General features: G+C 38.6%; 8 protein-coding genes and 2 long non-coding RNA genes across 43 annotated transcripts; 5 read left to right on the top strand and 5 right to left on the bottom strand.

Annotated features, from left to right (window-relative positions):
• Positions 1 to 503: 503 nt before the first annotated feature.
• On the bottom strand, positions 504 to 83,484 carry PID1 (phosphotyrosine interaction domain containing 1). The gene is made up of 3 exons (XM_084529627.1): positions 83,370 to 83,484; positions 51,657 to 51,803; positions 504 to 2,134 (listed from the first exon to the last, which is right to left on the bottom strand). The coding sequence occupies exons 1-3, from the start codon at positions 83,397 to 83,399 to the stop codon at positions 1,658 to 1,660; spliced, it is 654 nt and encodes a 217-aa protein (XP_084385753.1). The 5' UTR covers positions 83,400 to 83,484; the 3' UTR covers positions 504 to 1,657.
• A 15,478-nt stretch (positions 83,485 to 98,962) lies between these two features.
• Positions 98,963 to 219,249, bottom strand: DNER (delta/notch like EGF repeat containing). Its single transcript, XM_084529620.1, has 13 exons — positions 218,881 to 219,249; positions 173,648 to 173,944; positions 162,176 to 162,270; positions 159,776 to 159,942; positions 146,700 to 146,845; positions 138,767 to 138,920; positions 135,162 to 135,275; positions 125,780 to 126,004; positions 115,948 to 116,070; positions 113,807 to 113,920; positions 112,505 to 112,636; positions 107,142 to 107,388; positions 98,963 to 100,095 (listed from the first exon to the last, which is right to left on the bottom strand). Exons 1-13 carry the CDS (start codon positions 219,121 to 219,123, stop codon positions 99,984 to 99,986), a joined length of 2,169 nt encoding a protein of 722 aa, XP_084385746.1. The 5' UTR covers positions 219,124 to 219,249; the 3' UTR covers positions 98,963 to 99,983.
• Positions 219,250 to 219,425: 176 nt separating this feature from the next.
• LOC311441461 lies at positions 219,426 to 234,799 on the top strand. Of its 2 annotated transcripts, none has more exons than XR_014695984.1 (4): positions 219,426 to 220,141; positions 224,534 to 224,802; positions 228,316 to 228,447; positions 228,560 to 234,799. It is a non-coding gene; the product is annotated as an uncharacterized lncRNA (long non-coding RNA). The 2 variants fall into 2 exon arrangements; XR_014695985.1 differs by having other exon boundaries at positions 229,565 to 229,599.
• TRIP12 (thyroid hormone receptor interactor 12) lies at positions 234,506 to 309,682 on the bottom strand. Of its 14 annotated transcripts, XM_084529614.1 has the most exons (44): positions 301,021 to 301,090; positions 300,109 to 300,246; positions 295,092 to 295,222; positions 283,296 to 283,442; positions 276,253 to 276,378; positions 274,506 to 275,305; positions 267,267 to 267,372; positions 266,376 to 266,512; positions 264,978 to 265,061; positions 263,505 to 263,600; positions 262,386 to 262,534; positions 260,716 to 260,751; positions 260,540 to 260,635; positions 260,048 to 260,140; positions 259,739 to 259,900; positions 258,896 to 258,964; positions 258,603 to 258,768; positions 257,763 to 257,880; positions 257,468 to 257,624; positions 256,993 to 257,146; positions 256,203 to 256,431; positions 255,419 to 255,537; positions 254,638 to 254,845; positions 253,684 to 253,784; positions 253,385 to 253,559; positions 252,692 to 252,833; positions 251,598 to 251,789; positions 251,001 to 251,152; positions 249,023 to 249,195; positions 248,515 to 248,588; positions 248,207 to 248,406; positions 247,878 to 248,005; positions 247,449 to 247,600; positions 246,840 to 246,982; positions 245,476 to 245,632; positions 244,294 to 244,392; positions 243,650 to 243,764; positions 243,302 to 243,456; positions 242,592 to 242,756; positions 241,214 to 241,378; positions 238,165 to 238,278; positions 236,241 to 236,335; positions 235,945 to 236,048; positions 234,506 to 235,044 (listed from the first exon to the last, which is right to left on the bottom strand). In XM_084529614.1, the coding sequence occupies exons 4-44, from the start codon at positions 283,391 to 283,393 to the stop codon at positions 234,848 to 234,850; spliced, it is 6,201 nt and encodes a 2,066-aa protein (XP_084385740.1). In that variant the 5' UTR covers positions 283,394 to 283,442; positions 295,092 to 295,222; positions 300,109 to 300,246; positions 301,021 to 301,090; the 3' UTR covers positions 234,506 to 234,847. The 14 variants fall into 14 exon arrangements, with proteins under 14 accessions (XP_084385740.1, XP_084385738.1, XP_084385743.1 ...); XM_084529612.1 differs by lacking the exons at positions 295,092 to 295,222; positions 300,109 to 300,246; positions 301,021 to 301,090 and adding exons at positions 307,885 to 308,114; positions 309,541 to 309,682; XM_084529617.1 differs by lacking the exons at positions 295,092 to 295,222; positions 300,109 to 300,246; positions 301,021 to 301,090 and adding an exon at positions 309,541 to 309,680 and having other exon boundaries at positions 274,506 to 274,565; positions 274,644 to 275,305.
• Positions 309,683 to 309,831: 149 nt separating this feature from the next.
• LOC311441462 lies at positions 309,832 to 312,200 on the top strand. 2 transcript variants are annotated; one of them, XR_014695986.1, is made up of 2 exons: positions 309,832 to 309,947; positions 310,843 to 312,200. It is a non-coding gene; the product is annotated as an uncharacterized lncRNA (long non-coding RNA). The 2 variants fall into 2 exon arrangements; XR_014695987.1 differs by lacking the exon at positions 309,832 to 309,947 and adding an exon at positions 310,290 to 310,635.
• Positions 312,201 to 322,327: 10,127 nt separating this feature from the next.
• FBXO36 (F-box protein 36) lies at positions 322,328 to 338,487 on the top strand (the record flags this gene model as incomplete). The annotated part of the gene is given in 6 exon segments (XM_084529258.1): positions 322,328 to 322,355; positions 323,613 to 323,695; positions 327,977 to 327,996; positions 327,998 to 328,083; positions 330,341 to 330,513; positions 334,008 to 338,487. Coding segments are annotated over 6 exon segments (600 nt in total). The 3' UTR covers positions 334,218 to 338,487.
• On the bottom strand, positions 338,293 to 350,832 carry SLC16A14 (solute carrier family 16 member 14). 10 transcript variants are annotated; one of them, XM_084529300.1, is made up of 7 exons: positions 350,537 to 350,832; positions 349,516 to 349,619; positions 346,948 to 347,076; positions 346,617 to 346,689; positions 345,494 to 345,637; positions 340,328 to 341,320; positions 338,293 to 338,593 (listed from the first exon to the last, which is right to left on the bottom strand). In XM_084529300.1, the coding sequence occupies exons 3-7, from the start codon at positions 346,951 to 346,953 to the stop codon at positions 338,445 to 338,447; spliced, it is 1,365 nt and encodes a 454-aa protein (XP_084385426.1). In that variant the 5' UTR covers positions 346,954 to 347,076; positions 349,516 to 349,619; positions 350,537 to 350,832; the 3' UTR covers positions 338,293 to 338,444. The 10 variants fall into 10 exon arrangements, with proteins under 10 accessions (XP_084385426.1, XP_084385427.1, XP_084385428.1 ...); XM_084529301.1 differs by having other exon boundaries at positions 346,413 to 346,689; positions 346,948 to 347,179; positions 350,537 to 350,830; XM_084529302.1 differs by having other exon boundaries at positions 346,413 to 346,689; positions 346,948 to 347,089; positions 350,537 to 350,830.
• Positions 350,833 to 361,000: 10,168 nt separating this feature from the next.
• LOC311441698 (uncharacterized protein) lies at positions 361,001 to 387,310 on the bottom strand. 3 transcript variants are annotated; one of them, XM_084530129.1, is made up of 4 exons: positions 387,174 to 387,310; positions 386,070 to 386,205; positions 363,000 to 363,049; positions 361,001 to 362,031 (listed from the first exon to the last, which is right to left on the bottom strand). In XM_084530129.1, exons 2-4 carry the CDS (start codon positions 386,148 to 386,150, stop codon positions 361,620 to 361,622), a joined length of 543 nt encoding a protein of 180 aa, XP_084386255.1. In that variant the 5' UTR covers positions 386,151 to 386,205; positions 387,174 to 387,310; the 3' UTR covers positions 361,001 to 361,619. The 3 variants fall into 3 exon arrangements, with proteins under 3 accessions (XP_084386255.1, XP_084386256.1, XP_084386257.1); XM_084530130.1 differs by lacking the exon at positions 387,174 to 387,310 and adding an exon at positions 386,411 to 386,687; XM_084530131.1 differs by lacking the exons at positions 386,070 to 386,205; positions 387,174 to 387,310 and adding an exon at positions 364,287 to 364,417.
• On the top strand, positions 385,858 to 409,429 carry ZBTB38 (zinc finger and BTB domain containing 38). Of its 7 annotated transcripts, none has more exons than XM_084530125.1 (3): positions 385,858 to 385,872; positions 386,624 to 386,689; positions 403,532 to 409,429. In XM_084530125.1, exon 3 carries the CDS (start codon positions 403,532 to 403,534, stop codon positions 407,102 to 407,104), a length of 3,573 nt encoding a protein of 1,190 aa, XP_084386251.1. In that variant the 5' UTR covers positions 385,858 to 385,872; positions 386,624 to 386,689; the 3' UTR covers positions 407,105 to 409,429. The 7 variants fall into 7 exon arrangements, with proteins under 7 accessions (XP_084386251.1, XP_084386250.1, XP_084386249.1 ...); XM_084530124.1 differs by lacking the exon at positions 385,858 to 385,872 and adding an exon at positions 385,900 to 385,917; XM_084530123.1 differs by lacking the exon at positions 385,858 to 385,872 and adding an exon at positions 386,417 to 386,434.
• A 1,249-nt stretch (positions 409,430 to 410,678) lies between these two features.
• Positions 410,679 to 462,095, top strand: RASA2 (RAS p21 protein activator 2). 2 transcript variants are annotated; one of them, XM_084530126.1, is made up of 24 exons: positions 410,679 to 410,700; positions 417,021 to 417,126; positions 422,442 to 422,545; positions 423,514 to 423,608; positions 429,023 to 429,099; positions 437,111 to 437,194; positions 439,013 to 439,085; positions 440,320 to 440,396; positions 441,785 to 441,883; positions 444,059 to 444,215; positions 445,375 to 445,523; positions 446,871 to 446,985; positions 447,413 to 447,487; positions 448,196 to 448,319; positions 449,729 to 449,835; positions 451,116 to 451,202; positions 451,284 to 451,361; positions 451,780 to 451,853; positions 452,986 to 453,092; positions 454,926 to 455,008; positions 455,913 to 456,121; positions 457,776 to 457,879; positions 458,466 to 458,655; positions 459,711 to 462,095. In XM_084530126.1, the coding sequence occupies exons 1-24, from the start codon at positions 410,694 to 410,696 to the stop codon at positions 459,739 to 459,741; spliced, it is 2,412 nt and encodes an 803-aa protein (XP_084386252.1). In that variant the 5' UTR covers positions 410,679 to 410,693; the 3' UTR covers positions 459,742 to 462,095. The 2 variants fall into 2 exon arrangements, with proteins under 2 accessions (XP_084386252.1, XP_084386253.1); XM_084530127.1 differs by lacking the exon at positions 410,679 to 410,700 and adding an exon at positions 411,284 to 411,605.
• The last annotated feature ends 6,005 nt before the right edge of the window (positions 462,096 to 468,100 follow it).

Here is a 468,100-nt window from a genome sequence, read left to right as displayed (position 1 = left end):
AGACTGATGTAATGCTAAATGGAATTAAATGAACATTTTCATTCCAATAAAGCAACTGAACACAGAACCCACACACATGAAACAAAACCACAGAGTTTGCATTGGAAAGACAGCTTAAAACTCCCAAGCTTTAACTCAAACTTTTTTTTTTTCTTTTTTTTTTTTATTAAAGTATGAATGCATTTACGCTGGAGAATAGTTTACATACATTGTAAAGCAACAAGAGTATTTCCAAGAGGTGTGGGCCCTCCTCAATATGTCTCCATGCTCAATCTACATGCTTTAACACTGAACTTGCACATACACGCTGACATACAAACATATATACCCACAAAACACAGACACAGAGCTAGCTGCTTCAATCAGCTTTCTTTTAAGGCTTCTGTAAGGTGCCCTAGTGCCCCTAACATTACCATAATTACAAACAAAATTGTATAAAGGAGCAGCATTACTAGCAAACTATTGATCTGCTCTTGGCCTTAAAAAATATCAAGTGAAACAAGTTTTTCCTTTTATTTGAGTTTTATTAAACATTTGCATTTAAGAAAGGCATGACTCTTTATATCTCTGCACAAGGAAAGGTATGAGAATCTTAACATGGGCTTCTCAACCAGAACAAACGTTCAGACCTGACTCCTACGGGGCCGTTTCCTTTGATCTTTACAGTAATGCAGCCCTGGCTTCCCGGCCAGGCAGAGCCAGCTCCATCAAACCAAGCCCAACAGCCTGGTGGCACGGAGACTGGTGACACGGAGTCGAGGTTACCGTATTCATACCGCTTCAGACCTGAGGTTGGTGAGGAGTCACAGTTCAAACACTGACAGACCCAAGTGTCCCTCAACTCTTACCAGTGGGCCGCCCTCCGACAGAGCAAACAAGAGCTTGAACGTGAGCAGAAAGAGGTGCTGGTTCACTGCACTCCTAGCCACCATGGGGGTTCGACCCACCCGTTTTTGGTATCCTGCAGTCTGTAGTCTGAAACTGCACCTACTGGTGCCAGGTAAAAGATGTGACAGCAGGTATATTAAGAAAATAGGTACAATGAATAAAATAAAGGATAGCATATGATATAATGTGTACATACAAGGATTGTTTTTCATTTTTTAATCTGTGAAATGTGAATTAACAGTAGAATGCCAGGCCATTAGTCTAAAAGGCTATGTACGGCTTTCTCAGCCTACGTATGGTCAAAGGATTTTTGTGATGCATCTTGGAGAAAGATTCTTCAGGAACCATTAGGGCTCTGTAGGTCTACTTGCTCTTGTGCATCAGCATCAGCCCCCCAGCAAGGAATGCCAGAGGAGCAACTAATAAAATTCCCTGACCAGTCTCGTAAGACAAACAGGAATGAATCTACTTTGCAGTATGCACCTGAACTACAGAGACAAGAAAGGGACAGCGATGGGTGGGTGAGAGATTTGGCGGGAAAGAGAGGGAAGCTTTTTTCTCATGTTTACAACAGCAGCAGATTTCAATGTAACATAATTACTTTAATGATGCATATCTTTAGATACCAAATTGCTCTTTTGATTTAAAAAGCTGGTCAGCCAAGTGTTTGGCAGTCTTTTCATTCCCCAATTTCAATTGTTGCTTATTTATCTATCAGCTCGCATTCCCTAGGCCATTTCTGCCTTTGCTGAACCATGAATGAGTTCAGTCAGCCATCGTCAGATTCAAATTCATGAGACACTTCCTCTGATGAGCTATTCCTGTGGATCCGGCCATCACTTTTCATGCTGTGAAAAGTCTTCTTAAAGGCCTCCATCATAGCATGAGCCAGCTTCTTGGCCTCCAGCTTGCTCTCACACTCTACAGCATGGCAGTCCATCTGGTAGGACAAGTCATCATTGATCTCCCTATAGACCCAAGCAAAGATATTTGGGCTGATGTTGTGGTCAGCAGTGCAGTAGGCTATACGTGCTACCTGAAAGGTATCCATATGGACTGTTGCCTCGCCTTTGAGGTCCAGATGATGCAGCCAGACTTGGAAAGGGCGAATTTCCAGAAGGGCATTAGCTGGGTAAATATCCTCCCTGGCGAGCGTGTGCTTCTTCCATAATTCAATGACTGGTTTCTCTGTGCAGCCTGACAAAAATTGCATCCCTGTTGTGGAAACCTTACCCAAATACGTAACCTGCAAAATAGAGGAAAGATACGTGAAACACAGACACTAGACTCCAGTGTTGCTTTCTGCCATGCCAGGAAATTTTCCTATATCTGGAAAATACAAGCCATCAAGCAATCCCCTCACCCAAACTTCCCTATTTCCCCACCACTACTACAGGGGGAAAAAAAAAAAAAAAAAAAAAGAGAGAGAGAGAGAGAGAGAGAGAGAGAGACTGGTTTCCAGGTATTTCTTTCTTCAAACATTGTTTTCACCACTCAAACCCAAATGAATGTAAAAAATGTTCCGTCTCCAAATTTCAAGGGATTGCACTCTTTTCAGCTCACCTGGAAAAGTCAGGTTGAAAACCCATGCCTGTATCTCTAAGCTCATGATAGCAAGTCTAAGTGCCAGTGAAGCATGTCCCAGGTAGCTGGGATGCCACCCTGCCACCATCTTTATTTATTTATTTAACTATATTTAGATTATTATTAACAGTTGAGATATGATACAAATACTAAGGAAACAGATATTCTTAGTTTGATAACACAAGGCCGCAGAGGGGTCAGAAGACCATGATTACAGCAGAGGATTTTCAACTGTTTAAAAGTTTTGGGTTTTGTTTTCTAAAACAGTCCTGTCTTTCCAGCACTTCTGCTGTTCCTACTTCGGTATTAAGCCAGGAATAGCTCAAAACTATTCAATACTGCCTTCAGAAAGTGCTGAGCTACAGGGCTGAGACATTTCTTACATTGATTTAAGAAAATAAGCTGTTAAACAAAATCTAGTAATAAATCTAGCTTAGTTTAATCAAATCATCTCTTTTCCTTTCTGTCTTGCTATTTTGAGCGTATATCCTGTTATCGAATCTGCACAGGAAAGCAATAAGTCTTTTGTGCTCTTACCGTATTTTGTTCACTAAAAATCAAATTCACTGAGTAGTCCCTATCAAAATTCCATATTAAGTGCGTGCAGAAACATTCCCTTAAATCTGTACAGCTGCTAAAGAGGCATTCTTCCATTTACAGCTGAATGGAAAACTATTTAATCTGGGAAAAGAGATTTTCTCTAGAAAAGATAGAGTAACACTACATAAATACAATTATGCAGATAATTCTATTTATTGCTGTTGTCAGAATGCTGCATTTAAAAACAAGTATATGAAAGCAAAATGACTTCTAATTTGTCTCTTGCAGCAGTTACTGTTTGAGACAGAATCTGGTGCCTCCCACTTCATGTTTTATAACCTCATGTGTATTTTACTCAAGGCATTTGGAGAAAAAGTAATTACATGCACTTTCCAAACTAATTTCTTCAAAATGCTGTATTAAATACACAGTATCAGCTATTTTTATTTTTGATACGCTTTAAAAAATGCAAAGAAAAAATACAGGATCACCATGTTTAAAAACATCAAAAATCCACAAGGAATACAGATTTTGTATTCCGTGCAAACAAAATTTTCCACAAGGAAAATATTTTGCTGCTAGTTTCATAGGTTTTCTTAAGCTCAGAGACTTAAATTAAGCCATAATTAAGGAATAAGCTTACAAAACATTATTGGAAGTCTATGTGGCTTAATCATGCTTGCCAAAAAAGCAATTTCATAGCACTGAAATTTCAAAATAAGAAGTCTTATTCTTTGTCTATAAATATTCATGCTTTGCACTGGGAATATTTTAAATCTTATAAGGCTTTATAATTTTTGGAACAGTGGGAACCACACCAGCTAGAACAGTTAACAAGGCAAGACCTACCAGAGCTTTGTTTTGTTTTATTTTATTAGCGATGAGAGATGAGTTCCCTAAAGTACTGTAGAACAGCATAAAAGAAAACCTCAGAGCTTATAATGCCAACTGAACACATATAAAAAGCACATAAAAGACCAAAGAGGAATGTGGCTGCAACATACTGTGGGGTAGTTCAACACACATTTGCAGTCACACTACTTTGAAAAGATCAAGATCAGTGAGCAACTTTGCATGTTCACAACTATTCAGTGTACCCTGCGAAGGTTCGCTCAGTACCGCTTCATATTTACAAGCCAGCTAGCAAAAGACGAACGCAGACTGTAAATTAATTGTGCATATGGGGTCAGATTCAAAGCCCACTGCAGTCGGAGAAGTCTTTCACTGACTTCAAGGAGATTTGCACAAAGCCCCTAAACCCTGAGGAAAAGAGAATTAGCATCTTGCTCATGCACTCCGTCACTGCCCAAACACTGCGTTTGATCCCCAGCCACCAGAGAGATCATGCCACAGCTGCAACATTTGTGCCCCAGCCGCTGCTCAGAGAAGACCAGTATCACATGGAGCAAGCAGAGAAGAGTGCCCAGCCCAAGTCCACAGTGCCTGCAGGGCATGGCTGCACTGCGGGCTCCCCTGCGGGACGGCTCCCAGGTGATGCGCAGGGCACCTCAGCAGCTGAGGCTGTCCCAGGGGAGCACACGCTGAGTTCACTTTCTCTCTGTTCCTTTCATGGGCTGCCTAGGTCTTGGATTAAAAAATAATAAATCCCGTAATAATGTTACTAGATGAAGAAAATAGGTGAATTGCTCTGAAAGTGGCCAAGGCAAAGTAGCTAGTAAGAAGGATGGGATGGGATGATGGCTTGTTTACCAAAATGGGACTTAATGGTCTGATTTACTGTCCCAGTTGTGTCACACTATAACAGCATAGCAACCTTTGGAAAGTTGCTTCCTTAAACACTACTTTGGATCATCATTATATACATTCGTTTTCATTTGAGGATGCATTCATAAATATTTATAAGATGCTTAGACAATACAACAAGGAGTCCACAGAAGAGAGAAAAAAATAAAACCTTTGAGTCTCTTCTGTACTGTGACTTGCACAGAAACCTCAACGACTAGTAATGTTTTAGGTTTTGTTTAAAAAATAAATAAATAAATCATTTTTTCCCAGTCGAGATGCAAGCATTGCACAAGAACAGCATTACCAAAGCTCTTAGTTAAGATCAATATTCAACATTTCATCACTTAATTCCTGTTCTGTATCTAGCAGGGGACAACGCAGAGGGACTGGCGAGACACGCTGAGTATTTGGCAAAAAGAAATTAAAAAAACAAAACAAAACAAAAACAAACGCACAAAAAAAAACAAAGAGGAACTCTCTTTTCAGAACAACGATTTCTTCATGATTAAATATCATTCAAATATTATGTGTTACACACTAATCTACTTGGAGCTGGCCAATTTAGTAACTCAGATATTAACATCTGCATAATTGCAGGGATGGTACCAATATGAATTAAAACCGACAAGTGATGGATTTACGGGGCAGCTCTCCCTGACTCTCAGTTACAAGGTTATTCCACAAGCAATGCTCCCAGCACTTTGGCTCCAAGCACATTGTGTCTCCCAGCACACAAACACCTTTTAAAGGAAACATCTTATTTAAACACCCAGAAATCGCTGACCACAAACATTATTGGAGGAAAGCTATCACAGCATAACCGTTTTCCTTTCCAATTTCTACATTCGCCAACTGAAGATCAAAGAACAGATTATTCCGTCCATTATCAGATGGAGAATAAAATTATTTTGAGGCACAAATTCCCACTGGTTGTCTCTTCCATTAAAATCAATGGTGTCTCATCATTATAAAGGCAACAGGGAGTACAAAAAAAGAGAAAAGAATTTCATCTTTAATAATTGTAAGAGCCAGAAGTGAGGGCACAGAAAGACAAATTATTATTACTTGTGCATATGTAAAACACACTGAAGAAGTATCTGAAAAGCAGCATCAACTGTATAGCTTTATTAACTTGGGGACAAGGACTGGCCATAGTCACACTTCAGGCTTAAAGCAGCACCTGTGATTATACAGCACTGAACACCAGCAATTGTTCACTAAATAATGCTTTTTCTTTCTCAGAAACACTGGACGGAAGTCAATGGAAGATGCCCAGGAAGACAATCGATTTGTGACAGCACAACACATCCTTATGGAAGTATCATCCTACATGCGCTGAGGTCAACAGCCACATTCCCCCTCTCCAGCCTCAGTGCAACATGGAATAGCCTCAGGTTGTTTGGCATGTGTAAATTATGATCAAGCTGTTGCAGCACTTATTTGATTTGGACACTGTATATTAAGTTTAAAAAAAAAAAAAAAAAAAAAAAAAAGGAATGGAAAAGCCAGTTCATTGCCACTGCGTTAACCTTAAGGAGCACAGGCATCTCCTATTGCATCTTCTTCCAAGACAGGAATGTATTTCTTTATGGTTTTTGAAGCACTTTGGTTTGTACGTTCCATTTTTCCAATGAATTCCCAAAAGATCCAACTCACAACAATGTCCTGTGTATGGCTAAAGTTATCTGTATTCTTTCCATCCTCTCTGTGGCAAACTGGCATTTTCCATCTGATTCTTTTCTCACTGGCAAGCTGCTGCCACCCAAAATGACACCAAATACTTGTGGTTTCAGCACTTCTGAGCTTGCAAACATTCAAACTTTTCGCAAAAGCCAAGATGCTCTGAAGAGCTCCTTATTTTGCTCTAGAGACTTGCCAACACCAATGTCAGTATCCAACAAAACTGTCCTCAACGGAAAAACACTGTACCTTGGCCTTGCATGACATACCTACAGCTATCTGACACTTAGGTGCTTCATGTCAACACACACAAGATTAATCAATGTCATTTTCATGCACTCTGCCAGACATACAAAACCACCTGAGTATTTTGACACTTGTTTTAAATCCCTTCAGTCCAGTAAGGTATAGTGAAAATATGTTTTAATTACTAGGCTCAAAAGCTTACAAACTCTTAAAAGACCGATACAAGAGCTGACAGAAACCTTCCCTCTAGCACAGCCCAGTTTGTCAGATGTAATATGGGGGTTTCACTTTCCATACATAACTCCTTTCTTTATAGTTGAGCACATATCATTGACCTTTAGCTCATCTGAGCAAAGAACAGCTCAGCTCCTGCATGTGCCAAGCACAGCCTCATGACCCAGCCCTGCAGTGTCCTTTGCTGCTGACCACTCACTGGGCACAAAGGCTCCATCATTACTGGTATGGACTACAAGTCCATACTGCCCCTAAATCATGAGCCTCAACTGGGTTCCTGAAGTCAGGATATCCAATTTATTTTTCTCTTTCTGTTCCCCATTCCCAGTCTGTCAAATAATACTGCTCCAGGAAAGCAGATCCAAGCTGTAAAGAGGTGTAATTATCGCATTATGCGGGGCAGATGCTCTCTTGGCACAGGAACCTGGCACAGGAACACGTACGCACACAGGACTCCTGCCTCCCTTGCTATTCAAGGATATGAACAAAGGGCCATATGGAAAATGAACTACTCAGTTATTTCTTTAATATATTTATTTCTTCCATGCAAGACAATGAGGGTCTTTGTCAACAAAATTAACTAATAAAAAAGGTTAACAAAGAAAATTAAAAAAAAAAAAAAAAAAAAAAAAGAAACAAAGCACTATACTTGAGCCAGTGGCTCTGCATATTTGCAGTCACCGAAGTCCAGGCCCTGATATAAAATATGGTATTTGTCACCCAAACAGCACCACCACAAAGTGTAAGAACAGCAGAACAGAAGAAGGTCAAAGCTCCTGCATGGCTGGTCCCAAAGAGGCAATTCAGGGCAGTAGCTGGCCATGGGAGAGGAAGGGGAAAGCCAGCAGGATGCCAGAACTACTCTGTAGGAATTGGAGTCTTATGTACATCTTAGCACTGGTGAGTGTCTTCCCTCTGCTGTATGGCTCTCTTCAGCTTTCTTAATATCATCACTGGATGCTTGGATATCTCTGGATTCTCTGTATTCCTCCCTAGTTATCTGTCCTTGCTTCCACTCCCTGAATTAGATATGGTGCTGTTGGATCCCAAGCATCACCTCTTTTTGCTTCAGAGACAAATAACTACATAAATAAAAAGGGCTCGTATCACCACAGCCACTGCCACCTGCACACCTCCCTGTCATGCAGCATGCCACCCTGCCATCCCTGAGCACACAACAGCCTGGCAGGACCATCTGGGAAACCTGCCAGCACCGCAGGGCATGGGGGCACAGTGCAGCAGTCAGAAAGGCAGCCAGGACACAGGTATTGCTGCAATGGGAACTCACACAACTTCCCTGGCTCCCCAGCCAGGAAGTCCCAGGGTTCACTCACTAGGGTTTGCATGGCTCTGAGCCCTGAAGTGGGATTTTTCATCCCCGGCAGAGCTGGGATGCAAGCAGGCCTGCAGCAGGCTTCCTGGTACGTTTATTTCACTAAAAGCAGGTCCAGCTGCAGTGCCACATACAGCACTCCTTGCTCACAGCCAGCCCCACGCAGGCCCCCCTGCCAGCCGGCTGCCCGCGGCCCAGCCCGGCCCTCCTCGCCTGCAGGCCAGCGGCGCTGGGAGGCAGAGCCAAGGAGCACTTCTGGCGCTGGAGGAAAAACAAAAATATCCCAGACATTCCACTGGGTCACTAAGCAAATATTGTGAATTGCGTTCAAGCAACGCTTGCTCAAGACCCAACAAACTAACTCGGTCAAGAAGAGAGAAAAAAGGCCACACAGTTTCCCTCCGCTCGTCAGGGCTGCTTTGCCCACACTGAGGCCATCCAGCCAAAGCCTTTGCAGCACAAACACGGGGGCTTTGTGGGAACTGCTGGGCTCCTCTGCACACAGAAATACTCAGTGAGGGCAGTAATGCGGCTTGCAGAAGTATGTAAAGAAGTGTTTTATTTTGGAGAAGCAATTCAGAGGGAGAACACTCTGAGCCGGGCAACTGTCTAATGGAAAATAACCGTCGAGTCTGAAGGCTGCCCTCCAGTTTAGGAGGGAGGGGAAAAAACACCCCTCGTTAACATCTGATTCATGCCGAGGAACCGACGCACAGCTGCAGAAAAAGCAGGGAGCATCAGCAGGCATGGGGCTGGTGGCCAGGCCTCCCGCTGATGGCACTTTGGGAGGGCAGCAGGGGACACTGAGCTCCGCCGGGGCTGAGCACAGCCCTCCCTCCTGCCTAGCCAGCTGCCACGGCATGGGGCGAGGGGGAAACGCTGATGTTTGGCAAGTTTAATATTTGGTAAATAAATGTGCTGGAAAAGAAAAGATTTACTCTTTACAGCTTAATTGGTAGACACTGAGAGGAATAAAAGCAAGCAAGAAAAAGCCCACTGGTTCCACAAGCCAAACAGCCGGTACAGGATAAATAAGGCAGCAAGCGGAGCTCTCGTTTGGAAACACAACCCTGAGAAATGCAGCGGTCTGAGCTTTTCACCTTGTATTACATCAGGCTGCTGCTCAACAAGCTTCTTTATAAACCACCCAGGGTATTAAACTACTGTCCTCAGTTAGACCTAAGAGCAACTTGCATCCAGCAACCAGGAGGCTCCGTCTTACTAGCAAAGCCCAGTTAACCAAGCCCAAAGTCAACCTCAGGCAGCGCCAGCTTTTCATCCCTCACAGCACCGCTCCGCACAGCCTCCCATTAACAACAAAGGGATATTCTTTTGCATTTAATTTTTCACTGGACAAGAAACTCTTTCTGTGGTTTGGCTTGCGGGGATGAGTCTGAAAAGAAATCAAGTGGAACTGGCAAACTGAAATTAGCTTGTACTCAGAGACACTTGGGTCCTGATGTGAGTGAAGATTTACGCTGCGCTATTTAAAACCCAGGGAATCACATTAGTTCTAACAGCGATTAAAAAAGGTTGCAGAGCAAGACATAACTGAATGAACAAAGATCATACGCAACCTCAGCAGGGCTGCTGGACACCCTACTGTACAAGCTGATGATTACTTATATTCCTAAATATTTTCTTTATCTTGCTATTTAGAGCATTTTCGTCTTCTGTCTCATTTCCTTGCCTCAAATAATTTCCTTTCTCTATGCCCAGTAACCATTGGGTTGAAATGCTTTCCTGGATACCCCTAAGTCATTTCTTGCTGTCTTTCAGGAGGCTTCCCAAGGTGAGAAGAGGAGATGGGGAGGCAGCCAGGGAAGTTAGAAGAAAACCAGCTCATACTCCAGTTACTACTTGTAATTATTTAAGACTTCCCTTCAGACAAAATCCCTTCAAAACTTCTCCTCTACCATCTCAAAACCTTCACTTTGAGAAGATCCTTCTGCCAGGAGAAAGTGGCGTAAGTGTGTATGAGCATGATCTCCCCCCAAACAGACATCTATCTTTACCTTCATGCTCAAATTACATTATTTTTTTCCTACACATTCTTTATGACATTTACATCAGGTTGAAACTGAGCATGGAAATCTGATTAAGTAACTCATCATGCTCAAGAAAGCTTTTCGGCCCCAGGTTCCTCACAGCTGCTGTCTCGTAACAGACGGAGGAAAGGAGCACATGGGTGGAGGGGGGGAATGGGCTGGTTGCGTTTATTTTGTTCCCCTTCCTTTCCAACCCACAGAAAGCTCATTTTGGCACCAGTCCTACAAAAACTTCTCCAATTGTACTTAATGGAGCATGCAAAGGGCGAGTGCAGGCGGCTGTATAACATGGGCCACTGTTTCCACCGAGACGTGTACTTTATATACTCTCCAGCACTTTGGACACTGACGTACTCCCAGAAAGCCATGCAGAGTGCATGTTTTTCAGGATCTTTTATGGTTAAGAGATTTGTCCCAAGGGTTCCTCTCTTTGAGCATTCCCCATGAGATCCTTGTATTTCCCTTTAGTTCTTCCTTTCAAAAGAAGATGCCAAGTAATAAAAATGAACAAAGCCTGTGTTACTAAGATATTGAGTTCTGGAGACCAAATATCTCAACTCCACTTGCTTCCTGGCACAGCTTGACAACACCTGAAATTAAGAGCCAAAGGCAAAGAATCCAACATCAGTGATGGTTGAAGATGACTATAAATTATTTTTGTATTTCAAGAAACAAGAAACATTAGGCCTACATTACATGAGGAACAGGGATAAAAACTTAAAAAGCAGTAAACTAAACCATTACAGCTCTTCCCCCCACTGAGTGCTGCAAGAGCAGTAAAATTAAAAAAAAAAAACAAAAAAAAACAGTAATTACGAAACAAACCACAAAGACACGAGAGAGTCCCAGAAATGGCAGCACTTATTCCTTCCGCTATCCTCCACATACTGCAAATGAAATGCATTCCCTGAAGAGAAAGGCAGACCACAGAAATATCACCCCCCATATAAATGTAACTATACCCGCATCTGCAAAGTCTCCTATTAAGGTACTCAATCATTAGTTTTACATCTCCTTCATGCATCACTATGTGAAATGAGTTGCATGACTTAGCAAAACCCTTAGAGATTTTTTTCCAGCTCTCACAATTTATAGCATATCCATGAAAAGTCTTATTCCAAGGCTGCAGAAGAAGATATACTCTGCCTACAACTGGGCTGCAACTCCTACACTGTAGCAAAGAGAAACAGACCTTGCATATTTCATCACAGTAAAAGGCACTAAATACATTATTAAAAAGAAAACATAATTGAACTCTTTTTATTGCTAAATAAGTCCTTAGATAAAAATATGAATGATCAATCAGATATAGGTTTGTTTAATCAAATTGTAGATTGGGGGCATAGCAAACCAGGCTCTGTACAGGCAGCAAGAATTCATCGCTGCCTCTAAGGTTCATGACACCATTTTACCATTCAACCAGAAGTTTCCCACTCAACCACACAACAGTATGTTAGCAGACTAAACAAAAGATTTTTAAAAAACAAGCACATCCCATAGAGTATCTATAAGGCTAGAACATGATAATGCCATACAGATACCAACTCATTGCAAAAGCCATGGTTTACAGTGCCTCCAAAGTCCTGTTTTCACAATGGATTTAGTGTTGGCCTGTGCCTTCAACACAGTCAGTTTTCATTTGGCTAGGATGGGTAATCTTATTCCAGCCAGCAGAGAAATAGCCAAAAGTGATTCTCAGCCCCACATGAGCACCCAGAGAACTGGGCACTGATGCAGGGTACCTGGGCGCTGAAGAGGTTCATCTCCTCCAGGCAACATGACATCTTTTACAGCCACTTGAAACAGGAGCCTCCCTTCCATCTGGCTAATTTAATCCCAACATCACCTGTATGCTTCCCCCAGAAAAGCTGTGTTACCCCCAGCCCACTCTCTTGGCATATATTTCAGCTCTAAGGCCATGTAAACCTACACAGCAGCCAGAAAGCACTGCCCAGACCTGCCTGGAGCAAAAACCAAGAAGTGGAGACTTCTCTGGTACCCATTTCAGCCAAGATGAAAGGAAGATGAAGCCATGGTTTGGAGAGGCTAGAAGGCAGCACTCCAAAGTGGAAGACTCTCTGAAGGAGAGAAGGGGAGCAGGGCAAAGGTCCTTTTCTCTGGGGGCAGCTTTAGTTATCACTGCTGCAATTTAGATATCCGTTATAGCAGCTTTCCCACAGAGTAATTCGGAAGGCTGCAGGTCAGACCAATCACTATTCACACCAGTTGTACAGCAAAGTCCTAAGAGCTCCCTTCATTCCCACAGTTCATCTCTCTGGTATTACAGAGGTCACTGCTTTTACAAAGGGCAGAAAACTCATTTTCATGGTTTCCACTGGCCCTGAAGTTGACTTTGCAAAGATTTAGTGACAAAATCTGTAGTAAATAACTTTGCTGCTGCTCATTTTGACAGAATACAACCTGGTGCAAATTTTAGGGATCTAAAGAAAAAAAGAACTACTTCTGATGAAAATGAATAAGACATTCACTGTTTTTCTTGACACTTACTGTCCTCACACAACAACAAATACCTGGCGTTAAAAATACAATAATCAATATCATTATATAGGGGTCCATCTTCCAGTTCTTAGCCAAACAAAACTGCTATCTTGATTTTAAAAAAGAAGAATGCTCTAATTTGTATTTGCAGAGGATCTCTGTATTTGTATGAAGAGTAAAAAAGAAGGGATATAAAGATACAGTGCCAAAACACAATGGTTAGGATCAATACTGATTCAGAACGAACACTGAGCATCACACTCATCTGTTCTCTATAGCCCACATTGCTTTAGGAGAAGTTAAGGTAAAAGAAATACAGCAGCAGCTCCACTCATTCCCATTTTTAATCTTCCTCTTGGCAGCCTGGCAGTCGCTGGGACTACGCACCAAAGCTGTGGGCAAGCAGGGAGCCCAGCGGGTGCTCTGCCACTGAAGCTCAGGCACCTTCACTCCAGTTGCTGCTTGGCCTAAGCAAGGATGAGAGGATGAGCACTGGATAAAGCAACACTACTCTCTGAAATCACTCTTGAGCATGACAACAAAAGACAAATTCCTAAAGCAACGAGTGTTACAGGCTGTCTGTGGTGCTGTCTCTAAGCAAAATGCATCCCTCCTGTGAAGCACAGGCAATTCTGCAGCATGGTATTCTGTAATGGTAATTCTGCAATGATGTCTCACCACCCAAAAGTGAATTAACATTGCTAGCTATGACCGCAATATTTATCCTGTAAAAATCTCTGAAGTCTGATGATTGTTTTCCAGATAAACAATTAATTCAATGCTTTCCATCAACAAGGTGTTTTACAGCTCCCTAATAAATGCTTAATGTCAGCAGTTTATCTTCAACATACACTGACAATTTTCCATATATTTTTTGAAAATATTTAATAGAATAGACATATCTTTTTAAGAGCTTAATTGTTCTTCACCATATCGAACTAAGAGTCCAACCAGTACATAATGCATAATGCTTTCCGTGGTATCAGACAGATGGGGAAGAACAAAGCAGCAGGGCCTGAACTGACAAAGCAATGGCCAAGATTGGAATAAACAGCCCACAGGGGAAGGTTTTTCTTCCCCACACAGCAGGAACCAAATTTTTCAAGGCACTTCAATAAAGCCCATGGGGTTTGAGTGCTCTCTGCTTGTTTTGAGATACTGACAGAGAGATTTTCAACAAAGCAGACAGCAACATGTGTCAAATGCGCTAAGAGAAACTGACCCCTCTTTCAGTATCCAGAAATACAGATAGAAATTTGGCAAGAGAGATGGGAGTTTGAATTAGAAATATGAGGATTACTCATCTTCTAAAATTTTGTAGCTTTCCCCACCTAAGCTTAAGTGAGCAAAGTCAAAGCATCCCAGCTCTCAAGGAGCCTGATGCAATTCTGTTACGATACACAAGTGTACTTCCAGCCACAGGCTTGTAGCCGTCAATACATCTCTCCTAACAGTCTGTTTTCCTACCAAAGCTGTTATTACTTTGGTTAAATTATTTTAAATAGAAAAAAACATATATTTTAGTTTTAATTATGCACAAACTTATGAGAGACAGCATGATAGACAGAAAAGAGCATTTTGGGTAACACTGAATTTACTGTATGCTGAACATCTAGATATTTACAGTAAAAGCACACACTATACTACTTGTCCCCTATCATCTGTCTCTATCTTTCTACTCCTCTCCTCTGCTGCCTCTTCAAAACAAGCCAACATCTCTTGGGCTGAAATCAGGTAGAAGATTCTTTAATGACAGAGCAAAGCCAAGAACAGCATTAAAGTTCAAACCACGTATGCAAAAATCAGATCTGAACAGGCCAACCTGGCTGTTCTTGTGGGGGGATATTATTTTAAAGAAAATTCGTGCTTCTACAAGAAACTCACACACACACAAAAATACAAATAATTTTAAAGAAAAGAGAGAGAAGAAAAAGTGTTTATCACTGCAGGCAAGGGCAGCCAGCACATGATGCTTCTTTGGAGGATCTTGTTTACCTTTCTTTCCCAAGGAGAAAAAGCTGAGATACAAGTTAGTCCCTACCTGAAAAACCAAGACACACAGCAGACAGTATAGATTCTAATTTGTCTTCTTGTTTTGTCATTAGTGAGATAAGATTTTAATTAAAGAACATGGACACAAAACAACTGCATTTCCCTTCTCACAAAAGTACTAAAGAGAGATTATAAAAATCTCTGTGTTTAAAACGTGTCCACGGCAAGAACAACACAGTCCTGCCATGGCAGTGTACAGGCAGCAAGCAGTGTGCACCACTGAACTGGGACGTGGCCCTTTGGTGGATGAACTCATTAACAGCAAGAAGTGGCATTAATGCACCATATTGTAATGCCTGTCACAGCCTTAGGTATCTCAAACCCAAGAAATTGCTTAGCTTAGCAGAGCAACAACTTCCTATGTGCATACACAAAGTGACACTACACTATTCTAACAGGATATGATAAACATGCACATACTACAAAGTAATTCCATTGAATTATTTATAACACCTTTATCTCAAAAAAGCATTTAGCAAGCTATATCATCTAAATATAAAGAGCAGCTGCTTAATGTCCCAGAATACACCAGCTCCAGAGTTTAGAAGAGGAGATGATGAATAGTGTTACCAAGAGAAACTGCAAGGGCAGTTTATGAGGGAGCAGTGTAATTAACCAAATGGAAATTTGGCTCTAGCAGCCACGCTCAGAGTACTACTCTTGCAAAAAAAAAAAAAAAAAAGAGACACAAAGGTTTCAAGTGATTGCCGTGCTCAGGATACTGTGTCTCTCATTCCCAGTACAGCATCATTAGGAGTAGTGCCTGCTAACAACATATGGCAGTGCTGCCTTGACACCAGTACGTCTGCGGCTCTCCCACTCACTTTGCAGAGCAGGTCTTGGCTGTTATAATCACCCAGGAGTTAGCAAATGCAAAGGAGAGGTAGCCATGAAGCAAGGTAACTTCACTGCTTTCTTGCATCTGACTTCTTTCCTCCTTTCCACTCGCTCTACTTCCTTCCTGTCCAGGAAAGCAGGGCTGGCAGTGGGCAAGTGCCACAACAGCACTGCTGCACAGGCTGCCTGAGGGAAATGGGTGTGAGCTGCATTTGCTCAGGACAGAGTCAAGACACAGAGTGGGGAAGCCATGAAAACCACAGCAAGTGAGATTAGTGGAGATGTGGAACAGGGTAAGAGGCATGACAGGACCCCGAAAAAGCTCTTGCTGAAGATGCTGCTGTTCCCAAGATGGACAGCAAACCTGAGGACACATGATAGTGTGTGGAAGTCCCTGAATGATCCATAAGAATACCTCTAGGCTTCTTATAGCACCTCAAACGGAGATAATCTGATCATAAATCGATGATTAGAATGAACGTTGAATGGTTTACCCAGACATTTTTAATTTAAGATATTGGGAAGAAATTCTAGAAGGTGAACAGAAGAAATTCCATGAAGTGGTCCAAAGGAAGTACATCTCACGGGTGGGTCATTGCTGTGGAGGATACCAGCCAGAAAAGGCTAATAAAAACAGAGAAGCTGTGAGATCCCAGCAGAACTGCCACCTGTGCTCTCCTGGAGGTGGTCCAAGAGGATGACGGCACAGTACCACACGCCAAAGTGAAATCTACTCTCTATTATATAAGGCTGCTGTACTTGGGAAAAAATACATAACTAGCATGATTAGGTTTAGCAAGCGAGAACTTAGGGCAAAAATCATTTTGGCTACTACTTACAGATTGGGTTTGGACTTGTGTTACAAACCACCTGGAAAAAATCAGGAAACCAAACATTTCTCTTTGGTGTGCAGCAAACTGTTCTAGAAAGCTTCTTTTTAAAAGGCAAATGGCCTTTTCATTTTGCACTTTAGGCAAAGGAGACAATGTCCTTCACACTTTCCAGCTAACAATCAGACTTACACAATGCAAAATCAGGTATAAACAAAATCTTGTATTGAAACTAATTAAATTGAAGATGCAATGGCAAAAGACAAATTTCATCTTGCTTGTATTCTTCCCCAATCCCAGCAACCACGCTTCTACATGTAGACATTTATTTTTGAGATGGAAAAAAAGTAAACACACACAATGCAGATCGCACACAAAACAACAGAACAGAAAGTTGTATCCAAGAGTTTCCTACACGTGTGGAAAAGGACATAAAGCTCAGGACTTGTCAGCTGGCATAATCATTATCTTAGGCCTTGAAGAATTTGCTAAGATTCAACAGCAGAGGAACACAAATCCTTCCACACAGATGGATAAAGCCATACACAGCATGTATGGCTGTATAACGCTCAGGGAAGACTGAGTTAGGCTAAGTGTACAGTCACTCTCCTTGATCACTCTATAACCTGCTACTGAGCACACACTCTTCTAATCCAAGTTTCTTCTGCTTCTTATAAAGCCCTCAGCAGATGATGCTCACATGAAGAAAATCCTAACTACACCTGAAGGACATCATCACATACACAGCACTGCTGGAAAAAACAAAGAAGAGCTATTGCTGATCTTTTTTCCAACAGATATCAGCTTGAAGTTGCTAAGAAATTATTGTGTGTGTGTTTATATGTGTGTGTGTGTGTGTGTGTGTGTGTCACGGAATGGGTTGTATTGGAAGGGAACTTAAAGACCACCTAGCTCCAACACCCCTGCCATGGCAGCGATACCTTCCATTAGAACGAGTTGCCCAAAGCCCCATTCAACTTGGGCTCTTTTTTTCTTATTATTAGTAAAAAGATACACTGGTGTCCAACTCTTTGATAGCAAAGCAACAGACATCAGGAACTCACCAAGGTCATGGCGCAAAAATTACCTAAAATTAATTAAATTACCTAAAAAATTTATTTCCAGTCCTCAGTATCAGCCCACGTAGATTTATTTTACGTTTTGGCAGCACAGAGCACAGCAGTGCTCTTCAGAGTTCCCACTCTCCTCACAGCAACTTCATGAAGAAGAGCAACAGCAGAAATAAAATGTGATTTTGACATTCCTGAACAAGAAAATGCAAAAGAGCTGGTTGGGATACCTGGACAGGGAGAAAACTGAGGGCAGAACTGGGGCCCTAGTAACAGTCACAGTCAATCCTGCAACCTAACACCACCGAGGAAAAACAAATGCTCCTCTCCTTGGCAACAGCATTATTCATACTTTTCCCAAAACTTTATGAGTCCTATGATATGGCCTTGTTTGATCTGTCATAACCAAGATAAACTGGCCACTAAAACAGTGTGAAGCAACTGCAAAGTCCTGGCTCTGGTTCATAGCACGAATACCACGTTGTCAGACAGATGACTGTCTACAGTATTTCTGCTGCCCTTGAGTTAGTCCAAGCCATTGCCTAAGAGGAAGGTTGCCTGGGCTTTGACCTGCTCTTCACAGGGTCACCAGCATTTGTGAAGTGAAAGAAACAAATACAACCTTAACTTCCAGCAGAGAAAGCAGAAACATGGTGGCCAGCCCAGCCTCTTGTGCCATGACATCTGTCATTTGGCGCAATCCCCTTGTTTTTAATGTCTTTTGGTGTCTGTTCCTGCACCTCTTCTTCAGTTGCACATTCCATGGCTACTTGCATTAAAGGGTTTGAACTGATACACAGATCCAGAAACCTCACAGAGATCTGACAAGAAAATACAGAAGATTTCCTATACTGTTTTTTGGTGTGGAAATCTGTACATACAACTAGCTGCCTGATACATCAGGTTTAGGGAGCTGGGGTTGTTCAACCTGGAGAAGAGGAGGCTCAGGAGCGGCCTTATCGCTCTCTGTAAGTACCGTAAAGGAGGCTGTAGTGAGGTGGGGTTGGTCTGTTCTCCCACGTGCCTGGCGACAGGAGAAGGGGGAACGGGCTAAAGTTGTGCCAGGGGAGGTTTAGGTTGGATATTAGGAAGAACTTCTTTACTGAGAGGGTTGTTAGACATTGGAATGGGCTGCCCAGGGAAGTGGTGGAGTCACCATCCCTGGAGGTCTTTAAAAGATGTTTAGATGTTGAACTTAGTGATATGGTTTAGTGGAGGACTGGTTAGCGTTAGAGGTTGGACTCGGTGATCTTGGAGGTCTCTTCCAACCTAGACAATTCTGTGATTCTGTGGTTCAGTAGTACATCAGTGTCACGTAGGTAATGTGGGACTACTGAAGCTTCTCATAACAGATGAGAGTGAAGCCGTGGTGCCATATGGTGAATTAGAACCAGGAGCCAAGATAAATAACTCTGCTTGTCCCTAACATAGCCAAGGCACCATTGTAACAGCTGTGTTGCCCCAAAACTAAAACAGAAAAGGATCAAAAGCCCATTCTGCTGGCTTACAACGTCTTCTGGCATGATCAAAGCTATCAGGAAGGAAATCGTGTGGTCATACATAGATGACACATTTGCTTGGATGAGTCAGATTAGCAAGTAAAGTGCAGAAAAGATATTGTGCAAGGTATGCGTGATCTCTTTAGGCTGACAGAGGAGGAGAAGAATCCCAAAAGGACATAGTATACTAAAATGGAGCCACTGACAAAGCCTGGAAATCCCAGAAGATCAGATAAAGAGCTTCTCATCACCATAGCATCAGCACAGCTGTAGCACGAGCATAACCTCCTTCTCTGTTTCTAAACATACCCTGCAAAGCATTCCTACCAAAATGGGCTGTCTGCTGGGGACGATGGCACAGGTGGGGAGTGCTGCCCTGGGCAAAGGTAGTGGGAATCCAGCCCGATCACCCACACCCTCTCTAGCACCCTGTGCTGCGGCATCTTCACCCAAAGCACATTGGAATAAGAGTGGCCCTGCACCCAACTGGTCTCCCCGGCAGTGAGCACGGTGATCGGGGTGCTCACCTTGAGAGCAAGAGACAGGGTTCATACGTTGGTGCCCCACCTCTCAGCTCCAGCCGGCAGAGCTCCGCTCCAGCTGGCCACACCAGAGCAGCACCCACTCTTTCAGTGGTGCTGCGGGGCTCTGAGCACCGCCAGCAGGTCAGGGCTGAGCAGTCAGACCTTCTTACTTTTTCATTTTTTCCGTTTTTAAACAAATTCTAAGTGAGTGGTCAAGGTATGTACATCCTCAGCATTTTATGGCCATCATATGCTAAATGCTAAAACTTTAGTATATGCTAAAACGTAGATGTTTACTTCTGTTGTGTAACTATCCAACATTACCAATGGAAACCTGTATGATAAAGAATAGTAGTACACCGGGTTATATGAATGCAGTACGAAATGTTTGGATTAACTTCCTAAACACCTCTTCAAGGTTCAAGAACGGAAAGTCATGAGACAAACATTTGCCTAAGGCAGGTCACTGCTACTTGGGAGGAAAATAGAAAAAGTGTTCTACTTACTTGTTAAGATAAAAATGAAGAATAACTTCCCATTTTAGGCCTTTAAAGGATAAACTATTTCTGTTACACTGCTATTAAACCTGTTTATAGTTCTACGACCATGAAAAAGGAACATCACACTTCCATAATGATTGCAATTATCAGTCATTAAGGATGCCACTCATAATGCAGTACAAATGCTGTACAAAAATATTATAACTTTGGCCAATAATGTTTAATTTTATCTCAATTAAGCAAAAGCCTAGAAAGTAGCCTTCTTTGGAAGTTGAATACAAACCAGAAAACATACAAAGATTTTGTCCTTGATGCATCTGCATACTGATCTCTAGAGCACTTAATGTCACAAAAAGACATCCCACATCGGTACCCATATTCAATGCACAGGCATTTGTGAGATTAAGTTATATAATTTGAAAAAAAAGATTTCTGAAAATATCATGTTTGATTGGCATTTGCAGTTAAAAGCTAAAAGGCAGCATTTTAAAATTCTGAAATTTCAATCCTGGTCTGATATGACCTCCCACCACAGGATGCTAACATTTAAAGGGCTGTTTGGAGAATGCTGGATATCATCTGTGCCCAGTGTAAATCAGAAAGACACACAGATGTCAGTGAAGCTACAATCATTCACCCCAGCCAGGGCTATGTGATTACCACCAGGTACAATCTGAAGCAAGGAACCAACCTGCAGTGGATAGGACCAACTTTTCCCTCTTTTGTGAAAACAGTCATTAAACTTAACAGTGCTGTGTGACAGATTGACTCGAGGGAGAATGACAATTATTTCTTATCTGATGAGATATCCTATCTTCATTAGGAACTAGAGCTCTACCAGGTGCATTTATTCTGAAATACTGCTGAAGTTCTCTTTCGACAGCTGCCTTCACAGTTACACATGTACACCAGTAGACTGGAGTTACCCATTAATCTCACAAAAGAGAATTAGATTGATGTCACACAGTCTGAATAGTAATTATACTATAAGCTAGAAACTGCTCACTGTAATAAAAGCAGTTATAAACAATTCTAGATCCACAAAGTATGACGGATGACTTGTTATGGCACTGAATAATGTTTTAAATATTGCATTGCCTTAATTCCAGCACACCCTAAATTGGAATATGGTCATGTAACTCAAATTCAATTCACACCAGAGCTTTGCTTGACCTATAGTATCTTAATTTAAAGCTATGGATTATAGCTAGTTGCTCACAATTAACTTTGCCAAGGAGGTCAATTAAATGTGATGCTTCGTCTGATTTTTTTTCTTGATAAAAAAAAAAAAATAAATGGGCAAGCTACAGGAAGGTTTGGTTCTGTAAGCACAACGCAACCTCAAAGTGTCAAAACAAAACTTGGAAGCAACACTAAGGCTGGATGAAAAAACAAGCACTGCCCAAAGAGCAACAGGTTGTATCTAGCAACAGATGCAGCAGCTTGAACATCTGCCTCCAACATCAACACCATGGCACCTTCCAGGAAACAAACGTTCTAGCAAACCAAACAAAGACCATTTTCAATGGGTATTTTGAAACTTTGATCCACCTTCAGCAAGCAAGTTTTTGTTTTCTTTTTCCCCCCTCATAATTACTCCTACTATATTTCTGGAGGGCAATGTTTGGAAAGATGATGGCTCATTTTTGTTGCTGCCTGACAGCTAATCAAGTTTGATGTTTATATTGTACTGGGATAAAGAAATGTCAAACCGGATACTTTAGTATATTTCTGAAGGCAGTAATTTAACCTTCAGCATTTCCATTTGATTCAATGCTGTCTACAGACTTGTGACTAGTTGTATTTTAGATCCTTGCAACCTGGTTACAGATATATGCCCTTCCCCTGTTAGATTGCTGGGTCTGGAGTGCCACTCGGTGGCCGAATACAGCACTCCTGTGGTAGCAGACATCTATCTAAAGCCAGCTGAGTGGATATGCAACCCACCAAAGTAGTCTTGTTGAATCTACGGTTTGGGACACTCTGGATTTGGAAATAATCATTCTGCAGTTGCTTATATGACAGCCTAACGCAACATAAAAACATTCCTCTTCCTCATACGAACTCCGTCCATGGGATATTGGTGACGGCCAACACTTCCTTGGTGAACCAACTCTAGAAGCTGAATTTCTCATCTCAGGTTAAAAAGGAGCTCCATAGCTGTAATAAACTGTAACAAGCACATCCTCTTGTGCACCAAGCACAGAGATTGACCTGTAATACACCTTCACCAGGGGCTAACTTGGGACCTGGTAGCTCTGAGGGGCTTGTATTTATTTCTTTATCTCAACCTAAACAACCAGTTCATTCACAGAAGCTGACGCAGCTATTGCAAACAGGGAAGGAATCAGAAGCTAAGATGGAACATGCCACCAGCAGCTTGAAAAGCTGGGAACATCTCCTTATGGCACCACTTGTGCACTGCCATCATGGAAGAAAAAGTTAGCATTTATTTGCTTGCAGTACCTCATAAGTGCAAACCAGAGCTGACCTTGCATCACTCTGATGCAGCCAGTCTCAAGGGCAAAGCACTCCCTGTACCATCAGAAAACCTCAACTTCCTCTTACTCAGCTGTCTCTGAGAAACTGAGATGCAACAGGGATTTCTGTATTCCTACTCGCTTCTTCACAGAACAGCAGCCACCAGCAGCCCATGAATGTTCAGCACAGGTACCATGGGGCAGGCAGATGGTAAAGAAAAATATGGAGAAAATTAGTTTACACATGACCTACATCTTTGAGAGACCTTAAGAGAATAGAAAAACCTCAAGTAATACTAAAAAAATTGAGAACTTCCTTCCTAACAACCATGTGAGTTAGCTGCACTGTTCCTTTTTCCCCTCAGGTAGTACGATATATGTGAATGAGAGCAGACATGAGTATCCTGGATGAAAAACCTTAACTACAGAAATTAGATTATATCAAACAATGTCAAACATCCATTATTAATCATATTTTTATTATGAACTTTCCAAATTGCTGGCCAGCCTCCCAGAACATTTTTACCTCTTGTTTTCTCTCCAGGGTAAATGGCTCACAGTAACATTTAATAAATCTAATCAGAGTGCACTTTTACGATAAATATTATCTGAATAAATCCTAATCAGATCAAATTAGCTGAATATTCGGCCTTCTTCAATAACTCACCCGCATCAGTTTGAAGAGATGAAACAATACTACCTTATAATAACTTGGTATCAGATCATGAACAACTGTCAAATACAACGCAAGGCAGGGAACAATTCATTCTTAATTCAACAAGACATTAACTCATCCTACATCACTCCACACTAGGAAACAAGACTCCTGCCCTGACATGATTAATCCAGGGGCATCAGTCTAAAGGAACAAGAAACTGCCTGCAAAGCCAGAAGATGCTGCATGGGAGACCTGGACCCATGCAGAAAAACCTCAGAGGCTCAGGACACTCTCAAGGTCATGTTTATCCTGCTCACCTCAGCTGCAGCCTGGGATGCTGGAAGCATTTATGGTGATACAAGGTAAAGTCACTATAGCTGTGGCAGCACAAATTTATCTCTGGAACAACAACAACAAAAAGATAGAAGAAAGAGAAAAAGGAACAAGATAACACATTTTTATCCCTAACAAATCTGGGAGCTCACTGTTCCCTACAAGTTCAGCACATGAGGAACCACAAAATGCTGCTCTGGAGTGCAGGAGGCTCTTGGTAGCACCACTTTCATAAAGCAGAAGTTAGAAATAAATGGTGACAGTGTACTGAAACCACATCTTTCCCCCAGAGAGGAGGTGCCAGCAGAGTCCTGAAAGATGTCAGCATTTGCAGCAAGTCAGCTACAAAGCCATCAACTGTTTGGTCCTCAAAGATATCAAAAGAAGTATATTCCAAATACCTTTATACCTTCCAAAATACCAAATACCTTCCAAATACCTGTGTCCTCATAAAAAAAAAAAAAAAAAAAAAAAAAAAAAAAAGGGTCTGATCAGTGAATTTCTGCAGGGAGCTGCATTCTATGTTATTCTGTGCTTGGGGAAATAAAAGAGCCCAACATGCTGAGAGCAGGCGAGCCGTACGCCTAAGAGGTGACATGCCATTGTTGCATCTCAGGGTGGCTGAATTCTGCCTGGTTTTGTGCTGGATGAAGGCAGCGTTGGGCAGTGACCAGTGGCACCAGCACCATGTGCCACATGGAGCCCATCGCTGTGGGGCAGAAAGCTGTGCCCAGCCAGTGGAGTGTGCACAAAGCGGCAGCAAGCCCAACTCGCCAGCTCCGTGTGCTCCTCGTCCTACCTTAGCCAAGTGCTTAAGCACAGGAACCTACCACATGCTCTTTGTATAATAGGAAACAGTTACTTTTGTGAGTGATTATAAACAGAAGGCTCTTGAAAGAGCTTACCCTCCAACAGGACCCCTTAAATATTTACATTTTGTGGGCTGATGTGTAGGAAGGGGTGTTTATTGCTGAGGCTGCTCTGACCACACTCGACAGGGAGCCTGCACGCAGCACGTGGCTGTGCGGCACCTCTCGCTGCAGGGCCTGAGCTCTGGATAACAGATTGCATGTTAGTTAGAGTCCAGCCTCTGCCTGCACTGTTCCTCAAGGTCACTTGCAAATAAGCCACCTGCATTTCTTCTTCTCAGGACGTGGCTCCAGCCACCACCTCAAATGCCCCTGAGTACCCCAAACAGGGGCTGGGGGCCGGATACAACCCTGCTCTCATGTGGCCTTCTCAACTCCACAGAAATTCTTTGCTGCAACAGATAGCTCTTACTTTTTTTCACTTTGGGTCATTATGTTTTTCTTGGTTTTGGTGTTTTCTGTTCTCTCTTTTTTTTATTTTTCTCTGTTTTGTTGGCTGGTTTTGGATTTTCCCTCTTGGAACTGAAGCTGGCTGTCAAGAAAAGCTGCTATTACAGCCCAATCTCATCTCAAAAACGTGATTAATACGTTGGTAAGTGAGAAACCAAAGATGAGTGAAAAATGGGGAAGGAATGAAATAGGGACTTTTGACTCACTTCTGTGACATGACTGAAGCTTCTACTAATTGTGAAACTGGAAAAAGCACATTCACCAGTTCATCTTTCAGCTTGCAATTTAGAGAGAAGCAGGCATTTACCAAAAGCAAACAAAACTCCTGAAAATTCACAATAGGTGGTTCCTGTTCTGAGACAGCTCCAGTTTATAATCTGCTTTCTTTATTGCTATTTAATGACTCATATCATGCTACTCTTTCCCCATTCCTAATGTCTGCTGCTGAAATCTCCTCTAGAGAGATAGTACTTGGATGCCTCAGCCTCAGGGAAAGTCAGAAAGAAAGATATCTTGAAAAATAAAAATAAAATAAAAAGGCACAGGAGTCATCATTTTCTTAGGCTGCATGGAAAAAGATAAAACTTCCATTGCCAAGATTAGCTCACTCGGTACAATATATGAGGAGATGGACAGATCTCTTTACATGGGATGATAGGCTGAATCTTTCCATCAGATATATATGCAGACATATATGAAATAGCTTCTTTGAAATTGGCTGAATTACTTTGGATTCACAGCCAGAAATCCAAGGTCTGAAATAAGCTTACTCTGTGACTTGGCAGCTGGAAAATCCAGCCGCCTGTCAAAGAGAAGGTGCATCTTCCCGTGGGATAAAGCCAAGAGCTGGAGCTAGAAAAAACAAAACCAGATGCTATCACAGCATTAAGCCCTATTGCTTATTAACTGATTTCACGTGTGATAAGCTGTTAAACTACATCTGTAACTGTCACGAGTTAGTCCTATCCCTACTTAATCATTGCAGGTTAGTTGATTCACGATGGCTTAATACAAGCCAAACTAATTATTGCACAAAGTTGCTATGAAGTGCAGCTCTTTACTTCCATACATTCTCTAAGGAACACGCAGCAGTCCTAAGAAAGTTTGGTATGGACTGGTTTATATCGTAGCAATTAGTACACTTGTCTCCTACTCTCCAACTCGAAGCAATAAATCTGTTTCCACAAATGTATTATCTCACTGCTGGCCAGCATCCCTGACAGCACAGGTAAGTGAAGATGTTTTATACAGTACATAAAATGGGAGATCAGAGATCTATCCTGCGGAAATCAATAAAACCCACATAATTTCACAGCTAGGCTTGCAGAGACTCCTCAGGGATTTTCCTGGAAAGTTATGGCTGAGAATTTAAAAACCAAAGATAATTGTAAAACCAACACTAGGGCATTTTCCAAGTGGGCAGATGACTGAATTTAGATCGTAACTTTGCTATGTCTCAATAAAACATACGTTACAGCCAAGTAACAGTAGAAACTCTTCTTGAAATAAGCCTGACTCACCCTCTTTGACCAGCTCTGCTCAGCTTTTGACACCCAGCCAAGAAAGCTGCCACAAGCACGTCGCATCCTCCTGTCCTGTGCTGGGTGCCCTGCACTGCATGCCTTGCAGCACGGCATTCCTGCACTGCCTGGGTGTCCACAAAACCCCCAGCAAGGTACGGACTGGGGACCCGCAAAGGATCACATCCCCGTGCTGCCCCTGCTATGTGCAGTGGGGCATGGGGGAATTTCCCAGGAGGCAAACAGCAGTAAAACTGGAAGGAGAGCTGCACGCCAGCATTTGCATGTCTAAAGAATTCTGCAGAAAGTGCTGGAAAATATTCCTCCTTGTGAGAGGGCAGAGGTGGCACCAAAATCCTTTGGTTCCCAGTGACAGCAACTATCTGCGGCCCGTAGATAGTTGCCTGGCACAGGCATGGAAATCTGCACTGCCATGGGCTCTGGCTTAACCAGTGGGCTGCCAGCCTGTCCATTTGTAGGCCTGATGAGCTGCTGGAGAAAACGTAGCACAGGACAAAGCCCCAGGCTCCCCCACCTCCTCCGGGGCAGGGAAGAGCTGGCAATGAGTGGGCAGCCACGGACCATGGGCGCTGCAATCCTGATGGTCCCTTCACATCCACTCCCTATGCACTGCTGGAGGCAGGTTTGACACAGAAATGTTTTGAGATTAAGATTTTTCCTTTACTACCCACCACTTTGAAGTCTGGCCTGGTTGGACAGCAGTGACCTGCTTCCCACCACCGGTGTGACTCCCAGCCTGGGGCACGGAGGCAGACAGGGACAGAGAAGGCACAGCGCTGCCTCCTCCCATGCTGCCCAGCCCAAGCAGCCAGACAAAGCTCTGCCCACACGAAGCCTCCAAGATCATAAAAGGACTCTCCAGCTAAGCAAGAAAATAATTCATCCTTGCAGTTACCAGAAGGCCTCACAAATCTTCCAAACGCCCTTCAAATGGCACCGGATTTGCACTGATGGAAAGAGTAATTGATTTCACTCCAGCAAACGCAGAAAATCCAGGGATGTGTTAGACTGCAGTTAACACGGCAGAGGTGGGGTGCCCTCAGGAGCAACCCCTGTCCTCTCTGGCCCCAGGGGCAAAACCATCAATGCTTCGCTGCTAAGCTGCTGGGGAAGAGCTCCTCCAAGCACAGGTCTTTCATCACAGATGCCCACTTGATAACCATCAGTCCCTAATGTAAATAGCAGATTTCCATTTCAATTGATAAACATCACTTAGTGTGCATCAAAAGGACCTCTACTGGTAGAAGGGATTAGAAAACGGAGGGTTTACTCAAGAATGCTTTGAAACATTTCCCTGATAAATTTCACATCCCAAATCTCCATCATTCACTTACTTCCATCTCCATAAACAACACTGTTTCATCCACCAGCTTTGGCAAACTCAGGTAACGTAAGCAGTAACTCTCCTTAGGTGGAGAACCCAGGCCCAGCATTAAACAGTGTTTTGCCAGTTTTGTAATATAATTAAAAACAAGCAAAACATTTGTTTTTGCCATGACTTTGATGTAAAACGCATTTAAATGAAGAAGTTCAGGCTGAGTTTGGTCTAAAATTAAAAACCCCACTTGGGATACAACCGCATAGCAAAGCAAATTCAATGAGCTTTGCAGAAATCGTTACAGCAATCCAAGGGGGAATAAATAAATAAATAAATAAATTGTTAACTTGCTGTAAGAATGGCTAAATTACAAAGACAACAACGAAACATTACAGTCAAAACACATAATGATGAGAGAATTTAGGATTTTTCCTTGAGGCTGCCGCAGTGCAGGCCCCCAGTGGGTTTATGCACAGAATTTCTGTTGTCTTCAGCAGGAGCCCTTTGCATGGCAGAGTCCCTAACTAAAGTATTACCCTGTCAAGGGCAGCCCTTTAATCAAAAATAATAAATCATTTTATGTACTAATCCTAAAGTGCAAGGACATTTTCTTAACAGATTTGACACTATGTTAATTTGGAGGGGAAAAGGTGGAGGGAGACGAAACAAACCCAGAATAGACTTTGTGATGGAAAACAGAAAGGGCTCCATAAAACGGTTATTTCACCATTGAAACAGGTTTAAAATGTTTATATACAAGTTCACGTATGCAAATATTCCTTTGGATAGCCCAGTAACATCATTCCAGTGCCTTGGGATGAAGCAAGACTACCATTTCATCCACAGCCATACTTAAGCCACATCTTTAAAAAATAAAAAGAAAGGGGGAAAAAAATAAAGGCTTCTCAATGTGGTTGCAGTCAGGTAGCTACCATGACCCAAACTTCATGTTACAGAACACAGAGAACTTACGGCTCCTGTTTGCAACTTGCACTGCCCAGCAGCCAGAACATGGCAGGGGAAATAGAAAAATCCAGCAAATACAATACCCTAAAAGAAGATATTCTGCAGGTTTGTAGCACTGTACGTTCATGCAGCTCACAAATACAACTCCTTCTTGGTATCTGATGGCCATTTATCCTGTGAAGCAAAAATCCTCAGCAAGCAAAGCTGGCAGACAAGCACAAGGATGGGCATGGATGTACTGTCACAAAGGACAGCCACTTCTGCCACCAGCCCTCCCCATGCCCACAGCACTGTGGACATGCGCCTGGCCTTGGACATACAGGGGAATAGCATGGAAAGAGCGAGCACACATGCAACACAGAGCCAGATGTAAAAATAGTTAGCTATATTTTTTCTAAAAACAGACTCACTGTAACAACAATCTGTTCTATTTTTAGCACTGTTAAAAACAATAGAAAACAAGATAAAGCAAGTTAGAAAGAAATCATGGAAAGTTTAGTATCTAGAAATAGCAGTGCAATTCTCTGCCAGAGTTTGATTCAGTTACTGCCCTGGAATGACTCCAGGTTTACACCAGCCTGTCAGACTAGAATTTGCCACCTTATATGTGAAATCCTTCTCTGAGTCAGTGCAAAGGAACCCCACAAAAAGCCTGAAGAACTCAGAGAATCTCTGTACAACAACAGCATCACGAAGGGGAGTCCAAGAATCCCAAGCAAAAATATTTTGCTTTGTCCAAGTATTCACATGTGGAAAAAAAAAGTGCCTCTGAAGTAACTGCAGCTCGCACAACATCAGCCTCCAGAAGTGCTGAAATTATCTCTCCACCTGAAACAGAAGTCTTTGCAGCTGCTGCCATACCCTGCTCTGGTCAGCTGGAAATCTGTGTGCTGTGCTCCCTCCTGCTGCCCCCAAACCTGGAGAGAAGGAAGCTGACAGAGACATGCTCTGATGGCCACGACCTTTCTATTTGCTTTTGGCTTTTACAAGGCCAGTATACCAAACCATAGACTTTCTGAAAAACAAAACTGCATGTCAGGAACAAAAAACTCCTATTCCTGCAAACGATTGCTTCCAGTCTGTGGCATGGAGACTGCCTCCTACTTAGTGAGCAGCTCCATGAAGCTAGCTATATCTTGATCAGCGTTTGCTGCCCAGACGATACTTTTCACTGACGATACTTTTCACTCCCCACCACGTGCTGGGAAGGAACGTGTCAGTGCACTGCTTGTGCTCCCATCTCAGCAAAGCCCAAGCAGCAGCAGGCCTGGGCCATGGCCTCACCTCTTTAAGCTGCGCCACAGCAGGATGCTCTCAGCCCTGGTATCGCAGGGCTGCATTTCTACAGCTCATGGGTGCTCTCTCCTACAAATGTGGAAGGCCATGGTGTTTCCCTCACTTCCCTCACACCCAGTGATGTCTCAACCTGAAAGCAGCACAATGCAGAGGAGACAAGCCCCAAGGGAGAGGGCCAAGCAACATCTTTGGTGGACTAGCAGTTGCTTTAATCCCCTATGCAGTGTGTAAGAGTATGGCGAGCAACCCAAACCCAGCAGGCATCTCAGGTACAAAGGGCACACTCTGCTCTTGTTCAGCTCAGCCCAGCCCTTCCTGCCTCATCCCAGCCCATTCCCACAAAAACCGACTCAGAAAAATTGAAGCCGCGTGACAGCACGGGTGACCTTGCTGACCACCTCTTGTTACGCTGATGGTGGAAGGTGTCACAATTCAGCACACCCAGATGACAGCAAATCAAGAAACACTGCACAAAAGAAAAGCAAAGGACATTTTCTCCAACAAGACAGATGTGTGTAATAACAGCAATAACAAGAGCAGCCTGTGTACAAGCACTCCAGGTTAACAGTTATCTGTGAACTCCTTCCTGTTGCTATTCATATTTCTGTAAAATGGGAACACAAAATTATCCTGGAGGAACAAAATTATCCCCAAATGATGACATCCTGTCGGTCGTCACGTAGCTGCACAGCCCCTCCCCTCCGTGTGAGCATTCAAGAACTTCTCTCATCCTATTTTGCACCATGTCTAATGCACACGCACGATGGGCTCATAGTTATGTGGAAAGAATTGTTTTTTTTTGGCACAGTCTCCTGACTTGCTCCTATGACATCCTACATGTTCTAGAGTTTCCCTTGTTCTTTCCCCCTTCGGATCACCATCACCACCCTGCTCTCTGCTGCACTGCATTCAGCTAAGGGAAGGGAAGAGGGTAGAGGAGGAGGAGGAGGAAAAGGGCCTAGTTTTGGCTCCAGTGCCCCCTTCCCAGAGCAAAGAGTCCAAAGACTGTGTGCTGTCTTCCTGCTGCAACATGTGCTGTGTAGTTGATGCTGCAGAAGTCCCAGGGAAACAGGAAAAACAGCAGTAACACGCATCATTAAAATCCCCGCATCTTTCCACATCAGATATCCCCACCTGTACAAACAGCATCTGGGGTCTCATGTTAGGAAGTTTCAGTTCAGATTATTATCTGAATGGTTAGGAGCAGAAAAGGTGTTTTCAGCTGGATGACTCACTTTAAACTCCCGTAACTGTTCCTGATGCAACATACTCAAATGAACAAACACACCGACATCCTTGGCTCACAAGCCTTGCAGAGAAAGCAGTTGCTGAAGTCTGTGGCCCACACTCCTGAAGGACCTCCTTCCCTTGCCTACCTCCCACTGACCTCCTGAAGCTGTGCTACCAAACCTGTGCCCGCACACATGAAGCCAACCTTTGCTAGGCCCTCAGTCACACACAGCCTTAGGACAGGGCAGAGCAGCGTAACTAAGGTGCTTGTAGCTGATTCGTAACTGGATGCTGATGTGAGCCAAAGATGTTATGCTTCGGGTCAATCCCGGACAGATGCTTTCTCCCAGGCACAATAAAGGGGCAACTGCAGTGCTGAGCACGGCCCCACAGCGTCCTGCTCGACGTGCAGAGCCAGTCCCCTCCTGCCCCTGCTCAGCTGGCTTTGGTGACAGGGGCTGGGGACAAAACCACGAGGACCATTTGTAAATGTACTTGTTCATTCGTGGTCAGCCTATCTTTATGTCTGTCATCTGCACAGAATTATTGCTGCTTTCAAATTTGAAACTTGGTACATTTTTATTTCAAGATGACTTTACAAGTCTTTATATGTGATATTCGTTTCAACAGCACTCTGATATTGCACAACAGTCATATGATCCAGCGTGTGTGTTTTATGAGACAGACATGACACATGAAAATTAAAAACAGGTTCTTTGTCTGGAATACAGAGAGGAACCGCAGGGGGAAAAAAAAAACAAAAAAAACAATGAGAGCACACGTCCAAAGATCAGGGTGGAGGAAAAAAGGGGAGGAAAAAACAGGATGAGACAGCAGAGTCATTTCATCCTGCCCAGAGTGAAAACAGCTCCCATCAGTAGGGAAGACAATTCATTTGCATAAATTTACTGCAGAATGCAATTGAGCTATGCTGCTGCATTTCAGGACTGGCACTGGCAATGAGGATAGCTGTGCCCATGGTCCACTCATTTATTAATAATTTGCAATATTCCCTTCTATGAGAACAATTTTTTTAATTACCCTTGCACTTCAAAATTATTTCCAGTAGTTATTACATACAATGAAAAATACAGACAATTGGGTTTTACACACACAGGATTATTTTTTAACCTGTGATTTAAACACTGGGCAGGAATACTAGGGTCAGCATTAACCTGTCAGCTGTCCTGCTTAACCAGGAGAATTCACAGGTATTTCAGATATCTCAGCCTGATCTGCACAGACCTCTCAGACTCATCCCCAGCCTGCAAGACTGAACCATTTGCAAGACCAGCAGCAGGTGCAGTCATTTTGGTGTGCTTCACTCAGAGTATACCTGTATCGCCATGCCTGGATGAAGCATTACACAGGGCACAGCGTGGGCAGAGCAGGACACCTCCACCTGAGAAACGGATTGCTGCAGCTGTAAGCTACGAGCTTTTGCAGAGGTGACAGGTGGAAAATCACTTTTACATTGTTTGGCGTTATGCTACTGGCTGAGACAAAGAGGGTCTCTTTTAGCCAAGTGTACTTCCCTAGTTAAAGGGTTATAAAATTAGTTAATTTTACAGAGTTAGGTAACTTAGCAGGTGTTGTATTCACAGCTACGTGAGCATGAACAAAAAGACCCAAGGTAATCAAATCTCATGCTTGAAGGGTAAGAGGATCCATATGATGATCACCAGCTGAGATCAGGCACAAACTACTACATCCCACACCCTTTTAAACACTGAGCAATTGGCCAGGTGCAAGCAATGTTTGTTTGTTTACTTTTCAGTTTCTATTTCTTCAAGGCATCCACTGCTGGAGGGCAAATACAGAACAAGATGATGACGCATTTGTTTCACCCCACACAGACAGAGTCAGGAAAACACACAGCTACCTCAGCACATACAGACAGAGGGGAGGCAAGCCTGGACTAGCCAAAATACTTGTACTTCTGCATGGGACTCAAACACATGCCGTAGGATTACCGCAAAGTAAAAACATTCCTCTAGCCATGTGAATGATCCTTCGCTTTCGTTGCTTCTCTCATTGGTAATATCCCAGGGGGTGACAGCAACATTCTTTAGGTAAACATGTGATGTATGGAGATAGACTGTTTCTCAAATGAGTTCACCTCTGTGGGGTTTTGGAGCAGACAATTTTAAATGAATACCATCACATCCATATGCATGTTATGACAGCCTGCCTTTAAAAAAAAAAATATGTGTTTTTAAACATAGATGTTGATTTTACAGGGAACTCAATGCCAAGAAGCAAATGAGTATAAAAATACATAACAAAAGAACAACATTTCCCTATAATGGAAAAAACAATACATTGGAAACAAAATCCTAAGTCATTTTTATAACTTCTGTTCCGTAGACTACTCAGGAGACACAATATGCAGGATAGACAGCAAAGGGCCTTGCACGCATACACAGCTACGCCAACTGCAGTAGCAAATGAGCATTTCTACCAGTAAATGACTTCTACTGTGCCTGCTGGGCTTCTTTGCATATGCAAAAATCAGAAAATAAGGAGGCACCAAGAGAATTATATGACCACTGTGAATTTTCAAATTGTCTTTCACTACTTCTCTTCTTAATTTTAATAAGAACATATTTCTTGAAGTATCTGCATATCTACCGAGTACCAACTTCAGTGCATGCTTAGCAAGGGTATGCTATTTAATGGATAGAAAAAGCAAGAAAACAGTAGACATAAAATGCAACAGTACCCTTCAGACAAATCTATCTACTAGCAGTATCAAAGGAAGATTCATCATGAACTTCAAAACAGGAATAAGAATTGTATCTAAAACTATGATGAAAAAACAGCTTCCAGACAGTGAGAGAGCAGGAGAGCTGCCTGTACGAACAGGATCTACTATATCAGTAAATTGACTTAATCGAACCTACATTCATTGACACTCGAGATCAACATTAAACTGCTTGCTTCATGCTCTCCACTGATGCTAGCACAGAATATCACAGAATATCACAGAAAGACACAGCCTGTTTTTTTTTTTCATCCCAGAAGAGCAATCAATCTCTATTCAATCTACAGAAAATGACAGAGAAAAAAAGGCAATAACCAATTTTCTTCATGGCTCTCTGCAAAGAGGAACAAAAGGGCCCCAAGATACTATTATTTCTGTGGGCTTCAAAAGAGAAAAGGAAGATGATCTTTATAATGTTCATAATTTATTTTCTTTGTTTTTGAAAAACAAAATAAATTGGAAAATCGTTTGCTTAAACTAATCTTTTGGAGATTTTTTTAAAGGACTTTCACAGTCATAAATGTGAAACTACCATCTCCAGCCAATGCTACTTATCTGAGACAAAACCATATTGTATCTGCTTCTGTCATTCCACCCCCACCCCCCATGTTGAAGTAAATCAGGTAAATCAATTTTGATTTATAGAAACCATGAGGATTTAGTCATGATAGCAAAGCCAGAGTGCATTGCTATATACCCAGCATAACCACAGTCCTAGTTTTTCTGTATGATCTCCATAAAATAATTCAGAGATGTACAGCATTTTAAGGCCAACGTCTGTATCCTCAGTGCAAAATCTGAAATCTAAATTGAAGGTGACTCTGACTCTCAGACCCATTGCCTGCCTGAATCTTTTCATTAGGTGTGCAAGGCAGCTGGGCCCAGGAACAAGCCAGGGAACAGGGTATTATTCACACCTTGTAAGGGAACCAGGACAAAAGGAGTCAATACTATCTTATCCTTCTGTTATGTTTAGAAGAGGGAGAGAATGAAACTGTGGATTAAGTTAATAGCAACATATATACTATTTGTGAGGAATGCATGGTGTTTCTTTGGTTCATTTTCTACTAAAGAGCCCCAAATTTTACACTTGGGAACAGCAGCCTGAGCCATGGCTTTTTGAGACACTGAATACGCACCTTAAATACCTGAGACGTGTGTTGATTATGTCAAGCTGTTCCAGATATGAAAAGCTTGTGGCTTGCTTCGTGCTATACAGAGATGGCCATAATCATTTATATCATCTGGGCACTCAGAAGAAGAAATACAAAACAGATTTCACTTCATTGAATATGAATAGTATATCTCCTATGTAACAAAATATTTAGGGTTATTTTGTGTGTGTGTGTGTTTTGTTGTTTTGTTTTTTTGTTTGTTTGTTTTGTTTTTTAAACACTCCTCTCACCTTGGAGAAACTTAAAAGAGTGCTTTATGTTACAGTGCTGGAATATCAGTTAATTTCACAAGTTTAGTGTAGTTGATGTGGAATTATACTGTTATAAAATTAATGAAATATACTTCCAAATATACAACATTATTAAAAATATCTTCGTAACTGTATAATCAGGCAGCACTTGCCCTCTTTCACCATCACCTGACACCTTAACGTGTTTCATGTTATTCTGCCATCAGCTTTGGGAGAATTAATTGGAAAGATAGCCCTGAGAGCTGAACTAACACACCAGCTTAACCAAACCCCAGTGTAAAATCACAAGGCTTTTCTAGCTCATTTACAGTGATGAACCTCATTTTACCATCAGTCATACCACCTGTCAGCTATAAATAAAGAAATGCCATTCATATCTTGAGGCAACAGTCAAGCACAACTGCAGGATGATCTGTATATATACTGTCTGATTTCAATGGGAGCACTAGGCAATAGGGAACTAGGTAGCTTTTTCTGTGAATGCCCTTCGCCCTTATGACAACCCTCAAAAAAAAAAAAAAAAAAAAAGGTAGAACTTATTTCTCATGCTAGAATCCTTGTAAGAATAGACCCTGTACTTAAGGGTGACATTTCAGACACCTCCCTCACAACTAAAGCCTGCAGTCTCTCCCACTTCCTCCCCCTTGCAAGTGTGACAGGGACAGAAAACACAAAGACCATAAAGTCACAAAGCAAGGTACTGAGCTTTCATCCAAGGATTACGTCATGCCACTCAGTAACTACCAAGTTTGCCACATATTTGGGTGTTTTGACTGCACTTTCTTGGCCCAAAAAGACAACATGGAAATTAGACTGCAGACCTTTTTAAGTGGGTGCAAACTTCAGAGAAAGCAATGTAGGACATTTGCTCATTTCACACACAGGAACGAATTTGGCATGCCTGCATTTTTGCATTGTCATGCACTCAGAAGACAAAAGCATTTATTAAAAAAAAAAAAAAAAAAAAAGCAGTTTGTTTGTTTTTTTTTCCTTGAGAAGAGGGCAAGGCTTTCTTTCATGTACTGGGAAATGTCACTCTGCATATGAAATTATCCAAATACATCAAGAATGCACTTGAAGTTGAAAAGTCAATTAATGTACATATTACTTACTTTTTTATAGCTGTCCTTCATGTAACAAAACTTATTTCTATCCCATACACTCTTTAAAGGCATTGCTTCATGAAAGATGTTCTAAAACATACCACATAATTGCTGCTCTAATTTCTATGTTGAATTTATGCTGTATTTTATTTTCTGAGTGAAAGCAGTGCTGCCTTGCAAAGACAAATAGGACAGGATGGAACTGAACTACCTTTGGTTCTCTGTGCAGGTACAGATTAGCCACTTGACCTCCCTGATCTCTACTCTGCCTGTGTGTATAATGGTGCAACTCTGCACAGCATTGTTATGAGAAGTAATTAACTGACACTAAAAGGCTTTGAGACATGCTCAGTAAAAATTATTTCTATAAAAGTGCATATGCATAAAGTGCTAATTGATGCCAGCTGGCCTTTCATCCTGGACAGTAAAAACAGCTTTTTACCACACACATTTTGTTTTGTGGGCACCAGCAGCATGCTTTTCATTTTTAGTGCCTGGGTTTTGCCTTAAAATACACCAACCATTTGATTTTCAGGAATACTGCTATTTGGAGAATAATGCAGCAATGTATTTCAAAGATTACCTTTAATTCTGCACAGGCAAGAAGTAACACCCTTCAAACCACGAAATGAATCCTATTTGCAATGTACAGTCTTAGATTTGGGACTTTGCATCTTGAAGGGTCTGGAGTATCCTCTTAATTTCCTGTATGAACCAGACAACCAAGTTACAATAGCCCTTGAAACAAAGCTGCTGTTCCTGGACTGGCCTTACATGACATGGCATATCTTACTTTGATAAGTAATTATTTTTCTTTTGATTTTCCCTCTATGCTGTAAAAAACACTGTTTTCTGGAGCCCCTCCCCTGCTGCAAAAGCTTGGATGTGCTCCACCTGCTTATGTTTGCTGATAGAAGCCAGAGGAATTTTTTACTTCATCTGTTTCACAGATGCTCAGACTCTTTTCTCAAGACATGTCACACAAAAATGTCTCCAAAATAATTAGCAGGATTTCAGTCGGCTTGATTGTGATGGCTGCACGTAAGGTAAAGCTCAGACAGCTCTTAAGAAATGGCAACTCTGAAATGAGCGTCTGGGACCTTAGCAGCATTCATTTAAATCTTCCCGTGCGACACATTTATAGTTTTCCATGTAGTCAAAAGGGCAAAAGGGTTGGTATGCAGAAAGCTGCTACAATGTGAGAAACATCGTGCACTTCTGTAACCTCTTGCACTCATGCTGACATAAAAGTAATTGATAACGGAAAGCAATGATGGAATCTAAGTCACAGAGGGGAGAAAATTACAGATGTCTGCAATCAAAATCTCTATGTCTCACTCCAAAGTAAAATTCACCATTTATTGAGGAGCATACTGGAATAAAAACAATCTTATGAAATGTATTGCAAAGTAACATTTTAATTTTTAATTGGAAGATGCGCTTCCCTTGGCCGTTTGCCTCGTAGTACAACTGTCAAGTGGGGCTCTTGACCATCCGTCATGAGCCTGCCCCTGCCTTGCTGCTCTTCACCCAGCCCCAGTGTGCCACCAGCCTTGCCATGGCCCATCAAATAATGACTCCATTGCAAAATGAGGGCGCACTGACAAATGTAAAGAGACAGCAAGAGTGCCTCACAATTGTTCACAAGGCTCCTGCTACAAAGTCTAGAGGCTAAATTACTTCTCTCCTCTGGTTTCACAATAGACTTTCACAATATGAGTCCTCAGGTTTCACAATGTAGGACTCATAAGCTGAAAGTCTTTTGCCTGAAATGATAGGAATTTAATTCCCATTGCATAATCTCTGGATAAGAGTACTTCAGATGGCTACGAATCACTGACAGCCAATTTCGCCTTACAGTGATATGCAAGCCCCCTCCAAAAAGGTCAGCAAGATGGCCCTACGGGAAGGGTGGGCTACTGCGGACTACCCGCCACACCAGGACACCTTGAGCACTCTCCTTTGGTACTTTCTTGGGGGGACAGCAAGGCTTTTTTTACTGTTGACTTATTTAACTTCTCATGAACACAAAAACTACTGGAAAGATGAGAAAAACATCTGAATTAAGTTTCAGAACTTAACTGGGAGGCAAGAAACATCAAGACAGGCTCCAAGGAGCTTTCTCTTGTTAGCTCGGGCATTGCTATTTTTCAGCCACTGCACAGAGACAGTCATTCTGTGGCAAGGCCTGGGTGCTGCAGGCCCACACAGCTCCTTCCCCTGCAGCACCATGGCCTTTATATCTGAGAGGCTGCAACACAGCCCCACCATAGCCATGAAGCAGGCTGAGGCCATCTCTGATCTGCAGGCCTGATGGGCTCAGGCAGGCCCACAGCTGCCAGATGGCCTGGAGCAGCTCCATCCAGGCCAGGCAGCCTAGGGAGGCATGCAGGACTACCAAATCTGGGTCCCTTTGCTCACCTCCTACTTCATTTATTTATTTAAAGCCAAGCTCAGTCACCAGTAATGCCTACCACACTCACAACCTGGAAAGCTGACATAACTTCAGCTGCTGGGCAAGACAAGGCCACAGAAATGCCAACACATTTCCTTTGTGAGCTTTTATTTAGTGTGTGTATATGTAAAGATATATATTTATCTTTGAAGACCACATTGGCTACTTATGTAAATGTGCACAAGCGCATTCAGTTGTGCAACACATCAGGTGTCAGATATTTATTAGATAGATAACAGATATTCCAACTTGGGAATGCAGAGTCACAATCTGTTTGGCCTTGTATAAAGACTTTCAAACATAACTCCGGGCAAAGCCGTGGGGTAAAAACACACCTCCCTTTTAATCACTACAAGATGCTTCATGTGATAAAAAGCATTTCAAGACTCATTTAATCATTTAATATTTTTAATACCTAAGCCTAATAACAAATGACAAACAGCACTGGTTCACATATCCTGTACTCAATTACTCTGATTTCATTAACAGACTACTTTCAATCATCAGGAATCCCAAGCCACATGTCAAACCAGAAGCACAAGTTTTCAGATTACATAATTTAGCATAGCAGCCAAGTCAAAGGAAGTACACCAATTAATACCATGGCAAAAACAACCCCAAAACTGCATCTTGTGGCAATTCCCACAGTGATTCTGGGCAGTGTGATTACAAATAGCTGAGAAAGGTAAATTATGTTACTGTGCTATATTGAAAGCATGTGTCAGATGAATCAGTGCACAGGAATTACTCCCAGCCTATAGATAATTCAGTCAATGAAGCAGCTTCCATAAAGAGCTAGAGCCAGCTTTTCTGTCCATCCTGTCCCAGAGAATACCCAGAGTCACCTTCAGGATCATTCTCAAAATAATAACGAGACAGATATTATCTTACCTTATTTCATTTTTTTTTTTCCTTATCTCCTCTCCCAGTTTCATACTCAACTCCACCAGTCTTTACGTTGATCATTCTCTCACCTTAGATTAATTTAAATCTTTGTTTGACTTGAAGCTTGCTTTTTTCCCTCCTGTTTTCTCTCTCCTACCAAAAAAATAAATTGTCGGCGGGGAGGGGGAGCACCAGAAAAAAACACACACACACAAGTAGAAGACCCTGAGGATGAAAAAAATCCAACCAAATAACTATTCATTGACAAACAGTTCAATTAATTTTATAAAGTAGCAAACATTTTCACAGAAGCACAGAATGTTAGGGATTGGAAGGGACCTTGAAAGATCAGCTAGTCCAGTCTCCCAATTTTTCAACTTATTCTCCTTCCAAAATTTGCTCACTTTAATAAAAGTAGTTTCCTTCTATTTGAAATGTTTGCATATGGGCCCTTATTAAATAAGAAGTCATCCACATCCCAAGTTTGTTATTAATTATCAAGTGCAGGTCACTGCCATGCCATTTAAATCTTGAGAGCGTTTAAATCAGAAGACTATATCGTCATCATGGCTTTACAGATGAAAAAAAGAGCGTACTGAATTAAGACCATCTTCCAGCTGATTAACTCATTAATTTCCTCCCAGCATGCTATGCTCTGGCAACCAGGAAACAATCCTGATATCTAACAGGCATGTGAACATGAGCTCCTGAAAAGGAGTAGATTGCACTCTCACCGGCTATAAGACAGTATTCAGTTCTATCAAGGTTCTACCAATTCAACCTTGTAATTTTTTTGCTGACTTCCACAGATAAAACTTGATAAACTTAATTCTAAATTGACATTGTCATGAAATTCAGCATCTTATTTCAATGACAGTATGTATCATTCAACACGATCGTGCTGTGATTAAAGGCAAATACCAGAGATTCTTGGATTGGTAGTACAAGGGAAGTTCATACCAACAAGTACTTACAGATTTTTCCAAACCAGGATGTCTAATGAAGAAAGGAGACAGATCGATTTTAAAGGAAAAAAAAAAAAATCATAACTCTGTTGCACTTGTTATTCCTATACAAGCGAGAATTTTATAGAAGAAATCTTACTGAATTACCACAAGCCTGAAGTCTAATATTCACAGCAGACTGCAATAAAGGTAGGTCAGCAATAGAGCAAAAGTCTTAAAATTGCCCAGAAGTACGCTGTAAAAATGGTTACTGTTATAAACATTTAATTAAATATGCAAATCTTTCATGAAACAAACAAACAAACAGAACTACTCATACATTGTCATACATCCCCCAAGAATGGAAAAATTTCCTTCCTCTTTCAAGCTAATATATTTATACTCTGTTCTGCATTGCAAGCTATATTGCAATAGTACAAGCAATTACTATTGGGACCAACAAAAAAACAGAGGTGGCACACGTAGGATGTTCTCTTCTCCAATTATATATATTTTTGATTGCAACATTAATCTACAGTCCCACAGTCTGTGCATCATAAACAAGGCCAGTGGAGGAATGGATCTGTAATTCAATCCAATTTCAGCCTCTTTTTTTCTTTATTTGGCAATGTCATTTGCTTCAGTGGGAAGCTTTGGGCACCCAGGATCAGCCCTGAAATAAGAACTGATGGCTTTGGGCATAGTACAGCTGTAAACAGAGATTACATATTCCTTAGAAGGGTCATGTTGGCTCAAACCAGTGTGAACATGAGTGCTCAGTGCCAAATGCAAATTCTGCAGTATTCTAATGGAAATCAAAGAAACAATATCCATGGCTGCAGGGGAAGAGCTACACAGAATACCTCCACAGAATAAGCACTAAGCACACATGTCTTTGTTGCAAAAAAAGCACTGCCTAAAAAGATCTGCCAACAGCACTCCCAGCCCGTTCCCTGTTCCCTCCCGCTGCAACGATACAAGGGAGCAACAGCCACTGAACCAGAAGTTCTTGGGTTTTGTAAGAGCACAGCATCACATGCTATGAGGAAGGGTGCCTTCTCCCAGACGCCAGCTCACAGCAGGGCCCTGTAGGCTCTGAGCACCGCTGAGAAGCAGCAGCCACCGCAGCGGTGCCGCTCAAGTCACAGCTCCACATCCCACTGAAACTGCCGAACCACCACAGAAACATTGCTCAAGGACACCCTGGAACAAAACAATCGTCAGTGACTGCAGCATCTGTTCGGCATAACCACTATAATAAATTTCAATCTCATTTTAATTTTTAGATGTCAAAAGCTATTACGTCTTAGAGATTTGAACCTTAATTATTATGGAAGCAATTAGCTCCTATGACCAGAAGGCCTTGCCTGAGCAATTGTGATGAGCACAGTGTTTCCTACAGCACAAGAAATAAACATACTAACAAAACTACAGCTATCTAGGACCTTTCCATTGCCCCACGCTTCGCATGGGTGTCTTGGCTTTGTGCCAGGCTGCACAAGGCAGAATTTTCTCCTTTAAGGGCACACACCGTATGATATTATACAGGCAGGTAATTGAAGATTACATCCTAACATAGGAAATTTCGAATGTATTAAGTTTAAATACTTCCATCAGCAGATAGATTAAATTGTTTTAAGATATCTAAATAATCTTTGAGAGAACACTCCTCTGGTATGCTACCTCCTATGATGACAGCCATGGTTACACAACAGCTCTAAGTACCTTGAAGACTGGGATTTCTAGAACTGACAAAACACACATTTGGGTTCCAGGATAGAGAAGTATTCACTGGAGTATTGTGCACTGAAGAAATTGCATTAATACAAATTACTTTTTATTACCTTGTTTCAATCCATTACTACTTAACAGAATTATGCATTTTAATTTTCACCATCTTTTGTAGTGTTCCTGTGACACATTTTATCTGCAGTACTGTGTCCCCATCAAGCCTTCCCCTAGCACCAGTGAGCTGATCTGACCTCTGCAAACAGAGCTGCTGGCTGGGAACGGCAGCCGAACATCATGGGACAACAGAGCTATTTTAGAAAGTGTTTTAGGATCTTTCTGGGTGATAAATCCTACAGAAATACAAGTTACACACTGCAAAGCTGCTGCTGAGCATTCACCAGCACACAGTTCCTGGTCTCCTTGCTACCACACAGGTTTTCCATCTGCGTTTACAAGCAAGGGTGAAATTCAGGAATGGCTGGTGCTCATTCTCAGCCAAGTCACAGGAAGTACTATCAATTTCTATATATCTGTATTTTATACAGTGTTCTCTCCCTCCACACCTAATTGAAACATAAACTGTTTAGTGCCTTGTTTTGCATTAAGGGGTTGAATTTAGACTACTTCTGCTGATAAATATCATTTGCTAACAAAATTAAGGGCTAATGACTTCCAATTCAAGCTTTTGTTAAATCAAACTCAACATCAAAGCACTCAAGGCATAGGACATACTCGATTCCAGCCAAAGGGACTTTTGTTTATGTTACCAATACTTTCCCCAGGCTGCATATCATGCATTATTTCCATTTTCCATTTGCTGCACCTGCCTCCAGGAGAGAACTAGGGGTGTGAAATGAAATATGATGTACAAGGTGGTTGTGCAAGCCATATACTACATGTACCAATGGGAGGAGTAAAGCATAATGTACTAATGGATGCTGTGACTTCATTTCCCTGTGTTTTTCAAGTTTTTTTTTTTATTGTTTAGAGGACATTTTCTGCAGCCTGCTGCCCGTGAAAGTGGACTTGGACACACATATCCGAGCAAAGTCTGGCTTACCGGAATGAGAGTGCTGTCACTGTGGTGTGACATTTCTGCTCCTATTTCTTCAGAGCAGTGCTGTCTGGAGGCTGCTCCTCACGCAAAGCCAGGGAACCTGGGCTTTGCTCCCAGGAGGGGCTGAGGAGACCCCCAGCATCCTAACTGTCAGGATTGCTGGGTAACCCAGACCTGAGCATCATCTGCATGGTCCATAGCAATTGGAAGCCTTTCTACCCAGCCCAAGGTGTTGGGGACAACAAAATCCTCTCATCTTCCCCAGAGTGCGCATGACCACGTTCATTAAACTCTCTCCGAAACCCAGTTCACTTCCTAACTTCACTCACAATATGCCGAACAAAAGCCCTGAGTTCCCTTCTTCTTGAAGGAAATCACAAGGGAACCAGAGGGAGCAAGACCTGCATCCAGGGCACCTCAAGTCCTGCACTGATGTAGGGCAGGTCCCAGAAATCCTCCTGTTCTCTCGAGGTCAATTTCTTACTCATTTTGTGGAACTCCCTGAAATGGTTTTAACAGGCACATTCAACAGCAAAATCCAAAAATAAACAGAAATAGGGAACATTGTTTTCTTTTAATTAACCTGCACACATTCAGAGCAAAGTTACTCCACCATACGTAGAAAACAGCCATATACTTTTTCCTCTAAAGGTGATTAAATCAGAAACACAGAGCTGACTGTGAAATACAAGACCATTTTCAGATGGGATATAAGAAGTTCCCGAATAACAAGATGCCCTTTACTTGAACCATGACTGGAAAAATGTCAGTGGTGCAAATGATATGGAAAAAAAAAAATACCACCAGCATATCTGACAGGACATAACTTATACTGCTCTCAGAATACAGAATATGTTAGTCTTACAATGCCACTTTGCCAGTAAGCAAATAAAATTACACCAAAATACACCCAACACAGCAAAACTGAACATTGCAGAAGGTCCTATTGAAAGCAGGCTCAATTTAAGATTTAATAAATATTTTGGCCAATTTATATTCTCCGCCTAGGACTCCTGTACTTCAGGAAATGAAGCATTATGACATTTTAACAACATTCTCCACTTCCATCTACCCTTCATATTTCTATTAGCTCTTCTGCACTCATTTAAAGCATCAATCCTCACTGACGTAAATGGGCTTTCCGTGCATGAAATAAATAAAATATGCAAGAGTGTTGAGCTTCAGGGAGGATCTGAGAGCAGCCAGTGCCAGCCATCACGGAGCATGTGCTGTGTGAAGATTGCTGCCATCCTGCAGGGCACCCCATCATGCTCCCAATGGAGCAAAAGCCCCTGTTAACTTCGTAGGTGCAGGAGAGGACCCAGCCATTTGGTCATGCATTGATAAAGAAAGGACCACATTCAACTTTGTTTTTAATATTAGAGCAGGACTTGGCCAAATTGTTGTGAAGCACTCTAGGATGCAGCCATGTGAAAGGCTTCTGCAAGTACTTTACTCTTCCCTAACTTCAGTATTGATTTTTTTGCTTTTTTTTTTTTGTTTGTTTGTTTTTTCCATTTCTGCAACACTGCATTAAGAAAAGTAAATAAAATACTTCACCTTCATAGAAAACTTACTTGTTGGGGCATTAATGTATTTGATGAACTCCACTTTTGCAAAACGCATCATTAAAGACTCTTTATCTCTCATCAACGAGTACTGTATCTAAAGATACTGAACCTATTAACGTCTGCCCCATGCAAGAGTTCACATGCATCCTGTTACCTCATTTGATGAGGGGCAGAAGTGCAAAAACATGATAGACTAATAGAAAAATGCTCTCTTCATAGTACAAAATATGCAGTGCTTAAGGATAATAACAGAAGGCCTCTAATGAACCAAGGCAAAATAAGCTATGTGCTTCATGTTCACATTAAATATGGTAGAAAAGAGTACACTCGGGAGTGATGGTATGGTTTAGCTTGTTTCACTTGTTTAATCTGTATCTTTATTAAGGTTAATGGCCATCTTAATGTTACAGGCTTACAAAATGGTAACGAAGACCAGCCAGCTAGCTGGACTTATATTTACAGCTGGGTAAAGCTGCACTCAAGGCAATAATTCCTGACCATGCGATAGCTGCAAATAGAACCATTTTTATTAATCTTTATTAGGATAAACTTAGGTGGTTTTAAGAGTATGTGCAGCTTCCAGCCAGCTATGATTTGACTAGTCAAAACAGCAATAAATGTTTAAGAGGAGTAAGGTATTTAAATCCTCAATGGAAATTTAAATAAAACACTAGATCATTAGCCATCTATTTGTAACTTCTGGATTTCCCCATCTCAGGAAGTCTTCAGGCACATTTTCAACCTTTTTGAGCCAATATGTTGGTATGAACAATAAGGAACACCTTGGTTTATGTGTATGGAAATGAGACACAATGTTTGTGTTAATTTTGACTGATTCATTATCAAGGTACAAACCACAACCTACACTCACTAACAGCACAGCAGAGGGGAGCCATCCACCTACTCTTTGACTGGTCAGAGCAAAAATTTGGGGTTTGGAAAGCAATGAAGAGGAAAAGGCACAAGGCTGGGGTTGCCACCTGGGAGGATGCTTCAACAATTGGGGGTGTTTTCCAAATGCTGAGGAGGCACCAGGCCCAGGAGATGGGGAGCACACTGGGATGCACCAGCTGGCTCCTGAAATTGAGAGCAGTGATGCATGGCTGTGCTGATTAGGACAGGACACAGGACAGAAATGCTGGACAAAATGGCTTAAGAAATTGATCTAAAGGAAAAAAAAAAAAAGTATTTAAGTTTTAAAACCGCACGACTAATAAAAGCAGCAACAGCATTAATAAATTTGCTCTAGAGGCATTTAGGGTAGAGTAGAACTGGGTTATTTTACAAGTATATGGTAAGAGACAGCCCTGCTGCAAGGCCTTTGCAATCAAAATTAACAAGGCAGAAAATCAAAAATAAGCAACAATATCTGAGCAGACATTGTTCCTAAATGACTCTCTCACACAAAGAATCGGAGTCAGGCCTAGCAGAGCAATTTTAAGACAATGTTTTATTTATTTAAATAAGTATTCCAATGAAAAACATCCTATTTCTATGGAACATAGTCCGATCACTATCAGTATCACTTTCTATTCATCCCACAAACTCATTATGAGCTTTCACCTCACAGACTACACGCCACTCTCTGCTACTCCGGTGTAAATGCCATTGCTCATACCATTTGGGGGCAGTTTCACATGCAGAGATTTATTAGTAGTGTCCATATTGTCTGTAAAGGTGGCAGTTACTTCTGGGACAAGAACAGAAATGGGCAGAGAGACAAAAGGGAGCAAAATGGGCTGGAGTACAGCAGCCGGAACACAGAGATGCTGCGTGGTGCTAGCTGCTGGCCCCACAGCTGCACCAGGGCCACAGTCCCTCCCTCCTGCACACACATGGGATAAAACCCACTGCAGTCATGAGCAAGCTTAGCAGCAAGCTTAGCATGGGAACGTTTTCCTTTCCTTTTTTTTTTTCCCCTTGTAAGCAAAATGATTAAGCTATACAAAAAGACCGAATTCCAGTTATTGGTATTAATCCTTAGCTTGATTTTTTTTTTTTAACTCTCTATCAATATGTACAAGATTTGATTTTAAAACACCAGTATTGCTGTAATGCAATGTATGCAAATTGACTAAATCTTGTTTAGCAATCTTAAACTAAGATATACCACCACAGAAATTTCAACATCATACCTTCCACAAAGCCTGAATAAATAACCTTAACAACTGTATGCAATAAGACAAGCAAGCAATGTGTATTGTGCCTGTAAACACCACATCCTGAATATATGTTTTGCCATTTAATAAAAGCATTCTCTTAAGAATGTAATTATTTGCACTGTTTATGTTTCTCTCATCACAGCCTCCCATGCTGCTGAGAAAAGCTTATCCACTGGTGGGAACTGAAGGAGTAAGATCACATTATCCAGGTGGATTACAGTTAGCTACTGATTATTCAGCACTGACTTCACTTTGAAGAGCCTTCCAATATATATAAAAAAAAAAAAAAAAAAAAAAGCTAAACCTATGACACCACTTGAAAAATCGGAGTCACCATTTTTAACCTCTGTCCTTTTGCATTAATACAGCGGTGCCTGGAAAAGCTATAGCAATAGAGAGGGAGTCATTCAGGCAGTTCCCTTCACACCAGCACCATAGCTGAAAGGGACAGAAATCATGAAGCATTAGGATCAGCATAAGCCAATGAGGACATTAAGGAAGAATAAAACACACAGAACTTAAACGAAATCTGTTAAGTCACAGAGAAAGCACACATTTCTGAGCAGACAGAGACTTGTTTTCTGGAGGTGTTCCAGATTTTCAGTTTCCATCTGGCAGTAGTTAGTGCTGTGATAAGGCAAGAAGAAGTTTCCAGCTACAACACAAGAGCGCATTTGACATGTAAGACCTACAAGTCACACAAACACAGTTAAATCAAAAGCCTTAGGATCTGAACAAGGACAGACACATTTTTGAATGCATCTAAATGGCACTCATGCCTGTATACACAAACATGCTCAATTTAAGTAACAGCAAATTAGGAGCCCATGATTGGAAAATGTGGTCCAGCTGGGCAGAACAGAAGATTTGTTCTTACTATTTTGTGTCCTTCTGAAGCACAAGGTGGTCTAGCTTAAGCTGAGACTTGCTATTTACAGGTTTACAGTAAGCCAGTTGGGATTTTTCATTCTTCAGGCCAGCTACCACCAACGATGCTTGGTGCTCCAGCACTCAAACCCCGCATCCATTGTAGGGAAGAAGCAGGCAGCACATGGGGACTCAGCCATGGCTGGGATTCCTCCAGAGCCCAAGACCTGCCTCCCACCTAACATACACCGTGACTCAAACAAAAGCAAAGGACCTCCTTCACAAGGGTCTGAATGCTTTATTGAGCCCAGAAACCCTGCTGAGTGGGACTGTGACAGTGCAACCCCAGGGTGTGGGTCTGTCACTCCCCATTTGGGAACATGGCTGGTGTGGAATGGAGGTGAAGGAGGGCAAGAAGATGCCCCCTGGGAACTGCAGCCTTCGAGTCAACTGCTGCCTTAGTGAGCAACCAGCATCACAAGCCCTGAAACATGTGAACATACAGCCCTGTGCTGCAAATCAGTGCAAACAGTATCTGCTCTCTCCTGTTTGGTGAAATCATGCCAAGGCTGGCAGGGTGGGAATGGCAACAGTGCAGCCAGCCCAGGCAGGCAGGTGTGGATGTGCAGTGATTGGAGGAATGAGTCTGAAGCCTTCTGCTGTGAGTAAAAAATATATTTCAGGAAACACAATGGCAGTGAAGTTGCATCAGATCTGGAACTGTGGAGAAATGGGAAGTATTTTTTTTAATTTATTTAATTTTCTAGGTTTTGTGGGGGTTCTGCCTGAATTAGTTAAAGCAAGACATTTCTCTGCTGTTCTTAAAGCCATCACATTCAATTACAGAATGAGATTGGATCTCAGCAGAGAAGTTTTGTTTCTTTGGGATTCAGCAGCTAATGCTGAAAGAAAGAAAAAGAGAAGCTTGTCTTGTGATGAAAGGACAAGAAAAAGAGCAATCACATAAGAAAACCAATGCCCAGACCTCTGAACAGCAAAGCAATTGCATGTGTCAAGTTCCCATAACGTGATGGTGCCAGCTGAGGCTTATGTTAAAACAGTGCAATAAAATGAGATGTCTGAAGCCTCTGTCAGAAGAATGATGCTATCTCATTAATGGGATTACAGAGAAAAATTGGAGGAATTTCAGTCAAGAGGAGTAAAACAATTAAGGATCAAAAGGGTATGACTCATGCAAGAAAGTAAAAACTGGGTACTTCGCTCTAGCCTGAAAAGCTTATGTCTCCAAACCGCAGAGCCTCAGTGGTACCAGCAACACTGCAGCATCTCCCCCACTTATGCCTGGAGTAACAGTGATGCATCAGACCCCATAGAGCGAAAACTCATGTTATAAAATATTGGCTTTGTTATGGCAACACTATTATCGCTTCACTCAGCAAGAAACTAATAATCAGAGGGGAAAGAGGAGAGAAAGGCTAATTACCTAGAAATAGCTGGAGGATGTAAGCTCCCTTAGAGAAGAATATATTTAGTCAGGGGGAAAAAAATTTAAAAGATTGTGACTAGAGAGAGTGGGTAAAATTGGAGCACTTTAGTTAACAGCTACAGAGGATTTCTTAGCCATAGGAACAACACAGATGTAGAATCATCTTCCCGGTCGAAGTACTGGAACTCACAATTGTTGAATTGATAAACGGAGGTTGGCATGTCCCCAAAACCATCCCCGTAATGCTCTGGCATTGACAGGAGGTCAGTGGCTACTGACTGGCTACTGGGGGAAGGGGAGAAAGCAAAACTGGTACAGGGAGGAAAAGGGGAACATTGTGGCAGCAGATGTTCCCTAGTCACCACTACTATGATATATTGCATGAAAAATAAAAGAATAAATAAAAAAGACCTCTAAATATAGAATGAGATTTTCCTCACTGAGTGGTTCAACATCTCTCTGCAATCTCTGCAATCCGTCTTTTCAGTTCAAGGACTATAGGTTAAATAAAAAGGCTCATTTAAATTCTGCACACATTCACAGAGGTAAACTGATTTCAGAAAGCGTTATTATGTTTGAACTCTCTCTCACTAGGGGTGAAAACCAGATACTTTGTGAAACGTTTTTATGATAGCTAATATTCTCTAAAAATTCATTAGATGTCAACATAAAGGACAAAAGACATCAGCACGGAAGAGCAGATGCTACGTGCTACCATACAAAGCATATTAGGGTTACTTGCTCTGTGTTCCACCACATCAGCATAGGGCAGCGCTGCTTCAATACCCGGCAGTGGTCTTGTTTCTCAGCTATCGTGGCAGGCAGAAAGTCAAACAAAAATAACACTTCCCCACAAGGAACTTTGCTGAGGAAGTGCCAGACCTGGAGGTGTCAGAGCACAGCCCTTTATGACACACTCACAGCCCACGCCATGTGCATAGTATGCTACAAAAAGCAGGGGATTTCACCAGGAAGCAATTTATTTCAACCCCATTGCAGTCCCATCAGATCCTCCAACAAGACAACTGCTCAGGAGGAGTGTCTGTGTATGTGTGCACACATACACACAGAACAGAGCGTTATGACAGTTACTTGCACTTTGGACTTTACCTGGCACTTGCAGCATCAGAGAATTGCTCTTCTACATCTGATGCTTTACAGAGGCTCAAACCCAGTTCTCTCTGTTTTTGGAGACCCTTAAGGCTATGTGGGTTCTCCACATGACCACCACCTGAGGCAGGCAAAGTGGACTTGGCTGCTGAGCCCCGCAAAGGGCAGTACAGGCCAAACTTTGACCTGGCTCAGGCTGCCTGTGTGTGAGGTGAGGCGAGCTCTGCCATGACACTAGACAGCTCCAACACAAGGTACACACAGAGTAGATTTGTTTGCTTTATTATATGGTTTCTTTCCACAGAAGAATGCACTTGGAGTTCTTAAGCCATTAAACTTTAAAGCAGCAGAGCTTTTTCCGAAGCTGCTTTGATGTAAGTAGGCAAATTCATGTTCTTTCTTAACCAAATGATGATCTAACTGCTCCCCAACTTTTTTTTTTTTTTTTTTTTTTTTTTTTTTTTTTTTTTTTTATAACCAACCTTGAGTTTTAACCTGCAACCCTATTTCAGTAGTTTTATACCTCTGATAGTACAGCTTGCTAAACACAAATACGCAGCACTTGGCTCTTTATCTCCCATCTCAGCACTAGCACTTACAGAAAGCAACTGCTGTGTTTACAGCAAGAAATGTTTCTGGGAGGCTGTCAAGAATTTTCTATTTGTGTTGAGCCACACACCTCAACCACATTTATCACTGAAGCCCAGATTTTTTTCAGAAACCCCCTAATGACATTTTTGATTTAGAAACCTTATGGTAATAGTAGTAGTTAATGGGGTTTCCAGAATTACCACGTTGGTTACTTTGGGCTCTTTAGATTCCTCTTACGTATATGGGACAATTCCACAGTGGTCTCATTCCTTAAGTTTTTGCTTGCAAGTACCTTGCATCCAGTGTGAGTCCGGGTCTTCATGAGGGGTGTTGTGGTACACAGCTCAATGGCTTCTGGTTCATGGAAGATCACTGTCGGGAGAGGCTCCTTCCGAAGAGTTAGGACATTCAGCTTGGTCTTTAACATGGTCTGAAAGTGCTGAACAGAGAAACAAAAGCAATTACATTGCATTCTGGTGCAGAAAAATGAGAGATAATAGTTGGACCTGTCTGCATGTTGTGCTTGCTATTCAATGCCTTGGAAGTTTCCATGGGGAGAGTGAATCACAGAATCACAGAATTTCTAGGTTGGAAGAGACCTCGAAGAAGCTTTATAACTTAATAAAGTGAATGTCTCTTACTATAATTAGCAGTTTGGAGACTGTTTTTAATTCAAAGGATATACACACACAAAATGAGATGATTTAGCCATTTTGAGCAAAGAAAACATTTCCAAATTTGCCAAATTAATATGAAAATCTACATATGTCCCAAAAAGGGTCTATATTCAACCTCTAATCACTCCCAGGCACATTACAAAAACTGCTCTTAGACCCAGTTCCACTACTAATGACAATATGGAGGAAAGAACAGGTGATCAAAGACCATTCAAAAAACTACTGTTTCAACCTTTCTTGTTTTCTATCATCTGTACTTAAATGTCATCCCATTGAGGCTAGAAGAAGTTACCATTCCTGCCAAGCTGAATGCCTCATCAGTTTGCCTTTAGCCTATGAATTTTAAATCATCCTGCTTTGTAAGCAGTTGTCTCCAATGTCTCCCGTAGTCTCCAACGTAAATACCACTACAAGTACATAACAAATGGATGTCATTAAAAACTTGCCACTTGCTACAACAAACAATAAAATTTCCCAGACTTGGAAGAGGAACTAGCCAAGTGAACATTAACACTGTTGAATTAAAAATTTCTCAGTAATTGCTTAAGTGAAGAAAGTCAATCCATGAAAAGTTTCTAAATCAATTTTGGAGAATCAGAAGAGTTAAAGATATTTTTCAATGTTTAGATATTTCTTTGAACTGACCTTGATTTGAGAAACTAAATATTTTTGCTTGCTAAAATGTATTTAAAGGGTAAACTATACAGATACAAAACAAATTAATGTCATATTCCAACTAGAAATATACTACAGTTCTGTCTGAAGAAATACGCATTTGTTAAAGCTTCATAACTTGACTCTTATAAATCAGCAGCTATTACACGTATGTGCAATATCTCCTTTTTTATTTTTTAGTCTTTAGGTTTTTGTTTTGTTTTGTTTTTGTTTTTTTTTTTATCAAAACCAAACAGTATGCTCTGACTTTTGATGGGAGATTCTTAATTTGTTTTGCAACCACTCGTTTCCTCTGCCTCCCCTTAACCTCTGTAAGGCAGAGGAACAGTACGGGGTCTGGTCTGCAGAAAAAGAGTCGCTAAGTGATTTCCCAGAACCATACATGAAGGCTCTATCAGAGCTAGAAATTTAAATTGGGTCCTTGCTTTTCAGTTCTGTGCTTTAGGTGAGGAGAGTGCTTATTAAATATTTTATTTATACACAAGGGATGAATCCAACCATTTGGATTTTACAATGTTTTCATACAGATTTTTGTGGATTCAAGTTTTCCATTGAAAATTCACGAGAGTTTCTTGGAAATTAACCTCCTATGTAATTCATAAATACTTTATCATTAGCTAACTGAAAGCCTGTTAAAACAATATACCTCTGAAACAATTTAATCCTTACCTCATCAGTGTCTGTATCGAATAATTGTTACGATCCTAGATCTACAGCTTTTTCAACACTCTTGTAAGCATATTCGGGGCACAAACACTAACAGCCTGTGACAATAATACTTGCTTTCCTACCTCATGCATGAAGTTACAGCCTGTTACAATAATACTTCAGAGCCTCTGTGCAGTTTATGCAAGCGTTCAAGTTTCCATTCCAGTGAAAAAATGTACTCATACTATTTTTCATCTGGCTCATATTACGTGTTATCCCATTCACTCTCCCAAACACTTCTCCAGAAAAAAAAAAAAAAAAAAAAAAAAAAAAAGAGAAAGAGAACTCTGTTTAAGATGATTATACATTGAAGAATTAAAGAATATTCTTTGCTTTGACACATGTTTCTGAAGATAACAGTGCTCTTTGCCAGCCAGAATTACTGAACTCATGGAGAGAACCTATTCCATTTCACCTTTCAGTTCCGATTAGCAGCCTTTTGTTTGGAGTTTCCTAGGCTTCTCTGGCAAAGCTGTTAGCAGAGGCCAGACAATAGCTTGCCAGCCCCGAGGAGCATAAAGCCAGCTCAGTCTGAGATCCTGGGTTTGATGGAGCACTGCTGATTACCAACCACAGCACTGGGCCTACTGGGCCCGCTGGGCCCATCAAGTAACTGCTATCTCCTACAACTGCCATAGCTTGTACTGCTCTTATATACAGGCTCTAGATTGGCTAACTTGCTGCAAAAATTGTATTTCTGGAGGAAATATGTAGAAAGGAGACCATGCTGGAGGCTGGTTGTGAGGGCTGGGATGACCCCAGCCTGGTACCGACCCTCAGGAGCACCACAGCACTTCTCCCTCCCAGCACGCTGGAAGAGCTGCATTTGCATTGATGAGCTGTTTACAGAGGTTCTTAAATAAAGAACACTGCTTCCATTAGATATTCAACAGATGAAAAACCTCCGTTTGGCTCCAGAGCATTGAGCTGGTTCTTTGGTATTGTGCCTCTCCTCTGCTAGCATCTCTATCAACTTCAGTGGGACTACCAACAACATTGTAGAGGGCAAAATTTGACCAAAATGAGGAAAGATATGACAATAAACTACTTTTTTTTTTTTTTTTTTTTTTTTTCATGTTTTAACAGCCACATATACAGTCTTAAACAAGGAAAAGCCTACTCTCCGCCTTACAAAGAGAATTCAATACTTGCATGAGCAGCAAGTTGGAGTGGTTGAATGCCAAAAACACTAGAGCACAATTGGCAGCAGATAGATAACTGGTTGCCAGAGAAATGCAGGACCGACTAGGGGTGGACACAGAAATATCCTTTTGCTTTGGACTCTGTGGCTGGTGCAGACAATGCTGTACTCCCTGTGTACAGGTCATACTTTGGTTGCCATAAGAAAATCAAGACTCTGCCAGCAAGACATCACGCAGTGAGACCCCAAATAAGCAAGTTATTTAAACACGTGCCTAACTTTCACTATGTGAGCAGTCCCAGTAAAGCACACGTGGGTAGTCAATGGTTTTATTCATGTGCTTTAAGCCAAGAACAGGATAAAGTGCTTCGCTGAATCCATTTCTTAGTTTCCACTCCAAACTGGCATCTCCTCCGGAAACTGTTGGCAAATGCTGACATATAACAGTAGCCAATGTATTTTTTGAGTAAAAAGCGTTAGCTCTCCACTGCTGTGAACCCAAAATATTTCTTTAAAGTGCTTTAAGTTCACAACGTTCTTGAAAAGCATGACTTTGGCAATTCAGTAAATAAAGGTTCAGAGAACATTATAGCATTCACATTTTATGTGCCAGAACCGCTAGCTTCACTTGGTAGCTCTTAAACTGAACATCAAAAGAAGAGATTCTTAACTGGCACGAATATAGCAGCTCGCAACTGCACATCATTCATCCTTTATCCATTTAGATGGTGCTACTGATACAGACTTTATGTTCGAAAGAAATGTGAGGAGCAACGCAGCAATAAGAAATTGGCAGCAAGTTTTGAAATTCTTTGAGCAAACAAAATAGCTGAATTGCCAAAGAAATGATCAGAGCTGTAATTAGCATTGTATTTTTCCTACTTGCTGAACATAAAACCATTCAGTGTGAAATTTAAGCAAAGACCCTACTAATATTGAAAATTTATCTTAATATAAAACCATGGTTTTGCTTATTCAGCTATTCAAGTTCCATCATTTTGTTTTGCTTAGTTACCAATACCAATGGCATTGTCTCCCCCTATAGAAGAAAATGGGACAGTGTACAACTGGTAGCCCAAACTCTTAGCAGGCCATGATTGTCACTACAAAGGTACAAAAGATTCTTTCCTCCTTGGTAAGTGCTCTGTATTGCAGTGAAAATTTCATTATCAATAACTCACCTAGCTACATGTTAATTCAACATAAGAATCAAGTACTTCTGAATAGTTTCAATATATTTTATCAACTCAACATTCATGTTTTAGCTCTAGAATAACTATTTTACAACATTCAATTTGCAAATTTTAGGTTACTATGCATTTAGTCCAAGTTTAATTTCTGTTGCTGTTAAAAAAATTAGCAGCGTTTTGGTTTAATTTGTCAGCAAAAATATGGCCTTTTCCACAACCCAGGCCAAATGGCTTGGAGAAAACTCTGATACTATACAATTAAATGTGTCTTTGAGGAAAAAAGTAGGCACTGACAGTCTGTAATAATAATGCTTAACGCCTCTGCACAGCTCTTCATTTTTAGGTCATAACTAAACAGATGCTGTTGTTTACAATATTGAGTACTCACTAGCCAAGACTGGGCTAGGAGATCCTTTTATTTTCTATCAGGCGACGGAAATAAACTCAAATTCAATAAATACAAGTAAGAAAGTATTATATGTTGCATGTGCATATATATATATATTTTGTGACTCATATATATGTATATATGAGTCACAAAAAATGGGACCATAACTCATTGTAATCTGTAATGCAGCAAAAATGGACTCAGTTTACAGGCTATATGGGTTGTGACGCTGTGAGTGTAACAAAGTTTTCAGGCCCATAGCCCTCAGCCCCCATTATCTCCTAACATCAGTGTTATAACCAACATTCAGCTGCATCAGCTCATCTGGAAATGTGATACTTCATATCTTCTGCCAAATTTTGCCAAAGACACACGTTGAATGAACAGTATTGCAAACCCCAAACTGGTAGGGTGTTAACGTGTTAAAAGCCTCTGAAATAGGGATATGCCAAAATGAGAAGCAAAACTCAACCTTCTACAGCACCTATAAGAAAACTGCCAGATGAAATCCACATTAGAGCAATAGCAAAAGATCAGTCACTGGGAAGAGTCAAAAATAACCTCAATGATGTACTACCGTGTGCAAGCACTTCCTCTATCATTGAAATTAATTTAGTTCTGGCTTGAAACCCAAACTGTTCAACAGCATCTCACAGCAACAGCAGCCTATGAGAACAAGGGCAAAACCAAATGCAATGAACTGCAAAAGAATTTTGGTAAGTCCAAATGTTCTTTTTCCTTTCCCTCAGCGGAATTTGGCTACTGAAGTCCACATCCAGTCCATATGTACAACAGACTCCACTATCTTACTCATAGATAAAGGAGATGAAAACACAATCGTCCTTCAGCAGTACGCTTATCCCATCACTGATGCAAGCAGAGCTGTGACCCAAGGAACGCCCCACCTGAAGTTCTATATTTTCGGCAAGAAAAGAAGAATTCAGATACAGTTCATTTGAAAACTTACCCTTTTTAAGTCTTTGTTTTATTTAAAGCAAATGCAATCCAGTACAGATAAATGTCAAATCTGATCCATCTCTTGTTAAACAAATACTGGTAATACACTTTAAATACATCTTTCCTCTTCCCCATGTTAAACTTCACTGTGCAGTATTTATTTATCCTGTACTAGCAGTTCATATAAACATTGTACTGAACACTACAATAAAACCCTCCACAAAGGGGATGGAAGCGCTTATCAAAGTCAGAAATCATCCCATCAGCAGCCTGCTCTATAGCACAGCACTGATCGGCATGCACAAATCCAAGATCCTGTCACAGGTCTTTATACTCAGACAGATATGGCCTGAATAATCTGCTTGAAACTGATCTAAATCCAGAAATTTGGTTATTTCCAGTGTATCCCCTCTAGCATCTTAAGAGAGCTGGATTTTGCCAGCCTATCAAACCAAATCCATCCAATGCCTTTCAGATAACAAACGCTATTTAGGTTAAAGAGCAGATAATTATGTCTGAATTCACATCTCAATGGCAGAGGAGCAGCAGTGGGCACGAGGATATGATGGATTCACCTTCAGGGACCCTGGGACTCAGTTTGGAAGCTCAGGAGCTCAGGCAGCCCATGGTGTGACTCTGCATGCCCACACCAAGGGATGGCATCTCCCAGGGGTCCAGGGGCAAAGCACCTGGCAAACATCATGTCACAAAGAGACCTTCACACCCCGTGTGGTCACACAACAGAAACTGAAAGACTACAAGCCACCACGTCCCTGCTTGTGTCCCTTGGTCCTATCACCCCCCACCAAGCAGTCTGGAGGAGAGACGGGGCAGCAGGGAGTACTTTGGCACAGAAAAGAGTAATCTGCAGCTGCTGGGTGTGCCCCAACCTGTGTGACAGGACACCAAGCAGAAGACAGCATCAAAGCAAGCAAGGCATGAGACTGGAGAGAGGGAAGTGGCAGGAGAGCAGGAGCCAGCATCATGCAGACGCTGCTGCCTGCTGCCGGGCACAAAGACTTCTCCAGGGCCTCTCCCGTATTCAGTGAACACAACAAGGAGGGCAAGGTTAAAGGTCAGATGGAGGAACCCGTAATATACAGGAAAAATGGGTAGGTGGAGTGAAGAGGGACATAGGTCTGTAGAGAGAAAAGCAGGATGGGGATACAAGCCCAGGTGCAGGGCATGGTACAGAAGAAGCCAAATTCAGCTAAGTGTTAAAAATCCTTTCAGCAAAGATGCTGCTGCATGCAAGTGCTGAGAGTTATTCCACCCCACTGCAATACCAGCTTCTTGGGAAATATTCTGCTTCCTGCTTTGATAAAACAAAGCCCTTAAAAATCCACAACTATGAAGATTCCATTAAAAATAAAAAAAAAAATTGCACTGCCTATCTATACCCCCTGATCACCCAGCTGCATGTGTGACGATGCTCACATTGCCTTGTTTTCTTACAAGTTTAAAGAACTTCTGTTTCCTCACAATTTAATTCATGTGAAACGTTTTGTTCTCAGACCCTGTGTACTTTGAGTTTGCTCTGGCTGGGTTCCTCCATCCTGTTGCCAAGCTTATGCGATTCCAATCAGCAGGATTGCTGCCCAAACAAAACACAGTCCCAGATACAAACACCCTCCGAACTGCAGGGAACTTCAGAGCCAGATGAGAATTTCATGACTGATCCTCTAACATCTCTCTACACTCAGCCAAACTAAACCCCCCGACCTCAGCAAATCTGAATACCTAGGATATTCAGCGACCATGCTCCCCGTTTAGCTGTAAACGCTAAAAACCTTAAGTCCCAGTATAGAGATCCACACCGGAGTAATAGAGTCAGTATCTCAGAACACCAGTAAGCAGGAAAATAAAATTAGAAATCCTTAAAGTGTCAGTGAAGGAAGTAAAATAAACCATAGTACTACAATAGCTTTTTTGATATTTATTTATTTATTTATTTATTAACATTACAGTAACATTAACATTCCCAGTCCATTATTTCAGTGGAAATTAGGCATGTGGACTGAAGGTGTACAACTAACTACATCTAGTTGGATTTGGGCTCTGACAGTTTATTGTTTTACTGATAAGTGTAAAATAGGTTTTGCAATGTGTTGCTATGCTCAGAAGTCAAAGAAAACCAGCCTGGGAAACATGGCCCCCATGCACAGAACTAAAGGAAATTAAAGTCATCCTCTTTATCTGCTGTTCATCTTCTCATCACCAGAGCAGCAGTACCTCTCCAAGAGCACTGTGACCACATGCAAGCCTTGATTTTTAACTAGATTACATTTCCAAAAGTACCAGTATGCCAGAATTTCTCCATGCAAACCCAAGTATTTATCAGCCCCTGTACTTTTCAGCCCAAATGGGAACCAGAGCACAGGCCCAGGAGAAGACTAAAGGTGTTTTTTGTTGGTTTGTTGTTTTTTTTTTTTTTTTTTTTTTTTTTAAGGTAAAAAAGGGAAACGAAAGAGTGGATAGAATTAAATAGGAACTGATAAGAAAGGAAAGAACAAAATAGGACATGCAGCGGCATAGATATGTCAAGTTCATTCACTTTGATTTTGAGCTTGACCCCTTAGCTGCTTTCCAACATACTTTTCCCCTAACATGTGTTTCCAGGAGAGGTATTATTTGGTATAGCTGGCCCAATATTAAAACAATGGAAACCTGCAGCACGAAGGTGGTTGTTGCTTTTTCAATTTGCTCTTGGAGGCTTTCCAATAATTTCTGTGTCAGAGGATGCTTTAAAACATTCTTTCTCCTCACTCTGAGCCTGGCAGAGCGAGATCATCTTGTACAATACTTGCCAGACAGCCACTGCGTTCCCCAATACAGGTCTTTCAAAAACAACAACAACAACAAAAAAGCATTTCAGTCACTTTCACTCATCTCCTTCGCTTTTTGCAATAAATCGATGACTTGTTAGGCAGTTCTGTACTTCACTCATCTCCCTCTTGCCTTTCTGGGACTTGCTTCCTGAGACAGGGCTAAGGACCGGATGACAGAGGTGTCTGCTCCAAACAGGGAATTTGCTCTGATTTATTTGTTAGGTACATGCATGTTTGCTAACACTGTGCAGAAAAAAAGTGTCCAAATTCTTGCCAAAATTATTGGATAAATATGAACCAAATTAACTTTTGTAACAGGTCTATTAATTCTTGTATTTACGGCTATGAGATAGTGATACAATCCTAATGACATAATACAATGGTAATCCACTCCTTTCTCTAAAGCTGTCCATTTTATCACTGACTCCTGGTTACTCTTTGATTCTGTTTTAGAGAAATGACTTTTGTGGGTCTGACACAGTCCCCAGACTAAAGCCTGGCATTCCCAAAGGTCTCAGAATAGGGGTCCTCCTGCTTCCCAGGGATGTAAGCGATCTCCAGGTGAACAGACCTGCTCCTTCAGCAAGTCACCCTCCTTTTTGGAAAGCCTCTATCATGTGCATCCCCCCAGCCTTGCAGAAGACAAAGGAAGAAGCTTGAAGGCTTTAGCCTCCCCTCTCTCCACACATCCCCATGAGTGCCATCAGGACATGCTCCAGGGCATACCCAGAGGAACCACGTCTGGCCAGCACTGCTGTCCCATCACACACATACACGTCCTCTCTGGCCAGCCCTACACTCACAGGCCTTTCATCTCCTCTGCACTATTAATCCTTCTCACTACCATCAGCAAATTATTCATCAGGGAGGCCCTCTAGAAGGATTCATGGCGATACAAACCTTTGGGGCTGAAGATCCAGAATACAGATAAAACTCGGGTCCCACTGCAGTGCAAATGCATAACCCCTGTCCCCAGGAGATTTCACACAGGAGGTCTTCTCACTTCTTAAAGCCATGAATAAGAGCACACCAGAGAGCCTATGTCAGGAGTAAGGGAGTCTACAGAAAATGATCAAAAATACCCTTCCACAAAGTGTCTCATTAATTCAGCAAAGCTTTAGAGTTGGATAATTGACAGCATTTGCACCAAGAAACCTTTACAAAAGGAAATCAAACCAACTCATTTACATTCCTGTTTCTCCTGCAGCTACCTTACTGGTTGAGTTAAGCCAAAACAGACAGATGCAACATTACTCTGCTTTTTGCAGCACAAAATCATTCAAGTGAAGTGGCTGAGAGCGGCACTCCCCCTGCCTGGTGCTGACCCATGGCAGCCACAGGCAGGACAGCCCTCTCACAGCCACGGGCTCCAGATGGAAAGGCTGGATCTGCATGGTGTTTTCAAGGTTTTCCAGAAGTAATTAATGTTTGCTGATGTTTCCACTTTTCTGATTTTCAAAGGCCAAGTCCTTAGTGCTTGATGAGAAGGGAGATTAAGTTCCCGAGTCTCCCAATTTAAGCACCCAAATCCAGAGATACTCAGAAACTCCAGCTTCCCTGTAAAACCTCAGTTTCTTCTTTAATTGCCAAAGTTCAGGTATTTTTGCAGAAGCCTAACTAAACCCTCTGCTTAGTATTAAGTTTCAAAATGCTAGTGATTATACTTATATACATGTCTACAGTTCTTAGAACAACAACAAAAAAACATAAAAATAAAACTACAGAAAAGAAATAAAATATGCACCAAGAGATTCAACCAAAAGCCCTTATCCCCCCAAGGCATGGTTAATATACTATCTGCAAATACATATGGGACCAATTAAACAGAGCTAACTCCTCACAAAGGCACTGCAGCGTCACTCTGGAGGAATCCACAATTGATTAAACAAACTCCAGTAATTCCATTCTGGAAACACGTACTCATTCACAGCTAAATCCCAGACTTTAGGAATCCCCTATGCCATGCAAAAACTATCCCTGCTTCCACAGAAATACAGGGCAAAACAGATACAAAGTGCAACAGGACCTGCACCAGACCCCTTTTTGCTTCTGCTTTACATGTGCTACTATGTTTACCTACACCTAGCGTTACTCCTGCTTTGTACAGCAGTAGCTAGATGTTGCTATTTCAGACCTGTAATTCAGCATCACCAATGCAATGAAGCACATTGACTGATGGAAATATTTAATTGTTTAATATTTAATATTTAGCTGCATTAAATGTAAGAGTGCAAAACTATCCCAAGTGTTCCCTTCCAGCAAGACTGGCATAATTTAAGACCTCAGGCCTGCATAAGGGCCGTCGTTCAACCTCTTACATTGGGAAGACAGATTCCTCTTTTTCTGGGAAGTATACTCTCACTTTTGCCCAGTCTGCTCCAAGTTTTGACTGACACAGCAATGACTGGCAAGTTTTCCATGCAGAAAACATCTGCAAAATAAACAACCCTGCACATCAGCAGACAAGCAGAATAGGAAAATCATTCTTCTCAGCACATCCCCGTCTTTTCTCACCCCACCCCTACAACTGATGGTTACCTTAAACACGATCCTTTCTCAGCTACCTTACAACTAGAATTTTATTTTGTATCCAAAAAAAAGCCAGTGAACTTTGAGAGTGTGGGTTCACCTTCAAGCAGTGAAGTTGCAGGAGACACGGGAACGTAATTGGGCAAGGTTCATTTTCCTTTTTAAATGTTTCCTGGTGCAAACCCTGCCAATTATCACAAACAAAACTTTAACGCAATTCAGGCTTGTGGGAAATGAAATAATACAGAACATCAACAACCAAGGAAAACGGCCTGGGCTTTTAAACCTCTGAGCTTGCCTAGATGCAGATTTAACATACGTTCCTGTAATGTAAGGCGATGGAAGTATTCCGAATGCCCAAGACACTTCCAGTCTCCAATGTACATGTGTTGGGCAGCTAGTTAAACAGATGTGAAAGAACCAAGAAAATTAAAATAAATGAACTGCCTGCCCAGCATTTCCCTACTGCCTTCTTCCTTTGCCCCATTCAATTTAACTTACAGGCATTACTGATGCAGTTATTCCAGCATCCCTCAAAATGCACAGCACTGTAATTCTACGGGAGATGTTAACAAGGTGGCTTTTATCAAACACAGTGCATCTGAAATCTAAATTATTTACCCTGAAAGAGAAGGGAGGGAAAGAATTTAGGTGCCTCTGATAAAATATTGAAGTTTTGAATCTTGTGAGTACCAATTAGTCATTCCTCTGGGAAAAAAAAAAAAAAAAAAGACATTTATTTTAATCAAAAAAAACATGTATTTGGCTGAAAAAAGCAAACTCTGATGTAAAATGTTTGAGCAGCTTTACATACTCAGTCCTCTATAATTATAACAAGGTTGCTAAAAATTCCATTTTCACAAACACCACTGCCACAAATAAATAATTGCCAAAATAAATCCAGTAGATTGCCACGCAGAAATGTGTCTTCTACAGCTTAACTTGTGATAATGTTTTTTATAGCATGTCTCTCTGCTCAGATTTGCAGCTTTTATTTGCATTCTGACCACAAAGCCCAAGGGTTATCAATCACAGAATCCACTTTTTCTTGTATTTGCAATTCTTCATGCTGCAGCCCTACTTTTGAACTGTGCTTATCTAAGCTATTTCCATGTATAATGGACATACAGCTCCTTCAAAAAAAATCTCTGGGCCAAACTGATAAGCGATGTCAATGACGGCAATCTGGAGAAAAGAAAAATATATATAAAGCTGATTCTGGCCATTTACTGATACGACAGTAATCAGGTAGGCAGCAGATACGATGCAGATGGATGCACGCATACGGGGATTCAATGTGAACCTTCACATTGCTTCTGTGTGAGTCAGCCCCAGTTCTGCCATGGGAGAAGAATCCACATGGGGCTTTTGAAGGGACTCCAGAAAGTCTCCCGTCCTCTGCCACAAACATTTCTAGGAAGAGTAACTGCCTAGCTCATAGCATCTGCTACAGCTGCCTACTGTTGGAAAGGGAAGATCATTTGTGCAGCACTTGAAGCAAACACCAGCTAGTATCATGAGGTCCAACTCCTCTGACCGAGTGCCATCAGCAGAAGAGAACCTCAACGCAGAGCTTGTCAGATAAGCTGTACGGCACACAGAGAATAACGCAACAGCTATGCAGGACCTCACCACCATGCACTGCCAGCTGATTTTTCATTGCAACTGCCGGGATCCCCAAGACTGTCCACTACAAAGCTTTCTCTGCCTACATGCTGTTCAAGAACATGCAGCACTCAGTGCCCCAGACAGGCACAGAATAAGGTTTTGCCTTCAGTCTGCACTTGGGAAAGTCAGCAGAAGGTCAGAGCCCAGTGCTTGAGATGGATATTTCTCTTCCTGAGGGCTGATCCCAAGCTAGATGTCTGAGGATTGTCTTCGTGCATTCCGAGTTTTACCTTTATTTAAAAGAAAGTCTGTGAGAGTGTTGGTGCTGTTGGAAAGTTACTTGGGAGACCACCACAACTAAAGCATTGTCATTCCAAATAAATAAATAAACAAATACATCTGTGTCAATTCAGTCCAGAAGCAAATCTTGAAACAGAAAAACCCAGAAGTGGAAAGTCTGGGTGAGCTGTTAGTCACAGTCACGGACTTTGAGGGGGCACTTGAACTCCACATCACTCAATCACCACCAGTTCCCCTCCAATATACTGACCTTTAACCCAACTACTTTATCTTGAGGCTTAGGAGAATTCCAGAGTGGAAGGTATCCTTGTTTGATTTTTATTTTGTTTCAGAACCCAGGTTCTCTGTCTAGAACAGATTTTCAGATGACATTAGAAAAGCCTCAGAAATAACATCAGTAAAGATTTGCATGCACAGCTATTTGCACAAGGCAAATCTACAGTTTTACAAGACAATCAGATAGATAAACATCTGTCTGCTCCATTCTGAGCAGCTGATGAGTGCAGGGGACCTTTGATCATTCGACAAAGCCTGTTCCCTCCTGGGTGCAATCCAGCAACCACCATAACAGAAATGTTTCAAGTTTTGTTTTTCAACATCTTTAAGTGCTGGTTGGGTATCATAAGCATCTCAGTGTCATCCACGCTACAAAGGGCACAACAGGGAAAATCAGAGGTTGAAGAGCTACATCATCTCCCCACAGAAACACGAACACAAACTAAAAGTTTTCTGTTCAAGGCAGGCGAGCATATGCAGTGCTTATCCATAAGGAATGGCAACAGCTTTCAACTGTTTCATGATGAAAAAACTAAACAACAAGTACATCTGCTGAAACGCTGATTTTTAAAAATAATTATTTGTAGAAATAAAGATTAGGTACCATCTGATGACCATGGTATTCCATGCAGTGCTCCATCCCTTGTATAAATAGGGAACCAGCTTCAACCCGCACATGAAACCAGGCTGTGGCTGTAATCTATTTTCCCTGTAGCATCTGTGGAAAAGTGATTAGTTCCAACTCCTGCCCTATGACATGAGCATTTCCACTTTCATGTTTTATCACCACTGCAGTTAGAAATTAACTGGCTCTGGTGACTACCACTGATATTCCCAAGCCAACAGAACAAAGATGTTCCTGAAGCAGATTTGGGATTGCCTTTTCCGCTTACACAGTAGACAAATCACAAATGCAGTTTACTGTTATGCTGCCAGTATTTAATAGTGTTTAATGGTGTGGTATGGGTCTGAGCGAGGGCAGGGCACAAGCATCCCTATGGAGAACAATTAGTGCATCGGCTCCACCACAGCCTCTCTCCGTGCCCTCCTCCCTTCCTGTGCACTGCTGTACTGGAGAACGGGAGCAAAATGAAGCTTGCAGGCTGAATATTTGCTGAATTACCAGTTCAGACCAGACAATTCCATCAGCAGCTCCGGCCGCCTGCCCCAGGCCCTGTAAAGCGCTCCTGGGTGTCACTGCCTGTACTGGGTTAGGCTGCAGCCAGCCTGGCTGCCCACCACGGCTGCTTCATCATCCTCAGCTGTCACGGAGGAGGGTATCTCCCATTTATTCGGATGTGTGTACGCACACACAGCAGAAGGAGCAAGCAATGCTCAGCTCATTTCCCCCCAGCCCATTCGGTTTGGAAGAGATCCTTCTCCATTTCAGTGCCTGATGTGTTCTGGCCTCAGCCGCTTTTCCATTTGGCACGCAATCAAACCTTATTTAGAGGAAACCCAATTCTTCTATAAAAGTTGCATCTCAATAAATTGTGTCTTACCTCTCTTCCCTACCCATGTTCTAAGGGGGAGAGGACTGCAGTTCTCCCAAAGCCGTTCCCATTTGAACATTGCTTTCCATGTCCACCTTTCAACTCTCAAAACTGCAGTCAGTATGAAAAAAGGCACAGCAAAGAAGTGAAGCTGTCTTCCCGTATTATAGTCACGTAATAATCATAAGCAATTTCTCAGAGAAGTCCTCCAGGCACAGTTTTAATGTTAAAGCAATTCTTGCTCCATTTTAACCATCCAGTGATACAGAGCTGATAGCCCAGCTCATTAAAAAGTACAAGACGCTGTTTCAAGAAATGCCATAATTTCTTGGGCAGAGTTTAGACACGCTCCACAGAGCAGCCCGGCTGTTCAACCCCAGCACTCAAGCCCCTAGGCTTTGGGCTCAGGTGCCCATAATTTCACTGGGAAATTCAGGTGGTTCTTCTGCTAAACCAGGTGCTACACGCAAGTGAGACACTGCAAACCCACTGTACATTACCCATCTCCAGCAACTCTGCAAACATCACACTGCTCTGCTTAAGGCCTTTTTTTTTTTTTTTTTGAGGAAGAAGGAAAAAAAAACAGCTATTTTTAAAATAAAGCCTACTAGAAGGAGATTAACTATCCTTAAAAAATACTTGACAGCCTCTTTGCATGTTATTGAGTGGCCCATACATATGGCAGATGAGTGCAGTAGAAGATGATAATGCATAATGATAAATAAACACTTCTGTTTAAAATCCATAAGCCTACTTATGACTAGCTTGAGACATACAAGTATCTACAGCTTACTCAGTTCAAGAATCCTCTGCTTTCAAAATGTCCATTCAGCAGCCCTGCCAGATATTGTTTCACAATACTACAGGCTCACTTATTCATAAACAAATCATTAACATTCTTGACATAAATCCATAGTGTACAACAAATCCCAGCTATGATAATGTTTTACTACATTTGCTGTGCCCATCATGAATGGGAGTTCTGTGTTCACCAAAAAAAAAAAAAAAAAAAGAAAAAAAAAAGCCTCAACAAATAAAAGGCAAATTATTCGCTGCGAGAAAACTGCCAGGGTGAAATGCCTATGCACAAATTACAAACTAATTATCAAGTCCATATAGTAAGAAACCTTGTGTTCAGTTAGTGAACCTGGATGTCACAATTTACGCAAGAAATCTTCCTGCTAGGACTCTAATAACTAAAACCCTGATAGTTAAATATGGAATGGCAGACTTTTAGAGTTTTCTCAGCTGCAAGGAAAACCTTTTACACGTTCCCATTCCTCCAAACACAGGCACAAAAACCATCTGAAAAGATCCATCAGAATCCCTCCAGCATTCACACATTGCTATGGGTTTATTTACAGCTCTGTACCAGAGGTTTTCAGCCAAGCCCTGAAATGATCATGGGCCATTTTTATATGCATACATCAAAGCTTAAATTAGACTAATTAAAATGAATGGAATAGCTTAGGGAACTCGTCAGGATTAGGCTGCTTCTTCTCGCGGAACAGCCTCTGCATAGATGGCAGCACAGAGCAATGCTTTCAGTCGGGGCTTCCCCAGCAAGAGCCTACACATGGTCCAAAACCACAGCCACCACAGCAGCATCCCCATGGGGCGAGAGGGGCAGGGGTCCGAGGGATGGGATTTCCCGAGCAAGGCCGGTCTGCAGCACCTCCAGGGACCAGCCAAGTGGTCTGTCACCAGCAAAACCTCAGCGAGCATGGAGTTAAATCCTCCACCATGTCCCCCAATTCGCTAACGCCTTCCGCACCTTATTTAAAGAATTAAACGTCTTCCTTAATGGCCATGTTTAAATAATTAGGAAAGATACTGGGAGATGGTTAAACTTTCCATTGATGCTCTTGGCAGATGAAAAGTACACTCTGAAGAACTGGATTTCTCTGTGGATTGATAAACAAAACGCAGACTGCTTTCTGTGTCGGCTGCCAGCTCAGCCCAATAAATAAAAGATGTTTTCAATTCCGGAAGAGATACATGTGCACCGAATGATTTAATATTTAGCAAATGCTATCCCGCAGGAAGTTAGACTTCACTTAGTGCTCAGAGCACAGCCCTTTCGGCACAGGCGGCTGCTTACTCGCAGTAAGTAAAAATATGCGCATGGCTGAAATGAGAGCTTTGTTATTTCTATAAAAGCATGCAAGTATTTACTGTTACACTGCAGCACTTACTAGGAGCATGGCCCCTCTTGTTATTATTTTGATTGACATGGTTTTTCCATTTCCAGCTCGGTTTAGCTCCAGTTTTGTGATAAGGTAACGGCAGGGCACTCACGTGTTGATACCCAGGGCACGGCTAGCTCGCAGTCTTCAGGCCTGAGCTGCTGGGAGACAGTCTGCAGCTCAGGAGAGCAAATTTACAGGATATATTTACGGGTTTCGCTCTGTCTGTACCCAGCCTTCAAAGCCATTTCAAACCTACTTTTGCCAAAAACCGACCAAGGTTATCTAGCCTAGCTTTTGGTACCACAGAGGTGACTAACCTTAATGGCTCTTCAACCCCACATCTCTTGAAGTTGTAACACATCTGTTAGTACAGAAACAGTCAGGAATGAAAGAGTGCAAGCAATGAATAAAATTTAGAAACTCGTTTGCCTCCAGGTTTCTGAGCATCCCAGAATCACCAGTTTAGACTTTGCTTGCAACACTAACAGACACACACACAAAAAAAAAAAAAAAAAAAAAAAAAAAAAAAAAAAAAAAAAAAAAACACATAATTTAAGGAATTTAAGGCGGAAAATTACACACAATCACATCCACGGAAATGAGGCTCCAGAGAAGTCCCCAGCTACGAGGGTCAGGTTGAAGCAATACACGACTTGAAAGAAGGCAAGCAGCTCCGCCAGGGACCAGCAGGGAAGGTGGACAAGGACTGAGGCATTTGCAGCATGACAGCACTGCAGAGTGGCAGCAGAACAGACAGGCTGCGTGAAGCAAAGCCCAGCCCCTCTGTTCAAAACCTGAGTGCACCTGAGGACATGTGTGTTTGCTGCCTTCCATTTCCTATTTTCTGGAAAAAGCGATATTGCAAATCCCAACTTTCCTCTGCTGACTGGAGACAGCACAAAAAACCTGCACTGTGCAAACCCACAGCCACACATCTCCTAGCACTCCTGCCAGCTGTTCACTAACCCAGCTCAGAAACTAAAAGAAACAACACTTTAGCTTCACAAAGCAAAAGGCAAAAGCAATACCTGTCTGCTCTGGCTGGGCTCACCTCACCCATTTATCTCCTTCAGTACACCAGTGTTAAATCTTGCACTGATCTAGTTCTCAAAGAAAAAACAAACAAAAACACGAACTACCAAAAGCCAGCCAGCCAAGCCACAAGCCTCAGGCCCCTGCTCCAGCAGCAAGGCTGTCTGCATTTTACCAGCAATCTCAGCCAGGAGCAGAGCCAAGCCTGAATCTTCAGATTACCCTTTGCAAAATCTCAGGACTGGTGCTACCAAAAGAAAAGAAAAGATCAAGCAGGTTGACTCCGATTGTTATTTCTGTACCTATGTTTATTAACTCTGGATACATAAAAGAGAGGAAAGCTTAAGCAGTGCTAGAAAAACACACATTGATGTTAACCACAATGGCAAACTAAAAGTATGCACCGAACCTTTCCTTCAGCCAGGAAATACTTTCAAGCTGTTTCTTTTACAGCTAGTCACTGGGTAGGAAATGCTTTTTAGACAGAAAAATATTTTCTTTTCCAGAAGACTCCATAAAATCCCTGTGCAGAGTGCATTCGGATGAGAATTAGTTACTTGTTTACTGCAGTAGTTCAATACACAGCTAGACCCAAACCGACTAAACAACTTATTTCCTCTGGTAAGTTAAGAGTGGCCTCACTTAATGGTCAACACAAACAAAACAGTTTGATTTTAAGGAAAAGAAGAGGCCAAGCACTGGCAACACATCTGCTGACTGTAAAAAGCTGAATGGCAACATCAGAGTGCAAAGGAGGATCTCCTTCATGTACCTTTCCTTTTTTTCTACATGAAGATATTCCAGAATAAAATGTTACCAAATGCAATGAAATTGAGATGTTCTAATATATGAAAATAATGTCCTAAGCCCTGAGCTATTAATTCTGAAGTGCTGTGGGCTGTAGCTTATCATTATCATCTAGAAGCGAGGAATGGTTGTAACAGCCAATTTCATTTCTCCCCAGTGACTGAATCATGTGCTAGCTAAATCATTTATTAATGTCAAAGGCTGACATTTTTCAATTAAGATAATGAGATTCTGGAGGCTCTGGCCATCTGAACCCTGTTTGTGCACACTCGTTTGGCAATTAAAAAGAAAAAAAGGAAGCAGTCTGATAAACTGATTTTACTTAAAGTGAGTACTAAATACTAACAATTTAGCATTAATCCTAACACATATCTACAGCTACGTTCTGGGAATAAATATTTATACTTGTAACCACATAGTGTTAAGGGTTAACATGAGGTTAACGAGATATTAATCAAAACATAGACATTAGAAATTGGAACTGCCTGAAATCATCTTGCCCCCCATTGCAGCTCTAGTGAGGACCAAGCCTTTGTCCATCCAGCACCTCAGCAGACAGACAAACAGCATTTCAACATTGCATGAAAGTTAAATCAAATCAGGTCATAGAAATAACATGGTACCAGACAAGCTGGTCCAGATGTTACCAAGATCTGCCCAGACTCCACGTGCTCAGTTTATTTTATTTTGTTTCCAATCAGTTTCCAAGATATGATGATGAACTAATAAAAAAATAAAATAAATAAATAAATAAAAGTGTTCTCTTTTGAATTCCAGGTGTACAAAGCAGAACAGCATTAACCATTCGCTAGAGCAAGCCCTGGGTCTGCACATGGGATCAGGTAACACACCCAGGACCAGCCAGCATATCACAGCACGGCATTCGCAGTACACACTTCGTGCCACAACACTGTCAGCTCCCACACACATCCATCAGGGTGGGCAAGAACTGGTGGCACACAGTGACACAGAGCTCACAGCTTCTCCTTTCAGACACGAGTCCATCCCCAAATTCTCCTCTGAAGCCCACAGGAGTTTTTCCAAGCCCAATTCCCCACGTGCCATGCACTGTCCGGCCAGCCCCTGCTCAGCTGGAGGCCCACTGGACTTCAGCATCCCCATACACCACTGACAGGAGGGATGAGGTGGGCCAAAGGCTGTGATACCAACAGCCAAGCATCGCCAATCACCCAGGCAAAGCGAGCTGCCTCAAAGAGTCGCCAGAGCTGCTCCACACCAGGGCACCACCACTGCGCAGCGTAAAGGCTCCAGCGCGCAGCTGCCCCTTGGCGCTGCCAGCACTGGCACCGCAATGACCTTTCAGCAGGAAAAACTGATTATGCTGAGGAGGTGATGACATGCTTAAAAGCCATTCCTCCATCCCCAGGGAAGGATAACAGACGGCCAAGCTGTGCGGTGTCACTGCTCCCATTGTAGTCCCCAGCGAGGTGCCTGCAGCCCCGTTCCCTCCCCAGTGTGCCAATCCCATGGGTAAGATTCAAGCTGGCACTTAAAGGAAGCCCTCACCTGCTCCGCTAGCTGGATAGCACTGACAAAAGAATTCATATCTATAACACAGCTATACTGCTGCCTGCTGACGCCTGCTAACTGGGGTGCTACAAAGATGCCAAGCTATTTTTCTGGAAACTATTATGCAGCCATAACCACTCCGCTGCCTATAGCTCTGGAGCACACTTGCAGTGATTAACAATGATCAGCTTCGTTATCTGGCTCTTCAAACTCCCAGCTCCCCTTCACTATCTGTATGGGAAGTCACGTATAACGCTGTAAGGCCTTGGACATTTTTGAAAGCAGATGTTTCAGTCTGATTTTGTTCAGGTATATGTTGAGTTATAAAACTCAGGAGGCCAGATCTAAAAACTTCCCAGAAAGCATTTTAAAATAAAAAATAAATTAATTAATTAAATTTTAAAAGCACTAGATAGCTTTTGGAATAATAAAGAAGAATATGACATCACTTTCCTATTGTGCTACATATGGATTTGAGAATAAGAAAATGTTGGAAATTATGTTTTTCCCAGGATAAGACAGACTGCTCTCTAATTTCAACTCTGTAAGGACAGCTGCTGGGTAAGAAACATTTTTTGTTGCTCCTGATAAATGCTGGGGAAAAAAAAATGGAGTAGGCATTTTAAACCCTTTGAAGAAACAAACATTAATTTTTTTTGCGAAAACATGAAAATAAGAAAAGGAATCAGAGAGACTGTATTCACAAACAAGAAATACGCTTTTCAACCAAAATCTTGAAAACATCTGTTGAAGCCAGGCCACAGCCCACGGACAGCTGGAGGCTGCAGCAGGGGGTGGCCGTGGGCACTGCAGGGGCACAGGTCGGTGGCCAAGAGCCTGGGATGCTCCCAACCTATGCCTGGGGACCCAGCATGGCACCCATGGGCCCCCTTCACACATTCTTTACCCTCACAAAGGGAAGGAGCCGTGTGACCACCAGGTTTATTAATGCTTCCCTAAATATTTTGCAAAGTGCTTTTCTCCTCCACCCCAAAGCAAGCGGGCTCCCAGCTCGCAGCGTGACACAGCCATTCCGGTTGGATACGTAACAGCCCCTTGTCCAAACAGCGAGGGCTCAGTCAAGAATGACCTCAGTAACAACACGTTCCAAACAGAGTAACACAGAAACGTTCAGTCTGGCTCGCTTAGACATTAAAGCTTTTCACAGTCACATATATCTGCTTAAAAATAAAGGAAAAAAAAAATCAGGTAAAATTCGGACACTCCCAAATACACATGAGGTTTCTTCAGAGCAAAAGAAACCCTGAGCAGCTCCACTGACATTAGCAATAGCACTTAGATTAATACCAACTTACCAAGATCAGAATTTGGACCAAAAGAGATCTGCATATAGATAGATGGGACCAAAGTTTATCCCCACGTGAACAAAGTGACATCTATTTAGACATTAATGGTGTCTGAAATGTCTGAAATTCTCTAGCTTGATATAACATCAGTGATTTAAATGCCAAACCACATTCACTTCATTTATCTTGGAAAGCTTCACATACATGTAAGAAAACCCTCAAAGCATAACACAGAAACTGAAGGTCAGCCTGTTGCTTTCAGAGAAGGCATAGCAAACTGCAGAACAAACCAGTTACGGACATTTCCACAGTTAATGCTGCTCACCGCACATGGATATTTTTCTAATGTCATGTAAGCAGCCACAAATAACTCCTGCTGTTGAGAAACAAAAATCCTAAATTGAAAAGACAACATAACAGCCCTCTGAAAATCATTTAACAATATTTGTGTTTCTCGTAGCCAGTCAGAACCAAGTCATGCCAGTGCAAGGTTTTGGCAGACAGGGCTCTGGGCTGTGACAGCCACAGCCCCCTCCGTTCCCCAGCTGCTGACAGCTCCCCACCAAGGGGACATCCTGCTGCCCCCACATCCAACAGCTCCACATCTCTATAGGGCACTTCACATTAGTCCAAAGCCTCTCTTGTTGATGTTTTGCTGACAAACATCCCTAGATACGTTCACCTACCCACACCCCACTGCCCCACTCCAACCTGCTGCAGCCCTGTCCTGGGCTCACAAAACCAGAGGAAGCCTGTCCGGCCATGGGGTGAAATCCCTCAGCTGCAGCAGTGGGATGGCTCTTTCCAGGAGAAGAGCTCTCTAACTCATTTCAGCTGTTGCTTGCAACTCACGACCTCTTCAGATATGACTCTCCTTAGTCAGATGAGCTCCACTGCTTGTGCCCAAAACTTGTCAGCATCTCAGTCATAAGAAGGATGTGGGAGAGTGACTTCAGGGAAGAAACAATTAAACAGTGACTAATTAAAACTTTAGTGAATACTGTCCTGAAGTGCCAGGGCTTCTCCTTGCCCTTGATTATGAAAGTAAGTTGTCTCAGTCCAAGGCTTGCTCTGTCCCCCAGGAAGGCTGACCTTCACCTCTCCAGACCCTGCAGTGAGCCCAGTATTTCTGATGGGGTTGTCTCCTGCACCAGGCTGCCCAGTCACCACTGGACAGATACCAGGAAATGGCTCAAACTCTGTCCTTGGCAGTAGATGAGGAAAATAAAAACCCCACGCCTCTGTCCTGGGGTTACTCCTTGGAAGTGTGCATCCCATGACCAAGCCAGAAGCTGTAGGACTCCGTAAGTGAGGCACAGGGAGCCATGTGTGACCTCAGAGCTACCAGAAAGAACAAACTGAAGACTGCCATGATGATCTGCAGTAAAAGGCAACAGCTGGACCACCTTGACCCCTGCAACCTTTAGAGATGTGCAAATCCTCCTTCTGCATGAACTCTTGATTTCAAAGGTACAAGATTAAAACGTGTAACATTTTTGAAAGGCAACATCCCAGCACCAAGCTTCTGGGCTCTTTAGTGACTCTAAACACAAAATCAAGCAAAACGCCCACTTTCTAGCTGGTCTGCTCCTGTGATTTTTCCAGTGAGTTTTACAGGGATTAAATTCTCTCCTTCCTAGGTTCACACTTACCTTCTTCCTCCACCCTGCCCAGTCTACATCAGCCAAACAGCAGAGAGACACATATTTTGGTGACTGCAGACACGGTCCTCTGTCAGCCATGGAATAAACACGTTTCTCCTTACAAAGTGATGGTGCTGCAAGGAAACAGTTGGATGCTGACATCCAGAAGAAACTCAAGGTACCAGCCAGAAGAAGCAGTGGCAGTGAGAGTGCAGGCTGAACACAAGACATGGCTGCACTTCAGGGAACACTGTTGGTGGGTTTGGTGCTCGCTTTGCAGCTCCTTTTTGCAGGAAACACCAAAGCTGTGTTCACTGTCAAGGTTTGCTCAAACACACAGTTTTTCAACAAAGGCTCAATGGCCCCTTTCAGCCAAACTGTTGAGAAGACCACTGTGAAATTTTCAGAATATCCTTCCTTCTGATTCTAACCCAAACAACAAAGCCCAGCTGTGAAAACTGAAGCCTGCACAGATCCACACTGCACAGCCTCCTCCTGGAAAGCACTGGGACAAGATTCAAGCCTCTACAATTTTTGTTGATTCAATGTTATAGTCAGGCACGGAATATTCCTGCGGACTATAAAAAACAAAAAACAAAACACTGAGGAAAAATAAAACACCTCACGTTAAAATTGATTTACTGTCATTCAACAGTGCTGGAACTGGCAACACGGAAAGCAACATGGACACTGTAGAGTATGCAAGCCTGGAAAGCATCACAGAAACAGCTCACTTTACACTCCACATGTACATCCAAGTGCTTCCGTGTTGGGGCTCACCTCTACCTTAAAATATCTACATATGAGAAATGTGCCAAATTGCCTGGTACCCCACAGTAATACTGCCTGTGTCCCCTCACACACAACCCCATGAAAACTTCACTCAGCCCACCATACATTTTGAAAGCCCTAATTGCCAAGCACCACACCACCAAAATCTGTTCTCCAGGCCTTGCTTTGACTCCTCCCTGACAGCCTTCTGAAGGATGAAAGAAATTCTCTGCCGCCTTCTGCCGACATGCTGAGTGGGGATGCAGGGAGGAGGTTTGTGCAGGCCTCAACCCCCAGGCAGCTCAGGGAGCTATGGGCAGGGCTTCCAAAAAGAACTTTCCTGGTCAAAAACTGGGAAAAAAAAAAAATCCAGATGGAAAAGCTAAAAATTGGAAAAAGATTCTATTTTTAAAAGTCTCAAATCGGGGAAAAAAAAAAAAAAAAAAAAAAAAAAAAAGAGAGAGAGAGATTAAAACCCTGTTTTTGAAGCCTTATGTTTTTGCTGTTTGTCTTGGTGTGCTCCAGCTCCGCACCAGAGTTGCAAGAACCAGCACACCCAGACACAACCCTCCTGGTGGCAGTCTTGTTTCCAGCAGAAGGCAACACTGGAAATTTGAGAAAAATGTCTCTTAACATAACACTAGAAACCAAATTCAGCATATTAATTTGGACTGGTCAGGTTTGATAAATAACAGTAGAATTTTTGTTTTTCTGTTTTTATCAGAGAGACTAGAGGGAGTGATTTTCCCCCCAAGGAAAACCCCTGTTTTCAGGTCAGTATCATCATCAGCTCAGAAAGCGAGCATTAAACCTGACAGCAGGAAAGCTCATCTCCAGCTACAGGAAAGCCACCAATAGAGTAAGATATGCTATGCAGAGCCTCGACCTGCAGCCACACAGAGAGGAAAGGTTGCATCTGCCCACACCTTTTGTCTCTCAGCACCACAGCCCACTCTCAGGAAGGAGTTCCACAGTGTGGAGAAATGTTTGTTTTAAATGAGGCCATACAAGCTTTCTGGATCCATGTAACAGCACGGTAGGTGGGATTGCTGCCCTGCCCTGAAGCCCAGACAGAAGGTCAGTACAGACCCCAGTGGAGCTTGGACTAGCTCCCATTGCAAGATCTTTAGGGCAGCTACTCCCCCGGTAGGACCAGACTTCTGAACACCACTTCTCTACAGGCGCTGAATGAGTGGTCATGTTTTCAGAAGAGCTCAGTCCACCAGGTAAAAAGGTCTCTGGAAAAGCCTGGCCCCAAATGGAGGCTCTGAATATTTGGAAACTTACTCCAGGGTCATTCTGAACGCTTGACACGAAACGTATGGAATATCCATCTCTGAAACCCAGAGGGAGCCTGGAGCGGGAAGAAAGAAGCGGCCACAAATCTGAGCTCCAGGACATTTAATTAACTTTCTATCTGTTCACAGTGTTCCTGGCAATTCCCATCAAATATATCTGGAGAAAATATTTTCACATGAGCAGACGTTTGAAAACCATCTGGAATGGCACAGATCCAGTGCCATGAAGGGGCACAGCACAAGATTGCCAGTGACTTTGGTGCCACGGCTCTGAGATACCTGCGCTCACAGCTCAGGTCAGTCCTCAGGAAGCCCATCAGGGATCCGGGTCACACACAGGGCTGTTAAGGCTGCCTGGAAGCAGGGTCAGCCATTAACCAGCAAGAGCGGAGTGGGACAGCCAAAGAAGGCCTGGGGCCTATCCCAGACCTCGCTTGAGGCCCTTGGCATGGGGGTGAAGGAGGCCTGTGAGGGAACAAAGGCAGCAAACAGTGGGAATGGCAAAATTTTTAAGCTTCTGAATTTGCACTGGGACTGTTGTCAACAATAATTGGTTCATCAGGAAAGGAGCTACCATTTAAACACAGCCAGTGAAAACAGGCATGGAGATTCTTCAAAACAACCAACACTTAGAAGCCGATGCTGAACTGCTAAAATAGGGGTCACTGTAACAAAATCAACTTAATCCCTCTGAGACTGTACAATTTTGTTGGAGTGCTATCATTAAAATAGATATCAAGTATCAGAATAACACAACTTTAAAAAAAAAAAAAAAAAAAAAAAAGATTCCCCCAAAGACTTTATGCATCAAGATTTGTATTTGCTACTCCGCATTTTCATGAAAGGTCACATTAGGTCTTTTCACAGACACTTTACCCACACAATCACCCACATTTAAAATCTTTGCTCAAAAATTTTTATGCACTTAATCAAGAAGAGCCCGGCAGACTAATGCTGCTGTCATCTGCAACTTTCCAGCTATTATTTGAAGTGCAAGTAAGTTCAATTATTATACATGAAAGCATTGCAGAAAAGAAAGCAAGTATCAAACATCGCTTGAAGGGACTTTTCAGTTCCACATCCACAAGCACCCAGGCCAGGCTCTCATCCTGCTTGTGCAGCACGCCGGATGGCAAGCAGAACCACAACCCAGGCACAAAGCCCCTGCAGCCAGAGGCTCTGCTGCCCAGCTGAAGGCCTGCCCGCTGCACACACGACCACCCATAGAAGGTGATGGCAATGCTGCTATGGACTGTACTACTGGCTGCCATCAGGGAACAAAAAAAAACAAAACAAAACAAAACAAAACAAAAAAAAAAGCAGGCAGGTAAAATCCTGAACTATTTAAACTGAATGCTTTGGGCTTTGACCGACTTTCCTCAAGGAAATCATTGCTTATTTTTTTTAATTATTTATTTTTATTTTTCTTGGTCATCAAACAGGCTGTCAGCTTCATAAACTGAAACTGGTAGTACACTATAAACGAACCCCTAAGATCACTTCCCAGAGGGCTTTCCACAAAACAAGTCACTGATTTTGATTTTCTTTCAGTCATAGAATGCTTCCCAAAATTAGCATTTTTCCAGAGCCATTCATTTTCTACAAAGAATAAATAACGTAAAAAAAGGCTCTGCCTAGGCTAAGTGGTGCCAGATGAGCTTGGTGCAATTCACTGAGTTTTGTTTGAAAGATCTCTGACTGCTGCAAAGTCGTAGTAGCAAACTGGCATAAAAACTTTGATGCCTTGAAAAATATCCTGTAGCTATATAATGCCAAAACACTGTGCTGTGAGACGTCCCGGACGTTTGCATCCACGTGACTTCAGCTTAAATTTCAAATACTTTTCACTTTTTCCTTCTGACATAATATTTAATAAAACCAGAGTTCAGTAGTAGTATCACTCCCGCTATACATGTCTTGCAGCAGTTTCTGTCTAGACAGCTGTTTGTATGCTTTACACTTGCAATCTGTTTGTGTTGGTTTTAAGGAGGAGTTATTCCATATGCTGTTAAAAATTTGAAGAACACTGCTTCAACTGACTGCACAGCGCATTTTCAGTAGACGTGCATCGGAACACCACAAATATAATATCAAGATGAGAAGCTGATTTGAAAGCACCGGCAGCACCACATTACATCTCACAGATACAAACGTTGCCATAAAACCAGTGGCAGAGACACACACATCATGACCCAATTACCTTGAAGCCATCACATGTGCCACTTTGCTCAAAGCTGGTTTTTCTTCAGGGAACAGTTTCCATATTGCTTACACAGGAAAGGTGTTTGATGTTTACCCTAGGTGGTAGGGGATATTTTCTGAATACTGGAAAGCCCTGTGCAGCGTACTGCACGGGTGTGGGGACTCTGCCTGCTTTCCAGTAGCGTGGGGCAGAAATCAAGGGACTGATTAGCCAGAGGCGACCACTTGCCCAAGAAATAACATCCAAAAGGCAGAGATGCAACATGGAATGACGGCAGCAGGCACCACCACTTCTCAAAGGCCACCAGTGGTACCACGCACAGGACAAAAGCAAGAGCTATTTCCACAATGAGAGCTCGGCACAGCTCTGCACAGGGACGCTCGAGGTTACAGCACCGCCGCATCCCCTACTCCTGAAGGAAATGTATTTGGACACAGCGATCCTCTGCCCACACGTGCTAGGAGAAGCAGGAAGACTTATAAACAGGGCTTACGGACAGCCTGAACTCGGAAACTATGCACCCTCAGGGATTTATTATCTAGAAACAATGTCTGGCATCAAGCTTCCAGGAAAATTTAGGTTTCAAAGCAAATACCAGTCATCTCACAGAGAGGCAAATGGAACTGCATTAAGACCTTGGTTGTTTTCAAAAACCACTTCAGAGCCCTCACGGGAGCAACACTGTGGCCAGCAGCTCTGAAATCCCAGCTGCGACCCTCACGTCCCAAACCAGACGCAGAGGGTACATTTGGAATTAATTTTAAATATGGATTTCAGAAGAGTTTTGGCTTTATTTCAACCAGTGCCATCACAGCAAACATCAAGCCAAAAATCAGGCAGCACTGCCTGTGACTACCAACAAACTCTGCCACAAATGGCGTGATCAGACCCATGCACAGAGGGCACAGGGCGCCCACAACTGGAGCCCAGTGATCACAACCAGCGGACCAGTGCTTATATATGTGCTGCACCTCCCAGCGAGGACTCCAACAGAGGCAGGGCACGCAGAAGTCCTCTGCTTTCACCAGCATTTAGTTGAACACAAACGAGAAGTGCTGCCACAAAAATTAGAACAGAAAAAGTTTTCAAAAGAGACACAAAGATCATCCCTTTTACACTGAGCATGAAAAATGCTAATGCCTGTATTACCTGTAAAATCACAGCCTTCTTACATACCACACCAGAGTGGCTGGTCCCTATGGTATACTCAAGCAGTGTCCTAGCCCTGCAGTGTCCCAGCCCTGCAGTGTCCCACATAAGTAACAGTCCCACTGACTTTAGGGAAAATGCACGCGGCCGAGATATTGCTATAGGTAAAAGAATGGCGGAAGGGGAAGAAACAAAGAAGAAAAAGTGGTATTGCATTTTCAATGAAATTCCAGAAACCTAGATATTTACGTTTCTCTTGCTTATTCTTCTACTCCATTTAATTCCATTGGGAACTACACTGGGAGTCTGCTGGGATTTTTGTACATGCACAGCCAAGGCCAAAAACTTCAGCACAAACTGTGAAACTTGACAGGACTGAGCACATTTGGAACAACAGCAGCTTTTACGTGAACAGCCAAAGAGCAGGAACATGCAGCCCTGTTGCACACCAGGTGCGACTAAGGAAAGGAGACCCACAAGCAATAGACAACCACTGCACCCTTCCCAGAAGGAGGCAGGTGTCTGCACGCTGCCACGAGTGTGCCCTTCTCAGCTAACCACACACCGCTGTCCTCAGCAAGGAGGGCAGGGCTGACCCAGGACAGCAGGCAGCCACTTCCAAAGTCGGCTCACAGTCTCTTACTAAACCAGGCCAAAAGAAATATGCAGAAAGATGAAAATATTTTCACTGCCGTTTTACTTAGCACAGAGCTACAGCACGGACTAATAACAGACCTGCACTTTGGCACAGCTGGAAACTGACGCAAGATGCATCTGAGTCACAATGACACCACATACAACTCACGAAAGCCCAGCTCCATGCTCTCTGCACCCATACATCAGCTTGAAGGAGAGCCTACAAAAGACAGAGCTGGAACCTGCCATATACATCCCCCAAACACTGCTGCATCTTGGCATGACTGGCACATAACTGCAGAACATGTCAACAGAGACCACAGGACATCATCGACTCTACCCAGTGCCCCAGTAGCCAAAGCCTCCCCTGCTGCAGCCCAAACCCCATGCCCAGCACCCTCCCACCCACGCCACGGGGAAACACCAGGGACGAGGTGGGGCCCCCCTCGCGGTACCCTGGTGGCACCGAGATTTGTTTCACAGCAGCTGGGTGGCAGGAGACAGGGAGCCTGGGGACAAGGAGAAGGACACAGGACACCTGAAACTGGATTAAGATGTTGACATGGAAAGAAGGGGAAAAAGACACGTATTTATTGCTTTGCACAGGCTCCCTGTGGGAGGGCCAGGCAGCGCTGCCAGCAGCTCTGGCCAGGCTGGTGATGCACAACGTGTGGTGGTTCTTGGAGACAAACACAGAGATCAGGCTACTTAGAAATGACCATGTCTCAATTTTATTTTTATTTTTTAATAAAGTTGGGAATATTAGATAATCTATTGCCAACGCAACTCTGGCTTGTGTGTGTACACCTTAGAATCCAACTTTTAATTAGGTGATTGCATCCCAGTGACTCAGAGCAGCCTTCCTCCTTGGTGGTGCTCACTGCACTCATTTTGCCTGTTGTTCACTATGTTTTTATTTAACCTCATGTGAACACAGAACTATTAATGGCTTCTTGAGTTTTTTTCAAAGCTCTCCTCTTCTCATTCCAGTAACTAGCACAAGTCAAAATGTCATTTAATTTGGGAGGTTTGGATCCCTCTGGCTTGTTTTTGACAGCACCTACAGCTCTTAATACGCTTCCCCAGCAATTCCCAGTAGCAAGAACCACAGTTACAGACTCAGCATCTTGGGAGACTCAGGATGCCCGGAGTCTCCAGCTAGAGGCAACCAACATTACATTGCACAAGATCAGTGACCACTGCTGAGTGGTTCGGGGCTCCTGGCTGCCTCCCACAAGCACAGCCTCCCCTACACCTCAATCCCACTGCAACAGGTAAGTGAGGTGCGCGTCCCCCCCTCAGGCAGCCCAGGTTCCCGGCAGCATGTGGTCTTCCCCATGCGCTCCAAGGGAGAGATGCCTGCATGGGCATGGGATGCGATAACTTCATCCCTGCGGGCTGTCGCAGACTGCAGCGGGACGCACGCGCCCGAGGAAGCTGAGTAAGGTTACACTCACAACTTTCCTCTGCACAGCATAAGCACTTGATTCTAATTAGCCTTTCACGTGCTCCTAGGCAGCATCACCCACTTGTTACATTAGTATCTTAGCTTTAAACCGAAATCCAAGAACGGGACACATCCATACCACCCAGACCTGCACTCCACTGCTAAGCTCAGCCTTCCCCTTCTCCTCCCCTCCCTCCGCTGCTCTTTGTGCCAAGTGCTGGGTGCAGCCTCAGGTCCTTCCCCCACAGCATCCCGGGGGCACATGCCCTGCCAGGGGCACGGTCCCACTGGAGTGCAGGTGGAAGAGGTGCCCCAGCCTCGGCACCGGGCCCAGGATCACCATAACACAGGTGGTCTCGCTGCTTGCCTTCGGTACCCACAGGTTTCTGGCTCATGCAGAGGAAACAAACAAATAATAATGCGTTTACATAATAATATTACATAAGGTTCATAATATTTACACCGTAAGAATTTACACAATAATATTTGTCCTGGAACCCACAAACTATTGTTCCAACCAACTACAAACCAAGCTCCTGGTCCTAGAGCAAGGCATGCCTATTGGAGAAAAATAACTGTTCCTGTTCCTGGCTGGGGGGATTCACGCTCAAAGATCTGCTCTGCGTGGCTTTAGTATCAACTCAACCCAAACCTCTGAATTTTCTGCTTGATGGTATCAAAGCAAACTCTCAATTTCAATTGCAAAAGCCACAAAAACCTTTAATTGGCAGCCAGCTAAGCCAGACCGCCGGTTCTTGCTTAAAATGCCCGCTCCTCTCTCAGCAGACACTTGCTCTGGAAACTAACGAAGTCGACACAGCGGAGCTACAAAGTGAGTTGGATTTCTTCTCGCCGCCTGCCTGTCTCAGATTTCACCCTGATTTTATTTACATGCAAATCTGCATAAAAGCATACATTAAAGAAAAAAAAAAAAAAACGCAGAGAAGCGGGGCCAGCACCCTGCCGAGCGGGGCCGGAGCTCCCCGACCCTTCGGGACCCGCACCCTCGGCGGTGCCACCCGGCCCCGGGGCACCCCGCTCCCCCGGGACCCCGCTGCAGCCCCGGGGCCGCGCTCCCCGCGCCCCAGCCCCTCGGACCCGCAGCGGGCACCGGGCGCGGGGCAGCCCCGCCGCACCCCCCTGCCCCGTTCCCAGCCTCTCCGGGCCGGGGGCGAAGTTGCAGCCGAGAGTCCCGGGGATGCTCCGCCGGCCCCGCCGCCTACCTGCAGGCGCTCCGTGGCCGGCTGCCACATGGTGCCGCGGCGGCGGGAGGCGCTGCCGAGCGCGCTGGGTCCGGGCGGGCGCGCACAGCTCCGCTCGGCTCCGCTCCGCTCCCCGCTCCCCGCTCCCCTCCGCTCCGCTCCGCGCCCCGCTCCGCCCCGCTCCGCCCACGGCCCGCCCCCGGGCGGAGCGGCACCGGCAGCAGGAGCAGCAGCGGCGGCGGCGGCAGGGGCACGGTGCAAGGGGTGGCCCCCGGTGGGTGCCCCCGGAGCGCGTCGCAGGGTCGCGGCCAGGCTGTGAGCGAGGCTTCCGTCAACGCGGACCTCGAAATTGCTTCTGGAAACGCGCCGCCGGCATGGCCCTTACCGGGGACGGGCTAGTGAAGGACATTCGAGGCTTGTGGCTTGGCTAACTGATGAAGCAGAGGGGCTGGGCCCATGCCCTCCCCCGGAGGGGAGCGACTCACCCCACGGGGTGCTGCCCTGCTCACCCACAAGCTGACAGGGTGGCCCCGTGTGTCCCCGTCACCCTCTCATTTCTTCCAGCTGATGCCAAGGAGGCATTTCCTAAAAGCCCCACCCTTTTCCAAGCAAACTTTGATGCTGCCCCTCTCCTAACAGTGTATCTACCTGCCACCACTGCCTGTAGCAGCTGGGAGCACGTACAAACCCTAACCCTAACCCTAACCCTAACCCTAACCCTAACCCTAACCCTAACCCTAACCCTAACCCTAACCCTTCTGTCAGCAGCACCTCACAAAGCAGGTTTGGGATCCACAGCTAGCAGGAAGGGGCCAGCTGTATGGCAGGAGGTTCCTTCGTTCTTCGTTGACATGACTTTTGTACAAACCAAAACCACCGAGGGAAACCTCCGCACGTTCTGTGAAATGGGTGGCATGCTATTGCAACAGAAAAGCACAAACACTCACTTCATTCCCAAAAGTACGGGAAAGTGGAGAAAATGCCCACTGTACGCTTCAGCCTGTGTGTTACACAAGAGGAAGGCAGGAATATGCTTTTAGGTAGGGTGGGGCAGCTTGGCTGCAGGTTCCTGAAATCAGGCTGGCTGCTTTCTGACATCAAAGCACCGTGCGAGCTCCCGGAGCCTCCCCAGGCACTGTCCCTCACAGCAGCAGCGAGGCAGCCGCAGAGCTGCTCTGTGATGGGGCCTGCAGCTTCCAGCAGCACTCGGCTGCCCTACAGGTTCCTGTTGTCCCAGGAGATTCAGCCCCTTGAGACATGCTCCTCCTGTCCCCAGCACGAGCGCAGCGTCCCCTCCTGTCCTGAGGCTCCCCACCACACCTCTGCAGGAAACTCATTTTTCGGCTAGACTGGTAAGGGACCAGAGAGGGCCGAGTTCAGGAAATGATCAATTAAGCTCGGGTGATTTCATGTCACAGTCTCACCAAGATGAAGTCATTTTTACCTAGACTTTCTAATATTTTAATCCGAGCACCGTTTTTTATTGGGTATCTGAGCTGTTCTGCATTAGGGAAGTTCCGTCCCCAGCCAGTCAGAAATCTTTTGCTTTTGCTTAAATAAATAGTGTGAATTAATATTTCCAGGATGTGCCATGTTCCAGAATGTGCTCGTAAGAAGATACAGATATTTTTTCTATTAATTTTCCTTCCCCTGTGCCAAATTCTGGGATTTCTCTTCTTGTAATGAGTTAATATGAAGATAATTCTTTCCAAAGACTGCAAAGCATTGCCCAGGTTAGGCCCACGTCACTAGGGTCATGAGGCAGAACTACTGAAGCCAGGGGTGCTCTCCCATTTCAAAAGGGAGTATTTGATGGAATAAGCCAATTTCAGTTTTATTCACAAAGCAAATTTGAAGCTTCTCCAGTGACTCCAGGTATTTTCTCTCTCAATGGCTCTGTCTTCCCTTTGGGGCCATCTCATACACTAACTAATATAAGGTGTGTATAGCAACGTGGCTCCTCTGCTTTCAAAAACAAAACCAATCTTTTTTTTTTTTCCTTTTTTTTTTTTTTTCTGTAGACATTGCCTTTTTAATTACCTAAAATTGTCTGATTGCCAACCCCAATGTATAATTGGACTTAACAAGCTCCATTAGCATTAGGGGCACTACAGTTTCACACTGAAACATCTCACTAGAAAAGTCATCCTGTTACTTAAATGCTGCTTCCCCAAATATTGTGCAGACTTTGCAACTCCAGTTTTCAAGATCCTCATTTTGATTGTGCAAGTTTATCAAGTGTACACATGAGTCATTAAATGCATCTTTTTTTTCTTTTCAGAATTCAGTTTACCTTGTTTTTGCTGTTGCAGAGTAAGAGTTTGCCTAATTGATGACTTTAATGTCCTGTAAAGAGCTGTAATTAACAATGTCCTTCCAAAATCTAAATTCACTCTTAAACATGTTGTCAACTCACTGCAAGCCAACATAGCATCCTTGCATAGATGAAGTACATTGAGTACATTGTATGAGTGATATCTTTCTGAAAAAACGTTTTGTGCCTAAGCAACCCAAAATACAGTATCCAAGTAATGGAGACTTTAGTGTTTTGTGTTTGTTTGTTTTGTTTTGTTTTGTTTTTGACAGCTTTATCATACTTCAACATACAAATTAACAATAAATGTATTTTTAAGTAGAACTTCATCGTTCACAGAAGGCAAAGCTAGATCGTATGGAATTAACTCTGCTTTCTGTCTAACTGATACAAAGAGGACAGAGTGAAGAACCAAGTCAGAGATTTCCAGTTCCATTGGTGCCACGTGTACTTGGAGGCTCAGCATGGCAGAGCGGTGGTGCCGGTGCTGCTCAGGGAAGATGCAGCCAGGCTGGGCCTCCAGCGCTGCGTCTGGCCGTGCGACGCAGGCAAGCTGCCAACATCAGCAGCCTGGGTTCTGAGGGGACTCATTCACCTGCTGGCTTCAGTAGCTCCTGAGAGGCAACTTAAATTACAGCAACTTCTAAATGGCAGATACCCGTCCTTTAATAGGTACAGCCACATCTATAGATCTGGCTCTGTATTCCCTACCCAGGAGATATAGGATGGCTGCTGTTAAAGTCACAGCAATTGAACAGCAAGATTATTTCTTTCAAATACTGACAAAATGCAGAGCACATATCTCCATTGCCTTTCAGCATTGTGCTTTGGTAAATTGAAAGAAAAAATTATTGACATACTTGCTTACTGTATAATCCCACCCGTGCAGCACCATCTATTTAGGTAGTCGTCTTTATTCTGATTACTTAGGTGCTTTGGGATGACTGCAGATGCGGCAGTGCAGCTCCACCAGTAGTGGTTCAGCTGAGGCCGCTTCTGCTCGTGGTGCATCTGGCTGATTATCCTCTTCACAAATATTTTTAAATGGCACTGGGAGATCCTCTAAACCTGAAGCAACAGGGTGTTAATGATTTGTGAAATTGAGGCAGTGATAAGTATCCCAGAGAAGGGAGATAATTCAGTTTTGGAGATGGCATATTCTGCAGCCCCTCTGTGCCAGGCTTGCCGGGTGCAATGAAGTCCTGATTTCCAACGTGCCTGAGAAGCACTTGCTGGGGTTACCGTGGTAACCACGTACTTTTTGTCAGCCATGCTGGTGCCAAAAATGTTCATGTCCCCAGTGGCATCTTCAGCTGGAACTGTCCCACTGCCTTCCTGGAGCACCAAACAGCTTCTCCTCCTCTGCCCACAACAAAAAGATGAGGTGTCACCAGCGCCACAAACAAGGCACCAAAACCAAGGCAGGCCAACAACTGCAGACAGCAGTTCACCACAAATGGCTTGCATGGCTTTACAAGACCAAATCCATAGATCTGGGCAGTGGTGGAGCAGCCAGGGAAGGGCAAGAGCCTGCCAGGAGCTTAGCCAGCTCCTCCTGGCTCCACACGCTGCGGCCTAGCACCGTCCGTCAGGAAGCACCAGGGAGCCCAAGCCTCCCAAATCTGGGCTATTCAGAAAAGGAGGTAAGACCACAGCAGAGAGTGATTTTGGCAGGCTCTGGTCTACAGCAGTGGTGACAGGAAAGGCTGAGCCACAGGACATGGGGTCATGGGCAGGAGCCCAGCGGGACCCGCACGGAGGAGAGGGGACAGTGAGGATGGGAAACGGGAAAAGCAGAGGCCCAGAGCCTGAGGGAGCCAGAACACAGAGCATTTCAGGGATGGTGACCACATGTGGGGTGACACAGGAAGGACGAGGCAGAAGGGACAGAAGTCCTCATCTCCAGGGAACACTCCCACCACAGCACCAGTGACACAGCTGTTCGCCAGACACTGCCATGCGGGGACAAAGACGTTCCCAGAGTGCCTCTAGCAGCCAATTTTGCCTTAACAAACACAAAGAATATCAAGTTCAGTTTGTAATGTAATCTTGTAAGCAGCAGAAAATAACACACAATTTGGGGTTTGACACATGCCAGACATTTCTGTCTTCATTCTCTTCTAGGACCAGAAGAATTTGAAACAAAACCTTTAAAGACCCCCATCAGCTCCATGCACCCTAGATTTTACTGGTTTTATTTGTGAATTACTTCTGATGATTATTAAATACTTATTTGTCTATGTTATATTCCCTCCAGAAACACATTCAGAGATCACAATCACCCCACATCACTTTTACACCAGGCTAAGTCCATGACTTGCTTACAGCTCCTGTTCATGACTCTTCTGTGAGTTGCACAGGTGAGACACCATGAACTTAATGTGAAATACTTCTGATTTATAGCAACATAAACAAGGGAAGAATCATGTGTATATAGAGAAGCTGTTTTTAGGGAAAGTACTAGAGACAGTGAAATTACAAAATGAATGAATGAAGAGTCATAGGTGATAAATAATGAGACAATTTTATAGGTACTGGATATCCCCTCAGAATAAGAAAATTTACTAAGGAAAGAGACTTTTGACCATCTATGGTTAAAATTGTTTGCAGTACAACACTGCAGCAAGAAAACGGTTTGCAATGTCATTTAGATTTCGCAATTGCCAACCACTTCCTTCTCAGTCCATGGGCACTGCACAGATTATTGGGAAGATTTCAGACACATGCTGCTGGGCTGATGTGAATTGATTCACTGACAAATACCTATGGAGGTAGTAAATATAGATTTGCAAAGCATTCAGAGAAGCCCAAGAACCAACTCTTGTGGATGGTAATTTAATGGGGCTTAAGTCCCTTCTAAGTTTTTGGGAACCAGAGTGAATGAGTCAATGCTGAAGGTACAAGGCTGATGCCATCAACATTTCACACATGATTTTACCAAGTTTTGCAACTCATAAATGCACTCTACAAATATGTATACCTTTTCAGCCCTAGAAGAGGCAAAAATACGTAACAGAAAATTGACAAATCTCAAAAGTCCTTCACTTAGCTCCTGCTTAAATTTCAACGTGAGCAGTCCCTAGCACAGCAGTGCAGCTGGGCTCATGTTTTGCCTCAGCACCATCTGGGAACTTGGTCCAAGCTAAAAGCAAGAGATCAGTTAAGCAGACCGGTGTGGGGCTGGGTGGCTCCATCCCACAAACTGCCATCGGCATGCAGGCAGGGCAGTTATTGCACAGGTAACATATCTACTTGTAACATAATTTGTTTATCCATTATGAGATGGGATTTGTATTTTCCTTTCAAAAATGTATTAAACATTGTCTTTTTAAAGAGATTTAGGAGTTGTGTGCCTCTTTGGTGTGTAACAAATACATCCCCATGCTGAGGGAAGGGATTTGCCAACTATTGCTGCAGAATGTTACACAGAAAATTGCACTCATAAATCACCCCTGACACTGAGGTTTGAAGAACAGGGATGTAAATCAGAGGCAATATACAAATGAAAAAGAGAGATACAATGAATTCTCAGAAATCTCAGTTGCTTCTGAATGAAGAGTGCATTTAACTGTTAATTTGAAGTCAGATATTTCTCTGTCTGCAATTTCTGCCCTTCTTAAGAGGTACTGCCAGATGGAAAAAGAGAAATAATAATAATAATAAAAAAAACCTGTTTATACAAAATCAGGGCTTCTTGAAAAACAATTGAAAAAACATGGGTAGTGCCAGCCCTGCTGCCAGGGTATGGTAGTTGTTTTGTTGGGAGATGTTTTTTTTCTGCAGACAGGAGTCCCCTAAAGTGGAGCAAAATTAGAAAATATTAACCAGTTTGTACAGATGTTTTGTAGTGCGTTGCATGAAACTTTAAAATGTCATTAAAGCCTCACCATATTTACCATTCAATAGCCTATTCCAAGTGAACTCTTTCAAAATTCAGCAGTGTGTATCACCAAGTAAATCACAACTGTGAGACATTTTGATTTAAACCTAGCATGTCTGTCATTACTGCTAACTTACTACCCTATTTTAAATATCACGTGTATTAAAACAGAGTAAACTCTTCAAAGTTTATGAGGAATTAAGGGACCTCCCTGGAATTGTAAGATGATCTGTCTGTGGAAATGAAGTGGGTGAAAGACAGAGGAAAACTGATAAACTCCACACCTAATTCAATGCTCTAAAAGTCTTCTCCAGGCTTTGTCATTACCACACATGGAATAACACAGGGTAAGGGGAAAGGAAGAAGCAGCTTTTTGGGTACTGGGGATTTTAAAAAGCTGGTCATCAGCTGCGATATGTAGAACAATAACAATTTCAAATTCATGGCAGGATGACATAATAGGCACGTGTGAAAGCAGATCCTTTCTTAAATACATGAGGTTTTTGCCAGTTTTGTTTTGACAGACCTGTTCTATCAACAGGTCTGTCAAAACAAAAAAACAAAAGGAAAACAACCAAAATACATGTTCAAATTAAAATAACAGGAGGAATTGGCATTACATACAGATCATAAATAAGGCATTATGGATAGCACATCTTCGGTACAAAATCCTTGAAAGAAATTATTCTGCATCGTGACAGTTATTGCCTGGTTGCCTTCTTCACATGACAGATGCAACATAGTGAGTCAAACAATTACAGGCTGCTCTGTAGAATATCAATGCCATATAGCAGGATCTACAAACACCATGTTTTCAGCAAGTTAACACTGATCTGAGATCCCTGAGATCCCAAGTGTTGCACTGTCCTCATGTGCCCCCAATTTCCATTCCGTGCAGCCATCCAAGAGCACCAAGGCTCTGTCCTCCCCTGGGCCACACAGGAAAGTTCCCTCACCAAGTGAAAGACCCCACACACCTCCATAGCAGAAAGTTGCATTTCCCAGTGTACGTGTCTTCTGAATGACTTCTGGAAGCGACCTGCTACTCTTCCTACTGCCTGGTGACAGGCTTGCAAAGCACAGGCATAGTGATAAAACCACGGAGAAGTTTCTAGACCCATTGGAAAGATCTCCTCTAGGAGCAAGAGGAGCAGCCCAAAATTGCACCTTCAAACTAAATATACAGAGTGGACTGAGACTCAAGTCAAAACCAGTCCTTTCATGTGTCACAGGAAGCAGTCAGGCCTATGACAGGCAGGAAAAATCAGCATTTGCAGACAATAAGCTGTACATGCCTGTCAACACTATGCTGAAGCATGGGCGGGCAGCCAGCAGGCAGCCAGAGCAGCCAGCTCGAGCAATGAGCAGAATCGCTCCGGCTTCTCTCTGCTGGCCCACCTGCCTCACTCCTCCTTGGACAGGGACGGGAAGGCCAAGCCAGTGCCACCCACCACATCCCCCAGAACTCCTGTGGCAGGGAGTCAGTCTAGGCTGAGCAGCTCAGGAAGGAAACCCTCACACAAAACCCAGGGGGACAGAGCAGCTGCCAAGCGCCTGCCAGCCCCCTGCCTCCACAGCCACCCAGCGCCTCCTCCCACCTGGTTAGCCACGTCACCACAGTTTCGTGGGTTGACTTTAAAGGTCTATTTTGACAGTGGGTACATGGCCAAATTACCCAAGGGAAGAAAAAAAAGAATCCCTCCATGCTGGTTAGAAAATAATTTCCAAAGTAGCAGCTGCGTGGCCCTAAGCAGGATGCCCTTGTGGTGCCTCACAGCCCTGTAGTGCAGAGGCAGCAGAGGCTGTGGAAATTGCCTGTCACTCCCGTGCAGGGATGCAATTAAAAGGTCTGTCAGCAACCCTACATTCTGGTTTTGATTTAGCTACATTAGTCTTATCCCTCAAAAGAATATCACTGGCTCGCTAGAATAGGGCTATCAGTGGATAAAACTGAGGGCCACCTTCCCACCCCTGCTCCTTAGGGACTGCGAGGGATAAAGCTTACCCCTCTGTAAGCCTAGACACGAGCAGCAAGGTCACTGCTCTCTTCTGACCTGCAAGCAGCTTTGCTGCAATGTACCAGAGGGGAGATTTGGTACGGGCTCTCCTCCTTTTACAGCCCCTGCAGCGGTGCCAGGGTATTCTGATCAAATGCAGACACAGCTTTATGCTTTCCTACAGCCGTTCTTACACCAAGGAAGAAAGCAGGTATAGGTGGATATTTAGATTTGTGTCTAGTTTGAGTTGTGATTTATATTAAAAAATGGAAAGTGATTCTGAACTGGAACATATCATATGTGCTCTTTACCCCAACACAGTGTAAGAAATAAGCTAACTTTAGGACATTGAATGGTCTGTATCCATGAGCCATTGTTTTTTCCAAAGAAAAGCCAAAGCCAAACTTCTGGAAAGTGGCTGGGGTAAATGAAGCTTTATTGTGTAGGAAATTGGCCTCATGGTCCTGATATTCATTACCTAAGTATTTTCTTGAAGCTAGTAGTGGTCACATTTTCAGATGCAAGATGTATGAGCTGAGATTCTACATCTTGGTTTCATAGGCTTGAGGGCATAAGATATAATTTCCAGAAAGATATTGCAAGTGAGTATACTATTATATTTCAATTCTTTTAATACAAGAATGGACGCTAAGCCATCATATGGGACAACTATTTTTAAATAGCCTTCCTGATGGTATTTTAACAAATTGTGGATTGCCCAAAGGCAGATACACTAAGCAAAGACCATAAAAGAGTTGGCAGTAAAGGTTTGTCATAAATATTGCTTCCACATTCAACAGGGCATTGATCATATTTTTTTCAACCTGACTGAGATATTTTTTGTTAGATTTTACACAGATTCATAAATTTTACAGGTACTAAACCACAATGTAAGTGGTTAGATAAAGGGGAAGTTTGGTGAAACTTTATTTTAGAATCATGGACACACAAATTGACTTTCATGAAAAGATCTCAGAACATTTGAGACATGCATAGAAGGCAAATTTAATTACATGCAGTTTGAATTTATAAAAAATTACTAACCTGTGAATTTAAGGGCTGTGCTAATAGTTGTAGATCCATGGTAAGAACCCAGGAATCTCCTGTGGTTTCCACCCACTCCAGAACAATGCTCACAAGGCCACTTCTGCATCTGCAAGAGCTTTCGCTCAATCCATGGAAGTGTTCCAAGCCACCAGCCTGAGGAGCAAAGCTGTGCTGCTTCTTTTCCTGTGGACACATTTACAAGTCAAAGCCATAAGGTCTGTCCGTTAACAGAACCATCTTGTGCTGATATTTTGGCATAAATGTATTCTACCTCTGTTGTAGACACTTATCTTTCCAAGCAATCTTGACTTCATGATTTTAAGTCAAACACTGCAAAGGGGCAGAAATGCAACTATGCCAAAACACTGAGTGTTTGAAACAAGGAACAACAGAAAGCCATGGCTTGAGAACAAAATGGGGCATTCACAAAGGCTACAGACCACTAAATCTATTCATGTTTCATTTAGGTGTTAAATTGTATAGCCCTGGTCAAGCAGTGTCACTCTGAGATACTAACTGCCTGATGCAACGCTCAAGAATGGCACGCTAGAAGATACAGCACAAGCAAAGGGAAAAAGCACAGGATGATGAGGCAATGATCATCCCTCAAGCCACTAGGGGGAGAGGAGGTAAGAACTAAATCTTCTGCTGACAAACTAAGTGTGATTGCAGTTACTATGTGCCAAAGTCATCTAAGTTGCATTCGGTGATTTTCTGGTTCCACAACAGCTATGCACATTTTTGGTGATATGTGCAACTTGTTTCTGGCTCTTCGGCTCAGGTTCCAACCAGATTTACTTCAGATTAGCTCAAATCCATCTAAGTCAATAAAAAGCTGAGGTAAAGATCAGAACAGTCACACTCTAATTTCTTTGGGCATTGATGGGCTGACATCCATGTATCATCCCATGCACAAGGACATTACCTTGCTCATCTGGAAACAAGAATGGACTCCAAAGCTTCAGACACTACAAATTCAGATTACTGTTCATGTATGTACTGTTCCCAGGAGGTGGAAGAGAAGTCACAGCTGGCTTCTTAACAGATTTCTGTTCTGCTGCAGGGAGCTAACCCTAAAGTGAAGAAGACCAGTCTACAGGAAAAGAAGCTAAACAAAAATCTAAACCAAAGAGCATCTCCTTGAGAAGACACCATTGTCTCCAGACTGACAAACAGGATCACTTTGGGTCTGTGGGACTCTAGCAAAAAGTCTGGGGTCAGTGAGCTAGAGCAGATTGTTTCCCTTAGACTCTTCCTGGCCTGTTATTGAAGCAAGCACAGCAGACCAGCTTATTTTCCTAAATGATTAACTTTGTGCCTTTTCTGCTCAGCACATCAGATAAAGAAGTTTATTCAGTTAGCTTATTTATTTACATTCCTTTGCCAAAGATCTCACCAAACAAAGCCTATCTGATGATTTATTCTTTGCTAAAGGGGAAGCTTATTTACAATAATCATCTTATCATAAACTTCTTAAAAAGAGGATTCAGAAATGGAATTCATAATAACTGAGAAAGCTGACTTTTCCAGAGAGGTCATTTTTGTTATCCATTTTGCACTGCAGAAGGAATGAAGCCAACTGAGCCCAGATGGGGTTTGATGTGGCATAACCACTTTGAAGTTTTGTTTGTTTTCACTGGTTGACCCACTCCCCATCAGAAAGAATCACCTTCACCTAATTGGAGTGCTTCCAAATTATGAGGGGCTAGGAAATGATATAACAGATTCAGAAGCTGGATCCCACAGAAGCTGCTCTGCAGCACAGAAATTGCACTAGTGGGATCACCTCCAGTGCAAGCAGAAAGCGGAGAGCCAGGAAGTACAAAGACAGCTTATGCGTGAGCCCTCACCAGTGACCGCCACATTACTGTGGGAGCTGAGAGCACAGCGCTCAGCCCATCTTCATGACAATCTCCAGCTATTTGAGGCAGCACCAGAATTCAGATTGCTCTGACTCTGGCCTTAGGCCAGTCCCATTTCCCTGATAAGATGCTTAAAATGGCCATAAAGGTGACTCAGACTCAAATTTACTTCATGCCATCCCTTCTGACCCTGCATGGCCCCATAGTGTTGGCAGATATGCAGCCAAGGTTTCCAGGAACAGAAGACAAACTTGTGAAGAGGAGAAAAAGGCAGGTCAAAGCCCAGTTCTGCTCCGTATCTCTCATCTGGCACCTACTAAGTGCTTTGCCCTTCTCTCACTGCTCACCAGCTTGTACAGAGCGTTTCACAGGAGTATTAGGCTCCAAGAGATAAAGCACATTTTAAACAAACAAACAATTCCCCCCACACTTTTTGTTGCAAAATAGAAGGTGACTGAAAGCCATAACCCAGCACATCGCTTTCACAGTAGCCCACAGGTCTGACGAGTCTTTAGGTGCATACTGGACTGCCCTGAGGCTCCCATTTCTTATGTTAGGAATGTGTATGAACTCATTAGCTCTTCTTAATAACACACTCTTTTATTTTAATTATACATAACAAGGAATAGCCTGAGAGACCAACCCCTTCCCTGAGTCAAATTGTGTTGTTTTTTTTTGGCTTCCCCTGTCCAAGCAGGAAGAAAAGGCCAATGGGAGGCTGATGGGAGGCTTCTGCTCCCCCACCAAGGCCAGGACCATGAGAGCAGAGCACCTACAAATGGCAGGCGTCAGCCCAGCCAGCACCACATAGCATGTGGAGCTTGGAAACATGGTGGCAGTGAAGGCAGAAGAGGCTCCCACAGCCAGCGGTGCTCACACAGAAATGGGACTGGAGGCACCCGGCGGGAGGCTGGGCTGGATTTGCTCTGCTGGAGGGAAGGGGCACAGCGCTACCTACTGCATGCAGCACACGGAGCTGCTCTACCGGAGCTCAGAGGCTGAGGGCAAAATGGGAATGGAACCAGGGAAATTTGGGGTACAGAAGGATTTAGCCATGTGAAGGGGCAAAGTAGTTCCCTGTAGTAGTAACTCCAGCCAGACAAGTGAGGAGGCGCTGCTTTATTCCTCTCAGCCATCCACACACATAATTACATTCAGAGGTGTTGAATTTATTCCCCATCAAGTGTCTGTTGCTATAAAGGAGAAACTACACATCCTGAGGAACGTCGTATCTGCTCAGGTGCTTCTCAGCAAAGGCCCGCTGGAGGAACGCCGTTTCCAGAAACGAAGCCAAGATGGGATGAAAACATCAGTGCCGCGACTGAAGTTTCACCTCGTGAGGCTTCACCCTTCCCAGCCCTCCTGCAGGGCCAGGCCGGCCGGCTGGCTTTGGCTGGAGGCCTTCCCCAGCCCGGGCTGGCACAGCCTCCTCCCCTCGCCCGCTTCCCCAGCACGGCAGGAGCCCGGAGCCGGCCGGGCCCCCTCCCGAGCTTCCCGCGGAGCTCACAGCAGCGCCTCTGCTGCCGCCTGCCCGGCCCGCACTGACACTGCACGCCCGGACCGGCCCTTCGGGCGGCGGGGCGAGGGGAGGCGAGGCGAGGCGAGGCGGGCGCCCCCGGGGTGCTGCCACCCCGCGGTGCCGCCATCCCGGGGGTGTCGCTCCCGGCCGCCCGACGGGCCGCAGCCCGCCCCGCCGGGCAGCCCTGGCTCCCTCCCAGATGCGCGCTGCCCTCTGTGTCAGCTCTCGCTCTGGCTTGGAAGATGAAGTTTGTTAGAGCCCGTGGAAGATGGAGGTCCGGCCTCTTCCGAGCAACTGAAAACCAGTCCCCGAGGGGCCAAGGGTTCTCCTCTAGCCACGGTCACCCAAGGGGCTGGCTGCACATCACCTTTGGAGACCACACAGGAGGAAAATTTGTGTGTTTTTAGTCAATGTGTTTTCTAGCTCTTGTGCTCAGTTGTTCTCTTTGGGCCTTGAAGTTAGCCCAACCACAAGAACAGGGACGCTGTCTTCAACATTTTGGGTTGACTCCATCCAGAGTCTACGTAAATCACGACATTTTCCTGTTAGCACACGTGTCACAACTCTGAGCCCTAGCTGCAAGTTTCACAGGAGATATCACAGAATCACAGGATTGTAGGGGTTGGAAGTGACCTCCAGAGGCCATCGGGTCCAACCCCCCTGCCAAAGCAGGTTCCCTAGAGCAGGCTGCCCAGGTAGGCATCCAGGTGAGCCTTGAACATCTCCAGAGAAGGAGACCCCACAATGTCCCTGGGCAGTCTGTCCCAGTGCCCCATCCCCCTCACCGTGAAGAAGTTCTTTCACATGTTGGTGCGGAGCTTCCTGTGATCCATTTTTTGGCCATTGCCCCTTGTCCTGTCCCCACAAATCACTGAAAAGAGGTTGGCTAAATCCCTCTGTCTCCCACACTTAAGATATTTGTAAATATTGATAAGATCCCCTCTCGGTCTTCTTTTCTCAAGGCTGAACAGACCCAGGTCACTCAGCCTTTCAGGTCCTCATAGGGAAGCTGCTCCAGGCCCCGTATCATCTTTGTGGCCCTCCACTGGAGTCTTTCCAGGAGATCCCTGTCTTTTTTGTGCCAGGGAGACCAGAACTGGACACAGTTTTCCAGATGCACAATGAGTTGTCCGCACTGCTGGGGAGGAACAGTTAGGGATGTTCTCCTATTCCCAGAGGGAGAAGGAAGAAAAAGGGGGCAAACTCAGGGAGCACACAAGTGCTGAAGGTCAATGACAAGCCCTGAGACTTGTCCCCAACTACAGGAGATCTGTAGGCCATTAGCCCATTGCCAGGGGAAAGAGCACATAAAACCAGCCCTTTTCTGCATCTGGATGATTTGCGGAGGAGGAGGGAGTGTGGTATATTAATAGCAGGTGGTATTTGCTGTACAGGTATATTTGTTCTCTGTAGTTTAGAAATAGGGTGTGGAATAGCCAATGTCCTTTGTCACATTCACGTCTATCCCCAGAAAGACATGGTGTAGCTTACAGGCTATAACCAACTTGTTCTAGCAGCTTCAGAGCTGGGATGAAGTACCTCAGGACAGCTTTGTGTCCCTCAGGTCTAAGGTCTAAGCTCCATCTGGCAGGTAGTGCATTGCCTCACAAATGTCTGAGAAGTGCACTGATACATGCACATAACATGCCATCAGAGTTCAATAAAATAAATTGGAAGGAGGAAAAGTAACTTTCAAAGGACAATTCACAGGAACCACAGGATGATTTACAGAAGCCAGAGGCTCCAAGCTGACAGGAAAATAGCTCCTCACAAATTACTTATCTTTCAGGTCAGTCACTTGAGAGAAATACAGAATGGTCAAGAATCCCTACCAAGACATGATTTATATGCAGAAGGGCTACTGCTCATTGCAACATCTCTCTTGTAAAATATGGACCATGAATATGTATGTTCCTTAGAACAACCAAGTTCCTTGTTTACATACTTTGCATAGATTTGTAGTTCTTCTTCAAAGATAAATCATTTATTCTGCCACTAAAAGGACCAAAAACTCTGAAGAATGAGTATTTCTTTTCTACCAGATTAGCAAATAAATTATAACTCAAATGTATTTGCCTGTTCCACAAGAGATATGAAAAATGGCATAGGGTATAGCTTCTGACAGTGTTATTCTGGCAGGAGTTCTTAAAGCATTTCTGGAAGTCACTTGGAAGTCACCATAATAAAAAAGTTTTCATACCTGGAATAAAAAAGAATTTTTAAAAAATAGTATGACAGCCATCAGATGCAAATACGCCACCTTTGTTCAAACTGTGCCTGAAAAATGAAAGGGAGGCTTAAGTCTAGTTTCTTTATGTCTCTTAGTATCAATTACTGTCTTATGCCAACATCACTGAAAACCCATGGTAGCAGATACAGGATGTGAGGGAAGGTGTTCTGTATTTCAGAGATGCATTTGGCATTTACATAATTCAGACAGTGTGCTGTTACTAACCTACATATTCAGCCATCCAGCCATTCATAACAGTAAGAGACTATCTTGAGCAGTGCTTCTCTATAACAGGGAGCAGTTTTACTAAGTCATTTACTACAGACTTTACTCCCAGGTTTACTACCATCTCCACACCAAAATGAGCATTAGAGTTTTAGAGCTAACCAGAGTAGAACTTTTCATTGCAGGTCATCCTAAACTAATCAGGGATTTGAACCTGAGCTTTCTCCTCCTTGACCCAATTCCTTAAACCTAAAGACAGAGAAACCTCATCACTCACCTGTCTTTATCTTGTACTGAAAGCTTAAACAGATACTTCAACAGAAATATCACATAGTTCTCAATTTCCGCCATTCTCCAAGCTAACTTTTGCTAAAATAACTTACCTTGTAAACAAAGTACTTTTTTTTTGTTTTATTTTTCAGGTTAACATCTGGAATATCTTCTTAGGCATTACTTATAGCACATACATGAATGTCTTTTCAAATTTATAGACAACATTGCATTTTCAAATTAAGAAAAACAAAAGAAACAGCTCCAGTCTTCACTTGATAACATTTATTTGATATTTTCTGAAATAAGCAAGAATTTTAAGAAGCCCATAAGCAATCAAATACAGCCACAAAAAAAAAAAAAAGGAAAAAAAAAAAAAAACAAACAACAACCAAACAAAAAAATATACTGATCCTAAATTAGAAGCACTGTGAGAAATACACAATATTTCATGAAACGATACTGTACATCAACAACCTTAGGAAACGAACAACTCAAACCATATGCTTAGTTTACTCACAATATAAAAAACTTTAACTTTTAAAGAAAAATATAGATTCAGTCCAATTGTAGGATCTAATCCCATGCCCACTGAATTCAATGGAAATGTTCTCATTGATTTCAATGCTTAAAGGATCATGCCCTTACTTTGCCTCAGGAGGCACTTTAATTATTTTACAAGGCCTAGCCTGAATACTATTACAAAAATGTCAAACATCAACTCAAGAATATGTTCCAGCAACTTTCAGGAAATAATGGAGAAATAGGTTGTCTATCCATGCATGGAATAAGGCAAAAGCTAATTCATTCAGATTAGGAATAATAATTTTTACTAGTTTCTTTTTCACAACACAAACATTTTAGACTTTTTTAATTAATGGATATATTATATATCATATTATGCTTCACATTTTTCCTACCTCTACTGAGAAAGCTGGCACTGACATGTCATAAAGAATTCCTCATTAATTATTGTTTTCTGTTCTGTAACAACCACAAGAAACTCATCTGGGTTTAGTAATAGTGTCTACCAAGAAAAAAAGCACACACTATCGTAAGCTTATAGTTTATAGAGCTCAAGGTACATTAAAATGTAATTCATGAAGTTCACAAATTCTGTTTTAAAATATTTTTCCAAACTAAAAGCTGCAGAAAATTGGTTCTTAAATATTCTACAGAAAATTCTGAAGCATCTAATGTTTTTAAATTACTTATGCTTTCTTCTTAAAAATATTTAAATTAGGTTAGTAGCCCATCCTTTTGAAAAATAATGCAAAAAAGATACACTAGGTTACAAATCTTTTGTCTTAATCAGTGTAACCAAAGGTTTGTCATCTGGGCTGTAATCTTCATAGGCAATGGGGGTTGCATCATACATTGCAGGTCGGGATTTCTTGCCAAACCTGGAAACAAAAGAAAACTTGTGGTGACAAACAGAAGTATGAACAAGTTAATGGCAACAGCCCACTGAGTGATGGTATGTTGTGAGAAACAAACCCAGAGAGCCTAGATAAATTCTAAATTGCATTGCAACATTCTGGAAGTACAAATATTTAAATATCTGAACTGTAATTTTGAAAATAAATGCATCAGATTAATAATAACAACAGCACAATAAACAGGTTGCGTATCAAAGGAATTCTGCAGGAATTTAGCTCCTGAAATTCAGCAGTACCAGAATCTGGGAAGACGGTGGAAGGCAAGAGTGAAACTGATACAATTTCAACAAGGCCAGAATTTTATTTTAGAGCCCATGCTAACAACCAACATCGAGGTCAGGTCATATATATTAAAAAAAAAAAAAAAAAAAAAAAAAAGCAACAGCTGTGCAGTGAATTGAGTTGCAAACTGTAGATAAAGGATTAAAAAAATTTTTTTGAAGACTTTGCTCACCTGACATCCACTTGAGAAGCAAGTTGAAATTATCAACATTCAGCACGCTATTTGCAACACCGACCAAAATTAATGTCAGTTAGATTATTGCAATGCTACATAAACCTACCAGTCTTGCAAAGGCATCATAAGCAACAGAGTACAGAGATTTCCTGTGGCTGTATCATTGTGGTCCCAGTAGTGCCGGCACGTCCAAAACTCATCTAGGTGCCTTTGCACTGCATAGACAATCTGTCACGCTGTCCTGGTTTCAGTTAGAACAGAGTTAATTTTCCTCCTAGTAGCTGGTAGAATGCTATGTTTTGGCTTAGGATGAGAAGAGTGCTGATAACACCCTGATGTTTTAATTGTTGCAGAGCAGTGCTTAAACCAAGCCAAGGACGTCTCAGCTTCTCACTCTGTCCTGCCAGTGGGCAGACTGGGGGTGCAGCAAGAGCTGGGAGGGGACAGACCCAGGACAGGTGACCCAAACTAGCCAAAGGGGTATTCCATACCATCTGGGGTCATGCTAAACAATATATAGGGGTGGCTAGCCAGGGGAGGGGGCCGGACTGCTCGGGGTTAGGCTGGGCATCAGTCAGCACTTGTTTGTGCATATTATTAGTAGTAGTACTATTATCATCATTGTTATTATTATTATTATTGTTATTATTACTTTTGTTATTATTATTTTCCTGTCTTATTAAACTGTCTTTATCTCAACTCATGGGCTTCACTTTCCGTTTCTCTCCCCCATCCCAGAGAGGGAGGGGGGAGGGTGAGCGAACGGCTGCGTGGTGTTTAGCTGCCAGCCGGGTTAAACCACAACACACGCATCTTATCATTTATTAAGATACAGTGCTAAAATGCAACTTGAATGCAGAAACATGACTTATGTGTTAAAAATGAATACAATTACAGGAATTATAAATAATGAAAAGGATTATATAAAAATGAGGCAAAAGAGTGCCAAAAACTGCCTTCCCTGTAGACCTGATGCAGAGAAAAAAATATTAACACAGAAACAGAAAGACTTATTTGTATAGTGATCCAAACAAAGGATTCTTTTTATTCCCTTCCTATGTACCATGTTAACTCCATGTTAATTTAATTTGTGCACATTTGAAGGTGAGGTTCAGAAAATTCAGATTTTGAGGATAATATTTTTATGAAAACAAATTTAACTTGATTTTCTTCCAAGATTTTAATTCAACTTCCTGACCACTCCAATTTAATTCTGGGCTATTTTAAATGATCTAGAATTGTTGATAAAATTAAAATTGCTGGAAGTATTATGATCTATCTGTTGGTAATCTCATTCTTCTAAGTATTTCAGCTGTCAATAAGGCCACACTAGATAACATTTCCATGCAGGAATGTCTGCTTTCTTCTATAGTTTACTTTAATATAGACAGGTCATGTTCCCTCATCAGCTTCATAACTGATAAATCTGCTTTTCTATATATAGGATGAAATTCCAAGAATCAAATCAAGGAATCAAGTTATGGCATCTTACCAATCAAAGGCAGCAGTGAATTCTGAATTTCTGCATCATTCTCAAGGGTTTAAAGGAAACAGAGCTTTTTTCACAGACACAAATGATGATGAAAATTCTCCATGGATTTAAGTAAAATTTTGCCCTTTTGACAGGTACAGAGAACACATGGCTTGTTGCATATGGTGAAACAGTACAAAATCTGTTCTCTTGTGCAGGTCAGAGTTGACATGTGCCCCTAATTAGAAAATGCTGAGGAAAGACCACAACATATGCTAGTTGTTTGTGGCCTGGCTGAGCCATCTAACTGGTAGACCACATTGCTTTGATCAGGCTGTTCAGAAGCCAGTCCCAGCTTGTAACATTAAACATAGTTAACACAAAACTTGGAGGTCTCAAAGCAGAATTGCTAAATGGGATATCCTACTTCAATAGGTGCGTATCTAGTAGTGTCGCACACAGATCTGATGCTGTTGCACAGTTTAATTGATGACAAAAACATAAAACAATTGCCAATACAATCTGTAAAAACAATGATTAAAGGGGTAATAAATAGTGAAAAGATGCAGTTTCCTGCTACAAACTGCACCAGATCAATTAATAGACTGCTTACAAAAAAAAAAAAAAAAAAAATGAAATAGACAACTATGACCAAATACAAGATTATTCATCTATGAGCAAAGATTGTACACCAGATGGCTAAACCTCAGTCCTGAGATGCACACATACTGGAAAAAGACAGAAGGGATGTGAAAGATAATCATTTTAACATTAGCTTTACCATGACAGTGCATCTGAAGAACAATTTTTAGTTTGGATCTATAAACAGAGCATATCAGGAGGACTGGGAAAGTTCTATGACCTCTACATTTAGCATTGACATGACTATTCATGAGCAATGATACTGAGCCAATGTATGTATCAGAGATATTTCCTAGTGGCATAGAGAGCATGAAATTTGGAAAATACACTTCATAATGAAACACTGAGTATAATCAACCTGCGTAACTTGCCTAAGAGACTGGGGGCTCCATGACAACTTTGGGGACATCCTATTCAATGCAGGAATTCTTCCTGGCACAGGCTGCTCCCTGTTTGTCTGTCTGCAAATTCTACTTCAAGCATGGCACAGGGCTGCCTATCCACTTCTTAAAGGGCATTTCAAAAGATGGCTAACCATAGAGAGTCGTTAACCTCTCCAATTCCATTCAAGTAGAACTTTGAGAAAATTTATGGCCAAGCCTTAAGGAAATGATAACCTCCAACTGCTGTGAGATAGGCTGGAGTTTGGAGTGGTCCCAAAAGCAGAAGTAAGAAACCACACATTGTGACTCTGCTCAAAAACAGCAATTCATATAAGGAGTCCACAAATAAGTTTAAACAGGAGAAGAAAAAGAGAGAGATCAGAAAAAGAAAATCCATACCCACAGGAGGAAGAGATTATTCTTCTCTCCACAGGAGGAGAATAATGAGAAAATAATTTCCTCTGCATTATTCACTGAAAAAAAAATAGTTAACAAGTGATATTGTGCATTCCTTAATATAACTGAACTGTAATCCTAGAGTTTCCACAAAGCTGAGATGCTGGGAGAGGATAAAAAAAGAGAATATACTGAAACTCATCAGATTGAGGAAGCCTCAGATGTTGCAGTCTGACACAGCAGACTCAAACACAGGAGCATGTTCACTGCACGGAACATGCATAGGACATGTGGTGGGGGGAAGCTTACCCTGATGTGACAAGATGACTTAATCAGAGGCTGATGAACCACACTCTCCAGCCCACACATAGACAGAACAAGAGTCAGCATGTGGAAGTTAGAATTAAGCAAGCTACACTGGAAGAAGTGCTTGGAATCTAATGCTAATGATATCAAAACACAAGAAAAATTTACAGCAGTTCCATCTTTGAGACTGGATATCTTATGAAGTCAATACAGATGCTTTTCTGAAGTGAATGATCCAGTTTCAGCAGCAGTTTCTGGTTCCTATTTAGTGAAGTCTTAAATCTGCATTAGCAAGTGGTCAATTATTTCATAACAACATTCTCTTTGGCCTTAAAATTTATAAGATTTAGAGATAAAATGAATATAACTGGAGTATTTATTTACTCTGCATAATTAATAGTAAAGACAGTTGTGCTTCAGTTTGTTAGAATACTGTCTAGTTCTATCTGCTAATCCTAAGAACATTCACTAAAAGTAGACACTTATTAATGATCATGTTCATTTTTGCTTACAGCAAGCACCTTGATTAGCAGAGATCAAATTGTAAAAAGCGATCTGGTTAAAGATCTTCTGAAAAAACTGAACAAGTGATCTTAAAATAATTTACTGAATATGCAACAGGCATCCACACTCCCTGGATGCCTACTGACTTCAACAGAAATCTTACATTTAAAGGAAATAATCTACCCACTTTTCTCAAGACCTACATTTTCCAAAATTACTAATAACTTCTGGTATCTAACTGAGAAAGGGGGATGATTTTCAGAAAATGCTGAGAACCTATTATTTGAAAGTCAAGTCTCTTAAATATGATAACTGAAAATTCAGAGTTGGGTATTCTTAGTATGCAGATTTGTAGTTTTATGCAAAAATAACTATAAAAGTTGTGCATCTTTTCCTGGATTGAAATGACCAAAACAGAATTTAATATGTTCCTGAAGCCAAAACGAACACAATAATCTTCACGCTAAATCTCTTTGAATTACCTGACTTGGCAGCTCTATCTTGGCTTTTTATACTGCATCCATTTTCTGAGAGTCAAAGAATTATTATTTGGAATGAAAACATTTATTTTCATTTGCATTACATAGAAACACCTTTCCCAAGATATGGAAGGCCAATGGAAAGGTTCCAATAACATGATATTTAACAGCATAATATAGATCTGAAAAATCATCATGAATGCATCCCACTTTAAAGACTTCTTTGGAAGTTATTTAACCCTTATGCAAACTTATTTATTTTTTTATAAACTTCTGCCCTTTGTTATAAGTGGCAATTTATTCAGAGTAATCCAGAGAGTAGTGAAAAGACCTGACCTTGCCCAATTTCTTTTTGAAAGGTTTCATACAGGAAAATGTTTTACCATTTCCATTACCTGCAAGCAAATCTCTAAAAAGCAGGGAGAATTCAGATCCTAAAGATCCTGTCTTGTTGGTATTCCTTCCCTTGGTGCCCTTGGATAGAGAGCTGCCAAATTTGCTTTGAGAAGTAATTAAGAAAACTCAGGTGTCTCCTGCTGTTCCTCAGGAGACCATTCCCAGCCTTTGGGAAGCACAAAGTACCACCTCAGTGAGTAGAAACTGAACAGGAATGACACATTCGTCACTGCTGCTGTAGTAAGAGAGGTGTCTGATTTGAAAGATTAACAGTATCATTTTGCACCTTGCTCTCCACCCTTGGAGATGAGCAGTACATAACAGTAGACGTGCACAAGGCCAAATAATAAAAAGCTATAAAGCTTTTTTATGGGCCATAAAGCAACTTCCTCCTCTTCCAATACACCACTGAAAGAAAAACCACTTCTCAGGATGTGTATGGTGTGGAGATGCTGAGTAGAAGAGGTGTAAGGTTTAGTGGCAAAGGAGATGTCAAGGGAAGAGTTGAAAGAACACTCATATTATTTAGATTGTTATGTTAAATAAACTATACAGAACTGTCCTTTTAAAACATTTACTGGCTGACGTGTTGACAATGAACAAATGTTTTAGTGTAAACCTAGTTGGACCAGTTTAAAGAGCTACTGCCCAAAGGTGCGATGTGATTAATTGAACCTGTGGGAATTCCTCATCTACATGTATTTCAGATAACTTAGAAAACTTCAGTGCTGGTACAAATTAACCTTCTTAATTTGCACTGAAACAGAAATAGAGCATTCAGAAAATGAATTACCAGCAATCACCAACCAATGTGCACACATTTCTCCATGTCACTGCACAGGAGCATGTCTCCCTCCATTCTTTTAAAAGCATTTGAATGGTAACACATATGAATGCTTTTGTTGGAATTCAAAGTGATCTTGACAAATTGAAGAAATGGGAAAAAGAAAAAAGAAATTTGAAAGCTATTAAGAGAGATGTCAAATACTGAAAAAATAGCACTGGTTAGGAAGCAACAAGGCAGAAAGGATCTTGCAGGTGAGGAAGGGGTCTAACAGGTCACAAAATTAAAACATCCCTAGTGTAATACTAATTTAAAAAAAAAAAAAAGTTTAATTTTCAAATGTATGAACAGTAATGACATAAGATACAGGAGGTGATTGCTTAGTTTGTTTGGCACAGGTAAAGCTTCAGCTGGAGAACTATTTCCAGTTTTGGGGACCATATTTCAGAAAAGAAAAGACAATCCAGAACATGTGACAGAACCAGTAAAGAAGCTGACACGATCCAGGAGAAGATACTGAAAGAATGGGTTAGCTTAGTCTGTGAGTTAAAAAAGTAGTTCTGCTTTGTTTAGAGGGAAAGGGAGGAATGGAGCTAGATATAATTCATGTTACATCAGTACAATAGCTTGCACTGCAGTTGTTGAATCCATTCCAGCCCTACTTTTGTATTATTCTGACACCCAATGCCCTGGCTTGCCAGTGCTCTATTAAAATTAAATGTCAAGAGATTACAATCTCTAGAAAAGCAAGTAAGAAAGATCCTCATCTGGAGGCAAACAGGGGCACAAAAAATCAGTGATTTGAAAAGAGTCTCACTGAATAGCCTGGTAAATTAGTCATAAAATCAACAAGTGGCTTTGCTGTCTAATCAAATTATTTGTGTGCATCTGTTAGAGTGTGTTTACATCCCCCAAAAATCTTACAGGCTAGGAACTGCATCTGTCTCTCTTCACCAGTCACACCAAATAAGATCAGGATAACTCCCACTGTCTTCAAGGAGTTGTGCTGGATTATCATACTTGAGCTGAGAACAGAATAGGGATCAAAAAGAACAAGGAGCAATGCCGGTGATCCTGTCTTTTCACAACAAAGCAGCCCATTCTCTGCCAGCAGTGGTTAACTGCAATACGCATGGACTGAAATTACGTTTCATAACAGATTTTTGTTAAAGTTACCATCCCCAGAACAAACCTGGCATGTCGGATAGAAGCAATTGCATTACTGAATTCACTGTCGATGCTTCTGCAATTGTAAAATTCTTCATAGGCTGGCCTGGAAGAGCCTTGGTATTCAATGCGGCTGATGCGACATATTCCCACAATCAGAATGATCAGCATCAGGACAAATGCTACACAAAGAGCCCCAATTATGATGTAGAGGGAGTGACGAGGCATGTTTGTTAGACTCTCTGCCATATGCCCAGACTTCCACTGCAGATCTGCCAATGAGAAATAAAAGGTATAATTAGTATTTTGTAGTATTAAATAGTATTTTGTAGTATTAAATAGTATTTTGTAGTATTAAATAGTATTTTATAGTATTCAATAGTATTTTATATCCTTCCTGCTGAATAGAATTATTTTATTATATTCACTTTCCATATTTTTGTGCAGGCTTTTGAAGCCAGAAGTATGTAATAATACAATATCACCAGAAGCCAGAAATGTGACAATACAGGTCTAGGAGTTCCCTCCTACATGTAGGCATGATGCTTTGCTCAAGAAACCTATTACATTTTGCACTAACATCTTCCAACTTCATTCTGCCAAAGACCTTATGTTTGGGATTCACTCTTTGAATGATGTGTGGTAAGACTTGGAAGATTTTGGTTTTGGAACACATTGGGACATGAACATGTTTGGGTTCTTTCACATAAAACTGTTGTGCTCAAGAAAAACTGTGCCTCTTTCATTCATCTTGTAAGGTGTATAGTGCTCTGGAAAGCTCCAGAAGGCAGATATGCCTTAGAGAATCATCTCTAGAGAACATCATTTCAAGGACAAAAAGGGCATTTCATTATACTGAGAGCACTAGAGTCCTCTAGAGCATAATTTCCCTGAGAGGTCTCAAAGTGTCTCAAAGCAGACCTTAAAGTAATGCTAATCTAGAAGAGGCTTCTTGCATTTAACAATGCTTCTTGCATTTACTTGTTTGTACATATTATTAGTAGTAGTACTATTATCATCATTGTATTATTATTATTATTATTATTATTATTTTCCTGTCTTATTAAACTGTCTTTATCTCAACTCACGAGCTTCACTTTCCATTTCTCTCCCCCGTCCCAGAGAGGGAGGGGGGAGGGTGAGCGAACGGCTGCGTGGTGTTTAGCTGCCAGCCGGGTTAAACCACGACAATATTCCAAACCTTTTTTTTTTTTTTTTTTACAAATATTCTTGATATTCAAACTATCATCTATCGATGTCAGACTAGAAAAAAAAAAATCCTCAGAGTAAGGTAGGGAGAAAGCCGGAAAGTTTGACATGTGGGATTCATCTGGGCAGTTTGAACAAATAGCTGCTTTTTGTTTCCAATAGTAAAGGGCTGTCCTGATGCACCCCTGCACTTGGAATGGCTTAGAATTTTTGTTCGCAAACATGAGCTGAGTTTACAGGACCCCTTGTTTGTGTTATCTTCCTCAGAGATCAGTGAAGTTTTGATCAGCTTGAATCATTCGGGGATTTAATGTTTCTGAAGTGCTGTTACTGCGATTTGTTCAGTCAGGCTCTGAGGAGTGAATGCAGCTGTGCTCCTTGCAGTTTTGGATGGGTTTCTATTTTTGTTCTGCAGCACATTCGTCACACATGGTGGTTTCTGTCAGGTTGTCAGACTAAGCCAAATCAGATCTAATGTGAGCAGATATATGGGAAGACGGTTCTGATTTAGACTCTGTGTCTTCCATCTCTGGATGATAAGTATGAGAGATATTTCCTCCTTGCTTCTCCAGCAGATAAAAATACAAAGATTAACAGCTCATACTCCAAAGATTAGAAAGAACACATGACAGCTGAAAATTACTGTATACTCAGTTGTCACAGTAATATTAATAAAATTAATTAAGAATTAGATTTCAATGAGCACCATACAGTCTGCACTACAAATACTTTTTAATATTAGTACTCAAGTAACCACATGGCTTGGCTTACCTTGGTAACCACATTAATAATTAAGAAGTGGCAAAGGTTATGATATTAACAAGTAACAAGCAGGCATTAGGGGATTCATGAGAGATGTTTTGTAGCATTTTTACACTGAATGCTCCATTAACTTTTTAGGCAAATACAGTTCATCTTGAACAGAAAAATCTACTCTTTATACTTAAGATCAAATTAATCATAATTGATCAGTACTGCTAACACTGGTAAGAACAATAAGATGATATAATAAATATCACAGCTCACCTAGGCACATTACATTTCACTTGGCTGTTTTTTTGTATATACAGCACTTGAAAATTGAAGAGTGCAGTTTGACAAAAAAGATAACCCTGAAATCTTGCTAGGGTAGTCACTTCAAGCCCATAAAACAGACAGCTAGTGGAAAAAAATTGGGAACTACTAACAGCAATTACAGAGTTTTTCCAGGAAAAAAAAAAAAAAAAAGTACATCAGTACAGTCTTTCATGCTTTATGGCTACTAACAGAATATCACCTAAGATAAAACGTGGTCCACCCAGTCAAATGACTCCTACAGCCCTGACTGTTCCCCTTTTGAGCAGCCTGAAGCCTGGCTTTATCCTGTCTTTTTCCAGCATTCAGAGGGATGATCCAGTGAGGAAGCCAGTGCACAGGGTTTAAATTTAATTTCCAATACAATATTAACCATTACGCACAAAATGCTGAAGCGATATGATAAATATTTCAAGGGGCTATGGAGAGACTAACAGAAGCAGAAATACCAAAAGATTCAATCTTTAAAGGTGGACAGGAATCCAATGCACCATTGACTGAACTCCAGCAAGTCCAGATGTACTGCACCAGGTTAGAAAAGGGAAATTAGAAAAGGCCTTTCTGTTTCTGGACATGATCAGGATTGGGTTCGGAATAGCTGGATAACCCAGTGCAGGAGAGAGCCAACACAAAGAACTTACTGGGAATAGACAGTTCTCTAGAAAAATCTGCAGATCAAAATGCTTTCAAATCCTTCTGCAAAGTGATTTCTTCAAAACTCAGTCCCTGTCTATTTGCATAATCCTTTATGTACCTGTTAAAATCCAGACGGTTTAGGAAAGCTTCCACAGCTTTGGGTATAAGCCACTGCATTGATTAGAGAGGCTGCATGTCCATACTTAGATCTGACTGTTGTGAAGCATCACAGGGCCCCCCAATAACACAGCACTTTACCTTGATGCTGTTTCAAAGTAACTAATAGCAAGGGAATGTGTGACCTTTGCTGATGTTATGCTTATTGAAGAAACTTTTGGTAAATTTTAAATGTAATTGTCCTTCAAAATATATCTCTGCATGATTATGCAAAGATTTTTTTTTCCCATTTTCACTCCTTTAAGGCTAATCCAAACCAGAAATTTTAGATTGGATTTTTAATATTTGCTATGTTATTATTATTACATATGCACACTCTAGTAGCTGTCCTGATTTGTTTGGAGAAAAAAAAATAATAATAACTTTAACCTCTTTAATTGAGAGCAATTGCCATGAAAATAACTACATGATTTTTTTCTCCAAATATTGAGATGGAAAAAACAAAAGGTCCAGTATTTCTGGTTGAGAATCAGACTTGCAGTATTATCAATGCCAGTTAACTTAGATAATTCTCTGCCTCCTACTACTGTAATCACAGGATAAAAGAAAAATCAGTAGTGAAAGGCTTAAAACAGCAACAACTATGTGCTATTGCTCCTTCCTATCATTTAAACTTACATAGTTTATGCGTGTGTAATGAGCAGAAACACCAGGTTCCTGAGCAGCAGACAAGGCCACTGCGGTTCAAGTATAAGCAGATGCTACATGTAGAGAAATATGCACTAAGCAGAGACATCTCCTCCCTCAAGAGAATGAAATTTCAAGCATAGTTTTATCCACTCTCCCTCCAGCCAACTTACTAATGGGGTCAGAAAGGAATTGGTGTTGACTACTCGCAGATGTAAGCCTGAACCTCACCTGCCTTACACAGTGCTTAGGGGCATGCATCCCTTACAGGGGCAAGCAGGAATAGTTGAGCAGCTAGGCAATAGAAAACCTTCTGCTTCACCCATCTTCTCAGGTGTTTACACCAGGTATATGTGGTGCAAAGAGCCAAACTTAGTGACTGTAGGGCAACAGAATAGAATAGAAATAAACTTAAAAAACAGTTGATATGTTTAAGTAATGTGTAAGTAAAGAGAGAAGTTTCATATCCTCCTTGTGGAAGTGAGATAAGGAAAACATTTTTATTCCATCCTTTAGGTAGGCATTTTCTCAGGAGTGTACAATAGGAGTTTTCTGAGTCCTGAGTCCCTTCTGTTTATTTTTTTTTAATATGTGGCATATCACTGCAACATTAGCTGTGCTAACAGGTGTAAATCCCCTCACAGAAACATGTATATCTGTGCAATATCTCGAGGGGATCCATGAGCACAGTATCTGAGCATTGAAGCAGTTAAATACATGGCGAAACTCTCTAATAAAGAAGACATCTGAAGCCCAAGAACAAGCCATCAGCGAAATCCAAAGCAGCTCTCAAAGCAGGAGAAATAATGAAGTCTAATTTCTGTTTTAAATCTTCCACAATTAGGCTTTAGTGTGAATTTACACTAAAGCTTTTTCCATGCTAAGAAGGATTACACTGGAGCTGTTACTAGACCCAACCCCGGAACCTCTGTAAGTCTTACTAAATATTAGAAAATACTTTGTTCTGGAGACCTTTACCTTTCTAACAAACCTAGTGGAAATTGGCCTAGGGTTAGAAAAATTAGTCCTGAAAAAGACAGTGACAGCATGCATACACCAGTCAGCAGAATTACACAGGATTTGTTTCCTTAGGTAAGCAAGTTCAAAACAGTTTTGCAGAAACACTGCTGGAACTGCAGGTGCTCAGAAGTTGGTACCAGTCTGTTAGCACCTTGCTTATGGCTCTGTGGAAGTATCCTTTACACAAGGCAAGTATGAAAACAAGCTCTGAGGCATACATGCAATTAAAAGGCAAACTGCTTAGTGCCCAACTGTGAAACAGCATCTTTGACAATCTGGTCCAGCACCTCAACCAAGCAGGGTGCCCAGAAACAGAATTTTCTATCTTCCATAGACACTTTTGAACAGTTACAGTCTCACCTTCATCCAAATCAACCTTATGCTTCATCCCTATCATCCAAATCTGGTTCAGCATTTTCCTCTAAAACACATTTAACAGAATTTTGATGATTTACAGATGATTTAGAGTGCAGCAGACAGATATTTAGAGACAAGTGTAAATTTCTGTAACATCTGTATCGCTTTTAGAAGTTTTTAGGACAACTAACTACATAGCTATATATGCATAAAACTTTTGTAAAGTTTTTATGAACTTTACTACATATATAATTTTAAAAAGTTCTATAAAGTTTTTACAAAACTTACGTATTTCGCAGTTTGCACCAACCCATCCATGTGGACAATGGCAGGTGTAACCACTGGGCTGATCTATGCAAGTTCCAGCATGATGACAGGGGTTGCTGTCACAGTCATTAATATCAATTTCACATTCTTCACCTTATATAATGGAGAAAAAGAAAAAAAATCTATATAGCAAGTATATAATCTGTATATCAGGTATGTCATCAATGTCATTTGATTTTTCTTTAACTGCATAACACCTTATAGCTCAATAGCATCTTTAGTCTCAGAACATCAGAAGTATTCCATAATGTTTCAAGAAGTCAGTCTCACAGAGCCCCTAAAAAGGAAAAATCCTCATTCAAACAGGTGAAAACAAAGCCTGAGGGCTAAGTGACTCGACTGACCTCACTTAGATTATCCATCTCCCCTTTCTTTAAATACGAGTTCCTTCCAAAGCAAATATGATATATGATATATAGCAAATATATCATATATATATCAAATATGATATATAGCAAATATGATTTGCTATATATATCCTGAAGTGCTAGAGTAATTATAAGTAATCAGTGCCTCTAAGAAACAGCCATTGTGCAAGAGAAAGCTAAATTTTTCTGTTTTTTTGTTTGTTTGTTTTTTAATGGCCTTTAACAATCACAGAACAAAGAGCACCATTTGATCTACAAAAAGGCTATGAACAGGTTCATCTATTCCCATGACTTGTCTATTACCTTATATGACTAACAGAACATCAGGTTGCAAATTATTTTGACAGCAGATATTTGGATTACACCAATCATGTCAATTTAAATACAAGGCCAAAGGATTAAATGGGCTGCTTACCATTACTCTGAAAGCACAAATTGATTTGTAACAAGCACTTTAGGGCTTTTAGCAATTGCATATTCAGGTAACAGAATGAGCTGTTTCTTCAGCTCACAATAACTAATAGGTCAAGGTTAAAACATCCTCCAGTTTCAACAGTGTCCAATTAGTACAGTAACTTACCTGAAATTCTTCAAAATGTTATTTTTAAAATGTAATCTAGTCTCAAGCAGAAACGCCAGAAAGCGTATTAAACAGCTCTTAGTCTAGTAAATTCTCTTTAGCCATAGTTTTTTGTTTTTTTTTTTTTTTTTTTGCAAAATTATTAAATATCAAAGCAGTTTCAAGTAATATCAATAACTTTTCATTCTCACCAGACTGATTACAATTCACCGATGTCCAAATTAATTTGTTTTCTTGAAGAGATGTTGTTTTACATGGTATTTGTCTTGGACACTGCAAACACTGACATCCTGTGTACTACACAAATTAACTTGCCTGCATATCCAGGTGCACAAATACACGTAGCATTCAGTCCTTCGCTGTCACAAGTGCCACCATTCTGACAGTTGATGTTAATGCAAGGGTCTTTGTATAATTCACAGTGCCTTCCTGAATGGGAAAAATTAGTAACTGCTGTTAACTTTACCCACGCTGACAGTCTGAAGTCAGAACAGGTGATAACTTCATCTGGATGAGCACAACAATGTCCAGCTGTCAAGCCTACCATAAAACCAAAGCCCTGTATTTTATGCTGGCTAAACTTTTAACGCATGTGCTTCCCTTCTGACCCACCAAGGGAGGTAGGGAAGTTTCTGCTACCAAGAACTGCTGGAGTTTCTATGAAAAACCAATGGTACAATAAAGCATAATCTGATCAGCTATGTAACATTCCTCAATATGATACATATCATATAATATATTTTTCATTATTTATTAAATTTGTTTTTATATTATATGTTATATGTATGATATTATTCCTCAATATATTATTTAAACAATAATCATCTTCAGTAGTAATGTGATGTAAGAATTCCTTTAATAGGCATTCTGATACCTCTGAGTGACTTTTGCAGGACACTGAGGAGTACAGCTAAGTCAATAAGAGGAGACATTAATTTATTCAAATGTATACTTATAAGTAAACAGCTCAGTTTAGTTAATCAGCTTCTTGCCACTAGTCCTGCAGCACAGCAGCAGAAGCCAGCATAGCCAGAAGCCCACCCGTGCATGCTGGCCCAAGCTGCAGTCCAGAGCAGTGCTAACAGCCTGGAGCCCACGCAGGGGAAGGCAGGGGGTGTGGAGGCAGGACTGGGGGCTGCAGACAGGGGCAGGTGTTAGGAAAATTGAAGCCCACATAATATCTTGAGCTGGTTACCTCTGCTCCATTCATTAGTGTCACTGAATACCTTAGGTATAGAATGAAGGAAGCTCAGTTATCAGGAAAAACTGTTCAGAGGACCAGGTCCCCTGCTTTCATTTGAAGCACAATGTGCTGAACACATAGTGCTCTCACTTGTGTGTACACGATGGCTGAAAACAGAACATGAAGTCATAACATTATGGTTAAGTGCTCTTTAAACTGTCATGAAAAGCTGAGGGTCATTTCCTCACTAAGCCTCTAAAATGATGAATTCTCTATTGTCCAAGAACAGTGCAATCACCAGCATGAAATGAAGCTGTGAGTGAGTGTTACTTATCAACACAGATATTGGTACTCTTAATGAGAAAAATGCTGGGTTAATGTTCCACAGAACATAGTCATCCAATGTAAAATATATTTATTTTTAATAGCAATAATATATAAATTCAAAAATTTCTCACAGCATGATTCAAAACAGAATACACAAAACAAAGTAGCATTTTAGCCCTACATAAAGGGATGTAGCGCAGAGAGCCGATATGTACTACGCTGTCTAAAACTGAAATCTATCTGAAGATAAAAAAAATTCTACATCCGAACACACACTTTTCTGCTGTATTTGATAAATTACTTATGAAGAACTGAAGACAGATTCCATTCAAATATATCCAGGACTACATGTGGTTAACAGGAGAAATCACAGAACTACTGCTGTCTCTGGGCTTTACAGTCTTCTAAATGAACAACCAGAATAAAAACTTTATTTTTTTCTCCTTTATGTTGATCTGTTTCAAATACTGATATTTTAGTACTGTGTTTTTATTTCCCTTCACTAGGAAAATACAAAATATGTTTTAGAAAGACCTCCTTATCATGTCTCCCAAGAATAGCTGATGAAAAATTTTATTTAACTGTTATGATGTCTTAGAAACGTATCACTTTCTAAAGTGTCTTAAAAACAGCTTAAAAATATATAAAAATATATAAATAAAAAAAAAAGAAGAAAGGGAAGGGGAAGAGAGGTAATACCTAAGAAGAACAGACAAACTATTTGTCCGCATTACAAGGACATATATTTGTAACAGGTCAGCAGCATCTGAATGACTCACTTGAATAAAGACTATGGGATCACGATCTATGTTAGAGTTTGTTTCTGTTAATTTCACATGTGGGTTTTCTTTTTGCTCAGTGGAGGATTTTTTATATCTGTTTGTAGAAGAACCTATTATAAGAAACAAAGAACAATTCAAAGAACAAGAGGCAAAAACCATTTTACCTTCATATTCAGCAAGACACGCACACTCATAGCTATTGACGAGGTCTCTGCAGGTGGCCCCATTCTGGCAGGGTGCAGAAAGGCATTCATTATATTCCTCTTCACAGTAAAGGCCGTGGTAACCTAAATCATGTGAAGAGGAAATAAAACCATCAACAAAACACTTCCCAGTAAAAATTAACAACTAAGTCTTCATAGATTGCAGGCAGACGTGTTAATTGAAATATACCGTACAGACAGATGCATGTTAAGACATTGATTTTAAGGGCATCTACTTCCCAGGTAAAATTATCAAAAAAAAAAAAAAAAAAAAAAAAAAAAAGAAAAACAGGAAGCACAATTTTCTGAGAGATGCCCCAGCCACTACCAATGCGATGAACCACAGAAAGGCAGTAAGCACCAAGGCAGCTGGCCAAGGCCACTACAGACAATGCAAACAACTGCACTCTGCAAAATAGAATAATCTATTATCTACATGTCTTTGAGTTTTCTTGAATCCTTGCATCAAAGAGGCTTTTCATCAATGAGGTGATAACTGTATAACTGTAGTTAGAATTATAATAGTTTATGTATTTCAACTTTAATGCTCTACTATGTCAAAACAATTTAGAAGCATTAAGATATATTATTTTTGCAGTATTCACAAGTAGTAGGCAGGTATTGTGGTCTGAAGAAAACAGGAGCACAAGAGATGTTCAAGACCTGCTAATAGCCACTTACTAAGTCAATTCTATCATGAAATAAGAAATACAGAATTAATCTGCTTGAAATAATGCTTTTCTTATGATTCAGCTTATCATGTGATCATCAGTTTTAACAGTAGTTGAAATAACTTTCTAGATATAGTAGATGAGATCAAAGCAATACCTATTCTTAAGCAACAATATAAATTAGTACAGTATAAAAATTGAAATAAACCAACTGCAATGCAGTAATAATAATCTCTTGATTATATTGGTTATTTAGGATTAAATAAGAAGAATCGTAATCCTGGTCATTTTGAAGACAATTTGTTACCTTAGCTTATTTAATTCCTCCAATAAACTCAGGTTATACTTCTACTAATGAAAAGCTTCCTCTCTTCTGCCTTCTACTTTCTACTTTTTTTTTTCTCTCTCTCTCTCTCTTTTTTTTTTTTTTTTTTTTTTTTTTCTCCCAAGTAGGGGCTTTCCAGCTCCAGAAACGATATCTACATTTGTAGGCAATTAATCCATCAACAGGCAGTTGAAACAGGCAGTTTCAGATTTGCTTTCACATTAAAAACACTATTTCACAAAGAACAAGCATACAGAAAAGATATGTCATGATACATTAACACTACATAAAGCTACTCTTCCAACCCCTACCATGGATTAATTTAGGTTAAAGCAGTTATACATTTAATCTTCCTAACTCATCATAGCCGATATTTCCCTCTTGACCTCTTGTTAGCATGATGCAATACCATAAATATGTGCTTGTAATCTATAATACAATGCTGTGCATTGGAACACAGTTTATGTTTTTTCAAATCTTGATTTATGTGCTAACTATAAAAGCAACAGGTGAATGAGTATACCATGAACACAGATGCTAAGGGCATGGATAAAGATGCCAAAAAGGACGAATTACAACGTGTAGTATTTCAGAGCAATTTTACTTTCTCAGATAGTCTCTAGGTTGCAAAAGCTTGCAGATATGAAGTGAGGATATCTTTCAAGTAGAAGCAACCAAAAAGAGGGGCAGATTCTCATCTTAGTAAGGGGCAACCTATATTCACTCTCGTAGTCTAAAGTTTTCCCCAAATTGTCACAGAACCACAGAAAAGAGGACAAATGGCACCTCCAGACACCGTTTCACTCCCTCTCCTCCCATTACATATAATTAAAAGTAAGGCTGCCTGAAGATACACCAGATATTAGTACTGCACAAGATACATCCACAATACCATGGTTTTGCACACAATTATCTTTCAATAGTCCGTAGTTGGACGAGTAGCTTACTAAGAAAAACTTCAGAAACACTTTGTCGGAAGCTGCTAGCCAGGCACCACAGAACTGATGAGCTAAGTGCCACCCTCCTTCCTCTGCCTGCAGGTCAAGATCCGGTGCTTGCCACGTGTCCCACACTTTTCACCCTTCCCAGAGACAAGAATCCTTGAAAATCCTTGCCCACTCCCCAAAACCCATGGGAAACATGGCATGGAAGGCGTGGTACACAGGGAGGGAAAGGTGCTTTCAGTCTCCTTGACAAGGCACATCTTGCCCATGCATGGTCCCCCCTCGCCAGCCCCACGCTTTTAAATTGTACTTATATAAACCATGTATGATGCTGAATGCATACATATGTCTTCAAAAAGGCAACAGTAGAATACTTGTATCTTTTATCAAAGAATTAGATGGAAATGGGAGAATTTTTCAGAGATAACTTCAGAATAACGGGTTCTAGCAGGGTTGTTACCTTTCTTCGTTGTAACGTGAATTCTGATATTTTTGTATTCACAGGCAATGGCAAACAGAGCTCTTTGCCTATTTTGTGGTGTAACATTTCTGTGGACATATTCAGAAAGAAAGAAATGATATCTACATGAACAACACTACTCTAGCTTCTGTGTCCTGGGCAGCAAAAACAAACAAACAAAAAAAACCAAGCACATTTGACATTGCAGCTTCAAAAAGGGCACCTAAAATTATTAAACTCTTTTTTTTTTTTTTTCTCCAAGTCACTACAAAGCGAATATGCCTTCAGTAACTATGCCTTCATGCACGCAAGCAGAACTCGCCAGTTGACTTGATATGCACTCTTCGGAGAGTTGGGGAAGGGACAAGGAAACTAAAAAATACAAAATAATTAAAATTTAATTAAAAGAAAGTGTCCCTACATTATGCCTTCTCCCTCTACACGACCATCCTTTTGTTATTGTTTTTTTGGCTGCCACCCTCCTATGGATTCCCAAATCCTTCTCTGTGAAGCAACGGAGAGGCTTGGGCTGTAGACAGCTACGTACACCAAGGTAGTTTTTCACATGTCTGTGTTAAAAATTGCAAAGGGAGAAAACATGAAAGGGAGCACACAATCTGTGTCAAACAGGCTGATGAGAAGAAGCCATGGGTTTTATCAAAGCCCTGAAGAACAGTTGACGGGGCAAAAAGTACAGCAGTGCTTGCCAACCTCTTGAGAATATCTGCACTAACAGGTTAACAAAAGGGAGAGAGAAATGCTTGCTCTCCCTTTACAAATCAATAAAGAACAAAGTTGAAAGCTTTTGACGCTTTCTCAGACACTAGCCCCTCAGCAGTGATTCCCTGTGCTTATTCACACTTAACACTTCAGCAAATCAAGACAGCAAGACAAAAAAAACACCTTTATTTGGAAGGCCTAATGGGATAAAATGCAATAGAGTGCTCTAATTCACAGGGAACGTCAGTTCATACATAGCCCCTCACTAACAGAGTTGCTTATTATATGGTCAAGAAATAAATGTGATCGGTTAAAACCTGAGCTTATATAGAAATTAAATAAGTGAGAAAGAGAGAAAAGCTGCTCCAGATGGCAGGAATGTAGGGAGGCATGCTTACCAGCCTGCCATGGGCAGATTGCATTCAGGGCAGTCTTAAAGTAGAGGTGGAAACAAGATGAGGAACCAGAGGCAATAAAGGGCTCACAGAGAGTCTGGAACTAGAATTAACCTGAAGTCACTTCTGCCAGAGTTTGCATTTCCCACCCCAGCTCCAAAATATGGGAAGGGGAAAGACAGAGAAAAGAAAAATTGCTATTGCTGTAGGCAAGTGTTGCACCTGCCTCTGCAGATGCACTAAGATAAACCTACGCTCCCACGCCCAGCTATTTAGACACATGAGCAAAAAGCCAAGTGCAGACGAAATACTCCAAGGCACTACATCTGAAATTGCCACCACTTTTCATACCCTGGGGATTTTTTTCTGACACTCCTCTTATTTTCAAATTCTCTCTTTTTGCTATCATATATGCTTACAAAGCAGGGGAGAAGTGTTTATGTCTGTATGTGTGTTTTGCAGTTTCAAACTCCTTACTCCTATGTCTTTAAAAAAAAGCCAAATGCAAAAGTTTGCTGCAATAGTAAGTTATTCAGTTTCTAGATAGATGTCTTCACTTTGAGGCAGAAAAAATAATAAAAGAATATATTAAATGTTTGCATTTGAAACTAGCAAAAGCAGCTTTATTAAATGAATAGAGAATAAAGAGGTGGAAAGGCTTAAGACGAGAAAGAAACGGCTCTGGGATTCAAGGACTAAATAAATGTAAATGTGAAATGTAAGAATTCACATACAATTGAGAAACTACACATAAATAAGAAACAGTTTTAGAATTTGTTGTACAGGCTTTTAAGTTCCAACTAACCCTCTCAGCAGGACATTTGAAAAAGATACATATTCAATTTAGAGATGACTTATGCTTCCTACCCCCTACATTTGGGAACGGGAGCATTCAAAAGCATTAGACAGCTTTCCAAGTTAATTTATACAAATTAGGTTTTCTATACAAGCTATTAGATGATGTAGGTTATCCATAACCATGCTCACGAGAGCCAACACAAAAAGAAAATCAGTATCAAATGCCTGGTTGTGTGTGTTCTGCAAATTGTGCAGATAGGCAAGTTCAATAATGATCATTTATCATTCTTTAAATCTGTAAGCTGGCAAAAAAAAAAAAAAAAAAAAAAAAAAAAAAAGAAAGAAAAAGAAAAAAAAAAAAGAATCCAAATTGCCTACTAAACAAGGAGACTTGCAGACCTTGTGCTGATTGGAACTGTTTAAAATTCCTCTCCTGTTTAATTTCTGAGACAGAAGTAACACAGATGAAAATCCAGCTGACACTGTATGCCTGCTGGTAGAAACTGTGAATAAAGGCACTCAGGTCACAGATACAAGCAAAACTCTGCAGTGCTTTGCTTCTGTAATAAGAAATTACATCCCCTGCCAAATACCTCATAAAAAGAACACGGCATCCTAGGACTGAACACACACACACACAAAAAGTGAAATTGGCAACTTCTAAAGTTATGGGTTGTTTTGTTTTATTTATTTTATTTCCTTTTTTTGTTTGTTTGTTTGCTTTGCCTTTTTAATTTAAGTAGCAGGTTCCAGATATACTGTACAACCAAGACAGAAGAGAGATCTAAAATGTAATTTAATAGTCCTACCATTAATGTTTCTACATTACATATATGAATTCAGTGATATGTTTGAAAGTGAGAGACACCCTCACAAAGAAGTTTGTAGTCCTGGAGCTGGCACACTGATGCTGAGAGCCTGCAAGTCAGAAAGCCCCAGGCTCAAGAAGAAGGGATCGTTTCTTTCTTACTAATATATTGTAACATCTCCGTTTAGTCCAGAATGTTTATTATTAAACCTTGATAATGCTGCCAAACTGCACGCAAATTTTATTCACCCACTTTACAAGTAATGTAGCAGAGACTATCAAAATCTCTGCAGGCAAAATTGTAAATAGAATCCAGGTTTTTAATACAGCTGAGGCCTAATTCATGCACTTTATCACACTGCTTTTTAATGAGGATAGCAAAAACGTGTTGGGCCATGCTCTATAGTCTCTACTTTAGCTTTTTAGGAGTTGTAACATTGAAATCCTAAAATTTAATTGTTCTTGGCTGTCTTTAAAAAAATTATGGAAACCATTTGCAAAGTTTGCGTTATGGTGACTTCTAAACACTGAACTATAAAGAACTCAATTTCCATTTGTCTGCTGTGCCATTAAACTATGGGGAAAATCTCTGAAAGTAGGTTGTTAAAATTCTGCTGATAATCTATATATATATATTAAAAAAAAAAAAAAAAAAAGAAATAAAGATTCATAACCATTAAAAGGCACAAGAAAACAATTTTCACTATTCCTATTTTCCTACATCTTGAGTGCTGTTCTAATGACCTTCAGAAATAAATCATCCAAATTTTTCAATTATTGACAAGTTAAAAGAACAATTTCATAATTTGGCCTTTAGTTTTACCACTATATGAAGCAGGTAATCCTATTTAGAGGGAAGTCCTTCTAAAACAAATAATCATTTTAAAATTGAAATTGCAGCAGTCAATCGTAAACAATGGTTTTAATGTTTTTAAAAAAGAAATCATTTTTTTAAATACTTCTAATAAAATTTCACATGTGGAGCAATGCAAAAAAGTACAACTTTAAGAAGGGTAATATAGGGTCTTGGATACAACCTCTATGGCTTCTTACCTGGCTAACTTTTAAGATCACAAATATTATTTAAATAAAAATAAGTTTCCATAATATATGAGAGGTAGAAGACAGGTAGAAGACATACTGAAGATTCTTAAGCCTTCTCTGGTTTTCCCAGAACAAGAAATGCCTAGCATCGCCTTTCAGGGACGCCTCAGGAGAGCCCTTGTGCTGGACAGCTCCTGATACTCCAGTTCCAAGTTGGATCCCTTTTTGTGCTAGAAACGTAGGAGAAAATTTTGACACTAACTGGGAAGTTCAGGCTTCGGATGACGTAATGCATCAGTTATCCAAGGGTAAAATATCTTTCTTTGTTTTTCAGTTTCTATAATTCAAAGCATTTGTCTCCTGTCTATTCTTTTCAGAACTTTCCAGAGCATACACAGCACAGGTATTTTTTTTAAAATGCTCTTTGTACTCTTTGTAGGTCTTTTTTTTTTCCCCAGTTAACTCTGGTTTCAGTCATACATCAAAAACCACTGAAGAATCAAACCATATAGATATATTTTCATCACTTTCCATGTCCTCCAGAGTTAGGCAGCTCCTCATCTCAATAGTTTCACCATCCTCTGTAGAGATTTTTCTTGACCATGCCCTAACTGCTTGCACTATGCAACAGCTAGAAAAACAGCCCTTTTCTATTCAGAATCTGAACAAGTTAACAAAATACACACTAGCCAAGCAAGGAATAGCTTGATGCTACCAAGCAACTTTCATGTTCCTACCTGTCAAGTGTTCCCCTCCACATCATATCTACAGGTGTAGATATTTATTTATTTAGAATCACAACCCGTTTTCTCCTGTTCACGCCCTCTGCTATTTAGTCCTTCTGAGGACTGGGCAAGGAAAAGAACAGTGAATGAGTAAATATTAAACTATCACGTTATTAGTTCTAATAAAGAATTCAGGAAAATATCACCTGGAAAATTCAACCACTTGCAATCAAAAGATATTTTTTCAGACATGGAACTAATTATCAACTTATATGAATTCTAGCTTGTTCTCTCGATAAGACAGGTATGCTAGCTCTATTTAAATATGATTAAGTATGTTGCTTTTCATCTCAATAATCAGTTATATTCTCTAGGGGTTCCTCTGTTATGCAATACAATGGCAAAGCATTTAAACACTTCAAAAAGGAGGACTGAAAATTTGAAATGAAAGAATTGTCATCTTCACTTCCTGAAGTATATAACAGAAACCAAATGATAGGTCATACTACTTCTGTATTCTGAAGTCACTTAAATATCCTCACCTATCATGCCACCAAAACAAACAAACAAACAAATCTACCTACACTCTAGTTTCAGAAAAGCTGCAAGCTTTTATTTATTTGTTTATTTATTTTTGTGGGGGGGGTAGTGATGTTTGTTTTGTTTTAAATGAGGTAATATGTCTCAATGCTTACAGAAGTTCCTATATGATATCATGAGATTTTTATAATACCATAGGTATAATTTCTCATTTCCTGAACAAGAAATAAATTATAACACTGCTATACTGCTATGGTAGAGTCTGCACTTCACATTTATATCTTTCTCCTTTTATAAAGCAGAATGTAAAATGTATTTTGATTATAAACCTGTAATTTCCATTAACTTCTGTTCATTTGTGAGTACTTCTCAAAAAAAAAAAAAAAAAAAGGTTCTGATGGTTCTTTCATTGTGTCTAAGTAGCGATGATTAATGTTAGTGTCTGACCTATTACCAGAAGTGTCTTCTTCCCAAAATCAAAACACAATGAAAGAACAAAATCTCAGCAATAAAGCTGTGAAACTATACAACCATATTTTGGCCTCCCTCTCAGGATAGCATACATCAGCAAGAATCTTGCTACACAGCACGATTCCTTATGCTGAAGTATTCATAATGCTGAAACCTGTTCTTTCCACATCTATTGATTTAATGAGTGATAACTTATTTTCAAAAATCAATCCATTATTCCTACAAAGCGGTGAATGCTTTCATCCTTGACCAGTTTCAAACTTCCTTCTCAACATATGGAACTTCCTTGATGATCATATATATCAGTTACTGAAACTAACACTTTGAAGTGTGCACTAAATATACAATCCAAAATATAAGCTGGTAGTTCTTACTTGTGTCTTCAGAGATCTTTTTTCAGATGAGATACCAGTTTTACGGGCTACAGAATCTTAGATAAAACCTCACTCCTGTCAAGGAAAATAGAAGAGTTGTCTATATTTCACCTTGCTCTAAGAAGGCATAAGAAACACAAGCAGCAAGAAGGGACATTGGATCTTTCTTCCTCAAAATGCCAACAATACTTGAAAGTCAAATGAAACACCTATTTTTACCCTGTTTTTGTCTTAATACTCACTATACTACTGTGAGAAGAAACGCATTATAGGAACAGATTGTGGGCTTCCTTCTAGGGAGCAGAAAGAGAAACTTCTCTGGAAGAGAAAGAAGCCACCTTCTTTCTATGTACAAGCCAAAAGAAAGCATTGGGATGCTGTACATACTAATACTCAGATTAGCAATCTACTTCAGGCTTTATGATTGGTAGGGTAGCTCCACAACTTGCTAACTGAGGAGACAAGGAAAAGAGCTGGAGATGGAGACTTGCGACTGGCTTCCCAGAAGACAAGTCAAAGCAGAGAGCAGGCATTTCTCCAAAAGGAGCTTCCAAAACAATACGCACATCGCAGTGTCACGTTTATGTAGTTACTAACTATCCAGCTTCACTCCTTAACTCATTCTTGTGCACTGGGGATTTATTTTCCACTTAACTTTTGCAGATTTCAAGTTTATAGCTGCATAGGAACTTTTTTTTTTTTTTCTTTTAAACAATAGTGCAAAAATTATTTAAACCAAAAGAAAGATTATTGGTTTTTACCCTGTAAATGCATAAGTGGTAGTGGGTGTGCACTAAAATATAATATTTTTCTACACATATGGTATAATTCATTCAATTACTCTACCTATTAGTTTTCAGGGCTAAAATATTTAAAGGGGCCATAAAAGCTCAATACTTTACAACATTGGTATAATAAAGAAAAAAATATCTAGACCTAAGAAAAACGCAACCCAGACACCATGCACAGACAATCTGTGTCATCAAGCAGGTACCACCCAAGCCCACCAGCTGTATTCACCTGAGCAGTACCACTGGAACTTCTGAAGAGAGATAATTTATACAAGCATGGCAGAACTAAGCCCTTTAGGGTAACCATTTTTTTCCTTCCTTTGTTGAACTACCTTGTCTGTTTCCATTCCTTCCCCAACATTGCTGTCATGTTTTCCATTCTCTCTATCAAATTTTGTAATTTCAATGATAGTGATACCTCACCTTAGAAAGGTTTATCCTGCACAATACTCTTTTATAACACAGCTGTAAATATCACCAACCCATGTGGATCTCAGTGGGTATTTTCAGTGCTTACCCTGCAATTTTTGATTTTCTAAATCAAAAGATTCCTATTGTCATTCTAAACAGATAGAACATCTGCTCAACGTGTTTTACATACTGAAAAGAAAAGAGGAATTAATTTTAAACTATATATATTTAAACTATATATAAACTATATATTGGAATCTATGTATAAAACCTTGGAAGATTTATAAAACATGTAATGTAATTGTTTGGTACAAACCGGGGATACAGAGGCATTTGTAGCTGGTTCCAACACTGCGACAAATGCCATGTGCACAAGGATTCAGAGCACAGAAGTCAATCAGCTGAGCACACATAGGTCCTGTAAATCCAGGACTACAACTGCAGGAGAAGACAAGTCTATCGGCATAACAGGTTCCATTGTTCTGGCAGGGAGATGATGCACAAGGGTCTATTTTGTCTTCACAAGAGGTTCCTAAAAACCCTAAAAGAAATAAATGGTTTTGATAGTTAAACATACAATTGTAATAATTAAACCAAGTTAAAATTAAGACATGGACATATCTACATTTTTTATTCTATGACAATGAGAAAAATACAGACTCCCTATATACTTTAAATTCTAATTTTACCAGTTAACATTGTATGATACAATATATTTCAGGTAGCATCATACTATCACATGATTAAAACAGTGAAGTCCAAAAGTATTTGTTGATTCTGACAGGGCTTATCCACTTTAAGTACATATGGCTAGAAAAGTGGAAGAAATTTTCTAGGGATCAGTAACTTATTAATAGACTAGCCTGGAAGGAAAAGAAGAAAAAAAAAAAAAAAAAAAAAAAAAGCCAAAATTGATCTTTTTTCATTACTGTTAATGTGTTGGTTGAGAATAACAACTCTAAAGGACCCCATGAGTTTAACTAATCTATAATAATTTAAAAGAATTCATTTTTTGAAGAACATACCTCTTATTAGCTGACAATGATTTATTGAAGCAACACCATGTAAAATTCAGCATAAAGAAAAGAATATCATTGCAAGGGAGGAGTTCTGTTTTGTCTTAAATGTAGAAAAGAATAATACTTGCATAAAATTCATAATTATTATGAAATATTATTTTATTTACTATAGTTTGTATCACACATATATGCATACGTCAGTTACATAGTAACATTATTGTATGTAAAGCAAGTCCAAGAAGAATATTCAAATTCTATTACCCGTCCAAATAAAAGAGCAAACCATCCTTTCAATTTTTATTTTTTTTTAAAACGATTTCCTCGTGGAAATGGTATGGCTCATTCCTACAGATCATCACTTTTGCTCAGCAAACACGTCTGGTCAAAATTCCCTGGCATATCTGACATCGTAGAACAGCTCTTAAAATTTCAATACTGTAATCACTCGGAATGCCAAATCAGGAGCAAATCAGGCCAGCCTCCACTCAAGACCCATCAAGCCAGCTGAACAAATCTGCTCTAATGGAAAGCATAAACTATGGCAGTTGTGCCAGTCTAAAAGAGAACAAGCCACAAAGCCACATGGCCACAGCTACTGAGGAGGTTGCAGCCCCATCTCAGACACCCTTCAGAACAAGAGAAGAAAATAAGCAAATGCATGAAAAATTATTTTAACAGACCAAAAATATTTAATCAGAAAAATAGAAAATGAAATAAAAAGAAATAATGATAACAGAAATCCCACAGCATTTGCCTACTGTTGACAGGAGCGATGAAGATGGAGGAGCTGGCTCTGTTCTATAGCAGCCTGCCAAAATCTCAGAGCATGAAGACAAATAATGACAGGTGACACTTTGGATTAACACTCAATGTTTAAAATCTTATCCCTGATGGAATGAAGAGGATTTTTGGCCATATAGCTATAGGTTTTATATTTATAAAGCCTCAATGTTGGATTAAAAACAAATGTACAAGAACTGAATCTCTCTATTGCATGAAGCATATGATGAATATTGCAAGTGAGACAAAATACTATATTCAGTATAAACTTTACAGCATCTCATTATCTTACTGTGTAAATATTTTTTGTTCTAAACAGTATCATTTCACGTTTCAAGCAAGATACATGAGGAAATGGTTTTAAGTTAAATTTGACAGATGCGTTAGTTTCAGAGCATACAAGTTTCTACTGTACTTCCAGCACTGTAATCATGGATAGCAAGTCAAGAAGTTTGCATTTCTGAAAAAAAAATATATAAGAAATAGATCAATTTGCATTTTAAAGCGTAACAAAAATATTGTGAACAGGTTCAAACTCTAGTTTGTTCTTATTTAGGTTTGTTAAAAACCTGGTCCAGAAAGATCTAGTGAACTGAGCATGGTCTGTCAACTTGACTGAGCTCCAAGACTTGAAGAGCTAGTGAGAATTGAGATAACTAACCTAAAGATGTTAAAGTTTCCAGCACACACAATAAAATAAAATAAAATAAAATAAAATAAAATAAAATAAAATAAAATAAAATAAAATAAAATAAAATAAAAATAAAATAAAATAAAATAAAATAAAATAAAATAAAATAAAATAAAATAAAATGGCAATTAATTTGAAACCTCCTGAGGGCTCCCTCAGAGAGAGGCACACTATTTTATAGATCCACAAAAACTCATTGAACTATGTGAGAAAGAGGGGAAAATGGGTATAAAAAAATTAGTAACCTACACAGAGTGTATTACAGGGTTCTATTCAGAGAATTAACAAACTACAGATTATTGTAGCTACAGAAAAGATGGAAAGGTAACAACTGCCCTGTGAGTTCTAGACAAAATCAACATATTCTTGGACACTTTTGGCAGGAGGCTTTTAGGAACTGAAAAAGCCACATTTCCCTCATATGTTCATAACTCATGCCAGACATATGGAATGAACAGTTTAAAAAAAAAAAAAAAAAAAAAAAAAAAACAGAGATTGAAATCATTAACAGCTAACTATAAATAACTCCTAACCTCAGCTACAGACCAGGAAAGAAATGTAGATATGGCAGTGTTCTGGCAAAGAAGATCGGTAAGGACATTCTTCCCTCTCTGATGTCCTATGGCTCAGATTGCTTCACGGGCTTTATCAGTACCACCTGCACAGTAATGTGGAAAAGAGACAACCTAAAAACAGATATTGGGGAATCCTGTAGTAGAGGTCCCTCCTGTAGATGGTAGCTGCATAGCCATCAGAAACTGAAGGGAATGGAAACCCTAAAATCAAATATCTAATTCCAGCAACAGTTTGCTGGCAAATTAGAAAAGCCTTTACCATAAAACCCTAGATGGATTTAAAAGAATCTGCAAGGACTTTTAAGTATTACCAGGAGGAGATCAACCAATGAGTCTGGGGAAATCTCTACACTAACTCTGAAACCGGATTAAAAAGGATCAAGGAGATCTGAGGTCACACATTACACTAATGCTGCTTCACTACAACCTTTGCCATAATCTTCCCTACAAAGAGAAGCTTACTGGCAGATGGCTAATGTTTCAAGTGACAAAGCACTTCAAGAACATATGCAAGTTTAAAATATACTAAAACATGTTGCCCTTGTGCTATCTTTGACTGCACTGTGAAATGTGTTCAGTTCTTCTGGAAGTTTAAATCTTATGGTACGAGTTAAGTATCTAAAAGTACTAGAATCAACAGTAGTCACACATCTGCATCAAACATGTATTATTTCAACATTTATGATTGTACCTTTGTGTCCATATCAATAAAATTGTTGAAAACAAAAAATGCCAATAAATTTAAAAATCAAATGCAGAGATGTATTGATTGAAAACAGAGTAAAATGCTGGAAGAAAAAAGAATGAGGATTACATTTAACGGCAGAAGATTATCCCCTGAATTGTTCTTCAGCTAGCTGACAAACACAACCCTGCATCTAGGTCATTATTCATGTAACAGGGACGTGACTAAAATGTAAAGACTACTGATGATTTAAAATTTCTGGAAGCAAAATTTACCAAAGGAATAACACAGAAAGCAAAGGGGAAAGGCAATATTAGAAAAGAGTTATACTGTTCAAAGACACAATGCAATATTTGTGCTTACACTGAACAAACCATGTGGTTAGTTGTCAAGAAAAAAGGTAGCCAGTCAGGTGATATTCTTTCTATATTGCTACAGACCTCCAGGGCAATGACAGAAAGTAGATCAGAAAATGTTTTCAGAGATAGAAAAGCTCTGGATAAAAGCCAGATTTCTCATCATGGTGAGATTTTAATTACTTGGCTATTGAAAGCAAGAGTCAAGCAATAAATCAAGGAAGTCAAACATTTTCTGAAGATGTTGTACAACTGCTTTTTATACAGTCTGTGAAACAACCAGATTGCCCGAATGTTATCTTAGACCTAATTCCAAGAAAAACGCAAATGTGGAAATATAAACTTGTGAATTGCTATGACTAGTGATTAGAAAACATTTAGGTTTGAAATCCAGGGATAAATACTGAAAGAAAAACAAGCAATTTGTTACTTTCCTTACAGAAAATTGTTTTATGAGGAAATACAAGATGTCTGATGGAATTTAACCAGGATTCTGTAAAGGGAAAAACATATCATAAGGAAACAAGAAATGATTAAAAAGTAGTTGCAAGATTTTGATTGAAATTCACCCTAGCTAAGTCTCAACAAACAGAGGCTAAACATGTTAAAAAATTAACAAGAAGTCTACTAAAAATAGGGTCAATTTGGGACAATGCCAGGTAAAAACACAGGATTAGCATAAAGTATCAGAAACTAAACAGCCATAAAATTTTTAATTAACAACAAAATGTTCTACAGGTAAATTAGACTCTCTTCTGGTAATATGAAGTATTCTGTAATCACTGGTAACCTTGGGAAATCTTACAGATACAACAGCTGTGTATCCTAGTTTCCTGGAATCAAGATAATAAAGAGGTTCAAGTACATAAACCTGAAGAAGCTAGAATTACATTTGCAAGATATGATCTAGAAAAAGGCTTTTACATGAACAATGAAGCCCAGAAGAAGTGAAAATCATAAAAACTAATTCTTAATATAGGAAAATAACTTATTTTCTCCCTGTCATTTAAAATTCATGGCGATAATGTGCATTTTCTAGCTGCTGTTGCAAATCAACACATATGAATCACAGCTTAGCATCTTCTATAGTTGTCAAGCTCTGTATTTTGTAAATTGCAGAAACCACAATAAGAACATTAATTTGCTGTTTTCCAATTATAAGCAGGTGTTTCAGAGCACTTTTGCTCTGTATGTTACCTAGCTATAATTACCTGCAGCTAGACAAATCAAACTGACAACAGTAAAATAAAATCAGTCCTGAAACGTGAATTTCAAGTAATCTAAACATTTAACTCTTAAACATAACATTGTTTTCTCTCTAGTTCTTTCTACAGACTGGTTATGAAACTTACTGCTGAAGAGTATTTTATATTAATCTGGATTAAAAGTTTTCTGTGACTCCTATCAGAGCCGGTAACCTCCAGATAGAGGAAGAAGCAAAATCCCAAGAATCTAAGACGGTTTCACGTGGCTGGTCAACTCCATGCCTTTTTTTTTTTTTTTTTTTTTTTTTTAATTGAAAATCAATGTATTCCAACAGTACTGGATAAAGTTCATCTGCAGATATTATCAGGACATTGAAATTGCATATAAGAGAATTTCAGAAACATCTAAACATCTTACAGGAGTTTGTTTCTTTCTTATAACTGATCCACTCTTTGTTTATTTTCATCTGGCTTTGTTCAGATAAAACATATCTATCTATCATATTCCACTATTGATTTAATAATATCTTATGAATGAACTTGGCAAAAGCTCTTCAAATGTTTAAAATACATAAAATACAAACATATTATATATAAAAAAATATCAGGTCTTTCATTCTACCAATTTGACAAGATTTGCATGCATGATAGCAGATTAGTAACACTTGCATTTCCTTATCACAAATGATTATTATTTCTATATTTATTTATTTTAACAAATATTGCAATGAATAACCCCTTCACAATAATAATAATGTGAAATTTTAAAATACATTTTTCAGTCCTTGATATTGCTCAGGTTTATTCATTACAGATTTGAGCGTAAAATACAATTTGCTCTTTAATAAAAGGTTACTCATCAAATTTCATACAGCAATTTATTTTTGAGCATTTTGGACACATTAAATTCTACAATGTGTCACAGAAAATGAAACCTTCAAGTGTAAAAAACTTCACCTTATTAAGAGAATAAATTTGTCTAAAGAATAATCATGACATTTTCGTATTCATTCTAGGCTTCTTTTTCAGAGATTTTTCACTCAAATCTCACCTTCTTTAAGTTATCACATGCCTTTTTCATGAGCCACAGATCTCATTTCTAAAAGAACTGTACAGTCTCTAGAACATTCCTCATTGTTTCCATCTCATTCATTTTTCTGCCATCTTTTTCTTCTCCCTTTATGACATTTTCCATCTGCTCTTATCCTTTTCTGCCTGTCCACACTATATCTCCAGTTTTAGTTTTTACACATGTATAAGCTCTTTGGCTAGTTTTCCCCAACTGTGCTGAATTAGCACTACAGAAAGAAAGGCCTTTTCTCAACAAGCAATTGCTATTACACACAGCAGGAGAACAGCAGCAGAGCTAGAGATCTTACTTAAATTAGAAAATCTGTCATGGTTTTTGTGTGTGTGTTTTATTTTTAATGGAAAATTTGAGCACACTAAAAAAAAAAGCAAATCTGCAAGTTGCAGCACCTGTAATTTTCAATTGACTATTTTTTGTTGTATCTACAAAAATAACCAAATCTCTTCAAAACCAATCAAAAGAGAGAATAAGGTCTCAAAAAGCATCTAGAAAAATGAAACCTTTCTCTCCCTCCACCACAATACATGAATTCCTGAGCTTGTTGGCATTAGTAGGTCTTCCAAAACAAGATGGAAAAGCAACACCTTACTATCTAAGAGCCTACTGGCTACTCCACAGCAGCAGCATTGGCCCTTGCAAACATGCCAAGCGTCATTTCTGCAGCAATGCTCTTCTCTCTTTATGGTGAGGACATAAGCAGGAAACACGACTACATAACCTCATCAGAAGTATTCACCCTTTGAAACAGCAGTAATTACTAGAAAGTCAAGGAAAACCCCTGGAGCTGCTGTTATCATGAAGACTTCAGGAAGACCTTACAATGGTCTTCCAGTAACTAAAGGTGGCCTACAGGAACGCTGGAGAGGGACACTTCATCAGGGAGCGTAGTGGACAAGTAGTAAATTTAAACTAAAAGAGGGTAGATTTAGATTAAATCTAAGGAAGAAAGTCTTCTCTACAAGGGTGGTGAGGCACTGTTAAAGGCTGCCCAGAGAAGCTGTGGGTGGCCCACCCCTCACACTGCCCAAGGCCAGGCTGGATGGGATTTGGGCAGCCTGGGCTGGTGGGAATTATCCCTGCCCTTGGCAGGGAGTTGGGACTCAGTAGACTTTAAGGTCCCTTCCGACCCAAACCATTCTGTTATTCTATCACAGGCTCACTATAGAAAAGCAACCATGCACAAAAGATGGCATGTGTCCTACAAGCCTAAGAATGATTTTCTCAGAAAATGCCAATTTCCAAGGGACTCAGAATCAGAAGTATACAAGACTATTCTTTCCAAGGAGAATAACCCTGGCCAGTCCAGAAAGTGATTCCTCAGAAGGTGATTCCTGAAACCTTCTCTTTTCTCCAAAAGTGTTTTTTGTTGTTGTTGTTTTCCCTCTACATTGGGAATAATTCAGGTCAATGTACAAAAATTGATTTTAACAAGAGTTGTAAATGTATTTCAGTACAATTTTTACCTTGGGATGACCCATTGCTTTTTGAGGAGGAGAATATTTATAGCATGTGAGCATGTTAGACAAATAAATAAGTAATCAGAGCAACAGCTCCTTCAGCAACTCCGTCCTGGCTCTGTAATGTGGCTGCTCTTAGAATTACAGAAATTATGCTGGGAAATATTGGAGACACAAAGCAGCCAACAAGGCTGTAGGACCAAGTGGCATTGCACAGAGATAGCCAAATAGAAATAAGACTGAGGATAAGAGAGAAGCACAAGTAACTTGGTCCTCCTGCAGCAGAAAACCTACTATTAATAAGAAGAACACTACACATCGAGCAATGGCACATCAAATAACCTCTCCATCCCTCTCTTCAGGTAGAACAGTTCTTGAGAGGGATGAAGGGAGGCTGTTTTCTCTCCTGTGCTGGGCCTGCTCCCAGCCAACGGGCTCTCTCACACCACAGAGAGGAGCTGCAAAGGCCCTGGGCACTCCTGCCCCTGATGCCTACACCGGGGCCTGCCCCGGCCCCCTCGTGGATGACCCACTGCTGGCATGAGCTCCCTGGGCAGGAGAGCAGCCGCAACCCCACACAATAATCAAGGTATAAATGACTTTCAGCAGGGCACCAAGCAGCTAGTCTTTGAGCACTGTTTCCTAGTTGCAGCACCACAGCACTCACACAGCAGAGGGTGGCTCATGGGGACCCTGACCCACACACAGCCCTGTTGTCATGGCCAGAGCCTCAAACAGCAGTAAGAGAAGTTGAGCGTTGGTTGTCATATTGATTAATAGGTCATTAGGAGCAAGGAGTTAAGTTACATGACACACAGAAGCCCTTGAACAGATTTCCTAAGAAAAATGCAAATAAATAACTGACCAAGTCTAATATTGAAAAATTTTCTCACTGAATTTTACCACTAGTTGTAAGACAATCACTAAAATTCTTCCAAATGCAAAATCTGCCCTGATGTCAAAACATGTCTGTGTTTCAACACAGTTTTAAGTAGGTCACTCATTAAAGTATAATAATCTAGAAAAGTGAGGAATCAGTCTAAAGAAATTACAAATAATCTTTCATTATTAAGCAATTATGCATTACCAGAATAGTTATCAGTCGTACCCTTAGAGCAAACACAGGGTGCTGACATGACAAAAACATCCGCATATTAACTGACATCAGAAATATAATTAGTTCAAGGTTTTAATCTTAATTATAAATAACTAATAGAAGAATTCATAATTGAGAGCTTTCACTCCCGATAACTTTATCTGCCATTCCATTCAGCAAAACGTTACAAAAGCATGCACATCGCCATCACAGTGTCCTCATCTCACATAGTTACATTTACAAAGTTTACCAATGAGAATCACTGAAAGGATCATGTAGGAAAAGAAACAAATTCCAAATAGAAAGGAAAATGAATTAAATATTTTGGGGACTGAAAATATTCATTTAGTTTTTACCCAGCTGACCCAGATCCAGAAAAATGCAAATAATGCATGGAAGGCAGCTTCTGTCACACATTTACTGGACAACACAAAAACCAGAACAAACGCTAGATCCTCAGATTGTCTTATCTTTCTCACAGTGCTGGAGCCTAATTTCTGTTGTGGAGGTGAAAGCAAATAGAGAGAACATTTCTGTTCAACATATGCCCTGAAACACTAAGCTCTTACCATACTCTGTGTGTTATTGATGACACAGAGATATCTCATCTGGATTTTTTTCTGCTTATAGTTATGGCCTAAGGTACAACTTTGAATGTATTTTCATGTAACTGAAAGTTCAGACTAAGTACACCCCATGGAACACCACTTTGTACAAGGTACAAGAAAAATCATTACTGTTTACCTTCTGGACACTGACAAGTGAATCCATGGATGTTGGATGAGCAGGTACCTCCATTTTGGCATGGCTGCTGGATGCAATGATCAATCTCTGACTGGCACAGCTCTCCAGTGTAACCTACAAAAACAGCACACAACATTCAGAAAATTTAGGGAAAATGAGATTTTCTCACTAAACGTATTATTAGGTCACCGAAACACTAATATTAGTTTCCTTAAACAGAATTAACCAAAGTAATAAATAGAAACTGGGACAGTCTCCTAATTTCTTATAAAATGAGATTTTTAATAAGAACTTGTACTTCACTGGAGAAACATAAATAAGTGGTGGAAATCTAGAGATTATATCAAATTGCATTTTACTGGTGATGGGTTCTCATCAGGACCCGTACAACCAAAAAAAAAGGTCATTTTGAATGATTTTCAAATGCATCTTGAATCTCAAGTGAAAAATCTTTAGGAAGACTTCAAACAAGACTTGTCATCTGAAATATTTGTGCATATGCTGAATGACTGTTATTTGTTCCTACTTCTGGGCTTCAGAGAGGGTGTTTATTTTAAGTGGGAGCTGTGAAGAACTGCTCAGCACAATTGCAAACTCTTCCAAATAAGCTTCTATAAGTTCACAAGCTACAGATTGTGTGTACTCTATTACTTGACCGTCAGTTTGCTTTGTTCCATATGTCTGAAGTCTGTAACATCCAAAAAATGAACAAACTTACAAAGCATAATCTAAATCATTAAATACTCCTAACTTAAATACCTCAACAAATACAACACAAATTCCTGTTCTAATTTTTATTTACTTCCTAGAAACTGTCTTGAATCAATAACAGAAGAAACTACACACTATATACTAGGTGTTTTACTTAAAAATAAATAAATAAATAAAATCATAAGTACCATGGCTGGTGTTAAAGACCCATAAGCTAGGACTAGATGACACTGTTAGAACACTGCTGTGAGCAGGTATCTGAGACAAAGACTCCAAAATGAGGCAGAGGACATGCCTGGACTAAGATTTTGCTTATGCAGGAAAGGAAAAAATAAAACCAAAAATAATAAAAAAGGTGTGTGTGTTTTTGTTATTGTGATTAAATAATTGTATTTAATTAAAACCTTTTCATCAGGCTAATAGTTGTCTTTTCAAATCTATTCATGTCACCAGAAAGTAGGTCTCAACACAGATTGTTATATTTGGAGTTGCACTACTATAGAAAAGAATCTCTAAGACTTTCTTCTCTGTGTACCTTACCGCTTTTATATGCTATTGAGAACTACATTATGATCCTACTTTCTGCAATGTGAAGCCTGGAAAAAGCAACTCTGTTGTATCTAGATTAATGCCCATAAGTAACCTAAACTCAAGAGGAATAAGGTTGAAAACCAGAACTGTGCTCTTGTGAGATAGCTCCTCTGGACCAGGGGGCATGTGGAGAGACCTCTGCCTTATTCTTAGTCAGGGATTTTATCTAATTCTAATTGGTCTTAAATTAACATAACATTTACAAAACCAGAAATGAAATACTAGAGACTACATCAACTGATTTGTTTCATCTATATGCTTCCCAGTTCTCACATTCAGCTGATTATTTTTATGAATCATAATGAAGTGTTTAATGCACTTAAATCATTAAAACATTTTTCCATCTTCAAATCATTGTAAGTATGTGAGAGCTAAGAATTACACAGGAATTCAGTGTGCATCCAAAAGAATGTTAGCACAGAAAAGCATAACTGATTTTGTTGCTCTGAAGCTTGCTGAACGAATTTTCTGGCTTCTTGTGAATGTCACTATAGCTTGAGGCAAAACTCATCAGAGATAATATTTTATGTCAGCCTTATGAAAATAAATATGTTCCATCTTAATATTATCTATAGGGCATGTTTTATCCATCTGCAAGAGAATATGATTAGGGAGTTTAATGCTAAGTATGTTGCGAGTGCTACAAATTTAGAGGTGCTAAGCAATCATTGTAGGAAAAAAAAATGTTTGCTGGTCAAATACTTAAAGAATCATTACACCTATTCATTTTGTGCTGTTATAGATTTTCATATCATTTCCTTCTAGCAAGATTTGGAAAACAAAATACTGTTCATACAGTGAATGGTTCTGAATTTTGCAAAAGAAAACAATAATTAAACTACTGTTGCTGTGATTAAACTCTTATTTTCCCATCTTTAATATTTTTCTATATACATTATTTTTAATGGGTAGAAACACAAGTTAACAATGAGTAGGCCACCTGAATAGACTATTGTTCACTATTAACAAACAAACAAACACACACAAAACAAATAGTGTTTTGTTGTTGTTATTGTTCATGTTTGTTTTTATTATTATAGGGGTAAGAAATAAGAGTATATCCATCTCTAAGAGAATGTAAGAATGCCCACTCCATGATCTCACCTTAGGTCAGAATAAAGTGTTGTTACCATATATTTCATATTTATTTTTTTTAGTTCATACAAATAAATAGCCATCCAGCATTAATGTGTATCTTTAGACAACCATTTAGAGACAACCACTGGAAGCCTGACCAAATTATTCATTTCTCCATCTGCTTTTTATATTCTGCAGAGCTGATGATCTGTTCCAGAAGCATCTTCCATTTTCATTTTTCCCAGATAAGACCCCTTTCACTCTTATGTCAAGTGACCAGTAAGTGATTTCATAACTCATTAGCCAGTAAATTGCTCAGTTTTTTGACAGAAATAAAAACGTACAGTAAAATGTTTGTAGGAGGCAAAATAAATTACCTGATATTTATCTTAATCTTATACAACTTTTATTGTACTTTAATTTTCTAAAATTATTTAGAAATAAAGTAAATGTTCTATTACAATAATAGAGCTTATCTTTGAAATGTAAGATTTGAGATAACACTGAGTTTTCTATAACAGTCATTTTGTAAAGTTTTTCCATCAGCATGTAACGTTAATTTATCCTCCAGCATTCAACTATGACCATCATATTTAGTTTAATTTTAATTTCAATTAAGATGTCTATGTTCATTTGATCAAATTTTAATGGCAAATGTTCTTAAAATAACTTCAGAGAACTCAGGCACTTGATCATTATTCAAATCCACAAGTTACTCAGTTTAGTTTCTGAATTTTAAAAAAGTTTTCAAAAATTTAAGGTAATTTAACAGCTGCATAGTTTGGAGAAACATTGTTCTGTGTCACCAGTGTAACTAAAGAAAAGAGTTTACTAGTAATAATTAAGGCATCTTCATTGAAGGGTTAGCTACAACGTATACTTAAAATCTAAATTTGAAAAAAAAAAAAAAAAGAGAGAGAGAGAAACATTAAGAGAAAGCTGATGTTAGGCAGCAAACCAACTAATTTTGGTCATCTTTTCTTACTAGGTAAAGTTCTATCAGCTATGAACAATTCCCTCATTACATTATGGCTTGGCTGTGTGGTGGTGTGCTTTTGTGGCACTATTCACACGTGAAGAATCTTCCAGCCTTTTAAAACTGCCTTTATGTGGTTTTATTTTCCTCCTTTCCCGCTATCTGAAGACACACAGTTGACTGCTCTGCAGAAGATATGCACCAAATGTTAAAACAAAATGCATTATTCACAGCACAATATGATACCCACCAGCCAGGCAACTGCAGGTGAAATTGTTCCCATCGTGTTTCTGTAATAGGTCGGTGCAGGTTGCGTTGTTCTGACAGGGCTGGCTTTGACAAGCATCAAATTCCTCACACTGGGAGCCTTGGTACTCATCCTCACAGTCACAGAAAAAGGTTGCCTAAAAAAAAAAAAAAAAAAAAAAACAGAATCTATACTTCACAGTGAATCTAAAAGGCCTGTTGTAGGCATAGTGTGTCATTTATCATCTTTGTTAGTAGTACAATAATTAATACTAGATTTGAAAAATCTTTATATTGCTGAGATTGTTAAGGTTGTCTCAAAAGACAGAAGCAAGAAAAGTTCTCATCTGTTCTATCCATTTAGATTAAATACCTTACTTTCTTTGTTCATTAAACACTAGATGGCAACCCCATTCACTCTCTTACACATTTCCAAGCTGGATCATTTAGGCTAGAAACATGCAGCTGTCTCATGCACAAACATTGTAATGCAAAGTACAGGATGTGCATGGAACAAAGAGATGGGGTTAGTATTTTATCTTCTATTTTTACTTCTGTTTGCTTCATAGAAATAAAGCTGTGTCTTAAGGAGAAAAGAAAATCTTCATAGAAAAAAATATGTTCTCAGTAAAACACATTTTTCCTTAAAAATACTGCACTGGTAGAATCTAAACAAGGATTAACATTATACATTTCCAAAACTCAAAACGACGTCTGTATTTATAAGGAGCACCAAAAGTACCAGCTAGGCACATGCCCTATGCATGTTATGATATTTACCCAAGCCTGTTCACAAAAGTGCTCCGAATCTCTCATGTTAGCAGTGCCAGGTTTCCATATGAGGCTGTAGTTCAACAGAAAGGAAAGATGGGCAAACAGTTGAAGATTTGCACTGCCCACCAAGGCAGCATTGCTGTTATTCCAGGCTATTGGGTTGTGTTTCCAATGTATGTACATCATACCACAGCAGGTAAAATTGTGCTCCATGGCATGATGCATCTTAAGTCCTGTTTCCCCTTCTCCCCCTTATGAAGCACTTGGAGACAGATACAGATGGCTGGACTAATGCTAATGGAAGTAGAAATAAATAGTTTCAAAAATGACATGGTTTTCTACATCAATATTGATAAATGGCCGTGGAATATAGATATTAGGCAGCTAGAAGTATAAACTAGACAACCTGGATAAAAACAATCAAACAAAAAATTATTATAAAGATAATCCCCAATATCAATTCATCATCAAACACATAAGAATCACCTAGCCTGACTTCCTTTTACAGTGGAAACAATTACTGTAGGACACCAGTCCTACACTGTGTGCCTTCCTTACTGTCAATGTCATGTCAAAGGAATCAAATAGAGGAGTTGAGAGGAATAAACCTCCAATTTTTAACTCCAGTCTCAATTGTATCTATTTCTCTGAAAATCATTATTAATCTAGTATGTTTTTTATACCTTTAAAGATTATTCCTAGTTGATGCATTTTATTTTATTTTATTTTTTGCCACTGATTATGAATTTGCTGGAAGCAAATATGTATACTATAATTTTGCTTTTCACGCTATAGAAATAAAGGCCAGGTCTGAATTATAGAACTATCTTTCCTATCAAAAATAATATTTCAGGTAGTACAAATCTCATATCTGATAAATATAGTACTGAAACTTAGAATAGCAACATCTAAAAATAAAAATAAATCATAACAAATATACTCTTCAGAGTATAACCAGGAGTATGATTAAAATGGGAAATTCTGCATCAGAAAATAATAATTCCTTATAAAGTTAAAACCTTATTTCTAATAATTTTTAGAAACCTGCAGTTTCACCTTATATTCAAATATCTAGCCATGATCTGTTGTGAATATTTCTTCTAAGTATCCCATATTTCTCTCTGAAATACAGATTCTCTCTGCATTCACATAGCCATATGCATTCAGTTTTTCTTAGACTAATACCTTCATTTAAACAGTTAACATTCTGAGCTTGTTGGGATCTTTTCATTAATAGAGATAAAAAATACAAATGCACTGAAGACATTGTGTTGGTGCTACTACTGTCTTTGTGCTATTGAAAGAATTGTTACAGCTTAAAATGGACATGAAGAGAGTACCAGTAAAGATACATGCACTGTGCCTAGATTCTGTGCCCTGTTCAAAGAGATCAGAGTCTTGATCCTATTTAAATGTGCGTCTCATCCTTGCATATGCACTGAAAATGAGAATGGGCTGATCCACATCTGTCACTAGAGATACACTTTGGCAAGACATCCAAGTGTAACATCCCATCAGAGTTAACTCTGTCAAAACAGAGAGTTTGGTACCTGTTTGTTTGGAAGGCTCACTTTGTGGCTGCTTTATGTTAAGTCTGAGAGTAAAATACAAAACTACGTGAAACGTTCATCAGAGAGGAGGATGATGACAGATGTCTGGACTGTCCACTCAGACACAAATAGCATGGCTCAGCCTTCACTAAAATCTCATCTCAAAGCAACAGTAGCTAATATCGTAAGTATTAACAACATATTTAAACAGTGCAGTGATGTCATTGCCTCAACGATATTAATGAAATAAAAAGTTTTTAAAAAGCTCAGATAATACTGATATCTCTCTAAGAGCATGATATAAGGATCAAATTACCCTAAAAAGTAGTTAACAAAATGGGTTTTGAAGGCAGCACAAGAAAAGCGTTGTAACACTTCAAACTGAAATTCCTAACGACATATAATAGTTATGAGATGCAGACAAGTTATTCTGTAGGTAAGATTAAGTGTCATTGGTTTTATTAGGCATGTCATCTTCACTTTTTCCAAATTATACTATTATTTTTTCTCTTGACTAGATGACATGTACTAGCAAACTCAGGAAAACTATGTCAAGGAGAAACTACACATTGCCGTAATGCTAGTATTGAAGTCACTATCTGATAATTCCATGACTGTCCATCAGTAGACAGCTCATCTGTGTATTTTATTTGATTATGGAATTACAGATCTATCATATAGAAGATGTGTATTATTTTGGACAGTAACATAAATTATTTTAAATAATTTGCTTTTACCCAAGCGAATAGTGTCTAAGACACAATATCAGAAACGTAATTGGAATACAGTGTATTTTTCCCTATTGTAAGTAAGCAGATTTATAAATACTGTGCTCATCAGATTCAGAAATTTCAGACTGAAGAGAGACCATAAGACCGCAACTTTTTTTTTTTTTCCTTCTTCTGTAGAAAAGAAGCTCGTAAGTGGACTAGAACAAAATGAATGTCTAGGCTTTCTCTCATTGAGAAAGACTTTCAGCATTCGTTGCAAACATTACAGTAAGTTGTTTGGGCAAAACATAACTGTGATAAATATATTGTATTTAGGAATATCCTGGAAACTAAGTAATTATACAGGAGAAATTGCCTTTAGACATGCAGCGGGGTATTTTATAATAAGTCTTTTGTAGTGGGTCTGGCTGGGATGTTAACTTTTCCTGCAGCAGCCCATACAAGCCTGTGGTCTGCATTTGTAGCTAGAACAGCAGTGGTAGCACACCAGTGTTGTGTCTGCTGCTGCGCAGTGCTGGTACAGCATCGGGACTCTCTCTAACTCTCCTAGGGGGTGGGCAAAAAAGTGAGAAAAGAAACATCACCAGGGCAGCTGACCTAAACCAACCAAAGGGCTATTCCATACCACATGATGTCACACTCAGCAACAAAAGGTAGAAACAGGAAGAAGAGGGGAGGGGTGGGCTCTCGTGAAAACGTTGGTCCTCCTCCCAAACACCAGCTACATGCGTTGAGGCCCTGCTGCAAGGACGTGGTCAACCATCACTCATTTGTGGGAAGTAGAGAGTAATTTATTTCCTCTGCACTTCCACATAGCCTTTATTTGTTTTGTTCGTTTGTTTGTTTTTCCTTTTTTTCTCTTTCCCTCCTCCCTTTCCCCTTTCCTTTTTTTTTCCCCTTTAGTTAAATTGTTTAATAACCTTTTCTTAATAATAATTATTATTATTGTTATTTTTCCCTTTAATTAAATTATCCTTATCTCAACCCGTGAATTGTTCTTTACTTTACTTCTCATCTTTACTTTTCTCGTCATCTAAGGAGGGGGAGTGAAAGAGTGGTTGTGGTGTTTAGCTGCCTAGCACTGTAAAACCACCACACCTTTCTGCAAACATAATCAAGTGGATTTACCCCATGAACTTATAACCCATATAGAGTACATGGAAACAATCACTATTCAGTTCAATCCGTTATTTCTTAATGTAGGCAAAGGCCAGTTATTTTTGTATAAATCTCAAGGGTTCTAATTCTAGCAATAAAATTTCATATTTACACAATCTGCTCTTCTACATTTTACACAGGAGAGCTGAAGTTATGGACCAGAGCAATCTGTGAAAGAAATCATTATATCTCTATATGTAAGCAAAATTGTGGCTCTCAAATCCAATGGATGCCCACAGTTCACTTTAAAAACCTTCACCAAATCAGAAATTCACACTAAATATATCTCACTTTAGATTTGTACTAAGATTTCTCTCTTCTATTCACAGCTAACTTGTTTGTGGACAACTTATTCTGGTTGAAAGTTGAGTATATAATTTCAAATCTGATATTTATATGGTGATGATGCCGAGATCTTTTATTTTTTTGACACATTCATTCTTCCATTGTGGAAAAACAGCAAGTATAGCAGCAAAGCTGTGGTACAACGTTTGTACAAAAGAAGGAAAAGGTGTCACTTTGGTTCAGCATCACCTCACTTCACAGAAGTTCATAGTTCAAAGCTGTGAATTTTATGTTCAATGACAACTACTATAGAAAAAGAAACTGTCGTTATGAGCTTGTAATTGCATGTCCACATTCTATATTAAAAAAAAAAAAAAAAAAATCTAACTCAGTAAGGAATGAGTGAAAACTGGCCAGAACTTCCAGGTTAGACTAGAATTCATTTGTTTACAGGTTTTATGCACTCCACAGATGACTGTATGCCACTGCACTTATGTAACTGCAGATTGTTAATTACATTTAACTTTCCCATTAAACAGATGTGTTACTACATTCTATTACATTAAACTCGATATGGAATAAAACTATGAAGTACATAAAAACACAAAGACGGTCATTAATCTTCTTGGCACTGGAAACAAAATGACTACAGCCAGCACAGCTCTGAGCCCATTCACCACATTAGGACTTTTATGTATTCTTCTAAGAAGTTGTTTTTCATCCTGCATGACTAGATTGTGCAAACAGAGTGAGTTACAGATAAAAACAAACACCAAATCACAAAGGGCATGTTGGAAATCTAAAGAAAAATAAAGTTTCAGTTCTGAAAAAAAGAGATGCAGAGGACGTGTCTTGGGATAAACCAATACAGCAGTTGGTACATGTCAAGCATGTAGTTTTGGCAGTTGTTTGCACTGTCATTAGGGAAATGACTAATACATTTTAGGGTATATCTCACCTAAAATGAGTTAAACAATAGCAAAACCATCCTGCTTAACAAAACATTCACCTTCTATTTTTAACTATGATGCTTATGCTGGGCCTGAATTAGTTTCCTGGCTGAAATTCTATTATGCAACTAATAAGCTGAAGAGTAAGGAAAACTGACAGATTTGAAAAATCATTATGGCTGGACAGACAACATAAGATTTTTACTTTCCCTGTAGTAGGAGTCTGGTCATAAATTAGCAACATTTGGAAACACTGAAGTTTTACTGAGTTACCCCCAGCCAGATCACTACCTGGCGTAGGTTTGATGACACTGCAGAGGATCACTGGGGACATTCTTCATGTGTTGAAGGTCTGGAAAATCAGGAGCAGTGAGAAAAAACATACTTCTGAAGTTAATAATTTATTTGAAGAGACAAGATTTAAAGAATCCCACAAATACCAGTTCACTGACTACCATGAACTGGTAGATGCCTCTTCAGAAATGGACTTCAGCATGATTTCTACATCTCATAGCTTCAGCTACAGGGGTGTCCATCAACTACAACCTTGTGCATGTTATGTCAAAAATACTACCTTATAAAGTTTGCTGTTATTAATCCTCAGGAGAAAAGTAGGTGGAAATACAGGAAAAAAAATCCTGTTAATTTTCCATGGAAAGGAACACACTGCATGCACATGAGAGAGTTCTTTTGTCACTAACAGTTCTAGTTGTAACCTATAATACTTTCAATGTGATGATAAAAGGTGGGGAAGTACAGGTACTGAGTTCTCTTCTTTTTTTTTTTTTTTTTTTTGAGTGAAATAACAGCTCCCCTTTGCGGCCAAGAAGCTAGTTTGTCTGTCTTTTTAAAGATTATTTTATTTTCCTTGTAAGTCAAATGCCATGTCTCAGAGATTTTTAAAACATAAGTGATTATTAAAAGCTATATATTCATTTTCCTTAGTATAAAAATATATTAGTTCTTCTGCATACATACAAGAATTAACATATTTTCTCTTTGTGATATATAGCCTGCAGTAAAAGAAAGAAATTAGAGACATAATAAAGGACTAACAACATGAAAAACAGAAAATAAGACTATTTATCAAAGCCTTTAACTCACAACCTGATAAAAAAAATGAAAAAAGGGAAGATATTTTGATATGCCATTACATATAATATGTTTGAACATATTACTTACATTAATCAAATTCAAAATGCTGAAATGCAAATTCAAAATGTGTGAAGAAAAACATTAAATACAGTAAAGCAGGAAGAAATAAACTGAACTATGAAATAGTACACTATGAATGAATAAATTCTGGGGATATCAGTCAACTGTTATGGTAGAGTATCATTTACTTCTAACTGCATCTTGCAGTAATTGTGTTCACACATTACCTCAAGCAATTTAAATTTTTATCTTTAAGAAATAAAGATTTTCTTGTCTTCCAGATGTTAGCATTGCCATGCATATATAGATTACTGCAGCAATTTAATTATTGTTGTTACAATTCAAATTGTCATTTTTCTATCAAACATGCTTATTGAGAATTTAAATCAGAAAATGGTAGCAGATGAACTATCAGTGAATTCCCTAAATATGCCAAATTTTCTGTGCTCACAGCAGGCTCACAGCTGTTAATATTTACTCAACAGTTACTATTGCTTTTATCTCCCAAATGAATATTAATAAAACCAAAGATTAACTGCACATATTTGTGCTGCAAATGACTTTTAATCGAAGAAATAAAATCAACACATATAGAATGTGGCAGAGCATACAGGTTCTTGTACATAGAAGGCCAGCCTGGTTTTGCCAAAGCAGTACATAGAATGCAAATTTAACACATCTGATTCTTATTTTTTTCATGTTACTAGATTGTACAACAAACAAACAATCAAAAACCACAAAGTGGCCAGTGGAATTCCTGTCGCCATTGTAGTCTCCCAGTAGTGTTAATTTAAGGAAAGAACTATACAGGAAAACTTTCAGACATTACCAAATTACTCCATTCTATTACTTCTCATTATAATGCTCAGAGAATTCCATGATACTGTTCACTGATTTGTGAACAACTGAGATGTGGAGAGGTAAGTTTAGAGTAAATCAGACCTGAAGAACAAAGGCTGAAGATTCACAAACTGGAGCACACCGCTCTGGAGATTGGGGATACGAAGTGCCCACCACATCTTCTCATCTCAAAAAGAATTATGCTTGTGTAACAACAGGCAGATGCAGTATACATTACCTTATATACCTGCTTTGAATAATTGTTTTTTTATTGTCAGGACAGCATCTGACTTGGCATTTCTTATCAGTCCTTTTTTTTTAACCGCTTCATTTTTATGAATAGGTAATTAATACACTGTTATTATTTAGTAACATCAGTGAGCATGTGAAGCCTATTTCATAACATCAAGGTATATGCACACTCAGAGGACCCCTGTATTTATATTGGCATGGACTTTCCACATTACACAAAGATCTTGATAAGTTCACCTTACCTTGTCTGGTTTGGTGATGCATTTTCCCTTCCCCGAACATGGGAATTTATCTGAATGGCTTCCCACAGGCATGCAGGTACTGACTTTCACGATCACAGTCAAGCGTAAAGCCACGATGCACTTTGTAACTGAATCATTTAAAAAACCTTTAAAAATAAAAAACATAAAATAAAAAAAATAATCTTAATATATGAGAAAATACAAGAAGTTATGCTAATATATGTTGATGCTAGACAAACAAATAAAATAGAATTGAAAGAAACTATCAAATAAGAACATCATTGCTCATATTTCATACAGACCTACCAAAATTTAATGCATGTAAATGCAAATTGGAACGGAGTCTGGAAAGAACCGGTCATCATATTGATTAACAAAAGGAAGACAGGCTGGTGAAACAGATCTGCCTCCTGGGATGTAATCTGCTACAATTTCTTAGGTCTCTAATAATCAACCACTTTTATTTGCTTTTTGATAGTTTATATTTCCCTAACTTTTAATGGCAAAGAATATTAAAAACATACTCAGTGGAGAAAAACGTTAACCTGAATTTTCAACAGTTACTTTAGATAGAACTAGAAAGCACACAGATCATAAACAGCATTACAGTAAAAGATGGACAGTTTCTTTGCTGTGTTTTTGATGGAGTCTGCAAATACATACATGCTCATTTTGACGGCATTATTTTGAATATTTGCAGTACAAGTATTACTGAATGTCAGATCTTATCACTGTAGAAGGTGATTCTAGGCATAGGTGATAAAGGTGAACAAAACACGGAAGTGATAACATTTGATAAGGAAAATTCATGAATTTCTGGCTAGCATCTGTAGTTGTATGAAAGTTTAAAAAAAAACAAAAACAAAAACATTGGAAGCTATTAAAATGCACTGGAGCATAACAAGATCATTTTTATCACCTGTATTTCTAATAGAAATATCTGTAAAATAAAAAGTCAAGAACAGGAAAGACAAAACATGGAAATACACAGCCCATAACATACACAGTTAAGTCAGAAATACATATAGTCCATTTCACTTGTGCTCAAACTGCACCATTCCACCACTGTGATTAGACTCCTGGGTTACAGCCCTTCTGCTTGTGGCATCAGTTAGCTGTTTCTGCTTTGACCTGGGAACTTGTAGCAGAATATATGTGAAGTGACATAACGAGTGTGGTTTTGGTACAGTGTATATTTTATGCAGAATACATGCGTTTAAAAAAATAAAAAAAATAATTAAAAAAAAAAAAATCCTTCTATAACCTTATGTTGAACCTTATTTTATTTCACTACCCTTAACGTAGGGAGACTTGTAAGGTTCTAAGATTGTTCCAGTATCTGTTTGGAAAGTTGCAGACAGAGAATGAATGCAGGATTATACTTCAGAAATTAATAGAACTTAAGGAAAAATAGATGCTTTTTCTTAATCTGAATAGCTGTAATTTCACAAAGTATAACAGCAAATACATGCAGGAAGCGTATGACTTTTTTTCTAATATTTTCTTCTTTAAATTCTAGGATACATTTATGGCATAAACCTCAAAGGAGCATTCAGGATGCAGTCCAGCTTCTTGTGCTATAGACTAGAGATGTAACAATACTTGGTCAAATAGAAAAAACAGTACAATATAATATTTACAATGAACAATGTTTCAGGAAATAGTCTGAACTCCAAGTGAATTTTCTTTCCAGAACAGCTGTTAAAAATTACTCGCATTCTGCATATAAAAGTGTCGAACATGAATAATTCTACAAATTCCAAAGAAAATTGTATGGAAGACTTTCATTCTCTGTTCTTCATTTTTAGATTTTGCTTTTTAAAATGCTGCATCCTTTGAACAAAGAGTTGTCTATATTAGAAACACCAAATCATAGCTTCAAACCAGGAAAACCTCATGTCCAATACAATTATCAGCAGCTTGAGTACAGCTGCCACAAGTTAGCTAAATCTAAATATTCAAGAAAATAAGATTAAAACTGTATAAGGTACAGTTGCACGTCTAATGGTCTATTTTGGCTAGCAGAGATTATTGTAATCTGTTGAACTCTTCTAAAACAGCCATTTAATTCTGGCCTCACTACACACCCCATTTTTACCCATCTGTTCAAACATGCAGCCAGAATTGTTTCCTTTAACAATTGAATGTGATTGTCACAGACAGTCATGCAATTATATGTGAATGCTCAGAAGAATGTGATATTTAGAAAATGTCTTTGGGTTCACATTTGCTTGTCTGAAGCAGGTTGTTACGTATTCTTCGGGACAGTTCCCTAAAGGAGTATTAAATCAACCTTCTACTTTGAGTCTTGTTACTATTTTGGTATCAACACCCCTTAGGCAAAACACTGAAGAAATCATTATTCTCACCAGAAAGCCAAACAGTTTCCTGTAATTTCTAATTATCTCACCTAATTTCTAAATACAAAAAGATAAAAATATGACTATCTATTTTCCTTCTATGGAAGTTGCACACAACTTTCTGAAATCTATAAGTTTTAAGGCTAGAAGAAGTTTGCTCATCTAAATGTGACTCCCTGCTTAATGCAGGTTAACTAATTCCTTCTCCAATTCCTGTAACAGTGACTAAACTAGAGTGAGTTTTAAGCTTATTTTTAACTTCTAGCTAGGAGAACATTTTCAGAAGCATATTTAGAGCTCCCTTCATCTCAGGACTGGAGAAAAATATTACAGTTTTTCATAGCAAAAGTTCAGTTAAATCTTACTGGTTTTCTAAATCTACTTAAAACAATGACATCAGGGTATTTTAAGTTGAAGAATTCAGGGTTGAACTACTTACAGCACTATTACAGAAATTATTAAAACCTAATAAATCAGAATATGATGTGACAAGTCATTTATGTTGCAGTGGAGGCATTTTCAAGCTTTCTGCACACAAAGCTGATAGTCTGAGAAGTGCCTGAATGATTTCATTGACAGCATTCATGGTAAAATATGCTACAATTCCTTCCATCCTGGTAGATTCACCTACTTAAACCCACAAGCACAAAGCACGAATACGCCTGTTTCTCCAAGATTCTTACCGTCAACAAGGTGAGAATTAAAAATAAATAAAATAAAATAAAATAAAATAAAATAAAATAAAATAAAATAAAATAAAATAAAAGCTGACAATATTATTTGTATTCAGCTACTTTCAACAAGATCATATTATGCCATTCAGATTACTGCTATATCTTTTGTCCCAGTCACATATGATTTCCTTACACCTGTATTTAGTCAAAACTGTAGATTAAGTTAGCATCCATATGCACAACAAAGTAAATAAGGAGTGACTACTTTCTTGTGCTACTATTTACTTGCAGAATGCCCCATCCCCTCCATACTTTTATGATCACCAGTAGTACATTTGTAGATTTTGAATTTCACTTCAACTACATGAAGGATTTATTAATTTATTTATTTATTTTACAAAAGAAGTACTCAAGTACTGATTGACTGTGTATTTTGCTGTGCTACACAAACTGATTTGCTTCCTTAGCAGCATCCATTTCTGAACAATATCTTCCTGCAATGCATTTATTCTTATCTTATTGCATATTATGATAATGTGACACATAAGATCGTACTACAAATTGTAACCAATCTCCTATTGTAATTGGCTCAAATGTATTTTCTCTATTGCAATTTTAATAGATATTTAGCTACTGCTAAATAATAGATTATAATTTTACTTCAGAAATACAGCAATAGTTCTTTTCACCAAGGTTCTGATTCACAAAAGTATGCAAGTCTTTTAAGTCACACTTAGGCAATAGGTCTTTAACTCCACCTAAAGATTCTTTGAATGAGAGAGAGTGATTGCCAAGGAGTTAGGACACTTATGAAGCATCAGTCCCAAGATTTCAAAGTATTTTTAGTCTGGTTTCCTGAGGAAATAAGACAGCAGTGGAATGTCTATCAGTTTCTATCTGTCCTTTTTTTTTCCCTCTGCACTTGCCCACTCCAAAAGATTAAGCAGAAGTGAGAAACAGGTAGACAATGACATTGACAATCTTTGATGCAGTACTTCTGGGACATCAGTGCCGTAGGATGATTGTACAGAACATCTAAAATCATTCTCTAATGATACTAATGATACACAGCATCTGGGGATTCAAAAATACAGCTGCAATAACAGAACTGCTATTTTGCCCACAAATAGTGTTATTTATAAATGATACAACTAATCAAATATCCCAGCTTCAATACAAACCAGCATGCTTACTGTGTTTTGTCACTAAAGCCTTGGTCAGATACTGCTTTTAAAAGTACTGTTATCTGATTCCCATTGCGATAAATAGGCTTCAGTGAGAATCAGTTCAAGAGATGTTTTTTTAATACTTTATTTTTCAAAGCATCACATGAAACACAGCCATTTAAAGAGTATTTTCTTCACTGACAAGGGACTGCAAAACTTCTCATTGCTTTCCCCTCACCCCAGTTGATATCATAGTCACATTCTGTTTAAAAATAGGTATGCTTTCTTCTTTCACTACCAGCACTGAAAAGTCATCCTGGACTCTGAAAAAACAAACATACACTTTGTTTGCAATCACCATTACAACGATAAAGATAAGCATTGTGTTGGTCAAATGATATTCTCAGTAACATTTCTGCAGTGCCATAAGAACCAGATTGACAATGGTAGTTATACGCGGGTGTAACAGAAAGCAAAAATTGGTTGTCAGAAAATTGATAGCAAAACTTTGGGAAGAAACAGCACACAGCTTGACTTTCAAGCTGGAGCTGAGTAATGCAGGACTGGGAGTTAAAGTACATTTATGAACTCAGCAAATTACTTGGATACACGTACCATACAAAAATTCTCAAATACATGATCTATGTATGCGTCTCCTCTATAACAAACAGCAATTTCAAAATTTCATTATTCCTAAACAATAAAATAAAATAAAATAAAATAAAATAAAATAAAATAAAATAAAATAAAATAAAATAACCAATTTTTTTGGCTGGACCAAAACCCATGATGGGATTATGAAATAGTCAGTTAGCAAGAGTATGCTTACACTTACAAAACCACTTGCATACAGCTTATTAAAGAGATGTGGCACTAGTTTAGAGTGTGACCTATCATGGCTTCAAGGACTCTGCTTACTGTCCAAGATAATGGTGAAAGCACAGGGAAGGGTGACAAGACTAATCCACTGATAGATTTCCTGTATCACAGTTTCCCCATTATGTGCTTATTTATCAGTATCTCCACAGTGCTGCCAAGCTGGCAGTGAACTATTTTGGGCACAAATGTAGCCCACCAGAATTTCTGATATGACACTTAACAAAAGCAGTATGTGATGGAATACAAATGACATAGCTAGGACTGCAAAAAGAGGAGCTGCAGTAGATTGCATGGGTGGCACAGTCAGCTAGGATTTATCTATAGCAACTGTCTCAACTTAAAAACAGAAGAGTAGCTACCCTATATTTAAATACACTGCACTTACTGCTACACTACCAGCTGAAGATCTCAAAGCACTTTACACATTTTATTAGAATATGTCTCACATTTTCTTTTACATTATGCATTAGTATCCTCATTTTATAGATCATGGTAAACAATCTGTCCAAGGTCTCACAATGCAAACAACCACATGATCAACTGAATGTAATTATCTGTGAACTGGTCATAAGAGTTGTATTTGAATAAAGATAAATTTTCAACAACAAGAAAATTGAAGGTATTTTGCCAAGTATTACCAATTTGAGCATATAAACCTCCAGATATAGACTAGAAGAAATATTTCCCACCATTGTTTGGTAAAAGCAGCAGTGGATAAAAATACTAAAAATTTAGTAATTAATTAAAGAAGTTAAAGTTATTTAGTTATTTTAATTTAATTTAAATTTAAATTAGTTATTAATTAAAGAGTAAAAGTTATTTGGATATTAGCTTAAAACGATCTACCAAAAAAAAAAAAGTGAATAGCCATATGTTTACATCTGTGTATGTTTAGACAAGACACATATAACTCAATCATGATGGGCAGGACAGGATACTGATTTTTTATATACTTTTTAAAATACCCTTTCTTGTATAGCATAACAGCATTTTTCAGATTTTTATTTTTTTTTTTTTTTTTTAGCTAGATGCTTAACTTCTTGCTGTATAGGGTATAAGACCATCCTTTGAAAAAGTCACTAAAATCAACACTTCATTGAACTGTTTGTGCTGCTCACACTGCTGCTGCTGCTGCTACTGTTTATCAAAAGGCCATTTTCCATGAGGTTAGCTCTTATGCCCAGAACCCCAGGGAAATGTTCACAGCTAAGGACAATACTCAATACAGCCTACAGTAGGGCCATTACAGGCAAATTGTGCACATGAAAATGAAAATCCCATTAACTGGAATGGTTGTTTTCAAATTTCCCACTAGTAATGCTGACTTGCACTAAAGTAACTAAACAGTCACAGAAGCTCAGGTAGCTGCACATTGGTACAGCAGCACAAACACTCCAGCTGTGGCATGTGCAAGGCAATGGGATTTAATTTAGTCCAGAGTGAAAGAGAGTTAAGTCAAATGACCGCACATATGCCATGGGCTGAGAGCTCACACCACGCTCAGCTGGCACGTGGTAACTTGCTAAAGCTGGAATAACTTGACTACGTAGTTTTCAGTGAATTCATTTCACACATTCCTATTACGAAATAAATTTGTCCTATTTCAGTTTTGCTTAAGCAAATACAATTTCAATATGCAGCAAATTGTTCTCTTTTGGTGGAAAAAAATGCATGTTTTAAACATATACTACACAAAACTTACCATCTAAAAGACAAGTAAAATTTGCATCCTAATCTGAACCTCTTTAAAAACAGATAAAAACAGATAAAAGAATTTTTTTTTTCAAAATATTTCTCTATATTCTTTATTTTAATGAAGAATTTTGTACATTAACTTTCATTTTGGCTATTCGTATCCCTGCAGTCTGTATTAGTGGTGACCATTTGTTGATGTATGATGAGATGTTGCAAGGAGATTCATGAAGTGAACTAAAGTGCATCAAAAGAGCAAATAATTGAAATGTAAAAAGATAGATGCCCTACTGCTCAGTGTAAAAATATTAAAGACAGGACTTTGCTTGATTAGAGAGGCGGGACAGCATTTCAGATAGCAAAACATCTCTGTACATATGGATCCCATTCTTTTACAAATTTACCAGATCGCTTCTGTTGAGTATCCAAGCATTAATTTTCCTTTCTAAGAAATACTTTTTAAAGTGATCCAAGCAAGCTGCCTTATTGATGACAGCATTTGAAAATCATCAGTGTTTTTCATTACACCATAAAGATGCTATAGCATCCACTTTCAAGTGAGTTTGTGCAGTGACCACTTTTCAAATCCTTTGTAGTTACAGTTTAAACTAGTTAAATTGTATTATCAAAAAAGACTTGGCGTCTTGCAGGAAAACAGATTACAGATCTACTATAGGTCTGCATCAGACTTCTTTGCTGCAGTGGAAATAGCAGTTTAAAATAAACATTATAATTTAAAGATTTTTCTGGATAATCTATTTGCGGTTCATATAAAAATGCATTGTTTTCATGCATATTACACGTTAAACCTTCTGCCTTATTATTTGCAATGTCTTAACAGACAAATAGCAATTTTGCTTATTAATTTCTTCCTCATTTTATAGACAGACAATCTAAAAGCTAATGTAGCAATATGACATGAACACTGCTTTTATGCTGCACAGTGGAAATGCTACATAGAGCAAAAATTGCAAAGCAAATAATTTCAAGTTATTTACATGCTTTTTTTCCTCTCTTTAAACAATTATAGATAGGTATAGATATACAAACTTTTCTAGTGTATTAATTATGGGGAAATGGAGGCTAAACACTAACACCAACCAATCTGTCCTTGCTTTGCTATTTTTCTGAAACATGTCCCCTCACTGTATCTTCAGCAGCAGGCACAACAAGGCAGAAAAGCAGTCTTTTCAACATTTTATCATAGAACCTGATGAGGAACACATTTTGTCAACACTGTCAATATCATAATAAGCATACTGAAGACCTAAAAGCATAGAAAATATTTTACTAGTGAAACAATAATTGTGGGGTTTTTTCACTTGGGGGGGGGGAGAAAGGAAGGACACTGTTGCTGCACAGTCAGTAATGCCAACTCCCTGTTCTAACCTTATGCTCAAAACCTCAAAATAAATACTTCTTAAAACTTAAGTGATTATCACATATGTAATTTTAATACCCAAATTCACCAAAAAATATTAGCAATGATGGCTTTGATTATTAGTAGAATAGGACTGTTAAGTATCATATAACTAGCATTAAATATCATTTTCTAATGCAAAAACTCAATAGCAAATCATACAATTGCTAAATGTATACCAATACAGGTTTACCTGTACCAGACTACAAGATAAATTTGAAAATGGAAAATGACAACTGATACCCATGGATGTTAGAGTTGAAGCATCTTTAGTCATGAAGGACAGAATTGTTAGTGTAGTGAACAATTATGTGAATTTATTGCCAGAGTAAATTAACAGACTAAGATATGTAATAGATGGTATACAGTTTCTATAGAACTTCTAAATATCTCAGCATTAAGAGAATAAAGAGTTTAATGCTTTTGGGGAGTTGGTTTTGCTTTTCGACCATTTGGATAGCAGACCGTATTTCCAGAATAAATGTTCTAGTTTTCAATTACAGGGTGATTGCACATTTGGATAAATAAGATGCATGCAAGAAATTATAGAATATTACAATAGAGTTGCTATAAAAGCTGAAAATATCCTTCATTATCCATTAACAAGGCCTTTTTATATTTTTGAAAGGAAATCATTAATGCATTATTTTCTCATGAGAGATATTATTTAATCAATTTAGTAAATCTTATGCACTTGCAACAAACTTGAATAGAAAAAGATAATCATGTTCCTGTACTTATGCCAAGATGCAATATATATTCCCTGAAAGAGAGAAGTGCATAATTTTAGGTGTATTAGACCCCTGTCAAACATATAGCAAGCAACACTTTCAACTATGGAGAACCCTGGCTGTAACCTAATAATATTCAGGATAATTTCAGTCTGAAAGACTCATGCACAGACTGACAGTGCATCAGGGCACGCTTATCTCATTTTTTCAGACTTGTAAAATGCCTTTCATCTGATTTTCATTTTTTGTGATACATTGCAATAAAGAATAGGTGTGCCACTGTAACAAGACTAGGTTTTACAATTAGTCATTTTCATATATTCTAGTACTAATGTTGATACAAAGATTCTGAATTAAAAGCAATATGGATGATACATTTTATAAACATGACAAATAGCTTACAAATAATGACTCATTACCTTCAAAGAATATTGGGACAAATACTGTGAAGCTGTTAACTTCTGTAAAAGGCAGACTTTCAATGAGTTACTATGTTTAAATTTTGATTCCTTTATCACCATCTCTTCATCTCTTATTTAAAAATGAATTCTACCTTCTCGTTCACTTCCCAGCTATCTCTTTTCCAAATCTTGATATCCACCCTTAGCATTCCACTTTACACAATAGTTATTTTGGGTGCTATTCTGAGAGTACAAAATGCCTTCAATAACATGCTTTTTTTTTTTTTTTTTTTAAAAAAAAAAAAAAGTCCTGAATTTGGGGACAAAACTTTTTAAATTTTAATGGCATCAAATGAAGCATTTTTCTTGCAAACAGCTGGGCAGAGATTGACAGTTCACCTGGCCTTTACTACAGATTACTTTTGTCTAGCATTAGTGTGGTTTTAAATGTCATTGGCACCTTGGGATATACTCTATGCTTCATCCTCCACCTAACCCAATTAGCCTACTGAGTGAATCAGTATTCTCAGGGTCTTTTTCACTTCATGACCTAAACCATATTGGGCATTTCTTTTTTCCACTGGCTGATAAGTAAACTTTCTAATAAAACTTAATACATTATTTTAGAAGACTGCCCAATTTGTGGCCAGAAATGCATTAATAAGTACTCTATGCAAAGCAGGCAGAGTGAGAAAGCATGGGCTTCATTCAGCTCAGTATCCTTTCCCATCTGCAGGGGCTCATGTTAATGGGGACAAGTGTTGTAATTTAACAACATAATCATACTGCACACTCTTAGCATCACAGGTCCTTTCCTGCCCTGCCGAAGTCTGTTCAGTTGCAGCAGCCATTTCATAGCCATCACATCATGGAAAACAGACCAAAGTTTTTGGTTTAATTGTGCTTAAACTCTTCTCCTTCCCTCAAGCCCTTCCACCTCACAGTACAGGCATTTCGACTGTCTCCAGGATAATCAAATTCTCTATTTCTGTATCTCAGAGATAGCATTATTTCCAGTCTCCAAAACTGTGTCCTAGATCACACGATCAGCAAATCCATACGTTATTTCCAGCTTCTAATTCTTTTAAATCTTGTCAAAGCATCTTTAAATGAATGTTGTTTTTTTTTAATTAGTTGCCATAAGGTAACACAAAAAACAAGTAATATTTCCCACAATATTTCCCACAATCTTTGACATAACCATCTTATTCAGAAAGATTTGTAGGAGGTAACAAAGTTGCATTGTACAGAATTTGCCAATTAATAGAAGAATCCCTTTAAAAATCCTTTGAAAATGGAAGGAAAATGTTTGTTGTTTTTTTTAAGTATATAAAGTAAATATATTGGTTGGCATGGTCCGAAGAGTAAAGCATTGCTCTGCTTACAGCATCCCACAGCACCTCAATTGTTCTGTCTTAAGTATCATCAATAAAAACACATGCTAGATTACTGTTGTTTTTATAAAAGCATCCATTTTAACTTAATTATGTAAACCTTACCTGAATTATGGATTTCAGTGGAGTTCAGATAAAATTCATCATTTTTTACACCAATTGACTAAGTTTGCGTGCAAGCTATACACCCAAGACATACAATTTATTGGATGAGAATTAGTGATGGAAAGCAAGCAGAATATTTCTATATGAATAAGAAACAAATCTATAGGATGCTTTGTTTTCTCTTTCTTACAATAAATGGTGATAGGTCACAAACACTTTTAAACTAACAAATGAATATTTCAGTTTCCTTATCACTTTAGCATTTCACTCTTTTTCTTTTCAAGTGTTTTATTAAAACAAGTTAATTCTGGGAAGACCTATAGCTAAACTAAGGCCACATAAAATAATCTAGTCCAGAAAACTGATGAGTTATCTCACTACTTGATTATCTCATAGAATGGAGTCACAATTTCTCAGAACTAAAAGGTGTGCAGACAAAATATTTCATATTCATTTTCTATCAAAAGCACTATGGGTAATCATTCCATTTGATAAAATAAATTTAAGATTTTTAAAAATTCAAATGCACTGTATCTGCACTTATCTTCACTAAGCACTCAGATGCTCCCATTCATGAATGTATCACTGTATTATTGGAGTCTCCCTGCTGTTCCTGTATACACATTTATGATTCATGTTCTTAACATAAATCAAATTACACTACAATGACTGGAAAAAAAATCTACAAAGAATTTCAGTACCAGGAAACTGAGACCACAGAAATACCAGAAAGTAGGTGAAAGTAAAATAAGATGCCTCAGAAAACTTGTACTGCATCAGATAAGAATTGTACTTATGGTCTTGCTTATGAACTAAACTTGATTTTATATTCATTAAGGAAAAGGTGTCTTTTCTGCTCATGTTAACTAGCATACAGTAAACTATTCAAAGCAAAAACCCCCAGGACAGAAGGGCAACTAGGACAAGGCAAACGATATGACAGAGTAAGACAATATTCATTTTAGGTATCTAAATCAATAGCCTATGCTATAGCCTGGTGGAACATTCACAGAGCATCTTAGGCCCTCTGTCTGGGGGCATATTAACTGAAACGTACATTTAGCTACGTCTTTGTGAGTGCAGGAAAGTTACAAATTATTCTATGTCAGGCAAGCTTTTATTTATTTTTACTAACCATTAACTACCCCAAAGCCAAAGCAAAAATTTATCCCTGAGGAAGGCACTTTTTAACTCCGATAAAATAAAATCAAAACTAGAATAAAAGGGAAGAAAAGGGAGGGAGAAAAAAAAATATTATTAATCTTTTAGTTCTTGGAAAGAAGTAAAGGATAATGAAAACATAAGGAACTAAAAAATTATTTGCAGGAAAAAAAAAATTGTTAAAGAAACCACAGCTGATAGTTAATAAATGATTACACTAACAACCCTCAAGCAGTATCTGTGTTAAGTGACAACTCATAAATGAGAGAACATGGCACTACTGCATTTGGGTTTCTCTCTGTATTAGACACACACACAGAATTTGTCCCAATACTTCTGCATCAGAATGAATGTTATTTCACATTTATTAACATGACAAGTTGCTGAATAACAATTTGTGGCAGCTTATGCTTCATTTAAAGAGAGACAGCATTTCAAGAACATTACAACAAATGCTGTTACTGCAATGTCTTTCGTTTCATGTCATTGGTACAACAAACAATATACCCAGAGAGCTCAATTTAATTAAGTCTATTATGTCTAGCACAAAGGACGCATTTAAATCAATATTATTTCCCATACACTTAAAAATACCATATCAGCCTATTTTCATTATACCCCTTTTACAAAGATACTTCACATTTAATTGCCCAACGAAACATGCAGTATATCTGAAGTTTCATATTTACAAAGGCAAAACTTGATGACTAAAAATGGTGGAAATAAGTGCTGTCAGAAGATCAGATCTCCCATTATATTTTTTACTGTGTACAGGCTTAAGCTTGAATACCTTGTACACTTTGAACAGTTGGAGTTTTTTGCTTTATCATTTACCAAAAATTTTACAGTTTATTATAAAAGAGCATATACAAAATCATTCATCATCTAGATTTCAATTGAATAGTACCACTTGTTAAGAAATTAGTGTACCTTGTCTGCTCTGAATGAAACAATGTCTAAAACATGGCCATGCTATCAAGTCTGGATTTTTCGGCAGTACCTAAATTAGGACAATTATCTCTTTGTTTCTCTAAATGTTGGGTAAGCTACTGACCGTCACGTAGAAGTGATAAAAAGTCAGTTTGCTACTCACCAATAAAGTAGTTGTTTCCTAATGCAAGCATTTCTTCAGAAAGAACAAGTCCACCCAGTGCCTGGAGGAGAGTGACACTTCTGCCATCAATAAGCGAACACTGCTTAAACCCAGTGGTTGTCACCTTCCACAGCAGGATAAGAGAAGCAGTAGCATCTTGCCTTATTCTAAGAAAATAAACAATAAGAATACTTACAGCAAGGAAAATTGGTGTTATCAGCAAGTACATCAAACAAAAGCTTATCATCAGAGAAGAAGAACTTAAATGTAGCAAATTTGGAACCAGAAAAAGGCCTGAAGGCTTTCATCGTGTCCATAAAATAAATAAATGCTTCAACAGTAAGATTTGTATAACAGTATACATAAAGGCAGATTTAATCGTACAGAGTCTCAATTTCTAATATTTGAAGGACACCATCTTAGTGTCCAATAAGTGTTTTATATAAAAACAGTACATAATAGTAAAGCAGCCTTCTTCACTGGCTGAAATTATGGCTTTTGAATAGTACCTCCATTCTACAACTACAACACTATCATTTTCTTCTCTTGCCTACTGAAGAGCATTCAATGTTCATTCAATACAGGGAGATAGATCCTGGTAGAAACACTCATTTGTTTGATATACCAGATCGAAGGTTCAGAACAATTTATTCCTGCAAATCAAATGAGTCGTGTAATGCTCCCAAGGTCACTGAGTCAGTGGTGCCTTCCTAAATATTGACAGGTTGGATAAGCATCTACAACTGCATATATACTGCTGGCTCCACTAGGGAGCACTGTATCTATGTTGGTGTTGCTTCCCTCTCAGGATACTTTCTTCCACTAACCTCATAAAGACAAAATAAAAATCTGTAGTATTTCTGGCAAGTTCCCAAACATTTGCACTAATTTCATCTGATAAATCACAAATGAGTTTGAACAATCCCACAAGAGTTCAATCGCAACACCATCGTACTGCTGAGAACTGCTAATTCTCGCTTGCCAAAAAGAAGACTCCAAATACCAGGAGATGAAATTCTGTTGCACAATTTCCTATAATGAAATTGTTTCAATCCTACTGAGAACACAGGGTGGTCTCTCTCATTTTTTTATATTATTATTAGAGTTCAAAACAAGAAATGCAAAGTGTTCCAATTATATTTGTCATGAGTGCAGCCTTTGCACCAGAGGTCCTACTACTTTGGTGCTTAACAAAGGAAATACAATGTCATGAAGATGGATATCAACCTGCATTTATCTGTCCAGATTAACTGACAAAATAAAACACTATTGAAAGTACATTGTATAAAAAATGACCAAAACCAACCCTGTATACTCTGCAAACCTTTTTAAAATGGGGTCATTCTGTCATGAGTCTTACAGTTATAGAATCTACAAACTTCAGTTTATTCCTAATAAAAAATAATAATAATAAATCTCATTTGCTTACATATTCTAGTCAGCTAGAGCATCCACACTCACAGGTCTCTTCCTTACTTAGGCTTAAATGCTCATGAATGAGAATGATTCAAAGTCCTGTGGGAAGCACAGGACAGCTCCTACGTTTACAGTTACTGCTCCAAACTGTCTGCAGCTTGTCTGCTCGCAGCAGTTTGTTTTTTCCTGTAACCATGGCCTTTTTTAACTGAAAGCTGGCATTCTGAAAGATAAGATGACAGTATGAGAAAAGCAGGCTATTTGGGGAAAATCTAAGTCTAAAATTGCAGTAAAGTTGTGAGCCAGAGAAGAACTATGTTGGCAGATTTTTATTTGAAATAATATTTTCAATAGAAAATGCTTTATACCAGCTGATAGAATCAGATATTTCTAGGAAGTCAGGTTCTGTTAATTAAAAGTTACAAACCAAGCATTTTATTGAAAAAAGCATGAATTTTAAAAGTGATTAACAAAATAAATTCAGATTTTTGAAAAATGTTATTTGTAGAACATTCGCATCAAAAATGTTATGGCTGACTGATGACACCCAAAGCTATATTCCAGAAATTAAATAAAAATGCATGAAATAAGTGTATTTATATAATTATTGATAATCACTTTCCATAAGGAAATGCATTTGGGGGTTAAAGAAAAAATGTGTTCACTGCATGAAGGAGAAAGGAAACATTGCATCTTCTCCAAACTGACATCTTCAGCATGCCTGCCCTAATTCCTAACACATTCTGATGGCCCAGAGACAGTTTACATGCTTGCATCTCCTAAAACATTAAATATGTGGGAAAAGTTATATCAAGCAAAGAGCTTTCATGGCACTGCTAGATGCCTGATGGCTGTCTGAAGTTCTTTCATATACTTTAAACCATTTGACAAACCTGTGTATCCAAAAAACAGTTGTCTAAAATAGCAAAGTGAATTAAAATAAAAGCATTTTTAAATTCCATCACATAGGACAAATATTCTTACTTTACTGATGTGTTCTGTGGAACTTCAAAGGAGACAAGCCGGCCTCCAGCAGAGGTATTGGAACTGGCATTTCCACAAGCCATATCTGGGGTTACCTGAAAATAAAAATAGCTTTATTTAACACTAAACCACAAAATCTGACCAAAAAAAACAAATAAAAAAAAGCACCAATGATACAGCAACTATCTTTTCAGGATGGGCAAAATCATTCACCAAAATATTTACATTAGAAACAAACAATATGAAAATTAATTTAAGTAACCTTTTAATTTTTTGTTCTAACAAAACCTTCTTGCATACAACTGTGGACTTCTAAAGGTATCTTCCTTTAAAAGTGATCACATAATTAGAAAAAGATAAGTGGGCTTCTAGTCTTTTGAAATATTAAATAAAGCTCTAACATTTGCCACATCCAAAAAATGTTGCATCATTAATATAGGCAATTCTGGAAGATTTATAACAGCAGATACTGATACTGTCTTTCTACTATATTGAAATGTTTGTGTTTTTTTTTTTTTTTTTTTTTTTTCCCAGACTGGTTACTTTTAAAAATATTTTCCCATTTGCTCTAACAAAACTTGATAATATTATTTCCAAATACAAGTTGCTTCAATAAATGGAGCTTTCAGATGGAGAAAAATGATGAGTACAGTTAAGAGTGAAGGGACTTATTTGCCAAGTCTCCTGCAACTAGTAGGCATGGAAATCAGCTACTGCATGAGCTGGATCAGGACACCATGCAGGATGGCATACAACACTGAGAAATCACAGAGACCTCCACATACTTACTTGTGGAATAGTAATTTGTACTGGTTTCAGTTAGAACAGAAGTTTCAGATAGAACAGAATTAATTTTCTTCCTAGTAGCTGGTGGAATGCTGTGTTTTGGCTTAGGATGAGAAGAGTGCTGATAACACCCCGATGTTTTAATTGTTGCAGAGCAGTGCTTATACCAAGCCAAGGACATCTCAGCCTTTCGCTCTGTCCTGCCAACAGGCAGGCTGGGGGTGCAGTAAGAGCTGGGAGGGGACAGACCCAGGACAGGTGACCCAAACTAGCCAAAGGGGTATTCCATACCATCTGACGTCATGCTAAACGATATATAGGGGTGGCTAGCCGGGGGGAGGGGGCCGGACTGCTCGGTTAGGCTGGGCATCGGTCAGCGGGTGGTGAGCAATTGCATTGTGCATCACTTGTTTGTACATATTATTATTATTATTTTCCTATTATCACCATTGTATTATTATTATTATTATTGTTATTATTACTTTTGTTATTATTATTTTCCTGTCTTATTAAACTGTCTTTATCTCAACTCACGGGCTTCACTTTCCATTTCTCTCCCCCATCCCAGAGAGGGAGGGGGGAGGGTGAGCGAACGGCTGCGTGGTGTTTAGCTGCCGGCCGGGTTAAACCACGACATAATTTCATAAAGGCAGTTTAAGAACCATTACCATTTCCAATTACACCTTTATTTCAAATAAGTAATATTTTATATAGGATAATTGGCTCTTTCTATTTCTGTTAAGCAGTTCTCCGGTATCTTCATCAGCTATGAAATAACACATTAAATTTAAAAAAAAAAAAAAAAAAATCAGTCAATCTCACCATAAAATTATTAGGCAGATTTTGCCATGCTATTTTTTAGTTACCTGGAATGTGTGTACAACCTTTTTACATTAGCCTTACTGGTGAAGTGAAAACTTATACCTGACACACTTCCATGAATTAATCATCCACTAACAAAAAAGCCAGAATCTAATTTGTAATTATATTTATAATTCAAATTCATATTTTAAATGTTACTGTGGAACACCTGTGAAAACACAAAAAATAGAAGTCCAGAATATGAAGGAAGTAACTGTTTTTAGGGGGCTTAGTTGATTTTGATTCAGGCAAGACAAATGCTCAATATTCACATCTCCACAAAATATACACATTACTCGACTTACTTCTTCCTTACTTCATTCTCTTGTTTATATAATATGAATACATATATTTTATGAAAATAAAATGAGATGCAATTTTATTCTTTCCTTAAAGAAATAATAATAGTTTTAAAGGGTAATATACCCATTAAAATTTCTGAATCCTGGAAGTAAAAATTTCAAAGCATGATGAAACAAAAAGGAGTTTGGTTAACACTCTTCCTCTTAAATTTGCCAACATTTATACTTTCATTTTCTTTGAGAATCTAATGCCTACTGGAACAAAGAAAAGAAAAAAAATCAATATCTTTGTTTTTACACAGTCTCATGGTATATCCAAAAATATACTCATTAGAATATTTATATAGTTCCACATTTTCATGCATCTTTTACCTTGGAATACAAGGAGGAAAAAAAAGGTAATTTAAGCTCTTCATTTACTTTACTATTCTATATTAGAAGTTTGTAAAGTAAAAGGTAGATCTATCTTTGAAACTATAATAACAAAAACAACAATGATAATAAAGCAAGAATTGAAAAAAATTGGCTTCATAATGAGAGCTGAGTTAATCCTGTGAAAATGGGGAAAAAATATGGTTTGCAAAGCAATCAGAATTAAGGATTATTCAGCATAAAAAGCCCAAGTAGAAAATATTTTATTGGTAACCAGCAGAGCAAAAAGCAAAATACAGGGGTTTGACTCCTCTGCTAGGAATACCTGTAACGTTTGATGTCCTTCTCCAAGTAGAAACACCTTGTAATTGTCCCTGATGTCATTTGTTATGAATCTGATAAAATAATTATCCAAACCAGTAGGATGCTAAATGTGGTGAATGATGGAATTTTACAACAGCTGAAAATTGACTTTTTTCTACTACTAAAATGGTACTTGGATCAGACAAAAAAAACAATAAAAAAGGAAGAAACAGCAGCACTCATAAGGTCAAAAAATGGTGCCAGCAGTACTCTATTTCAGACAAATACTATGGAGACAAAAATGACAGTTTTGACACCTGAATTAGCAAATAAATTACAGCGAGTTTTTTTTGTTTTGTTTTGTTTTGTTTTTGTATCCGTGGGATATCTGTACAAAGATTTTTAAGCGTGTCTCTCCTGTCTTAACAGAACAACCTGCAAAACTGAAAGACTGAAGAATAAGGGCAAAGAAGACAAATACATTACAATAATAAAGGACGCCAAAAAGATTAAAACAATCTGTGGGTCTCATTCAAAACAAAAAAAAAAAAAATGCACTGAAAGAACCAGTGGAGACCTAAAACAGAACTTACTGGAAAATAGAGTGAAATAATTTAGAGAAGGTAGAATGAAGAGCATATGATAAACTCCAACTTCCTATTCTAATCACTATTCAAAATTTTAAAGTGAGATGGTTATAGTTAAAAATACAAACAGACCACTTAGTCATTTAAAAATAAATTTTCAAAAACAAACAAACAAAACAAAACAAGAACACATATGCCTTCAATGAGATCAAACTCTTCCAATACTCCCCTGCTGCATCCAGTAGTACAGATCCGTTAAGCCAGCAAGGAAGCTCCTTGGGGAACAGACTTACAGATACAACACAAATGATGCAGCTATTTTAAAAATAGTCACCAAAGAAAACTAAATCTTCATGCACCTGCCAGAGCCTGAGGTATGGTTAGGAGGTGTTTACAAAGATAAGCTCCCACATCAGCACAGATCTTATGCTCTTCAATATATTACTTACAGTTTAGACTTTTTGAATACCAAATTTCTGACAGGAAATATAGTATTCCCCTTTATATATATATATTCCATAAGTTTGTGTCTTAATCATGTTTTCGTGTTTTTGTTTTGTTTTTAAATAGAACACAATATACAAAAACTACATTTCTGTTTCAACAGTTTTAATAGTGTTAATTTTTTGAGTCTTTACATGAGTAAAAGAAGAGCGGTGTCTGAGAAAGCAAGAGGGGAGTCTCCAGAAGAACATCTATTACTACAGCATCTCCCTGGACATTAAAAAGACAGCAGTGACTTGACTAGATGATTACCTCATCAGTCCATAGTACTAGCATAGATGAGATTGAAAAGGAAATCAGCTGCACTACCTAGGAAGAGATTAACAGATTCTGCTCTTCTATACTATACCTTTTCTAAAAAATTAAATAATGTGAATTGTGGAGACAGTCACATAAAACCTCCATAAACACACATAATTCAACATGTCCTGGAATATGGACAGAGATCCCAAGGGAATATTTTTACATTGGTCTTTTTATTACTTTGGTAGATTAACTGTACTGATCTTTAACTTGATGAGGCTAAAAAAAGTAACATACAGATTCTAAGACCACATAGCATACCTATACGCAGTCTTTCACTACTGATAATAGTTCTCTGAAGATATTTGTTGTAAATTAAATTTCAAAGCATGTTTCTTGGAAAGCTGACCACACTGGCATTTGCAATTTTACAAAGCCTTATCATCACTGGTAGGCTAATCCTGAACAATGCAAAAACACAGTCATTCTGCTACAGTGATAAATGTTCACGTCTTCTGTATCTCAACTCTCCAAGCTTAAAGGACTGCAGAAAGCTTCTACTTTCTGCAAAATACACCACACTGTCCTCAAACTTAAAAGTAATGACCAAACACATTAGCCTTAGCGGTTTCACAATACCCTGTTAATAAGATAGTGATGAGTATTTCCGAATAGTAATGAATATTTCCAATCATAGAACATTTTGACCAGGAATTTTGAAGACTCCCTATCCTTGGAGGTATTCAAGACTTGACTGAACACAGTTCTGAGCAACCTGTTCTAGTTGACCCTGCTTTGAGCAAGGGAGTTGGACTAGGTGGTCTTCAGTGTTCTCTTCCAATCTCACCTATGCTGTGATTCTGTGAATAAAAATTCTCTTCATGAGCCAACTGTCTACTAACTCTTTCCTGTAAATTGTCATTGTAACTTCAGTGATATCTCAGCTTTCACAAAACCCCACTCCAGCATACAAAACAAGCGCTTCGTTTTGAAAACATTCCCAAGGGTTACACAAATAAAGAAACTTATAGACATGTGCAAACAGTCATGCAATGTGAAGTGGCACTTTCCTTCTCTATTAGCTCTGAAAGTTCTCTTTGGTTATTCTCTTATCTTTCCATCTCAAAAACCATTCTCCAGCTATTACTCCTAATGGGGCAAGAAAGAAACCTGCACAGCCTTGCAGCCAAAGTGAAGTTGGGCAAACTGGTCTGGAATTAAACAGAATACATGAACAAACATATCATTCCCATGCATTCTTCTTGAACTAAATAAAAGAGCTGTACATACACTTATCTTCAATAAAATTGTCAAGAAAAAAGTAGTACTTACAAGGAAAGAATGCTCTAGGCTTAAAAATTTAAACATGTGCTTAAGCATATTTGAAAAGACATCATGTTAATAAAGAAAGTATGAATATTAGTTCTTTGAGAAAAACAAGACTGTGTTAGGGTGGTCTCCCATGAAAACTGATGTGGTCATTAAGAAAAACAACCTTTCCTTTCTTCAGGAGCACAGAAACAGTTGTGATGAATGCATTATGAAGAGTGTTCTTGCAAATACTCTTTCAAATCTTTTTCCAATGGATTGCATATTAACTTTTAATTCAATAAAGTAAGTTTCATAACTTCCAGATTTGCCTCTTCTAAACATATAACTACTTTTCCATCAGGTTAAAGCCTGCAGGATTTCTTCTTTTCCAAATCTCAAAGGGTGTCAAGAAATATCTTTTATTTTCTGAGAAATATAACATGTCTGTCAGCTGTCATTTACGCAAGGGAAAAAGTACCGTAGAGAATTTAAACAGGTTAGATATTGACTACAAGATCTTGAACTGCTGTCTGCAGAAAATTAAAAAGGAAAAGGGATGTAGGAAAAGCCAACCTAATAGAATGAGAAGAGAGGGATCAATTACTATCTTATTTTAAACAAGATGCCAAGCAATAAGCCAGGATCATTTCTGGCACAGAAACCTCATTCAGAACAAAATTATAAAAGAAAAGCAGTTCCTTTGTCCTGCAGCATGAAAAAGCTACTGCTTCCAGAAAGCTGGTGTTATACAGCTTAAACCCCACACAAGTGTATTTGCCTCTACCCTCAAGAGCCTCATATGGGATGATGCCTGAAAGAAAACCAGAACAGAAAGAAAATAAAGGCTTCCTTCTAACATATCTCACCAGTGGGAGAGAAATGCAGAAGTGTTTAGAGTAGGAGTAGTGCCTCCCTGAAGAGCACCAAGGGAAGGCTGACAGACTGCATCCAAAAACAGTATCAGATGAAGAAGGCTTGCCAGTTATTGTAGCACTGAAATTTAATGGAAGGAAGTCTACATATCTACCCAGCAAATTCTGTCACAGACAGTTTGTGTTTCTTTGCTCAGATGAGCTAAAGCTACTTTGTAGAGTCAGCAGTCACATTGCCAAGAAGATGCAGGAACAGAAGATTCTGATGTGCAGCAATCTTCTAGATAGCATTACTAAACCTTTGTATTACTGACAAAGGTTATTAATGTCAATATTACATGAAGCGGTAGGTGCTTTAGCAAGCATAGTAGGTTATCTTAAACAATGACAGTTTCTCAGATAAATTACCTGGGTAATCATATTAGTCAGATGCCTTCTTGTCTCAAGCTGGACACCAAAATGAATGCCACCTTCATAAAATCTTACAGTAAATCATTAGATCGATATTATTTCCTTGAACAAGTAATGGTCATTTCTTACACCAGAGCATATGGAGCTGTTCTGAATAATAGAGGTAAGCACTGTAAAAACAAGCTCTTAAAGCAAAAACTCCACACCGTCAAACCTTTACATGAAGACTACAAGCTCAGGTCATTGGAGTAAAAGCTAGGAAGTAAACTTCACCAAAGTCTGTCAGGTCAGCCAGAGATACTTCTACTCCATGTGCTTTTACATCAAAGCAATGAAAAAAAAAAAAAAAACAAAAACACCACTTTCAGGTGTTCTTTCACTCAGATGCTCCAAAACTTCAAAGTGGCTGAAAGAGTAGCTAAGAATCCAGATACTTCTTAAAGACAGCATCATGCTGTCAAAAAAATAAGTCCTGAGCCCCCCACCCATCAATATAGATCCATACCGGCAGGGCTTCAATATCTTGTCATAATTACACTCTCAAGAATTTTCTATATGGTAGTTTTGTTCTGAAAGGGGATAGGAGGATTTTGATGTTAGGAAAGCTAGTATTCATGACTATCTATTAAACATCTTTCAGCAATGGAGTATATTAAAATATTAATTCTGTGAGCTTCTCTTCAGTTTTGTTTGAGGATACTACACAGATGTTTTGGAGTCGTTGGGTTTGTTTGTTTTATTTTTGTTTTTTAATAATTTTAAGGGTATCACTTATAAAGCAATGCATATACCAAGTCGTCTATTAGAATGGCATTTGTATAAAAAGTTCCATACACATATATTGTAGAGGAAAAATTTGATGAAATTACAGATTATTAAAAAAGTTAAGATTATTCTAATGAAATCTTTGTTTCTGCCAGTCTCCTTTGTTCCTAAGATAATTTTTTTCTAAAGGTATAAGAAAAGTAATACAGACTTCTGAAACAAATCTTACACACAGGTATGAGAACAGGTCCAAAGTCAAACTAAAAGTCTACATATTCCAATACTTTAACTCCAATAGCAGTTATAAGAAGGAATGCCAAGAAAATTGGTTAAGAAAAGGGCAAGCATGTTTCCACTAGCCTCCACTCGTTTGCAAGCCAAACGTTTTCCTAAATTTTCATTTCTAAGGATGGAGTTTCTATGTGTTTATTAACCTTAAATGGATCTCTCCTCCATGACTCTGTTTGGTCTCCTCCTCTACCCACAGAAGGCAGGAAGGAAGGAAGGGAGGAAGGGAAGAAAACAAATGAACATTTAGCAACACAGAAAGCACTCAAAGATTCAAGGGTCTCTGTTTCAAGCACAATTATTCCTTAAGCATATTCAGTTGCCAAAGAGCAGGAGCACCCTCTTTCAGGAGCTTCCACGTGGCCCAGCCACAAATCTTTAAAAGGTATAGAGTTTACTGACTGGAAACACATGTAAAACAAATGTTGTCCCCATTACAGGGGGAATTATACATTTACTGTAGCCCCTAATCACTAGTTCCAAAACCTAGAAACTGAGCAGTAGTACTGCAGTATAAATGAATGTTAGACTAGGACTCACATGCTTAGCATTCTAATTCCTGGCTGTGCACGTGGCAAATCACTTTACTGCTCTGTGCTTCAGTGTCTCCATCTGTAAAATGTGAATAATACTGCTGATTTCCTTTGGAAAAAAAAATGAGCACTATTAAGGAAAAGTAATATATGGGAGGAGGATACTGGTATTCTTACAGTTGATTTTTACACTGCAGCCTTTGTTGAATCTATTATTTGATAAGTATTAATGGAAAAAAAAAAAAAAAAAAAAAACACTTTTTTTTTCTTTCTATTATTGGCTAATATCTATCTTTTCTACATTGTAACCTGAAGGATCATTGGACTGGAGAAATTTGGGCTGCTATTTGTATCTCTCTTGCAAGTTGCCTGAAGTGGGGAAAAAAAATATCTCTCAGTATCTGAGTACAAAGATAAATCCCTGTTCTATTAAAGCAAACAACAGACAATTTTTTTCCCTAAATGGTTTGTAGTTTTAGCAAATTTGCATATGAAGAAAAGATTATTTTGTTATAGCTAGAACTCTGTTAGAAAATTAAACTGTATCCAAAGACTTCTGTATGTTGTTTACTCCTTCAGGCCTTATTGAGACAGCTTGGTCAAGTATGCATTGAAAAGTATGATCCTAGTATCTAAGGAATGAAGAAAACTTTCCAACTCTAACCATATGTCATGCCTCTCTTAGAAGATATACTTCTCTCAGGAGTCCTTCCTGAGACACCTACCATGGAAAATTCATCCTTGCAGTATTGAGAGAGCTTTCATTTGGAGAGATTCTGACAAAATTTCTCTCTGTGCAGACAGACAAACAAAAGAGTTTGAAGAACATTGGCTCATTTGTGGCATCAGTACAGATAAAGGTGAAAAACAGGCTGACTTGGAAGACCAAAAAAACAAAAACAGCCTTTGTGGCCTCTTAATCTCAAGGAAGATCAAAGGAGTAGATTTTTGTAATACAAAACCTACAGTTAATTTTTTTCTTCTTCTTTTAAGAGAGGGCAAGAAAGGATCAAGCTTTGCAAAGCTTTTAAAGCTACTAGGAAAGGTAGTATTTTCCTGCTTAACATTTAACCCTTTACTCTTGAAGCCTCCTCCAAAGAGGTTTTGGAATATAGATCTTCACGCATATCAGCTCTCCCTTTGGTTTAATATAGGTCAGAGAAAAGGTCCTGTATTAGCAACTGGAATGGTTTTCTTCCACAGAGGTACCTCTCTCTTACTGTGAATTCCAAAGAACACAAGATCACTATGTTACATAAGAAAGACTGAAAAAAATATAAGATCTATCACAATGAATTAAAAACATATCAGGGCAAGTAATTTCTAATAGTATGACAACTAACCTCCATATCAGAGTTACTAATGTGATTGATAAATTCAATTTTAAGAATTGAAGGTAAGAGAAGACATGAAGAAGGATGAATTTCAGCTTGTGAACTGATGAATTTCAGCTATTAAAATACCTACTTGTGAACTATGCGTTTGGCTGAAATGCTTAGTGAATCTATCTGAAAACATAAACCAGGCAGAAATGTTACTTATACAATACCAGACCACAGACTGAGGAAGACACACGAGGCAAGACAGGCACAGGGAATGGCTTGCCCTTAATTGATCAGGACATACAAAGCACCCACACAGAGATGACACTGCATTTAAACTAACTAATAAAAGCAGATCAGTATTTGTTTCTGCTTCAGTGCTTTCTCTCCAAAACCCATCCTCAGTACCTGACATATATTCTACTGTAAAATAATAGGTATGGGTAAAGACTTTTCAAGAAATAAAGCTTTGTTCTCCAGATATTGGTGACCCAAACTCTCAACAAAATATGATACAGCCCTATAACTATTTGTACCTCAAATTTAAAACGAGAGTCATAACATGTCCAATATATATTTTACACAGGTTGATTTAATTTTCAAAAGCTGATTTAAATAAATGTTAAAGTAGACACAGGAATATATTTGTTTGGGCTAGCAAAGAATAATGAAAAATTTAACATTTTCAGGAATTAAACTCAAACTTTTTCACTTTTTCATTAGGTAGTGTGTCAATACACCTCAGAAGTATCATGCTTCATGAAATGTTAGAAACAGAGACAGCTGACATTTCACTTATTTAATCCTGAATAAACACAAATGAAGTGACTTTCTTCTACAATGCGTTCTTCATTAAGAAAAAGATGGCACAAGGGTTTTAATTCTTTGTTTACTGAAATTAAATTATTTCTTCACAAACACGCTTCCCTGCAGCCCCACTGCCCCAAAACATATGTTCATATCTATGGCAGAGACTGTTCTTTGGTATGCATTTTGCACATATGCAGTATTATTACAGCTGATCTCCAGATCAGTTGGAGACTTCCAGTACCAACTGCTGTAGGAACAACATATGCACTAGCACTGGCCTCACATCTTCAAGAAAGAGAACAGAAATACAGTTCTAAACCATCTTTGCAGCGACAGACATGAAAGCAGCAGGGAGAAGAATGGTCATGTGACAGAATGAATTCAATATACACATGGAAAAGGTATCAAGAAATAAATAATTGATTCTCCTCAGTCAAGTTGGTGAACAAATGTACTTCCCACCTACACGTGATTTGCACATGTAAAGACAAATATTAAGGAGTAACTGGGTAAGTCTGTAATTCTACAGATGTCTATGTAAGACATCTAAAAACTGCTCTTAAAACAAAGAGTGCACAGAAATAGTAGAAAATAAAGATCATTTCTTCTTAAGGATTGTTATGTTCTGTGCTTTCTAGTTGTAGTTTTGCTAAATATTGTAAGATTATGGTTTTACTAAGAGGTACAACAAATATTTAAAATTTTCAGTTATTCCATCAACACCATTGGATCTCTGCAGTTATGTGATGTGGGATGTAGTGACTGACTGCCATTTTTAATCCTCAAGTAGCTATGTTTTCTTAACACTACAGGGACAGTTTTCAAAACACCATGGGATTATAATACATATATGTATTTGTCAAAGGTATTGTTTTAACCTTCTGATTTCCCTAAATTTATATAATTGGAGATATGGGGTCATATGAATAACTGGAATAAAAGATAAATAAAATAAAAATCTGATTTTGAAGAATTATCTAATAAAATACATCTTAAAAAGGCCAAGATTAAAAGCCCATTACCTTTAATAAATAACGTTTTTTGTGTATTTAATTTTACCAGAAAATTTACTCAAGGCAGAGTCCGTATCTTCAGCCCTTCTCATGTAGACTTCCATGACGTCATGCACAAATGACAACCCAACAACGATAACACTCAGAAGTTCCTTTCTGTGCATTTTTACTTAAACAGAATACTCTCACCTCTATTTCATCCCATTTCAGATCTACAACTTTCTGTCCTGCTTTCGGCTGCCACGTTGGTAACATCACCGTTGCTCTTGAGTGTGGAAGAACGATGTCGGGTTCCAGTGTGGATGAGACTGGCCTGCTTTGGCTTGGTGGCAATGGTTCCATTGGCTCAGAGGCCAGAACGCTGCGAAATGAATGCTCACAGTTTGTTCCTTCATAGCCTTCACTGCAGATGCAGAGGTAGCCATCACCACTCGTGCTGCAGTTGCCATGGTGACAGGGGTTGCTGGCACAAGGGTCTGAAACAAACTGCAGGAAAAAAACATCATATGGGTCAATTACTGCATATAAAAGATGTGCGTATGCTTCACAAATACCATAAAACAAGATTCTTTTCCCCTTCTGTATTTGTCTTCTAAACGTATTTATGAATAAAGCTCATCTTTGATACATCTTAAAGAAAGTAAATTTAAAGGATTAAATAATATAAATTAATCTAGATTCAGCACTGCTCTCAAAATATTGCAAGCAAAGCAATGAACGTGAAATAGCCTGGCCACTGCTCATAACCAGTAATTTTCAAAACAATCTTCAGAGTAACTTGTCTAGGGAAAAGAACAAAAACCTAGAAATTTAAGGCAGTAACAGAAGTAGGAATGGGACATTGACCTCACAGAGGTCACCAGCTCAGGATGTAGCTGTGTGTTGTCAGAGTTCACCTCATCATGCAGCCAGGTTTATGGACATAAATTCTGTTTTATAACAGCCAGGTCTTTTGCCTGCACTTCATTTAGAGGACAGCAGCTTCAGAATCTTACTCGTTCAGGTGCTGAAAACTTCCTAACATGAATGATTAGGGGGTAAAAAATATTATTTTTAAGACAGCATTTGTAATAGAATAGAATGGGAGCTCAGTGATGTGAGAAAAATTCTGTCTTATGCTCACCTGCTTTCCACTGATTTCTGCCTTATCTACCAGCTAGCTTGAACTCAGTTTCTTACATCATCATTGACTTCTAGGTGAAATGTCTCTTCCCTCTTCCACACCAGTGTTCACATCCACAAGGTATTTACTGAATATGCTTACAAACTCATCTCAAGTTTCACTTGATAGACTAAACGAACCAGGCTTGCTCAGTCTCCCAGTGCAGGACAAGCCCTGTGTTAAGGGGGCTGTTCTCACAACTTGCACTCCGAGGCCTAGCACTGCCTTTCCAATGCATCAAGACTTCTGTCTGTCCTGCAGATAGCTTCCTGATACTACCTAAGAAATTTTTGCCTTAGTCAAAGCTACATCACACTGCTGATTCACTGTCACCATCTGAGCAACCAGTACAGCCTGGCAGTTCCCTTGGTTTGTCCTCACATTAAATGATAATCAGTCCATCAGTGGAAACAGACATTTTCAGTCTTTACATGCAAATTTCATGCAAGTGTTCCAGTACTGTAAGGTACCTAGTTCTTTCCTGTACAGTATTTCAGTCCTTCCCTGCATAGGCAATGCTGCTTCTTAATATATTTCTCTAAAACACCACAGTTATGATAGTCTTAACAAGTATTTAATAATAAATAGGAATTGCATAAGCTTTATATATCATTAATTTGAAAATTCCTATCCCTCTAGAAATGACCTGGGATAACTTTACTTATAGCAAAACATAACAGTCACTTAATGTCCCTAATTTCAGAATCCTCAGAGATAAAGACAGGTATTGAAACTACGCTAGGAACTTTACCTTCCCACCGGTTCAAAGGCCACGTATCAGGGGTAACAAATCCTAACGTTACATTTTTTACATGTATCTGAAACAGCACTAATATTGACCTCTGTAATATTTTTAGACAGAAAACAGAGGAAACTTTATTATAAAAGTTAATTTTGGAAACAGTTAATCATGAATGTTAGATTTTGCACTGACTGAGGCAGGAGAGTTACAAGCCATGGAAGACAGTCCAAAATATACAGTATCCTTGCCTATCTTGTCACTCAGTTATAGCTCTGAATGTTATTTGCTTTGCATGGGGACACATCTCATACATATTGAATGATATATCTGACATCAGGCACAAACTCTGACTTCTTTATTTTTAAAATCCAACTGTATATTGAGTTTATATATACTTAATATATCAAGAATCAAAGAAGCATTGACTTTTGTGGTAAAGTTGGCTTATCTCCTTAAAGTCTCTTTGTCCTTCAAATCAATAGAACATCAATGTTGTCAGAGAACGCTTTCTAGACCACCTCTCAGTGAGAGAAAGGACAAGGACAAGGGCAAGGGACAAAACCCAGCTTGTTCTATAGTTTAACTATATTTTAAGCTTGCTTTCAGTTTCAAGTAGAATAATTTTTTGTGGCAATTTTCTTTTCCTTTTAGAGTGTTGAAGATAAAATTGTTCAAATGCGAACAAAGCCCAGTTCAACTATTGTTTGGAACAGTTTTTCATGTTCTGGTGGCTTGGACTGGATCTGAGTTTCAAAGGCATGCAGCTCTCCTATTGTTAGATAAGCTCTTTACTCATTCTTTCACAATTAATCCAAATTTACCTTAACTCGTTTTGATTAATGAATCAACATTCATTCTGCTCTGAGGAAATTTAATTGTTTTTGTCACACGTGAAATGTTAATGTTATTACTGGCAAACCCTAGGAACGCAAAAGCAAAAAATCTTTTCAAACAGTCACAAAGGGCACTTTTTTCCTCTCAAGTCAATATATCCATTCATTTTACAAGCAAAATAATCAGAAGTGTGCTGTGATGGATGTTCCTTGCTGTAAATGTTTTTGAGCTTGGCCAAGCACTGAGCAGGAGGAGATGTGCTTGCCAACAAGCACTCCTCCTTGCTGTCCGTGCCACACACCGAACACCACCGGCCTTGGGAGCTGCCACTAACATTCCCCACACGCTGCAGTGAATACAGTTAAGACTGCTTGGTTTATACGAAGAATTAAAATTGTTGAGCGTAGGTGGAGAACTTCACTACATGCTTTCTCAGAATTGAGTTTTATGAAGTACTTCATAAGAGTTTTTAAGATACCTTTCCCCTTTTTTCTAGCTACTATCAATTCTAAAGCTCTTTTTCCTTTCAGGAAGCTTGTCAAAATGAACAAATGTTCATTTTGCATGTAGATTCTCTATTGAACCAAATAATGTTTATTTTGATTGGTGGTTACAAAGAGATGAGGAAACAAAACTGATTAATTGGTGTTGGTTATGGACTTTCTGTGGCCCTGTCTTAGGTGGCAGCAATGGTTCTGGAGGGCTCTGAGAAACAACAGGACACAGTGGACAACACGCCTACAGCAGAACAAAAAAAAAGGGTAGCAAAATTTCAGGGCTAAACCTTCAAAGAACTTTTGAAGTCCACAGAAAAAGAGTAAAAAACTTCCTTGATCTTTTTTTTTTTTTTTTTTTTTTTTTTTAAGGCATTCCTTGTGAAGTTCACAGCATTTTGAAATATTGCTGCACAGAGGACACAAGTAACAGGTATCAACATAGCTACTAATTAAATAAGAATGTATTAATAAGAATTATTAATTACATAAATTACTTAAGAATGTAACACTACCAAAAAATCCAGATGTTAAGACGTAGAATTTCAATAATCTTGATAAAGTATATTTTGTATGTAAGTCTCTTGTTGGTTTTATCCTAATTTCTCTGTTTAATAGTCTGTTTTCATAATATATACATTAACTAATTAGGTACATTCAGCATTTCAGTAGTTGGCTGACAAAGCTAAATTAAAAATCATAATATCTATGCTCATGTAATTGCTATCTCTATGTGAACAAATGTAATTTTTAGCGTATTCTTCCAATAAAATCCTAAGATTGATACATATCAAGGTGGCCTTGATATTGCAGTTCTTTTTCCAAAGGCAGATAGAATATTAACACAGGTACTGTACAAAAATGAGGCTTGTTTAAGAATCACATTCACAAACATAGATTGTTAGATTGTTTGCAAGTCAGTCCAATTGTTTCCTAAGGTTTTAGTTTCAGATAAAACACAGCAAGATGTATATCCGCAAGATCTTTTCACCAGTACTCTTTGTGGTGACACCGATTTGTCATTTAATGCTCACTCAGTGTCTCCCCAGGGTGGTTGCACTTGTTCTACCTGAACATGGTCAGAAAGGACTCTTGGGAGAGCTTCAAAAAATAAAATAATAAACCTAAAGAGAAGGTTAAAATGAGCTGCTAAACACTATGCAAAACCTGTCTCCCATTTGCAAGCCTTCTCTCAGATATGTTTGTAAGAACTAAGTTTTGGTTCAGTTCTTATAACCATTTCTTACAATCACAGATTACCTTATACCAACTTCTAACTTAGCTTTGGTAAAATATGGAAAGAAACATAGGGAAGAAAAAAAAAAAAAAAAGTATTCAGGTTAGGTATTCAGCTAATTGTTTAAAATCATTCTATGTTCTGATTTCTAATCTGCTAACAAAGCCAAGCTGCCACAACAATGTCAAAGGATGGCATTTTACATTTGTGTTCAGCAGCACTCGAAACCTCCAAAACCATCTTCAGATATTAAAAGCCAACAGAGGCCAAAAGCCACTGGCTTTGGATCCCTGAGATGTTTTTTTCTACGTAAAGAATGAAAGTTATGGTTTTCAAATACGTAAATTGATTTGAGCTGGTTGTAATTTAGACTAAATATATTCACCTTCATGTGTTCAGCTAAAAACAGATCTTAAGAGAAATTTAAATCAGTAGAAGAAACTGGCACCTACATTGTTGAAGAAATGCCCTGATACAAAAGCAGACAACTGCTCTACAGGAATAGATCATGGGAAGATCCACCCTGTACTACCAGCCCAGAAAAAGGATTGAATGCACCAACTTCAATCTATGCACTATACATTAAAAGCTACCAAATTCTGAATACTTTAGTAAGAAAATAATTAAAACCTACACTCTTAAGATATTATCAATTTTTTTCTAATACTTTAAGCAGAAAAAATCTTGCAACTGTTTTATTCTTATATGCACATCTGAAATATCATACCATATTTGCATATGCAGCAATTTATGAAAAAAATGGAAACAGATTTAAATCTTTTATATAGCAATGACAATAAAGATTATCTAGAAATGCAATCTCTTTGAAAAAATGGTTTATGTTCAAATTATTATTTAAAGTTAGTCTTATTCAAACCTTCAGTCCATTGAATTTTTAAATCCCACAATAATTGTTAATGCAAAGTAGGAAATGGAAGACAAGAAAACAGCATTAATTGAAATAGAAAAAAAAAAAAAAAATCAGATGTTCCAAAGAGTGTCCACAGAAGTATGGAAATTAGTAAGTTAAACTAATGATTCCATTCTATTTTACGGAAATACATTTTTAGGACTTAGTAGGCCTCAAACAAACAATGTGGGTTCAATTTCTGACTCCCTGAGACATCCTGCGTGACCAGGGAACAAACAGTCAGATTACCTCCACCTCTTTTCTAGCTAAAATGGAGATTACATTTCTTTCCTCACATCCCCTGTGTTATTTGAACAGAACAATTTTTTTTCACAATGGGAAGCACAGGGCCAACGCAGATAGGAAATCCCTGGTGGGAGTGAAATACAAATAAATAGAACAGGGAAACACAACAAGGCTAAACCTGTGACCTGTGGCTATTCACGTTTGTTTATTTCTTATTCCATGTTTCTTGTTTCTTTCTATGGCTATTCAGGTTTCTACTGAACACCTGTATGCTTAGACAAACAGAGGTGTTCAGAGAAATATCCAGAAAAAAAAAAAAAAAAAAAAAAAACACTTTAAAGTTAGTAAATATTTATAGTGTATATGTTCTTTTCTAATTAATCCTTGAAAGGCAGCAAAATCCTATCAATACTGCATGCTTAGACACTATGCTTATCATCAAAACAAGGTCTGCTTGAAAACAAGCAGCTTGAAAAGTATATTAATTTTCCAATTATGAACAAATTAATAATAATGACAATAATAAATACATAAATAAAAGAGTGGTTTATGCCCTGGGCTCAGAAAGTTGGGATGAATGAGATCATCTCATAAGAATGTAAAAATTAACCAGTATCAGCACCTTGGCACACACAGACTTCTCCACCTTAAATGTTCCTGAAAAGTTACCTTCAAACACTTTTGCATATGTTAAAGAACAGTCTGGCTACCTACATTGAAGTAGTTCTCCTACCATATGTGGAAAAATATAGTACTAAGTCATGGTGAAATATTGCCTGACAGGGCACGGTGATGACTTGCAACTTGATCAGGTACCACCGTGTCCATACAGGAATGAGAATGTCACAGTTTGTCAGATTAAAAATAAATAAATAAATAAATAAAAGATGCCTGTATGGTACTATTTTTAACTAGAAGTAGCTATTGCCTGCTGTGAACTACATCAGTCTGAGCCTTGGGTATCTGCAACTTTAAAGAATAGGCAGGCCACAAAGTATTGGAAAGTGCTTTATAATAAAGTCAGAACAATCAGGACTTTTTTTTCCATCCTGGAACACCATGTAAGCAAGGAGAAAAAAAAAAAAAAAACACCTTATATATTGCATAAAACATTAATATGGCAACTACATCAGTTTCATTTATTAGAAACTCACTACATCTGCAGCACAGTGGGAATTAATCAAAATTTAGAAAGCTAATGTCAAAAACAGTATCCTGCTGAAGCGACAATGTAAGCAACATTCTTCTAGAAATAAACATTTACTATTTTCCCTCAGCAGTTCCACTCGATGCCCCAGCCCATCAGGAAAGACATCAATAAGTGCAATAAAGAAGAGAAACCTTTATCAGATAACTCAGAACATGATTCTTTGAAACACCGTTAACTGTGACTATTTTGGATTGCTTCCAAGCTGCCATTCTCATCCTATGAGTTTTGAATACCCAGAGTAATGAAACTGCCAGTGAATGTAATAAATGGATAGAAAACATTTTCTTTACTTCAGTGAAGCAGCAAAAAAATGCCTAAAGAAATTGTCTGTCTAATTGAGACCAAAAGCATGGCTGCCCAAATCTATTTGGAAAACCAGCAAACATAACAAGGCAAATTTTAAACAACTTGATAGATTTTAAAAGCAGAGTGCCAGCAAATGGGTAAGCTACCCTTGCATAATAAGTTACCATACATCAGCTGCTTTGCTATACCTATCCTCAGGCACAGTCTAACCTTGAGGCATACTGAAATAACTACAAAATAAATTGAGATTGCTTTCTGCCTGCCTCAACAAAAGGAAAATATCTACTTCACAGTAACCACGGAGTACTGCTAGATGTGAGCATACACATAAATAATTATTGAGAAGCACTTTATAGTTTTTCCTCAGCTTTTCTCATCAGATTATTGTTAGTACTGTTTTTTGGTATATTTTCCTATATCCCGCTGGGAAAGGCCATTCAAATTGTTTGCTATTTCTGTAGATACAATGGATTTAATATTACACTTCCAGTAGACAAGCTAAACCGACTTACCCTGTTTTTCAGCAATTCCTGCACTTACATGTAGCCAAGATGTTTTTTTAAAAAGAAAATGAAGTCAGAGTATCCATTCTGAAGATAAAATAGGTCAACTACCTGGCAGAAAGAATATAGGAAGTACCTATAGATCTGTAAAGATTAGCAGTGAAGTTTTTTTACAGCTCAGCATCATCTCATTTTACTCTCAGTAAGTATTGGCAACCTACAGTGTCACTGTTGAACAGGACCCCAGTGGCACTCACATTGCTGCTGGTAAAACTGACGGGTAATTCTGAACAGAAACCATTAACTTCATTACAGTAACACAACACATTGTTTTGTTTATATCTTATGCTATTATTTCATTATGAAAACATCAAACAGTGAAAGAATCATCAATGGTGTCTTTATTCTTAATATTGTTTCCATTTTCAGAAGTGTTTTTTTCTTGCATAACAGTGGGGTGCACAAAATATTTTATGCTAGGAAATTGTGATATGCGATTATATGAAAATTCATAACATATTTACTTCTAGAATGACCTTTCTACTAGTTTCAAACACATCATTCGCTTGTGAGAGACCGAAATTAAGTAAAGGCCATTCCTAGAATATACTTCTTCATATTGTTCTAGAAGTCATTAATTGATCTTAATGATATGTAGCATTCTATAGAAAGAAGCAAGCAAATATTCCAACTCATATGCAAAGATTTTAGAAGATTTTTAAAAACAAAAGATAAACTGATTCAAATGAACTTAACTTTGAAATTAAACATCATGAATCCACATAAACATCAACAGCATGATATAGCCTCTATTCAGGTATGTCAACACATGCCAACACATGAACATGTTCTCTCAGCATTCTCTGCATTGCTGTAGTGCTGTGTTACTTCCCATTATTGCTATTTTAAAAACTTTTTCCTGTGCATATTATTTTGGTTTTAATCATTTGGGCCCTGGATTAGAACTGCAAAACGCAGCTAAATTTTGCACGTAGTTATTGGGGGTAAATACTTCACGTTCAGCAGAACTGACATCTTAAAGGGAACCAGAGAAGAGAGATGCCAATCTGACGTAGTTGCCTTCAGTTCTCAGTTTGGTCATCACAGAAAGTAGGATTCGCAGCCTTCTTTCTTGAATTGGGAACCTAGACAGATTTTCTGGTTACAAGTGATTAACTCACTTGTTTTTTCTTTAAATCAGGGTCGGAGGCAATGTAGAAAAGTCAGTGTCTTTGTCTCATAACCAAAGTGCCTGTCTGCACGTAAAGAACAATTGCCAAAGAGTTTCAAACCAACATCCCCTAAGAATTTATCATTTAATGCAAAAGTAATTGGATTAAATATTTGAACAGAGATAAGAGCCCAAAATTTCTCCGCTCCTCCTTGCTCGCACTCCATCAGTCAGTCCCGCTGACGCTCCTTCCCATCCTCACTCACTGTGGCCCTGTGATTCTTGCTCTGTGAAAGCAGTTTGAACTACAAAATTTTATCTCACATTTTGTGACAGGCTGAGTGAACTTGGTTACTTCCTGGCAGCTAACACACAGTAACTTGTTAAGAGATGACAGCAGCAGCATATGCCTGCACCTTGAGAATAAGACAATCTTCAGATGCATAAAATAGGTCTCTATATTCGCTGGCTAGAGGTAGTGCCTTTTTATCCTCAATTGAAATAGTTATTTTGCCCAAAGAGTATTTCTTTATGTCATCATTAAAGTCAGTAGAACAACCTTTTGGGGAATGTCTTTTTAAACCAAATTTATCTTGCACTCCAAAAGACCTTCTAAATTTTCATTAGGAATAAACTTGATGATTTACATAACATACACAGTAACAATTGTTTAGGGTTTTATCTTTCTAGTCAATGCCAATATATTGTTTCTAATGTCAGGTTTTGATTATTTTCTTATAATTTCAGTCTCTATAAATAGAAGTCATGAGAGTGATCTAATTAGACTTTTCATTTCTTTAGTGCAGAGGCCCAGTCTTCACGCTAGGAAAATTCAGACTGGAATCTACCTCAAAAATCTCAGGTCGAGGGAAATGGAAATTTTGAATTTAGCCCACGCCTCTGGAACAGTGGCATCCATTCTCAAGGCTCCTGGAGCAAGTTACAGGGAACCTGTCATTACAAATAACAGAATTACTCCTCAGTGTGCTTTTATTTATTTATTTGTTCCTCTTGATCACATCAGAGATAACAAGCAGAAAGTTGTTTGTCATAAGATCTTCCTTCTGGCGTGCCCAGGATACCATTTATACTCATTGTTCAACACGATGAAAGATACATCTAGAAAAGGTAAGATGACTTTCAGTAAAGTAGTGCCAAGCAACCAAACTCATCATCTATCATTTCAAATCTGCCCTAAAGAATGTAACTGTTACCAAACGCATTACAATATTAATGAACACTGCCTGGAAAGGACTTATCTCCCCTCTAGATGAAGATGTTCCCCTTTGTTAGTAATTATTATAGTGGGGTCTTTTGTGCTAAACTCTCTCTTAGGAATCTTTGGAATACACAAAATCAGATAAAATACAGCCCATTTTTCTAGGACTATAGAAGGCAGGTCTGTGACCTAAACAAGCCCTTCTATGAATTCACTATATTAAAAAAAAAAAAAAAAAAAAAAAAAACTCATATCTGTCACCAAATTACACAGTGTGCACACCATCACTTTGCTGTCCACTACAAGCCCAAGGGACAAGAGTTGTAGGTTTTTTTAATTTTTTTTTTTTTTTTTCGGAGGGGGGTGTGTGTGGGGGGGAAGGGAGGGTTGTTTTTGTTTTATTTTTAAACAATACTGTTCTAGAGCTTCTATCACTTCTACAAATTTACCTTTTGGTCGATTACCCTCACTAATTAGTAAAGACTAATTGCAACTGAGCTGAAACATGTCATGGGTCATTCCCCATGTGTTTTTTGGTTTGATTTCACCAAATCTTCTTCGTATGATTTCAAACCTGCAATCTTAGCTAATAATCCCTATACTAATTTATGTTTCTGTTATGTAAATCACACAGTCCCTTATTGTTTTGATGCTATGAATTATGTTCATCACTTTTTGAACTCAACAATACTTCATTGCATCTAAAAACTGATGGCAATAACTAAATTGTAGAACTTTTGTGCTGAATGAGGAAATGCTCCTTTTTTCTGATTTAAATTTTCTGCCTGGTAATTTCATTATATATCCCTACCCCTTATTCCATGAGATTTATTAAATATTCTTTGCCTTTACTGGGTTAGGCACAAACTTTACGAGGTTCTGTACATTATTCTCCTGCACACATGTAGGATACACCATGACAATTACCACATGAATCAAAAAGGTAAGGATTTACAGATCTGATCATGATTATGCTGGGAAGCATTGTAAGTACTACAGAGACAACAGCAGCAGGATTCTGTCTCCTGAAGATGGATTTAACGGCTTTTTGTTAATTGGAGTCCAGTGTGCATGTTTGCATTTTTTATTAATTTTTCTGGATTTTGTACGTTTGCTTGTTATGGTTGGGTTTGGTACTGGGTTTATTTTGTTTGCTTTCCCAGGATTTCATTAATTCTTGTGGCACAACATTCATTTTTTGGTGGCAAACATCAGGGCTTCTGAAAGGTACACTACCATAACCTCCTTCTGAAACAGCTGCAAGAATTCAAGGGAATTTTCCCTGCTACTGTAAAAGAAACCCAGGTTGTTCCTGTCGTTTTCAGCCAGCCTATTGCCTCCTGGTCACATGCATTCATGAGGCACTTGCATGCCTCATGTCTCTCAAGGTTTATCTCTCATGTTAGTCACAATATTAAAAATGCTACATTTCCTGTTGTAACTGCATTGAAAGCTGGTGGTTTAGGAAACATTTGAAGAGGCAGCCAAGCACTGAGTCTACAAATAGCAAAGCAGTATAGTCTGTTTTGCACAACAGTATCTCTCTAGTGGCCCACCCAACTTGGTAAAATTCGGTTTGGACATGCATGGATTTACATCACAGGATGAGACAGAATCTTTTGATACATGTTAAATATTCTTGAAAATTATTGAGAACTACACTTCTACGTCTTGCAACAGTATTTCATTCTTCACCTTCAACAAACATATAAATACTGAAACAAACTAAATAAAAAATTAGGAAAACTGGAAAAGAAACGTAAGTATTTTAAACCTCTGTTACAGGCGTGCCATATAGGAAGCTTCAGATGATAGGAAAAAAAATGATTCATTAAATCCCTGATGTGCCATATCTTACATATCTTATTGTGTCAGGTTACATTATATTTTAAGATACTACACAACGGCTATTCCCTCTGAGGATAGAAAGTACAATGGAGTAGGAAAAGATTCTTAATGCTGTATCTGCAAAATGACAATCAACAACATAACCTCATTATGCTTTTATTATTATTATTATTATTATTATTAGTCTCTATTCCTGAATTGTTAGTTGCTTCAAAAATTCTTTTAATTCATATGAATGGTTAAAAGCTGACAAATTTCCTTACAGGAAATTTTTTGAATTAAAGATGTTTATGATATTTTTCTGAGATATAAGATTTAAGACAAAATTATCTTCATAAAAGGTTCTGTTTAGTAATTCCTCATTTCTCAAAAACAAAATTCATAGTGTGGAACAGGGACAAGTCCGAAATCAGACAGGAAAGAAATGCTGATTCTAGAACAAGAAAAAAAGAAGCTAAGAGCAGTTAATCGGGAGAGCTAAAATGTATTTTGACAACACAAGAGAAAGAAGTATTACGTTAATCAAAACATCTAGTCACAGGATCTGTTTGACTTTCTAACATTGAAGAAGATGAATCATGGGTTTCAGTTCTTTATAGCAACAAGACAGTTACAGATGAAACAGAGGGAGAAACATGGTCAGTACAGCTTTCAGCACAAAGAAATTGATTTGTGTTGCAAAGACAGAAGAATACAAGTATTTTTTGTATATAAATACAAGTATTTTTATGTATATTTTTATGCTTGCTAACATTCTCATGTAAAATCATAGAATAAAAGAACTATTACTCCATGTTTTCATATTCCCATGTAAAATCATGAAAAATGAGTCAGCACTAAATACTCGCTAGGCTTTGTGCTGTATCTTTAACCTGAAATCTCCACCTAAGGACACGTCCTTGAAGCATTCAGCTGCAAGACACTCATAGAATATGAATTACTACCATTAAAAATGAAGAACTAAGAAAGAACTGTAATATGAGTATTACTTTCTGAAACATTGGAATAAAGAGGCAGCTGGACACTGAATGCAGAGGAAAACTGGTTAAATTCTAAACCAGTTGAAGACAAAAATGTTATTTATACATACATACCATACATGTATAAATAATCCACATCATTTCTTTTACTTACAAGGTTAACACTAGAAAGAATTAAGAAATCCATCTATTGCAGGGCACACAGCAGAAAGTCTTTTTAGAACTATTGAGACATCCTGTTTGCAACAGAAATAACTAGTCTGGGGGGCTGATCTAGTCCCATCTTTCCCCTCTTCTGGAAAAAATCAGGCTCTTGCTCAGCTTCCGAAAGGCTTTCTTGTGAAGATCTTCAACACTCCACTACTACTTCTTGTTCAAATGTTTTGTAAGGTGTCTATAAAAGCTGAAATATATTATGATTGCAGTGCCATCAGAGGACACCTACTCCAACAACATCCTTGAAGACTACAGATCTTTAGACCCTCCTTTTTTTTTACTTTTATTTTTATTATCCAATGGATAGTCTAACATACATTATAACCTAGCTGCTAACAAGCTGTGGACTTAATCACCCCAGAGTAAGGAGGTGTCAGATACATATATATATATATATATATCCATCCTATAAAGTACTGTTACTCTACCTAGAAGGTATTAGGAATTAAGTGGTCGACAACTCTGATGTCTCCCACAAAGTTCTGGTAGATATTCACAAACATGCAGACCTTCATAATGAAGCCTGGATTTCAGCAGCATTTGATCATTTGATTTGCTGGTACAAGTTTTAATATTGTCTCTCTGTCAAAATTCTTAGGCACACATCCAAGTGCGACCCCAACCTCTCAGTCTCATTTGGTGGACACTATCATCCAAATGTCCAAGCACTTTGTTTCAGGAGAAACTCCCTCGTATCTTCAAAAGCTATTTCACTCTGGACTTGCTCAGCTCATTGTTTGCAACCAACAAAGAAATGACGGTGAAGTGAATTAACATTCAGGCACTGAGATTACATGCCCTTACTTTACCAGGAGAAAATGATAGAAAAGAATTACAGCTGGATGAGAAACAACAACATCTGAGCAAAATTCCTCATCAACTCTGCAGGCTATCCTAGGAAGCCTGGGTTACAAGGCAGTCCTGAAGCCTTCTTACTGCACTTATGTTTGTAAAATCTACTCTCCCCTATAAAATGGCTGAAGAAAAAGCATTCTCTTTACAACCTTTTCTATCTTACCAGACCAATGTAATCTTTTTCTCAAATGATCTGATGTTTAATTACAAGCTTGTCTGGAAGGATCAATACCTCTTGGAAGTAACCAATTCATTATTGTACTTTGCCCGCATTTGATTATGAGAAACTCAAGTCAGTTTTAATTATTTGCTCTGTATATGCATCCACAGTTAATAATTCCTGAAATTCCAGGACCACATAGGGGAGTAGAAAAAAGACAGAAAGAAAGAAAGACAGGAAACAAAACAAAACAAAAATCATTAATGGTCTTAGTCTCATAGTATTTTCCTTTTGATTTTTATGACAACCAGACACATACTAAGTCTTTGTGGTCTTGGTTCTTAAAATTAGTGGGTCAAGTGTACATAAAAAGTTACTTCTATTCTTATGGCCTCCTCTGACAAATCACTGACTTTCTGTGACAACAACAGCAAAAAAAGGACAAATAAAACGTTAAATTCCCATTGAAATCAGATAAACCATTGTGCTCATTACTGCTTTCAGCAAGATTGAATTTGGCTCATTATCTGCTTTCACCATACCAAACAGATAATAGGGATGGATCACGGGAAAGCCGAACACAAGAAGTCAGCCTCAAACCAGTATCAACAACTCCATAAATAATCAGCCAGAACAAATCTATTTAAAACACAGGTATATACAAAGTCTAATAATTATACTCAGAGCTGTCATTTCTCTAACTTCACTTCCATTTAACTATTTTGAAATAATAATTAAAAAAAAAAAAAAAGCATACCATGAACAAACTGGTGCCTAAGACAGTTTGACTGGAATTGAGTGACTACATGTAGCCAGGTTATTACTAGTCCAGTTCTGGCCAGCCACACTGGTTCTATCAGATTGAGACAGTAAAGAGAAGCCCACGAGTCATAGAAATTTTTATGGGATCTTTGTCTTTCTAGGCTTGTATGTCAGTATTAAATTTGGAAAAAGTGAGAAACTGAAAGATAAGAAAAAAGCAGGTGGCTCTTGCTCAAGCTTTGCTACAGAGCTTTGCCAATATATTTCCAGCTTGATTTGTCACACCTCTGTTATTTTTCTATTAATGTTTAATGGAACAGACTGTACATTTCATAAAGACTTTCAAGAATAATTTCTTACACAGAAAGATGCCAAGTAAGGACAAAATAATTAGCAATTTCATTTTAATTAATTATCTAAAACAAGATTTGAATGTTGATAAGCCATAGAATACTTCTCCAGAAAACCTAAAAATGGAAAAAAAAAAAAAAAAAAAAAAAAAAAAAACTTTAGATTGGCTGATTTATGAATTCCTCACACTGTGATTTGTTTAAAAATAATACTGAAATATTTACATACCTCCTCACTCTACAGCAAAATATCAAAATGCAAACTACTTATTCTAGTCACGTGGGGAGATTGGTCAGTATTATTTACGTCAGAAATAAAACTAAAAATTTTGGGGGGTATCTTAACTGCATAACTAACCACAGAAACCTTCCCCTTCACAAAACCAGTTGAATTACAGCAAGTCGTGTTGTAAGCATATGCAATGTTCCTTGGTGTGTCATGGAGCACTGTGGAAAACAGCCATACTCCACTATAAGCGTGGAAGAAAATCTGCCAGGTAAGTGCCTAGAGAGTAGACGGCAAGTATTTGGGGCAAATTGAAGCATGGCACTATCCCATCCTAAATTTCTTTAGGATCCCTTCCTCCTCAGGTCAACATTGACAAAAGTTAGATGGGAAAAAAAAAATAATTAATTAAAAAAAAAAAAAAAAAGTAAAGTAAAGCAGTTTTTGACAAACCATCTGGTAAAATGCCTAAAATAATTATTGTTTCCTTTAGAATAACTTTCCATATGTTGGTAACTAACTGCATTTTCTTGTCCCATAATACAATTAGTTCGGAACTAAAAATGCATGCAGGAGTGCAGAAATCAGAATTATACTCACACTTAGGAAATACCCTACTGCAACGATACTTGTTCTTTTATTCAACATAGGAAATTCTGTTTGAAAATTTATTACTGTTCTTCATCATCAACTCTTATTAGATTTCAAACTGCAATGACCTTCCAAAACAAAGCACTAGCTGTTATACCAGGGTTGGTTTTGTTTCCTCCCTGCCCATCCCCTCCTTTTTTTTTTTTTTTTTTTTTTTTTTTTAATGAAGTCCACCATATTACTAAATCTGTTCCACCTATTTACCTTTCTCTTATTATTTTAGAAGTATTACCAAAACAGAATTATCTTTTTATTTCCATCCCAGTAGACACATCCTGTATCTCCATCAGTCTTCCTACAGCCAGGCTACATTACCACACATCAGCAAATCCAGTGCACTGAGTACTTTTTTTTTTCCTCTAATCTTATAAGTCCCTGTTCTGCTTATTATTAAGATAATAATAATAAAAAAGCCCAAAGCCCCATTCAACCTTGAACACCTCCAGGGATGGGGCATCCACAGCTTCTCTAGGCAGCCTGGGCCTCGCCACCCTCAGAGTAAATAATTTCTTATATTTAATCTAGATCTACCCTTCTTTGGTTTAAAGCCACTACCCTTTGTCCTATCAAGTGAAATACCAATATCAAACGATCATCCTCAATGTTTTTCTTACAATCAATATTTACCACTGTAGTGGGTTTACGTGTCAAGGTTTTGGTAGCAGGGGGCCATAAGGGTGGTTTCTGTGGGAAGGATCTAGAAGCTGCCCCGTGCTTGGTAAGGGCCCCATTGTTGACCTGAGCCGAGACAATAAGCGATGTTGTTTTGCGCCTCTGTGAGAGCATATTTAAGACAGGGAAAAAAACGCTGCACCACACAGCAGCTGGGAGAGCGAGAGGAGTGAGGAACAGCCTTGCAGGCGCCAAGGTCAGTGAAGAAGGAGGGGGAGAGGTGCTCCAGGCACCGGAGCAGAAGTCCCCTGCGGCCTGTGGTGAGGCCCATGGTGAAGCAGGATGTCCCCCTGCAGCCCATGGAGTACCCTGCTCCACCGTGGTCTCCTCCACGGGCTGCAGCATGGAACCCTGCTCCACCGTGGTACTCCATGGGCTGCAGGGGGACATCCTGCTTCACCATGGGCCTCACCACAGGCCGCAGGAGGAGAGGTGCTCCAGGAACCGAAAAGGAAATATTCCAGAAAGGACTGTCTTAGTCCCGCTCAAGTGGGCAGCCGAGCTCCACCACAGCCGCTCTCTCACTACCCCTCCTCAAAGAGGAATGGGGAGAAAATATGATGAAAAGGGCTCAAAGGTTGAGATAAGGATGAGGAGATCACGCAGTAATTATTGTAACGGGCAAAAACAGACTCTGCATAGGGAGATAGTAAGATTTATTGCTTCTACCATGGTAAGTATGTAACGTTTACCTTGGCGGGTTTGTAGAAGTGGTCCAATGTAGTCAATCTGCCAGGCCTCACCATATCGAAATCCAAGCCATCTCCCCCTATTCCAAGGAGACTTTACCCTCATGGCTCGTTTGATTGCAGCACAGGTCTCACACTGATGGGTAACCTGTGTAATGGCTTCAATGGTTAGGTCCACCCCTCGATCACGAGCCCATCTGTATGTGGCATCCCTCCCCAAATGTCCTGATGTTTCATGGGCCCATCAAGCTACAAACAGCTCACCCTTATGTCCCCAATCCAGGTCCACCTGCTCCTGCGTGGTCTCCTCCACGGGCTGCAGCGTGGAACCCTGCTCCACCGTGGCACTCCATGGGCTGCAGGGGGACATCCTGCTTCACCATGGGCCTCACCACAGGCCGCAGGGGACTTCTGCTCCGGTGCCTGGAGCACCTCTCCCCCTCCTTCTTCACTGACCTTGGCGCCTGCAAGGCTGTTCCTCACTCCTCTCACTCTTCCAGCTGCTGTGTGGTGCAGCGTTTTTTTCCCTGTCTTAAATATGCTCTCACAGAGGCGCAAAACAACATCGCTTATTGTCTCGGCTCAGGTCAACAATGGGGCCCTTACCAAGCATGGGGCAGCTTCTAGATCCTTCTCGCAGAAACTACCCCTCTGGCCCCCTGTTACCAAAACCTTGCCACATAAACCCACTACATACACAAACGAAAAGCCAGGCACAGAGGGTATGCATGGTCATCACTAAAGTGCAAATTCCTGTGATTTAAGTTGTAGGTCCCATCCTGTAAATGCTCTCATACACAGATAGTGAAAATCTGGGTCACTGTTTTAGAAAGGTGGTGTTATCTTTACACAAGAGGAGAAAAAAGTGGTGAATCATGTAAATCTCAGATATGCTCTTTCTACACTTCCAGGATCAAGAGTAGTTGAGACATAGAGAAGATATGCCTCCATTTTACAGCCATCTTTTTACTGTACCTGCTCCATTCTTTGTTCCAACATCTTTCTCCATGTACTACATTCAAGCTGTGTTTTCACCTTGATCAAATGGGAGAATATTACATTTCACTATAGTGCTTGTTTAACTAAGGAGGAATTTACTCCACTCACAATCCTTTAATATCAACAGAATACATGAGAGTGTATTTTGGTAGTTAGGGAACATGTCACTCTCAAGCAAAGGCTTCTGTAATTCAAGAACAAGTTCAGAAATCTGTAGTTGTACAATGAGCTGCAGCTGGAGCTGTTTGAAATAGAGATTTCATATACTGCAGGATATTCTCGGCTGCTAAGTACTACATTTCTAAGTTAACTAGAAGATGCTTAAAATTAGAGGCAGGAGGAAAGAACCTTTCCAATATGCAATCTCCTGCATGGTGTTTATCTCTGAAAAAAAAGAAGTACATATATATCCACTAGAATTCATTTTCACCAAGATTATACCCCCCCCCCCAAAAAAAAAAAAAGGCACACATGGTTAGCCTACACTGCTTAACAGACTGATATTCTTCTGATGAAGATATGCAAATTTATGAACCTCACAAATTATCTTATATCCAGAAATGGGAGGGCATAGACTATGTCTTTAATTGAAATTGAGGCTTTGCTACCTCTGCAGTAGAGGTTTTACCCAATTAGATTGCTATTAAAAGATACACTTTTCACATTTTCTTTCCAGCTGCTTCTTCTTATCTGATTTCTGTTCTTGGATCCTCAAGGTGACCTATAGAAAATGATAACACCTCATTGTCAGAATTCTACAGCACCCAGAACTAGCTGTAGTGGATGAACTGAAACCACAGATGTGACAGTGACCTGTATTTCCAAAGCCAAGCAGGAATCCATTCCTTCAGAATAAGACTGAAACAGGTTATTCCAAAAAACACAGCTTTGAAAACAAGGCTTGGTAAAAATGTGAAGTTCTACTATAGAGAAATAAGGAGGATTTAGGGAAAAAAAATTCCAGACTGACACTTTTATCATCCTAATCTGTTCTATCCATACAAATATGGGCAACTCACTCAGAGTTCAGGCAGTCATTCAGGATCACCATTCTTTATGGATTTCATGTATTTACAACAACAGAAAGGAATTTCTCCTGCAGGGAGGGGAGGAAGGCTAAACAAAACAAAACAAAACAAAACAAACAAACAAACAAAGAAAAATTTCTCTTTACATTGATTGTGCAGCATAAAGGAGGGGTTGCTCCATACTGAACTAGGCGTTTGCTATCGCTTAGGAGAAGATTAGGAGAAGACATAATTGACTTAGATGGTTCAAGGGTTGGCCACACAAACATGGACGTATACTGTCTTTTGCCATATAAAAACCTTAATCATTAAGTGTAATCACAGAACAGCAATGGAATTCACAGAACTCCATAAAGGATATACACAGGCATCATCCAATAAAAAATAGTTAATCGTAAGGGCTTACAACACTGAGACCCAACACAGACTAGAAGAACAATAAATAAATAAAAAATAAGAAAATAAAAAATATTTTAAGCCTGAGAGAACAAAAATTTCAGCAAGACTAAAATGGGAGAGTTACTTTTATCTCATTAACTGACTGTAAAGTGAGAGGTCAAATGTTCGGTCATCCGGGCATCCTGCCTCATTCTCTTGAGATCTAGAGCCCCCGTGGGACCTGCATTGTGCAAAAGCTGTTTTCCTGGATGTATCTAACATGCTGGTCTTCAAGTATTTGGTGCCTACATTTTCTCTCCATCCTGACTGCACTTCTATAAGAGTTCTGTAATACGCCCCAAAGAAAATTTTCCTCTGGGTGTAATTCAGTGAAGAAAATTTAGGAACACCTGATGCAACCTCTCCAAGCTTCTGAGTTCTAAGCGTACCTGAGATAAAGAGAAAAAGATCACTAAATGTCTTCCTATTATTACTACCTCTTTTTTTTTTTTTCAATTTAGTTCTACTTCCTTTTTCAATGCTTAGCTTTAATTCCTAATTTCACTCCAAATTGACAATTGTAGGCTCAGCTTTTTACTTTTGTGTCACAGAGCATTCCTATGATAGGTGCAGGGTAAAGGAACCAGTGGTCCCTGCCCACACTTCGTGGTATTTTTGTGCTAAGATGGGTGCAGTAACACAACTTTACCACAGAAGCTGATATTACAGTTTTAAGAGGTTTGTTTGTTATCTTTTAGAATTAACTTTTATAGTTTCAAAGTCCATGTACTACCAGTACTGGCAAGTCAAACGGGCCTCCAGGTCTTTGAAGAGCTGTTGTTGTGACCAGCTTGTGAGAATTTCTCAGTGTTCCCAGTGGTACTTCAGGCAGCTATACACACGAGCTGTCTTACTCGGGCATCAATACGAACTGACTACACCTGACACCAAAACCTCCAGCTGTGCAAGCACTTCCATCCAGGAGCCATCACAAACTCATTCATGTCAAAACTGTTGGGGTTATCAGTAAGTAAAAAAGTGAAACAGCAGGGGTTTTGTTAGCAGACACTGACTTAGGTAGAACCGTTCAAATTTTCTTTAATCTGTACTAAAGGATTACATCACTGGTTTAAATGTACTCATTTCATATCTTTGGTTTTTTTTGTTTTTAAATCATGTAACTAGTACAATAACTGGAGTTAAAAGAAAAATAAAGGATATGTTGACATGTTCACTGTTTTGAAACAAAACAGTAGTGACAGTAACAACATAAAAATATCAAACTTCAGTCAGAACAGGCACATGACGTATTTTGATTCATAGCCTTAGATCATAAGACAAATGTCATCTACCTATGCACTGTCACAGATCATTTAAAACAAAGCTTTTGTGCCTCACAATATATATATCAAATTAGATTAATTTTATCTATATTTTCCCACTTAAATACTTTTTTACATGTAAAATATTAGTGAGCTGGCCCACAAAAATTTTTCAGTTTGAATTGCACATTGTACTGAAGCAAAGGATTCATAACACTATAGTTTTATGGGTTGTTTTTTTTTTTTTAGAAAATAAAATCCTAGAATTGTTCTAGATACAGTTACTGCTTCTAACTGAGAGGTCCAGAAAATAACCTTTCAGAAATTATATTTTAATAAAACGATATAATCTTTATTCTCTGCAAACAAGAAGTGATTCTTCCCTAACAAGACTCCTGAAAGTGTAAAGCCCTTCAAAAAATTTGGACTACAATGACCTGTTTAGCAAAAAATGTCAGAGCCTTAGTTCAGGAAAATATACACATGCCTTCCTGGGTATGTGATCCAATTCCACTGAGTTCAGCAGCAATTTTATTCCAGACTACTCTTCCTAAATCATATTCAGCAGAAGACTTCTCAAGTGTATTTTTGTGTTTTCAGAATATGAACTGCTGATTTCTATGTTTCTTCATATCATCACATTGAGGATGACACTTAGGTATTATAAACAGGAACTATTTATCATAAATATGCATGTTTATCATAAGAAATGAACACTCCTAAAATTTAGTGAACAATACTGCAGTTTGCATGCAGTTCATTAGGTTCCCATGCAGAAACCTGAAGATGCAACAGCTCAAGGTTAACAATAGTGACTGCAAGTGATTCTTTTGGGGTTCCTCGTCTTTTAACTGAAAGTGGGAAGTGAATATAAGACAACAGAAGGGGCAGATGCTGTAAGTTCAGACCACTGCTCCTAACTATGCATTGTTTTCCAGAAGAGCTCCCTTACTGACAGCATGTAGATAGATTCCTACTGTACAAGTCATATTCCTGTAGTTGTATTTGTATTTGAAAAATAATTTTATTTTTTCTACCATATTTCAGTAATTTTAATAATTTTCTCTCCCATTTTCTTGTGTTAATAGCACATTTTTGAAGATCTCATCTCTTTTTCAGTAATGGAACAAAAATCATAAGTAATTTTTATTGAACTATTTCTTTCTTCCAAAGCAGAAAAACTATGTTTCACATTACAGTAGTGTGCTAGGAGTGTTGTACTTTCCAGAAAGGACATACATTTGCTCAAGAGCAGTGGCTAAAACAAAGATGATGTCATGATCCAAAACCATGAAATATTTTCACCAAAGGTTTATGAGAGTAAAAAACATGAGATAAAAGCAATAAGAAAAGAATCTCACAAGCCACAGCTGTACCCATTAAAAACAGATTATTTTCTGTAATTTATAAAAGCTTAAGGTGTTTAAAGAATTTCCCTAAAATAGTTGAAAAGTTTAAGCATTTACCAAACTAATAGTATTTTTATTTTATTTTATTTTACCTCTGAAACAATTAAAGGGGTCCTGATTATTTTGCTGTTGTTTGTTTGTTTGTTTTTAAAAGCTTACCTTGCTACAATAGAAATGTCTGTCTTGTCATATTCCAAGGCTGTGTAATTTGTTTTTGTACTTTTGTGTCCCCATAGACTTTACATAGCTATGAATTGCCATAACTAACCAAAGCAGTCATGTCCCTACACTTTGTAAATGTAGGGAAGAAAAAGACTGTTGATGTTTTTAAATATGTTAGATATTTTAACTGAAGCAAGATTTTAAGATGCTTCCAAAAAGAGTCTTTTGAGGATAAGTACTGAAAGAAGCAATGGCGTGAATAATGAAATGAGAGAGGTTATCCATTCACAGTGGGACAGGTACTTGGAAGGATAAACATGGACAGCAACAATAAAAATCTTTAAATAAAAATAAAAAGTCTACAGTAAAGACTTATAAAGGTCATATTTTGGCAACCAGTTCAGGGCTCTGTCACTATAATGTCAGTTCACATGTTACAAGCTGAGTTGGGTAAGTATTCTGAATAAGAAACTGGACTCTAACTGAAGCCCAGGATGCTCTGGGGACACACAGTAACCTACAAAATGCTTTCTTCACTGGGTATCAACAGTCTTTTCCCTTCCCAATCTGAAATAGATCTTCACAACATAAACTCAAAGTACAAAGTGAGATGCTAAGGTAGTATTCCATGTAATTAAACAAATATACTGTAGATAAACATGCAGAACATCTGGGAAGAAATTGAATTTTTTAATAACTAACCCTAACCCTATAGTTTTAATAACTAACTCATTAATGCAACTAATCTAACATACTGCTCTGTGTGTGTAAGCATGGACCTGAAACCTCACCAACACAGAAAACAAGTAGAAAATAGTGCTGACTGACAGTGGAAAGCCTCCTTCACCCCATGTTTTCTTAACACACACTCCCACGTTTAGCCCTGCATTTTAGTGATAAACTGCAAGTCAGACTGTTAGCCTTTGGAAGAGTGCAAAGCAAGCAAGTAGTTTGGGACCCTGTAACCTTTGGTACTTTTCTTAGGAAAAATTCTAGAGTCTGTAAAAATTTATTGTCTGAATTAAGATGTGTGATAAATCTGGCAACCAGGTCTTGTTTTACTTCAGTAAAGTGGTAAAAATGCAGATAAAGCACATGCAAAGTGCTACTGCATCCGGCTGGGTTAGCACATGTCAGACAGAAAGGAATAAAGGTAAGCTTCTATTAGTATTTTAGCAACACCAGAAATAGCAACTTCAACTCTGAGAACTCAAGAAGAATACATGAACCAGAAAACAGCATTTAAACAGAAAACATGAGTCACTGGCAGGCACAGCCTTGCAGAATGCATGCACTCACCACAGAATCTGGTTGATGGCCACACACAGAAATCACATCATGTTAACTGAAATTGCTTTGGTTGAACTGATACTCTTTGTGTAAGGACATAGAAGTATGATAGGACACAACGTAAACTGCGTCTGTAAGGCTGTGCTATTGTCATCACATGAGAATTGTACATAATCCTAGTAAAGAAAACTTTCACCTTCAAAGTCCTCTGCTTTTATTATTGGGCAGATTCAAGGCAGTAGGCACACAGATCAAGGAGGTTATTAGACTGGAGTCAGGCAGCTTTCCTAGTACCTTCAGTAGATAGTAGAAAGCAAAATATTTTGGTTTTGTGTCCTATTAACTAAGCTTTCAAGTGTATGTTGAAAGCTGTATGCTTCAACTCTATGTTGTATGTTTTTCAACACTGTGATGATAAACCAGTCATGGAGCAAACACTAATCCGTCTCCATGTCAAGCCATCCATTTTCATTTGTGACAAACTGGAATATTTCTCACACAGGAGTCATTCGTTCCATCTTTGTTTGTACAAGTACTGCAGGTTCCTCATTCATGGCTTATTTTCTAGATGCTATAATGACACACACAAATTACTACAGCAGGAGAGTACCAGGTGGTGGTCTTGGTTGATATCAGTGCTGCAAATTCATGTTCTTATTTTGGGAGGTTTTTGCAGCAGGCTTAAAGTGACCCAAATTTGACGGCTCTGCAAACTCCGTCTCTCCAGAAGATAATCAGCTTGAACACCTCTCAACATAAGCATAAGCATTTTAGAGAATATTTTATACACTCTGCTTAAAATTATGTGCCCAAGAAGGATATACTTTCCTTTGCTGATTGCTGTTATCTAGCAAGGAGTCTACATCCAGGAGAAGCAGTTAAATAACTCAAAAGTTTTATCTGAGGTGGCTTCGGAAAAGTTACACTTCACTTTTCAGCTACTGCACATGAGACTATCTACATAGAGCCTAGATGCAAGAGCGTAGTAACTCATGTTGTCCTTAAAGTCTGCTAAAAATTTAACTAGCTGGAATCCAAAACATGTGACCCTAAATTGAAAAGCTGTTAAATAAAACATGCAGGAACAGACTTGAAGCTTTCATTTGGAATTCTATTGTGGCCATGCTATATTTGGAGCTCAACTGCCTCAAGAATTACCTCAGATAGCCTATGAAAAACCTGCAGAGGAAAACATCATATTTTGAAACCAGAATCACACAGCCTACATGAAGTGGAAAAGTAACAAAGCAGTTAAAGCATACTTTTTACAGCTAATAGTTTACCTGACTAAAATTATTTCTCTGTTTATATTAAATAGTGTTCAACCCTTAAATTGTTGTCCAGAATGAACAGCTAGCTGATGGAAAGTGAAAGAGATAGAGATGAATACTAATGCATGCTGCGGAGGGGGGGGGAAAAGAAAAAAAGTCCAGAAGTTTTGCTGTCACATTTAGTTGTTTCTATAGAGAGACCTATATTTCAGTGTTTGCTGCTCTCCAGCTATACATGATAACAACCACAGCTCCAGCCAACGTTACCCAAGGTTGATTAATATTACTCTGAGAGTTTGCTTTTCCAGTTTTAGACCATTCTGTTAATTAGTTAGATCCTGATATATGAACCAATATGTCTGGGAGAAATCAAATCCTGATAGTCTGATAGAAGAGGTAACTGAAGACACACTTTTCCTAATAGACTCTGCATGCTCTGTGAGCATGAGCAAGACTACATTGTATTTAACAGCCTTTGGTTGTGCACTTACCAGCTTCAGAAATTTCTCTTTAACTTTTCCCCCACGGGAGGAACTTGGTTTTTCAGAAAACACGCTATGTTAAAAGACACTACTACATTATTTTTAAAATATATTAAAATACGCATACACTTTCTGAAACAGAAATGAAAATAGATTTATTATGATAACATAAAACAAGATTATGTACTCTTATCCAAACGTTTAATATTATTAGTCTTCACAGTGTTTATTAGATTAATATTCTAAATTAAGTTTTCACCAACCCAATAATAGTACATTATTTGGAGGCTTGTTGTACAAGGTTTACCCATTAAACATGAGATGTCTTTTCAGCGTCACATGTCTGAGTTGAAATCAGGATACTACTTCATGTTCCTGGTCCCCTCCACAATATCAATTCACTGGCTGAAAGTGTTTTTAGTTTCTTATTGGAATAGTATGACTTACAGAAGAAAAACGTGTGAGAAATATCTTCATACACTCGCTTTTACCCCTTCTAGCACACAAAGCAACATAGAAGGCTGTCTTTTTAAATCCTTTATTTAAATTAGCATCCCATCAGTTTCTCCTATAAAAAGACCCAAAAAAGACTGAAAAAAAATGATTCAAATGTTTTATGTAATTTATTATGAATTCTCCCAAAATATAAACCTATATGATGGTCAAATAAAGGAATAAAAGGAATAAGAAGTGAGTATGAATTTTCCCATTTGCATTATGTCAATAAAATTATTTCTGTTTTCACTACAGCACAACTTTTTTCTGTTCAACAGCTCTTAAAACAAGAAAAATACACGTACATTCTTTTTCACAAGTATGAAAAAAATGCATGCCATTGAAATTATCCAGATTTCAATGTGAAACAATACTCCCTGGTACTAAAGTATTATGTAAGAAGAAAAAAAAATCATCTAACAGGCAGTATTTTAGTCAGACAAAGTTTCTTTTCAATAATGAGCTCTCAAGCACATTGATAAAAACTAGACAAATTCTTTTTCGTTTCTTTAGCTACAAATAATTAAGGGTAACTATTTACATTTTACTAAACAGAGTATGTGCTAGTGGTCACTGATACATTTGGATTCAATTTCTGCATAATGCCAGACCTCTCCATGTCTATTCATGTTACTATGTATAATTGTGAATTCATTATCTATTGAATGTTCTGTGTAGGGCGATTTACTTTTTTAGTTAAACCAAAAAGCGTTGAAATTGTTCCAGAAATTATTATATAGTTTATACAGGCACCTTCATAAACTTTCAATTTTTCCATTTTTATTTAGAAATATGATGCCAAAATCAGACCTAATGTGAACTGGCAAGATCTCAAATCATATGTAAATAAATACCTTCTTGAAAAGTTATTGAAAATATTTGTTGTGATTTCATTAACCACTGTGCTTGTCAAACTTGTCATGCTATTACGGAACATTAAAATTTAATGCTGTGCCTAACTATTCAAAAGCAGAAAGCAAAGAGATAAATGGAAAAATAGCACATTGTTACTAGAAGCCTGAAGCAATCGATAACAGCGATAGTCAGCCAGAACTGCAATAAAACTAGGAGGCTTACTACCTCAAATACTGAGGAAGTATGCAGTTAAAAATCAAACAAACATAAAAAACCATAGAGTTAAATAATTCTGGGACAGGAAGAGCACTAACATTTATTTTTACAATCAACAGAAATTCCGTCATTAATACTAACCAAGGAATGTTTCTTAGCATTTTTTTCTACTTATCATGGAGTGAGTTTAAGTATTATTAATGACAATAAGCAAATCCAGAAATAAATTGAGACTTATTAGGAGATACCACCAAATGCCACCACTGTTATGGAACAAGTGGAATCTTAAAAAACACGTAATGTAGAAGATGCTAAAAGTGACATTATTCCATGACACCACTCTGGCTCAAAAGAGTAGACAGCTATAATTCACGTTATTTATAATATCTGGAAACTATAAGCAGAAGTAACAGTTTCTTCCCACCCTCACCCTTCATTTCTCATTTTGTACATTACTTATTAGTTGTTAATATTACTATTATTATTATTATCATTAAGACTAACTTCTTTGCTCAAACTGTCTATCCTATCCCTTCAGCATGCCTTATACGTAATCAAGGAGTAGAGTTCAAAAAAGTAACAAGCCCAGCACTCCAGACAAAAGACTAAGAAGTACGTATCTGTCAGATGAACAAAAAACAATGGGCCACAGAATAAGTGTCAGAAGATAGGCAAGATACAAATGATTTTTTTTTATTATTATTATTATTTTTTTTTAAGATAGTGTAGAGCACAGTTACATATATGCTCTTAGTGGAGGCAAAAAGTAAATAATAATTTGCCAATGAGGCAAATGTTGAAATCCTTATTAGACATCAAGATAGAAAAGCACATTTTAGAACTCAAAAAATATTAACAGTATGTTTTGAATCAAAAAGACCGGGTTTTCTGCAGTTCCAAAAAGAAAAGAAAAAAAAAAAAAAGGAAAAAAAATCACACAATTTCAAGAACTGCATGTTTCATGACAAAAGCAATCCTAAATTTGTACTTTTGGCTAGGATAGAACTCCAAAGATTTCATATTTTTAAAAGCGTCTAAGAAATAAGCTGGTTTTTTTTTTACAACATTAATGAACCAATTCACTGACATAGCTGCATCTGGACAATCCTAGGCACACACAAGGAATGTGCAAACTTGGAAAGTCATTTTATTGGTAAAGCACACTATAGTCTGGCATGGTTGATGGTATTCTCAGACTAATACTATTATCTGAAATTGTGCAACCCAGTAAAATATCTCGTACTCTTAGTGGGACCACAGAAGTCAGACAATATAACAATGAAGCTGGACAGCTGAAGTAGCATTCTAGCCCAAAGCAGACTCTAGCGTCCATTTGCCAGAACTATTTGTTTCATTTCATAAAAGTAAGCTGAATAAAAATCATTTCTCCCCTTGCACGCAGCAATAACAGAATGCCCTATTGTTACTGTTTTTACAATCCCAGATTAAAGAAATTTGGCAAAAAAATAATAATAATAATAAAAATGTTTCCTCTTACTTATAGACAAGTTAGAAAACTTCTGGCTCCAAATTTCTTTGTTTCATAGACTTTTTCCATTTTATTTTAACATAAAAGGTCACATGATATTTCCTTTACTAATTGAGCCCATCCCCACAATAAGTGCAAATAATGTGGTAAGGATATTTCAGGAGACTGGAAAAACAGGGTGCAGACAGCATTGCAATATGACAAGAAAGCATCTAGTGATGACGGAGCGCCCTGGGCTGAAATGTTTTGATGCTCGCTGCTTTGTCATGACCAACAAGGTACCCTCACCCCTGCTGACCTCCTGTCCCCTGTAGAGGATGGAGAACTTCATCCCGTGGCAATAAGCAGCCTTGGCCAGGCTGAAGGACAAGGAGAGCAGGATGGGGCAGCCTGACAGACACCAGCACGCTCAAAGCTGCGGTATCATGAGCACTTCCCCTGCCAGAAATCTCTCATGGGAAGCATTCATTTTCCAACCATTATCAGTGGCATTTTTGTCACGGATCATCTTTGCTGATAGGTGACAGATTCAAGCATGGAAATTAATGTGCTGTTGAATCAATGAAGGGTCTGCTGCTAAGCAAGCTGCTAACAGCTTTATTTCAGAGAGCTCAGGTAGGATTGGTCCTCCTGCCATATCCTCCTCATCAAGGACCACAGCCTAAGTAAATTTTGTAATAAAGGGGACTCTACAAAAAGACTCACAGTACATAATTAGTTTTTAGCAGCCATCTTATGCAACATCCAAAAATCCTTGCACGGTGTGGAAATCCCTCCTTGTAAAGAATTGTTCCACATTATTAGGTCTTTCTATTACAGGTTCCCTATTATTCGATTTTACAATTTTAGTTTCTCCCCAGGAACTTGCAACGCAGCTGTACCAACTTTACACTATCGTTTAAATGCTTTGCATGTGCTTTGGGTAATACTCGGACAATTTCAACAATTAAGACCCAGAGATGCTGATTACTTTCCATTCATTAAGAAGCCAAGGAAATCTAGTGATATAAAACAATGATTCTCAACTAAGCTCATGCAATATAAAATCATGCAGTCTGTCTTCTGAAATAAAGAAGGCACGTAAAACTTATTTTTCAACATTCATTTGCTCAAAGGGTTTAACATTCACCTATTGAAAGGCAACACATTTATACTTGAAGACTACCAAAATGAAATTAATATTTTCAATTATATTTTAAGACTACAAGGACAGTTAGCATACAGATGGCAATATAATCAGAACTTTTAAAATAACTTTCTCAGATGTAATTTATTCTGTGGGAGAAGTTTATTTCATTCCTAAAAATAAAAATAATAATAATGGCTGAATTCTTAGCTGACTTTTTTATTCAGTTAAGCCAGTACCAACAATTTGTCCAAAGACCATTGGTGTATAACAAGAATACACAATGTCCATTTTTTTAATGTTTTAATCTTTCTTTAGAGGAATCCAATTGTTTTTGACACTTTCTATTACCATGTGCATCTATTCCTAACAGCAAAAGAAAAAATTGTTTTTCAGAATTACATATACAGACAAAAGGAAAAGTTGATGAACAAAATAGGACGTTTATATATATCTTATATTCCTATAAGGTATATAAGATCTTATATATAGGAATATATATCTTATAGGAATAAGATTTTGAATTCCTAAGAAACAGAGTTTAATTATGGGTCAAGATAAACTGAACAATGAATTGAGCAAAATCTACCTTTTCCATGAACACTCTGCCTCTAATCTACAAACAGAAAACCTGTTCAAGCAGTTGCACTCCAAGACTGGCTTCTTTCCAGGTGATAAGCACGTGAACTGTAAGGTGGTTCTCCCAGAGAAGGCTCGTTCTGTGCGGCACTTACAGAAGTCATTGGTGGTATAATATCCAGGGAGGGGAGAAGAAACAGACAAATATGGATTCCTCAGAAACGATGAGTTTACTTCCAAAACTTATTTGCAAAAGCCAACTCACAAGGAAGACTTCTTGACTTTAACCAAGTCCAAAAAAAAAAAAAAAAAAAAGTGATTTGCTGACATTAAAATATTGACTTTTGCAATTAGTAGGCAATCAGCTGGGAGAAAGCTGGAGGTGAATCAAACTCTATCATGAGTCGACCTGGCAGCCAAGGAGCAATGAACAGAAAAATATTTCTGCATCTGTAGGTTACCGTAATTAGTAAGGAGCACACTATGAAATCTCCTAGGACATAGCATTAGAACTAGACCATATTCGTACATTACAGGAGGAATTTCGTGTGGACAATTTTATGGCTCCATTCAATTTTTGCTTGCTAGCAGATTTTTCAGTGTGGAAATGAACCAGACCATGGAAGGGGAAAACACTGGAGCTGGCTCAGCAGGGTTAATTCTGGCAGGATGCTGCATTACCAGTCAGCTGCAGTGCCTCAGCACCACACTCCAGGGACCAGAGTAATTGTGCATAGAGTTGGCAGGGAGTCAGGAGCTTTGTTAGCTCCTGATCAGCATTAGCCCTTCTAAATAAAGCTCAGCTCTACATAGACAAATGTAGGTGACTCCACATGACCCTCATCAGTACCGTGGGACTTTCTTCCATGTGGAGTATTCTATTTCCCCAATAACAAAGGCAATGGAAAGTAGTCTATGAGCAGAAGAAAGATTTTTGCTGTAGCTGTTCCACTTGTTTCAGCCGTGCGCTTATATACACTTCCTTTCCCCAAAAACACATACAAGTGAGAAGGTCAACCAAATTAACCTGTAGAAGAAGGCAGGCCCTTAGCATTGTTACAGGTGCACAAATAAAACCTGCAATATCATTAAAAATGAAACGTGCATTTAGTGCACTTGCTACTTACTATAGAGGGGAAATGTTTCATTATAATGGGAAGAGTTTACTGAGCATTTCAGAAGTTTAGTCTACACGGGGGAACACTTCCAGTGACACAGAACAAATCCCCAGAAATTAAAATAAATTAGATGAACAATTTACTAGAATAGCATCCTGTGACAAGGCAAAGTAGGAAAAGTAAAAATAAAAGAAGGATCAAATTAAGACCTTGCCATAACTAAATACAGGACCAAAATCCAGTAGGTTGTTTGATCACATACTAAAAAACTTATAGGAAAATGTGAAATGGGCTATAATGAAAGTAAATTAGTGTCAGACTGAAGAAAGAAGCCACAGTAATTACCAGATCTGCAGTGCACCTCCTTACCTGTGAAGGGTCACCAGATTGTGAGACTGTACCAGAAAGTTTGTACTCTTTGAAATTAAAATTACATAGACCACTTTGTGGTCTGAAGATCTCCTTTTCTTCATAATATTTGGAAGTGTGCAGAATGAAGCATGAATACATTTTTTCTCAACACTATAGATATAATAAAAAAAAAAAAAAAAAAAAAAAAAAAAAACACTTCTGGTGGTGAAGAATCTTTTGAGAAACTTCCTAAGGCCAGACTAAAAGTCAAGCTTTACAAAATGAAGTTTCCAAACTTTTAAAAGCAAACGTTAACAGATCAGGAAGGAGTCCAGGAAGTACGTAATATGATGGGCAAACAACTGGCTGAAAAACCGTACTCAGAGGGTGATAGTAAGTGGGGTTACATCAAGCTGGCAGCCAGCTACTAGTGAGGTTCACCAGGGCTCCACTTTAGAGCCAGTTCTCTTCAGTGTTTTTCTAAAAATACTGGACACAGGAGTTGAATGCATACTAAGTAAATACGTAGATGAAAATAAATTAGGAAGAGCTGTTGAACCCCTCAAGAGATTTGCAGAGAAGAATAGTACAGAATGTACCCTGGAATAAAAATACAAAACTGTATTTCAGAGAAACTTTTCCTGAAGAATCATCTCATTACATCTGGAATAAGAGCAGAAGCAATGCACTCCCACTTCCAGATTGATGTAGATGACTGTGCACTGTGCCCTTAGTATGCAACTTCTGCATGGTTATTGGCCAAAGTGGAAATAAGATCTTGATGCTGTCTGTTGAAGTGAAAATAAATAACTGCATTGCTTAAAATTGAGCAAGGTTAAGTTATGCAAACTTATGGAAATTCCATAAATTTGTCAAGTGTGTAGCAAATTTTACTTAATTCTTCAGATCTGCAATGCAGTAAAATACTTCTAACTGTTTTAAGCCATTGTTGTAATTACTATTGCTGAACAATATCATTTTACCTATGAAACGTACATGATGCATATAATAAGAGTTAATGAAAACTAACTGGATCATTCTAGTTAGTTCTCTGGCATTCCCTATAAAAATGGAAATCATATTTGCTGGGGGGGGAGGGGGGAGAAAGAGAGCAAGAATTAACTATTATTACTGTTGAAGAATCATCAGCAATGAAAAATGACTTTTTTTCCCCTCTCTTAACTAAAAGCTAAGAGTAACTATTTAAATGATTATATGTTTTGCATTTAACTTTGTCTTGAAAAACATTTCTTTACGCTTACACTGACAATCTGTAGACTCAACTAATTCTACCTGTACCTAATCCTAAAGGGAAGTAACACGAGAATATCCAAATGGCCTACTGAATGAATAAACACTTACCTCATACCTTATGCTGTATGTTAATAAATGGCATCATCTTAGTCACAAATCTACTCCTTGTATATTCAGACTCATACACTAATGACAAAATTAATTCTTATACTTATTGTTACCTTATTCCTCTTATTTCTATTCTTGTCCATGTATCCTATGACAGATGTCTAAATACCTGTCTGACCCTATATTATAAACCCAGGCTGTTTTAAGAGACAGTAAAATTTAGAAAGCCATACAGACAACTATTAAAAATAATTTGGATTGCTGAATCCACATGAACAATGGTACATAACATATAATAGGAATACAGAAATTTGGTCTTTTTATATCCATGAGTGTAAGATAAAGGAACCTGGAACACTATACAGTATTATTAGTACTTTTTTTTTTTTTTTTTCAGACCTGGAATACAGGCAGGTGCTGAAGAAAAGGCCAACAGTCAAATTCTCTGAAATAAGATATGTGAATACACATCTTATACATACACAGAAGATTCAAACCAACAATCCTTTCTACTTATACCTAAAGAATTGTTGGTACTGAAATGAAAATCCCACAATGCCACTGCAATGCATTCAAGCAAGAAAAGAAGCCATCAGGCTTTTTCAGCCCTAGGGGCCTTGTAAGAACCAGGCATTGAAGTGAAGTCATTCTTAACAAGGTAGAATGAAACTAGGAAAATGTATATAGAATAAAACCAGGAAAATGTATATAGAAATTATTTAAAGTAAAATTGCCTTTTATAAAATTGCCTTCTAATAGCCACTTCTATCTGTTTACTCATCTAACTAGTATTGAAAACACTTTTTATTTTATTTTTATATTGTTGCAAACACTGCGAAGGTCAAAGACAAGGGCAGCTTGGTGGTTCAGGAGCACTGCTGCACATGTGGATGTAATTCCCTTGAAAAACACAGAGAACATCAACTACTTCAAAATATTAGAGAAAAATACTATGTGAAGATCTGCAAGTGATGCTCTAATCACCTCCAAAATTAGATTAGATAATGGCAGCATCAACTTCTAAATGCACACAAGGAAATATTAGAGAATTTTTCCCACTAGACAGCACCGCACCATGCTTCTTAAATTCAGTAGAAAGTTCTGACTGAACACTGTGCTCAACAGAAAACACCATTTCATTGAATAGTGTTCTGTGCCAACACATCTCATTTCAGGAAGCCAAACCACAGACCTGAACCTGATGGAAGCTTTCTGGTGACACCTTGCCTGTGCTCTGCTCAAAGACCTGGAAACAACACCCTGAAGCTCTGCTCTCCAAGTCCCAGAAAGAGTTTAAAAGCCAAAAGACTCCCAGGATAACTTGAAGCTTTCAAGACTTCCCAGCATCACAGAGCCCTAAGCCTCCTGACACTGGGCAGAAGAACTTCTATCAGCCAGCAGGTGCTTGCAGTAAAGGCCCCACCTTCAAGCAGGGTTTACTTTCGTGTCCTAGGCAAGGAGCCTAGAACACCTGAAAATACAAAATAGAACTGGAAACTCAATTTGAAAAAGAAAACTAACCTCAGAACTAGAAACCTCAAGTTGGAAGCTGCTGCAGTAGTTTTCACAAAGTGAAAAGCATTTATATCATGCAGAAGGCAACTGAGATACTGTTCTTAAGTTTCCTGTATGTCATTTGCACAATAGGATTTACTAGCACAGGTGTCATTTCAGAGTGTCCTTCAGTGGACTATCTCATATAAATGTACAACGGTGCAACATATTAATGAGTAATTTAACCATAACAGAAAACCCTCTATATCCCTAAATTAAATATAGTGAGCTTTGGTCCATACATGGGTTTGCTCCTTGCTGCCAATAGCAGGACTTAATAATCACAGGCTTTACCCAGTTTTTGATCAGGGGATCATGAAAAGGCAGACCCACTATAATTATTAATCTATCACATTTGTCTACAAAAAGAGTGAAAATTTGGTGTTGCAAGGGGTGATGTTTAACTGGGGAGGAAAGCACCTTGTAAGCAAGTGGCAGAGCTGACCTTGCTCCAGCTTTCATTCACCTTGGAGAATTTCTTTGGTACACTTCGCACAGAGAAAACAAAGCTCCAATGGTTACTGAAATAATTAGTTCTAAATTTTCTTGGTCTTTAGAAGGAATAAATGTAATGACTGTGAGTTTACTTCACCTTTTAGAGATGTCAAAATGAATCCTCAAGCAGCCCTTTAAAGAAAATGCTCCACATTCTTATATTCTCTACCAGCCTGCACCCTCAGACATTTCTACAACTTTAACCCAGTACCTTTCTACTCCTTTTAAGAGGTAATAACTGGCCAAACTTTAACATTAGAGTCCTATTACAGTTACGTAAATTAAGTTTTAATTTGTCCCTCCCTCAATTAAGCATGTTAATTTCCCCGAGGACTCAACACCGTTTCCTTTCATTGTCACATACGGCATCATTATGCAGTATGCTGTAGCCTTGAAAATGACCATCGAGTATTTGGTCTTACAGATCCTACCTGTATCAACAATCTTCTTGTAACTCAACTTACTGAAATTCAAAGGTATATTCAAATGAGAAAGTTTCTCAGACCCAGATACATGAAAGGTATTTTGATGCTCCATAATAACAGAACTATGGAATTAAGTCTCTCAACGCAGGAGGTACTTATTTCACAAATTTTGAGATATCTACAAGGCCAGCTTTACCCCCTTTAATTTATTAATGTTCATTTAAGCCTGCCCGAAAAATAGGTTACAAAAGAAGTACATGTATAAGTAAGACTCTCACGAGTTGTTAACAGACTGCTAAGTCTATATGAAACCTAAGCCATATATTTTGGTTTGGCATTACTGAGATTCATTTATAAAGTTATTTTTGATTAATAGTATTTAATAATTTACCTTATTTCTTCGGCAGATGAAACCATACATCATAACCATTACAAAAATTAAAATCTTTGTAACAAAAATAAAAATCAAATTGGCATGAAGTTTTACACATTCGATAAATTTTAAGCACAAATCATCAGGGCTGAACAAGAAATACAGGAATTGCTATAGTTATTCAAGGTCACAGCTACTGCCCTTAATGATAAAAGCCACTAGCAAACACTTGAAAGGGAGATCAGAGTAACATACCAGGTGTGGAAATCACCAAAAATTGTCCATATTCTTCCTTTAGCCATGTTAGTCAGTGACTAGCTGATGCCCTGAAGAATTTCCAATTCCCATAGTTTGTTTTTTAAAGCATTGGCCAAAAATACCTTTTATTCATATCTTCTTGATTTTCTCAACATGAAAGTGAATGAGTTGTTTCTCCCAGATTATTCAACTCCTTCCACATCTACTAATCACTTTTGCTGCCCTTCTGGCTGGGTCCTATCTATTTCTGCCCTCTTTATCTTGTAAGTGAAGTCACCTGGAGTTGATTTCAAGGGATTAAGTACTACTCAGCTTAGAAGAGAACAGCATTCTTAAACTGCTTCTCTTCTCTTGGCATTATCTGCACGTCTTTAAATTATTTGCATTTTGAGCACTAATGCTCACTAAGGATTATTATTAACATACAACCAAGAACATATAGGTCTTCCTCCCAGATAATCATTGTTTAGAATATGTGTGGTTAGCTGAAATGATTCCTTGTCTTGTGCATTTCTTGACAAGTTTCAACTTTATTACGTACAGTACAAAGGATCACGTAAAGGCAACCTGGACTGAAAAATGAAGTTTGTTGTAAATAAAAGGAATTGTATCTGGTTACCCTTTTTACAGCTCCTATTCATTGACATGCTCAAAAAAACGTCTTCTCAAATTGGTAACATGGTTGCTGCTGTAACTAATACATCAAGTACAACGAAGTTCCCAAAATCATTAAAATTCAGTGTCCTGAACTCAGTATAACAATCCTACTTTCACAGTCAAATTGAATCCTATTCTTACCTTATTCAAGAACACCTTGTTCATAGACACCTTTGCTACAAAAGTCTTTGAAATACTGGTCACTGATCTATTGCCCCTGATAGAGGGAAAGAAAATTACAGAACTGAATTAATCAGTAGACTGCTAGCCTAAATACTTTGCCAGACAAAGTAATATAAATGGTTGATTTTTTTTTAAAATAAGGCTTTTTTTTCCCGTTACAACTTGAATATAGTCTGATAGGCCCCGACATGTAATTCAGAATAAGTGTATTAAAACACTAAATTAAGTGTTTTTCACTGTACTTTCTTAAAGCTTTTGAACACATTCACAAATGAACCATTTGAACATCCAAAATTATCTTAATTTATAGAGGAGAAATTTAAGTAAAAAAGTAAGAGTTTTGCCCAGTATGGCCTAGACAGGCAGTGAGAAGTCCAAACACTAAGCCCTGATACTCCAATTCCTACCCATGATATTTCACTTCAAACCTTTCCCTAGGAGGTTTAGAGATGTTTGTGTTTTGTTGTTTTTTGTTTTGTTTTGTTTTGTTTTTTTTTCAGGTTTACAGCAGAATGTAATGCAAAAATAATACAGTATAATTGTAACACTTAATACAACCTGTGTAACTGTAAACCAAGCCAAGGCAAAGCTGAAGAACAACACAGGGCAGTAATATGTATTGCTGAACTCTAACAGCTTATCTGCAGCCTACAAATCAGCTTTTGAGTGCAAGAGTACTTCTGCAAGAGAGATTATACCTTGCCAATAGAAAAAAAATCATTAATTTTCCTATCAAGCAAACATTTCTTTTCTTAATTTTTATCTTTATGTACATTTCCGCTGTTCAAAACTCTTGGAAAACTGCAACAATTGTATTGTTCTTTAAGATTTGTTTTCCTAATGATCCAATTCAAAATTATGTTTTATACAGCTCATATTGATGAGTTACAAGTTTCTGACCAGACAGTATATATTTCAGCATTCACACTACTTGTGTATAAATTTACAAAAACATATTGAAACGAGAAGTTGAACAAAATTATTTTTTTGCTTAAAAAGTAGAGAGCTAATTTAAGACTTAATAAACGCTGCTCTACAATGTCAAATGCACATACTGGACTGCTTTTCCCTTCAGATTTTGACCTACATGCCAATAAGTTATTTTTGATGAAGTTAACTCTACCCTCACCAAACGCAGTGCTTTCAGTCGACATGGATGTTCTTTAAATATAGATACTTTTGTTTTGGGATCTTTGCTCCACAATCAGACACTTCTAGGTTATTGAGTTCTATTCACCAATATCAATGAAAAATAATAACACAAGAAAAAAAGCAGGGAGGTGAAGGGTGTGGTCATTGAAGACTACTCTCAAATGCAGTAGTCAAAAGAACAGGTTATCTTTCAGCATAAATAAAGAATGAGATTCAGCATTATACAAAGCAGATCACATTAAGATCGAGCAGTAACCAACAGGAGTATTGTTATTAACTCAATTCACTCAGCTCAGAAAGGAAACTGCAGTATCCAATATTCATTATTGGGACAGGGAGAGAAGAATGGAATAAATCACTTTTAACAGGGGAAAAAAAAAAAAAAAAAAAAAAAAACAGAAAAAAAAAAAAAACCAATAACATTCAATTAAACTGAAAGACAGAAAATAAAACCTAATAAAATAATTTTTCCATGCAGTTAATGTGTGGGATTCATAGGAACACAAAAGTACCACAGCCATAAAAGTTACTAGGAATAAATGAGGGCCTTGATATTTAATAAGAACAGAGTGAGCTATGAGAGAAAGTGCCATGCCAATTAAGACTTTAATTTAACTCTTATTAGGGTTAAGCGGGCACTGTTTTCCACAGACTCATGCCTGCCTATTAAAATGGAATTTCTTGCATCATCTTCTAAGATTTCTGGTCTCCCAATGACATGATGAAGCTGAAATTCTGCTAAATGTCACCTCTGAAATTAATAACCTCAAACTCATACTTCTTCTCAGGAAGGCAATATGCAGATGATTCTACAAGAGCCCTTCAGGAGAGGCTAACTGCCTCCTGCAATAGTGAATCATCAGACAGGTCCACTATTTTGAACAATATTCTTGTTTACGTGTTTCACCGTCCATATCCAATTTCTTCTCTTGCATTCTTATCTTGTATTCAAGATAAGGCATTCTCCTGTTATTCTCCTAATACATTGTGAGTCTACTCCATTAAAGAGCATTTCCAGAGCTACATATATACAAACAGTAACATCGATTTTAGTATTTCAAAAGAAGGTAAAGCAATTGTAGTTTTTAACCAGATAGCATTGCAAAGCAGTTCTCTCAGGAAAATAAATAAATAAATAAATAAATAAGAAATGCAATGAAATGAAACTGAAATACAATGAAATATGATCTATGAAAAAGCTGAAGCATCCTAGTATGGCATATCTTCTACTATTATTCAATTACTCTATATCTGATCTGTTTCTTTGCAACCTTTACTTACAAAAACATAAGTAAAACCAACACTTAAAACCTTTACTTATATGATGGAATTTTACAAAGCACATATTACTTGGTTCTTAAATGACCTTACTAGCATTTATAAGGAACTATTTTGAACCAATTTAAAGTGACTATTTCAACAGATTGAAATCGACATATAATTGAGAAAGTTTGGATTATTAAATCACTTCAGTTCTATTCTACAGAAATTTAGAATAATTTGTTTAGATCCCATGGCAAAATATCACAGCACAATTCTTTATCAACTGATTCAGGAACTGTTGAATTACAGTTCTCTTACAAATTTTCACATGATATGCTTCAAGGCAAAATGCTAATTTGAAAAGCTTAAGGTTCTGAATGGAAATATATTTTTACTACAGTTACAGAAAACACTTTAAAATAGCTAAAATGAAGTGGGTAGAAACATGAGTATACTAATTTGTGACTAAAGTGGCTGTAGACACAGTGATTTGAAATTAATATTAAAGATTTTTCAGATGTCTTATCTAATATTAATATTGCAGTGTTAAAACTCCTGTCTGCACTGCACACAAGTCCATCAAGGTATAGTCTAGACTTGATGTAAGTAATACGCATTCGTATAATAATATAGAAATCATTTAGTAGAATATCCAGGAAAGGGGGAGACAGGAACAGGACAAGAGTAACAAAAAAACATACACACATGTTTATATGGGATCACAGAACAGAATGACGGAAGGATTTAGGTCGGTAGGGTCCAACCCCTGCTTAGGCCAAGTCTGACACTAGGCCATGGTACTCAGGGCCTTCACATCTCTAAGGATGAAGATCCCACAACCATTCTGAGTACCTGTTCCAGTGTTTGATCACCATCATTGCGACGTTTTTCTTAAATTTCACGGAAACTTCCCCTACTGTAACGTGTGTCTGCCACCTCTCATCCTTTCACTGGCTGCATGTCAGAGAAGTTTTGTTCCATCTTCTCTATGACCATCCATTAGGTAGCGAGAGATGTCACTTAGTTTCCTCTTCAAGAAGAGCAAACTGAGCTCTCAGAGCCTCTTCTCATGCATCAATGCAAATATTTAAAGTTGGTAACTTTAAAGCATTGCAAGCATTAGCACAGTTAGTCAGCAGGACATGACATGGTGCCTCAGAACTCAGCTAAACTACATTCAAAAAAAAACAACAAAACACCAGGGCACTTGCTAACTATACAATTTCCTCTTAACAGCTACGCAATTTCATAAAAGAGAGAACAGAGTGGTCACATAGCAAAATACTTGCATCACAGTAGCCATATAATCTAAGAATATGTCCTTGAATAATGAGTAGAGAACAAAAAAGTAATAGCATTTTAATATGCTAGAGAACTCATTGTGAAGGATTACTTAGAGACCTTTCAGTACAGATGTCACCACTTAATAGAAAACAGGAACTTGTGAAGAATTAATCAGGATAGTGACATGAAGGTGAATTAGCAGTTAGATTAAAGGATGTCCCTTTACTACTGCAACCCGAAATAACCTGGCCAATGAAAGTCCTACTGCTTGCTCAGAAGTAGACCACTGAGTCAAGAAATGATAATCCTTCTCAGTTTGCTAGCCTTGGATTTCTACATTCAGCATTAAAGAGCACATTATCAGAAGTATACTGAGAACAGGAACGAATTCAAAGAAAAAGTAACAAAAACCCAACAGGAGATTTAAAAAATAGAAGTAGGGGGCACAGAGTAAAAATCTGAAGTTATTGTATTATAGTCTACAAGTATTCAAATACTATGATCAAAAGACAAGAATAAATTCACCTTGTATTCAAAAGCACAAAAAAAAAAAAAAAAAGGGGGGGGGGGAGAGAACGAAGGCAAACATAATCAGGCTGAAATTCAAGGAAAAAGAAAAATAGCACACAACAGAACTTCCCCAAGGAAATAATGGAAATGCACAGTACCTGGAATCCAAATAAAACAGCAAGAAGTTTATTTCTAGTAAAATTTAGGGAAAAGAGCACAACCTGCCATTATTGCTAACTTAGAAGATGACTAAAATATGAAAAGAAACATTTTTCCCAGGGTGCTTTGAAAAAAAAAAAATCTATATTTAAATGAAGGCAGTTCACTTTAATGTAGCTGAATGACCAACAACAAGTCACTCTGGGAAGAAAATTTAAAAATAACCTGCAGTCCATCTGCATTAGTTGTTATGAGTTCCTTCCCTGACAGTTTTAAACTCAGCTTTCACCTTTCTAAAATTCCATTTGAATTAAACTGTCCACAATTACATTTAAAAATATTATATATAATATTTTCCACTGTAGTCGCAGGAAGATAACTATAAGAATGAACACAACAAATTCTCCTCAAGACTAATGAGATTTTTTGGCTACTAAAATACTACTTTCAATACTAACTCAAAAACCAGCTACATCAGGGGCCACCACATCACCCTGAGAAGTACACGGAGGTCGTGCCACCACTGCAGACCATACAGCAGGGAGCTGGAGATGGCAGCCAAGCGAGAAGGCTGGTTCCAAGCTGTGCGTGCCAGCTCAGAGACACTATCTGATTCCTAGCTTTAATTGCTGACAGAAACTATAAAGTAACTAAAAGTACATTAAAATTACTGAAGAAATAAACAGTGGGGAAAACTGTCAACAAAAGGAGAAAAAGGGGGAAAAAAAAAAAAAAAAGGAAAAATGAAAAAAAGGAAGAAACAAAAATCAAAACCAAACCAAGCATGTATGATAGTAGGTAAAAATCATTAATAAATCAATGTTTCTTCACACAATAGTCTTTTAATGAAATTAGCACTAGTGTTGAAGCAAATAAACATAATACGATTGAATGAAATTAACTGTGTTCAGATTTGGTATTTTTTAAGCAAACAATCAAGTCTGTCACGATTTTTTTTCATTTTTATTTAGTTATTCTGTACCTTAGGTCTCTAAAATTATTTCAAAAGGCACAGATAATACAATTTTTACATAAAACCTTCCTGAACAAGAAAATAATTTTATTAGGTTATACCATGTCATTGGAAATAACAGAGTAGTCATTAGACTAGTGGTTAGAAATAAAGGTTAAAGATTGCTTTTCAAAGTAAAACATAGGTTAAAAAAAAATAGGTGTGTGTCAGCATAACTTTAACATCTGTCACTCAGTTTATTTCAATTTATTTCATCAAATTTTCTCAGAATAAAGCTGAGAATAGGACAACTTAAAATTCCTGCAGAAAGGCACCCAAATTCACTATGATTTTTCTACAATTTCACAAAGAATGTGTGTGATTTCTCTGCTCAGACTAAAGTTTAAGATACAGTGATTCTATTTATTCCCTATACAAGCTAGAAACATGGCACAGAGAAGTGGGAAAAATTCATATCCATGAAAAGAAGTGGAGTTAAAGTACAGCAACGTCCCACAGTGTGAAGCCAAACAATCCATAACAACACAATCTTGAAGTCTGCAGAGCAAAGTACACTCAAACCCTAAGTAACGTGATACATATAGACATGCATAATGCATGGAATGGATATACTGAGATAGCTTTTGTTGAATAAATAATGAGTTCCTGAAACAACTATAACATAAGATCATAGAACTGGATTAAGTCCAAGTTAAATACTTCACTTGGTGATAGGAAAGCTCTAGACCTCTAAAAGCATCTCATGCATGTGATGACAGTTTTATTCTTTGCCACTTTGCCTGTGCCAGCACCAGCTCCACCAAGTGCATCAAAGCCAGGTACAGTAAAAACTTCAGCAACACAATCTGTGGCAATCTCCAACTTTGTTATCAGTCCCTCTACATTATCAACTTCACTGCACCCAGTTGATTTGCAGGTATATTTGGAACATTTTTCCCTCATTCCATGCCTTAACGCATCTGAGCAGAAGGAGAGAAATATTGCCTTTGCTACAAAAAGTACCACAAAAGTGATTCTGTACCTTTAGGCAAGTGTAGTTCCAGAGAACTCCAGTTTCATCACAACCTGTATAACCTCAGACTTACCTTCTACATGTATGATCTGGGTGTTTAAGCGAAACAATTACTGCTCTTATTTCCCTGTTGGTAGTCACTTCTCCAAGCCCAACCTCCATAACAACCTCAGCAGTAAGTTGGAAACCACCTGGCTAAATATATCCCCATGGTCCCCCTGATTTAGCCTATAGTTTTCCTCCTATCCTCTAAGGGTTACAATCCTTTTACTTATTTATTTTCACTGAATAATACAATAGCAAAACACAAGAATTAACGCATTTGTACAATGTTTATTTAATTCCTATTTTGATAGAAAGAGCAAAACCTCAGCTGTGGATAAAAGCAATGTCTTTATCCCTTTAAATTCTAAACCACCCACCTGCTCTACAGTTAAAGTTGCATTTCAAAACCATATTAACTTTCCACAGCTAACTAATATCCATACTTCAGCTGCTGACATAACAGCCAGAAGCGGCATTCACTTGTTTATCAGATTCTGTTTCAAGGGTCATTACTCGGTATTTCATAAAAAGAAACAAAATGCATGACACTCAAAGCCTCCTCTTATTACTTAATAAAAAGCGTAACTGCTGTGAGAATATTGCCTCTCTTGTATTAGAGAAACAATTAAACCCCATTCCCCAGACACAACACTTCACAGGAGGTACGATGCCAGCAAGCGTTACATTTTACTAAGTCTTTAGAAGGGTCATTAATCCTTCAGTCCTGGCTCGCAGACACCAAGTCTAACAGCAGCAAGCAGAGGCAAACATTCAGCACTCTCTCCCTCTCTTTGTAGCAATAGAAATGTAGTAAACTCTTGAGAGACCAACAGCTAAAATTAGCCAGAGAGAATTCTATTTAATCCTCTTTAATCTCTCTGATTTTGCAGAATCTCATTAGCGTTAATATTTTCACTTTCCCTGTTACACTGACTCATCCGAGATGCTTCAAGGCCGGCACAGAGCTCAGAGCAAAGCACTCCTACCTCACAATGACTTCCAAATTCACCTACACCTTAAGTCTTCAGTAAAGGTATTATCCCTTTCATCTGTTCAGCAGCACAGTTTGGGTACTATCCAACCAAGGAGCAGTGAATAAATAAATGAATAGTGAAACTGACTGCTTTTACTTGAATTCATCTGCTTTTACATCAAATCCATGTAAAACAGAAGGCATTGTCCGTGGAAATGGAAGGCAGCCCGTACCGCCTCTCCTACGCTGCTGCCACAAGGTAACCCGAGGCACCATGCATGCATGCGGGAACCAAACCTCTTTGTCCCTGCACCTGCTTTTCCTCATCTGAGGATACAGAAGATGAACTTGGGCATTTCCGAGCACGATAACGGGGATTTTTCATCCTCACTGACAGAGGCAAAGAAGAAGACGTCTCCGCACGACGGTGAGAATTAATTTCGATGACACGAAGCCCTGATATGACCAAGCAAGTCAGAAGGACGTCGGTGGCCGTGTCTCGGGTCTCAGCTCCCGGGCGCTTTGCCCTCCGGCAATCCGGAGCGGGCCGTGCCGGGACCCCCCCACGGCCGGGACCGGGCCCCCCTTGGCGGGGCGATGCCCGGGGGGGGCCGCGATTTGCCGCCCGGCGCTCCGGGGCCGCTTCTCCCCCCGGGAAGGGCGGCGGCCGGCTCGGTGGGCTCGGTGGGCTCCCCGCGACCCCCGGGGGAGCTCGGGGGGACAGCCCTTACCTGGCAGGAGGCGCCGGTGACCCCCGGGGGGCAGGAGCAGCGGTAGGCGGCCGGGGGCTGTGGGCGGCGGGGCGCGGCGGGGCCGCGGGCCGGCCCCGGGGAGCAGGTGCCGTTGTTTCGGCAGGGCTGGCTGAGGCAGGGGTCCGCGCCGGGGGGCGCGGCGGTGGCCGGCCCCGGGAGGCAGGCGCGGCGCTGCGCCAGGGCCAGCAGGAGGAGCAGGAGCAGCGGGGCGGCTCGGGGCATGGCGGCGGGGTCGGGGCGCCGCTCCGCCTGGGAGAGAGAGAAGGAGGGGATGGAGGGATGGATGGAGGGAAGGGTGGAAGCAGGGAGGGAGGAGGCAGCGGCCGCCCGGCAGCTCCCTGCCCTCGTTCCCCGGGCAACCCGCGGGCGGGGACTGGGCGGGGAGGAGCCCGCCGCGCTCCGCCGGCCCGGCAGGGGGCAGCCGCCGGCCCCCCGCGCCAGGCGGCCTGAGGGGCTGAGGGGCTGAGGGACGGGGACGGGGGGACGGGGGGACGGGGGGCGGGGGGCGCCGTCCAGCTCCCCCCCGGCCACTGGCTTCGGCTGAGGCCGTGGACAGCAGCCCCTGAGCCTGGGAGTGCCGCTCAGTGAGCAGCTGGGGCTGAAAGCGTATCAAGAACAAAGGAGGCAAAGGGCATTAAAACGATCCCTGCGCCTGCTCGCAGTGGGGGGAAAAAACTTGAGAAATTGCACGTTTGCGTTTAGCTAGGTCCGTTTTTTTAAACCCGTCTCTGTCTCTCTGCCCCTGCCTCTGAGCCGAGTGATGTACGAACCAGTGAGCGGCCCCTGGCCTTCCGTGCTGCCACTCCCACAGAAGAGGAGCATTTAAGCCTCTAGTAACTAATCGGCTTTCATATCTCTGCAAGCGGGTTGCAGGAGAAGGGGCAGCAGCAGCAGCTCTCAGTTTTTAGAAACCCTTCAGCTTCTCGTGCAATAAAGGCTGAAACCTGTGTCCTGGCCAGAAACAACTGGCAACGCTGACTGAGCCGCGTCCCCCGGGCTGTGCAGCCTGGAGGCACTGCTGCAGCCCCGCTTCCAGGCTGAGGCGTCCCCGCTTTCTGTTCCCTGACCTGCCTTGCTCTGGTTCACTTCCCCTGCCCTTCAGTCCCATTTCTGTGCCACACTGGCTCCCTCTGCTGGCCCTGTTCCCACTGCGTCCCTAACTCCTTGGACCAGCTCGTTCAAGCGGCTCTGATTCGGCTCCTCTCAACCCCAGGTAGCGGTGGGTCCTGATGGTACCACGGTAATGTAAATTTTAAAAATATATGCACATAACTCAAATTAAGTTGCTTCTTTTTATTACAACTATCTTCTCCTTCGGGTTACTTTTTCTCTCAATATCAGAGCTCTTCACACAAAAACTGCTGTACTTTTATCAGATGAGTTCATCATCCTTTCTTTACTGATCATTGTCAAATGTCATATCTCTGCAAAAAAAACAGGAACTTGGAAGCAATTCTTCTACTTTGAAACTGAACTATGACTTACTGTTCTTTAAGTATGGTGGGTTTGTTTTTTTGTTGTTGTTGTTTGGTTTTTGGGTGATTGTTTTTTTTCCAAGCATTTTTTACAACCATTGTGCACCATGAGAAAACAAAAAGTTCTTAATTTGCTAAGTTTGTTCTTAATAATGTCATAGAAAACAATCCCAAAGGCCATGCCCATATTAAGTTGTAACCACTTTTTTCTATTCCATTCATGAGATCTGTTGCCTTGTTCTACAAGAAAATTATTTGGCTTGACATGATTTATTCCCGATAAGTCCACAGAGGTTTCTACTTGTCTCCTTGTTATCTTCTAAATGCTCTGCAATAATGTACGTATAGCCCAGAATTCTAGGGCATTTGATGTTAAAGCAGCTAGGCTGTAATTCTTCATTTCCACCTTTTCAGTAAAAATGTTTGCTCTGTTCTAGTCTCCTAGGACTTCACCCTTCCACAGTGGTTTTCAAAGATAGTTGTTTATAGAGTTTCATGCTGTTCTCTAAACATCTTCTAGAGCAAATCATCAGGACAAGTTGAGGTGTTCTGCTCTCTAACCTGATCTTTCTTTTTGCTTGAGCTCCTGGTGGATCTTTGTAATGAACAGGATGCCTGAATAGGCTAGGTAGGGAGTACCCGTATTTTTTTAATTGGTCTTTGTACCCCCAAAGGTTTTACTAATTCTGATGGAATTCTGACCTATGTCTAAGGCTTTTAAGTGGCCTTATACTTAATATAATTAAATAAGTGTTGGGAAGTGAGGTTTCAAGACTGACAGCTAGATAAGATATTGAATTCTGTTCACATAGGAATGTGGTATTTGCAAAAAAAAGAGAACAACTTGAAAATTAAGCTAGTCAACACATCCACCTGAGCAGGACATAACTATATCACATGTTCCTTTTGTGTTTTACAGATTATATAAGCAGCATTTACATTATACATGCCGTTTTCATAAGAAAATATTTAACTGTGCAACACAACATATTATGCCTATCTAGTGATTAGCTAGTGATTGTCGAAAATGCTGTATTTTTATGCATTTTAATGTTCCAATATGCATAGTTTAAATAATTTTAGTCAGCTTTCTACAAACAAATTACTAATTGAAATATTCAGTAAGGATTGCAAGCTGTCTGCCTCATTTACACTTGCTAGAATGTGAATTGTATTACGTCTAATATTTAAGACACACTAATAAGCTAAGCTACATTGCAGCTTAACTACTTATTTTGATGTAGAAGTGCTCACCCTCTAGTGACTTAAAAGAGATTTTGCCTTTTTTTTTTTTTTTTTTTTTTTTTAATTATCTGTTATGATCAAATATTTAGTGAGGAACAAAAATCTCTGATTTCCCAAGGGGAATGTCCCCCATAACAACAATGATTTTTTTTTTTTAATATTGATGAAATCTTTTAAAACCACCTACCTTAATTAAATTTTATTTTAATAGTATAGGACTTATTTAGATGAGATAGTCACTGTGTTGAGACTTCTCTGAATAGTACCTGGACTAATTCTTTTCTGTTTCATGTTTTAGGTCAAGCTGCAATCCTGTCTTTATGATTTGGTTGTCAGAGCACAGCACTGATATTTTCCTCATCTCTCCCTCAGCTTGTGCCTACCTTAAATATCTCAGGTGCTTCACTTCCAATTTATCAAAAGGACTAGGTTTTAAATTTTATATGAGATACTTCAAAAGTGTCCCATTAATGCAACTGGAGACAAATTCCCCAAATTGCTCATCATGTTCCCAATCCCATATCCAATAGCTGCTAAAGCTAAAATCCTTTTGAAAATCATTGCCTCAGTCACTGAAACTATTAGTGGGTTTTTAATGTTGTGTTTCGTAGGGTTTATAATGCTATTCAAAATGTTTTCTACATGCTTTTAATTTTCCTTCCTAAGTACGTGCCTTCTATTCAGACACATTCTATTATTATAACTATTTGAATGACCCGTGCTTCAGTCTATCAAAGTACTAAAGTATCTGCTTAAGCATATAAGCAGCCCACAGAATCCAGTGACCTTTCAAGTTGCATAACCAAGTGCTTCACATTGTAACTTATTTTGGCTGGTGGTCGTGAGTTTGCGTTGCCAAGGGAATTTTTGGTGACAATAGGAGATTAGCTTAAGGCTCTGAACAGAGACAAAATTATAAAAAAAAAAAAAAAATACTTTACCGCTGTAGGTGGATGAGAGGAAAATATTGGTTTATTTTTATACACAACTGAACAATTGCTATTTTTCTTTTATCTTGACAGAGATTGGAAAACACCCTGCACCATGACAATGTGTATGGTTTTATCTGCTTTCCTCCCCAGACCTTACATTTCCATTTATTTTTCTGCACTGTATTATTAAGCTGCTTGAAACATGCAAGTTTTTTTTGTTTGTTAACTTTGATTTTGGAAACTGGTGATAATGATGTGTTTACCACTGTCAATAGTGAAAGTATCTATTGTTATTTAACATTTGCAGTTTAGGGGGATCTGTAATACAAAGAGAGACAGTAATGCAACTACTATCAAGAGAGTTGCCAGCCCAGGTACAGAAACATTCTTCGCTGTGGTCTTGGGAAGTTGCCACGTTCTAAGAGGGCATCCATATGGCAGAAGTTAAGCTTTTAGACTGGGGAGCACAAAAACACTGTGCAATGGAAATCCCTGACACCTGTTTTTATCAGTGTGACAGTCAGCAGCATTCCCCATATATTCATCTCTTTGACTCACAAGAACTTTCATCATCCTGAATATTGGTTTATGGATTTAGAGCAATGGACTGAAATTAATCCACACCTCTAAACAGCGTAGTTGTTTTACAAACAAAATGACTGTCAGCAATTTAAAGTCTTTCTCTGGAAGTCACCAGAAAAAATGAATGTCTCACTAGCTACCCTACCTTTCTCTAGTAAGCTGTATATGTAATTTGAAACTAGAGACTTTCACAGCAAAACTGTGCTTTATGCTCTTTTAATGATTTTTTAGTGTCATGTTGTGTGGTATTACAGCAAGTATTAATTTCTTATTTCATGAAGTACAGTAAACTTAGAAGACATGATTGATCTGGACCCATGTCTAAGTAAATAAAGCTACAGGTGGGTAAAATCATGTATATTTATACCGTGTTTGAATCAACTTCCAAGGAGCTTGTTTGAAAAATCTCTCAAATTAGTTTCAACATTTGTTTTGTGCTATTCACAGAACTGTAGCTTAAGACATTTAAGTCCTATTATATAGGTATAAAATAATTGAGAGAATGTATGGGTTTTGGCATTTACAAGTCTTTCCTCTGTTCTTTCAGCCATGTCTTTATCTCTGAAAAGATGACAATGTGACCACAATTTCAATAGAGATAAATAATATAAGGCATCATTCATAGACTTTTTTTTTTTCCAGTCAGAAACAGAGCAAATGGAAAGCACAATCTTAATGTCAGAATGACCTTAGATCTTTTAGAATTTGCATAGATGTTTCAACAACTCAAATTAATGACAGTTATCAGAATAAGTATTTGACCATGAGAATTTGAACTACTAGATCTGAAGAGCTATTTTTATAGTCAATAAATAAATGACTTTTTTATTTATATGAATTTCAAGGTGCATGTGTCAGAGGACATGATGTCTGTATTCTTGTTGAGTGGAAAAACTTCCACATCAGAAGCTGTACAGAGGAGAAGAGAAGGACAAATAAAATTCTGAAAGATCTTTTACTGAAACAAAAGCAAATCACAAGGTGTTCTAGTGAAAAACATTAAGCCTTAACTTTTCTCTTTGATATTCTTCCTGAGCAATAAACAAAAAGGTGATGCTACAGGTTTCAAGGTTTGTGGTTGGAAAGGGACAGCACCTGTGATTTTAAAGGCAGCAGCTGGAAGGTAAAACATCTTAAAGAGAGCAGCTATTAACATTTTTATTTCAACACAAAATCTGAGAGCAAATACAGAACTTAATTGGTGGTGTGTTGTTTTGTTTTCCTTTGTTATTATTTCTAGCTGTTTTTCCTTTTTTTTTTTTTTTTATTTATTCCTCAATAGATTTAGAATTCATAGATAGATACTGCCTTTTCTATCCATGTTCTCTTACACCTCATTTTAAAGTACTAGATTATGCCTTAGTTCAAACTTTCTTTTCAATTTCCTTCTCTCCCTAGGCATTTCTTTCAATTGAGATATGTATACCTCTATTTTAGTCAATGGGGATCCACAAAATACCTCGATGCCTTCATACCTTGAATCATCAGGCTCCCAACTAACTTATTCAGTGCTGATCACAACTCACCACATCCTCACCACCCTCCCCTGAGATGTGCAAGTACTACTATTCCAATTTTACGGGTGAAGCTCCAGGCCAGATTCTAAACGATTTAGGCACCTAACCAACAAGTTGGATTCTTGCCTAGCATCCTACAGGAAACCAGTGGTAAATAGAAAATTCATCCTATTGCTCTAAACTGCTCAGTTAAGCAATGAAAACTTTTGCTAAATAAAACAACCAGGCCCTAAATTCTGTAAAAAATAAGAATAGATTTCATTTGTGCACTATTTATGGGAAAAAAATGCAGCCAGTCTGACTGACACTTACACTGAAAGAGGAGGCACTGTGTAATTAATATATACGTTGTTAATGTCAAATAAAGTTAAGGAAACAGAGACTTAATGGATTCAAGGTACTAGTACATTTTGCAGAGGGAGTGGGTGTGCACTGGGCACTTCACATAGTCAATGGTCAGAGTTAATGACAGCCTGTTACATATTGTACTGTTTCTTAAGACCTTTTGAAAACAAAATGGTAATGTTCTAAGACACTTCTGGGACAATTTTCATTTGACCTCCCACATAAAAAACCCTCCCTCATTTATATTATGCCAAGACTAGACTAGAAGTATGCTTGAATAACAGTATCGTGTCCTTACTTGGAGACTGCAAGCAATAAAAGACTTCAGGTGTATTTTCCTCAATAATCTAAATCTTAGTTTTAATTTGCATCAATCTAGTTTCTTCAGTCATCCATTGGATCTCATTTTGCTTTTTTTTCCTGACAGACTAAGGAGCTATATGCTATCAGAGTCTTTTTTGTAGGTTTTTACTTCTGTAGGTTATTCTACACTAAGATCAAGCAATTGTTAACATGCTTTTAGATGAACACCTCTTAGTCACTGTATTTTTCAGTGTGTTATAGCTCACAGGGAGAATTCATGGCAATACATGCTGACTGCTCACCATTTCTCCATGTATAATCATTGCAAATACATGTTCTTCATACAGTTTCCTCCTGTTAACAATCCTCGTGTTCTGAGGAAGCAGGTATTGTGTTTAGCTTACAGTGAGCCTGGAAAAGCTGCATATGGAATAAACCAAGAAGTTACATGGAATTTTTCTTATACCATAAAAAGCTTCAGAAATAAATGCCAGAGTGCATAAGTGTCACTTACACATAAATAACAACTGTAAAATGTGATGTTAAATTTATTACTCATACAAATAGAAATAAGGTTTCTTAACTGTTTTTACTTATCATAGCAGGACAGGCGTTGTTAGGCAGGTGTTTAGGTCAACTGCAGTATGGTTTGCAGTATGGTTTAAACGTGGCTGCATCACTTTGGCCCTGAACATTTTTTGGGACTTGGACACACAAAATACAGACATCCTTATTCTGTGCCTTAATGCTACTAGAATAATTCAGTCTTTGGGATAATTGGATAGAAAGTGATTTAGGACATATCATGACTCAACCCAAAAATCTTAGGGAGAGACATGAATATGCCAGCCCAACTTTTTTCAGCTAGCTGATCCTATGTAACATTAGTAGGTGGAATTACTCCCTATACTCCCTATAGTTCTGAGTAAATTGTATATTAACATTTTATGTTTCTGAAAATGACTAGAAAATTATAGAAATCTGCAGTACTAAGAACATCAATGAGCAAATTTTTATTTTCTTTGTCTTCCTGTGTAGCTCAGTAAGTGTCTATAAAGTTCTTACATGGTTTAAAAAGTCAATGATTCAAAATAGGGAATACAGATTCTTTCATTTTTATTCTATATTCAGCTTTAACTTTTTTAATTTAAAATGGATGTATGCCTATTAACTAGAAGGAAAGAAAGTATACTTACAGGATTCTCTGGAGTGCATGGCCACATACCGAATTCCCTAGTGCATAGGGTTTTGTTCAAGTAATGAGAAATCCAAGCAATAAAAACTTAACATGCTATCTCAAAGATGCGTCTAGTTATTTCAGCAAAATGCATACATTTTTGGTGTGCGTATGCTGTAGTGTCACAAATGGCCTTCATCAGCCAGGCAGGCATTTTTTCCATTAGGTAATACCTCTGTAAATGAAGTTTTACTCTGGGGAGGAAGGCTGGTGGTTTTTGAAAATGACCGTGTCAAGGTATTGATTACCTACCTTAAAATAAACAGTTCCTTTCCTCCATCATTACCAATTATACAAAAAAATAAAAATAAAAATAAAAAAAACTATCGTAGCAATTTAAAAACAAAGGAACTTTGTTTGAGTTACTGACATTAACATGCTTACTAAAGATTTTTCAAAAAAGATACATAAATTGTAAACTTGAAAACCAAAGTGCACTTTTATCACAGAATCACAGAATTTCTAGGTTGGAAGAGACCTCAAGATCATCGAGTCCAACCTCTGACCTAACACTAACAGTCCCCACTAAACCATATCCCTAAGCTCTACATCTAAACGTCTTTTGAAGACTTCCAGGGATGGTGACTCCACCACTTCCCTGGGCAGCCTGTTCCAATGCCTCACAACCCTTTCAGTGAAGAAGTTCTTCCTAACATCTAACCTAAAACTCCCCTGGCGCAACTTTAGCCCATTCCCCCTCGTCTTGTCACCAGGCACGTGGGAGAACAGACCAACCCCCACCTCGCTACAGCCTCCTTTAAGGTATCTGTAGAGAGCAATAAGGTCGCCCCTGAGCCTCCTTTTCTCTTTTTTCTTTTTTTATGTATGCATATTGACCAAATTTTCCACTGTCACATGATTTTTTTTCTACACTCTGTAGTCCAAAAGGCAAGGTATTAAGTATTTCTTTACTACATTAAAAAAATGCATGGCAAAAATAATCTTTCATCCATACAACAGTTTCAGCTACTTGCACAGGTGCTGTAGCAGTCTTTTGTGACTACCATGTTGTTTAGAAAAGCAGCAGCACAATACATATCCATGCTGCTTACAGCCTAGCAGCAAATGGAAAATACGTAGTCCTTGCTCTGAAGGGGAAGTCACGCACTTCGACAAAGTTCTACAGGTTCTTTTTGGAGTGCTGAAAGACAATAACTATGTTTAATGTGGTGGAGAAAGGGGAGCTAAGAGACACGCAAAAAAAAAAAAAAAAAAAAGAAGATCCATACACAGGGAAATCCTAGTTGATCTCAGCTATTTGCTAATTTTCTACACCTTTTTCTGTTTATGCTATTATGGACATGCAAGATCTGTATCAGCTCAAGATCAGGCATCCCACAGCTGTCAAAACTAATATCAGATGTTATTGAGCTTGAATGTACAATTCACTGAGAGAAACATGCATCCCACATCAAACAGCATCTCATTCTGTTCCTTCACCCATAGCGTAAAATCTAAAATAATCTGTAAACTGCATAGGGGACTATATAGAAGATGAATTTTGCAGGCGCAGGTTACTAAAAAGTTAGCCAGTAGCACTATAACACAGAAGGTTAAATTACATAACATGGTCAGAAACATCTTGAGCACCACTATGGACATACAAACCATTACTGTCATCATTCACCTATTCAGATTCCACATTTGGGATAGGAGTTACAAATACATATATGTAAGTCTTTCACATTTCACAGTCTTCATTTTACCTAATCTTTCAAATTTCAGGCAATGTCTAGATGATATTTTTGGCTAATACTTGTAAAAACTGCTCTTTCCAGAAAATCCTGTATATGGAATTATGACATCTCCGTAATTGCTGTCAAATCATGTTAACTACTTATCCTGGAAGAAGTTGGAGATGACATCTGCTAGGACAGAGAGAAACTATGAGACATAACTCCTGGACACAGGTAAATATCACTTCACTAAATATTAAATAACATGCCACAATAAATTTTTGAAATAAAAACCCATTCTAAGTAAGAGAAGTAGAAGCAATTAAGGCCTGTAATTTTCTTTCAGTTGAAACAGAGTCCTATGAAGACAAAGATTACTCATGATCTGCAGCTGCAGAGACCCTTGTCACTTCCACTCATTTTATTGGAAAATTTAGAAAACCTCTCTGCATATAAATTTCTTCTGTTGAACTTATTTAAATTGATAGAGTAGTACAAAACAGAGCAAGACTATTTAAGATGCATATCAACTTCTTTCTGATTCTCAGTTATTAGTAAATGTATGCATGTAGTTTTGATTTTATATTCTAAATATAGTCAGCTAATTTTGGAACTGCAACGTGTTTTACTAAAACTGATTTATCTAGTTGGGTCTTGAAAAACCCAGGGATGGGGACTGCACAATCTCTCTGGGGATGTGAAATGGGGATAACCCCTTCCCTCAGTCTACCAGCCACGCTCCTGTTAGCACAGCACGGGATGTTACTGCCTTTATTTGCTGCCAGGGCACAATGCTGACCTGAATTCAGCCTTTTTCAGCAGAGCTGTTCTCCACATAGTTAATCCTTTTGTCTCTAATTCCTTGTCTACTAGAAGAACACGATGCTTCTGGTCTTAAATTGGAAGTTACCAGTCGTAGAACTCAGCGCTACTAAAGTTGGGATAATTTTACTTTTCCCCACTGTATTCTTCCCCCTCCTCCTGCCTTTTGAAGAACTTCTGTAGTTTTAGCTTCCCAGAATACAGCTTGCTCCTGGGAAGTGCTGGTTTTAGGAAAGAATCAGGTTGGGGAAAGCTGGGAAATAAAGTGCCACCTCACAGACTATTTCTGCACCACGTTTTGCATCACCCCTGCCTGCCAGAGAGGCTTCTGCATACAAGAAGTCCAAAGAACAAAGCAGCTGCAGTCAGACCAAGCCTAGCTTATTTAGCCTAGAACACATGGATGGCAACTACAACTGAAGGAAGAGTAAAACAAAACACATTTTCTTTAAATATTGTTTCTCATCAATTCTAGGTCAGGGCCTTCCTACACCAAACAAAATTTAAATAAGTTATTTTTTTCTCCTAGGACTTATTTCTTAACGGACTTCAAAGCACGCTAAGGTTGCTATCTGCCCTGAAATAAACTTCCCTTTAGTGAAGATCTAAGATATTTACCCTGATTTTTATCAGAAACTACTACATCAAATCCTTTCAATATTTAAGCTCATCCACCATGTGAAGTCGCCACAGGAGTCTTATGAGATAAAACTGGAAGAAAGGGGAGTCACAGAATGGGAGGACAGGCTTCTGCAAAGCAATGAAGTATGATTCCATAATACCTAGCTCCTGAATTGAATGCCACAAATAGCATTGTTTACAGATACATATACATATTTGCCACAAATTCTCATACTTATTATAGTACTCTTGCATACGAGGGAAGAAACAGAAAAATTCAGTATTTTCCCTTCCTGTAGCATCACAGCACCCAAGACAGTTAAAAACAGGTACAACCCAGGAGTGCTGGCTGCATAAACAGCTATATAGCTATGGAAATCTCATGACCTTACCTTCTCTGTTTTATTTTTGGGAAATAGCTGTTTAGATGAGAGAACTTCGTTACTTAAGGACCATGGCAGCAGCAACCTGCCTTGGCTTTCAGTCTGAGATGGCAGTGTTGAAGCTTACCTGTGCAAAGGGGAACCTCCTCCTTCCACCTCTTCCCTTTGTCGCATTCTCAGAAAGCGGGGCAGAATAATTGCTGTCTCCCATTTATACCCAGGCTTACCTACCTGCTGTCTTTAATGGGGACTCAAAAATAGCTACAGCCAATCAAAGCAGGGGGAAGCAACCAAAAGAATCATAACACTTTTGTCTGCCTCCCTCCCCTCTTCCAACCTGCTGCTTACAGGTTGAATAGGACATTTTCCTTAACTATAAGATGAAGAAAATTTCACAGGAGGTTCCCCCTCCACGTTTTGTTTAGGAGGTAGAAGGCATTTACTTCATTCACTTTCATCTCTCCTCTTACTTCCTTTTTTTTTTTTTTTTTTTGTCTTTTTTTCTGGCCCAGGTTGCAGAACTTGTAACCAAACTGTAGTTACAGCAAGACACATCAGGGCCTTTTTTAGCCTGGTGCCTTGAAAACATTAGATACATCTTCATTGTTTGACACATACACAGGCACACGCACTGTTTCATTCTGTTTCTGCTTCAAGACTTGACAACTCCCAACATGCACACAGCAAAGGAGACCCAACATCAGTTCCTCCTCTAATCCCTCAAAAAGGCACATGTTTGTTCAATGCATGCACGTTTCCGTAAAGGACGCAGACATGGTATTTCTTTAAAGGCATATTCTCTGTTAGCCCACTGAAAGTTATTCTTTGAGCTCAGAGACAGTAAAACCATGAAGTGTGTTTCCTAGCTGCTATATAAACACGCATTAATGTTCTGTTTAGAAGTGTTTGATGGCACAGTTTATACCCTTGCGCTGGTGGAGCGCTGCAGGGGGGTGACTACTCCTGCAACCAACTACACTCAGCTGAGCAAACTTATTAAAAACAGGAAAGAGCACACGGAGAGAACACATTTCTTCTGCCATGACAGAGAACTTCTTTTAGGCCTTAGGAAACAGAGCATATTAGTTGTGTAGCTCCAACTGTAAAGAGACTAGGAAAGTGAAACTAGGAAAGTGGGGAAAAAAAAAAAAAAACACAGAACAAGCCCTAACATGACTGAATTATCAGTAAAACCTTTTCCCCTTTCCAACATTTTTATTGTAATCTCTCAGTAAATTTCACTTTTCCTTAGCTCTGTCACTGTTACCTATAGAAAAGTTTTTTTTTGGTTTTGTTTGTGGGGGGCAGGGGAGTGGGATGCTGCATTATCCTTGGTCCTGAAGTCAGGTATAGGGTTCAGAATCACAGGAACTGATATTACACTTGAAGACAGGTTGCTGAAAAGATGTAGGACAGGGCTCAGAAACTCTACAGATTACACACCTACCGCCAGGAAAGAGGGCACAAGTAACCCAGGCACTTGGAATTTCAATCCCTGCCTGAGGTGCCCACCTTCTCAGTCAATGAAAGCTTGGCAGGGAAAGGAGATGGTAAAAATTCCACACACAGATGGCTTGCAAGATTTAATTGCTGAGAATCTCTGTTCCCCTCAACCATATTTATTTTTTTCTATCTGATCAAGTTCGACACTAGCCATAGCAATTTTATACATACTTGGAGCTGATTCTTGTACATCTTCCTACAGAACCTAAATTAAAGCAGCACTGCAACTTACTAATTTTATTTCAGACTTTGCACTACTTCAATATTCCCTATGCAAAGGATTTCTGTATAAAGCAACCCTTTAAGGACAACAAAAAAAATCACTGCCCAAGTTCAGTAACATGCATCAGTGCTTAGGTGGCACTGTTTTCATGAATTAAAAGCAGCAATAAAAATTATTCTGAAGGATTTGAAACTCAACCAATAGAGTAGCGATCGTGTTCTCAAAATCTGTTAAGTGTTACCATGTTTAAAAAGGCCTCTATTTTCAAAAATAAGACTTTCTTCTGACAAAGGTACACAAAGCAGTTCAGTCCTAGACGTATTACATATTCTTAGGAGTTCTACATAATCTGAAACATCTACATCTGAACACAGCTACAATTGCTGTTAGCAAGTTTTTCTCTGAAAGCTCCTGAAGGAGGAACACCTAACATTCTGCCCCACCCCTCTGCTGGTTCTCTGCTACTCTTAGATACTACGTTTCTCCTCACAGTAAGTACTGCAGTCCTGCAAACTGTAACTTCAATTTGTTCTAATAGCCAACTGCCTTTAACCTTTTAAGACAGACTGCTCCGCCAACACAATATAAGCTGCACTAGGGGACACAGGGCAGTTGGGGGAGAAAGTGTCACACAAAAGTGTCACCGAGAAGGTGGTTGCACACTGGAACAGTCTCCCTAGGGATGTAGCCACTGCACCAAGCCTGTCTGAACTTAAGAGACTGGACTGTGCTCTTAGTTACATGGTCTAAACTTTTGGGCAGACCTGTGCGGTGCCAGGAGTTGGACTTCATGATCCTATGGGTCCCTTCCAACTTGGGATATTCTATGATTCTATGAAAAGAGTTTAAGTTGTTTTTTCTGGCCAACTGCATCCTTATCCTGCTCTGTGCTGATAATGACAGCTAGAACAACAACAAAGATCAATTGTCACAGGAGGTACTTCTTTTTCCCTTCCTTTTGAAACAGGCAACCAACAACTTACTTTCCCACTGAAACAGTTACACAAATGGCTGTAAATCAAATCTGAAAACACCTCAAGGTCGATGAAAGCCAGATTCTGGAGGGAGACAACAGGGGTAAAAAAATATCAATACACATGATATTTTAATACAAAATATTAGCTTTTTTTTTTTTTACACAAGTCAGTTTTTTAAAATATAGAACCTTAAAAAAAATGAACAAATTGCTATCCACACACTATAAACACTTCTTTGTGCTCAGTTTGATCAAGTTATCAGAACAATTTAAACACCAGTCCATAAACACTGCCTTGAAGTTTTATGAAAACTATGCCGCACTGTGCACTACCATTATATGTACAGTGTGAAGCGCCTTCTTTCAGTTTTAATACCGTAGTAGAAACTGTTCAGTTATCAGGTTCTTTGTGCAAGGATTTCACATTCTACTCATGCTCATGACAGATTTGCGTTACATTTCAGTTGCACTGGTATGAGCAACCACATGTAATTCTGTGAATGTTCACTGTAAGAATGTCCGTACATGTGTTGAAATACATAATCTGAAAGTACAAGTTCTTCAGCTAGATAAAAGAAAGTTTGTTATTGTTAGTTGAGGGGAAAGACTAGCCTGATTAGCCAGAATTTAACAATTACTAAGCACTGAAATGAATTTTGATTTCTCAAAGTTGAATAAAAGTAATTAACTATTGTATTTTCATAGAGATGAACTAAATAGCATGTACATCTCAGGAATATTTGTAATCGCCCATTTTTTGAACCCACAGAACAGAAAAAAATCCCTCTAAGTTGGAGGTCTTAAAAGGTCTTGTTTTAATAGTAAATCATCCACAAGTTGCAGGCTGTTAGCCAAGTAGGTTTAGGATGATTTACTTGCATTACAGCAATTTACACAATTGAACTTTATGCATACAGTACAAAACTATGAACAAAAAGGTGAAGCAAACTTTTTTTATTTATATTCAGGTAAAAACATTAACCTGATGAAGTAAATTATTGCAGATTTGAGAAATCAGCACATAAAACAGTTGGACAGAGCATTGCTTACAGGTGCTTTATCTGTGTCAAAAGACAAAGGCTGAACTGTCTGTTCCAAGCTAGCGCTGAGGGGACAAAAAAAACTACAAAAGTAACCAGGAACTTAGATCAAGAACAAGAAAATCGTTTACTCAAACAGGGAATGAAACAGCTAATTTGTCTTTTAAAAAACTTTACATCAATTCGAAATGCTCTGGCCTTACCACAATACACACTGGCCAGCCCAAGCTGTTGGACTTCAACTACATGAAATTCTTCCTAGCCTCTAGTAAGAGGCTTCTGCTGCCTGAATCACTGTGTAAACAGCTCTAGAGCGCAGACTGGTAAAGACTGTCACCAGTATATCTTACCACTACAGTAAAACTATGCTATAAGAAAGGTTCTACCTAGTTACAAAGGCTGAATTATATTGACAATATATATTTGATTTCAGTAAAATTTAAATTATCTTAATCAGAGAAAGAGGCATGGAGCAGTTAAATGCTCATGCTAACCAAAACATAACAATTGTTGAATGTTGCACACAAAAAGAACCAAGTGAATTGCACATCAGACAATACATGAGGATGGGTAAAATTAGAGGCAGGTGAGGGTACACAGAACTAGTCTACTAAACTAGATTTGTCAAATACATGGTGTATTTTAATTTCTGTACTTATGTACAAAAGTTGTCTTTGGAGGAAAAACTTCAGACTTCAGCTAGATGGATACACACAGCCCAGTATTAAACTGCACAGCGACATTTATTGTTCCAGCCTGGAAAAACATCCCTTTTTAAATTTCACACAGCAAAGCAAGTTAAAAACTTCACTCATCAAATAAATGATAATTTAAACAAGAACTTGCTAAAGAAACCTTGTCACAACAACTTTTTAGGGCCTGATCACTTTAAGTCCAAAGGGGCCTTTAATGAATATCAACCAAGTGTCTTTTGCTTATAATCTGCAAGCCGTTTTTCTACAACAAGAAGGCGTAACACGTTTCCTTGACTCAGGTGATATATTTAGAAAAGAATCATGAGTTTCTCGTTTGCTGTAACAGGCAGACATTGCATTTTTCATTGTGATCAGGAAAGATGGAATGACTGCTGCCCTTCTCTTGCAGCTATTAAGAGTTTTTCACGCATTATCTCAATGGTTGAATAGTCCGGCAATTTGAGATAGTTCACACAAGTCATTACTGAGGGCAGGAAGTCATCTGGATTCTCTGTAGACTCAAATGTTTTGCGTACAATTGTCAGTGGAGGATTCAAACTTCGAAAGCCTATTGAGAAGAGAAGAGATTCAGAACAGCGACAGCAGGCAGACATCTCCGAAAACCAGCTCTCAATCCATGCTTTTCAAAGTTTAGTATATGGCTTTACAAGGCCATGGAACAAATCAATCTTTTCTGTAGAGTAGCTTTCCAATATTAATAAAAGAAATAAACTAGACCCCTCTATTTTTAGTCGCGTTCTTTATTTTGGGGGAAAAGACATACTGTTCCAAGCATGTTTTGTTATTCATACACATTTCTATGATTCTCCAAATTTGACTGCTGTACCAACCACATGTTCTCTAGCTAAGGTTTTTATACTCCTAACCCTCAATCCTACCTGCACTCTCTCCCCAAAAGAGATTTAAAAAAAAAATAAACATTTCTTAAAGCAACTTGTCCTTATGTCAATTCTTCCTTTATCTAGGTATCTTCCTATCTCTAGTAGAGAATTTTAGTAGTGTCCAGACAAGAGTATGGCAAGAGATGTATTTTCTAATGATGCCCAGCAAACACAGCTAATTCCTCAGCCTCCCGCCCCCCCCAAAAAAAACTTTGACATTCAAAAAACAAGGAATAATGGTACTAAATATTAGAATTTCAGTTTTGCTTAGAAGTTCTACATATTTTGAACTTTGCCCTCAGATAGGTTATCTGGTAACATGAATTAAACTAGGAGAGAGTCCCTCACATGAGAATATCATAAGATTAACACGGAGTTCATAGTACATGTATAACTCTACCTTAAGTCTACCACAAAACACTCCTAAAACTAGAAATTGCAAACATATGAAGTAAAATAAACAAGATTTATTTTCCCCCTTTACTGAAGGGATCAATCCACCTATTCTGAAATAGATCAGTAAGTCTTGATATCACATGCAGTAATATGCAAAAACCAAAACCTACCTCCTACAGGCAGTCTGGGGCTACCCGTCACAAACTGAAGAAATAGTCTTTGCTGCTCACTATCAAAGCTACTGAGAATTTCAAAGAGATACTTCACTGCTCGACTAAGAGGGGAAAAAGAGAGAATTTAAAATTTGTATTTAAAATAATTGCAGTCATCTTCAGTGCAATGAATCTTCAAATACATAATTTCCACAGCTTGAACACATATAAAGGTTATTTGGATGCGCATGTTCTATTGCCAGTATTTTTTTTTTTTTTTTTTTTTAATAAAAAAGAGACCAGCACCATATTACCTGTCATGTGTATAACCGTGATCTGGCCTGCAACACTCCATTAATGTCTTTGCATCCCAGGTGTCAGTTTTGCTGCCACACAAGAGCTGCTCCAACTATAAAATAAAAAAAAAAAAAAAAAGGAATTTTTCCCTTTCAGAACTCAATGCAGAGTGAGTATTGTGTTTTGATTACTACTATAGTAGCAATAGTATCCTAATCTGCTTTTTGGAATACCTTGCTTCAAAACGACCTTAGTCACACCAAACAGCCTCCCTCCCCACCCTGTTTTTTGAATGCAATAGCTTTAGCCAAATGACAGCCTCATTTGCTCAATCCGCCTTCGCACTCAATCCACTCCTACATGAGATGTGGCATGTATCTCTTAGGAAGGTGATGCAGCTGTAACAAGCAACTTACACTGGAGGACTAAAAATGCCTTAAATATTTTAATACAATTTTTACAGTTATAGAGATGTTAAAACTTTACTATTTTGAAGACAACTAGGGAAATTGAAAGACTAGATTATTTACACTTGCTTTTTTAGAAATCTGTTCTCTTCTCTGAAAGAAAAAAAGATGTAATTATTAGAGGTATATCTGTCAGACGGTAGTTTTTGATTTTTATTTCAGCTTTTCTTGCTTGTTCTTTCTATGCACATGGGTAAGCAGAGTTGACATGCTACAGCCAAAGCATTAAAAGCTTTTAGAGATGTTCTTCCAGGATAGACAAGGAGTTGTAAAGCCCAGATCTCAGTGAAAATAGTTTCTCTTTGTGAACAAAAGTAGAATTCTACAAGTTCTTTATAATCGCTTAGAGGGCTTATGAAGAGGATCAAATGGCTTGATAGACTATCAGCAACAGAACCCTACATCCCACACATATATCCTATTAAGGACAAGGTATCTTATTTGGTACAACTCCCATTGCTCTATTTAGATCAACTATATTTGTAGATTAGCAATAGACTGGTGTCAGCATTTTGACATTTCCAAAGAGAAACATGCATTAAACCATGGCAAACAGCGACAGAACAGAATCCCATCCACATCCTGTGGAAAGGAAAAGGGTAAGTATGCCACTTGAACTACATGAATTCGCTTTTTTAATAGCCTTACATTTGTTACAGAGAAAAAAAAATAGTGGTATTCTCTGCAAGTAGTATCAAGAGAAAGTCATGAAAAAGAATCAATACTAGCAGTCACAGATCTAAGCTCTAAGAAACTCTTACACTGCAAAGCATCAAGAACAAAAGGTTTATGTGGTGTATGTGAAGATTTCCATGAAGACTTCACTAACATTTTCAAAGCATGTAACATTTCTTCATGAAGTCAAAGGTGTAAGTTTATGAAGGCCAATCCTTGAAAATATAGTCTTCAAATAAACTTCCCAAAGGCAGAGTATTAAAATGTTCTCTTTTCTAGTCTGGACAACCACAGTTGTGTCTCAGTTCAGTCCACTTTAACAGTTAATGTGGTAGGTGTGAAAACAAGGCATCAAGATCAACTATCCTGTTCTTTACTTTCTGTTACTGCCTAAAACTGTAATAAAAAAACAGATTATGTTTTTTAATAGAACATTAAGGTATCATCCACATCTTTACCTATAGCTATTAAGAGATACTACAAGGACCTAGGTAGTTTCCATGACAGTACAGAGCCTGTATACATAAACAGAAGCCCTTTTCTGAGCATAGCTGGATCCACTTATCTTTAAAGAAAACTGTTCATAATAAAAAGAGCAAATGACTATTGAACACAAATCTCAAACATTTCAATTTGTGATTTAAAAGACACCGAATTTCACTACTGTGCAGCAGATGCGTAATGCTGTCAGACAGCATGTGTTAGGACCGCACAGCATTCAGTGCATACCTCAGTTCAGACTGTTCCTACGTATTTAGTCATAAGGTTATAAAAGCATCATTTAAGAACTCATACTAACCTCCTCAGGATAGAAGTACTGAAGATGACTGAGGGGGAAGACCGATTCAAACCCATCTCTGAAAGAGTCAAACTGTCTGGCAACGCCTTCATTTAGTGCCCAGAATATCACCAACTGCAAAGGTGGGAGGAAAAAGTTTATTTAAATAAAGGAACAGTAGAATGATCAAAATTGCACAAAGACTAACACTACAGAAAAAAAAAAACACCTCCATATAAGCCTAGTCATATGCTCACTACAGTTTCAGTAAAGTTAGAGCGTTAATTCATGGAGCTGTTCTACAGCATTGCCTCGTTCTGCCTTCATTTATAAGCTTGGACTGCTGCATGTGTTCTAGTGCAGTGCAACACAGTTGCAACAAATCTCAAGTGGTCTGTCATTGCAGATTAGCAAAAGTCATTTGAGTTCAAACAAGCCTCATAGAATACCCTAAGCACACAACTCAGACTAATTTCAACAACTTCACTGATTTTATTTCTGATAAAACAAAGCTAACACACAGAAATCAAAAGAGCTGGTTAAAACGATTCTATTCAACAGAATATTGCAAAAACAAATCTAAACCTACTCCAAAAAGAATTTCAGATACTTTTACAAGGCTAAGAATCTTCATACGCTTCTCTCTTTAACACTGACCATGATGCTTAAAGGATTTGTTGCAATATTGCAATATTGCATTAGTTTCTCCTCTAGAGAAACATGTAAATTCCTTTTCTAATATATAGGTAGAGGAAATAACTTTTTTTTTTTTTTTTTTTTTTTTTACTATATTAAGTGTTTTAATCCATATGGAAATGAGGGGAGCCGGGGGGGGATACCTTGATTTTAAGTCATTTTAAGAATCATAAGGCAAAAGACAGTAAGACAAATAGGGTAGGTTTTGGGGGTGAGTTCTTGCTTGTTTTGGTATTTGCAGTTGCTCCCTCAGGATTAAACAGACCTTCCAAAGAAAACAGCACATACTTGAACAACAATCCTGGTCACCTGGGCAGGAGAAGAGGGGAGCAGGGAAGACATGACACAAACGATACTAGATTTCTTTTCCACAACCTGCAGTAAGTACTAACAACCACTAGGTTCAAAAATATTTTATACATGACCGATTGCATGCAAAGCTCACTCTTGTCAGTTAGTGCTACTGACTATCACACTAGCCTTGGATATCCTCAGCTGTAGCAGGAAATGAAGACTGGTTGTAAAGGAGGATGTCAACACACAGCTTATTTTTAAGTGTCTTAAAAGCTCTGACCTGTAAAAAGCTTTGGAAGGCCTCTAATGATGCACCTGAATATGATCAGAAAAATCTTATTGATACTGCTGGACTGAAGCACATAATTAACTCTGTCACAATATTTAAAAGTTAAGTCCTGTGGGAAGGTAGAATGACAACTGCAGGAGAGGGAGAGAGATGCATAACGGGGAAGGTTATTCCAGCTTTATGAACTACTCTCAATTGTATTCCAAATCAAAATGACAGTGTCCAATAGCAGTGCAATTGATGCACAGGAAACTATGCAGAATACTTGATAAATATACTGTTTCTATATAGCAATTCATCTTAATTTTGATATAGATACCAATGTTTTCTCTGATTACTTTTTATTTACCATCAAGTCTGTACTACTAATTAACACCATCTAGTTTAAGCTCTCCTTTAAGGCCTGAATATAAAGACAAGAATAGAAAAGCTATACAGATGTCCTTTAAAGAAAACAGTCCCAAAAGCTAGCTGTTTACAAAAAGCAAAGTTTATGTAATGATCTACTTTTCATTTAAAATGTCAGATGCCTGCAATAGGACAACTACAGGACATCTGAGATGCCTGTAAGACTCTCACCATATTAGACACCTGATACAGGCTGCCTAGAGGGAAAAACTGACTGCAAAGTGTATGCAAGTCAGACTTGAAAGTAATCTTTCTTAAGCTTTCCTCAGTAAATCAGGAACACAAATGTTGTTTCTGACAAAGTCTGCAAACAGTTTTATATCCAAATATGTTTAATCCTTTAAGCTCTTCCTGAATACCAGACCACACTTTGAACAAAAGGTGATGAGAACTGGCTGTGTGTAACAGCTTGAATGTGGAAAATTAACTGGGATTATTCATTATTCAGCTGTGAAAACTATGGAATAACTTCAAAGTTTTTAATTTATATCCAACAGCTTATATGGCCATTATCAAAACACTTCTACCATAACATTACGTATACAATTTTATTATTCTTTGAAATTGTACTTGAAAAAAATCTCAGCCCTTTGAGTAAAACTGGCAGCAGACTAGCCAGGCAGAAAGTGTCTTATTTACCAATTGGAATAATGCATTTTTATGATGCAGTCCATTATTCCTATCCCCATTCTGCTCATGCCTTCATGTTATAGTATAGTAAAGAGAGGGGGGGACAGGAGGGAAGAATTCAGTACTGTTTTTAAACCTAAACCATTCAACTCTATCTTTAGTTTTTCTAGGTTTTATGTCCCTTCTAACATAGGAATCGATTAAGATGAAGGTATACAGTCAACTTATTATGGCACTGTATTGTTCCGTTCTGTCCATTTTTATTTTTTAACACTGTTGCCTTGATTTCTACTCGCAACTAAGCTGGTATTTTCTTAAGTCTGTCTCCAAGAATTTCCATTATTACTGTAAAGGCTCAAAGCCCACTCAAGTGTGGTAGTAGGTTCACTATCATACAGAAGCATGAAGACTTGTTAAAGATTCTGAAAGCCCACAACTCAAATTAACCCAATTACTACATTATTTTTAATCCAAAAAAGCATGCTTCTAGGTATTCCTTATACATATGCCAAACTTTTTTGTACTACAGAATTTACAATTAAGGTGAACTGATTCAGAGTTTGGTGTTTGGGGTGGGTGTGGATTGCTTTCTTCCTCCCCTTTATTGTAATAAGCTAGTACAGAGGCAATGAGTAGGAAATTCTTCACTGTTCCCAGTTAATGAGCATGAACTGAAACATAACGAAATGAACTGCTTTGGATTAAGGTGAGGAACAATTAAAAAATATAGTCCTAGCTTTGCTTGTTACATACTCTGAGGTATTCCTCTAAATTATGGATGGTGACTGGCGTGTCTTTTCCCCCTTTTTTCAGCTCTATATTAGGAAACCCAGGGAGTGTGAAGTCCAGCCCTAGATCTTCCACTGAGCAGCCATTCATAGTCAGAGCCTCCAATGCATACTGTAGACTTTCTTTGGTCTAGAAAAGTTGCAAACAAAAAACAGTGAGAAGAATTCATTAACATCAACTTATCCAAAAAGTTATTACTTTTAAAACAATTTTGACAAACATTTCCAGAGAAGTATTATTGTTAATATGTTACAGTACTCCTTGCTTTCCTCTGTATTTTTCAAACATAACAGTAAGCCAAAACAAACCAAATAAACCATCTCAAAGGATAAGCCTGAAAGATCTTAACAGTAGGATTTTCTCTAGCAACTCTGGGATAATTTTAACTTCTCACATAATTATTTAGAAAATACTGTTGCAAGAGAATGAGATGTGTAATACAAGAGTTCTTAAGCTGTTTTTTCCTTACAACAGTGAATAGCATTCATACTTGGCAGGCATACTGCCATTTTTCAGCTTTCATCCATCAGGTTTCAGGTTTCTCAAACTCTTGCTGAGAATTTAAAAGTAGTGATCAAGGAGAAAGTGATACAGTGAGATGAAGAGGAACAAGGGCCCACAAGCTTGCAATACCTTCAACTAGTAACAAAGCAGACACATTAAGAATAGAAATTAGGTTATTACCACCTGAATTGATTAACACTGGATGCTACAAAAGAATATGCATTCCACAAGTATTTTTATCACCACTCTGTAAGTGTTATTTATAGCTAAGAGTTGATAACCTTGTGAAAAAAATTGGGATTCCTCTGCATCTGTAAAAACTTGTTCACATGTGAAGTCAATTTATACCATTTCTACATAATAGCTTTTTCAATGGGAAAAAACACACACAAAAGGCACTTTTCAAGAAAGCCTGAAAGACTGATCAAACCAATAAACCCAAGCCTTTTTGAATGTTCAAGAAAAAAAATAAGGATAGAGCTTTTCCCCGATACTAAAGTTGGTAATCTTTTCAAGATGAACCAAAAGGAGACACTCCCTTATACAGGCATCTCAGTTCTAGCCACTTCTTGCCCATGTTTAATCACACGCAAAAATTCCGTAATAAATTTCTAATGTTAGAACAGATTTCCTAGAACAGATTTATCATGAAGTCTACAAAGAAGACCATTATAATTACTAGCCACTGAATCAGTAACGTTAAAACTGCTCCTTCTATTAAAAACATTATCAGTGCTACCCCAGTATTAAGCACTATCATACATTCTCAATTACAGCTACTTCAAAATCCAAACACATATAAAGATGTACTCCTCCTTCCTTAGGTTCACTTTCCCACCTGCGTTTTGTCCTGTTCAAGTCTTTTCTTTTGTCTTACAATATCTTCAAGGTGATATATTGATTTGGCTACTACTGGATCAATACTGAACAAGTCATGTGACGTCAAGGAAGTTTCCTGCCGTAACATCCACTTATAAAAAGGAAGTCCAAGAGGAAGGTCCACCTAAGAATTGCAAAAATGTATTGCTGAACTGTTAGTCTTTTTAAACTATTATCTTACAAAATTTTTATCTCTTGCCTAGATCTAGAATATTTACTAATTCATAACTCTCCCACATACCAAAACACTAAGTGTTTTTAGTTGAGGTATTTACAGTTGAGTAAATACAGATGGCTGCCTAAAGCATGTCTTAGAACATCCACCAAGTTAACAGCTGCTATAATAATTATCCTAAAATGATCTTGAAAAAAGATTGAAGAGATAGCAACGCAAGGCAGACATTTGCTTTTCCTTTTTTCATAGTCTTAGGAGTTACTGTAAAGATCTTCAACATACACTATCCTTTCCCCCTTTTCAAAAAGGCTCAACTGCGTTTCTTGACCCAAACTGCTAAAGATGAAAATCGCAGAATAGCCTAAGTTGGAAGGGACCCACAAGATCACCAAAACATTTTCATAGGATTCTTAATGATACTTTTTCCCTTCAACAACTGGGAACTAGAATTCTTATCTAACCCTTTAGTATCATGTTTTCTGTTTTAAGCTTACCAGTCTAAAATCCATGATTGCCTTTGCCATTAGTTTTCCCAAAAAGCGGAACTTCATTTTAACTTTTGCAATGTGAGCTGGCTTGGCAGTTCTACCAAAAGGAAGTGCAAAAAGGCCTTGAAGATTATGAATATACTTGGTACCTTCCTGGCTTCCTGTTGAGAAAGGGTGAGGGGAAAAAAAAGTTCAACATACACATTGCTAGTTTCATTCTGGACAAGTTTCAAAAAGCTATCAGGTAAGTATCAACTTAGAATTTCTTGTAAGATTATAAAAGAAAACATCCATAGACTTAGAATCAATTCAGTATCAAAACAACACCGGTAGCTCAGGTAGTAAAGCATTTACCTTTTGGATTGGCTAAAGTTACTTCTTCTCCCCTCCAAAGGCCTAAATCCGCTCTCTGTAGTTCCTGAGATACAAGTGCATAGAACTCTAGTGTAGGGCCTAGGCCTGTGCCAACCTTCAGAGGGGAAAGCAGGGTGCAGGGAAGGGAGAGGAGTAGGGAGGGGGGAGAAAAATAAGTAAGTAAACAAGAGTCTATTAGATCACTTTGAATATCTAAACCCCAACTTACACTGAGAAAATATAGTATGTGACAACTGCACTGCAAAAAGCCTCTAGAAAGTATAGCTATGCCAACATTTACAATACAATTGAAGCAGCTTAGGAAGACCACATATTGGAGCAAAAAATAATGGAATAAAAGTATCAACCACCTAATGATCATATTATAGAAATGTAGCTGTTCCCCAGAGTTAGAGAAAATATACTCTTCAGAATAGGATTGATGAGATTTAGCATAACAAATCTAAGTTTTTCCTAGCAACTAAGAATCATAGCCAAGTGAAAGAGGGATAATTAACAAAGTTTTGTAGCACCAGCAATGATAAGGACCAAGAGTCTGACCAAGTCATTCTAAGGAAGTTGTAGCTTTTTGTATTAATCTTCATCAAAAAGGGGTTAAATTAGACTGCATTGACATTACTTACTTCATTCTCATACTGGATTTCCAACATGGCTCTTGAACTGCCTAGATCCTGCATCACAGATTCTGCCTGTTTCAACAGCTCATCTCTGTTCACAGTGCGCTACACATTAGAGAAGTTTTAAGTAGTGAAATTACGTCTGTAAGTCCCAGTTCCCAAGGCAGTTACAACAGGAAAAAGTTATGCAAGTTTTTTCCACCCCATGCTAGTTAGTTCCACAGTTCAACAATTTCTAAGTTAATACTTCTATAAAATAATTCTCTCCTAAATAAAAACTGACTAGGAATAAAACATTCAATTAAAAATGAAAAACACTTCACAGTTGTATATATATATATATAATAACTTAACAGGTACTACTCCTACTAAGAATCTGGCAGCAGGACTGTAACACAACAGAAGTGTTGTAATGTGCTTTTACATACCTCAAAGTAACATGTTAGAACCAGACTAGAGATGCCCAAGTCCAAAAACTTAAGGAAATAATATTCTGTTCTGCCCTCTCGGATTCTCTAGTAGGGGAAGTGGAAGGCTTCTAAGAGAACACCACTAGGATTCATGGTGGAAGCTATGTTCTAGTTGGCTAGATTCTCACTTCTTTTCTTCCAGAGATATTCAAAAACATGCAGATCTAAAACTAAGATCTGCTGTATAGTAAGGATAATATCTCTCCAGACTCAAGGCAGACACCAAGACACTCTCCATTAAAAATAGTCATGGCTTCATTTCATCATGTTGTGACAGTATTCTCCCAGCATAGAAGGATAATGTTGCCATTTATTCAAGTAACACTGCCTCTACATCCTATAGGCTGAATTTCAGAGTTTTACCTGAAGCAAATCAGGGGTTTACAGACAAACCTACAGAAATATCACTAACATAACCTAAAATTTGACATTCATTCCTGGTGTATAATTTCAGAAACTGTAAAGATTCCACTTCCAAATTAGGCTGGTTCTGGAAAAGCAGTGTGGAGTATACTGTAGTGCCTTCTGCCATCTAATGGCAGATATCTAGAAGACATTGTGCTTTCAACACTGGGACTTGGAAACGAATGAAAACAAGCCTCCCCTTTACCTGTATACTACCAAAAGTTGATGTCTTAAACTTCTCACAATGATATTCTTAGAAACAATAGCAAAATTAACAAGTCACTCATTCCATTTTTGAACAATATATACCTACTTTTTTCCTGTCCAGTCGTGGTGCCACTCTGCTATCCTGAGAATCTGACTGATTGATTTCTGGATTAGTATCCAGTAGTCTTTGCATGGCTCGATCACGATCAAAAGCAGTTACATAAAACAGCATTTGCCGGGTATCAAACGGAAAGAAAAATGGGCTGTAAAGAGCATTGGATTTGTTAGCTGAGATTTGACTAGCATCTGTGGCTACAGTTTAAAACACAAATGTAGTAGCCCTGAAGCCAGTGCTTTATTAAATGCTCTGGTAAAAGCAACCTCCAAAGAAAACCCCCAGGACATGAATTAGCTCTGGGGAATGCACGACAATGCTTATGACCAAAGTATAGAGATGGGAAGTTAAAAAGGCATCACACAAATCCAAGAAAATTCTGAACTCTTCCAGGAGATACCAACTCCAGTACTGTACCAGAAATTAAGTATTTCTTTACTTGTTGAAGACTGCTTTGCAGTTAGGAAATCTGATTCAGATAAGAGATCTTAAGATAGCTCAAGCTCCTGTATTTAGAGGAGAAAAAAGGGAACCAACCTAGAAACAGCACAAGCACTCTACCTTTCATCATTTTCGGAAACGCTTTAAATGATCTGTAAAAGACTACCAATTAGAGAAGCTTCCTATTTGTCAGTTTTACTATTCTTGAAGACCTGTGCATGTTAACAGTGTAGTCCTCCACTGACATCACAACTGAAAAAATTGTTTTATGGAGTAAACGCTACAGATATTTTTATAAGAATATACACTGATAATCACTAAATTTCTTCATAAAAATTCCGGACAATAAATTATTAAATCGAACCACTGAAAATTAAAAGGCTAAGTAGTCTCTCTAGGGTTGAACTTCCAGTGTGGCTTCAATTAACATGCTCGAAAAAAAGCATGAATGTCAATCCTGACTTCTCATTCTTTCAAGCGCAAAAGTCTTAGAGCTTATAACATAAGAACTTGATAAAGATCTGCATTTTATCTATTGTTTTAAAAATATTTCCTTTTATACCATATTGAATGTGCTAAGATAAATGCAATGAAATAAGAGTCATTACACAATTTAACAGGAGAATAAATGGTACAAAGAACCACATTTCTGTTTCAATCAGAAAGTTTTAAACTGCTCAGGAATTCTCTTAAGAAGTTGCCCAAACTTTGCAGCCAGTCTAACCATCCACGCTTGGTTTAAATTATGCAGCAGAGGTGTATCATCCAAGCCTCACTATGCAACTTAAGACTTGTTACTACACTTTTTTCTCCCCCAGTACTTTCAGAAGTGAAATATATGCTGCACCTGGGTTGCTCAGCCAAGAGGCCTACTGAACTCAAATTAGAAATACTACACAATAAGTCATTCATACCATGTTTTTCCAAGTTCTGTCAGCCAGGTTGGTATGTTTCCTGTCATAATTACCAAAGGATCCTGAAGCTGCCTGTTTGCTTTTGCTGTCAGTTTACTGTTGATAAATTCTGATGTTGGAATAATCTCCTTGCAGATTGCGTTCTGCGATGTTAAAGAACAGGATATTTTTAGTTAAAGAAACATTGGGGAAAAAAAAAGTCTTTCTACAGTATTTTAACATTTCCAATTTGCTTATCACATGAAAAAAGTTTCACTGCTACTTTAGCAGTGAATAGAGTCTGATTAAAAAGACAGAGTGAGTAGGTTTCTACTACACATTTTCTTTCCTGGATTAATGATATTTTTGAACTTGAAGAAAGTAACATGGAAAGCATTTAACATGCTAAAGCATACATGACTGACTATATGAATTCGTAGTCTTCATCAGAAGTTAGATAAATAGGTATGGGAAAGAAGACAGTATTTACATTGTTCTTTTTTTCTGGTTGGTTGATTGCAGGGCAGGGTGTAGGATACAGACCAAACAGAGGGAGAAGGCTATTTTATGGTGTTTCTGGACAGCTGTTTGTATCAAGTATGAAAGTGATTTTACAAGTGCTATACTTACATCGTACAAATAATACCAGTATCGACTGATAGCATGTAAAACTCTCAAAAGAAGAATAACATCTAATGAAGGATCTTCAAACGTTATGTTTTCAGGTGGAGAAGATATGAGGTAAACTTCTAAAGGATTTAATACCGAAGGGCATACACCATCTAGCATGAAAAAGAAAAACTGTTATCAACACTTATCAATCAAAAGTCTCCCTAAGATTTACATTAGAAACCTAGGTAGTATTGTCATAGGGTATTCACTCAACCAAACAACTTCATTAGACCATTCATTTAGTACTACATGTTTAGTTTTAACATCAACATTAACGTGTGCTTTCAAGGAAGCTTCTTGTACTACGTACGCTTTAAAATGTCTCTCTTCCTCCCTATCCTTTCAGTAATTTCACGAGTTAACATACTACCACAGCAACACACTCACCGTGCCACAGTTCATCATGCTTTTTAGAATTTCTAGGTGAGGTTTTTGTTGGAGCAGTTTGTGCTCTTCCTCTTTTACCACCAACGCAGTCCTTACTACCATCTTCATCCTCTCGCACAGGTTTGTACCTAAAAAGGTAATTCAAAATTAGTATTGCATATATGGAAGGAAAAGTTACAGAACTGTTAGTTTGACTACCATAAATTTACTTCAGTGCAAGTTAAAGCTGAAATAAAAACTTCAGTTCTTGAGTTATATTCAATTTTTCTTTATTTATATCTCTCTCTCAAACTGGAGAGGCTGTCCCTTGATTTCTCCAGCCAACTTACCAAATGGTATGTGTTTTTGTCCAAATCCCAGCTCTTCCTAATGGGTTGCTTTCATCATCCGTAGACTCCCTCTCCTCTTCAGCTTGCAAACTGTACTGCCTAACTGCTTGATACACAGTCATATTATATGGCAGCAAGTGATCTCCAATGTAAAATTGCAGTCTATGTCTCACATTCCCTGAATTTAAGAATTGAGCAGCCTGAACAAAACAAAAACCAGAAAACCACACAAGTTAGGAAACTTGTTGCTTTCCTTTAAGCTTCTTTCTATACCATCCCCTTCCCTTACCCACAAAGGGTATCCTTACCAAAGATTCATCTATTTCTTCATCTGACCCATCATCATCACTATCCTCATCATCTTCTCTAACTCTTCCATAACCTGAGAAAAGAAAGGAAAAAGACATACTTACTTGCTTTTACACAAAATGTAGTAATGCTTTTGTACTCCTTTATAAACCCCACTTCTTAAAACACTTCCAAAACACGTAAATTCAAAAATGTAAGGTTCATCCATTTTAGAACAAATTTCAGTATTTTTCAAATATATATATTTCAAATTTGCGAACTCCCCAAATTATAATCAAGTTCACTATCAGATTGGCTACCCTACTGTTATTTAGATAGAATTGTTTACAAACAGGAAATGTTTGTCCCAGGAAGAGGCAGCTTTATTTTTCAGCCTTACTCTACCCCCACTGTGAATGAGATACATTTATAAGTACCTCACGTTTGTCTTCAGCATAATCCTCAGAAGCTTTTACAGACTTTATCTTAACCAGCAAAATACACACAATGACAACATAAGACAAATACCTCTAACTACAAGGTATCTTTCAATGGCTTGTACCAAAGCCAGAGGATCAATCTTCACAGGTCCACCCTTCCACTGTTTCACATTAGCACAGTCTGGGTGTCTTTGCAGCTGGCATTTTAATTGATGTGTATTGAAGAACTTTAAAGCTTGTGATCCTCTGTTAAGAGAAAAACTCAAAATAATTTGTGAAAAAAAGTTGCTACACAAAGAATCTAATAACCATAATTGCATTAAAAGTGCATTAAAATAGGCTTATACATGCATTTAAGAATCCACTTGTGTTCATTCACAGAGTATAATTTCTCATCTTATTTCTTTAAGAACAAACTATGAAGAGTCAGATAAACAGGTGAAGGTTTTTATTCTAGAAGAATTCCAGAATCTAAGTTGGACAAAGTTTTATTTCCAACAGAAGCCGCATGGTTTAAGGGAAAGTCCAGTCCGAGGTCTGATTATAATATGGCCTATACTGCCCATCTTTGAGGTATGAAGTTCTTCAGTGGTCAGCTGATGCCACAGAAGAGTTAGAGCTGTGTTTACCTGCAGTACTATGAGGATGGGAATTGAGGATGGAAAATGCAAATCTCTCTCATGTTTTTTAATGACCTAAAGAGACAAACCAAGACCTTCTCTGTTTTTTCTTGCCAAGTATAGTTTATATGCATGTTGCAAGCTATCAATACTCAAGCTAATAGTTCTTACTCAAACCTCTTACTCTTGTGCTGCTTCTGTTTCCAGGTACTAGTGAAAGACTACCAAATCTTAATGCCTCAAAATCTTAATTGACATAATCTACAGTAAGACTAGCAGTCAAACACTGCTGCAGTAGTCTGACTTTCCACATTTAGTATTCTAACAAAAAGTAGCAGAATTTTTCTTTTATGACTAGCAAGTGTGACTTTTGTAGTTATCCCTTTTTATAAACATAGTGCATATTAGGAAGGATTAAGATTACAGAGCATACACTATTTGAAAAAGCTAACACCAAGAACAGTAATTCCTTCAAGTATTAGAAAACCATATATTGCATTCATCCCCAGTAATTTTTATTTAAGTATCACTAAACAAGTACTGAACTTCAGTGTACATTATGCTACAGCATGAGGTTCTAACACACCTATTATAATGGATGTTCTATCACAACTGGGGATAAAATGTCCACTCTGTCTTGCTACTTGAAAAAGAAGTTTATGGCACTTCAAGCTTTAAAAGGGAAGGAGTGTGGAAAATATACATATGCTCTGAAAACTATTCTTTAATTTTTGAGTAGTCCAAAGAATATCCATATAATTAAACTGAGCCTTCAGGTAGCACCAAAAATACTCCCAGAACTCGCATGCAGCCTGTACTCTAGTAGACTTTCTAGCTGCTATACACTGAATGAAAAATAGTATTGATTTACTACAGAAAAGTACAGAAAATAAACTGCAGAAATAGGTTTTCAGTAGTTCAAGTTTGTTACTTAGAACATAAATATTTAATAGGATTCTAAATTTAATCTATATTAAGATCTATATTAAGACACAGGACATGTCTACAGTTATTTTAAACTATGACAGCCAACTGTTATCACTCAATCTATTATCATCCAAGAGAAGAGAACCTGTCCAAATAAAGTTGAGCACTGTAACACAAACTTGCAGCAGTTCATCACTTCACTAAAAAAAGTGTTACCAACAAAGATTATGTCTTTCTAGTGTTGGTTACATGGGGACAAGGAAGACGTGAATTTTTGAAGTTTAAGTTCAGTGACTGCATCCATCCCCACTCTAAGGGGGAAGTAGTTTCGGACTGTCACCAAAGATCTGTTTAAATATTCAACCCCTCTCTGAATAAAAAGAGGCAACTGTGTAACTGCTTTTGTCTTTAAGAGGGTCAGAATTCTCCATTACCTCCTGGAACTTTCAGTGTTGGTTGAATCAAGGCTTGGCAAACAAAAGCTTCCAACGGAACTGTTACCTGAGCATTAATCCTTACCTGCTCCCTGTTCCATTTCCACTGGGGAAGTCATGCACTTTGACCGGAAACTGTTCCATCTGACTGAGGCAATTGTTCATTTTATGGACCAATGCCAACAAAGGTGCATTTTCTAATGGCTCTAATCTTCCAAGTGGCTCTTCTCCAGGAAGCTGGAATATATTCAAATGTTTTGGTTACATGCTTCAATTAATGCGCCTTCAATAACTTTCAACACACACAGTACACAAAAAGGTTAGAACTCAGTGCTCTCACTTAAAGTACTAGCAATATCAGAACAACTAGACTACATAGCACATGAGACTTGTTTCAAGAAGGCACTTTTCATTTAGTTTAACAATTAATGCTTAAAATCTGTAAGGCTATTAAATCTAACCAGGAGCAGGAAGCTTCACTGAAACAAGGTATTCTAAAGATTTTTGTTCTTTAAAGACACAGAATTCTGTGTAAATTGTAGTGTTACATATCTTAGTCATAAACAAAGCATTCCTTATAGCACCTCAGAGTTAAGGTCATTGCTGAACCTCTCCCACAGTCACGTATGTACAACTTAAGAGAAAGAAAGCTAAGAATGCCCAAGTAAACAATAAAACTTACTGGAGAGGAAAAAAATACGTGAAGAAATCTTTTTAATCTGATATCCCTGCTTACAGCATCTTTCTCACTTTTAGATGTCAAATAAAGCAGCAGTTGTTTCACAAATCCACTGTGCTGGATTTCAAATGAGGAGACGTCAGATTCCGAGACAATGCTACGGATTTCTACAAGGCACTCTGTTCCACCATCCACCTGAAAAAATATGAAGATATTTTACTACCCAAGTAATAAGGGATTAAGAAACACTCTCCTCCCACCACACAGAAGAGCTCTTACAGGGAAAAAGGTTTCTTTTTAGTAACTCAATAGAAGTCATGACTGAGAAAGTAAATTGAGGATAAGCAACTTCTCTGTTCAAAAGTATACATTAGAGGTAACTATATATACCACCACCACCCCCGGCTTTTAAAAGAAATGCAGGGTCTTATTTCTGTCTCCTGCAAACTAAAGATGAGCTCCAAACAAAATGCAAAGAAAAATAAATACTTGTACGGTACATCTGTGTGGAGAGAAGGAGGTGGTAAAGTTTCATATTCTAATGATTCCTTAGGTCAACCTAAGTCAACTGTTTAGTCTAAATCTTGAACTTGTAAAGTAGCTATTTGTCAAGGATCACAACTGCCTGACAAGCAAGGCTCAAATTCTTGAAATTCTACTACATTTGGCCCAACCTGTATTTCTTCTGTCCTTTCAGCTAAATACTACTAACCACTCCACAGCCCCTGCCTGAAGTTCTGACTACAAATTATGTTCTTCTGCAGGTAGAAAGTCAATCTCTAACACTTAACTGCAGAATTTTTGAATCAGAAAGAAAATGCTTGAAGTGATACATCACCAGGAACAAACAATACCACTGTTAACGCAAGTCATTTATAATAAAAGATAATGTGTCAAAGGTTATATAGAAATTAAAAAAAAAAAAGAGCCACAAGTTTAAGAAACATTGCATCGTTGCTTAAAATAACGAAAACTACAGTTAAAATATTGGCCATATTGTCTAAGATGGCCAGCTTTCCTCTAGACCCACGGCCTCCTCTTAAGCACTTGTACTGCTTCAATTCCCACCCCTTTCAAACAAGTCTGTCACTTCTAACCTGGAGGTTGAGTTGTTCAGTTGCAGTGCAAAGTCTCTGTAAAACATTTAGTGCAGGATTGCTTCCGTCCATGTTTTCAGAACTAAAGTAACGGTCTACAAATTTATGGGCCTGCTCCTTAATCCAGCCCTTAATTTTTTCTCTGTAAAGAAGCATATACAAGTCATTTGGCCATACGCTTAGCATTTGCATATCTCAATATTACAAGTAACAACAACCAGACTACTTCTCTCCATGCCTAACAACAAGCATAGATAACAAGCCTTCCCTTTTATTCAAATGTAATAAAGACATTTTATGCTGATTACTTGTTGCACACATTTTTTCCCAATTCTCCAACTTTTCATAGCATATAGTAATGTACTAGGGAAAATAAGTTACTTTTTCTTCCTAAAATTCTTATTAAAGACTGGGTCGGGAAGATCATCTAGTCCAAAGATCTAGCTCAAACCCCCTCCCCCGTCATGCACAAAGCCATCTTTCACTAGATCAGGTTGCTCAAAGACCTGCCCAACCCAACCTTGAATACCCTGAGTGATGAATTCACAGTTTTTCATTCTTTTCCTAGAATTGTTTTTAACAGTGCTTACCCCCAAAATATCATTGATGTGCTACCTAATCACCTGATAGCTTTTAACAAAGTGGCTGCACCTAAAAATCATCTTCACAGTATGTGTATTTTGACTTGCATACCTGTTATTGGAAATTGTATCCTTGGAAGCAGCCCTTGCAAGACCACTTACTCCTGCTGTTCGTGCTGGTTCAATGTTATTACTGTTAGACTGTGTGCTTAATCTTCCCCATGTTTTAGGATTTAAACTTGCCAAGAAGGAAGATTTAGGAGATTGAGTAGTTGTAGGGCTTTTAGCTGTAGAAAGCAAAAAAAAATTCAGAGGATCTCCTAGAATCAATGTTTATTAGAGCTAGCACTGTTGACAGCTTATAAGCTTACTTTCAATTTAGGAGTTAGTGTCACATTATGCATATTTTACCTTGATTGTCTACTTTCTCATCATCTCTTGGAGGAGAGTATTTTGGTCTCCTTGGCCCTCGTTTTGGCAGTCTTTTTCTCTTTAGAACATCACTCAGTCGTCTGTCCAAATTTAAGAATAAAGTATCATGATTCCATCCGTCACATTCATAGGCATACCCATCCTTTCCATTCAAGATGCATCTACCAGATATATCCTCAAGGATATAAAAGGTTCCAATCCATAACAAGGGGGAAACAAGGGAAGAACAGACAGAGGGGGCCTCAACTCTAATTTAATGGGAAGGACAAAGTGATTACTCCATCGAGAAAGAAGGGACTTGGCTTGCTGTCACCCCTGGCAGTCAAATACAGACAGGAGTACCACTGAATAAAGACATTTGAATTCTGAGGAACTGTCATAACTGTTCATAACATGTCGTCATTCCTTTATTTGAATGCATTTAATACAAAATATACACAAATTATTGAACAAACAACAAAAGACACTTGACCTGCTTGCCCCTTATTATTAAGTTACGGATGACTCCTCCCTCCAGTCCCCAGCAGAAAGGAGCCACACACCATAGCTAGCACTTCTCTGAAAGAATCCTCTGAAAGAATCCCTGTCCTCAAGAGTTACATGAGACTACAGCTGTTGCTCTTGGCATTCTCCAGTCTCTCCCCAAAAAGCATGGATTGTTTCCTACCATTACATCATATGTATCAGGTCACTAGTTTTTGTTTGGTTGTGGTTTTTTGTTTCTTTGTTTTAATTGTTTGCTTTTTAAAGCATTTCATATGAAATGAGTTAGAGCTACTAATTGGTCACTTCAACACCTCTTCATTTTACTAACTTGAGAGGAAAATACACAGCAAAATGCAGCTGATACTGTAGCAGCCCACATCAGTCAAGATTATTTTTTTTTGAAGAGAAAAGATCAGATCATTTGTTCAGAAGAAATAGCACACTTACCCCTGTGGGCTCAGATCCAAAGAATCCTCCCGGCTGTGTTGTAGGCTGGGAGAGCCCAAATCTGCAGCTGCATTACTGGCAGCAGTGGCTGTTCCAGTACTTATTGTTGTAGTGGTACCCAGCGTTCCTGATCCATTAGTGCATACTTTTGGTGGGCTTGTTAGCAAAGCCTCAGACTCTGCTAAGTTTTTCACTTGGTGCATCACTCCTTCAAAAAAGAAGTAGTCTTTATGCTTGGGGGGTCTTTGGGGCTTTTTGAGGGGGAGGTTGGGGATTGTGTTTGCAGAGACAGAAATAGGTTTAACCTGTGGTTTGACTACTGCACCTTTTGCATGCGCACATATTTTAAAAGCAGATTAATTCTTTCTGAAAAAAAATTAACCTACATAGTTTAAAAAGAAAAGTGACAACAGCATTAACAGTGGCTAAAAAGTCATAGTAGCTTCAGACTCCCCACCTAAGATTCATTCATTTTGTCCAGTAAGACTACCCATGTAACTTCTGCTAGCCTTCTCCAGCCTAAACTTAAGTTCTCTAGCATCTAGTAAGCCTGTACAAACTTGTTTCAGATGTCAGAAAATACATGTGTCTCCTCCAGAGCCTTGGTCAGCTCCTCTCCAGTCATGAGGACAGCTTACATGGATTTGCCTTTATTGCACTTGACAGATGGACTTGTTACAATTTGGGGAAAGGGGATTTGGACACACACCCTACCCCCAAAATACTAACTACAGAGGGAGGGGCACAGAGGGGTACAGGAGGGAAATAAAGAAAGGATTACCTTCTCTTCTGAAGTAAACGCTAAAAATGTCAGGTAGCTTTTGCATTAAGATTTCTGCCATCTGCAGGGCTCCAACTACTATCTTAAGGTCTTGACTTGACAGCATGGAGGCAATATGACTACAACAGATGATTTGTTAAAATCAGGTTTGTCGTTTTTAAAAAAAAAAAAAAGAAAATCAAGCCAGTTCATCTTGCATACGCTCTCAGTATTAATCCAAAACAAGCAAATTTCACTGCACTTTCAGAAGAGTTATAAGTAAAAGACAAAGTTCTTCTGCCACCTAAGTCACTTATGCCAAGTTTTTACATGTGGCACAAAGGAAAGTAGTTTAGTTTTTCAAAGGTGGTACAAAGTTTTTCAAAACAAGCAGTCAGTTTTCTAACTGCATCCTTTTGTCTACACCCCTATCCTAATAGTATAGCAAGTAGGGGATGTTTCATGAATAGAACTGAACTTTCCAGCATATTGCCTGAGAAGTCTGTTATTGTTCAGAATATTACCTCAAAATTCACCTTGCTACAGGCAAACTTTAGAAATTAGGAAAAACAGTAAGTAGTAATATTTGACATAACTAGTACACAGAACCATGTAAGTAATAAGAGTTTCTATTATGGAAGTCTACAGTCAGCCCTACTGCAAAATCTAAGATTAAAAAAGTCTTGAGAAGCTAGGCAGACCCAGCTTTGGGCAAACAAATAAAAGGATTTATAAAGATAAAAGATAAGTCAATTTGAGCTGTAAGATCCAAACTAGTTTCATTTACAATTTTTCATGAACCTACCTTGAAACAGCATGGTTTTTCAGCACATCCTTCAGAAGTTCAGCATCAGCAAAATAAATTATCCTAAGTATTGCTCTAAGGCACTTGTGTCTAACAGCAGGTCCAGCTGAAGAACTATATACTTCATAAAGGACACCAAACAATGTTTTAATAAAGGATTTTGCCAGTTCTGGGTCTTCTTTCATTAGTTGTGCTCGGGCATCATCCTTCTTCAAATCTGAATGTCCACCTGTGAGAAATTGTGCAACAAATCACTGCATAGTTCTTTGCATCTCTGCTCCAAAGTGCTTGTTTTTTGTTTGTTTTTTCTTTTTTGAAACTGAAAAAGTTTAGATCTTGAACTGAAAAGATATGCTAATCTAGTAAACAAGAGTCGAACTGGTATCAAGAACACAGCTACAAATCCTCTTCTTCCAACAATGCCAAATTGTGTTTATTCCATTGTTATATATTTCTGTGCCATAGCAAAGTTTTTTGTTTTTTTTTTTTTTAAACAAAAACAAAAAGTATGAACATTGTTTCATAAAACTCCAAGCCAGGAAACCTCCCCGTCCCCCAATTTTTATGCATTTTCAGTCTGCTGAAAAGGAGGTTCATACATTTAAAATAACGTATTTCAATTTGAATGGTTGTAAAGCTGTCTTCCAGTTATTCAAACTAGTTTGATGTTCCATAGGAACAAGAAATGTATCAAACAAGAAATGCATTGGCCAATAAATTGACTACTGTATACAGCATTAGTTAGATATATATAGCTAGAGATACTGGATGTCTCGTAAGCTATACTTACTAGTGTTTGTATTGGCTAAAGGGTTTGGTTTCCGCTGAATGGCACGTGCTGTTCCAGTATCCTCATTTATTTGCTGCATAGAGTTAAAATCAATAGTATAGACACGCCCAAGTGTCGACAGGCTTATTTCATCCTCACCCACCTGATGAGCTGCCTAAAGACAAAGTAGAGTTTAAAGGTAAGAACAAACAAAGAAGAGTTTAAAGTTAAGAAAGCCTTAGCAAAAAAGGAATTCATACCAAAGTGGTGAGAGGCACAACACAGTAGCAAAAACCAGTGATGGACAGAAATACAATAAAAACAGTGATTAAGCATTCAACAGTTACTCCATTACTGAATACCCAGTGCTACATTACAGCAGGATGTTTGAGAAATTCATGTGCTTCTTTCTCAAAAGACGTCTGGTTTCAAAACCACAAAGAAAAGCACTCAGTTCCCTATACGACTTTTAAAGAACATCACCACACAGATATACCTCTATTATTCGACTATCAATCCTGTTATAGGGATGCCAGAGACCCCTGTCATCTCGCCACTGCCATATTGCGCCATCGGTATTTTGTGCATTTCCTTTCTTCAGCATAGTATCGACAGCAAAGATCCCCTCTTTTGGCAGACAAGGCATCAGTTCACTGAAACGATCATTAAAACAGCATTTTACTAGCAGTATACAATGAAGTCCATCTGAGCTGAATGCTCTTTGCCTTCATTTTAGAGTTACAGAATTTAACACCTTTACCAGATCCAAAAACTTAAAGTAGATAACTTACCAGATAAGAGAAGTAAGCTCATAAAGTTCTTGAGGACTTCGTGGAACAAGGTCAATTTGTTCTTGACAACTCCCATTTGAGGCTCCACAAAGGAGAAAGTGAAGAGTTTCTGCAATATCTGTAAAATTATTATTCAGATTGTTCACACTGGTATACAGACTCCAGCTTGTGTTGAATGCTATATAGAAGAAATAGTCACTGCCCTAAACAAACAGGCAGAATACAACGTAGGACAAAAAACATCTTTCTAGACATTACAAAATGTGTGTCTGTTCTCTGACATGGGGTTTGTGGGTTTTTCATTTCCACCCCCCACCTCCCACTTCTCCTTTAAGAGAAAGCAGTGAGTGGGGAATATCACTAAACACACAAGGCAGGGAAGAAAGCAGGGGAACATACAGGGCAGTTGAAGTTGCAAGTCAAATTTCACAAGATGAAAAGAAGGAACAGAGAGCAGACCAAAACAGCTACACAGCAGTTACTTTTCATTATGTTTTCCCTTTGAAAAAGCCCTTAAATCACATTTCCCCTACTTACTAAATATTAAATAATTATATAATTTGTGTTGAAATAAAAGCAACTTGCAGAGTTAATACAGACTCAGAAAAGATCAGGTGAGCATTGCAGTGACAACAGCTAGAAACAGGAAAGGGAGGTAGTGGGGGGAACAGAAAACAGAACAAATACTTTCAATGGGATTAACTAAAAGTTTTGTATCCCAGGAGCAGCACAGTAAGAAAGAAAAAGAACATATTTGTTTAATCAAGTGCTTAGAGTTCCATCCTAACCATAGGCACAATTTTAAGTAGGCCCCCAAGACACGAAAAACCAAGAACTCACTTTGCTTCATAAGTTGGACTGCAAGTGTCGGACAATTGGAGCACATTAAGGAAAACATGCGCACCACCATGATGAACATTCCTGAGCTCAGGATTGGAGGCGTCACTACCAAGAGTTGCTGGATATTTGTTAACAAGTCCTTGGAAGCAACCTGTTGGAGCAAGTTCTTCAGAAGAAAACAAAATCAAAAGCATTAAGGCGATTTCAAAAGGTAATCCCTTATGACAGACAAAGGAAGGAAACAAACAAACCCACCCCACCTGCAGAAAAAAACAACACACACACCCCCTTACCTCCTCATGCTGGAAGTTGTCCACTAGCCGTGCAAAACAGAGACAAGTGCTTTCAACAGACTTTTTGTCCTATTAAAAGAAAACATTAAGAATTTATTTGAATTAAACAATTTTAACTTTCATTAGACTAGGCTGTCATGAAGACATTCATAAAACATCTCAAAAAGAACAGTCAGATGGTCTTTTTTCACCCTCTGCCAACTAAGCAGCATTGTTCAAATTTCTTTTGGTGCAATAGTCATTATGAGTGCCCATTTATTATCACAGCAGCATTACAGAATAGGCAGATCTTTAGAGTTCCGTGATTTAGAACCAACTACTTGAAACTATTGTGCAGGAATAAGTGTTGTTTTTTTCGCCTTTTTTTTTTTTTTTTTTTTAAAAGAGCGAAATTCATCCCCAAGGTCAAACCAGCAAACTAATCCTCACAGCATAACATTAATTGAAACTCAAGCTTTCCAGAAGTAGGAAAGAACCTTGCAACTCCTTTATTAGGAAAAAAAAGAACAGCATTACTACAAGATTTACTCTTATTGATGAGGCAACAAGTAAGGACAACAAAACCACAGTCAGTCATGCTCTCAGTTCAGGTACCTTACTTATCTCATTTTACAAAGTTAACATGGGCGTCATGAATCCTTACAGCACAGTTAGAAAAACAAGAGCCTCATACGCACACCGAAGTATCACAGCTTGACAGTATAGAAGCTTTAAGTTAGTTAGCAGATTGCAAAGGCAAACAATACACAGTAAGAACTAGGTATCTGGAGGTAGCTTTATACTCCTTTCTTTATACTCCTTTCAGATCAAAGTGAAACTTTCTGCTTTGTAATAGCTTCTTACCTGATGGGTTAACCTTTGCGTAAGCAGTGGCAAAGAGTCTGCCACAAAGTGAAACTCATCAGGTGTTATACTCTGGCAGCAGTTGGCAGCGATAGCTAGTGCATTCCTCTGTGCATTTATACTGAAGAATTCCAGATAGAGCAAGCAGTCTGCCAACCCACCCTATAACAAAACAAAGAAATGGTTTTTACTCTCAGTAATACTAAAAGTTACTGAAACTGATTTTCTTGCTTCATCTTCACAGAGCTTTCAGACCACCCATGTGGGAATTGGTATGTCGAAGTAAAGGACGATTTCTTTCATACTTACTGCCTGCAGAATGGCTTTACTATGCCTGCGTGATAACATCTCCAGGGCTGTCAGCGCCTGCTCCGCCACATCAATGCACTGAATAACTTGCAACTAGAATAAAACAAGAGTATTTGTAGATCAATTGTTAAATCGCTTTGTAAAGACAGTTTTCTTCATTAACGTTAGACTAAGACATGCTAATGCAGCTACGCTGCTAGCGGTAACCAAATTAAGTAATTGAAGGCCAGATCAGCCATGTAGCTACTCCTCACGTTATTAGTTTGTATAACTCAGTATCTTTGCAACACCAAAGTTTTCTGTGAATCAGAGAGTGCTTTTCATTAAGGATATGAATAAAGAGTAAACCCATCTTAGAAGCTTCTGATATGCTATGCAGCATCATATAAACTATGAAAGAAACTATTATATTGAGGGTAATCCTGAAGTTAAAACAGAAGTTAAGACAGAAACCCCTAAGATTTTTTCAATACTGTTTTGATTTCATGTTACCTTTTCCAAGAAGACAGGAATTGCATCAACCACTACAGCAGATGATCTAGGAAGTGCTTCCATCATGTATGTTAAGGCCCGACAAGCATGGTTCATCTATTAAATATATAGATTTGTTACAAGTTCAGCTGATACACTTGTTCAAAAACATTTCTTAAGAATTACAGATTACTTACTATGTCAAAGTTGTGCTCCATCTGCAGCAATGTTATCTGTTCAAAAAAAGATTCTTAACTTAGTAAAGAGTATAAAGATCTCAACATAACAAACACAAATCTATATTGTAGCTTTTGACTCGGGGCTTTGAATTTCAGTAGAAGTTACAAGAGTCACTACCTATTCTTGATCTACTACAGAATTAGCAAGATAAAGTTTAGCAAAACGTGCCCTCAAAAACAGATAATGCTTTTTAAGTATACGTGTATATATACACACACACTCCACCTAACATACATACATAACCATGCATAGCCATGCATAGTTTTAGACTATGGTTTACACAATATTAATTGAAATACATCATATGAATCAGCATAGGTGGTGGTGGGTTTTCTGTTTTGTTTTAAATATACAAGTATACACCAGTTGTACAGATTTTGCTGCAACATAAAAGCACAATCACTTAAATGTAAATTAACCCATGAGACAGCTGTGGAAGAAGTTTCACGTTCTTCCTATACATCATTCTCTTGGCTCACACCTGCCTCCAGGCATGGAAGAACCACATCCATCCTGAAAATTATCTGATGGTTACAGAATTGGATTTTCTATATTCTCTTAAAGCACTTCCATTTGTTCTGACCATAGTATCCAGAGGCATACAATAACCTTACGTTGAAGTAAGTATACTGTCTTCAAAACCATCTATCAGACCTTATCTCACAATGCGGGCAGACTTGACAATTTTCTCTTTAAACATGTAATGAGCTTTTATTTCCCTAAGCATTTTTAGTGGTTTTTGTTTAAAAGTTTGCTGTTCTACTTCTGTATACTTTTGACTACTTGCTGCAGTTTGCATTTCAACATAAAATTTAAGTCCTTCTAAGCAGCAACTACCTTACTGACAACATGTGCAGCAAGGACTTTTTCCACTGACATTTACCAATTCTTACCAGAGGAGAAAGACTCAATGGCAAGCAGACTCTGTTAAACTGCAACTTAAAGGCTATTTACTGGAATCACAAAGTTCTGGGGGCTGTTTTTCTGAAGAAATACCCAACAATACACATACTACAGCCTGAAGGCTATGCAAATAAGAAGGGAGAATAGGAACTGTTCCTGGAAGTATTTTAAATTTTAGGCCCACTAATCCTCATCAATTCTAAAAAAAATACTGACTAGTGAGGCCCAGTATAGCATAACTTATTTAGGAAAAAAAACTGATGCTAAAAAGCAGATCAGGAAAAAGTAGATCATAGAGCAAGAACAGACAGTATTTGCAGAACCTAATGCAAGCAAGCTATGGAAGAAAAGTAAACTACATGCCACCTGTTTTTTTTTGTTAGTACTTTAGTATAATTAGTAACACATTACACACTCATTCCTTAGACCATCAAAACACATCCCCTTCATATATTTGCAGGAACACAAGTGATATCTTTTATATACCCATTCAAGTTATTAGCTCTAAGAGATAAAGAGTTACATTATTAGAACTGTGCACAAAAATGAACTCCATACTAAAAAGAGAAGAAAGAAATGACACATTGATAATTCCAGTGTTAGTTCTATGTGCAAGCTAACGTCAAAGGCATTTGTTGTTCCATTTTAAATACTTCATTTAAGCAAGATATTAAGTGAAATATTTTATCTTCCAATAGAAACACAGTTTTTTGTTTGTTTTTACCAAAGCTGGTACAACACTCTTGACTGGAAATCCTCCTAATGTTTCTTCATTTCCCATGACCAACAGCTGGCACATCTCAATCACTGCCTGTAGTTGCTGACTTTCATCAGTGGCTTGCAGACCTTGTAAAAGCTGTTGGGCTTTAGAACCTATATATCCAGAAAAAAAAAAAAGATTAGGAAAGAAGATATTAGAGAATTTAAGTGTTCAGTGCAGTTGTTACGCTATATTTCTGCCAGAGTGGAAGACGAGAGACAGTTTGTCTTCCTCTGCATTTGTAGTTTCACTTCCTTTCCCTGCCATAAAAAGGGGGAGGGAAAGAGAAATGAAATCTCACTCTTAGCTGGCCTTCCAGTGCAGACTGGTCACAGCTCAGGGAGTTCACCACACTGCTCACCATAGCCATCTTTGCCAACCTACAGTGGGTGACAGAACCCATACCACTCCACCTTTATAAAGTAAAGGACGTTTCAGTATACCCCCTAGATAATACAGCACGTAGAGTATCCATTAGACCCCATCTTCTTCTTGGCAGGCAGTGTTACAGGCTGTCTTTGGCTCTCCTGAAAGCCAAACCAGCTGGGACTAGAAGGTACACATCTTAGCCAGCTGCATAATGCAGATATGGTAAACAAGACTAAGAGCTCATGTTCTCACTGACATAGTCTGAGAACTAAGTCCCTTTTGAAGCTCTGAACAAGGCACCATAAAACTGTTAGGTTGTATTGGTTCTAAAGCTAGCAAAAAACCCAAGGGGGTTCAGAGGTCTTCTGCTAAGCAGCCCATCATGCAAGAGAAAAAGATAATGAAGGGGTGAAAAGGCAAGAACCCTCCCTTCCCCACCTAGAAGGGAACATCAAGATTTAAAAAAAAAAAAAAAAAAAAAAAAGAGAGAGAAAAGAAAAGAAAGGAAACATGGCTAAAGCAAATTTCTCTTCCTTACAGGAAGAAAAACTCATTAATGCTGCTGACCAGTGGTCTAGCACTCATGACATACAAATCTCCAACATGGAAAATATAAATTATGTAGCTAACACAAATACTAGAATGTACTAGTGGCTGAATTCTACTAGTCTGGAAGTGGAAAGAATCAAGTCAAATTAGACAAACTTGGCTTACTAGCTCCACTTCCAATTGTCCTGTGGAAGAGCTGCGACATCCGAGGACCAAGAGGGCCAAACAGGTGAGGAGGAAGACCCCTAGCCTCTAATAGAGCTAAAAGCAAACAGAGGATAACAGCCATTGTCAAAGCTTCTACATATATTTTAAAAAGCTTAAATTCCATGAAGCTATAATTTAAGACTACTAGAATTTTGATACTTTAGGAAAGAAGAGTTAGGATTAGATGACTGTAGTTACTTCAGTTTCAAACACACCAAAAAGATGACCCTTAAGGAACAAATAGGTCATTTTTATACGCAGAGCATTAATGCCCCTTAAGAAGTCACCCACCAAGTTTTCAAAGCTTTATATTTTACAGAAGAAATCTGGTCTACTACATTAACGTTGTAAGTTTAGATCTAAAATAGCAGATACATAGGCTGTAATTTCAAACCTGAACTCAAGCTACACAAAACTGGCTAAACTTATCTTCACACGTTCAGGACTCAAGTAGCATTATTAATCTGAGGAGAGGACACAAGTTTCACAGCTTTACTTCCTGATGAATAGGAAGGCAAGATCTCTGCTAAAAATTTGCATTTTTTAAATAACACTTTTCAGTAGTCCTAAACTAGACTAAGTGGGTGATTCCAATTTTTACTTTAGCAAGCTTGACCACTTTTGATCAACACAAATACTGATCAATAATAATAAAAAATTAGTTCAACATTCCTAATGCATACCTATGCTTACTGGGGGCTATAAGCAAGTGAACTGATACTGACATAGCACTCACTTCCACATTAGTGATCCAGATTTACCAAATCTGTCATTTGCAAGGAAAATTACAATCACAGAACTCCTTGCACAGTAGTGACAAAATTGTTAGAAGAGCTGCAGGACATAAACACTGAGTTTGTACCTTCCTGTGTTTCAGATGAGAGACCTGAATTCTTCTATAACTAAAGCATGAAAGCAAGCATTTTTAAGAACATTTAGACTTTGATCAAAGCTTGTAGTTATATGGCTATCAATGACAAGGACAAAAGAAGTTATCCAGAATCAGGTAGATTAACAGCAGACCTAATCCAGCCTGTCAACTGGAAACGTATTCTTGCAAAAAAAACATTCTCATACTTCCAACAATAGCCTACACACTTCATAGGACTCAGTTCTCAATTCTCCTCCTCCCTCCCAACCCCTATCTCCACCTGAAAAAAAAATCAATAGCAATGTATTACACACTATGGAAACATATAAGGACACTAACCAATCCCTACAGACATTAGTTCCAAATTCTCACATCTTCAGTGAGTTAAAGCTTGCAGTGTCACAGTTCATGAAAACTACAGTAAGCAAAGCAACACATTCACAGACATAGAAACAAGATTCAGCCTCCCCGCATTATATAACACAGGACGTGGGGCAGTACAGCTATTCACAGGCTGCAAACAAAAATAATAAATTGCAAATTAATTATAGCTTTTATACCTTGTAGTCTTCCCATTTCAGAGTCATCTGACTCACTTTCTCCAGATGTTGTCATACCTACAGCTCCAGCAACAGAACTAGAAGCTGAAAGAAATAAAATAGATTAACATGAGTTGAAGCACCTACAGAACTACAAAATTTGCATCGACTCCACCATCAAAAAAAGCATCCACCATCAGAAAGTGCTGTGCATTTAATACTGCCACCACACTTGTACAATTGTCACTTCAATTAGACCAATGTCAGTCTAGAGATCAGCCTTTCCAAAAACTAACAGAAAGGCTATACCAACACAAGATTATGAAAGAAGTCAGATCAGCAAATAACATTTCATGTGTATTTCATAGAATCATTCAGGTTGGAAAAGACCTCTAAGATCATCTAGTCCAACCTTTATCCTAGTACTGAAGTCCACCATTGAACTATGTATTTCTTAAAGACCTCCAGGGATGGGGACTCAGCCACTTCCCTGGGCAGCCTACTCCAATGCTGCACAACTCCTTCAGTAAAGGAGCTCCTTCTAATATCCAACCTAAACCTCCCCAGTGCAACTTGAGGCCATTTCCCATTGTCTGATCACTTGGTGCTTGGGAGAAAAGCCTGATCCCTACCTCATTACAACCCTCTTTAAGGAAACTCTAAATAAGGTCTTCCCTAAGCCTTATTTTCTCTAAACTAAATAATCCTAGCCCCCTTTTCTAGACCCTTCACCAGCTTCACTGCTCTTCTTTGGACACAGTTGCCTGCATTCTTAGTAATTTTATTCTCTTGTTATGCTGCCCTTCAATCCAGTTCATTTTGACTTTTATTAGCAATGTAGCTAATTTTAAAAACACAGACATTTTGAGTTTTTCTACCACCCAGCATAATTGTTGGAAAGCTCCTTCAGAATCACTGTTGATTAGGACCAGGTGATAAAATTAAGTACCATTTAACAGAACTGCATAAACAGGAGTACATGTATTAATTAACCCAAAGACAAACTTCTCCAATACAGAGAGGCTTGCAGTTTCAACAGAAAACATACAAAATATTTTCCAGTAGTTATTAAAGAACTCTCACAGATAAATACTTGTCTTCTATATTCTGAACAGTTTGGCATCTCTTCAGTCAGCAGCACAGTCATTTATGTAGCATTAACTGAAATCAGTTTTCAGGCTTTTTTTTTTTTTTTTTTTTAAAGTGTACTTGATTGGAAATAGGTTGGAGACTATGAAGTAGCATAACTGAAGCTTGTACCAGATGTCCAAGAGATCAGATTCAGTTAAGGTCCCTCTCATTCAAAATGTTCCAGAAGCTGTACCAACTTAAATCATAACTTCCTCCCAGAACTTAATCCATGTAAGAAGTTCGTATCCACATGTATACTAAAACACTGCAACTGGTATCTCTTTTTACCTGCAGCTCCCTGGGGAGCCTCATCAGTACGCGCAGCTGAAGAGTTAACTCCATCCTGGTTGTTGTCAGGATCAGCCATCTTCTCCTGTCGGCGAGCTTCAGCTGCTCCTCTTTTGCCCAGGCCAGAGCCTCGCCGACTAAAGATTTGAAAAAACAAATGTTTGGGAATTTAAAAATAGTCAAAATTATCACAATTAAAGTGACTTAATTACAAACCAAGTAACTGATTTGTACGCATCTGAAAAGAAGTTTGATGCCTGAGTATTCATCTTTAAAAAAAAGTTCTGAACTACTCAAAGTACAAAACTCTGACATTGAGCTTGATTTTCAATAGCAGATCAAGTTTAAAGGCATTGGCCTTTCTAAATCTGCTTTTTTCAACATTACTATTGTCACTACTAAAAATATACATATGCTTATGATGTAAGGCATCAAATTCAAGTGCATAACTGACAACAGGAACAGACCTCAGGCATATCAAGTACTTCAATATCCACCATACCAGTTGTTCAGATGCAGCTATTGACAAACTGATTGGTACAGTATTAAAACAGACACCCGTGTGGCACCATACGGTCTTTTATTTTTCAAAGTTGTCGTTGATTTTATTATTCATAACAGAGAAGTTTAGAACTCTATCTTTTTAAACACAGCCTTTGTAAGAAAAGGATTATTTAAATTTGTGACATTGCCTTTGGGTACTTCCTCCCCTCCTTCCTCAATAAGTACCTCAGCTACAGGAGTTGTAATAGTGCCAAACTCCATGCATTATCCATGACATTAGTATACAGGGTGACCCTGCAAGCCTGAAAAACTGCAGCTCTTTCTGCAATAGCCATGAAAGATAAATACCCATCCACAGCAGTAATCACATCTTGTTTTAAGTTTTACCTGGTACTAGCACAGGAGCCCGTGGTCTTTTGCCGTGTGCTCCGCCGCAAACTGGGGAGCTCAGCAGGTGGTGATTCACTGCGCTTCTTGGTGGATTTTCTTAGGCCTATGTAATATTTAAGGGATTGAGAGTAAGTCAGTCTTTAAATACATAGCAGCTCTACAAAGTGAAACAGGACAGCTTCTACATAACTACAGGAAGTCTACAACAGCTTTTTGTCACCTTACACTGATCTGCTATTCCACTGAAAGAAAGGCTTAAAAACTTATTTTTACTCATTTATTTTTTGTACCAAACTCCGAATTGTTACTCAGACACCTTTTTGTAACCCATATGCTCCAGTTACACAGGAGCTTGTAGGCCTCCTCATGCTCAACAAATACTGTAAGATACATTATTTCCATGTGTTTATGTTCAAAACACCTAAAACAAAAATGATTTAGCTTTAGAGCATAGAGAAAAAGAAACCACAGTGTGTTTGGGGGGGGGATATCTGTTTTGCCCCTACCCCTTAGGTAAACGTGTGCAGCATTAACTTAGCCACAATCACTAGACAAATCTTAACTTTTAGTCACAAGCAGTTCGATCTACATTAGTATGGCTTAACAATAACTGCCTTAAAACCAAATGAGACTCCCCCACCCTCCAGAAGTCAAGCACTGCCAACATTGAGATCTGCAATGTTTTGTGTGTGTTTTTGTTTTAACTACATCCCTTCAAACCCTATCACTGCTGTAATGTCTTCCTTTAGGCAAATAACCAAGAATATTTTCACAACTCTGGGGAACGAATTGAGTTTTTAATTTAGAAGTATTTGCACTGTTGAAGACTAACACAGCTGATATTAATTTGCTCTTGTTTATGAGGAAATAATTAGAGCACTGCTCCCTCTACTGGCAACACAGCAGAAACAGAACACATTTAAGCATGAACTGTATTTTAGCACAGTACCTATCAAACTGGCTTCTGCTAATTATTCCTAAAAAAAAATCCAGGAATATTGTCATACTTAAGAATGAAGCAACTATGTAACTATGTAAGTCTTGATAGAATACTTAACAGAAAAGGGAATGTAATCCGAAAACTTATTACTGACCTAGTCAATAGTCTGTCCCCTGGACACTACACCATATTTGATCCAGGAACACATTAACTGCATACAGCATTAAGTTCCATGCAGATTAAGGTTAACCTGATATTCCTGTGTTTACCATACACCTGGCTTATTAACCCCAGAAACTTGGCAACCTAAGAAAACAAGCGACTGTACCTAACAGCTACTGCAAACTGAGCTGAAACAAGGCAGCCACCTGGATTTTCAGTCTGTACACACAGATTATGCTTTTTTTTTTTTAATATATTTTACTTTTTTTAAAAAATACTCCTAAAGCAGTGGCACTTTTACTATGCATGGTTGCAAACCAACAGCTTAGGTTGAAGTTGCTAAAACAGAAGCAGTTAATGAATCCAGCCCTATTTACATCCAGTAAATTACTTGCCTTGTTTGTGGTAGGGAGGGAAGGGGGAGTGCTGGAGAGAAGACAAGAGCAGTTTGAAACAGCTGCTGCAGGATCCTATGCCACAGCTATCTATGTTTCAAGTCCTATAAATGCAGATTCAACAAAACTCCTCTCATAGCTGACTATTTTACATTAAAAAATGCATGCATTAAGTATAACAGCACTACATTTGACCACAACAGCCACTCTAGGAGTTCATAGCTACAGATTAGCTCATTAGGTACAGATACCAAATAGTCTATTTCTCCATGTAACATCGTGATGAGATTCTAAAAATGAGGTGTACTTTTGCTTTACATTTGTATCAGAGATTAACTTTATGTCCACTGGAAAAATAAACACTTGAGCTCCTCACATCAGAAGGTCAGCTGCTGCTTGAAATCTGCGGGTTCTCTGTTTCAAGTGGTCAGCCCTAAGCATGAGGTTTGTTCTTAGCAGATTCGCAATAGGCAGATCAACGACAGACACCACCTTCACTGAAAATGAAGTGAAACGGACTTAGCATAAATCCTGTCTTAACATAAGCTAAGGGCAGCGGTTTCACAAGGCAGCGGAGTTAAACAGCCTGCTGCTGTGTCTAACAGTGTGGTTCTGCTCACTCATGCCTTACTACCCTGACCCAAGGCCGAGGTGCCCAGCACACACTCTGCACACCTTCCTCTTGGTCGCTCTCTGTCAGACCAGTGAGCTGAGCTAGCAGGACAGGGATCAGCTGAGCACAGCCACCACGAAACACGATGGCAATGAAGCTGTAGAGAGGATTGCCCTTGTCCATAAGAAGCACTCAATTAGTTGAGCCATCGCTTTAAACCAAATTACCTCAGTAAGGTTCTGGAGAACATAGAGCTTCCCGTTATTGCCTGCTGGATGAGCTGCATCATAGACTGAGCACCCAGAAAGCTGAGTTCATTTTCTCCTGCTACTCATTGAGTGCTCTGCTCATCACATCTTTTTGCACGTTTCTTTCTTCCCAAATCTTTTCTTCTACACATCTACCATGGCACTTGCGTGCATCTACCTCCCTCTAGTCATTTCCCAGGCTAAAAAGGAAGTGACAAATGATTTCTCTGAACTTGTTCCCTTCCTGCTGTCTGTAGCCACTCTCTGCCTTTAAAGTTCATCGTTTAAGAATGCTAAGTCAGTCTTACCACTTGCATATTTTGGGAAATCCTTCGAGTCTTTCCAGCACAAGTTCAGGACTGCTAGCTCCTTCAGCACAGGACCTTTTTCCCCCTCACACTTTCAGATTTAACCCTCCCCTGAACATCCTGCTAGCAGGCCTCCTGCCTGGGAGTTAGTCCTGCACCTACGGGAGTCACAGGATGAAAACAGCCCCAAGCCTTCACTGGCAAGCAGAGTACAACCTATATCCATGTAGATGGAATAAACGATCGCTATGGCTGTCTGCCCAAGGAAAGCACCAGTCATGCTGTCTCAGACAGCAAGGGCTTTCAGGTGAACTAGTTTCATGTTCATCTCCAGAAGTTAACTCTGTCTGTTACAGGGGTGGCGCTGACTGAGCAACCCTGTAAGATCCATTTCAAAGAGCTAGGAGATGTCCACGTGTGACACACCTTCGAAAAAAATAGGTTTAAGCAGTTTATATTAGGCAACTACAGAAGTTTCAAGATGGAAGCTTTAGAATTGAAGCAGAGCCCTAGGTTTCCCTATGGCAAGCAGATAAATTGCTCATGCCATGACATCATCTTATTTGCATGCCAAACACGCATGTTAATGAGTCTGAAGGAAAAGAGAACCAAACAGGCTAAACCTGAAACACTGTAGCCTTACCAAAATAAAATGTAAAAAAAAAAAAATGTGAAGATGTTCTTCAGATTATTATTTTTTTAAGTCTGTTTACTGGTCAGCATTTTTTACAGGCATTTTTGCTGTATGAAAGAAACAAGTCCTGAAAGCAGCCATACTACATTTACTTATTTTAACAGCCTGAGTGTATTACATAAGCCAAAACCAAGTCAGATTTTCAAAGTATATAACCCCAAACACCATTTGTTGGCAGTTCAGAAAGATAATCAATAGAGATTTACTTCTTAGGGCTGTAAATTTACATTTTAGATTGGCTCCTGCGTTGAGCTGCTTTCTAGCTCAAGCAATAAAGGTGGGGTAAAAACACCATTGGCAGGGGAAGACACCTACTGTCTCTCTAACATGCCACTGTGCCCCTCAATACCAACCCAGACATCCTCAGCTGTTAACTAGAACCCCATAGAGCCCATCACCACAACTATAACCATCTCTTACCTAGTCAGTTTATTTCCTTAATGCAACATACAGGCACTACAGGCCAGCATTGCCACCTACCATTGCAAATAAACTAATTCAGAGCTATTTTCAGACTTCCCCTCACCCCTGCCCATCCCCTTTCAAGTCAGGAGTTACACCACCACCATGCTCTGTGTTCACCTTTATCTGGCTTTTCACATCAGCCTTCTCTTCTCAGCCCCCCAAATCTTCAAGTACTAGGTTGAGGATTCTCATTTATGGATAGCTACTCCAGGTCACCCTGCTCTCAGCATCATCCCAGCCATCACTGACAGCTTCTTCCTACTTAAAAGGTAAGACCCCATACAAAGAGAGGCAGAGATTTCCCTGATAATAGAAGCATGAATAACTATAAAAAAAAAAAAGCTTAAGTCATTTGACACAATTTGCAACATTCCAAAATTTCTAAAAGTTACAGTGCTTGAAAGGACATGAAAATAGTCAAATCAAGAGCAAAACTAAAAATTTGCCTTTTTTAACCAAAATATTTAGCTGCAGAACAAGAGGTGGAAGCCTTCAGTCTATTTTGATTTTTCCAGTGGACTTCCTAGTCTTTATTCAGTAATGCCACTGACTCAGTTACCCTTGCAACACACAACTGCTATGTATCTAGCTGAAATCTCTGAAAGTCAGCTTGGCTGCATTTAATGCCCATTACTTATCCAGTGAGGACAGAACAAGAAACCTGAGGGTTGTCTCCTCCAGTATGTGGGAGGCTCCTGCAAAGATGGCAATCACATCTCTCCTCATCCTTCTCTTCCATAGGGTAAGCCACCTCAGCTCTTCTGGTTTTTCCTTCAAAGATCACAACCACTAATAATAATTCTTGTACTTGAAACTACTTTAAACTGAACCATGTCATTCTTTGACTGCAATATCCAGAGATGAACAGCACTGTATTTACACAGACATGGCTGACCACATCGGCCAGTCACAATAATCTCCCCTCTCATCCCAGACCATTCTTCAGAGAACCACTCCCCCACCAGCATTTTTCCTGACTTCTTCCATGGCTGTTTATTTTACACTAGTTCTATCAGCCCTAGTTCAATTTTTAAACAGTTCTTTCATATTATACCTTTATACAAATCTACTGAGTTTCAGCTTCTACTAAGAGAACTACCATGACTTCTAAGTACATTTCTCCAGAGGGGAGTACACCACAGTTTGATCTAGATCACCATTTGCTTTACTGCTTTAGAAGGCCTTAGAGTTGTTATTTGTGTGAGATACCAGCTACTCCTGCTCCCTTATCCTCCAAAGGTATTAGCTTACCAGAGAAAATAAGTTTGACCTGACCCCTCCTTCCTTAAAAACCTACCCTTGTGATTTCTTATTTCTTAATATTTTCTTGACATTTCTCAACATTATTCAAAATGTGTATCTTGTTGAAATATTTCAAACTTGTACCAGTATTTTCTAGTTAGTGAAGCTGTATAACAGCCAAGTATTAACTTATCCATTTAAGAAATAATTACTATTGATTCCCAGATTATTTCAATTTGTTGTCAGAGCTTTAATGCACTATTCAAAAAGCTAAGACTATTTGAAAATACAAATATTAGCACTCTCTATCTATTCTAGATGGAGTTCTTACATCTTAGTGATATTTAGCATAATCATACTCCAGTGATATTCAATAATAGCTATTCAATTAAGTTTTGTTGTAATCCAAACAGATTATACATTTTAGACTTCCCAATATCACATCTTTCCTCCTCAAACTGGGATGCTACCTAGAGAAAGCAACTTTCTTTAAACTAAAACGGAGTCTAGAAATTCTTACTATGTTTTGTAACCCTTAACACTGACTTTTTAAGTATACATATTTACAGTCTATACCAACTTGGTTTTCTGTCATTACTTGAATATCTTAGTTCTACTTACGTTTATCTTATGCCAAAGCTGACTTTCAGGTCACAAAAGAGCTAAAGCTAGTCAAGCTGGCTTTCTCAGTACATTCTTTGAGATAATTTAAGCTTGTATTCTCAATGTTGTTTTTCAAGCTACTCCACAACCCCACCACCGCAGGTTGTGCTATCCCACCTTTCTCACTCCGTGCTGAAGGGTTATAAGCAGTCATATAAATTACCTTCTGCCTTCACCTTTTTGTGTTCACATAGAAGTACATTCTTTCACCTCCCTGTTGCTTTTCTCCTTTGTCAAAGAGTTGCCCATAACTAAAAGGCAGGCTTCATTAAGAGCTAACTTGATGGTCAGTCAGTCTTGTCCAATTCCTACCCATTCCTTCATCTCATTATCCTGGGGAAATTCAGTTTTCCCCCTCAGGAGCCCACCAAACAGTGGAGTCTTGAATCAGGTACACGTAAAGTCTTGCCATAAGAGAGCAGCCCCTCTCCCCTTCCCCAATGCCATCCTTCCCCAACTAGGTTAGGTCATTCTAGAATCAATACTCCAGTCATGCAAGTTATCCAAAACAAGCCTGTTAGGTCAATTAAATCTATTTTGATTACACAGGAAGCCATCCAGTTCCTCTTGTTTATTTCACATATTTCCTGCATTAGTATTAGCTATAGACATGCCCTAGTTGGGACATGCTACTCATGATCATGCCTAGGTAAATGTGCAACAGTTACCAGGCTTAGGAATCCAACCTATTAAAACAAGTTTTATAGAATATATGCTATGAAAAAAGCATTTGAAGTTTATTATGCTGCCTTGGTGTACCATGTTTTTCAAGCAAACAGAGCTCTAAGCATAACCGCGCACTAATGAGCAGCGGCTCTGGCTTAGAAACAGCCTAAATCCTTATCAGAATGTACAAGAAAGGTACCTACTACTCCAATTCAGCACTAGGGAGGACATGTTTTATAAGAACAATTTAAAAGATAAAGTAATTCACATGCCAGTCACTATGTATACCAGTTTTAAAGTTTAAAATATTATTGATCTTAGACTAACATGAGAAACTGGCACCATAAAAAAAGTAGCAAACCTAACCTGAAAAAAGAAACTACAAGTTAGATAACTTGTTTAACAGTGAGTATCACTCCCAGTCAGGGCACAGAGTTAAAGGAAATGAAAAAAGAAGTTAAAACAGAACAAGTAAACGTTAGAAAACTTCATTTTGTATGTCCCATGACAATGATATGCAAGTATCTTGTATAAATTTTAAAAATTGACATGCAAGATAGAGAAGTATCTTAGGCCTACAGAACAGACGGCGTACTTTTGCTTTATCTAAATCGTTTGCTATATATATAGCAATATACACATATAGATAAAACAAACAATATAGATATATCTAAGTGGTTTCAGTCACAACTTTACCTAAAAGCTCAGTAGAATAAAATAGTTATTTCTCTTTAACAAGGACCCAAGAACCCTGTAAACAATGAAGGAAGTATTTGTTTAGAAGAGTTAGTTTTAAAACATACATGTATATTCTTCCGTAAAAGAAAGTGAGCAGCTTACTTGCTAGCTTGGCCTGTAGTCCTGAAGGTCCAGGTTTTGATGTCTCAGACTTGGAAGAGCCTGGTAGAGACAGTTTTGTTTTAGGGAGACTAACTTTTGGACTGAATCGAGCAGCCCAGTCAAACTTTGAAGAGCCACCTGTTTTACTCTGTTCTTTGTCCCTGCTGCTCCTTCTTGGACTGGGGCTGGATGCAGAACGGGAACGTCTAGCCTTATTCTGGTCCTTTCCCTGTTTCACTCTGGCACCCTGAGGAACAGTAGAAGAAGCAGAGGCAACAGCAGAAGAGGAAGAGGACGTCGAAGCTGAAGAAGAAGAATCAGTGATGGTGCTACACCCAGCTTTGGCTGAGGTCACCGATTTTGAAGCCAGCTTGGAGGGTTTTGCTGACTTCTCTTCAGCGCCAGTTGATTCAACTGCTGAACCACTCTTTATACAAGACAGACTCTCTGTCCTTTTCCTTTTCTGACTTCGGGAGCTACCAGCAGCTCCACCCTTTCTGGTGTGAGCCTTGCTCGTTGATGGCAATTGTGTAGACTTAGACTGTTCTTGGTCTGAGTGTCTTCTCTTAGATTTAGTATGTGGCTTGTTAGTTTCCAAGGAAGTTTCAGTGTGTTGAAGTGCTTTGGGTTTTTTAGCAGAGCTAGGAGAATTGGTCCTGCTGTAGTCTGGACTAGCACTGCGTTTAACTCCTCGAGAATTTTCTTTCTTAGGCACTTGCCCCGTTTTTTGCTTTTCTGAAGTATTGACTCTTTCTGGATCTTCTTGTTGTGGTACTAAAACAGCAGATGAACTACAGCCTCTGTAGAAGCAAGCAGGAATAGCATTAGTGTTAAACTCAAGGAACCTCATGCTGTTGCTGACACTTATCTTGCAAAACCATTGCAATCTCTAATAATAAAGGAAACAACAGGTAAAATAACCTGTCAAATATTAAATTGACATTGATACAAAAAGCATGCTTATACAAGATCATACTCCAGATTTCATTGCAAAAAAAAAAAAAAAAAAAAAACCTTTGCTAGCAGGAGAACTAAAACAAACTGCAAAATAAAAGCACAGGGCACTACTTTTTAGCGAGAAAAGCTACTAGATTGATTTCACTAGGATTGTATATAGACATGTAAATCCATTAAAACAAAAATTCAAGCCATGAAGCTGAATGTTTGAAAATGTAATTCCACAAGAGAACAAGAACTGTCCAGTAATGTGTAACTGGTCATAACTGGATTCTAGTTCACTAAAGGCTGTCAGACCCAAGTCTCTCAATCTTATCTGATTACCTTAATTTTAAGAAACAAAAAGTGCAAAATTCTCCTCTATATGCTAAAAAGCTGTTCCGGTGCATACACAGCAGAAGTGTATGAAAATAAATAATAAACATGACCAAGATGATTACTCTGAACAGGCATTCCTTAGATTGTAGGTTTCAATTAATATTGGACATCTCTCAGAACTCCTTGGTCTATCTTCCTCCAAAACAAAGGGGGAAGAGAGGAAAAGAATCTGCAAGTATTCCAGGACTAGTTATATAGAATGTGTATGCTCCAATCACTGACTGAATACTCTTAGCTGAATTACAAGTACAAAACATGAACAGAACATAAGACACTGAAACAAATCCATTGAACATAATGCTAGTTTAAAGCCTGTCATACATTTCATAACAGTTCTGTATAGCCAGACATATTACATACAATAATGAAGCGCAGATAACACTGATAACGTATGAATATGAAGTGCAATTACCTTCTGGAAAAGTGCCCCTTGGACTGTTCAGAAGTAGTATTAGACTGCACTTTGGGTGTCTTTGAAATAGATTTTCTACTCTCAGGAGGGCTATGTGCCTTATGTTTTGCCTGCCCTAAATGTGACCTGTCAGCAGAAAGTCAAAACAGAAAGCTATCAGGATACTGAGACACAGATTAAAAAATTCCACCTACAGGTTTGTGTTTGTACCTTTTACAAATAAGTATTAGATTAAGTACAACTTCAAACTCTTAACACATCAACCCTTTCACATTAAGGCAGTATTTTAAGAGAATCACCTGGTCTGGTTACAAGTCACTACCAATATCACTGTTTTGTACAGCACAGTTTTTTATTCATTTTAAGTAAATCAAATACTTCCTCATGCCTAAGCTGTGCAGGTAAGTCCAAATTTTTCTGGTGTGCAAGAATACTTAAGTGAAAAATTCAGCAGTGTTTGCCAGCACAGTAAGGCACAAGACCAGACCACCCCTCAAAGACCTCCTCTCAGATATATCTATACGCTCAACCTCAAGATTCCATGCATTAAGACTTTATGCAGTTACAAGTATTTACAAGTTTGTCTCTTTGCTCTTCAGTGTAAGAAAAAGCAATGCTTGGAATGGGAATGCAACCAGTTCCACTTGGTAGGAAAGCTCAACCTTGCCAATTCTTCTATGGCTGCAGCTCCACCAACTCAAAAGGACTGAGCACTCTCTGGAAGTGAGAGGAATAAAGTAACACATGCTACTGATGAAGGAAGACAAATGAGACGGGAAACCTGTGATGTCAGAGAAAGGAGCAAGTTTCACATAGATAAGCTACGAGAGTTCTTTCAAGCAGCTTCCATCTATGTGCAAAAGCTTGTTTGTTGTATGAGCTCTGACTAGAGGACAAAGTTCATATTACACTTTCAGTAATATTTAAGACCGAAGTTACATCTTCAAAAATATTCCACATCTGTGTTTCAAAACCAATGGGTATCACCATCTGCAAGACTCAGAAGAGACAGCTCATCAGCATATAAAACAGCACAGTGTAAATAATTGCTAAGGCAACAGACATCTTTCTTTTACTTCCCTGTCTAGAACATGCTTTTGACTTAGCATTAACTAGGAAATTTCAACCATTCATATCCTACCCACATAGAACAGCTGAGCACCACTAACCTTTATTAGCCTCAAACTGTCCAAGTATTAATGCTGGAAGCAGCAACACTTCAAGTTAAACAAGCGTTGATTGTTTCCAAAGAGCCTAGACGAATCACATCAAAATGCTACCCATCTCATCCTTCAAGCAGAGCTATGCAAACACTTGTGAATCATACAGGCAAGGGAGGTGGAATGGGAATTTAAGACCAAAGCGTCCTATTCCAACCTATGTCCCCAAACAAGCAAAAAGTTTAGGCCAGGGAGCAAGTAGAGGTGATTTCCACAAGCTTTCAGATAGCTCTGCCCACACTACTAGACTTCTGGGATTTGGCTGGAAAAAACTAAGCCTACTACATGTCATGTCTGACATGTTCACTTTCTTTAGGAGGAAAATCCTGCTATGACTAACCAACTAAGTGATAGCCACATGATAATACTTAGAGCCAAAACACCAACATTTGAGTAATACAACTTGGTAACTTTGGTGTTTGTCTTGGTAACTTTCCTTCATCAGTTCTTCCTAAAGTTATTTTTGTTACGTTTTTAAACTTCCTTCTGAAGTGACTTTTCTTATTCTCCTCAAGTATTTTTCCTAAAGTATTCCTAAAGCCAGTTACTCAGAAATTAATGAAGGCATCTAGACGGCCCATATTAAAGCAATATGTGGTGGCTCACACTTCTAACAACGGAAGTCTGAAGAGATTAACTGAACAGCATCTTCTCCATACTCAAATAATTTGTCTTTATTCCTCATATTAAGAAAAGTAATTTTTACTACCCAAAAGATGAAGTAAATCTTAGTCTCAAAACTGCAAATTCTATGAAAATAACCTTGGGAATGTTTCACTCAATCCTGAGTGTTTAGATTTTTCTTTTCCCAACAGAAGATTTCGGCATTAAATTTACTGTTCTCCTGAAGATAACTTCCATTACTCCAGCAATAGAAGTATAACATAGTTTACACTTGATATTAGTCTTTTTTTTTTTTAAATGTAAGCTAGCTGATCAGAGTTCATTTATTCTGAAATACATTTGAGAAGTTGACTTTAAGATTTTGTTTTGATTTAATTAGAATTGGATTCAACTTAGTGCTTTAAGCATTCACAGAACGCAAATAAGTAAAAAATCTTTTCAACCAAAATATGGCAAAAAGCAGTGCACCACCACATCAAGTATTTAATGCATACACTGAAGAGTTTCCACTTATTCCAAGCTTGCTCCCTTCCACCTCTGAACCCTCCAGGTTCTTACACGCTTTACAGATGTAATTCCATACCAGTGTTCAACTCATATGGACACGCTACAACCATATTGTAGGGATTGTGAATGCTGTACTGTGCAAGACTATTCATATTCATTTTTTCTTTATCCAAACTATTAGTAGTAAATGCCTACAACCAAAGCAGGAATGTTACATGAGAAGCACAACAAATAGGTAGTCAGAAGCAACAAGGATTTTTATTAGTATTATTTTATTTTCAGAAGACTGTGCTTTCAATTTTCACTCAAGTTTAATCATTCACCTTGCATGTGGTCAAGTAGGTACACAAGACAACAGTAACCATACATATAGTAGCACATCAGTTAAAAGGAGCATGACATTCAACTCCCTTCTCTAGGATCTATACAATGGCAAAAAGACTGGCAATTTAAAGACATTGTAAGAGAAGGTTAGAACTATACACCAACTAACAAGTGTCCCAATTTATTTTGGGATTGGGACAGCTTGCTTAAGGTCTTGTTAAAAGTTAACTTATGTTCAAAAGTTGTTAAAATAGTCCAATGATATAGAAACAAGATGAGGAACACTTTGAAAACTAAGTGTTATGGGAGTTGCATGGACGGTTGAAAGTTTGATTCATGTTAAAAGGCTGTAAGCTGCCTGTAATTTCACATGTGATTCAAGGCTTTTAACCTTAACTGGCCCAGTTACAAGCTCTTTATTTTTTCCCATTAATAAATCTTCCATTCAGAAAATTAATTTCAATAAATATTCCAGCAAGAAGTATTTTGAGAGAATAAGTGAGGAAGAAGGTTAAGTATGAGCTTGTGTTTGTCTGTTTTCATTCGCAGAGGCAGATCCAGAAAGACTGAGGGCTTGCTGCACCTTCAGGAGTTTTTTCCACAACAAAGAGGACAGTGTCATTATTACTTCAAGGCTCACTTAGCTGGGCTGAGCTGTCTGCTGATACACATTTTAAATCACAGGCAGACACTCAGTTCAGCATAACACTTAGACAAGTTGGCAAGTGACCTACCACCCAGCTTGCCAGATTTGTAGAAACAGTCCTGTGGAAACCACCAGCCCTTAGCTTTCTTTAGCAAAAGCATAAGGAAGATCTCACTAGAACCCTTCCTCAAAAAGTTACTCAAGATACCTTTTGAAGCTAGTTAATAACCAGTATTTCACCTAATTGTTGTTCCTCAGTAGCTGAAAATAAAGCACTCAGTGCTTCCAAATATGAAATCTACAAAACTAAGAACATTTAGTTCTACCAAAAGCAAGATACAAAGGTAATTGTACACATGAAATAGGCTGTGTAAATCAAAACAACCAAAAATGAAAAAAGCCTCTCTCCTCAGGCAACTCAAGCCTCAGGCAAGATGTTAGTTCTTAACATATTATCGAGACTGGTCCAAAACCAGATCCCGTTCAGAACAGAAGTGATGTAATTGACAGAAAGGCTCTTCTGCCTTTAGTATTTTAAAAGGGTCAGACTAAAACGTATTCCAATGTTATCTATACAGTTTACAACTCTTGCTTCTCATTTAGTCTCTAATCCCAAGCACACATGAATATTTAATATATTCCAAAAATCTACTTTGCATACAATATTACACTTTTGCTACAACAGTCTGTACATCACTCATGTCAAATTGAAATCCTACTTTAGAATTACTTTTCCTAAAGATCACAGAAAAGTTGACGATATGCAGTTTAAGTACTCACTTCATGCCACTGGAAAAAAATAGTATTTTGCAATACTTGCACACAGGACCACTTCCATCACTCTGCACCAAAACACTGAAGCATTGCTCAGAACTGAAAGAAACAGTCATCCACAATACTTTCTGAAAAGATCTTATGTGCCTTGCAACAACACTTCCAAATGGCCGCTGTTCAAAATAAATGCTAGTGGCTCAGCAGCAGTCTGTGGCCTCACTGGGGTTTTAAACCACAAGGATGTAGCTCTTCAACATACATAGGACAACATAGTTACAGAATTAAAGCAACAGTAAGTACCTCCTAGCCCTTTCACTCCCCACAAGAAAGAGCACTCTTATTAATGGATCTGTGTCCCAATCCTCTTCAGTTTTCCTTTGCAGAGGGAAACTATCACTCCTGCTTCCTTACAAACCTGAGAGTCCACGTTCAATGCAAAGTGCTAGAAGAAAGAGTTCAGACAGGAGTTCTTGTTGTACAATTGGGGTGGTTCCATCATAACTTAAAATTACTTTTATGAGGATACCATTAAGTACTTTTCAAGCTGAAAGTACTGTATCATCCACAACAGCAGGGCATTCAAAGCAGTTATTTCAAAATCACTAACAAAAAAAAAAAAAAGGAAGAAACACATTAGTCAAACTTCACTGAGGCATGTGTATGTGCATACATGGAAGGGAAAGGGGGGGGGCAGTTCACCTGTTTATATATCTGTTTTCAGAAACATACCTTTGGTTGTTTTTCCTGGGTGTGTTTTTTTTTTTTTGCTTTTTTTTTTGTTTGTTTGTTTTTAAAAAAAGCACATTGCAGACGCTAAGCTTACTGCCAATTTGTGCTGTAACAATCTTTCCACATGGCCTGTGAACTTAGAAACATTTGTTTAAAAAAAAACAAAAACCAAAATCAAACACTTAAATATCAAATCAAGTTATCAAGCTAGATGTGCAATCACTAGTAAACAACAGGAGAAAACACATCACAGGCTTTCCCCATTCAGAAGTGTTATTGGGGTGACATTAATAGAGTCCGGTCTAAAACAAAACAGGATCGCACTATTGCTTCCAGGTTAAGGTAAATCTGCCAATACTATATATCAAAGGAGGAAGATTCCACATTTATTTTTACTTATTAGACCAGACGGGAGTTCACAATTTCCAAAGTCTTTATGTAAGTGAAGAATAGCTGCTCATCAAGTAAAAAAATCAATGAAGTTCTAGCAAGAAACCTTTCAGATGTACAAGAATCAGAGATACAAATTAGCATTTCAGCTTGGAAGAGATATCTTTCTCTGACCTCCTTCACAACAGACTTTACTTGAGGAACCTTACTGAGGAGAACATACAGAAGACAATAGGAAATGGAATTCATTATAATGTTTATATTTGCAAGTATGCTTTATCCAGGCCTTTATGTGCTTTGCTAACCAAAAATGCTCGTAAATAGCTGCAAAGGTAGCAAAGGTCCCGTTCTAGAGAACCCACATTTTCAAAATCGTGCTAAAAAGAAGTGAGCAGGTTTGAAAGCTTCCATCAATTTCAAATAAACAAAGACCTTTAGTTCTGATAAACCTCTTACTTAGAGAATTTTGACTGACATTGACTTAGTAAGAGATGGAAGATGTTCAGACATTTAAGACAAGTTGCAATGCACAAAAACACACGATTTTCATTGTAAGAGAGTAGTGTTACTCCTAAAACTCTTCAGATTGTCTGCTTCATTGTAGAGCTTCTTCCTGACATTCTGCTACAGAATATCAGGAGAAAAAGAAAAAGAGTTGGTAGGGCAGTATCCACCTTAACATTTATTTGGATGTAGAGATAACACGATATGCAGAACAGTATGAAGGGTTCACCATGCCTCAGTTAAGGAGAACTCTCTAGAAACAGTGCTGGTCTGCAAAATAACCAGCTACATCAGGCAACAGCTTTATCCTCCCCATGCTATAAAACACAAGGCTTCTGCCCAGTGCTTCATCTTTCATTTTTCCATTTATGCAGTGTCTAGAAAAAGTAAAACCCAATTCTGTGGATCAAGTTATTTCCTACAAGGTTCCTTAAAAGAACAGTTAGCATCCTTCACCCATCAAACAGTGACCTTGTTTTCAGTTAGACCATATACCAGTAAGAAATACTATCAAGGATTTGAATTCTAGTACAGAAAAATAAGTGGTGCCACTTAATGCAATATTTTAATAATACTCTTATACCATAGAACCCAAGGCCAAAATTCATGTACTCAAGCAACTGCACCAGTAATAGTTCTGAGGAAATGCAATGCATGGACAGATGCTGCCTACCATGGTACTGTAAAATTAGTGTAATGAAGAAAGGTTAACAAAATTAAAGGAAGACATATCCTTACATGCTTCACTCAGATAAAGACTCCTACTTCCTTAGTTGACATAATAATTACACAGAAAAGTTTCAAGGATCCAGTTCTGCATTACAGATGCAGCTACTTACAAAACAAATACTACCCAGCCCACTTGCTCACAAGTATGAATACATGACAAGCTCTTCGTTCTTGAATTATTCAAAACCTGCACAGAATTAACATGCAATGCAAGACAGAGATGCCAGTTACTTAATATTTTCTAAGAGCAACATAGATTTTCCCAGATTCCACAGACCAGTGAGTCTCCTTGCCCTCTGGAGACTCTTGTTAAAAAGACAAGGAAGAGGAGGAAGGAATTTGTTACTACCTGTGATTTTGTAATATTGCCTAGTTATGCTTCTTCCATACAGATCTACTACTGCTATTCTAGCTGCATCATAATGTGTAAGCCATGTTTTCAGGTCGTGCAACAATATTACAGATAGCATTTGAGGGGAGAAGAAGTTTTTACTCAAGTTTCAGTGCTTGGATTTCAGGGTAGAAACTGTAATTAAAGAATAAAGTTACCTTAACTTTGCCGTTATACATAAAAAACACAGAAACAACAATCATACCTTCCTCCTACTGCGTCGTCTTGTGGCTGGGCCCCAGCAGTGTTCCTCTGTGAACGTCGCAGTGACCCCCCTGGATTGTTATTAGGCCGGTTGGACATTGGCACCTCTCTCCTGAAGGGACATACCCTTTCTAGACACTATCATTCACTGAAAGACAAGAGAGAGACTCATTAAGACATGAAGCATGAAGACTCACAAGCCATGCCTCAAAGAAAGCACATGTAAAATGCTATAGTTTAAGCAAAAGCTTAAGACAAAAAGACTATTAATTTTAAGTTTAGTTAAAAACACACAGGGTGAGATATAAATACCCTTCAGAAGAATCTTATGTAGAACAACCAGTTTCTAGTGCGTCTATAACAGAAGACAGTCTACCAAAAAAGCAACAACTTATTTTACAATTATTTTATTTAAGGAGCCAAGATGAATGCAGTTTAAGAGCACCTGTATTCGTCAACATCAAGGAAAAAACTCACCAACTAGTAAAAACTCAATGCTTGATACAGAACCAACAGTATTTAAGTATTTTAACTGGTATTGTCATCTCCTGCAATGAGTTTCAAGAATAAGCAGCAGTATCCACAAGATAACAGAAGTAACTTATGCTTTTAAATCTGCTTCTTTCTCTAATCAGATTTACGCAACTCCCATTTATACCGAAAGCTACAGTAATTCAGAAAAAAAGATCTGACTAGAAACAAGAATTTATCATTCATGAGAGCCTAACTAGTGGGAAAATGTTTAGTTTTATAGGTGAAAGAATTAAACTGCACTATCGCTTTAAAAATATAAATACCATAAAGCCCAACTAAACTTCAGGAACAGAGATATTTTAAGATTAACTCTCGCTTAAGTTCTCAGTGAAGAGAGGTGACCGGTATCCTGTAAAATCAGTGGTTCCAAACAGAAAGTACAGCAACAGGACCACAACCAGCAAATCCAGTTTTACTGTTTTTAAGTTGTGTGGAAACCAGTAAACACACAATTCCCCACACATGTTCACAGGTGAAAAAAGCCACAAGGAAAACAACCCGAGCTTAAGAACACAGTCTACACGCTGATTTAGTATCTGTTCTATCTGTAAGCACAGTAAGCAAGAAGTCTGACAGGAAAAGTTTGAGATACCACTTCAGCTGTAGGTAACTAAGGCTCAGCTCAAATTCTGTATCGCCAATAAAGTAACTCTGAAGACATCACTACAGCCAGACGATTCTTGACGGCCACTTTCTATTCCTCTAGAAAGATTTATGGAATTGAACAGACGTGAGCAGAAAATAGCAGAGACTCTGTAGTTACTCCATTTCACTGGAGGCCGTAGGAAACCAGGCATATAAATTGGTATTATGCAAACCAGCACCTCACACACCGCGCACCATGCCCACAGGAACACAGACGCGATCAAGATGCCTGCACAGCACAAGCCAGCCATCAGGCTCCCGCTAGCTCAGATGCAGTCTTCTTACACTTGAACGATTTAGAGTGGATTGGAAAAGGTCTGCTATAGCTGGAAGTCACGCCAGCTTGCTAGCACAGGCAGGTTAGTCAGCTGAAGGAAGTTTAGGTGGTAGCATTCTCTACAGAGCGCACAGGACAGGTGTGAGCCCAGTAACCCTGCATTACTAGCATTAAACAGGCAAAAAGCCCACTGAGGTTCCAGCACTGCCAAGAGGATCCAGCTGAAGCCAGTCACAGGCATTGTCAAATACTGTTGTGCACTCTCCTTCATTTCTTTATATTCAAACACAAGTGAAAAATACATCCCGGCGTAAACACCAGCAAGGAGGCAAGTTTTATCAAGTCTCTTTCTGTAAGGAAGAAACAGTATCCTCTGCACAGAGGTCAGCTTGAGGATTAAGTGAGGTGCTTATGTCAAACTGTGGGTCATATTATAAAATGGTTGCCATAAATCTCATACCACCTACAAGAACGTGCACTTCACGAGGACTCACTGTGCAAGGAGCAATGCTAACTAGAGCTCTACTACCCCAGCCACATGCTTCCCCTGCTAGGGCCAGCACATAGACTTCTCCACAAAACGCCAGAAGATGCTAAAGGAAGCATCATACCCACAACCCTGGCACCATCTAGAGAAACCTTGATGCAATGGTGGCCTGCCTGCATCAAACAGCCACTTTCAGCAATTTGCTTTTAAGAGTTACACAGCACAAAGCATTGTTATACCCAAGACATTTTCAGCTGTGTCCAAAAATGAATTGGCAGTCATCTTTCCCTGCAAGCCATCCATCAAATCAAGACGATGCCCAGGTTGCAACATATATTGAAGTCTCTCAACTCAATGTTTCTTGATGTGTAGTGGTACCACAACTCTCCATTTGCCTTTCAATACAATGAATATAACGCTGCCTCATGATTTGGCTACAACATTTGACATCAAAGCATTAACTTCAGTTTCCCCTGTAAGTATCGATGACACACAGTATCAGGTGCCCAGTTAACCCTGCAAGAAAGAGATCTTTTTAGTGAGTCACAACTGACTAGAGCTGCTATAAAAAAAAAAACAGAAGAGAACCCTGAGGTTCCTAAATCTCATCTGTTCTCATTCAACTTTGTTCCTCCAATCCATCTGTAAGCTAAGTGCTGGGAGTGAGGCTTATTCCCCCCTCCCCAGCCTTAGATACCTGAGCCCGGTTACCTCAGAGAAGATGCACATGCCAGCACATCAGCTGAGCTGCAGTCCTGTCACACTGCAAGACATCTATCTCCTTGACCACGTTGAGTGCTGACTCCACGCACCCACAATAAGATGAAGTTACAACTGTACACCAGACCTTTGTGCTTCAGTTAACAGGCTTTGTCATCTGAAAATGTTAAGTTCAGGTCCTTTGCTCGTATAAAGTTTTCTGTAAACACGGTATTTTAGTTCAAGTTTTACAGCTCTATACTCCTAGCTGTAACGATACCAAAGCACTGGCCTGCAGCAGCTCTCCTCATAAGCATAGGTGTTTTAGACTAAGAATGAACTCCAAAAAAAAAAAAAAAAATGTATTTCAAATAAATTCACAACACCTAACAGTGCTGGCATCAAATTGTTATCTTGCACAATATCCTTGTTTTAGTAAACACTTCCTTATTATGTTTGCCTGTTGTCTTTCTTACTCTGAAGAAAAGTAGAAATCAGTTTCTGCAGACCTAACAAACCTATCATGAGTGTTACAGCTACAAGTTGTGTATGCCAATGTATTACTTGTAGAGAGTCCCAATTGACCAGAAAATACAAAAACAAAAAACACCTGTCAGCTTGCAGTGGAAGCTTTTCTGTTTACCTTCTCACTCCTGAAAGAGATGGCAGGAAGTGACCGACACTCATCTGTAGCTCGCAAGCCAACAGATGAAAGACAACAAGCCTGTATCAGCTTTTATTTAACACCCAGAAGTACTTGCTGAAAGATGCTGAACTGTGATGTCCGCTATGGAGAGGAAAAGGAGTAAACAGAAGTGCTCCAACAGGCCTCAGGCCTTCAATCACATTAGATGAGAAACCGGTAAAAATCCCCATGAAAAAGAAACTAAGGCTTTTCAAGAGAAGGCGGCTTCCTGAATCTACTTGGATCACCTCCACAACTGGTACTCAAAGTTCTTTGCAAGAGCCTTGGTATGCAACAGCTTCTCAGGCTCCTGTAATCCAGCTTCCTGAGTATTCAGGGCCATGTAGGGCCCCTGCCTGCAGCACCCCATTACAACGCCAGTTACCTGCTGGGACTTGAGCTAAGTGTGTTGGTCAGCACACTCTCCTTCACACCTTGGTCCAAACAGTGCCTTCTTTAATGCTGCAGCAGCAAACCAGTTTGTCAAAGTTACAAAAGCTTAGCACCCTGAAGCCAGTATTAGGCAAAAGGACAGAAGGAGGAAGGAAAGACATGAGGATGTTATGTGCCTTGAAAGTTCAGGACATTTTCTTCCAGCAAGTTGCAAACGTACTAACCAGAACTAGAGTTTAGTACATTTGTCAGAAAAAGTTAATTGTGAGACTTCAGATTCATATGCCCTCGCTTTAGTGTGGTGAATTTACTTGATCAACTATATCTGTGACAAATCTAGTCACTTAGGGTAAAAGCAGCATTCTAAATATATAAGCATAACGCATTTAGGAGTTGAAAGCAATTGCAACCAAACTGAAGATCTTACTGCATAACGTTCAGTAACTACTGATTAGTTTCAGATCTTGCTTCAATTTCAACTGATCTCATTGCTGCACCTCATTTTTGCTCACTGCACACAAGGTTCTCCTTCACCTGCAAACATCCACACCTATTTTCTTGCCTTGCAAGCAAGCACTTGCTAATACTCAATTACTTCTACCACTTCACCAGCTAACTCAAATTTAAGTAGCAGTTTTACTCCAGTAGTTGGTTTAAACCAAGTCCTGTGCAGCTGATTTTCGTACAGCACTCTTCCTCACTACAATCTCTGAACTCAATAGTTCTCAGCTCTGCCCAGCTCTTTCCAGTGCAGTCCTCACCTCCAAACAAGTGAGCCTTCACATCAAAGCTCCATGCAGGCAAAAGCCCTTATTCTCATTTTAGTAAGCTCTCATCCATTCTCATACAAAGAGTTCATGGAATGACTGGGTAAAACAACTGCTAAAGATATCCTAGACAAATTAGTTTCTGACCACATTTCCCAAATTATCATCTTTCCCTTCTGCCGGACAAGAAGTTTCTACACAACAAGCAAAAGAGATCTTATCCCATGAAATACAGTAAGGATGCTGGATTTCAACTGCGTTGATGTAGAGACTGTAATTCAGCTGCCTGAAAGCATTGGGCCTGAAGGAATGCCAAGCTTTTCTTACCCCAGTGCAGAAGCAAGCAAGTTACCACTTATTTTCTGATCTGTTTTCATGCCTATGTTCTCCCCACAAAAAGCCATAAGCTAAAGATGCTAGAGTTTACCTGCTGTACTGCACCTACTGATGCAAAATTCACAAGGGGACTTTTATCAGATTAACTGCTTTTAATATAAAAAAAAACATACAAAACTGTGCTGAATGACACACAAGGTTGGATTATGTTATTTTTATATTCTCCCTCATAATGCTAAAATGAGGAAAAAAACAGCCCAAAACACATACACATGTATCCCAGAGCAAGTTCAGTACATGGAGTAGAACATTAACAGCTAAAAACATCATACAACCTCTCAGTTCTGTAACAATACCTCAACACAGGGAAGGCAGACAAACGAGCCAAGGAAGTTTGTTCTTAAGAACATTAGGTGCTAATGAAACAGATTTTTATACCTGCTCCAGCACAGAATTTCTATACACTGAGAAGCTTCATGACTTAGTTCTCTTGGAAGAGATTAATAAAATATTCATGGAAGGCAAGCAGACTTTAACAGCATACAAAGGCAAACTCCCATTCAGACCCGATGCCTTTCCGATACAGGGCTCAAGAGCAGCCCAAGTGCCAAGTTAGAACCCCAGGAATCCCAGGCTGGAAGTGACTTGTAGAGATTCTCTGGCCCAACCTCCTGTCGGAAGCAGGACCTTACTCACATTAGAGTTCCTGAACTCTGCAGACGAGTGACAGTTCCTGAACCTCAGTGACAAAACAGAGAGGACTAAGCAAGAACAGAAAGGCAGAAGGTAAATCACAAGTGATCCCCTGAAGGGAGGGAAAAGAAGAAATCACTGATTAAACACCAAAATACCATGCCAGGTATAAGCTGTTACACCAACTAAGTTACACCAACTTAGCTACAGACAGATTTTTCCAGATTGCTGACAAAAAATAGCTTCAATACAATACTCTTCCTAGATTCACTTACAATGGAACAGTTCCTGCTAATTCAGCTGTTCTGTAATCAAAGTGGAAACACTTCAAAAATACCTCAGTACACGGAAGAGTCATGGATACTGCAGAACGCTTCTGAAATACCAGCAGGCCGTAAGTACACTCAAGATACAGAACCCACAGAAAAATCTTATTATTAAGAGATACTCACTGTTCCACTGGCTTCACAACAGACAGCCCCATCACAAGATGAAGGTAACATTTGATTTTTGCTGCATTAGAAAGCTTTACCCTACAGTCTTTCAACACCTTAGATCTCACCCAGCAATCAAGCTGAGACAGTGGCAACACACAAGGCCACGTTGACAGAATCAGCAAGCAAGTTGCTGGGAGCACAAACAGATATAACCAATTTTCATGTACATCATTTTATGTACATGTCTATAATAACCAACAGAGAGATTGGGGAAAAAAAGAGCAAAAAGAGGAAGAGAGAAAAGTTAAACATATATTCATTTGTGATCTCAGTTCAGAATTAAGGGGAACTATGCTGCTAATCGGCAGTTAGCGTATTCAGTACCTCAAACTGAAGACTTACAAACTCCCAGAATAGAAAGGAGCACTGAAAGTACCTCTGAAAAGATGCATAATGCTGCTCACAAGAACAACAAGGCAGTTAGGTTGGCCTATGTCATCCAATAAGTTATACATGCCATGACCCCAAGCCAGCACAGCAGCATCTTTAACTCCTCGTTTCTATTAGGCAAAAGGACTGGAAGATATTGGGCAAAGTACACCGGAGCTCGAGAACAAGCAGACACCAGTTTAGAAAGAAAACAGTGAACTGTCCATGTTACAATCAGAACCTTTGCTAGTCCTTTTGGGCTGTAGATTAAAAAAAAAAAAAAAAAAAAACACACCAAAGAGGATGCTATTCTGACTTGTAGGAAAGCACTGCTCCTGCTGACAGGTGGTTTCATTACCAGTCAACAGTACCAATGACTGTCTGAAGAGCCTACAGTACAAAGAGAAGCCTATGGGTGGAAGGGACAGCCACCAATAAAGCTAAAAAATGTACCTGTTGGACAGTGAAATATTCCCTAAACCACTAATCACATTCCTTTCTCCGTATGCTTGTACAGGATACCCAGTTGAGCTCAGGTGTTGCAGGCCTGCTTGTACAGGGCTAGTGTCCCCAACCTGCGGTAACAGGAATCCCTAGCTTCATTTCAATACTGAAAAAACTATTTTAGTGCACTGAGAAATTAAACCAGAACTAAATCCTGAGATGCATAAGAGCTCTGTTCAAAGGTTACCTAATGCTAAGGATGTAAAAGCACTCATGCCCCATACTCTTCTGCATTCTCCTTCTCTTCTGAAAAAGAAGCTGCAGTATGAGGAGGCAAAGTAAAGGAGTTCCGTGGAACAAACAGTACTGTTCTGAGGGCATTCCTCTGCAGTTCTGTCACCGTATTGCTTTGTTTGTCCTATGTCAGGGGCAGGAAACATACAAGTTGTTTCACTCTTCATTGGATTGCATTTTGGTTCACAGAAGTATACTGGTGCCATTCAAATCTTAGATCATCATCCAAAGGAAAAGTTAGGAGTAGTACCATGTATTTCATTTTATTCTTTCTTTTCAATAGTTAAATGCTCTGCATCTTTCAAAAATAAAAACCTTTTACTATCAAAATCAACTGTTCCTCTTGTTTCTGGGAGTATCATCAATGAAGTTTATTACAGAAAACAATCTCTTAGGATAGCTATTAACAAGGGGAAAGCACAACCTAATTCAAACTAAAATTCAAATTAAGTTGTTCTCCAAAGAAAGCAAGCTTGTTACCCTTCCATATCATCCTTCTGGCATGTCAAAACTAGTTCAACCCAAGTTTTTCATCGGTGTATTACTCATCGTGAATTCATTAACAAAGAAAGGGAATGCCCTCAGCAGCAGGATGCCGTGACTCAATACTTTTCATGTTTGCAACACCTGTAGCTTCTGTCTTCAGTGCCTTGATGTTTGTTTTTGTTCTCTTTTTAAAACCAGCTAAAAATTAAGTTCTTCTGCATGCTTCAGCCCATACTGCAGCAGTTAATTTTTTTCTGCTCACCAGTATGAAGGCTATGAAAAGCACAGAAACCCAGAAGCCTCTGGATCAATCTGTATTTGACAGAACAGTCTGAACTGGATAGCTGCAAGTCAGTCAGCAACAGCATCACTTCAAAAGAAGCCTGGAGATTTTTAAGCCACCTCAACATGAAAGATTTGTTATAATGCAAGGAGAATCAGCACATGGGTACTTCAAAACTCAGTACAGAGAATGTTAACTGCAGAACACTGAACCAGTTTGTTTCTTGGTTGAGAAATCATTTCCCTTCCTTAGGGTAGCAATGGAAAAGAAGGGAAGAGGGAAGAACCTGTGCTTTCAATGTTTCTTCTGCATACTTGGGTCAGACCAACAGTTCTCCAACAAAGCACATCCTACACCAAGAGCTTGACCCCACCCCTACAGGAGCCTTTAAATTACTGTTACTTACTGAGAAGCTGCTGAACTGAGAAGCTTACCCTGTGCGAGTCTGTGTGCAATTCTGCTACCTGGTGCTCATACATGTGTGCTTTCAACTTGTTAGCAACAGTGGAAGTAATACTAACTTTAATTAAAGATTAAAACAAGCAGCTGCAATCTCAAGGAAGAAAATAACATATAAAATAAAATAACAGAACAACCAACTTCTGCCCAAAACTCGATTTCTACCCAGAGCAAACTGATGTGAACTTGGTTTCTAGCACATCCCCAAAAACTATCACAAGCAATAGAAGTTAAAAATGCTGTCCTTCATTTTCAGCTTCTCTAGAAACCCATGTTTAGTAGAAGCCAGGATTTTATCTGTGTGCTGTCTTCAGCTTTCAGTAATATTACAACAAACATGCCGCCTGGCAAGCTGGAGGGAGAACATTCTCTTTGGAGGACAGGAATGAATTTGAATGAGGAACACTCACCGGCTGGGAGACAACGGGAATGGAACTGCAGAATCCTTCACAAGTACCAAGTGGTGAAACTGCCAGTATGGAGGCAAACTAGCAGGTAGGTGGTCAAATATGATCAAACAAGTGAAGGCACAGGGGGGTCACTGTCAGTGAAGTAGCAGAGATTCAGTTGAGCAATTAGTGCAAATTCCAGTTCAGAAGGTTAAATCCAGCATTCACATGCAAGTGAACCAGGAAACACCTGCCATCACCACCTACTCCAGTTCTGCCCTACCCAGTGCTTAATGCCTGGCTGCCTTGGGGTGGCAGCTTCTTTACTTTAACATGAGTTTGACTGCAGAACTGTCCTGGTTTCAGTTAGGACAGAGTTAATTTTCCTCCTAGTAGCTGGTAGAGTGCTATGTTTTGGCTTAGGATGAGAAGAGTGCTGATAACACGCTGATGTTTTAATTGTTGCAGAGCAGTGCTTACACCAAGCCAAGGACATCTCAGCTTCTCGCTCTGTCCTGCCAACAGGCAGGCTGGGGGTGCAGCAAGAGCTGGGAAGGGACAGACCCAGGACAGGTGACCCAAAGTGGCCAAAGGGGTATTCCATACCATCTGGGGTCATGCTGAACAATCTATAGGGGTGGCTAGCCGGGGGAGGGGGGCCAGACTGCTCAGGGTTAGGCTGGGCATCGGTCAGTGGGTGGTGAGCAATTGCATTGTGCATCACTTGTCTGTGCACATTATTATTAGTAGTACTACTATCATCATCATCGTTATTATTTTCCTGTCTTAATAAACTGTCTTTATGTCAACTCACAGGCTTCACTTCCCACTTCTCTCCCCCATCCCAGAGAGGGAGGGGGGAGGGTGAGTGAAGGGCTGTGTGGTGTTTAGCTGCCGGCCGGGTTAAACCACAACAAGAACCTGTGCTACAACAGCAAGCCTCAGCCTTACTCCAGTCCCACAGGCCAGATGCTGCCTTATTTGCCATCCTGAAGTGAGATGGAGGCAGTAGCACCACAAGACAAGTACTGATACGGTACATACCACTGTCCTACCTGCAGAGCCTGTTACACAACACAAAGCCCAGGTTGCAGCACGGTGGGGTCGCCTCAGCCCTGCCAAGCTCCTCATCAGCTTACACCATTTTATGGCGTCTTAGATTACAAAAGATCTACCAGACTTAGTGCTCGTAAAACATGGTTTGGCCACCAAAAGACTAAATCAACACACAATGATCTCAGCAGTCTTCTAGATAACTCAGGGAGAGGAGGAAACCAAGAATAAAAGAACTTTAACTAGCTCTTAGAATGAAGAATTTCGTAAGCCAGCTCTTACAGAAGCTGCTGCAGCAAGCAGAGAACAGCTGACCTGTACACACAGGTGAGAAAAGTTGCACAGAGGAAACCAAGATTAGACATCTTAGTAAAGGCATTATGTAGATCTACCATTAAAAAAAGGTAAATAGGGAAGAGACTGGGTCTTCATTTCAATGGCATCCAGCTTCAGCTGGAGGCTAGTTTATGTACAGAAATGCCTGAAGTTGAGAGGCCTGCTCACTCTTACCAGCAGGTCTTAAAGACAGCTGCAAGCCAGAAAAACTGGCAGGGTACATACTCACCTGTTACCTGCAAAACTAAAATGGATCTCAGGTTTTTGCATCTTTCACAGATCATTTGGAAAAGCCTTGGACAGATCAGGAGGATCTTGGGAGGTGGTTGGTTTTTGTGTTTGTTTTAAAGTCACTGGTATTTAGTACCAACACAAGCAGATGTCTGCTAAGGCTTCTTTTCCAAAGCCATCTAAAGCTGGTTAACTGCCCTGAACAAAGGCTTCTCTCCATCAAGCTACACAAAACAGGCCATAAGCCTACTACATAGCAAGATTCCTACACCACATAAGACAACTGGGGAAAGCGATTTCTTGAGGAAGAAATCTAATTAAAACCGATCAAGACTCCTGCTTCCTCAGCACCAGATCTGCACACGGATCTTCAGCTCTCACAAGGATACCTCAACAAAAAGCAGCGCGATTTTAAGAAGTTTAAGGTTTCTAAATCAGGTAGCACTCAAAGCAACAGCATCTAGGAATTGTGTCCCAAGTAAATTTTCTCAACCCAGGAAAAACAGTTTTATACATTAACATCATAATTTTTAGCAATGTAGTTAGTGAGCTCCAGAACATTTACCATACTACCACACAACTGTATAAAACCATGAACCAAGCAACCTCACTTACGTACACAGAAGAGAAGTTCTGCTTAGAACTGAGCAAATGGAAGGCACACCCAGAACAACACCTGCTAGATTGAGGATTAAGCTGTCTTTAGTCCTATCAGTGATGGGATCAGGACTTTATTATGCTCAGAGCTACTCTTTCACAGGAACTGCACAAAAGAATATACAATATTAGCTTATACATTTGCATTTTAGGAATGTTCCAACCTTTGCAGTAGGAGAAAAATAGCTGTCAAAATCCTGAGTACCAGGCTTTAAGCACAAATTAAACAACTTTATGGTACACTTTACCTATGAGACTACCTTCCCTCTGAGCATGCACACACTCCCCTTCTCATTACTCCGTGAATACAATGAGTTAGAGGAACAAGGTATTGTACATCTGGATTACAAAGAATGTGAAAGGCGCACACACATCCAGAGACTGAACTGAGATGTTGAACTTGAGCAAGTTTAAATATTAGAAGTCTAATGCTTTTTAGCAGGATGCCAGACTTAGTTTTAACTTTAAACTAGACAAGAACACATCACCTTTTTTTTTTGTGCCCCCAAACACAGAAGAATCACCAACTCCCCTCTTCCTTCCCATGTATAAGAGCCACCAGCTCTTTTTTCTGCTTTACCTTACCAATGGTAAGGTAGAATAAGGTACAGTGGAGGTAATTCTTACCTTTACTCTCTGAGGCTACCTGCCCACTTTCCTTGCCCAAACAAGGCCCACAACTACACCTATATTTTACAATTCACTAGATTTGTACTTGACAAAAAGTGAAGTATTTATAAATGCAGAGTCACAGCTCGGTCAGGTTTGCCAGAGCCCAAATACCTTCCTGACGGTGTTTCTGAGTTGGAAGAAAGCCTTCTTACTGCCAGCGAGGAGAAAATCCAGTAGATGCCACCCAAATCTGCTCAATGCTCTTTAGTTACCTTCCAGCTCAACTCCTGCTCTCCGATGTACTGGAAAGATTCACAGACTGTTAATAATACAGAACAGAGATCAGAAGAACAAATTTTTTCCACAGCTCCCAGATACTTATGAAAGAATAAGCCGAACTGTAGGCCCTCTACAGTTTTATCTTTTGACCAAGATGATTATCTCAGAGTCAGATATTATAATAGCTGATTTGATAAGCCTCTGCTTTTGCAATTTGCTCTGTGACCCAATCAGAATACTGAACAGTTGCCTCCTATACAGGTGACCTTTTATCCTACATTAACACTTCACCATACCTTAAAAGTAAAGCTACAACTTACCCCCATCCCACCCAGACCCCCAAAAGAAAAAACAATACTGGTATTGACCTTGTCTAGAACTGGAAGAAAATGTGGTGAGGAAGAAGACAAGGCTTAATTATCATGTGTTTACAAAGACTAAGGACTTGGCTCTAAAGCTATGCATCCATCTTGGTAGGCACCTGAAAGATTTTTGCAAATGTGAAAAAAGCCCATACTGTTAAGATGGCACTGAATTCAAAAGCAAGCTTCACTTCTCAACTTCAATGCAAGATGTTTTTTTCTTAAAAAAAAATCCACAAAGCACCCATGCAGCTTTATAACTATTCCACCTCCTTCTCCTCTTTACTATTATTTTTTACACCATTTAATAAAATGCACTTGCAGGGGAGACTCAAGGCAAACAAAAGGATATTTAGCTGAAGAGGGCTGCTTCATCACAATGCAAGATAGAACACCTCCTGACAACACTTGAGCACAAAAAAAATAGACACAGGGAATTGACTGACTTCAGGGAAGGATTAAAGAACAAACATGAATCAGACAGGCTTGTGAAGGAACAGGAAAAATACCTGCAGGCCCAGAAGCAAGTACAGTTTCTTCCTACCCTCTGCACAGTATCTTATCATATTAAAAGCAAAATTTACTTATTTCCTACAGGCTGCAGCCTCTCCTTATCCTACATCTGTTTTGCTAATCAAAGATATTCAGCTAGCAACATGCACATCCACATCCCACATACGATTAAGGAGCAATGAAGTGTTCGAGTAATCATGGCATCTTTACTACCTTTATTTCCCCACTTCAAGTCTTCAAAGTAATTAGTCCCAGCATCTCCAACACCCATTTGCTACCAAAGATGCTGAATTAATTGAACTCAGTTTGGATCTATCCTTCTATGCTGTCTAAACTTCACTGGTATCTTTTCTTTGTATTTAAAGGCTTCCCTGGCAGAACAGTCTTGGGACACAGCTACTCCGTGCCGCAATTGAGAACAGCCTAGTCCAGCCATGAGCTACTTACACAGAACTGAAGTAGTTCGAAAACAGTGCCCACTGAAGTTGCAGTATTAAAGACTACTTAATAGCACATCTATTTTAACTTGTTAGAAGAAGGGGGATTGCATAAAGCTTATGATTTTATTTTTTTTCATCAACAGCCTGCTGCTGCAGTTTCAAATATCAGGGCTAGCATATGCCATCACCATACACTAGTATGACAATATTCATTACATTAAACAGCTGCATGATAGAGTTTCAGTGGAGGGAGTGCCTTTTTTTTTTTTTAAGAAAAAAGTTTCAAACCTAGTGTAGCATTGTGCATTTGATAACCGGTATTTTCCTAACTAAAAGGACACCATAAGCATTCTGCACATATTCAAGTATGACAGAAACTGAGCGAAAAATTGATGTTTTTTTTTTTTTTAAATATCTTTATTAACGCTAAGCTCAATAGTGATTACACTGAATCCCACTTCCAATACTCTTCATACACAACTTAACTTACCACTGAAGTCACCATACAGACTACAGAGAGAGAACAGAACAGTCATTAGAGCACTGGAGCTATCATTGTGCAGTTTTGCAGCAGGACTCCACTCTGTACTCCATAGAGTACCCCAGTACTGAGGGGGGTAAAAACCCAACCACAGCTCTTGGGAGACATCTTAGTGAACATGATCACCTTAATGAGCTAGAATTAAGTCAGTTCCTCTCACCCAAAACCTAAGTGAAAGTCTTAGGTACTTGACAGAAGATGCTCTCTGACTACATGTATTTATCCAAAGCTGCTGCCTTGGTGTATGTCATTACTCCAAGCCCCTGCTCTTACACAAACATCTCAGAAAGTACGGGGATAAGGTACAATTATCAGCCTCACTCTAATGCCTGCACAGGCTGATTTCATGCTGAATTGGGTGTATCAAACTTCAGGAGCTAGGTCAAAATACAGATGACTGCATCTGTACAAGTTTGTATCACCAGTTCTCAGCAATAAAACCTTCCAAATTCTGCTGAAACAACCTGAAATTAGATCAACTTCACCACCACAAATGGTTGCTCAATCTATGAAAGTAGAAAGAATAACACAGCGTAGCTGATAGCCAGTTACAAATACATAAACTGAAATTCCTTCCACCTCAGAGCTGGGCCACCAACAACCCCACCCTCCCCAGTGCCATGGCAAACATCAGAATAGGTACAACTCAAGTCTGATGCCATAACCTGGAATACTATTAGCAAGCAACCGACTACCTCAATTTTGGATGCACCACTACTTAATGTACCCATTTAAATCGCTATACTCTAGAGCAGGTTGAGCTTCTGCTGGTAGCTGCTACAGGTCTGGACTTGCACTTGTCACTTTCATTGATGATGAACAGCAGAAAAGATCAAACCCTTCTAAAGTAAGCATGGGACTTTTTTTGACTGCGTTAGCTTTGCCATTTGATATTTCTTGTGGTTTAATTTTTTTTTTTTTTTTATAAAAAGGTTAGATCATGTGTAACACACAGTGCTGGTGCTTGGAAGCCCCTACACCTAACACCAACTCTCTGAGTTTCAGGGGAAATTGAATAGTTTGCATCTTTTTGTCGCACTTTGTCATCTCCAAGCAGCATTCATGGAAGTTGGCACAAAACGCTAGGTCACAGAATTTCTAGGTTGGAAGAGACCTCAAGATCATCGAGTCCAACCTCTGACCTAACGCTAACAGTCCCCACTAAACCATATCCCTAAGCTCTACATCTAAACGTCTTTTAAAGACTTCCAGGGATGGTGACTCCACCACTTCCCTGGGCAGCCTGTTCCAATGCCTCACAACCCTTTCAGTGAAGAAGTTCTTCCTAACATCTAACCTAAAACTCCCCTGGCTCAACTTAAGCCCATTCCCCCTCGTCCTGTCACCAGGCACGTGGGAGAACAGACCAACCCCCACCTCGCTACAGCCTCCCTTGAGGTACCTATAGAGAGCGATAAGGTCGCCCCTGAGCCTCCTCTTCTCCAGGCTGAACAAGCCCAGCTCCCTCAGCCGCTCCTCGTAGGACTTGTTCTCCAGGCCCCTCACCAGCTTCGTCGCCCTTCTCTGCACCCGCTCAAGCACCTCGATGTCCTTCTTGTAGCGAGGGGCCCAAAAACTGAACACAGTTCAGTTCAGGTCCTTCAATGCCTCACCACAATTGTTCAAGACCGACACGTGGCAGGTTAATATCTTTCAAACACCTTCCCTCAAGGAAGCTAAGTGTAGAGAACCCTGTGCGAGCTACTAGCATTGATGGCACGGATATAATATTTATGACAACATGGCCAGAGTCAGTGGCATATAAACTGAATGCTTAAACATACCATCACCTTTGTTTTTTCCTCTTCCTTTTTGCCTTTAGCTGCCAACAAGGTATTTCAGGCTAAAAATAAGGCATTTAAAGCACCCTAAGCCAAAAATGATCCAGAAACACAATGAAGAATCATCATCTCCCTAGCTTTAAAAACAAAAGAAAAAGCCAAACCACTTTAAAAAGAGATCCCATTATTGCTGACAGTATTTCCAGAAATAGACACTCCCCTTTTCTGAGAAACTAAGATTTAAGACTGGTTCTTTCAAATACTTTCCGCAGGACAGCTTACCTTCCCTTACCTTCCTTCTCTACATCATTAGCAGCATGAAATTGTATTTGTTTACTCTGTGAAAGCAGCAGACACATTCTCACCGAACCAGAGTTTAGCAAGAGGCCAAGTGTTCTTTGATGAGGACAATCAAACTACGGCTTTGCACCCCTGTCAGTTCCAAAGCTGTCTGTTACAGCAAGCAGACTACAGAGAGAAAGAATAATTGCCTAATGCATTGTAGTTCCTTCTGTCATAGGTAGACTCCATATACTCATATGCTGCTACTACAGTTGGAAGCCCAAAGCTGAGAAAGACACTGGAAATCAGTTCCTGTAAGTTATGGATGCTTAAATATTTTTTAACATCTGAAGGCAGGCAATAAACCTTACATTTGTGATGCACTTAAGCCTTGAACAATTATTTCAGCAGTGACAGGGTAACTTCAAATTCCAGAAATAAGATGTTTTTGGAAGGAGAACTCTTGCTACTACTTCCATGCTTAGGGAAGAGAGGTCACACACTGCTTTATTTGTTTTGTTGAATCCAAAACTATTTAAACAGCCGTTCACTTAAGTAGCATCCAAATAGAATACACCACAAAATGAGTTTAGCAGAAAGTATTTGTAATGATGAGCAGAGTATTATCCACAGAAGGAAAGCATGAAATAAGATGAAAGCTTTATAACTGTTACAGTCTACGCTTATTTCAACATAATCATATTACCTATGTGGTTACCTAAAGCCAGATTTGTTCCCTTGTAACATTTTTCCAAAACAATCAAAAACTGTAAAATTCCCCTCACTTCTTCCCTCAACTAAAATACTAATCACGTGTCAAAATTATGGAAGAGTAAACTACTCTAACAAGATACCTGCAATACAATGAAGTGCAGTAATACCAAGCAGCATGGAGATCCCATACCCAAGTACTACACCAGAGGTTTTACTATAAGCGAAGACCTTGTCAGCTGAAATAAGCATTACTGACTACACACTCCCAATACTCACAGGCTGATATGCTGTGTATCTGGGGACAGGCTGGGGAGGTAACAATACTTTGGCATCCACAGTAACAGAGTAACCGATGAACCTCCAGTGCTTTTGCACAAAGCCTTTATCTGGCATCTCTATCCCGTCACAGTTGGCCTTGGTCAACAGAGAGGAATTCCAGTTGAAAGAACAGAAAAACGCTCTTACAGGAGATGACTAATAAAGCCTGTATTATTTAGCCTGGCAACATCAAGGTTATAAAAGCCTTCTGTAAGGGCCAAGGGTAAGACACCATGAGAAGAAAGTTACTTTAAATGAGAGTCCAGTACTAAAACAGTTAGCAGGCAGAACAGAGCTATGCAAACTTCCATGCTGGAAGCTGCACAATAGTTAAATTCAATAAAAGGCATGCCAAAAGAATCTTTCAGGAGGACTGAAGAATTAAAAAAGTATAGAAACAAAACTAACACAGGCACTTAATTGCTTTTTAGACACTTGCAAATTGAAGATTTACGCGATGTACAAACAGCGTTAGCAGATTACACTTTTGACATTAAGAAGTCCCTTACTAAGCTTATTCCTAGGCAGCAGTACTTCACTGTCCTGACATGCAGCTTACGAATGCCAAGTTCTGTAGGCCAACCAACAGAAAGGAGATGCTAGTGCTGCTCGGGACTGAGACACTTGGGGCAAGCAGTGAAGAGGTCAGAGATGACAGTGGGAAGAAGCACGCCTTTACTGTCTGCAGTTTGAAGTTTTCCTTGCCGTCCCATGGTCCTACCAAGAATAAGCTTGGTGGCAACTAAGGGAAGAGAACTTGTACCCACACCTCCTGCTCGGGTGGGAGCAGGCAGAAGATAGCTCGCCACAAAGCAACTTACTGCACTATAAGCAGAGACTTCTAGGATTTAAAATAAAAAAGCCACAAACCATACTCCACACTTTTGGATAGGGTTATTCTATGCAGAGGTTGTTTATCCAGCTCGATCCTCCTCTTGCTGTGTCACTCTGTGCCCATATGTTCAAGTTTGATATCTCCCAGATGTAGGGAGGGGTGGGGTCGGAATAGTGCCAGAAGTTGATACATTCAGAAAACCAAACCAACTACACTTTTTTTTTTTTTTTGGCAAGAGCTCCTTGTAGAACTAGCAGACTAAAACATGGGAGCACTAGGAGAGGTTAACACAGATTTTGCAATGGAGTTATTAAACATTTAAGACAACTTATTTCAGAATGGGTTACAAAACAAAGACGGACAAAATATCACCTTAACTCTGCTGATAGAGCAATTTCCAGTATCACCTGCTACCTAGTTTTGATTTGCCATCTTACTGCACTGGCTTTCCAAAGAGCCTGTCGGGATTTTGTTAAAGGAAACCAACACAAATCTAAAAGTCTGTTAGGAAGAAACCATTTCTTAGTTGAAGGGGAATAGCTTTTAGATGACAACAACTGTCAGACACATTCAACAATTTTGTGATGCGTAGCAACCCACTGGGCTTACTTCTGAATAACTTTTTAAAAATACTCCAACACTGCTACAGTAAGAATAAATTCACTTGCATTAGTAGTACATGTGATATCTAACAGGGTTTCCAGTAGCTTTAAGTGGGAATGAAACAAAAAAAAAAAAGCAACAAGGAAACAGTGCAGACAGAAGCCAGGCGAGCTTAGGACAACCAAACTACTAAGAACAAGTGGAGGGAATGGATGGAGTGGTTCTGGTGACACTGCAGATGCTGCCAGCAGGAATCATGGTTAGAATTTGTAAAGATCCCAATGTGATAGAAACCCCGACCTCACCTGAACAAAATACAGAGTAGAGTTTTGAAAAGTAGATGATGCAGCTACATTAAATTTATCCACTGGGTTCAGTTACCTAACAGGAATTTACCTTTAAAGCTACACAAGTAGTTTGAGCAGCTTTTGACCAAGTCTATCACAGAGGAAAGCCTGATGTACCCAGGCAACGTACGTTACTCCAAAACACCTCTGGAAGCTATATAGCAACAAATATGTTCACTGTAGGGTATTTTGACACAGACTGAAATTACTGATTGTCACTTCGGTGAAGTCTCAAAGGCAACGGCAACATTAATTCTAAGTGTGCTCTCAAGAAGTAACTCATTACTGAAGTTGTGTTTACCTCGTATTTCCAAATTCATACTTCTCTGAGTCTAGCTTACTTGAACACATCTGCACACAGCCAAGGCAGAGCCTTCAGTGCCCATTCTGTTCCAGCTCCAGCTTGGTTTCAGCAGTATGTTAAGAATCCCTGTGCTATTAAAAAATAGTAAGAGGGTTTTTTTTTCCTACTTTGACCATAGTGCTCAAGTGTTTAAACATGAATGAAAGGCATTTAATGGGGCATTCCTTCACATACTGAATTCCACAACATTCATCTCTGCCCTTCACAGTTAACCTGAAGAGAACTCTATTTCCATTCTCTCAATCAAGCATTGCAATTTCCAGATCAAGCCATACAATGGTATTTCTCTTAAAAATGCTTCTTTCAGTTGTAGTTGAAGTGTTGATGAAAGTTTTGAGCTGGCATCTTCTGTCAATAGCCTAGTATAAAACGTGGCTGGGACCTACACTGAGCTATGAGTCTACAAATAATTGAGGTAAACGAGAACTAGGGAGGATGCAGCAGTACTATTTCAACTTTAGAGTTGCCATACAAGAGATCTGAAGAAAGCATACTTGCTATCTTTTTTTTTTTGGGGGGGAAAGAATTTTATTTGTTCTTCTGCCAAGCTTTTGGTAAGAGAGGAAGGGAACAGAACTGATGCCTTTAATCCTTATCCATAACCTTACGGTATAATAGCAGCCTTCATTCTTATTGCTACTACTTTACTGCAGAAAGCTGACTATCTGCTGGAAACCACCACGGTAAGAAATGGCAACGTGCACGCTCATTAAACAAACACGCACAAGATAGAACATGGGTCATCTGTAAAGCACTGCTTTTGACACTTGGAATCCTGACTGAAGTTTTGCCAAGGCCACGCAGCTTCCACCGCTTCCTTTCAGTGACAGTCAGTGAAAGTGGCAGCCTCCCCTCAAGTTCTGATTTAACTTCAGGTTGCATTTCAACGTACAGCAATGAAATTTATGCCCTTTTTGTCGCTTGAATCGATTTAAGTAACACCAGCAGTCAAAACAAAGGCCTGAAACCTAGCTATGCAACATCTTTTTGGGTACCGTTCACTCCAGCTCAGCCACGCAGACTACAACTGCCTGCAGGCCCCCGTTCAAGCTGGTGGCTTCCCACCTCTCCCCCACCACTCAGGATGGATGAGTTCATCACATTGCTATACCTGGAAGAGCTGTGAAGGTCAGATAAGAAGTCCTAATCAGAAATCATGGCTCCCACTCAGTATCTTGATTATAACTGAGCTTATCGTCAAAATAAAGAGGAAGAGAAAATTCATTCCGTAAGGCTGAGCTCCAAGCCTATACTCAGCAGACAGCCTATTTCTTCATGAGTTCTCTTTAAGTGCATTGCCCCACTTCAGCTGTGTTCAGAAGGCTCAGTTGCAGTGCACACACCTTCCTAAGACCAGGAAAGGACACTCTTCATACTGAATAAGTTTAATTACAGAAGGGATTTGAAAACACAAACATGGATAAAAATAGTCATCTTCTAGCCCTGCTGTTAACTGCATCTTACATTGTTATTTGATCCAAAAGTAGACGTCTATCACAGTCATATGCTACAAGTGTGTATGACATGAAGGCAGCAGGCCTCACTAACTCCAGGAGTTTGAGTAAGTGTTCATTATTCCAGCATCAATTAATGCAAGTCCCTGATGTGCGGTGGTAGAGGCAGTGGGGGCAAAACTGCAACACCTACATTGCTCCTAAAAAAGATCCATTCTCAACTAAAAAGATACTACATACGTATTTTTGATTTGCACATTCCTTCACCTGTGCTTGTATATTTAACCAGCCTTAGACTAAGAGAGGAGGTGAAGACCAGAGTTAAATCACATGGAAGCCCATGGCACAGAGACACCTTCTCATATCATATATTCAGATAGATAAGACAAGCCGTAACAAGCTCACAGGGAAGCAAGTAAGACACAGAGAAAGAAGAACAGTACAAGCATGCATGATTTCTAAAGAGCAAAGATAGCAAAAGGCTAGACCTAGTTACCCTGGAGCAGACGTATGTACTAGATTACCTAGGAAATTTTATCCGAGGCCTATTTTTTCCTAATGGTTTTACATTTAGTAACTAACTGTGAGGTGCAAAGTACAAACTCTCCATTACAGTTACTGCTCTGTTTTAACAATATTAACCACTTTTTCAAAACAGCACAGTAGTCAGCCACAAACCTAAAAGAGATACACAGTAATGCCTGCCTCATAACTAGTCAGCCATCTAGAAGTTTAACACCCTTGCCTCCAAATAATACATGCACATCAGGAAACAGTATCTTTGAACCTTCCACTTTTACAAAAGCCTAACAAGTATTCGCCTTTCTTTACACTAAGTTTACTTACTTGGATGTTAGGCAATAAAGTAATGGTGGTCAATAACAAGTTATTCTGAATGGAGAAAAAAAACACAAAATATACCTTGCTTCTCAGAGCTTAAAGAAAGCCCTCTTGTTCAAGGAGTACAAATAGCAGGGAGCTCAGCTTCCATTTTGAAATACCAAATTGCTCCCTACAACACAAGGTTCACATTCCAGGAGATGACTCAGTCCCTTCATACCTTTTAAGAAGGTCAAATCTTGGCAGCTTATCATGCACTTCATGGCAGCCAGCATCACAAAGCTGACCAATTCATTCAGAAAACACTGAAAAATTCGTGATTTTTCACCCCCCTTCTGTGACACAGCACCATACTGCTACACATCATGGAAGCCTTCCAGAATCCACCTCTTTTTTTTTTCCTTCCCTTTTTTATCACTCAAGAAGATGGTGTAATTTTATCAGTTTGCTAATCAATTAAAGCCTATTTATTCAAAAGCAGAAAAGGCCAAGCAGGAGCAGGACCAAGTGACCCCCAGAAGTCCTTTCTAAACTAGCTTTTTCTATGAACAATGGCAAGAAAGGCTTTCTTTGATCAGCTGAAGGCAAGTATGGCTTGAAAACCACAGATAGTACTAGATCCCTGATGAACACCTTGTTGATACACACCTAACTTTTCCAGTTTTTCCTACGCAAGTCTTCACTTTGAAAGTAGACTGTTACTCTCATACACAGCAGTTTTCTGCCACATTTGTACCGAGTATGTTTGTGAGTCAAGTAAGACTGGCAACAGCCAGTACATTACAAGACAAGCCTTTTTACAGACAGTGCAAGTAAACAGATCAGCTGTGTGCGCTCAAACCCTGGCTGCCAGACAGAATTAAAGGGGAACATGATTGTGTATTTACACAGCTAGATTCTACCAACTTGATGAGAAAGATTTTCTCACATGGCAGGATTTGGAGAACAATTGCTCCTCAAAACTAACCTCCACAGTAAAGTAACCATCACCAGACTTTGAAAGCACCCAATGGCTGCTAGTTGATTTAGGTTGTTTTTCACACTGACTTGGTATCACATGCAGCTAGAAATCTCCTGCTCATACAAGATCACTGACTTCATGTTTTGTGTGCAATTACTTTGTTTAAAAGACATCCTGAACCAAACAGCTACATGTAAGTATTTGGTCACATTCAGATGCTCGATTACCAGTGAGAAGCATGAAGATGGTTTAGCTCCTTGAGAGACATTATTTCACGTACATTGAAAAAAAAAAAAAAAAATCATGAGGAAAGAGTTAATGTGACTTTGTATTCCAGTAACCAGGCTCATGGCCTAAATTAAAACTTTACCATGGAAGCACTCTAAGAAATTGGTTCATATACTGCCATAAGCCTGTTCTGATACTGTGCATAGATTAAAGTATTAAGATCAATTTCACAGTAAACATTACTACTTTGGGAAAGTAAATCCACTGACCCAAAGGTAGCCTGTTATCCTACTGCCAAGAAATTCAGACGTATTACTACCTTCACAGTCAGTACTGAATTGGGCGGTGACAGCCTGATGAGAAGTTTCCAAGACTATGAATTTGTCATAGAGTCCACAAAGTGCTTTATAGGGAGTGTTACTAATTTTACAGGTGATTAACAGGACATAGATCATCAGACCGGCCAATGGAAGATCCCAGCAATATTCCAGGTCCAAGTTTTTGACAACAGGACAGCATACCACATTGAACAACTCTGGGATTTGATTATACATTGTCACAGTAATTTAGTATCGTGTGACAGAGGACAGACCTGTGACCAGAAGTGTTCTACTTGCTGCTTACTAATTAGCTAGTTAGAAAAAGTAGCTTAGCCTAAAGAACTAACACAGATAGTTCTGAGCTTCACTTACACTGAAAAATAAGTACAAACATGCAGGTTAGTCAAACAGTTTTCCTGCTCAGGCTTCAGCTTCACTGCTGAGCAACAAAAAGGATTTAGTCAGGTTATCTTACTGGATTGTCTCAAAGTAAATAACTACTTATCAGTAATCTTAAAGACTCAAGAAAATTTCATGCACCAAGCCGTGATGAGTTAAAGTCAACTATACTAGGTCCCTAAGAAAATGCTATACTAGCAATGCAGAGTCCTTGTGGCCCATAGTTTTGGGCTTCAGATTTTGTAAACATAGAAGAAAATCATGGTGAGGACTTGTTCTTATAAAATCATTCCATCTTGGGTTTGAAGACAGTCAAAATACAATATAAAAAGAAAAACAAAGAAAATGAACTTGCGCATCTCTCCTGATCGAGAATGACAGCTGCCATCAGCCATTTACTGGGAAGATACAGGTTATTTCCCTACCGGTCACTGGCCAGAAGAACTTTTGCAGGACACAAAAAGACTCCATTTTCCTAAGCCTCTTACTCAACACAGCAGCACTCCTGCTGAAGTAGATCTGCTGTATTAATAAGCAGTAATGCCACACCGTGGATGACCTACAATTTCCCTACTAACACTAAGGCCTGTTTAGACTCCTACCTATGGAGCCATCTGGAGACTGGAGAACACGCCGACTCAAAAATCATCAAGACAAGCTTACTCCCAGCATTTTTTATAAATCCTAGGAGTGAAAGAAAAATCAGACAACCTATATTTCTAACGCAAGAGACATTGAACAACAAATGCTTTAGATAAAGCCTTCCATTAAGATCAAAACCAGAAAGCTACTCTATATACACAGCTGAACCACACACAATAAGCTACATTTTACAAATGTAGAAACTGTGACAAGTTGAAGACGTGTATGCTTGTAAGAACTACTAGAAGTGTTATTTACAGTATTTACTCACCAGAACCCTGCTTTTAAGCATCTTAGTTCAGTGTTAAAATATTAGCTGCAGAAACTGAAATACTAATATTTTCATGAATATATGTAACCCCTGCCAATATTTATTAGATGGGCTACCAAGCAAGAAAAAGGTATACAGTTGTTTTCCAAGTACTGCCTTCATGTTGATTATATTTGTATATGCAAATATTAAAAAAATATATTTTTTTAACCATAATGAAAAAAAAAACCTCTCAAATATGTTTGAGGGGAAACTAAACACCAAAAAAAACAAACCACCCCAGGGTTAAATTTACAGTGTTGGGGTGGGGGGAAGAGAGAGAACTGCAAAGAGAATAGAGCAGAGATAAACACAAGCAATCACTGCAACACTTGCATCTCAAGTCTTTCTTTTAAAGAAAGCACATCCACAGTGACAGTTCTCCTACGAAAAGCTTGCAAAATTAATTTAAATTTAAATCATTAGAATACCTCTTCTTCCCAATTATGAAGGATGTACTTCATATTTGTCAGGTGGTAACTAATTAACTCCTCTTTCTGCCAGCCTTTAAAGCACCAGGAAGCTCAATACTGGTAATACACAGCACACAAACTGGGGAAGTTATCCCGTTTGAGTCAACTTTTGCGTTGTGGTGTTTCAACACCTGGATCAATATTATTTCCGCTGAACAAAGTAGGAAAAAAAGACACTAAGCAGTCTTCTGGAAAAAAAAAAAAATATTTCAAATTATTATTAGATCGCCACGCATAATCAAACCACCCTGAAAACACACTGCACGGACTCTGAAAGCCTTTCCAAGCAGCACGCCAGAGTTACAGAATAAATTTAGGCCGGTACCAAGCACTCGTTTCTTCCCCGTGTGTAAATGCGACACAATCAGGCCTCACACGCAGGCCTCTCTCTCCAGCACAGGCAGGACCTTTGTTCGATACGTCGATGTTTTTCCCCCAAAGCCCTTGACACAACTTTCCATTCTTCCCCCCATTATTTTCCAGCTCGCGGGCCAGACTTTTGGGCTCCCGGGCCCTGAAAACCCCCCGAGTGTGGAGAAAGGCAGCGCTGGAGGAGGGAGGAGGGGAGGTGGGGGGGCAGGAAGGGGGAACAATAAAAAAGTTGAGCAGCAGCAGCAGCAGGAAGACGGGCCTGCGGGGCTCCCGCAGCACACGGCCGGGGTCGCTGCCAGCCCGGCGGGGCCCGGCTGCCCCCAGCGCCCCCCCGGGCCGGGGGCAGGAGGAGGCCGGGCCGGGGGAGGCCGGGCCCGGAGCTGCCGAGTGCGAGGCGTTATGCAAGAGGAGGCGAGGAGCCGGCAGCTCGCTTCGCGACCGAAAGCGAGAAAAAAAAATATAAAAATAAAACAAAATAACCCAGCGGCTCCGAAGCGCGAGCTGCGGGAAGAAAAGGAGAGCACATAATGGCCCTGCCAGGCGGCCGGCGCTGGGCTCCAGCCCGACGAGCGCCTCCATTCCCTGCCCACCGCCCTCCTCCTCCTCCCTCCATCCCCCCCACCACGAAAGCCCGTGGAATATGGACGCCGGGCCATTATTTAGCATTTTTAGCCAGCCGGGAGGGGAGGGGAAGGAAATAAGAGCTGCTGCTGGTGGTTTTGTTGTTTTTTTTTTTTTTCCTCTCTCTCTGAGATATTCGATGCGCAAAATAAGGAAAGAGGGGAAGAAAAAAAAAAAGAAAAAAAAAAAAAAAAAAGAAAGGGCAGCCCTGAGGGAGAGGCCGCGGAGGCGGAAGGGCAGCGGATCGGGGGGGGGGGGGGGAGGGCAGCCCCCTGCGGCCTCCGGGGGGCCCCGGGGAGGCCTCGCTCCCCCCCCGCACACCCGGCCGAGCCGTGCCGGCCCCGCAGCGGGGGGCACGCAGCGCCCGGCCGCTCTGAGGCCCCGCTCCCCTCCCCGGCCCCCCCCCTCCAACCCCCGACCCCCAACGCCCCCCCCCGCCCCGTTCCCCACTCACCCCGGCGGAGGCCCCGCGCCCCCCCCAGCCCACAACAATGCCCCGGGATGGCGCCGCGCCGCCACCCCCCACCCCCCCCGGGCTGGCGGAACGCCGGGGGCGACACAAGGGGCCCGGGGGGCGCGGGGGGAGCCCCGGAGCCCCCCCCAACGGCCGGCGGCGGGTACCTAGTTTGTCCCGGTGCGGCCTCCGCAGACGCTCCGCGCCTCCCCTCCTCCCGGCGGCAGCCGCCTTCCTCCCTTCAATTATCAGCTGAAGCCGCAGCACCGAGCGGCGCCGCCTCCGCCGGCTCCGCCGAACCCCTTCCAGCGGCGCGGGGGGGGGCGGGGGGGGGCGGCCCGGGGGACTACTTTCTCCCAGCGCCGGGGCTCCGCGCGCCCCCCCCCTCAGGCCCTGCGGGCGCTCCACGCCCGGCCCCGGCCGCCGCCGCCGCCGCCGCCCCCCGCGCAGCCCCCGCGGCTCCCGTGTGCGTGCGGGGCCCGCCGCCTGCGCGCCGCCGTTCGGCCAGGCGTATCCCTCCGCCGGGGTCGGCGCCCCGCGGCCCGCTCGGGGCCTCCCCTCGCGGCGGGGGGCGGTGAGGGCGGGCGGGGGGCGGCGGGGGGAGCGCGGCGCGGTGTGGCGGGGGGGGGGGGGAAGGCGGACGGGACCCCGGGCGGGCGCGGCGGCGGGGGTGGGCCTGCGCCTTTAAGAGGGGGCCGGGCCGGCGGTGACCCCGCGCGCCGTCCGCCTCTTCCTGGTTGCCATGGGCACCGCCTGCCGGCGTCCCAAGATGGCGGCGCTGCCGCCCGGCCCGGGGGCGGCTCCCCCCCCGTTCCCGGGAGCGCCCGTGCGGGAGGGGAGCCGGGGCTGGGGGCTGGGGGCTGCCCGCGGCGTCCTGAGCCCACGGGAAGGGGGCTGGGTAGGCACCGGGGGGGGGCTGAGAGGGAGGAATGCCCCCAGAGGCTTGGCAGCCGGGAAAAGTTTGTGTGCGTCTGTGATTCCGTCACCTGGAAGCAGACTAACGCTGCGAAGCTGCATCGCGGATAAATGAGATACTGACGTGGAAAATAAACGAGCAAGCAACAAATCCTTAAATAACAGCGCAGTGTTCTTAAAAAAAAAAAAAAAAAAAAAAAAAAAAAAAAAAAGCTTAGCTGTGCTCTCAGAGTAACTACTATGGTTGAGAAAAAAATGCACATAGAAGATCTAAATGAAGAATGGGAATAGAAGAATTTAGAATTTAGAATTCTTCTAAATGAAGACAGAGAACCTACCATCGAGGGGTGAGGGAACCCTTAGGTTGGCAATGCAGAAATTAAATGTAGGGAGAGGTGGGAAACTGAAGCTAAGCTGCTGTTCCAAATGACCTGTGTTTTGTATTTTGTATGCTCCTCTTGGTTTCTCTTGTGCCAGGATTTCTTAAATCACCAATGCCTTTAATGGTTTCAGAAGCAGCGTTTATTTCAATCTCCTCCAAAACTTTCTTTCAGGTATGGCTCTGCAGGGCAACCTTGGGGAGCTTTGAGTTCCACCAGAACTGAGCAGTTACGGCACTGCGCGACAGCAGAGAAGTGTGCATTGTTCCAGAGCTGAGGTCTTGTAAGGGGCCTCTCCCGTGGACCTCATGGGAATCGCGTCTGTGCTCTGCTTCTTTGTGGAATATCAGTTGAGTGTTACGGGCTGTTTAACGATTGTTTTTGCACCCAGATAATAAAAATAAGATGTTTCTTATATTATCTAGAGTTTTTCAGTTCTCTTATAGGCTTCCTGTGAAATACTTCAGATGTCTGGTTTTGGTTTCAGTTGCCCAAGTATATCCTTAAACTGAAGTCTGTTATGGTAAGCTGTGCAAGAAGCCAACAGTCAGTGGAAGTACACAACAACTATTTTGTAAGTGTTTATTGCACAAAAGCATTATCAGGAAGTTGGCGTCATTGAAAACTAGTTGGTTTTGGTGATTTGAAAAACTTGCATTTGATTTTAGTACAGTAAGCTCATTTGAGTATAATGTAGTGAATATAAGTACTTGGACATATCATTGTATCCTCTGGAGCTAACGTATCTAATTCCAGCAAAACTTCCAAATTCAATCACATTTCAATTACCTATTGTTGAAAACAACTAACTTCACATAGTAATCTCTCCAGTTTTAACTGCTATATATGTAAAAGTTAGGTTGCTAGTTAGCCTTTCTGCAGGCTGTGGAGCCTCCTGAGAAGAGGCCTGTGAGAAAAATAGGAATTCAAGGTGTGTGCATCGCTGAAGTGCCAAGTTACGGGTCACATAAAGCATGTTGAGCTGTATTGTGGTAGCATCTGGGAGGCCCAGGTACTGGTTCATGTTTCCAGTATGCTATTCAGCAGTTCTCCTAATAAATGATCGCCAGTGCCTGAAAGATCATGCGGTGTAAGGCTACAACCTTGCACATAGTTACGTGAATGCTGAAGTTTGCTACTTTGAATAGTGCCATTATTCAAAGTCAGTGGTTTCAAAATGGTGCATTGTTTTTTTTTTTGTTTGTTTGTTTGTTTTTTTTAAAAAAAAAAAAAGTAACTGGATGGTGAATTTGTATGAAGGCTCCTGTATTTCTGTGAGTGTGTTTCTACTTTGAATTGGCTTCTTGGGCCTTACATGAGCAGTAAATTCAACTCTTCCAGGATGAAGTTCCTGATTTACTGGGAATGGTTTATACAGCTATGGAGTGTATATACGTGTTAGTTAGCTGATACCCTGAAAGCCTGACCATGACTACAAGTCAAACTATAGTAGAATCAGAAATCCTGTGCAAATGCAAAAAGTTTTAAGAAACTACTAACACAAAAATCTCAGCTGGACAAGGAAATCGCACCTGAGGAAGAAGCCAGTGCATTGCAGCATGCTTTCTGTTCAGAGAAGCCTGTGGAAAGTCAGCGTGTTTTGTTTAGCTTTTTCCCTTCACTCTAGGCAATTGAAATCTTTTTTCCATGATGCAGCCTGGAGATGGGGATGTTTTCCAAAACAGGAATGTTCTCCAGAAGGCGTTTTTGAAGTCGACTGCTGTCTCATGATCAATACAGTAGGCCCAAGTTATTGTATATTGTATGACAAACCATAAATGAATTGGAATTGCTAGAGACTAAAAGAAAGGATGTCTCTAAGAGCAGAGATAAGCATACGCGCAGAAGTTTGCTGAGTCTATGTATAGGATAATATTAAAAGGCAGAGGACAAAGCAGGACAAAGAAGTCCCAAAGGTGTGATACTACAAGGGTACACATCTGCTGTAAGCACATAAATTATTTTATTACTGCAAAAATAAGTCAGAAAACATTTATTGCTAATTTAATTTATTACTAAATCTAGAGAAAGTAGGACACCTGGAGAAAGGAAGGCAAGGCCTGCTGCAAGCAAGCAAGGTAGGAGAATAGGAACCAGACAAAAGCAGAGGATACTCTGAATTGTTTTAACTAATCAAGTGTGCAACAGTAGTTGGAAAAATTAGCTGGAAATATACCCTCTCATCTGCATGGATGTATTTGCAGCCCAAATGTGACCAGGAGACTCTGATGCTAACTTTATCTTTTGCAGCAAGAAACAGCTTCCATTTCAGATCCAAATTCAATTTCAATTACAATTTATATTTTAAATATAGAGGCATTAATCAGGACTTCTTAAACAAAGGTATCGATTACTCACTAGGAAGTATGCTGTTCCATTGAGAAACTGACAGGGGAAGATTGCCAAATAGTTTCTGCATAAAATACTTGAAGGAGGAAGCTGAAGGAGGAGCCTTGTAACTCATTGCACACAGTTCTAAAAGTAGACTGTATAAAAGCTGTATAGAAGTTCAGGTGTATAAATGAGTATTCATAGAATACAGCTCAACGGGGTTGTGTAGAAGAAATCTTGTGAACCAGTGGTGAAAAGATTTATATATTTTTTTCAAATAGTTATTTTAAGGCTTTAATCATAATTTCACAAATGCAGGGTAACTATCCCAGGTGTTCTTCCTGCATGGGCATCTACCAGTTTAGTTGCAGAAACAGAAGACTGAAGGAGACTTCTCAAGCCACTGAGTCCTACTGCACACTGTTTCATCTAGCCATGGAACAGAACCTCACAGCATACATGGGGCTTGATGTATTTCAAAGGTGGTGATGCTTCTTTTTGCCTTGCTGCTTCAGACAGAACAACTGCTCCAGATCAATACTTCTCTAATGGCAGAAAATGCGGTTATACAGGCTAATTTACAGTTTAATTTTTATGTGGATGTCCTTTAGCATAAATAATGCCATTATATGTGGATAACAATGTTCTGTATATATACGTGTTCATGTATGTATATGTTTCAATTATTTTTAATAAATATGCTCTTCTTTTTTTTTTTTCAGTTTCCAATCACAAAATAGACTATACTTCCTGGTCACTGTAGTATCTTTTCTCTGTGTTTCTTACCATTTGAACTTTTGTTTTAAACAGTGAGTCTTATGAGAGCCTAGTGCAAAGGTATTGTTACTTCCCTGTGTCTTCTGGAAAATTCTGTGTAATTTAAATTTTAGCATTGTATTTAACTTTCTCTACCAAAATCACTTTACTGACTCAATTATCCCTTGATCAATTACTATTCCAACATCTATCTTCTCCACTGCCATCTTCCAATTCATAATCTTTTGGTTTATTGCAGAAATTATTTGTAAATGAACGACTTTGCCATTTGTACTTTCAATTTCTTTTTTTTTTTTTTTTTTTTTTTTTTTCCAGCAGTGCTTTGGTTTGTTATGGAGAGGTGTACATGTCAGGAAAAATGTACTAACTAGAAAACATGTTTGGCCATAAAATCCTTGTGTGTATTGGGAATCCTTGTACAATTTATGGGAATAGTGGATAGTTCGTTTTGTGTGTATAATGTTACATAGAATGGGAATTTATTTTTTTTGGCTTGAGGCTGCCAACAAAGATGGCAACTTGTTTAACATATGCTTTTCCAGCTACCTTTCATTGTACGTGTTCTTCAATCATTCTTGAAATGCCAAATTAATATTTGATATGCCAGTTATAATTTGGCAACGTTTGTCACAAGCAACAATAGACATTATCTGTTTTTATGAAGCAGGCAGTAAATCATAGGGCTTACAACATGGAACGTAAAATGACTTGAGATAACCACACAAACAACCTTTCAAAATAAAATTTCTGATAAATTGTCTTTCAGATTATAAGTACAGGCTTTGAAAAGTGCAAGAGGGGAATCCAGATGGTGGGATAGTATAGAAAAGGTCGGTCACTCGTTTTGATCAAACAAGCAATAGACATCAAAAAAAGAAGGGAGGGAAAAAAAAGTCTGCTTAATCTGCTTACAGGACAGGCTGATAACTAGAAAGATGAAGCTGGTAACAAAAGAAATGTAATAGGAAAATGATCCACTCAATGCGTAATTAATACTAGCATCTGTCACTATTTAATGAATCCAGCGCTAATCAAAGCATTTTATGTTTTAAAATTTTTAGTTGCTTACTGTAAAAGAAAGGCATCAGATGCATACAAAATTACTGTTTTGTGCAATGTTCTATATATGATTTGCTTGTGTAACAGGACTACTGAATTTTATTGAACATGTAACTGCAGATTTATATATATGGTCAGAGATCAGCAGCTACTTTTTATAACAAATATATACAGAACATGAACAAATAATGTAAGTAACTTGGCAAATGCTCCTGGGGACCATTCTTGTTCTTTATCTGTTGTTGCTCCTACTGTCTATTGTTCTCTTTTACATCTTAAATCAGTTTCTGATTAAATTGATAAATTTTGAGCAGAGAGTATTATTTTGGATTTTGAGAATACCACAGTATTTGCAGAAAGCAACAATCCTGTACCTAACTGTTTTCATTTCAGAAAACTAAGTTTTCTGGCATTTGTAGTTGTAAGTTGGAAAAAAAAAAAAATCCATCCTACAGCACTTAATCTCAAACATCATTAAAAAATGATTTTTCAATGAACAACCTGAATGTTTGTCATTTCTATATAAACCCCAAAACAAACCCAAAAATCTTAGTGTTGTCAATAAATTCTCAGTGTTAGGAGACATTACTAAGTGACTGATTTACTGGTTATGGACTGGTTGTTTTTAAGAAGTTGTGAGTGGTCTGAGCCTCTGTTGCAAGCTGCAAGTATAGTTCCTCCATTTTGAAAATGGTACTGTACAGTTAACTAAACGTTGCCTTTATATCTTGGGCTTGTTTGCAAGTCTTAATGATGACACTTGATAAATAACCTATTTGATTAACAGAAGATGCCATGTGAAATGTTTAAGCCAGATGGATCAGGGAAAAAAAAATTAACAGATGTTATGAAATTAATTTCAGCTTAATTACTGTAATATCACATGAAACATTTTTTTTTAAGATAAATCTAATTTCTTAAGTAAAGATCTGTAGCTGATGAACATTTTTCCAACTTGTACTATTTTATTTGAATTTCAAACCTGAGGGATGCTGTACCAGCTATTGCCTACCCAGACCAATGGTAGTCGCGTCTTTTCCTTGAGATGTAAAACTGAAAATTTGAGTTCTCGATGAACCAGAGTGCACCAAATTCTCTATAGGGTCACTTAAACAAGATAGTTTTGTAATGACTTAGAGGACTTAATTTGCATCAAATTATCAACATGTCTTAAATTAGAATAGTTTGAAGCACAGTTCCTTCACTTCAGCAGGAGGAAGCCATTTTGTATCAGCTCAGGAAGTGCTCCATTATGTTGAAAAAGCCTATTTCCAAAATAATCAAACTCTTCCATGGTAATGGTTTCACACAGTATTAAGCAATTATTACCAGGAGAATGTTTGTTAAGCATAAAATACATAGGGAAATCTCCTGTAGAGTTGCTTGAAAAATGGAAATAGTTCCTGTGGGGAAATAATGCTTTATTGGAAAAACGCAAATATTGCTATTGGGTGGGTTTGTCCAAAACTAAATATGTTGGTCTAGTGATGTTGTGATGTTGTTTTACAGTTTGGATGCCTGATAGTATTTTACTTCTTCCATAATCTGCCGCCTCTAGCTGTACACAATTGTTAGATCTTATCCATGCTGTTTGGGGGAAGATTTGGGAATTCTTTGGTCATGCTGCAATATTAAGTTTGTAATCCAGCACAAAAACACAACCGATGTAGGAAAATTTTGACTTTCAGAAACTGAAATGCAGTTTCTAATGTGTTGCATTTCAGGGCTTTCCTTATTGGAGGATCAAGGTTTTCCTGCAAAAGGTATCAGATACAACAGTATATGTGGGTTTTTTCTTCCCCAAAGACTCAATTCTCTCATTATTTTTTCCCCCAACAAATATTACCGAATGCCCAGCCCTATGAGAAATTCACCTGGGTACTTGAAATTAGAGATATAATTGATATTAAATCTTTAACTGAGCTTCCCATGTGACAAATACTTGTTTGTGAACCTACAATAGTTCAGTACTGTCATATGAGCTTATAAAATTATGTATAATAGTGGTTGAGCTCTGGTTTCAAGATATGGTGGAATATTCTTTCAATTTCAACTAAGGTATGCTAAAGTAATTACTTCTCTTATCATTATATGCTACTAACTTGACTTTCTATTTCACTGGAAGGCATAAAGGTGAGCTTTAAGCTACCTTTTGTCCCCTTGTAACTAGTCTTAGTACATGAATAGCAGTACCACACTGAATAGCAGTACCATACTGAATTGCAGTGTTTAAGCTCTCGTTTTGTTTGAAGTTTTAAGTATGGCTTTAATATTTGTGGCTGTCTTCAACGATACCATTCTCGATCTAGTTCTACCTGCTAAGAATGATTTTCAGGTTATGAGGGTGTAATAGTTTCTCAAGGTAAGCATGCACCAGTGTCTTCTGCTTAATTAAGTAAACGTTTCCTACTGTACTTGAGTGTCTGTTTACATGCTCATTATTGTCAGTGATTTTTCTTCTGGAGATTTTAGTTATGTTCTTCACTTGCCTTACTTAAGGTAGTATATCTAGCATCTTTGTTGCTCTCTGCTTTGGGAAACTTCAGGAATAATTCTACTTCTGTACCTTTGTGGTAACTCCTGCTTCAAGTTAGGGAGATAATTATTTCTTCTGTTGCTTTTATTAACCAAGAACAATTTGCTTTATTGCATTTCACATGTGCACAGGGACATTCATCATGAAAAACTATCAGATATGTTTACTTGACTAGGTGTACCATATATTTATACTTTGCTCATTTAGAATTAAAAATGAATTAAAACAAACAAACAAACAAACAAACAAAAAACAGTAATGTGTTCAAGGAAAGGAAAAAAGAAAGAAAGGAGAGTGATAGGCAAAGCTAGAGCAGGATTAGGGTTTCATCTGAGTGTGCTAGGCTATGCAAAGTCTCTTCTAAAGATGCACCAATGTAACTTCGTTAAACAAACTTGAAGTTGGTCTAAATTGTTCTGTGGTCAATTATTGTAAAGGCCTATTTGATTTTGGTTGGACATAGACTAGATCAATTTATGTTAAACAGAAAATAGTCTAAGTTGAACCAAAGTAAAAGTGCCTGCAGCTTATGTATGGGTTTTAATAAATTAAATTAAAATTGTGCCGTGGGCACAACCAGTGTAAATGTCATTTGCTGGATGAAACCTGAATTAGATATGTTTTCTGGAGAATTGTAGTACCCATAGGAAAGCACTAGAAGTCAGTGCACAGTGAAATTATTAGTCATGTGTTGAAAAAGGCAAAATAATATCATAGAAGCTGAAACCTAAAATAGTGTCTGAAGTCAGAGTTCTAAATAGCATAATAGGATGACAGTGAACAATACAGTGAAAGGAATGGCAACAGATGGGGACTGCAGGCAAGAGAAGCTGTGTGGCTGGGAAGTATCAAAAGAGCAGGCAGATACTTCTGGCAGGAAATGCAATGTATGTTTTTAATATACATACATATCAACTTATCGTGGCAACTGATAATGAAAGGATAGATTTCAGCGTGAGCTAAGTTGGTGCTGAAGCTGACTTGTGCAATAATTCCTTTCTATGCAATTTCCAATAACTCTGAAAGCTACAGGTAGTAAGTGTCAATTTCATGTTAAAAATAATAATAAATAGAGTTGGACTGAACAAAATCAGTGCTTGAAGAAACAGATCCTACCTTTGGTGCTGAGTTGATAATTGAGAAAAAGGGCATATTTGTCACACCTGTTTATGGAAAACCAGAGACACAGGTAGTAATCAAGTATATCAGAACACTTGCACAATGTGATGGATTCTTTAGTGCCCCTGTCATTTGATCGGATGGAATTAAAGATGTAAATAGACAGCAAGGGAACCTTGAAAACCACGCTGAGAGCGTTTGTTCTTAAAAAGTGTGATGGGATTTCGGGGGCCAATGCAGTAAGTGTTTCTCAGAGTTTAGAGTAAGAGATGGTGCTGAAAGTGAGCTGGCCATATAACGTAGGAAGGCAATTTTCAGCAGAGAGTAGGTGAGACTGATTGCAGATGTACAATTCAGGATGATAAATATCTGAGAAGGGAGTAATGAGATGGCTGAACTAAGACTTCATCTGTAATAAAAAGGATTGCCAGTTATATTCACAGACTGCTACAGGAGATGCAGATTCCCTGGAAAAGGACTTTACATTGTAACACTGCTGTACTCCAGGACTTTTATACACAAAGCAGGGAGTCCAACGGTTCCATTATTTGGCTCCTTACTCTAATGGAATGGGGGGAAAGGGGAGGAGGAAGAAAAGTGCAAAATTTAAAGCATAGACTAGACCTGAAATTTAACAAAGAGACCTTGAAACTGAAGTAAGAAGGAGGAAACTGAAAGAAACTGCTTCAAATAAAACCTGTCAGTGCCTTATCCATCTGGAAAGGAATGTTATGTCTCACACTTAGCTAGCATCCTTTGTTCTGTTAAATAGTGGAATAATCTCTCTGTGGTGGTCTTATCTAGGTCTGCCTGTTTAATCACGTTAATAAATGGCAAGTATGCTCATAATTGCAGACTCTGATCCTCGAGAGTCATTCTTTATTCCCTCTGATAGTGTTGCTTTCCTCTCAGCACATACCCCCTCCCCTTTTTTTTTTTTTTTTTCATCTGTCATTGTCCTGGTTTTGTATTGTTTCCCCTGATCCATGTGCACAGGTCTGTATGAGGGAGTAAGTTGGCCTCCAATGCATCTGTGCTGTAAGCATCTGTGTTTTGTGTTGGTGCTTTTTTGTGTATTTTTTTTATTTTTTATTATTGTTTTATTTATTAATTTCCCTGCAAGTTCAGGGAAAATGGATGAGGAAAAATACTAATATAGGAATAAAAGAGGAATGTAACTGAGGGGAGGGAAAAAGACAGTATCAAGGCAGCAGATTTCTTGTACAGACTTACCCTCTGCATTCTCTGAAAAAATAAATAAATAAAAATCCAAGCTTTTTATTACCTCTTCCTTCTATTATATTTCTATTATTACCTCTTCCTTCCAGCTTTTTATTACCTCTTTCTACCTGATCTAGTAGGTGGCGTCCCTGCCTGTGGCAGGGGGGTTGGAACTAGATGATCTTTAAGGTCCCTTCCAACCCAAGCCATTCTCTGATTCTTCTGTATTTTACTAAAATGTGTTATGGATGCTGTAAGTGGCAGCCTTTGGCACTCATGAACATGCAAAACCCTAATTCCTTATCTGAAGTGGCTTGATGTTTTTGAATAGATGAGTAAAGTGGAGGAAAAAATAACAGCTTTGTAGTTGCTACACATGACATTTTGGAATTGTGACATTTCTTTTCTCTTCTTCTCCATCCACTCAAAATATTTGTTAATACCAACTCACAAAACTGCTTGCTTTTACACCAGGAAGTCATCTTTCTTTCCATATGCTGTTGTCTCTTAAGGCTTTACTCTACTGCCATCACTGCTTTATTTTGTTTGGTAACTAAATTGTTTTTATATTTCCTTGCTATTAATGGTAATATTTTTTTCCCCTCCAAAACAAAAGCAGAAGTAGGGGAGGAAGGGATGTGGAATTGCATTGCCTCTAACTATTACATTACTTATACTCCTTTATGATTTATATCTTAAATTATAAGCTTGCTCACCTTTAATTGCTGTAATCTGGAAAAATATCTCCACTGGTAGAAGTACAATGAGAACAAAGCAGTGATAATGCACCACCAAAATGCTACTCACAAATACTTGCATGAATGAATTAGGAAGAAGAAGATTTCTCAGAGGCCATGGAAGTATGTATACACAAATTCAATGGTGAATCCATTATGAAGATCAATATTAAAATCTGAATTACTGTATTATTTACTTGATACAAAATTTTGGTAGCATTATCACTGACAAAATCATACCAACTTTTTTTTTACATTGCTAATATATTAATAACTATTGTGATACTGAGTAGAATCCATAGTTTCAAGTTGTTCAAAATTCCAGTGTGATAGTCTGAGAAAGTTCTTGGTTTTGTTTTTCTTTCCTTTATAGATCTCTGTAGCACAGCACATTAGGTTTAACACTTGAAAATCTTTGGTATAGATGAACAGGACATGTGATAGAAAACTGGAAAACTATACTATATCTGATAAGTGCCAGAGAGACTTGATTTTGGGGTGGTTTTTGTTGCTACTGAGTGGGCGTGAGAAGGAAACTACTATCCTGTACGCTGTGATCCTATCAGTGTAGGCAACAAAACAGTAATCTGTATAACTTCCTGGACTATAGCAAATGCAAAGAGACTTTTGTAGCAATTGTCAAATGGAGCACTGGTGTTATAAACCCTACTTTAAATTTGCAAAATGGGTAATAATTTGCCAGAACATCAAAAGCATCCAATTTCCTATATGTAACAGGTGTCAACTCATACCTATTTGATTTCATACTATGCATGCATGAAATGCGGAATGGCATCTGTGCATGTATTTGGTTTAATTCCAGTTTGCTGAATGCTTGCACTGTTGCATGCAGATGTAGATCACTTTTTGTTCTTATTTATATATGTTATGTCAATGTTCTGGTTTTCACTTGAATTTATTCAATGTATTTCAATAAATGGAGGAGTTTCATTACATGTGAATTCAAATATATTAAGAAGAAATAATGGTTAAAGGTGGTCGTTTAATCTGCATCAACCAGTCTTATCTTTAAATTGTTGCTAGCTTACAAGAACTACTTTTCTTATGCAAATACTAAAATCCATATTTATGCGCACTTCTGTTTATTGATTACTGTCTGTAACTAGAGTACTGACATTTTTAATAGAAACCTGTTATAAATGGCAGAAGGCATAAATACATACAAGTAGCAATACTTACACTGCTTAATTAGTCAGAAGACAAGTGGGGACATTGTCCTTGAGTAACCAGTCAGAAAGTAAAAATTTTTACAAAGTGACTATAGCAGCAATAAAAGCTTGCTTGCTCACCAGCCTAGCACAGTTGGAGACTTACTTTAATTAGTGAACGTGCTAAGTTTTTCTATTAAAGTAGTGTAGTTATGAGGGAGGCTGGTCTTGCTGCTGAGGTTGTTTAACTTAGTATATTTAGTCCCCATCAGTTACAACTGTTTTCACAGTGATATCCATTGGGAAAAGTAGAGTTAAATATCACTAAATTGAGAAAGTCTTCTTAATATTTTCCTCTTACAGGTCTCTTTTTTTTTCTGTCAGCCTCTTACAAGATTCACCAGTATGTTCATTAAAACATAATTCCAGTTTTTAAACTCTGTAACATCAGAATAACTAAGGAGACGGAGATCTAGAGTGACGGCGTGTTAAGTAGTCTTCTATCATTACAATTTTCGTTGGTGAATGAACAAATGATGTAATCAGATGTGAGCATTAGTCACTTTCAGAATAGTACTGGTGAATTGTGTGCTGTGTAGCTAATAGTTTAGTGCAAACAGTAATTTTTGCTTTACCTTCATATTCTTATATTTACAAGGGAGTGAAATAGCCAGCTGAACATTTACCTTATCTCTACATATTACAGAAGCATGGTCAGGCAAAAATTTGGATTTTCAGGTAAGTGTCCTCAGGTGATCACAGTTGCCAAAAAGCTCCATACAGCAAGGCCGACATTCAGAACATCTTTCATTTACTATAGAGACCAAAAGGGGCCTCAAACACTTGCTGAGGCACACAAAGATAAAGTTAATCACTTGGAATAGTGGAAAGCTTTTGACCATTCAGTAGTAGTGTAGCTAGAGGGCAAAACTGACTGGGGCCAATCTAGCTTACTCTTCATTAATGACCTGGATAATCAGACAGTGCACCTTGAGCAAGTTTGTGGAAGATAGAAAGCAGGAGGAGTGGCTGATGTGCCAGGTGGATCCACACCACAAATGGTGTGCCACACCATTTGGAAGGACCTTGACATACTGGTTTCATGGGCTGATGAGGATCTGCTGAAATTCAACAACGGGAGAGAGAAGCATAACCACACACCTCAGTGAGGCTGGTGATTGCCTGGCTGAAGAGCAGCCCTGCAGAAAAGGTCCTTAGGGTAATGATGACCACAAGGCAGCAGTGTAACTTTGCAGCACAGAGGGCTGCATTAGGAAGAGCATTCCCTGTAGGTCGAGGGAGGTGGTCCTTGCCCTCTACTCAGCACTGGGGAGACCACTTCTGGAGCAGCATACCCAGTTCAGAGCTTCGTGGTACAGGACAGACATGGACATTCTGGAGTGCTACTAAGATGATTAAGAGATCGAAGTATCTGTCATACGGAGGCTGAGCCAGTAGGAGTTCTTTAGCACATAGAAGACAAGGCTCGGAGGGGCCTGAGCACTGTGTACAGGCAGCTGATGGGAGGGAAGAAAGAAGACAGAACATCACTCTTCTCACTGGTTTCCAGTGACAGGACAAGACGCAATGGGAATAAAGTTCTTTCTTATCTTTCAGTGAAATTTCTTGTGTTTCAATTTATTACTGTGGGTATAGTCAGATAGTGGAAGAGGTTGCCCTGTTTTGAATTGAATTGAAGATCTGAACTGTCCATCCTTTGGAGATGTTCAAAACCCAGCTGGGCACTGCTGAGTAAGCTAGATTTTAGTAGAGTGGGGTGAGCTAATTATCTCCAGAAGTCCATCCAAACTTAGCTATTCAGTGATCTTTTTATCTCAAAAACTTACTTCAGTTCAGACTCTCTTTGTATTTACTCTAGCAAAAGATCTAGGAATACTGTCATGTTGGTTTAGCTGTGAATTTCTAAGATATAGAGAGAAGTCACTAACTGAGAATGCAAATGGTTTTTGTTTTTTGTGTTTTTTTTTTTTTTAGGACCCGTGGCTCCCTCACTGCATGGGGAAATAAGAATTTGGATGGATTGCAGTGACAAATACATGACTAAAATGAAAGTTTGGGTATTTAGGCCATTCATCTGGGACAGGAAAATAATTGAATCTAGATCTTTTAAGTCTCACCAAGCACTATTTCCTAGCTTCTGGAATCATCTTCCTACTCCAATGAATATTTTAATTTTTTTAATTGGAACAATTTAAGAGAACAATGGGGATAATTAATCTCTATATAACCTGTAATCTGAGAAATGAAATTTTGAGTTATTGGTTTTGTTAATCAAAGGAGAAAGCTGAGTCTGAAGAACTCTGAAATCCTAAAAATGTTTGGGGGGGGGGGGGGAGCGGGAGTTCGCCATTTGTGTGCCTTTATAACAGGACTTCATATTTCACACCAACTGGCTTTCTTCAGCATCACCCAGAGCTTTCTCATTGAGCTTTCTCATTGAGCTTTCTCATTGTATCATATGAGTCTGTATTTCTATAACTTCAGATATAGATTAAATTAAGGGAAGGTTTGAGTCCTTAAAAGAAAAAGATGGCTGAAAAATGGCCTGAAAAGATGGCTTACCATATGACAAACTACAAATATTTTCTTCATACAATGTAAATAGCACTATGCGTCTAATAATCTACTATCCAAATTAATTATGACAATAGATATTTCCATAATAATTTGTTGTAAATTTATCACTTAAATATTTTAATTAGTTAAAAAAAAATGCTCAGACTTTTTACCCAAAGCCTCGGTTGGATGCTGCTGTTCTTTGGTTTTGGTTCTGCTCATTGTTTCTTCTTATCTCTTTCATGAAGAAATGTCAGCAGAGTTAGCAATGTGGTATTCAGTTGCTTTAACACTTGAGCCTCCAAATAACATCAAGAATGAAATGTGTCCATGGTAACCAGGATGCACTAGTAATACCTTCCATTCCTTCCTCTTTTTAATCTATGCAAAATTGATGAGCATTACAAAATTATGCAATATTATCTTTGAATTAACTATGTGCCAGCAAATTAACAAGGTAACTATAGTTATGTCCTGTGTACATAAGGAAGTTTTTTAATAGAATACTGGTTTTGACGGCTTGATCTATTGTGAATCAAAAAATGCCTAGAAATGCATCATGGTGTTTATGTAACTACTTAAATATTTTGCCTTTTCTCTTCCTCTGTGTGTTGGCCTGGTGTTCCTATTCTGACAGATAGTTGTGTAGCACTGTGCACCTCAGTACAGCAGTGACAAAGATCAGAGATTACTGAGCTACTTATTTTTATAATTTTGAAGTGTTGGCATATTTCAGTATTAAAATGCTTTTCAATTTAGTATTGTACGATAAAGTTTTGTAAACATGTTAGAACATCTACTGGAATTGCTTTAAAAATATGACATATTTAATTTATAAAGGTATTGACTTAGTGTTCCATTTCATGGCTGGATTGTATGAAGTTAAAATCTCATTTAATGTTTTATTCTCTCTCTCTGTTTGAATGAAATACTTTATTGTACACTTATATATATATAAACCTATATTATGTATAAATACTCATACAAAATAATAAAATATATATATACTACCTAGAAAAGTTTGTCTTGTTAACACCAGTGCAGAATTTAGGCAAGCATCTGTTAGCTATGTATACTTAATTTTATTGCACTATACATCCTAGACTGAAAAGTATTAATGTATTTTATAATAAATCATAACAAATTGTAATCTGTTGTGCAACATGATTTCTTTAATGAATTAGACTTCTCACGTAGTGCATAGCTAAATCTATAAGGTTATACAGAAAATGAATCAAGAATGTCAGTAGGTGTTAAAGTTCAGAAGTTGAAAAGTATCATCATCATTAATAATTTTTGGCAGGTGGTTTAGGGGTAGAGGCACTATTTTCTTTTTTAGTTACACTTGCTATTTCTGTTCCAGGAAGGGGTCTTAGATTTTTAGTTTGCTTGCTTGTTTGTAATGGTGGTTGTCTGTTTTGGTGGTAGTTCTGTTTTTCTTGTTTTTAAATAAATGGCACTTCCAACAATACAAAGAAAAGATGAAGAAAAAGCATGTTAAATGGTTTTCTTTTCTCCTTTAGCAATGATCCTTCCCTATTTCTTGCATACCATTTTGAAGGGTATGCAAGCTGAGGAACGTGAGGAAAGATGCCTTTTATTTCTCCATTTGTGTATCAGTTTTGTTCTGACCTTGTTCTCACCTACTGTTTTCCACAAATAAGCGTGGAAGTAGCCTCACGTGCTGATTCTTCCTACACAGCTAGAGATAAAAAGAGCTTTTGGAAGTACAGTACAGTAGTTTGCTGTCGTTATCCCTGTGGAGGGCTACAAAAGTACTAGTTCTGAAGCCTTCCCAGGTACTAGGATCATCATTGAAGCAATGACAAGCAGTTCATAATCCCTGTTTGCATTGAAGTCTCATATTACTGCTAGTATCTTGTGACATTATTTTAGCAAAGTTGTAGTCTATACTGTATGTGTATGTTATAAAAATGTTAGCTATTTTAAAATGTTTGCATACTAAATTTTAAATGCAGATTGGATAAATGTATTTTTCTCCTTCAGAGGCAACTGTTTCATTGTAAAAGAATAAAGGTTGTGCATGTCATTGTAAAATAGGATGACCTTATGCAACCGAGCAGGATGTTTGTTCTCCTATTCCCATAATAAGAGTTATTTTTACAGAATATCATTGATAAGTCTGGGAGTTAATTGAAGCTATTTTGTGTCGTTACTATCTGAAAGATGATTTAGTAATTCTAATTCACCACTATAATGATACACTATCCACAAGAAACATCAAAATGATGAGTTAAAACTGGTTATATTTGATACTCAAAAGTACATGTTAGGCTGTTACTGTATATGAGATATCAACAGGATAGAAGCAAGACTTGAAAAATAGAGAAGTGATTTGTGTGGGCCTGCCTTGGCAGACTAGTCTGGAATCTGAGCTTTAACTTGGAAGTTTAATAATGAAAGTGAATTCAACTTATTGGGAGTTACAAATATTTAATTATTTTCAAAATATTTCTATATATTGACACTGAAATAGTGGAGAGCTCTGAAGTTAAATCTCATGTTAGATATAGACCACTGTTATGTCTAAGATTTATAGTGAAAAGTTTAACTCTGCATTCTTTGGTCAGTAAATGTGAGTAGTCATCTGTGGCTTATTGATAGTTAAACCAACACTTGCTTTTAATTTTCCTTTTCTACATGCCGGTAGAAAAAAATAATAAGAATTTACAGATTGACAAATAGGAATATCAGCAATGTGTACATTAGAAAACATGCATAGGTGTATATAAAACAAACAATTTATCACTTAGTATGTCAGGAATCTATGTATACATATACCAGTGTAAAATCCTGACTTGTATCAAGCAAATGGAAGCAAATAACACAGATTTAATACTAGTAAGACTACCTTTTTTTTTTTTCCAACTTTACCACAGCAGCAACTGAGTCCAACTTCTGTCTTGTATCGTGATCTTTTCCAGCAACTTATGTGAAGGAAGCAACTTACGTGAAGGAAGACACTTCGCTTTCCTGTAGACCCAGCTGTGACAGCAACAAAGCAAAAGTAGATATTAAAAGCTGACACTGTTCAAGCATATATGTGATGTTTGAAGAGAACTTGGGGGAGAATTCCTGGTATCCAGGGCCACTTGTTCTCCATCATTTCATGGCTAAATAATTCACTAGGTATATTATACTATCTTTTGTCTCAACTGTATTCTGTAAAGAAAAAAAGCTTTGTAATCTTTTCTTTTTTAACTCCCAGAACATGAGTTAAATGTGTACTTCTATAGAGCTTTTTCCTGAGTTTTCAGGCAGTCTGAGTGCTGACGCTTGAACTATCCTGTTAATTTTGACAAAATGTTAAAACAACAATTCAACCTTTAATGCTGTCACTGTTGAATGCTTGAACAGTTGAATGGGTATTTCTACTTAATGACCTAATTTAATGTCTGATCAACTGTATTTCTGCCACTAAATGAAAAATAAAAAGATTATTCATCATTTTGCAGGTTGAGATGTCATTAAAGGTGTTCTAATTTCTACAAGCAATTTGCATTCAGGGATTGGAAAAAAATTATTTGTGTGTAAAAACATTTCACACTTGTCTAGATGCGTTATAGGATATTTATTTTCCTTTGAAGCATGTTGTAAGGCCATTGTTAATGAAACCATGGCCTGATCCCTTATGATAACTTTGTTTGGGGAATGCAGAAATAATTACATAACTAGAATCCTGAATCCTAGTAAAGTATTTATCTCATGGAGCTTTATTCATTTCTTCTTGCCTTTTTTTTCTTTTTCTTCCCCAGCTGTAGGTAATTTTCAGGTGGTGGATGATCTCTCCGGAATAAATTTTGTGAGTCAAAACCTGGAGAAATTAAAGAATCCCAGGAGCATTTTTTGAGTGATTCATCTCTTCATAGTAAGATAATAAAAATAATTACAAATTTGCTGTGGCATATAATGGAATAATCTAGCAATAAGGATCTGTAATAACTTTAATGAAAGATGTGATTGCTTTGGCTAACAGGCTTTTGTATGTGAATTCATTAATATAGATTAATGGAGGAAGAGCAGAAAAACAAAAAGACATAACAGTAACTTTAAATACAGAATAAATCCTAGCAACACTGATAGTTTCATTAAAGAACAAATGACAGAGATATTAGCAACAAAAATAGGCCAGAAAGAAACATTTTTATTGTTAATAGCTAGGTAGCTCCTTATAGTGCTCTGTGCCAGCATGCTTATTCATATGGCCATGTCTTGAGCTACATGGATTCCCAAGCTGTTCTACACCGAGTGCAACGGGTGTTAGATGAGCTTAGGAATATACAGCCAAATATAGAAAGGCGGTGGGGATGCTACTAAATAAACCTCAAAATGTAAATGTATAGAGCTGTTTTCCAAAGCCTGGAAACCAGAAAGATAATAGGAAAGTCTCTGTTGATGGGATTATTCAGAGGTTTTGTATCCTATAGGAAGTATTGAAAGCCACAGCTGTTCTTCCTTCCTAACATTTAGTTATTTCTTCCTTTTTCTAAAATTGCATTTAAAATTATGCATGGAGATTTCCCACTGGTTTTTGGTAAAATTTTAACATAAAATACAGATATTTTATTTTGTTCAGCTGCTGTACTGTCATATTGATATTATTTCCAACCATAGCTGTTGCCATTCCATACAATCAGATATTTTTACAGCTCCTTTTTGACTCCTGCTAGGGGAGTTAACCTGTTCCTCATCTGAGTATTCACAGATTTATTTATTTATTTATTTGTTTATTTATTTATTTATTTATTTATTTATTTTGAGAAAATCTGTTTTGTTTTGTTTTTTAAGTTTAAATTATTTCTAGTGGGATTAGGAAGAATAGACCCCATGGAAATGGAACATTTAATCAATATCCTATACAAGCATTTGAAGTATCCAATGGAAAACTTAAGAAATAAACATTCTAGAATGTACATTCACAGTCTAGTAAACTTATATCAACTAGTAATACAACTATACATATCCATCTTTGTTTTGATTTTTGTTTTCTTTTTGGATAGTGAAGTTCAAGATACCGTATTTCATCTCATAATCTCAATAAAGCAAGAGATAAGAGCAAGATTTTGTGTATGCTTAGATTTTCATTATGGTTTTACAAGGAAGGAAAATTAATTCATGGTAGTGTAGGCCAAAAGAAGAGAGATCTAAATTTCTGGGTGAATGAACAAAGAGTACAAGTCATCAAGTAGTATGCAGCACTCAGGATAAAAATCTTACAGAAAACCTGGAGTTCTGGAGTAACTTCCATTGTTAGGTCTACAGTAATTGGCATACACGTATATAAGTCAATATAAATACAGCTAAATATATTTCTAAAATAGCCAAACTATGTCACATTATTAAAATTTATTTCAAAGCAAGTTGATAAATTAGATAAACGATCTGAAGAAACTGTTAAGTTCTAAACAACAAGTTCCAAGGCAGAAACTGAAGCAGAAATAATCAACTGTATGCATGCAGGATGGGAAGAAGCTCATTAAGTAGCAGATCCATAGAAAAAGAATTTGGTGTTGTACTGGATCTCAATGTGAATAAGTCAAAAAAATGTCATGTCACTATGGAGGATGATGGTCTTCAATTTTATGTTACTGGTTTTATGCAAGATAAGAAGCATAACTGGAGGGACTTCTCATGTCAGAGCCATCATTTTCCCCACAGCATGCAGCTAAAGTAATTTTTCAGTTCTTTTAGTAACATCCTCTTGCATAAATAGCACAGATTTTATGTAAATATATACATATCTATGTGGACAAGTGGGCAAAATGGATCTGGGCAAGTTTCAGTTCAGCTTTGCTGCTGTTTTAATGTTTCTCAGTTGAAATGAGTTTGCTCTATGTACGGGGGGTGTTATTGATTTTGTTTTTTTTTTTTCCATTTTGTTTTAATAGCCACGTTTTACTGCATAAGCTGTAGATACTGGTAACTCTCAATATGAATTGGAAATGTTATCTATTTCTAATATTTACTTTTAGATATTATGTGCTCTTTTTTCTAGAAAACAAGCAAAAAATTAGAGCTGATTTTTTTATTATTATTATTGTTTATGTGAATAATGTGAGATTATTGGGAAGAAATTTCAGGCTTTTACAAATCTGTTGTCTCTTGGGATTTTTTTTTAATCACAGTTCAAATTACTGTACTGTTTGGTGCCAAGGTTCTGGAACATGTCCTCAATCTCTGCCGGGGTAAATACGACTTCCTGGATCGGCTTCCTGTCCCATTGCTCCTGGACATCATTTCCTTTCTGGAACTTGAAAATATTGCCAGACTTTCTCAAGTTTCATGCAGATTTGAAATGGTAAATATATATATATATAAATATGTATATATATACGTACACATACACACATAGATATATAAATTTTTAAAATTTTTGCCTTGTTTTGCAGTATGTTGTTTTTGTTACATCTCATATTACCGTAATCATCAATCTGTCTACTTTACTTTAAGTTTGTGACAACGCAATAATCATCTGTACACAAACAACTAAACGTGAAGAATGAAAACTAGATCTTAGGCTGTTAGAGAAATGGCACTTATCCTGCAGGCTTTTTGTTATATGTAATGAATGCAACAATCCAGGAAATATCACTGTAACTCATGGTTGGATGTTATGCACAATTTCCAGGATTGAGTATTTGAAATGTAAAAGCTATGCTTTGTATTATGGTTTGTATCACTGTAGCGTCTATGAACTCGAACCACAGACCAGGATTCCCTTATGCTAGACTCATTAATAAACAACAAATTATTGCTATTGCTAGAGAGCTTACATTTTAAACCTTTAGCAAAAGACCTAAAATTCTGAATAAATACAGGAACACAAGGAAAGAGAATTTTTTTCAAGAGTTTTGTAGACCTTGCATGAAGGAGCTTTAAGAGGTGCAAGAGGAGAAAGAAATGACTTTGTGCTTGCTAGCTTGCTTGGAATCTACTTCCAAGTATCAGGAGAGTATGGGAAATAGTACGAACATGCTGAATTGGAAATTTGAACGGCAAACAACAGAGGTTGTCACTATTGGCTCATTGGAGCTACAGGTAGACTCTCAATGCTGAATGATGGAGAGCAAATAGGGGAAGAGAGCCTGGAAGTCCCAAAAGAATGAGGAACAATTTGTTGGTGGAAAAAGAGAAAAATCATAGGACGACATAGGTTGGGTTGGAATGGTCTTTGAGAGGTCACTCTTTCCAACTTCTTGCTCAGTGCAGCAACAGGTAATTGGAAGGATGGAAAGATAATATATTTAGAGCCACAATCTAGGAAGATTATTTCTGCAGCTCTGAATGTCTCAAAATTGCATTTAAGCATATTAAAGAGAAAAATAACTTGATTCTTATCCCCAGGGGTGCTGTAGGAACCTAGAATGAAGCCTGTCAAGTTATGGGTTTTACAGTTACTGAAAGCACAAGTAATGGTGAGACCTTAGGAGGAAGATAAAACAGGTTTAGTCATCTTGAAACTGATGTGACAGCTGGAGAGGCTTCAGAGAGACAGATTAACCTTTTAGTATGGAGAACAGGACATGTCTCTGGTACAGAGTACAGACTCCAAATTGTGCCAGGCTGAGGTTACTCACAGGCTTTTTATTACTTAGAGTCTATGTGGCTCAAGAAAAATTCTCTGAAAGACTGCTGATAGTTCAAGAGGCTGTGGCTGTACAGCTGTTCCTATGGTATGGCTGGAAAGACATTACAGGTTCTTTAGTGGGTGTGAGTTTATTGAGTGTGAGTGCAAGTGAGCACAAAACATACAAGGCAGTGTACAGACAGTGCAGAAGAAAATGCCGAGATAAGGATAGAGTGCATGTCATGAATTTAGAGATGAAGGGCAGATTGAGGTAGATAAGCTTGCTGAATTCATGTCTTCAGTGTGAGGATAAAAGGGTTGATTCTGCAACTGGGTAACAAGTAAAGGATGAGACAATAAAAGTGATTAAAGGAGAGGAAGAGAATGGATGGAAGTTATGTTATTTATTAATATACATCTGTCAATTGCAGAGCATGTAGTATAGTAGGATTAGGTGCTGTGGAGGGCCATAAAATTTTCATTAGTTTAACACAAAGCCTTGGATGTTCTGGAACTTACCAAAATCCTAAAAAGTATTAACTTGCATAATAGTAAAAGTTTTGGCACAAAGAAATAACCTATTACAAGTGGTAATGGTATGCTCTGATTCCCTCATTTCAGCAGTATTTTTTAAAAAATAAAAATTTGTCCCAATGGTATGTTTTAATTCCAGACCAATTTATGTGCAGGTTGGTGTGCTGTTCTGTATGGAATTATGAAATAGCACGTTCAGATTTTCAAACGGGGGAAAACAGTATACCAAAGTTACATGTACTCTACCATAAAGACATCAAATTTTTATTACAATTAAAAAGCGCAGGGAAGGTGGAAAATGAAAAAATCTGGAGGCTTTTGCAGCAGGCACGCTGTTTCCACAGGAAGGATGGAAGGAAAAGCTGGCTGCCGTGCCACCCTTGGGTTTGTCAGCAGCAGCTGTGTCCTGACCCCTTTGGCCGCGGGGTGTCCTGCCGGTGTCCTGCCTTGCTGCTGAGCCCCGAGGACGGGAGGTGTTGAGGGACAGTCCCAGCCCCAGGACTGTCAGAGGCTCCGCGCTCCCGTCCCGTCTGACACCCTCACAGGCTGAGCTGAGCACTGGTCTTTGTTACCCAAAGCGTGACACCGTTTCTCCTCTCCCTGTAGTTTAGCAAAAATTCGGCTTTCCAGGGTACCCAATCTGTATTTCGAAGGGCCTTCGCTTTCCTCTAGGTACCGCTTCCTCCCCAGTGACACAGAAGCAGCGCATTTCAAACAGACGATGCACGGAGGCCCTGCGTTGGCCCCCGCCGCTCAGGCACCGACCGCGTTTTCCAAAGGCGCTGTCAGAGGCCTCTCAGTGCCTCCCGGCGCAAGCTCGGGCTCAGGCTCGGTTTATTTTGTAGAGGACCTCAGGCGGCCCGAGCGGGCAGCACCGCCCTGCAGGCCCCGGCCCCGGGCCAGGCCGCCTCGGGTTGCCGGCGGCTACTCCCGCCAGGGGGAGCCCGGGGCCCGGCGCGGGCGGCAGCCGGGGCAGCGCCGCGACCGCCGGCCCGGCCCTGGGGGCGCTGACAGGAGTGGGGCGCCGAGGGGGGCGGCTGGGCCGAGCTGCTGGCTGAGCGCCGGCTGCTTCTGCAGGAGCGGGAGAACGGCTAGGGGAAGAGAGCAGAGACTTAAAGAACACTGGACGTCATTTTTTCTGCCTCTTTAAAATGTAACATTTCCACACAATTCTGTTTATGGAGGCACTCTGAGAGGGGGAAACATCTCCTGAGGAATGGCCTTAATTGCTTAAGGCTTCTGAAAGAGTGTTTCTGTTATAAGTCCAAATGCAATTGTGAATAGGACCAGGAACAAACGCATTTGGCTCCTTTTACTTACCATAAAACAAGTTTGTATTTGCGATTTGTCTTCCACATCCTGCCAAATTTTTCAGTGTAAGCTTACACAGCTGAACAGATTTCAGTGGGACCATAGGAATTACATACCAGGAAAGTCTGTGGCATTACATCTGCCCTGTTTGTAGTGTGCTAGAGAGGCCTTCGATGTCATACCAAATGAAACTCCACATGTTTCACAGAAGTGTCATATCTTGCGTCAATAGCACTGGGCAAAACTTCCGCTGACATTACTGTGAGTTGTTCCTAATGCTGCGTCTTCCAAGACAGCAGGCAAGCAGCTTACACCGAGAGTGACCCCCGTATTTGGTGGCTGTGTTGTCTGATCACATTTTGTGCAAATAAAATGATCAGTTAGGAATGAATAAGCCAAATGATGATTTTAGGCCTTTACTTTCTCTTACAACTAGACATGTAACAGTAATACACAATGGTAAAAAAAAAAAAAAAATTGTGGAGAACTTGTATGATACGATTACACCTGAAATCAAAGATCTTGCACTGGAAATGGGCTGGAAACATTTTTTCTCCACAACCAGAATTCAGCTACAGCTGCAGCTCTGAAGGAGGCAGAAACAAGATGCTTAAAACCAAGAAACTGAGTAAAGATGCATTTTTCATTGACGTAACCATTGTAAGGTGTGGGCTTGCTACTTGTCAGGTCATATATACTGACTTTTCATCCTTATTAGAGAAAGCAGATTAATTAAAGGATTAAAAGAGTAACAACAAAACACGTCGTACTAGAAGCAACATGTAAATAATACAACCTTTAACATGTTAGACATCCTGAAATCGTATTATCCTCAGCGTCGTAAGATACTAATAGTAGAAGAGGTGGTGGTTCCTTTGTACTTCATCCTTCTGACTTCTGTATTTTGTTCTGTATCGTTACCTATACAGAATAGGGCAGAAAGTCAGCAATCTTTTTGTCCTACAAAAGTGGATGGTGAATGCTGAGGATTTTACTGTCCACCATGGTAAATTTTCAATGGTTATGGGTGAGTAACATGTAGCTGGTTCCAGAGTTTGATGTATTTTGAAATATTTTAAATTCTTTTCTAATTTTCAAGCAAATAATCATTTTTTCAACAGGAAGAAATTTCTTTGGTGACCGAGGGTATCAATCAAATGGTCTTCCTCATCCTGCACAATCCATCAAAATCATGCTTTTTTTCTTTTTCCTTGAGGCAGAAGTTTTCCTTGATGTTGCTGATGCAGCAACTTCTAAAAGTATTTGATTTCTATTGGTGGAGTTGTATACTTGATAGGAGACATTTGCTATCTTATGAAACTGTAATGATGGTTAGTTAAGAGTGCTTTAAACTGAAAGCAGTTTTTACTGAATTATAGCCTTACCACAACAATCAGCTTCACTAATTAAGAGGCTAAATATTGTTGCTCTGAAAGTACTCATCAATTAAGACACCATTTGTCATTGACTAGACTTAAGATCTGAGCATTAAAAACAGTGATTGCAGTATTTTAAGTGTAATATCTGAAGGGTGTTTAAACGCGTATATTTACAACTTTTTAAAAAATGTCAAGTATTAAATATGAATTTTGTAAATTCATTAAAAATAAATACAGTGTTTCTGTATATTTTTATATCTTTATAAAGCTGCATTTTAGTTCTTACAAGATGTTTGTTAATTTATATATACATTATTTTGTCCTACAACTACATATCAATATTCTTGAAGAATTTGATGATTATAGTTCTTTAGGTAGAAAATTTCCACGTTAAACTAATAATGCATTCTTTGCTCCTTGTGACTATTTCCTTTCAGAACAATGACAAAACTTTGTGATCTGCATAAAATACTGTATTCATGAAATTTCTGTTCTGTGTAATAAAACACTGCAAAGGGTAACTTTGCTTTAGAGATGTCTTTAAGAAATATGGTATGTGAGCAGAGCTACTAAGCAACAGACCCTTTATTCTCACTTTCTGTAAATTTACCACCAATTACTTTTTTGTTAAGTTGTGACATCAAAACAGATTTAGGCAGTTTCAGGTTCAGAAACCATGCTAGCCAATATAGACTGAGTTAATATTACTTAAAATCCTAATTTCACTCTGATTTGTGTGCCCACCTTCCTGCCTCTTTAAATAATCATGTATCTGTCCCTTCTGTTATCAGAAATGAGAACAACCATTTTTCAGGGGAATCTTCATTTTCATGTTTAAGAAATTAACTTAATCAGTAAATGAACAGAAAGTGAATTTTAGGGTAATGTATGTTTATTCCCATTTTACAGCCCATTAAGGACTTCTATAAGAAGGTATGTTGCAGATATCAGAAGTGAACAACATATTATTCATTACATAATATGCAAAGTTGATTTTAGCTAAAGGCAAAGTGAAGCTTTAAGTATAACAGGTACATTTTTTTTTTTTTTTCAAAAAAAAAAAATGAGGCAAATCATCACTTTAATACATCTATTTCACCAATGAAAGATAGCCGATAAGCTAGTAGCAGCATTCACACCAAGACAAACCTGTAACTAAATCTGTAACTAAAGAACTGATGTCAGTGAAGTTCATATGAAGATTTTCTGTAGCAAAAAAGCTGATTTTAAGAAATTACTGGCTGTTTGTTCATGCCACATGTTGCAGTTCACTGCCATCTCAGTTGTTGTAATGACGATTTCATAGGCCATAAATATTGTATCAGAGAACTGATCTTAAGGTAGTTTGTTTTTTCTTGAGGGTTTTATGTTTAACTTTTTTCACTTCAGTGACCTATTTCAAAGTATGTCCCTGCCAACAGTTGTAAAAGTGCACAGCTAAGTTGGTGAATTACGATACAGAACAATGGGATTTGAGGTTCAGAACTTTTTTTTAATCAACCGTGCAGCTACAGAGAATGTCTGTATAGTGATAATATTTCACACTGAACTGTGTGCCAATATTTCTTCAATATAAGTGAATAATACCAATTGTTTTTAAATTCTAGCAGCATGTATTAGTGTTAAACCAAGTACTTGATTTGTCATGAAAAAATATTCATAAAGCTAGCAGGAGGAAAACAAACAAACACTTTTATTTGATATAGGAAAATTAATATCAGCCTCACCTCTCACAGCTGAGGTGTATGATGTCTTGTAGCATCACACAAAATATTCTGCATTAATTACCAGATGCTTAACGTTGTTTAAGAAATTTTATTTAAATATTTTACATTGTCTTAGTTCTTCCATGCTTTGCAACATCTGATTTTCTAGTGAATAATCATCTAAAACATGACCAGTCTTAGATAGTTTGTGGTGTGCTTGTATACAGCAACACAAGTGATCATAATTCAATATTTTTGTTCTAAAATTAATTGTAACAAAACTTAACAGGCTGTAGTCCAGTTCTTTCTAAAAGTATATTTGGCTCATTTTGCCATTTTGCCCAGCTCTGTTTCTTTAATACTTTTACCTGTCCCATCCAGAAAGCAGACAGAAACTTCAAACTGCTTCTGGAAATATCCTCCAGTCTTTGGAATCATGGTGGGATGCTTCCACTGTAAGGTATCAAACCATAAGGCAGGCTTAAGAACCTGGTATACCATAACAAAAGATTTTCTCTCTTAAATTTCAGATTTTTTATGATAAAGGAGCCATTGTGCATTTAAGTAAATTATTTCTGTATCCTAAAACACTGCAAACGAGTCAGACAAAGTTTATCTTTCCAAAGCATGCCTGTAAAAATACAGAAGGTATTTGTTCTCATCTCAGGTGTCTCTGTACCTGATATAGGTATGATCAGCAGCAGCTCCAGGTCAGTTACTACAACTATGGCAATTTAGATCAGATGTGGTTCATAGTAACATAGCTAAATCTCATAAGCAAAACTAGAAGACTGTATATACAGAGGTACAAATTCTGTGCTCAGTTACATCAATATAAACTGTGAGTAACTATTGAAGTTGTTGAATCTGAAATTAGAAATTGCTCTATCTGAATGTGGCAACTCATGCATGTGCAACTAGTGGAACAGATCATCAGAAATGTTGCTGCTTATCATTTCTGTTGAAGAATCAAATTAGTATTTTCCATCAGATCTCAGGATTTGCTTTTATGTTTGTTTTACTTCAGGTGCATTAAGTGTCAGAGCATTTCTAATGCAGTCCATGTATTGAGGATGGCTACTTTACCATGCAGTTGATATATAAAAATAGAAAAAAAGAAAAAAAAAAATACTAAAAATAAAAAACCTTGAAGTACTTGAAGTAGAGAACCCTTTCAGAAAAATCTTTCTGAACTTTTCTTCAGCTTTGCATCGTAGAATAGCAAATTTTAATACATTGAATTAATTGAAGTATTATACTAGCAATTCAGCAGCACTAGCCAGGTAAGAAATACAGTCATTTTCTCATATTTACTTACTAATCTTATATCAGATAGAATACATAATAGGAAGGATTTTTATAAATCATTTGTATCCTGATCAAATTTGATTGTAGGACTAGTGTAAATCAGGAGTAACTGCACTGCAGTCAGTGGAGTTTCACCAATGGTTAGCAGTGAAAAGTTAAAAGAATTAAGGTTAAATTAAAGTTTAATTCCAGCTCTGATCCAATTTTAGAAGACTGTCAGTGTGCTTTTATTCTCTATATTTGTTAGTTCTGAAGTAAAAGATCTTAAGTCATTTTAAAAGCATATTTCTAATAATTTATTAGCATTTTGGAGCACATTTGCTTTTCACTTAAGTACAATTCAATGTGGTTGGTTTCAGCTTTATACTGCTGTACAGTAGAAACATGGAAAGAAATAAATTCTATAAAAAGTCTGAAATTTGTTCTATACTTGTTCCTCTTCAGTAGACTTTTCTTGTGGTTGCTTCTTTCCAATATAAGGTTGAATAAATAAAAATAATATCCCCACCAGGTACAGCAAGCCACATATGTAAAAAGAAAAATCATATTTATGTGTGATGTCATAGATCCAACCTGCAAAATAAGGACAAAACATGTTCATTACAAAGCTTGACAAAAAGATAAATTGTATGGGAGTATATGAATGGTCTTGCAGATTTCTTACATGACATTTCAGTCAAATCCTTAGTTGGTTTGCAGGAAAAAAAAAAAAAAAAAAGAAAAAAAGAAGTGTTGATTGTCTTCTCCTCTAGATGCTACAAACAGAAATGTGTTAACAAAACCTCTTGTTCACTCACCATAACCCAAAACAGCTGCAATACCTATTCCCTCACTGAATTTTTATGGAAGTCTTAAAATGGGTTTAGCTATGTGCCATCCTAAGAATATGAGCAATCTTCACTGTAAAACTGTACTTTTTCAGATAAATTAGTACAACGGGTCTGACTTTTGACATTTTGGAGTCCCAAACCAATTACTTTTTCCACCCTACCATTTTCTTTGGAAAAATGCCCCATACTGCTACTGTGTCATGCAGGCTAGCCTGAATTCTGTGCCTTGTGCATTCCCAATAGCTTGCTCAAAGACTCATGTACTGATAAAAGACTTTTCAAAAGAAAGTCCTGGTACTGCAATTACTCTCATTCCAACCCTAATTCCTTTGAAACAAAAAACAAAAAACAAAAAACAGAACAAAAAAAAAAAAAATTAAAATTACTTCAAAAAGGTTTGAGAACCCAAAATAGCAAAATTCTCTCATTTAATTCCGGCTGCATTGCCATGTAATCTCAAGATCAGAAACTTTTTTTTTACACCAGCTAATTGCATCCAATTTGCTTCCTTACTAATGACCAAATACAAAGATATGTTCAGCACAGACTGAGAGGTGCTAAAAGAAGATATGGTAGAGTAAAACCTGCTGCTTATCAAAGGATACTAAATGAGCTTTCTCCTAAGTCATTTCAGCTTACTCAGTGCTGGGGAGATGAAGTGAGAGCGTTCTAAGCTTTCCTGCGCTGCTCACGGTAGAGCTGGCTTTCATTCAGCCTAGTGCCAGTCCTGGCTGACCAGGGCCATTAGCTACAAGGCTTCTTACAGCTTTCTTCTGGTTTGCGTATCTGTAACAGACTGCCATGGTCTGGCTACAGTATTGACCATCAGTACCTGTAACTCTCCCCACCATACTTCGCCACATCTTTCTATGAAAAAAAATTTATAATGAATGTTTGCTTACACCTCAGTAACTTTAGGGATAACACCACATACACTCCTGCCTTCTGCTGTGTATACCAGTAAAGAGATTGCAAGGAGTGCGGTCCCAAAAGGAGATACCACTGGCTGAAGGAAGGCAAAGCCATGTCAGTCAAACCAACACATCCAGCTTCGAATGGTGAAGCCCAGACACACTTTATAATTCTTGAGGCTAATACTACAAACACCTGCGTACCCTGAAAGCTATTCACCATTTTCATCTAGGCCTAACTGTATATACAGCGCATATACTACACAAACACATAAAAATTGGTTATCCTTTGTCATTTTAAAAAATGGTAATATCTTAAAGAAACATACCATTGAAAGGACAGCTTGTAATAGATTTGGGGTTGTTTACAAGGATGGTAATTTGTAGTGTGTGAATAGTAAGCAGCAAATGTGTTCTTTATATGTGCAATGGAAAGCTGGATGTTACAGTCCATTCTAGAAAAGCTGTAATTTTGTTAATGTTCATAGCATAAGAAAGCTTAATAACATAACAAGTCAGATGGTTATAAAACAAATAACTGCTGGTCAGAAATTTGAACATTTTACCTGCAAAGGGTGGTCCAAGCAATGCAGATACTCCATTGGCACAGATGATGATGCCATAGGCATTTGCAAGGTGTTTAGTTCCAACTAAATCTTCAGTCACAACAGGCATTAGGGAAAAATAGCCACTAGAAAATCCTATTAGAGCACAAATCACAGCCAGACTAATGTATGTTTGCATTAGTGGCAAAGTAAGAATGCAGGTGACCAGGGTGACGTTAGCCATGAGGAAGACATTCCAAGTGCTGATGCAAGGGAGATCAGAGATGATTCCAAGGATCACTTTACCAAAAATATGCACAATGGCAATAATGGATGTCAATGGAAATATATTGTTCTGACTAGATAAATTGTACTGCTTGACTATCTCTGGAAGATGAATAAAGGGAATGACAAAGCTGCTATAGGCAAACAAAGCCCAAATTACAAAGGCCACAAATACTCTGTTGGTAAACAACGATGCAGCTCCAAAGTAACTGGAGTACCAGATTCCAAAGCCCTTCCTGACCGTAACCGTCAGCTGGCTTGCTGTCTTAAGAACAAGCAGTCCATACATACTCTTTCCACTTCTAGATTTACCTTCAGTTTCTATGTGCTTAACACTGTCAAGCACTTCTTCATTTGTTGCCTCTTCTTTTTTGTCTGTTTCTTCACTGATGACTCCATTAGATTTTAAAGTCTCTGCAGAATGGGACAGAGCTTTTGCCTGATTATTTTCACTATTACGTCTCACAACATATTTTTCATTAACATCTTTGTGGGATAGTGGTCTCATAAGTGCCCCACAGACACAAAGGTTGAGGGAGATTGCACCTTGAATGAACATGGCATTCCTCCACCCAAATTCCCTGCAGAGATACTTCAGTAAGGCTGTCATTAAAAAAGCTCCAAACCCTGTACCTGTGGTACTCAGTCCTTGTGCAAGTGCTCTTCTCTTCTGAAAATACTGTCCTACCATGACCACTGCAGGCAGATAAACCATGCCACTACCAACACCTATGAAAAGAAAAATCAAAATAAATCTGAACTTCATGTTTCATGAACTTCATGAGAAAAAAAGCAGTGAAAAATTAATCAGGTTTATTCCTATTTTTTGCAGAAGCATAATAGTAAAATCAAGAATAAATATTCAATTTTCATGTTAACTTTCATTTCTGTCTTGTAGTGTTTTCCAAAAACTGTGGTACTTGTTCCAGTAAGAATACAATACTGCTATTTAACTACTGGGAAAACTGAAATACAAGGAAGATAAAACCTTTATCTCAGTTCCACATGCTACCACCAGAAAGCCCCAAACATCCCACAATAAATCAGTGAGAGTTAATACAGAGACAACCATGAACGAAACCTATGTTGACAAATCCGTATTTGTAATACTTGCATCTGATGAAAATCTACACTGAGGCTTTCTCCTCACCTTTGAGCCACAGTGGCAATGAGACATTTCAGGCGTCAGCAACGGGGCTTAGCCCAGTGGTAGGGCCTCAGGAGGCTTTTATGTTTCTCTCAAGGCACTGCTGCACCAGGGAAGTACAGGGAGGGCTACACAGTTGCTGCACAGGCATATTCTTAAAAAACGGGATATTAACGATACCTGTTTTAAGCAGGAAATGTTGAGCCTTATGCAATCACATCAGTAAAGGTAACAGTTGCCCAATTTTTTTCACAGCAAATTCCTGACATTTAAAGAGGACTGGAATACTGGTGTATGCAGAAAATAACTTCAAGTTTACTATGGTCATAATTTAGAACAGTGTTTTTTTTTTTTATAAAAAAAGCTTTCTTAAACAGCTGATAAGTTAGTTGCATTACATCCCACAGCTAAATCAGGGCGAGAAGAGCAGTTATGCCAGCAATGCCTGAAAAAAAAATCACCTCAACATCACTGCAATGTATCATGGTCAGAGCTGACCTGGCATGCCTGTTTGTGTTTATTTCTAGTCAATGCAAACACACTATCAGACTTTTGTTTTACACTGTGCCTCCCTCCCCTAATCCAGCTGAAAACTTGAAGGCAATCTCTCTGCCTGCCAGGCTGGCCTGCCGTTGGCTGTGCAACAGGCTGAAAAAACAGCTTTATAATCACCCTGTTCCCATCCACCTGGGCTCATACTTGCATCAGTATTTACTGCACTTGTATGCACACCCTGTGAAGTAAAAAATGTTATTAACAATTTTATCTTTCCACTCTGTGGGCTACATAGCAAAGTGTGGTCTAATTACAAGCAAAGGCATGCCACTGTTACGCAGACACAGGACTACAGGCCTCTTCATCTCCTTTTCCTCACAGATTTGGCACTTTGGTGCCACAGCATGACCTGGCTCTGCTCTCCCCTTCCTGTGGGCCTCGAGGGTTTTTTAACTCCCCCGGCCACAGGGAAGGCTCCTCTGCCCCCCAGACTGCCACCACAGGGAGAAGAGCACATGGGGTTGGGGTGAGGCTGGCGGCCAGGAGGCAAGGGGACAGGGAACAGGGCAGGCGCCATGAAGAGCTGGAGGAGGCGAAAGGTTCTGAGGTGAGGGGTGCTTTGGGATGGAGCTGGGGGTGGCAGTGGCCGCAGGCAAGACTGGGACTATGGGGACAGGTGGCATGAGGGCATCTGACATGGCTGGTCACAGAGGCCTGAGGGAAAAACAGGGCCATTAGCAAGCCCTCGTGCATGGAGGCCCAGAAGTAATTGCAGCAGGAGGCAGCCACTGTACACAAACAGCGGCCTGATCTCTTACAGCTGTACAAACATGAAGGAAACTTCCTGAGGTGGTGGTGAGGTGACTGTGAGCAAGGGGATGGGGTGTGAGGGGTTAGGGAGCAAGGAAATGAGTGGAGTGGACAGGGAGTGAGAGGACAGGGAGCGAAGGCACTGTGAGTGAGGTGATCCTAAGTGAGCAGACAGGGAGTGAGGTGATGGTGAGGGGACAGCAAGGGAGGGGATGGTGAGTGAAGAAATAGTGAACGAGGGGACAGTGAGTGTGGGGACAGTGAGGTAATGGCAAATAAAGCAGCTGAATGTGGTGATGGCAAGCAGAGCTGTCATCAAGCAGAGCTGGAGGAAACATCTCAGGCATCTCTACACTGGTCTTCTGGACAAAATTTCTCCTGCAACAGCATCACATCTCTACCTCATGTAAAAATTTGCCTCAGCCTTTTTATGAAAATTCAGTTTTTGCCTCACTTTTTAAAATGGTTGTATAATCTCTGCCTTTTTGTCTAATATTCTTGATATGCTCTTTCTGAAAAGCAGCAAGCAGTTGAAACAACGGCAGTGTAGGTTCCTGTCTGCCTGAACATACCCAATACGTATGGGAACAGAAACTGCCAAAAGGGCAAAACCTTGCCTGTAATTATTGCTGTTTGTTTAGAAATTTACAACATTATGGAAATCTATGGTGTGCTGGTATAAAGAGTTGTCATAGTGATCCTTTCTGGTTTCATTTTTTTTCCATCCAGCTAGATTAAAAAAAAAAATGTACAGAAATTCTGCAGATTTCTCTGAAATTGTGTGAAGGGATAGTTTGAGGGAATGGAGGGTACTGAAGCCATTGTCAGGACCACAAACATTTTTTTTTGTCACTGTTGCACTTCTGTCATATTAGTCATGTAGTGAATAATATTTCAAAGTCCCTTGAATTGTTTACTATTGCTCAAATAATAATTAAAGGTCAAATTGTGTACTTCTTACTTGAATTAACTTAATATTTTTGTTTCATATTTATTAACAATTTCTCTTTCCAGAAGGAAACAGTGAATAAAATGGAGTGATCCTTTAAGTAGATAATATTGGATTCTTCCACGTAGTTTCTGGAATTAGCTAAATATTTTCACAAAAAGCCACATTTTGCAAGAAAAAGAGCACCAAGGCACTAGCCTATTGATTTTCAATAAAAATGCATAAACTTTCATGCCTATCTAAATTTCAGTTGGTTTCTATATATAAAAAGGTTTCCTAGAGACCTAACTTTGTCTCAAAAGAGGAATACTCTATGCTTACCTGAATTGTCTACTGTCATTACCTCACTGGTAATAACTAATACCCTGTTCTGTCCTCCTGTCATCTTCTCACACATGAGGAAAGTGTTCTGTTCCCCACAAGCCTGCCTATTCATAATTTCATATTAAAATAGAAGAGTGAAAATGACTAGTTCTAAAATTATTTGGAATGTTTTCTCAATGGTCATTACTACTGTTACATAGCAGTGTGTCATAACCAAAGTATCGCGTCCTCTGACAAACCTTCAGCAGGAAATAATGCTACATGTTTCCTTACCTCTCACCCAGAATATGTAGCAAAATGAGATGCCATTTATTAGTGGTTGTTGATGTAATATGAATATCTACTATTAAAAATTACACATAAAATATGACTACATGCATTGTTCAGATTCAGGCAGATCAAATATACTAACAAGGATTCAGTACATGAAACAAATACAATAATCTGCTTGCAAGAAAGACATTATTATTTTTTTTCTTTTTATTTTTTTTACCCATTAAAAACATACATGTAACACCCTTTAAAATGGGTATGGAAACAGTACACAATTATCAAATTCTTGTATTTTGTTAATATGTAGCAACTCCACAACACACCTGAGGAAATACTAGCTGTTTTTTTTCTGTGACAAAGAGAGGAGTTAGCTAGATATACGGTTCAACAGTATTTTACTATCTTTAAATTCCATTTGTTAGAGTTTTGATTACATTCATTATTCTAAGTAAGAATACCATCAAATATATTCAAATGGAAGAAACTGGTAAAAATGCCATCTTCACATGGTAGATTTAAATGACAATGAAAGCCATTGGGCCCAATCCACTGTGTAAATAAATAAGCTTTCTGAAAAGATAACAGTCTGTAAAGCCTGTGACAGAACTAGAATAACTCTACTGAAATCAAGGATGCTGCTCATTGTCTCTTATTTCTCTGACTATAACACTGTGCCAGATCACATGAGGGCTGAAGAAGATAAAAACAAAAGTCAAGTTATATTCCATAATTAAAAGTTTTTGTGTTTTTTTTTTTTTTGTTGTTGTTGTTGTTGTTGTTTGTTTGTTTTTTAATTTGGAAAAACTTTGCAGGAACCAGTCTAACTTCCCTCTTTGCTCACCCAGGTAACTTCCAAAGCAATCAAAAATCATTGAAAGAACTTTCAAATGTTAGTATAGCTTACCAGCTGTCACTCCAAATGTAAGGAAGAGGTAGTGCACATTTGAGGCATAGGCACTCAATATCCAGCCTAGGGCATTCAATATCCCTCCAATTATTGCTGTCTTGCGGCACCCACACATGGTAATGAATAAACCAATAAAAGGCCCTGTTAAAGAACAAGAAAAAATGCTATGCTATTTATTTAAATATCTGCATTGCCTAATATTTTTTCAAGTGAAGATTATTAATGTTGTTTTAAACAAAATGTTAAACATCACACTACTCAGGCAATTCAGTTTATTTTCCTTATTACCATTTAAAATCCTGGAAAGAAAAATTCAACCAACCAAGCAAATACCCATAAGACCTAAAATCAAAATGGCTCTGTGAAGAAGGAATGGTTTAAACAGAAGACAAAATGAAAACATTGTTCCCCAAAATGAACGCTGAGTGAGTGCAGACCTTCTTTCACAAGCAAATACTTTATTTTGTTTTCAGTGGAGTGTTTTAGGCAGACCTAAACACATTTTCAATCTTAATTTAGGGAAACAGAGGTCTGTATATGCATACATACCCCTATAGATATTATTTGGGTTACTCTCCTCACATCATTCTTTCCTCACAGAGTATGAGGAGGTCCACAAGCTTAGCAGATTTTTTGTTTTCTTGATTCTCATGAGACCTTGGAGTCACAAACAATCCTTTCCTGCTCATGCTGTCTCCTAGTCAAATTGTCTTCTCTACCATCTTCTCTGTTGTCCCTATTTTCTTCTAACTTGTAAAATTTGCACAAGTGATTCGACAAATTAAAAAGGCAACTCGGGAGAAATGGGGAAGCTCTGCTAATAAATTGGAAAACTGTAGGAAAATATTTGAGGGATGAGCAACAAACGTATTCTAAAAATCTCTGTAGCTCTGAAATAAATGACATTGGAACATACCTACAATAAGTGTAATGCCCATGCTAAGGGAGCTAACCCATGCTGTTAAGCCACGGCTTTGATTAAACTCTTCAAGCCACTCCATGTTGAGTATTCCAAGGGCCATTTGGGACCCCATAATAAGTATGTGCACAAGGAAAGAGGAAAGTACAATCATCCAAGCCCATCCTCCATCGATGTTTGGATTAGGCTTAATTGGCTTACTTCCAACTTTTGAGTCATCTCCAAAATCGTATCCAATATCCTCTCGACTAGCATACATTTTCTCCACAGTATTCTGAAATAAATACAGTAAATAACTTCAAAACACATTCAAAATGATCCAATTTTGTAGCTTGGTTATGGTGAAGAAATCACAACTGTATTTCACCTTTTTTTTTAAGTGCAGTTGTAAAGTGAATAATGAGTTTTTGTTGTTCAAATTCTCTAATTGGAATAGATCTTATCTTTCTGTTTATTATCATGGCTGTCTATGTGGGAGTACTTATGGGTTGCCAGTAGGTCGCATTATTTCCATTGTTATGTATTTACTTACTTGCATGTGGCTGAGAGCACTCACTCTTCATGGGTTGACTGTGGTCACAGAAACAGACTGGTCTCTCTCTGTATATTCCTTCTCTGTATCACCTTCTGCTGTCCCAGTAAGATTATGTGTCTTTGTGTTCTAGTGAATAAAGCTTGGAATCAAAAAAGGAAATCTTGAAGAGGAAGGTGGATTGAATTACTGTATTTTTTCAGAGGAAACTAGTTTTGAGATGTATGTTTTCCTTAGTAGTGGAAGGACAACAGGGAAGAGAGAAAGATAAAATTTAAGGTTCTTAATTTTCTGAAAGCTTTACTTATATAAATTACAAAGAAAGGATTATTACTTCCTCTCTGGCAAACTTTAAACTTTTATGAGAGTTACTTTGACAAACAGTTTACGATTATGCTCTCAGTTTCCATAGTGCTAATCCATATAATCCTACTAAAACCAATGAATTCTTCCAAAATAATGTCAATGCCTTCAGAATCAAACTGAGTGGCAGAGCTATGTGCATAGACATGTAGGATCAGGCCATAACAGCTTGATTTGATTACTTTGATTTCGTCCATTGTTATTGTGTGAAGATTACAACACAATGTGAAAATAATTTCAAAACAATTTGCAAGTAATTTTTAATTGAGTAACAGGCAAGGTGCAGAACCAAATCTTCCCTCTATCTGATTTATTCTGCAACATATTGAAATGTTACATGGCTGTCAAGTATCACATAGGTTTCCATGGAGACTAGAAATAAGTGTAATGACACAAATTACCAAAGATTGTAATTTTTTTATCTTCTTTTTTTCTCTGGAGAAATAGGAAGAGCCATCAGCTTCACAATAGTCAAACAAGAGAAGTTACCAAAAATTGTTTTAAAAAGCTTCGTGTACTCTGAGCTCTCAAAAGATACGTCTCCCAGCTCAGAGCCAGCCCTTCAGCACAATGCATTGACAGATAATGGAATAACTCAGACTCTTTACTAATGAAAATTTGAGCTGTTCTCTTTAAATACATGAGTGTATTCTGCTTCTTAAGTTACTACTTTTCCCAACTATTTTTTCTCATTGCTAGATAAACATACAGATCATATTAACACGTAGATGGAGTCAGAGACGGTTGGACAAAGCTATTTTCACAAACAGTGACAAACTGCCCGTGCATGTAACCTGTCCATGCTGGCCGCTCAGTAAGTCGCCTTCAAAGTTAAGTGACACAGAACCCTTACGTGCAGTACAGGGAAGGGTGGGTAGCTAAGGGCACTTGAACATTTGGTTTCCTCCAGGAGCACGCTGATTTGCTTCATACAACAAACCGGGAGCTAAAAGATGTTCCCCTGGTATCCAGTTCTTCACCATGGATACTCTTCATGGACTAAGTTATCACTAGCCCTAACTTGGCCATGGAAGAGAGAAGGAAAGTATTGATGACAGTGAGGAATGACAAGAACTGTGTACATTTAACACTTGCCGCATGATCAAATGATGAGTACACACCTGGGTGCCTGTTCATACACACTGAACTGACTTACTGGCTTTTTCTTTCCAAATCAGGCAGCAAAAAGAAGAGGGATTATGCTTAGTCATCTGTCTGGAGGTCCGCCAGGGTGTTTGAGGCAGGATTGTATACATGGCGAGGGGAATGCTGAGGGGAACGCTGAATGAAGATGAGGGGATGACCGTGAGGACAGCCTGGGACAGCCTTAGTTACAATTATACTTAATCCTTCTTCTACAGAGGGTAGGTGTTTAAGATAGCATTCTCACCCTTTCTTATTAAGGTTCTGGGAGCCAGATCCCCCACTGATGCAGTTTATATGACTACTTACGGAGGACTCAGCCCACTCGAAAGAAATACAAACGGCACAAATGTAACAGAGATAGCACATAATCATGCTAATGGAAAGACAAAAAGAGAGAGAGACAGAGAAATAGCAGAATGAAGGACAATTTCAAGCTGATAACCATAGTCTGTGTAGGATTAGTGAAAATGTATGATGGATATTACAGTACATCTTAGATAATGGAACACAAAATTATGTAACTCAAGATTCAGAGTAAGGATTCAGTGTGGAACCTCACCTTTCTCTTTCATGCTTTTGACTGTTTTTTTGTATGCACCTGAATCTCATACTGGATACCAAAAAAAAATCCTTCTTTGGACAGGATATAGATACTTCTTTCATATATTCAAAATGATTTAAAGCAAAAATAATTGGCACTGAGATTAAAAGATATGACACTCATTTTCGCAACAGCAAAGAAAATGCAAGCATCCTGACAGAATGGGCTTACCCTGATTAGATGCGAGCTGATGTCAGGCATGCATCAGCCCCCACAAAGCTTGGGATAATGCATATATTTTCCCTTTTAACTGGATTCTTGCTTATTATTACTTTTATACTAACTTCCCACTAATGTCACAAGTTCAGAGTGAATACACTCAAAAGCACAGAAGGTCATTTCCAGTAACTGCACGAACTCTGGGGCTCTGGGTAAAGCAAGGACTGGATGTCAGGCTCCTCTCCCCACTACTGACTCATCGCCCTGTAGCCTACTGCACCTGGGAGAAATGCTCTTACCTGCCTTCAGCCTTCTTCCCACACCACAGCACTGCCAAGAACACAGTATCACAGAAGGCAGAGAAGCCCAAGAGGCTCGTAGCAATTGTGAAATCCTAGAGAAACTGCAATGAAAGTGACAGTAGCTGATTTGTAAAGCCACACATACTCCCCCAGCGAGCAAGGTAGTGAAGACCCGCTCACAGTACGTGTTGAATACAGACCCTCACAAGGGATTGTATTTAAATAGAGGAGAATCAGGATTCTTGCTTGGGCAGCTGGAGGAGGGCTAGACTTTTTTTTTCAGAAAAGCTTTTTATATTGTATGCTCACACACACACTCAGCTTTTAGACAATTGGCCCAAATGTTAGTGTCCACATAAACGCTGAGCTTTTTTCAAAAATCTGACTCATGAGCTATTTTAGAGAGGTGCTTTAGCAGGTGCTATAACAAGACCAAAATCAGCAGAGAAACACCAAAGTTCCCCGTACCATCACTGGAACTATGGCTCCCTGGCTTGAAGTTGAACAGGTTTATCGGAAATACCTCTGATCTGGATATAAAAAGTCCACGTGATGAAGAATTTACGTAGTCTTTGGTAACCTCTTGCAGTACCTGATTGCCTCTGCCTTGAAAAGTATGGGATCGAACAGGATAACTCATCAGCGCTTTATAAAGAGGAAGTTTTGCTCCACAGTCTTCCCATTCGCTAAGCCACACCTAACTGTGTTTTGAAGATGCACTGAAAAAATGTCGCTAAAAGCAGAGCGTATTTTGGGCGTGGTAACTTTCATCATTGCACCCCGACCTCGGCGCTGCTCCGAGCCCCTCGGCTGCCGCGGGCTTCCCCGGAGCCGTGAGCAGCTCCCGCTCCTGCAGACCAGCGCCACGGCGCGCCCCAGAGGCGAAGGGGCTGCCTGGGGGCAGCGCTCGCCGCTTGCAGCCCCCGCCGCTCCCCGCAGCACCGGGGCGGCCGCCGCCTCCCCGCCCCGGCCCCCCGCACGGCCCCGGCCCCGGCCCCGGCTCCTCCCCGGTGCTCACCCCGCCGGGCCCCGGCCCGCATGGCGCTGGGCCCCGCCGCCCCCGCCGGGCTGTTTATTTGCTGCTGCAGCCCGCGGCCGGGCTGGGGGCTGCTGCTGCTCCCCCGGCGGCTCGCCCCCTGCTCCGTCTGGCTGCCATTCCCCGCGGCTTCAAATCGCCACGCTCTTTCATTCCTGCGGTACCGGCTGATTCTGGTTTGGCTGAGGAGATTTGCAGTCCTCTCACATGCACACTCTGGTGGCTGGATGAAGTTTATTGCCGCACAGGTTATCGCCAGAAATACGCATCAGAGAGAGGCCGAGGATAGAATCCAATAAAAGCAGCCGGTGTCAAGGTTTTAATGGCCGTTGGGTTGCAGCAAGTTGTTAACTTGAGAGAGGCTGGTGGCAACAGCCCTAAGAATGAAGCTTGAAAGCTTCACCCTATAGCACCTGATTTGTGCAATATTTGAGCTTCAGAAACAGAGGAAAGGAGTTGTAGCAATACACTCCTACTTTCTCAAAGCGGCATCTGGACCTCAGTTGCATCTTCCCGAACAGTCAGAGGCATTAATGAGGAATACAGTCAGCAACACGTTGCTTTGACTTTTTTCAGTGAATTTGCCCGGACTAAGGTGATTGTATGCCAGCGTGCAAAACTTTCATCCTCGGAGACGTGTGCTGAACAGCAGAGCCAAAGGCACTTCAAGGAGGTGCACCTGTCAGCTTGAGAGGAAATGCAGACAGACCAACAGTAATATTTGAATGGTGTCACAAGGCACCATGGCATAACGTGATGGTTCCAAATATGTTAAAGAGCCTTATTTTGGGGCTGTTAAAGATACTGATTTGGGGCTTTCTATATTTTTTCTACATTTATATTTAACCGCACTCTTTGTTGTATGTGCCCTGTTGGACATGCAAATATCGAGTATTTTTACCCATAAAAGTGCAATGTTCTGTTCCATTATCTATATAATCTATCAAATATAACTTTAATAAACACTTTTATCTGTTCCCAGTTAAAGAGTGTGGTAGACTGTATACTATTGCTATGGTATTTACATAAATCTTATACTACTTTCCACTGCACTCTTAAAAGATAATCTTTTATCAGAGTAAACAACTAGATGAGTGTCGTGGACTTGTGATTGGGTTTGTTTCCTCCTCCTCCATAAATAACACTAGATTTCCCATTTTAAAAGGTTATGGTATTGCATTGCAAATGCAAGTGCCATGCTGAAGTTCACCTGAACCTAATTACTCTATGGCAGTACCTTACACCTTGTATGGGCATTCCTGTTGCAGGTTTTAACTTTGGCATTACCTGCTTAGCTGGAGTCTGGTTTCTTAAAAGGTGTAATGCTAAGGGCTTGACACATTAAATTTGCTGCTTATTGGCTAGTGTTATTTCCTGAGTTTGAAATGTACATTTTGATTTGTGAATCATCTGACATGCTAACACACATTAAGTCTACCACAGAAGCAGATTCACTGGGGCAGTGCAATGACTCATGACAAAATATTAAAAATCTATTTCTTTGACTGGCTGTTAACCCATGTTCCCTCTGGTAATTGAGATGCCATCTGCTTGCTTAAATCCTTGTGCTAACAGAGATTCTGTCTTAAGGGTTTGAGCTGATAGAAAACTCACTTAGCTGTGTCATACTGCTTCAGCACTTCTGGTTCAGATATCATTGTGGTTCTGGGCTAAAATCTTGGATTTATGCTGTCTCTTGAGAAGATAAGTCTGTATGGATTTATTTGAATTTTAACCATTAAATTGTCCAGGTTTATCAGAGGGAGTACAAATGATGTTCAGTAAGGAAAAAAGGTCTGTTTTGTAAGACAGGAAGGGACAATGTTATGGTTTCAGGAGAAAAACAAAAACAAACAAACAAACAAACAAAAACCTTGCAGTTTTTCGCCAAGATGCATAAGGTGCCTAATCCAGTAAAATAAGATGTAAATAGTCTGATGGCCCCTGGTGCATTCTGGATTGTAACTATAACCTGGTAGGATGGCAAGCAGAATAATCAAAACTGGAAAGGAAGGACTTTCCACTTTTACCAGTTTTGGTAATTATATGTTGCAACATGATTTAAAGGCAGAGAGGAAGGGAGGGAGGGAGAAAGGCAGGAGGAGGAGGAATCAGTAACTCAGTCCTGGTCACTGTCTGGGGGCCACCATGGTGTCGTAGACTTTCACAGTCACAGAAGCGGTGGTTGGAGCAGACCTCTGGGGTCCATCCAGTCTGGCCTTCTGCTTGAAACAGGATCGTGACCTATGACATTTCAGGTCCACCATAGCCTTATCCTTTCCTTAACTTCTTCAACTTATCCTCACAAGTCAAATGCCGTAGGCTCCTTACCATCTCACTAGCCCTCCGCATGACCCTCTCTTGTTTTTCAACGTGCTTCTTAAAACAGGGAGTGCAAAACAGGACACAATATCCCAGATGTGGACTCATCAGCATCAAATAAGGAGGGATATTAATTTTTGTTCATCTGCTGTCTTTGCCTCTTTCCCAATGTAGTCCAGTTTGTTATCATTATATTCACCACAAAAACACCCTGTTGGCTCATATTCAGCTTAGTGCCCCCTGTGACAGCCACATCCTTTCAGCTGTGTGTCTGCTCAGGCAGCCTGCACTGGTGCCTGGCACTACTTAACCCCATATGCACAACTCTGCACTCCTTGTTAAACTTCATGACGTTTCTGTTGACCCAGTTTTTCAGTTTCCCAAAGTCCTCTCAAATGAAGCCCCACTGTTTGGTTTGAGAACCACACCTTCTAGTTTAGTATTGTCTGAAAATCTACTGCAGGTGCATCCTGTGTCAGCATCCACATCACGATGAAGGTAATGAACAACACTGGTGCCACTATTGACCCAAGGTGTTCTGCTTGCTGCTGGCCAGCAACTAAGCATCACCCCATATCACCCCATTGATTACTACCCTTTAAGTCCAGCAATCCATCCAATTTTCAACCTATTTAGATCTAGCAGTTCATTCATCCAGACCATATTCCTCATTTTTTACTCCACATTGTGCTTTAACCACTTGCTTCATCCCTATTGCTCAAAATAGAAGCTGTGCTGGAGAGCATACAGGCTGTTCAGCCCTCTGAAAATGTGTATTGATGTAAATATAAAGTGCTGATTTAGCTTCCCAGCATTTCTCCTATACTATTGCTGCAGTGCTCATTAGTCTCTTCCCTAAAGCTTTCATTAAGCGTCCACCCAACTTCCCATTAAATGTAGTACTACAGTGTCCTGGTTTCAGTTAGCACAGAATTAATTTTCTTCCTAGTAGCTGGTGGAATGCTGTGTTTTGGCTTAGAATGAGAAGAGTGCTGATAACACCCCGATGCTTTAATTGTTGCAGAGCAGTGCTTATACTAAGCCAAGGACATCTCAGCCTTTGCTCTGTCCTGCCAACAGGCAGGCTGGGGGTGCAGTAAGAGCTGGGAGGGGACAGACCCAGGACAGGTGACCCAAACTAGCCAAAGGGGTATTCCATACCATCTGACGTCATGCTAAACAATATATAGGGGTGGCTAGCCGGGGGGAGGGGGCCGGACTGCTCGGGGTTAGGCTGGGCATCGGTCAGCGGGTGGTGAGCAATTGCATTGTGCATCACTTGTTTGTACATACTATTATTACTTTCGTATTATCACCATTGTATCATCATTATTATTATTGTTATTATTATTTTGTTATTTTTTTTTCCTGTCTTATTAAACTGTCTTTATCTCAACTCACGGGCTTCACTTTCCATTTCTCTCCCCCGTCCCAGAGAGGGAGGGGGGAGGGTGAGCGAACGGCTGCGTGGTGTTTAGCTGCCGGTCGGGTTAAACCACGACATACAGTGATTGATAAGGAAATAAAGATTTGAAATAACAGCTTGGTTGCTGCAGCACCAAGACACGGGAAAGAAAAAGAATCTAGCTTTTAGTTTCATTTCATCCCTGAACTTTTAACCAGCACAAAGCATCACCAAATAATCTGGTCAATTCTTCCTACACAGGTGTTGTTATAACATATAACAATATGTATATAATAATGTAATATATATATACACACTACATAATTTAAAGATTTCACCCTCTCTTTCTTTCATTAACCTTACTGAAATATTACTGAAATATTCTCTGTATTTTGAAGGACATGTTATGTTGGTATTGGGCTAGAAAGAAAAAGGGAAGGGAAGGGAAGGGAAGGGAAGGGAAGGGAAGGGAAGGGAAGGGAAGGGAAGGGAAGGGAAGGGAAGGGAAGGGAAGGGAAGGGAAGGGAAGGGAAGGGAAGGGAAGGGAAGGGAAGGGAAGGGAAGGGAAGGGAAGGGAAGGGAAGGGAAGGGAAGGGAAGGGAAGGGAAGGGAAGGGAAGGGAAGGGAAGGGAAGGGAAGGGAAGGGAAGGGAAGGGAAGGGAAGGGAAGGGAAGGGAAGGGAAGGGAAGGGAAGGGAAGGGAAGGGAAGGGAAGGGAAGGGAAGGGAAGGGAAGGGAAGGGAAGGGAGGAAGGGAGGAAGGAAGGAAGGAAGGAAGGAAGGAAGGAAGGAAGGAAGGAAGGAAGGAAGGAAGGAAGGAAGGAAGGAAGGAAGGAAGGAAGGAAGGAAGGAAGGAAGGAAGGGAGGGATAACATGCCAAAGGTAATATTTTAATTTGATTTAGAGTTTGCACAGTAATACAGCTTTCCTATGATACCCCCAAAAGCTTGTGTCCCCCTCATATTGGTGACTCCAAAGAGAAATAATGTATATTTTCTTGTTTTACCACTGCCTTTTTGGAAAGAATCCTTGTTATCTTTGGGGAATTTACCACAAAGCATCATCCTCATAGAATACTCTGAACAAGTAAGAGCTCTGTCAGCAGTTTTCCAGATTCCTCACACGATAGCTGCAGTCTTACTCAAATGAGAAAGACTGAACTCTCTTGCTATCTTCAAGTTCATCCCACTCTGAGGATAGAAGATCATGGGAATCAAATTCAAAAGTAAAAGAAAATGCAATGTTTTTGTTATTGCTGACATGGAGACTTCCTTTTGGACATTAACTAGTTGTCTTCTCTCTTTCTTCCCTCTCCAAGAGCTGATGTATTACAGCAGCTATACAGATATAGGAGCAAACACAGGGGTTCCTGTCCAATTTTCTTAGATCCTTCAAGGACATCATGTCCAAAAAGCTCATATGTGTATCCTCTGAGAGATTTGGTGGAAAACTTCCTGGACTGTATTAAAAGGACAATAGGATGGTCCTCGGGAGATGGGGATGCTGAAGAAGGAAACGATCCTGCCTCAGTGTTGCTATTTCATCAGTGCCTTGACAAGACTGACATTAAAGATTCCCTCAGCAAAGCTGAATATTGCTATTCTAAACAGGGTGAGTTGGTGTCAGGTGCTTCCTGCCACAGTGAAGGGAACTGCAGCAAGAATGAAAGGGGGAAAAGGACTGGGAAAAGGAGTTCAAGCTAAAGTAGAAGCCTAGGGAGCTGGCAGGAATTATTGCAAGGGTAGGAGCAGGTACGGTGGCTTCTTCTGAACTGAACTAAACCGAACTGAACTGCTGCCACCCAGTTCAGGTATCTACAGATGTACTTTGGCACAGCCCCACAATAAAACTGTTATTTAAAAATATAACTTTGCCATGTGTCCGAGAGGATACAAGACAAAAGTACTTGATAACTGGAAACCAGTACAGCACATGCTCTGCTGCCAGAAAGAGTTCTTATAGATTAATGAATGTGTATGATCTGCAGCCAGTTACTAATTTTCACATGCAGTGAAGCCCAGTGAGTGCTCAGACATCCTTGTTATGTTGGGGTTCTTTATAGGGTTGGGCTTATATCTCTCTTTGTGCAGTGTTAATTAATTGCAGCTTTGTACATTAGCAATCCAAGTTGCAATCTGAGAAGGTAAAATAAACTGTCTTATCAAAAAAATCCTATTAGTTGGAACTGCTGTTGTAACACTAACATGCTTTGCACATGCTGATATCTGGCTTTTCTGGTTTAAAACACGTGAGCACGAAGGAGTGGCTGCAGTTCGTTAAACATCACAAGTGCCATAATAGCAGGAAGAACTCAAAGGCACTCTGATATGACTCACGGTTGAGTTGTGGTTGCTTCCTCCTCTGGGTCAAACCTGTGCATGGCAAGAAATCTCAGAGCATCCAGAGAACTGTATGACTTGGTCATGGGTTGTACTTGTTGCAAATACACCAAATTAACTGCAACTTCCAGTGAGGTCAAATTAGCACTCCACTCGTTTATACAAATTAAAGTATTGATTTCAGTGGTACCTGGGATTAGTCCTTCAGTCAGTCTGTTGCGTTCAAATCACAGTATTCATCTCTGTGCAGTAGGTTTCTTCATTTTCAGTCTTGAAATGTGGTATGTAAGTCAGTATTTTGCTTATGTCTTGTCTAAAACAATACATTTGTTCTCACTGCAAAGTAAGCAGAGTGTTTTAAACAAATTGCTAGGTTCGTTCTGCAATTTCTTTACCCTGGCAGTCTTTTAGTTCAGAAGAATCTCCCAATCTATAAATAGTTTGAAAATAGTATGTAAAACATTATTTGTGCTTGTACACTTTGAGTTGTTCTGAGATGGTCTTGACTTGTGTGATTTTCTTTTCCGTTTCTTTCTAATCCATGCAGCATCATTATCAAAGCATTGCTTTTTTGTTTTTAATAAATCATGAAATACCATAGCTTTTATGAAATGCTAACATCAAACTTCTAATAAGTTGATGTGTATAAAATCCCCAATTAATATCTGTTCAGAAAAGGTATTTTTTGATGCAAGAACTGCAGCAGCAATATGGCACATGAGAGGAGAGGAAGTAAACAATGATGACAGATAGAGCAAGGAGGAGAGGCAGACACCATCCTCCACCGGATGACAGCTGAACACATTCTAGCCAAGTTCTAGTAGGTGACATACTCAGCTTGCAGCTAAATTGCATTGTGCAACCAGTGGGCCCAATCACATCATGTCACCTATGTCACTACTGAACCAGATGTCTTCAGGCTGAGGGAAGCTGCCGGGGGTGTTCTCCCTGTTCCTGAACTTTGCTGCTGTTGCTCTTCCCGAAGCTGCACCCGAAGCTGCGCAGGCTGGTTTGGAGGGACAGGGTGTGATTGATCCACATTAGGGCAAAACCAGTAACAACAACAACAAAATAACAGAGATCTCTGGGAGAGTTCAGCCAGAACCATCTGTACAGAGGCTGATGTTACTTGTCTGCAGTGGAGTCTTTCCTTCCCTCTCAGTAACTGCTCTGATATCACCTGTTTGCCTTTTTATCTTTATTTTTTATTTTTATTTTTTGACTTTCTAACTATGTAGTACTCATGTTTTTAATGGCCGTAGTTTTCCCTTAACAGAAATAGGGGAAAGGAATGTAATCTTGGGACCACTGTTTTTCCATCTTTATTAAACTGCTGCAGGAGTTTAAGTGGTGTAAAACAGAGACATATATTTAATTTATGTGTGAGAATTTTATAAGTTTCAAAATGAAATTTATAGTAAGGCCAGAGTTTGTTTCCCTACGACATTTTAGTTCTTGAGCAGTAAACAGATGGCTCCCATTGAAATTGATAAAAGTACAAACTAAACAATTGTTGTCTTATGTTTAGTTTGCCCATTTCTTAGTACATAAAGAAAAGTTTGCAACTTGTCAACGTCAAGTAAACTTTCCATGCCACATTATTGCTATGCCAAATTACACCGGAACCCCTCCCAGAGCATTTTACCTTTTCCAGTATATTTCTCCAGTGAGTCAGTGTTTCAACCTTTGCTTATATGCCTCCCATGTTAGCCCCACAGCTACTGGGCATAATATGTCTGCTTTCCAAAAGCCATTGCATGCACCAAAGGCTCATCATGTCCAGCAGTCTCTAGTGCTGGACAGAGTGAGTGTCTCACGCCTCCGTGAGCTGGAGCAGGTCCCATCGGCCGTGTGAGGTGCACATCACTGTTGCTTGTTACTGAATGACAAACTGCAAACTAACAGGATCAAGAGCCCGTAAGACTAAAAGTGACAGATCATTACTGTGGATATCGTGGTCTGGATCATGAGGGTTTTCATATGGAATGGGAACATTTGCAGTTTCTAAGCAGTTAGTGTCAATTTGGGGTGATAAGGCTTCTCTGAGCTTTCGAGATAGAGACATGAGCTTTTGAGACATCTTTTTGATGTCAGGCCTGAATTCTTGCTTTGTTTTCTAAACAAGCAGTGAAAACCATGCAGTACCTGTAAGAATGGTTCCCATTCAATATGGGATAAAAAGTACAAAACGGGTCATTTTGTTTCATTGTCGAGTTAGTAACTGTTTTTCAATATTACAATTTCTGTTACATTTGCTATTTATGTTAGATTTTTAAATCAATCTGTTAACATCCTTGTCTGAAGAAATCGACATTTTGTAGAGAACAGAAGGAAAAAAAAAATAATTGACATGTGGTTGTACGTGCACATGAAAATGAATTATCTGTGTTCATTGTTCAGTCATAATGATTGCAGAACATAAGCTAACAGGAATGAAATTTTGGATTTCAAGGCCTTAATATTTTAGAACTTACATCGGTTTTGGTAATAGCATGGATTAGATTATTTTCTTGTTTTCAAATTTGACCTTGTTGCTTTAAATGATGTAGAATTATTTTTTTTCAGAATCTGCCTAGCAACAAAAGATGCTCTCTCTCCCTCTAGTGGAGAATAATAACATAGCTGCCTTTCTGTTTTTGCATATGTAAACCATCAAGTAATACAATCAGGGGCTGAAAGCTTTTCTGAACAATAATATATCATAATTTGTTTACTGTATGACATAAATATTATATGAAGAGTATCATATTGAGATAGTTTCATATTAATGTTTGTTTTTTTTCTGTGAGTGCACCATTTTTAAAGTGATCTGAATTATACAAATTGTAAAATATTTATGCATGTAAAATATTTACAGATATCTAGACACATTTTAAAGTAACAATAAAGGCTCAGCTGATACTAAAAAGAAGCCCTAATCTCAAAAGTAAATTGTAGTATGCTTAATGTTGCTAGCAGGAGCAGCTTGCATGTTGGTATTTGCCAGTTTGATCCTAGATATAAAGAGCATGCACCTAAAAAAATATATATATATAAAAAAAATAATCTAAATGTTTCCAGTATTTGCTGTGTTCATCTTAAGAGAAGAAGGAAACTGCCAGAGGACTTAGATGCAATGTCTTTTTCAAAATTGTATGTTGTGATGTACTGTTTTGTTTCATTCTCCAAATAAACATCTCCCCAGCACTTGGAATTCTGAAGTTGTGAGTGCAAACTGCTTATGTAAGTAATGATTTACAGGACTAAGTTCATAACTAGGGGAGCAGAAAACACTTCCTATATATGACTGATATACTAGCTCCACTTCTACATTCCAAAATGCAGTAACAGGACTTGACTAGATTCCTGATACTGTTTTCACTGGAAAGTTTTTCTTATTTCTGCTTCTGAGCTGCTTTTTAGCATATTTTTCTATTTCATGGTTTTATTATCTCTTGTTGCCATGCCAAACGCCACACAGGTAGGTACAGTAAATACCAGTCCAAGGGAATTTGACAAGAGATGTGCATGTAGTTGACCTCAAAGCCTTCACTCAGCTTTTAGGGACAGGGGCTTTCTCCATCTGCAAGTCACTGTCTTGCACCAAGGGTGTCACTGCAAGCATTTCAGTTCAGACTAACTTCATTTTGTGTGTTTGTTGTTCTTACTGTGTGAAAGGGTAACGAAGCTACTTAAAAGGTGTTGGGTGACAGTTCTGGGTTGCCACTGTCTCACCCAAGTACCAGTAGAAAGTAGATCTCTTACCAAGGAGGAAAAGCATCTATTTTCTTCCATAGCAGAGTGACTCCAAGGACCGTGGACACGACTCTGTGGCGTAATGAGTCACTTGAGTTGTAGCTGCTGTAAGCAGCACAGGAACTTTGCTTCTCTGCTTCAAAGAGTGGAGTGAAAACAGTGCTAAGAGATAATACAGAAGAGATGATGGAATGCTTTCCATAAATGCTAGTATGGCCTACTGACTGTATCTGTACTTGAAAACTCCTCCAGCATGAAGAAGAGAGGCATGGAGGCAGAGGGATGTAAAAACCAATGCTTCTGTGGCTGCCGCAGCAGCACTGCCCTTCCGTCCTGTTAGCGAGAGGCTTGCTTAAATGCATCCCAGGCTTTGGGACTTGACAAACTATTTATGGCTCAGTCAGTTTGTGTGGGTTGTAGGGAGGATGACAGAGAGCAAAAAGCAGCAAAGCAAAGTGTGAAAGGGACATTTTTCCACCGACTGCTTATATTATCAGATGGGGAGAGAGAAGTAATAGATTGCTGGCCAGAATAATGTAGCGATGCCATCACACGCACAAGCGCTCTATTGTTCATTTTGTTTTCCCAAATGCCGCATTCCTTGTCCTTTAGTGTAATAAGGATGTAATAAAGATTATCAGTTCAGGAGAGAGTGTTGGCTCACGGGTGTCCAAAGTTAGTTGTTAACTTTTCTCTAGTTTCAAAATGGAGGCTCGAGTGAGTGCTTGGTGGCTTTAAAGGGAGCCGGCAGATGTTTGAGATGCCCTTTCTCTTGCTGCTCGCTGCTACAGCTGAAGTAGCACAAAATGAAACACATGAAATGAAAAAGGAAACAGAACCTGTCAGACATTCTCTAACTTAACTCAGTTTGTCATCTTTAGAGTTGCATTAATAGGGACCACAAATATGATTTTAATACAACTTTATTTTTTACACATCAGAAAAGGAAATTATTGTTGACCTTTTGGAGCTTCGTTTTGGAAGCCCTGACATCCTTCTATTCCAGGCACTTTTTGTTCACGTTCTGAGTTTTTTCACCAAACTAATCTGGCTGTAACATTGAGACAATGTTTATTTCAGCCTTTTATTTTCTCAGGTGCACTGTCTTTCTTTTCAGGGCTTAAACATTGCAGACCTCTTCTTGAGATTTCCTTTAAAAAGGCATATGATTTATTCAGCTCATTTCATTACTGACCTGACATTTGTGTCAGTTTTTATTTTCAACGTATTTCTTAACAGAGGTTTAATGAGAAGCTAAAATTAGTATTAATGAGGTTTCCTGGAATGAACAGTCACCACATACGGTCTGACGTTTGGGTGGTCCTGCAGTTGGACTCGACGATCCGTCTGGGTCCCTTCCCACTCGGGACATTCTACCATTCGCGTTTTAGCGTCCACAAAACCGGAGAGCCCTTCTGCAGCTCGGCCGCGGTGAGGGCACAGCTCCCCTCGCGGCACACGACCAACGGGGCCGCGGCCATTTCGCGGCGCAGGCCGGGCGGGCGGCTCGCGGGGGCCCTCGGCAGGCGGGTGCCGCCCCAGGGGGCCCGTTCCGCAGCGCCGGGCCAGGCTCTGGCCTCTGTCGGGCCCTGTGGCGGCCTGTGGACGTGCCCGTGTGGTAAAGAGCCGCTTCTTCTGACGGCTTCTTTTTACCGCGGTCCCTCTGCAAGTGCTGCTCCTTCAGAAATAGCAGATTAAATATTAAATTTTAATTTCTGTATTGATTGATCTCTGGACAAATTGTTGTTGTTTTCATATGTGGTTTACGTAAGGCCACCGTAGAAACTGTGATTTTATTGTTCAACAAATAGTCCGTATCCTCGGAATTTTATAAAAGGTTGTTGCACTAAATAACAGCTGTTAATGCTTATTGAATATCTTCTGCATGCACAATTTGTGGTGCTTTACAAATTATAAGCATTATATTGTTTCACAAACAATGCCATTTACGTCACAGAGAAGCCAACGGCCACACTCAGAACAGACTGCTGAGAAGACTGGAAATAATGAGCTAGTCCTTTGACCCTATTTTGATGACTCTTTGACCCAAAAAGTGGGTAGAGCATGATAGGCGAGTAAGGCTGATAATCCTGGGCCTCTAAGAAGGTTACAAATTGCTTGCAGCAAACTCCAGATTCTCTGGTGTTTCACATAAGGCTCAGAAAACTCTCCATGGTTTCAGTATTTATTGAAATACACCTGACAGCTCTTAGAACAGAGGGTCCCTCACTGTCGGCTGCACTATTCTGAGAGCACAGAATATAGTATAGAGGGTATATGTCTGACCTATGGAAAGTGTACATCTGACCTCTGTGTCTAAGCTAAATGGCCCTGCTCTTGCTCCCTACAGTTCTTTCAGGGAAAGCTTCAGGGTCCCATCATTGACCTTATCCTTACTTTTTGTGAAAAAAGCATATTGTGAACTAAGAAGTAAAACTAATAAATAATGAGGTCTTCATTTTCTGTAGTTTCAGCAACTTTACAGAACCAGATCTAATCCTACTCTGTCAATAGCCAACCGCAAAGCTTTACTACCATTTGCAGGGTTAGAATCAAGCCCCTTGGCCTGATTCTGCCAGAGAGCTCCAGGCAGTTTTAGATAACTGTTCTTACAATATCCTTTGTCAGCCCAAGGTTTCAACTTACACAAGATCAGTAGGGAGAAGAGTCATCAGCTGATTGCCAAGTCTTGCTTTCTGTGGGAGAGCACAAAAAGCAAACTGTTACTAAATCTTTCAAACATTAAATTATTTTAACTAATTTCACCCTTGGTTTCATTCACCACTTATTAAAGTTAACTTATAAACGGAAACAAACACAGATCTCCTACCCATTGACAGAAAATATTTTATGAAATACTTTGTTTATAGTAAATAATGGGATAAATTGGAAAGAAGCCTGGATTCTGCAAATATATACACTATGAAAATAGCCAGTAAGTCTGTATAGATTTTCATGAAAGACAGAGGTTTCATTATTAGATATTATACAGTCCATAATGCATGAACACATGACACTTGTTCTGCAGTGCACACATTTGGGGCCCAAATAATGTAGAATATTTTTCTGGATATTTTTATTTGCTTGTTTTCTATATGTTTAGAGAGCCAGGTCTGCCTTCAAGTTGCTAGATATTTTAAGTCTCTTGTTTGGGAGATTACTAGCTTTTTAATATTCTAGAAGCCTTATGTCTATCTGCTTAGTTCCTTCTGAACTTCTGGCCCCTTCAAGATGTTTCAAATTTGACACCTAAAAATTGAGATGCTAATGAGTCTGCTGCTTTGATAGTAGTATAGTGTGTTCATATTGCTCACTGTATCTTGATTTATGTGTTTTTTAGTGCCGTTAATAAATTACAGTTAGCTGGAGTGGCCTGCAGCTTCTCCACTGCAGTCTGTGGTTGTTTAAGCTCTGACACCAGTATAAGCCTGGCTGCTCTATAACCTAGAGGCTATGTGGTGTGTGCGGCCGTTTTTTACCATAGTTAGCTGGCTATGATAACATCTCATTAGTCAGAACAATGAGGAGGCAGAAGGAAAGCTAAAATTGAAGCTCTAAGGATCTGACTCATTCAGTTTCTGGCACGAGGAGGTGCAAATTGCACTTCCTGAGTTTGCAGCACCTAGCAAACCTCAATTACACCCCAAATGCACTCTGCTATGAGAAGGCCTGCTGCTTGCTGCCTCTGCGTGTGCCCATCTAACATGCATGTTGCTGCTTCTCATTGCTAATTTTAATGTCTGTAGCAGCTACTTGTAGGATCTCAGCTGAAAGAAGGCTTCATCTTATTGCAATTCTCACTGGTTTTGCAGTCCTTGCTCAATGCCACCCATAGAGGTAAAGTAACAAGTATCCTGAAGTAACAGTATCCTGATGATCATCTGTTTAGCAAGAACTTGACAGACATAGAACCCCCATCGTCTCTGCCCTTACCTTTTGATATTGATAGGTGGACTGCTAACAACTGCAAACCCAACTCAGGCTGGTAATAAGCAGCACATTACATAGCTCTCTTCTCTTCTCTTCTCTTCTCTTCTCTTCTCTTCTCTTCTCTTCTCTTCTCTTCTCTTCTCTTCTCTTCTCTTCTCTTCTCTTCTCTTCTCTTCTCTTCTCTTCTCTTCTCTTCTCTTCTCTTCTCTTCTCTTCTCTTCTCTTTTCTCTTCTCTTTTCTCTTCTCTTCTCTTCTCTTCTCTTCTCTTCTCTTCTCTTCTCTTCTCTTCTCTTCTCTTCTCTTCTCTTCTCTTCTCTTCTCTTCTCTTCTCTTCTCTTTTCTCTTCTCTTCTCTTCTCTTCTCTTCTCTTCTCTTCTCTTCTCTTCTCTTCTCTTCTCTTCTCTTCTCTTCTCTTCTCTTCTCTTCTCTTCTCTTCTCTTCTCTTCTCTTCTCTCTTCTCTCTTCTCTTCTCTTCTCTTCTCTTCTCTTCTCTTCTCTTCTCTTCTCTTCTCTTCTCTTCTCTTCTCTTCTCTTCTCTTCTCTTCTCTTCTCTTCTCTTCTCTTCTCCTTTTCTCTTTTCTCTTTCTCTTTTCTCTTTTCCCAGAAATAGCAATAAACCTGTTTCTTAGATGTGTTTAATACTGGAACCCTGTTCCATCAATCAAAATAATTGTATTACTCTAATTCCATATAATTATACCAAAAAAAAAAAGGCAAAAGCTGACAAGAGCTCCAGTGTCTTTCTGAAAGTATGTTGCAGCCCTTTTCAGGTCACAAGCCCTGCCTGAGAAATCTCAGCAAAATGCCAATGCATTGTGTTGAAGCAAAGTAAGTCAGATTCAGCTTATGCTGTGCACATAGAGAGCCACAAGGTATGCTGAGGATGAGGAACCGGCAAAAGGAAATTCTGTCTGCAAACCTGTGGTGGCTAGAGCAAAGGAGGAGCTTTCAAGGGCAAGACAGTGAAGATGGTAGACAAGTTTTACCCAGTGCCCTTGTGCCCTACACAAACTGTTCTGGTACAGATACCCCTGTTTGCTGGATGCTATCTGCTACACAGGGTGCAAGGTTGCAGCTGGTCATGAACATGAACAAAGCAAGGCAGGCTTCAGCTAACTTTTCAGGACTTCCATAGATGTCTACTTGGGGGTGGATGGCTGTTGTCATTCTAAGGCTTCAACCCAAAATTTATCTAAAAAGTACAAATGTTTTGTGGTTGCTTCAGTTATATTTCCCAGGCCACTTACATTTTGCTTCCACAGTCAAAATTCACTGTGTGCATTTGAGATTCTGGAAAATGTTGAAGAGAATCCCAGGGAGGACTTTTTCATTAAAGGTGAGTTAATATTTCAATGATATTTTTATTTATATGTATTTATTTCTACAGCATTTAGAAAGTGCTCTCTTGAACCTCCCTGGAAAAAATTGAAGGCTATAGGACTTCACAAAAAAGCAAAGATCCAATCTGAAATGTGATACAAAGAGTTGACTAATAAGCAGTAAGAATGGATAATGCTGATGCAGGATTTGTGCGTGCTCAACCACATCTTTCATCTCCCTTATTTATACATTATGCCTATATAATGCCGTGACCTTGTAAGAATCACTCAAGCTATTTCCCACTGGGTAGTCTTTCCTCTATTCCTTCTCATAATACTTAATATTGCGTTATTAAAGAGGACTTATTTCTAAATTATTTTTATACATTTCTGAGAAAATTTTGACACAGTCTTGAAGATTTCTTTTTGAGTTGGTTATGGTATGGACAGGTAAGGTGAACTATATGCAATTAAATAGTTTCATGCCACAAGAAAAATACTGACAGTTCTCACTTTTGTACTGTACTTGGGTAGAAGAAAGATTTTTATAAAATTTCCAGACAGGAATCCTAGAAAACATATTGGGAACACAAAGAATATTGAGAGAGTGTTCCCCAAGATTTGATGGCATATGTCTTTAAATATTGCCTTAGTATGTTAAAACTTACCAAATTTTCCTACTACTGAATTACTTCAGTTTTTCATTCTCATAATTTAAATTCACTTTGTTCATATAATCTTTTTTTTTTTTTTAATCGTGAAACTTCTCTAAATGACATTCCTAATTTTTGGAACAGATTATTGGTTCAAAACCAAGTTATTTTTGAATGTGTCCTATCTTCCTAAATTTTACCTATAGTTAGGAACATTCTTTCTCATGAGCCCAATTAAACTTGGGTCACAAAGCTAGAAAGCATTCAGCATGAATTCCCCAAAATCTATCTCAACCCCGCCCTGTCCTATTGCAACTAGCAGTAACCCATCAGTAGAAGAGAGGCCATTACTTTACCATGAAATATGCGTGTATTTGTATTTCAATTTGTATCTACATATCTACATATATGTATACACATATACACGTGTGTTTACATATGCATATATGTATGCATATGCATATATATATCAAAAAATGGAAGAGCTTTACTTCTTTAGATTGTCAGATTAAATACTCCAAATGAAATCTGCGATACTTTTAAAATTAAGCTTTCACTTTCTATATAAACACTAATCATGCAGGAACAGGTTTCAGTTCCTATCAAATTCAGTCTTAACATGTTTAAGGTGTTGTAAAATTGGAAAATCTGCAAGGTGAAGACTTTTATTCTATACCAGGTATATGTGCTGATTCCACAGAACATACAGGATACAGCACTAGCTTTGTAGATCAGGCAAATACTTCCCTTATGGCAGAGGGCTACAGAAAATTTCCCAGAAAAACAGAAATTTTACTAGAAAAGTTTCCTAGGACTTCAATTAAAAACAAAACAAAACAAACAAACAAACAAAAAAACATCAGGGTGTCATTGAGTGATATGCAAAGTAGACACTACAAGATGCACTGGAATTATTGTGATTGAGCTCATTAAATGTTAGTTAGAGAATCTACCAAATTAGTGTAATCTATCTCCTGGTGTCTGCTAGGGTGATCCCAGTACTGCTCTTGCTTATGTTGTGATGTGAATAGTCAACCACATGAAGGCAGCTCAGACATGGCTTAAAACTTTGGCGTCTCAGAAATCCTGTTTTCTTCAGTCTGACAAGTAAAACCGGTGGGGCTTTGTTTCAGTGTTTCCAACCCACACTTAATTACTGTTAAGCTAATGTAGTGACACTAGTGCAAAGCTAGTCCAATCTAAATAAGAGCAAAAGAGATTGATTTATTTATGACAGATGAAGACATAATCTGGCTTCAATTTCAATGCCTAAACTCTTTTAAGTTTCAATCAAAAATCTTACTAAAACAAAGGCTCTACCATTCCAGACCATCCATTTTTTCTTGCATTTAAAAAACGACAATAAAAAACACTATTGCAAAGTCTAACATATATATGATAGGTGAAAATATGTTATGAATTTCTAATCAAAGAGGTAGTATAAAGAAATGTAGCCTGTGAAAGTTCTGCTGCAATATGATACTGCTGAGGGTCTCTATTGGATCGATTTGGGTCGGTCACAGAAGATTCACTGCGGTAAGACACAGTGAATTAGAATTTTAATAGTTCAGTTGAAAGGCACCTACAAAGATCATCAAATCCAACTGCCTGGCCACTTCAGGGCTAAGCAAAATTTAAAGCATATTATTGAGGGCGTTATCCAAATGCCTCTTGGACAATGACAGGCCTCAACCACCTTGCCAGGAAGCCTGTTCCAGCGTTTGACCACCCTCAGAGTAAAGAATTTTTTCCAAATGTCAAGTCTGAACCTCCCCTGACACAGTTTTTTGCCATTCCCTCATGTTCTATCACTGGTTACCAGGGAGCACCTCCATCTCCATTTCACGCGCTCAGGTGAGCAGATAGCAAAGAGGTCTCTTCTCAGCCTCCTTTTCTCCAGAGAAGACCACCCAAGTGCCCTCAGTCTCTCCTCATAAGACATGCCTTCCAGCCCTACTGCCAACTTTGTTGCCCTCCTCTAGACACTTTCAAATGCCTTACCATCTTTTTTATATTGTGGAGCCCAGAACTGCACACAATACTCAAGGTGAGGCCACACTAATGCTAAATATAGTGAGAGAATCACCCCTTTTGACCAGACAGCTGTGCTGTGTTTAATGCCCATCAGAATGAAGTTTGCCATTTTGGCTGCCTGGGCACACTGCTGACTCATGTTGAGCTTTCCCTTGACCGGCACCGCTGGATCCCTGGGAATGATTCCCTCTTAAAGAGCCTGCTGGTTTTGTAGACTATCTCCTAACAGCAGTCTTACATCTAAGCACTGAAGTAAGGTTCCTTTTATATGCCAACTATAATTATTGCAGACTGTGTCCAACTGCTGCCCACAACGGGCATGAAGCTGTGCTTGAACATGTTGGAGGAGGAGACTCGCACGAATGGTCCCCATGGCTCCATTGCAAGAGTTGTGCGAATTGATAAATTTTAATTTACAATATGTCTGCATACTGATCTAAATCAGCACACAAATCTAAACTGCAGATAAGACACTCAAGCTACCATTTCCTTTTGCCCGTACAAAGGAAATGACCAACTGATAAACGAATGACTAAGCAAAGCATATATATAGCTATTTATGCATATAAAAATTGACTTTCTAGGGCCCCTGACAACCACAGGAGACAGCGGTTTAATTTACTATGTTTATTCTGCTTATTATAATAAGCAATAGCACTTTTCTGCACATTTAGTGCATGCTTTCATTCCTCCATGCAATAAATGGAAGACAGAATGCCTACTGTATATGTACATATATATATATATATATACACATAGCAGAAGTAGCTAAGTGACACCCTTACTAAACAGATTATTCCAGGAGACCAGAAGGCTGATTTATGACAAAGCAGTGCATTTTAAAAGTATCTCCAGACGTCAGTACTGACATTGTTGAACTGACGCCTTATGACTGCACAGAGCCCTAGTGAAAATTGAAGTTGGTCTGTGCGGAGTAGGTTGAAGGCTAGAAGCCATAACTCTACTCTGAATTAATGTATTAGTGTAAAGAGATTGTGAGGAACAAGTGACTGTCTCCTGTGAGAGAAGCTGTAGTCACTGGTCACTACTTTCCCTTTTCCTTAAATAAAAGAAAAGAAATAGTGTTTCCTTTGATGTGAAAAGCACTTGGAATATCTGCCCCTGATATATACTCATCAAAGCAAACCTCCTACACTGCATATTTTACCCCAAACTTTTTGCAGCATGTGTGGAACATTTTAAAGCATGTTTTCATTGTCTCACATGTATCTCTAGAGATATATCACCTTCTTGTACCATGCAGACTCAGTAAGGAGATGCTGACTATGCCCTATCCCCATACTGTCTATGCACAGAAGTATTCCTGAAGAAGCTGCCTATCGACAAAATATGTAAAATCTAGCTACACAGTTTTGTCAAGTCAGAAATTATACCTTGTACCTGTTTATGGTTTACTGTTATATTACAAACAACCACAGTCTGGCTTTACATGTAATAAAAATTAGGCAACTGTTCTCAGAAGCAACCGTGTTAGCCAGGAAACATGGTTGCTTGTGGTAATCCTATGGCTAACAACTTAGCAGCAACAAGCTATGAGCAAAATGAAAGTGTGCATCAGTTATTAAATGACTTTTGGAAACAGGCTCTCAAGTTACCTAACTGCTTTGGAAACGCTTAAACTAGTGTTTCTGTACCTAAGTTCTTTCTTAACTGATGCTCAGATGGGAGAAGCTGAGATTCCTCAGATCATTTGCAGTGATCCCTCTGAAATATCTTTTTTTGTTGTTTTGTCATTGTTCTTAAGCATTAAATTCAGTCTTCTCAGTCATGTGCAAATACAGGGAGTATCCATTGAAAATGCCTGAAAATCAATTGATCTAATGAAAAATCATATATTTCTGACTACAAAAAGAAAATTTTAAATGTTGTTCAGAACTATCATCTATATAGATATTTTAAAGCAAACATTCAGAGCAGATTGTCATACTGGGTGCTAGGTAAGTCCTTTCATGAATATACCTTATTTTTCTACTAAATGTAGTACTTGTGAAAGACACTTGGGTCATGGTTTTGGAGGCCAAAATGCTTTAGCTATTTGGGCTATTGTATTGCAAGCTTATTTCACTGCACTGCTGGTTTTGGCTGGGATAGACTTAAGTTTCCTCATAGTAGCTTTTATGGTACTAAGTTTTGGATTTGTGACCAAGACAACAAAGGAGTGTTCTAGTTATTGCTGAGCAGTGCTTATAGAGCAGCAAGGTCTTTTCTGTTTCTCATGCTTCCCTGCCAGCGAGCAGGGAGGTGCACAAGAATTTGGAAGGGGAGACAGCCAGGACTGCTGACCCCAAATGACCAAAAGGATATTCTATACTGTATCTTGTGCTCAGCAATAAAAGCTGGGGAAAATAGAGGGGAAGGGGAGGCACACTTGGAGGGAGATACGGAGTTTGTCTTCCCACTAACCATTACCCACGATGAAGGACTCTTTTCCTGGCAATGGCTAAACATCTGCCTGCCAATGGGAAGCAGGGAATGAATTCCTTACTTTGCTTTGCTTATGCTTGCAGCTTTTGCTTTATCTATTGAACTGTCTTTATCTCAATCCCCAAGTTTTCTCCCTTTTACCCTTTCAGTTCTCTTCCCCATCCCACTGGAAGGAGGGAGTGTGGGGCTTAGCTGCCTACTGGCGTTAAACCACAATTACTCCTCTGCCTACTGAGGGACCATGAAGAAGGTTTAAAGAGTATCTTAATCTCTTTATTTGTCTGTTCCTTGTTTGGCCCTCTAAATATCATTAAAGGAACTAGCTACCAGCTAACTATGAAAAATGTTTTTTATGGTGAGGATACTTTTTGCTTCCATACTCTCTTAAATTCATCTTTTTGCTAAATAGCCACCAAAAGGAGACCGTTAGGAATATGCTTTACAGGTCCTTGTCTGACATTTTTCCAATCATGAAAAACAATACAGCAAAAATAAAGGTTACAGTAAACTCAGCTAATAAATGTGTGCAGCCAATGATCTCTTATTGTGAGTAGCTGCTAACTGTGCCTGTGGTTGGTGGGAGGGAAATAGCTTGCTGTGCAAAGTATGACATCTATGGTTTGTTTTCTTTTATAGGACCTGGGAGCTGGCTTTAAAGATCACGAACGTATTCAGTAATTCACCAGAAGGGAAATAGTCTGTATTACTGCATAAAGAAAATGTAGTAAAAACACCCCTTTATACAGTTGATTTCATGTTTATTGCTTCAGTTAGGTTGCTAATATCAAAAATAGTTTGAAATCACTCTTCCAATGATGAAAGAAATTCAGTGATTTCATGTGTGAGTTCAACGCCTCTGTTGTTCTCACCTCTGTGACTGGCACTGTCTGCTACACAGTAGAAGCACTTGATGTGAGAACTCCACAATTGTAATCTAGATAATCTTTGGCATACAAGGAACAAGTGGGAGGAGAACTTTGACTTCAATGGCACTTAACCAGTGTCTTGCTGTGTGTGCTGTCCTTTGCAATATTTACCACTGATGCACGCGGTGAAACACTAAGTCATCACTTATGGCTGGATTACAAAAAAACCTTAAAGCTATTTGCCTGCTACTAAGAGAAGGAATAAAAGAAATACCTGAAGATATATTCAGAAAAGAACCCCCTTTCCCAACTGCGCTTGGAAATTTTGCCAGAACAGCTGGAATTTTTTTAATTGTAGTTCTTACAATCATCATTGTAATTGTCTAGTGCCTCTTCTGCAGAGAAGGAAAACATGCTGGCCATTTAAATAGCTCAAATAAAAAGGCCAGAAAAACTATCATTATTCATGGACTGCAAATGAGTTTGAATCTTCTTCTGTGTTTGATAATAACAGCTGTTGGAAGACACCCTCATAATACTATATAAATTTATCAGCATTTTTGTTTGGTTATTCCCTCGGTGCTTTAGTTCTGTGGTTTATGGTCTGCAAAACAAAGAACTGCAAGCCAGTAGGCAAAGACTTAATTCATTTTCTGACCACATCATAAACAATAATGACATAGCATCTATTCAGTTTACTGAGTTAGGTGACTGATCCCAAATGTAAAACTCTAGCTGTTCTGTAGTTCAGAAAACACCATCATGCCAGCACTGTGAAACAAACAAGAAAGCCTTGAATAGTCTTGTACAAAGTGTTCATACAGCACTGGCTGGAATTTAAGGGAGCTTAACCACCTTACAGAACAGTATCTTCATAATCACAAAAGGTAAGACTGCATAACTAATAGAGTATAGTCTATGCTAGCCTGCACAAGTAAGCATGGGTAATTATGACAGCTTTGTTTTGGCATGTGCTAACAAGTTACAAACACTTTTATAGTCTAGACGTCCTCTGGCTGAAAGCACAAACTTACATGTTTGTCACTGCATCTCTGCTTGTGATGGCTGGATTATGCAAGCATATGCTATATCCACAACTCTGTTATGTTCGTAAATGTACTTCAAATGAACTCCTATGTAGCACTTAACATAGCTATTTTCTCATTCGTTTCTTCATATTTATCTTAATAGTCTTATTAATCCCTGTGCAATGTAGAGTCTCTCCTCCACAAGAACAGCAACTATGTTGTCTATAATGTTTGTGTTAACTGCTTTGGTACACATCACACTGCAGCAACCTGTGAGGATAAAATGATGGAAGAAATCCTCTTTCTTGCATCTGAAATGTGTTGTCTATAAAGCTGTCTTCCTCACAAAAGTGAGTTTCTTCCATATCTCAGTGTGCCGAGGAGTATGTGTGGAGTATCCTGGATAGACCTTTCTTGCTTTATAAATCTTGCTCTATAAATTTTGCCTCACTCCCATTCCCGCTATCATACAAATTTTGTCAAGCAAGGAGCTCTTGATCTTACAAAGCTGACACATTGTTCTTATAGGACCTCTGAACATGTACTTTGAGGAAGGGCATACATATTTTTTACATCTTGCTTCCCCACACTTGCTATATCCCCTGAAAAGTCTAGCAGTCACCTTTAAGAGTTGGATTTTTATTTTTGGAGAGGTTACCTAAGGCATAAAAAAAAATTTAATGGATTTTTTTTCCAGCATCACTACCCCAAGAGACCCCGTTATGAGTACATACATCAGAAAATGAACTACCAGATTTTAAATAATTGTAGAACTACAGGAAATCAAATCTGTGGCTTACTTGTCTTTAATGTTTAACCTTTTAGGATATGCTTGTTTTTAGCTTTTATATATACCTGTGAAAAATAAAAATTATGTGAAAATAAACTTCTTTTCTTTTTTCCAAATAAAAGCTAATATTCCTTCTAATCATAGGATTCCACAATCCTATCCCATAATTCTGTGATGAGGAAAAAAAATACACTGCATTCAGGGCGAAATTTCAGTAGCTGCTGAGGTACTGTATGATTCACTACATACTTACATGTTTAACTTGTGACATTTAAATTTGAAAACATTGGCCATGTGTATGTGATCTTGTATTTGCAGGTCTAACAAGCGGCTGAAAAAGAAGGTGAAAACTGCTCATTTAGCAGTGAGTTAGGTGAACCAATGAAATCCTCCACTGAAACTTAAAGTATGAAAAAAAAATGAGGAAGTATGAGCCCAACCACTTGCCAATTTCTTCTGTGATCAGACAGAAGATAAGCTGGTTTTGGTTTGGCGTTTATACTAAGTTAATATTGTAAGTACAGCACAATTTGCATGGGAACTGAAAATTAAAGCCAGCTGATAATAAGCTCCACTTTACCATTTGGAACGAGCCCTCAGTTTTAGGTACACCGAGGAAAAAAAGGTTTACTGCCTAATAGTATATCATAAACAGAGAGTATGGTAGCCAAGTAATGACTTGGAAAACAAAGGCCTGAGGTTTGTGTGCATGCTGAGGCTAGTGCTGCCTGATCCTGGCAGGCTGCGGATGGGGGCTGCCAGCCCAGCACTGCTCACCAGTGCCCCTGCACAGCCACCCACCAGGCCATGTGCTGAGCCATGCTGGGGAGCCATGCAGACTACTGGAGGTCTGCGCTTTCATTAGTGCTTGTTTAAACCTAGAGTTTAGTGAGGAAAACATCACAAGATGTCAGAAACAATGCATGAATTCTGAAGCGCAACACCGACTAAGCATGTCAGCCAGAGCTACACAGCTTCAGCATCTCTGGAGTGCTATGTAAAAACATGAAAACAACCTACATAGTGATACCACAGGCCCATATTAGCCACAGAGGTTAAAAATAATTTCAAAAAATACTAGAAAATAGTAATAATAATAATAAAAATAAAGATTTATTTTTCAGCATACATAAATCGATATCCTGGTGCTTGTTTTATCCTCTTATGCACAATGTTGAGACAGGAGAGTAGAGAAGGTGAAAAGGGTTCTGCTATAGGGAGGTGGGGAAACTCCAAGCTGATAGATGGAAAAAAAGTGCTGTCTGAGGACTGGAGTAGCACAGTTTGTAGCAGTCCATTCTGAGTATCACTTAACTGCTGAATCTTTGCAGTTTACCATCATTGAAAATACAGCACCAGATTTAGAAAAACCGCAGTTTGAAACTTGAATAGTGGTGGAAACTGTCATCTCTGCAGAATTTTGGCAATAAGAGTAGAGTGATTGAGGGACTCTCTCTTCTGACTGTCTTGTTCACAAGCATTTGCTGCCTTGGCAAGGAGTCTCACATCCCAGACTCCAGGAAGCAGTTCTCAATTTTCCCTTTCTATGCCTCTTTACTTCTTTGGGGTTATAACTGTAGGAGCAGATGGTCCTAGGTTCAGTCACTAGAGAAGATTTATGGTGGCTGTGATTAATGTAGTTATTTTAATATCTTTTAAAGGAAGAGATTACAGTTAAATTCAATTTAATTTGATAAACCTTTAGGTTATATCCGATTTTTGCATAGGTTAATCATTAGTAAGGTGACCACAAACTAATGTAAACTCAGACATTTTCAAACAAATATGCTCAGCAAGTTATATTTAACAAGATGCTAAACATTCCAGAAGTATCTAACCCTTTTTTTTTCAATAGAGCTCCTCCTAATGAAAGTAAGTGGTAATGCCAATGAGAATTTTTGCCAGTAGGCAAAACCTAATGAGGGATGTAACTAATTTCTGACTTTTTCCCCATATTCCATATGTGAGTTCAGAAACTGCTACTTTTGCTTTGTTGTGTTTTTATGCTTTAGCTGTTTTCTCGCTGTTCCTCCTCTGCATTTGTCCAGACAGTGCTCCATTTTACAGCAGCAGAGAAGCTCAAAGAACAGAAGCAGCCATCCTGCTTTCCTACAGTGAGTAACAACAGGCTTCAAATAGCTGAAAACTATATGCCATATAGAAAAAGAAACATATAGACTGATTGTTCTTGTTCTTATCCTTTCCTTTTGGTAGACTATGATTGTTATTGCTGGTTATTGTATAGTTATATTTTGTTAATGGAGAGGATGTCTTCTGATAAATTATACTGAGGGTTTCAGAATGATGGTGACAGTTGATGGGTTATCATTTCGGAGAGTGTAGGTAGAAACACCTTGGGGTGTATCTTTAAGCTTGCCTTTACTATAAATGTTCCATTATCCTGCAAGCTTTTCAGCATAAGTTCCAAGAAGCTCTCTCAGGAAATGTAGTTGTGTACACATGTAAAGATAGGTTGGAAGATTCTACAAATGCTGATTGGAAACAGTCCTTGGGTTTAAATAGGCTGAAGACTAGATAGCAGTTTAATAGAGCAGTATATCTAGTCTCTTCTATAGAAGCTGATGTCTACCGTCAATAACTATAATCATGGGATTAATTTGCCAAATTTTTGGTATTTTCAGGAGAAAACATGCTCTAAATACATATTTTAACTTTTAGTGTTCCTACTGTGAAGTAAAGCTAGTATCATGTATATCACAAGTATTCTCTCTGAATGCCTTCAAATCAAATGGTAATAGTTTTTGGTGATACATCTTGTTTTCTGTTTTCACATGCGCTGTGAGTTGTGTGGTCTCTGATGGTGAAGCCATGTTCTTTTTGTGCCTTTTTCATTAACAACTAAGATCCTGGAAATCAAGTTACATCCTTACTTGTAGTTCCACCCAGCTTTTTAGGCCTGGAGCTTCAGTTAAACTCACAGTAAGGCCATATTGCTCTCCCTGAATTTGCTGTGAATTAGCAGACTGAAATTTAGCTTGTGAAAGAAAATACATTTTAAGCTCAGTTAAGAAGAGTTGAACTTGCATGATTACTTTCCAAAACAGATTTACTCTCAGTGTTAGAAGCTTCTAACAAAACTGGTTAGCACATTGCTGGCAAAAGATTTTGTGAACATGTTTTACTTGGATTGTTTTACTTTGACAGTGTGGTTTGAAACACAAAGGCTATTGTTTAAAAAAAACATGAATGCTAATTTGCATTCCATTGCTGGGTTATTACACAGGGTGTAGAAAGAAAAAGCGAGTTCTGATTTAAAAAAAAAAAAAAAAAAGTTTCCTTTTCCCTTTCTTTGTCTTCCTTGTGTCTGGTTCTCCTTTATTTTAACGTTTCTTCTCCAGAATATGTTCTTTGAGACACTGAATGTTCTCTATCACTATTAAGGAAATGCAAGTACACCCACAGCTGTGCCTGTGGATCATCTAGTGGAGCTGTATTACTACAAAAATTAATTTAACTTACAGAATCATATCTATACAGACATCTGTGAGCAATGACACTTGTAATATATCTGCTCTGAAGCTAGGAGGTAATTGCAGTATGAAAATCTGTACTCAAACCACTCCCGAAAACGTGGGGTGTAGTTTCACAAGTGGCATAGGCCCTGCTTAGACCACGCTGCCACCGCATCTGCCACTATCCATTGATTCTCAGCTCCAAGCCGAGTTCTCCCATATAGCAGCGTGGTGGGATATATCCAGAAATAACAAAGAAAATCAGTTTTTGTTCGAACTGGTGATCTGGTCAAACTCAATAGGCAGCACCACAAATGCTAAGGCTTAGCACAAAGAGGCTGGGAGAGCCAGGCCATGGGAAAGGAAGAAGCAGTAGGACTGTCAAGACCTTGAGAGCACTAATAGGCCTTTATTGGCCTCAGCTGGAGCCTCCTCCTACACCCTTGTCCGTGGGCCCCGGGGCTCTATTTAAGGTTGGGTGCACCAATTTTCCTAGTAGCCATGCTTGTGCCTGGCTGTGGAGTCTGTTGACTTGGGTTAGTGAGGAGTGTTGTGATCTCAGATCTGTGAACGGACTTTGCAGCCTGATGTTGGTCCTGTCACCATGGTCCTGTTGGGTGATCACAAGGTTATTTCTGATCCTTGCTGGGCGTTATCCTGAACTGGCTTTCCTGCTCGGTCTCAGCTCTGCTCTGATGCTGTTGACATGCCTAATAACTACAGGATTGTGCCCAGTCCTGATCTACATGGTGACTTCTCAGCTTTGTTTTAGTCCTGCGTCATTGTTATGAACTTGCTCTGTGATCTGCGTTGACCCTGGCTGCTACCACAGCCGGCCTGCCCCGCTCCCTTGTTTAGGTGCAATGATATCTGGTGGTGCCTCTACTCTGCTTGCTGTGCTTTTATCTCCTTGTCCCTCAGGGAGCAGCCAGCCCTCGGTAATCCCTGATAAGGATCAGGTACTGGTAGTAGTAGTGTGTAGTAGTGGTCGTAGTAGCGTGGTCTCTGACTGTCTCCCATCAGCCTCAAGAAATCACAAGACTGTTCAGAGGTGGCAGTAACAACGAAGATATTCTTACAGGAGCCGCTTCCAAGGGAAGTGGTCCTGCTTCTTCTTCAACTACAGACGCGTGTTCACACCCTTCTTCCTTGTGCTACCACAAGAGTTTGTGCAGCAAGATGATGAACTGGAGCAATAATGTCGGCTCTTGAAGACAACAAGGCATGGATGTACTCAGGGCGGAAGAGTGGTTCATGTAACTTCACCCTGAAGTGCTTCTGGAAGTCTGGCTGAAAGATCGCTGAGGTGAAAGATCGGGAATTTTACTGTGTACACACCAGGTCTGTTTGGAATCCTGGGGACTTGTGATTTGCCAGGGCTGAAAACAATAATAGTGTGTCTTCTGTTCTGGTGCTATCCAAACTATCTCTGGGACACGAAGGCCCCACCACAGGTACATCCTGCAACTGGCAATGTAGTTGTTTAGGCCTTTCGTACGTAAGTGAGCAAAGCAGTAAGCATATTCATTTAGGCCCAATGGTGCTGGGCATACAGAGTCAACTTTCAATTCGTTTTGAATGGGAAAGGGGTCAAAATCCAAGTGTTTTGTGCTTGCATCTGCCAACTGAATTGTGTGGTGGTGAGACCATTTAGTACTGTTTTTTGCTTTAATTACTTAATATTTCTACTTTTTTTTTTTTTTTTTTTCTAATATATCTTTTCTGTCAGAATTAAAGTAATATCTTGATTGGGCATGTATCTGAACCAGGAATATTTAGAAAATAATAACCTCTGAAATCTTTGACCCATTAAATGAAATCTTCAAGAAAAAACTCTTGCCATTGACCCTATTTGCATCAGGGAAGATAGTGATTAATCAGAAATGGAGACTGAGCTGCGTGCTCTTGATCATTCACATGTTCTCTCTAGATCTGGATTTAGGCATGCTGAAGAAGCTTGTATTGCAGCTGAGTACTCTGGATCTGCTTTGTGACTCTCCTATTCAGCTCATATGCAAACATATTTTTTATTTTTTTATTTTTTACTAAATAAGAGGTTGGGTTTTTTTGGTTTTTGTTTTTTTTAATCAGAACTGAAAAAGCTGGAACTGACCAGCAAATAAAATGTATCTTCAATATAAACAAGTAAGAAGTCTTTAAGAAGATCTATGAAGATGGGAAATGGTAATGACAAAGAATTTATTCAGTATGTTGTAGGGAAAAAATGCATCTCATAAATTACTCATTACTTGTTGTTGGATATTCATAAGAATATTTGCTTTCTTCTACCATTACTGTTGCAGAATCTGTTAAGCACTTAATTAAAAATAATTTGCTTTAGCACTAGTAAGAAATATTTGCATAAAGATTGGAGTATTTTAGAAACTTCCGAAGTTCCAGAATTTATCAACTATCATGAACACATTTGGAATCGGTGAAAGGGCGGTCTAAGAGGTAGCAGAGCCAAGCAGACACATCAAACAGACTGCCGGTGTACAGAGGAAGAGATGAATGGTATCAAGGGTAGAAGAAAGATTAAGGATTATTTTTGTCTAGAATAGTCTCTGATGCTTGGTACAGCTCGAGCTATACTAAATCAGATTAAGATAGATTAAGATTAATGAGTACCAAATTAACCAATTTCTAGGATATTCAGTAAGGAAAGGCAGCCCAAACAGCTATTAAATGCTTTTTTCAAGAGCTTGGATTTGATGAAGGAGATCGGAATGGTTCTCAAGGAGACATGTTTGTATTATTTTAATTGTTGTGCCCTCTTTTCTATATCTAGGTTGATGTTTTAATGAAAAGTGAATGCAGTCATCCTGTCCTTTTCTTTGAAGTCATAGTGTGAATAATACAAATGATTGATTCAGTTCTAGTGGCCATAACTTAAAATATTCTCCACTTCTAGATTTGCACCCAAGTAACTCAGCATAACCAATAATTTCTGGTGTGCATAAATAACAAAATATGGTTTGGGAAGCCTTTTATAATGTTTGTATCTGACATCCCATTTCCATTTGTCTGACAAATCTTCCTGGTTGGGATTATCCACTTGTGCACATGGTTCTGGGTTCTGTTCCTGTGTGCATCAGTTAACCTCTCTGTCTTTTTCTCTTTCCATCCATAAAATTAGCATAATAATGCTAATTTATTGCAGGCTATAGTTAGGCTCAATTAATGTTTGTAATGATCTCTGAGATTGTTGGATAAAACATGCTGTAAAAGTGTATTATTATTGTTAATAGAGCCTTTTATATAAGGCTCTCTAAAAAAGCACTATCATTGCTCGCTAGCTTTAGTCCTAGAATTTCATTGGAATTCCTTGGGATACCACTTGACCTCAGTTCAAGCTAAACTAGTTTAGACTTCAGAGATCTGCAATTTGTAGAACATCTTTCTTAAAATTAGTTACCTCACTAGCGGGGACTATAAATAGGCCTTAACCGTAGCAATGATAGCAGTATAGGAGACTGGTAGTAGGCAAATCTCAAGCTATACCATGGCAGGAAAAGATCAGTAGCCTGGAATTCATTGTTAATACTCTTGGGTTTTGGTTACATGTACCAGGTTAATAGTTGGAAGACTGATACAAGAAATCCCCTCTAATTTGTCAGGACCAGATGAAAAAGGCGCAAGCTTTAGAGGTGGACTGGTTGGGAGAAACAGATTGAGCAGATATACTGACCACAGTGAGCAGCCTTCCCTTTGCAGCATAATGGATAGGTGAGCCTGAGGAAGTAAGCTTGAAATGGATTTTTTTTTTGTTGTAGTTGTTGCTACATATGTTGTTACTGCTTGGAGCTGTGACACAATCATCTGTACACATGGGATGTGAGATTTCTTTGTCCTATTATGTGACATTTGATTTTATTGAATGCAAAACAGTTTTCTTGTAACTTCCAAAACATTATATTTTCTGCTGACATACTTCAGCATCCTACCCCTATGTGTTCTGGCACTTGTATTGTTCAAAATTAATTTCTTAATGTTCACAATAATGAGAAATGTGTGCTATCATCATCCTCTCTGTTCTCCAAAACATCTGAATAGTCCCTGTTCAAACTTTAGGGAGGAACAAAGAATCAATTACGGTTGTAAGCAACCATGTCCACAAAACTGATCTTGCTTAAAATTATGTTTTTTGGAAGTAACTCTATTGAGGAATTTATAAAAGGAAACTTTCTTCTATGATGTAAAATAGCCAGACTTTCTTTTGCAAAGAATAGATTCCATGTTGACTGTTCTGAGAATTTTTTTTTCAACCTAATTATTATTGTCATTCTTGCCTGCTGTCTAGTACATGTTAACAATGACTTAGCCAAAATGTTTGTATCTCTATCCAGAATTTTGTGTGACAGGGGAAAAAAAGAGCCTCTTCCCGTATTGAATCTTTGTGTTTGCTGCTCTCTAAAAGAAAAGTCTTCCCCTTAAAATCAGAAGAGAAGAAATAGGTGATGTGAGCACCCATTGTGTACATCAACACAAGAGAAGCACAGGAAAAGTCTAAGTAGGGTTGTCAGGTGTTTTGCACCATTTAATACAGAGAAAAATAAAATTGATATGGACAGAGTAAAAAAAAAAAAAAAAAGCTTCAATATCTAAGTTTGTTAATCGGGTAAATTAGTCAGTGATACGAGTCAGAAATATGAAACCTTTGGCATAGTGTCTGGCAGCAGTTCAGAAAGCAAATAGGGTCTTAGGCGGTATAATTAGAGGGAGACACTATGCTCATCAATAGAGGTAATTAAAGCTCTATTCAGAGAAAAAGTAAGACAAAGCCACTTGTTATTGCTGACCATTTTGAGCGTCATGTTACACAGAGAATACAAAGATACAACCTGTAAAGTCATCACTTCAGATTCTTCAGATAGATTTAGGTTTTAAAGAAATGCCTTTTATCACTTGTTTACAGTGAATCCCAGGTGTTTTAATCCTTAAAGATAATTCTATAGTTTATAGAGTACTAGACTGTAAGTGGCTGTTAGAAGTGCTTCACAAAAAAAACATAGATAGCACCTCCATATATCTTAATATGTGACTTGTCTGTGATTCTTCAGTTTAGGTAAGTCCACGCTTTTTCCTAATTCATACAGATTCAGAACACATTGATACAATGCAGTATATCAGAATATAGTATCTGCTATTTTTGTAGAATCTCAATATTAAAAAAAAAAAAAAAAAAATGCATTCCTATGCTGCTATTCATTTAATTCAGCAGTGCTGAAAAACATCACCATCTAAACAGGGATACCAGGAGTTTGAACTCTGTTCTGCCCAGATCACTTAAGCATTATTTTTCATGGCCTGTTTATGTGTGTATGGCAATCAAAAATTGAAGTCTGTAAAGCATGTATTGGAATAACTGCAAACAACTGTGTTTTTTCCAAGCAAATACGGGAAGAATGTGTCCAGCCATATAGAGACACAGAAGGAATTGTGGTAAAGTCTGGGAAGACTGTCAGCACACAAATGATTTAATCTGTAAGTCTTGGGGCAATTTTTGCTACGTGCTTACCCAAATTGGTTGCCTGTGGCTCTAGAAAGGCAGACTTCAGGTTCCGTAATCTGAACTTCAAATTTACTATTCATCAATAGAGTTTTGTTCTTTTTCTTCTTTTTTTTTTTTTTTTTTTTTTTCCTCCAGTAACATTAGTGGAATGAAGAGACAAATGTAATTAATGCAGCTAAATTAAGAGGCTGAAAGAGTTATTCCAAGAGCAGGTTTGTTGAACGACTGTAGATGTTACTGGTATGTACTTCAGAAAACCCCCACCCTGCATTCCCAGCTGTGCTTCATGTCCCCTTGTCACTGCTTTGCAGGGATGGTATCACAGAGCAGTTGACTACAGTTTCTTGAGACTGGGATTGATTCTATAGTTTGTCAAATAAATGAGCAACGCAAAACAAACATTTTTAAATTTAAAACAAACAAAAAAAAAAACACTAAGTACTGAAATGGGAATAAGCCCACCTGTACATAGGTCTATTAATTCATTTATATCATGAGCATAACTCTCACATCCAGGGTGTCCTCTATAGCTAGAGGGACAATTTATTCTTTTGGTCCAGCATGGGTCCATGTTGAATAAAAACAGAAGTGAGCTGATCTGTATAAAACTGAATGGATATTTTTTTTTCCCTGCTAGTCTTCTTCCAGCCTTATCTCTCTAAGGTTGGTCCTTGGCATAGTTCCCAATCTACCAGACTACACTCATGTATTTCCTGCTTAAGATAACACGGTGTGGCAATACTTTCAGACAAAAATCAGTACTGTTCAGGGACTTTTGCTCCTGCTACCCAAATGATCTATACAGAGGATTAGGACCCTTCGTCTGAGAAACTGTATACCACAAAGTGGAGGTTGCAATACAAAGTGGCATTGGGACTCTTCACTCCTCACCAATTTAGATAAACTATCATGTGCAAGGGGAGATTAAATGTTGTTGCTCTAGAGTGGTGATAAACAGCGGAAGAGGAAGCATGTTTACAAGTAGGAAGCTTTAAAGTGGAAAAAGTTCACAGAGCAAACAGACTGTGGGATCCAGTGAGGATACTTGAAATAGCCTCACTCTAAGCTGATTGAATAAAGAACTGACACAACCTCATGGCATGGGCTGACATATTCCTGACCCAGCAAAGGCAGGGAATTCTGAAGTCAAGAATCAGGAAAGCCAGTTCCTAGTCTTGGGACTGTAACAGTTTTGGCACAAATCATGCTGGAGCTTAAATCCAAGCTTCTGCCTGAGAAATAATACAGTGTGAATATATCTCTGCCTTGAACATCAGGCCTACTGTGTGCAACCTCTACGTGTGTTTTTTTTGGATTTATTTATGAAGTGATGAAGGGCCTAGAATCTGATATCTGAACTAAAATTATGTAGAATCTGAAATAAAATCCTTGAAATCTAAGCCTGGAGAATTATAAGCCTGGAGCACTGAAAATGGCCCATTGAAATAAGAGATATGCATAAAGATTTGGACAAGGTCACTTCCCTGTTCACTGTGAGATTCCTCTGCTGTGTTTGCTGCTGGCAGGGTTTTGCTATGCCCTAAATCACACAACACAAAATGACTTTTGTGTCCCTCCCAGAAAGTACTTTCCTGGGAGAATAAGAACATTGACCCCTAGATTGTAGGAACATATTTATTTATTGTGATGCTGCTCTAATCTGTCTTTTGCTGCAAACCTACCACTTAGTTCCCAGACTGTAATGAAATATTCGTAAACCTAACAGACTGCTAAATAAGACCCAAAAGTTAACTTCCTGAAATTTATAGGAGCTCTGTCATGGTTTTAAACAGGGTGACAGGCCCAATAGTCTTATTTGACTAAGAGATGAACGAAAAAAACTCAAAATGTTTCCATACTTAACAATCTTTTAATTTTAAGCCTACATACACTGGCATGCTCAGTTGACAGACAGCTCTTAATTTAAAAAGCTCAAACCAAAAAAATCCAAATAAACGATTACTTAAATCCTAACTTATTTTGTAATCATGTATAGGAATAGCAGTTGTTTTTGTTGGTCTGGTCTCCCTTTCTGCTGGCTGGGTTCCCTTTCTGTGTGACAGATGTGCTATTTATGGAAGGGTATTCTGAATATTTTAAAGCACTGACTGTTAGGATCATCTCCTTCACAGACTGTAAAATGAGAGAGAATAAAATGCCAAATAATTTCCCAAAGAAAAATCTCTGAGTATATATCTATATTAATCATTAAAAAAAAGAAGAGGAAACAAGATCGTCTATTTTTACAAGAAGCTAATTTAAATCCAATATGTACATATCACAACAATCTTTTGTTGTTGCTGTGCAATGTTTTCTTATTTAATCCAATACTTAACAGTAGTTTTCACTGTTTAAAAATCATTCTTTTAGGAAAAAAAATCATAGGGTACACAAATTCATAAGGAAGAATATGAGAATATGTGCCTGAAAATTTGGCGACTTGCTTTTTCTCAGTTGTATTGGCAGGTCTGATGAAAGATAGTGCCTCTCTGTATGGAATCTGGCCTCAAAGTATCTGTCTATTTTAGCAGCTGGTCAGAAAGCATTTATATTCACTTATACATACGGCAAACAACATTTGCCTAAATAAGCCTTTTTTTGTGAAATATTTTCGGAGCTAACTTTAATGTTCGCAGTTCTGGTCAGTGGTGCATATTTGCTTGGGGTATTTGGGGTAGAGAGAAGGAAGCTATGAGAAGTCACTGGAAGTGGGGGTGGGGCAGTTTGCTCTATAGATGGGTCTTACGGTTTGTTTTACCTCAAATGATGGTTTAGCCTTCTGGGAAAATAATTCAGGTCATAGTAAATTGTGGCATGGTACTTTCATTCTCCTTTTGGAGACATGGTGACAAGGAAAATAAAAACAGTTTTGTTTATTAGGCATTTTAAAAAATCTGATAAGCAGTTTTTATTTTTTTCTCTGCATATTTTTTCATTATATATTTGAAATGTTTCATTGTATTTTGAAAATTTCCAGAAAATAAGCCTTTTTTAATACTTCTACTTATCTGGAAAAACCTAATTCCCACAATTACACTCGTGCAACCTCTGCAGTGGGTGATACCAATTTAACATATTTAGCAGAACAACATGCATGTGGCATTAATCTCAGCAGGTAAAAGAAAGATGTTAAGTAGATGATGCAGATTTTATTATTATTATTATTATTATTTCAGTTTAATGTTTCAAAATCCTTTTTTTTTTTAAGGGGAAAAAAAAAAGATGAGAGCACTTTAGTAGCTGCATTGACCTCCATGATGTCAGAGTGTCATTGTGCAACCGTAGCTAAGAAAAGCCTCTGAGAAGGAAAAAAAAAAAAAAAAAAAAAAAAAAAAAAGAGCTTTGCATCTCCCAATAACATGAGATGTGCATATACTGTATGTAGCATTTTGGAATTCATACTGTGGTAGTGAGCTGTTGCTTTCAGTTTGGTTAGACAATCATTGTTTCGTTTTCCTTGCTTTGACAGTGAGTATGCTTGTATGCTGCTTAAGTCTTCTTAGTGCTATCTAGGTCAGTATACTTAGCGTAGCTTTTATGTTTTGTAAATCTGACAGATACCGTGCCTGAAGGAGATCAGCACTGTTTTTTCTTTTTTTTTTTATTATATCTGAGGATAGAATAATATTTTATAATTAATCAGAACTGTATAGCACAGCACCTACCGTTTCTGCATTGCAGATATATTTAGCTCTAACACTGCTTGTGGTTAACAGGGTGTAGCGTAGACACAGACAGCTGATCATGCAGTCAGACCCTGTGCTTGTGTGGTTTGTCAATACTGCTCAGGATTTTGAGGGACTGTAAAAGAGAAAAAGCAGAAAGGGAAGAAAAAATTATTTATTTATATGAGCATTACATCTTTAATTATGTTTTTGTGTTTGTTTGTTTGTTTTTAATTGTCTTATTTTTTAATTCTAAAACTTAGAAATTAGAAAAGCACAGCAAATGCATCCAGGATTTAATTTGTGCGATACGAAATCTTTCTGCTTCAAGAGGATGTTACCGTAGTCAATCCAGCCTTTCTCCAGTAAGCAAGAAGATTGTTTTCTTTTCCTCAGCAGGCGGACTCAGCCATTGCACAGGCAGATTTTGATAAGAGTTTGAAATGTCTACTACTGTATTGTTGTAGAATTTGGAGTTTGCTAACAGTGTTAGTGACTGGAGCTCATCTTGCATCACCAGTTGATGACAATTTTCTTTGTTCCCTCCCACCCAGTTGAACCAAGACTCTGTAGCTGATACGCAATGTCACTTACAACATTAATCAGATACTGCATTTAAGGTGAGCTGTCCCTTGCCTCCTCCCTTACCAGAGCTGTGCTGCAGTATGTATCTTACTCCTGCAAGCCTAAAATGGCAGGCAGGATTAACGTTGCTTGTGCTGTGTGCATGCTGTGTATTGAATTCATTATACCGTGCCTAGTATCTCAAATGTGAGTATGTTAAATGGTCTGTGTGCCATATCATGCAGTAGTGAAGACTGGCTTGTGCTTCATTACAGGCTTAGATATTTGAGCATCACCTTAAGAATTCTTTTTCATTTGCAATGTGGTGAGCTGTTAGCTTGTCATCACATTCAAACTACATTATTAGCCCTTGGAAAGGATAAAAAAAAAAAAAAAAAAAAAAAAGGAAAGAAAGAAAAAGGAGCAAACCGTGCTTCCAGATGGTGTCACCCTTTTTCTTCTTGCATTTACTGTAGTTTAAATAATGTATATTGTATTGTTAATTAATGTGAATATCGAATTAAAGCACTTGAAACTTACATATTTATTATGCAGGTAGGAGGCACGTCGCATCTATTTTTAACTCTTACGCAGTCCACGTTGTGCAATGGGCTTTGGTTGTCGAGTTTATATTTTCAGCTGTGATATCAATAGGCTGATTTTCAGTAAATGTGACAAGTGGCCTTTGCAGTGGTCAGCTTCAAGCTTCGAACACTCTGAGGAGGAGGAAAAAAAAAAAACCTTGTGTTGCAGTTTCGGAAAACCTTGGATGAGGACATTTTTTTCCCCACTCCTGCTTTCCCTATTGATAAACTCAGTTCTCCTGATCACGGTCTATTCAAGCTGCTTCCCATCTGATTTTTGACAACTGCTTCTAAAAAAATTATCAAGAAGACCAAGAATAGAATTTATCTCCATCGCTTTACATAAAAATGGCTGGGTGCATTGCCATGCTAACACTGCACTAAGTGATACACGCAGGTAGGTTGAGATTTGCATGTTTTACTGATTTCTTGGTCAGTGTTGCAAGTACATGAAATGGGCTTTAGAATGTAGCTTTCAGATTAAAAAACAAAAAACAGTGCTAAATTGATAATGAAAACTGCAGTGTTAAATTGTTGGCTTCACATACTGGCATGACAATTGTTTTTATCTGCTTTTAAAAAAAATCTATTGTGAAAGTAGAACAATCATGCCTGTTAAAATAATCATATGTACTAAGGGCGTGGCAACGCTTCTGCAACAAAAGAATTTTTGAAAACCCTATTGATTCAATTATATTTTAAAGCTGACTATTACCATTACTGAGCTTGCAGTTAAAATGCAAAAATAAAAATTAAGGTAGATAAGAAAAATGAAAAATATTTAAATTGTCGTAAGCGGTTTTCTGTGTTTTGTGCGAAATCTTAAATAAAGATTAGTATGCTTCATACTCAGATTTTCAGAATTGGCTACAAACATACACCTGCAGCATTTATTTTTATTTTAACATAGAAGGACTTTAAAGAGAGAGATTGATATAGATGGCCCTGTCAGCTTAAACCGAGTATCAGCTCACTGAAGTGTGTTTTACTTCACACAAAAATAAGGTTATGAAATAAAAGCTTAACAGCCTTAGGTACAAAAACCTGAATCTGAGCATTAAGAATAAAAATAATTGAGTACTGTACTACTTACACCAACTTTTGTAATATATTTGTTTCAGATTAATAGTGGGCCAGAACTAGTTTCCTTGGCAACCAAATCCTTTTAAAAGGTGCAATAGTAGAGATGTAATATGATGTTATTCTCTTTAATAGCAATACCACAGTGCAAATGGAAATTTTACAGTTAAGTTTCTGTTCGGTTCTAAATGAGAATCTCATCTCATTCTGTGTTTCCATGCGGCTGTCATTTATTAAACGATGCCATGTTTATAAAGCTGTACACAAGAAAAAAACTATTTTATTCCTGTTTTGTATTGGTTGTTTCCAGAAACGTACCCCAGTTTCTTTTCTTTTTTCTTTTTTTTTTTTTTTTAATTTAGCCTAGTCTTGCATGTAGGTCAAGGTTTGTACTGCGTGTATATAAAGTGATAGTTTCATTATCACAAGTATAAAAGTATCACTGAAACATTTAGTAGCTGAGAAACGTAGAGAATCAGAAGTAAGTTTAAACCTTCTTTCACCTTTGCTGAATTCAGCCACGGTAATGTTAATAAACCTTTATTTAAATAGTGGACCTATTCTGAAGTTCAACTAAAGAGCTGCTTAACCAGACTGGAAAAGAACGTGTGTAGGATCTTAAGTAAGACTTTATAAAATAAGCTCACTTGCAGTCTATGGTGATATGCAGACCTCACAGATTTTGCAAAAATTAAGTATTATAATTCCTTATTTCTATTTTTAGCTGATGTTTTTAACAATATCAGTAAATCAGAAATCTTATGTGTGCCGCAGTTAACAGATGTTACTGAATGTCTCCACTGTGCTTGTAACGTGGTGTATCTCCTTGTAAATCCCCTTTGTACGTGACTTGAGAAATTCTCACTACTGCAATGAGACTTTTGCAGCAGGGTAGCCATTTTCCTTTCATGTCCTTGACTCTAAAATGACTAAGTGTATTTTGTTTGGATGAGGACCCAGCGCTGAAAATTAATACAAAGGAGGTATTTAGATGTACAGCCAATTATATCAATAATAGCCTTGAGAGTTTCAGTACTATCAAACTAATTCTCATTTATTTCTAAATATACCACTTCAGTACACTCCAAACAAACAGCATAAAACTGCTCAGGAATATGACTGTTGTCACTTGCCTCGATAGGCCAGTGCTTAATAATGATAATAAAAACCATTTGATTCGTAATTATGAGATTAGCTTGACATGGTGCAGTATTTCTGTGTTCCACCTAAAGAAGCTGAGCTGAAAACATAATAAACAGCATCTCTCAAGTGACGTATTAAAGTTTGCATGTTATTTTGTAATTTGATTTATCTCCAGTAGATTCCTTCTGATGGTTTTTTGTTTTTTTTTTTTTTTTTTTTTGTCTGAAATGTTATATGGTGTGTGCCATTACATGTAGTTATCAAAACTGCATTTTTGTTTATTTTGTGCGGTTATTTTTAAAGGATGTTGCTGAGCTAATGCTATGCAGAAGCAATCTATTTATTGCCATTGATATTTATTTTTAGAGGAGATGGGGCACTTTGAGTTAAACTGTTTTTATTATGGCTTTGTGTTCAAATATATCCACTCAAGGCATTTAAAGCAAGTGCAGCTCTGTTACATGAGCACACTTCACTACAGTTGTTTTAAATCCATTTGCAAATATGTTCTTTTATTAGGGGATGCAAGTCCTCTTGTGATTAATATGGCTGGACTCAAGTGCTTTCATGATTCTGGAAAAACTCATTGGCAGCCAGTGGACAATAATTTATTCTAGCAAAAGAAACTGATTTATTTACTAAGGAGGATTCCAGTAATTTGCAAGATGATTCCAGTTTGACTGTTCTATGTGGCTTGCTGCATGTATAGCCATGGCAGTTAGACCCACCTAATACAGTTTCAGAACGTTATAGCCAGAGGTGCCATACGAGCTCTGGTGTAAACTCCATCCGTGTTATTCTTCTTGGCTACAGGGGATAGAGACAGGTGCAGTTTTTCACACCTCGAGCACAGTCTGTCAGATGTTATTTGGGAGGGAGGGGGGTTCTGTACAGTTTTATCCTAGGAGCGTAATTGCTAATACTCAGCCCTCCTTTTTATAATCAAAATGTGTTTTATCCATGCTAATTCCACTCCTGCCTAATGGAAAATCTACACAATACTTGAGTAAAAATGAAATCAAACTAAAAATCATTCGTTTAAGCATTATCCTACTGCTTTTCAATGATATTTCTGATTCAGGTTACTTCTGGCTCTAAACTTCATTTTGATTTGAAGCTGCAGCAGTGTGAAACTATGTTCAGATCATATTTGTGAGACTATCACAGAGACTCTGGTAGTAATGGACGGGTAACAATTAACCCTTTTAATTAATGCCTTTGGGTCATCTAGTGTCTCTGTTGTATTTTATCATGGGAATTGTTTCATTGTGTTTTAAAAGGGCTTCATTTTGTCTAGTACTACATTTGAATTCCAGTGTTGTCAAATTTGGAAATTCTTTAGCTTCGATAAGCTCCTTTACTTCTGGATTCCTGTATATTTAAGATTCCCATTCACCATAATATTTGACAGTCATTTGTCAATGTAGATGTGCTTAGGACATTATTGGTGTTTGGGATAATGGCTTAATGCAAATCTCCTTCATTCTGGTCTTTGTTACAGGCATATGTATAAGCTGTAGAATATTTACTAAAATCAAGATATACTAAAAATGTACTCAGACAAAAACAAAACAAAAGCTTATCTTTTTACATTTTAAAGCCAAAGTAATGGATCCTGTAGTACCTGCATACTGCTGTTTATAAAAGTATAGTGGTATATTTGCAAATGGAAGATGTATTTATGATTAATTGCTGGAATATAAAAAAGGCTATCAGCTCAGTCATAATTCCTTATCTGTAAGATTTTGCAGTTGCTGTATGAAACAATTTGATTCTGTTTAGGATCTCTGGAACAAAGCCATGTTCTGAATAATTTTTAAACTATTATATGAAATGTTATTAGGGGGTTTTATGTACAATAACATAAAATCAGGATGTTCAACAATGATGAGTCATTTGAGCAGAGAGATACAGGAAGTGTATTCTGGAGAACAAGAGCTGCCCAGAAAAGACTTGTGGTGATATCTGTAATAAAAGAGGCCGAAAGAAAAGTGGCAGAATAGAAAGAGGAGAAAGAAAAAGCTCTCTGAAAGACTGCAGAAATGCAGGGACACTTTTAAGATAAAGAATAACTTGTAATTGGTTTTGACAGTTTATATGCAGTCAAGGGATTTGACTAGTAAAGATGATTGTTTCTCCCCATACTATAATTTGTTTTCTAATCTGGCAAACTGTGATAGCTAATCCTAAAAAACACTTGCTTTCCACTGACTTCAACTTGCAAAACTCAGGAACAGACTGTCTGAGAAAGCTGTGAAGCCTCCATTATTTGAGGTCTTATTAGGTAGAAGTGTTAGGAATGACTTGGATATAGTTGAGATGGGGGAAGGGAAGTAGAGCCAAGGATTGTTTTTAGTCTAATTTTTGCAGCGATCCCGATAAAATAAATGGTTTTAAACTTGAAACCATGCTCAGATTTCTTTTTTGGACATATGAAACAGCATCCAGTTTACAATACGCAGGTTAAAACACAATAAAACAATGCAGGCAGATGCAGTATTCCTAATAGTCTGGTTAGCTGTCCTGTTCTATTGCTGATGTGTTGCAAGCACCCAGATGTGGATTTAGAGTCCCACAGCATTCCACTAAAAATTTAGATGAATTACACAATGTATTTGGCAATTGGTACTTGACTAATAATTTAGTCATTACATTTGGATCTTCCCCTTTGCAGGCTGACACACAGTAGCCACAGAGGTCACAAAATTACTGAGATTATTTTGCAGAACATAGCTGTCAATACCACTTCTAAAAGGTGCTAACAGAAGAACAACCTGATTTTAGTCACGTACATTTATGGGGTGATCATAGCAAGCTGAAATCTCTTTAAAACTCACACAGAAAAACAGCTTAAGTATTGAATACTTTAAAACCATGTTGTTGCATGACTTCTTTTTGGTTAAGATCTACCTTTTTAAGAATCCTTTCAGAGACTGTTATCGCTGTGGTACTGTATCACTCTACGCAGTTATCAGTATTGTTGGATTTTTCCATCCTCCTGCTGCGCTTTTGTTGCCATAGAAGTTAGTGAAGTAAAATCAGGCAGAAAAGATGTTTCTAACAGGTTGTTACAGCCTCCAATGATCTGTACAAACCAAACGTATTGGCAGGCCAGGAAACCTCCTGAGCTTGCCAGAAAGTTAACTCTGGAAGTGGATCCGAGCCACCAATGTTCATTACCAGTCTGTGCCATACGACAAAGGTACAGGAACTCTCCTAGTGACAACACCCATTTCTGATATAATTGTAGGTGGTTCAGCTAGAAATGGCTAACCTCTACCCTTATATATGACTGTAATCAGGGGTAGTAAAAAAAAAAAAAAAAGCTACTGAATTATGAGGTATAAAAAAGGATGAATAACCAGAGTATTTCAAAATAGGAGTTCTGCATGACATTTTCAAATTGTATCAGTTTACTTTCTACTTACTGTGAATATACAATAATCATTGTGGTTAAAATAAACATGTCTAGTAGTTGTGCTTTAGATTTGATGTATGTAGGTATTGAATGAAATAATCCATGAAACCCTGATTAATTCATTAATTTTGAATGTGGTCTTTTGCATCACAGAGTATAATTTGCATTACAGCAAGGGAATTGTTTCATTGATTTCAGTGGCACTATTTGCATAAATTTCAGTAGGAAACGGTCTGTTGGATCATAGTCGTTAATGTTGTGAAATCTTAAAGTAGAAATACATAATTAAGGGTACTAGGCAAAATGTAAGATAAGGAACTGAATTTAAAAAAAAAAAAAAGCAAAAATGTCTGGAATTCCTATAATATCTTAAAATGTTTCTGTAGTTAAGTTTACTTTTAATACACAACGTTGTATGACAGAAAATGATAACAGATAATCAGAGACAATATGATGGAATTAGAAGTTTAAATTAATAAAATATTAAAAGTAGATAGATTCAAGTTACCTGGACTTGCAGAAGCAATATACTGGAAAATCAAAGTTATACCTATTTTAAGTAAATTACCATAGAATTCTTGCTTGGTATATTTTAGGTAGAATACTGGGCCATAACCTGTTTCCTTGGCAACCACATAGGAATAAAAGGTACATAAGCAAAGCTGCAGATGTGTGCCAGTGAATACTTATTAAGCAGCCCAATGCATTTACATACCATGTGCTCATAATAATGCATGTATTTTCAAAATCACCATATAAAAAGATTTCTGTGCACGGCCCAATGTGGATTCTTAGTACTCAAAGGTTTAAACCTAAAAAACTCATGTTTTCAGTGGAAATCTCTTGTGAGTTTAAATTGAGCTTTAAATGGGACTTGGAATTGACATACTGGGTTTGGTCTGCGAATAGAAACCTTTCTCTGAGATTCTGAATACTTAATAGAACTCCTTTATGACAACAGAACACGAAAATGAAGGTTTCTGTTGCCTTTCAGAAATGCTCAGCCATTGTAAATTTGAATCTTGCACCAGCGTTTGGATGCAAGTATGATTATTCTGTTTGACACGATGACAAACTAAAGCCACTTGGAACAACAACAACAAAACCTAGTGTTGTCTGTAGCACTCTCATTCTATCCACCATATCCAGGCAAAGAGATGTGAACACGTGTTGCCTTCTCACAGTCAACAACAGAAAGAGAAGGGGGGGAAAGAGAAAAATCTGTAGAAGTCAGAATGGCAATTGTCCTTGGACTTTCAGAATAAGATTTGGACGTAGCATTTAGGCAGTACTCATACTTTCTGTGCAAGTGTTTGTATCATACTGTTTTGTTTTATACTCACGGATTAAAAAATTTCAGATACGCAAGATCCATTTTGACAAATTTGTTTACTGACTTCAGCAAGTTTATGTACACAGTATTTTTGGCCTTTCTTCTCAAAGTATTCATTTGCATATAAAATGAAAACTGTACAACCCTTTGGCTTAATTGTCACCCCCTAGATGATACGTCTAAGTCCAAAATGCTAATAATTAAAAAGACAGTACAAATGTGGATCTGCAAATTCAGAGCTTAAATTAAGGTGTTGTAATCAATAGCCTAAATAAAACCCTCTTCAAATCCATTAAAACATTCCCATTCAATTTTTTGTAGTATGCATTAAGAGAGGGGGCTTCATACGTAACACAGCACTGAGATTTAGCACACACAGATTATCCTGAAAATGTTAAACATTTCTATAACACTCAGTGGTCAAGTAAACCAGAATCCAGTATAATTCTGGATAGTTTGAACACTATCACATGAATCTTTTTACGATCTTGAACCATAAACCCTGTTGTTATACAGCATCAAGCACTACAATACTCTTAAGCCTTTTGAGTCAGTAAGAGTTCAGGGAATTATTAAGGAGATGCAAGTTGACTGATTGTTGTTCTTGTTTTTTCTTGATGTTCCCCATCTGAACTGAGCTCACTGTCTGGCTAGGATTTGTACCTGAGGTAATTCACATTAGTGGCTGAGCACGCAGCACAAACTGGAGCTAGAGCCATCAAGATTTTCTTCTCACTGCCACAGTCCTCCCCCATAGCTTGCACAGAGGCCCTGCTCTAGCTTTTAGGTTGGAAGCATACAGCAGGCCAGAAGAGGAGTAAGGCTTGGGTCAGCACAGAATGGAGTCTAAGAATATTTAAGAACATACAGCCGAAGTTACTCTCTGTGTCAAGCAAGTTGCCAAAATTAATTGCCACACTTACGCAATGATTCAGAGTAATAGCTATCACTTATGCGTTGCTTTTGGCACGCTAAATTTTAGCAGTATAAATGCCAAAAACAATTAAATTCAATAAGGAACGTTGGTGATCAGCGGTGGCTAGTTAACAGCTTTAAGACCGATTCCGGTTTTAAAATTGGCTATAGAGCAAGCCACCAAAGCAGGGGTGTCGCCGGGGGAAGGGATTTAGCTCTGTTTTCAGCCTAGCAGGATTTGCTGCATCAGCTGTATGTAGTGAAGGGCAACAATGGCTCTATCTGCCTGGTCCCCAGCACACCTGACCGAGAATAATAGTGGCGCCCTGAGCACACAATTTATCTGGTGCTCTTATGTATGTTGATTCAGATATTCAAAGGCTGTTTCCTCTGAAAATTTGAAAACAAAAGGCTGGTTGCACTACTTTTATTTTGTCTTTCTGATAACCGAATGGGCAACATAGTAATTGTCCAAAATGAAAAGAACTTAAAGGTTTAATTTGCTAATTTTGTTGACAAAGGTCAACAATAGAAAAATTGAAAACACTGTCTGTAAACATAGCTTCATGACTGCAATTGATCTATGCTTGCTAAGGACTGTGTTCTGTCCCAGAAGTGTGGGAGGCTAGAAAGTAGCTTGTCAGCAGCATAGAAAAAAATATGAAGACTTAAATGGAAATAATGTTGAGATTGTTCAGAGATAGCAAGATGTAAAGTCAGCTGATTCTTAGTAGCAATACAGCATAAGCTTTTCTATTTTGTGCTAAAGAAGAATTTGGATTTATGTCAGGTATTGCATTCGCTTCATTTTCTTCTTTAGACTGGTGGAGAGACAATCTTAGTTATACCTTCAAAAATTATTTGGATGTGTTTAGTGTTAATGGGACTTAGATTACACCATAACTAAAATTAATATTGAAGCCAATATACCATAGGGAAAGACTTGTTCTTTCTTTGGTGCATATGTGCAGCTTGACAATTGAATGAGTTCTGCCAGGCGTGTCCCTGTCCTGGTCAGACTTCGAGCAGCAGGCAGCTGCCACGGGCCTCCATAAATGGGCTCCTTCCCCTGTCTTCTAACTCCACTCAAAGCTGTGGAAGAGGAGAAGGGTTATGCAAAGCTACTCTTTCCCTTGCTCATGTGACAGAAAGTGGAGTGGAGCCACTTTGGGATGCCTGAGTGAAGTGTTGGGCTGCCTGATGGGTGAAGAGCTTTGTTTTCCTTCTCAGCAGCATCACTAGTCGCCTTGGCCTCAGCTGTGAGAGCAAAAGCAGTCCATCCAAGCATTTTTCTCCTCGATAGGCTGGTCTGCTCAAGGCATTGAGAAGGAAACCAGTCAAGTCCTGTCCAAAATCCTGTCACTCATAAGGAATTTGCAAGAGATGGTAATGCTATGTATGTTGTTTCCTGCTGTTGTTTAAGAACTGAAACTGCTTGGCTAGGAAGGAATATTGGAACATTTTTTTTCTTTTTTCCTGGGCAGCCTGAAATACTCTTAAGGAAAAAATACCACGTGCCATGATTTGCAGAAGTGAGATTATCAGACTTCAGCAAAGCATTCACACAGCACACTCCAGCAGCCTTGGGATTGTTTATTCATTTTAAAGAATTTTGCTGGCAATTTTCTCTATACCTTGTAATTAATTATACCATGTAAGAAGTAATCCATTTTCTTTGCATCTAAATGTTTTTACATGAATGATTATAAGGGGAAGGTAAAGTCTTGGGTGCAGTCAAGATGGCCTCATAAAGAATTTCTTACTCTGAAGTGTTTTTAATGTATAAGAAGCTGATGTGACTGTGAATTCCAAGTAGCTCAAACATATTTGTGGAAATTAGCACCTTCAATTACAGTGCTGGCCACAGAAAAAGGGATTCTTTGTATAGTTGATGAGCTAAAGTTGCCCTAAGAAAACACACTATTAATTAAAACACACACACGCACAAAAAAAAAAAAAAAAAAATAAATAAAAAATCAGTTCAGCTCTGTTACATTGTCTATAGATACTGCCAGGACATCAAAGGGTCAAGAACAAATAAAATAATGTCTCTAAATTGAGGATATCTGCTAAATAAATGACAGTTGTGCTTCTGATTTTAAAAACAATACAAATAAAGCAATATTAATGAAGATTTAGTGGGAATTCAAAACATATTCTTCCTTAAATTTGATACACTTAATGTAAAATGATACTTGTATTTATTATTGCTCAGTAATGCATGGTTATTTCTTTCTTTTAATGTATTACAGGTTTAATTTAATCCATATTACTGTATTCCTACTGACAAAACATTTGTCACAAATACTTCTTATGGCACATGTCAGAAATCTCCATTAATACATATTGATAGATATATATGCCTAAAACAATACTAAGCAACAGTACATAAACAATAGACAAAGGCCAAGATTAAAATAACCTTCATGTGAGTATGAAAATCTGCTTCTCACTTATGTTACATGTTTTCCACCTGACTCAAAACCCCCTTTTTTTTTTTTTCCCTTAGCTTCATGATTCCGAGTACCTGGGAAAGAGGCAGAGGGAATAATATGTGCAAGAAGGCAGTACCAAATATGTTGGGGTATATAGCTAAAGCAAATCAAACTCCTTCCTTCTTTATTCAGGTTTACATTTGTTAGTGTTTCTGAAGCACTAGTAGTGTTGTTGCACTTGTTTCCTGAGGTAATAAATAATTTAAAATAAGAGAAATTAGAGAATGACTGCTCAAAACATACATCTCCTTGATACTTTATTAATTTATATATGGTTAAAAACAAGATAATCAGATAAAGAAAGAAGGTAAATGCTAGAGGTACTTCAAGATCTGAAAGTAGCTTTTTTTCAGATATGGTTACTTAAAGGAAACACCTCATCTCTCTCCTTTTTAGTGGGGAGTTGCATTAGTTACTGTAGTGAGTTCCATTTCTCCATAGACGCTTTCTCTTTCTTCGTGTGAGAAAGGCTTTGAAGGAGAGCAAGGCAAATAAATTTCTTTGTTAGGCGTTAAAGGAACGCTAAACGTGGATCAAACCGCACTGGTGATCACAGAAACGGGGCTCGGATACAGGGAATCGCTGGATTTCCTCACCGCTTTAAATTTGCGGTGCTTGCCCATAAACACCTTTCCTAACACTATGAACGCCCCAGGCGGCCGCGTAAATCAAGCGCAAAGCTTAATGTGAAATTAACGTGAACCCGGCCCGCGGAAACCAGCGCGGCGCCGGCAGCGGCCCGCACAGCCCCGGCCCCGGGCGCAGCCGGCCGCCCAGGAGCAGCGCCGCAAAATGGCGGCGGCGCCCTCCCGCCCGCCATCGGTGGCCCCGCGCCGCCAGGAAGCCGGCACCTGCCCCGCCAGCCCGCCGCCCGCCCTCGCCTTCCTCGCTGCCGAGGGGGACCCCGCAGACGCGGTTTTAGTCGCCTTGTAGCTCGGACACAGTGAGTTGCGCTGCATTCGAGCGTCAGGCTGCTTAAGCGTTTGTGCTGGTGCTAGGAAAAGTCACGTTGCAGGCTAATGTGCGTCGCTTCCTCGGCTCGAGGCTCGGCTGAGCGCCGCGCACGGGGCACGCTGTTACCAGAAGCAGGAAGCGCCGCCGCCTTATCTGCCGCCGAGGGGCTGCCGACGCTTGCTGCCCGCGGAGCCTCTGCCCCGGGACAGGCCGATGCACTGACGCTAAGGTGCTGCGCCGGGAGCTTGCACTGTGCGGCGTTCGTGCGGGGCGGCCGGCGGTGGCGATGGAGCCCCCCGAGGAGCGGAGCACCTTCGCACAGGGGCAGCAGCCGCCCCCGCCCGCCTTCGGTCGTTACAGGGGACGGGGCTTGCGCGGGCGTCCAGCTCCACCGTGTGGGCAGCGGCGGCACCGGGCCGCGGGGCGAGCCCCGGCGGGCGGGGGGCTGCGGCCCCGGGCTGGGAGAGGGGCGAGGCTGGGGAAAGGCGGCCCCGGGGGCTGCGGGGGTCCCCGCGGCTGCTTTCGTGCCATGAGCTCGCAGGGCCGAGGTGGGAAGTGAGGGAGTGCCGGTACTAAAAGTGTGCTTGGGCTGTTCTGCCGCCCTCCAGCTGTCTGAATTGGAGGAAGCGGTGTGAAAAAAATGATTTGAAGTCCATAATGCCTACGAAGCTGTAATAAATAGAAGAGCGAAATGTTATATCAATAGGTAAGGATGCAAGAACCAAGAGTCTGAAATAGAAAACGTGTCAGTGTGCTTGCAGAAGTAGTGCATCGCTACGTCGAGCGTAGCACTACGCTGCAAGCCGCTGCAAGCTCTTAAATATAATTAGCCATCATTAAAATTTCCCTGTGTGCCTGAGGCTGTAGGCAGGAGGCCGGCTGAAGGCCGCCTGCTCCACGCAGCCTGGCATGGCCAACCTGCCCGGCTGGACCTGGAGGAGTGAGGCCCTACGACGCTGTGTCTGCCTTGAGAGCAGCACCAGGAAGTGTTAGCACCTTCTTTAAAATCCCAGTGGAAATGTGAGGAATTAAAAAACGGAAAGTTGATAAACTGTAATAACAGTTTTTCAGACTCTTGTTTTTTATTTGGCCTGAGTACAGGCAATTGGCCCTAGCGGGATTTTGTTGGTGCCGTTATCTTGCCTTTTTAAATTTAGGGGACTGAAGTCTCCTCTTGGGTAATGTGGTGCACTTGCCTGGCAATAGATTTCAAAGCTTAGCAAGAGTTAAAAATAATATTCCTAGATTGGAACTGTTCTTCTTTGGTAGGATTTTTTTTTTGTTTTGTTATATTTGGTATTTGTAGGCCAGAAAGACTGTTGTGATCTTTGTTCACTTCAAAATAATATTGATATGAAAACCAGCAGTGGCATCTTGCCTCTGCAGTGTCCATGTGGAGTTGACTGATCTAGTTCTTATAATTAGCAGCATCAGCTGTGAGGCATGGCTAGTCACATTTGTATTTGGATGCATCAGTCTCTGACCTTTCTTTCTGTTAAATATGAAAATAACATTAGAAGTTACGTTGTTCTGCAGTGGTATTCTGTTGATGTCAGAAAAGGTAATGTTATAACTACCTTTTATAATAATGAAGATGGATATCTTTTCTTATTAATTCTATGTTTCTTGGTTAGAGCAGACAACTCCTGGAAACTAAAATGCTGCTTTTCTTCTTGCCATGCCAACTTGAAATGAAATGTAAACTATTCCTAAAATAATCCATTTGTGTGTGTTCTAGGTAGGGCATTTTGTTTTTACAGCGCTTCAGGTACATTTTTGACAAATGAAGGAAGCAAGACAGGTACAATAAAAGCCAGTAGAGAAAATCATTACACACATGAATAAATGGACTATTTTGGGACTGCATAGTTTGAAACAGAAACAAAAAGTGTTGAATCTAAAAATTAATTTGCTCTGGAATTTTTCTGTGTAACTTTACAATAGCAGATGGTTTAGCACATAGGGGGAAAAAAAAAAGTACACGTCCAAAACACAAATGATAGTTTCTGCTGCTTGTACACGAGGAATCTAGCTCAATGTTTTACTTAGGATACCACCATGTCCATGGTTCACAGGCTACAAAAATTGGCAGTCTATATACACTCAAGTAGAAATAGAAAAGATTCTCTTCTCAAGAGGGTAAACTTTGAAATAGCTAGTTGAATAGCAAGACTTCTACTAAAAACACTAGACATCGCATATAAATGCCTCTTAGTATGAAACTCTGATATATTTAGCAAACAGTATGTCAGATGATGCATCTTTGAACTAAAACCAGCTGTCTCCTGTAAAGAAACAGAAAAAACACAGGCAAGTTCCTTTGGGGGTAATTCACTGGGAAGTAGAGCTGACATCATTTATTTCTTATACTCAGGAAATAACTCTATCAATAGCTCCCGTTGTGAAATGTTTTTGATGTCTGACAGTTGGTTTCTAGTACAACATCATATGAGCAAGTTAGATGTAATCTCAGACATTGTCAATGAGAAAAAAGAATCAATTATGTGATAGTGGCTGCTTGCTTGAAGAAGCGTTCTTGTCAGTATTCTTTCTGTCCAGGACTTGATAGGATAGAAACAACCTAAAATTATTTACTTCTTTTCAGATACCAAACCAAAGAAAATAACTGTACTCAATTACTGTGAATTTTATATTATCACTCCAAATGAATAAATATTTATTTTAAGACAAATAAATGTAATGAACAAACACAAACTATGATTTTATAATTTAAAGGCACAAAACACTGCATCTAGATTTACAGCTATGAGTGACCAGATAATCAAAATAATACACATCTACGTTTCTATCACAACTGTACTGATGAATTCACTTCTTTCTGTCCATGGTATATATAAGCATATTCTTTAAAAATCACTGTTTCGATTTTTCTGAATTTTGTGCCTTGAAAATTCTCAGTCAGTAGATGTATTAGCAGTTTGGGCCATTTGCATGGTAATACCTCCCTGACAGAAACAGTGACTACACTGTAAGGTACAAATCTTACTTCCAAGCCTCATCTGAAATATATCAAATTATATTTTGTTAGCTTTAACAGTAAGATGGTCGTTCCTTTTTTTTTTTTTTTTTTTTTTTCATGATTTGATTTGCAGTGAAATAAGCTTTGTGATACGCTGTCCAAAGTGCAACTAGATCAGCTAGAGCATGTGTCTATGTCCCTTACTACTTTGTGATAAAGACCCTGTTTTCAATGAAGGACTACTTTCAAATAGCTTGGGTGGGCAAACCAATGTGTTCTCAGTTGGCATTGCTGCTTGCTTCGTGAATATGAGTCGAAACCTTATTTCACGCTTTGGATCTGACCCATCTTAAAAATAAGTTAGCATATTAAATGTAAACTTTCTGGTGGTAAGGGCCATAATGATTTTTAAGCTTGGCATTTCCATTTGGAAGAGTAACTGGAATGTTCAGAAGATACTCCTGTCTTACTAGAGCACTACGGCATGGGGCTGTTTTAACCTGTATTACAAAATACCTGCAGTTGGTCATTATTTAAGGTGCATTTTGATTACACAAATTGGAAGAAAAGGGTCTTAAAATTAAATATGCAGATTTTTTACTGTAGTGATTGGTAAGTGTCAGTAGGACAACTGTTTCTTGATGACCTGGTCAGCAAAGGTCAGCAGTAGTAGAAAACATAACTTGGAGTTTTGGGGGAAAACAAAAAACAAGTGAAAACAACCCCTTCCATTTGATGTTTGAATGAAACAAAAATGATCTGGTTTAACCAGAGATTTTTTCCATATATATGATGTTAAATCCATCTGTTTCTTTTATCAGTGTGTTTTTCATTCATATTTTGCATCTTCTATTTCAGTCAGTAAACCACTGCATAGCCATACTGTACAGTCTGGATAATCTAAACATTTTTTTGATCAACACTGAACCTCATTATTATAAATTGGCAATTATTTAACAGTATTTGCTATTGCAATGAAATCTTATTATTTCGTAGAAATTAAGAGCAAACACTGTTACATTATAAACTGAACACTATGAATCTAAGCTATTAACTAAGGAAAAAATGTTCTATTACCCATTTTACTCCCTGAATTTATAATTTCAGGGTTTTAACTATTTATCTAAGAAACTTTTTTAATAGTGTGTAAATTATGTAAGCAATGTTACATGTGCTCCGCTATCATTTACAAAACTTTGTTGCTTGTGCACTCAGTTGTTTATAAAGCCTTATCCTGTAGCTGAAACTTTATTTCATGGGAATCTCTGATCCCTGTTTTAAATACCGATTTAATAAGCTGATCAAATGTGGCTGTGTTCTAACATGACTGTTTGACAAGCAGCCCCAGAAAGCAAAGTCCTTGGTATCCACAGAACCACAGCGATTCAACTTTCCTTCCCCATAGCGCCTGCCAAATACCTTGGTCACGTGCTGAGGAATTACCCCAAGGGTTCAGTGAGTCACTTAGTGTGAAGTTGAGCAGATGCATCTAGTGGCACAAACAAGAGCTGGTGGTCGTGGTCCCCAATGGTAGGCACCGTGTGGATGATGGGGCAGTGCAGGCGCAGGGAAGGTCTGACTCCCACCAATGAGCTGCAGGTGCTGTATCTGTCAGATCTAGAGAGACTTGTACGTTGAGACAGTAGCACAGCCCAAATGAAATGGGGAACAATATGCAACTGATGAAGCTGATAATGCATCTAAGATTGCAGTGTCAGACAACTGGGAGAAAATAATTTCTACCTGGTGATCACTGTGTATAAATCATCCCTGCTGTCCTGAGAAGCCAGGTTACCTTCAGTGGTGTTGGCGTGAATGAACCTACGTGACTTCAACCTGAAATGCTATGACAACATTTTACTCGTTCTCAACATTTTAAAAGTTAATATGTTTAAAAACAATTATAAAAAATTATGGAACTATAAACTTGATATGTAATCAAAATGAATGAAAATTGCCTCAAAATATATTTACACTGTTCTTTTTTTCCTTGTAGATGACAGTCATGTCTCATTCAAAGGATCTCAAAGACGACTTCCACAGTGACACTGTACTTTCCATTTTAAATGAACAGCGCATTAGGGGTATTTTATGTGATGTCACCATCATTGTGGAAGACACCAAATTTAAAGCCCATAGTAATGTGCTGGCAGCTTCAAGCCTTTACTTTAAAAACATTTTTTGGAGTCGTACTATCTGTATTTCAGGTCATGTACTGGAGCTAGATGATCTCAAAGCTGAAGTGTTTACAGAAATACTGAACTACATTTACAGTTCCACAGTAGTTGTTAAGAGGCAGGAGACTGTAACAGACCTGGCAGCTGCAGGGAAAAAATTGGGAATATCATTTCTTGAAGATCTTACAGATGTTAATTTCTCAAGCTCCCCCTGCCCCTATGCATACTGTATCAATGAGAAAGGGACTGTTAAAGAGGAAAAACATGAAAAGAGACACGAAGAATCTGCTGTTACAAATGGACCACGAATTACAAATGCATTCTCAATTTTTGAAACTGAAAACAGTTTGTTTTCTCCACTTGATTTGAGGGCAAACTTCAAAAAGGTATCTGAGACAATACAAACACCCAACGTCAGCCTCGACAGAAGCGATGCTTGCAAAGATGCCGAGCCAGCCAGTACGCTGGCAGAGCACTCCTATGCGGTTTCTTCGGGAGGAGATACTTTTCAAGGAACACCGTGTTTTGAACAGGACAGCAGCCCTTCATACAAGACAGTTGAAGACCACTATGAAAACCACCAAGCAACACCACTTGTTCAGCCAGCAAAACAAGCATGCAGTACTCCAAAGGCAGCTTTCAAGTCCCAGGGGACTGGTTTGGCTGTAGCAAAAACACCGGCCTCTACAGTGACCAACACAGAAACCCCACGTGAAGCAGTTAATGACCAGAGAATTGTTTCCTTTCCAAAACCTCAGAGTAAAGCAGATTTCCATTTGCCCAGAGAAGAGGAAAACAAATCTGCTAATATCTCTGGATCTGCAGCAACTGTTCCACCTGCTTACAACTGTAACTGCTGCGCGAAATCATTCAGTGACAGGGCATTACTCAGTTCTCATCTTCAGCTCCACTCAGAGAATCAGGAAACTTTCGTATGCAAATACTGCAGCAAGCAATTTGCAAATCTAAATATACTGGAAAGTCATGAACAAGTCTGTATGAGATCAAGTAGCTTATCTGTTCACAATGGAAATGAACAAAATTTTTCAGATAACTATACTGCCACAGATGGAAGGAATGGAAGTTCATATGCAAACGCAGAGCCTCTATTGTCTGAAAACAGCATCACTGATTATTCTAATGCAAACTGCACTTTACCAGAAACAGATCATTTGGTTAAAGTTGTTGATGGGCAGATATTATATACCTGTATAGTTTGCAAACGTAGTTATGTAACGTTGTCAAGCCTTCGAAGACATGCAAATGTGCATTCCTGGAGAAGAACATACCCTTGTCACTACTGCAACAAAGTATTTGCATTAGCTGAGTATCGCACCAGACACGAGATCTGGCACACCGGAGAAAGACGCTATCAGTGCATTTTCTGCCTGGAGACTTTTATGACTTACTATATTCTAAAAAATCATCAGAAATCGTTCCATGCAATTGACCATCGCCTCTCAGTAAATAAGAAGACAGCCAATGGAGGCTTAAAACCAAGCATGTACCCGTACAAACTTTATCGCCTTCTACCTATGAAATGCAGGCGACTACCTTATAAGTCCTACCGAAATTCTGCGTATGAAAATGTTCAAACAAGTAGCCAAGCTAATGAAACTGCTCCTAGTAACTGCTTCATTCAGAGTTCTCTTAGCTCTGAGCTACCATCACTGAATTTTCAAAGTAATATACTAACAAACAACAGAACTCTTGCCCTGGACACCTCTTCGTGTAACGATGCAGCACCTTCCACAAATACTCAGAATTCTTCCTCCTGGGGAGTAGGTATCTTAAATTCTGACCTGCAAAGAGACTTTTTCACAGCTGACAAAAGAGGTTCCACTGCCCCAAATGACTCTAGTTCTCGTGAGTATGATTCCTCAATTGTGTCTTTAACTAACGTGAATGAAAATTCAACCTCTGTAATCAGTTACAGCAGTTCTGCACCCTCTGTTATAATGCACAGTAGCAGAGTTTCATCGGTAATAATGCACAGTAAAACAGTCACTTCCGTAGAAAACAGTAAGACAGAATCATCTAGTAATCTACCTAGTCAATCTGTAAGTGATGACAGTAAATATGGGTCAGATAATTATGGAAAATGCATTACCAAACCAAAAACTATTAAGGAGAAAAAGAAAACACTGCAGTGCACCAGAGCAGAAGCAACTGAGGATACGCAGCACATCCAAGGATCTGGAGGTTCATCCAGCAAAACCACTGATACTGTTCAAGAATCGAGTAAAACTGAAACTTACATTGCAAAGCCTGCCTTACCTGGAACATCTACTGACAGCAATGTTGCTCCTCTTTGCCAAATAACAGTAAAAATTGGTAACGAGGCTATTGTAAAAAGGCATATATTAGGATCTAAGCTGTTTTGTAAAAGGGGCCGCAAATCTAAACACGAGTCCAAGCAGGACAACCTAATTGAGGAGTCGGAAATGGAGATAAAGGAAAGAAGCCCATCTAGGCTCTATAGCTCAGAGTGCCTGGAGCTGGCAGAAATGTGCGATGATGTAAGTGATCAGGACTCCAGTGATAAGCCTTGGAGACCGTATTACAATTACAAACCAAAAAAGAAATCTAAACAGCTCAGAAAAATGAAAAAGACCAAATGGAGGAAAAAGCATGGAAACAGAAACACCGTTATGGAAAGTCACAGTATGTGCAGTCGGGAGTATGCACTCAGGAATGCTCCTGAAGAAAAGGCTGCCAGTCAAGAAGAGAACACAGAAATGCCCAGTCTTCACTGTGAGCTCTGTGAAAGAGATAAATCTTCCAACGCAGAAATTCAAGACCATGTGCACTGGCATGTAGCTACTTCAAAGCCTTACATCTGTGAATTATGCCAAAAACAATTTCAAAGTCCATCCACCTTAAAAATGCATATGAGGTGTCACACTGGGGAAAAGCCCTATACCTGCAAAACCTGTGGGAAATGTTTTTCAGTTCCTGGAAATCTACAGAAACATGAACGTATTCACTTAGGTGTCAAAGACTTTGTCTGCCAATACTGTAATAAGGCATTCACTTTAAATGAAACACTCAAAATACACGAAAGAATTCATACTGGAGAAAAACGCTACCACTGTCAGTTCTGCTTACAGAGTTTCCTGTACCTTTCTACCAAAAGGAACCATGAGCAACGGCATGTGCGTGAGCATAATGGAAAAGGATACGCTTGCTTTCAGTGCCCCAAAATTTGCAAGACAGCAGCTGCCCTGGGAATGCACCAGAAGAAACATCTATTCAAAAGTCCAGGTCCACAAGATAGAAAAGAACAGTTTTGCAGTGAAAGTGCTCAGCTGTTGGAAAATCAACATTTTCTTGGCCCAGAAGGAAGCGAAGTGAAAAATAAACAAAATGTAACTCCAGAAGTAATACTCTGAGTGGTAGTTGTGCGAAAGAGAAGAAAAGTGCAAAATTATATATATAGGAGAAAATGTAGATGCATTGAATGGGAAAACTCCACTCTAATTAGTATCATTTACTAAGATTGTGTCTTTTAAACATATGTTGGTATATGCAAAAGGAGGAAAAAATATAATACTGAAAAGGATAACTAGTATTTGCAATAATACAAACTTAATGTGAAAGACCCAAAATACTTTCACCACAATAGACTTCTAACGTACATACAGAGAGAAAGGAGAAAAAAATCATGACCAACCAACCCCCTTCTAGTTACTGTTACAAGAAACTAGCCACTGAACTATTTTACAGTGAGGAATCATTCTGGGTAAAATAAATATGTAGGTTCAAAGTATATTCTATAGAAGGAATTTTTGCTGCAGAAACCATGTATTGCAATTGTTTAAACAAAAATAATGTGTTTATAAAAGAAAATGTGACTTAATGTATTCTGAAGTGAAGGTAGGAAATGTTTCTTGAATTTGGGTATGCCGAAGTACAGTTGAGTTCTGGAGTGCTTTTCTGTAACTCAACACTTACCAAACACATGCAGAAGCATAAACCTCTTTCTCTTTCCAGATTGTTTTGTTGTTAACCCTAATAAGCATTAAGTCTCTGAGAGCTTGTACGGAAAGTGTTCCAGATGTACGATATCTCTGAGACATGTAATAAAGATTCAGTGGAATGCATAATAGCCGGTCTTCCAAATGGCAAAAATTCCAAAAGATTCAACTGTCAGTGGCCTGGTAGCACTTTTCAGTTGCATCTGTCTAAAGAAAATTGTTCTTCTGAAACAGCCTAGATTAAGGAACTCATGAATATAAACTTCCACCTCCTGATGAGTCTGCAACTCCTGTCTTTTAGAAATACTATTCTTCTCAGCAGCAGAAGATTTAGAAGAAGATTTAGAGTCTTCCTCTACATCTTGGAATAATGTCTGGACAACAGATGACAGAGCAACTCCCAATAAGTCGTTTGATTTTTGGGAGGAATAGGTAAACGCTCAGATGCCTGCTTCCACATGTATCCCTGAGGCAGTTCCTATATATAAACAGGGATTGGGACAGTTTGTAGGGTTCCTTGTCATCCCCATGCCTTAAATGCAACATCTAACTTCCTACGTCCCTGCTCAACGATCCCAGTAAAGATCCCAGCATCTCGCCCCAGGCAAGCTTTGTCACTGTGTCCCTTGTCTCAGCACAGTGGGCCCAGAGCAGAGAGGTGCCTGCGTCAGGTTGATGGAGAAAGAAGTGTTAGAAGAAGTGTTTCTGCCTCCATCATCCTGCCAACCCAAAAGGTTATGGTGAGCCTTCCAGCTTCTTGTTTTGCATTCACCAAGAATCAGAAGGGTAGGCTTCCAGAAGACATCACCAAAATAAATCTTACAATTCATACTATTTTGTGAAAATGTGATTAATTTTAACTGAGATTAAGAGGTTTTAAAAGAGTTAACGAGGGTATATGTCTACAAGTTGCATATTATATGATAGGGCTCTTTTGTAAGGTATCTGCATTTCCAATTAGTCATGTACATTCATCTTTACAAAGTGTTAAAAACTTAAACCAGGACAAAGGTTAGTGAATCTCAACTTAATTCTGTGTGCAAATATGGTATACGATTTGTTTACTTTGTTTTCTTGAATATTCTAAAAGAAACTATAGCTTGGGTATGGTAAAACTACAGTTGAAATGATAACTACAGCATTGATTGAAGTAATAATATAGTCCACTTATTTATTCTGTCATTGGTGAATGCTGTGAACCCTTTGAGAACTGTTTGGTTTCATGGCAGCTTTGGTTCCATTTAAATAAGGATAACAGAAGAATAAACATAGGAAAGTACAATGATGTTTCAAAGAAAGTACACGGAGATATTTTCTAAGTGGACTTGTATGATGATAATTATAGACCAAAGCAAATAAGGTAGAATATTTATACATATAAAGATAATTTTACAAATATTTTATATAACTGTATAGTTCATAAGAAAAATACTGATAGCTTGTGTTAGGTCTGGGGGGGTTTGTATATTTTGATAAAAACACAATGACTTTGTAACTGTATATTCTCTACAATTTATAGCAAAGCAGTTTTAAGATGGCAATGTCATGTTTATAGTTCAATTGTGGCACTTTTACTACAAGTAACACGTTGCAGTAATGAGTCTAGTATTAATGACCAAATTAGAATTAAAATAAGTGTAAGAGAAGGTAAATACTGTACGTTGTCAAAGACTGTAATTTGCTGCATCTGTATTTTTGTTTAGAAGAAAATATTAAATGCAGATGTTAAGGATTGATAAAGAGTCTAATTTTATTTTTAGAAAGAGTGATTATAACTGTTTTTGCTTGATTAAAATAACCTCTTCCTATTTTTTTGCAAGTCTCTCCATTTTTTAAGTTATATGTTTCTGGATCATATGGAATATGTATCTGCTAATGTGCATTTCATTATAAGATTAAGCAACACAGTTCCCAATTGTTCCCTTCATTAAGGTCAGAACCGTTAATTGAGAACATGCCAGAGGTCAAGGGGAGTGATGGTATCTCCTGGCATCATACCATTAAGGGTGAACACAGTGCTAAGGTGAAGATAATCAACTTGCTGTGTCTCTTAAAGGACTGGGAGATGGGTGAACTGCATTTAAGACTTTGCAACACCTTAAACACTTTTTCGTGAGGACCAGAAATGTAAAAAATCTTATTTAAATTCTGACAGTAACCTTCCAGTATAGACTGTGTATTTTACACACCGTACTTCAAATATTGTGGGACTACTGCCAACATAGAGTTCAGAACGGAAATACCTGATTGCATAACGAAATACAAAGGTATATACAAAACAGAATGCATGCTCAAAGTACTTCCCCCTTCAGCTAGGTGTCACTGGTCTGTAACTTGCATTGAAAGTTAAATTTAAGCTAAGTTATGCAGGACCTTTTGGGATGGTCCTCAGCAGAGATGCATAACTAACTAAAAACATACAATGTTTGCTACTAATAATATATATTTCTCCCTCCTATTTCAACAGCTAATTAAAAAGTTCTGATGAAGGTGACATTAAGGTAAACAGTAAACTTCAACTGTCATCGTAAATTTTGAGAGAGTTATGGAAAAAATAGTTTTACATGATCTAGTTTAAAAAATGCTGCAACACAATGTAACTGTACCTCTGCGTTCGCAGAGAGAACCTCAAGAGAGGTTTCAGAGCAAAACTCGCTCTGACAGGGTTGCCCTCAGTTCCCCAGCCACAGGTGGGACAAGGCAGCCAGTCTACTGGAAACCAACTGTAGATAACCAAATCCCTCAATTTGTACTATAGGGAAAGCTCTCACTTCTGGCAGGTAGAAGTCACCCTATGCAAATGTGTGTCTTTGTGCAGGCCTGCGCTTTGCATGCATACAAATTCACCCACTCCTGGTGTGGCGAAGCAGCCTGCTGCCCATCCCGCCGCCTCTGAAGATGTCTCATTGCCCAGCCCCGATGCAGAGAGCGGGGACGAGGTGGGACGCTGACAGCTGCAGGGAGTGGGGCAGAGCATGGCCTGGCCGCCAGGCTGTGGGGCTCCATGCCAGGTAATGATCATGAGGGTGAGATTTGTGCGGGGCAGCCACGGCAGGGGACTCCAGTCAGAGACAAGCACCAGCTGCTGGCTCGGCGGTTTCCAAACCTCCCTTTGGCAGGAGCAGGCCGAAGAGGACTTTCTGGGCCCGAGGTGAAGAACCCCTGTCCTGTGCTAACTTACTTCCTAACCCAACTTTCCCCTCGTTACCCAACTAAACTACCTCTTTGTTTTAGGACGGCTACGGGGCTGCACCAGGACTCGCGCCCACAGGGCCCGGAGGCTGCGGCACCCGCAGCGCGCCGAGCTGCACCGAGCCGGATCCGCTCCTGGCGGCTGGGCGGCCGCGGGGCCGGGGCGAAGCCGCCCGCCACCGACAGCGGGGCTCGTCCCAGCCCTCAGCCAGGCCCCGGAGCTTCTCGTTAGGATCTCTCCTCAGGAGATCCCAGCGAAAGCGTGACGAAAAGCCCTTTCCGTTCCCCGCGAGGGCAAGGCAAACGCGCTTTATTTGTACTTCGCCGGCACGCCCGGGGGGCCGGGGCTCGCGGTGCGGGCAGGGCAGGGCAGGGCTGGGCTCCCCGCGGCTCCCACCGCCGCTCCCCCGGGGGCTCTGCCGCCTCGCCCTGTGCCCGGCCGTCAGCGCGGGCGGCCCGCGCCCCTCACGGCTACGGCCCCTGCCAGGTGCCGGTGCCGGGCTGCCCCCCGAGGGCGGTGGCGGCGGCCCCCAGCGGGGCGGAGCGGCCCGGGGGCGTGCGGCGGGGCCGCTCCCTCCTTCCCTTCCCTCCCCTCCCTTCTCCTCCCTTCTCTCCTTCCCCTCCCCCGCCGCGCACTGCGCAGGCGGCGGCGCTGGCGCGATGGCGGCGCAGGACGGCGGCGGCGACGAGGTGCGGGTGCTGCAGAACCTCCGGGGCAAGATCTGTAAGTGCGGCCGGGGCCGGCTGCGCCCAGCCCGGGGGCCGTCCCGCGGGGCCGCCGCCGCGCCTTCGCCTTCCCCGGGGCTGCGGCCGGCGGGCAGCCGCGGGACGGGAAGGAAGGAAGGAAGGAGGGGAAGGGGCTTGGTGGGGTGCGGGGGGCCGGGGCCCCGGGGAGCGTCCCCCGGTGCTGGGGTATCGCGGAGCCGGGCAGCCGCGCCCCCTCTCTCCCTGCCGACCCCCAGCGGGTCTCGGCGTGTTTGTCAGGCAGGCGTTGCGAAAGTACCGATGTGCAGGAAGTCGGCGGGGGAAGGCCGCTCGGAACGGCCGCTAGCGCTTCTGTGCCTCGGCGTAGCAAGGGAGCGAGAGGGGCCGGGGAGCGCCGGCTCGATCCGCCCGGCCCCGGGCAGCGGCGGGTGCCCCGGCGGGCTGGGGGAGCAGGATGTGCGCGGCTTCCTGCCGGCACGGCTCGGCTGGGCTCGGCTCACGGCGTGCATGCAGCCAGCCGGGCAGCCCGCTCGCTTCCTTTCTCACGCCGCCGGTCAGCTTTTTTGAGAATGAAGCGAAACGGGCCGGGCGCGGCGCCGTGCCGGTGCCGGGGTGGGGAGCCAGGTGCGAGCAGCTTGGGGCCGGTTTAAATTTAGCCGAGGGGTGGAGGCGCTGCTCGAGCGCGGCGCAGGCTCGGGGTTATCTGCGGGAAGTGAAGGAGTGACTAGGCCAGGAAAACGGGAAACGGGGCTCGCTGCGGCGCTTGCTGCAGAGGGTTAATGCGAACCGAGCGGACAAGACTGAGCACACACTTCCTGAGACTTTGTTGTTAGCGATTATCGCGGAGCTAACGCATGCCAGCTTGTCTAAGGAAAAGTCAGCGCTGGCGTATTTACTGACACCGCTCTGCTGCCCGACTTGTGTCCGAGGGGTTTTGCAGCAGTTGACAGGGCGATACTTGAGCCCAGCACAAGTTTTGCGTTAGATATTAAAAAGCACCTCCTGTATCTCTCGCGGCTTTTGTTGAAGCCAGTTTTAGTGTCCCGTGAGTGTGTTCTCCATCGCTCCTGTTGCGATGTAACGTTGAGTGTTACCGCATTTGAGTACCTGGCAAAAGTGATGGTGAAGCAGAGGTTATCATCTGGTTATCGTACATCCAAAGTCGGTTGCCACAGATGGGCCTGTAAAACCGCAGGACCAATTTGGAAGATGGGTGGAAGTAATAAAAGATGTTTCCTGAAACAGTGTGAGGAATCACTTGTAAAGCGACTTGATTTTTTCCAGGAAAATAAAAGCACTTTTAAAAAGATGTGAGTTAATTTGCTGTGAAAGCTTGCAAACCCTCAAATCCCTAGCTTTTCTGTTGGTCTCTTTGCCCAGCACAGGCTGCTTTATTTTCACTTCTTGCTCGTATCTTACTAATGTGCTTTTGGGGTGAAAACTCTCTGAATGAACAATAACAAACAGATGTAATAATATAATCCCCCTTGATCTGGAGGGATTAGCAGTAGCAGACTTCACTTTGGGAAGTTGGTGTTCATAGTCCATGAGAATTTTTTATAATATGCTTTTTGCAAGTAGAATATTTTTCAATGCCTGAGTTTTGTTGTCATTTAAGCTATGAGAAGACGTAACACATTCATTTTGTATGTATGTATTGCACAAGAGATCACAATTTTCAGGAGGCAGTGGCAGTTATGTGTATATAGAAAACACATTTGTGGTAACTTCTTATTTACGCAGTTCTACAGCACGCAAGTAGATGATAAAATCTAAAGTTAGTGATGTTATGCAGACGGTGACAACAGATTTAGAACTGAGGCATGTACTTAAAAGTGGCTTAATTAGCTATTACATACCCAACAATGAAAAACTGAATAGGAACACATTAGCAATCCCTGGGACACCCCATGTTGTGTGGAATACCTGTGTTTGCAGCCTGTCTCCTCCCTCTGGTTTTCAGGTAAGAGAAAACATGAAGATGTGATCTAGTTTAAGACCATGGGGCTTTTTTTTGAACTTGAGCAAGTTTCCATGGGGGATCCACAGGACAGTCATTAAAAGGAATGACTCTTTTGAAAGCACTTTACAAGGTTTGTGCGTATTCTGCAGTTTGAGGTATATTTTATAGTGTGTTATTCTTAGTCGTGTAACTAGCTTTTGTCTTCAGTGTATACCAGGTAGTAGTAGGTTTTTAGGTCGTAATCGATTTAGTTGCTTTCATTTTTGGAAAACCTTAGTGGGATACATGGAAAATAGCTAATTTGTCATCTCCCAGAACTCCTCTGACAAAACTCAGGACACGTTCCATTTCAAACTTCTAGTACTGCATTGTTAACACTGTGTGAATACATTGGGTTATTCTGCGCTTGTATAGCGGTTTTAATTGCTGCTATATAACATGTTTGGTCCCGCAAAATAGGTTGCACTTCATGTGTATAAACTCCTATATAGGTTCTTCATTTTGGGTCCCTGTTGTAGGATGTACACAAATAGTGCGTTTTCCCTCAACAGAGTGCATTGTGAATAAATAGCATGTATCCATCCCACCTCCTGCTCCTGCTGGGTTTCTGATTGTGTTAACAGCGAACAAGCTTTAACTTGATGTTCTCATGTTCTGTCTGCATCTAACAAATGATGTGCAGGACAAGGGAGTTTGACAGAACTGTGGAATTTAGTAGGTTGCTCCATTCCTGTTACTACTAACCCATAACGTTCCTGTAATATGGGGAGTTGGAGTTTCTTAACGTCTGCACTGCCATTGCTCTATGCTCTAGCACTTAACTTTTTATTAGCATCACAGTTTTTCCCTTTTGCTTAGGTTTAAGCTCATCTTACTTTGAAGTAAAGTTTCTCTATGGAGTTGTATAGAGACGACCTGTGTATATATTGTAAACAATATTTTATAAGTATTTTGAAATCTAATATATATAATCAACACAAGGTTTTTTTAGTACAGATATTTTTTGCTGATTTCCCAAAGTAAGTGGTTGAGAGACAGTAAAAGTTGGTTCAAAAGTCAGGTAAGCCATAGTAATCGTGAGCTTGTACATTTTCAGAATAAAAAGGTTGATGTTTATTATGTTACCGATGCATTCCATACTTTCCCGGTTGAATTAGGCTACTAGATATGTCACATGAAAATAATTATTGTTTTAAATTAGTCCGCTGAATGAAACTGCAGAGTTGGTACATCAATAAAAAACAAATCATTCTGTTATTGCTGCTGTTTGATCGCCTGAACTGTAAGTTTAAGTATCATGCTGCGTGGTTATAAATGATAGACACCCTGAAAAGGATCGAAATACAGTTCGACAGTCAAAGTTAAAAATGCTTTTTTTTTTTTTTTTTTCTTATCTCCCCCCCAAAAAAAACAAACCTTTATTTGGTATTTCTGACTAACCATCCTTACTGCCTACAGTTTAATTTGTGTTCTTTTAAGAAAATGTGAAACTACAGTGTTTGTAATCTGCTTTCAAAGGCCACCATACAGTAGCTTTGCAGTGCCAATAAAGTTAGGTTCTCTCTTAAATATTTTTATGTGAAAATTGGATGGTAAAGCTCCAGGGTATTAACTAAAACGTCTAAGATGCTTATCAGAAAAAACTGTTGGGTACAGTTCATGCTTACTAATTACTTCAGCATCTGAAGCTCTGGGGATTGCAAGCCCCTTGAGATTTCTTTTTTTGTATTCTTGTTCATATGCTTTATTAAAACAACTTTTTTTCAAGGTGATACTCAGTCACATGCTTCCCCCCCAGTATCTCGCTCATGGGCCATTTTGAATTTAGTTTCTTTTTAAAGTCTAGTGGCATTAGAAACCGGTTCTGTACTTGTCTCAATCTGTCAATGTTAAGTGTGGCGTTTAAAAATAATACGTGTACTTCCTCCTCTCCCACACCCAAGTTGATGAAAAGCTCATTGATGCTTCTGAGAGCAGAGGTTTTAACCGTGGAAGTTACTTAATTGTCTGTTCATGTTTTCCATCAGTGCACGTATTCCTGACTTCGAAAAGATCGAGGAGGAAGTTCAGTCTGGTGGTGAAACCACCGTGTTCTCTGCTCAGATACAGCATTTCCAGTGCCAGGCAGCACTTGTTACGTTTCAAGGCTGCCACTAATCTATTAAGCAAAAAGAGAGAGAAGACAAAACGTTTCTGACTTTACATCTTAAGAACATAGAAAACAAAGGTTATTTTCCAGTGTGCTTCATAACTGATTTTTTTTTTTAAAGGGACATATATGTGACATGTGAAATCTAATTTCAAGCTGAGGTCTTATATAAAATTTGCAAAAATTTTATATAATTTGGATGATTTCTATTCCATGTTTTATTGGGGGGAGGGGAGGTGGTATTTCCAGTAGAGATATAAGGACACAAGAGTTAAGGCCTAATCCAGAACACAACTCTGGTTGCTTGCATTTAAGATAATAACTTAAGTGACGATGGTGCAGACAGAAGCTACTCAGCAATTAGGAGCCTCTTTCCTCAGAGAGGGGACCAAAAATGCTTGGCTTGGCTCTTTGGGCAGAATCTGAGGTCAACGGGGACTGATGATCATCTTCAAAGAAGGGAACACAGTGGGGAAGTAACTAAGCTAACGCATGGTATTGCCATAAAGCAATGTGTGTGTCTGCAGCGTTTGGATTCTGGAAGAGCACTCTGAATGTTGGGAACTGTTTTTAGCTGTAATCGATCAGAAGCACCAATTTCATGAAGGGCTGTGTGGTGTCCTGCATGTGTTGCTGCAGCAGCCTAGACTCACTGCCCAGGAGTTCCCTGTGCTCCTGCACTGGCAGTCATCGCGCCCCGTTAGAGACTTCCTGTTCTGTTCGTTTTTATACGTGGTGCACGTAGTCAAAAGATGACTTTTCCCATTCTCTGTCAGACCAGATGTCTAGGAAAAAATAAACAGTAGTCATAGATGAACCTTTGAAAGTACATTGGTCAACTTAAAAGCAGCTAAAAAAAGTGAAAAATGAAGAGCAGATTAATAAGATTATATCTATCCCATCAGCTTCCTGTAACCAAAGCATTAATGGAGGAAACAGTGAAGAAGAGTAGCTCAGCCAGGTGATGCCTTTGCCGTACAACCTAATGCCGTATCCCTTTGGGCTGGGAGCCTCTCAGACATAGTAAGCTATGCGGGGTCAAGCCTGAGATGAGACCTCAAGGGAAAGTGCAGGTGCTGCAGGAAGCGGTGCTGATGAGTCAGCGCGTCATCGTCTTCCTGTCGGCTCTCTTTCCATGTAAACCTGGATATCAAAATTTTGGGGTGCATAGTGGGGCTTACAAGTTGAAAGTGAGTAACAAAATGCATGCTAACTGAATGGGGGAGTAAACTTTAGGCATCCATTAAACCTGTGAAGCTTTTGTGTAATATTTTGTTGTTTTTTCCCCTCAGTACTTAGGCTTCTTTTTTATTTATTTACAGATGATGCCAAACAGTTAGTTCCCAACAAAATGAGAGACTTCTTCTGTACCATAAACCTGGACCAAGAAGAAGTTTTTCGTACGCAGGTAGTTGAAAAATCTTCAAGGTAAGCTTAATTTTTACATGGAAATGGTAATCAAGACCTTCTTGTTAGTGTAGGTCAGAGGTTGAACTCGATGATCTTGAGATCTCTTCCAAACTAGACGATTGTATGATTCTTGGTCCAGAATAAAAGCAAGATGCATATCCATGTCCATGTGGTCCTTGTACGTCTTTAAAATGAGAGCTGACTTGTAGCCACTAATTGGAAGCATTGCAGCAATGTGTAAATCTTGAGAGCAGTTGGGAAGAAAACAAAGTGGAGGCTTGTGAGTAGTACAGGACTTACACGAAACATGCTAAAACATATTTTGCTGTTACTGTATTTTGTTTCATTGGGCAGCATAACATTATTTTTCTTGCCAGGTTATTTTCAAGGGAAAGAGATCTGCTTGATCTCTTACTTTCCCTGTCATTTTGTACTTTTGACAAGTAGTCAGTATGTATTGCTGGAATTCTGCTTTCAGTGTCTGCCTTGTAAAACCTGTTTCTAGAATGGATGAACTTGAACTTTTAATTTATTAAAGTTTTGTTTGCTGTGGGATGTGCCCCTGAATAGGCCTTATTCTCTCTTGAAATTCTTGTTATTGGAACTGTAGCTTGTACTCAGGCAGAATGGCTTGCGTTGCCTCCCTGAGCTGTAGATTCTGCTATTGTTTTAGAGCTTTAAAAACAATCCAAAAAGTCGTGATAAAATGGCGGAAGTAGTCTTGAAACTTAGGTTTGCTGATGACCCATACTGGAGGATTTTTGCAGCTGCATTGCTCAGCAGATCCGAGTGACAGTTTAGTTTATTTTGAGGAGACATTAAACCTTCTTCTTAAAATTAAGAAAGTCTGCTAAAACTGTTATTTTTTTTTTTCCCCCAATTCTTGTGATTTCCAGTGGTTTTATGGTAGTGTTTGTTTTGAGCCATCGTGCTAGGTGTTTCTAGGTCAGGATCATCAGACATACAGGAAAGTTAAGTGGGGAGTTTTACTTTTTCAGAACACCACTTTAAAGCCTCCTTATGCCTCTTCATGAATAGTAAACAGTACGTACATGCAACCAGTTAAATTACAAAAATTGACTCAGTGGTTACAGATGAGGAGGATGAACAAAATATTTGGTCCTGATTGCAGTTGATTAATTTAACTGGAAGTGCAAATTGATGTCCTAAATGAAGTCAGTTTTTTAAACTCTGCTGTCAGATTTTTGACATGTTAATAATCAAGATCATAGAAGTTTAATGTTAGGCTTGGAAACAACACCTGTAGCATTTAATGTTTATACAGACTTTTTTTCTCTAATATCCCTTTTTAAGAGTTAAGTGGATACACTTAAATCACATGAAGAAAGAATTTCTGACTATGCAGTAAAACTGACTATGCAGTAAAACATTGGCAAAATAAATCATCTTAGATTAACCTAATTTTTAATAGTACTGAAGTTGAACTGAAACTTAATTGAGAATATTGCCACTAGTTCTTTATAGAGGAAGAACAAAAATTTCACTATAAGAAAATAACAGTTTTGGTGTGTCTTAAACAACCAGAGAAGTTTTCATGATTTTCATCTGATATGAAATTTATATACATATTTTGAGAGTGTTTTGTTAGGAGCCAGTGTTCTCTGCCTGGAGGTGCATTTTTGTCTTCCCTGGCTACATAGGGAATTCTTTGATTCTCTGAATTACATCTGCATGAAGTTAGATCCACAGCATGAGTAAGGTTTCCTACAAACTGATGAAATGTAATAAAATAAATCATCCTGTAGTAACAGCAACAAGAATTGGCTGCTTACTCTTCTATTAGTAGTGCGTATGTGGTTATAAAGGCTGGTGCTTGTTGCAGAAACTTAATTATACCATCTCGTTGCTTATTACTGTGTTGACCTAGAGCGCTGTACTAACCTGGAGGTACTGGAATGGAAGAAAAAAGCTTTGATATCTAAAAACCTGCAAACTTTATAACTGCTTTTCAGTAAGGTGTAGTACAGTATAATTTTAGTCATAACAGCAACAATTGTTTGTTTTGTATTATTTACTGTCTTTTAGACAAGTAGTTCGCAGTCTGTTTTTGTCACTGTTTTCTGGGTTGCAGATTTTATACAAGGTATAATCCAGGTTGTATTCTACAGATATATGCTAGTTATACATCTGTGGAAGTAATTATCAATAGAATTAAAATGACCTTTGGTTCCAGTTATTGAAAACCAATGAAGAAATGTGTGTTGTTTTTTTTTTTTTTTTAATAAAAAAAGTGAAAATATGTTTGGGCTTCCATCAGCACTGTGATGATTGTTAGAAGTGCAGATGTGAAGCCAATGACTTTTCAGAGCTAAAAATACAAGGATTAATACTGAACTGAAAGAAGAATATCCTGTCTAACGACTCAAAAATGTCTCCTGACGGTATAAGAGATTTGTGGGTTTTGAAGAAATTGATTTTTTTTTTTTGTTCCCCTTGAAAGTTTAAAGAAGTTTGAACCTCCTCAAATATCTATGGTCAAATATAAAGAAATATGGAGGGAGAGGTTGTGGTATGTGTTGCATTTTTTGTTTAAACTATTTTATATTAAACTTTGTGCAAATGCAAAGTTAATGCAAGAGTTTAATATCTGGATACGACTGTTGCTTTTATCAAAAGACAGATGTAGGTGTATTGGTCAGTTTTCATCAGTGAATTACTGGTTTAATATGACAAGGAAGGGAAGAGCATATGAGTAATATTATACGTTTGTTTAATCTCCTGTATTACAGTAATCCAAAAGGCCATCCAGTTCTTCCTGTATGACAGTCTGGTCTTCCTTTGAATTAGCATTATCTACTAATTTTGTATCTGTCACAGTCTTTAAAGTTCTTGCATCAAAGTCACAAATGAAAGTACTAAACTGACTGAATCCCTGAGGAACAGGTAGAGTAAGTTCTCTGTTTTAATTATTCCTCATTGGTATAACCTATTGTACCCCTTCAGCCAGTTCATATACACCTCAGAATTTCTTTACTAATCCTTTGTATTCTAAACCTTAAATTTGCTCTGTATCTCTTGCTTTGCTAAAGAATAGTTAACAACTGATTGATACAGCAGGGGTGGTATTCTAGGTAAGGAAAAATGTTCCAACGTGATTTAAAAAAAAAAAAAAAGATTTACATTCTGTTCATACTGTTGACTTGCTCTTTCTTGCAAATCTGAGAATTCACATTGAGGTCAAAATAATGATTGGTAGTAACTGGTCTTTTTTTTTTTTTTTTTTTTTTTTTTTTTTTTTTTTTTTTTTGATATATTTGTGAAGTTCATTCTTCTTAGCCTTAGGATATGGCTGGTAAATAGGTTTTTGGAAGTCAGTACTAATAGTCTCCATCCCACAATAATGAATCATTATCTGATTGTAATTGCACACATACAGTTGTGTAGATATGGTAAGAATAAGCATTTAACTTAGTGATATGCGGTTGTTGAGTTGTACACCATGCCAGCTTGTTCACCCACGGTTCACGCTTTCCACTGTAATATCTTTGTTTTTACTGCTGCAACTATTACTCGTGTAATAGTCAGTGAGCCACATCATAGAATTGACCTAAATTGGAAGTAAGACTTTTTTATCTTCTGGTGAGTTACTGTGTCGATACAATTAAAATGAGCAATGAAGGTAATAAGGAAGTTGAGGCTGCTTAAGGCTGCACTGTTGCTAAATAAAGGTAATGCTCAATAATTTATACCTTTACTGGTGCTGCCTACAAGAAGAACCCAGCTCTCACAAGTTGAATTTCTTGGGTTTGAAATGAGAAGGGGAAGACAAGTGAGGAGCTGAAAAACTATTGAGTTTTCAGCTGAGAATTTTTAAGTTATATCTCAGTGTAATGCAAAGTCCAGCAATGATTTGTATGCTTTAAAGCCTGTGGTAAAAGTTATATGTTCGAACAAAGCAAATGTTTTCACTTGTGAAATGTGTTATAATGAATTCCTGGACTTGAAGCTATTGATTCTAAGAATAGGTTCAAGGAAGTTGGAGCACTAGATTTTTGTGCTTGTGTTTTCATCCACTTTTTGTATTGGTTGCCAGCTTATTTCTTTATTTTGAATTTATTTAATGAGATACTGGTCCTTGAGCATTTGGTGTCTTTTCTCTAATTATTTTGGAGGGAAGAAGGTAGCTGTGATTTGACCTGGTATTTTTCTGCATAGGAACTACCATGAATGAATGGTTCCAAACACAGGCTTATTTGTACTGGTTTAATAAACAGGTATTGTAACAATACAGTGTCAGCAAGATACTTTACTAGAAAATGACAACAAAAACTTAATTTCTGAGGTTGATCTAATTGTCATTGCTATAGTTTTCTGTAGAAAGAAGGCAGAGGCTAAAATTTGTTTCATGAAGCTGTGTTCCTTTCCCTTATGGTGATAATACAGCGTTGTAAATGAAAATATTTTAAGTCTGTGTGAATCCAGTAATTTTGAAATATTTTTTTTGTGAATGCATTTAATTTTCAGATTTCACAACTTGCAGTGACAAAAACATTGTGGTTTTGTTCACTATTTTGAAGTTCAAGCTTCTGAATGCTGACTATCATTGGATCGATAAGTTTACCTTAAGTTAACGGAAGCATGCATACCTCAAGTGTGAAGATACCAAGTATATTGTGTGAAATGTCTGTAATACGAAGGAACTCAGTCTTTTTAGAATGCTCCGCTAATACTTCTAGCTGTTAATTGGTACAGCATGCATGGCAGTTACTTAAGGTAAACTCAAAATGTTATATTAGATGTCACTGGGTGGAGAAATGCAGTGATCATTTCAGCATGCAGGAGAATGTGAGGATTTGAGATGAACATTTCTTTCACTGTTCTCTTACGCTTAGGGCTTCTTTTTACAGGTCTGAATCTCTGAGTATTAAATCTGATGCAGATGTTAGAGCTAAACATGCTGGCAGTTAGTGAAGTAGTTCATATGTTGTGTTTTACTGTTTTATTTAACCGCATACAGAATGAGAAAAAAAAAATTGTCTCAGGAAATCATTTAATTAAGGATGGTGGGTAGAGAACCAACTAGAATGACTTTGAGACAGGAAGTGAAATTGCGGAAAAGACACCACTGTCTATGTGTGTACTCTAACTTTTATATATAAAAAAAATGAGCATACAAAAAGCACTCTTACAGAGTTTTAACCTGTAGTCTTAGTGTATGTTTTGCAATGAAATGACTGTGGGTAGCTTTGACAGATGAGCATGGTGGTAAAGGCCAAGTTCTGTGATTGCAATATAAATACAGCACTTCAGCGTCTACTGTAAAAATTATATAAAGTGCATTTTCCATTTTAACTTTCAGTTTTTCTTTTCAGCCCTTATTTCGGGGAAGAGTTTTACTTTGAGATTCCGAGAACATTCCAGTGGTTGTCCTTCTACATTTATGATAAGAGTGTTTTACAAAAAGACCTGCGTATAGGTAAGTTCTGGGATACTGTCTACATTTTGCATAATGTTTGGTTGTTTTCAATATCAGTAGTTTCATGGATACAATTATTAAACTGATGTGTAAGTGCATACTGTGCTTAAATATCTCAAGTTTGAAAAGCAGGATTTTGTTTCTATGTTTTATTATACTAAAATATGTTTATTTTTTGGGCTAATGGGATTCTTTATAGTCTTACTATATTTTCTGAATTGTGTTTTTTTTTTTTTTCCTCCAACTCTATTCTAGTGGAATATTTGAGCAGTTGTCAATATTTGTAGATGAGAAGATGAGAATGAACTGGTTTTGCAATCGTTGAATACTTGTTAAAACTATACACATCAACTTTTTTTCTCTGCCAGGACAACATGTAAACCTAGTGACTTAAAAGTTGCCGCAAAATCCTTTACATAGTGTAAAAGAAAAATTACAGGAGGTGGATTATTTTGACTGTCTAATGGCTCTAGTGCAGCTGCTATTTGGATATATATATTGCTATAAAGCTCTTAAGAGTCTACTGTGGATGTAGGCTTCATGTTACTTGAATTGAGGAAGGAAGTCATTTGCACCAGGATGCCAGGTAATTTGGTATAACAGCTTTCCAAATAGCAATCAGAAGAGCAGAAGGTGTCTACCTTCAATTTCCTATTTAAACATTCTTCAACACCATTACTGTTCACTCAGATCTGTATTGTGTTATTTCCAGCCACAAGTGTGTTCTTTATTTCACTTAATCTTGTTATTAGTAATATCCAAGATAACACATCATAAGGAGCTGAATTGGTTCTATGTAAACTCATTCACTATTCTACTGCATCTGCTTCAGTTTGCTTCATGTTCCTTGCTTCCATGAGCTTTTCATATAGCATCACCAGCTTAAATAAATAAATAAATAAATAAAAGTCAGTCCTATTGAGATGAAAGTGGTATTTATGTTTTTCTCTTCCTGTCTCCTTCCCCAGGAAAGGTGGCAATTAAAAAAGAAGACTTATGTAACTATACAGGGAAAGAGAACTGGTTTATGCTTCAACCTGTTGATTCTAATTCAGAGGTTCAGGTAATTATTAAATTGCACATCTATATTTTTTCAAAAATTAAATATAGATAAGTATATGTAATGGTAGAAGATTTTATTCAACTATGACAGACGGGCTAGCATCTGTGTAATTCTTATGAGTCAGTTTTGTCTTTCAGCTTGATTAAAAAGTAATGCATATTCGATATTTCTAAGTTGGCTGTATTGTTATTCATGATACTCTTAAAAACTGGTAAAAGCAGCAGCTGTTTGGGAAATGTCTAACAGTATTTTGATGCCAAAAATGTTTGGTGCAAGAAGAGCCATGCGCTTGAGAAAGGTGAATGATTTAGGAAACTGTGGAGTCATTTTTTTTAATTCAGTTTTGTGTTACAAGCTGAAATGATTATGTAACATGAAATGGTAACATCTCCAAAATGGGAGTTACTTGTTGTGCTGTGCTCATACATTTATTTTATTTTGAAATACTTCCCACATAACAACTTTCCACAATACTTTCTTGTAACAAGTAAGTTGTACTTCAGAGCTGAATTTTGTCTGTGTTTCAAGTATTCAGACAGGATTATACTAGTGATACTTTAAAATTAGGTGACTCTAGAAGTTGTAGCTACTCTGTGTTTGGTTGAAGAAGAAAACAGAACAGTATTCTTGAGAATCTATTAGCCATGTTGCTAAGATAGCTACTGCAGTCTTTTTTTTTTTTTTCTTTTCTTTCGGATTTACCTAAACCTTGGATATCGTTTCTGGAATTCTCAAGAATTAAACTTGCTGACTCCTACAAAGTAAAAATAAAGTAGGGGTGGAGGAGATGGAGGATTTACAGATCAGTCATTCCATAATACCACCTTACTTGTAATAAACTTAGGACTTCTAGGATCACAAAGCAGTCTTATCACAGAAGGTGTAGACCCATCTTCCAGTGTGGTACCATAGCTCTGTACTAACACTGGTAATCTGAAGTGGAGGTGATTAAAAGTTCAGCAAAGTAAAAGTACTATATGCTTGAGTTCAAACATGGTCTTGGTTTATAAAATAAACTCAACTATCCATTTGTTTGTTTTAACTTATTTTTGCACAAGTTTTTTTTTTCCACTCTGTTTTGCTGTCTTTTCCTTCCCAAAGTAGAGATCACAGATACTGCTAAATGAGTTGATATTGCTGTCAGCTGCCTTACTGTTGTTTTAATCAACCTTATCAAGATGATTTTTTGCTATGCTGTACAGCTTTTGCTGATGCATGAAAGTATGCCACTTAAGCTGCCTTGCTGAACAACCTGAACTAAATAACGTGGTCCAGTTGTATTAAACTGACAAATAAACAACTGTATATTGTCACAGAATGATTTGGGTTGAAAGGGACCTTAAAGGTCATCCAGTTTCCAACCCCTTGCCATGGACAGGAATGCCTCCCACCAGCCCAGGTTGCCCAAAGCCCCATCCAGCCTGGCTTTAAGCACAGGGACAGGGCATCCACAGCTTCTCAGGGTAATCTGTGGTAACTGTTCTAGTAGATATAACTGCATCTGGTGTAGTTATACTGGTGTAAAAATGTTGTAGACCAGATATTACAGATAGAGTAATATAAAGAGACAGATACAAAGAGGGAGCTCTTTATAGCAAAGTTAACCTCAAGCTAAAATTTGTTCTTTTAACAAAGTTGTACATTATTTCTTCACTTTGTATGTGGGGAGGGAGGCAGCCTTTCCATGGCCATTGAAAGTGTATTAAAAATTACTTCTCTTTAATTTTTAGTAAGCATCTGTTGTTTTATGTTCTTAGCTTTTTTTTTTTGTCTTTGGTGGTTTTGCTGCTGGTAACAATAATATGAATGGATATTAATTTTGTTAAAACTTCCTGTTTTGTCCATTAGTTCTTGCGTATAAAAAATATATGTGAATGAGGGAATGCTAAGCAAATCAAGTATTTGAAAAGCTGTGTGGAGCAGTATGTGTTCAGCTGCAGCTGGTGCAAACTTCTTAGCAAAACCCAAATAATGCTTTAAATTTTCTAAAATGCATGTTTGCCTTGTTTTGTTTTGTTGGTCTTCATATAGCTGGTTTGAAATGAGGTCATATTGTTAAACATGCCCTCAATCTGTTCCATTACTTGTAATGAGAGTGAAAAATCTTGTAAAGATTTGATCTATGTTTGTAAAATATATAAGGTCAAAATCTTTCACACACTTCTAAGGTTTTTGAAGATAACTTTGTTTGCTGTTTTCTTTCTTAACGTTGATAGGTTTTACAATTACTGTACTACTGTACTTCCAGTAGACTCCCCTGGCCTTCCTGTAGAATGCATAGGTTTGTTTGGAAAAATGGAGATTGAGCTTCAGTCCAGCATGTGGATTCATAATGGCTCAGATCTGTAAACTTAGGAAAGAAGGAATGTCGAGGTAGAGTAAACCTCGGGATGATCCGAGTGGAATAGATTTTTTTTAGGACTACAGAGCTGTGGGCCAGTGTACAATGCTCAGAGTGGAAGGCCGCAAGATGTGGCGCATTGCAGAAACAGGGCATATGTTTGCTCTGACTTAAAATGAGAAAGCTGGAAAGAAGCCAACTGGAAGCTGACAGAACCTGTATCTGGTAGGTAGAGAGGTTTGTGTAGTAGGTTCACAGAATTAACTATTGCCTATCATGCTAAATGTGGGACTGGCACATAATTTGTGGAGTATTTCGGAGCACTTTTACTTGGCGTGTGTTGTGAGGACTTCAGTTTACTAAAGATGATCTGAGTGGATAACCTGGGCTGTGTTAGTGAACTTTTGTTCAGCTTTTTTTTTTTTTTTTTTTTTCTCCTTTCATACAAAAGCTCTCTAGCTTCTGGCATAGAAAATTTCTTTTGAGATGTTAGTGTAATTTGCATGACATAAAGATGATTTTCGTATTCCTACAAATTCAGCAATTCATTTGTGATGTTTTTCCTTTTCCATAGAGTTAGGAGAAGTGGAAAGAGTAGGACAGAGTTCAAGAGAAATACTGCAATCTAGAGTTTCTGATATTGAGTGAGGAATTGGAGAATAACTCCTAGCATTTCTAACATTACTAACTCGGAATGTGAGTTACTGAGAATGTGTGGGTTAAATATAGTTGTAGCCTACCTTTTAGACAATAAAAGCATGCATTTCCATCCCTTAAATTTAAAGGAGAGAAGTTTTTATGAAGGAAAAACAACACTGTCAAAAAACATTTTGTGGTACACTTAAAACAGTAGTGTGATCCCGTATGTGAAATGTGGGCATAGCGCGTGACTGTCTTTTGACATATGTATTTAAAGTACATTTGCCAGCCCAGTTTCCACTTAAGAGCTTTAGAAAACTTTAATTTAGTATAGATACTTGTAATATTTTGTAATGTGGAAATGATCTAAATATTAAAAAGAAAAAAACAACTGTGCAAATCAAGTGTTTTTGTGGTTCTCAATTTTAGAAACAACTAACAGCTCTATCTTCCTCTAGGCAGTATCAGGAAAGGTAAGTGTCAATCTATTTGTAAAATTAAAATGGAACCACTTTGCCTTTATACAACACAGAGATTGACAGGTGAAAAGCCCATTTCATGCCTTTTTGTGTGCTTCTTATTGTATAAGAATCGATCATTTGTCTGCATTTCAGTCTAAAACAAATCTGTATAACCCCACTTAAAACCCAGTTGCATACTATGTCGAAAGCTCTGATATAAATCTGCAGATCAGCTAATTTAGCAAACCATCATGCTGCTCTCTGTAGACAAAACAAAAATGTACTTGATATTCTACATACTCGTCAGGGAAGTAATCACATAGATACAGCCATTTTACTGTAGCTGTTGTGGTGCTGACTTTTGAAGCAACTACAGTTACAAATAATGTTTCCAAGAGTAGAAAACTTTCTATTATATTTCTACTTTGTGCAAAACACTTGATTTGTGAGTTGTTTTTGTTCTTGTGTTTTGGCCTTTGTCTTTTTTTGTTTGTTTTTAAAGAAGAGCACAGTAGACACTTAAGGCATTCACGAGGTCTGTGCACTAGTAGTCAGGCTAGTTGTTACCATAAATACTAACAAGGTTGCCTTTTTGCTTGTCATTCAAAAACTTTGCTGTGTAAGGCTGTTGGTGAGCTTCTCAGTATACTGTTTTTATCCGATAAATCTATTTTTGTAATTGAGGTCTCTGCTTGACAAATATTTTCTTAATGTACCTGTGTTCCAACGCATGTAGTAAGTTTTCAAAACACTTGGCAGGAATCCCAAAATAGTTACGTTTAAGACTTCCTTTTAAAAGAAACTTCACTTCTCCTCCCATGTGACGTACAGAGAGAAATACAGCCTTTGCCCCAGGGGATTTACAATAATAACACTTCAGTTTTATGTCAAAACATACGTGCTTTAGAAATGTGTGCAAGGTCAGCTGGGGGTTTTATTTCCATTTTAGTATTGTAGCAGCAAAACTGTAATTAAAATTATAGCTTTCTTCCTTCAAAATACTTCACAACTATCTTTCAGATCACTTCTCTGACTCTTGCCAAATTCATTGTTCTGTTGAACAGGAATCGTGATCATGGACAGACCAGAGTCTTCTGATGTTAGCAAGTGGTTGAATCCCAGGTGTACTAAGGAGATCATGGTACACAGGAAAGACTGTATCATGGTCTTACCTCATGGATGTGAAAGCCAGCACAAACACTCAAGCAGTAAAAGGAGTAGCAATATTGTCAAGGCAGCAGATGTTTGGAGCAAGGTTTATAGTACCAAATTTTGATCGTACTAAGAAAGGTGTATATTAATCCATATTGTGCCATTATTTGTGTTTTTTGTTTTTTGTTTTTTTTTTTTTTTAATACATCTTCGTAACTGCCAAACATCACCTGACATCTCAGAAGAAGAAAAGGAGAAAACCAGCTTAAAGCTGCGCTGGAATTTGCTAGGATTTCTAGAGGATAGCCTGACTGGACTGTATTTCACAGATGTATACTAAAGATTACTGGCTGTGGCTAACATATTACTATTGGTAATTACTATTACCAGCTACTGGTCTACTTTTCTAAATATACCTGGCTGCTTGATTCTAAGGTCACTTTAGAACTTTTACCCGAAATGCTTTTAAATCTACCCTTCGTTAGTTCAGGGGTTCATCCCGTGCGTGGGGCAAAAAAGCTGAGAGGGACTTCTGCTCTTGGTACTTCCTCATGTGGGAAGAAATGTTTTTGTTTTTTTTGTATGTTAGATCTGTGGAGGCTTGACGCAATTTGTGTTCTGTCTGCTGTTGAGGATGGTAATGCATCTATTAATCATTGTATCTCTGAGTTCAAACATAGTCACAGGATATATGCTTTAGAATAGCTAAGTGTTTTGTTTTAAGTGATTTTTAACTATAAACCATGTTATTGTTCTAATTACTATTAAAATAAAGTCTTTTAAAACTATTGGTGTTTTTCTTCTCTTTTTTTTTTTTTCAGGGAAAAGTTCACCTTGAATTAAAACTGAACGAGCTGATAACAGATAATGGATCTGTGTGCCAGCAACTAGTAGTACAGTAAGAAAATACATTAATCCTTAAATATTGAGTTGTCTCTTAAAGCATAATGTGATTTGTCCCTTCCAGTACTGAATGTCTGCATGTCCTGGTACCAGTAATGTCTTTCTTTTTTATGTGGCTTTTTTCTTGGAGCCTACCTTGTTGGGGGGAAAAGTAGTAGTATTTTGTTTTGGTATGTGAAAATCTACCTCTAGATTTGCTTCAGAATGACTTTCTCATGGTTAACCATGGTAAGCAGTATTTATAAAAAAACAAAGTGACGGAGTTGCCTTTTTGGGGAAGCACAACATTGCCACATTTCAGTAAAATGTATTAGCAACAACTCAGACTTCTCACTATCAAACTTAATTTTGGACACAAAGTGTAAAGACATTACAGCATGCTAAAGAACATCATAGAAATAATATTTTTTTTGGTGTATGTGATTTCAAAATTGGTAGAGGATACCAGGCAACTGTTACCAATATTAAAGAAAAAGCACAAAATGACATATACTAGAAAACACTAACTAATCTGCAGTTTCATTGTTACTTTTAGAGCTGTGTTTAATAACTTCTGGAGTCTGAATGTAAAGGTTACAGACCTTTTTTCACAGAAAACTAAAATTCCACATGTAGTGATCATTCCATTTCTTGTTATTTGTCATTAAACAATACATTTAATGCTAGAAATTTGTAAGAAGCCAATACAAATGCAGCTATACAATGTTTTGATGCTCAAAAAGTATTTCTGATAAGGATATACTTTAAGATACTGGTCTCTCAAGAAACTAGTCCTCATTTTGGAAGAAGTCTGACAGCCTTCTGTGTTGCTTCTGGCAAGCTGGTTCCTGTAGTTAAAAAGTCTGGTGGAAACCAGGGACTGGCAGACACTGGGATCACCAGCATTTTTTTTCAGCTCTTCTTTGTGTTTTCAGCATAGGGAAGGTTCAAGGGAACAAGCTAGAATTTCAAAAAGCAGTTCTGCATTCTGTTAGTGCTTTAGAAAGAAACAAGACTTTTCTGCACTTGTCTCCTAACAGGCTGTGGGATAGGCCCTGTGAAGACAAGGTACAGACAAGGGGGTTATAAAAACTATGGGATGGTTAAGATGAAAAAACTCAGAAGGTGGTCAGATTCTTTCTGATCTTGTTTTTCAGCATCGTTCACTAACTTATCTAATTATTCAGAGAGTGAGTTTAATTTATGTTGTTAAAGCTTCTCTGTCTGAGAATTCAGCATTAAAGAATGGTTGTATTGCGAAACTGCGAGGGGGAGGAAGTGGTGTGTGGTCTTCCGTTTGTCTCCGCGGCTTTGCACTCAGATCCGTTCTGGGGGCTGGGCAGACCATTGCACTGTCAAGTTTGCTAATGGCATTTTCATTATAAAGTTTAAGCCGTCTTCTTTCTGAATTACCGTCTAGGCTGAGATGAGTAATTTAGTTGGAGCAAGACCTAGCAAAATAATCCTTCACTCTTCTGTTACTTAGCATGAAAAGGGAAGCTAGTTAGGTAATGCAGCTCAGGCAGAGAAACTGGTAATGTTTAACAGCTATTGTAGGCTGATAGTTCAGTTAAGATGTGGAAACTTGTTGTATGTAGATGTTTATTTTTAACTTAAAGATAATTCTGAATGGTCTTTTACTTGTGTGGTAGGTGGCAGCTTGGAGTATCAAGATGTCTTGCTGCTTGTATTTTCGTATCCCTCCCGCTGCACAAGGCAGGACTAGAACAGCTTTCTCTTCATGGACCATTCACCACCAAAAAGCTAGCTGGAGTTTTATAAGCTGTTTTATTCCCAACTTAGCTTTGTTGTAGATGTCAAATTTGTTATTTAATTTTTGTATACCCATGCACTCTAAGTTAAACTAATTATTTTTTCATTTTGATTTTTGGTATGATGAAGAAAAGTTGTTTTAGAAAGTTACTCTTTTAGATTGCAGTTTTGAGTAGGAAGTGGGTTACTCACCATGCCCTCTCTTAGAATCCCTTTATGACGGAGATAAATGATCAAAAGGAAGCCAGGGCACTCTTGTGGTTGCTGTACTCACCCACTCACTGGCATATGGGAGAAGATTGTGCGTTAGACACTGCAGTGTTACATCAGCACTTTTGTTTGCATCTGAGATTATGAAATGAACAGGAGTTCCTGCAGCTAAAAAAATAAATAAATAAATTAGTATTTTGATAGTCTTAAGACGGCTTGCTTTATTTGAAATATATTGTACAGAAATATATTCTGGATGTACATATGAGAGAATTAAAAATAAATCTCTTGCTGGATGTAGTTTTACAGGAATGAATGTAAAAGCATTTTTAAGATGCTTGGTCTTAAAGAACTGGGAAGAACTTATAGAAAACAAAGGAGATTCTTTATTAGAACACATTAGCTTTTTAAAGGTCTGTTTATTTTCTAAATTTCAGAGGGTAAATAGTTATACGTATATTTCATCAGGCACCAGGCCCTGAGAAGTTATTGTATTAGTAAGTCCTTTAACAAAGCTGAAAAATAGCAAGTAGCAGAGCTATGAGTTTGAATAAAAAAGAGGAGTCAGATAGATAGATAGATAGACATAGATATAATTCTGTTCCTACCTCTTGTTGCTCTGTCTAAATCTCTGAGCAAGTTATTGGCCAAAGGAAAATAAAAAACAAATAGCAGAAACAGTAATTCTTAAAGTATGGGCTATACTACGTGCTTTTTTGAGCCATGTTCTACTGCACTGAGAGGCTATTCATTTGGACATGTAATAAGATGGGGGAGCTTTAAACATTCACCAGTTATATATTTTTTTTGTTGAATAAGAGCATTCTAACTACTTGTGCTGGCTTCTTGCATAGGAAAATTTCTAATAGACTTCCACCATGTATTCCCTGGGAGTACAGAAGTTCTACAAAGATGAAAAATAGTTCAGCTCATGTTAAGATCATGTTAAGCACACAGACAGTAGCAAGTAATTAAATGGCTGTGGTTCTGATCATTATCTGGAGTTCCATTGGTCACCCTTTTGTGGCTGAACCAAAGTGATTGGGTTAGACCTGACTAGAAGATGGATTCTTATTATTTTTGTTCTGTAGACATGTTTGTAGAAGCTTTTTTTATTTTTTTTTATTTTTTTTGCTGGTCTTCTGAATGGGTTACATGATGATTTAAAAATGGAATGTGATTCCAGCAGGAAGCATTTTTTAAAAGCTAAGAGTATTGACAACTGATGAAGGTGTTAGCCTCTTACAACTAAGGTAGGAAGGAGGAAGGCTTAATTTTTCATGCTAGTATGTATACTAAAACCTTTTCTGAACAAGAAGCTGTTGGGAAAGCAATGTGTCTTTAGAAAGGTAAGTGATACTACATATAGGGAAGGGATGGTCAGTTGTTGTACCAGGAATATCTCATTCTTTTTGTCTTCTACCTCCCCCACCTTCTAGTTTTTTGTGTGATTTTTATCCTTGGTAGGATCTTCCTTGATGTTATATAAGGGAAGAATGCTTGGGGAAGGATAAGTATTAATATCTTAGACTACAGTTTGCAGTATCAGCAAAGCTGTGGATAAGTCAACCAAAAAAAAAAATCCTTAAAAACTGGAAGTTTGCAGCCTTTGTTCAAGTAGACACAGCGATCTTATACAAGATACACAAGTGACTAATCTGGTCTTACTTGGTATCAGGGAGGAAAAACAAATGATGGCCAATTCTCTGAAGGTGGGAGTTTCAGAAGCCATCTAGGGCTTGTTAAAGTGTTCTAAAAACACGATGTTGACATGCGTTCTTACCTGGATAAAGTCAAATTAAGACTTGAAATTGTCCCACATCAATGAAGTTGGCATATTGAAATAAAGGATAAAGTTCTCCTCATCTGGTGAAAGGCTGTTTTAGGGACTACTAAGTGTGGGCTAAAACCTAAATTTACACATTTTTGTGTTGATTGGAAACTTGCTGTTAAATGTCACGCGAATACACCCACAGACCATTTCTGAATTAAAATTTTGTTTTGTCTCTGGCTGTAGTTGTTTCCTTTTCTAATGTGTGAATGAGGAGGGGAAAAAGATAACGCAATAGATTACCTGCTGACTCAATGCGGGCTCTTTTTTCAAAACCACAATGGCATGTATAGTAGCACATTTCAAAAATACATGTTTGCAGCTCTCCTTTCTGGGAGTCTTTAGAAAAACAAGTTTGTGTGACCACTGTTTGCATATTTGTGCCTGCTGCAACAGATGGTGCTTGAATGCTTTTGTGCCAAACTAAGCTCTAGGATGGTAGTGCTTTCCTTCTCTGCGTTTAGGATGACTTCAACTCTGAAAGAAACAATATCATATGCTTACTTAGTTTCTGCACTTAGAGGACTTTAGTCAACTTGAATTGCAGAGGTACAGAGTTCCTCTTGTTATTGAGGGGATTTACTGAGGGCTGTTTCTCCCTTAAGGACTTCAGTCTTAAGAGCTGAATATGTACCAATTAGTGTCTGAAAGGCTTATATTTCCTGTAGAAAACTCCTCTTCCATACCAAACTACCAAGATTTGGAGCAAGAATTCATGTAAACTGAAAGATCTCTACATGATATTGTAACTGTCAGTCTCTGTTAGCTATTGCTTAGACTACATCTTGATGTAGTTTAAAGAATAAAATGAAAGGCTTTAATGTTCCTGTCTACTTTGTCAAACTAAGGGTTTCTGGCTTTCAAATGAAAATTGCTTGTGGCCTAGCTGGCCAAAAGCATTTGTCAGTGCTGAAATGTTTGCCATATGTTGGAAAGATTTATTATGGTCATCAGAAGAGGAATGCATATTTACTGTTATTTTCTTACTTGATTGGTCAAAGTTGTCTTTTTCTGTCCTATAAGGTTGCAGTTCTAGCATGCTGGTGTCTGATTGTTTAGGGAAAGGTAGTATATACATGAGGTTTGCTAGCTGGTTCCTTAGGTAAGTAAAAGTGTTACGATATTTGCTAGCTGATAAGCTCATGGGGTTTGCACCTTTCTGTTTCTGTCGAGCCTACTCTGAGCTGCTTCAAATCTGAATGTGTTTGGATACTGTTTGTTTAGTAACTTTAAAAATACCTGCAATAATTCAGTCATCTGTATTCAGCCCCTAGGGAGTAAGAATCCAGGGTGGTCCTGCTGAGCTGGTGTAATGGCTTCCTACCCTTGGTGGCTGCTTGCCTTGCACCACCTTGTGAGGCTTGTGAGCTCTCTTGCATGACTGGGTTAATTTAGGTTGCTAACCTGACTGAAACTGTATTAAAACCCAAGTAGCTTTCTGTAAGATTAGCAAACGAACTCATCATTGGTGACAGGAGCAAGGCAGGAGTAAGAGAAGTACGAGGACCCTCCATTTTGGTGCAGTTTGGCTGACTTAATGGTACTGTCAAATACTGTGTCCAAAGCAGACTCGAGACTGTGACTGGCAAATGCAGGGATGGTTGTGACTGGCCAACTCAGGGTTGGAAGGAGAGGAGGTCAGATAAATTTGGAACAAATACCTGAGCCTGTTGGTTTGAAGAGCACAGGTTTGGGAATACTAGAAGTTGACAGGGGACTGGGGTGGAGTTTTGTTTCTTGAGCTGTTAAAACAGGGTAGGCTGTGTAAGCTAGCTAGATCTTGCTTACAACAGAGCTGGGACTTGGGCAGGAGGAGACAGGGGAAGTCTGGATCTGCCTGCCTACACAAGGAGACTGGCTGGAATATGAAATTAGCTTGAAGCGACAGATCTGCGTGATTAATGTGGAGATTCTAGTTCTGCTGCAGGGCTGTGCAGTTGTCAGAAAAATGTTTTTCCAGCTTGCTGGAAATCCAAATGCAGGCCACATCGTGATCAGAGAAGGAGTTAGAAACTTTTTATGTAGTAAAAGCTGCTTTCTATAGCTGCCGAAGTCCATTTGCTAGAGCAATCCATGAGTTTGGTTAATGTGAGGCTGTATGAAGAGAAATTGTTGTTGTTGAAATAGTTGAATTCTGTCCAGATACATTTGACTTGAGCCACCTGATGTTGATTTCCTCTGAGAGTCAAGCTGAGGCGGACTTACTCAGTTTCAGCTGCGAGTACCATGAGGTATCTCTGGGAGCTACAACAATACTAAGTTTAGTATTACAAAATGCCTAATAGTTGGAAAGATTAAGTCCTAGTCCTAGATCAAGTATTGATCTCGAATCAGCTACCTAAATGACTGGAGTCTAGACGGTTTAATTTTGTCACCACTCTTCTATGTCATGTATGTGTTGGAGGAGGAATCAATTAATGCTTAGGAAACAACTGGATGTTTCAAGAACCCGTTTAAATGGTGGGCTTGTAATCAGTGTAGGATTCATTGTGATTCAAAAATTACTGAAATGCTGAAGGCCACATGCTTAAAAACTGGAAGAAAAATAACAAATGATTGTGTGGTGGCTCAGCACTAAATGTTCCCTGAACTGGCTTACACAAAGGGACTTGTTTGAGGAAAATAGCATCTGGTTTGTAATAGTGCATGCTCCAAAGAGGGTGGAGTTCTGAGACAGCACAGGAGTGTTAATATCTGTTATTTCCCAGCTTGGGAGGGAGTTTGCAACCCTTGCAGGTTTTCTAACTTTGTTTTCTTACATACAGAAGGCGTTTACTTAGCAGTATATAACTACTGTTGCTGCTATGCAACTTTCTTAAACTTCATTGGCTCTCAGCTGTGTTACAAACTATTGCACAACATAAAACTCCACGTAACAGTATTTAGAGCATGTATTTGATTATTTGTGTCAACTTAGAGCAGAAAAAAATGTTTAATTTCTTTGTAAGTTACCTAGATTCTGTTTTTTACTAAAACAGATTATGGCAAACAGAACCTACTTATGTTGCTTCAGTTAAATTCTGGCCATATGTTATTTAAAAATAAATACTTAAAAAAGAGAGAGTGAATGTAACATTTGGATCTTCTCTGTGTCTTAACTGTTTATGAAATTTTGTAATCCATTAAATGTTTCTGGACTTAATAAATATTAAAATATGCATGACTGCACCATTTTGCTAGGAAGTTTGTTTCTGCTATAAGTTTACACACTGTTTTGCTTTACTTCTGTTGTTGCAGCTGTTTATAGTTAATACATTTGGGCAGCATCCGAAGGTTAACTGGCTTGCAGGCCCAGCTTTGCTGCTACTAGTGTTGCTGCCATGGTGATTCAGAAATTGCTAGCCTTCAGAAAGGATCTAGAACAAGTGTTTGTGTTCCCATGAACATTACTTTAAAATCATCCTGTCCCCTTTGCATCAGAAATGATGGACAGCATAGCTCTGTACTTATTAATCATCAGTTTACAGCTTGCTGTATGCTATATATATATATATATATATATATATATATATATATATAAATCTGTATGCTATATGCTATGTTTTTAAAAGGGCATTTTAACTGTGATCATATGCTACCGTGAAGAGAGTTTGGATGTTACCTTTGGAACTATTTTTAAGGATAAACTGTTCTTTCCTTCTGTGGCTGAATAGCATGGAAGGAACCAAGACATGCTAGGGCTATACGCTAATAGCTTTGGATGTTTAATTTTAAATAATATTTCAGGATATGACTGCATACTCAACTCAGAACCTCGTTTAGCTGAAACAAAACATTCAAACCCATTTTAATGCATTCCAAATGTAGTTGCTGCCATCATGGATGAGGCCCAGTAGCTTTTTGTGGGCCTTGAGAAATCAGATTTAAAAATTAATGAAGGTTGCACTTTCCCCTAACATGGGGGATCATTTTACTTAGTATTTTGTCATGCATGTGTGATACTGGAATGTTTTTGTTTGAAGCAATTCCAAGATTTTTTCCGCACAAAGCTTCTGAAGTCTGACTGTATGCCTGAGTATTGCCTTGTGTTATCATAAAGAAATCTGTAGTTACAGATTAAGAAATCTTACAGATAAAGAAATCTACCTCAAAGTTTATACTAATAGGAGAGAGGAGAGGACTTTAAAAATGTTTTAAAAAAGAAAGGATTGCTTGTGTTTTTATTTTTTTAAAACCAAATAAATTGATCTGCTGTTTGCATTTTCATTTTTAGCATAAAGGAATGCCATGGATTGCCTCTTATAAATGGACAGAATTGTGACCCTTATGCAACAGTCTCTCTTGTGGGTCCATCCAGGTAACGTTTTATTATAAAATGAATGAATCCAAAGTGTTGTGATCTGGAAAAGAAATCCATAAGTTTTAAGCAAAACCTTTAAAATACAGGGGGTTTTAAATAATACTGCTTTTTTCAGAAAAATACTTCACATCACGTTTTCCACTGGTATAGTATTCTCCCCATCTGAAAGTTATGAATATGTTTGATCTCTGTGACTGGCCAGTACTAGCCAGGAACCACTTATCACTCTTAGTTTCTTCATAACTCTCGGGTTTTAGACTGACCTCTTAATATCTGCACTGTGCTTACTATTAGTTTTAGTCAAATTTAGTCAAATAAATATAGTCAATTTCTCACTCACCTTTTTCTGTTTCATTTTCCTTAATTTATTAGTTTCTTTGCAGCAAATGTTTGGGAATTGGGTGAGAGCAAGATGATAGAGGTTCTGGTGAGACCTCTCTAGTGGCAGTATCTTCAGGTTGCCACATTCAAATTACTCACAATTCAAGGTTTTTTTCTTTTATATTTTTTGAATCAGTAATCCTGAATAGCTGGTGGGGTTTTTCGTTTATGAAAATCCCTTATCACACATTTTCTGTCTGCAAGTCCCTGTCCAATAACATGTAACGTAAGCTAGCTATCAATTGCTTTTTTGCAACCTCAAACCGAAGTTCATCCCCACTTTCTTGGGCACTGGTGAGCTGTCACATGAGCACAGTACCAGGACATTTACTAGAAAGCTTACACGTGTTAGACTTCTGAAGAATGGTCTCTGAATCCACTCTAAGTGAATGGGGTGTTTTTTTCTCCTTGATAATGGATGATCAGGTTTTTTAGGTGTCGTTTTTTATTATTTTTATTTTTTTACTCTTTTTTTCTTTTTATTAAGATGCCTAGGGAGAGTCTATCATTATACTTGGAAAGCATGGTGTTGTTGATTGTCAAAGGTAAATTGACAGCTATTTCCTGTCTGAGTCCTGTGATACAGATGGAACAGGGTGAAGGTTGATCTTGCACAATATTTATCCTGGTGGTATGGGCACATACGTGCAAATCTGACAAGTTCAGAAGTTAAGAATTTCCGATCTCATGCATGGCTGACTCATGTACCATGAGCAGAGTATTTATATAGCCAGAACCTCCTGAAAACAGTTGTTTGAAGGCTAGGAGACACCTTTTCCTCTACATTCTCTGTTTTTCTTCACCTACATTATATATTTGTTTGCTTTATAAAGCATTTTATACTATCATAGCCTTTCACTAGCTAAATAAGACTTTATAATAAATGTTTAAAATGTAAAAACCTGTAATTTTTATTTATATAAGTCAGAAAGGACTTGGGAGTGTTTGTTTGTCCCTATGCTGTTTAGAATTCAGTATTAACAGCAGTTTCTTCTAATGAAAACATTGAACAGCTTGGTGTAAGCCTGTCTGTGTAAAGAAATAGCGGGTATTTCTCTACCAAAAGAAAATGGAAAAAACAAAAATGGTCACTTGAACACAGTCGAGAAAACTGTGCTCATAACCTGCAGGCAGTGGTAACAAAATTGCCTATAGGTTTAAGCTTGAAGTGTTTAATGAATTGTTAAAATATTTTACCTTATGTGCAAATTACACTTGTGAAATGAAATCGAAACTTGGGCTGAACAGGTGCACTGATAAGTGCTTGAAATTTTAACCTCAGACTATATTGTGAAGATAATCATGTAAGATTGATTGATCTCTAAAATGACAAAATATTTAAACTTAAATGTGTGGGCCCTTCTTGACAATAGAATGTCTTTATAATTGTGTGTTTAAGTTGTCTATGGTAAAAATTTTACCACATTGGAACAGGAATGACCAAAAGAAGACCAAAGTAAAGAAGAAAACAAGCAATCCGCAGTTTAACGAAACATTTTATTTTGAGGTAACTTTTTGTGTGGTATTCTGTCTATCTATTTTATTCAATCCTTCAAATATTTTTAAGTGAGCTGTGTAGCAGTTGCTAATGCAGAAAGCTCTCTTCAAGCAAATGAAAGAGCTTTTGCTAACCCCTCCAGTAGACATCCTTACGTTGCTGTGGACTGTCAGACAATAGCATTCCCTTTCGATTGCTATGTAAAAAGAGACTTTTCTTAATAAGCACATATGTAAAGATAACTTGTTATCTTTAATCTTTTTATATACCATCTGCTGCCAATAGGAGTTTTCTCAGAACTTGAACCTATCCTGTGGAATTCAACTTAAATATTTTCAAGAGCCTTCAGCTTGAGAAATATATTTATTTCCTTAATAAAATAACATAGCAATTATACCCAATAAAGGCTAATTTCATGATTTGATTAAAAGAACATTAACTTTTTTTATTTGGGATTTGATTTCAGTTCCGCTTGAGTTGCCCTACTATAGCCGAATAATGACTCCAAATTTATACCTGATTTTGTTGTAATTAAAAACTACATTGCTTGTATTGTTCACTTGAGAGTTAAAAGTAGTAAAATTTGTGCCTTAAATGTATTCAAATTTATTGTGTTTATATAAATCCTGATTCTGCTGCATGCCTTCAGTGAGACATTTTTCCCTACTTAAGTATAGAGTAACAAGTATAGCATGTGTTTCAGTTTACCTGCTCAAGATACTGAATGTGATTTGTTGGGAAGTCAGATAATAGGATAAAACTATGATCAAAAAACACTCCAGTAGCTTAATGACTTCTGATTTACCAGAGTTAACCTGAGAATGTGACCAGTCAAGAAATTAGAAAGTATAACAATAAGATCGTGATATAACTAGGGCAATAGAAGTGCACTTCTTGTTTCCTTATACGTTTCAAGACTAACCTTAATGCTTTCTTCCGGCTCATGCTGAAACCAAAGAAATTCTTGACAGTTTAATGTCATATTTCCTTCTTGTTTTTTCTAATAGATTTGTACTGTAGTTCCCTTAGATCTCAGCTAGCCCTTATCAGGCTCTCCTGTGACCTCTTCTCAACATTTTTTAACCTGCTTTCTGTGAAAAGGCAGTTTGTTTCGTAAACTGAATGTTTTCCTTGTTTAAAAGGAATAGTAATTATTTACCAGTGTTAGTCTTGAGATTTTCTGGTTTTTGAGTTGTGTAATACAACAGTAAAAAGTGTGCTAATAGAAAAACTCTACTTGCAGGTAACCAGATCCAGCAGTTACACCAAAAAGTCCCAGTTTCAGGTGGAAGAAGAAGACATTGAGAAATTGGAAGTCAGGTAAATTATGTAGATTATAAAATAATTTATTTTATTATTATCATCATAAGTTACTGTACTTCAAGACAATAAGGAAATGTTTTATTGTAGCTGTTCAAGATGTAGCTTTAGAGAATTACTGGATAGATTTGTACTAAAGATCCTTCTAACATAGAATATTACTCAAATCTTGTAGTATTTTGTTTACTGAAGATGAAATGGTGGTGTGGTGTTTTTTTGTTTGGTTGTTTTTTTTTTTATTTTTTAAGTAAATAGTGCTAGAGTGTATCTAGTGGTCTAAACTTCCTTCCTGTGGGTAAAGAGGCATGAGGACCTCCTGCTGTCAGTACATACTGTTTGGGCAGAACATTGAGTACAGAACTTGTCCTGAAGGATAACAGCATACTTGATGTTTGCCTGTGGTTTCAAATGCAGGTAGCTGTATTTTTTTATTTTTTTTTAAATAATAATAAAAAAGGCTTCTTATGAGCTTCTTATAGTTTCACATTACTTCGTAGAGAAACGTTTGTGTTGCATCTTTTCCTTGCAAAAAAGGGGTACATTACCCCTTTCCTGTTGCTTTGCTCTTAGAGCAGGTCTGTCTGTAATTTTGCCATGCAGTTAGAACAGTTGAGAGCCCCCGTACTCAGCTTCTTTTCTTTATTGTGCTCATGCACATACATGCACCAGATATACTGAATGACAAAAAGATCTTCAAGGCTAGCATAAGTTTCCTAAAAGACATCAGAAGAATTTAGTGGTTAGATAATAGCTATTATAGAACTAAATTTGTGCATTTTTTTACTACTAGCTTCATGAATATCTTAATTAGTATTGTGTATATCATTATAGATGCAAATATTTTTAGAAAAATAGTCATGCCCCAACAAATCTAGTATTTATTTTTTTTTTGTTCTCCTTAACATCTGCTGTCTGTCAGAAATGTCAGCGAGGTAAGAAGTACTAGAAAAAAAAACACAAGGTGCATGTCTGGAGTCTGTGATTCCTTTTGAGGTTGTAAACATACAAGCTTCTCTTTGGAAAAACATGCGCATGTGTCGGTGTGGCATTGCGGTGTGCCCAGTTTTAGCAATTAGAGAGGGATATGTGTATATATATCAGTTAAAAAGTTCACTTGAGTTATTCAAGAAGAAATGTGGACAGTTTTGGGGGTGGAATCTTTTTTTAATGATGCAAGGTCTGCAAGTCTAACTTTCACTGTTTGTTTATTCTTTATGGGTTAATAAGCCACTTGTTTGATTCCTCTTTATTTAATTAGAATGGAGTGACATTTCTAACATTTCCTGCCTGCATGCATGTGGATTAGTGCTGTAAGGCAGTTGCTGTAACTTGAGGATTTTTATTACTCTGGGGAACAAAAAAATAATGAGCAATGTTCTGATTTCCAGGGTTGACCTATGGAACAATGGAAATTTGGTACAAGACATCTTCCTAGGAGAAATTAAAGTTCCTGTGAAGGTGTTAAGAAATGATTCCTTTCAAGCATGGTGAGAAATGATGGCTCATAAGTTAATTCTATTCTAACATGCCTATTTCCCCTTGCAAAGGATATGCTTTATTCTAACTGTTCACTGAAATATGTTGTTCTGCTTGAGTTGTTGTAGTCTAGTTCATCTGAATAAGGTTAGAATTCTGTACATGCAAGGTGCAAAGGGTAAGATGTCTTTCTAGAGGGTTTTCTTGCTCAATAAATTAACCTTGACAGAGGGTTCGTGTACTTTTTCCCTTCTGCCAATCTGCCGTCTCCCACAGAATAGTTAATGTGTTTGAGTGGAAAATGCAGGGAGTGAAGAAAGGTAATATTGAATATACCTGTTTCAGTTTGCTGCGTTTTAGTGATCTGCGTATACTTTTCAGATTAACCAGTTAACCTGGAACTTTTCAGTATTGCATTGCTTGTAATTAAATTCCTAAGTTAGCCTTCCAGAATAACTGATGAAAAGTTGATTTTAAAATAAAACTAGTAAAAAAGTATGGTGCTTTTTTTCTTCGGGGAGGTTGAGGGAATATCTTCTGGAAACAACCCAGTGTCATTTCAAAAGAGCATGTGTAGAAGCTTGAAAGCTGGAAGGGTAAGTTACAAAGAGATTTCAGGAGAGGCATCTGCTTATAACATAGCAGCAACTTCTCTTCTGAAGAAAGCCAGTCTCTAAACCCTCTACTGTCTGAAATGCCTAGTGGCAGGAAATGAGTACAGCAGATCCAGTTGCCTTGAAGTGTGTAGAATATTCTGGTTTTATTGAACCTTTCAGTACAGAGGGTGGAGGAAGGGAAGGATGACAGCCCTCACATGTCCATGAAGGAAACAGAGGAAGTGGATAAATAAGAACTAAATGGAACACAGGTCTTAACCAAGGGCTGCTTGTGCTCCATGTACTCACCTCAGACAGCCTCCAAGTGTCTTAGATGTGTCAGAGTTGAACTTTTGAGTTTTAGTCTTAAACATAATAAATGTTTGTCTTTTTTTTTTTTTTTTTTTCAATTGTCAGTTGACTGTTTTCAGTCTTGTTCTGCCAGCACTCTGAGCTGATCAAAAGCTGTGTAACAATGTTAACATAATGATGTGCCTCATTTAAAAACCTGCTAAGAGAAAATTTACATTATCACGGACTTACTACCACAGTGTTCATATAGCTCTTGGATATGGCTCATGTATGGTTGACAAAGTATTGATAGAGGGTCTTAAGTCTGCTAATACATTCTGTAGGTGTACTTCGCATGTCAACACCCTTTTAATCCAATTATGACCTGCTTATAAAAACAGTTCTGTGATTAAAAATAACTTTTCTTAAACTATTACTAGTTCACATGAAATGCTTTGAAGTACAATGGGACCCCAAGAGATAAAGAAGTAGCACTAGTATAGTAGCACAAAGTATTGGAAAAATAAGCTTGAGTCACGCTGTCAGGCACTTCATATAAATTCATTGTGCTTGATATTAGCATGCCCTTGTGGGAAGTACATCTAATTATTAAAAAAAAATAATCAGGTTTTCTGATTGTAAACATACAAATGTAAATGGCTGTAAAAGAGTATTTGAAGATACAATTAGTTTGTTGGTCTGAATGTTGGAACTATACTGTGACAGTATTTAAAAGCTGTTAAAATTTTTGTTCTGTTGCACCTCCTGTTGGAATACAATTGAACTACAACAAAAGCCAACAAAGGATTGTTTTAAATGTATTCTGTATTAAGAGTAGGAAAAGACTACATTAAAAGTATTTAAACCTTTTAAATCTTGTTTCTTAAGAAAGACTGGTAATACATATTTTTACTGTCTTCAGACTAGACCATTCAAATTCTTGATATTAGCTATTCATCTGCAAGGTCAAGACACCCTAATCATAGCACAGATGTAAAACAAGAAGGTTCAACATCATTTCTAACTATTCCTGTTATTCCAGCAGAGGTCCTGGAAATACATCCTATTCTGGTGTTTGCAAAGAAATGAGAAAATAAATAGATATTCTGTTATTTGCTGAAGGTGCACCAAATACTGCTTCTTTTTTCTTTACTCTCAGTCTTTTTTGATGTGACTTTTACCAACAGTTGTCTGAGTTTGTGTATACTGAAACAAAAGGCGATATTTTGCGTTACTGTAAAATTAGTCAAACTAATAAAATGTAAATCTTAATATTTTAGAATTGCCTTATTCTTTTAGGTACTTGCTTCAACCAAGAGAAAATGGCAACAAGTCTTCTAAAACTGATGACTTGGGATCACTTAGATTAAATATTTGCTACACTGAAGACTGTGTACTTCCCTCTGAATACTATGTTTCTCTAAGAAACTTGCTGCTAAAATCATCAGATGTTCAGGTACTTCTGTTGAAAATTACTTTTAAAACGAAGACTTAAAATGAATTATATTGTCCTACGTGGGACTATGCAAAGAATTTTTTTCATTACTTCCGCTGCAACTCAGTAAGCAGCTTGTGTAGAGCATTTAGTTCTGTTCCAAACTACCAAAATTTTATTTTAGAAGAACCAACAAACACAGTGAAGTAACCAGTGCTGTCTGACTAGAAACAATTAAAAAAAAAACAAAAAAAAAAAAAACAAAAAAAACAACTTTCTACTTGTCAGTTGCTTCTTTCTAACACTGTCTTCTCCCACTTCTCCAGGGGGTTTTGACCCCTGGATTTAGAAGTTTCCAAGGAACATCGATTCATTATTGGCACTGACAGGGTGAACAATCACCTTTGTCAAAAATGGTTTGCTTCCGAATTGATGTCTAATTCCACCTCTTCTAAGTTGCTGCCATCTCCTCTAGTATGATATTAAGCATGAGTGGATGTCTCCCTTCAGACATAGTGACTAAGATAGAAGTGTGGTAGATAGCTAGCATAGCATTATGAGCCAGAAATTAAATTATAGTCACTATAGTTACTTGGTCTTTTACACAATTTCTTCATTTCAGCATTGAAGCATTGGCAGAGGAGAAGGAAAGGAAAGAGGAAGCCGTAACTAAGATTTTTACTAGCCAATATTCAAGTATGAACATAGCTTATTGGCAGTCAGTGGCTTTTCACTTAAATTTTTTTATATGTTTTTGTGTTAGAATTCCCAGCAGAAGAATGGGGACAGACATCTTAGAAGTTTCGAAACTGTAATTTAGTGTGCTCTAATTATAGTAAGGAAAGTCCTGTGAAGATATATGGCATTATAGTAACGTAGTTGCTTACTGCCTTGTGCTTGGATTTGTCAGAAAGCTATATTCCCACTCTTTGGGGAGGGTGGGAAGGGTGAGTAGACAGTGATTTTTATTCTTAAGTGTGGAACAGGTAATACCAATTTTTAATTAAATATTTATGTAGAATGGAAACGTAATTGTCATGTTATATAGCAAATGTCAAAAATTTTTGTTAAGAAGCTATGTCCCTCATTTTGCTAGATTTGAGTCAGATTTGTACTTTGCCATGTATAAGCAGAGCCTTTAACTACTTCAATTACAAAGTTTTATTCTGCTTTCCCACAGCCAATTTCCGCATCTGCTGCGTACATATTATGTGAAGTTTGTCGAGATAAGTATGATGCTGTTCTGCCTCTTGTACGGTTGCTACTACACCACCATAAGCTAGTCCCATTTGTTGCTGCAGTAGCAGAACTGGACCTGAAGGACACTCAGTATGTATTCCATGTTTAGTTATGTTACACCTTTTTAAATTATTTTTAGGGTTTTTTGGGACTTCACACTACAGCATTGATAAATAAGCATGTCAGATTTCTTTTTCTCGTTATGGAAAAACTGATACGCAACTTCTAATGTTAGTGTGTAAAAACATTCACTAACATCACAGTGAATCTGGGAATCAGTTACCAATTCATGGTGCTATTTTAGATGAAATTGATTGTCTGTAAAATATTCTTGGAGCCATTATACAGCTAAGCATAGCAAATTAGGAATCTAGAGTTGTCTGCAAGCACACAGTTTTTGTTTCAAAATATCAGAATTGAGCCACTCCAAGTTTTTTCTGGTCGGTAGATTGATACTGAATGTTTTGAAAAATTGCTAAGAATCTCATCCTCTTTCGTTCTGGTATATGACTTACGGTTACTTCTTTTCTGCAAGAATGCCTCATAAGTAAGTCTGTGTCCTCCTACGTGCCTTGAAAGTAGCAAGCACAGGAGATTTCCCACATAATCATATCTGTAGGAGGGTATGGTCCCTGGATTTGCAGCTCTGTGGTTAGGAGAGAAATGAAGTAGACCTGAGTAGTGGCTTCTGAGGTGCTGAGTCACGTCCTGTGGAGAAGTGGAAGGGATTTTTTCACCACAGGATTGTTCATTTTAAAGCTGAGTTGTTAAAGATTTAATTTAAGGTGAACCAATTCATTTAGAAAGAGGTGACTCGTGGAAAATAACTTTTTACATTGAATTTTGGTACGCATATTCCTTTCCATTATATTTAAACTGACAAACACAGATTATACTAAACCCATCAGATAAGAGATTTACAACTGGCTTCCAATTTCCTTCAAAATATGTAACAAATAACCTAACACAACTGAAGATTAAATATGTTTTGATCTAAACATGTCTGAATTTGTCAGTAGAGTGTTAGTAGTATGCTATTTTTTGTAGCTCTGAGTTTGCCAACCAGGAGCACTGGAAGAATAATAGTATACCACTCATACCAGTCTGGTACAAGTCTTCACTTTTTGGGGAGTTTTCTCCAATAGTTCTTTTTCACATTCAGCACTGAATTATAATTTTCTTTGTATAAAATTTCTGGGGCTTTCCTATGTGTTTATTTGTTCCTGGGTTTGCTAATAGTAATATCATGACCTTTGTTTATTCTCTTTCTGTTCATTGGGTGCCACTACAAGCTGGATAGCTAGGTTCTGAAATTTCTGACTGAAATACATGATAAAAACTTGTAATAACTTAATAGCAAGGTAAAATATTAATCAGATTTTTGTAGCCAAGTTCCCTTTTTTCCCCATTCAAGTAAAATCAATTCTTTTCTTCCAGAGAAGCAAACACAGTCTTCAGAGGGAATTCACTAGCAACTCGGTGTGTAGATGAAATGATGAAAATAGTGGGAAAACACTACCTAAAGGTTACTTTGAAAGCAGTTATTGATGAGGTAGGTTATCATGCTGAAGCTGTTTGCAGGACACTGTCTCTTTCATGGGCATTCTTCTTATCCCTATGCAGCAATAATTACTCAGATGAGGGAATTCTAGAGGAAAGTTAAATTGAGCATTAATGATTTATATTTAGTGGAGGGAGTTACTTTCTGTTTTTTTTTCTGTTGTAGATGCTTGAAAATCAAGTTGATGACAGTTGTTCCAGCCTCTTAACACACTGTAGAATTTTCCCATGTGATGCTTTATACAATTGATCTATATAAAAAAGCACACACAAAAGTGAGGATGGTTATTGCATGCTGTTCTGCTTGGAATTCCTTTAGAATTCTCACCCTAAATCTAGGAGGCGGTCCAGTTTTAAAGAGTTGTATTTCCACACATGCTATCTGAAAATTGGAACTCTTAAACCTCTGTTTGTTTCAGATATGTGAGTCTCCTAAACCCTGTGAAATAGATCCAATCAAATTAAGAGAAGGGGATAATGCAGAAATTAATATGGTGAGTTTCCTATTTTGTTTTTCCTAATGTAAGCTTTCTCAAAATCTCATAGGAAAATATTTTAAAAGGCAGCTCCGTATAATGGCAAATCAGTAACTTGAATTACTTATGTTAGTGGTATAGTTCTCTGATTCCAATGTAAATAAAGGAAAAAATGTATTTTCTTATCTCTGTTTAAAACAAAAAATGGTTTTCAGTGAACAAGGGAGGTAAAGCTAGAGAATTACACACTTCCTTACCAATTTGTTGGATATTGTGGTTTCTGATGTTCTACACAGCATCCAGGTGCTGAAGTAGCTAGTCAGTACTTTAATACTTTTCATTGAAGTTCTACTTGCTGCTTGCCTCTTCTTAGAGGATGATGTTAAAAGCATTAGTGGCTGCAACAAGCTAAACTAACATTCCTAGGGTTGCATGGGAAGTACTACTACTTTGTTATCTATTGTCAAATTACAAAAATGTCCTTTGATAGTTTTCTATTACCAAGCACTGCTTATGTGTTTTCATGTGTGTAGCATTAAATAATCTTTTAACACTAGTAATACCATATAAATATTACAAAGCTTTTAAAATACGCACTTTACTAAAATACATAGAGGAATAATCAGGCAATGTTTTGGAAAAAAAAAAAAAAAAAAGTGTTATGTTTGTGTTCAGGGAAAAGCCATAGTCAATGGTCTGAAAAATGACTTTTTTTCATAATTACAGGAAAACCTACGCTATTATGTAGACAAAGTATTCCGTGAAATTGTGCGGTCAAGTATAAGTTGTCCTACCCTAATGTGTGATGTTTTTTATTCTTTGAGGCATCTGGCTGCCAAAAGATTTCCAAGTAAGTGCTCTCTATGTTCAGAAAATTACATTCAGAGTAACATAATTAACTTCTATATTTATCTTATGGGCATTGTTAAAATTCCTGTCTTTTTTCATTACTGTGTTCTGAACTTCTTACCTCAACAATCAGGCATTTATTTTTTTGGTCAGACTGTATGCCTTAGTAAAGCCTTGTGGTAAATCAGCAATAATTATATGTATTTTCTGATACAATATAAGATGGTAGCAAAAAAGATGCCAAGATACAAGGTACTGGAAGAAATCCACAAGTTATGCAGGAAGCAATTTATTTGAAAAAGATAATTCAAATTCAGAAGAGCTGATCTGTTTTTATTGCTTCTAAGGAAGTAATACAATTGTGAAATACTCACTTTTTATATTCATATAATTGTGAAATTTTCACTTTTATGTTTATATCTAACTACATGAATGGCAACTATGTTGACTAGGACTACTACATTCATAACTTAAGTGTCCAGTGAAAAGCTTTACTACCTTAAAGGTCAAGGTAGAGCAGAGCATGGAGAAGATAAAATATTTAACGTATTTGGAATGTGACCAGAGAATTAGAAAACCTTTATTCTTTCAGAATGGTTTTAATATAAGAATAATGTGCTGGGTATGAGATACTCTGATGCTCCAGTCAATTAAAACCTAAAATGTCATCTGACAGGCTACAAAGGAAGGACATACTTTTTACTATCTGGGGCTTTCATTTGATTCGTGTTCATCACTGAACCTGGGGTCATAAATTCCTGTGGTTAAGACAGTTGTTTTAGAACAGCTAACTAATCTGACAGATCAGATTGAAGTTGTCATTGCATTAAGGATGTGTTCTCACTCTATTACACCCTAAATATACTGAAAATATTAAAGCCCTCAGAGCATCAAGATTATACAATACTGTGATTATAAAATCACAGATGCAGCTTGGAATTGGAGTTGAAATTGTTCATATGTGTTGACCACATTTGTTGTGCAGCATTAATGTCTGTGAGTTTATTAGTCCTATGGGTGAATAACCTGATAGGTCTAGTGTTGAGTCAGCTGCTACAGTATTTTCTCTTTTGGTTTAATGTGCATACAGCCTTATCTAATCAGTGCTGTATATGTGTGTGTATATATAAGTGCTTGCAACGATCTCATTGTTCCTTATAGTGGAGCTGATGAGCAATTTTTTTTCTGAGAACAGAACTTCTCTTCAGAGAAATAAACCCCCCATTATAAGTAGAACATTTCTTACCATGATCATCTTTCTCATTTCATGCGCTTCATTGATTTTTCTGCTCTATTTTAAAATATAAATGTCTTCTCTGACGTGATCTTCTTAAGAATTTTTATGTTGACTGTCTTCATTATTTCCTATTAAGTTTAGTGCATGTTACATTTCATCGTTTTTCTCTGCAGATGACCCTCATGTACAGTATTCTGCAGTGAGCAGCTTTGTGTTTCTTCGTTTCTTTGCTGTAGCCGTAGTCTCACCTCATACTTTTCATTTACGACCTCATCATCCAGTAAGTTTTGTGAAGCTTTGTTCTGTTTTATTCATAACTGTCAGATCTGTTTATCTGGGAAGTCATAAGCTACTTTCACTGGGCCCTTAACTGGGAAGTAAGATCACTTACTACGGTGCCAGGAGTTGGACTTGATGATCCGTATGGGTCCCTTCCAACTCGGGATATTCGATGATTCTATGAGGTTTTCAGTTTTATACCTCACCTGTGGAATTAAGACGTTTGCAGTTCTGGAGGCATCACATTTTTCAGCCTTTATAAGGTGTTCCCAAATGATGTAAAAGTGCTGCTTTGTTGGAATATCAAGATGACTCAGGGTTTTTTTAAGCCATATAGCGAAATAGTTTTAGTTCTTTCCACCGTGGAAGTTACATATTCAGATATCACTTTTACTTTTAAAACAGTATTTCCATTCTCGTCTTAAATAGAGATTGTAGAGTTCTCTGTAATTGATCTGTGCATTTAATCAGGACTCTGGTAGTTTCACTGGATTGCCAAATTTTCAAGTCATAAATTGTCAAGTACACGTACATAAAAAAAAAAAAAAAAAAAAATGAGATGAGAAAAAATACTGTTTTATTTTCATGTAGAATACAGGATACGTATGAAACCTTGTGAATGTGTATGAAACTCCAGAGGTTAGCTTCATTAGCTTATTTTATTGATTCGTGTATTATGCTTTTAAAAGAAAAATCTACTTAATGAGTTTGACATTATGCAGCTTGTAAGAGTAGAAGGAGATGATGGGAATTCATCACTTGAATGCTAGACGCTTTAAGGGGAACAGGAAGGCACCTCACTATGACTGCATTAATACTACTTTAAAATGCAAGTAGAGAGGTAGTAAATTAGGCAAAAGCCTTACAGACAATGTTTTAAGTTCCCTTTGTATTACAAACATTTCTAGTATTTGCACAGCAGTAATTTTAGTGTTTAGTTTTGAATAGTTCAGAAGCATTGGATATGTTGTAGCATTAGTAGGATGTGAGAGGTTTGACAAGATGTTCCATAGCGTGCTTTGAAAAAAAATATTTTTGCCTAAATTCTAGTGATAGTGAATAACATATTAAACAGTGTACAATAGATTTAAAAGAGATATATATATATATATATTATATATTATATATTCACAAAGCACAGTTAGCATTGAAGAACAGCACTGCTTTTGAATTTTTACATGGTATAATGTAATAATTTTTGTGACATTTTCAGTTTTAAATCAAAATTCTATATGGAAAAATATATAAAAATAACTTATTCATTTTGTTTTTTTATTTTAGGATGCACAGACTTCTAGAACATTAACTCTCATATCAAAAGCCATCCAGACTTTGGGGAGTTGGGGAAGTTTGACCAAAAGCAAACTTGTAAGGCTATTAAATTTCTTTCTCATTTCATACAGTTAATTTTTTATATGTTTATTTACGTCCAAATATCTTTTCTTTCAGTCAAGTTTCAAGGAGACATTTATGTGCGAGTTTTTTAAAACATTTCAAGAAGACAAATTTACTGAATCTGTCAAAAAGGTACTTTTTAACTATAACTCTTCTTATGGTTGATGTATTTCATCAGTCTTATTAAAGGGTTATGTTATTGTTCAGTTTTCTACTATGAATTCCTAAAAATTGCATTTCAGGTTTAAATAAATAAATAAATAAAAAATAACAGTTGTACATTGTGGACAAAGCTAATTTAATTTGGGGAAAAGTAGAAAATGAAACAAGCTTTATTAGATCTGCTGTTTAGGAAATAATTACAGAAAATTTGTGTATTTTAGTGGCATCCCTCCTTAAATTGCTTCAAGTCCCTATAATATATTTTCATTTATTGTGTTGAATTAATTGTTCTTGTACTAGGAGAAAAAGTACGTATGTATTTTCAAAATAGCTTTTGGTTGTTCATTGCTTCTGAATAATATTTATTTACTGTGTTTTTTTACTTAAGTTTCTAGATGATGTTTCCTCTACTGAAAGTAAAGAACCAAGTGGTCTGAGTGAGCCAGTACATCTAAAAGAAGGGTAAACACATCTTGAATCTGTAAAAAATTGTGAAAAATCAACTTAATTTTTTTCATTAATGCCAACATCAGATTAATACTTACTAAAATGTTTGACCTAACTAGTAATTACAATATCTGTTAGTTGTGATATTTTTTGTTAGTTTACAGGTGTCGGTGAAAACTAATTCTGTGAACTTCAGTAGTCGTATTTTAAACACTAGGGGGAGGATTAGAAGTTTAAAATCTTCTAAAAGTCTGTCTGAATTTCTGTTATAATTCAGTGTGTGCTTTGTTGATGGTTTATTCAGAATTGTAAAAAGCTATAACATAAAATTTATTTAGTATAGAATTACTTTACATACTTTTAAAGCCCAGTCAGCTAAATGCTATTTCTTAATAGTAGGCAAAAATCCCTACACTGTAATTGGCACACTTTACAGTAAATGATGGAATGCTTTTATAAAAATTGTTAAATTAAAATTGCTACATCTGAGAAATGAAGAAACTGTCATTTTCTGGTGTTCGTCAAGAAATCTGATAAATTGATTTAAAACAACATTTATAGGGAAAAAGGATTTGTATTCACCTGAGAAGCATGGTAAAGCCTTTTCTATGAAACAAGCATCTGATTTTAAAACAAGCAGTTAATGCATCGTACTAAGATACTAATAGAAATGAAGGACACAGTTGCAGATTAACACTAAATTACAGCAATTGGGAAGCTAATCTGTATGAGAAACTGGTGGCTGTTGCTCAAAACAGTGGTTGCCAGTGAGCATGCTTTTAAACTCTACTGAATACAATTTGTGTCTACTCCTGTTGAATTGGGTTCATCATCATTTCATTTTTATTCAGTTCTTGATCCAGATAATGCCAACTACATTCACATGTTCTTGAGTTCTTGATCTGAATAAGCAAGTACCTGCCCCCAAATTTACTGTTTTTCACACTTATAACTTGTTAATGGAACAGTGTAAATGATCACCATACTTGGAGGCAATCTTGAGGGCTTATTTTGAATAAATAGAAGTTTTAATTTACAATGAAGTAGGTTATATTACTCATCATGCGGTAACAATGTGTTCTCAGATGTTTTTTGAAACCTCTCTGGAAGACTAAAGTATCATTTTCATTGGATTCTGTTGTTACAGAGAAATGTACAAAAGAGCTCAGGGGAGGACTCGGATTGGTAAAAAGAATTTCAAGAAGCGGTGGTTCTGTCTAACAAGTAGAGAATTCACCTACCACAAACAGCAAGGTAAATTATGTATATTTTATGCCTGTTATTTTTTCAATATTTTCTAGGTGTTTGTATCTGGTTTTAGCTTTTTTTAAAAAAATGATTTGTTTTTCTTAATGCTCATAATGATATATTTTAGTTACCTTTTGCTCTGTTTATCAAATGCTCAAGATCTGAATTGTAGAGTCACACTCATCTTGCAGAAAGCTTCTGCAGCACAATTTACTGAACTTACTGTATACAGTTTAGACTTGAATACCAGAATAACTGGCTGTCAGAGATCCAAGATCTCAGATCTTCTAAGGTCTGTACTGTGGTAGTGAGTCTTCTTATTTCTTGGCTTGAGACCTTCTAGCCTTGGAATGCTGGTAGCTCTTGAGAGCCTTATTTGGAGCCAGGGTCCTGGGAATTTTCAGTTCAGTGCAGCAAATCAGAGAATGCATTTGCTTCTGCTCGTGCCTGCATTGAGGAATTTATTAAATGCTGATGCTTGTTATGTTGGAGTTAGCTACTGATACTGGAAACCTAAATGCTGAGCTGGCATGTAGAGACACAGGTTTCTCAGGAAAACCGTTGCCTGCTTGTTGGAAGGTAATTGAAGGTTACGTCACAAAATGTCTGGTTTTGATGACACTGGCATTGCATGAATTGGTGTTTTCAGCAAAATTCTGTTTCATCAGATGCTTTTTAATCATATCTGTTTAATGAAATATAATGATGTCTTGGTTGTGATCTGCATATAACTTCATAGCTGCTGGTTAATACTCAATTTTTAAAGTAGTCCACTGTAGGGTAAGATACAGACTTATCTATATGTGCATTTTAAAATTTGCCTTGCAAATAAATGAGCTTTTAAAATATATTTTTAAATAAGTTTTTGTTCATGGCACTGTGAAATGCAAGAATACGTATAATCAAGTTTTCCACAGGGTGTTTGCTTTAGCTGTTTGTTAAATATGCCGATACAAAAAATCCTGAAGGTGGTCCATGTGCTACAGTCTGTATTTACTTAGAAATGAAAGTTAACAGTTTAAAAAGTCAAAGAATTTTTTTTTATTTCTGCCTTTGGCTAGTTGCAGAATCAAAGATGTATCATGCTCATTAATACCATTCATATGAGACACTGTCTCATGTTATCATGTCACACATGATAACAAAGGATTATTAATATTGAGTAACAAGAAGGTACTAGATGCCTGTATTGCTCTAATAGTTGATTTATTCATGTTCATGCTTCCTGCAACTTATTTAAAAAAAAAATCTATTTACAAAAAAATATTTTATAATCTTTGTGTGGTGGTACACGTATGTGCATGTAACCTGCATTTGGATAAAAGGAAGCATTTTGGCATTTCGTGTAATACAGTCTTGATTCTATACAATGGCCTTTTTGCTGGCCAATCTCTCCTCTGGTGATAATGATAAAATGCGAGGTGAGGCATAGATTTGGTATTTGGCAAGAAGAAAACATGCCAAGCTTTTTTTTTTTAATTTTTAACGATGACCTTTGTTTAAAAAATGAAATCAACAGAATAAATAGCACTGTTTATTGTCATATGCTGTATGTCATATTATTGTTCTGTAGCCCACCTAACTACTGAGTTTTTTCAGTTTGCCACTTTAATGTGGCATATTAAGCAGGTACATTAGTGAGGAAATAGAACATACATTCCCTAATCTTACTTCCTGAGACTGAGTCTTCCCATTCTCATCATCAGAGTATAGTCTGATTTATGTACCTCAAAAATATAAATGCACATTTTGAGAACTTAGTATTGTAAGTGCACTGAGGTTGTAATATATGTACTGTAATTTGTTTCACTCTTGTTATCTGTTTAAAAAATTTTACAGATAAAGAACCGATCTTCACGATTCCAATCAAAAACATCCTTGCAGTGGAGAAGCTTGATGAGAGCTCCTTCAACAAGAAAAATGTGAGTCAAAAGATAGTTTATGTATAATTTTTGATATATTTTTCAAATAATAGTTTATAATTAGCTTAATTTACTCTTAAAAGTTTCATTAAAAAATCTTTGAATCAGGGGGAGGAGGGAAGCTGTATTCAGTATTTCCTAGTACTCTGAACGTGAAACAGCCTGGACTATTTGATCTCTGCACCAACTTTTCCGATTTTGACTCGTACCCCCCCTTCCCAAATTTTTAGAATGGCAGTTAAAACTCTTGGGACCGTACTACAAAGCACTTTAATATAAGGTGGTGGTAGTAGTAGTATGAATTGTATTATGTTCTTATGTAATAAAATGTAATATTACCAGACTTGTATTTATTCCTGTTAATGAGAATGTCTACAGTACCTTCAACAGTTAAGACAGATGTCCTTACAGCCTTGTTCTGGACCTGTAACACATCAGTATTTCTGTCAATATTTGAATCCAGAATTTGGAGGCTGTGATAAACGTGCAGTCGTTACTTAGGCTGAGGATGACTAAAGCAGAAATCTCTGGGAAACTTTTGTTACTCTCAAGATTAAAAAAATAATAATAATAAAAAATAATAACAATAAAAAAACAAGAAATTTGACATCACATTTAGAGAATAAGCAGAATATTCTTATTCTTTTATGACTTTTTTTTTTTTTGATGAAGTGGTACAAGTGGAATATAGGAAGCTGGTTTTGTGCGGTGGGATTTTTTTTTAGGGTCATTTAGGAAAATGAGAGGTGAAAAGTCTTTTTTCCGCCTCCCTTGTCTCGCTTCTAGTCTTAATATAGGTTTAAATTGTGTGAGACTTGAAATTTGTATTGACATACTCAAAGTTGCTCAATAACTAGATTTGTTTACTGGGCAGAATACATGTATTGTTGCATTCCTTCTACAGATGTTTCAAGTACTACATGGAGAAAAGCCACTCTATATCCAAGCAAATAACTGTGTAGAAGCTAGTGAGTGGATAGAAGCTCTCTGCCGGGTGACGAGATGCAACCAGAAGAGGCTTAATTTTTACCATCCTTCTGCTTTTTTGAATGGGAGCTGGCTTTGCTGCAAGGCTACAATAGAAAACACAGTGGGCTGTGCTCGTTGCACTGCGTAAGTTGCTTCTCAAATGAAATTGCATATGTTTTATAGGATAAATCATGTATGATTCACTGTACAACTTGAGAATCTGAAGAAGGCAAGGCTTTTGCTGTCTGCTTTAGGAAGTTACTAAAAACATTTCTTAGTATTGCCTGGAGTACTGGGCTTTAGTAAATCTATTGCTTCATCAGCCACCATATGAAATGTTAAAGGTAGCCAATTGAGTATGTAGATCAGAAATACTGAATGGTTAATTTCTTTCTATGCAGAACGAGGTATTTTGTAGCTAATGAGTTTTCTGTTGATAGTTATCTTGTATGCTAGTACCATTTTGGTAATGTAGAGGCGTATTGGTAGTAAATAGTTCTGGCAGTGTGTAGTGTATGGTGGTCTGGGAGAAAACATAACACTTCAGTTCTTTTTTTATGCCATGTTATGGTACTTCTGTGAATGAGAACTTGATATATGAAAGAGTTACGGTACACTTGGTTGTTTATTACCAATTCCTTTATTTCTCTTGCTGTGTTCTGAACTATCAATTATTGACTGTTCTAAGTTGTTTCCTGTGGTCTGTATTGTAACACTGACAGTCCAAAGCACCTTGGAAATTGGCATCTTAATTGTCTGTCCTTTAAGCTCCTAAAGTGGACAGTGGGTACAGAGGTTGTTGGGGGAAGAAATCAGTGGTAGTTACTTACTCTGTGGCAAACCTTCAGCTGGTGACGGTTTTTTCTTGAGGGCTGTTGTTCCTAGTGCAAATAAGAACAGGCATAGGAATTCTCATGTTTATTCAGATGCCAAGTGGAATGCAGAAATAGGACACATCTAAGTTATCCGTATGAAGTAATTGAAATACCTTGCTGCTGAGGACTCAGCCTGAAAGTCTATCACTTGCCATAATGGTGTTCTCTTGTTTTTATAAAATCACACTTTCATTTGACCTCACTTATTTTAAAGTAGTGTATTAGGAATATCAGTGAAATAATCTCAGATGCAGATTCTTACAAATCATTTGTATTGTGTAGGTATGTCAAGAAAAACACATAACTTATTTTCTCAAGTTGCTGATTTCTTAAAACAAATGCTATGATTATTTTTAATAAATTATCTTTAACTGGATTGCATAAGTTATAGACTAAAGTTTACAGCCTGGCCTCTAAAATTCAGTACAAATCCTACAAGAGAACTTTCTGAAAAATATGTAATACGTTTTTCCACGTTATTTGATTAATTCATAAATTAGGTTTCTCAACAGCTTTAAAGATTCCATTACTAACCAACTTTAGGTTGTTTTCGTCTTTGTTGTGCTTTAAAAATATATCTTGTTCTTCTGTTCTGGCTACCTTTCAAATGAAGTAGATTTGTAAAAACAGCGTTTAGTTGTTTAATGAAAGTTAATCTTTGATATTTAAAAAATATTTTTCTCTTGACATATGGAATAATAAATTCTACTGAAAAAAGCCTTTTTTGTTATGTCCTCAAAACTGTATACTCATGTTTCTGTAAGACTTGCAATGAATGCTGCATTTTGTGTAGCAATTGTGAAGTTGTCTGTGAGTGATAGGCATAATTAAAAAGCTAAGTATATTGAAATGGTATCAGCTTTTGCTTGCTTTCAAACTTTTAGAGTACTCGTCTTTTTTTTTTTTTTTTTTTTACATTTTAGAGATGTTCCAGCTGATACTCAAATTGAGATTGATGGAGACAGAGAGACAGAAAGAATTTACTCACTTTTCACTATCAACATGTCTAAACTTCAGAAGTTGGAAGGTACTGAAATAGTAATTCAGAAGAATTATGCTGATATTATTCAACTGTAGTTCTTTAGGTCCCTGACATCTCTTAGGTTTCTTAATGATTTACCTGAAAATAACAGAGACTGGAGACACAATATATTTTTGAGTCCTTAGTACTCTAGTATCAGACATTCTTCAGTCAATTCTTAACAGTAGTTATCAGATGAGCGCATTATTTTAATTATATTTGCTTGTAGGAAATCTTTTAAATAGTCTAAACAAAGAGACAGTAAGTATAGGCAGTTGCTCTTCTTTGTTCTCCTTTTCCTGATTATGGAATGAATCATATGTAACATAGCTGAGTTACAAGAAGGCATTGATTTCCTGTTAATGTGAACAGCAGGGAGCATGGATTCTCAAGATGCCAAATGAGTGGTGAATAGATACAGAACTGTAAATAAATCTAGTTGATGCTCTTTTCTGCTTTTGTCTCAATCAGCTCTATGTATAAGCTTAAGTAACATCAGTTTTAAGAATTTCAGAGTCCCCATTTATGTTGTAAATAGATCTGTTTCTTAATAATCAAAATGCTAATTGGGATATTTTGGTAACTTTTGTAGAGGCTTGCGGAAGCATAGCTGTCTATCAAGGTCCACGGAAAGAACCAGATGACTATTCTAACTTCACAATTGAAGACTCTGTAGCAACTTTTCATACACTCAAACAGATAATAGATATAGTAGAAAAGCTGAATGAATCACATGAAAAATACCAAAAGAAGAGATCATCTAGTGCTAAATATGGTAGTGAGTAAGTATCTTAAGAAACTTTTACGTATTGATAGTAAAGTAAAAAATAAAAATAAAAATTTAAAAATCACAATTAGGTCAAATTTCTTGAGGTAGTTAAGCTGAAGTTATATTTAGGCAACCTGAAAATATGGTACATCATTTGCTGTATTTGTAATAGTGCAGCTCTTCACCTGTTGTTAAGATTATAGGAAATGTTTCTCTGGCATGGGATTCCTTTGCGTTTGTTTTAAGACCCCATTAGCAACAAGTGTGTCACTTCCTTGCAAGTGTATTTTCTTGTGCACTTCAGATGGCAGTGGAACGGTCTCCTCGGGGCAGTGGTCATGGCACCCAGCCTGCTGGAATTCAGGAAGTTTGGACAATACTCTCAGACACATGGTCTGGTTGTTGAGAGGTCCTGTGCAGACCCAAGAGTTGGACTCCATGACCTTTGCGAGTCCCTTGCAACTCAGGATATTCTGTGATTATCCCTAACTGTCTGCCTACCATATTTTTTAAAATGTTACATATTTTTATTAAATTTCAGTTAAAAAAGTGTTAAGCTATCAAATTTTATATAACTGTAAAAATGATACCACACCCATATCTTTCATGCATACTTACTGTATTTAATGCACTTGTCATATTCAATGACAAATACTATTTTTGGTGAAATTGGGGAAGAAAAATTTTTAGTGTTTGTTGTTGCTCCAGAAGTGATTCTTTCAGTTCTCCTTGATCCTAGCTGTTGTCCATAAAACAACAGTAGTCAAGTTTTCTACTTGTTTCTTTGCATCAGTAATGCTTGAATCACCATAAAAAAGAATTCCAGAACAGTGTTGTGGTTTCCTTAGTTTAATATTTGAGTCAAGTTGTTTAGAGAAATTGACATTTGATTTAGAATTTTCACATGAAAGTAAATGAGATTTTTCCACAAATCATGACATTCCAGAAATAATGCTAGGAATTATGGGGGGAAATGCTTTGTTTAATAAATAAAAACTATATGATGAGAATTAGAAAGCAAATGTAAACCACTAAAAATACTTATATGTAATATTTTATTTCTTCCAGAGAAAATCCAATTGTTGGAAAGGTTTCCTAACCAAAACAAACTGTGGCACACTTGGATGAAAAAGAAACTGGAAATGTTCTTGGGGGTGTTGGTTTTTTTGTTTTATTTCATTTTGTATTTCATAACATGCATTTTTACAAAGTATTTAAAAATGAACATAAATGCTAGTTGTGTTGACAATCTATTTAATATTTAATAGAAAGCTAGCTACTTGGAAATCTGGTCTTAGAGTTGATCCTCATTTTGCTGAAGAACTTGAAGTTCCAGGTTCTTGAAGTAATAGATGTGAATAAAACTAAATGTTTTGCCATTGCTGTTTTATTGGAAAAAAACTTTCTAAACAGATAAGCTTTTTAATGGAACAAAATCAACATGGCATCTGTTGGTTGTATTGCATCTCTGAATACATGTATTACAAAATTGTATGAGTTTACCATGAGTGCCTGCCCTGCTGATAACGATCTTGAAATAGAAATCCCAAGCTACAGTGACATGGTAAAGACCTGAAGCTTCACATTCAATTCGTTTGACTTTTTTTTCTTATATTAAATTTTGTCAGGACTTGATTTTAACTACAGCTGAAGTTAGAACATCATGCAGTATGTTGCAAATGATCTGGACAGCAGTTACCAGTGTTAGTTGTTGGTTTTTTTTTGTTTGTTTTTTTTTAAAGTACTAAATAAGAAGAAATCAGGGAACTTACGTTGTGCCTCTTGTTTACATTTAGGGTGAGTAATACATGGAGTGACATGAGACCACTATTTTCTTTAGGGTACGTTTTTGTAAGGTATGTTTTTTTTTCTTAATCTGAAAAAAAATATATGCAGGGTAGCAGTGTTCTTTTTGAAATAATATTTGCTTACAGATAGAAGAACTCAAATGTGAACAGATTGTGGTTGAGTACTGATCAATTTACATCATTCCATATATGATTTTATTTTATTTTTTGATAAAACTAGCTAGGTCCAACTCAGCATTTGACTACAAATCTAATAAATAATCTCTATTATAATCACTCAAAGCACTTTAGATATCTGGACTATCCCAGATTATTTTTAGATACTTTGTAGTATCTGCTTTTTATGATCAGTTGAATGATCAACATTGTTTTGTCTTTAAACAATGCTTCAGTGAATATTTTTATATCTTTAGTTATATGGATTCTTATTTGCCACTTAACACAGTTTATAAACTGTCATTCTTGACTTCAGTAAAATTAATTTTTGCTCACTTCATCTGGGAAGTTAGGTTTGTGCTGAAAGAACTTCTGTGTATATAGCCAGGAAGAAGCAAATGTGGCAACTTTGCTTCATCAGTATTAAATACAATGGTACTCCTTGGAATATTATTTTTAATAATAACTATGTGTGGTACTTTTATTTTCAGAGCCTTTGCTGTGGGGTCTTTTGTTGTTGTTTTGTTAGTGTGTTTTTTACAATCGTGATTTGGCCAAATTAATTAGGAATGTAACTTACAAATAGAATAGAAATCCATAATGCTTGAAAACTGTAAGCTGTTTAAATTACTATACAATTGTAATACTGTCGTAGGGAGGCTTTCTGTGATAGAAGCAAGTTGGCAAGACAGGATTGAAATTTTTGAACGAATGAATGTAAGTATTGTTAGAAGAACTATTGATTTTAAAACCAGAGAAACTATTTTAGAATGTCTGGGATTCAGTACTATTGTCTGCAATATCACAATCATTTAGCAATCTCAATTGTTTTTGCCTTTCCTTCTTTTACACATTTAATGTATTCTAAGGGACTTTTGTTTGCCAACAGTTAAAAGGGGGCTTGAAATCATATGCCAAGAAATGTGTTTTGCCAAGGTAAATTGGATTTGTTTAAATTGCCATTAAAAAGCTGCCATAAAATAAAACAGAATGCTGTCAACTGTCAAAGTTAGTTTGTGCTGTATATCGATTGACGTTGTGGCAAAGTGTCTGTTCCTCAGACCTATGTTCTGTTGTTTTCAAAGTCCAGTTTATGGAAAACTAAATTGTATTCTGAGAATTTTTTTTTTTAAAAATGCACTTTTTGCTTTGATACTGGAATATCTAGAGGAAAAAACAAAGGCCATTGAATATTTGTGACTATTAGGGTTTAATTTCTCATTTTATAATGTTTCAAAATAAAGTAGGTGTTCTAGGATTTAATTAGGTACGAGTAGGATGATTAATGGTAAAATTTGCCTTCATTTTGATTAGTCTAGAAGACATTCAATAATTAGTTCTCTTTGGATTGTAAATTATCATTAGTTTTAATTTGTATTATGATGTATTGTTGAATGTATTTTTATTTAAATTTTATTTTCTTATCAAGACATTAAAATGTTTTGTAACATTGCTTGAGAATAACTCAAATAAATTACAACAAACTTGAGATGTGCTGTGTATTTCCTGTGAGGCCTGGATTTTTAAAATATCATTTATTTGAAGACTGGATGAATAGAGGTTTGCGTACAGGAGTTGGTTTTAACAAGGTAAATCTATTTGACAAAAAAGCAATAATCTAAGGGATTGTGCATGGTCATCCACAGTACTGTTGTGTTCTAATTTAAGTTTATGGTTAGGAGAAAATTACTTAGTATAACAGTGTTTATAGGAATCTTACAGTTCATAAAATGTTTGCTGTAACTAGTCTGTATTAAAGGATATCTAGCCCTGGTGTTACATGGCTAAATTTTCTTATTGATTGGTCTTTTATTACATGTCCAGTGTACCTGTACTAGCTATATAATGTCAGAGCTATTTTAAATATGGATATGGAAAAAAAAATATGCATATGGAAAAAAGTAGTTTTTATTTTCCATATGTAATCTATGCAGGTGTTTGTGTGTGGGGGGGGTGTTTTTTGTTATTGTTTCTGTTTTTTTCACAAGCTGTCCTTCCTATGCTTATGGGTGTTGTTATAAAGTAATTTCCTATAAGCATGTTTTGCTGTGTTGGTGTTTTGTCTTCATGTACAGAGAGCTGACCTGTTTTTCTTTACTGTTGGTATGGAAGCTCTTAGGAGTTACAGTGCAAACATTTGAGCTAATTTTAAAATTAATTTCGAAGTAAGCTGTATTAAGGCACAGTCTGATTACTACGTTCGTTTGCAGAGACTCAGGAAGCAGAGAAAACGAAAGATGAATTTGGAAATTCAGGAGAAATTTTTTGATGGACACTCCAAAAATTTGTAAGGATTCTGTGATGATTATAGGAGAGCAATCTATTATTTTCATGGTTAACATGATATCTTCTCTAACCATTATGCTGAGCTTTTTTCTAAACAATGACATGAAAAGGGCATTCCGTCTTCAGATCCACAGCTGCTGTGCTGATCATATTTTGAAGTTCTGGGTTGGGCTAGCAATCATAGATTCACAAGGCCTCCATAGCTAGAAGGTTCTTCTTCTTAAGACTCTAGATTTCTTGAAAAGTAGCATCCTAGTTTCTCTCTCAGTTCTAGAAATTTCTAAACAAACTCCCCCATGATCCGTGCAGGTAACTACAGCGAGAAAATATCTATAGTCTCTATGATGATGTGTAAATGCTCCCCTGTATATTTATCTTCATATAGAAGATACAGCTATAGGCTGTATATAGTAGCTAGAATCAATAACACATAAGAAACAAAGTATTTAAAGTTAATTTGTGCTTATATGTAATTTAAAATACAAATATTGCAGCATTTATTCACAATAGAAATTAATTCAGCATTTTTTTAAAGAGCATGCATATGGAATAAAAATCATGCCAATAAGCAAAAGCTCCCAGTAAAGAATAAGAGCAACTTATAGCAGAATAGAGAAATGCTTGCAGTTTATGTAAGGTTCTTCTGAGTAGTTCCAAAAGCATATTTAACTAAAGTTTTTATGATTTATTCAGATTAAATAAAACAGACATCATTTGATAGCTGTAAGGAGGCCATATCAGTTATTGTGTTGAGTCCTGATGAGACTGCTGCTGGAATAATGTCCATTACTGAGATTCAGCAATACAGGGCAGCTGATAAGAATAGATGAATACAATTGAGGAGTTTGAGTGCAGAGCTATAAGAACTGGGACTACAACCTGTCATTTGCCTACATTATTTAGTTTAAAAATCTAAATTTAAGAAGTCACTTGATGTACCTGCATCAAAGACTGGAACTTGAGAATCAGTTGTTCCACAGTATCAGAACAGAATAAGGTTTAACAAGATGCAGTGGCTGCACTATCTTATTTTTTGTGTTCAGGAAATGCAGAAGCTCTAAGAAATTTCTGTTTGAATTTGTAGACAACCATGCTGAACTGCTTTTTAAATAGCCTTTACATGAATAGATATTTAAGGAAGATAACACAATCCATATATGTAGACACCTTTGTAATCTTACTAGATACGATCCATTAAATTGTAATGACCGAGCTTTTTAACTATTTGAAGTCAGTTATTTTAGTATATTTAATATTGCAAATGTTGCAGCAGTTGTATATATAGTCTTGTTAAATTTCACTGAAAATATATATAATGTTTTATAGAAACATGAATTATATGCTTTTTCAATCAGTCAAGTCTTTTTTTTTTTTTTAAAGTGTTGTAGTTTTTGTTCCCCTCTTTCATCTTCTATTTTTGGCAATTCTTACGCAGTGAAAAAGAGAATCATAGAACAACTCAAATTTACTGTGTGACTTAAATTCAGTCTCTAAAAGGTAAAAATTTCTTACCTGGTCTCTCTTAGATAGCAGTGCAGAAAATTTTGGCTTTGGTTTCTCAAAAACGAAAAAAGGAAAGAAAACAAAAAAGGCAAGATATCCCCTGCTTTCCTCTAGACTGGTGTTTCAGTTATAAGCTCCAGTGTGTCAGGCAGCAGAGAGCTTTAACAATAGAAGGCTTCAAAGTGATGCAGGCTCACGCTGGTGGAGCGGATCAGTGTGCAGACACTGCACCCACTGAAGAGTTACCTCAGTAGCCGGCTAAGAGGCTTAGGGGTGGGAGCTCCATGTGCTTAACGCTGCCTGCAGCTTCTCTGGGACCCTGTGGCATCGCTGCTAGGTGACAGAAACCAGCCTTCATCAGGTGGCAGCAAGCAGGCTGTAGAATCAGTAAAGTCATCTACAACCAATACCCAGACCTGATGATTCTGTTGCGCCTTTTATCCATAGATCTTTGAAGTACTTTCCGAAAGAAGGGTAGATGCAAGCACAATGCTTTCTCAAATATTTGGTCATTTTAATCATCATCAGTGATGAACTGACACCTCAAAGGGGGACAGTAAAACCTGAGAGGGTGTGCACAAGTATTTTCCCCATATGATGATGCAATAGCTTATTTATCTCACAAGTTGTATTTAGTTCTATATATTTTTCTCCTACCTTTTCTCCTTATCTTGCTGATTTAGCCTATTGTAGAAGAAGGCAGTCAGACCAAATGTTACAGATTAGTTGATTATTTTTACAAGTATCTTAAATTGAAATAGAAATAATCCTGCTCCTGGGTATATGAGAATTGAAGACACCTGGCTGTATGAATGGAAAAATATATGTACTGTTGTAGGAATAGTAAAAATCTAACTTTTTGAATATAAAACATTGATATTTGTAACCTACATAATTCACCTCGCTTCCATCTGAGTACTTGATTGATTTCTATTAAGTCTTCACTGTCACTATTCTGTCACATTTACCTATTTTTATGAGTATACTTTGTGTATACTTATATTCTAGCACTATCTTGGTCAAAGTCTAAAAGTAGAATATTGGATCAAAATCAATAAATCTGTGAGGTTTATGGTACACAGGATGTAATGTCAGCAAGTGTGGGTAAAGAGAGGGATAAACTTTGCCTGTGCAGTACCTTCCTGTAATTTAGACGTAAGTAAAGGGGACTTTCCATAAGGCAAGTTCCCATGAGGCTTCCCTTGCTGATCCCACGGCCCACCCCGTGCAGTGCAGGATATGCTAACTGTGGTTAATGGAGTCTATACTCATACTGGGCAGGTTCTACATACCTGTAGGAGGTTACAGATATTAATTAATATTAATCTAAGGTATTGTCAGGTAGCACAATTTGTTTTAAATCTCCCACAAGTTTATAGGAAGTATCTATATTTCAAAATAGGTGTCGGGAGTGGGTATTCCTATTCCCCCTCATAACAGCAAAACAAGGTAACTTGGTTTTCAGTTCAGAATGCAGTTCAATTCTCAAACAGCTAACCTCAGTTAAAATATGCATAATTTTGTCTTTACAGTTAATTATTTAAAAGTTAACAGGATAGGAGGCAAGCTTTGAGCTTGAAAATTTAAACTGTCTGGAGGGAATAAGTAATGAGTGAGCTTTACTGGAGAGTAAAAAATCAAATTCTAGTGTAGAATTTGATAGTCTTCTGGGGCGTTTGTGCTATTAGTTTTGAGATTCTTCTTCAGAAATCATGGATGAGCTTGGGTATTGTGTGAAAAACTGAGACAATTCAAGGGTTTAGACCTAAGAAGCAGTTCAGCAAAGCCAGGAGCTGTTTTGTCTCTTGTAAGACAAGGTTTTCCTATTAAAGCAGAGAGGCTTCCACCCAGAAATCATTTACTTCTTTTATAAAATTTCTTTAAGGATTTCCCTCCTATAGTATAAGGTGTACTGGTCCGATTCATGAGTATGAGCAACACAGTGCATTTAAGAATCTGGAACGCCTGATAGTTCTCTGTCTATGAACTCCTACCTGGACTTCTGTAAAAATCGTGTGAAATCTCATGAGTATGTTGTCATATAGCAAGAATGGCAAACGGAGTAAAGAAAAATACATTATTGCTACTCTAGGTAGCAATAGTTTATTTCTTTATTTCTTCATGCGTTTCTGTCAGAAGACCTGTACATACTAGTAGCAAAGTCTATTTTCTGTTTTGGCAACTGCTTCAGGCAGCTTCAGTAAAACCTTAGGAATACCTACAGGTTTTGTAGCAGGTGATAGCAGATGTGCTGATACATGCTATTACCTGTTATGTCTTTCTCGATTGCAGCTCTACCATCTGCCCCTACTGAGGTCCTGGCTATAAACAAAGCAGTGTAATTAGTACTGGCCATTAATGGCACTGTTCAGCATATCCCTACTGATAAAAATGGCACAGAGAAGCACAGCCAATTCAGAGTGTAAGAAACAGTTTTGGCACAAAACTATGCTTAAATTCTTTTCTTTGGCAGATAAATTGATTTGACACAGTTCTTAACTGTTCTGATATATGTTAGTCTATTGACAGAGCAAACAGTAAGTGTAAAAATACAGTTCAGCATGTGAATTAGTTGGCCAAGATACACATGTACTTACATAACTGTTCTTTGCATTATCATAAAACTGACATTTCCATAACAGGTTTGTTATTAGTAAAAATAACCTTGGATTCTATGTTTCAGGATAACCAAGCTGCAGGGGGAGGGGACAAAAATCTCCAATGTTGCTCAAGGAAAGAAAAAAGAACAAAAGTCAGTTCATTTTTCTAGGTTCTTCCATTCTCAAAAGCTATAGAAGGCATTGAACATTGTTCCAAAGCAATCTGCAATAATTAGTGTTTTTAGAAACATGCATAGAAAACGTTCTTGCAAGATGAAGATAAATGTGTATATTCACTTGAAATGGGTTTAGGAGTATGACAGGAGAACTTTTATGGCAATTGTGAAAGTCTTCTGTTTTGAAATCAGGTGTTAAACACTTGGAGTTTTCAACAAGTATTCTTTGACATGGAGACAATCAGAATCGAATAAATCCTTGATGTATCCTTACTGTAAAATTATCGCAGAAATTTAATTAGTTATAAACTACATAATATAAAACAATATTCCAATTTTTTATACTTACTATTATCTGCAACCCCTTATACTTGCTAAGCAAATTGTTTCCCTATTCTATAACATGCAGTTGGCTTAGCAGCTCTAATTCTAACTGAACAATCACTTGATGAACTATAAGGAACTTAGTTCAATTTCCTATATTTAGATAAATAGATACATTAGACATGAGCAAATACAGTCTTCCTCTACCCCATCTGAAGTAATTGTTTTTTATTTGCATATAAAAATGGTGGAAAAGTACACAGGGAAAATTCACTGAAAGAACAGTATTTTGTGCCACTCTCCCATGTGCCACATTTGCAATGTTCCCTGTTGTTAGGGAACAGATGAATTCTAGAGTGTATATTAAAAGTTTTTATTTCTATTTACTTCTTATTACTCTGTAGCATGCACAAAGCTGGATGGATGTACCACACACACCTTTTCAACACTAGCTGTAATTACGTTCCAAGAGTGATGCATGGTCCACAAAACAACTAGTAACGCTTTCCTTCTCAGCAACTTGAACTCTTGTTGTTGTCTGCTATACCAGGAAAGCAGAAAAGAAGTTTGAATTTAGAATGTCAAACCAATGTGAGTTTTGTCAT

The sequence above is a fragment of the Aythya ferina genome (assembly GCF_964211825.1).
Source record: "Aythya ferina genome assembly, chromosome: 9".
Taxonomy (NCBI): domain Eukaryota; kingdom Metazoa; phylum Chordata; class Aves; order Anseriformes; family Anatidae; genus Aythya; species Aythya ferina.
This window is presented reverse-complemented; position numbering and strand designations above follow the sequence as displayed.

Excerpts from the sequence above, each read along its gene's own strand:
- PID1 (XM_084529627.1), bottom strand. The coding sequence starts at position 83,399 with ATGTGGCAGCCGGCCACGGAGCGCCTGCAG. Across the intron at positions 51,804-83,369 it reads CGGCCACGGAGCGCCTGCAG|CACTTTCAGACCATGTTAAA; the intron begins GTAGGCGGCGGG and ends TTCTCTGTTCAG. Across the intron at positions 2,135-51,656 it reads GGACTCACACTGGATGCAAG|GTTACGTATTTGGGTAAGGT; the intron begins GTACTTGCAAGC and ends TCTATTTTGCAG.
- DNER (XM_084529620.1), bottom strand. The coding sequence starts at position 219,123 with ATGCCCCGAGCCGCCCCGCTGCTCCTGCTCCTCCTGCTGGCCCTGGCG. Across the intron at positions 138,921-146,699 it reads GCATCACCAAACCAGACAAG|GCAACCTTTTTCTGTGACTG; the intron begins GTAAGGTGAACT and ends TTTTTTTTTTAG. Across the intron at positions 112,637-113,806 it reads TTGTGCACCTGGATATGCAG|GTGAAGAATGTGAAATTGAT; the intron begins GCAAGTTAATTT and ends CCATTATATAAG.
- TRIP12 (XM_084529612.1), bottom strand. The coding sequence starts at position 283,393 with ATGTCCAACCGGCCTAATAACAATCCAGGGGGGTCACTGCGACGTTCA. Across the intron at positions 260,141-260,539 it reads TTCCTGTCTTCTTGGAAAAG|TTGCAAGTTATTCAGTGCAT; the intron begins GTAACATGAAAT and ends GTTTTATTCTAG. Across the intron at positions 248,407-248,514 it reads AAGAAATAGATGAATCTTTG|GCTGCTCAATTCTTAAATTC; the intron begins GTAAGGATACCC and ends TGTTTTGTTCAG.
- SLC16A14 (XM_084529301.1), bottom strand. Across the intron at positions 345,638-346,412 it reads GGGCATTACACTTATTGTAG|GGCCTTTTATTGGTTTATTC; the intron begins GTATGTTCCAAT and ends GTTCTTTAACAG. Across the intron at positions 338,594-340,327 it reads GCTTGGACCACCCTTTGCAG|GTTGGATCTATGACATCACA; the intron begins GTAAAATGTTCA and ends CTTATTTTGCAG.
- LOC311441698 (XM_084530129.1), bottom strand. The coding sequence starts at position 386,150 with ATGATCAGCTGTCTGTGTCTACGCTACACCCTGTTAACCACAAGCAGT. Across the intron at positions 363,050-386,069 it reads ATATCTGCAATGCAGAAACG|AAAGCAAGACTTGGCAATCA; the intron begins GTAGGTGCTGTG and ends GCTCTCCCACAG. Across the intron at positions 362,032-362,999 it reads CTTCTCCCTACTGATCTTGT|GAGCAGCACTTGCAGAGGGA; the intron begins GTAAGTTGAAAC and ends CTATTTCTGAAG.
- ZBTB38 (XM_084530125.1), top strand. The coding sequence starts at position 403,532 with ATGACAGTCATGTCTCATTCAAAGGATCTCAAAGACGACTTCCACAGT.
- RASA2 (XM_084530127.1), top strand. The coding sequence starts at position 411,542 with ATGGCGGCGCAGGACGGCGGCGGCGACGAGGTGCGGGTGCTGCAGAAC. Across the intron at positions 417,127-422,441 it reads GTAGTTGAAAAATCTTCAAG|CCCTTATTTCGGGGAAGAGT; the intron begins GTAAGCTTAATT and ends TTTTCTTTTCAG. Across the intron at positions 429,100-437,110 it reads TGCCAGCAACTAGTAGTACA|CATAAAGGAATGCCATGGAT; the intron begins GTAAGAAAATAC and ends TTTCATTTTTAG.